The sequence below is a fragment of the Lagopus muta genome, chromosome 4, assembly GCF_023343835.1.
Source record: "Lagopus muta isolate bLagMut1 chromosome 4, bLagMut1 primary, whole genome shotgun sequence".
Taxonomy (NCBI): domain Eukaryota; kingdom Metazoa; phylum Chordata; class Aves; order Galliformes; family Phasianidae; genus Lagopus; species Lagopus muta.
The window spans coordinates 53,970,012-54,546,727 of record NC_064436.1 but is presented as its reverse complement, the minus strand read 5'-3'; the positions used below and the strand labels follow the sequence as shown (position 1 = coordinate 54,546,727).

Sequence of the window (576,716 nt, the reverse complement as noted above, 5' to 3'; positions counted from 1 at the left end):
AAATTTTCCATTCAAAATTTGTCATTAAATTTTCAAACAGCAATACTGGTATAAAAGATGCAATTCTATTACCCTACAGTTTCATTTTCTATATGAACTCTGAATACAGCCTAATACATCTGCTCTCCCCATGATATACCAGAGTTTAACCCACTGAATAAAGAATAGCTCCCTATGTAGCAGAGCACTCTATTATAATGAAGAGATTCAGTTATCAGTTTATTAATATTTTTAAATGAAATAATTGTTCTGAAACAGGAAAATAAATAATTTTTTCTTTCTATTGTGTATTTGAATTAGGGTGTTTTCAGTCCCATTATTGTAAATTAGTTCAATAGAACTGCCACAAAGTAGGTCTGGACAATAAAAAACAATGTTGAATTATTACATATGTTAACTTCCTGAGTACAACTGTTGGCTATAATTCAACTAAACAGGCAAATGAGATGTTTAGACACCTGATGGCAATCTTTCGTTAAATTTGATTTCATTAAATATGATTTGTGCTTCTTTCTGTAGGATAATGACTTAGGCATAATAATACAATTTAGTTTCGTATAGTGTTTTTTTTTTAAAAAAAAAAAATCTAGAAATTGTCTTAGGATGAGAAGCAGAATGGACAGATAATCCTTCTTGGAAGTTGATTAAACAGTACCAAGAGAGGCAGCGTAGAAAAAAATTGAGTTGAGTTAGAGGCGAAAAAAGCAGGAATTTTAAAGCAGAAAAGGCACTTAAGCATTTTTGCAGCTAGATATGAGACAAAACTGGAAGAAAGTGGCAATAGGAAGGAGGAAAAGGTGAATTAGGTTTATGTTGTGTTAAATGATGCAACATAACCTAATGCCATGCATGGATTGTGTTACTTCAGAGACTTAAACAGATGCTGCTCACTTTTTCTTAGGGCTGACTGGTCAGCTAGCCAAGCTTTCTTCTTGCTACACCAAGTATGATAAAGTTATTTTCACAAAATGAATGTGATCATCTGTGACAAATTCTACCCTTCTTCTCTATCTACAGTCATCTCAAATGTTCTGAACTTTGGAGCAGCTCCATACCTGAGGCTGAGAGGAAGGCATGCTGACAGAAATGTGCATTCAAACCTATTTAGTAGCTGATGAAATAAATAGTAGTCCTGGTGTCTGTCAGTCTGTCTGTTCCAAAGACTCTGAAATGCTATTCCACAGAGCTTGACATAAATGTGAAAGACGAAGTTGTAGCTGTCAGCATCTTTGTCTCCTGATACAGTTTTCTGGGAGCCAAGGAATGGTGCATGGGAAGGACTCATCTTTTTTCATCTGGATGCAAGGCCCAATTCAATTCTCCCCATGCACAAAACAGTGCATCTGTCTTCCTTCTCTGCCTCTCATTGCCCCACCAACATAATTATTTGCACTGGAAACACTGAGGAGAGATTTTGTGTGCATCCAGCTCTGCTGTCCCTGCCTGAAGGGCTCATGCAGAACTGATGAGTAGAGACAGATGGAAAAAGACAGGTAAACCCTGAGACAGCCCCAGCTCCCTCTCACCAGACAGTGGTTTTGTCTTGCCGACTACCCAACTGTGGAAGCATATTGTGAGTGCCAGAGGCTGTGGTCACTCAGAAAGAGACTTTGATTAGTTTTCAGGAGGTAGAACAAGAACCTGGCACTCCTTTCTTTCTGAAAATATCCTGCCATCCTAATAACAGCTGAAGGGAGAGAAATATTTACAGAGACTGCTCCAAAAATAATGCATTTAATTTTATTATGTTGGCCCATGACGTCAAAGGCAGGTGTCAGTGATGTGGCAGTAGATAGAGACTGGACTTTCCCATCACCATTTTGGTACATTACTTTGCCATGTGACAGATAGCAGCAGAGGGGTAGTCTGATAGAATGTCATCTGACATGGAAGCACTGATGAAGCAAATGTGTGTCGTTGAATCCCTCCAAGTGGAAAAAATGGTACCCATTAACACCTGCTGCATATTTCTGGAGAACAAACAGTGGGTGTGAGCAGAGTGAGGAAGTGGGTAGTGTGTTTCAGCAGAGGTGACAGTGATCATCATGGCTAGTGCAAATTTTTATGAGAATGGTGTGTAGGCCACTGGTGATAAACGGTCACTGGTACCAGTGTGCAGCAGAATTGCAAGGTCATAGCCTGAACCAACAGTTGAGCACCTGGCTCAGAAGTCATGGCTAACCCAGGGAGCTAAGGTGCAAGCAGTGTAGCTGAGTAACTGGATGTAGTGAGCCTGGATCTACCCCTCCTCACCCTCATTTCAGGGTTAGCAGCTGAGGAAGCAGTGTCTCTTAAGATAGAGACTGCACTCCTCTCAAGCTGTTGCTGGTTGTTGGTAGGGGGTGAGCCAATTTCCCTTCTTTGTTGCCTGTTATTGCTCTATAGTGCCTGTATCCTATTAAAAGGTACTGTCATTGCATTCTTTTGCTATACGTGGTGACTATGTTGAAAAACTATTTTTGTAGCTGAGAATTTGCTTTAATGGTGTTATTGTTTGTATTTGTTGTACTTTCTGTGAAAATAAATAGAAGGTGTTATTTCCACTGAGACCTAGGTGAGTGTAAGTACAAAAGCATGCTTGGTCCTGGACAATGCTGAGAGTAACCCATGTGTGCTAAAGGAGTAGTTCTAATGTGTTAGTTGGTGAGAGAGAATTTCAGTCAAAAGTATTACCCCTGAAATATCTCTTATTTTTATTTGTTAGTTTCTAAAACAACTCTTGGCTTTATGAAATAATGTGCTGCTTTGATTCAGCTAAGACCTGTAATTTAGGTAACATTAAAAAGACAAAATAAACAGAGGCAAAGGCATTTAGCTGATACTTTCTTCACAGTTTACAAACCCACATTAAAATAATGTCTTACTAGTTTCATGCACATCCCAAAGTGGAAGCGAAGGCAGGCTATTCAAAACCAAAGGTCTGAATTTTACTCCTGGTTCCCAGTTCACCCAGCTACAGAGCCTTACGTAGCCATTCAGCTAGAAGGTCATTTGGGAGGTGGGGGTGGGATGCTAGATGCCATCTTCTCTTCAGTGTGGAAGATGATACTTCAGCCCTGGCAAGCAGTAGGCGGGCAAGACTCAGAAATAAAACCTTATGTTTGAATCCACTTTGAGTATTTTTCTCTCAGTTGTATCTCAAATATCGATTTTACCTTTCCAAGATCTCTCTTATATTAGCAAACTTTTTGATGGAATAGTTTTTTTGTGTAATAGGAGATGAACTGTGTTGAAGAGATAAGCAAACAAATAGTGATATTTCGCTTTGCCTGTTTGCCTCAGTGAGAATAAGATTCCTACAGTCGTGTAAAAATGTGCTGGTGCTGCATTAATGGTTCTATGTTCAAATTTTATTTAGCTCCAAAAAGATCAAAAGAAGGGTATAAAAGTCCTAGAAGTGGGTTAATAATTGAAATAGGACATTCAGCTTCTGTTGCTAGAAGGGATACTTGAGCTGTGGATCCACTGGGACCTGAGGGCAAGAGTTGAAATATATACTTGTAACCCTTCATCTGAAATAACAGAATGCAAAAGCCTAGGGATTATCTAATGTTTCACAGAACTATCTCGAGTTCCCGTTTAGAACCCCAAAGAGATGAAATACAGCTATGGGATCCTAGGAATGTCCTATTTCCCATTACAGGAAACATTGCTTGTAAATGCCTTGTCCTCCAAAGAAAGTTACAGTTAGACCTTACTTCAAATAAACTTGAAAAATCAGGATGGATGTCAAAGGAGATGTTACAGCTTTTACATGGAAAAGGAATAATAATGAGTAATGACCTTGTGTATATTTTAATCTCCCAACTCCAATATGTTTTGGAACTAAATCCCTAAACTTTAAATGCATAGTTTGCTTTCCCACTCACTTGACATTCAGTGGCTCCCAACGCAGCCACTTCTCCTGTAAGCATGTCAGTTGCTTTACTATTTCATCTAACAATTGAGATGTTTGCTTAACCACCAGCCTGACTTTCAATGGAAAGTCTAAAATTTCAGCTGTTAAAAATGCAAACAAGACTTGTCTTATTCAGTCTTTTCTATTGGTCACTGTGAATATGATCCCACGTTTCATATTGATGCTATCAGAATTGACTTTGGCTTTGTTTACCTGGAGTTTTGAAGCAACTCTGGACCAATCTTCTCCGTGTTCAATGCCAGGTGTCAATAGGTGTCACCTTTTCACCACTGCAAGCTACAGGAATTAGATAAGCAACAAACAGAGTCATTAGAAGCTTTATGTAATTGCATATACCAGTTTAAGGTTCTATGAATGAATGGCTACTATATTAAAATGGTCTTGGCAGACTGCCTGAAAGGACATATGCAGAGGAGACTGTAGCAGATCTAATTTAATTTGCTTTTTTAAACAATCCTTTGTTTTTTCAGTTGTTGCTGTTTCCATCCCAACAGATTTTGTTTTTATGAAACTGAAAAGCTGTTATAATGATTTGGAAACCAACATCACCTTTTTCCAGGGAAATTCCTTGCAGAATTTGAAAAGATAAGATGATAGAGCTGCCATTTCTGGGTTGTTTGTTTGTTTGTTTGTTTTTTCTAAAGGGATGTGAAACCTCGTCTAAAGTGACCCATTTAAAAAAGAAAGAAAACAGGGACACTGCATCTCTGTTAGGGACATCTGGTCTCCTCATTTGTTACCAAAGGAGTATCTTCAGCATAGGATATCTCTAAATACAGGAGATTTTATTATTTCCAATGATTACTTTCCAGTGAGAGCAAAACAGTCTTTTAGTTAAATGCAGCTAAGGAATTAGCTCTACTTTTATGTTTTTTGAACTCTCAAAACAGATATAATAATATTTCTTGTATTTTTAATAATTGCATATTCATATGCCTAAGGCTGTACGCACATTAACATAACGAGCGTCTTAATAAATACTCAGTTATGCCAAGTCTCTTCATCATTAGCTCTGTGCGCTTCCCAGCTAACTACATACCATATTCAAACCTGTTCAAAAATCCATATAAGAGGTTTATTTAGTAGTGTGTTGGAATAAAGTGTTTCACAGGCAGAGAGGAGATCCTTTGGATAGGCCATACATAATAAAGCACAGATATGTTTCATGTCCACATCATTAACATAATCATGTAAACTCTGAAGGAGAATGTCATTACAATCAGATATATCAGATTCGCAAGTACTGCAGGTGCTTGAAAGATAAAGCTGGCATCTGAAAACTGAATTTTGGTGTACAAGAAGAGATTATTCTTTTACATTTGAACTTCTGGAAATGTTTAAAATGTGTTTGGAGAAAGCCATTTATCATTGAAATCATGATTTGAGCTGGCTTTATTACTGTTATGGAAGATTCCAAATTTAAGCATATTTGCTGTTACATTGGACATCACCATACACCTGATTGTTAGGGGCATGGTACATATGACATTGTTTCCCAGCTTCATCAAGTACCTAATGAGCTCCATAATGTTGCATCTGAGGAACAACCTTTATTACTTCTCAAGTTCTATTTTAGTGAGGTCGTCTGAGATCTGGTCAACTATAAATATTACTGATTTCTTGAATGATGAGCCTTGCAGTTCTTTGATCAGGCTTGTTGCTATAAAGAGATTGTCACCATTTTGCAACTTCCCTGTGAAACAGCATTAGTTTCTGTGGTACCTTGCCTCCTTTGCCAATTTTGACTTCCTTTGATGTGCTGCAGCAAACACACCTAGATATCCAGAGGTTATTTCTCTGCTGTCTTAGCAGTTCATTGCATCATTCTCCCCTTTTCTCCCATCTTTTCTTGGTACTCAAAACCCACATCCAGCTCATTCTTCACAATCTCTAGCTGTTTTTGTATTTCCTTTACAGTCTAAGCCTTTCTGTGCTAAGTAAGAATTTGAATTTTGTTAATGTGTATGTAGGCATTCTTGTATAATCAAGACAACAGTGATTTCAGGTGATACTCTAAACTTTGATTCACTTTGGTAGGTGAGCCATACAGTTTTGCTAACTAGCTTACTGATCTACTATATTTTCTTTGTTTTCAAAAGTTTCGTCAGAGCTCTGCTAGTACATGACATAGCAGTCAAATCTGGGACAGCCTGTCTTCAACCTCTAATACTTATTTAGCCTGTGATCAGGTAGATGGATGTACTGTTTTTCATGTTTATACTGATTGTGATAGTAAAGCTGCAAACAGTTATGAAAGTCAATGACCAAAGTTAGCAAAGTAGTCTTTAGAATGAAAACTTGATTTTATTAGCTTAAGAGCAGTGTGGGATTTCAGCCACACTGAGATAACATCGCATGGTAGGTCACACCTAAGGGCTGACATTATCTCTCAGGAACACACACTCCTGGGGTGATTTATTAATTATGTTTAATTGCAAGGAAATTAATGATCTTTTTCAATGCCTACTGGACTACTCCACAGCTGCGCTTTAGCTTATATTTCTTTGTATTTGAGCAGTTAAATGCTTTCACTTTATCTTCATTGACTCTCTACTCTCCTAGTATATAGCTAATTTAATATTGTTTATCAGCACCATTGCTTTATGCTTTCAGTAAGATTTTTTTTCTGCTGTTTTTATTGCATTGACAATCTGTGGGCAAAATGGCAAATGACCTCATTTACCTTAAAATTTCCCTTTATTTGAGAAAGGTTTAGAAATCATTCCCCATATGAATATCTAAGGGGCAACAACTGTAACTGTTAGTATTCTGCTTAGTCTCTTGTAATTAGATAATATCAAGACAGCCAAGAAGTCTATAATCAGAAAGTGAAACAGACTAAAAATGTTGCTGGAAAACAAACTTCAAAACTGGTGTTAAATAGCTGTACTGAAAACCTACTACCTCCTAAACACTAAAGCACTAATATTAGGTAAGATAAGCTACGGAAGGCCAGAAGTGAAACCCTGAAATAAGAATCTGTATTTCTGTAAGTGTTTCCTAGCCTGAGGTCATAAATTCTTGTGTTGTTGTTTTTGGGTTTGTTTTTTGTTTTTTTTTTTTTGTTTGTTTGTTTGTTTGTTTTTTGTTTGGCTTGACAGATCTTAGTTCCTTTTGGATATTTCTGTACTATATATGATAAATTCATGTACTCCATATTCATAGACCTGTGATACTTACTAAACAAATTTAACATTCAAGACATTTCTGTTTTTGATAACCTTTTTGTTGAATATAGTGTGTGGCTGATTTTATGGAGTAACTGTAAAAAGCTGGAAGACGTGATGAATGAATCAAGGAAAACGTGCTTTGAAGGAAAAGGGATGATGCTGTGCTCACTGCTGAGCGTTATTCATTATACTCTATAAGAACGGCTGCAGAATATTTAGTGATGAACAATTCTCAAATTCAGTATATCTAGAGAGAATGAGTTTGAGCCTTAAATATCTTTTTTTTTGTTAATTTTTTAGCACTAACTGCACATTTTTCCAATCAGACAATCAAGCTTCTTCAGAAATACTCTTTTCTCAAGAATTCAAAATATTTCCATCATGAATCCCACTTTTAAAATCACTATCTCTTATGGTAAACACAATACTGAACACCTGAATGATGCAGTGCAGCCTATGTACCTATAGCATTTATTCTTTGTAATAGCATGTTGTTAAAGCTGTGACTCATAAGATAATTCAATTGAAAATATAAAAATTTTATATGAGTGTAGAAAAAATGAATTTAAGACTTCAACTGCTTTTTTGTTGTGGTTGTATAACATTCTGCATTCCTTTTAAAAACAGCTGGAAGCTTGATGCAGAAGTAAGAGTGCGGAAAAAAATATAACAGAGTTCAGGTCACTTGAATTAATGATTATGTGTATACCTGTACTTAATGATAAACTTTTTTTGGTTTAAAACAACATAAAAATATGAGGAGCAAAAATTCTTAGAAAGCTTTCAGTTTATTAATCCTTCATTTCAAAATGGCTATTTAAAGCTTATCTCTTCAGCTATTTAAGAGGTGACTTAATCAAGTACCTACATGAAGCAGTCTTATTTGATAGCAGACAGCTCTTTAACCTATCAAAGACATTAGGAAGTCAAATGACTAGAAGCTGAATTTTGTCCATAATGTCTTAGCTTTCTTTGTCGTGAGAATAACTAACCACCACAACAACTTACTGAGTGCTGTGGTAGAGTCTCCATTTGTAGAAATCGTTACATCAATATAGAATATCTTCTTTTAAGAACTTGTGTACTCAAAACAGTTGCTGACTAAATGCAAGAATTTTGATGCTCCTTAGCCTATGTCAGCTCTGAAGTCAAACTAGTATATTTTATGAGCCTCTCATGGGGTTAGAATCTATTAATTTATATATTTTGGCCTACTGCAAAGGAAAGTTTTATTAAATACACTTTTTCTCTGGTAATTTTTAATACTTAATTATGGCTTCATCATTCTAGGCCACTGGATGCTAGTGAACCGCCTAATGATAAATTACTTCCTGCTTACTAAATTAGCTGTGGCACACTCTTCAGAAAGTCAATAAATTTACCATGGATGTAAAATATCTTATTGGAGTCCCCTTTCACAATACAGCAGCATGTCTAACTTCTTATGTGCAGATCTAGAAAATATGGACTTGAACTGCTTTATCTAAGCAGCACCTAAATTACATGTAAGGCTCTTTTCTTCTAGCAGTGATGGAAGATAAGATTTGAATTACTTTCCATTGATAACTATCTTTTTTTGGATTGGAGTGATTTTATTTCTGCATCATATTGGATACATAAATTAGGATTAAATTAAGACTTTAAGTTAAGCTACACCACTAGCTGTGAATGGGAAATCAAGAAAGGAATAGATAATGTTTCAACAAACATGTTTCTCTGCTGTCCTATGCAATTTTGCTTCTCTCTCAGTCAGCTATTATTTACATCTATAGAGATGAATTCTTAATCTCAAAGAATGTCTGTTTCTATATCCTAAATCTGAATTCATTTTCTGTCAGATTTCACAAAATCTATCACCTTAACTGTTTTCCAGAAATTTGTTTCATCCTGAAGCTTAGATTTTTGAATGAAAGGCTTTAATTTTCCCTCCACAGCCTCAGGGACAGATGCACAGTTTTTATAAAATCAGACTCACCAAGGTTGGAAAAGACCTCTAAAATCATCCAGTCCAACTGTCCATATAACACCAATATTTCCCACTAAACCACATCCCTCAGTACAACATTTAAATGTTTCTTGAACACCTCAGGGGATAGTGAGTCCACCATCTTCTTGGGAAGCCCATTCCAGCACCTGACCACTCTCTTGGAAAAGTATTTCAGCCTGAATCTCCCCTAATGGAACTTCAGGCCATTCCCTCTAGTCCAATCACTAGTTACATAGGAGAAGAGGCTGACCCTCAACTCACCCCACCACAACCTCCTTTCAGGTAGTTGTAGAGAGCAATATGGTCACCACTGAGCATCCTTTTCTCCAGATTGAACAATCTCAGCTTGCTCAGCTGCTCCTCATAAGATTTGTGCTCCAGACCCCCCACCAGCTTTATTGCTCTTCTCTTAACACTTATATTTATGTGTCATTTGTATTTATATTATCCCTTCCCTTTTATCAGTGTGAGTCTCATGTTTCAGAGTTATCAAAGTGTAGGTTAAGATTGGTCCACAAGGATTGTATTTTACATATCACATGACTTAATGTGACCTATAACAGATGTATGCATCTTTTTTAATACAGACTACAACAAAAGGCATTCCTTTACTCGTTATGTTTGGAACAACTAATGATTTTAAAATGATTTTGACCAGACACTGTCTATGATGTACTGGGGAATGGTAGTACTCAGATTCCATCCATAACAAAGAGCTGTGCTTTTCAACCATGTGATCTTCACAAGGCAGAGTTTTGGGATGTCACTGATATGTACTGGCTGTCAGGGCATGCTGAAGTTAGTGAAATTTTTTCCATCAGGCAAAACCAACTGGTTCTTTGGTGAGTATTATAGGATTTTCTGACTGCTAAAACCTGCAATCAAATGTTTCCCTACTCTGTGTTGCACAATAGAGCATTGTTCTGAATATTCTCACACCAAGCTAGACATAAAACCTGGTTGAAAGTGTTTTATTTTCTCCTGCATCCTGTATACTCTAATTAAATATGGACAAATTCTAAACATTATATTTCTTTTCTGCAATGGACACAATTTCTCAGATAATATGCTAGAGAGGCATCCTAAATGGAAAGTGCAAGATGCATTTTGAATTAGTGCTGAAAAAAGTACTCAGAATTTCATCCTAAGATATTAATTAGGTTGGATTTTTTTTGGACAAAATTCATCTGTAAGAGAAGATGTACTGACATAAGAAGAATCTTTAGGAGCAGGTCTGCCTAATTACAAAACTTTTTGATTAAAAGATATAATTGAAGAAATATTTAGGTTATACGCAAGTTAAATCCTAAAACTATTCTTCACAAATCATTTTCATGTATTAGTGACCCCATCACTACCTGATAGAAGGACCACTTCATGGAGATGCAGCTCTTCTTGGTGACAGTATCTATAACCACCTATCTATGACATATGGTATTCTATGACAGTGCTGAAATTGCCTTTTACTTCCTTAAACTGTCATTGTATTGAACCACGTAACCAGAAAATCACAATGTAGTGATCTTTCTGTATGCTAATCTGTCTTTGAGAGCTTAATGACTTGTCTGTTCATCTTGGAGATAATAAACTTCACAATGGAAGGAATAGCTGTCTCAATGACTTTGCATAAATCATTATTTGTAAAAGTGAAGGAAAACCTATACACAGGAGCGAAGCAATGAGATTGCTCACCTTTTTGATATCAACTCTGATAATTGGCTTTAAAGCATCTGTAATGTAGGAAGAAATAGATACAGAACAAAAAAATAAATATTATCCAAAGATGTAATCAATAAGATCTCCTACGTAGTCAGTAAAATCGTTGAGTATCTCAGAATGATTGACCTTTCCTAAGGAAAGCCATACTATGTGCTTGTAAATAACAGTATTTTGTTGAAAGACCAGAGATTATTTCTTTCTACTATGTATTGCATAGAGTTCAACAATTCAATAACTGAAAACTCGGGTAATTGTTAAACTTTGTTACAGGAAAATATGAGGGATCTGAGTCTTCTTAAGTAGGAGAGTTGTATATTGTGTTGTGATTTACAGTGTCTGCAGAAAATAGTGCTTAGGATATTTCCCAGAGAAAACACATCTGTAATTAATTGAACAAATGCAGCAGAAAGCATACCTACTATGACTGTTACTAAGAAAGCACAGGCTTTAGAGAAGATTACCCTGATGTGTATGAGTTGTGATATTTGAACACCCATTCAACCTGAATTTGAACAGCAAATAAATAAAATTAGTAATTTTATATCCAAATGAGAATTAGAAAGGCTCCGTTCTTTTTCTTTTTATACTGACTGATTTACTTTTGCATTCCCGCCATTAATCAAATAGATTCCAGTTTTGTTCTTGTGTACCTTTACTTTTTAAAAAGTGAGACAGTGATATTCCCCAAACTGTGAACACAGTTAGCAATGCATATGTGTGTTTCGAATGGGTCTTGCCTTAGCCATACCTTGTTTCACATTGTCTGTTATTCTCTCATTGGAGCTTGTCTTGAGGAGTTTATGTTCAGCATTAGGGCTGTATCTTTACTAGTGATTACACAGAGCCAAGGGTAGAAAGTTCAGCTTCTGAAGTCAAAGCAGTTTCTGGATGTCTGATTGCATTTAGTCCGTTAGCAGAGACTCAACTCAAGTGAAGTGCTTCAGACAGGAAGATCATCTTTGCCGATATCTTTAAACTGTCTTGAGCCATATTGGAGTATAAGTGATCTTCCCTTTAATGCCAAAGATTCCACGGGTTATTTGGGTTTTGGTTTGCTCCACACAAGACATTCTGAAAAAGTTTAAGCATTCTCCAGGGAACAAAACGCCCCATAGTGCATAGTGTGTTTCCTGACAGAAAGGTCTGCAATAACCTTTCTTTTTTAACTGCTATGCACAAAAAACTGTATGTTCAGAGGCAGAACAGAAGAGCATTATTTTTAGTTATTACTAGAAGAGAGAGGATCACATCTGACTTTTGAGTAATAATTTTGAGCAATGAATATACAGTCTTTATTTTCCCCTCAACATATCTGTATAGTTCCACTTTATGTTAATGCACTTTACACATAGGCTGAATGAACTCCTTAGTAAATAAAAAGCACTGGGCCTTCTCATCAGTAGCAAGTGGTAATGAACTCTAGGAGTGCTTTTGTATAAAATGCCTAAGCAGTACTCTGGTTATCTCATATTTTCTTAGAATTTGTAAAAGGTTATTTTACATTGATGGTAATGGTTAAAAAGCTTTTTTAAATTAGCTAATTGCTTTGAGCAATTAATAGTTTAAAAGTCGAATACATCCTGTGGATACTCACACTCTGATTCTGAAACCCTTTTTAGTTTCATGAGGATATAGTATCCAAAGACAAAATTTATATCCAAACAATTTTATCCAAAATGCCTTTATTTTCCTCATTTATATTGTCATGCATTTGAAGTGTGCCGCGCTGTCATGAAAAAGTTACGGAGGTAATATCCTCTCCATAAAATCTGCAATCAAAAGCATTTATCCTGCAGGCTGCTTTTCATGGGAGGACCTTTATTCCCCCAGTGGAATTCCCCCCAGTCTTTTTAAACACATTCCTGGAATAAGGAATATATTTTTTTTTAATAAAAAAATGAAGAAAAATCAAAATATAACCACCTATTTCTAATTATTATAATTACCTCAAAAAGCACATATTTAAGAAGAAGTTATCTGTGGTGCCAAACTAAGCTCAGAAATGCCAGATGTAATCATCTATGTGGTGTTAATTATGCCCTACCTCTGTGCTAATGTGGACCTGAAAGAGGAAGGAGTTCTCTGCATAGGGTTTTGCTCTCAAAGCATGTGAGTAAGACCTTCAAGATGCCTGGCAAACATAAATAGATGTTTCTAATCCTCCTAGGGATTCGCCATTATAAATAAATTGTGGTCTTTTAACATCAATCTGGCAAAAAGTTTTGTTTTAAATTCTCAATGCGCGCAACCACAATGTATTTCCTGTACATCATTAACTGTTGCATCACAGCTGTGAAGTTTGGAAACTGGCGTACTGGTGTTAAGTCAGTCAGCTGCCAATGGAAAGTAACTCCTACTACAGTGGTAGAGGGAATGATCAGAAAAAAAGGCCAGCCAAGTTTCATCTGCATGTCTGTCATTCCTAAGCAAGTGCCTAAGTAAGTACTATATCTGATATTTACCTAACGTTGTGTTGGTTACAGCCTCGGTCCAGACCTTCAAAATGTGCACTGTCAACACATCTGCAGAAAGCTAAATATTCCTTTAAAAAACAGGTGATGAAAAATGAGAAATTGATACTTCAGTTAAACACAAATGGAATTTTAAGAGACAAAGGAAAGGTAATTCTGTAGTTCAAGACCTTGTTTATTGCTGCGTTTTAAGTACTTGCTACAAAGAACACAAGTGATAGCATTCTTAAGAAAACTTATTTTTGTTAGCAAAATCTTTTATAATAAAAATATTGAGAAATATATAAATGAGTTACTGCTCTCTTTCAAAGCTACCGGACTTTGCAACCCAAGTAACACTTTTCTCAATGTAGAGTTTTTGTGGTAACTTTAATAAGCAGTCACATAAGGATTTGGAAAAATGTCAGCAATTCACCTTTCTTATCTATTTGAAGATACTTACCTTTAGTTTTGTGTTACAACATATTCACAGCATCCGTCTATTAACACATGACTTCTAGAAGCTTACCAGTTTTTACAGTAATAGAAAAACTGTTGGTTTTATTTCCAGCTGCAATCATAATTCTAAGCTTAGTCTGGCTGCTTCTTTCTTCTAAGCCTCATTTTTTTCCAAAATGCAAAGTGTCATACTAACTCTCCTTTACAGTCCCCAGTAACAGCTGTAGGTGAGAATGCTGTACAAAAAACTGTATTTTCCTGGTGCTGTTCTCAGTTTCCTACTTTCTAATGGGCATCATCATCTCCCTATACATAGATGCAGTGAGTAGTGCTCACATCACACTGCTGATAGGAGCCTGGTTTCTGCTTCCATTTTTGTTTTATGTGTAAAATAAGATAGTAAATGTTTCTTTAGGAAAGTGCCATGGCCTTTAATGCAGCATTTTGTGTTTCTCTGGCAACTTTCAGTCATTATTTTATATTATAAGACCTCAAGTGAGAACTATTTAAGATTTTAAAGTAAACATTCAAAGAGAAAAAGGTGTATTCAGACTGATCCTTGGTCACAAAGTGCTGCTCCACCTCTGCACTGCAAGTTTTTCAGAGATGCCTTGTAGTCAGCAGTGCACAGAGGAACTGATATTTAATAAGTTCATTATAGATACCTTTTCAGCAGCCATCTCTAGGACCACATCATCAACTGTATTTGTTTGCATTTGTTTTTATACTAACAATTCTTGAAAACATTGACAAACTAGGAAAACACATGCAAGTAAAAAGACTTATTTTTCTGGGTCATATGAGATCAATTTCAAAAGAAAATACTGTGGAGTATTAAGTACCTAAATTTACCAAGGCTTGTTTTTTCCAAGCTATAATCAAGTGACTCTTCACAAGATTCTGAGAGAGGCAAAATGCATTGCTGAGTCCACACCAAATTGGCCTGGGATGGAGATGTTTTATGACATTGTTCAGGGTCCCTCAAGCAGGAAGGGAAAATGATGAAAGCAGCTGGATATATTCAGTCCCCATGCAAGTAGTTACATTTTCAAGGATTTTAGGTTGCATTGGCTAGTAATTATTCTCTAAATCTTTATAAATTACAGTAAAGAATGCATATGTCCTATGCCTGCCAAAAATAAGCTGAAAAGAGGTCTTAAAATGTAAAGTGGATGTCCTTTTCCACTTATTCCGCTAGAAAGGTTTGCATTTAAGTTTCAGACATTTAATTCCACATTCTAAAATGCCAATACGTTACTCTGGAAACTTCAGCTTGAAGCAATTATTTTTGGTGTTTTGATCACTGAATTTAATTTTTTTTTTTCCTAATGATAAAGAATATCCACATATGACTGTTCAGAAATCTGAAAGAAACCATAAGTTACAGGAAGTATGAATCAGGTCCACATTTTCCAAGATGAGCTTAAAACATAAGATTAATGATTGTACAAACTTGTTAAATTGTCCTTTGCATTTTTGTATGGATCCCATTATTCCTTGAAAAAATTTAAGGACATTTTAGTTTTTGTCAGAACTAATGCAACCTCTCTTATCAATGAGGCTGGGGTTCCCAGCTGTTGGATAGAGGATGTGCTTTTCTTATTACTCTCATCTGGTACTAAATGATAAGAGGGACAACAACACTCCATTTTAAAACTAGCTATTGCAATGAAAATCTCCTATTGTTACATGGGGCAATGTTAGTTGTTAATATTAATCTTTATGAATCTAATAACCTAATGAAATCATTTGCATCATGACTTATTCCATATGCTGTTGCTTGCATTACATTGCCAGTAACGTGAAGAAAGGGCTTATTTTTCACAATTTAAGCATCTTGTAGCTTAAGAGTATTCAGCAGATGCAAATGAATTGCTTTAAACAGTGAGAAATATCGTGCCTCCTGCAAATGAATTGATTTAGACAATGAGAAATACAGCACTTCTTGAATGAGTCAATTTGAAAAGTACTGCAAAATTCTCAAGTGCTAATATTTTTAATGAGTCTCATGTTGTTTGTATAGGAATGTCTAGAAGATGAAGCAAACCAATTCTCACAGCAATTTTTCCTTTTCTACTCAACCTTTTATAAATACTGAATACCCATTGTCAAGCTAGTTATCAGATGATGAAAATCCAGTCCATTATCTTGGAGGCTGTGTTGCAACTGTGGTGGTTTGGATTAACCCAGACATGCACAAAAAATTTGTCGACTCTAATGCTAACTTGCTAATTGTAGTGCTGCCCACAATCCTCCCCTTAAATAATCCACAGTTCCTCTAATCCTGAATTTCCACTTAAGGCTAGCTCAGAACTGGACTGTGCACTCCTGCTATATATCATCAGGGCTGCGTAGAGGGAAGGATCATCTCCCCCAGTCTACTCTCCCTGACTCAGCCCAGAAGGCTGTTGGCCACTGTTTGCTAGAAGGGCACATTGCTGGCTCATATTTATAGAGATGTTTTATTTTTTCTACATCCATGATAGTGCTTGCAAAAACTGGAGCATAAATGTTGTAGTAAAAAGTTGATCTATAAAAACTATTCACTAACACCAAAATACTATAAGAAGGGAACTCTAGTTTTTCAGGACATATGATCTTCACTAGGTAATGAGAAGCTGTCCTGTTCATTGAACTGAGCCAGCTGCACATTTGTGCTTACTATTTGTACAGTGAGCATTCCTTATCCATGGGGAGATGTTGGGTGACAGCACACAAGTACAGATACTAGATTTTGAAGACCATCCTCTGAGACTCTGATTTGTAGGTTACAACACTGGCTTAGTTCTTGGGTGAGAACTCAGGTCTGCTCTCCTTGACATGAGGATCAGGTGCTATACTTCTGTTGATGTTGATAGATAATTTGTAAATTGCGTTGTCAACACAACAGTTAATCTGCTCCAGACAGCTCATAAACAGTTCCATGATTAATTCTTCCAGTCTGTGTCTTCTGGATAGGATTTACAGCGTTCTACTTGTTTGGATGAAAAATAGAGAGAGACAAGCTGTCACCACTGAGAAAAAGAGTATTTTTTTCCTTTGCTTTGTAGCTTAAGAGTCATTTTATCATGACTTTACTGTATGAAAATGGCAGAAGATTTAAATTTGTGACTGATGATGCAGAAGCTGTAAAACTTGATGGACTCAAGAGTGTTCATACCATATTATCACAAGCTACACATATTTTAGGCTGGGAACATCCAGTTCACAATGCAATAGCAATTTGGAAGTGTTAGTCCATGATCAATGCATAGGATGATGTTAGCCAATGGCATTTGAAAGAGCTGTTTATTTATAGCCTCGGCTGAATATTGCAACACAGCTGGAGGAAAAATGAGTAATTTCAAAGACAATTCAGGAGATATGTTGTGGGTGAGGGGCCGGGGGGCACTGAATTTACTGTGTCCAGATACTGAATAGCATTAAAACAAAAAATCCGAAGGAGTAAGGCTTGCTTTACTGACCTTGTCTTTGGTTATCATATTAAATTTAACTTACAGCTTGGAGGATCGTGTTACTTTGGCACTGGAATATTTTTCATTTATATGTACCTTTGAATCAGCACACTACTACTGTTCATTCAGTTCAGCCAAGACATGAGCATAATTCTGGAGCTCTTTTGACATAAGGTTCTTATATCATCCCAAGCACAATTACTGACCGATAACTAGAGTTTGAAAATTAGAAACTCAATGCCACTAAAGTAAAATTCAATTCCTATCAGAATGATTGTGATAAAACATATACAAGCAGTTTGTGACTGATATGGGAAGATTAAAGCAAATAGCTATCTATTAATTTCAGGAGTATCAGAAATGTAAATAAGAACCTTACTCACCAATTCCTTTTCGAATGCTAGCTAATTTCTGCAATCCAGCTCTCTTGGATGAAATACATTTTTGAAATCTGCATTTTCAAGTTTGCATATCTACAGCTTTACCGTCAACTTTGTTTTACTTTTTCCTCTCTCTTTATTTTCTCCACTTTCTAAACCATCTGGAACATTAAAAAAAAAGAAAATTACTTTTAAAAAATTTTATTTTGCTACATGTATGGATGTTCATAATGTAAAGTAAGAAAGTTTGTTCCTAAGAAAGGATAGCAGTAGACTGGTGCTTGTATATAGTCTGCATATAACACCCAGGGTAATGCTAATCCAAATATAGAAAGTAATTACACTGACCTTGATACCTTGATATTTCTCATCATTATCTTGCTTACAGCACAAATGTTTTGCTGAAGATGTCATCAAACCCGTAGTTTTAGATCTACTAAGAAGCTCCCTCTAATCATTGCTCTACAAATATTGTGGTTTAAATAATACCAAAGAATCAGTGTATCTAATAGCCATAGTTGTTCCAAGAGAGAATTAAGATGAACCTCCTTCACAGACTTCATTCCAATGGCTTTCATGTACTTCTTCCAATGTCAAAGCATTTAAAAACAGTGTTTTATAGAAGATTATCTTGTACCTGGGGAAAAAGAAAGAACAGAAAGAACGATTTTATGGAGTTAAAAAACCTGAAGTGCACTTCATTCTTTCACAGAAACAGATGTCAGAAATTGACAAAATGCCCTAATGTTTCCCAACTTGTAAGAAACATTTCTGATATACAAGGTACATGCCAACAGCATAGCTAAACACAACACTAGCCCCTGAGAAACAAGGGGCTCATTCATCCACACAAAGAGAATATAATACGCAGTGATTTTCAATCTTCTGAGAATGGCAGTGGACTATTGGGCTTATTCCATGATTATAAAAGCCTCATAATCTATGACTGCTGCAAGCAGAAGTGATTTATTGGAGTACTCTCACATATATGAGATAAACCTATAACTTGCTGGCAGCTATTTTTTTAAAGGAGAGTATTAAAAGAAAGGCGAGCAGCTTGCTTACTTTGTAGCCTCAGAAAGCAATGATTTGCATCTCCAAAATATCAGTTTTGATGAATGGTTTTAGTAAAATTATAACTGCTGTTATACAAAGAGATAAACTTTCACCTCCATGAGGAAAATATAGATTACAAAAACTGATTGTAAACAATCGATGCTTTACATTCCTTTTTCGTAACTGAGCAATTTTTGAATTTATGCCAGTCCAAGAAAAGCATTAATAATGCTTAGCCACTAGGTATCTGTGAAAGAAATTGGAAATTGTTTTTAATTTGTTAGTCTGGTGAGGCGATAACACGCTGATTCAAGAAGGAGGAGGAATTGGTATTACGTGTTTGCTATTTGCATGCATAAATATAGAAACACACATATAAATGTATGTCCTCCTTCACGTATACTCACTCTTCTGCACAAAAGAAGATAAGTATAGTGAATACAGGAAGGAAAGTCATAATCAGTTTCTGAAAGATAAGAAAGGAAAGTAACTCAAAAGCAGAGGAGTCTCCAATGAGTTATGAAACTTATTTCCTATGTATTACGGACATTTTCAACATTCCTTTTATATTTGTTATATAGTTTAAATTAGACTTATTTTATCTTCTTATTGAGTCTTCTTCTGTTATCTCATCTGTAAAATACAGTGCAAAGCATACAGCCTATTTGCTCTATATAATCTATGGGATAAGATCTGCAAGGGAAATTTATTATAAATAATGGAGTTATATGCATTTTAAAAGCCTTGTCCTATTCAACTGAAGTTCTTCCCTCTGATTTCAAGATCAGTGAAAGGTACAGAACAAAGAAGTGAGTAATAAAAGAAAGAAAATCAGTACTACAGCTGGAGTGCAACTCTCAGTTTTGTCAAGCCCAAATTCAAGAAGCAACGTGTTAAAATACTCAGATGAGAATCACAAAAATTCTTCATGCAGAAAATTTTACATGCTTTGAGATGCCTTCTTTTAGTGTAAATAAATCTATGCTCTCACATTTAGGAATTCTTTTTGCTAATTTAATTCATTTCAGCATCAAAAAAGGGAGATATCACATATCTGTGGAGCACAGGTAATCTGAGGTCTGGAATTAAACAAAGCATATTTTAGAACTGAGTCCCCACAGATTTTGTAGTCTCTTTGAAATTAAAGACGGATGAGTACTGAAAAAAAATAGAAGGCCAAGGAAGAGCCCCGGGTAAGGCTAACATACTGGAATGAAGTATTTAAATAATCTTATACATGGGGTAGACAAGTTATACACACAGAAAAATTAATCTGCATTACAATAGGATGTGCGCTGGCAACAAAGCAAGTCTTTGTGCAGAAACATTTAGAGCTTGTTAAGTGTGAGGTAAGATTCACAGGTTCCAGGCTGGGCAAGGTTTTGCTGCCTTCTTAATAGGAAAAGAGAAAAAAAAAAAGGTTTCTTCCTCTCTTTTCCCTTTCACCACAGCCTTCCAAAACCTTCAGAACATGTGTTTACTTGATAGATTTGCCATGATTCCTTTATAGATAAGTATAAGGTAGATCCTACACTGTAGAATATATAATATCTATTTTGTCCTTGATACTGTATTCCAAATACAATGTCTAGAAGTGACTCACCTGCCTGAACAGGAGAGTCTCACACCATTTGACATGTCCTGGGTCACCTTTGTGGAGCTGGCAGGTGTGACCCACAATCCTGCACCTTTCTGGACTGGCAGTTAGGAATCATACATCATCGTTGTACACCTAGGTTAGCACAACTGAATTGTGCCTCTAATTCTACATTAATACAATTGAAAATAATGAACCTTTTCTTTTTTTTTTTTTTCAAGTGTGTTTGAGATGGCCTAGATTCACTCTTCCTGTTGCGCCTTCTACATGGCGGATTTCAAATTCACCTCATCCTTCCCAGAGGTGTCCTTCTTGGGTTTGGACCATAAGATATTAGGGACAGGAGATTCACAAAGCTTCCTGTTATTCTATATACAGAAACTTTGGGATTCAAAATTTTACATTATGAGGGAGCAGAGAGAGTGTGTCTGAGGGCAAGTGGAATCCTTTCTGCCAGTGCAAAGCATGTCACTGCAAATTACAAAAACATTTGCTCCCAGGAGTAATATCTGCATCCACAGAGCTTCAGTTACTTCCATCTGCTTCCCTTGGGTGCATATCTCTTACTGCTTCAATCTGTGCAGTCAGTATTTACCAAGAAGAAGAAAGCAAAACAGGGAGAAGCAATTTTACAACCTGCTTTTATCACTTCTTAGTGAATTTTCTGACAAATATTTTGTGTTGAGAAAGTCTGGTTCAGAAAAATACTTTTTGTGTGTGTGTGCATAAATGTATCATTGAAGCACTCATTCTTTGTGGAAAAATTCCTCAAACATAGATGGACATTTCTGGTATAAGCTAAAGTGTCCTATAACAGGGAATTACTTAGTGAAAATGATTAATTGCAGGATGGATTGGAATTTCTGCATTACAATCTCTAGGACAACACCTTATCTATGAAGACAATAGTTCTTCTGATACTGGTATTTTTAGGCTTCTTCCAGATGACACTTCACCTTTTAGGAATGATTGAGCTTCCATTGTGAAGGAAGGACTGGCTCTAGTTTTGACCGTAGAACACCGGGGCACTAAAACTAAATCTTCTTTTCCATATCAGGAACATTGGAGAACTTCCTCAGACTGAGGTTGCATGTGTGCTCTGGTAAGATATTCCAGGTCATATTGGCCCTTGATATTTTGAAGGACATTTGAAATGATTTTGTCTGAATTGAGAATTTGACATTTTTTCAAAATTCTTGTTGATTTCTGTTTGAACAAATCGTACATTTCAAATTATGGATATGTGAAAATTATTATATATTGTACATGTATTAAAGCTTTCAGGTTACTCCATAACAGAATTTCCGTAGTTCTACCAAAATAAAATAGCAATAAGGAAAAGATAAATTTGGAATCTTTCATAGTTGTAGTCCTACTTTGTACATACACCAAAAGAAAGTAATTCATTTTAATAATGATTCTGACCAAACAAAGTACTTAATGGGGGGAGGGGGGAAAGGAAGGGAAAACTGAATGAAAAATTGAGAGGGACTGAATTTTTAAAATGTTTCACAAGTCTGATCAGTTTTTATCTTCAGTCTGATTTACTATTTGATGCATTTTAAAATTGTTTGTAACTTTATTATTGTAAATTGTACTGTTCTGTCATCTAGTTTCAAAGCTGTTATGACTTCCAAATAAATTATTTCGAAATTGTTTAATTACAGACAAACTAAATAAAACATTTGTTACTTCTTTCTTGTTTTGTACTCAGATGCTTTGGCTGGATTTTTATCAAAGCACAGGATCATATCCTATGAACAGACAGTCCCTCACAGCCATCAACTGCCCTTTTTTGGTCAGGAAACAAAAATAAGATTAATTATGTAATCTTTCAAAGAGAGATTTCCAGTTACACTTTAAATGAAATGCTCCCCCCTTAAAAGGATTTAAATCTGATTTAATGAGAAAGTTATTGTATGTTAATTAAATACAAACTGATTATTATGAATATTTATTGAAGTGTAACAATAATTTGCATGAAGATAGATGTTGAACAACTGAATTTCAGTAAATAGTTATTTAACATTCACTAAATTATGCAACTAAATGATTTTTGATGAAGATATTGAGTATTGATTATATATTATATGCCCAATTTTATCATTACCTACACAGGTGCAATCCCATTTAATTAAAAGGGAAGTTGTTACATAGCTGAAGGCAAGATGTAATCATATATACCAGCTGATTACTAAACATATTTAATTATATTGAACAGCAGTACTGAGATCTAAAGAAATCATTCTATTGATTTATTTCAAAACTCGTGAAAACTAAACTGAATGACCCAGCCAGAATCTCTCATGTCTAATATACCATATAACCATATGATCATAGGCACCATATAACCAAGCCTAGTCTTAGGATCCTCACTATCCATGGAGTTTCTCACCTACTCATTCATGTATCCTGTTTTTTAAAGTTTTGACACCTATATGGTCATGCATATATCCAACTGTACTATTCTACCAAGGCTCACAAAAAGTATAATGCAGAAAAATCCTACCTTGATTCCTCTCTTCTGCTGTTTTTGTAACAGTGAAATTGTGTTCACAACTAATCTAATTTACCTATATAAAATACTGAAAGCCAATTTTGGATATTACTAGTCTCTCTTCTAGGTGCAATATAAATTACAAATAATACTATGGCCCCTTGTTTGAGTGATTCTCATGAATAGTTTAGGAAGTATAAAGATTAAACATAAGGGAGAACCCATTTTCTGTAGGTCAGTGGTGACAACATACATCTGGGACCAGAGAGCTTCTCGACCTCCACCTATTTATGAAATTCAATCAGTGTCTCTTAAATGTTTATTTCAAATAATCAGAACAGAGGTTCCCCACCCTTAGGCTTGCTTGTAAACAATGGAGATGTTACAGATTTTTTCCAGGAATAGTTTAACTTAGGCTAGTTTCAGAGCTTGCTACATACAACTAATATTAAAAATCTCAAAGGGAATCAAACAGGACAGAGAGAATAGAGCCTGCAGTTATGCCTTTTGCACTTATTTGTTAGTCCACTTCTATATTTATTTCTCATGCTACATTGTTTGAATCAGCACACTGTCATAACTTTTCTTCCTCACATATGGCAGTGAAGCATTGGGATGGGTATTGGGATTTGCATGCTCACTGCACATCCAGTGCACTTCAGCTAGAAGTGGAAAGGAGACTGAAAGGTAAGATGTGCTTCTAAAAGAAAAATCTGTCAGTCATGGTGCAATTGTCATCCATCTCATTCCTTTCTATCTGTCAGTGCTACAAGATATGTGGAAATAGATTGTGTCTTTGAAATCTCAAGGACTTTATAAGAGCTACTAGAACACTGAAGGTTCCTATCCTTGGAAGAAAGTCCATCTGGAATTTTCTGCATCCACTGCCAAATTCCCTAAACATTCTCTAAATTACCATTATGAAACCTTATTTTGGTACTTACATGTGTCATGAAATCACCTCGCTTTCTGCCTTTATAATTTATATTATACATACATATAGTATAGTATAATTTTTAGAAAACTAAAAAATGGAAAACACAGGTCTGAGAAGTTTTCTTAGTACAGCACTAAACTGTGTACATTTGTAGGGACAGCCCTGTAATTTAAGAAAGCTAATGACATTATCAGCTGAATGGAAAGTATAATTATGAAATGGGTTGCATAATAATGTTACCTCTGTTTAATGAGCTTTCTAAAAATTAAGATTAGAAAATATCATCAATGTAGATGATATATTTTTATATATTTTTATATATCTGGTGAGTGGTGTTTGTGTGCAATTAAAACTTGAAATCCTGAAGTAAACCAGATTATGACACTTAAGGATACTTAAGAGAGTACGTCTTTGTGGTCTTCTTATTTTTTGTCATTAGCACTAGGCTATTTCACTCTTTCTGATGGCAGTAATCTATAAGCAAAATTTTAAGTATAAACACTGACAAAAAGCTGAGGTAGGCCTTGTCTCCCACTGCACTTTAATGAACAATTTTAATAATAAAGGATGTTAATCATAAGCTGATGTCAGTGGCTATAAGCTTTTCATTTTTTTTAATCAAATGGTTAGGGATAAACCTGGAAAAAGAACCCAGTTATTCAGTTAGATGCTGCCTGACCCGAGAGTCAACAGCTTTCCTGACCTGATGTAGTCAAGAGTTATGAGATGAATATGAGGAAGCCAGGAGCAACTAGAAACTCTGTCAGTTTTTCTTGCTGTTACCACCTTAACTGTATTTCCCACCAACTATGTCCTCAATACAGGTATCTTTGACAACCTTTCAGTTTTTAGATATATGAATCTTAGCACTTTTTCTGACACAAAGCAAAACGCTTGACTGTTCCTAGCCATGAGGTTGAAAGGTGTCACAGTTTCCAGTCAAGAGTTCCCAGAAGGGTTATTAGCTGATGTCCACTTCCATTACCTCCACAACTTCAAATCCTCAGGTGTAAAACTACTTTCAAATCAAGATCATGCAGCCTTTCTAGTGCTCATAAGAATATCCCCATTGTTGATAATTGCTAGAGTAAGGCGTTTTCAGTGCTTCCTTTTATAAGCGTTTGTACAGGATTGGTTCTGTAACAAATGTTATTTCAGAAGGGAAGTATTACTGCCAGTGCTCCCTCAGCATTGCTTCCCTCAGTCTACAAGTGGTGAATGAAGAGGGAAGAAAGGCATAGTCAAGAAATGAAAAGTTTGAGTTGTGCTACCATCCTTCATTTTCTGTCCTCTTTTCCTTTTGTTTGGGATTCATAGACAAGGTAGTTAAAACCTCTGTATGGTGACTGATAAGATCTCTCTTCTTGGAAACAAGTACATTTCTCAGAGGCAAATAACGCCCTAGTGTAAGGTACTATGATCACATATCTCCTGCAGTGGTCTTAGGAGGTCAGGCCACCAAGGAGTGTCTCAGCAAAGGGAAGGCAAATATTCCAAGCTTTCCTAGTTTTGAAATAAACAATTGGACAATTTTTATATTGCTATTTACAAGCATGTGAACAAATGGAATGGCCTCAAAGGGCGTTGTACCATAGAGTATTGAAACAAGAGGAATGGAGGTATTAAGCTCTTCCTAGGTATTCTCATTTGTCTCTTCAGTGAAACAGAAACAAGGAAAAAAAATGATGAAAAATTACTAAACTGTTGAATTCAAGAAATATCAGATCTGATTTCTCCTTTTTTTTTTTTTTTTTTTTTTCCCTTCTTCTTCTTCCTTTAATTCTCTTGAACTGTTATAATATAGAAAGATGGTGGGGAGGAATTTCCTTGCCAACACTAGTTCTTATATCTGTCTTCATTCGGGAAAGAGCACCAAATTTTGAATCCCTGTGGAAGGACCTATAGCTTTAAGCAAGGTTAGTCAAGAGCTAACTCTCTCCCCTGTGTACTGAAGTCTTCTGAAGAGAATGCAGGCACATAAATCCTTTTATGGATTTGGCCTTAACCTTGTCAAGTTCTGCATCTTGTTTTTTGTCAGCTCCCAGACAAAGAGGACATGTTTAGATGTGTTTATTTTCTTATTATCTGTTTTCTCTGTAAGGCTTCTGTTCTAAATCAAACTTCTTTTGGAGATCATTATTTCATGCTGTCATTTCCTGGAAGGAAGAGTGTAGATGCTTACCTGACACCAGGCTTGCTAAGTTGTCAAAGTGAATAGAAAGATCCCATGTCCTTATCAATTTTTGTCACTAATCTGGAGAGTAGACCTAGAAGCATCTAGGGCAAAGTGCTGGTCCCAGAAGGCTGATGGCCAGGTGTCTAAGAATGATCTGAAAAACCTTACTGCAGTCAAAAACAGGGTCAAAGGTGCAATTAACTTAGAAACTGCTGTAATTTGTATTTCATCATTATTTGTAAATCAATACAAATAGTCTTGCCAGACACAGTCAATTGCTTTTTTAATAAAAGAAAATTAGTAATGAAAGAGTATGCAGTATGTGGAATAAATACATATGCAATAAAAACTTTTCGTATTGATTCCTATGAAACCTTACTCTTAACATAACTTACCAAAAAAAAACAAAAAAAAAAGAACAATAAGGCTCTGGCTTCAACACCAACTACCTGATGTGTGTACTGATTAATAGGTTTTAATTGTAACAAGATATTCCTAGTGTGCACCAGGCTTCATGAACATATGGAGAAGAAAAGAGTCAGTACTGAGAAGAGCAATTAATAGAAGACCCCAGAAGAGTCAGATCATGGCTATCCCAAACTCATAAAGTACACACTGAGAAAGAGGGAAGAAAAGGTAAGCAGGTGGAAGGAACATCCATTTAGGCTCTGTCTGACTTCCAGGATCAGAACCTCAGCCCACAGGAATCAGAGGGCACTTTCTTACACAGCTGTCATCAATCATTTTGTCCAAAAAGCAGCTGGTAATGAACCAAGAATTTGCTCATAACATTAGATTGTAAATGTCCATGTTTATGAAGTAGTGTCACACAAAGTACTAGTCCTCATAAAATATTCTTGTCTTTTATTATTTCAAAATGACCACTTATATTCAAAATGAAAGAGACAATCATTTTAATTGCTTGCCACTTCCCGCCCTTTTGATATTGATCTCTGTTGCTACCTTAGCACGTTGTTTCAAAGTGCTGCTCTGGCTGTAACACAGCCAAGGCAGCTCACAGGTGAGCTTCTGCTGAAATTTCTCCACTGAAATGCTCATGTACCACGAAAGGAGAACTCACCCAACGTGGCCCTGAAAAGCTGTCATACAGAGGTGCTCTAGAAGTGGTAGTGAACACCTTAGTACTGTAGATAACCAAAAAGAAGTTAGAGATGAGACAGTGTAAGATCATTGTATCTGTAAGGATCCCAGACAGTGATAAAGCAATTTGAAACTGTGCCTTTGCCTTCAAAAATTACAGAAGATATTTTGTGTTTTTCTATTCCTTGATGTCTGCATGCATAAAAGTAACTGAAAGCCACCTTTGCCTTCTCTTTATCCTGTTTTAAATTCATCATTCCAAGGGATTTTTTTTTCTCTTCAATGTAGAAAAGAGACATTTCTGAGATGCTGAAATAAGTTTGTAAACACAGTGTTGATATTTATTCATATACACTGGAAAAACACACAGAACTTGCTACTACCACCATGAAAGACGTCTCTCTACTGTTATCTCAGCTTTATGATATCATGTTTTGCGTGGGTTGAGACTTTGTGCATATATTAAAAGAAACAAAGACAGTAATTATTGAATCAGCACACCAAGAGCAAGAGTGGTTCTTTAATCACTCTCTATTCCATGAATACTGAGCAGAATACTACAGTAAAAAAGTAGCACTCATAACACTCTGCTTTTATGGGGTCATATTTCTGTCTAAGATATATTAGTAGATTGTGCCAAGATTTAGGTTGTGCAGCTGCAGGAACTTGAAAAGTTGCCTCTAGTGTATCAGATACAAAATACGCAACATTAAATTTTGTGAACTATAACACTTAGTTAAGTGCATGATGTCTCTTTAAGAAAAGAGGTTCCAGTCAGATTCCATCTAGGGCCCACTGAAACAAATGTGGATTTTGCTTGTAAAATGACTAGAGCTCCAGGTCTTGAGCAGAAAAATGACAAGTTACATCACTTGATATCAGTTCCCAGCTGCTCCTTGGAGAGACAGTGCCACAGAAAACTGACCTCTATCCAAAGGGAATTAACAGGATAGAAACCTATTAAGGGTCTAGATATCAGTTGTTGATACCAATTCCGTTACATATAGTAAAACGGATTATTAAGGAGTAAAGAAAGAAAAGGATTACGTGGAATTTTAAAGGGATATTCTAAAAAGCTGATTAACTCAACTTCACATTTTGTTGTTTTATTTCTGTATCTGTTGATAGTTAATTCAGGATCTCAACAGAGATGCACTATGATACACAATTTAAAATGCCCCTATACTTTCTGTGTTTCTTTGATTTTAAACTGAGAACAAGGATTGTAAAAATTAGCTCTGCATACTGTAAGAAGTCATTCTATTATTTTAAAGTTTTACCAATAGCATTATTACTGTTTTATTTAATGGTCTCAGATGCATGTTTGGAGAGTAATACACAGAAAAATGAGTGCAAAATGGCGTGCAGAAGGTAAGTAGCAGAGTTCCAGTGATATTTGTGGAATGCATCTTCCTAAACTGTTTCAAAAGTAGATATGCAGAATCTCCTCAAAAATGTGGTATAATTATTATTGTTATTAAATATTCTAATATCCATTGTCAAATGTGTTCAAATTAGAGGGCCTTTCCAATTGCTTTCCTAATGCAGAATGTAAAATATATTAATTCCCTTTGCTTATAATCACTCAGATGAAGCCTTCCTCTTGCACACACACTGTGCAAGGAATCTCAGAACATAGCATTTTGGCATCCATAGTTTTCTGAGGGTGATTCCTAAGAAATCACTGGAGCCAGAATATCCTGAAAACTGGAGTCAAAATGGGAGTAGGTGAAAAATGGTCAATCAGTTAATAAGAAGATATTTGGGGAAATAATAAACCATTTATTCAAGTGCAACTTCATTCTCTGGAAAGATTATGTTAAATTAATCAATAGAAGACAATCTGGAAAATAGAGAGTGAAGATTTCCTTGTTAAACTTACTGAACTGATGGATGTAAAATATTTTGTTTATTCAGGATAAACACAAAGTGCAGTTAATATCATCTGTGGAGAAGCCTACGATCAGAACACAGATGGATACCTGTGAATTTTTAAATGGGCTGAATAAACACATAAAAGGGCAGAGTTTTAATTTGTATTTTGTAGCCAATGATTGGTAGCCCTTGGCTACAGCAGTAGGCAGTAGAAGAAAGCTTCTTAGAGGGGTGTGATAGGAGCATGAACTGTCTTTCCAGTAGGGTCCTTCTGGAAGGCGAGGTGGAGAATCCTAGGTATGAAATCAGTCTTCCTTCATTCTTGCTTTCTTTGGGGAAATCAGAGAGAGTGCACATTGCTTGTAAAAAACAGGATCCATTTTTAAAAGTCCTATTTCTTTCATCTAGTTCCTTTTTCTACTACATTCAAACAGTTCAGCCACCATCAAATTTTGGCAATCTGTTCTGGGCTCAAGCAGATAAAATGGTTGAGAACATACTACACAATCACAGTACCCTCCAGAGAGCAATGGTATCTCTGAACGTTGTAAATAATGCAGAAAGGGCATAAGATGCAGAGAGGAGGTAAATATTTAGTCTGAGATTGTCAAAGAAGCATGAGGGAATTAGACTTCTAAATCCTAATAAAATTCAGCAGGAGTTGGAAACTTTAATTCCCTTAGTCTCCTTTGAAAATCCCATTTGTAATTTCATATTTAAGGAGGAACACTGGCTCTACATAATATCAATTTCACTTAGAAGGCACCAGTCTATTTTCAACATATTTCATATCAAAAGACTTTATTTTCAGCATTGTAAATGTAACCAATCTAGCTGAGGTTTATGGGTCAAAACTAGACCCAAAGTGTGGGGTTACTTTCAGCATACTTAACAGCTATACCACTGTATTTAGATTATTCCCTTGGTGTTTCCTACTCAAGCACTTTAATTATGAGATAAAGACTTAGTGTTTCCTGCTTTGATAGGAATTGCTCACCTCTCTTGTAAGCTGAAGTTAACATTTTTTTCTCTTTTTTTTCACATTAGGCTTCCTTTATTAATTCCTTGCTTTAGTGCATTTCAGTGCAGTGAAAAAATAAAATGAAATATGATCAATTATACTAAATTAATACAAAATCAATCATTATTATGTAGCATACCCATGATTTTTTTTTTCTCCTTGAAAGACACATACTTTGTATAGTAGCATTTACTGTATTTTCTTCTTTGAACCCTTCAATTTTCTGATCTATCAAGTAAGCAATTATATTAGTTTTAACTAAAAATATTTAGCAAATATCAGTGCTTGCATAAAGAACTCCATCTTTCTTCTCCTACCTGCCATATTTGTTTTCATTTCCATTTTCTGGATTGTTTCTCTCAGCTCTGTGTACCACAGAAAGCAATAGTGTGTACTTGTTGGCTCTGTTATTCACATGTGCAACAAGTGAGGCTGTGGAAAATCAACCCCTCCAGCCTCCATCTTCTCTCTATATGTTTTTACACATCACTGCAAGTCAAAACCCAGTTCTATTAAACAGTACTTTTGGGGATGCAGCTGTGTACTAATTACCTTTTCAGCCAACCAGCAAAGAAAAAATGAAAGCAATATAGTGTAGTCCATTAATTTTACAAATGCTGGGGCAGATCTTCAACTGATGTACATGGACAATGCTGCAGTGACTTTATCTGATAGATTTATTCCTGCTGGGGATAAAGCCTCCTTTATTGACTTTTCAAAGCATTTCCAGATTTCAGTCCAAGCTCTGCAGTACAGTTTGATTAATTTCTTTTAGCTCATGTAGATCTAGCCCATCTTGTCTTCTGTGCAGATTATTCTCATCCTGCATCTGAAGTGTAAGATTACTACTGTATTTTATTTGCTGTGTTCTGCAAAGCTTCTCACTGATTTTTTAATCCATGGATCATTCCTATTCAGCACTACAAGTAGATTTACTGTATCTTAGAGAAATAGCTTATTTTTATTTTAGACCATATCAAATAACCTTAGATTTTGTTACAATGAGCAAAAGTTTTTGAGCTGCTAAGAACACTGACCGACTATTGGATATATTCAAACCATTTCTTATTCCTTTTCTGCACTGGAATGGGCTGACCAGGGAGGTGGTAGAGTCATCGACCCTAGAGGTGTTCAAGGAATGTTGGGACATTGTGTTGAGGGACATGGGTTAGTGAGAACTGTTGATGATCGGTGGATAGTTGGACTGGGTGATCCTGTGGGTCTTTTCCAACCTTGGTGATTTCTATGATTCTCTGATTCTCTTTCTTTCAGCTGTAATGAGCTAATCACCTACATGAATACAAAGCAAGTATGAGGAAGAAAGTCTGTAGAAAGAAAGGGGCCAATATTCATTCATGATGTTTGTTTGGAGTTGAGTGAAATCCATAACTTGAAAATGCTTTTTAAAATGTACTAAATTGAACGTGTTTTTCAAAGAGAAGTTGAAATTAAAAGGATCCTGGACCAACAGGGATCCTGCTTTGTGGAGGAGGATTGGATAGTCTCATCTTTTGAAGTCTCTGTGGTAAGAGTTATGACTGGCATTTCTCATCTGTGTGTAAATTCAGTCTTAGTTCAGACCAGAGAGTTTGTGTGTTTTTATTGTATGAGGCCACAAGCAGAATCTAGATGGGACTCTTTGGGTGTGGCAGAGCTGGAGCTGACATGTGATGGCAGCACATACCCATGGCTGTCCACATATGCCCTCTGCTCTGAAATGGAACTGATCCAAAATGACTGGGAATTCCATTTTCCCAAGGAAAATCACTTGAATCCTTCCAAACCATGCCCCAGGGGCATCTTTTTTTTTTAAGGAGCATGGGCAAGTATCTCATCTGGCCTAAAGATCAGCCTAGGGGAGAGATGGTGATTCCTGTCTTACTTATCAATAGTTTTTCTACCAAAAAAAGTATAAAGTAAAATCATTAAAAAACAAATCTCCCACTTCATTTTTGATCCTAATTTCCCAAGAAGTAGAGAACAGGACAGTCTATGCCTAGTACTGTTACTGCTGGGTTTGTATCTGGAAATTCCACAGAAAAGGCAAACCTTAGTTCTTAGATTGCTCCTTTTCCTTTTTTTTTTTTTTTTTTTTTTTTTTCCCTGAAGGGGGAGGAGAAAATGAAAATTCATTTAAACAGATAACATTCATTAGATATCCAAAACAAATACACTGCCTAATCAAGATGAAAGAACAAGAATACTTCTGATGTTTTAATCTGGAAAATAAACAGTTTGGTATATTGATAGGACTTAATTATGTCCTTTCTTACTTAAATGACTTTCTGTATTAAGACTGTAGATATTAAATTATGCTAAAGTAAAATAATCTTTATCATTATTTAATGTTTCTTTTATACTTGTGAAACTTTTGTGAGGTTAGTCTATAAATCCACATCAAATATTTTAATACAAAGGATGTTGACTTAAACTCATCATCTGCTTAATCAACATTTTTAATTTATTATCAGAAAGAATCAGTAACCTTGATGCACTTCATCTTAATTTATGCTTTCATCAAATAGAGAGAGAGAACTAAATAATAAGTGATCGCATTAGAAATGCATTGCAAAGTGTGCACCAGGAAAATAATTCAGCAATATTTGGCAGCAAATATCATCTTCATGCAACCAAACACTGACAATACAGGAACACATTCCTTATCAGAGTGCATTTCTGTTATGGGGCTGAGAACATCTATTACATTCTAAATTATGAGTATAGTTGTACCTACAATAGCACTAGGTTATACTTGACTGTTAAAATTAGTTCTATCATCCTGATGAATGTTTTCTTAAAAATAATCTTTCCAGATTCTTCCTGATTTCTTGTATACGGTGACAGTGAGACAGTCCTTGAGGTGTTCTCCGGCACTTCAATTCTATGAACTTGAGGGCAAACTCAAGCTGAGATTGGCATGTCTGAAAAAAGCACTCCTGTGCCAGCAGCAGGCAGGTGCTGAGGGCCAAAAAAAAAAAAAAAAAATAGGACTCCCCTACTATCATGCTGTCATGTAATAAAAAAGTATTGAACACTCACTTGGGTTTTGCTTGTTTTTAGCATAGCTTCAGTCTTCTAAAACATTGCTGAAAGCTTTGAAAGGGAATACTGCAACGAGCATTTGCCTATCTTCTGCTGTGCTTTCCTTGAAGTTAAAATACATATCCAAATGATGAATTTGAGAGGCATGTGCTTTTCTTTCATTTACAATAACTTGTTTGTCCATTTCTAACCTATTGTCCGTCCAAATGAAACACTGAATATACTTCAAACTCAAAGACCAACATGGCGTAGTGACATTGGCTCTCGGTCACAGGGTTTCTGACAGGAGCAAAACCCGGGGCATGGTTTGTAGTTGAAGTCTCAGCAGCTTTGTATGTTTTAAAAGCCAGTTCTCATACAAGTGGCTCAAAGGCTCAAGTATTTCATACAAAGCATTTAAAACTTACATATGGGGTTCATCCTCAGAGTAATAGTAATTGATAATTAGTTCCAAGGAAAGAATTTAAACAAAAGACTGTATTTTTCAGAAAGCATCAGTTGTTAATTGCTTCTTCCATGCTGAACATTTTCAAGAACTCATTACTTCCTTTCTGACATCTTGTAGTTGCTGACAATGCTTTGTCATAAATGTCCTCAATGGCAACCCTGCACATAGTAGGGGAGTTGATCAAACTAGATGATCATTATGGTTCTTTTCAACCCAGGCTATTCTATGATTCTACGATTTCATCTACCAATCATGCTTCTTCGTGCTTTCCTTTTCCCTAATGTATTTTTATTTTCTCATATCAGATTCCACGACGAAAGAAAATATTTGTTTATGACAAATGAAACGGTTAACTTGGTTGCATAAAAATGGCATGAATTAAAGGACGGATTTAAATAAGGTAGACCTACCAAATCTCAAAGTAGGAGGAAAGATTAGACTTTGTGCTGGACTCAAACATTTATTTGTGAGAGCCAGGGGTGATGTTTGTTTTCAATAAAATCAATTTTCAAGTGCATAAACATAGCAGAGCCCTAAATTTTTCAGCCAGAAATGATCTTCTAAAGACTTGTTTGATAAAATTTTGGGGAGATTATATAAGTTCCTACTCATTTCAGCCAAACTGGAGTGCAGGTAATATGAATTCATACAACAGTCTACATGGATAGATGTAATTAGATGCTGTCCCGAGCCATCAGCTGAGGCTGCTTATGCTTTTTATGACAGAAAAGCCAATGGAAAATCTTAGTCAAAGTTTATTGATGTTCAAGCCATACAAAATCACTGTCAGGACTGGAAGAAGTAAATGGACACAGAGCCCCATCCAGTTGACTCTCTCCCATTAGATATATGTAAGCACTGGTAAAATCTGGATTAGTGAACTTAGTGACTATGAACAGATTATTAGTTTTTTTTCTTTTTATCCCAGAAGAATGAAGTGAGGCTTTATTTTTTCATGTGTTCTACTTGATGAATGTGTTTTTCTCAATGTTATTATCTGTCTGTACTGAGAACATTTTCAGTAAAAATCTTGTTTAGGAACCACATGAAAGTGACACAAAGCATATGCATCCCCAGATTTATTTGTCTTTTTGCAAAGTGTGTTTCGATTACTACATATACCCTTTTAAAAGCTGCTGAAGTATAAAGGCTTTTACCATTTGGTGGAGTAGCTATTTTACATTACTACTTTATGGAGTCACATTGTAATCTGTCAAGCACCCCTTTGTAATTATTAGTGAATCTTAAATGACAGAGTTCATTCCTTGACACCTTGTATGACAGTGAAAAATAAGATTTTTCATGTAAATCGCTTGCAATGTAGACTAATTGGCACACTAATTGACTTTTACTATAATTTTAGTTTATTGTTTATTGCTTTTAGATTGTTAGCTGACATGCATTTTTCTACTAGAACACAGTAGATATTGTTTTCGTAAAGACAAATGTGCTTTAATTGCACTGTAACAGTGAGATGTCTGGATTTTCTGTTTGAATAACCTATGTACCTCAGGTGTTTGTTTTTTGTTTGTTTTTTTTTTTCAGGGACTTTATCTCCAGTAAAGTTCAAATTGTATTTTAACCTGGTTTGTGAGCAACAGAGTATGTTGGCATTACATATGTAAAGAAATTAGGATAAACCAGACCTCAGACGTTCTGTTTGAAGTTCAAGCTCACCCAGTCTAACATTATTCAAGTACTAGGAACATTTACCATCCAATTAGTTTAGGTCAATCAGCTGTATGGTTTATTGGTCTCCAGATAATCCTTAACAGGTTATTTAAATCCATTAAATCCAAAAGTAAGTTTAAGTAACATTAAGAACTTTTCATAGGCCCAGAAATAGAAAAAAGTTGCAGATCAAATTTCAAGCATTCCTTTGTAGACATGCAGGAGGGAAAAAGACTTGATAGTATGAATTAGTCTCAGATTTAAATCTATATTTCTAGATTTTATAATGCCAATGTCAATCACTGACTGCATTTTATTAAAATTAACTTAACAGCTGTGATTTATGTATATAGTATGTCAAGGGATCTAGCTGATAAATTCCAGTTCCTAAAAAAAGTAAGACCGTTTTTCGCTTGACATAATAAATCTCAGGATGGAGTACTGACCAATGCCTAGACTCTGTTCAGATTTTTCATCAGGAAAAACATCCTTTTTTTAAAATTTTTTAAATTTTTATTTATTTATTTATTTATTTTGGACATCATCAATAAAATCGGCCTGTTTCATTTAAAGCATATTTTATTTTTTAGTGTATACAAATATTACATCATCTTTATTTTTAAGCATCTGTTCACAGTAATGTTATTACCCATAAGTTTCATACTGGTAGTGCTGAGAATACTGAGAATTGTTTTCCCTTCATCCACACAGACAAGTGAAGTTAATTTTCTCATACTGCAGTCCACTTTTAACACCATATAGAATACTTAGACACATGTTTAACTGTGATGCGAATTATGGTGCCTAACACAATAAATTACAGTGACTATCTAGTACAAGGAGCTCACATTCTAAAACTCTTGTTACAGCCCTTTTAAAGCTCTGCTTAGAAAACTGGTTTGTCCTTATTATTGACTGGGGAGATAGATACAAGTCTATTTTTCTTCAGGGTTAACTGAGTCACACAAAATGATCAGTTAGAACTTGCGCAAGTGTGGCAGAGGTAGGAGTACAACTCCAATTTCTCCAAAAATAAAACTTCACTGCTTCTTGTGGATAAAATGTAGTTGTTTACAAATAATTTCACAACCTGTGGAGAATTTAAGTGTGGCAAATGAAAATACATGTGTAAATTCAGAGAGTGGCAAATAAAAGGATGCACACAACTTTTTAGTGGAAGCTTAGATATTTGAATATGAAACCAAGTATTCATTACAAATGGGGGAAGTTTAACTTGCTAGTTATTATTTTGAGCACAAACATTCAAAGTTCTTATTGTGGAAAAAGATTCAAGGCACTGATGGGCAGAGTACTTTTTAAAGATTAACTTCATGGAATAATTGACACAAAGAAATTAGAGACTCAGATATTTTATCATCTAGTTAAATTCTGGGAAAGCAGAAGGCAAATACTGAAAACTATTTATGATGAAATTCCCAGTATAATTCCCACATTTTTTTCAGTGAAGTAAGTAGTCTGAAGAAAACAGAGCAAGATGAAAACCTGACTGCAGTAGCTTATGAGCTATTACATGACTTTCAGTGACAAACAAAGCCTTCTATATTGTCACATTAAGCAGAATAAAATGTATGGATGAGTAAAGTAGTAAAAGTAGTACTTTCCTACTACAGGAAAAGAAGAACAAAGATATGGACAATTTATTCAGAGACAAGAGGAAATGGCTTTAAACTGAAAGAGTGTATATTTTGACTGGATATTAAGCAAAAATTCTTCACTATGAGAGTGGTGAGACACTGGAACAGGTTGCCCACCAAGGTTGTGGACACTCCCGCCCTGGAGGCCAGGCTGGATGGGACTTTGAGCAACTTGGTCTAGTGGGAGGTGTCCCTGCCTGTATCGGGGGGGTGGAACTAGGTGATCTTAAAGGTCTCTTCCAACCCAAACCATTCTATGATTCTGTTCAAGAAGATTCATAACAAATACTGAGATTTGTATAGATTGTGAAAAAAGGAGAAAGAAATGTGTCTGACAAGTGCCAAGTATCTGTCACAACAAGTGCAGCTTCAGAGAAACAGAGAAACAGAGAGCTGGAGAAACAGAGAGCAACACTAAAAAGCCAACCTGCTGAACTTTTCTGAGATGAAGATGTAAGTGTGGTTTCCTAAGTGGTCCTGTTGGAAAGAGACATGCACGGAAATCATTACTATAACAATATCATTAATAATTCCATTCAACATCATCATTAAGAGTCCACATATTTAATTTGCTTCTGGTGCTCAAGATGTTTTTCCAACCCTGGAAGTTCAAGGAAGATGGAACCTCCCACTGTGGTTGAGTTCAGTAGACTGTTTTTCAAGAAGACCATTTACATTCTGGTGAAGCTACTAGCATAAATCAGTCTTTCAATTTGATTAATTAAGCAGTGTGTTGGATTTACTCTTAAAACTGCTCAGACCAGAAGCCTGTATTTTTCTCTGTGCTGCTTCAAACCAGGGGATAAAAAAAATAATAATTAAAAAAAATTTTTTTTTTAAAAAGGAAGTGCTTTCATATCATCAAAGACATGCAGAACTTCAAGAATTTTAAATACAATGAAAGGCTATCTGTAATATTTTCTGTTGTGTCAAAACATTTTCTGTTGTGTCAGAGAATGTGATACTTGAGAGAACATATTTTATATCAGCTGTGTATATGGGACACTATTTTCTCCTGTACAGCCTCATGAGTTCAGCTCATATTCTACTCTGAAAACGTTCACTCTGACCTAGGATGAATGCCTTTCCCACTGTGGTCTAGAATGGGAATTTCCTGGCTTATCAGATAGGGTGCTAAGCTGTTGGGAAGCAGAAGAATGCCAGCACACAGATACATCTCATGGTTTTCCATGATACCTAATATCTACTTGGGAATTCCAGTGGGTATTTGGGACAAAAACAAAATACACAGATGAAGTGCTTTGTGGCAGTGGAGGAACAGAAGAAGGCCAAGTGCTGGCTGATATGTCCTATGTTGAAGCAAGGCCCTCTCCCAAGTGTGGAAGACTACCTCGAGCAAGAGGTTAAAGACAGGGATGTTCCAATGATGGAAAAGCAGTTGGACCAGAAAGCAGAAAGAGAAAGAAGTGAATTCTGGGTGAACAGGAGAGAGAAAACACTTCATATTCCTCTAATACAAAGCTACAGATGGGTAGATGGAGGCTGAGGGGTAGGAGGAAGAGCTGAAAGGCAAATTCACAGGATAATAGGGTAGATGGCGTACATGGGCATCAGGAGGACCAAAATGAAAGCCAAGAAATGCTGAATAGCAGCGAGAAAGTATAATCAGAGTGAAGCAGTGGTTGAAATTGACTTTTTAAGACCAAGCAAAGGATATTTGAACAGGGAGAAGATTGGCTGTCGTTCAGGAGGAAGGATGAAAGAACAGGATTGGAGGCCAGAGGAGATACAAATAGATAGAGAAAATTCTGAGGAAGAAAAGAATGCTGACTGTATCAAAATGAGAAACAGCGATAGAGGAAGGACTTTTGAAAGGGTAAGAGAATGGAAATCTCCAGAGCAGAAGGGGACGTTGTAAGTGAATGAAAAATAATGCTGATGTAGCTGATGAATCTTCATAAAGGCATCTCTTCTATTCAAATAAATAGAAAATTACCTGCTGATTTCAGTGAGGATATCAATTCAGCTGTAAGGATGTGGAGACTGTAAAGTTTTGAACAGGGGCAGCACAGACTACGTACTTGTCCAACAATTATGTACTGTTTTAAAATCATTTATTGGGGTCCTATTCCAAGTTTGGTAAAAATAATTCACTTGGGAATATTGTGTATGTGTGTGTGAGAAGTTCTTCAGTTGTCTGTGACCCTAAGTGGACTATAACTGCTCCAATTTTAACACCTCAGTTACAGCAGATGATAATTCTTTACATACCCATCTGTCCAATAGCAGATGCCTGTGGCAAGATTTAAAATTTACCTCTAAAAATTGCCTTTTGGTCTAATAACATAGGCCTTGTTAATGTTAATTGATGTTTGCTATCTGAATCCTTGGAAAACCACTTCAAAGTTTACTTTCAGCCTTCAGTCTGTATCCTAACTTATCTTTAAACTCTCTGTGAAAGTATTTCTGGTTGTCAAGCAAATACTGTTTCTAATTAATTTAACTTTAAAAATTCTCTTTCCTTATATAAGCAGAGGAATATTTAGTTAGTGTAATGCCCCACATGTGAAACATTGAGTATCAACTACACAATAACTTTGCTCTGAGAAAACATTCTGGAGTGGTCTGTGTGTCAACTTTTATTATTTCTCATTAACCTTTTAGCACTCAACTTTCTGTTTCCAGTATCAGAGAGAAGTATCTGCATCAGCCAGATTCCTCCTGCCATTGGACACTAATACACACCGAGGAAACGTGTATTTTTTCATTCCTTTTAGACCACACACATTCGCTTATGACAACAACTGAAATTCTTGGAGAATTGCTACAGCTTTTTTTTTCTCTCTCTGAAATGAATTCTTCCCTGAAGCATAATGCATGCTGCTACTTTGCTGAATCGTTTTTCTGCTAATTCTTTTTTCCTCCAGCACAAACTGTATGTCTGCAACTTTTCAGTACTTGCAGTGTGCTATATTTTAAAATTCTTGGGACTGTTGATCATTTTTTCTGTCATTTCTCATCTATCCTGTACAATTTCCCTCACTTTATTCTGTTAAGTCTTACTTGCTACATCATATTACAGATTTTCAGTCTTTTTTACCCTCAACACCCTTGGTATTGAGTTGAATGACCTTCTTGCAGGCTTTCTGGAGGATAGTATTGTCAGCTGAAAGACTTCTAAGACTTCTGTGAATTGCCAGGTACCATTTATGTTTGCCCACATTAGTCATGGCTCTGGATTTTCATATTCTGTCTTCTGAGCTGCAGTCTCCTCTCTGACATGCTCTGTCTGAATCATCTCTATTGGTCTTGTGGGCTTTTTGTTTGTTTGTTTTTTCACTTTTGTCCCAGTAATTTGTTTTAAAAGAATAATTACTATCAGGGCAGTATGTAGTGTAGATGTAGTGGCAGTATGCTTTTATAATATTGTGGGAGCTATTGGGAATAGGTGAACGGTTGGACTGGATGATCTTTTAGGTCTTTTCCAACCTCGGTGATTCTATGATTCTATGATTCTATGATTCTATTCTAAATTGTTCAACTTTGGATGTATTTTGTTAGTATCACACTCCTCTGAGTGGCTTACATTAACTATGTAACTGCTGTGCAATGTAAATACTCTTCTTCTAAGAAATTTCATATAACTGCCAGGTTAGCCATGGCAACATTTTAGTGTTCTTGAAATTGTACCTGTGTTCTACCAATTTTAGTAAAAATACTTTTGAAATTGAATCAGTATGAATGTCTCATACTGATGTTTCATACTCATGTTTCACTGACTAGAAATGGTGAGCCATGCATCACAAATGCTACCCAGGCATTCTGTAATCTACTCACAGGTTGTGGTATGCAAAACAAGCATTTCAAATACCCACCATACATATTCCAAAAGTATATAGCTGAAGAAAATAATACTATGATATCTAGTATAAAATGACTTTCTCATTGGTTCCATTATATTATTAATCTTTGTAGCTGGTATTCATGGCGCATTTTCCTTTTTATTGCCTTCTATGCATTTTTTTATAGTTCACCTCAATGATATTCAGTTTTTATAATACCCAAAGTCTTGAATATGCCATATTCAAAATGTCTGCTCTTAGTTTCCAGGGTCCTGCCAACAGAATAATTTAACCTACACATTCATTTCACACTGCTGAGGCTTGGCTTTGCAGCTTTAGCTGTCGCTCTTCTGTCTGAACACATCTCCTCAGTTCCACCTTTTCATCATTTTTTTCTCCCTGTCCCATTTAATTTGTGTTCATTTCATGAGGCATAGCATATCTCATAATGCAGTATATATTCTTCTGCCCTGACTTGTTTTACAGTAAGCATGCAAATGCACAGGTTTTGGTAAGTCTTGCTGATATCTTTTCTGAAACTATCCTTGTAGCTGTAATTCTAGTCATTTTATAATTGCAAAAATTAAAATGCTGAAAGAATACAAAACTTCTGGTTATGTTGTAATTTTATATGTTTATGATTTTATGAAGATGGGAAAATTATGTATATCAACACTATCACAGATTCTGTTTTATTTCTTTACCAAAGACAGTCATTTTCTACTAGGATATATTTTGTGGTCATATTATTTTGGCACACAAAGACTATCCTAATGCCACAGACAGCATTTGTAGTAACCCTTCTTAACCATTTATCAAATTATATGTATTTTAATGCATTTTGATAAAATTATCTTCTTTTTTTGGTCACTGATAGAGAGTGTGTGCATTCTCTTAATCTTAAAAATGTGACTTCTTTAAAACACAGCTTTTGTGATTTAGATTTACAGAGGGTCAATTATTAGATGAGTACTGCCATTTGACTGGAGTAGAATAAGAGTTACACACAGAAAAAATATTCTCTCTTTCTTCAAATAGTGTATGTGTTTCTCCATGCTATCATTTCCCTTTTAATATTTTAATAACTTGATTTTTGCACTTTTTTCTAGGCATAGCTGTTTACCCACAACCTTGCTTTCTTTCAGGTTCTGATCCACTTCCTCATCTTCTGTAAGCTACAAACTTCTAAATTCAGTTTGTAACAAACCTGCTACAAACTGTTCTAAATGTTCACTTGTCCCTCAGGAATTCAGCTTTTGTTTTATTTTCTCTAATACACATTGAACACCTTGTCACTTTGGTTCCATTATGTCCTGTCATTTATATTATAATAAGTCGTTCCTGAGTTAATCAACATCTCTTCTACAATGCTTATTAATATGACGCATTGCGATGATCCTTCTTCTGTGACCATTAAATTTTAAAAGCGTTCCTATCTCTCTTTGAAAGGGATTTCTAAATTTTACTATTTGTTTTTCATTATTTTCCCCACCCTCCATGCTGTTCTAATTTCCTTTGTCTTACATACCCTTGTCAAATGAGCTATATTTCTTTGCCTAGTTTTTTTGCTTTTTTTGGGGGGGTAGGTGGGGGAAATAATTTTCTCGGATCATTTATCCTAATGGTACCAATAATTATTCATATGAAAGTAAAACCCATGAGACCCAGTAAGGTGAGCTCCTATTATCCTGAGTGCTATACAAACAGAGTCATTGCCAGAGGTCAACAGGACACAAAGTTTTGTATTTTGGTTGCACGCGATGTAAGAGAAGGTGCATTAAGGGATCATAACAGAGCAAGATAAGGAGAGCATTAGATACACTTGGGCCTGAACTCATTAATTTTCAGCACCTGCACCTAGTTGAATCTAGTTACCCTGAGGCCCCGCAGAGTCTACAAATACAGCTGGAATGAAGCACTTTGGCAAGAGGACTCTGCTGGCTACCAAAGTGACTTGATGTTTTAGTCCCTTGGAAGACCTGTAAATTCTGGAAAGCTACACTCAGGCTCGACATAATATAGCTTTTCAGTGCAGGCAAATCCTTGCATCAAGTAATTTTCAAAAATTTTTTGTATGGCCAGTGTTCATTGCCATTTGTAAAATTCTTTGGCAGTATAAATCTGATAAATCTGGCATGAGGAAAGGAAACCTTAATTACTCAGCATTTTAAAACTCTTGACTGAGGTATCAGAGGAGAAAAGTAAGTGTTTTTATCATGTTTTCTTCATTCTTACAGTATGCTGTTGTATTCTAGGTCAGTTTATGCAAGTTTAAAGGCAAATCAAGGGTCTTTTTATCATTGCTTTTGTATGCTCTTTGTCAGAGACATTTTCTGACATGGAGCGTTTATCTGAATTGTCTTATGAACAAATATAACTATAGAGTCTACCTCTTAAAATAAATTTTCCACTCTTCTTTCACAGATGTCCTTCAAATATTGGCAGAATGTCAACCCAACCTCTCTTCTTTACACTTTACTGCCTTATCTGAGTATGCAAAAGACACTTAATGAACTTTGCAGTCATAGTAATGCCTGTATTTATACCTTCATTCTGCAGAACAGGAAAACAGAACAAGTTTCTTTGCTTCAAATTCCATTCAACCTGTCTTTTAAACCACGCTGCATACCACACTGGAAACCCAGTCTGGGGAAAGTAGCATTCCATTATCATTTCTACTTAGCTTCTTCTTCACAGGCCAGTAGGCCCAAGCTCTCAGTAATTTTGTTGCTTATCACTGAGCTGCCAGCAACTTAATGACATGTATTTTATAATGCAATGCTTACAAATAAATATCATATTTCAGAGGTTATTGCATCAGAATCCAACTTGCAAAGTCAAAAATTGCATTTGATTTTTTATTGACTTATACTGTAGACTTGTATCTGCAGCTCAGGTCTGTACCTGAATGTTATGGTGCTATAATTTGGATGATGATTATGCTATTTAAAAATAGTGTGCACCTTAAAGTGAAAATGTTAGTATAGGGTACTTCAGATGGAGATTGCTTAATTCTGTTCCTGTGTTGAATATCTATATCGTTATGTAGCACGTTGGTATTTGTAGGATAATGAACACTTGAGGAGTGTAGTACAGCTTTAAATATATATCATATATTTAAAGTGAGAGAACATGCACTTTAAGACAAGCCTCTTTGGTTTCTCTAATCACTCAGACTTTTCCAACCCTAAAAACTTCCAAGTTTTCACTTCTAGTTAAATATTTGAACTGCAGATCATTTTTTTTCTGAGGTATATTAGCTTTCATTTTTCCCATGTTAAATCTCATGGGCAGTTAGCCAGCTTCTTTATTACTCCTCCTATAATCTTTTAACCCTCCCTTCATTTTCTGCTTTCTGAACCCTTTATGCTAGAATCAAAGTGATTTCTGGAACATATGTGCACACAGCTACATCCATTTAAAATTGCTAAATGTACCTCTTTCCTTGAAGAATGGAATGGATTTGTATTCTTTGTAGCTTTGCACTGATGTAATGTCACTGGTTTCTAAAACACTGCTTAATGTGAGAGAAGAGTCAGGCAGCATGGTCCTGATTTGAAGCCTACTGTTGAAAAGACCCTTATTGAATTCAGTAGGCTTGAGATTTAGACATAAATCTGTGAAGCCAAATGATAGGGTCAATGGTTTAGTACTCTATAAATTTCATTTAATAAATGAATGCAAAATTTGATCCAAAATGTCCCCATAAATTTATACTCTCTTTTCACATCCTTTAAATCAATATGGATGCAACACAATGAATGTATCAGTGTCAAACTTCCAATAGCTCTGCCACTGTTGTCTTTTGTTTTACATGCCTTTTCTTTTAAAGGTAGGAAAACAAACACCTCTATGTTGTTCATTTTTAATAACTATATAAATTCAAATTCAGAGTGACTTCTGGGGTTTTATTTCAATTATGTTTTAAAAAAATTATTGTACAAATTCAAAATCACTCTAAGAAAAAAAATAAAAAAAACGTAACCCCTTGTAATGTGTCTTAATGAAGCAACTGTTAGAAATCTAGGAAAGAAAAGTCTGTAACAGCAGCAATGGCAGTGTTAATGATGCTATTGCATCATACAGAGCCTGCAGAGGGCATTTAGGCCTTCTTCAGAAAGTTATGGGAGGATGTTGATGTATCTCATAAAGCTGACAGGTCGTCGCTATCCATTGTCTCACAGAACAGATTAATAGATTCATTGGTTCTTACTGGACAAAAATTCACAGCAGATAGAATTTATCCTGAAAAGTTGCTGCATTCTGCTTGCTGGTACAAAATGCTCTTTAGCTTTCCATCTTTCAGTTGTTGGCAGGTACTTAAATAAGAAACACAGAGAACCAGTTTACAGTTATGGGTCTCTGTCCTCACTCATAATTATGGTTCTTAGATAGATTTTTAAAAGCATTTTTGTCCAGAATAGAACATTACATAGACCCCGGGGGCACAATTAATCATTCTCCAGATATGTCAACAGTGTGATACAAGAGTTGGAAAATTTCATGCTTTTTTTTTCTTTTTTCTGATGTGTTGAATGGAAATTAAAAAAAAAAAAAAAAAATTATTTGGCAGTACACCTCAGATCATTACAAAATAGTCTACTGTGGCACTCCAACCTTGACAGCCACAGATCAGGTCTGGAGAAAACTTACAGAGCCAAAGGGGACTTGTAAAGCCAAACTGATCTTCATTCTCTTATCCTAAATACCTTCATCTGAGGCACTTCAATATATTTGTTATAAAGAGGGGTGAAAAAGAGGAAAAAACTGATGTCTTTACAGTGAAAAAAATAGAGAAGTGGTTTAATGCCTACTAACGTTGATAAAGATTTAGCATTTGTATGAGTGTTACTTCTGATGGGACCAAGTAATGAATGGCTCATCAAGGCCAAGTGTAGGATTCATAATCTGGTTCTATATCATCTTGGAGCTGATCTGAAAACTGTTTCATCATAGTCTCTGTGTCCAATGCTTTTCAAACCATGTATAAAAAAATTACAAAACCTCAGATGAGAGCAAGCATTGCTAGTTTATTCCCTGCCATTATAAAATAAATGCTATATATGTGGACTCACAACTTTCTGCTTTTTACAACTGTAATCTTCTATTACATCACTCATTCCTGAATACTGGGAAATGTTTTGCAATAACTCTTACGTGATATTACCAGTCTCACAGTGTTATTTGAAATAATGTCTTAGGTAGGCTTGATTACTGATTGCTTCTAGTTTTCTCTCTATGTATCTCTGTTTTCTTTTATTTAACTGAAGTGTGTTTGGAATTTAACTTAAACTAAACTGCTTCCATGGAGGATTTTTGATCCCTGACTAGCCGGAGCACTAGTATTGGCTTAAATATCCTCTTTTCAATTCCATAGGCAAATCCTACTGAGTCATGAAAACAGCCTTCGTTAAAAAGAAGCCAAAGCAATGCAAGACATATTTCATTGCCTTTATTACCCCGCACGTAGCAGGTGGGTTGAAAGTAGATGATCATTATGGTCCTTTTCAACCCAGGCCATTTTATGATTCTATGGTAGTGTATAGGTTACAGAATTTAGAAAGGTCTTGTCACAAAGTTATTTCTTCAATGCTAGTGAGTGTGTGGATCTTCTAAAAAGAGAACATTCATCTTTAATTATCCTCAGGCTATTGGGAAGTAACTAGCTAACTGGTTGTAAACTAGGATGAAAAATATATTCTCTGAAGGTAAAGGATGCTTTTGATGTTCTGTTTTGATGCCTAACAGTGATACAGCAATTTTTAAATGCTATTTCTTTTTTGGTGGAAGATCATGGTCAAACTAAGGCCATGGATCAATGAATTGGATTACAGTTTATGAAATTTATGAAGACAGAAAATGTTCACGCTGTCTTCTGCTATTCTCTTGATTGTTAGCTGTGAAGAAAATAGGATGTCCTCGGTGTTAAGGAGTTGAGCTAGAGTTTAGAGTATCATCACTGAATACCTACTTTTCTCATACATTTTTTATACAGGCTTACATGTACTGTATGAAAACTAGGATAAAATATTCCTCTGATGTATAGCTTTGTACTTCAAAACTAAATTATGATTCTCAAATGCATTGAAATGTTGTAAAGGTAGAAGTCAAATTAATGGTAACAAGTTGAGGGGATGGGGTATAATTTCTAAGTGATGTATTTTAACTAAAGTTTTAGGTCAAGCAGGCTCCAGTAAACACATACTCTCCAGCCTGCCAGTTCTAACCAGTGTGTGTTCTCATCGAAACATTCAGTGGCATGGATAGTCAGAGCTTCTAGGGCTTACCTGAGGCTCTAGTGCTATTTTTTACTTCTAGTGCTGCATCTTGCTCTCCGCCTTTAGGAAAAGTGAATATATGGTAATCATTTTGCTATTTCAGAATTACAGGAAAAAAGAGGAGGGAGGACTATACCTTCGGGTTCTTTAGTTCCTTCTGTTACCCTGAAACACTCCAATCTTTAAAACAAATTCAAAAAATGGAGTTTCTACTCATTGAGGGCAGCAACTCACAAAAAACCATTTGTTATTTAGCAAGCTTTTGACAAAAGCCTACATTTAAAAAAAAAAAAAAAAAAAAAGTAATATCTCCTTCCTGCACTCCAGCCTTCAAATTGCCATCTGATAGTTCAATTCCATGTAAGAGTTCCAGGTGGTTTATAGGAATCTAATTGCTCTTTGGGTAGTCTGTCCATCAACAGGGCTAAATACCTCCACCTCAGTAAATTCAGGTTCAGGGAATTAGAATAGCTCATTCGCCAGATCTGGCTAGGTTTGTGACTCTTCAGTCTGCACCTGATGATGTCTCTGAAAGGTGTAGCCAGAGATGTACTCTGTAAAATGTGTGCTGGAAGAAGGCTTTTAGTGATCCAAGCTTGTCTATCTTATCTCTTCTGCCAGAAAAATATTCCCTTTGGAATCCACAGCTTATGGCCTTCTTTCTAACCCATTTCAGTTACAGCAAGTCAGATAAGTGAGCCCTGTAATTTAAATAGGTTGAGCCAACCTGGCTCATCTTCAGAGAAACATGTTAGGGAATGATTATATGAGCAATTGTCAGGAGACAGGAAGCTGAACTTGGGCAAGAGAGGAGGAGGAATAACCCCTAAGAGAAGGTCAGTGGTGAACAACTGTTGGGCACTGCAGAAGGGAATTGGTTGCACTAGCACATCTGGGTCTGGAAGACAACAGCTGCCCATACCTCAGAGGATGCTGTTCTAGGGGCTTAAGAACAAAAGATGTAGAATGTGTACCAAGAGATACCAAAAAGAATAACTGCATCACTAGTTTTAATGCCAGGTGATTCTGGAAAGTTTCTTTAGCATTCTTTTACATGGCTAGTAAGAACATGCTTACAGCAGGCAGCACACATGGCAAGGATGCCCTCTTGATTAAGAACAACAAGAGGCAGTTTTATCTGCTTTCTTCACTGCCCGTTCTTTGTGCTCTGGTGGAAAGTCCATGGCACCCACAATCGACTGGAGAAAATGAATGTTAAGCATAATACTTGATGCATCTTGCCAACAAAAATGTCATGTAAGCCAAATGGATTGACTTTACACTGAAAGATATAAGAAATGCTCATGCAGTCATGACTGCTGTTTCTCTTATGGGGGTTCTATTCTTCTTTGTAAAGTGATAACTGGAGGTGACATTTTATATGCCCTAGATGTTGGTTTTGTTTTCCTTTTGTTCCAGTGAGCAGCTGACTAAAGGCTGACCCGTTTGTTTCTAAAACACTTCCCTGTCACTGATGCAGTTTCAGTGTGATCAGCTCTTTCATGAAGTCAAAACCTAAAGTAGTCTTTAGGGCTTTTACTGATGCACAGCACAGTAGGCTTTTCCTGGAAAGAACCAGAATGCAACTGGAATGCTGGCGGATTTGCCAACATCATGCAAAATATACTATTACAGAGAGTGATGTGACGTGAAAACATTTCCATAGAGAAGATGTATTTCTGTTCTGTGTTTCTTAGTGCCAAATGTTAAGGAAATGTGTTGAAAGCCTGGGCCTAGACCCAGGCACATGGAGGCAACAGAGTGATTCTTTGGTTCAATTTCAACATTCTTGAGTCACAAACAAGGTGTTGCAATGGCAGAGGTACAGCTATGCTGGGCTGATGTTTGAGACTTTTTTTTTTTTTTAAAAAAAAGACTGAACTAAAGGAAATGTTCTTTCATTCTCTTTGTGTCTCTCTTTTTTAAGAGATAAGAAACACTGTAATGTCACTGTGTTAAAGTATTTGCATTTCTTATCTATTTTTCTTCAAAATTTCCCAAATCTATGCTCTCTTATTAGTATCTCCTTTGCTTCCTAGATTTGTTTCATAAGCCTCTTTCACTTTATTCTTCCCTCTACTGCTTGTGTCTAATGGATACCTTCCTTTTCTTACTATTTAAAATTCTAGTTTTCCATAATTTTTTTCATGTTAGAGTATTTTATAGATGCAGATATTTAAGGAAAAACACATGAAGTTAAAATGAAGTTCTTCAGAACTGAAGCATGTAGTCACCTTCCTTCAACATTAAGTCAGTGTTAGCTAGCAGAACGCCTAATAGTAATCCTTCCTTTATAAAAGAATTAATGAATTTTAATAAAAAAAAACAAGTTATCCTTATTATATTCCTTACGAATTTTCTTTTTCCTACTGCTTAGGGGAGTTAACTTTAAAATTGTATAATATGTATTCAGAAAGTGTCCAATGAGACAACAGTAAACATGCAAACCATGCATCTGTGAAACCTTACTTGATCAGTACATTTAGAGTGCCAAAACATCCATTGTCGACCCTGCTACAGTACCCTCTGTTCAGGAATTTATTCATATCACCTGTTTATGAAATGCATTCAAAACAGAAACATCATAATTAGGCCTTTATGCCAGAGTTTCAAGAGAATTAAAATTCAGCTCTTCCCTATAATTTTAATCTGGCTAAAATCAGAGGCAATTGCAGAGACGAAAGAGCTTATTTTTGTTCCCAGGATCTGGATTAGATGAACCCTTTGATAACATCATGCAAGAAGAGTTGATGCAAAGAGATTTCCGACATAGAACTGATAGTGACAGTGATAGGCAGTTGGAATTACCCATGATAGATGGACAGATAGGTAGGATAAGCATTTTTTAAACATTTTTTTCTAGGAAATGAAATTTTCTCTCCAAGGATCTCCAGAGTGGTTTAATTTAGTTTCCCCTGAGCAATGCTTCTATCCCTTTGCTCCATGAATACAGCCAGTACTTTCACAGGAAGAAGTGGCTCCCTCACAATTTACCTCTGCAGAAGCTCCCTGATGCCCCTGTTGGGCTCCCTTTGGCTCTAGCCCCATGCCATCTCTCAAGGCTCCCACTGCCTCACAGCACATCCTGCCTTGCTGCCACGTCCTCAACAGTGGGCAATTTCCCTTCAGGCAGTCATCCCTTTCAGGTGCTGCCAGGTGCTGCTGAGCAGCTTCCCAGGCTGCAGCAGGACATGAGAAGAGTCTGTGCCAGAGCAAATGTCACACTGCGCTAGGACTTGACCCCAGGGTTTTCTGTAATATAACGATAGTCGGGCTTCAAAAGTTCAGCGAGAAAATTGAAGATGAACTAAAATGGAAGGTGGTACAAATCTCTCATCTTGCTCTCTACTTTTATCTAACACACTTAGTTGTTTTCACGCGATGACTTCAGTGTTTTCATTCCCCATGTGGAAAGTGTCATGATCTCATTTCTAAGATAATGATTCAAGGCAAAGGTGCACCTTTACAAAGGCTACTCCTACCCTGCAAAAGGCATCTGTCAGTCCCTTGGCAGCAGGCTAAGTGGCAGTCTGATTCATGTTCACATTGTTCAGGTTTAACTCTCTCCACAACAGACTGAATGCATCCACATTGACTAGCCAATGGCCCTGCACATCCTCTTGGTTCACAGTGATGGTCTGAACACATACATCTTTTTCATGTGCCTTTTATACTTAAAAATGCCTGAGAACTGTCTGAGAAATCTGAGAACTGTCACAGCCCACTAAAGTGATGCTTTTGACATGTTCCCAGGGATTCTGTTGTTATAGATAAAATAATGGATTCAGTTTGCCATAGATTTATCACCTTGGATATTTTACAGAAATACATTTGAAAAATTTTGTAAAACAGGATGAGCCAACTCTGGTAGTCTTCTCTATATCTGTTACTAGAGGGAACTTTCCCCAAATCTCACCCGAATTAGATCTGGGAGAGATCAAAATGAATTATTCCTGAGGAGTAATCCATGGACAAAGTAACATGCACACACATTGTTAATGATCAGTGGGCCAGAACCTGGGAATGAACTGGAGAGACAAGTTACTTGAGAGTGTAGCTACACTGCAGACAATAAGACTTTAATTTCTACCATCCTCAATAGCAGGCCAAACTTAATTCAGGGTATGGATCTAATTGCTTGTCTAAAGGGCAAGTTAACCTACTCTAAACCACCAAAATATGCTTCAAAGGCCTGTAAATTACTAGCTACTGAAAATCATCTTATGCTTGTATTCAAATTATTTGGCAACATAGAATAAAAACTCCAGATGAGAATAGTGGAGTTTCACATGAAGCTTCACAATTCTAAAGCTAGTTAGAATGTGAGGCATGAGCCAAAACACTCTTGAACAAACTCTATCCACAGGAACGTCTGCAAATAGCAGTCTCTCTACCATTTCTCTCAGATACATGCTTGCAAGGGACTCCTTGTTTTTCCTCTTTTTCTTTTCTTATTCCGTCTACCTGAAGTGAAAACAGACCAGGACAAACAAAGCAGATTAGCACTAGAGTACTGTCTCTCATCTTCCTGGGTTGATACACTGTAGGGAAGATAATGTTGGGCTTTCACTCATGATTCTTAGTCCCATAACGATGTAGAATTTAAGTTCAGTCCCTAAAAGAAATATTCTCTAAAAGCAAAATCTGCTAGAAAATCTGTATTTTAAGCATATCTGAAATCAATAAAAAGCACCAGGGAAAGTATATGCATGAATGTGAAACCAAACATAAGTGGGCTGGCCTGAGGATATCATTATTTATTGGAACAGATTTTTCTTTTCCTTATGGTTTTAGAAACAAATGGCAGGTGCAAACAAAGAATCAAATCAGTCATAATTAGTTTGTAGACTATCTTGAATCACACAGATGAGGTCTGGGCAAATAATTCACATTTTACTCAGTAAATCTAAAACCCAAATCCATTTAAAAGTGTTGCTCCGAAATTTATGCCTCTTATTTTATTATGTTGGCCCACAATGTCAGAGGCAGAAGTTGGTGGCATGGCAGCAGAGACTGAACCTTCCTACCACGTAATATTCTATTACATGTTGTTGCCGTGTGGCAGATGGAGCAGAGGGGCAGACTGACAGAACGGTGCCTGACATGGAAGAGCAGATGAAGCAAAGTTGTGTCATTGAATTCCTCCAAGAGGAAGAAATGGCATCCACTCACATTCACTGATGCTTGCTGAATGTTTGTGGAGACCAAACAGTGGATGTGAGCACAGTGAGGCAGTGGGTGGTGCTCTTCAGCAGCGGTGACAGCAATTATGATCACCTCTTCTGGTGCAGATTTTTATGAGCACAACATGCAGTCTACTGTTGAAAATGCATAGCTAATGGTTGTGACTATATTGGAAAATAGTGTTTTGATGCTGAGAATTTTCTCTATAAAATCATGTTATTGTGCTTTTTGTAGCTGTTGCAGTTTCCATGGAAATAAATAGGAGGCATTACTTTTGGAGTAATCTATGTATTCTCAGGTTAACAGGTTGTGTCAATTAGCAAAATTGTCTTACAACTATGGCAACCTTAATCATCTGCTGTGTTCCTGTTCTTAAGTACAGTAGCATTTCTTCATTAGAATATTTATGTAAATGACAAGGTGAGTTTAGGCAAGTTTCTCTTTAAGGTCAGCAAAGTTTCTGGATTCCCTAGCCTATCTTTCCTCATACCTGCATAGTACTTGTGACATAACAGCACCAAATGCTGCCTCAAAAATCATAACCAAGTCTTCAGCATTTTGACAAACTTCCATTGCAATTTTTTGTAAACTGTTGACGAATTCTACTCCTCAACCTCATAGTCATTTATTGTCTTTCAGTCTGTAGGCAGAAGCTCTGACTTGATACAGGCATGTTTCTTTATATGCTCCAAAAGCGATGGGAACAATCTCACTGAGTAATGCCTCATGAAAAAACATGTGCTGGGGAAGATGTTGATTAAGGTAACTGAACTATCTAAAGGAACCAAATGAATTGCTGAGCTGCTGAGGCAAAGCAACTTGATGGCAGCTTAAGCCACTGGCAGAACCAAACAGCTGTATGCTGTTTAGTTATTAATTAAAACGTAGTAACTCACAATCACTCATGGTAATAAATGGATTCACATACCAACAATTTCACTTGGTAAATTTTTCACAGAGCCACCAGCTTCCTTTTACCAGGAAAGGTACTCTTGGTTTTAAAGCTTCAGGTGAAGTAAATCAACTTGGGAGGAGCACAGAAGAAAAAAATCTTCCTAAAAGCAGACCTCAGGCTGAATCCCTTTTGCTTCTAGTCCTAGCCTAACTTTGCATGACATTTCCTGCCCTATTTTGAGAAATCAAAAAACTTCTCCTTTAAAATATTTGTGGAACACCGTTATGTTGTCTGTTTGTTCAAATGTAGAAAGTAGACCAGGCTTCCTAAATACTCCGCTAATTACTCTGTACTTCAGATCATGGAAAAAAAATTCCAAACTCTTTTTAGTGTTTGTCTCAGCCTCTTTATCCCCCTGGATGACTGGGCCCAGGAACCAAAGTATTCACAAAAACAGGATAAGTAATTAATGATATTTTAGCTAGCAATAGAACTCCATACTGCCAGTTATTCTAACCCTCCTTATCCAAAAAGCATATCCTTAGCAACTTGCATATCCTCATCAGTTTTACTTTCACCATCAAACCATCTCCTGGATATTTTACCAGTGCAGTACAAGCTGCAGATAATTGATAAATATAGAGAATAGCACTAGAATGAACATGAGAGTGGTCTTCAAATATGTATCTTTATATGCTTGTGTACTTAAACAGGCTATGGGATTTTGGGTGAATAATAGACCAGTAAGCTTTATGGGGGAACCTAATAAATTACATGAAATAATCACTTAAATCCAAGTAACAATGCACTGTGCTGGGGAGACTACAGCCAAACAAGGGCCAATCAGCACCATTTCTGCAGAGGGAAATATTGTTGTGTTAATATCTCCTAGAACTCCTTCAATATGTTAATAAAGAAGAGCAGCTAGCATAATTTATTCTAACCTCTCTGGGCCACTGACAAAATTCTTTGCGAGAAGCTACGAAGGAAGCTAAGTAGTGATGGATCAAGAAGCGGTGGGGGGAAAAGAGGTGAAGGGCAGAATTAAATGGTCAATTTCATCATGTCAAAGGATAACAGCAGTGAGCCCCAAGGTTCCTGCTCATCTGCTTATTTATTAATCATCTAGGAAGTGGGAAGAGCTGTGAGGCAGCAATTTGCAAGGAATAAAAAATAGTTCAGTTAAAGTTCAGAGATGATTGTGTGCAACTTCTGAAACAAAAAAAAAACCTGTGTGACCTACTCACTCTGACAAATGAATTATCAACAAAAGCAAAGGAAGGTACACCAGGTGGAAAAAATATGAATTACTCAACACCTCACAGAGCTCTAAATTAGCGTACCGGCTTTAGAAAGGGACCTAGTTATCCTTGTAAATTACTTCAGTAAAGACTTCTGCTTAATGTGCAGCTGTACTAGATAAGCAAACATATTAAGATGCATAAAGAATGGGAACTAATAGAGAAAGGATTAAACTGCCAATGCCATAGACTGATCTGAAATACTGTGTGCAGTACCAGTGACTCCATCTTATAAACAATAATGCTGATTTAAGAGGGTTCAGTGAAGGACAATGGGAATGATCAAGAGCATTAAAAAGTTCTCTTCTAAAAAAAAAAAATCAAAGACGCTGGGTCTGCTGACCATGAAAAAAGGGATGTCACATTTACAGGCGCTAATGAAGGATATAGGGAAGGTGTGTCTTACACATGCACACACATAAGGAGAGGCAATTAGAAAGGGTAAAATGGAAAAGTAAATATTTTCTCACACAATTTGCATTAGATTCTGAAACTGAGGAAATCACAGAGGTAAAGAACATATAAGCATTCACAAAGAGACTGCTTGACAGGTATATGGATGCCCAGGATTTTCAGAGTGAACAATAGATAGGACAGGCTTTTATTTGAGTCAAACTGAATTAGGGACAGCTACTGTGGCACAAATCATCTCATATCCCTGCTGTTGGGTTTCTCTGAGCACCTCTCTCTGAATCATCCCGCGTGTTGTAGAAGACAAAGTATTAGATAAGACCAATTTGAGATTGTTCCTACAGTCGCTATGAATCAAATGCTTTCACTTTACAGTGGAACCCACTTCCAATTCCTAATTGTGATTTATTCATTAGCAGATTTTTAACCTATTTCATTATTTTTTTATAGTGATCTTCACTGAGTCTGTGCAATGCTATTTTTTAAAATCACATTGTAACATAAGTGCTAAAATTCATCACAGAGATCTAAGTATATTATATTAAGACTTTAATCTTTATCACCCAGACTTAGATGATCTTATGAAGAAATGGTAACAGATTTCCTTGATAAGACCTATTTTCCATAAAATCAAATTAACTGGCATAAACTACACTAAAATCTGAATTTTTTACTGATTGTGCTCCATACAAGCCCTTCCATAGCTTTAAGAGCAGCTAATATCAGACGAGGTAGCCTGTAACTCCTTGTATCATCTCATTTCACTTTTTTAAAAGTAGTAGCACTCGTTATTAGTTCTCTGGATCTCTTCTGTTTTTCACAAATCAAAATGTTCAAAACCAACATTAATATTCAGAGTGATCTTAAGCCAATTTTTTAATACTACTGGCTGCAAGTTATCGGGCACAGTAGATGTTAAAATGCTTAATGTTTTTTGTTTCACATCCTCCCCAGTTACTAATGGAATAGAAAGTATTTAATTAATCACTGTAAGAGATGAATACATCATGCTAATGATGAATACTTCTGTTTTTCCTGCATAGTGATTGACAATTTTACAATCGTGGTCAAGTACTGGATCTATGCCATTTCTAGGATTTCATTTGTTTCTGATTTAGTTAAAACATTCCTTCTCAACCCTTCTAGTCAGAAACTCTTTTTACATGCCTTTCAGCTTTCTTTGTTAATTGCCAGCTATTTCTGACTGCTACTATGGGCTCACTGTGATGAGTCTCCCTATATATCCCTTTTTCTCCACGTCCTACTGCTCTTGTGGCAGCTGCTTCATTTTTCCTCTTAGCCAGAATGTTTTCTTACCCAGAGATGACTTTGGTGATGATTGTAGAAGTGCACTGATGGAACCAGGACCTCAGACTCCTCCAAGGTGGAGACATCAGAATTGCAAAGAAAGAAAAAGACTTTCTTTATATCCACAGAGATTTCAGTAGTCTCCTGAATGCATGAAGAGGAACGAGTGGTGCAATTGAAACAGATCTGTAAAGAGAAGCGGTGGGTGCTGGGCATCTGGCATTCAGATTGCATTTCTCAGGGCTCTTTCCTTAGGACCAGCTCCAGCCACAGTTGCTGCGTGGAATGAGGTATATCTAGGTTTAGTGATTGGGGATCATCCAAAGACTCACTTCAGGAACACATTCATGACCTGAGCTGAAATACTAACGTAAAGGCTTCTTTTAATAAATAAAATCCTGACATGATCCAGATTTTTTAAAATATCTGCTCTCTGTTTCCAAATAATCCCAAAACCCACAAATAATGATCTTTTTTGGGATCGCAAAATTGGTGAAAATCATCTTACTATTTCTTTTGACGATCTCTATTTACTCTTACACAATGAACCACCACTGTTGACTCCAACAGAAAATACAAGCATCAGCTAAAACAAAGGGACAAAGACATGACCAAAGGCAATCTGCAAAAAAAAATCTCATACTCCTTCAAAATTGCAGATTTTAAAAAATTATTTATTTATTGGAGTTAAGATGGCTGAGAATTATCAAATGGATCTAAATACAGAGAAGTCTGAAGGGGTTATAATAGACAGGTCTTGATTTAAAGGTAGCAAAACATTAAGTAAATTTCTAATCAGGATAATTTTTAAATGACCTCTAAATCAAAAATAGTTTGATTATACACTGTTTGAAGAAAATTAATTATCCTTTTTTTTCTTCAAAGTATGGAAATTTTCAGGCCAAACCAATTTCCAAGCAAAAGTTAAAGAAGGGCGAAAATAGGACTTTAAAAGCTGGCTGCAACCTTAACAACAGGGAGAATACTTTTTTTCCATAATAAAGGGAAGGTTGATGTGACAAAACTGCCTTAGAGGGCTATAGATTTGATAATAAGAGGGGGTGAACAAAAACTTTAATAAAATTTTAAAAACTTAATAAAATCCAGCACCTACAGAGTTTAGCTGAAACTTCTTTCATGTGTGGTGTTGAATAGTCTGAAATGGGACTAACACAGGTAGCTAGCTGCTCCTGGGATAAAGTTTATTTCCCAAAGGAAACTCTTCAAATGCTATGAGTGAAAATGGACATCCCAAAATGGGGTACTGCATTTCTTCCGCTCTGAAACATTACTCTGCAAGTAGAACAGAAAGCTGAATGTTTTCTGCTCCTATAAATTCAGCAATGCAAAGCTTGTTTCACACATGGAGCCCCTGCTTCTCATTCCAGTATCTTAAGTTCTTCTGTCAGTTGGTGGTGGACCTGTTGGATACAGATAAGATGAAGAAGATTCAGCCCAGGTGAAATAGCATGTTGCAGCTTAACTCAGACTACCCTGATAGCATCAAGGCTGAACTTGACTGTTGGTTGCACTTTATGGATATAGTGATGAAGTGCAGTCATTGAATTATCTTGACTCACCCATTTGCTGGGCAGTTCAAGTTTCTAAAAAACTTGATTATATATCTAAATACTGGGGAAAGTCATATATTAGCAACAGAGCTGGATGAATGGTAATTCATTTGTGGTTATTGGGCTTTTCATTTTTTATTTGTCAACTTTGCATGTGATTATTTGAATTTTTTTTGGTAGAATAATTTCTATAAATATATTTGGTATGCAGGTTATTGTAAGGCAATTTAACCAAACTATCTGATATTAGACATTCATAAGGGGATGTGATTGGACATATCAATCACATGTTTATTTTCTAATTGGATGAGAATAACTCTCAGAATCTTCCTGCTTGTAAAAATAATAATAATTACAAATGCAAAGTCATTGCTGCACTGAATATTCTTGCCAATAAACTGATATGCTGGAATATTTGTGGAAAGCAAACACAAAAAGGATGTGAATAGTAAATTACAGCTCATTCATTTGAACAACTATTTGCAAAAAATGCTTGGGAATATTCTGCCAAATGTTATTTGCTATAGTTATTGCTATCGTCTTCCTTCTCTTGTCTCTGAGCCTCCTCATTGGTTGAAGGACTGATGGTGGGAAGCAGTTGACCTTTCAGGACTCATCAAAACAACACACTCATTGTGAAACCTAAGGTAAAGATATTTAAGTCAAACTTTTTGACGATGGTTTTTATTTCCCTGTATACACTATTTGCTTGTAAAAAAATATTTTAAAGGCATGTAAAATATATTTAATTAATTTCTACAAGATACATTTTACTCAGGATGGGTTTTCCCCACTCCTTATAGGAATCACAAAAACTGAAGTGTGATTTATAACAAATTATCTCATAATTTGGAAATCCCAGCAGAATACATATGTCCCTTTATTTCATGGCTCTTCTGATCCTCTTTACAGATGACTTCTAGTTTAGCACATGGCCTAATTCAGAGAGTTACTCACTTCTATTCACTCATTAAAGTAGAACTGGGAGAAAACTACTTGATCTCCATCCATATCCAAACGCTTCTGCCTCGCAAGCAAGAATTCACTGATTCCTTCTGGATAACTATATCATAGGCCTGACTACATGGGCATCAAAAAAGCTGAAGATACAATCTGCATAAAATTTACATATATTTGCATACACATGCCTGGTCAGAAAATACAGCAATTCACATTTCCACATCATAAGAGGAGTAATGGAACTGCTCTCTGTTCTTTTGGTGTGCCTTTCACTGTGTTGTTTTTTTTTTTATATTTTATTATTATTTTTTTATTATTTTAAAGGCATCTGTTTCACTCAATCTTTCAAAGTCACACCTATACCCCATGATTAGAGATCAACTTTTTCAGTTTTTGTCCTTTACCTGACTACATCCACTTTGTCCAACTTCTTCATCCTAGCAGGATTCTTTGAAAATGTCTTCATTCAGTACTATTTATGTATTTGAAACATTTTCTGCTTGTGGCATAGTTCCCCAACTTCACCCTTCACCATCTTAGATCTCTCCATTACTGCCTCCACAGCTCTCACAAGTTTTACTTCTGCTGTCGAACAGAAGAGCAGGATGAGAAAAACAGTGATGTACTTAGGCTGTTGTTATTGAGGTAATTTTAGTGGCTTCCCTCTTTTTTGCTAGGATAATGCAGATGTCACAGATGGTGTGCTCGATGATATTCAGCTACCATCCTAGGTTTACTGGCTTGACTGTAAAACCTACAGAATGTATTGGAAAGATACTGAAGATGAAAAGAGAGGTTCAGAGGGATGGTAGTTAAACACACTTGGTGTAATCTTAATTTCTTCAATTTCCTGTGGTCTGGTCAGGTGAAGAGATTGTTTCATGAGAAGTCACCATAAAGACTAGCATATTAGAAAGAAGAAAAGGTAAGGGAAAGGGAAAGAGAAAGAGAATAAGGGAAAAAAAGCTACTTCTTAAAAATAAATTCAGAAAAAAGCCATGACTTGGATATCACTGAAGTCTGCTTCATGTGCAGTCTATGCTAAAATATAGACAAAGTGACAGTGATTACTGTAGTCTTCATAGCAACAGAAAAACAAAAAATTGCATCTTAGCCTTTCCCCTTGGACTCCAAATCACATTGCAATAGATTCCCTTATTTCTGTAAGGACATCCATACCACAGCTAGAGATGTGCTCTAAGATAGGCCAACAGCAGCAGTATTCTTTAAGGGAATCTGTTTTCTTATGCAGACTTTCAGTTGAGTCTAACTGCCAAAGCTAATCATGTTGTTTTTCCCCTGGAGCCCTGATTCAGTCAATTCTGGGGCAAAGATTTTGTATAGAATTTCTTCCCCAATTAGAGATTTCCACAGTCTGGTTTCAAGTGGCTAATGAAAATGTGCAGGGATTATAAACACACTTTCTTCTGGGTATTTTGGGTATGATTAATCCTGTTTCCTGAATTCAAAACACTAATATGTATATAATGAATTCTTTCTACTGTTGTTCCCATTTTCTTTGGACTTCAGGTATGAAAAAAGGGGTTAAAAAAAGGAATTTGATTAGAATTGCTTTTAGTATGAAACAATTGAGCTGGAGCTAGGAAGATAGTTTTGAAGGGATTTTTCTGCCACTGTTTTCTACTAAAAGTAGGTTTATATATTCCATTTTGTCATACTCTCACCGAAAGACAATGACTGTATTCTTGCACTAACAGTTTAAATGTAGATTGAAGTACACTTTAAGAGTACTTATCAAGGTTACTGTTAAGTAGCTCATTGCTTCTAACTGTGAAAAGAAGGTCGTGCATGTACAGTGTTCACTGAGTTTTTGGTTAATCGTAGAATCGTTTGAGTAGGACCTTTAAAGGTCATCTAGTCCAACTCCCATGCAATCTACAGGCGGATCAGCTTGGTCAGAGCCCATCCAGCCTGACCTTGAATGTTTCCAGGGATAAGGTATTCACCAACTCCCTGGGCAACCTGTTCCAGTGCCTCACCACCCTTATTGTAAAAAACGTCTTCATTTCATTCAATCTAAATCTCCCCTCATTTAGTTGGAAAATATTTTCTCTTGTCCTATCAAAACAGAAACTGCTGAAGAGCCTACTTCTTTCCTATAGCCCTCCTTTAAATACTGACAGGCTGCTCACAGGTCTCCCTGGAGCCTACTTTTCTCCAGGCTGAACAGCCCCAGCTCTCTCAGCCTGTCTTTGTAGGAGAAGTGTTCCATCCCTTGGTGCATTTTTGTGCCCCTTCTCTGGACTTGCTCCAACAGATCCATGTCTCTCCTGTACTGAGGACTCCACATCTGAATGCAGTACTCCAGGTGAGGTCTCACCAGTGCAGAGTAGAGGAGCAGGATCATGCTTCTTTTGATGCAGCCCAGGACACAGTTGGTTTTCTGGGCTGTGAGGGCACATTGCTGGCTCACATCCAGCTTCCTGTCTACAAAAGCCCCCAAGTTTCTTTTGTCACAGCTTTGCTCTATCCTTTCATCCTCCAGCTTGTATTGTCAGGGGGGATTGCCACGACCCAGGTTCAAGATGTTGCACTGGTCTTTGTGGAACATCATGAGGTTCACCTGGGTCTGTTGCTTGAGCATGTCTTGGTCTCTGGAGTATCAACAGCACCACACAGCTTGGTGTGATCTCCAAGCTTTCTGAGGGGGTGCTTGATATTTTCCAATGAATTAACTGTCTTGGGAAAATCTAAGAGAAGAATCCTGTACCTTATCTTCATGTAAAGAACTCAAAACTTGTAAACTCATTCCTATTGCTAGAGCAGTACCTCTGAGTGAAAAATGACTGTGAAGTAAGTGAACAGTGCATAATGGGTTAACTATCAAACAGAATTATTGTATGAATGTAATGTATTCTACTAGTGAATGTATCAAATCATATACCTATCTAGGAACAGATAAAAGATAGATTTCAAGTGCCTATGTATAATGTGGTTGGCTTTCTTAAGGATGATTTAGGAGGAAGTGTGTAGGATTTTAAAAGATGTTTTACTTTCATGAAATGCATTGGGGCTCTTCTTTACATTCTTGTTGCTTTGGAATTAAAAGCACATTTAAAGCATTAATCTCCTACAAATACCTATTAACAAAATGTGCTAAGATTAAACCTTTAGGAATAGAGGCAGTGAATCCTATCCTGTAGGAATGGAATCAGTGACTCCTATCAAGACTATCAGATGTACTGTGTTGCGAACAATTAAGCCAATGTTCAACAATAACCACTTCACTGAAAATTGATGTGTCTCAGGTAAAAGACCAGCTTGGCTTTAACATCATCAGATGGTGTCACCAGTTCCATATGTGCAGCATATTTATGCTGTATAAACTTATCCTATGTGACACTTGTATGTGTACTTGCTAGGAACTGCATTTGTTTCTGTATGTAGATTTTCTTGATAATTAGTATTACAGGAAATAATTTTCTTAAAAGGTTAATTTTAGAAGTTATGGACATGTATCTTGAGCCAAAACAAGAGAAGGTTTCCTGACACATATTCTACCTGATTATTTTTCCTCCCAGATGTAAAATCAATTAATATCACCTTCCAGTGTGTAATCAGGAGTGAATGAAAAAGGCAAAGGCTGTAAAATGGCTTATTAGCTGTAGGTGTTAGCTTTTGTTCAAAGCATTAGATCTAAGCCTTCAAGAACAACTGTGCTGGTTTTGTGTGCGTATGCTTATATTTTCCTCTCCATGCTCAATGAGACAATTATTATCCTCACTTACTGTCACTTGAAAAAGTTCAACTGAATCCATGGATCTACTCCAATTTTTTGAGCCCAAAAACTGTCATCTACTGCCTAAATTGTATACTCTACCTAAAAGGAGTACCTTTTTATGAGTTCCATTACACAGTGATTCACATCCATCTTCAGAGAAACACAGTGAGAGAATTTAACTGATTGCAGAGGTTAATTTGGTCTATATACTTTGTCAATAGTAGGTCTGAGGAAAATTAGCACCAATAATTATAATACTGGTGTAAGTCATGAATCTTATTAGAGTGATTTTTAGCAATTTAAGAACTAAAGGATCACAAATGTCAGGACTTCAGTAATATCCTTGGCTTTTAATAAATGGCAGACGTTGTTAGAATTTAGGCTCCTTTTTCTTGCGAGCTTAATCAGTATCCAAGAACACAGAAGATAAAATTATCAATTTGAAACCAGTGTTACAAAGCTAAAAGAGTCAAGCCAAATTGGACATGGATATTATTAGACTGTATTAATTGCAAAAGGGAAATACTTACTGATTTTTTCGACTAACATCAATCAGGAATAATTTTTCCTTTTGAGTGACTGTATACACAACTAAGAAACTGGGATTTCTCTGTGAGCACCTCATACAGGCCCACACAGAAGAACTTTGGTTTTTCGAGCAAGTAAACACCACATCATCAATAAAACTAAAATTCAAACACGAGACTTCAAACCGAATAATAATAATTTAAAAAAATGAATTTAGGTTAGAAAGTAGCGTAAGTGTAAAAATGCAGCACAAGTTTATTGGCAGAAATGAGAACAGCAAGGAAACAAACCAAAATGCACTTGATTAGACACATCTGCTTTAAGAAGGCAGGATTCTGAGAGCATAATAGGTGAGCTACTCATTTGAGATGACAAGAACACAGTAAATTTACCACAGTTTTTCAGTTTTGCTTGGTGTCTTCTCTAGATATTTCCAGTGATACATAGGTCACTCTGAAAGTAATGGCTCCTACTTATTTCCATGGAAACTACAACAGATACAAACACAATAACACTGTTTGATAGACCAAATTCTCAGCTACAAAACACTGTTTTCCAGTTCTCAAACATAGGTACCACCATTACCTATGCATTTTCACCAGTGATGAATAAGAACCTGGATGCCACAGTTGTAAAAAACTGTATGGCCATCTGGAACATGGCTTGTCTTTCACACTGCTATCACCACTGCTGAAACACACCATCCACTGCCTCACTGTGCTCACATCCACTGTTTGGTCCCCATAAACATTCAGCAAGCATTGATGAATGTCAGTGGGTGCCATTTTTTCCCAAACTGAAGAATTCAATGACACATCTTTGCTTCATACACATTTCAGCGTCGGACACCATTTTGTCATACTACCCCTCTGCTGCCATCTGTCACACAGCAACAAAATGTAATGGAATATTGATGGGAAGGTTCTACCTCTGCTGCCATTGAACCAACATCCACCTCTGATGTCATAGGCCAACATCATAAATCTGGAGGCATTGCTTTCAGAGCAGTCCTCATAAAAGTATTCACAGCATTTATCTAAATGCTAGATTGATAATTTTCAATCATATGCATCTGATAAATTTCATCTGTTAAAAAAAAAAAAAAGGCTAATGAAAACTTGAACCCATTAACAATCATACCTGAAAGTGTGGAAACCTGAAAGCAATAGATACAGGAAGGGTTGGAGATGTCCTTGCTAAAATATATAAATATTTTGTCTGTCTAATGAAAGAGAGAAAAAAGAGGAGTAGTCCCCAAAGAGAGTGTAATAATTTAATAAATTTTAATAACCTGGATGAAAAACAGAATTTTCCTAAACCTGATGGAAATTTCACAAAACCATAGCACAACAACTGTACTTCTATCTACAAGAAAATAGAAACCATGTAGGTAGGAAAGAGGATAAGCCATATGATTTATTTTAACTGAGTCTATCAAAATATGACAAGTTTTGTATAAGCAAATTAAGAAAATGTGCTCTAGACTGGAAAAAGCCATATTGGAAGGAGGAAATCACGATGGCTTTTTGCCATATTTGTGTTACGCTCCTACAAAGGTTTGTCCTCAGTCTAGCACCTATTAATACTTCCATTATTAGTGACCATAAATCTAGAAAAAAATATTATCACATTTATATCACACCGACTGGGGCAAGACTTCCAGCATAGTGATGACCTGCTTAGAATCCAAACGTTCTGAACAAATCTCAAACTTTTTATGAAACCAATTTTCACAAACATGAAGTGATAGAGTTGCCACCACCGTAAGTTCTTATGAGTGTATTAGACTTGCATCTGCCCATAATGAGTTAGATACCAGTGATGTTCCAATCCAGTGACAAAATAGCCTCATGAATTCTTTTTCAGGTATGTAATTTGTTATAGTCTCAGACGTGGATTATGAATATGTAAATGGGGTAAAGGCACTATGTTCCTCTTCCTATGCCAGCAAAATTGTTGCAGGCATTGTAGAGTTCTTCTAAATGTAATAAACAACTTTAAGTTTTCCAGCATCAGCCTTTCAGGCACAAATGGTTCATTAGTATACCAGCATTTACCTTCATCAGACAAGTATGGTGCCTGCCTACACCGCACAGCAGGGCCCTTGTATTTCTCCTACCCTGCCAGCATTTCAATCTGTTAGAGGCTAACCAAACTGATTTATTTTTATTCTGAGTTTGAGGCCTCTATCTTACTGGCTTCTCTAGCTTACTGTTCCAATTTATAAATGAATTTGCTGCTTCTAAACGCACAAGAAACACTTCTGTAGAGACACAGATGCCTAATGTTTGCAACTACGTGTGATGTCAAACACTGACTTTGATTTGTCCGTAACAGATGGATTTCCTAGTTTCATTTTCACGTACATGATTTACAATAATACTTTTGCCCTACCTATAAGTCCTACATTCCTACCACTGTAAGCTTGATTTAATGTTGTGCTTGCATTTCTTCTTACTTTTCTTTTTTTAATACATCAACTCTTTGAATACATGCTGAAGTCAAATCTTTCTGCCTAATATTGTCTCACCTGTTATGATATATATAGTACTTTTCTGGTATACAGACACTAAATTTTTGTTCTTGACTTGGAATACCTCTTGTATTCTCTTAATCTTATAGGATTTGAGCTTATCCAATTTACACCTGCTCTTCAAGGATTTCTATTTCTCTTATTTCCTGACACAAATTTGATGTTATCTCTAATTTGATCTTGGACTGATGTCAGATCTTTTCTCAACAGCTGTAGAACATATATACAGTCACTACAGCTAAGAGCTATCTCTCACAGATAAGACATTGAATTCTTTGGCTCTGTGATTTGACTGGACCCAAGAGTGTTTCAGTAACATATTTAGTTTCAGTGTGATTTCTTGAAACAAAAAGCATTCCTCAGAGAGAAAAACCAGACTGCATTGGTGTTCAGATATTTGGTGCAGTTACTGTGGGAAATGCAGAAGGAAAAAAAAAAAAAAAAAAAAAAAAAAAAAGAAGACAATGAATCATCTGGCTTGAATCCACAATATAGCCAGCATCAGACAAAAATATTTTAAACCCTCTCCTTCTATTGGTTTCTCTTTTTCTTGCAAATAATACGATTTGCCCCACACTCACTGATCTTTTTTTAAAGTGTTCCCTATGAGAGACCTGCACATGTACTGGAGAAATCACTTGTACTGAATTTCTATATGAGTATTAATGCTTAATTTTGGCAGATTTCAATTTAAAAGTAATGGGTAATGTGGGGATAATGGCAGTCCTGAAGTTCATGAGTTAATGAAGGAAAGACAAATGGGAAGAGAAAAGGAAAGAGGAAAGGGATATGATCCTCTGATAATATAGAGTTGCTGCCCTTGACTGTTCTGCCATTAAGACTTCCATTTAGATCTCCCAAAATACTTCTTAGCATTTCATACTGTGACGTCTTAAAAGGCGTCATTATTGTCTAACATGTTGTGAGTTGTATAACAATACCATCTTACAGACATTTCTATAGAAATAATAATGACCTTAGTGTCAATGGGAAAATCACAGACCATGCATGCATGTATACGCTGGCATTTAAAAGAAAAAAAAAAGAAAAAAGAAAAGAAAAACTTCAGGACAAAATGAGATGTGGGGCATAGAAGTGGTTAAGTGGACTCAGATATATATAAACATGCATTCTCAACTGATATTTTTTTTTTTTTGTAATTGTCTACTGATAAGGAGGCCATGTCAGAACTCTTTTGTGTATGAGTATGTGTATGTTCACATACATCTGCAGTAGGGAGAAAGGATCATAGATATCTGGGATGAACCAGACCTACTGATCACTAAACTTCTGTTCCCTGTCTTGTTCACAAGCTATGTGTTACAAAACTGAGGCAGCCTCTTTAATGAGCACTGACTGTTTTCTGGAGCACTAAACTGACCGTAGTAACATTAATTGATATTGCACCTAAGCTTAGTCTTAAAAGCATGTGCCAACTCACTGCACTTTTTGGACATATATTTTTAAAGAAACGTTACAGTCTTAGTAGGCACAAATGCCCGGCAGAGACATGTTTTTTGACTAGCCAAAAAAACAACTTTGGAAACCCATGGACTGTTCTACTGAATGGTTACTGATCTGTGTTTTGGAGATGGCTGTGTGTGTTTGCCTGCAGTGAGAAACGTTCTCTCTTCTTTTTTTTCACCATATACCTTTTAAGCCAGTGATGTTAGTGCCTCGAGCCCTACAAAATGCCAAAGAAGATGTTGCAAGAAGGCAAAATGAAAAGCATGATACAGCAGTTCAAATGTTGAAGGATGTAGGCAAAGCCAATGGTGACAGATAAACAAAGGAGGAGTTCCAGGAAGGAACAGAATGAAAGAGCTTTTTGAAAAGGGCAAGGGCGTGTGTGTTCTGTGCATGTGATTTGCACTTCCTTCATTCTATTCATTTCTGTGTTTTCTACTTTTATGGAAAAGTACTCCAAACCATTGCCTCAGACAATAAGCTTTATAAAAACTTTCATGCAAAATTATCCTTTATTATTGTTGAATTTCATTAAATACTTTTAAATTATTTCTCAATCATTAACTATTTGAATCTTAACAATTTATGAGGTAAAATGTAAATAAGATATATTCAACTCAAAGAGAGCTTGTAGGGGGCTCAGAAGAAGCTAACTGAAAAAAGCGTTTGTTGCCAAAGGGTCCAAATTTGTCATACAGCAACTTCCACTTGAAAATATTTTGGGATCTGCAGAAGAAAAGATGAAAACTGTTGATGTAAATGATACCAGAAGCATTAGCAATTTTGTATGGTTAGGGGCATATCCTTTTTACTTAGTATTTCAGGTTCCTTGTGAAGTGCCAATAGCTGCACTTGGCATTGTATAATATTCATGCAGCTTCCAGAGAAAAGAGAGTGCACTGAAAATGAGACAGTCACAAAATAGACATATGCCTTGAGAAGCACAAAGGATGTTATAAGTAGGAGGGTTGACATTTTTCTCTTCTTTTATCTTTCCTGGACATCGTCAAGAAAAGGAGGCCTTCATTTTGAAGGTTTATAATAGGGCATTTTTTAAAAGGTGGATCCATGTTGTGACACTGTGCAAGCAGGTCACAGCATTACAGGTTTGTAAAAACCTTTGGCTCTATTTGCATTGCTAATTTCAAGTACCCATAAACAGATAACTGCAGTACATTGTTGATTCCACTAGAGGGGTCAATTGTTCCTGTATGATAAATGCTTATCCAGAAGACTGGTAAGTGAGCAGCCTCTCAATAATACCTGCTGGTTGCCACTTCTTCCCAATCTCTAACAGGCAAACACAAGTTATTATTTGCCTTAAGAGCAAATTAATAGACAGCTACTGGACTTCTGTATGCACTGCTTGCTTTACAAAGGCCATACGAAGGAATGTTTTAAGTCTTATGGTTTCTACTGTCATTCAGTGGTAACTACTGCCTTAGCTGAGGATATGTGACAAGCTTGTAGCTTCTTCCTTCTTTGGAGCTGAATTCTTTGCTATTGGAGTAACTCAGGTCTGCTGAAAGGATTGGGATACTAAAGGCAAGATTTGGAGGTTGCCCCTCTAAATGGAATATATCTGGCTTCAGGAGAAGTTCTGCAGAAATCAAGATGAAGGATGTCAGCCCAACAGTCTGGCTGAAAACAAGTACATGTAATAGCTAGCCAGGAGGTCACAGTCTTAAAATACTTCTGATCATTTTTAACTTACAGAATTTAAAGTGCAGTTATTTGCCTTCAGAAAGCTATCAAATAACCCCAAGTTCATAATTACAGCTTTGCTTTGCAAAGCAAACTGCTATAAAACAGCCCAGGTAGATGCAGGCATGCAAAGATTCCATGTCTTTGTCTTCAAGAAGAAGTGGAAAATGGGCTCAGATTTCCTCTACTTATTCCCTCCTCTTTTCCTAATCTGCTCTTCAACTGAGTACCCACTGCAGCAGATGAGAAAGCACTGGAGAAAGAGGAAATGGAAATGCTGCAGTACAAAGCATGGTTAATAATATTTATTAATGCATGCAGAGAACTATTAAATTAAAAAAATTAATGGAGGTCAAAAGCCAGCTTCTAATTCTCTTCAGGCAAAGAAAGAATTTATTAAAAAGCAGAAAAGGTATCCACAGAGAAACTTTCCCCATTTGCTTTATGTGCATGAAATATAGACATCATCTTGACATTCAACTGATGAAAGAGAAGAAAAGAAAGTAAAATTAATGTTCAGGCAGTTAACGTTAGCCTCACTGGGAGGGGGGACACGGAACCCAGCACGCTCCATTTGACACGGGATGTTCTGGAGATCTGTTAAAGTTTGCAAAGTGCCATTTCTTAAGGAATCTTTTTTCAGAACCAGCTTTCATCACACAGTATCTTCAGCACAGATAATCTTGGCTGGCGTCATTTTACACAGTGCAGCAAGCTGAAAATCCAAAGAAAGTATATCCAGATCTTCTGGCTGTGTGGATCTGACACAAAAAATTGGAGCACAGAGCAAAAGAGTCATGAGCATGCATCAAACATGCTTTTTATTACTGGAGGCATTCTTCTCTGCTGGCAAAAATATTTGTTTAAATTTCCACATCAAGAGAAGATTCAGGTGTAGTTGATCAAATAACCTAAAGCTGCCTGATAACTAAAATAAATTCTCAGGAAGCATCACTGGTATTTTTTAATTTTCTTTGTGCTGGAAACATGATTCTCAGTATGGTTCCCCTGCAGAATCTGCTTGAGGAGAGAAAAAGAAAGATGGTTTGAACCAACTGCTACAGAGACAGTATTGTGGGAAAAATATAAAAGAGAATGTTTTAAAAATGTCACAGTTCTGCTGCCACCAAAGCCAGTTGCAAACCTCCATAGTTTTCTCACAGAAACAAAATCTATACATGTGTCTAAGGAAATACAATGGCTGGCGCTGCCTGGATCTTGCTGAAGCTCTCAGAATAAAGGATTTATAGAGGCTTTGGGCAGGACCCTCTGCACAGAGGTGAATTTCTCCCTGGCAGCAAATCAGGACTACACAGGATATTTTTATATATTTTTCTTTGCTTAGTCTTCCTGGATTAAACAGTTTGTGCTTCATCAGTCTTGTTAAAATCTGACATTATTTCCCCTTGATATTAACCCCCAATGTATCATTTACTCAAGACTGTTCAAGGTTTCATCTTGGGAGTAGGATTTTTCCTTTATCTATTTCCTTATAACTATCATTGATGCTCAGCTGAACATGAGCCAGCAGTGCCCAAGTGGCCAAGAAGGCCAATGGCATCCTGGCTTGCATCAGAAACAGTGTTGCCAGCAGGAACAGGGAAGTGATTGTCCCCCTGTAATCAGCTCTGGTGAGGCTGCACCTTGAGTACTGTGTCCACCCGAATTTGGACCCCTCACTGCAAGAAAGACATTGAGGCCCTGGAGCGGGTTCAAAGAAGGGCAACAAAGCTGGTGCTGGAGCACAGGCCATATGAGGAGTGGCTGAAGGAGCTGGGATTGATCAGTCTGGAGAAGAGGAGGCTCAGAGGAGACCTCATTGCTCTCTATAACTAGTTGAAGGGAGGTTGCAGTGAGCTGGGTATCAGCCTCTTCTGTCGTGTAACTGGTGTTAGGATGAGAGGCAATGGCTTCAAGTTGCGCCAGGGGAGATTCAGGCTGGACATCAGGAAATACCACTTCTCTGATAGAGTGGTCAGGCACTGGAATGGGCTGCCCAGGGAGGTGGGGGATTCACCAACCCTGGAGGTGTTCAAGGAACGTTTGGACGTTGTGTTGAGGGACAAGGGTTAGTGAGAACTATTGGTAATCACTGGATGGTTGGACTGGGTGATCTTGTGGGTCTTTTCCAACCTTGGTGATTCTATGATTCTATGATTCCATGATCATTTTGTAGGAGTTTGCTGTGATCAGAAGTGTTCCTGAATTCATGAACACACTGGAAGATGGGGATTTTGCACAGTATTTATAATTGTGAACAATTAAATGTGGGGCCTGAGACTGGGAGCAGACCTTTAAGAGCTGAGAAATAGCGCTGGCAAGAAATACAAGGAACTGCAAGGAGCGGTCCAAGTTCAGTCATGTACAAAATTTACAATACAATAGAAGGGCAGGTCTATCATTTTCACTGTCAGCCTTGGCTTGTATTATGTTAAAAGTAGTAGTTTGAATCCAGAAGGATCAGGCATGCCTTCATCACCTTCCACCATTCTTTGCAGGACCATGTGTCCCCAGTTCAGCATGCAGACATCTCATGCAGGTATATGGATTTCCCCCTCCCTGCTCTTCAGACTCCGAAAAACTTCACCCTAAAATACTGGACTGAAGTCATCAGCAAATGAAAGTTTTTCCACAAAAATTATCTGAAGGGGTATTCACAGCAAGCTCCCTGCAAATGTGCTAATCCAATCTGTTGTGTAAATATTACGTCTGGGACTGAGACTGTGCGTGTACAGCACAAGACGAAAAACCTGGGGCGTCAGTCTGCATATGCACAGCAGTACATGCAATAGAACCCTTGGACAAGAGCAGGGGGAAACTATGAATGTCACCAATGATGTCACAGGCATCTCAGGGCACAAGGAACACTCTGAAATCATGCCTCCATGGCATTCCTTGGACAAACTTTAAATGCTGGTCTTCTCTGGAAGCTTTGTGCAGAAGCAGAAAGAAATCAGAAAATCTCTTGTACTTCATTTATATGAATTGAGTGCTGTTTCATCAACAAGGTGTGTTTGAGCACCCACAACTTAACAGGATTTAGAAATGTTGCATCAGAAAATTAAACATCCCAGTCAAGTTGTCTTTATTTCACATCTATTTTCACAGAACCTCAGTGTGACTGAGGCTGGCAGGGACCTTTGGGTCCATCTGGTCCCACACCTGCACAGGTTTCTCAGGCTCATGTCCAGGCAGCTTCTGAAAATCCAACCTCTGAAAATAACCAGAGTCAGGCATTCCAATAAATGCAGTATATCTCAACAGTAAAGCTCATTATTATTTTTTGAATATTTTGCTTGGGTTTGTGCAGTTTCAGAAAGCAATGGCCAACTCCTGCCCCTTGGATTCCAGACAAATTCTCCTCCTTACAAGATATATGAGGTTGCAAGAAAGATAGGTCTGGGAACAAATAGTTCACCAGCAAAAAAAAAATCTGCTGTAGAGGGCTGCCCTTAATGGTCCTCTCTGTCCTACTTGTGTGGGATTTTTCCATTACTGTGCAAGAGAAGACATATGAGACACTGTCTGGCCTCAGAGATGCCACCACAGTTCATTACCTCCTGCTTCAACTTTACAGTCTCTCAGCTGTGTGTTTGTTTCTTCAACAGTTCTCCAACAAGTATGCAAAAGCGATATTGTAACCAAGCAGTATGTGAAAAAATAGAGAACCCACGTGAAATCTTTTAATGTCCAAATGTGTTAACAAGTCACAGATATACAGACACACACATACAAAACTGCATGAAAGAAAAAAAACCAACCTACCACTTTGAATTTTTGCTTTCCAAAAGATTGAAATATCATAGCATGGCCACTGCATATTTTCTTTTACCAACTGCTTTACATCTTTGTCACTGTTCCCTGCTCGCAATAGGGTAAATTACATAATTTTTAAAGTATTTGTCATCATATTCTGGAATAAAGCAAACTGAAAGTAAAGGTTTTTCTCTGTAAAGCTGTATTAAGTGTGTATATATATATATATATATACATATATATATATTCCAAAACTAACATTAGCTGTCATTTTTTTTTCTAAATACCTTCCATTTCTTTTGAGGTTATGCTTGGGAAATATTCTGAATTACCTGCCAGGAAATTCACATTTTTCTATCCAAAGCCTCCAGGCTGCAGTTTCATTCTTCCCTTTGTTGAACCATCTTTGTCCATAACACCTCCCTGGCAGCACCTTGCTGCCCAAAGGGCAGGTTCCACCTGTGGCACTTCCCAACAGCCCTTGTTCAGGGGAGGAGTGGCAGGGACAGCTCCCTTCCAGGTTTTAGTTCCTGGAAGACATTTATGTACACCCCTGGTCTATCCTCTCGATTTTCTTTTTAGTTGTTTAGAGTTCGCCAGACTGGGAAGAGTTTCACAATCAGACTAAAAAAATCCCCAGATCTCACCTTTAATTCTCTCCCTCAATGGTTTCACATTTAGTATTTTTCTATATAGTTTTGTAACCTTATATATATTCTTTAAAGTCATGTTTACCACCTAATGTTTATAAGGAATTTCAGCATTGTTTAGTTGTTTAATTGTTTGTTTGCTTGAATAACAAAATACATGCATTTAAGCATTATTATATATATATTACATATATATTTATTATTATTATATTATAACATTATTATATTATACATTCATTTAAGCATCATTGACTTTTCTGACTATATCTTTATGCTCCATAATAAAACCCATCTCTTTAAGACCTCTAGCCACTCACACGCCCATTCACACTCCTTACCTGCAACCTTTTCTTCACGTCACTAATTACTAGATGGTTTGGTTGTTTCTGTTTGCTTTTCAAACCTGCTATTGGTGAGTGAATGTGAACTTTTCTTTGTATTGAACTGCTTATGACAATAGAATCGTGTATCACAACTATTGAGTCACGGCCTGAACCACTGATTGATCACCCGAGGCAAGCATTGAGTCAGCCATGGGAGTACAGGTGAAGGCAATTCAGCCATGTGACCACGAGTGGAGCCTGGCTGCACCTCTCCTAGACCCCATTTAAGGGCTGATTGTTAGTGGGGAAGGGTCTCTTTCTGGAGATTCCTCCTTTTGGAGTTTTCTACTGCAAGCCCAGGATGTGGGTGAGCATTTCATTTTTGATTGTTTCTTTCTACCATGGTAATATTTCTAACCATAACCCTGTAAAATACCATCCTAAGCATGCCACTCTTCTAACTGTACATTTGTTAATTGTGCACTCATAGAAATTTCTTCTGTCACATTTCCTTTTTGTGATAGAGTCCTCTATCAAATTAGCACCTCTCCATACACAGGGAACAAGTTACAGTTTAATCAGATAATTCTGTTGTGAAGATTTAGCTATCTGTTTTTCAAGCATTGCCAGATAAGTGGCTTGGACATCCTCTTTTTATTCTCCAGAATTACACTTCTGCATTTTCTCCTGGTGCCACTCTGCATTTCTGGAACTTGGCAGGTAGGCACCTGAGAAGGGCGTATGTCTGTATTCAATAAAATGTTTTTGTGATGTCCTTTGCATTCCTCTGGAAAAAAAAAAAAAGTCTGTGTAGAGTTACATGCCACTGATGTTAATATAACTGGAGTTACATCACTCTAGCACTTGCATAAATGGCCTAATTTAATAATAATTATTATTGTTGTTGAATATCTAATATCTTCTCACTGATTTGAATGAATTTGAATTCTCAGATCAAACAAATTACATAAAAACTCCAAGGTGAACTCTAGAATATATAACTAAATCTACTCAGAAACCCAAGATGTAACTTTTTATTTAGCAACACTTTATCAAGGTCTGTTATTTTATTACTCATGTCCATCCCAAGCAAAGTATGAGATGATGTAGCTGCAACTTTTATCTGTGTCATTGTGCAATGATATGTAATTCGCACTCAGCACGTTAAAATTTATTAAACAAAATTGAAATTACTTCCATTATAAAGATGTAGCAACAATGTTTCAACTTGCTTCATTTTTTTTAATTAGTATTTTAATAGGTCATTTTTACCACTGCTTTCCCAGCTCTGTTTCAGATTTGAAAAAGTACTTGTGATGAGCATCACTTGTCTGAAGGTGACGAATATAAACAAGCATAAAAGCGATGCTGGATAATAAACTATGGGATGCTTTCCCTATATGTCTTTTCGTGAAACATTTGTTGAATAATGTTTGTTTATCCTGTTGGATTTGTTTATGCATTTTTTTCATAGAAAATGGCTAAAATTTCAGCAGGAAAAATAAGAACAGACTTTAATAAATCGCATTGTTCAAATGTAATCTTACAGGCAAAGTCCTCTAAGGTATTTAATAAAGTAGGCCAGAGAACTCTCCTTTGTGGATAAAACTCTGTTGCAACTTCCAAGTTGTTGGTGAGATAGATCTATTACATTATTAGCTCTGGGGTAAGGTTTCCCAGTGCTGCTAAAATATGCTCAATTTAAATTCTATATTATATCACCCTGTCTGAATAATTTTATATCTATATTTTACTTTTAAATGCTTAGCTGACTCATGTATTTTAAAGAATTCCAAACATATTTTAAAAAATAATATACATCTTCATGTTACCTTTCTTTTTTATTACATTTAACTAGAATATAAGGAGGATCAAGGCCAAGGTTAAAACTGGAGGTTGCACTATATTTACATTTTGCTCAATACCAGCACTTAAGAACAGAGGCCAGGCATTTAAAAATAGGCTGAAGGGGATGAAGAGATTTAGAGGGGAATGCCTGGCTGTCTCAGAAAATATCAGGTGAGTCACAGCTCTGCCACTGCAATGAGCTCTGGTCAGGGAAATTTGTACAGTTTAGCTCAGAAAAGGAAGGCAGCAAAAATACAGAAACAAAGCAGGGCTTTCTTTCCATAGTGTTAAGAAATCCTCCATTTAGACCTGCATCTGCAGAGCCTCCCAGCAAATCCATGCACATCAGCACAGGACTCTGGCACCAGGTTCTGTCAAGGGTGGAACTGGTCAGTAGCTCAGGATGCTGCCTTCCGGTCATCCATCTGTGCCTCTTCTGTGCCAGAGGCTATGGACAAGGCACGTATGTTCCCATACCCTCAAAGACTGCTTATTTGTACTCTAAGAAACCAAGAAGAAAATTGTTTATGTTACTTGTCTCTAAAAAGGCAACAGGGAAGGCATATACAGTTGTGTCAAAGAATCCTAGATCTAAGGCTAATTCAGAAATTATTAGGAATGGATCTCGGAAATTTTCAAAAGTGAAATATTTTTGTTTGCTTTTCAGCTAAGATAGATTTAAAGTGGTGTTAGATCTGAAAGAGGAAGATTTCTTCCTCCAAAGCCCCCAACACACCAATGTAAATTATTCTAACAGAGGCTTCAATAAAACTCCAATATGTGTAAACTTCTCATAAGGAAAGGCTATATATAAACTCAACATCCTGGCCAAAGTTCAGCTCAGGTAATAAAACTGCTTTCTTATCCAAGCTAACTCACTTACAAAGAATGTACTTCTCTAGTTTTGTACTAAATCATTCCAGATTAGTGCCCAAAGGTGACTCTACTTTCATTAAAAATGACAACAGCAAAGAAAACAATTAAAATACTTGAAAATATATTGTTCAGATTGGACCAGGTAAAAGGCAAAAAGAAGAAAAATAAAATAAAAAGCAAGGAAGGGAAAGAGGAGAGCAAGGAGAGAAAAGAGAATCTCAACAGTTAGTTTTAAATCTCAGCTCTTTGTTAAACAGTTGCCTTATAGCCAGGCTCTTGACTCATGATAAATGTGAGTTCCTTCAGGATTGCCACTAACCTAGAAGTCCAAAATGACCCCTGCTTTCTAAATCTATATCAAGTGGAATAAATGCCTTCTTCCACTTGGGTAGAAATAACTTCTCTCTGTGCTTTAGACTTAACATTGTTAGCACATAATTTTTTTTTTTTTTTTTTCACTTCCTGAGGCTACTAGTGGCTAATGCCATTTTTTCCACCCTTTTTCTTTTTTCCCTTTGTTTCAGTAGTTCATTCCCTACAGGCAATGCCAGTATCAAGTCAAAATGTGATTCAAGCCCACAAAGTGGTGCATTATCAGCTGGGAGGTGGGGCTGATCATCTAATTACCTTCTGACACTTCCATGGTCTCTTTTTCATCCAGGTACAATAAGTAGGGTATTTCAATATCAGTTCATCCTCAATTTAGGCCTGTTTTGAAAATACAAAAGAATCTTAAGTGGTCTGTCCACATCATTGAAATACCAACCTTAGTGGGTACTTTGAAAACTCAAAGGCTTTACAAGATGAATAGCAAACTGTGGATGACAGCTCCCGTGGAGCCATTATTGAATTGCAGCAGTGATGACTGCATTGCTTTGGATTTAGATAAAAGACTCCATACAAGACAAATGGTAGGAGGACATCAAACAAGACTGTGTCCATGCAGTGACAGAAGCAATCCAATTGAAGAAGCTGTTGATTTCCCCAAGGCAACTTACTATTTCTTCTTGAGTAATTTATATTAAGCAACTAAAGATTGTATATTCATCTTCTATTTACACTTTTCTCTAAAAATACTGCTTCTAGTTGTCAAATAAGAGATTTACTTAAAGCATTAACTGGAAAGGAAATACCAGAATTGGAACTTGTTATATTTTTGCATCTGTGTTTTATTTAACCTCAGTATCACTGTCTAAAGGTTATAGACTGGGAGTAACAATCAATTCTGATCACATAAAAAGATTAGTCAGCAAATCAATTACATACATGGTAACAGGAAGCACCATGCACTCAAGACAAGAATGAATACAAAGGGTACAGATAAACATCGTCACCTTTATTTAGACGAAAGCTGATTCTAGAGCAATTCCAGTATCTCTTTAATAATGCATGAACCTTCTGGAGTCTTAGTTTGCTACACAAGTGTAATGTAGATCTTGAATAAGTTTCAAAATGTGACCTGTTTGTACATAAAGTAACTTTCTACAAAAATGTCATGACTGGGGTTTGCTGACAGCTGTGCAAGCTGTGTCATGGAAAAAATACTAACTGCTTGTGTAACTTTAAAAAAAAAAAAAAAAGTCTACATTAGTATTTGAGTCTTCCTTTCACTCCCACATACTGTGCCTTACTCATTCACAACATGGATTGAGTTTGGCTCACGCAAAGCAGCTTGTTTCCTAACAAATTATGGATATCCGGTAAGCAAGCACACATTACAAACTGCAGCTGGGAATGGCATTCAAACTGCAGGGCTGGTCTACAACTTTTCCTGGGCAGAAGTGCATGAAATGCCTATAATACTTGCTGGTTTGCTACATGGATCCCCTTTTATTTGTCCATCATAATTGCTAAAGGAAACAAAGACTTGTTTTTCTTGTAGTAGAAGTACAGATGAGGGTTAGTATTTAGTTTACTGTCATTTCTTAAAGGTATATATTAGCATTTTGCAGATAAATTTTCTTTTATGGGCGTTAAGAGACATATATATAAAACAGGTGTACATAAAAGCATCTAAAAAATGAATTACTACACTGCTTATATATGGTTTCCTTGTATCCTATTTTTCAAAACTTACTATGCTTGCTTTCTGCTTAAAATCAGTTCTAGTTGCCTTCCACTTATTTTCTTCTTTTCCCTGACATGTCTTGGCATGTGGTCCTGGCAGCTCATTATTTAGACAGGTATACTCTTCACTGAGTGAAAAACTGACTTGATGGCTGGACCCAAAGAGTAGTGGTGAGTGGAGTTAAATCCACTTAGTAATCAGTTACTAGCGATGTTCCTCACGGGTCAGTAGTGTGCCCAGGTGGCCAAAAAGGCCAATGGAACTCTGGCTTGTATCAGAAATAGTGTACTCAGCAGGACAAGGGAGGTGATCATCTCCCAGCATTCAGCTCTGCTAAGGCCATGCTTCACGTACTGTGTTCCTCACTACAGGAAAGATACTGAGGCCCTGGAGCATGCCCAAAGAAGGGAAATGATTCTGTGAAGGGTCTGGAACACAAGTCTTGCGAGGAGCAGATGAGGGAACTGAGATTGCTTATTCTGGAGAATATGAGGCTCAGGGGAGATCTTACTGCTCTCTACAACTATTTGAAAGGAGGTTGTGGCGAAGTGGGGAACAATTTCTTCTCCCAGTTAACTAGCAATAGTTTGAGAAATAATGGCCTTAACTTGTGCCAAGGGAGGTTCATGTTGAATATTAGGACAACTTTCTTCACTGAAAAAGGCACTGGAGCAAGCTGCCCAGGGAAGTGGTGTAGTCATCATCCTTGGACATTTTCAAAAAAAGTGTAGATGTGGCACTGAGGGACACGGTTTACTGGGAAATGGTGTGATTGTTTGACAGTTGAATTAGATTACTTCAGAGGTCTTTTCCAACCTTAATGATTCTATCATTCTATATTTCTCTCTACCTGCTTTCCTCCTCTTCTCTTCTAACTTCTCCTTTCCCAGATCCTTCCTATGAAACCTAGGTCTCGGTGAATTAAAACAGCCCTCAAAGAATATATACTTTTTTTCCAATCCTTCCATTTCTCCCTCTCCCACTAACTACTTCACAGAAAGAGCATAGTCAGCTGTCATCAAAAATTTTATTTGGGACGCCACCCTGCCAGGATGCGTGGTCCAAAATCCCTACTCACTCTGATGCAGTAGTTATCTTTCTTGCTGAAAGCTTAATCTAAATGCCCAGGATTGTTAAAACCATATCCATTTTCAAATGACATTAGAGCAGAATGAGCGTTTAGCCTGTCACATCCTTGTAATGAGAAAAAGACTCCCAAATCTGAAGAGTTTGGGGAGCAGCAAATTTTTCACATAATCAAGAAACAGATCCACTCCACCCTGCCTTCAAATGTTTGACTAATTTAATGTGTGCACATGAGTCACTGAACTCCTTGCAATGATCTTGGTCCCAAGAGGAATTATTCGCATCTGCTCCTTTCCTTTCAGCGTACTATGAGCAATATACTGAAGAATCTAAAAGCTAAGTTTGTTCTGAGCAGCTTCATTGAAAAGAACAGGTCTCAATAAGTTAAACTTTAAAATAGCTTCAATAGTGTCTAATCTATTATTTCTGCTTGGCACTGTTAATTAGAACTAAAAACAAAAACAAACAAAAAAAATACAATTGATATCAGCGAAAACAGTTTTGTTTTGTTCTCTTGAAACTACCCTCAGAATTCTACTTTGCATGATTACTTGCAGTATTTTTCCATCTTTTTTTTCTTTATTTACTTTTCAGAATTTTTGAGTTTTTCTAAGACCCAAGTAAGTGGCAAGTGCAATTGTCAGCCTAGGGATAAGATCCAAACAAAATTATTCTCACTTTCTTTCTCCACTCAAATCCTAATGGGAGCAAAGCTACCATTCTCATTACATAATTTTTACTTTTAATTAGCTCCTTCTACTTGCTGACACCTGCAATGCTTGGCCCCTGATTGGCAGGCACTGAGCACCTTCCCAGTTCTTCACTGAAGAATGAGGAACTGAACCACCTCTCATATCTGAAAAAGTACCACGGATACATATGGCTCCCTTGACTTCATCTGTATTTATGGCTGCCCAGCATCTCGAAAAAACCAACCGCTACAGTGGCGTTTATGTCTTGTAGACAAAAGCCAGAGAACTCCAGGCTGTTTAGCCCCCTCCAGGAGATCATAAATGCAGAACAGCATCTGTGGGTAATCATGTCCTTTTTTCCTGAGTAGCCATACATGTGCTGCTGCTTGAACTGGAAGAAATGTGAAGAGAACAGAATCAGCTACCCTCTGAATCCTTTTTCAAACAAACATTTCAAAAACAGACAATTATGTTTTATTTCTTGTTGCAGAGGAAATAAAACTCTTCCAATATGAAGAACAGAATATAAACTCACTGGTGGTGATGGGGGGAAATTCCTCAGCAGTCTCTTTCAGAAAAAAATAAAGGAAGAAAAGGAAAAGCAAGAAAGAGAGAAAAGAAGAGAAAAAGCAAAAGAAAAAAAAGAGAGAAAAAGAGAGGAGGAAAGAGAGAGAGAAAGAAGAAAAGAAAAAGAGACAACAAGAAAGAGAGAGAAGGAAAGAGAAAGAAGACAGGAAAGAGAAAGGAAGGAAGAACTCAAAGCCAGCGTCAAATGCAGGTCTCCAAAGCATATGTTGATTTTACTCTACAAAGTCACTTTTAATCCCCTAGTCCCTCGTTTCTACTCCCCAAGAGGAATCAAACCGAACAGAGAACAGCTTACATTGTCAAGACCTGGGAGCTCGTTGTAAGAATAACTAGTTCTTGACATTTGAAATTACTCTGGTTCAAACATTTTTTGATCTTTCCTATTAGCCCTGTGTCTCGAGAAATAAAAATATGATAATCAGAAAGTACATAATTGGGTTCAGGGAATTCTGTGGACCCTCACTGGCTCTGGAGATAAAGGCACTTTGAAAGATTATGCAGAGATACCTAGAATTTATTCTGCACAGACTATGAAATGACAGATCTTTTTTCTTAATTATACTGGCTATATCAGACTAACACCTGTAATTAACCATTCTGTCCTGAGAAATCTCTTTTGATATGCTTTATTGTTCCACCAGAGATATGGCAAAGCAGCACATGAATATAAGGATATTTATTACTGCAAACTCGAAGGCTAATGCTTGTCACCATGCTGATTCTTGGTCTCCACCACATCTCCACCACCCCTGGGCTTTGAGGCACTATCCATAGGAGATGCTGCTGCACTTTGAAGCAGTACGGACTGGAAGCTGCAGGTTTACAAGGTACTGGACCCAACTACATGTGCATTAGCCAGCCCATGCAACTTCTAATAAGACATTTTTGGGAGGGTCAGTCATGTGCACTCTACAGCTCTCAGCACTGCCACTTGAAAGCCGCTCCCGTTCCCGGCTGCCCACCCACCACCAGCTCCTCTTCAGACCTCTACGAGTACCCTTGCTGCTGCAATGAATCACGCTACAGAGGGCTTTCCACCAGCCAGGTTTATTGAGCTTTATTATAGGAAAATATATCTCAGATGGCCCAGCTGCAGCCAAAACAATCTGTCACTTTTAATTCTTTCTGTCACCTCATTTGGAGTACAGCTAGAATGACAGTAAAAAATAAATAAATAAAGAAATAAAAAACAAAGCAAGAACAACAACAACAAAATAATAGCTACAGCAAAACCCAAAATACATTTCCTCAGCTCCTGATTAGATTTTAACATAAACACCAACACCAAAAGATTCATTGACAAAACATATGTGACTCAGTGTCGTATACAACAGAGTGACATGTAGAATGGTCTCAGTAGGCATATAAAGCAATTAAAAATAACTGTGCTTCAAAGCATTGTATTATAGCATAAAAGGTCATCCCTATAAACACGGAAAGGATGATTGTGTTTTTTCCAGCAAACAGGCAAACAAATGCTTAACTAGAGGTTCCATTCTCACAAGGGATTCTTTAAAAATCTCTGAAAATATGATATATCCTGTATCATTCTCCCTCAGTCTACGTCTGAAAGTAGTTAATATTTTAAATGAATGTAATCGGAAATAATATCAAGGCTAATGACACGTTAGAAAACAATACTGTACTAAACACAAAATATTTGCCCTGTGCATACATACGACAGAAAAGGAAACCCTGGATAATCATCTGTGAAAATGAAACGTCTATTTTTAACTCCTAAAGCTTGCTTGTTTTCATATTAATGCATCGAAGTTGTATTCCAATGGAAGCTGCATAGAGTACATTTTGAGGATTCTGATAATTTTTGCAGTAACACTCTGAGTTTGTGATAATAATATTTATGCACAGATGTAAGGAATGTGCTGACAGATTAAAAAGGAGTCAGTCAGTGTTTGCACGGCATTCATTTTTATGTAAGGGAAAAAAAAAAAAAAAAGGAATACTACATCTGGCTATTGAACAAACATCTTTTTCAGAAGAGGAGATAGTTCACTGTGTATTGCAACTCCCTAAGCTCCCTGGACTAATTAAAAAAAAATTTCAATGGATAGGTAAATCAGAGTATCACGAGCTTTTATTTTTGTGGCAATAGAGTTTTCTTTAAATAACTGTCATACTAATACTAAAAGGAACCTTAGTCCAGACAGCAGTATTTTAAAGTAAGGATGTGTTCAAAAATGTACATTTGTTGCAGAGACAATCCTTGCTATGGAGACATTTCATTCTCCTGTGTTTAGACTGTATTCACATTATTTCTCAATTTGGAATGCTGTGATGTCCCCAAGGGTACACTGAATGATAATAATAAAAGTACAAATGTAGCATATGACAATAGGTACATGCTTTTTTTAAATATGCATCTATGGTATTTGATGGCTAATTCATGTCCTGAAACTTCATATTTTACAATGCCACAGGATGGTTAGAGGTTACAGATAATGTCATTTGCTCTCTGACTGATGAGAGAAACTGCCCTGATCAAATACCTACAAAATTATGCAGCATCTCCACTTGGAGAAAACACACTGATTTGGATAGCAAAAAAAGGAAACAGTCATGAAGAAAACCAAAGCAGTGAAATATTCAAATTGGAGGAAACATTTATTTGGAAAGTTGAAGTGTGCAAAAACTTGCAACTTCACAACAGACTCTTCAGCGGCAGCAGGTAACCACAAGCAGTGCCTCCCTCTTTTGAAGAATTCACCTTTCAACCTAATTAGAGCAGGAGCAGAAAGATCAGATGTTCCTTGTTACTTTTCAAAAGTGACTGGGAAAAATCCACGTAATCAGGAGGTATTTATGATTTCCATTGACTTTCAATTTTCTTGGTTCATCTGTTCCCTTTCAGACCGTTTGATGCTAGTCTATTCTAAACTGTACGTTGAATTTGCTTTAATCAGGTGTCTTTGTAACAGGCATTAGGTCATTTACTGTTTGATTTTTTTTCTGTGAAAATACAGGTTTTCTTAGTTTCAAAAGTCTCCTTTGAAGAAGCCTGTAATACTCCAGGCAGAAAAAAAAAGAAAAAAAGAAAAAAAAAAAGTATCAAGGAGGGAAGTAGGGAGCAGTCCTCTAAATCTGTTCTTTTCCCACAGTAATTGTGGGAATTGTGTTGTGATGCTGAGTGGAACCCTTTTTACCCACCGCTGTCCCCCATCTTGCTTTCTCCTATGATACAGGCTTATTCACTCATGCCAGTTAATACAACTGTAACTTAATATTGAGGCAGAAAATTGTGTACAATGATAAGTGGTACATCACCTAAATGTCTCCTATTTCTGGAGCCTCCTCACACCTGTTTCCCTGGAACTCATAGTTCCCTTTTCCCTATATCATATCCGAGTTTAGAGTCCCAGCCTTAATGGCACCTTATCTCCAGTTCCTTATCCAATCCCAACTATCTGCTGGCCATTGCAGCCACCTGAAATCCCCCTGTCTCAAGCTCTCTGCATTAAACTAGAAGTCCTGCTATTTACACAGATATATTACAAAGAGGGGTCTTAAGATGTTACTGCTTGGAAGTTGGAAACAATAAATGGTGTAATGTCAACAGAAAAGGTGCTGAAGTAGCTGGTAGTTGACAGAGTTAATGAAGTATGTAAAGCAGGTACAATATAGATGAACTTGTCCCCTGCAGGATGATTGGCCACTAGGGAAATAATGTGACAGTTGTCTTTGTATAAAAATAATGTGGTTCTCCTTCTTTGCCAGATCCTATCTACAGCAAGAGATGAAAGAGATCTTGCAAGGGTACCCAGGTGTTCCTATTGCAAATGCTGTGCTTGGAGCTCACAAATAAAGGATAAGGAAAATAAAAGGTAAGGAATGTAATGGTTATTTGTAAAGCAGTTAAGTCTATTTCCTACAACCCACACATAAATTATTACTACAATAAGTCATAAGTTTACACTGCTTTCCATAATCCACTTTCATGTATTACAATACATTGTGGTGCTGACTGGGGATGACTGAGAGAAGAATCTGGCTGGCCAGCTTTCTGGAACTTGATTATTTTTAGATATTGTTTTAATAATTAACTAAGTATCTCCTAAGCAATACAATGGATTTAGACAGCAAAGGATATTTTTGAGAGCAATACAGTTTTTGTATGTGGTCAGTACTTGTTCCAAAAGAGGCGTGTAGAATATGGAGTAACAAAAAACCACTGATAGCATCAGTTTGGTGTCTAACTAGTCTGATGTGATATCCCTACATTTTTCTTATTAAAAACATCTCACAAGAGTCTGTCTGGGCCATCAGATCTCAAAACACTCTTCAGCTTTCCTGAATCTGTCAGAGATCGACAGTATTTTTCATGTCGTGGACAGATGAACATTATACATTTTTTAATTATTGAAGTTTTGGCTGCTGACATTTTCTTGGTTCAATATTTATCAGTTCATAATTCAAGTTCATTAGTTACTAAATATTGGGCTTTTTTTTTTTTTTTTTTTTTTTTTTTTTTTTTTTTTTTTCTGCGATTTTGTCTTCATCGGCATCATATAAACTCATGAAAAAAAGGAAAAGTGTTTTACCCAAAATATCTTTTTAAACATGTCCTTCAAATAGGCAGCAGAGGAGATTAACCAAGTATTCGTGGTGTCCTTAAAGGTAATGTTATTTACAGAGAAGCAATTTTTAGCAAACATCTGAGAACAAAGACAATTTCTAAGCATCAGATGGCAATCCACCCTTTGATTTCCATAGTATTTGGGAAAGACAGTAAATGGAAACACTTCTTCATTGTAGGACTTATGCTTTCTACAATCATGTTCTCTTTTTCTAAGGTTTCTTATGGTTGTAAGAGTTGTAGAGGCATTTATTATTATGTTCGCAAGAATAACAGCAGAACTTCTTACTGTAGGGATTTGAAAATCATTCCCTTACAATTTATTAGGGACCACAGTTTAAAACATTTTTTTGTACCCAAAGAATCTCAGGTGATGCTATTAAAACAGTGTAAAATACCACAAAATACCAGGAGATCAAACCAAGTAGCAATTATCTAAAGTGTTTTTCTGGTATCTACCCAGATTTGCCTTTTGGGAGTGCTAACTTAGTAAATAATCACTATACATAAACAAAGCATTGGCTATAACTCTCAAAAGATCTTAAAATCTTCTTCCAGTGTTTTTCTTTGTTTGACAGAATACTCTTTGGGGATGTACTAATGGACAAAGCTAAAGATCCAAAGAAAGGGAACTTGATCCATTTGAAAGAGAAGGCTGAAGGAAGTAAATGTAAAAATATGCTGGTACTCACTCAAAAAGTGCTGACTTCCTCCTGTAGGTCATCTCACCGGTCCGCCTTTTACCACAAAGAGCATAATTAAAAAGTGCTGATGTTCTCTGTTGGCAAGGCTTGTCTTTTTTTTTTTTTTTTTTTTTTTTTTTTTTTTTTTTTTCCTCAACTTGTTTTGGACTAAATAACAAGGCAGTGTAAGTTATATGCAAGATTGTGAGTTTGTATCTTACAGACTGTTTTAAAATGAAAAGGTTTCAACAATTCCACAAAATCAAATGAGCCAAAGTAGTCCTAATCCATTAGCAATTAATAAACTTTGAAATTGTGTTTTATATCGCAAGGCTTTGAACAAAAATTCACATGATGTAGCTGTAATTAACTGCTACAAGTACTTGCAGAATGCATGGGCAAGAATGAGATGATACCCACTTGCTCAGACAGACAGGATATCCTATACAATCCAAGGTAAGAAATCGTCCAGGATAAAGGCTATTTTACAAATGTCTAGCAAGAAAAAGACTAATAATCTCTTTCTCCTTTACATCTTCCTGTTAAATATACTCTACCTTTTCAAACCTCTGAGCAAGTATCTGAAGGACATCAAGCCTGGGCCAGTTGTGAGGAATTAATTGAACATACAAAGGGATTGTGCTGTGTACAACATCACAATTAACTTACTCGTTAAATAGGTAATAGCACTTGACCGTTAAATGGTGAAGGAATGTGTTTGCTAAATGAATTTTGCTACTTGTTTAAAGGATATGGTTTAGGGTCTCATTAAATAATGATGTCTCCAGGAAAGGCTGGATTGCAAATCCTGCCCTTTCTCCTGGCTCAGAGACCTTCATCTCACAGAATCAAAGAATCTCATTCCCAGAGAATTTGAATGAGAAGATGTATTTTCTCAGATTTGATGCACTGTTGGCCACAGCTATGCAGAGAATAAGCCATCCACAACCAGATGAAATCTGCAAGTATGATATCCTAAGAAATCAGGGAAAGGTGTTTTCTTTCATTCTCCAGTAAATAAAGTTTCAGATCTCTTTAAACGATTTGAGATATCAAACATACTTCTCAGAAAAATCAACAGAAGCATCATGTTCCTCAAAGTCATACTTTGATTGTTCTTCCATTCCAGAAGTTTCCTTAACAAGGAAAGACAGGATTGTGCTCTGAAATGTCAGTGCTGTTTATCTTTTGCTCTTGACTTCAACAGTATGATCTAAATTTTCAGATCTTGATCTATGGGAATCATAAATCATGGGAAACAGGTACCTAAAGAATTGAATAGTAAGTTTCACTTTGTTTTCAAGGTAGTCTAATATTAGATATGGAGGTTGGTGGCCTTGCCTGCAGCAGGGCAGGTTGGAGCTTGTTGACCCTTGAGGTCCCTTCCAACCCAAGCCATTCTATGATTCTGTGAAATTTGAGTCTATAGCTCCACAAGTTTTTTGTCCAGTCAAATTATTGTTCTGTTTTGTTTGGTTTTGCTTTAATATTCTTTTTAACTGCTTAAAATGAAACACTGCAATATCTGATTTTCCCCAAAGTTTGAAGACAAGATATTCTGATCTGAAGTTCTGCAGAGGAATGTGTCTAATTTTAATTAAAGCAAACTATTACAGAATGTAAATGCTGCAAGTTTCTGTTCAATTCTCCCTTGGTACAGGCCATCTTATAAATACAGTGTCATCTCTTTGAAAGTGAGACAGACTCTCTAACCTCTTGCAGGATGCATAAAATCCTGCCCATATGTCATGTGGCTGCCACCTTAACTTCTCACGGGACAGGAAATCCTGGCAACCATTTCAGAACTTGAAAAAGCACTTTTTAAGAAGTTTGTTTGTTCTTGTTGTTGTTTTTAATATAAAAGCAAAGCTTCATGTTGTCTAAACCATCATTGAGTTTCTTCTTACAGGATAAACCCTTTCCTCAGTGCTTAGCTCATGGCTTTCAGCTGGATACTGGGGAGCTAAGTGGAAGAAAAGGAAGAAATATTTTCTTCATAGATTCCAAGCAAGATGTTGTTCTTTCTAAAGAAATTACATTGTTTCAGTGGCTTCAGCCTATTTCCAGCTTTCAGTCCTGTGAAAAACATTAGGGAAGAGTTTTGAGAAGTTACTGGGACAGCTGCAGAAGTTTCTTCATCTTAAACTGGAAAAATGCGTTTTTAAAAGCCTTTTCCAATAGATGATATACTAGAAGCAGATAGGCATTGCATGATGTCATTTTGTAAGTGTGGATGGCCCCTACACTATACAAATGTCAGTGAAGCCGTCAGAGCTCCATCCAAGCCCAGGAACTCTCCTAGGTCTGTTTGCAGAACTGATGGTTACAGACTGCTATTTTTGTAATGTTGTGACATACTTGGTTGTATAGATTATGGTAATCTTTCACATTTCTGTGTATTATATTAATTAATTACTTATATTAATTAATACAAGCAATGTGAAAAATATCTCTATCAGAAACACAGAGGAAAGCACCACAGATACAATGCATTTCAATAAATGATAATTACATATACAAATTCATAAACTAAACATGGACATGCAATGAGTATTCTCACTGTGCTGTAGTTGTAACTGACCACTGAAACAGATGACTATGTGTCAACCTCCGCCCCTCCAGTTGTCTTTGTTCTGTAGTGTATATATATGTATCGTATATACCATATAATGGTATTTAAGCTCTTGTGTATTTCTTGCTAAAAACATTTAAGTACCAGATAGGTAAATGCCACTGGTTTCTCACCTAAGCCAATGGTTCTTCCAAGTCTATCTTTGCAATCCCTTGCCATTCCAATAGCTGTAACTCAGGCTCTATTATGATGTGTGTATAGCCAGAGACAGTACCTGGCCCAAAATCTTATAATCAAAGAAAGCAAGATTTGGGAAAGTACTCCATCTACAAGACCCTGAGTGGATGAGATGTGTACTGATTTCCTCCAACATCAAGGTGTTTGATTTCTCTTACTTTGACAAACTTTTCAAAAACAGCCACTATTGACAGGTTCCAATGAACATAAGATCTTTGTTGAAAAGTCTGTGCTAATCCAAGAAAATTGATGTAAAGAATCACCTCCAACTGCTGATTGGTTGCACCATGAGAAAGGTGGAGGTGCCTTTCTTGAGTTTCTGATGTCAGCTGGGAAGAGTCTGGGACTAAATTACTTCTCTACATACTCTACCCACAATCAGATGAATATTTTTTAGAAGAAAGAAGGAATAAAATCATATCCTGCAAATAGCTTTTAATATTGTTCATCTTGTTTGCATAAGTTTGTTTAGTAATTTCTAAAGGTACTGATGCCATCAGCATCAGCAGTATCTAAATATCAGTATCTAAATATCTGGCTACCATTCATGTGCATGGGTTTCAATAAAATGAATTCAGCTAAGAATAAAAAATACCTTTTATACAATATATAGCAATTTTTTAGCAATGTATTGATTTAATGTACTTAGTTCAGTGAAAAAACTTTAAGTTACCTGCCATTAGTTTCAATTAAAATATATTGATCTGAGTAAATGTTGGTTAGATTAAGTGTTGCCTGACTGTGAAAAAATATTTGTTTAAGCAAAAATGCTATGAGTATTTAGACATGTATTTTAGATGGGGGACTTTTCTAGCATCAGTAGAACTGGTTAGGTATCAATAAATTTCTTTAAGCATAAATGAAAATATCCTTTCTGAAATGAAAAAGGTGATTACAGTAACACTGGGACCACACATGCTAATTCAAGTAAATTTCTTTTCTAATAAAGGCATTCAGATGAGAACACTGTAACAGGAAAATACTGGGTAGCTAAGCTCCTTTTGACGGGAAATTAGGCTTCCCAGAAAAGGTATTCTTTTTCAACCACAAGACTGAGATCACCTGGTATCCTCCAGTATCTTTTTTGGTTAATAAAATATCTGGAGGAGGACAACACAGATGCAGGATAGGTCATTGACGTTAACTACATTATTCATGGGATTAATTTTGACTCAGAACATCTAAAATACGTATGGAAATAAAAAGTCTGTAAGCAAGAGGGCTAATACACCGGTCCTTTACTAGTTCTACAAAGACTGGGAGCCCTTGGGACTCTGATCCACAAGCATCAGAAAACTCTCACCTGGCGATAAAAGCTGGAATTGCCTGCCTGCCACTGCCCTCAGCTATGGCCCTTGCACCAGGTGATAACTCCTGGGCACCATCAGGCAGTGAGCAGCCTGGATTTATCCCACAGTATTCTGCTTGCAGCCATGAAGCAGCGTGGCACCAGGAGAAAAGTCCAGAGACCTGGACTGATTGTTGGATGTTTACATTTTGCAAACTTTCATTTGCATTGTTTACACTGGAATTGATTATTATAGACATGCATTGTTTATTTTATTATTGTGTATTTAAGTAAAACATATGACTCCAGGTAGAAACTAATAGTGTTGTGGGGTTTTTTTTTATCTTCACAAGGTTGTTTGAGTGAGAGTTGCTGCCCAGTCTTCCTCTTTTCCTATATGGAGATGTATACAGTGAAGAAATGTTACATTTATAGGTTTTGTGCCTGCCACATGCCCTATAGTACAGTAGCATACTTTGTGTTACAGAACTGTCATGCATGTGACAGTGCATCTGTATACACGCTCTATTTACTAACATCCATAGGCAGACAATTAAAAGCAACAGAGTAAAATGTTTTCTGGATGTCACGGGGAACAGCCAGCACCAGAAAAGCTCAAGTGTTCAGGCAACTCAGACAGGCACACACCATGCAATTCTGAGGGTCCAAGAGGAAAGGACATGTACATAGAATACATTTGAGGCAAATTTTTAGTGCTGTGCATATAAAGTACAGCCACATTCCCCATAATATGCTACAAATGTCCCTTTTGAATGGCAAGAAGGCACAGCAATGGATTGGTACCAGGTTCTGAATTAAAGAAGCAACAAGTTATGACTGAAGTTACAGAACCACTCCCCAAACAAGAAGAATTACTAACACCAACTGAAATAAAGCAAAATTTGCTCATTGTCTTCCAGAAAGTTTTGTTTAAATCCTACAATAATTAGGACTTGGTAGGACTCTACCATGTCCTTACATAGCAGAAATAAAAATTAATACCTGAGCATGTGACATGTATTAACTTTCGCATTGGGACAGGCCACTCAGATTATATGTCACATCTTAGCAATTATAAGAGCCATTATCACCCAAAAGGAAAAACTAAGGAAGTGTGAAAATGAGAGAAGAAATCTGGATGCATTCCTATAAAGGAATGTATAGATCAGTGAGCAAGTCTTGGGGCAAGACAAGGCATGAAAATCAGCCACAGCACTGAGCAACCAATATCCCACAAAGTGCTTGGTCAACTGTTAAGCAAAAAGTAAGATGTGAGCTTCAGGGAAAAAAAAAAAACCACAGATAAAAGACTGATTCTCAGTCATTGTATAGTCTAGGGCTGGGACATTCGCACAGTTCTATGTTATTTCCTTTAGCACAGAGTAAAAAAGGGAAGGAAGTCTCAAATCTTCTCCTTGATGTTCACATTTGCTTGCATTTATTAATGTTCTCAATAGTCTACACGTTGCCGATCTTGCTAAATTGCAGATAAATTTACAGTGCTAGCACAAATCTTGACTGGCTTCTTAACACAAGAATGTTAAGAGATTGCTACATGCCCATCCAAAGCAGTTATTTACCCCAAGTGACTTAACACTGTAAAAACAGAGAACTATCTACTAACCAGGAAATTGTGACATAAGGTTAGAATATAGTCATCACTAACACCACCGTGCTTTTCTTTTTTGGAGTGGGAGTTTCTGACTGAATAATTAGAGACAAAGTTATCTTCAGAGGTGAAGAATTGAGGCTGCTTTTGAGGCAATGAGATAATGGGTACTCGAACACTCGGAGAACAAAGCTGCTTACTGCATGATCCCAGTCACTTAGGGAGTGAGTCTGAGACACGGAAGCCCCTTTAATGAAAGCCAGCCCCAGAAACCACAATCTCAGCAGAATACAGATGATAGAGAATACAGAAAAGAAAGAATACTTATATTATAGGATTTACTTTAATCCATATCATAAAACTAGGTCAGATGATTATCTAAGCAGGTAAGGATTAAATAAAGAACAATAAATGCAACAAATAGGAAAGAAAAGAACCCATAGAAGATGATAGGGTAAAAGAGCAAGGCAAACAGAAGAGATTGTACCAAGCTGGAGCAGCAAAACATGCAGATTTGCTTACAGCTTAGGCAGAATTACATATATGTGTAGAAGCCGAAGGAAAAGATTCCAAAAGGTGACAGAGATTTTCAGTTTAACTAGTTTAAAATATTATCATTTACTGTTCACAGCAATAATACGTTGATGCCATCTATACCAGTTTGTAGCAGTAGTACCATATTCTTTTATTCTTTTGATATTTCATTGATTTTGTTTTGCCCAGGTAGCTGAGGTGATGTAGAATGACTTGATGTTAACTTCATGAGCCCAGGTTAGGGCGCCTGAGTCCTGCAAGCAAGGTTTGTTGCCTTTGGGATCATTCAGTCTTTGTTCATGAAGATATGTGTTTTACTAGAAGGCAAGATTTTCTTCATTTGCACATGTTCTAGTTTTATCTTTCCTAATTTTTCTAGTTTCAGGAAAGTTTTTCTAAAGATGAAGAGACCAGAATGTGGGCAAACATTCATGAGAAATGAAAAAAACTATTTACAGAGAAGCTGAGCTCAGAGAAGTGACTATTCTAATAAATGTCTGACTTTTCTCCCTTACTTTCAGGAGAGAGATTTAGGGTTAAGAAATAAAATGACTCAATTAAGCAGCTTAATAATTTCTGCATTTAATCTGAATTGGTAGCTTGTGGGAGTGCTTAAGGTTTACGCTAGAAATTCCCTTGCATCCCAGGGATCAGGAGAGAAAGCTGATAAGATAACATGAGGCACGGGAACAGCATGTCTCACTCCACTGGCTCTGCCTTCAGAGAACATGAGCAGCTGGAATGAGGATGAGTGTAGCCTTGTTTCGAAAGTATAAAAGAAGAAAAGTGAGATAGCAACAGAGTACTGCCTATAGTTACTACTACACACTCCCCTGAACACAGGAACTCATTTCCATTCCTTCAGTATTCTTTTTCAGATTTCTTCACTACACTGTGGTGTACTCATTGTCAGGTGAAAGGGAAGGAAAAAGCCTTTGTCTTAATTACCGTCAAGCATCATAAAGTAACATACCTATAATGGAGTCAAAGAACCCACAGCGAGAGCGGTGAGGATCCTAAAGGCTGGCTAGAGCCAGCTTCAGGGGATACAGGCATGGGTTTGGTCCTTCTGACTTTCTGTACTCGCTCCTCCTGCTTAGTAGAAGCAAAAAAGGGTCAGTCAGTACTGAATCATGGAATCATAGAAAGCCTTGGGTTGAAAAGGACTACAACTATCACCCAGTTTCAACACCCCTGCTCTGTGCAGGGTTGCCAACCACCAGACCAGGCTGCCCAGAGCCACATCCAGCCCAGCCTTGAATGCCTCCAGGGATGGGGCATCCACAACCTCTTTGGGCAACCTGTTCCAGTGCATGACCACCCTTTGTGTGAAAAACCTCCTCCTAATATCTAACCTAAACCTCCCTTGTCTTAGTTTAAAACCATTCCCCCTTGTCCTATCACTATCCGCCCTCATAAACAGTCTTTCTCCCTCCTGTTGTGTTTGAAGTAACATAGTGGGCTCTGGAGATGGTGCCTCCACTATGCATGCCCCAGTGTAAGCATCTGCCCTACTGAAAGTGCCTTTTCTGAGGGCAGAATTCCACCCTTCTGTGATGTTACCTCGTTGTGATCTCTAATTTGCGTAACATAAAGTTGTTGACTCATTTCATTCTTGACATCTATTATAATCCCTAAATCCTTTCTGAAAAATCAGGCAAATGAGAAACCCCTGCAACCATGTCTTCTTTCTTAAGAGGAGCTGGAGGTTCGTTTCATTCTAGAAAAAAAAACAATGTGTGGGAAAAATTGTATACTGTGGATGGAAAGGGTTGATCAGAATGGTTTAACAGCTCAAATTATGAATGTATTTTTATCTTCCCATTACCACAAAATGTTTGAGAAGGAGCTGTGTGTCAGATTTTTTTTGTAGCCAAAACTTACTCTAATAGTTGAAAAGATGTGTCAAGGAGTATGAGATAAAAAGGTGAGGCAAGAGGAGCAAAGGCAGCAGCCCAGGTTGGAAAAAATGTCATCCAAGAAGACTGAAACAAAGCAAACAACATCTCTGCAGAGTGACTAATGTCAAAAATCAAGCTGTGGCATGTAGCTAATAAAGTCTCAGGTCAAAAGGCTGCAGACCTTCTAATGATGGCTATCTCTGTCTCTCAGTTTCCTGCGTTTTGGCCTTATGCTTCATTTCTTTCACCAGCTCTCATGTTAAGTGCCTAGCTGATGGCAGTTCTGCTCAGCCTCAGAGAAAGGTAACCCTAGCCAGCATTTCTGTGGTTTCTGTTTCCTGTGTCAGCAAATAACTCTGAGTAACTAATGCATTCAGGAAAATCAGGGTCTGTTCATGGACAATTTGCAAACATAAAGAGATTCAAAAATTCAATGAATAACTGACTTGTTATGAATTATTATCTCCACCTCTTCTGCTCGCAGCTCAGTGACTGTGGGCAGCAAGATGAGCCAATGCACTCAAAAACATGAGACAAGTCACTTCTGACCTTGTTCTTCCTGTGACCTTACAGCTCTGGCTTGCAGAATGAATATGCGTATACAAATATCTATCTTGGCGTAACTTCAAGAGCAGTTCAGTAAGTAGTTCACAACTGCTGACCATCTGGCTGTTCGATCTAAGAGGGAACTGTTAATGTTAGAGCTAGAACATTGCCAAGCTGCAACAAAAGCTGTGTGGCAGAAGTGCGTATGGGACCTTTTTAATAGCCCTGATAGAAATCATTGCAATTGTTTTATCTTCCCATTTGCTCAAGTAATGTCACATAATTTCTGGTGCCACCACAGCCAGAAGCACTACTGAGGAAGAAGGTCCATTGCTCAACTATTAGACACGGCTCCCAAAAGTTTACAAATAAGGTTATATCTCCATAGCATACTGGAAAAAAGACAAATTTCTGTGTACTCTCTTGGTCCTTCCTTTTAAAAAGCAGTGAGAAAGGCATAGCCTCAGTTAGCATAGAGTTAACCTGGGGTTAAAAGGCAAGGTAGTTTAAATGGGTTTCTGCCCTGTAATATGACTACATTGCTCCCTCTAAGTTTAAAGCCTGATAGCCATCCAGAAGTATACTGACAATATTTGATAAGAAAAACAAAAACAAAAAAGAAAAAGAAAAAAAAAAGGAAGAAGAGGAAGATATAAGAATGAATGTGGGTTATGGGTCAATTTATGTGGTATCATGAGAGCTGATGCACAGAATCTATGTTTGGACATCTCTCCACATTTCTATTTCATTGGTGTCACAGAAGAAAAGCTCCCGAGGGATTTGGCAGTAACAACGTATAATCTTACATGTCAGTGTAGGAAGGTCTTTTCATTCTGTGGGAGCAAAGAGAAAAAAAAGCTATGAGAAGAATAAAATCTCTACTGTACTGGAATTCTTGTTACCAGTTTTACCAAACACTAAGTTATTATGAAAACAGCAAAAAGTGATAATAAATTCTACATTGTATTCAGACTATGAAAGTCATCTAAATACTCATGCTTTCCTTGATTTAAGTGTATTTAGGATGTGCACTGACTTTCAGCCCCAAGATTAAGAGGTGTTTTCTAGACATTTTCTTATTTTTCCCATAGGGCTGATTGGTCTAACTTAAAATACATCCTCAAAGCACTTTTCCCTCTTACGTATGTTTCCAGTGAGCTTCTCAGTCTATGAAGTTTAGGGATTTGATCTGATTTGAATCTTTACATAAACCTTTTGAGACTTGCCCATCATTGCTTACATTGCTGTTTTTGAAAAATAACCTCAAGGCTTTTTAATTAATTGTTCATTGTTTTAATCTCCAAACCCAGGTAGATTAATACCTACGCTGACCACAGATCAATGATTTCTGGAGTCTTCTACAGATTAGCACATCTGTAGTTAAAAGGCATTTTGCCTGAGAAGGAAAGAAAGAAAGAATGAATGAACGAAAGAAGGAAAGAACAAACATATTCCCAGGAGGAACTTTTCAGGGATCAATTCACAAGCAAAGGAAAACATGCTATTCTCAGCAACGAAACAATGTACTTTATGTCTGCCACAGTGATTAATAACATGCTATAGTATTTAAAGGGCTCCATCAATTTTAGGCCAAAAGCTGACCCACTTTAAATCCTTAAAATATGACGAGAAATGCTCTAAAAACTTTTTCAGACTTGAAGAAACAAATGTACGCTGTTGAATTGCCACCAATGTTTTTCTCCACAAGAAAACCATTACTGTGAAGAGCACCCAAAAATTATGGCAGAGGTTTAGCAGTTCAGCACTCAATAAAATCTTAAAGCTCTAGAGCAAACAGAACAAAAATTTACAAAACTCAAGGCAGAAGGGAACTGTAAGTTATCCTGTTGCTAAATTTTATGCACACAGCAGTTCAAAAGAGGAAGGATTTTTTCCCAGCCCAAATTCCATCTCTCAGGTGAAGTTCTGCCTTTCTTCTGACTTCAAGTGACATAAATACAGAGCTGGAAAATGAGTTTTGTCTGCCTATTATGTCTAAGAGAGATGGTAAATTCGTTCTAGAAACGAGATAATGTTGATGTTTATAAGCATTCAGGAGCAGAAAGACAACATCCTCAGTTACACTTACTAGAAGCAGTCCTCAGCCTTGAACTTTCCTTCCACTGAGCTGGAAGTGAATGTTGTGATGGCGTTTGAGAGCCCTCAAACCCATGCTTGTTACCTTTAAGAATCAGACCCTTGAGATCTCCTCCAGCAGAGCACACATATAGCTACTCAGAGAGTGAGAAATGATGATTTCAGTGGAACTAGGCAGATACAAAGTCACATTGAGATTTTATTGGTCAGGAGTCTTTGGGAAATACATAAATTCAAAAACCCTCAAAGCATGATGAGGTTGAAAAATTAAATTTTTAGAAAATCATCAAAATCTTCAATCAAAATAGATAAAAATCTCATTTTTTATCTACGAAAAAGTACATTTTATTGAAGAGAAAAATGGAATTATTAATATGCAGGCAATAGCCAAACACAAGACAGAGTGTATGCTAATTTCATAGTTCAAATAGGCATTTATTTAGCCTCCTGCTAAAAAAAAATCTTGGCCAAGCTGTTTAAAACACGTCAAACCAGTAAGAGTAAAGCACAAAAAGCTGGGGCAGTGCCATCAGTCTCAGACAGCCAGGCAGCAACGGGGCTGGCAAGCAACACTTTCCATTGTATGAGTAGCATTCAGTAAGAACAGCAAATTGGTAATTGCTATAAAAATAAATAAATGCTAACCGGCAAAGTTAATAAAATCAGTGACAAAATAAAATTCTTGATATGATACGGGGGAGATTAAAAATATCACAAATTCTTGAGAACTTGATTAAAAATATCCTGCCATGAAAAAGGCCATGAATTAATAGGTTGGCCCATGACGGTAGCTAACAAGGGCTGCTTCTGTCTGTGCTCCAACATGGCCTGGGGTCTTTGAACCACGAATTGCTCAAATTTGACTCCAACATTTATAAACAAAGATTTTGTTCTTCCTTTGCTTTCTTTTCATGGGAAAATCCTGCAGTGTCATAGATGCCTGGGTACCCTTGAAGGGCAGTTTACAGCAGTTCTATATTGGTCCAGAAGCATGCAGAAAATTGGGGAGCCTATATGACTCTGAAGTGTTCCCCAGATCTAGTCCTACCTTAGCAAAATGCACTGAGTTAGCCATATCTACATGTAGTACGTAATGAAATTCATACTTGAATGGCAAGTACTTTGCATGCTTTTTTGTAGTATATTACCAATGATGTATTTTCTCATATAGTTATTACTTATTTCTAAAACCTTCATTACACAAGAAGTTAAAAAATAACTTTCTCTTTTTAAAACGTTGATTTGTTTTTCTTGCACTGAATGTGCTACAAAATGTCGAGGTAAGCATTAGTTAAAGGGCTACTACACCACGCCAGCAGGAGCAATTTACTTCTTATGCATACATTCCTGAACATTTTGTTCCTTTTCTTTTTGTGAATGGGAGCCACTTTCTTAGAGCAGGCGAGGGCCTTCCTCCCCCCGTTCCAGCCCTTTCTTCATCTGCTCAACAGCAGGGACATGTTGAGGGCATGGGCAGTGGAGGTACACACAGCCCGTCTGTGCATTAACAGATACAGCTGCACCAAATAAATGCAGTCTACAGACATTTCAAGCTGAAAACTCAACATTCTCTGCGTGTTAAAACTGCATTAAGCTGTTTAATTGTTTTGTGATTACCACAGCACTTACCTTGTGAGGATATTAATTAACTAGGCATAAAGAGACCAAGTTTCTCTGTAAGGAGATAGACTTTTTTTTTTTTTTTTTTTTTTTAAGTTATTCCAGTTCCTTTTACTTTCCAGCTAAATAGATCTTGCCTGGGAAAGAGAAAAAAAAAAAAAAAAAAAAAATGGGTCTAAATGCAAATTAACATTACTGTTTAAATATCACAGACCATTTTCTCTGAGCCCAGTTACAATAACTAGTAATTATAAAAATTGCTTGCCTTGGGCTTCTGGCTAAGCCAATGCTAAACTTGTCCTTTTATTAGATCTGTCAAACTGAGTTAATTATCTTTATGATAATAGATGTGCCTTACCTCAAACAAAACAAATACCCTTATAATTAGCTTTTTAGTTAGAATTTTAATTTATTTATAAAGACTGTTTGTTTTGTTTCTTTTTCTGCTTCACAGAGAAGTTTGATTTTTAACAGGTTACTAGTCAGCTTTGTCATTTTTCAGAGAAAACACTCTCTATTTTGACTGAAAGGATCTGTGGTTAACACTGTATCTCCTCAAGCCACTATTGAGCACTGTGAATCTGTGTGTGTGTGTTGGTGTGAAAGACATGCTAAAGGACAAGGGGAAGAAACAAGGCATATTCTTTTAATCCGGAAAGTTCTCTTTGAGCTGACTTTTGAAACAGCACATTAACTGAATTTAATAGTGAAGAGTGCCAGCAAACACTAATCCTAGCTGCATGTTTTCTTTTGAATTCATGTTCTGAAGTCAGAGCTGAACTTCTCTTCAACTACTGAAAATAGAAAGCATAGCCTGGTTTAATATATCTCTGTCTCCACAAAATCCCTTTCAATCTCTCTCTCTTTCTCTCTTCTTTTTTCCCTTCTTATCTTCCTTGTGTATTCTCTGAACCCATCCTGCAAGCCCTCCAAGCAGAGCTCCCAATAAGAACTGAGGCATGCAGGATGGGATCTATGCTTTATTCAGGATTTCAGATGTATTTCTTCAATAAAGTAAGAAAAATACATCATGCATCAGCAACAACTCTTATTTTCTAAACAGGAAAGAAAAAATAAAAGGAAGAGATAAATACTTTTAAATTTAAGTCTGGTGGAAAATGCAGTCTATAGATTAATAAGTTAAGGAACATGGTTAGCAAACAAGTGCCTTGTCTGTTGTCTTCGTTCTGTCACAGTGATAGGATCAAGTTGGACTTCTCAAATAAAACTTCTGTAAATTTTCCAGATCTGAATGTCCCCAGGTAAGTAATGCAGTCCTATCTGGAAACACTGTCAGACGCTCAGCTCATTTATATTTCTACCAGCATTTGAGATGCAAGCATTTGACGAGGTTAACTAAAACTGCTTTATCATGTCTGATTCCCTCCTACTGAAGTAGTTAAACAGGCTTGATATGCAACAAATGTAAGTGGAATGTGAATAAAAATGTGGTAGCAATTACAGTAGGAGGAGACATTACCAATATTTACAAGTTTTTCAATTAATAAAGTAATTTCAAAAGTAAACAGCTTTGCAACCAAATGAACATAAATGCAGCTGTTTGGTAATGAAAAACATGCCCATTGCTATGCACCTTGTATAAGCGTATGAAAGGGAAAAATGGCTCAGTTAAAATCAACATAGATATATCTTTCCACTCTCTATGCACATAAAAGCCACAAAACTTATAAGCACCTCAGAAGGACAGAAAATAATACGTAACAGTAAATACTCAATATCAGACAAATGTAGTAGTGATAGCTAATATCATAACAAAGGCATTATATACAAATTTCTGTCTGCAATTAAAAAAATCTTCATTTTTCATGATTCAAAACTCTCTGGTGCAAAAAAAATATTTCTGTGGCCACTAACTAAAATTAACGTGATTGAAGGTTATATATTTTCCTTACTTTGCGGGGTCTATTTGGCTGGTCTAAGTCATTGTATTTTTGAAAGATAGCAGGAAAAATGAAAGAGAAGGAGAGAATAAAAAAAGAAAAGAAAAAGAAAAAAAAAGAAATGGAAAAAGAAATAGAAATGGAAATGGAAACTTGAGGGGACTTATAAGTGGGGGGAGGGGGGGGGTGGGGGGGCAGCTTTTTCCACAGTCTAATAGAGGTAGGACAAATGGGAATGGGTTTAAAAGAGGGGGAATTTAGGTTGGATGTTAGGAAGTAATTCTTCACTTAAAGTCTGGTGAAGTGCTGAAACAGGCTGCCCAAAGAAGTTGTGGATATTCCATCCCTGGAGGCACTCAAGGCCAGGTTGAATGTGGCCCTGTTCAACCTGACCTAGTGGATGGCAATCCTGCCCACAGCAGGGGAATGGAGCTTGATGAGCCATGCCATTCTATGATTCTATGAAAAATTTTAGATGTGAGAGATGAAAAGTAAATGAAATATAATGGTCTTGCAACACTCCATTGTAGAAGAAAATTTTCATACTTATCATACTTGCTTGGGTGCAAAATCTTTTGATTAGGAAGACTGATTTTATAACTACTGAGATCCTTCTGTAGTTTTCCATTAGTTCCCTGTAGGTAGCAGGACTACATGTCTGCTTGTTTTTCTGGCAGTAAAGAAGAGACACTCATGGCACATTCTGCTTTTTGGTGAAGCTTAAGCCCCTGAAGCCCTCATACTGATTGCCTATACCTGTTGGTATCCCAACAGAAAAGGCTTCCACTCATGGGAAATCCTAGTTATCTCTGTTGAAGCAGCCAGTACATGGACTGCACCTAGAAAAAAAACATATTTAGAATGGTAAATAAACCCTCACAACCCTAAAAAATCATACCTAAAACTGGCATATTGCTTTTCACTATAGATGAAAAGGACTGATTGCCCCAGAAAGCCATTTGCTGTTAGAAAAAGAAGGTTGATCTCTATTTTTCTAAGTCAAGGTGCAATACCACAACATAAGCCAAATTAAGCTGAGGCTTCTTCAGTCACCTCTCATACCTAGCTCAAAATTTCTTGGTCCTTTGTGTCTGCACTGGTGCTTGTCTGATATTGTATTGAGCTGGTGCAGGGAGCTGAACAAGCAAGTTTTTTTGTGGTTTTTTTTTTTGCCAGATTAGTTTTCTGCTAGCTTCACCCTCTGACCCATCTCACTGTGGTGCCGGATGAATACTAGTTCCCCTACAGATGGGAATATGAGGGTAGAAGGGTGTTTTTAGTGGCTTTTGTTCATGGGACAGCAACCCCAGGCACTGATGCTGCATAGCTATGCATCAGCTGGGTGGTTTTGAATGATTGCTGACATTCTCTTTAGCCAAGCTATTATTTTATCTTCCTGAGAACATTCTTAAGAAAAACTTTGGATCTACATCTTTGTTAAGCAAAATAACAGAATAGAAAAAAAAAAAAAAAAAAAGACAATACTCTAGATAGATCCCAGCTTTCTGTATATCTCTGTTTTTAAGTTGTCCTGATTAGATGGGGTGATTGTCATGTATAAAGGTAATTGAACTTTGGAGTTAAATCACGCTATTGCCGCTGCTGTTTATGCTCACATTAGAGTAAGAAGTCTGAGTTTACTGTGGGCATATATGTGCTTTCTCGTACTGAAACATACTGTAACACTTCCTGCTCAAGGAACTGATATTTTACATGGAGATACAATAAACACTCTACTGCTATAAAAACATACTTAAGATGTAGATGTTCCATACATACCACATAATATTAACAGAGATTAAAATATTGTATGTGATAATCCTAGGCAACACCAGATAAATAGTAGAGTTTGTTAGGACTGCTCTCAAGTAATCATCTTCTCTCCCTCTAAAATTTTCCAAAATTTGAATTAGTCACAATCACCTATGAAATATATGGGTGATCTGGCACTGGAACAGGCTCCCCGGGGCAATCGTCACAGCCCCAAGATGCCAGAGTTCAAGAAGCATTTGGACAATGCTCTCAGACGTGGGGTTTGAATTTTTGATTGTCCTATATGGAGCCAGCATCTGGACTCAATGATCCTTGTGGGTCCCTTCTAGATCAGGATATTCTGATTCCATGTTACAAAATCCAACTGCAAACTAATGTTAATTTCTCTATGAACTAATGCAAAAGACCATAAAAGCATCTATCTTTACAATTATGTGACAAATTGCATAAAAACAGAGACCTGTTAATCACCAAAAGGTTATCTTCAGGAAAGGTCAAAGCAGTACTTGACTCTGCTCTGCTCTGTTAGAGCTCATATAGATTCTATACTCTTCTCACAGTCCAATAAGGACAAATACACCACAAAATGGACTGAACAGTGTTAGTCTTTTTTTTTTTTTTTTCAATTTTGAGTGACATTTTCATCCCTTGCTATTTCAAAGTGAACTTCAAAATGAATTACAGAAATTTGTTGCGTATTTTCTCTACAATTGGTCCCCTGTGCACCACCAAATATGAATGTTAACTAAACCAATGGGAAAGAAAGTTATTAAAGTTGCAAAGTCAGATCTTCCAAAATTAGGAAATGTCACATTTAAGGCTACAACTTTAACTCAGTCCTTTTGGGCATATGTATTGTGATGGAAGTTTTAATTAGTTTCCACAGGACTACTTTGCAGGATGGAAACACAGTACGCATCACTGCTGCTTGCCCGTAAAATTCAAGATTATGAAAAACCCTGCTATGCAGGATAAATGTTGTTTCTGAAACATCTGAGGAAATGTAGTGTATATAAATGTGTATATAAATTCTTTGCATTTGTATGTACTGTACATTATTATGAAAGTTACTCTCCTCATGAGATTAATAGTGTCAATTAGGCTGTCAGGGATGAGCGAGTCTGTCATGTGGGCTTTGACAGAATGCTTGGGTTGATTAGCTTCATGCAGATATCATAGCTTAATATTTACATTTGAGTTACTAATGTTTTCACAAATGCTCTTTGAAAATTTTCTGCTCACAGGAGTGTATTAATAAATATGATATCTTATAAAAAACATCATATAATATGATATCTTATAAAAACAACTCCGCATCACTCAAATATGTTAGTTTACATAAGTTTCAGTCATAATTATCAAATCAAAATTAAATCACCTTATTGTATTACTATATGAACAGACCAAAACAAAAAACAAAAAAAACCCATCATTGAGTGATTTTGTTTATGACTGCTGAAGACAAAGCCAGGTTTCTTATTCCTGTGTTTAATTTCTAGAGTGAGTAATATTTAGTGTTTACACTGCTGCAGAAGGGAAAATCTTCCATCTGTAGAGGGAATACATCAGACAGTGTTTTGCTGGCAGACTACATATCGGACTGTGCAGTTGATCAAGCACCTGCAAGCAGGTGAAGGGGCCATAAACCTCTTGGAATCCTTTTGATGCTTCCTATTTGTATGTCTTCCCATAGTGGATCCCTCTTTTTGATCAGCAGTTTCCCAGCTTCGGAAGAGGACAGAGCTGCTATTACGCCTTGCTGAATACTGAATGGGAACAGGTAAGAGAATGAAGAGTTGTGTTTTTGATGGGCTGGCAGTATTGCTCCTGCACTGCTCTAAAATGCAAACACAGTTCTCACGTACAGACCAGCAGGACCATGAGTGTTTTGTGTTTTTTTTCCCAATTCATAAAAGAGATCTTAAATTTTTAAGAGGATAGTACAATGTGTCAAAGGCAGATTTCCTTCAGAATATCATATATGGCTCTCAGCAGGGCTTTTAGTTTTCGATGATTTTTGTTATATATACCATCTGCTTTCACTGGTGTCCTGACCAAATCTCCTCTTGGATGCTGTTTCAGGGCTGTATATCTTAGACATTGTAAGGTCAGAATTCCAGGCAAGGTATTATCACTGTGCCAAAAGGTAAACACCTTCTCAATTTTGTTTGTATTCAAATTAACCTCCCTTTGACTTCTAGTCTGGACTGTGAAATTTGGCCCCAACCAGTAGCTCTAATAAAATGAGTGAAAATAAAGTATGAAAATGAACTTACAAGTAAATGTACAAAATCTAAGTAACACAACATTAGAAAATCCTGAATGAAATACATCTTATCCCACGTATAGCTTCCATGATGCCTACCACACAGACTAGGTTTTCAGCTGTTTAGCATGACTTTTGTCCATTCTGTTTCTCTTTCTAGGTCACATGTGCTCTCCAGTGAGACTGCAGGGAGTTCAGGGAGGATAAACTTTCCTGACAGGTTCTTAGAATCTCAATTCAATCTTTACTACTTCTGTATGGGAACTGCTGAATCACGACCTGAAACTCTGATTGATCACCTGAGGCAAACAGTAAGTCAGCCCTGGGAGCACAGCTGAAGGCAATTCACCTGTGCTGCCGGAAGAGGTGGAGCCTGACTGCACCTCTCCTAGACCCATTTAAGAGCTGACTACCAGTAGGAAAGGATCTCTTCTGGAGATCCCTCCTCTGGAGTTTTGCAGTGGGTCCAGGATACAGGTAAGCCTTCTATCTATTCTCTTTATGTTACTATAATCTGCTTTGCCAAACTCTCTTGTTTATTTCATAATTGTAACATCTTTATTTTCATTCATTATATAGCTTCCCTACCTCGATCCATCTGTAGCATAAATAAGAATAGCCAATGGACTGATCTAAATCAAAGCAGTAATAGGTTATTGTCCCCCACACCATGAAATTGAAGGACAAATCATGGGCTTGCTAAGTGAGGATTGGAAAAGGCCAGGGGCTCCTATGTTCGTATTTCACAACTTCAAAATCTGCTGTATCATGGATAATAGATCACTGTTATGGAGTAAGTAACAGTAGAGGAAAAGATAAAAAGGATGGCTCAAGATAAATGTATTTAGAAAGAAGAATTTAAAGAAACACCAAGAAAATGGATGAACGACAGAGGTAGTCAGGGAGGTAAAGGAGACTAAGCAAACGGTAAAATGAAAATAGTAAGTGAATGACAGAGAGGAAAAATACAATGAAAGTAAAGATTAACATGTAGGATAAGGTGAGATTGTCAGGAACCTTGGATGTTCAGGTAAATATCTTGACTTCATCATATATATTTGTGTTGCAGTCATGCCAGGAGAAAGACTGTGAGCAATATGGTGGTGCAAGACAAAACATATCATTTGGAACTGAAGGAAAGGCTATACTTAGCTGGTAGATTTAGAGGGGGGAGGAGGGAGGGAAACAACCAATCAGAGAGTATCTGTGAAAAGCTCTTGAACTCCCTGTCAGAAATATAAAAGATCTGAGAAGGGGGCTCAACACTTTCTGCTTCACAAATTCTCAGTCATTCACAAAACAGTAACCAAGGCAAAGCTCTAGAGAACTGGAGGCTGTAATTGGGTATAAGAATTGAGGGAGTAGCATTCTCTCTTCTTACTCCTTATTGTCAACCCTGACTTGTGTAAAAGCAGAAGATACACAGAAAGGAAAAGAACTATGGCTGCATTAAACCCCACCTTTTCACCACATTTTGCAGGATGTGCAACCTGATATAGGTACAAAGAACGTATCAGTAGAGGATATGTTAAGATATTACAATACAAAATCCCATCTTCCAAGATGAAGAATTGCCTGCAGATTAGTTGAGTACATCTCTATAGATCGAGGAATTTTTCAAGGAAAATAAATGTGAAGTCACTGGATTATAGTTATTTTGAAGCTGGAGGGAAAAAATGAACAGTAAGCCAGTATATTTATATCTACAGAACTGTGGAGAGCAAACAAAACAAAATAAAAATAAAATACCCCTAAGCAGTCAAAACTGCATTGCAAATAAAACCTTATATTAAGAGATACATTTGCAAACTGGGAAAATTAGATGTGAAACTTACAGTAACTGCACATCAAACCATTAAAGAGTAAAAGGTGGTCTATGAAAATCTTGATAACATGATGATTGAGAAAATACTTAGCAAGGACTTCAAGATTTGACCTAATAGTAAAATTTGAATGTCCAGTTTTAAAAATGAAACCCCATGGAAATCATTTTCTCTTGATACATACATATTCTTCAGTCGAACAGTAAAGGGAGAAATGTGAACATATTAAGGATAGAATATACCACGTAACTATCCCAAAAGGACTTAACTGAGTTTAATTTAGATTAATAGGATACTATATAAATACTTCTTGCTTGTTAAGCACTTTTTATTAAGATTTAACTACTGCCTAATACTTTTCCATCATTCACACTGTAAAAATGTAGAGAGAATAACAATTTCAAATGCAATAGAATTCCATATTCAGAAACAACTAAAGCACTCAAAGCTGGGTTTGTTTTTAAGAGTGTAGAAGTACCATTCATCTTCTAATCCTAGCTTTTTGAAGAATGGTTTAATCTTGTCATATAATCTAGTTCAAACTAGCTGTCTAGGTTTCCTCTGCAGTCAGTGGAAAGCAATAAATACCTCCAATAGTTCATCCATCGTGGAAGAGAAGCGTAGAGTAGGTGGGTTGTGTCAGTCTTTGAAGATGTTTATCTCTCAATTAAAATAAAATCATATAGATGGCAACCTTACACCATACCTTAACCTTTACACAGCTGTAATGAAGTTAAATGATCTTCCTATCACCAAAGAGTTTTTCAAATCTCCAAAATACTAATTACTTCAGTATTAACAAATAATTGTTTGAGTTGGATCTTTAAAAGTTACCTAGTTCAACTCCCCTACAATGAACAGGGACACTTGGAGCTAGATCAGAATGCTCAGTGTCACATCCAGCCTGACCTTGAATGTCTCCAGAGATGGATCCACCAATTCTCTGGACGTTTCTATTGATGCATCCTAGGTTGGATGGTTGAGTCTGGGGACTTCAGAATCTTTGTGTACATTGCTAGCTCATGTCCAGCTTGCTGTCTACCTGTACCTCCATGTCCTTTTCAGCAGGGCTGTGCTCTATCCTTTTGTCCCCTGGTTGTACTGATAGTGGGGGTTGCCACAACCCAAGCGCAAGATCTTGCCCTTGGATTTGTTGAATCTCACAAGGTTCACCTGGTCCCACTGCTCAAGTTGCACTTAGCCATTCAGCATCTGCAGGTGGGATACCAGCTCTCTTAAGCCATCTAGTTGTTTGAGATGATGCAGTCTCTACAGTTTATCAAAATTATTATAGTGAAAATACTATTATTCAATAGAAAAAAATATGTTGTATGTCCTAGCCTGAGTTATGCAAAGGACTGATCACCTCTTTATTTAGATGAGTTACAAACAGCGGGACCTTATTTTTAAAAGCTTATTTCACTCATGGAAAAACAAGAAAAAACAAGATATATGGCAAAATTATGAACTGGAGCAGGCAAGCAATGAAAGGTAGAAAGCAAAACACAACTGTTTCAGTACTGAGAGAAATACAAAGGAAAAATGACTGCTATTGGTAGAAGTACTTGCCTGTGCACAACTAACTTCCTTAACTTTTATATCTGAACGTTTTTTGCAAAATTAAAGGATGTATTTCACAACAGTATTCTGAGATGAAGAACTATTATTTATATGGAGAAAATTGAAGTTCAGAGTGATTGAAGTCTTGAGTCAGAAAAGTATTCATTAGTGTGCTAGTCTTTGTTGTCAATGGGAGCTATAAGCTTCACACATGCTTCAAACTTAATCCAGACTATAATTCTCTTTTCAGTTCTTTGAAGTAGTTAGCAACTAAGATGGATATAAACTGGTATTTAATTGTGTACACTTTATAGCATTTCCATAGGACTTGATTTATTATGTATATAACCCTATTGATTGCATCTTTATTTAACTCCATTAGAGTGCTACTGAGAGTGAATGAATTCCAAACCAGCTTGTTTTTATATTTAAAGTCCTTGCAAGAATAAACTATTTTAATGGTTTTAAAATATGAAATTAATATCCAAAAATGTTTTTATATACCTATGGCTACTTGTTGTCACTTAGAACAGAAAGAATAACTGAAGATAAACAGTCATCATAATATTTCTTTTACAGCAAAAAGTCAATACTTCATGAATTTTCCAAATTCCCTTGTCCTAGTACATAACATAAAAGCTGCCAGTCATACACGATTCCTATGCAAAACTGAGATAGCAACTTATATTTTGTCAAATTTACAAAAACATTGTTTTTCTTCTAATTTTACTTATCTGATATCAAAGTATGCACTAAAGTTTACAACAGTTGGTAGAGAAGCAACAAAATCTTAGTCATGCTAGAAGAAAACATAATTAAAATTTCATGGAACAACTGTGCCTGAATAGCTAGGTGGTAAGCTCCAGTATTGCAGAAATGAAACATTTTTCAGAAGATGATCCTCACAATTGAATACCTAAGCAATTTGAAACTACTTCAAGCTTTACGGCATTCACCTATTGCTCATTTGTTTACTTTCTAATTATTCTGAATTAGTATTTTTGAAGAATTTAAAATTCTCCAGGCATAAGAGGATCTTCCTTACTAATAGGCTAACAGTAAACATTTAATGTAAAAAAGACAACTTATTTAGAATATGGAAAAATGGAAAAAAAATGGTCACAGGAAGGGAAGAAATGTCCACAAAGCCATGTTAGACCATTGTAATCAATGTGAACAAAATGAAAGCCTGTAAGACTTGTACAGCTCCAAAGACCACGGCTATTCTCTTTACATATGTCCATCTATGTTTAGGCATTACCCTATTGTTTATTGTTAAGGTCTGCTTTTATCTGCTGAATTTTGGTTATCTCTTTCTAGTCCTACAAATGTCAGTGAATACAGTGAACAGGAGATGATGAAAGCTCAGAATCTTTTGCAATCTTCAACATCAAAATGTTGTAATCACCATTTTTCCTAAGGCTCACTTCTTTGCTCAATACATTAAGGGTGTGTGCTTTAATCTTAGCACTTTTGGTTTGTGACAGAGTTCAGCAAACCACAGTATCCTCAATTCAACACCACCCACCGTTTCTATCCATTTTGTACTGTCAGAAGCACATCAAGAAGCCTCTGAGTGTAATCACATCAAAATCGATTTTCATGGCTGAGAGAAAAATAATGGAAATTTCTCTAATGTAGAAAATGTATGTGTTCCTTTTGGTTAACCAAAATAGACTATATATCAGGACTGTCAAAATTAAGTTTTCTTGATTCAGTGCTCTTCCCCAGACTTGTATACAAATTACAAGATCTCACAGAATGTCTTTAACATAATTTTCTGTTGGACTGTCTCAATGTGCTTCTGAAAAATGAACAGTCTACTGAAGTGATAGAGTGCAGATCATTCCCCAGAACAGATCCACAAGTGAATTACTCCTGAGGTTTCAAACACAATCCCTGAATCTAAACTGAAATGGGCAGCCAGGACTTCATATTTGCATGAAGCCTCATGATGTTACTGACTCCCAGCTACTGCATGAAGCCTACTGCAGAATAGAAGTCACACATGAAATTGTGGGTCACCCCTCTGCATGTATTGCCTCTTAAGAAACATGAGACTTTCTCTGCAATATTGTACAAGTTAAGCTCAACAAAACTTTCAAGAACAATTTGGTATGCTGCAGAACAAACGGGTCTTCTCAAGTACAATTATTTTTCATTATTTGACCACGTTCTTTCTATAAGACGTTTAGTTGTTTTCTATTTGAAATCTGCTGCTCGTATATGATTGGCCTTTATTTCTTTTAGACAGGCCTGAAATGTTGAAGTGAATGTATGTTAGCCCACTTGTAGACATTCTGTGAGGAGCCATAGACACAGGAATTGAATAGTTGATGTTACTTCCGGGGGATTTCTTAGAATTAGGTGCCAGAGAAAAGACTAACAGAAGTAATAGCTAGGCACAGGTTTCTGGGAGATAGCAAAGATATTTTCTGTGGAAATCCATAGGAGTCTTCTGAAGGTAATTACAGATGGCTATAAATATTTATAAACTAAAAACAACTATGGCAGTGACCAACATTCTTAAAATGGGATTAGTTCACTAGTCTTGAAATGTGCTTTTTCTGGTACATACGGAAAAAAATGGGAGTGGCAGGTTTTGCTTTACAAAGGCCTTTGTTAGTGTTATTTGTGTTTTTGTTTGTTTAAGATAATATAGTCTGAATGAAACTACTTGTCATGGATTAAAATTTGGATCAGAAAACTCTACCCAGAATTGGAGAACGATAGAAACATTTCTGCTGGAAAGGACCTTTAAAATCATCAAGTCTAACCAACAACTGGCACTACCAAGTCCACCACTAAACCATGTCCCTAAGCACTACCTATACCCTTTTCTTTAAGGGTATCGGAACGCATCAGCTGAGGTTCTGCAATAGTTGTTCTGGATACTGGATTTCAGACAATAGAGTAGAGAATATGCTTATTAAATTTGCTGCTGACGCAAAGCAGAGACAGACTGCACGCACATTTGGAGACAGAACTAGAAATCAAAATGTTTTTCACAAATTGAAGGAAAAGTCTGAAAAACATATAGTGGCTGTTTAGTAAGTGTGAAGTTTTAATGATAAGTAGGAATTAGCAGCTGCATAATAGAAGAATGAGCAGCTGATTGGCTTAGAAACAGTTCAAGAGGGCATAGGGATCTACAAGCTGAACCTGAGCAGTAACATCAAACTGACATGAAGATGGTTAATAAGATGCAAGAGTGCATAAACAAAAATTTAACAGCAAGACACATGGAATAGTCCTTACTGTCTACCTTGTCCCGGTAAAGTTTAATTAAAATTACACGTCTTGATTTGGATACAGTGCTTCAGCAGAAACCCAATCATTTGGAGAGACTTCCAGAGCACAATGCACAGAGCACTAGGAAATACAGTCTAACAGGGAAGATTGAAAGACTGAGTTATTTAGCTTGAGAAGAACTGTCAGGACATCTGACAAGGCTGTTGCACAGTGGAATGGAACAATAAATACTCCGTGGTAGGTCACAGGTTTAGACAAGATGATCTTAAATTACAACACATGAGATTCAAGTTGCAATTTAGGAATGATTCTCTAAATATAAGGCGATGAATCACTGAGGAGATGATGGTGCTTTCACTGTTGGGGATCCTTCAGGACAGGCTAAGCAAGAATGGCACAGATTTAGAGATTTCATATGTAACCAAAGAGGTGGACCAGATTGAGCTTTTTCCAGCTCTATTTTTGTATGAGATTATGACTGTGTATTTAAGTGTCTGTGCACAGATTCTTGGACAGGTCTAACCAATTAACTTGATCATGATGGTGTGCACCATTTCTTTGCGATAGAAGCACCTGAAAAAAAAAACATCAAGCAGTGTTGTCAGCTCCTGCAGTTCAACATTGGCTCAGCTCCTGAACTTGTACAATGACAAGAAATCCTTTCTTCTCATGTGGAGGAATGAAAGTAAATTTCCAATCTTGCCTTTGTGAAGGAGAACGTGAAAACCTGACTCCAAATGGCTTAAAACATCAGATGACAAAGAAAAAGGGACAATGTTTCTACATCATTAGATTCCCATGGCTTGAGGAGGGGCCTGACTCATGGTTTTTTCAATGGAGTTGGCGTTAATGGTAATAGGCTAATTTGAATAGACAAATTTAGAAATTGATATTCCTGAACTTCCTATTATGGAGAAGGCAATACTGCCTGAACAGCAGGTCTATTTCAGGAAATTAAAACCTCCTCGTATCCTTTCAGATGACTTGATTGTTTCTACATTTCAGTCAATGTTACACAGGGGACATAGCACAATGCTTTAACGTAGTAGCAGAAAATTCACCTAGTAGAGAATTGTGAAGGCACAGTGTATCTGCTGAAAGACTCTCCAGCTGGGAGCAGACATAATGGGGGCACAAGGAATTCATTCTTGGGCAATCTCTGTTGGGAAGCTGTTGCCTCAAATTAACAGTATTTCTCCCACAGGGAGATCTAGGTAGAAATTGCATGCAGAAGAACAGCTTTCTACTGCACCAAGCAAGACCAGACATCTGCATTTTCAAAGGACTGGCAAGTTGAAATACATTGTAGAATTTAACATGAGATTTCTTTGATGGAGTTTCTGCCTACAGAAACAAAGAGAACACAAAACTATCTCCAACATCTCATTCTCCTAAATACTCCTTTATTGTAAAACATATTTTCCTCTCTTCTACAGTCTATGCCCTTATCGAAACATAGAATGACAGAATTGCAGGGTTTGGAAGGAGTCTTGAGAGATTCATGGATTGAAAAGTTGTAGGAAAGATTTTTATGATTCTATAGCTTCTGTCTTCCAGCACTTCCCTCATTAGGATCTAGGAGAAATGTCATGCATGTTTTACAAAGCTCTGATGATATTACAGTTGTGGATAAGGTGTACATAAGTGCTATTTAGGCTTGGTTGGCCTTGGTAAGCTTTCAAGAACGTTAAAGCTGTCCTATGGGAGATCTTCTCTCCACTTTTGGAAACTTAAGAAATGGGTAACAGACAACATGGGGATGTCTTGAGTACTGCCATTTCTATGTCCAACACTTGTTTTTCTTCTGTACCTTTCTCCCTGCATTTAAAAACCTCAATACAATAAAAGTTTTTTATTGTCCTTCTGATAATCCAAACTTCTCCAAGGACCCCAGCTGAGACAACCTTTCCATTTTGCTACTCTTACTCCATCTACTATCAGTATGGCCAGAAGCTTCCCTTGCCAAGCAATAACTCTCCTGCAGATTCCATAGTGATCGTTTGTTGCTTGAACATCTCAGTTCACCAAAGAGCAAGAGGATCTCTCTAGCATTCAGGAAAGAAAGGGAAGGAGAGACGTTTAATGGAGCAAAGAAGTCCTGCATACCTACACTGTCTCTTAGCTTCCAGAAACATCTGTGATTCAAATTCCTGACAGTGAAAGTACAACAGTGGGAGCTTTGGCTCCACAGCTGCAGGGTGAAAAGTTCTTCCTGGAAATCCTTGGAGCACAGTATTGAGCTCCCCAAGCTGGATTTAACCCAGTGAATGTAAGTCCTAAAGTTATATCTAAAAAGGAGGATCCTCCTTGCAAGTGTTAACAACAGTTATAATGATCCATACGTAAAGAGCAGAGACCACAGAGAAAAATCTATTACTGTTGCTGAAAAAAAAAACCCACCAAAAATAAAAAACATAGCAACTCATGAGAGTTTTACTTTTATTATTCATGTTGCTATTAGGAGTTGCATTATTACTAGATCCTGGCTGGCACAGATGGCTGCTACGCTTTGAGGTCTGCTTTAGTCATGTTTTTAGCTGCTTTTTTCTGCAGATTTTATAGGGTTTTGGTTGATTTCAGCTTCCTTCATTTGCTTGATAATTGTTTTGTTTTTTGTTTTAGTTTTTACTTAATTAGCAGGAATATGTTCATGTTTATAGGGTGCTTTATTCACTCTTTTTGAACTTGTGGTAACCAGAATCAGCAATGCAATTACACCTTCTGTTGTTTGCATGGGGCTGGCTCAGGCCAGATGCTTTGATGGTGGCAGCAGCCTTCCTGGAATATCAGTACCAGTTTGTTGGCACTGCTGAACAGTTATTTCTCACCTTTTGGTAACTTTCCCCTTCACAAAGCATCTTTCTCAGCATCACTTCCATTTGTTGTTAAAAAGCAAGGGGAAACTCATGTGAATTATTTTCTTACCCTGAGCTGCTTCTTTAAACCACTGCATAAAAACTGTTCAGGTTTTTTGCTTCCGAGGCTCCTCTTCTTCAGATTCATCTTGGTCGTTATCAACACTACTACTAATTTTTGCTCATCTAACAGATTATCCACATGCAGCATCTTCCATTTCCTCATGCCTTACAATCACTCCCTTCTTAATAAAGACAAGCAGCAGGAACAGGTGATTTGCACTACTGTACCTGGACAGCTTTTGTTGTAGATGCGACTGAGAAGAACCAACTGATTTTTACCGTCTATTAGGTAGAAGCTCAGGCTCCATTATAAACAGCCATGTAGTTTACCCCAGCTACATCTTCACAGCACCTTTATAGAAGATGAGTGTGTGTTTAAGCAGGGCCTGCTTTCATCTGAATGAAAGAACATGAGGCAGGAGGGGAGGTGCAGTATGGTCCCATATTGATCCTGGTCTGCAGGACCATTACTTGGCCACTAACAGCAGAGACAGACAAGCTATACCTGCTAGATCTGAAGCACACTGTTCAGCCTCCTTACAGGTGTCCACACACTTGCATGCCATACGTTGATTTTCAGTGGTCTCCCTCAGTCCTGCTCTTTAACTGATAAATGGGTGGCCTACTGGTTAAGATGATTCACAAAAAGCATTATGTCCCGCCCATGGTTGCTGCAACTCTTCTCTCCCTTCTTCTAAATATCACCATCCATTTAGGCAAAGAAAACTTTTGAAATATGTTTTGGGAGGAGGGAAAGCTTCATTTTGCTGAAAAAATAGCTGCTTTTCAGGCATGCTTTAAAAATTTAGTTTTGGAAACCTGTGGGTCTCAGGTCTACCACTGCAGGAGGCAAGTAATTAATTAACATTGTCTCAATGCCATAAGATAGCTTTCAGTATTATAACCAAAGGGAAAATATCATGAATAAGATGTACTAACTTACAGCAATTGGCTCCTAATCTTCTGCCATAGGATTTGGGTAAGTGCCTTTAAAGTCCATAAGAGTTGTTTGCATGCTGCAGCAAGGGACCAGGTTCCCCAGCTTTTATCTGCTCTTCACATTAGCCTGAGTGAAAGTCAGACAAAATTATAACCCCAGCTCCAAATGCCCCCATAATTTGGATCTGGCTGGGAATGTAGGATCTCAGGCCCATCTCTAATTACAACAGACAAATTATTGGATAATTTCTTCTGCTTTATCTTTGCAATCCACTGGAGCAGTTAATTTCTCCAAAAGCAGGCAATTCCTTTCTTATTAGAAATTCCTTTTTGGCTTTTTTAATACAAGTTTGTTATTATTAAACATGCACACACATTCACACACACACCAAAATTTTTGCTGATTAGGCATTATATAACTGGTACCTAACATAAAGTGAGATGTTTAACAGAAAGTTGGCCTTAGACACTAGAAGGTTTGCCACTTCAAGGAAGCAGTCTTAGCTGATTTCTTCTCCTCATCTTTTTTAAATTTTGTTTTAATAACTACAGCCAAAATTTGAAGAGTAGAACAAGTACAATATCAATCCATATGCTTCTATAGTAAAGAGTCATTGGACAGAAAGCTGAAAGAGGAAAGGAGTGGTGGCAATGTATTTGGATATCCATTTGGGAAGCAAATTACTTGTTCATGCTTTTGCAGCTTTTGTTTCTTTCCTGCTAACAACGAAAGTGAGATACTCAGCAACTACTTAATCAGATATTTATATTAACTTTTCTTCCCTTTTTGGATATTTTTTCCCATCCAGTACATGTCTACTACTAGACACCTTTTTCTATAACCCAACTGAAAGTAATTTCAGCCATCTATTTAGGGTTGTAAAAACAGATTCAGGAGTTACAGAAAGTTTACAGTTCACATAGATTAAATTAAAACAGGAACAGGATTTGCAATAGATGGAAGCTTAGTTTGTGGTTCTGCAGTTACTCAATCATGGCTGGACACAAAGCTCTGGATTCTTGTTTCTTTCCCATATTGCCTTCATGCTCTGGTTCCTCTGTCACACACGTACACACAAGCTGAAATCATATTTTCACAAAAAAATTACATATAATTATCCTTTGGTTTGTATTGATTGAGCATTGCATTATTCAGTTTGAAGTTAGTAACCCCAGGGAATTGCCCTGAGACTTCTAGGTAAGTAACAAATGCACCTACAAATTCTGAAGCTGTTAATTGTAATTCCCGCTACTAAATCAGCAGTATTACTTAGGAAGTCCTGGCCTCTTGGATTAGCTGCAGAACTGCATGCTTCTCAGTTGCATAATATTTTGGAAATGTACGCTTCATTGAAGCGTCATTGATTTTCAACTAAAGTGAAGATGCCCTCATTTAATGCTTTCTTAAGAGAATTACAAAGGATGCTGGAGAGGGTTTGGACAAAGTCGTTATTAATTGTACATCACAAAATTGGGATTTATATATTTTTAATGCAGAAATTCTTTACAGTTCCTAAATCAAAACACTGTTCTGAAATTATGTCTAATTTTATAAATGGAAAGATTCTATTTTTATTCAAGACTTTTAAATTCCTTTGCTTTGTTCAACAAACCCCTGCACTTGCTGTGAGAGGATTGCTGATTGCTTTGTCAGCAAGACCAATGATATTCAATCTTTGATTTCTGATTCATTTGCTTCTTCCTTCCCTTTGATGAATGGAATAAATGTCTAGCTTTCTCCTCTCCTTTCAAAAAAATTTCTCTCGCCTCTCACTTCCTTAGTAGTGAGACCGTTTCATGTGAAACATTCTGCCTATCTTTTTAGAGACAATCTCCTCCTCTTCACTGAGCTCAGAGCTGTGTAAGTACTTTACGATCATGCATTAGAGAAAACATGATTTTCTCTCCCTTCAGTTGTTGGCTCTGGTGTTAGGGAATCAGTTTTGCTTCTGACCTTGATGCCCACTGGCTTTCCCTTGTCTGCTTTTTCATGCGTTCATGTTGGCATTGCTCTCGGAGGTGACCAAATCCATCTCCACTCCAGTAGCAAATGAGTAAGAAAGTCAAACATCCTGAAATACATGCATATAAAGGATGCTGTGAGGTTATGAAGGTAATTTTGAAATGGACAGTTAGGATCAATTGATCAGGATGTTAGTCTATGAGCTTCAGTGAGCCCTACAGAATCAAGGTACAGCTTAACTACAAGCAGTGACAGACAGCTGACAGGTACCACTCAAATTTGAACAAAGCTAATCAAGAATGGAATGTTCTTTACGCATCTAACTACTGTCCTGAGTTGAAGAGGCAAAGAGCCTATGGATGTTCCGACTTGGCCCCATGACAACCATCTACGTGACTCCAGCTGCCATACTGCACCTGCAACTTTCCTCATGGAATTTTGGATGGGACAAGGGAACTCCTAAGTCACTAACTGCCAGTATTTGGCATTGAAGTGGTACCAAAGGTATCTGAGCCTGCTCAGTTGTCGCAATGCCCTTTAGTCTCAAACCCAAGATCCTGAATCTGTGACTTATTAACATTTCAGGAAGTTCCAGCCATACTTTCACACTTGGTATTACACAAACTTCAGAAAAAGGCACATCCTTACTGCCTAAATATAATTTAAACCAAAATAGAGCAAATCACAAATGAAAAAGAATGGACTACTAGAATCCTAGCACATGGCACACTACATGTTTAAAAGTGGAGGAGTGGTTCTGCGCGATGAAGAAACTTGCTGAAGATTGGGCAGCAAGTTTGAGGGGGAAAAAAAGAATGGTTAATGCTTAGAGTCATCACAGTCATCTTGCTATCTTACAACTGCTAGAGCTTCTATTATTTGGCTAAAATATGTTAAAAGTAAAGTTCATCTGAGTATGAGGATTATACTATATTTTGTTTAACTTGATGCTAAAGGTTTAGGTAACAAAGATCTCGGTCCTGTGAAGTCTTGACTAGTATACTTAGTCACTTTGAAAAAGCATGACTGCTTCCTCTGAAATGCAAAGTACAGTCACCTACAACCCACCTCAGTAAGTGTTACCCTCAGTATGAGAAAAAGCTTGCCTCATCTAACTGAAAAGATCTTAAAATCATAGAATCACAAGGTTGGAAAGGACCTACAAGATCATCCAGTCCAACCTTCCTCCCATTACCATTGCTACCACAAGCCAATAAACTGTATCTCATAGCTCCTCATCCAGATGCCTCTTGAACACTGCCAGGGACAGCAACTCCACCACCTCTGTGGACAGGTCATTCCAGTGCCTGACCACTCTCTGAGAGAAAAAGTTTTTCCTTATGTCTAATCTAAACCTCCTCTGGTGCAACTTGTAGTCACTTTCTCAGGTCCTATTTGTTGCCAGGGAGAAGATACCAAACCCTTCCTCATCACAACCTCCCTTCAGAAAGTTGTAGAGTGCAATAAGGTCTCCTCTGAGCCTCCTCTTCTCCAGACTAAACAATCCCAGCTCGCTCAGTCTCTCCTTATAAAGGTTGTGTTCCAGACCCCTCACCAGTTTCGTTGCCCTTCTCTGGACACATTCCAGGGACTCTTGCCAGATTCAGGTTTTGCACCCTCTCTGAACAAGTGAGAAGTGCAAAGATCTTTTGGTCATGCACTTCACTAGACAATGCAGATAAGTTCCATGCACAATTTTTGCACTAAGGCTCTCTCACTAACTATCCTTCTGAAAAAACTCTATTTAATTGGGTATACAGAAATGCAAAGGAATATGTACCCAGAGACCTGCAGGTGAAGCCGAGATCACAGGTATGTCATAACTGTGCAGAAGCTTTTATAAAGATTTCTGCAATGTGAGGAAAAAAAAAAAAAAATCAAAATATTGATTGCAAGATTTGATCAGTTGCTCTTTTCAGAAGAAATTTCAATCTGATTCCTCGTGTTATTGATTTTTTTCTTGCTCTTTGAGTAATTATTTTTAGTTATTCTTAGCTGATTGCCTCACTTTGAACTAGTATCAGATATCAGATTGGAAGAGTTTTATTTAAATGTGAGAAAATATTAGATTTAAGAAGGATTAGAAAGTCAGATCTGAAAGAGAAAGCTGATGCGCGTCCTTCCGAGGAAGAAAAGAAACAGAAGCACTTTCTACTTCCTAATATGGCAAGGAAGGCCACACAAGGGTGAAAAAAAGTAGAATGGGCTTTATTATGTTCAGAGGTGAAAGATAACTGCCCTGATTTCAGCTGGGACAGAGTTCATTTTCTTCATATTAACTGGTATGATACTATGATTTGGTTTTAGGAAAAAAACAGCATGATAACCTTGATGCAAAGACTAAAGAGTCTTTGCTGAGCAGCACTGTACAGAGTCAAGCAGACTTCAGTCTTTCAGCTTCTAAACAATTCTGCCAGCAAGGATCTGGGGGTACAAGTAGCTGGGAGCGGATGGAACCAGGACAGCTGACCTGAACTGGCCAAAGGAATCTTCCATACCGTACAACCAAAATCTACCAAGACATACAAAATATACACATACCAAAAACCATAAAAACAGGGAGTAGCCCGGGGGGCTGCAGCTGCTCAAACACTGGTTTAGCATTTGTCAGTGGTGGTGGAACAACTGCTTTGCACATCACTTTCTTTGCATATACATATATATATATATACACACACACATATATATATATATACACACACACACATATATATATATATATATATACATACATACACACACCCCCCTAATTATTATTATCATAATTATTATTCCTCTCTTCCTTTTCTCAGTAAACAGTTTTCATCTCAACCCATGAAGAGATTTTTTTTTTCCCCAATTCTCTCCCCCATCCCACTGGGAGTGTGCGAGTGAGCAAGAAGTTGTTTAGCTACTTCCTGGGTTAAGCCACAACAATAACTTGTCACATCTTTGATTCATGGTGTGCTTTATAGAGCTACTTACCTAGATATTGTTTCTAAATATAGTCAGAACATTTGTAAATATATAACACATCCTTATTGCAACAGATTTTTTTTTATGATTCAGCAAAATGTTCAGTAATGTTCCAAGTTTCCAGATATATCAATAAAGGCTGGTAAGTGAGCAAACAAGCTTAAATGCTTCCTGATCTTTACTCTGTTAAGAATGACTAAATTCAAAACCTACTGATATCTTCAAAAGCCACTGCAGTTTAGGATCAAGGACACCAAACACAGGTCATTGTTAATTGACTGAAAGCACAAGTACTGCTTTACAAGCAGTGAAATTTCACCTGTGTATATAGTTCTTCTCCCCTTTTCTCCTAATAAATTAATATTAGTATTTTCTGAAAGTGATAAAAATCTCAGCTTTTTTTTTTTGTTACCCTAGTACTTATGCAGAACTTGTTGACATCACATATAGGTACTTGGATGGATCTAAATAAGCTTTTTTTTTTTTCAAACCTCATCCCAAAACACAAAACCAGAAAAACATTGAATGAAATATTCAGCTTCTGCTTAGACAGCCTGTGTGTTTCAGGTACATCGCAAACTATTGCAGAGAAGACTTGTAATGCTATAATGTGACAGAAAGAACAGCAATAATAGTGAAGAAGCACAACCCTAGGCTACAGCAAATAAAAACAAGCCTAAATGAAGGAGTCATACACCCATAAACAAAGCAAGAAAAACTACCCACCTTTAGAAGACCCCCAATAGGCAGGAATCTCCAGTAAATTGCTCTCGTTTCCACTGCCAACCCTTAAATGAGGTCTGGGAAGAGGTGCATCCTGGCTCCACCCCTCCCAGTCACTCAGATGCATTGCTTGCACCTGAGTTCTGCTGGATTGGTCCTGCCTTCCCACCAGGTGCTCAGTGACTGGTTCAGGCCATGACTTAGCATTTCTGCTACAATGCTCTAGCTTATTTTTTTCCATAGAAAACAATGATATTCATCAAAGAAGTTAATCATATTAAACACATGCATAGGTTTCCTCTTAAGATAATTATAGTGTACTACATTTATGGAATATTTGATACCATAAAATAAAGTGGCATGGTTTTGAGACCTCTGGGGTAGTATAGGGAGAAGATCCACTCTTCAAAGAACTTACACATTCATATGTAAAATATTGTTTCATTGCAGAATGTTGTACAAGAAAGCATAAGAAAGATGTGGAGCTGTTGGAATACATCCAGAGGAAGACCACAAAGATTATCAGGGGGTTGAAACAACACTCATATAAGAAAAAACTGAAAGAGCTGGGATTGTTCCGGTTGGAGAAGATAAGGCTCTGAGGAGACCCCACTGCGGCCTTCCAGTACTTGAGTGGAGCTATAAGCAGGAAGGGGACTGAAATTTTACAGAGATATATAGTGATAGGACAAGGAGAAATGGCTTGAAACTAAAAGAGAAGAGACTTAGCTTATACATTGGCACGAAATTCTTTACTCAGAAGGTGATGAGGTACTAGCACAGTCTGCCAGAGAAGCTGTGGATGTCCCATCCCTGAAGGTGTTCAAGACCAGGCTGAATGGTGCCCTGGCCATTCTGATCTGGTGGAAGGTGTCCCTGCCCATGACATAGGAGTTGGAACTAAATGATATTTGGGGTCCCTTCCAACATAAGCTGTTCTGTTCTTCCGTGATTCTATGTAACAATGAGTAATCCAGATTCACTGCCTAATGTGTACACAAACGGAGGATAATTTCTGTACCTTTTCTTCCCATGTGAAGCATTGAGGTAAAAAGAAACAGAAAGTTGGCAGTAATTAACAAAAAAAATGTAGATTATTTTGATAAATGATAACTTAGTTTCTCAGCAAAAAGGTTGTAGGCAGTTGGTAGAGAAATAGTCTCATAAGTATTTCCAAATATTTATACTTTATCTGCTTAAAACTTTAGGCATTTTTTACATTACTATGAAATTTGAAAATTTCAATATAGAGATTTTCTGGAATCACGGAATCACAGAAGAAGAGACTGGAATATGACTTTAGAGAAAACCTAGTGCAACTAATAAGGATGGAGTTTCCATAGACTCTCTGATCCTCGATCAAATTGCTCTAGTAGTTGACAACCCTTCCAAATAAATAGATAAATTCTTTATACCTAATGACAATTTCCCTTTTTGCAGTTTGCATCTAATGCCTCTTGCACCAACTGTAGTCCATGAAGAGTCTTCCTCCATCTTCTCTACTCCCTCCCATACTGGCTGAAGAGAGCCCTCTGCATTCTCTTCTTAAGGCCAAACAAACCCAGCTGCCAATCCTTCTGTCAAAAAATTCAGTTCCCAGAATAACTTCACTTGAGAACTCTTCCCTTCATGGTTATGAGGACAAAGGATGATGAAGTATTATTTCAGGATGGCACAACTAGAATTTCTTAAATGATGTTACAGAAACTGACAAACACGACTGTGTTAGAGGAAAAAAAATCTAAGATTATGTTCTTCTGATTAATTACAGAACTGGGAAAAATAGCTCTTTGAAGAAGATTTAAGATATTTGCTTGCAGAAGCATTACTCAGAGCTAGCTTTATTTTTTAAGGACGCAATTCTTCTGTCAGTCTGTAATACGATACTGTGACTAGGTAATATATCTTCAGACTTTACAGACTCCTGACCTGACAACTCTTTGACACAGTAGATCTTAATAGATCCTTCTGCATTAATTCTAACTAATGAGCAGATGAATAGTTAATTAAAAATGCTCCACATAGGCTTTGGCACACTAGACCATTACAGCTTCACTGTGGTTCCTGCTTTCTAATAGATGCAGAGAACTTGCACTTTTTCATTAGAACATAATGGCTCAAAAAGCTCCATTACAGTTTACCAGACCATTCATCTATGAACTAAACAGTATTTAAATATTTCTTCATTTGATTTACTGTGGTGTGTGATCTTCTGTGCCTTCACTGAATTCATATAGAAAGAGCCATTATGTCATTTCTTTAGTCACTGATCTAGCAGATCATTAAGAAGTTTTTTGTACCATAGGCATTAAGCTTAAAGGGCTTGATTTTTTCCTAGTGTTCTGACTGCTGGTTTTCTACACAGGGGGGAAGCCCTTTGTAATGGATGGTTCTTGAAGTGAAGTATGTGCAGCATGAAGCCATGTGCAGTAGCGCATATCAAGTTAACATGAGGTCTTTTTTATCTAAATAGAATCCTGTTTTTACTTCCTGAATTATACATTCAACAGCTTCTGATGACACTGCACATTTTAAAAGTGCTGGCAGGTGTAGAAGGACGTAAAATGACTGAGTTTTGATTCATACTATAAAAGAATGTAGTCCTCAACTCCTTACTGAACTCTCAGCATGGTTCACTTGTGGGTAAATCTTCTGCTAATGACCCGTGGAAAACAAAGTAAGAACTCAAAATGGTAAGGGCAGCATGACTGGTCTCAAACACCTATAGAATTCAGATTCCACCAAATCAAGTTTTCAGTCATAGTGATATTAATTTCCTTCAACTTAGTATTTATGAGATGTAGTCCTCATGACCCTTGTCATGATCAAGTCTTCATATAGGAATAGACTGATTTTATGTTCCTTCAAAGAAATTCAGAATGTTTGGAGAATAATTGGTGCTCTCATCAATAATGACTGCATCTGGCTTCTTTAAGCCAAAAGTATATTATCCCTTTTCCAGCACTTCAAATTTTAGGCTATTTCTTTAGAAAGAAATATTTTGCAAAAGAAATTTCTCTAACTTTTAAAATTTCTCTTCTTGAAAACTGCACAAAAATAAATACTTTTTTTTTCTGTTAGTATTGTTTCATGAAAATGCATCAGAACAGTATTCTTGGAACAAAAGACAAGCAAATCACACTGGATCAGATTACTTGCCATTAAGTTGCAAAAAGCAATGGTCAATTCCAATGTTCATTTTTTCACAAAAATTCAGTAAAGCCATTTACCTTCAAAATTTTTTATGGTTAGAAACTAACCAAGTGCTTAAAAGAAACCTGGAGAAAGAACACAGACGTGATGATGTTACATAAAAAACCTTGCTTAGATAAATTATCTGTCTTAAGCACCTGAATTTACTTATCTTTTGGTTTAGAAATATACCCTATCTAATACTATTATATTTTGTGGGATATCTTTCTATAGTTTGGATGCTTCTCAGTGGAATCAAATATACTGGTTAGATTAGGTGAGAGATTCTTGAGAGATATTTGCTCGATTATAAAAAATAACACTGTAGAGAGAATTACCAAACCAATAGAAACGAGGAAGAAATGAGTCATGGCAATTAACTTTCTACAGGACTCTCATGTGTCAGAACCTAAATGTTACTCCTTGACAGTTTTAGCTAAGGTATAATATTCTACCTACAGTTAATAGTAACAAATGCTCTATTAGCAAAGCAGAACATTTAGAAATATGATAAAGATAATGCTCAAGAGAGCTGAACAGCTATCAGGATTGATTATTGTTCTACTTTCATGTCCAAGTTTAAGGCTACATACTTTGTTATACTCTGCTTTATTTTGGAAGTCACTATTGGAAAAAAAAAAAAAAAAAAGAAGAAGAAAAAAAACTAGCAAAAAATATTGTCTTCCTTCCAGTAATATAAGAATTCTACATTGGAAAACTACAGGGACACTGGCCAATGAGCAATAAAAAGAGATCAAGAGAACTTCTGAAACATTAATGATGTCCTTCTGCCAAAGCTTGTAAAAATGTGCTAAAACTTTGAGTATTCATGAATTTGGCAGCTTGAGATTTACCTCACCTCATCAACTCCCTGGGCTAAGTTTTCACTTACCTAATATTTTTCCCAGACGGGATCTCGGTAGGATTATGAGAGATAAGGAGGAAAGACACACATCCCTTAGCCAAGAGATAATTAAACAGACTTATCAAAGCCAGACCTCTGACTGGACCATGAAATCTACTGCCAGATGTTGCAGATACATCTGTCTAAGTACTAACAGGATCCCTCTCATCACAATATCTAAACATTTCACAAATATTAATGTTTTCACTCCAGGAAAACTATATTGTTTCACACTAACCTAGCACCAGGCAGGGCTGGACAAATAACAGGAGCAAAGTAGGTATTTTTTGAATTTTGTTTTCTAACGTTTCTGTACATAAGAGGGAAAAAAAACCAAACACCTTAAACTCTCTAAAGCTTGAAAATCTACAGACATATTGCTTCTATGTTGATGAATTTTTGCTCCATAGTCCTGCACCTATTGAACAATAGGTCACTGACAAATGGTGAACCATTTGTTAATGGTTTCCTCTAATATATTTTAGGTCTACAAGTCTTAGTGCAATAGTAGTAACTGCAGCAAAAATATTGAAAGTCTACAAGGCAAACAAAAGATCATATATGCACTACACAGATACCTACAAATATAAATATTTTTTTAAAATAAACGTGTATTAAAAAGTGTGAATTTAATATATTTTTATATAACTTGCATGTGTGTATGTATTCCTAATTACAAATAGCTAGCTTATTTTTCATCTTTTTCATGATACATAGGGCAACAATTTGAATTGGCCAAATTTCTTGTACTACACTGAAAACAATGTATGGGAGAGACAAAATTCCACTTCTGAAATTACTTCAGATTCTGTATGATACAGTATATTGCCATCTGCACTGTGCATTGGGACAGAGGTAACGGAAAAGGCAAGATAGGGAAATAGTATCAAATCCTATCCTTTTAGAAAATGGCGTCTCATCTGCAAAGTTGCAAATAGACTTTCCTTAGATCTTACAGACTAGTGAAGAAAAACTTGTGTGCACGTATGAAAGAAAAGGGACGCTTACATATTGTTCAGCATGAAGTAACAAATAACTAAATGCCATGTGTAAAAGATCACCAAATATAAATGTGCAGGTGTTGCAACAAAACACAAAAGCATCTGTTTAAATGTCTGCAGTTTCATTTCAGTAAAGTAATACATCGTAATTAGAGATTTTAACTGAGATTGTACGGAGGAAATGTGCTAGCAAGTGAGCTGTGAGGTTCATTCTTGTTGACAGTGAAAGATGTGCAGGACACACTGGTTATCACTGTGAATAAAAATATACGTGTTTCCTGTCAGACTCTGGTGTCTAGAAAGGAGGTACATTTTCATTCAGTAATCTTGGCTTTACAGAGCAGAATGGACTTGGGCAAACTCTGTCTCAGACACCTGGTCTTACTCTGATGACTTGGGAGGAAACCCAAACAGCCACATGAGGAGTAGGGGACCTTCCTTAAGGCAGTAAAATCTGAATTACAATCTTTCCAGAGAAGAGTTGGGATACGCTTTGGGAACATGCCAAATGGGTCCTATTTGCATGCTCTGCTCAGCTGAGAAATGGATGTGCTGGCTGGAGGCACCTCCCTGCTGACAGCACCAACAGTTGACAGCCTCTACCAGGTCTCACCCTCTGTGCTGCATGCAGAAAGGTCAGTTTACGCTATCTGAAGACTTAGGCTACAGTATATTTATCTATTTTGCAGTTTCCTAAGCATTACTTGCCAAATTCCATGGTGGTATCACATATATCACATGCAGGCACCTGGTACTGATCAGATGGCATTGCTGCTGCAAGCTGAGGGCGGAAACTCACGTGCTAATTAATGATGTAACTGCTCCACAAATACTTTTGTTAAAAGAAAACAGATACATTTTATAGAAGATTCTAGATAAAATTTACTGTTACTCATTTGTTAGTTGTATGCTGTAAATTACTGTATACTTTATTAATATATGTCAAGCTCCATATTTTACCACTTTATTCCCACTTGAAAAACAGTTTTTTTTTCTTCCCTCATTCTTTTTAAAGAGTTTGGTTAAATCTTGATGATTATCAGAATTTTTTTTGGTAGTAATTTTGAAGTAATTTTGTTTTTTTTTAATACCTGAGCAAAAGTTTACCTTACATTGTACGAGGCACAACCAACATGCAGCCTGCAGGCACCACATGGCCCAACACACCTCGCACTGCAGCTGTCCCCTGCCCTGTGTCATCATGGTGGCGGCTCCGCTCCGCCTGCAGCCCAGCCCACTAATATTCTGCTGCATTTTGTTGCATTGTGACAGATGGTAGTGCAATCTAACAAAATGGAGTCTGACCTGGAAGTGCATATGAAGAAAAGCAACATCGTTAAATTCTGCCATGCAGAAAAAAATAGCACTTTGTGCCATTCATGACATTCATTGGCACTTGCTGAACCTTAATGGAGACTGAACAGTGGCTCTCAGTACAGTAAGGCTGTGGGTGGTGCATTTCAGCAGTAGTGACAGCGGGTTACCTCTACTGGTACAGATTGTTACAAGCATGGTATGCAGGCACTTGTTCATCGCTGGAAAAAATGAATAGTTAATGGCAGTGAATGTTGAAAAAGTGTTTTGTAGAGGAAAATTTGCTCTATTAAATAGTATCATTGTGCTCCTTGTACCAGTTATAATTTCCACGGAAAAAAATAGAAGGCATTTCTTCTAGAGCAACCTTTGTAGACACAGCCCTAGACAATTCCTCTTCACTAAAGGTAGCCCTGGCAAGGCAAATGATTGGACATTCATGCATTATATTTTACCTTTTAAATACCTTTTTTAGTTCACTTTAGTAGATGAATTAGATTTTCAACAAGGAAAATATCTCTATAGTTGCTAAGCAGTTCCACAACAAGTGGGAAAAAACCTCTTTGAGTCCATTTAGCTGTCAGCAAATTTTGACACTGTCACTAGAATAACATTGATATCCTTCTGATATTGATATATTTGAAAGTGTATGTTCTTTGGACCTTGTGACTTTTAAAAATACACTTCCCAAGATTAGGTAAGCATTTCCTATTATAATATATAATACTGACTCTATGAAGTCCAGGTCTTTTGGGCCCCATGAGGACTTTTAGTAGCCTATGCCCTGCCTCTATGCTCTCTGCTCTTTTCAAGATCAGGAGGAGGAGATGGAGTGTATGTAGAGTTGCATGGGCAGAGAATTACACTATAGCCATGCTCGTTGTACTCCGAGAGGCAAAGGTAAAATTTTGTTTAGTACTTTCAGAAATAGTTGCTAATTATTTATTTAGAATTTGTGGTTTGTGCCAGAGAGATTTAAGACTTTGGCTACTAACAAACATTCACCAAAGCAAATATGTAAAACAGAATATATATTGTTTAAAGGACAGGCAATGCTTGAATAGAAATTGAATATGGCTTCCTTTAGTCCTGATAGATTATTTCCAGAGCTGTCCAATTCCAAGCAGTACAGAAGATTACCTGTACACCAGGCTATGCTTCAGTTACAAGTTGTTTAATTGATGAAAATAATCATACATTCCTAACTGCAGCCCATATTTTAGGACCCATGTTTTCAAGGTTGTATCTAATCCTCCATAATGATCCAACAGCTTCAACCTGTTGCTGTTTCAAGTTTGCCGGAGCAATGCACTGTAGGATTTGGACAGCCTCAAACTAAGAGCTGAGCAATATAGATTAGTTTCAGAAAACATACGTGTTACTGTACAATCAATAGGTGTACAGAGGTTATGCTAAGTAGGATTATTGTGGTGGAAAGATAATAAATGAAAAATGCTCACCAATGTTATAGGCTAGCAATAAATTCCACAAGGAGCAATAATCAGAAAGAGATCTTTCCTCAGTGGCAATCAGCCCTCAAATGGGATCTAGGAGAGGTGGAGGCAAGCTCCAGCCCTTCTGGTAGCACAGATGAATTGCCTGCACCTGTGCTCACGTCACTGACTCATTGCTCGCCTCAGGTGGTCAATCAGGGCTTAAGGCTGTGATCAACAGTTCCCATACAGTTACCCACCTTGTTCACTTCTTAACATAATCTTCATTTTTGTGCAGAGGTAACTCAGACAAATCATGGGTTTTTACTAATATTTTCTTCATTAAAAGACTAGAAAATAGAAATAAAAATATATATGTGAGAATATATTAGCTAAATTAGCCTTTACTAGGAGCATATTTCACAAAGAGTGTTCTTCTGTAGTAATCAGACTTCTACCATGTTCTTAGGGAAACTTTCCAACAATTCAGTAAATAATATCATTAATATATTGTTGTCATTGTCCAGCTTTAGCTTTTGTCAGCACAGCTTCACTCCATTGCGCTTGACTGTATCTTGCACTTTACTAAACAAATTTTTCTATCTTTTCTCAATATTTCTAAAATCTTTAAAAGTTTGTTAAAAAAATCATTTTAAAATCCTTTAAAAATAATAGGTGTCTCAAGCATTTAATTTTTCTCATATCTTTACTGTGTGTTTCCATACAATTTTCTGTACTAAACACATCTGCTACTTCCTGAGGATGTTTTATTCTTTTTATTTTTTTTCTTGTTTTCAGATAGAAAACACATTAATTACAGTTAAGAACAGACATCAATAAAAAGTCATTATTCTTATGAAGTTCTTATTACCTGAGTAACAGGCAACAGAATTGACCAAGAAATGCATAAACAAGCATACAGAACAAAGCAGTACATCTTTCAGTGTTGACTGTATCAATCCCGGGTGAGTCCCAGGTACAAAGCCTCATTAATTCTAACTGACGAACAAGAGAAATTAAGGTGATCCTCCATCTCTCATTTCAAGCTAACATCCCTCACCACTCTGTTTTGTCTCCCTGCTTATTATCTATCTGTTATTTTAAGAGGTACTGCTTAATTCATGGTAGAAATATAGCAAAGACTGAATGAATTTTTCAACAGTGAGAAAATGTTGTTACTTTCACTGCAATAGAAACCCCTTGTCTGTCCATTCAGTAGGTCCCTGGCTTTTATGTCGTGTTGTTTTGGACAGTGGCCCAGTCTTGAAGAACTCCAGCTGCAGTGTGGTGGTGATCTGTTCCAAGGAGCTGAAGCATTTGTGAGAATCCAGATTTTGCACATGAGCTCAGGTAACAACAGTTGTGCAGCATATATATATCCATGGGATACTGAAAGCTGTATTTACAGACATTGTACACATATAATATCAGCTGCTACAGAAATACAAGAAGGCATTTGTGAGACATGCTTCCAGAACAGCAACCAGCACCCTGCACAGTTAGCAATTTCATATCTAAGGTAGATTCTGTGCCATGGTTTTATCATAGGCTGAGTACTGGCTGTGTATCTAGTATTTACTGGTCTGCTCCACACAGGTACAGGGCAGGCAGCAAGCATGGTCTTAAGTAGCATTTATCCATTATTTATAAATTTTCAATTGACTGAATTATAGCCTAGAACACAGCTTACAACCATGATAGCAATCCTTCCACAAATCAAGACACAGCCTGCTAATCACAGTTTACCTTTATTCCTTTTGTGTCTCTGAAGATGCTATTAGAAAAACTTTATTCTTCCTTTTCTGTATATGTTCATATCAGAAGCCAAACAAGATCTGAGCTAGCTTTTTCATTCCTAAGCAAAAAGAAACACACAACCTAGCAAAGCTTCCTACTAGGCTACCATCACAAAGTCTTCGACTTGGCAGGAAAAGAGAAATAACAAGAACTGAAGATGCCATTTTTAGGAAACAGATCCAAACCACTTTAAATGTCATTATACAACTCAGTTCATTCACTTTGTTTCCATATGAAATATTTGAACATGTTATTCTCCATCTTATGTGTTTGTGCACTTCTGTATTAGCATCATTAATATGATTCATTATTATTTAACAGCCTAAGCTTGCAGGTATTTTAATGAAATGTCCAATGCCAAAACAACCCTGGGACGTAGCTTGCTTATGCTCCCATCTAACAGATAAGGTCATTTTTATATTTTATTCCCCTATTAATAGAAACTGAAATTGGCCTTCCTGGGTAAAAATTTTCATGTACTATTCTACCCATAATTCATTCACTTCTGCCACATAGCAAAACTTCTAATTAACGAGGCCTCTCAGGGGTCTGGTTAACTTCTACTTGCACTACTGTACTGCTGAAAACCTTAATATGGTCAACAACCCTCTAAAAAGAAGAAGCTTTGCACTTTCTGGAATGAGAGAAGAAATGATTTTGCATGGATCAGTAAAGATAGCAATAATTGCCATAAGGCTTACTGTAATTTATGCAGAAGTTTCTCAATTGCTCATAGTGGACTGTCAGATGTGAGACAGCATGCAAATGGAGCTGATCATAAAAATAATTTCTAGCCTAGGTTCTAAGAACAAAACTCTTGCAACATTCCTTTATGGCTAAGAAATGCAGGAATAGAAAAAACAATGTGATTGCTATGAAAGTAACAGAATTGCATATTATATTATTCATACTCTTTTACAGAGCTGCAGCAAACTAAATAATACAATTTTCCAAGATTTATGCAAAGGACAAAATGTTCATGTATTGCCAACAGTATATTGGTCTTCTTTCAATTTAGGTAACAATTAAAGTCTTGCTTCAAAGGGCCTATCTTTCTCTGTAACCACTTGTGCCTTCAACCACAAAAATACTGAAAAGTTTCTTGTAGTTGTTGGTTGAATGATACATAAGCTTTTTTACATCTGATTAATTTTAAGAAAGCCATGGAAATATATTAGGACTATTTGGAAAAGGAGAAATTAGTAGATGCTATTCTACAAATTTTGCAAAGGAAAATAAATAACGATGACAGCTAATTGTTTAGTTCCTATACTGCGTATCTCAGAAGAGTGTTGTGTATATCACATTGAATACAGCATTTCAAACACTTTCAATCATTTGCTGTCACATTCCCAAGGACATCCAGCTTTCTAAGACAAAGTTCACATAGTTAATTTTGAACACATGGAAATACAGAAGCACATTCTCCCAACATGGCTACCTCATAACTGCATTTGAAATGATCTTCAAATGTGTTTTTAACTGCACTGTGACTCTGTGATTCTATTATGGTTGATTTTTGGGTGGTCCTGTGTTAGCCAGGAGTTGAACTCCATTATCTTTGTGAGTCTGTTCTACTCAGAACATTCTGTTCTATTATTCTATGATTTTACTCATTATTTATCTGTACGCATTAGATGTGGGATTCATCCCACCTAAGTTTAATCACATACGATCTATAATGTCTAATCTAAGCTAGATCTCTAAAGTAATCATCTGAGAAGAAAGATACGAGCTCTCCGAGAAAAGTCTCTTGCTTAGACAGTGTGTGACACGGACATGGGTTTGAAGAGGAAGGAAAAACAGCAAGCAAATATTTTGTATGATCAGGAGTAAAAATTGTATTGATGTTATGTTTGAAAATTTCCTGATTCTACTCCTGATATTTTTATAGCAATGCTGTGGCCTTCTCACAGTCTCAACAAGACAAACGTCTATTTTCTATGTCCTTACAGAACAGACCGCATTTACAAATCTATAAACTCAGTACCTTGCTTTGGAATCTGTGTTCTCCACAGACAAAAAGAGAAAAGAAGATTCCATGTGTGTGCCCTGATTTGCTCTGGATGACTGCAGTGATTCTAGACCTCTAACAACTCAGTGGGATACCTGAACCTGTTGAGAAAAGGCAGATGTTGTCAGTTCTGCTTCTCCTAACAGCACTCTAGTGCACTGTCAAACATGTTCATCAATTAACAAGGAGAATAATACCCCAGATTTTTGTAATGTCCTACTAATGATTAAAATGGTGAATGAAACGATGCTGACTATAAAAAAAGGGGAGAGCTCCACACTGCACATGTGCCAATGTCCTGTATACCTTTTTCTATTAAATCTACATTACTAGCTGGCAGTAGGCATCTGTTTTTCTTTTTCTCTTAGGAAAATACATTGCTGCTTTACCTGTTCTTCATCTTGTTTTATTTTACTTATCTTCAGGAATTATGTCTTGGAGGGATTTTCTGTGCTATTCAGAACTTGACTGCTGAAGATCAGTGGCTTTTACGTTTGCTTGTCAATGGCAGATGTTTGTGTAATCCCATGTTCCATACTCAGAGTGCTGGACGTTACAGCCTTGACATTTGGCCTAAGATTGAGGATTTGCTATTAGTATTTCCCCAGGAAACTGACACTTGATGGACAGTATACATAATCCATGCTCAGATACATTTCTTGGTGAATTGATGTCCTTTGCAAGTCGATGCAGGCAAAGACACAAATGTAGTGGATCACCACCTCTTCCCCACCCACACTCTATTTTAATAAAATGCAACATGCATCGCAGCTTAAGCTATGAAGCATATAAATCTGCAACATGCAGCTTGAAACTTGCTTACAAAACACTATGAGTGCCTTTCACATTTCCCTAGTGTTTATTTACTTATGCAGGAAGCCTAGAAAAGTATTTTGATGTATTGCATGCCATAATTTTTAACATTACTCAAAATGTTTCAAAAGATTTTTAGTGAAAGTTAACCCACATCAATCATAACTGTGACATGAAAAATTACTGACAACCTTTAAATAAAGGAGGAGAGGGAGCAAGGACTCTAATACTCCTGGCTAATGCAGAATTGTTCAAAACATTCAAAGTGTTATGCACATACTCTGTCTACACTCGAACTATATAAAAGGAAGCCAATCATTTATTACCATGGCAAATGTAATTAAAGATCTTTTATCTTTTCAACTTATAGGATCCCGGAATGTGCACTTTATATAGTGAGAATTATATTTAGTAACTATTGTATTAGTAACTATAGTAACTCTTTCTACTTCAGATTAACATGGATTTCAGTGATTACTCCGGGAGCTTTTCAAAGTTAATAAAAAAGTGCATTCAGGCTGTGACTCTGTAAGATGTTTTGCTCCTTCCACACTGTATATCCTCAGAGGAAGATGTACCTGTTCCCAAACAAAAGATGATATTGGAGTAAACAGGCTGACTGGCTTTCCCAGTATTCTTCTTTGGAATGAAAAAAAAACTACGTGTGAAGACTTAATAGTCTCACAGGATTTGAACACATAAAACTTTCTATTTGGTAAGCACAAACAGCACTGCCTCCAGCTCTGTGCCAAAAACTCATTAATGTGCCTACGAAAGATGGCACGTATCCTGTAATTTGTCAGAGAAAAGTAAACTTCATCAAAATTCTAAGAGTTAGGTCATCATGTCAAATTCCCTGGATATATTGAGAGTTTTGGTCAATTTGATGTCCTGGGGCACAGAAAAAACTATGGTTCAAATAAGGAAATGATTATGTACTCTATTATTATGGAAAAAATTTAGACTTGAAGTATTTCAGCTGTACAATCATCCAGACTGGATGCTTTATAAAACCTTGTTATTACAAATCCAGATTATTGCAAAGGCTTGATCCGCAAAGCCTCTTTACATACAGATTTCTGAGGGTTTTTTTTGCAACACATCTAAATCATATCATCTAATTTATTCAAAGTTCTGACTGCACTTCTCAGTCCCTTATAGAATGTCTACAAGTTGTGAATACCATGAAATTTTATGAAAACATTACAGCTACCTGAGGATATAGAAATTGCTCTTCTTGTCCATCTAACTTGTAATTCTGCTCTTGCACTAGTCAGATTCACCCATAAACATCACAGTTTTTAACCATTCAGTTCTATACATCATAAAGAAGTAGAAGGCAATATTCTGCTCATGGCGGTAGCTTTATATGCTTAACTCAAACTTTATCTGTCACATGAACTAGAATTATTTCAATTGAGTTAATAAGAGATCTAGGAGTTGCCAGTGTCCTTGAAACAGTTACCTCACAACAAACTACATTTAATTTAAGGAAAATATTTTCCAGAAAATATGCAGAAAACATGAATACCAATCACAAGTAAGAAACTAAGTGTAATCAAAAGCAGATGCAACAAAACTGCCTACAACATAATTGTAAATTTAGTATCCTTCAGTAGTACTAATGAGAAGCTCAAGACCTATTATGAAACTCTGGTACAACTAGTTAAAAGAAAAACCTTGTGAAGGAGAAGATAGAATTTGTGCATACATGCATTTCTCCTTGTCTTAATTCTCACCAGCAAGTTGGTTTAACTTAACAATAGCTCGTTTCCAATGTCTTAAAAGATTGTTCATCTGTAGAGCTCTCTTTTTTCAAAGGAAATCCAATGATTGATAGTACAGATATTTACAGTTCTCAGTCACTCTTAGAGTTGAGCTCCTTTGCTTTAGAAAACTCTAAAGCATTTCGTGAGTTTTAGTTTTGTGGGAGGTGCTGAAAACATCTCCTCTTCTGCTATTTTTAGTAATTGACTTATAATGGCAGGGTGCACTTCAGGAGAATCTATTGGCCATGTTAGATTATGTCTGACCACTGGACTGATGCTCTAAAGGCTTTAACTCATGGGATCCTGTGTCATAATTCTTCTTCCACTTCATTTACAATACACTTATTTTTAGCATCAATGTGAGACAGACCCAATTATACCTGAAGTTCACTGGCATATAATAACTGTCTGATTTGACTCTTGAGTTATTCTAATAATCATTTTCACATTCTAACATCATTTTCACAATGCTATTTGGTTTTAAATACTCTGGTCCCAAAGTCACATATTTAAAATCATGTGTTTTCAAAAAAGATGCATAAATGACAAAGTCAGGTACCCATTAGTGTTGTGAGGATTATATGGAACCTATGAGGTTATGTTTTAAACAGTTCCATTAATACTTCTGAGTGTTGGGAACAATAATCCAGAATGAACATGTACTGTATACTACTGTGGCTGTGGAAATATGAAAAAGCTGCTTTGAAATTTATTCTTCTTTTCCTAGCAGGACTTGAAGTTACTTTAAGTTAATTTTGCTCCCTCTGTCTGTACATCTTTGTATCTTCATGGGCTCCTGTCTATCTAGAGCAATTCCCAGCCCTTTCACAGCCACGTTCCACTTGACTGAGTTGATCATGCTTTACGCTCAACTGTCTCCAGCTGTAAATAAGACAGAACCTGGAATCCTGTTTTTTATCTGATGTGTTTTCATGCAAACTGTTAGCAACCAGATTTCATTACTGGATCAATGTTTGTCAAACCCTAAGCATCCATCTGAAATCCAGTGTCTTACATATAAGTCTATCAATCTCTGCCTGGATTTCCCAGATAGAAACGTCTTTCTATGTGCAGTAAAGTAAGTTCAGGGACATTTTAAGGTAATTCTGATATTTCCTAGACTGGTTAGATTTATTTTATTGAATATACATAAAGCATATGTGCAGTACAAATACAATTAGTCTCTCTGCAATCCTCTGCAACTTTGCCAATACCTGGTAATGCTATAAGGTTCAGTGTTCCTATGTATACACATGGAACTAACCAGGCTCCTAGATATCAGCAAAACTCAAACATTTACTGCAAAAATGCTGATTGGTAAGGAAATGAAGGTATCCACTAATCAGTTTCATGTTACTACATACGTTTGGTCACAAATATTCACAATGATATGAGGGATTAGGTGTAAAAACAATTGTGTAAAAAAATGAAAAATGTATTTTCATCCATTGCAGGCACGTTTTCTTCCAGTAAGGGATATATCCCAGGAAAATCATAGTAAATCTGTAAATAGTAAAAACATAGTAAATCTGATTAAATAAATTAAAAACAAAACAAAAAAAACACCCTCCAAAGTACTGATATATTCATTTGCCTTCAATCAGGCACGATATTATGGAATTGAACAACCTGCAGAATGGGAATGCACAAGTCATGCTTAAGGTAATACTTACAGATAGCACACGTTACAAGGATGTGCATCCTAAAAATAATTTTAGCCCAGAGCATTTTGGATTTCTTTGGATAGGTTTAACTTTGAAGGACTTAACTAAGCCATATCTAGAACTGTAACTAAAACATCCTTCAGGAAATTAAAATGCAGTACTTCTTTCAGGTTTGGGTGTAAAAGAAAAAACTTCAGTTACATTATTGTCGCAGAACCTCATAGTAAATTTTGACTTGTGAATACTGCTTTCCACTGTACACATATATCCCATTAATGTCAGCAGCACATCAGAGATGAGACCTGCTGTGCATATCTGAGAGGAAAATTTTGTTGTTGTGTCTAAAAGATAAAGAATTGTTTGTGCTGAGATTTGGACATTGTTCCCAGAGCTATATAATTAGTTTTAACTGTTGTAGTTACAATCCTGCCATGGATTTGCATGTGTAACTTTACGTGATTAAAGTGAGATATGAAGAGCAGAAGTGAGTTTTGTGCTATACAGGAAGCAATGTATGAGCTTGTGCCCATTGAAATCACCAAGAGCATTTTCTTCCCTTTGCTGGGTCAGGATTTTCTCCTGTGTTTGGCTGAGTACTCAGTAGATTCTATTCCTTAACCCTTTTCTGCTGGTTGAATAAGATAAAGGATTTTCAAGAAAAAAAATGTAAAAAGAGAGCCCAAATAAATGCATAATTTTTATATCCTACTTCTCCCTGACATAAAAGGAGAAAGAAAGGGTTTGTGCTCCTACCATACTTCTCATTCTAAATCCAATGTAAATACAGAATGAAATGTAAATCCATTGGCTTTTCATGTTGTGAATTTTACAACATTTTTAATATTGATTCAGCTATGTGCAGAAAAGTGTCTTTCATTAAAGAAATCCATAAGCAGTTGAGGAAGGGGTTGAGGTGATGTCTTAGCGTCTGCAAAAGCTTAAACCCCTCTTGTATACAGCCAAGTGCAATCCAGGAGTGGGCAAAGTAACATAAATCACATCCTCCTATGATCTTCAAGATTTTATGACATGCTTACCTTTACTTTTGCAGCTCCTTGGTTATATTTCAATTGAGCTCTCCCTCCCCATGTCACTGTTTTAAGTATTTTTCACTTTTCTAATGTCAAAAGCTCTTCTGTTGAGAGGACTCAACAGGAAGTGGATGCAGGGAGTACAAGCTCTAATGAGATCCTTTAATCCACCCCTAATCCCACTCAATTAAAACTCCATTGATGACAGAAAAATCATTAAGTGCTGAAGAACAGGAAAATGAACGAAAACAACTCTGCATAAGAAATTAGATGCACTGCTTTTAACAGGGATGTCCTGCTCCTTCCTAGCACACCTCCCTTCAGTGCCATTCCTGGAGAGTCAAGCTCTTAACTCTTACAGCTGAGCAGGTAAAAATGTATAATCTAGTTGGCAGTTTAAGTAATGCAGCTCTCACTGCTCAGGGAGAGATACACACGGAATACCTAACATAGCACATTGCACCACAGCTGCGGGAGATGGCAGGAGCTGGAGGCTTATGTGAAGTGTCCGTTCAGAAATTGTTCTGTTCTTCTACAAACTAAAAACATATAGTAGTGCTAAGCTATGCATTCCCTGTCTGTCAATGAATGGCTGCATAACTGTGTATTTTTGTAATTACTTTTCAGAAGGGGAGTTTGCAGATATACGAGAAAAAACACACACACAAAAATTACTGTGTTTGCAAATCTGCCTTAATTGCATTCCTTCCTTTTTTCTACTGTAAAATGCATTTTATTGTCTGATATCTTTACACTTAATACATTCTTTTTTTTTTTTTTTTTTTTACTTTACCTAATGAAATGGGGAGGAAACAAAGCCAAGGAATCAATATTTGGAGGTAGCTGCCTCCTTTCTTTGTGCATCTTCTTCCTCTTATACATTCAGATACCTCTTATGTCATAGGAAATTAGGAGGCACAGTAGAGAATGTAGGAGGAGCTCTTTCTAAAGCAGGTCTAAATGGTATTTTCCGCTGGAAAATCAAGAAGCCAAATGCTGTAAATGCTGAGTATAGTTAATGCGACTTGAAGCAGCATTAAATCCATTTACACCACATGAGCACCCTCTTCCCAGAGTGCACAATGGGTCATGGAGCCAAAAGCAGTACAGGGACCAGCTGGACTTTGTTGCTGGTTCTCGTAGTGGACAGAGGAAAGCCTTTGCAAACAGTCTCTTTGTATGTCCCTGCTGAGAATCTACAGCATTGCAGTCTTGATTTCTCATGGATTCCCAGACTTAATTTTCTTCCTTTCCTGACCTGGCATAGCCTTGGTTTTTGTCTCAAATAATCTCACAGGCATGAGGAGGGCATGAAGTAATTCACAGAAACCTCAGACTCGAGCAGTTGCAGACTTCTCAGATTTATTTGTTTCCCCTCTATGGTTTTACACTGGGAAGGTGTATATGTAGATTTCATCCTTCTTCATCGCTAACTTAAAACAAAAAACAAAAAAAAACAAACAAAACAAAACAAAACAAAACAAAACAAAAAAAACCCACAAGAATGGCCTGGTACTTTTCCAGGCAATCTGTGTGCACCTATAAACTGAAATGAATCTCATAAACATTAACCGTGTTGAAACAAAATGCTCTCTGTGATTGCATTATAAACAACTTAGATGTAAGACACAATTTGTAGACATCTGTAATGTCATTGCACTGCATAGGGAAACCCAGCCTCCACACCTATAATACAGAATTATCAGCACCTTCATCTTTTGCCTTGCACAGAAGCTTTGGAACAGTATGCGTGATGTCCATATGAGACTGCGTGTAACAAGTTCTTCTTCATCAAACAATGCTTGTAGTTCCCTTCTGACCACTTTTACACACATTTTTCATGGTCCTTCTCCCTGTTTCTCCAATACACACTCACTGCTACCTACTGCAAACTGCAGATTGCAGAACTTTCTTGCTACATGCTTAATGTCTTGTTCAACACCTTGTATTCTAATTCCTATTTCATGTCCTGAGGCAGTGCAGTAAAAATAATAACTCACAGGTCCTGACCCTTCAGATACTCCCTCGTACAAATAATACCCACTAAGACCGGTATGCACATCGGAGAGCAGGCTGATGATTTGTACAGCTGGCAAGCAGAGGTGCAGGAGATTCCCTAGAGGTTTCTCTTGATAAACAGGAGAACATTGCCATGCTTCTGCTTACTGGCATTTATTTTGATATAACAAAATGCTTTTGAAAGATATGCACTTTCCACGGATTGAAGTACCTTGCAACCTGCTTACAGATTTCCCTTGGACAGCTCAGATATCACCCTGCTCTCTCCTCGGCCACCAGTCACAGTCAGTGCCAGTCATCAGCTCCAGCAACAAAACTACAGGACGTGCAAATCCTCCACAATTCCTCTGAGTTCTATTCATAGAAATATACTATGATCTACGCTCAGTGGTGCCGGTGCCAGTGATAATTTTAGAGGGAACTTGGCAGGTTTCTTCTGTCTCCTTTTTTGCGCTATTTTGATAAAGGTAGTGTAAGGTCAGAGTCAAGACCTTGCTGAACAATTTCTCTGTCATATTACACTGCAGACTTCTTGTTTTTAGAACTTAGTGCTGTTTCTGAGCAATCCATTAGGACACACACACACTTTATATTGTGCATTGTTAAATTAAAAAAGAAGACAACTGGTTTTTTTTGCAGAACTACATAGTTAGATAGGCCTTATGAATAATATTTTAGATTCTAGCTGATTTTTTGAAAATCATACAGAGAAATAATTCCTCTCATAAGGCAGAGAATACACATGACACTCAAATGGGCATCTGAGATGTTGGGTCCTTTATCAATCCTATTATCAGTCTGCCATTATGACTACCTTAATTGCAAAATCTTACTTAATTCAGGTGAAATAGGGGACTGTGATGCTGCTGCACATGTATCTGCTGCTTTCTGCTTGTTCGTAGTATATGTGTTGTAAAATGTAGCATGAGAAGAGAGAAAAATCCTCAGAGCATGGGGAAAGATCTGTTTCTTCAAGCCTACTCGATGAAAAATAAATTGTGTTAAAAACAAAATAGGTACGAACTTCTTGCATGGAAAAAAAAATTGACAGCTGCAATTCACAAAGTCACAACTAAATGTTATCAGTTTGGAGAGAAATATTGAAATCAGGGTTACTAAGGGGATGTTTCATAAGGAAATATCACTTAAAATGCTTCTTTGAATTACTGTATAATTTCATTGTTTTGAAATTTTTCATTTTGTTTGGACTTGAAACATCAGAATTTGGTGGAGAGAAGCAAAAAAAAAAAAAAAAAAGAACACCAGCAGGCCTTGGGAATTCTTTCTCCACTGCAATTTGGAAAAGCTATTCTCTTTCCTTTTTTCTTCTTTTGGCATTCACTTGGGTTTTTTTGTTTGTTTGGTTGGGTTTTTTTTTTGAGAGAAAATTAATTCAGATCAAAACTTTTGTGCAGAAAAAAATGAAACTTAGAAAAAAAAACTTTTATAAAATAGATTTTTAACACTTTTTTCTGTATAAAAAATTGTATTTACTACTAATAGGATTTTAATGGTGCCCAGCTTGTAAGAAAAAAAGTTACAATCATCTTCCCAATATGTACTACAAAGAATAAGAAAAAAAATGACAAAATCATATGTATATAAAACTACATTTTTTAGACAAAGAATAGCTGCATTATTTGATCTTATGGATTGTTGCAGCTTGCCTCTTTAGGAGTTGCTGAATGACAACTTAATTTGCAAGTGGGAGAGCAAAGACTATAATGTGATAATTTATCTCCAAATGAAGGCAGAGCAGGAGCACGCACAGAATGAATCAGCCCCTTTCACAGACTGGTATTGAAAATAGTCTTTTAGTAAAAAGTATTTTAGTATTAAAAAAAAAAAAAAAAAAAAAAAAAAAAAGTAGCTTGCTAAAATAATTCCCCTTGTCCTCATAATGGGCTTTTTTTTTTACATGGGAAAGTAATATACCACTTTAAACATATTTGATAGGACAGGACATGGGTTTGTTTGAAAGGAGCAGGGGATATTTTAATATGCAAGTCTAATGGCGTATTGGGTTTTTAAGAACCAGGATGATCTATAATGTATCCTAAATTGAGACTACATATTGTGGTATTCAGAAACATGTTGTGTCTTGTTAAATTTTCTCTGTAATACAGAACAAGAACACAATAGCTTCAGTAAATCAAACTAAAATGAATGATTAAGTACCTGATTTAATACTGTGTATTAATTTCGGTTCAGATGGTCCTTGCTTTGTTGTATAATACAATTACACACAAGACTACATCATTTGCATGCTATAGCAAGGTGCATTATAAAAGTAATCTTAAATTATGAAGAACTGAAAGGGAATGATTGTTAGAATACAGTGCCCATATATCAAAGACAAGCCTTTACTGAGGGGACTCCTTGAATCTTATTTAAGAGCATGTACTTTGTTGCCTTAGCAATTCTTCCTTTTTCCTAAAATCCAATCACAGTGCCATCCCTTCAAGGTTTCTAGAGGCTTAGCCATTACTGCTCCTCCTGTAAACTGTCAGTAACCTCTTACTTAGCAAGTTTTACATTTTCCTGCATCTATCTCAAAACTACAGATGTACTGTATCACATCTTTCCAAAGAATTCATAGCTAAAAGGGGAATTTCTTTCTAAATTACTGCTTTAAAATACTGAAGATCTATCTGTTTCTCTTTGGGGCCCTGTTGTCTTCATTTAAGTGATTATTCCACATCTCCAAGCTTGTATCCTGGCGGCTAGTTGCTCCTTGCTCCATCTGAAATCCACAGCTGGCTTGGGAAGCAAGATAAACAGCTCACTGGGAAACACATAGTGCATTAGTTATATTGGGTGTAAATAAAAACAAAAAGACTGATTAGTGCATAGGTGACATTCTGAGAGCCACTGTACCACATGGAGCTCAAGTCAGGTCTATGATGCTGCCTCCCTCAGTCCTGTGCTTCTGTGTATGACTGGCAAGAAAAGGGCAAAGAATCAAACACAGTAGCCATCAAGAAAAGCTTCACTACTGCTGAAAGGAGGCCAGTCTGTGGTTTTTCTAGCCAAAACACTTTTGCTTGTGCATGACACAGCTCTTTCAAGCTCTATCTTTCTTTTCCCAGTGCTGAGAAAGCCCATATACCAAAGCACCTTTTCTTCAAGAGTGAAAAGGATCTTCCTGAAGCCTAAAGGTCTATTCAGGATCTCGAGGAACAGCCGTTCAGCTTGGTAAGAACTGCTGCTCTCCACCTGTCAGCTCAGCATGGGCCTTGAGATCTTCCTCCAGATACAATGGAAAAGCAAATGCATTGGTTGTCAAGCCAAGAAGAGGAAGGGCCTTACCAATCCATCCTGAGTGCATGGAAAGTAAGTTAGTGCATGTGTGCCTATGTCTGTGTGCAAGAGAAAAGTTTGAATGTGTGTGCTACTGTGAGCAGCTGAGTGATGCACATTGGTACAAGCCATTGTACACTGATAGATAATGGACAAATACTGTAGGTTACCACTTAGGAAAGTGTTGTAGGGAAAGACATAAGGTGACCACAGACATATACTGTCATGTCTTAGCCCACGTAAATCTTAATTATTTTGCTACTCAGTTACGAACAGTTTTATTCAGAGCTGTACTGATCAGAAGTAAATTCATGTCCACTTCTCCCTCTGTACATAACTGCCTCACTGTCCTCTCAGGAAAGTCATATTCCACAAGCATCACAGAAAGGAGAACAAATTTGTATTCATGAGAATAGAGGTTTTGTCATACAAGGGGAGAACACTGTTTTCATGTTCTCTAATGTTCTCCTTCCTATGAACACAAACACAATAACATGAAAACAATGATGTCTTATCTCAACTGTTGACTGTTTTATAATAGAGATGACAATCTTCTCCTGACCCCCACAGATCATCAGCTTAAGCTCTGAAGCAAGAGGCCTCATTACCCTTGTAACTCTTTAGTAGGAAGGCTGCAAAACTTAAATGTTGTTCCTGACACCTAATCCCTTTTTAATCCTCCCAAAGGGCTTACTTCAGCAATTTCCATGGCACTGATTCCACCACTGATTAGTGGCACACTGCATGGAATTTCTTCCTCTCTGCCTTGCAGACACTGATTCTCACTTGCTGCTCTCCGATTTACAAATGGGGGGAAGGAGGTCTCTGATTTGTGGAGATCTCTTGATCCTACTGTGTTCAATAGGCTCAGCACCCCGTAGCTCCGATCTGTAAATCAGACTCTAAGTGGAATGTCCATTGCTCTATAAAATATTAATAGCCTGTAATTGGGGCATAAATTGTAAGAAATGCAACAGTTTCTCCAATCAGCATACACTTTTAGAATTCATCTGCAACTATTCATAGACGGACACACTTAGATGTCTCTTGCATTCTCTATATATGAACCTGTGTTTGTGTAATGACAATTATTAAAGAAATAATATCTAGTAGTGGATTCTAAAGAGTCTATTTCATGGAAGCAGCTACATCCCTATAAGGAAACAGCCAATTTGACTTACAGAAAACTTTTTCTCATTAGCTTGTTACCAATTGTTCTTGCTTGAGAAATTTTGTTTGTTCTCATCAACGTGACTTTGAAATGAGACTAAAGGGAAAGAAGCTGGCTGGCACAGAAACTCTTACAAAGTCTTCACAGCACAAACTTCAAAAAGAATCTGCACTGATAAGAGTTAGCAGTTGAGTTGAATGATTTCCTAGAGATGTCAAGTGTCCAAAATAACAAATTTAAACATTGTGCTTTAAAAATATTTAAGACACACACCATTAAAACCATGTGATGAATTTGACCTTGATGTGGGTTTTTAATTAGGCTTATTCCACATAACTTTTGCTTAAGTTGAACCTTATTTCACTACTTGTTAACCTCTCCATTACATAATTGTCTGTGCTAGTACTCATCGCGTCTCCTAACTTAATAATACCCGTGAATTCAATCAGCATGATACCTTTCCACTCCCACATCTCTAATAAAAATGTTATATGAGTCTATATCCAGCAAAGATCCTTGTATCATGCTTTTTGAAACCTCCTACACTGTAATCTTTCATGACATTTCAGAAAAAGGCTGCATGCTTCTCTTTACTGGAAAACCAGTCTGGAGATATATGTGAGTAAATGCATTAACTAACCTGTATTAAGGAGGGAAGAAACAAGAGTTAGAACCAGTTTCCTTTCTTTTTCTGACTTATATAAATAAGCCTGTTCTTATTTATGTGCATTTTTCAGCCCTAGTTTTCTTGTACTCAGTTTCCAATAAACTCACCAGCAATACTTTAGACTCTTTGTTTCTCTTATGTTTATACATTAATCATTTTATGTGACAATGGGAAATATCTGAGCAACAACAAAAGCAGACTGTAAAGCAACTACGGTAAGCATAAAGGACCAAATTCTGACCCAGTTATGTTAATAAGCTGGTTATTTCTGTTCTGCAGGACTCCCTTTGAGTTCAGCACGCTAACTAGAGACTTCAGTAGGAGAATAAATGGTAGAAAGCTTCTCTTGGTTCGTGTGAGCCTCTATGAGCATATGTACAAGACACTTAGCAATTAGGAATGATGCTGGAGAGAACTGGCAATACCTCAAAAGCCTTGTGTGAGTAGTGCTGTCCAAAGGCAGAGAGCAGGCTCCATCTCTGAAGGCATAACTCCTGGGAATTGAATGGCTCAGGCTAAAGCTGCCCGCCTTCTCTGAGAGTCTCTAAAGAAAATGTTAGGTGAACATGACCTGCCTCCCCAGGGATGTGCCTGTTCCTCTGGGGAGACAGGGATCTGTCTGGGGAAGTAAGCCACCCTGTGTGCCCCAGCAGGGGGGACTCATCCCCTCTCCTCAACAGTGAGATAAAATCCATCAGTCATTTTAAATGTGTCATACACAGAGCTCTAGTCTATAGCATTTGAATAAACAGTGTGATACTGGTTTTGTATTATTTTTCTTTCATCTACCAAATAGTCTCTCTTACGCAGCCCAATACTACAGTAATGGGCTCTGGATAATAACTTAAACAGAGTTAGTCTTTAACCATATTGCGGTATTTGTCCTTACAACATAACAGCACTGTGGTGTTTTACAGCAAAATATGAGAGAACAAGTGATAATGAACAAATATGGTTGCATCATGTTGGGAAACAATAGGCTAAGTGCCAATTTTCAGGCACTTCTAAGTGATATCCTTGTGTTCATACTATTAGTTCAACCAACATTACTCTGCTTCATACTAAAATAATAACAAGAACTGAACCGTTTGTTCAGCCTGGCTGTTGGAAAAGGAAAACGACGTTGCGTGTAGAACTGCAGGAAATTATGTTGACTGATAACAAATATAATTATTTCCGAATTATTATGATTGTGTCACAATCATTCCAGGAATGCAAAAGATTTTTTTTCTCCACTCCTCCCTTCCCCCCCTCCCCCTCCTCCCCCCTTCTAGTATAACTCCTTATCTGCCCTCTTTGTTTTTACCTTCTGCAGCAGTTGCAACATTGGCATGGTGCCCCAGCACATGAAAGCTATAGTATTGTGGATTATCGGAGTTTTGCCTGGAATAAGATGGATGCAGAAATACTCTGTTTAACAAAGGCCCTGCTTTATCTTTGCCCAGACTTCTCTCTCTTGCTCTTTGAAGCCTCGGTTGGGTATACTGTGTCACAGGGCAGCATAAAGAGCAGCTAATTTCTAAGAGGGCTCGCAGGCTGCAAAACAGTTTGTTCTTCAGAAACAATATGCATCAAACAGAAAATACATCCGATGTCATTGTGAAAAGGTTAGCAATTAGGTGCCGAGGTGTTGGTTGGCAGTAAGAAACAGTGGATAAAATGGATTCTAGCAGGAATGGGAATGAAAAAGAAGCCGTGATTGAAGAAGGTCCCCAAATAGGTAAGATATTAAAGAATATTAAAGCTAATACGGTACATTATAGAGCAACTGAAGAAAAAGGAGATGGATTGTGAAAATTAGACCTAGATGAGAAGAAAAGTAATGAAAAAAGTGCTAAATTAGAATTGATTGACAACAGCCTGTTAAGTAATATCGAAAAAAGTTAACTGAAATGGGGAAATAGTCCAGCAGCTGGATTCTAGTTTAGCATGAATTACCCATGGGAAACCATTTGGATGAGAAGAAAGCATCACCTGAGGCTACTCTGGCTCTGTCCATGGGGAGAAGGTGGCAGCTTCAGCTGCTAAAGCTCAGAATGGAAAAAGCCCCCAGCCTGCTGCTCTCTTATTATATTTCAGGAGCACCTGGACTTGCTAGAAGACCCTGCAACACATCAAAAGATGAAAAGGTATCCAAAAAACTGTCAATAAACTTTTGATAATGTTCATTTGCAGCAGCTAAGTGGCCAAGAATAGGACAGGTTTACAGAGAATAATTACAGAGTATGTGAAAGCAGAACACAGGCTTCAGTACGGAAAAGATCATTAGTCAGTAGCAGAGGCCAATGTCGCGTGAAGTGACAGTTCTAGTGGTCCCTAGCTACACTTTTGTTGGGCTACGAGCCATGAGAGCAGGGTTATGGAAGGCAGAGGTGCGTGTGTGACTGCCCTGCTGGCAGTCGGCTGCTGGCACCATGGCTGGTCACACAGAACAAGTCTGTGAAACAAGTCTGTGAAAGAGGCAGTCATGACTGTCTGCTGCGCAACGTGCGCAGTCACATCCCATCAGAGGTGTCTAATGCCCTAATGATGTCTGCAGATCTTACTGACTGTGCACAAGTGTAAAGACTGTTTTTGTCTGTCATTCTGATGCTTAGGATACGTTTTAGAATATAGAGATCTTGCAGCACATGAGATGAACACAGTGTCTACAATATGTATGTGCTGTTGGAAGGTAAGTAACATGAAATATTCTCTAACATGTAAATTGTTTTCCTCCAGCAAGTGATGTATTAGAACTACTTAGGCTGCAATCTGTCAGAAAAGAAATTATCACAGGATCTTTTGTAAGGAAACTGTTTATAAGAAGCATTCAAGGAGACTTGTCATGAAGTCTTCAAATAACATTGTCTTAAAACAATGAAAATGGAAAAGAAGAAGCTTGAGACAACCAAAATCTGGAAGTTTATCTTGATAGATAAACTACTGTTACTAGCTAAATATTAAGCCAGCTAATGTTTAATTTCACTAACCTTGAGTAAAGGCCTGTGAAAGAGGTACAATCAGACAATAGACACAAAAAAAGAGATAAGGAAAAATGTAAAAAGATTATCAAGGAGGAGGGCTAGTGGAGGATTTTGTCTACTAAAAAAAAAAAAAAAAAGTTATTCTTAATGTGGAGAATCAGACATGAAAGAAAGGATACTGGAAAACGCTGAATATGAGAGATCTAAGCTTTACAAACGTATTACCCAAAAGAACTCATTAATATATATTTAAATATAAATATACATACATATATATGCATTTTGCAGAGATGTGAAAAGCTTAATATCTTGAATCATATTCTAATCGCACTTTCCCTTTCTGAAATATGTATGCCTTGATGTTGGCAATGGGATTACACTATTTTTGTTCTATTTATCTATACTGCATAAAACCATGTTAGATATATAGTATGTTACATCCAAAGCTTTGATACACAGGAACGCTTCCTCTTTTAAATTATTATCTTTCCTTTTTATTCATCAGGAGACTCATCACAGCTACCTGCCTCTGAGAGACCAGATTTACGCCTAGCATCTTTATGCTTTATACTGATGTCACAGGCAATTCAAAGGGGCTAAAGTGGCCATCTGCCTATAAGCACCTGACAATATGCTGTTGTAAAGAGCAGAGAACAAAAAGAAACATTCTAGACTCCATCAAAGCAGTAGAGTATGGTAGAGCAGAGCCTTCTCCAGGCTGGGACTGCATTGCTGGCTACTAGCAAAAGCTCCGACCTACGAGAGCAGCACAAGCATAAGAACATAAGCAGTTAAACTTGGGTTTTGATTTACTTTGATTGCTTGGGTTTCTTACAGGTGAGTTTTAACCTTAATTGACTCTTCTATCTGGTTCAAGACCTAACATAGGCATACATGCTGACAGTGGAACAGGGAGAGGGCATGGAGTAGGAATGAGCAGCCCAGAGAGGCACGACTTTCACTGACTTTCCTGGTTCCAACTGCATGGGAAATCCTGGCCTCAGAAGCAGCTGGCATCTGGGAGCACTGTGCAGAGAGGCTGCAAGAAATCATTCCTGTTCTTATATTGCTGCATAGAGCCAGAGCACATTCTGCCACATGCACATATCAGAGCATTATAAATAATGCATTCTTTGAATCTTGTTACCAAAACAAACATGCCATTGTTAAGACACCCTGCCAGCATCTGTGTGTTGTTACTACTAAAAATATTCCTTGGACCTTAAAGTTTCATCTGTCAGCCTTACAAAGCAAAAGGTAAAGATATCAGACAACTAGTTAGGAACAAAACTTCAGTGGAAACTTCAGGACAAAACACACTTAAGCAATTTATTTGTTCAAATTTTCCTTTTCTTGTATTTCAGTTTGTTTCGCTATTAGCCCACTGGCTGGTAATAACTTCCCATGTGCTCATTGGAAGATGGATGTGTTTTATTTCACTGTTTAAGTCCCAGAAATCTTCCCTATTTCAACCACATATGAAGATAAAATATATTGGTTGGTGAAGTATGAATAGGTTGTAGGGAAGGCACAATCTGCCTGGATGAGACATTTACTCTTTTCATAAGGGGATAGATCCAGAATCTTCCAAGTTTCCATAGGTGCTTAGCTTGTAATGAAGACAGATATTTCAATTTCTCCAAGTTTTAAGGAAGGAAAAATAGAAGTATTATAGTTAAAGGTCCTTTCTGGCATTTGTGTATTAGTTTTAGACAAAATCCTTAAGTATTTTCTTAGAGCTAAATCATCATAAATGGATATGCTTGCTGAGGAAAAAAACTAAAAAGCCTATTTAAATAGAACAGAGGCCACAGAGGACACAGGGAAGAAAGACAAGGAGTAAAGGAAGGAGACTTGTCATTCTTATCCCCTTGAAGGCACTACATGGTGTGATGCCTTGGGGCAGCCCCCCACAAAAACTCTGCATGTTGGCATCTATTTGCATGCGAGGAACTAGGGGAGCCACAGAGGAGTCCCCCCTTTCTCACTGCCATATCTACACCTGTACAAAATCTCATTCTCTGGTGTGCATAAGTAACAGCAATTTAAACATGGCCTTATGCTACTTTCTGGGTTTATTTTCCCAGAGCACTCATAGCTGCTTTGCTGCTGCTGCTTATTTGTACTGTGGCAGTGCCTCTTTTCCTAAGGTATTCATATGGTCTTTGTCATTGCTCTGCTCAAGTTTCTCCCAGTCTCAGATGTGTTTATTCACACAACAGTGCTATGAGAGCACTGCTATTACCCCCATCTTGGAGCAAAGAACCCAGGACATGGGGCTATCAGGGTTTAGACAAAGGCAAGCAAACATCTGACTTTCACTGATAGCAGTGAGGCTTAGATATCTAAATGGAACTAAAATGTCCATACCTAAAGAGCCATTTCTGCTTCACGTGGGAGACGGTGGGGCAAGAATTCAACCCAGCTCTCACTACCTTATGCTACTCTACCATCTCACGGACACTTTACGTGGTGAAACTGCATACTAACAAAGATGCTACTCATCCTGAAGTATAAATATTGTGGCCCATTATTGCTATGTAAGTGATTTTTCAGAGATGAAAGTGGATTAACTCTAAGGCAACGTGGAAGAAAAATAATCGTGGAGTTAAAAGTTAATATCTCTTCTCACTGCCTCAGAAATATGTTTCTAAGGTTCCGCCTCCCAGAGGCACACTCTTCCCCAGGTGTGTTCCTAGTTGGAAAGTCACACCTGAGTAGAGGAGTTCTCCTGCTGTGCTGGGGGTTTTCCAGCTCAGGATGGTCTGTGGTACTGAATTTTTCCTGCCTAATGATTGCAGCATTTGGTCTTTTAATTGGTTGCTGTATATTAATTGGATCTGAACAGCTAAGGTATTTATTTTGTAAAGCAGTTCTGAATGATGAATCACCTACAATTTTTCATAAGGAGTTTCACTATACAGTCTGAAAGGGAATGCAGATTTATACAATAAATACAACTGCTCCAAAAGGGATCAGATTTATCTTAGCAACTGGCAAAGTCTCTCTAGGATTCATCCCCAGCCCCAGTCTATCTGTCAGCATATCTTTCTTCAAAGTCCAAAATGCAACAAAGCTTACTCTTTTGTAAATTATAAAAGTTTTTTTCTGAGACATGAGGAATTCCTTCAAGTGAGAAGTTTTATCTCTTAATGAATCACATTAACAACGCTAATATTAATAATATAACTTTTCTCTCAATCGGGATTGTATCCAAATTATTAGACGTGTCCTTGAGCATAAATGAGCAAGGGCAATTCAGAGTGGTAAGTTTAGCACTAGAACCGAATAAATAAATAAAGAAAAATCTTACCAAAAACCGGCTGAATCTCAACAATTGCCGAGCCAGCAGGATGACTGAAATCGTCGCGAGTTCACCCTTTATGGCCCAGGAAAAATACATTGTTAAGCAATTTTGTTGTTTCTACCAGCAGACCTTGAAGTGGAAATTAACGAGTGGTGGTATTCTCTCACACCCAATCCCCTGTACATTTGCATTCATTTGCATTTGAATGCCCAGCTAATTGTTTTGAAGTAACAATTAAGAGAACAATAGAGGAAAGAAAAGGGACTCCAGGCAGCAACTGACACCTGGGAGTCTGTATTAAGAAAAGCTTTTACATATTTGAATTAAAAATAGACAATGGAACAGAAACAGGCAGGCATAAAATTCATTACAGAGAGAAAGTAGCACACCACATCCGTGCGCGCTATCACGCTACAGAATATGTTTCCCATTCGTGCAGTCAAGAGACTTACAATGTACTGGATGGTAAAGGAGGTTTCTCCTTTTTGTGTGTGTTTTAGAAAAAGGTTGCTTTCTCACATTCCCTGAGTGCCTAAAATAAAGAGTTGGAGTTCAGAAGGAACGGAGGATTTTGCCAATTTGGTCTAAGTTTCAAAGTGGATTAGCTTTCCCAGAAAAGTTCTGGTATGCACGGATGCAGCAGTGCCTCTCAACATTTTGGTTCTGGTTAGAATGGCATCTATCAGAATATGGTAATAGGGGTACTGATTTCTGTTATAAAAAACCATAGGTACCATCTGTAATATCTATTCTGGCTGTATATGCAGTAGGGATCCAGTTATCAGACTGCTCATGCAATGTATTTTGTTAGACTTTCTCCTCCCTTTCGCTAATGATGATGTAATTCTTTTTATCAGGAGCAATTGCTGTTAACTACATGACTGGCAAAAGCTCCAGCTCTGCTGTCCCCTCCCATGAGAAGAAGCCTGGAGTTGGAAAGTAGGCTGAAAAAAAGAGCAGGGAGCAGTTTCACTTCTGAATAGTAACCTCTACTACTAAAGCAATTCATTGCCTCAAAATTAGTCAGCGCTGTGGGTTTGGTGGAGAAAAAGAAATCTAGGTGATCAGTATAGGGGCAGCTTCCACAAAGCAGTGCAGTGTCACCTCAACCTCCTTCAAAAACATTTGCTTTCATGGAGTTCAGAGAAGGCAAATTGTATACTGTGTGCAATATGGGAATATTTATTTATTTGTTTATCTATCTATTTATTTATTTATTTATTCATTTTAAGGAAAAAAGAGGTTCACTGAGAAAACACAGAATTGTGACCTATTCCTGATCTAGGAGGGACCATAATCTGCAGTGAATGCCTGGGAGATACTTCTAGTACAAAGATGAAAAGTGTAATATGACCATAAATTGCATTTCCTGAAACGCAAAATTACTAGCCCTGGGATAGTTATGAACTAGTTCACATGGTGCCAATAATAGCATTGAGGTTCTCTGCTGCTCATGGTGGCAAAATACCCCAGTATGCACCTTGCCTTTTTAAGGTAAAGGTCTTATTATCTGGAGTAATCAAAACTTATTCTCTTGCAATTAACTTATTTTAAATGGAAGGCACATAAAATACAGGAGCAGATTATCTCCATTTTTATTGCCCTTCCCTGGCTATTTGTAACTTCTATTTTGATAAACGTGATCGGGATGTAAGCAAATTAGACTACTGTATATGTCCATAACAGTTAAGGCATGTGAATATAGAGTATTATATTTGAAGACAGTCCTAATCATGAGATGAAATACTCATAACATATTCTTCAATATTGTCGTGTTCAAGTTGTATGAATTTCTGGAAAAAAAGAAAAAAAAAACCAACACAAATGTAGTATATATATATATATGACTACAATAGCCTTTCTCTTACTTCATCACAAAGATAAGTAAGATAGATCCATATGGATAAAACTTTCACTTGACTGAAGTGGATGAAGACTTGAAAAAATAGAATAATCCATCTTTACATTATTTGCTGAAATGCTGTATAGTGAGGCACTTCTTTCTGTTCCTATTATTTTACTTTTTCTGTTTTTCCATTCTTTTCATGTACTTCTAATACATTAAATAGAATGTTATGGATTGAAAAATAAAAGTCTCTGTTATGGATGAATTATTTTTTTCCATCAAGTTGTCTGAAGGTTAGACAGTCAACACCTACAAATTACACAGATATGTCATATTCCTAAATGAATTGTATTATGCTGGCACACCTATGAATTCTAAAACAGATCTGTCACAAATCTCAGTATAAAATGCACCCCTCTAATTTGTCTGGGAATATACAGAATACAAAAATATTCAGGCTCCCTAAAAAGCAACAACATGTTGTGGGTGATGTTCTTTATCAATTAGTTGTATTTGGTCTCCATTATTTATTTCTAACTAATCAACAACTCTTTAAAAATATGGAAATAATTGAGTAACAGTGCATCTGTGACATTATTTTACTACTTTCATATCAAAAGCCATCCACATGTGTGCTGTATGAAAACAGGGGTGAGAGAAGACACCTGCAAGAGCTCAAAGTCTACTGTCTGGATTGAAGGCAATTGTTACTTCAGAATGTAACATGATGATGAATGCTTTCAAAAGGTCCCTGTAAAATATAATCCCCTATCAATTTCAATGAACAAGACTGTACAGAGTAGAAAATTAGTTCCCATTTTATGTCAGCAACAAATAAGAATGCATTGCACAAGAAAACCAATTCTGGAACTGTTGATTGAGGAGTCAAGGCATTTGATGCAGCACTGATCTGCCTTGAATGCAGTGGGGATAAAGGGAAGAAATTAGTTGAGTATTTTTCTCCCAAAAAACTGGTGAAAGCAATGGTGGGAAAGGTTAGTGCCAACACCAAGGACATTAGTTGCTGGGATTGATTTATCTGAGGAAAGACAGAAGAAATCTGAGGTGTGACAACTAGTGATCTCAGCCACTTCTTCCGACACTATGAGAGATAAGATAAAGATTGGATTGAAAGAAAGACAAAAAAAAAGGGATTTTCAAAAGAAGGTTATTTCCTGAGACAAATGGGTAGTGGAACAATTGGAAATAGCACAGTATTAGGAATGTTTGGAAGAGGGAAATTGTACAAGTTGAGAAAGAGTGGTTGCTTAGGCAGGGGAGAAGAAATGTTAAATACAGATAAAACTGTTGCTCAGTGTCTAACACAAGTAGGCCAAAAGCCTTTGGGCACTACCATGTCACAAATATTAATTTTAAACACATGCCATTATAATTGGAGTTTCTTCAAATACATACTCCATTTGTAGCTCATCTCAAAGGTATTGCTTCCTATTTGCAAACTACTACAGATAAAGAACACAATAACACTGTTTGATAGAGCATATTCTCAGCTACAAAGCACTTTTTCAAAACAGTCACCACCACAAGCTATGCATTTTCATCAGCATAAAACAGAGCATCCTTGCCACATTCATAAAACTTGCAACAGTGGAGGTGACCCGTTCTCACGGTCACCACTGCTGAAATACACCACTCACTGCATCACTGTGCTCACATCCATTCTTTGGTCTCCGTAAACATTCAGCAAGCATTATATATGTTATATGTGAATATAAGCAGGTGCCATTTTTTCCACATGGAGGAATTCAGTGACATACCTTTGCTTCACAAGCACCTTCATGTCAGGTACCACTATGTCAGACTGCCCCTCTGCTGCCATCTGTAACATGGCAACAAAACCTAATGAAATATTTCTGGGAAGATTCCACCTCTGCTGCCGTACCACCAACATCTGATGTTGTGGGCCAACTTCATAAAGTAGGAGGCATTACTTTCAGAGCAGCCAAGGTATTTATTTCAAGACAGTATACATTTATTCGTTCTTTTTAAGCCATTTTAAACTTATTAATTTAGTATATGTCATACTATGAAGTGCACTATTATTTCCTACTTCCTACTGAAAGCTTAACTTACATTGTCATAAGTTGTAATTTTGTGATGGGCTAAGTGAAAAGTGAATTCTATTTTCAACGTTAAGCTCCAATGACAGTACAGTTTTAAAATAATTAGAAAGTATACATGAAAGCTGAGATAAAATGATACCCAGTAGGCCAGTGCTAATGCATATGGTACTATAGTAGAAATACATAAAGAAAGATTATACACTAGATAGTCCAAAGAGATTCTAGTCAATCTACCATGAACAAGAATCATAATTACCATAAGCCATAGCAAAATGTGCACCTAGCCAGAGGTCACTTCATAGCACGGAGAGGACAAACATAATGAAGTGTGGTCAAATCGTAGAACCCACCCTGAAGGGCTTCAATTAGGGCACATGCTAATTCCTTAATCTTTAATTGTGCATGTGTAAGGTGTTTTCTCTGCCAAGACAATTCAAAGTTGCATTTTCTTCTGTGTGAAAGTGTGAATCAATATTAGTGATTGAATAAGACAAGCTCATCTGTTCACTCTGTCTTGAAACATGACTTATGTGGTGAGACTACATCTAGTGGGAAGGCAACTGAAATACTTATAGCCAAATGAGTGAGAGCTTGCCAAACAGGTTTTCTGATCTGTAACAAAAGCATCTGGACAAGTGTTAGCGCTAAAATTGTCATTTAGTTTGGGATCAAAGAGGTCTGCATTTACCATAGCTTCTGCTTTTTTGTTTGCCTCGACTGAGTTGTTAAGTGAAAATTGGCTGTGTCCATATGCCTTCTTGTTGCAGAGCCCTGGAAGTAGCAGTTTCATGTTTTAAGAGAAACATTTCTAGACACCTGCAGGTTGCTGCTTAAATATTTCAAGGAGAATGGAGACTATAACGTGAGGCTTGGAGACAGTGTTTTTTGTGTCAGTGTTTATGAGGCCAATATTTCCTGCTCTTATCCAAGCTGATTTCTATTCAGCACTGTTTATTCCAGTTGTGCCTGTTCCACAGACAAAAATGCAACCTGGCAAAGCAAAGGTTCGGCCAGCTTCTGGAATAATCCTGCAACCACTTCTGGTTCTTAGGTTTCATGGTTATTTCCTCTTGGTAGATGGGTGCTACTCACATTTTACTTTGCTAAATCCAATGTGTGCCCCAAGTTACATGGAGAGAGAGAGCATAGAGGCATTCCACCCAAAACAAGAGAAAGGAGAGTCGAAGTCAGAAACTAAGACTATATGGGCTAGAGAAGAATTACAGACCTTCATTAGATGTAGTATTAGCACAATGTATGAAATATTTGTTGACATTTATCTGTACGTTTCATTTACATCTGTAAGGTCATCTTGAATCTCAGCATGTAGAAGAATCTGTCCTCTCTGCCACTGGTGCTGCTGTAGTTTCTTTTCTTTTTTTCTTTTTTTCTTTCTTTCTTTTTTTTTTTTTTTTTTTTTTTTTTGCATAGAAAAGAAGAAGACATGACTGATGATTGTGAATTAAATGTAACCCAGTGAGCTGTCAGTGACAGATATGCATTACGTGCACTAGTACTAGTCCAGATGTCATTGCTGCATTCTAGTATTCTCCCTTCAGCAGCTTACAGCCCATAATTAAGGTTTAACTCACTTTTTAACGCTTTCAGATCTCAAAGACCCACTTCATTACAGCTAATTATTTGAAAAGAAAGAGGGTGCACTGACATGTTCATATGTATGCAAGAATTTTGGAAAAACGCTATTTTTTAAACAAATAGAAACTGTAATTTTGATGAGCATAACAAAAAAAGGAAAAGAGTGTCATGTCCTAAGACATGATAGATTGTCATTTGTTTTGTTTTCAAAATGTTTATGTGAGGAAAATCTAAGAGTAATCTAATCTGTAGCCGCAAGCACTATCCTGGCTGCATCCACTTCAGCTCTAGCAGTTTCTTTTTCACTTTTTTCTTTACCCAGTTTCTTGATTCTATACCTTTAACCCCTTTGTTTCCTAGATTGCACACAAGGTTTTAACAACATGACGCCCACTGACTTTAATGAATCTTGATGCTGAAGATTATGTAGTTGACTGATGGCTGTAGTCTACATGTACGGTATGCAGTCACAGATCATTACACTGTCTTGTTTCTCTCGTGAGCTATAAGCAGTAGCTATAGTCTCTAGGCAATCAACTTAATTTGCAATGGGTTTAACACAAAATATTTTGAAATTTTAAGGAAGCGTAATGCTTCCCCACCCTGTGCTGAAAGGGGAAACTTTACTTGTTACTCTAATCAGAGTAGTCCTACCTGACTAAGAAAACAGTCTTCTTGTCTGCTTTTTATCTAAGACAAGAGCTGAATCTTTTGCAAATCGAACTCCTTAGGTCACAGCAAATTCCTCTTTCTGTGCTTGCATGCTGGCATTTGCCTGGTGAAGTGATTTGAAATCTAATGCAATTTTCACTTAAGAAAAAGTGTATTTGAGCTGTGTGGTCCTGCCAAAGGTGGATTTGAAACTGGTGTCAATGCTTTGTCTGCCTGCCTCCGCTGTCACCTTGGGGAAGAATAGAGAAGCAACAGGTATATCTGGAAAGCAACCCTGAGTTCTCAGTCAGACAAAGAAGGCCTGGCAAATGTGACTCTCCTGGGGTTTTGGGAGAGTGCCACAAAAAAATGATGATCCTTCTTTTTCTCTTTCCTTCACGTGGCCTAGATTTTTCTGCCATGGTTTTGAAAAGAAAGTCTGGCTGGCAGCAATGCTATTCTCCTGTCTTCTTTGTTCTCCAAGGAAACAGCTTGGATAGGAGAGGCAAAGTTTCAAGTAAAGAAGTAGTGCTGCAGTCATTTAGGGTTGGTGCATTAAATGCATAGGATGAAACCAGAAAAAGTGTCCTCATTGACATTGCTATGTGACTTCAGTAAAAGAACATGTAGATTTGTACAGTGTCGTTGGATTAGAATGGAGAATTGAATTTTTTAATTTGCCTTTCATTTTGTCCAACTTTTCTCAAATAATTCTTTATCATTTTCTTTAATTTACAGTTGAAGTCTTTTACTTTTGACTCATTCTAGTCTCAAATTAGCTTTAGCACTAGAAACTTGAAGTGTAATGGGAGTGTGTTTTATTTGCAAAGTAACATCAACTTATTTGATTTTTAAATAACCTTTGTAAAGGAGTTAGAAAATCAGTGCTGCTATTGCTTCTAATGAATAATAGTGAGAGGTATGTTTCTGTCGTATAAAAGAGAAAGATCTGTTACTTGGACATCTCTGAAAGCTGTTGCAAGAAGGTTGTAGCTTTGGATTCAGACAATGGAATTCTACTAAATTAACTTACTGGCTATAACATAAAAATTTGCATAAGAGAAATAATGAGCTTTTTTAAAAAGTCCTTGTAGTTCATAATATAAAAGGTAGTAAATATATATGTGGTCATATCCTTAATGCGCATAAAATGCTAATTCATCTGCTTTGCAGACAAACGATGATTTAATGATCATAATAAGCTGCTAATGAGAACGTGATTAAACTCTGTTAATGCAAGTAGTATTATGTAGTTAATTGGATGCTGTTTAGTCATGAACTAACATCTAGGTATGTTCATGCCAAAAAAAAAAAAAGGAAGTGTCAGTAGGCGTGTACAGGTATGGTGTATATATGTCCAGCCTTATCACATTTCAAACCATTCTTCAGTCACAAGAGTGCAATACATTTCCCAGTGGCAGGCAAGTTCAAGTCTACACACACATAAACACATACTTTAAAGGCTGGACATGATGCCGAGTACAAGGAACTGAAGTTCACACAGGAAGCCTGTGATGGAGCAGCAAATTGAAGCTACCTCTCCTGGATCTCTCACTGAAGTTCTGGTCTTCTTAAAAACCTTGCAGACTAGTAAACATTCAGGATTTTTCAAGAAATTGTTAATATTTCTTAATTTACAAATTACTCACACAGTGAATAAAATTCTTACCAATAAGTAGTGATTGAGATTATCACTGGTTTGAGATTGATCAGAAAATGAATCAGACTGTTTTATATAATATTCTGGACATCTCAGAACTTCCCTAGATTGTTCTTTAGGGGAAAAAAAAGAAAAAAAAAAAAAAAGGAAAAAAAGAAAAAAACACAAACAAACAAACAAAAAACCCAGCAAGACAACAACCTTGACTTTAAGATTATCTGGAAAGTCTTTCTGTTAAGTTGGTTTAAATGTATACTTTGGTCAACATACTTGCCTTCAGAACTGTTTTTCTGGCATCACCTCTTCTTCAACTTTTGTCTATAGAGCCTCACAGATGTGCTCCAGTCATTTGGCTGCTTTTAGCATTACATTTCTATAGTGTTATCTAATGTCTACATAGAAGGCTACCTTGTGCTTGAAAGCAGCCTTTTGCTATGAGAATTAGAGCCAGACCTCCTCTTAAAATCTGATATGTCACTTAGAATCATAAAATCATAGCATCATTATGGTTGGAAAAGACCTCTAAGACCATCTAGTCAAACCATCTACCTAGTCAAACCATCTACCTAACATCAGTATTGCCAACTAAGCCTTGTCTCTAAGTACCACATCTACCATTTCCTTAAATACCTCCAGGGATGGTGACTTCACCACCTCTCTGGACAGCCTGTTCTAATGCCAACCAATCTTCCTGAGAAGAAATTCTTCATAATATCCAATCTGAACCTCTCCTGGAACAACTTGAGGCCATTCCCTCTTGTCTTATCAGACAGAATGTGTCTGTCAGGTCTCTGTTACAGGGTGCTTTGCAAAAGAGCAGTTTGCCACCTCCTGAGGTATCATGTTGTAGCTCCAGCTGTTGCATAAATACCTTAGCGCCTTCAGCCTGGTGATCAGTTATAATTTTATTTACTCTTTCGAATACCCATTCCAGGTTTTCTGACAAGTCCCATGTTTCATCACTGTAGACTGTCTCAGGAGATATCTGAAGGGCAGGTGAAGAATCCAAAAAAAAACTAAAAAATGAGACAATTTCATTTTCTTGTTTGCCAGCCTGAGCATTATCTCAGTTTCATAGTTCTCACAACCCTTATAAAGATAATCAGGAAACATATGGTATAAGGCAAACTCAGCTCTTCTCAGACCTAGTCTGCCTGTTTGTTGTTTGATATTCTCTCATCAGCACTTCCTGAGAAGTTGCTTCGGTGTGACTTCATCTTCCCAGATTGCCTGAACAACCCCATCTCCTCTAACAGTCATGTCATAAGCTATACTCTTTACATCCCAAAGTCCAGTTTCAGTCTATGTCATGCTTAGGTTGATGCCTGCATGCCCCAAATGCCTGTCAATAGCTGTGGCAAAGACTGTCAAGAAGCCAGAAGTCTCACTAGCACAACATGCCAGAATTCATTCTTGGGGTCACAAGTAGTCTGACTATAAATAAATCACAGTAACATGTCTCCAGTTGGTGGCAATAGATACTGACTTCCAAGTGCTCTCCTCAGTGTTTTTGGCTTGAAGCAGATCCTTGGTTTACCTGAAGATTTTCTAACTACATTTCAGATGCTGATTCACTTTGTGCTAATTTCAATGAACACAGTAATTCCTCTTGTCTGCAGTCTTGTCAGTTCTTCCTTCTGTAGTCTTATTACAGCTAAAGGTCTCCGTGACTTGCTCTACCTTGTTGCTCAATGGTCACTGAAGCTCCTTTGTGCCAACAGCACCAAGCAAAAAAAAAAAAAAAAAAAAAATTGCATGTTTTGAGAATTTTCTTACTATCAGCCTGCATGTGTCTAGCAGTTTTAAAAATCTTTAGTCTTTTGTCACGTTTCTAAAATCTGATATTAACACTTTCATATGGTGCTGGAGCTGTGTTGCAGTCGGCTCCACAATTCAGCTAAGCTTTTGAACAGCAGTGGGCTGCTGATTATTTAGTTCTTCAACCAATATGGTAGCTTTCAGTTGGCTGCCTCCTTCTACAGCGTATTTATATATTCGAATCAGCATGTATCTTTGAATTTGCCAAAGTCACTTTGTAGACAGTTTCCTCTGTATTGGAAATCATTGTTCTCAGTCACTGCATGCACTGCCATTTACGTTTTCTCCGGTAACAGTGAGATTAGGATGCAGGGGATTTTTTGAGCTTGTATTGAATGTCTGCTCTTAAGGCTGTGCATTTTTATTTGTGCATTTTGAGTTGCTTTGAGCTCCATTTCTGCTGCTTGTAGACCCCTGAACACTATGTCCTGTGTCTGAAGTTATTTGAACCTTGCTCAGTATAACCATCTGTCACTATTTTGAAGCTGAGTATTTCAGCCATCCATGTTCTTTGAAAATGTCCTCTAGGATTCAAGTCTTGTTCTCACACCACTACCTCCCAAGGTCTCAGTGCAGCAGGAGGATTTGCTGTTTCTTCCATTACATGCATAGCTCTCAATGGGAAAACCAGAGTTCCTATCTTTGCTATTGTGAGAATCCTTCTTTGTTTTTTTTTTGTTTTTTTTGTTTGTTTGTTTTTGTTTGTTTGTTTGTTTGTTTGTTTCTCAAAGCTTGCTTCCTGAGGTATTTCTTGTGATAAAACTCTAACTGATTTATTGAGGAGGCAAGTGATGGGTATGACAATCAACATCACTTTATGAACATTTGAAAGCACCTTCCTCCAGAGCTGTTTGCCTCTGGAAGAGAATACTCAGGAATGTTTACTGGTGGAAGATCTGGCCTGTGACTAAATAGCTTCAGCTTGGTATGGGAAAATTGGGGAATGATACTATCGTGTCCTGTGAAAAACAGGATGCAGGTGGGCATCCCTGCTCCCTCTTATCTGCTGGCAAAGACCTGAAGACAGGGACAAAGGAGTTTCTGCTGAGATCCCAAGCTGCCACTCCAAGGAGTGCTGACTCAACCACTTTAGATTTGAGCTGTCACTCCAAAGAGAGCTGACTTGACCACTTTGCACTTATAGATAAGTTGGTACTACCATTGAAAAGTTGTTGTCAACAGAACAACATCACCTGACAACCCACCACTACTGAAGATCAATGACTGAACTACAAACCATGCTGGATCCATGTGCTGGATACACGGTGGTGACTATTTCCCTCTTGCTTCCTACAAGAACTCCTTGCTCTTATTTCTTATCTTTTCTATTGCCCTTCTTCCCTTCCCCATCTCCCTGATTAAGATTTGTAAAAAACTGAGTGGAGCAACATTTGAACCGTTGTTTCTTAATCTCATGCCCGGTATACATATATCAAAGAACCTCCTGTTCCTCCTATAAGTTGGAGGGAGACAGATATATAAATGTTTGCCTTCTTCACCACTTCTTGTACTAAGACAAAAAAGAAATTTCCCTGTAATGTCTTTCTGTATAGGAAACTTATTACCTAGCAAAATTTACCATTTATTTACCTATAATGTTTGTTCTTTGATTTTAGTTTACAGTAAGACACTGCTCTGGGGAGTTCTCATTTCCAATATTTTGTCTCTTATGCAAGATTTTTTGGTAGAAGGCAGTGATTTTGTTGGATGTTTCTAGTGCTACTTTGCTGCTGCCTCTTAGGTTTGCTTTTAGCTGACATTTGCCTGTTAACCAGACAGTTTCTCGCTGTGAGACTCAGTAGCCTGACTGTTGCCAACATGTCTCACATACTGCCTGCTGAGCCAGAACATGAGAGGCCTCCATGTTGGGAAGCTCTCCTGCCTCACCATGATGACTTGTCCACAGAGATGCTGCTGAGGCAGTCAGCGCTCCAGGCCTTCTTCCTGGTGACTCCCCACAATTCTCCATGTCACAGCTGAAGTCTTTCCTCCAAGGACCATCACGTTTACCACATGCAGATGCTGACAAGCAAATTTGTTCATAATGCTTCTTTGAATATAGTTATCTTAATCAGGAGATGAGTAATACAGAGCTATTTGGCCAGAAAGATCCAACTGTATCAAAACACAGACACTAGAGGAGAGAAAGTAGAAGTCTCCTCTACAATCCTAGCTTCTCTAAAAAAAAGATGAAAAGAGGCTGATTTAGTCATACTCCTAAGAACGTCGCAGTGAATACTTATTTGTGTCTATCAGTTTGTATCACTCTGCTAATAACTTCTGACCTCATTAGCTGATTTCAGCCAAATTTGACTGAAGGGTGCCTTTGCCCTTCATTCTCAAAAATAATTGATTCTCATTTTATTAATAATTAATTAATATCAGTAAGTGAATTAATGAATTAATAAATCTGTACACGAACTTACATGTAACCATGAACTTATGTAATCATACACACAAAGAAAAAAAGCATACCATTCAAGAGAAAAAAAATTGCATTGTGAACATATCCTTTATGTGCCTTAGCAATTGACAAAGCCAAAGACATAGATGATCTTTTTCAAATATATCATTAAGGGAAGATAAGTATTGATGGGAAAATAGACTGCTTAGTTCACGATTCCCAGGAGTATTGTTTGAATTTTGTCCTCTTGATTTCAGTGCACTTTCCAGCTTTATCAACATGGGGGAATTGTGGACAGTGATCTTACACAGCTGCTAATGATGTAAAAAAGACAATTGCCACCACTGGGGTATGTAAAAACTAATTTTCAGTACAGCAAGGTACAGTAGGTTACACAAGAAAGCACCCGGGTGGGTTTTGATTATCTCCGGAGAAGGAGACTCCACAGCCTCTCTGGACAGCCTGTTCCAGTGCTCTGTCACCTTCAAAAGAAAGAAAATTTTCCTCTTATTTTTATGGAACATCTTATATTCAAGTTTGTGCCATTGCCCCTTGTTCTGTAACAGGGCACTGTTGAAAAGAGCCATCCACTTGGCTCCTGCCCATTTGGTAAGTATTGACAAGATCCTCCCTCAGTCTTCAGGCTAAGCACCAAGTCTCCAGCTTTGTTTCATAAGAGAGATGCTCCAGGTCTCTCATCATTTTGAAGCCCTCCTCCAGACTCTCTCCAGGAGTTCTCTGTCCTCCTTGAACTGGGGAGCCCAGAACTAAACATAGTACTTCAGATGTGGTCTCGCCAGTGCATACTACAGGGAGAGGATCACCTTCCTCAACCTGTTGGTCATGCTCTTTTCAATGCACTCCAAGATACTATTGGCCTTCTTGGCCACAAGGGCACACTGCTAGCTCATGGCCAACCTGTTGTCTACTAGGATGTCCCGGTCTTACTCACCTAGGTCTACTCATCTTTTCATATGATGCTGTCCTGCTAGTATTTGTAGTGGATAATAATCATCAGTAACTCACATGGAACTGCCTGAGAATTGAAAACATTTAATAAATTAAAAAAAAACAGTTCTTCCACCTCAAAGAATATTTGGTGATGATATTCCTACTGTCTATTTTAAAGAATTAAACTTGGTCAAAACAACTCTGAAAAGAAACCACTAATTTCATTCCCGTATTGCTGCTGAATCTACTTTGATTTTCCATAAGTTGCCTCAGAATAACATACTTAACCTTCATCATATTATTAAGTCTGTACTTCTCATGGTAATTAAGTGACCTTCCAGAACAGTGAACAAAACCAAGAGATTAGTTCTGAGAGGTGTGAACTGTTCTGTTCATCCCAATTGACTTTAACTGTGAAGCCTTACAGATACTTTCAACTTTAGTTTGATTAACTATTTCATTGCTGATCATTTAGAGTGAATAAGCTCACTAATGCATTAAAAAAATTAAATTTATAATAAAATTAATAAAAGAGAAACTTCTGTCTTGATTTTATTGTTTGTGCTCATACTTAAATCAGGAAAGAAGTCTTTATTCAATGTAGAGGAAGCAGTTGGAGAATTTCCAGGCTGAGTCTGCAAGAACGGAAAAGAAGCCAGATACACTGCAACATAACATGGAGTCAGTGGGAAAAAGCACGCAGCGAGTCCTGATCTCAAACAGACTGAACAGCACCAAGATAGGGCTGAAACTTTTACTTAATTCCTACTTGCAGTTATTCTGAAAAATAAGAAGGCAACTTTGTTCTCCAGATTTCCAGATGCCAGGCATGTTTAGCACTTGGAAGCACTCTGTGCTTCACAGTGTTAGTGCCTCTGTTACCTTTTGTGCTTGGCTTACAAGGGCTAGTCTCTGCCTGTGAATTGTGCCAGGGTGAAGTCAAACCAAAATGTGAAGCATCTGGAGCAGCTCCTCACATAACCCTTCTTACTCAGTCACCACCCCCACCACCTCAGCCAGGATTTGGGAAATGATTCAGCAGTAAACCCAGTGAACCCCTAGGTGTTCTTTTCAGGTTGAGAAGAGTGTGGTGTTTATGGCTATGGTAAAGTCAGGCTGAATTGATGTTCAGGAAGAAAGAACTGGAAGGAATGAGCTTGCTGAAACCCAAGCACTGCCTTATGAAATTTCTACCAGTACTGCTGGAGCTAGAAAACATTTTTTACTTCCTGGATCACCAGGGACTTTACGAGTTTAGTCTATTTGTGTGTTAGCAATGACTCCAACAGTTAGTTCTGCAAGTTCGACTTTTTGCAAGAAGGAGTAAGCTGTGCCTGAAAATCAGTATGTAAAATACATTTTAAAGGAAGGAAATAAAAGAAGGTCACACAGGAAGAAGTAAAAAGTCTGTAGAAGGTTAATAAAACTTGACTTATTTTCCAAATAAAATCAGTAATATAAAAAACTGCAATTAATTTTAAAAAGATAAATTTGTACTTTAGATCATTCTGAAGGTTGTATTTGTTGACATCTCTGTAGCTTTTCCTTTTTTTTTTCATTAGTTTCATAATTCCAGTTTTCTATCTCTTTACATCAGCCTGGTGGAAGCTTGTTAAACTGTTATTTGATTTTTTGCCTAAACTTTAATGCTTTAAAACAGTTTTAAAAAAAGAAAAGTTAAAAAAAAAACAAATTTTTTTTTGCTCCCATAAAAGTAAAGCAATTTTTTTTTTAAATTCAAACAAAAGTTAGGATGGTAGCCCAAGTTTTAGCAGTATATTTTGTTTCTATCAAGACTTGCTAAGAAAATGATTTGGAAATAAAGCTCAATTTCTCTCTTGCTTCTTTAGATTGCTTCTATAGAAGAAACAGGACTCTGACATTCCAGCCTGAGAAGTCTGCTTTGCAGTTGGGTTCTTTAGAAGATAAGTCATTTTAATTAACTATTCCCATAAAACTCAGTTAATTGTGAAGCTTTGTTGTTTTCAGTTTTATCAAATTTCAATAGAACATATATATCATTATCCTGATAGTCCATATTTGTTGTGTTGCAAACACAGTAAGTCAGTGTATTTGATTCTGTATTACCTGAATGAGAAACATCTGTTCAGCACAAGTAAATTTCTTCCATCTACACATTTTTAAATGAGGAAATATCCGGGAAATTTTGGCTTCTTTACAGTAAGGAGCTTGGCTTGAGCAAAAAGTTCTTTTCAACAACTACATGATATTCTTCACATGCTGAACATGCTAAAGGATGAGGGTGTTTATCATATTGCATCATGGAAGTGTTTGTCCATTAAAGAGTAATTTCCCACTTGACATCTTTGTTTCATTAGTGTTCTTTACTGAATTCCTAGCAATGTCAACGATGACTCTCTTGAAATTTGCATTTGTACCAATATAGTGATTTAGTAATGTCAAGATTCTTTGGCAACTTCCACCAACTCATGAAAAGTCATCTGAGTTCCATTATCTAAAGTTGATCAGTTGGGATGGTATTTTATCAGAAATGCTAACAAGGTTCATGTTGAAAAGGCATACCTCTGCTTTCCTTCACGAACTTTCAGGAATTCTGTATATTCACATTTTTTTTGCTTGTTGGCAGAGGTTGAAAAGTGGAAATCACTTGGGCTACTACTGTTGATAGGTTTCAAAATTATTCACTAAAGCTTTGTCATGTTTGGCCACTATATCAAACGGTCTTTTTTTGTTCCATACTAGCTTCACAGCATTCCAGTACTGTACAGTCTGAAAACATGACATGGATATCTTTATGTGTGACATTATCCGATGTCTCCAACTAAGTAGTTATGGAGTTCTTTGGAGGCAAGTGAACTGACTGTCCTTCCAAAAGGACGTACATGAACATCTGATTTTCTAAATTTCTTACGAGTTGCCTATTATTTAATCACTGGTCCTTTTTAGCTTCTACTCTTAAACTAGCATAGAGATAGCGTGGTTGATTCTGGCTCTGTCACTTCTGAATTGCTGTGAGGTCAAGATTATCTTGTTCTCTGTTCTGTAAGACTGCTCTGGACAGAGAATCTACTAACTACGTATTGATCATTTTCTCGTAGCATTCATCTAAAATATAACACTGAACCTTCAATAGAAATCACCAGAGACATCCAAAAGCTGTTAGCACAGCTGTGTAGCATACTGTGTGGTGGGTATTTCCTACTTGTATGGTTTTCTAGCTTTGAAACACAAAGTTTTCTCCACTTAAGAACAGTTACAAGTAATTCCTACTACTTGGTACAAGCATCACAAGCTTTTGCCAGGATGTTTTAATTTTTGAAACATTGTGAGCACACTTAAATTAGCAGATAAGACTGTACCTCAGGGTTTCTTTTTTAAAGATGGATTTTCAAAAAAGTGGAAATGACTAGGAGAAGAAATTACTACAGTCCTACAGATGAAAAGCTCAACAGAGCCAACAATATGTGCTAGTAGCCCAAAAAGTCAACTGGATCCTGGGCAGCATCAAAAAAGGAGTGGCCAGCAGGCCCTTGTGAGGCCCCACCTGGAGTAGAATGTCCCGGCCTATGGCAGGGGGTCAGAACTGGATGGGCATTAAGGTCCCTTCTAACCCAAGCCATTCTATGATTCTATCTTGATTCTATGACTCTCCAATAATCTTAAATGAAATGGTTACATTTTCCAGAAGCTTTCATTGAGATTGTGATTTTTGTTGGTAATCTGTGCTTTCCATTAAACATATTTTTCTGTAGTAGTGCTACATGTATCTGAAATGCTATATTTCAAAATTTTAATATAATTCTTGCAGTAATGAAGGAATTGAAGCATTGTTTAAATCACATCTATTTCTGTCTGATAATCTCATAGAGAGTCACACAGAATCATAGAATGATTGGGTTGGGAAAGTACTTCTGGAAGTCATCTAGTCCAATCACTGAACTCAGAGGAAACTTCTTAGACCTATGCCCTGTTAAGTTCTGACTAGCTCCTTAATGTAAACTCCAAGAATTCCCAGGCATCCTTGTCCAGTATCTGATGACTCTTACAGTAGAATGTTTTTACTCGTGTTTCTCTGGACCCATCAAGGGTATGGATTTCTGTATATATATAAATCCATGCCATATATATGTATATACACACATATATATATATATGGATTTTTGACTATATTTAAATTCCCTAACCCAATCCTCAGCCACCAGGACATTTCATCCTTTCTCCAGGCATGGGATTTTTGAAAGCTATGCATATCAGCAAAGATAAAGACCAGGAAGGCACTTAATATTACAGCCCTCTCCTTGTCCTGTCTCATGAGGTTCCCTGCCTCATACAACAACAGATGTATTACTTCATCTTTTGTTGTTGTTGTCGTTGTTGATAAATGTGTAGAAACATATCTTATTGCCTTTCATATCCATTGCCAGATTCAACTCTTTATGGTAGTTGGCCCAGTACTCTCAAACAGTGTTTCCATATGCCTCTCCAGTCAACTCCCTTAAAGTAATTGTAAGACATATGCTAAATATCTATGCTTCCCTGTGAGATTTAACCAGCCATTATAACTCTAGTTTTCTGATATACTCAGCCCTTGATATACTCTTGAGACTCTTGTGACTTGTTATTTCCAATTACAGACAAAGAACACCATGACTTCTTTTCTCTAAATCATTTGAGGGAACTGCCCAACAAAAAAGTTAGGATGATCCATGAAAGGCCTCTCAATAAGCTTAGGGGAATTTTATGGCTTCTGAAAACAGTGACAACATGGATATATGTATTTTCCTAGCAAATGGGACCACCTCACTTGTCAGTGAACAGTGAGGGCTTTTGAAAAAAATGAATTCACTCTGAAGGTAATACTCTGAAATTAAGAATGTTGTCAACTTCAAGAGATTGGCAGGAAAGTGTGTTCCTTTAACGGAGTAAAGTATAGCCCTTGGACAAGATGCAGTTTGAGAGAATGTAAAAAGAACTTCCTATAGCAACTTACCTCTGAGGTCACCTGTTCTTTTCATCTGAAGATGTCACCCTACAGGCTTGGGGAATCCTATGTTACAAAATAGCTGTGAGTTGGCCAGAAACTGTAGCTTGGAATTTGGGATGCAATCCAATATGAATGAGCCCGTTCTCTTTATATAAACAACTTGATATTTTTTCCTGTCCATTATGCTGACACTAAATATAACATGTACTAATGGCTTCTGTAGGCTTGCAGTGGATTTCCTCTTGAGGCTCAGTATTTTTCGAATTCATTTTTTTGTGCTCCCACTCCTATTCCTAGCAGCTCAGCGTATGCCCCCACTCTCAGAATAAAGAAACACAGAAAGAAAAAAAAGAAAGAAAAAAGGACGGAAAGAAAAAAAAGATTGAAAAATCATGATTTATCTTCTATTTGAAAAAAAACATCTGCAGAACAAAATGAGCCTCTTGATGCCGGAATTGTCATCAATGATGACTTTGACAAAATGAGCAATACATAATTTGTTAGCTCCCTTGCGAAGCTGAAACAGATTGTCGAATAAAATACTGGAGGAGATGCATATGGGGTGAGTAGACCAGCTTTGAATATGAACACATGCAGGTGGTCGTTTAGTAGTGGTTCTAAGAGGCAGGACATCCCTAATTTGGAGGGTCATTTGCATTTGGAAATGCTCACTGCTAAATAGTAACGTATTTCCTATAGTAAAGCAGGACTGATAGTGCCAAACTATAGCTCTTTCTGTTCCAGGGTAACTTGAACAAACCAGACAGCCCAAGGCAAAGTAGAGAGTGGTTTACACTCCAACAAACCTGCCATTAGTAGTGGGTTTCCAGAATACAGATTAGCAAGACTTCAGAAAATGCTCTCTGAAAAACAGAAAAACAGAACTTCTTCACTCTCTGGTAAGAAATGACATATTTCTTGCAAGGCAGGCATAGCATCTGTATTGACTTAAATGCTGTGTAAAACAGGCAACCTTCTAAAATGTTTTATCACAACCTCCAATTTTGAATTCAGCCACAGTACGCTGAATTCTCAAATTTGCTCACTCCACCATCAGTCACCTGACAGCAATTCCAATATTCAAATACATATGTTCCTGCATCTTTCCTTTTTCTTCCTTTGGCTATGTGGCTGTATACTCCATTAGATCATGAAAGACATTTAAAATATAAGTATATATATCTTTAAAGAATGAGGTATATGCCTTTTTTTTCTTCTTTTTTTTTTCCCCATTCTGTTTCAGTCGTAGTGTCAGCCAAGTAATTGAAATATTTCCTTCAGGAACTACTAAAATAACCATTAAAAAAGGTTTCTCTGAGCTGCTGTCACTGCAAAAAACTATTTCTTTATTCCATGAGTTTGAAGACCCCTTTTTAGATGGTCTGATTGCTTTGAACACCAAATGAGATTAGATGACACTGCGAGCTTTTGAGGATGGAGGACATTCTTCCACTTTGGAGAGAGGATGATATCAGGAGGCCTTACATCTGACTAGGGCCTTCAGATATCAGAATGCTATAAATAACTAATGATGATGTCAGCTTGGGGGCACTTAGCAATGTGTAAGAGCATGCTGCTCCTTCAGCAATAGTTCTGTAATCTCAGCCTTTTAGCATATTACTTCTAAAAGAACATAACTTCCTCTGGAAGCTTCATTTCCATTTAGCCAGCCTTGTCCTTTTTTCAGATATACTCCCCTTGACATGTGTAAAGGAAATGTGATCCAATACCCCAATGAAATCTTGTTCAGATTCGTTAATTACCTTTGATCAGACTCTTTCCTCCATACCTTGGTTAATAGTGTACACTTGAAAAAAAGAACAGCTAGATCTGTTATCCCACCAATTACTGGGAAATGGAAGTGACAATTTGCTTACTTGCTTGAAAGATCAAACAGTAAAGCCCTAATTTCGGTCACTTGGCACCAGATTATTTATATTGAATCTGGCAGGCACACTTTATGCAATGTCCAGGCAAAAAATGACCTCAGGCTTTTATGGACTAAAGCACAGTATCCTCAGAATCACTCTGCCTACTGATTTTTAGGAGACTCCCCTCCTTTTTACTCTTTTTTTTTTTTTTTTTTTTTTTTTTTTTTTTTTTTGTTTGTTTAATTGAAGTCTATGATAACTATACACATAATCAGAGAAAAAAAAGAATATACCATATATCATACAAAGTATAGTGTAGTGTGTCTTGACACTGAGTGTTTAATAACCCATCCTTAGAGACAGTAACTACAGTAATTGAAGAAGGAAGAATATCTGACTCCTGAGTATGAGTTTTTATGAACACTATATAGTTCATAGCACACTAGAGATCTTTTAAATGCAGAACGTTGGTGTACAGTAAGTTTACCTCTTTGACAAATGATTATTTTACCACATACTCAGTTAGGAAACTTTTACTACTGCAGATGAACAAAGACAATAAAGCCATAGAGAATTCTCATTTCTCTTTTTCATGTTTCCTCTTTTCTGGGATCTATTCTCCATGTTGTCTTTCAAATGGAAAAAAAAAAAAAAAAAAACCAAAAAACTTTAGGACTAGTGTGAGTTAATCCACCTTGCCAAAAACAGGATCATCAGCTTTTCTTTGGTATAAAAATTAAATCTTTGTTTATGAACACCTGCCTCTCTATTGACCTGAACCCTGAAATGAAAGCAGGCACTTTTTAACAGTAAATTAACTGAAGAGCTAACTAACACGATCATACAACTCCTGCTTATGGGAAAGGTTCTTAGCTCATCAAAACCAAATAACTGTTAAACAATTTATTGCTGTAAAGATCCATGCATGCCTCTGTAAAGCTAGGTAAATGCTAGAAGAATGCCCAAATCTTTACCTTGGTGCAATACAGAAACCTGAATACATTAAAGAGGTTCTATGCAGGAAAGAGGAAAAAATAAAGAAATCAGGGTCATCAGTACCACTTAAGCTTTGCACAGTATAGTCTCTTTTAAAGCCAAATGATTCACAAGGCTATGCATACACAACTAAAAAAAAAGTTCTCTGAAGAATATCTCATATGGAAATCATAGTACACACCATTAATTACCTTCTCTGAGGGAAAGAAGGGTGAAATTTGCTATAGAATCAGATCACAAGACAGAAAGTCTCAGGCATCCGTTATGTAATTCACTCCTGACATAGCACATTGAAATCTGAGAAAGAAAGACCATTTTATTCTTAGGTCAGCAAAATGCCACAGAACTAAAACCTGATGTTGCCTGCATACCGTTAACTGTATCTACAGTGAATAACTACTCCAACAACCACATCACTATTAAAGCCTGAAGAATTTTACAGTGTTGCCCGCCTCACATATGCATTTCAGTTGTTCCAATAGGACTTCTAAGGTCTGAAATCTTGGTGAAATTTCAATCATCCATGCCTTTTCAGTTTGTGAACTGGTAAACCAAAGGCACACCTGCTGAATGAACACGCCCTTCTGCTGCGTGTTCCTGAATGTGTTTGCCAACCATGAGAGCAAACACTCTGGGCAAGAGTTTCCAGGTAGTGAAGCTGTGGCCTCAGGCACAGAGCAAAGGGCGCTGTCTAGCCCATGACTTCCCACGGGCTGCCTGGGAGTAGTGTGCCTTACAGACTGAACAATGCTTCATCCCAACTTATGGATTTCAGGGGACAGCAATTTCTAAAACCCAGTGCCTCAGCTTCCAGCAGCAATTAGAAGGACAAACCCACATCTTGCCCACCCCCTCTTCTACAGGGAACAGAAAGGTGAATGTGGCTGATTTTTTTTACCTACATGCAAACTTTGCATTCCATGTTCGTCATTCATTTCAATGAGATTAGTCCTATTTTTAGTGAGGTCTCTTGGTATAAAAACCCTAATGTTCAAAGATGGGATCACATAAGGTGATGATCTGCACTGTCGTCTTGCATATTCCAATTCAGGGTGTAGTTGTGGGTCTTACAAGGAAACTGGCTCCCTGTGTGCAATTAATTCATTTCTACAGTAACATCTGGCGAGCAGCAGTGGAATGGATTTAATGATTTCTACCATCTTTATAAGCTGCCCAAGAATGTGCTGGGTGCTTCGTTCACCCTTGAGCTTTCAGAACTACCTTTACTGGCCTAAGGCTATATTTGCACCCCTATGTGGCTGGCTGCTCAACACAGAGCAGCTCAAAAAGACTACATTCTGTCAGTATTTCCTTAATCTATTTTCTACCCAACTTCTCCTTTTAGTAAAAATATAAATAAATTAAAAAGCTACCACATGGTTTGCCCGCCAGTGCAGCTCACCTACCCTCTCTATTTCAAATCTGTTGGCCTGTTTCTGTGCTAAGGTTCACATTGAACCATCAGTATCTGACAACTGGTCAGCTCAAAGTTCAAAGACCAAAATGCAACCATGAGTGGGTCTGTTTTGAAAACAAATGCAGTACAGTGACAGGGACAGTATATCCTAAGACAACAAAGAGAATATTTGTTTTAAATGTGCTATTTGCTGAGCGAGGTTTTATCCAAATCTATTAAAGAACACAGCTAACAACACTGCTGTGGCTATGAACGCCCTTGTGCAATTGCACTTCATTATGCGTTAGCCCTGAGAGGCCTCAGTAGACTAAACAAGCACAGCTATACTGAGGGATGAAAGGATCAGAGATCAATTTATAGGAAAAACAAACTCTCCACATACCTCCTCTCTTCTCAGAAGCAGGTGATTAGCCGCTGTGTAAGGTACTTCAGCCGAGCAGCCAGCTAACATCAGCATTGTGGTTTACATCCCATTTAGTGCGTCCCACAGATCGTAATCTCAGCAACTGAAATTCATGATTTCACAGCAGCAGAAAAGCCTCTCCATGCTTTGGAGTGGTGGTAAAAAATCCTTCTGGTTACAGCGCTGCCATTCTGTGTCATCTATCACAGAGAGGCACAGTTGCATGAGCGAAAAACCTCCTAAAATCAAGCATCTAGCCAATAACTTCCCAAAGTATACACTATCTTTCGTGTAGCTTTGTTTCTGATTACTATTAGTAAAAAGAAAAGTCAGAGAAATATAGTGAGATGGCTCAGAACTGATTTCTTGTTCCTGTGCAAAGGAGTACATTTCACCCTTTATCATGAATTTGGAGAGTTTCCTACTTTTCTGAAGAGTTCAGTTTCTTAATACGCTCTTCAACATACGCTGTTTCTTTGGAGAGAATTTCCTTGTTGTCTGTCTAAACAAATTAATCTTCTCTGCTTCTACAAGATACCACTTCTTTCTTGGAATTAAAGAACCAGTCTTGGCAAAAAAAAAAAAAAAAAAAAAAAAAAGAAAAGGAAAGGAAAGAGTAAGGAAAGGGAGAAATGCCAACTACTAGTAAAGCATCTATCTGCTGTACTGTTTGCCAATAATAAAGGCATATTTTACTTACGAATTTTTGGAGAAAATGATTTTTGAAATATCTTTTTACAGCATGAACTACAGCAAAAGTCCTCTGGATTTATTATATCAAATTTTTTTTTTTACAGAGCTGTTTCTACCTGAGATGCTCCAAAACAGCTGAGTAACAAACTATCAAGACTGTTCATATTAACAGAATACATAAAAATTCTTGAATTGATACTTTGAAGCGATATATTCAGTTTGGCAGCTTGTGTTTAGTGTGGAAAGTGCAAGGTGTTTCAATCCAAAAGCATTTTTTTAATTCTCTCCCCTCAGAAGAGTACATGTAAAAGCATAAGAAAGCTGAAAGCTCAGACTAAATGAGCTTTTGCCTTGGTAATTATCAAGGCCTATCAGAACATGTCCTATTGTCCTTTGATTTCTGGAACCTTTCCAAGAAAATAACCACAGATAACAGTTCGAAGTACATTACAGAATAACGAAGTAAGTATCACCAAAGTCTCCTGAGGATGTTCACGCAACTTAAAATCTTGGTGCTAATCTTTATTCAAAATCATATAACAGAGTTGGCATTTCTTGGTATTGGAAATGCAAGTCAATCTTGGGCATCTCCCTTAGCGAATGTGGATAGATTTACAATAGCTGAGAGGTTGAAAAATCATGGAGTTACTGATGTATTCCATGAGCAGGACGTATTGTGGTGATTGACCTACTTCCATACTCACGTAAATACAAATGAAACATTCTCAAAACTTTAAAACGCTGCCAAACATCTATGGCAGGTCATGCCCCTTTCAGTACGTGCCAGGACAATAACCTTGAACTCCAGGTCTCACTTAAACGGTCTCCAAGAACTTCTACATGCCAGATTTCCTCACTCCTCACCAGTCAATTTAATTGTATCTCAACCACTGTGCTTTATCAATAACAATTTTTTATTTAAAATGCTTAAATAACACCTGGAAGTAATGACAGTTATTTTTAAGACATTACAAGAAATTAAGGAATATTAGGTAGATTGCAGCATTTACCTCTAAGTAAACATTGTTTGCTAAATGAGTCCTACTACTCTAAAACATGGTTATTCAGAAATAATCGCTAGAAAAACATGTTAAGATCAGCAACTCTCTTATATCTATATCCTGGAGTTGCCCTTTGAAATCATTCCCCATGGGAAGCTGTTATGCTGCAGAAACCTTCTTGAAAGCTGATCCCAGAAGCTAAATATGTTGTGTAATACAACAGAGCAATTACAACAGCAAAAAACAAACAGAGACTTCAGCGCTCTCCGGTGTATCACAGACCCAGTGCTCTTTGTTCCGTGTCATGGTCAGTTACTTGTTGCTGGCATTTCTTGACCTCTTCCTGTATTCAAGGGAAACATGCTTGCAAAACCAACAAACAATCCTGGAAGGGATAACCCCATAGCAAAGGTTCACCACAGCTACAGCCAATGTGCCACTCATGTAGGGTGTCCAGCAATCTGTGCCTCTAGTTTGCTTTTTAATGATCAATTCTACTCCAGAAACGGGAACTTTCTGAAGCTAGTATCTTAGTCGTTTTCTTTGAAATGGATCTCAGTGTCAGGGGAATTTTCACACTGGAATTACTGTACTAAAACATACTAAAAGCTTTTTCTAGTCAATGACTTCTACCAGGCTTCATTTTGGTTTGTTGTCTGCTGAAAATAAAAGTAGAAATATATATTTTTAGTCAAAAAAAAAAAAAAAAAAAAAAAAAGAAAGAACTAATTGGCTCCTTTAATGCAAAAATCAAACACCTTTTATAATTGCTTTATGTACACATAAAAGTTCCCTGCTAGCTGTGCCAGTGAAGCCTGTGTTTTATCTGCATCATCTGCTTCTTTTGAGATCAGAGGATTTCTGACTCAAACCACATACCCTTTCTCAGTATCTCTCTGTACGTATATTACTATTTCCTCTTTCATATAATCTAACAATCTTCTAAAGATGTTATTATTGTACCTTAAGCATCTACATTATCTGAGTGGAAAAACCCTGGAAAAAGTTGGGGGAGAGTGGAAATTTTTTTTATTTCAAAACCATGTTTGACAGCGCTTAGTTCCTTTATATCTCTGAAGGTTTCTTTACTCTCTACTTCATATATGGCCATCCATTTTTCCCTTCTGAAACAGCACAGTGGGCTTCCACTACTGTAGCACGTAAGACTCTTATTGTTAACTTAAGACTCTTACTGTTAACTTAAGACTCTTTGTTACTGTTGAATACCACTACAAGGAAAGGAAGCCTTATTATGTATAATGCATAGTTAACATCTGGCACGCGAATACTGTATGTTCCACCAGTTTCATCCTGTATAATCTGTGCTGTACATGTGCTTGATGTATACCTTCATAATTTCTTGGAAACTTCCAACTTACCTTCCTTACAAGCAAAGAACTTAACATCATTTGACCCACGCATCTGGAAAGAGCTGTCCAGATAAAGATCATCAACTCACACATAAAACTAGCATTTGTTCAGAATGATTGTTCTAGCAATCAACTATTTGCTAATTAGCTACTTAATATTCACCATAAGGAAAACAACAGCTTGGATCCACCTCCTGGTTTTTAGACTAGAATTTAGGATTAAATTTGGGGATTCCATATAGGCTGATTGCAAGATGGCAACAATTACAGGACAGCAGCACCTAGACTCATTTACAGGGTGACCAGAAATGATTAGAGTTGATCCTAGAAAATGGTACTGGAAAGCTTCTACAGTACACAACAATTCATTCTATTAGCTATACAAGTCCTTGGAGCTCTATAGTGTGGAAGCAGGAATGAGCAAGCCAAGTGGACTATCAAGGTGTTGCCCAAATCTGCAGGGATATAATTAGAAAGACCAAAGCTCAACTGATGTGGAAACTAGTAAGTGAGCTGAAAGACAAGAATAAAATCTTCAAGAGCAAATCATCAGCAAAAGTAAAACAAAGGAAAACATGGACACACAGAGCAAGGGGGCAGAGGATAGAGAGATGGGGAATGAGATGAAGTAATACTCAATGCTTTCAGTGCTTCAGCCCTTACTGATAAAGGTTATATATATATATGACATATATATATATATATATATGACTTATAATATGACTTATAAGACTCTGCAGGAGGGAGGCATTACACACAAGGAGAAGTGGACTTAGGACCTCTTCAGTAAATTGGACATTTATAGGATAGAATGCTGTGGACACAAGTAATGCTACGTGAGCTGGCCAAAATCATCACAAAGCCAGTCTCTGTCATGTTCAAAAGATCACAACAATCAAAGGCAGTTCCTGACATCTGGAATAAGGCAATCATAATATCAGTCTTTCATATGGGCAAGAACGAAGATTTGAAGAGCAGACTAGTCATCCTAACCTCAGTTTCCAGGAAAATAGAAGAGCAAAATCTGAAAGCCACATCCTCACACATGAAGGACCAGAAATTGAATGGGGACAACCAGCACAAGTTTCTAAGGGTAATGCCTGGTCAGCCCCAGCTGGAAAAGATGCTCTGTATGCAGTACTGTGCGGATGTGATCATATTGCTTTGTACTCAGGGTTGGAGCAGTTGAAACCCTTGCAGGTAAATGGATAGCTGTCCTATAAAGTAACACATTCCTTAGGCTTCCTCACTCTGCAGTAAATAGGGTCTGCCTGACAAAAAAAAAAAAAAAAAAAAGAAAAAAAAGAAAAAAGAAAGAAAGAAAGAAACAACAAACAAAAAACAGTTTAAAACTGGGCTTGTACTTGGCTGTGCTTAGTTTAAGTTCTAAAGTTTTCTTTCAAATGGAATTCTAAAGCAGTTTTGCATCTTTGGGAAATTACTTCAGTCTTGGTGAAGTGAAGTATCTAGGCAAAGAAACAACATTTACGCAGTTTGCTTATCCCTCTACTGAACTGCACAGTTAATGTTTTCTGTCCTCACCCTCACCTACATTTTCCAATGCAGATTTAGGATTTATATCCATATTTGGATTACTATTTATGCAATCAAGCAAAAGTGGTTATCCCCAGCTTTATCATCCCCATGACAGAATACTAGCCTTTACACTTCAATTGAAGGGAAAGCCTGCATAATTTCACCTGAATCATATGCCTTAACAAGAATCTCTAGTTCTTCATTCATACCCTATTGGTATAACTCTGCTCTTCCTGGTCTGTGCATCTACAGCTGTAGAGCTGCTGAAAAGTCTTCTGGAAACTTACAAGGGTTTTTTCCCACTGCTCTTCAGAAACACATTCTTTATTTAAGCAAAGTTAAGTGCTCTGGCATTTTCAGATACTCCTTCAAGTAATTACAAATGCTTTGTAATTCTTCATCTCTTACCAACAGTTGCTTCCAAAAATCTATTAATGCAAATTTGTAGAATTTGGTTCATGTGAAATGCAGGTAGAAAAAAAAATTGAGTTCAGAGAATCTTAAACTATTCCCAACTTAAGAAAAAAAAAAAAAACTCTATTACACAATATATCTTTTAACATTTTCTCTCTCTCTCTAAATGATGAGCAAGGCTGGTTTTTTTTGGGTGTTTTTATGTCTGTGCCCAAAATATTCCTGTAGAAGTTAAAGAACGATTCGCAATACTATCAATACTGTAAATGCAATAATACATTATAATCTTCCATTTCTAGATCTTCCTCCCTGCCCAGCATCCCACAGCAAATTACAATCAATACAAAGCTAAACTTAGCACTCTGATGTCTGCCAAGTAACGGCCAGACACAGGGCAGACCTGTCCAATTTAGGGATTCTCTAATCTAGTGGCACAACCCTACTGCAGGAGCAGTGCTGTCAGCTGACTTAGTCCTGCTCCTGATTCATGCCAAGGAGAGTTTTGACATTGATTTCAGAGGGCACATGCCTGAAGTCGAACATTTAAGGTAAAGATAATTGTGGCTGAATTTTCTGATAAACAAAGGTAGAAGGGTATTCTGTTCTCATCCTGGATCCATGATCTGGGGCCACAAAGCCCCAGAGAAAGCACTTTATTACTCACTCAATCTCATACTACTATTGAGATTTAAAAAAAAAAAAAAAAAAAAAAAAAAAAGTGGGATTGTCCACTCAAGGTATTCCCATGCAGGGATCAAGTACATCTAGTTTTCAAGTTCCTAGATCTCAGAAAAACTTTAAGGTGAGGGTTATAAGAAACGCTGCTGGATCATGACCTAAGTTAATAAAACTCAGAAATTCACTGCTTTATAGTGGTTACTCTTTACAGGTCCTTGACTAATGTAAATCAGTATTATATTTGAAGAAAATAGAGCCTATGATGATTTGTACTAGCTAAGGATTTGGGTCGCAGACAACAGTACCTAAAAACACTCATTTCAAAAACTCTAAACACGATGCCAGACAGACGTGGCTTTTTCATTCTTGCACAAGAAACTTCAGAATAAGAAAAGTAACTTAAACCTTTATCGTGGTACCAGTTATGTGATATTACAGTGTCATTGCCTGTCAGAAATGTCACTGCTACTCCATCACAGAAATTCAGGATCCACTACATTCAAAAAACAGCTATTACCTAGCAGGATGCTTAATCTACACAAAGTGAAAGCATGTTTAACTAATTGATTTGCTATACAAAGGAAACCTATGAGATGATGATAAAAAGGAGCCCTTTGTATACTGAATAGAGCTAGTGGAGGTAAGAAATGTGACAGCAGCATTCATGAGCATCTAAAGGCACTGAAGTGCTTTTATCAGTGAATCCAGTTAGAAAGCAACATAGCAAACAATTCCTGAAGAAGAACGCTTTTCAAGTCAGCCTCATAAAGCGTGGAACTGCTGAGTAATATTTCCCCAGTGGCTGAAGGACAACAGCACTGGGCCATCTGGTTCTCAGAATGAAGACAGGGATAAACATGAGTGTTAAAGAGAAATGGAGCAAAGCAACTCTCCTGCATGGTGAGCCATGGAGCAAACCATGCCCCAGGCCTGCTTTCATCCAGCAACTGAGCTTCTGTGAGAACAACAGAGGAAAGTAGTATTAAAATTTGGTGGAAAGTAAAGGAATTGAGACTTATTCTTTCTTTATTCTTTCTCTTCACTGATCTCACAGGTGCATTTATATACAGTGAGAAGGAAGAATAAGGATAAACTGTCAATATTGTGCTAATAGTACTTCAGACCAATTTTATATAAGTAGTTGCACAAAATCCACGATCATGGTAGCACACCATTAGACCACAGTCTCTGTGTTGGAAACCACTGATTGTCACCCTTTCAAAAAGATTTAGCACCTTACAATGTTTGGGTCCAGTGTTAACATGAAATATGAATGAAAATATTGACTTAGTTCCAAAGAGTTTCCAGTCGCATTGTAGAAGGATGTCTTGTAGCAGCCAGAAAAAAAACCCAGGAGAGTCAGGAAGCAATTTTGATAAATTAGTCAAGTCAGTTTTCAGCATTTCTGTTTTAACTTGAAAAAGGTTTGCTGCCATATGCAATTGTACTTTGGCAGTGCTTACTGACAGAACAGAGGCTGTCTTGGCACATCACTTGTAAGAGCAAAATAGATTTGGCTGTCATATCCATAATAAGCATAATTCATATTGCAGTGTCTAAAAAACATACGGAAAGGGGGGGATGTCAATATAAGAAGAATACAACTTAAAAGGGCTTGTAGGAGCCTCCCACGTAACAGGTACAGGCCCAGATGAAGTTATAAACAACAACTCCTCCACTGTAATGGCCTTTGGCTTGTGTTCAATTGATGAATCAGTGCAATGAATTGAAGAACACTACTTTGAACATGTAGGACTCAGTTTACCCATTCATAGAGGTCTTGTATCTGTGTAATACAATTAAACTCAGCCACATATATCACAGTGTATAGTTAAAGAGTCAGATTAACTAAAAATATTTTTTAAAAATGAACAACAGATAGAGCAGGCTTCTCTGCAGGTAAGACACGACTTGTTTTCACTCCCAGGGTGTGCATTTAGTAGTTTGCTCAGAACTGTTAGTGACTTCTGCTGGTTTGTTTAGGAGCTACTGAATACAGCTAGGAAATGTCCAAACTCAACCATCTCAACCTTACACAACTTGCTTCTGACCACAGATAGGTGGCTTTTTCTTCCGCAAATCAAGCTCACACTGCTCCCAGATAGCCTGGAAGATAAACGCAATGAACAAAGTATGAAAGAGTTTTTACTAATATCACATAGACAGTGTTTTGATACAGATAAGTCTCACGTACCTTTTATTTTATATGAACTCTCTTGCATTCATGTAAACAATTACCACTATATATATATACCTGTGTAACAAATAATGATTCTTATATGAACAGCCTATGCTCTCAAGGAGCACAAGTTTAGTGTGAAGTAGAACTTCTTACAGAAGAAATTTGCATCCAGCTGAGAACCATGTTTTACTGCCACTATAAAGGGATCACAGTAAGAATGAGAATCAGACCCACATATACAGATAAGTAATATACAATTTATTCTTTCTCTTTTAACTGTTACTACTCTTTAATCTAGGATTTATAATATAAAGAAATGGGTGCAGATGATGTTTCATAGCACTGATGTCTGGCATACCAAGATTATATATTTCAGTAAGATAGAATAGTTGGTCTTCAAAAAGCACAGGTAGATAAATAAAGTCTGATTCCCTATCCCACCCTCACAGTGTTAGAAGTTTTACTCAGCTTTTAAATGTAGGCTAGAAATCAAACCAGTTGCACTTGTGATGTAACTGTGTTATAAATTCTTTCAGTTTTAAGTTTACTTATGGAGCAACATAAGAGTTGGAAGGAAAGAAAAAAAAAAATCATATTTCAAAAGTGAGTGAATTAAGAATCTGAGGCCACTTTCAAAAGAGAAGTTTCTGTACACAGACCTCCTGCCTACTGTTAAATCTAAAATGCATCTTTAAGGGATGTTCAATTTAAAAGGTTCCCATTGCCAAAGATACAGATTAAAAAAAAAAAAAAATGCTTAGTCATCAGAAAACCTTGACATAATTGTAGAGAGCTCCTAGATTATGTGGGGCTTGCTCTAGAACAGGTGCTGTAACCTTTAGGTTTCAGCTGTAACCTCTGGGCTCCTCAGAAAATATGAAGGAATAAATGCTACATGCCTTCTCAGTGCTAACAAGCTAAGCCATCCTATGTGTTAAGGAGAAAGAAAACTTCAGGCCCAGTTGCCAAGAGTATCTTGGCATCCAGTTCTGGATGAGTGGTAATTGTCTCTGCTTCCAAATCTCAGATCCAGAAGACCCAACCTCTCAGATTAGAAGTAGCCAATTCTTCTCTGCAAATTCAGAGCATCCATTCTGCAGCTCCACCAATAGTACAAAAAGACAACCTCACAGTTTTTTCACCTTCTTTCATAGAATCAACAAACACATTGCAGGAGTTTCAACAGTTATAAACAAATGGAGAAAGAATGGCAGGATAAGGTAGCAGAGACTAATTACACAAGAAGTTTTTCATGGCAGTTCCACATCTGAACAACTTCAAATGTTCAGTCTAACCTGGAAAAAAGCATACAAATATTGATGTTTTGATGAAGTGCATTAAGAGCTTATTTTTTGGGATTTGTCTTGTATGAATACAATAATATCTTGCAAAAACATCATAAAGAAGTTGAATAAGAACCATTCATTGATTAAAGAAAAGCCACAATCTTCCCATAACACCTTAAAGATATCTGAAGGCTTCCATACAAGCTCCGAAACAACCTAATTCTCATTAATATATTATAACTTTTGATCCCCATGGCTTATTATTTTAGGTTAGAAACAAACAAACAAACCTCCAGAAAAAAGAATAGCATTGTATGAGAAAATTGGGTAAACTTTAATCAAGATACAACTTATTTAAAGAACTAACTTCATTTAAATTTTCCTTTATAAAAGAGAAGAAATGAAGATATCAACAGGAAAAATATAAATTATGAGGATAATAGTTTACATTGTGGTAGACCAAAATAACTTTCACTTAGAATAAACATATATAATGCATAAGCTTTATACTTGACTTTACAATATATATTAAAGAGACTATTTATAATCTTGATATAAAATAACATTGGCAAGGAGAAATAATAAAGAGTCAAGATTGCTGCAAGTGTCCATTCACTACATAAATGCCGTAGGTAGAAGAAACAGAAGCACTTAAAAAACTTTTAAATAGCCCTGCATCAGATGTCACTGCAGTGAGAATTGATGCTCTGTTTACAGTTCTGTTTTTGTTCATCTACATCATAAAGCAATGCGGATTCACAGGCTTTAGTATACATAATCCTCACTGAGAGAAGAAAGGGTATTAATATGAGCTAATGATATTGTCAGTAGGAAACTGAAATTTTGATAGCAGTAAATTTCCAGCTTCACAAAAGATGCAATTCCCACGCTCAAGTGTGAAATTAAAATATATCTCCAATTTTAGTTACCTAAAAATCTTATCCCCCTTTTGATGAATGCAAAATAAATCAACATGACAGGAAATTTAATTCCAACAGGCCTGACTGAATACCACAGTGGGTATGAAAGAAAGCAGCCTGTATAGTCAATACAACTGGTCATAGCATGATCTCAGCTTTCCATTTCTCTGATACTGTACTGGAAATGCCTTTGGCAATGTGCTTAGATCCATCCTGCATAGCACCTTCCACCCCTACCTTGCTAAAACCCAATGTAGTGGAAAGCAGCCTATGTGACTTAGAGTGTACAAAGACACGTTAGCCTTCAGGAATCAAGGTAAGGTCAGTAAGCGTAGCACAAGACTCTCTTAAAGACACTCTATTAACAGCAACAAGAGTTTAAAGACTCTTGGTCTCAGAACTCTATTAAAAACTAAGCAAAAAATCAGTACTTACTTCTGATAAAATCCTTGCAATATTTTCAAAGCATTATTGGAGACATCAATAAGCATACACTGAAAATCTTAACTTACCCAACTGATGATAGTCTCTCTAGCTATAGAATACTACTTCTCAAAAAACAACCCTCATCCAGAAGACATTCACCTTTTGGAGGCTAGCTCTTAAATGAGCCCGAGGTCTGCCCCTTCCAACCAGGTGGGAAGCACAGGAGAATTGGTTACACCTGTGCTTCCTGAAAGCTGGCTATCCTCAACTCTTTTTTTTTTTCTTCCCTCTCTTCAGTGCAAAAGGAAAGAATATGCCCAAGAAGGAGAGACTTCCTGCAAAACAGTTCATATTAGAATTCCCATATTGCTAATGAATAGTCTTTGGTGTTATATAGGACACGAGGGCAATCTAAAGTCAACCCCAAAATTAAGGTCATTTGCACACCTGTGGGACAACCTAAGGTCATAATCAAAAGTGACCATAAAATATTCATACTGATTTACTTGTATGAATTAATTCTTCTTCCCTGATGGTGTGATCTTTGCCTCCTGTCCATCTACTTTATTTTCTGGGTGAAAAAAGATCAAATCTATGGTATTTCATGGAGTGATTAATATTGTTTTATTGTCGTGACCAACACTAATGCTGAGAAAAAAAAGTTAGATTAGACCCAAGTCAATTGCAGAAGAGTAAGTTTCAATAATGCCAATCACAGCAGCCTTTTGGGTCTTTTCCTTAGTAAATTAAAAGGCTTTCCTTTTCATCTAGAGCCATCTTATCACTCATTTTGCTATCAGAAAAACACTCTGAAGATAATAATGGGAGATTCTTTTAAAGGCAAATAAATCTATTTTGTTTCTTCCTCTATTTTTGAGGAAACAGTTGTTTTATTTTATTTAGTTGTGTTCGTGTTTTTTGTTGTATATACTGGTGATAGCAGAAAAAAAAAATGCATTAGGTGAGTTGCCTGAGAACTGTAATTTTATTTAGTATGCCCAGTGAAGATAGTCCCAGAATAGGTCTCTTCCTTACTGCTCCTCTTACGCAATTTGTGTTTTGTGTGATGTGTACTTGGAAACTCACAATCCATTCCTGCCTTGTCTCCTAACTCCTTACACTCAGATTCTGCACTCTGTTCAAGATTCAGCAGTGTTACTCATTCTGATTATGTCACCCATTTGTTCAGTAAGTCATTTACCACCTTCTTTTAAGAATCAGGATACTATTTCAGGTTTAACTTCTAACATTTAAGGCACTTAAGGTGCCAGGTCTAATTTACTTACAGCTATTGATTGATGTCTGCTTTCTCCCTTGACTTGAATCAGCTTTGGATTGCTCATCATCTATTCCCACAACATCCTGTGTGTAGTGTGGATGTGAGCATTTCTCAGATACAGTGGTATCCCTAAACAGATTCTCAGCTTCCATGGTATGTGTTTCAAATTGAGAAACTGAAAATGTTCTAATCAGTCTCAGCACCTTTAAATGTGCTGGTTTCATTTCTCAATTTCAGTTCATTTTCAAAACATAAAAAGGCATTGATTTTTTAAACCTGTTTTGTAGAAGTCCCAGGACACCGTAATCAGACATTCTTCCATCCTATAATCAGAGAATAGGATATGACCTAATTCAGCTTCTTTGCATTATTCATTTTGGTATCTAACCACATACCTGAGACTGTTGCCTTCTTCACAGCAGGATAAGATATAAGAGCAGTCATGCTGGTTCAGAAGCAGGCTCCTGCCAGCCTGGTACTTCTCCTGCAGCTGTGCCATAGGTGGGCACCCAGGGCGAAGTGCCATGCAGGGCGAGTACAACCAGTTTTTCTCCGAGCAGTCTTTCTCCAGTGATGCTTTCCAGATAGAAGAAGTCCTGAGCCTGCTATACTTTCTCTGTTTTGTCACCCATAACAAATCCTTCTTCCAAGTTCTTCCCCAGTCTTCTCTCTTCTTAGGCACTCAACATTCATCAGTGAGCAGTTCTTCAGGTCTGTTACATTGCAGCTGAAGATCTGTGATGACCCCTTTGTTCCTCTATGGAAGAACTGCTGTCAGTTCCTGGCCATAGCTTACTTACAGCACTCATGGCCTCAAAGATGTCTGCTTCCCATGCTCCACTTATTTTCCAGGTGGACTCCATTTTCTATTTCTAATACAGAAACAGTCACATAGTTCTGATCAGCCCCAATTCCCTTCTTCATATCCTTTTGTTTCCTACGATGCACTTCTGAAACAGAAGGACAATAATGACACACAATATCCAGGGTGCAGTTGGAACAGAGCTAGAGAGCTGTAGTGCTGTTTTCAGGTTTTGTGTTCAATTCCTTTCCTAATTTTCCCCTAATATCCAGTTTGTTTTTCTGATTGTTTCTAAGCCCTGAACTGAGCTTTTCTGGAGCTATGATAAAACCCATGGTCTCAATCTTGATCAGAGACAATTAGTATGTAAATTTAGTATCACTATTTCCTACATGCAACACTTAATCTACATAGAATTTTACCTGCCATTTTACTTTCTTGTCTCTTAATCCCTTTCTGTAATTCTTTACAGCCAGCCTAGGGCCAGTCTTGTTACCTTGGTGCTTGTTGGGCTTTCCAGGTCACTTATAGACACATTTCACACCACAAGTACTAGAAGAGTGCTGCAGTTCCTCCTTTTATTTTGAAATTCAAGTATTTTTTCCTATCCTCTTTTTCTGTTTCTCAGCCTTTTAAACCTAGCTAGGAGCTTCTGTTTTCTGCCATGGCTGCTTTATTTACTAAAATCCTTTAGTGAGGGATTTATTGTCAAAACTCTTTTGGAAATCAAGGCAAGTTATCAGCAGGATCATTGACAATTACATACTTGTTGTCCCTATCAGAGATGTCTGTTTCCCATGAAGATTAGGACTTCCATAGGCAAGCTGTATTTTATCTTCTAGTCAGTCAGATTTATACAAATTTCCACTAATTTTGTGGCCATTTATCATGGCTTCTGTTAATTTACCAAACGGTAAATTAATGTTCCTCTATGAAAGAACTGCTGTTGGTTCCTGGCAGTTCAATCTACCAAATGGTAAATTAAGGCTTGCAATTTTGGAGATCATCCTTGGTAACTTTTTAAAAAATTTGTGCTGCATTCACCATTCTCCCATCTTCAGAAATGAGTGAAATTTTAAGAGAAATGGTACACACTACTGCTAATAATACCATCCAAGTTAAGACCCTTGAGTGAATATCATACAGTCACAGTGATATTTTAACATATTTTATTCTGTCTCTTTATTCAATTACTTCTTCCACAAAATCTTTTGTTTCAGACTTTTCTTGCTGAGTCCTCTCAAAGGGTTTGGGTCTCCTTCCAGTCTCTCTACAGTGACCATCAGAGCAGAAAACTTGTTTGCCATCTCTACCACAACCTTGCCCTTGCTGAGCTCTCCTTAATTGCATCCCATCATCAGTTGACTTACATGAACAGGCAGTGTTCTTCTAGTGTGTTGAGAAAAGGATTTGGACCTGCCCTGCTGTGTAGACCTGTGTCTCATTTGCTATAGAGCTGGATTGTTCAGGTAAAGAATTCAGGAAGAGAAAAATGGTCTCAAGGCAAGACATCTAAGCAATGGTCTGGAACTCTGGATTTATGTCACTCTATAGGTACTGGGCAGGTGACTTAAATTGGTCTTTTGTTTACTCTATTTGTTCACTTCTGATTTTCTGGGTGACTGATTTGATACCTCTGGTATACAAAGTGTACACTATTTTTAGTATGTAAAGAAGCACACCAAAAACTCAGACCTCACTTCAAATCTGACATATTTGAAGGTTTGTGCTTTTTTCTTTCCATCTCTCTGTGTCTCAGTTCAGTACATGCAAAACGGAATAATACCGCCACCCACCTCAGAGGTTTTGTGCACATAAATTCATTAAAGTTTGTTAAATGCTCAGGTACTATAGCAACAAGAACCATAAAAAAACCTGGAAGGGACATAGTAATTATCTTCATAGCAGGGTTCGGATACCATGCAGTAAATAAGGCATGGGGGACATATTGAGCAATGGGAAGAGAACTAAAATTGAATATTTGCTTTTGAACTAAGCTCCTTCTGTCCTGTGCACAGACTAGAGCACAAATAGTTTAAAACAAAATTCAAATGCGATCATGTAATTAGACAATGTCATAATGCTCACACCCATTGGGGCTCATTTAATGCTATACATGGCGATTTTTAAGATTTGGCAAAGATATGAGCAATTAAAATAGGTTTTTACATTAGATAAGGGGTCAGGAAACTAATGAAAGGCAATCCAATTCTCTTCTGCTACTCCACTGAATTGCACTTTGAAGGGGGTAATAAATATTAAATACAAATTTCAAAAGTACTTTAGAGATTTGAAAGCCCAAACTCTATGAGTGTCGCTACAACTAGTGCTGCTGTTTCTCCAGCTAGAAGAAACTCTGCTAGTTCCAGAAGTGGAAGCACTGTGAAAGAGAAAAAACACTGTGAAAAGAAACACTTGATAAATTGGCTTTAGTCAGTGTATCTGGGGTAGTATCACTGCATAGCTTTATGCAGTGCCATCTGAATACATACAGATAAGACATGGAAAAGAATCTGATTAATATGATTAAGTTTCACAGCATTTGATGCTTATTTATGACCACCTTTTGCTGACTTTACTTAAAATGATTAACATCTTAGTGCAAAAGCTTTTCTGCTAAACTCAGTGGGGCTGCTAATAGCAAATACACTCAGTGCAAGGGGTTCATAATCTCTCCACTGTGGAGAAAGAGAGAAAGAAGCAGAGAGAGAGGAGAGGAGATATAGAGGAATTATAGAGATATTTATTCTTTAATTGTTTATACATACTTCAGCCAAGTAAATTCTTTCTGTAAGACTGAGTAACTGTGGGAAACATTAATTTCCATACACAGCAGAAATTCTTTATTTTAAAGTCTTGCATGAAATGTTTATTTATAGGTGTGATGCTGTGGCTGATTGTAAAGTTTCCATTGATTAGCACAAGGCCCAAGTTTCACCCTTAATAAACCATTTAATCTACCTAGAAATAATGAAGGACTCAGATGACCCTGCCAGAAATTCATTCTAACATCCAAATAAGGGAAAGTTTTTTAAGACTGTGGCATCCAGTAAGCAACTTTTTCCAGCAACCTAAGCAAAAGCAACCATTTGTATTTCTAAGAAAATGGGCCATAAATATTTTCTGTTTGTCAGGATTACCCCTATGATTTAGTTATTTTGTTATTGTGTTGTAAAATATTTAATGTTTAAGAATTTAGACAACTGCAGCAAATGCAGGTTAACTGGTCATTACAATAACCACCATCACAGCGATGGAATCCACATGTTTTTTTTCTGTAGGGTTGCATTTGTTCTACTAGTATGCACATATATTCTTTTTTTCTTTCTTTAAATGAAAGAATCTTATTTGGGCATTCGTTATTGACACACACAATCAGATTTTAAGTGCAGCTAAGTACACCATCTGGCTTTTCTTTCCCTCTATTCCTCTATAGCCATACACAGTTGTCTGCTATTTCAAGGAGTGTCTGGCTTCTATTACAGTTGCACCAGTTGCACTACAATCAGCTGAGTAGGCATTTCCCTTATGAACCCTGCTTTTCAGTGTTTAACAACTAATTCGAAACTGCATCAAGCTCAAACATGACACGCACATTTGTAGACCAGATGTGGTTTTGTTTATCCTTTTATTTTTAAATGCCCAAAAATGGCAGGGTTTAAAAAGTCCATCCAAATAGTATAACATTTATGATCAGCAAAGCAGATCTGCTGCCAATTTGGGGATACGGTCACAGGACATTTGGAAGTGGGTCTTAACTAGTCTTTTGGTCATCATTTGTATCATTCTTCCCTAGCTAACCACTAATAGTACACAACACGTACTACAAACCACATTTAATGGTAGGGCTTAAGCATATCTATGACAAACTCCTGGCATTTGGCATACAGGGAAATTGTGCTGATTTACCCTGCAGCTAGACAGGCAGGATTCTATTAATCCCTGTGTAGAAGTAAAAATAGTCTTTATATTTCTCTCTAAATCTGAGAAACCCAAGGAGAGAGATAGAAGAGACCTCCAGAGAGAAATTCTGAGAAACAGCTCGAATTCATAAGAGGCCATAAAAAGGAAAGAAAGAAGGAATGAATTAAAAATATTTTCAGTTTAGTTTTTTATTTAAATTCATTTTTGTCATTTTTTTCTGACCATCTGAGCTTAGTGTTAGGAAGATCCATTCCAGAAATATAGCTAATTTAGGGGATCGAAATCAGCACAAGACCAAGATCTACCAGGAATATCCCGGCTTTGTCTGAAATTTCTTGAGGATTTTATTTTCCTAAATACGCCTATAGGTGCTTGTCCTGGGGCAATGAATGCTTACATTCCACTTAACACTCCACTGCATTACAGCTACACTCCACCTCAGCTTTAAGCCCTCTTCATCCTCTTGCCAGCTAAAGCACTCAGCCAGAATGCAGGAGTCCTGAGCCCCCATGCTGAAGGGCAATACATCTATACCACCTCCAGTAACTGCACCTTGGCTCCTTCAGAGCAGCATCTTCAGCAGCTTTGAAATAGCTTCAGGAGGCTTCTTGCACATACCCAACTAATTAACATGCTTGAACCATTTCAGACTGCAGGACACATGGGTGTCTCACTGCCTCGGTGAATGCTCTGATCTAAAGAAAACACCCATCCCTACCTGAACGTTAAAAGAATAGAGAAAGCTGGGATCAGTCCTCTGAAGAAAAGGTTACAGTCACCAGGAAAGCAGCCTAAGTTTGTGAAGACTGGTGGAGGAAGGCATTTACCCCTCACCTGGAATTAAGCTGCAAGTACCAGAGAAGAAAACGAGTCGTAATCTCAGGTGTTACTGCTTCCCTGCTGCAGTTTGCTATGTTCAACACCAACAATAATTCAGTCATTATGGGTGGATTAGGGTACATGGAGTTGTATGGGTTGTACACAGAACTTAGGTAAATGGAGATTAGACACTCAGTATCTATAGATAATTATATTATTAAAAAGAAACAAATAAAGCTTTACAAATTCATGCAGCGGGTCTGTTTAGGGTAGTTTTTTTTGGTAACAAAGGTTTCTGTGTTACTATGCCATGCAATTAGATGTCTCATGTTTTGATACAGAAAAGTGTAGCATGATTTCAATATTAGACTAGAGCTGTTTTTTCAGCCATTAAAAAGGCTGTTATTTGAATGTAAGGCATGCATCTGCCTTTCTACATTTCTCCATTTGCAGCACTTTTTGCCTCCAGGAGCCTTTCTGAGCAACTTCCCACTGCTCCTTTTCCAGCATCCTGCTATTCTTACTTTCATCTCATGCTGTTTCTTGGTTTCTGCATGCTCTCCTCCATCTACAGCCAAGGAATGCAGGCCCAACTGCTGTCTTGGTTCTCATTAAGAAGATTCAGTATCCAGTGTATACTGATAGAGACATGATTTAGCAGAGGGTTCTTAGAGTTAGGGTAGTATGGTTAGGTCGTGGTTGGACTCTATGATCTTTAAGGCTCTGAGCAATTCTATGATTCTGTGATAGGCAATGTTATCAATTTCATAACCAAGGCAGCACCTGACTGTAAGATGAAAAACGTTCTGACGACAGTTTCTATGTAAATCTGTCTTCAGCAAAGGAAAAGATGAAAAGCATGTGATAATCTTAAACAATAATCCCAATGAAGTCATGAAAGTTACTCATCATCATGAGAGTAAATATATAAACAAACCTTCATAGGATAAGAGTATACACTTTAACAAAATTACTTCCTCATCTCCTGTGATGGCCTCTTCTCAATATCATCTGTTCAACTGACCAGTTACTTTCCAGCTGGTCTATTCAGTTCATTCTAAAAACTCTTGCCCTCTCCCTCCACACATGCCTGTGGTGCCAACAGGGTCCTCTTTCACTTCCACACTGGTCATATATTCCTAACATAAAACATGTTCTGAGACACTAAAGTAGTCCTTGACACCAATCTGAGAACAGATGATGAAAAGCAGCAACCTAATTTACTCACGTTAACTGAGATCAGAAGTAAGCAAGTGGCAGGTACATTTAGACTCCAGGAAACCACTCTCTTTCCTCTGTGCTTTATGCGTCTGTGTTCTTTAAATCTTATTTATAGATTTACCTTTTTCAACATAATAACTATTGGCTTCTCAAAGGCACAACCATTGTTGAAACAAGTATAAATCCTTCAGTTTTATTTTAGTGTCATTTTATCTTGTTTTTCAAAAAGAATATTACAGCATGTTTTATAGAACTTCACATCGATATGTTATTGCCTAAGATATCACACAATATGTATTAAAATATACAGTATATTAATATAGCAGTTACAGGCAGTGCAATTGAGATGTGAAGTCTGCACATCAGAAAGGAAGCTAGCAATAGTCAGTCTCTTTGGTAAACCCACATCCACAGCGTGTAGCTGAGTTCAGTAGTCAAAAAATGTTATTGTTGCTATTCTGATGATGACTCTGCTCCTTATTTACTCAGCAATTTTACAGGTACCCAGAGACGTAGCTTAGGAGATTTATAGTCCATAGGTTAGGAATAAAGAACTATTTTTTACTAGAAAGATGTGCTTGATGAAGCAGACGCTACAGTGAGCTTCAGAAAGCATGAATTAATATCCCAGTAAAGAAGCCCTCACTGACTTGACAAGTCAATCACCTCTGTGCTTCCCTGGCACAGGAAGAGTGTTTGTCTCATCAAAAGGTCATCAGAGAAAGGGAAGAGTTGTTCTGGCTCATGGGTGTCCAACCCTTTGGCTTGCCTCAGCTGCACTGAGTGAAGAACGTATCCATAAGTTGCTCTGAAAGTAAACTCCTAATTATTTCCATGGAAACTACAACAGAAAAAAAAAGAGAACAATATCACTATTTGATAGAGCAAATTGTCAGCTACAAAAAACACACTTTTTCAATATAGCAACCACCATTGGCTATGCACTTTCACCTGCAATGAACAACAGCCTACAGGCCATGGTCATAAAAGTCTGTACCAGCAGAGGTGACCCACTGCCTCCATAGCTGAAACACGCCACTCAAAGTGTCACTGTGTTCACAGCCACAGTTTGATATCCATTCAGTAAATGAAATGTCAGTGGGTGCCATTTTTTCCTGCATGGAGGAGTTAAACGACACATCTTTGCTTCATACGCACTTCCATGTCAGACACCATTTTGTCAGACTGCCTCTCTTGCTGCCATCTCTCACACAGCAAAAAAACCATAATGGAACATTCCTGGGAAGGTTCCACCTCTGCCACCGTATCAGTCTCTGACATTGTGAGACATCATAAAATAGGAGCAGCCCTTGTAAAATAAGCAATATAGTTAAAATATTTTGTTAATTACAAACATTAATTCCTATTTCTATTTATTAAAGAGGAACAAAACCGTAAGACTACTGGGATATTTGACCCCATTTTTGTGCAGCTAACCCATCAGCTGGCTTGATGGCAGTGGCTGCAACTCTTAGTGAGGTCTCAAAGGGTTCATCAGATTTTTGAGGAAACTTTACTCTTCCTGTGCTTCTCCCTCAACAGTTGTTCACAAATGTACATACTGCCAATAGTTGATGACATGAATGAGGTGTGATTGTGAAGTGAAGGATATTTCTCTCTGGTAAGAGAGGGATTATGAAAGTCTGGTAAAGTGACATGATCAGATTTTTGAGCTGAAGATCTGATTGCAACTGTATGCATTCCAGTTGAGAATTTGTAGGCAATGTATTTATATCAACAGAAAATAGCGTCACAAACATAAAACTTTTTTTTTTTTTTTTTTTTTTTGCAATCTTGAAACCTATTCTCAAAATCCTTTATCAAAACAGAAAGCACAGCTGTGTATTCTTCGCAGAGCACTGTGTTTAGCCAACGTATCAAAATGCAAACAACCATTTGCCATCACTTGAGTCAGCACTGCCCTCCCCATGCCCTGCTGTCAGCCGGCACAGTGCTGGTAGCACACTGTGGTCGCTGCTGAGCCCACAACTGTAGGCAGAGCTGCTGCTGTACAGTGTGGATATGGGCAGCCACATTGCCAGCTGGACCAGGCTGCAGGCAGACCACACACCACAGGTTGGATGTTGTTGTGCTTTCTTCCTAACAGCTTTCTCCATATTGAGTTCTATCTTCTTTCTCATGCAGATCTGCAGAGACTAGAATTTATTTCAAAGACAGAATGTGGATCAACAAGGGGTAACAACCACAAACTGACTCTCAAAGTGTTTTCTGGTGCCTGCATAATTAACATCAGTTGTTCTTTTAGTGAAACTTCAGGACTTGAGCTGCATCTCCTGCCTGGAGAGTCACAGCATGGCACATAGCCTGTGCTTGGGAAGTTGTAACACAACCAGCATCCCTTCCTCATTGCTGGAATCAAGCCCACAGCAGAGCCCAAAAAAACTCTGGGATGGAAGCTGTCACACTTTTTATAACATTTGAATCATAGAATCATATAATGATAGAATGGCTTGTGTTGAGAAGAACCACAAAGATCATCTAGTTTCAACTCCCCTGCCACGGGCAGGATTACCAGTCACTACACCAGGCTGCCCAGAGCCACATCTAGCCTGGCCTTGAACGCCTCCAGGGATGGGACATCCACAACATCTCTGGACAACCTGTTCCAGTGCATCACCAACCTCTGCGTATTATTAAGATACAAAACAGTAATTGAAAAGAAATATGCAAAAGAAAAAAAAGAATGGGTGATTGATTGAGAAATGACCGCATCCGTAAAGTGGAGCTACTTGTGAACTCCATGAGACCACTGAATTTTTACTTGCATGCAACTTCACAACTGCATAATGAAGCTCCCTCAGAGTGTTATTCAGTACTGAATGTATGAAAGAAAAAGAGTTGAGGAAAAAGAGAACATGGGAATCAGGGAATAAAAGGGAAAGTAAGAGCAAACTAAAGTTGCTGAGATGTAGAAGAACTGCTAAGGGGCTGGTGTAATTACAGATGGATGGAGAAATGTCTTATACTGTTGCCTGACTTAAATCTTCCCCTCTCACCATGCTGGTTGTTGTAAATCCCATCACTAGAGCCTAACTGCATTGTTTAGTGTATAAAGTATATCGATGCCTATGACTGTGAATTCTGTTCCTTCAACCAGTGCCTGACTTTTGGCTGCTGTACTACTAAGCACCACACTTTGTTGGGTTGCCAGAGACCCTCTGTTACAGTTGGTGTTACAGTTAGAAAGATTACCGCGGTGAAAATGAGAAAAAGAAACAAACAGGTAAGGAATGCTCACCTGTATCTTAAGATCTAAGTTTGCAGGAAAGACTCCACAGAAGAGGGATCTTCAGAAAGAAATGCTTCCTAGTGGCAGTCAGCCCCTTAAATGAAGTCTAGGAGGTAATTACCTTCACCTGTGCTCCCACAGCTGACTCAGTCCTTTCCTCAGGTGACCAATGTGTGGTTCAGGCCATAACTCAAGAGTTTTATACACATTTGTAATGCAGTGAAAAAACGGTGGTACAAACCACACAAGCATTGAAGAATTGTCAGCATTGTTAGAAATGGTAGGACATTTCCTGCAATGAAAAATAAAATCTATATCTAAATTGTATAAGTGAGTTGTTTCTGCCATGTTTGACTGACTTTGCAGAGAGAATTTAATTCTGAGCTACATATGTAAAGATTTCCATTGACAAATAAATAAATTTTGAAGTTGTTGTGTAGTCTACTGAGAAAATTCTTCACATTTACTTTGAAAAAGTAGGATATGAATTGAACAGCAATGTGAAATCTGTCTGAAAAGAGTACATGTGGGCTTTCAGCTCTGGTAAAAGGGGCAGAGTGAGTGCTGATTCCTTCAACAGCTATCAAGCACTGTGTGAGTTAATTTTCCAAGTCTTTGCAACACACAAAACTATGATAAAAGTTCACATTTCTGTGCTACAGTGACGTTTTTTTTCCTTGAGAATTGCAGTTCTTATTCACATCTGTCTTTTTACAATAATAACTAAGAAAAAAGTGTGTGGCCATAACAATATGTCTCAGAGAATGGAATTGTTTGTTCTCAATGTGAAAATACTGTTTTCTTTTGAATTAGCTTTAGCAAAAAGGCAGCAATGAGACTACTTAGCATAGTGAAAAATTCCTTACCCCTGTTTATGTCCTTTTGAAAATCCTTTATACTTCAATTCTCTGGATGCATGAAAACTATTTAAGGCACATAGGTTAACGATCTAGTCAAAGAAAATATTACCATCATGTACTCACCTTAAAATCTCTCTATAACAGCTTCTGCAATACCACACTTTCCCAGCACTTCTTTGGATTAGGCTGCAAAATTGATGTTGTTCAAATACACAAAGAGCATAAATGATCTCAAAGAAAACAGAATTCTCACTGTGACAGAGACCTCTGTGAGAGGCTATTATATACTCTCTAAAATAAGACAAACCATTGGGGCCTATTCAGTCATACCACCTTTATTTCATAATTGCTGGATCAATGCAGAAGAATAGAACTGAAGTATAATCAAGCTGATAATGAAATGAAACAGCTTCTGGAAAGGTAAGAAAGTTTAAAGTAACTCTTAATGCTCCACAGTATCCTGCCTAAAAAGTGTCCTACAACACTTTCTCTTCTGAGGAGCGATAATGACTGTTTTTTGGGCACTGGAAGTTGTGTCACTGTCTCCAGATTTCACCACTCTTCTCCTAGGAAGATAAATAGATATAAAAATTCACAAATGGTCCCAAGTCCAATGTCCTTTTAAGAACAGGAAAATTCAGTTACTAATTATGATTACAGCTGTGTGTATAAAACAAATAGGACCAAGATCTCGCTGTCCCAGTTTCCAAAACCATAGCTAACAAGCCTCCATAGCTGACTTATGTAAACATGCATATCATATCTAATTCCTCCAAAAAATGATGTTTTATTTTTCAGTTTAATTTCATCCAGGTGAGCACAAGCATGGGGTTTTTTTGCAGCACCATCCTGGATTTCATCCTGTTGGTTTCAAATATGTGCAGAGGTTTTCAGCTGTGCTCATATGGGCAGATAAGCACCAAGAACAAGAGAAAGTTCACATTGGATATAGAGAAGATAACCAAAGGAAGCAGATGTAAGATTTGTTGATATAACTCTTTGTTTCAGGATGGTGATTCAAAGGGTGCTGTACTTTCAGCCCAGACACTCGGGGAACAGATCTGCACACTTTGCCCTTGTGCCCAATTAGAGCAAGCTCATTTATCAAATGAATTGCTCTCCCACAAAATACATGAGGGCTGAGACGAAGGCAATAAAATATTCACAGAAATGCAGACAACCCCTAAATTTTTTTTTTTATTATTTTTTTTTTTTTTTAAATCCTACAGTCCCATTTTGAAAAGGAGCTGGAAATGTAAACCATGCTATTGTGTGGCTCTTTTACAAATTAGCTCTCTGGGAATCCAAAATAGAACAGATTTATGCTAACAACAGGCTGAGGGAGATTACTTGCAAACAACAAAGGCAGCCTGGCCAGCAGTTTAGGCCTTCTCTTGTTAAGAAAATTTTCCCATCTGTAACTAAATCAATTAGTTATACCAGTGCAAACCCCTGATAGAGACATGCTGCACCAGCATGAATTGGGGCTTAAAGCCATTTAGGTTAATTCAATAAATCCTTGTCAGCATTGCTTTGAAGCAAAGGATACCGCAGAAGCAAGAGTTTATCTGGGGTAAAGGGACTGACTGACACGTAGGTAGGTATCAAGCTGTCATTCTGGCCGCAAGCATGTGCAGCTGGGAGAATTTATGTGGTATGTCTGATGTGGATCTCATCTCAGGCCTGTGTAATGAAGAATGACGCGCTTTCCCTTGCAGCCCTTTCTATTCAATAACTGATTTTAAACTAATTTTCAAACACTTTAATCTCAAGATGTAACATGACAATTATAAATGCTGACCCTTAACGTACCCTCCCTTCTGTAATAACACCAGGATGTCATCTTTCTCTCTGTCTCTGCCTTTCCAGCCCTCCCTTTTCCATGTGGCAGCCCCGCCAGCTCAGCCACTTTCTTCCTTGTTTGGAAAAGCACCTGGTGTTTGTGGAAAGGTGAAACTCAATCCACACAGTGACTACGTGAGGTGGGTCCTTCCTCACTAACCACTTGCTCATTCAGAGATGTGCTCTGGACAGGCCATCAGCAGAGTCACAAGATCAAGCAGCTACAACAGTGGAGTGCTGCAATTCCCCTCATTGGTGCTGACATGGTCACTGGCCAGGGCTCAGGGAAAGACAGCAGGATGTCAGAGGCAGTGTAAGAGGTCTCATCTTCTCTGTGTAAGCTCTTTTGTGCTGCCTTGCTGGCTGTGTAAAAGCGTTTGTTTAAATTGACTGCTTTTCCAGAATCTCTAAGTACCTGCTGTTCTAGGGAAAAACAAATAATGATTTTAGAAAATGCACAGGATGCGGAAAACTATTGTGTTGTTATTTACTGATGTCACCTACAGCCACCCTTATATTAAAGACTTCAGTTCGCTCTTACAGAAGTAGATCTTGTTCTCTGGGTGTCCACTGGAAAATTTATGTATTTGAAAGCAAAACCCTCTTCAGAAATTTGAATTTCAACACAAAAAAGCTCTTGTCTGATACTTGTTATGCATCAGTCCCCCATGTGCTGCCTCCATCAAACGCTTTCTGCTGCCCAGGGACGTAGGGTTGGGAGCCTCCTGAGACACAGTTTGTGTCTATGTGCCATCATATCAAATGCTTTTTCATAACAAATCAATCTGCAGTCTGAAATTAATAGATTTCTGTTCCACAAAGCAAATGGTTCTGGACCAGAGCTCTCCAGTTTGCAGAGCTGGTGATTAGAAACCCAATTCATGTTTGCAGGGCAAAATATACCTGTGTTAAATAAATTCTGCTTTGGATCTACTTGTCAGACTAACAATTTCCAACATTTTAAATAGCTTTTTCCCCTCCCTTGTTTGTGCCTATTTTCTCTTCTCTGCCTCTCTATATTTGCAGGAATCATGTCCTTTGTAAGACTTCATTTTACTAAGCAAAACTGCTCAGGAAGGTGTTGTGTCCTGTAGTTACATAAGCTCTCTGTGGCCCCTAATCTGCCTCGTAGTCCACTCATGCACCTCCTTTGTGTTGCATCATTTTTTTCTTGCACATCTGCCCACGCTGTTCTCCCCATGATACAGCCCCCACACATATACTGCTACTTCACAATGAATTTTGGAATTACTGCAACTGAAACAGCTTCAACTTATTTTTTCACACTAATTTACAGGGTGATCCCATTGCACTGCCACTGGCGATGAGGCAGCAATCTGTGGCATGGGGAGAACGAGTGCCCTATGCAGTGTGGGAGGAAAGGCACAGAGGTGACTTTACTGCCAAACAAAACACAGAAGAAATTTAATTTTCATACTCACCTGCGATGGGAGAGTAGCCTCAAGTCTCTTCCTTCTCTTCAGCTGTTTCCAAGACACAGGTTGCTAATTCTTGGCAGAAATTCTTGCTGGTCTGAGACTATGTGACCTTGAACTTTATGCTATTTAACTTCATCCTTTTTTTTTTTTTTTTTTCTGCCCTCAGTGATCCAGCTGGTCCTGTGTGATATTTTGATCCTCCTCTGCAAAGGCAATGCCACTCAGCTTTGTGTCACTAGCATAATTTATCAGTTCACTTCCACTCTTGATCCTCAGGTTAGAAGTAAAAATACTAAATAAGTTTCTGTCACTCTCTTGTTCCACATTCACCAGGGCCACCAAGGTCATGCCCACTTCAGTCAACTTCTGCCCACCCTATGCAACTCGTCAACTCATATCAACCACCCACCTCATTCTCTCATTTAACTGGGTATTAATCAGTGAGAGTACAGGGGAAAAAAAAATTGGATAGTCAGCAACTGATAAATTGATCCTAATAATGTACCGTCTTTTGGAACATTTTTTAATGTAAAATACAATTAAAAACAAGGAAATAAATGTAAATAATTATATCTTTATTAAAAGATTAAATGCAGCGTCAGCCAAGGCAGATTGCACCTGATTCACTTGACACCACTCTTGAGTGAAGAAATATTTTTTTCAGCAAGAAAAAATACAGTGAATATCATCTGCCTGGACTTCAGAAAAGGTCTTCATACTGTGCCATACAGCTAGTAAAGACTTGTTAGCATTTGCCATGTAGGCAGGGAGAGGGAGGAGGGAGTTAGCATAACTTCATACCAGTTAAAAATAACTGCAGAGACTAAGACTGCTTGGTTGAGTGATGCCATTAACCACAGGTTTAAATTACTGTGGAATTATTTAAGCATTAGTTATCTGACTGCCACGAATCCCATGATGGATCTCTTAAGTCAGAGTTAAGTAATGGTTTACCATAGCTTGGTTAATGGTTATACAAACTCTCCATGTTTGATTGTTGTTTGCTTTTTTTCCATTTCTGTATTTGTATAATAATTAACTCCTCTAATACTCTTTTTCAAAAATTATTTTTGAAAATTTACATATTTTGCAATTTTAGAATTAGCAATATTTTTTTTCCCTGGGAAAAAAATGTTTTATTACAGAGCATTACTCCACGTCAATCAATTAGTGGTTTCTGCAGGGTTTATATTCTCAATTTTTCAATCCAGAATAATGGGCCCTTTTCCACTAGTAGTAAGTACAACAGAATAGAGAGACGTTGCTTGATTGATTGAAATTGCCAAGCAGCAATGAACATTTAATGCAATATAGCAGTGTATGCTAACTTAAAAGAGAGGAACATAGCTCCTTGAAAAAAAATCATATTTACTAAGACATTAAACACAAAAAAATGATTATGTAACACAACTGGAAATATTGATAAATGCAAAAATAAACAAACACTGCAGGTAGAAGGTAAAGTATCATCCAATTTCCTTTGGTATTTTGGTAACAATTTCTACTGTCAAGCACACGCTGTACATTCCGGATGTTCGGTCACACTATGTGTACCTCACTCTGCACTTTCATCTGTCTTCATAGGAGGAACATGGTAGTTTCTTGAACCATATGAACTCAGAGACAGGCTGGTGGGTGGAATAAACAAGCTAACATTACAAACTAATACAGAGCAACACTCTATTGCAGGAATTTATGCATAAATTGCAAGTTTGTCCCTTGGAAATAAAAGGGTCAAAAAAGGCAAGATAAGGCCCTATCCAGTATACTGAACATACATCCTTTCTTTTGTGATCCTATGAAAAACTCAAGGAAATATAGTCAGAATAGGAAAGCTTTCATGCCCTACAGTTTGGTTTCTTCTATTTCTATCATTTCTACTCAGGGTAAAAATTCTGTTCACACTGTAATTCTGGGAAACCGTCATCCAGAATTTAAGTAAAGTTCTGGACAGCCATGGCAAAGAAAATGAAGTTATACGACAACACACGCAGAAGGGATGACTGGTATCATTGAGTGAGAGGGGGAGGACTGGGAGAGTTCTTTTTCTTCAGCCTACCAAAGAGAGAGCTTTATTCTGTGGTAAAGCAATGGCATACACCAAAAAAAGCACATGGAATTCTTAATTAAAACTATAAATGAAGCTTTAAACACATGCATTCACACATAGTTGCACCAATCCATCAAGAAAGAGTTAAAGATTTTATGCAGTCTCTTTTATTCTGTGAAGAGCAGTTTCACCTGCCATTAGTAGGAGTCAAATTTACTGCCATGGGGAAGCATAAAGAGGAATTTGTGAACAGAGGATGATATTCATATTCATTTGGGGATTTTTAGTGCAAAGTTCAGACAAAAATTAGGAATAAGTGCAAATTTCACCTGGTGTGCATTTATCCAGGGGTGAAATTTCATGCAGAAGCCCTCTCCTCTTCCACCTACTGAAAAAAATACATGAAGTTTAGGCTGGCACGTCTAACATGCTTCTCCAGCTGAAAAGTTTGAGAAACTACTTAACCTTTTTAATAACAGACTGTCTTGGATATGCAATTGTAGCATATGATGCTATGATGCTGTGCATGTCCAGGAGCAGCACCGTGAGCCTCATCACCCAGGCTGCATGGCAAGTTGCCATGCACTCTTCTGAAGGGCAGCTCCAACCAACACGCCACTTCTTTAAGGCTATGAGATTGAACAACAGTGTTAAGCAAGAAAGTATTTCAAATTTCTGTTACATAAGGACCTGAGCTTCAATTCTGGCAGGTGTGTTGAGGAAATGGCACTAGTTACACTTTTGAAATACTGCAGATAAGATAGGGTGCAGCTCACTGAAACAAAGTGAGATGACCCAGCAGTTCAATAGCAGCAGATCCCTTCTTCTGTCTCAGTGCACCTGGTTTTGTGTTCCCACACCATTTACTGTCAGAGCCTGTCTGAACTGACTCAGCTCACTGGCTCAAAAGGAAACAAAGTCAGCAAAAATGCAGGTAACTGCCTGCTTAGGTAGTGGATAAATCAGCTCACAGTAATGGCCAAAAGCCATCTGAACTAGTGCAAGGAAGAGGGCAAGACAAATGCAGATGGGTACATGAAAGGAAAAGGGAGATAAGAGAGAGGACACAAGAGAGCTCCTTTGCAGCACGAAACTGTAAGGCTCTATTTGTAAGCATCATTGTAAGCTAAAAACATGCTACTAATTTACTTTAGACTACTCATTGCAGCGTTTAAAAAGATGCCTCGTTCTCTGAAAATCTAGCTCAATATTACATGGAATTCAAACAAGCTTTTGGTCACTGGTTGAACTTTCAGGATTATTTCAGAAGAGCCTATAAAGTCTGCACGTGTCAAGAGCACTGGACATCAAACTCAGCAGATTTGAAAGCTGGACAGCTGCAGTACAGTTCATTGCCATACACTACCAAGGGAGAAACAAACTCTATTTTTAGTTCACCTTGTGCAAGCAGTGAAGTCATTACAAAGATGAAAGAATTGGTTTTTACTAAAAATAAGTATGTAAATGAGGCCATAGTTTCTACAAGCTTATCTTTTCCCTTCACACTCATTGCCATGGTCACTAACAAATATTTTTCCTGAAAATAGACATGGCATAGACACAGCTGTCATTTATGTTCTCTGCTTTTGCAGGGAGGAAAAAAAAAAAAAAAAAAAAAAAAAAAAAAAAGGAAAATTAAAATATAAATTACATACAAAAAGACATATTTAAATGAAAGATAAAACATCTGCAGCTACAGATAGTCTCTTACTTGGCAGAACAAGGTCAAAATAAACATTCTGAAGGCAAAAATATCCTTCAGCCATGACAAGGAATTCCCTGGCCTCCAGTATTTTGTTTCAAAATACTCATGACAAATGTCTACATGGTATCTTATGCACTTTCTGCTCCCCTTTTGCCTGTGGAAGAGTTGCCAGCAAAATGGAGTTTTGAAACCTCAGCACTTTTTTGTCAATCTTTTAAAAATGATTGAGAAAAATAAAACATATTTTTAGAGGAAATTAGTGTCAGGATGGAGAATAATTGTATTTTAACTTCATCTTGATTACACAAATTAGAATGGTCTTGTTACAAACATCTACTAATAAAACTGGGTTTGGCATAGAAATATTGACATATGCTTGTCTATAGTTCTGCTAGCAGCACCATTATAATAAGGGGCTAGGATACAATGCAAAAATGACAAAGAGCATTCAGCATAGAGAAATTCTGTTGTGTTGGTTGGCTGCTGAATAGCTGCTTCAGAGATTGACAGAACAAGATGGGGCTTTTAAATGGGACAAAGACTTAATTCAATAGAGAATGAATATAATACCAAAAAAAGGAAAAAAAAGAAAAAAAAGAAAAAAAAATAATTCTATTCATTTTCATGCAAGTAATTAAGTGGGTGAAAAAATATTCTTTCTTTCCTTTAATTTGCAGTTTTACACAGAAATTTTGAGTTTGTAGTGTTTATGTCATTTGCTACCATAATCTACTTTCTCTTTGAGATTCAGAATTTTGCCCATTTCATTTAGAGAGCAAACAAACTGACTGAAATTGTGCTCTATTTTTTGCCCTATAGCTTTATCTATTCTCCTCCATTATTCTTTCTGTACTCTGTTGAGTCAAGAAATGAGTCATCGTTGTGTCATATGGCTCAGCTATTTCTGAGGACATCTCATCTCCAGAAAGAAACGCAAACTGCCCTTGACATTCATGAGCTAAAGTGAATAGCAAAATACAGAGAAGCCCATTATCCCACCAATGTTTCACTGAGAACACTTCCCAAAAAATCAGTGTATGTCTAAACTGAATAACTTAATTTTTCTCCAGGGTTCTCTATTCCTCTTGGGATTTCTTTTAAATTTGTGCTCAGATATCTTGAAGTATTTCTTCCAGCAGCTTGACCATTCTCATTTTCTGAATTCTGATTTTAATTATTTATAGCAGATTATGCATGCTAATGAAATCATTGAATTTTACCCCGACGACAACAGGACAGGAGTTAGACCTTCAGTGAAGCCAACCACTCTAAATTCAAACTGCACCAGTGCTGATACATATAATGCTGAACTAGATTAGAAAAGGGATTGAAATAAGTAGGAGGAAAAAATATATAGGATATTATTCTAGGACATTTTCAGCGAAAGCATCCAGAAAGAAATAAACATTGTCACTGAAATAAATGTAGCACACAGACCTTTGTACGATTTCAGGTCTTTGTGTGACAGATCTAGGTGTTGAAATAGAGGACCTTAGTGATTTTCCAGGTATAAACTTATGTCCTTCACACTTACATCCAATCTTACTTGATTATAAAAAAAAATAAAGCAGCTGCAACGGAAACAGGATTAACCTTGGAAGTCATTAGATTTTAAATTACTGAAGTAAATAATCATCCCACACAGTCACCCAGAATATCTGACTTTCTTTAAAAACCATAAACACAGAAAGCTTATCAGCAATTTTAATACTTTCTTTCATCAGGCCTAGAGTCAGTAACTAAGCGCAAAACACCATGCCTACGTCTCTGATTCAGACACTCACACATATACATGCACAAGTGCCATGTCATGGTATTCAGTCTGCAGGAGAAGACTGGGAGCCTGTTCTAGGGGAAAAAGGAGAAACATCAGATTGTCCCCAAGCCTGACAGAGCAGCAGACACTGATCATCCTCATAGTGCCACACTGGAAGAAGAACTTCTCAAGAGTAGCCCTGCTGAGAAGGACTTGATCCTGATAGATGAAGAACTTAACATGAGCCAGCACTGTATGCTTGCAGCCCGTGGAGCCAATGGTATCCTGGGTTCCACCAGAAGAGGAGTGCCCAACAGGGTAAGGAAGCTGATTGCCTCCCTCTTTTCTACTCTCATGAGTCCCCATATGGGGTACAGTGTCCATGTCTGGGACCCCCAGTACAGGAAAGATGTGAAGCTTTGGGGAAGGTCCACAGGGGGGCAACATATATGATCCGAGGGCTGGAGCACCTCTCCACAAGGACTCACATCCAATACAAGACTACTCCAAAACTTCATAACCTGCTACATCAGAGATTATAATTTTTAAATTGTCAAAGAGGCAATCTCATATCCTGGGATACAAGTTAAAGGGTGTGAGAAAGCATGCGTGAGAAAGTCCAGTATCTTCCCACATGTCCAGACAGCACATGCAGGTACACTCTGATCTCTGATTTCAGACAAGTCAACCTTTCTCTGCATGGATGTTCCCTGAGCTCAGGAGCATAACATTCATTTTTTCACAGCCACTCCTATATTAGTAAAATGTTACTCTATTTCCACTTATATTTCTGTCCCCTGTGGACTTTCAGTTCCCTGTAAGCATATGAAAACATTAAGAATAATAAAGCTTAGTTCTTATATATCATTTTCCATGTTTAAGCACAGAAACTAATGATGCTCTAAGTCCCTACAACAGCGCTTTTTAGAGAGTAGTAAGGCGAGAACACCTTATTGGAGAACCAAGAAGGTGTGAAATGACATTTGGTTAAGAGACTGTATTGTAGATTAAAGAGACATAAAATGCTGGTTTCAAGCTAAAAGCAGAACTTAAACCAAAATCCCAAGGTTTGGGGCAGAAAAGAGCTCTAGTTTGATATGGATAAGTATAACAATAAAATCAATCTATGGGTACTCACAGCAACAGTACAGTTAACCCACTGGTTGGAATATGGCACAATATACACAAAAGACTCAAGACATGCTGCAAATTTTGTTAAGCACATTTTGTCTGCAGCCTATCCAGTCACTTCCTGATATTCCCTGTACCTACAAACCTGGTAACTGGACTTTCCATCTGTCCTTTGTCCCAGGGTTGCCTCTAGCCATCATTTCGAGGTCTACCTTTTTTAGTGTTTTCTTAAATGCAACATCACATGTTTATTTCTTGTCCATTGGCAACAAATAAATAGCCAACAGTCTCTTCCAAAACAGAGTTCCTAAAATTATTAACTTATTCCTTTCTCAGACCTTCACCCTTGAGGGCAATTTCACTGGTAGTCTCACTGTTCAGTTTCAATCAAAGCAGATTGGCAGGGCTTACTACTTGCTCTTTACTTACAATTTTGCACAGACCAAGAGTTCTACAGTTTTATAAAACACAAGAAACGTCTCCATCTCCATTCTTTCCATGTTGTCCCAGACATCTTGGTGACATTTTCATTTCCAGGTCCCTCCTAAACAACTGCATTACCCAGCTGAGAGGAAGTCCTTGAAATGATGTTTTTTCATCTCACTTTCTCCAATGGTCCTGTTTTGTTGGCAGTCTTTAACCCCACTGCAAAATCTCTTTCTGTGTGACTTCTTGCTTGTCAATCTTTCTTTACTTAGCCCTGCAATTGTATATTTCTTGGTCTTTTTGTTTTCTTCCAAGGGTTTTCTAGTCCTTAAAACTCCACGTTTACAACCACAGTCAAGCTGGAGAAAGTTTATTTTCCTATGAAGACACTGCATTAATTTGATTGGAGAAGCCCTATTTGTTTTTAATGAGCTTCTAATTCAGACCCAGTATTCTGCCCCCTGAGCCGAAGGAGTAGGTAGACAGAGTACCTTAAACAACAGTGTTAACATACAGTGAGACCACAGACCTGAATAGAATTCCTAAATGGTGCATAGGCAAATTCCCAAATGAATATAGCATTATTAATCAGAATGGTCATTCAAAAATGTGAACTGTTCTGCAGTCCTAGGCCACCAATTGTTTTCTCTCACTTGATTTTTTTTCATTGACAACAATGATGATTAATGATAGCCTGGCTAATACTGTATTCACACTCCAGAAAACAAAGTGCTACAACATTAAGCAAAACAGAACAAAACAAAAACATGGACATATGGGTTGTTAAAATGGTATTTTATTCAACAATTCTGAAACTTTAACAAGAAGTGCATCCTCTGATTGTAATGGATAGTCAGATGGTTGAAACAATTAATCTGGGTTTCCTGTATAAAAATGAAAGAGCTTGTTGCAGCAGAAATGATTAGGATTTAAAATAAGTAGAACCCTCTCTGTTCCAGAATTCAAAAGATGAAGGTGTTTATCAATCTGCAAAAATAGCATGGCTTGTTAATACCTCTAAAGAGAGTTTTGAGCCCTCCCACTACCTTCTAAGCTAAAACATGCATTTTCCATTTAGTTTGAGACAAAGTTTCATGAGTTTCTGTTTTTCTGGTAACTTAAGATAACTCTTCTGGAACTCAATTTGATTTTGACATCCTATTCATCTTCCTGCTTATTTCCCATCACTGACCCTGATCTTATTTAAAAAACTCAGAGAATGTCAGCAACTGCAGTGCTTTTTTATTTATTTATTTTTTGACAAGTTACTCCAGAATGTGTTTAATGCTTTAAAGTTGTCATTGATTGAAACCAGCAATTCTAAATGAGTGATTGAAAACTAATTTCCCTCTATTTTTTGTTTCTGTTTCTCCCCAGCACTCCTGGGCTGATATCAAGTTGGGTAGACCAATGGCCATTAAGAACATATCTTTCATCCTAGTGCCTGATTTGGCTTCAGTGGAGGTTACTTTTACATCACACTTGGGGCAACTGTGACAACTGGAAAGGCTGAGCATTGCTCTTGTTCTACTGAAGAAGGGCATCATACACAAATATACAACTGATTGTACTTTGTGTGTGTCTGCATGTCTTGTGTGTAACATATGATATCAAGGCTAGTGGGAGTGTCAGGGCAGGGGCAGATGGCTAGAGATATGTAGATAGTGCTATTTCCTTTCATAAAGTCTTCCACATTCTACTCATCTGCAATTTGAACTGGTCCTGTACACACTCATAATAAATATGGATATATATATTTTTAATAGATTAGTCAGGCCTACTTTCTGAACACATGTAAAATTTGGCATCTACCACATGAGTTTCCTGTGACAATTAATTGTGCAGTGTAACTATTCATAGCACACTGACATTCCTCTTCTTTTCCTCTTCCTTTTCAGTTTTGTTTTTTCCAAGCTGAAGTGCTCCTCTCCAGTCATTTTTCATACCGAAGCTGGTCCTCCGATCATCTTTCCAGCCTTTATCAGTGCTCCAAAGTACTTCTCAAAACTAAAGAGATAGAACTGCATGTATTGAAGTTATGGTCACAATAGCTTTAAATAATGATATAATGAAGTTTGCTGCTGCTATCTTCTTCCTAGTTCTTCCTACCATTCATCTTATTTGCTTGACCAGTACAGAGCTCTGAGCAAACATTATGAGTATAATGCGTAGATCTTTTTTTCCCAACACATGTCAAATTGTATTTATCAACTTTGAATATATCCACCTCTTTATTGCTCAGTAGCTTGGCTTTGCAGAATCCTTTGGCAACAGCCTGCAGTTGTTTTGGGCTTCTTTGAGCTGAACAGCTTATTATCTTCAGCAAATTCAAGAAAATGTTCTAGACCTTTTATGTGTCTCCTGTGCTTCATAAGCCCTAGGAATTTTCCCATTTTTGCCAGATTCCCTTGTGAATTCCCCTTGTTTCTTATTTTTCTTGTTTCCTAGTCCTCTATGTCCTCTGGAAGGACATACAAAAGTCCTATTCATGTAAGGATGGTATTAGAAATGTCAACTCCCATCTGGAGTCAAAGAAGTAAAAAAAGAGTTTCTGTCTGTAGTTAAAATAATAAAAGGTTAAATAGGAAAAAATGACATTTTATTTTTTGAAATATTCACTTTTAATTTTTTAGAATTTTCTAGAATTTTTTTGATTCCGTTGTTCAAGACATGTTTCTTAATATAGGTATATCATATACCCTACCAGACTAGATTACTGATACCAAATTTTGAACCTGATCATTCAGAGCAAAGAGAAGCTCTTCTCTTCTGGATCTCCAGGCTGTCTTCACCATTAAGCAATCATTCATTACACCAAAAAAAACGTAACCATCACATCATACTGTGTCTGCGACATCTTAATTTAGATTCTAATTTATAATTCAAGTATCCTAATAGACTTGTTGATCTTGTTATGTATCACCATGAGGCACTAGAACCAATCTGTGCGGATGGCTGACAGCAACAGACAACTGTCATCTTTATACACAGATATAGAATTACCGTCTGCATGAAACCCATAGTATCTGCTGATGTGTTCATATCATTCATAAAAGTTAATACTCAGAATACTGTTACATGTTTCATCATTATTTCCCCTCCGTGAAATGTGTTACCTTTCCAGAGTTTGTCCTTTTGTATTATATGTCTGACTGATTATCTTTCTTCCACCAAGTCTGTGATATGACAACTCCTTTATACCCACACACACTTATCTCACCTATTTTCCTAATATATTTTTTAGACTTCTAGAATTGCTAAAGCAGTATCAGTACTTAATCCAGTTGCCACTTTTCTGAGTTCTGTTTAAATAGGAACTAATTTGCTCACTCTGCCATACTTAAAATTGTGTCAGGTTCTAATCTCTTCTATCTTTCAGAATACAGCATCTCTATGATTTCAGCTGGAGGAATATATCACCCTGAAACTTACGTTCTACAGATTTCAGCATTCTTTTAATCTTTATTTTCAAAACTCTCCTGTAATGTTCTTTTTTGTTGTTGTTGTTTTGTTTTTTTTTTTTTTTTTTTTTTTTTTTTAATAAAGCCATTATTGCATATAAAATTCCAGTTATTTGGTGGATACATGTAAAATGACAGTATCATTTACAAAGGTGAGCCCATATGCTGGTGTGATTCCCAATTAGAAAATAAGAACCAGCTGACTTAGGAACACAGCTGCAGAGGAGTAGCCATGTACTCTCCGCTCTCCTTCTTGCAAAAAGTCATATGCTCCTAAAAGGAGCTGTGGAAAAGAGAATTTCAAAATGATGGAGAGACAGAAAACAACAACAAAAAACAAATTGGCCCTATTTACTGGTAAACTTCTAACAAATTCCTTGTAGTTTTAAATAGTCAAAACCTTTCAAACTGAGTTCTTTCTTAGATATTTGACCATTTTTTTTCTTTTCTCTTCTTTTTGTTTTTTTGGAAGAGGGAGAGTCTTTCATCTGAAATACTGGGAGAAATGTGAGCTGTAATATTACAGCTTTCTGCTGTTCTTGCCTCACTGAAACTCAACGGAAAAAAAGACATGAGTTTATATCATTCCTGAACTTCAATAAAGGTTTGATTCTATTTTTCTTCTTACAGTGTGCAAGAAATGTTTTTTGTCTGGACTGTTTTTCTATTCCAGATATCCACCTTTGAACAGAATATTTCAGATCTGCATGAATTCCTCCATTCTCTTCATAATGTGTACAGACTTTTCTCATGGTATTAGTCAGCAAATGCAAAAGCACCAGATAGAAGATCTTATTAGGAGCTAAATTTTAATCATTTGTAAACAGTTAACTGCAGAGCTGCATATGTTATTTTGACAGATACAAGCACTATGCCTCAAAGCCACTCTTACTTGAAAAGTAGCAACATAAATCCATTTATCTGCATACTTCTCACATTATTTAAATCTTAATACAATACTCAGATGCATTCTGTGAAGTTGGTCCACGCTGTAGGTAAGGTTTATTACTACAGACATAGTATTCAGACATAGCCTATCTATCTTCCAGCTAGTGAAGCTTCAGTGGGAAATACCTGTTCAGGGGTTCAAGAAAACAGGATCTGAGGATATACTTTGGCAGAAAGCTGCCACTGACACAACTGGATTGCAGTCAACTGCTAGACAGACCCATCCTAATGGAGGAGTCAGAAACATTAGCTTGTATGGCAGTTCTTAATCTGCTTTTTTCTTTTCTTGTCTTTTATTTATTTATTTATTTTCACTGGAAAGGCACTGATTTTCAGAAAGAGCTAAGGACTGGCTGGCAGTCCACTAATGATATCGTTCAACAAGCACTGACAGAAATGACTTGTATGGACCACTGGCTAAATTACGTGCTAATGGCTTGCTCACTGAATCAGGAATCACCTCAAGGCCCAGAGCTTCATCTTTAGCCAATGCTTCTCTTTCTTCATGTCTGCAGCTTCTCCAAAGCTCACAGAGGCATCTTTTCCAGCTCTTTTCTTTCCTCATTTTTCTATTGGAATGAATCAGTTCTTTCAGTTCAGGTAGAAGGCTCCTGTGTCCTTGGAGCAACACACTGAACCAGAAGCTTCCCCTGTAATGCCATAAGATGCTGAAAGAAAACTATTCTGAAAGACAGACAAATATACCACTAGGTAGCAGAAAGAAGGGACTGTGAGGAGACATTACCTGAAATAAATTATATTGTATCAACGAGCATTAAGGGGAGAAGGAGAAAAGATCAGTCCTCTGAATGGTTGTTTTTTTTGTTTTGTTTTGTTTTTTAGGCTAAGCCTTGTGTTAATGCAGCTAGAAGAGTTCTGTCAACTGAAGACAGCTGAGAGCACACTTAAAATAAAACAGGAATACTGGGGAGCTCAAAGGAAATAATACAGTTGAATATTTCTTCCATATATATGTGTTCACATGTGGCTAAATAGAATGATATTTTACACAGGTAAATTCTTTCTTGAGCCAATGCCTTAATAAACCTGAACCATGTGACTCTTGTATTTTTTCCCAAGCTTGTTATATACCATACTGTCAGTTGAAATGTTAACATCAAGGACTTTAAAGGTGGATGGATGGCCAAGGCACAGACCTCTCTAAGAATCAGTGACCTTTCCTTCAAACCCTCTCTTTTCCAATATGACCTAGAGCACAAATAAGAGCATAACTGCTTTGTGAAAGAAAATTTTGAGAAACAGATCTAAAGGAAGACTTACACCATTTGGAAGGTGCTATATAGCCCATGGCTGTATAACCAGATACAAGGCTAAAATCTATTGATGGGGAAGCATGGCAGTCAACAGAAAAAATCCTTAAAGGTCATCTGAAATGCTGTGATGTGAAGTGGACTTGTGACAGAAGACAGTTGCTGTAATTTGCATCAGTGTTTCCAAATATGAATATTTATCCCTAAATGTTCTATTCTAAGCTCATAAGGTCTCTTAGGTCATAAGTCGTGGCCTTTCTTTTGGCAGGAGGGAGGAGAAAAGACAAAAGTAATGCCTGAAATACATTAAAGGAACTATTAAAAACATGTTTATGAACTATCATTAATAATTATTATTTTGAGTGTTGGGAGTAAATGCCTGAAAAGGACACTAAGCCTGCCATTGCAGGATCTACTTTTCGTCTGAAGCCTTACCATTGCACTCCTGCCTAGCACCATGACACTACTCAATTATTTACACCAGAGTGAGAGTGCAACTTTATTCTTTAAAATCATCCTCCCTACTGGGACTATTTCTTTTCTGTTACCTCCATAATAAAGCAGATTGGTATGTCCATTTGTGTATGTATCATGGGTGATCTGTTTATCAAGAAATGAAAGCGCATTTCCTTCCAATTTCTGTTTTCCCTGTGATTGATATTAATTAGGTTTTCTGCAAAGCATGGCTTATCTTGAACTGAACCCAAAGCGAATGAATATGTTTCTGTGCAGTAAGATTTTCTTTTCTTGAAATGAAGAATGGGATGAAGATGCTTATCTGAGATCAAACAGGCTTCAGGTAGAGTTTACATCAGCAGTACTTTGAAATTCATTGTCACAGTATAGTTGGTATCAATAAGGAATGAGAATGGTATACCTTGTATTGTGACTGCATTTATTAACTTCTTTCCAGCAGCAAAAAAGAAGAGCTGCAGTGTACCTCCAGTTGCAGTCTTTTCTTCCTAAGATGAAAGAGGCAAGTATAGTTCATAATGAAAATTAATAGAATCCCCGAGAAGAGCTAAAACAGCCACTGTCAAAAACAAAAGCTTGCCAATTTCCTCTGAGGTCTAATGTCAGCACACCAAGTTGGACAGAAGTTTGCAGGCCGAGGTCTGATGGCTTTCTCCAGCCACTCACTGTGCCTGTATGTCAGTATGCAGTGCCACACAGGGATACACAGCCACCTGGAGCTCGGCATCCCCCTGGGTTCAGCACACAGCCTTGCTCATTGCCAGGCTGTCACAATCTAACGGTCTTCCAGTGCTTGACAGAGCCTGTTTATACCAAATAATATAGCAAAGATATGTGCTGATCCTTACATTTTAGGAAGGCTCTAGGTGTGGATGCTAAGTCTCTCTTTTCCATGGTACTAGACAATATCCTCTGCTGGTGTACTGTGAAAGAGATCCAGTAACTCAGTTTAATTCTGTCTTTACACCACACTGATGCAGGCTCATTTTTTCCTTCAGCTTCCCTATAATCCCCTGCTTAGCAGCTCTGCAGCTCCGTCACCCCTCGCTGAGCTCTCTGCAGCTCATGTAGCCCATCCAGTCCTCACCTCTCCTCCTCTTGCTACCGTGCAAACCTTGATATTCTCAAATTGCCTCTCTGCTACAGCTTCGCCACTAAGGCACTCATTCCACTGTCAAAATAGTTTACACTACTCTGTTTTGTACGAGAGCAGCTTATCCCATAGTGACACGTTCAAATCCCAGGACAGCTAAAGCCTTCAATACTGTGGCCATGTATGACATGTAACTAGATAGATGCATTACCCAGCAAGCGTTTCTCCTGCTCCAGAACTCAGAGAGAAACGCTTTTGCCAGCTTGCAGCATGATTTCTTTTCTTCTTCTCCATCTTTTTTCCTTTCTCTTTTCAGCAGCGTCCATTTGTTCCCTGCACCAGGATTTTTGCCATCACTCTGCCAGTTACAGTAGTTACTAGCTCCTTAATAAAAGAGAATTGCTGAGAATTAGGGCTGCCATCTGGCTTTTATTATGAGAGAATGATGCTTTTCCTATCCCTTATTTTTCTTGTGCTAGAGAAACGCTGAAATAAAGAAACAATATGGTGTCGGCTCTTTTTTGTCACCGAGTCCCAGGAAGGGCCATCCCACTTTACAGCTGAAAGAAGTGATTTAGTCTCGGTGCTAAATCAGTCTTCAACTTCTAAGCAGAGACAGCCAATTGTGCCTAATTGTGTGTGGTAGTTCAACGATATGGACTACTGTTCATTGGGGATTGAGCTGCTCATTTCAGTTAGGACCACAAATTGAACTCAAACCAAGGTCCTTAAGAATAAAGCACGGTGTTTTATACATTAAGTCATTCCTCCTTTCTTACTTGGCCCGTGAAATGAATCAGGGAAAGATTATTTTCTGGGTAAATTGGTAGTAAAACCCTGATGCAGACAGTTCCACAATTTGATTGCAGCCTGACTTCCACTTATTGAATATCACATCAAGCAGTGGTTCAAGGGTTTCATATGACAGCCTTAAAATCCACAAAGTTTTTAAAGGTACTTACTACATTGTGATCAGGTCACAGATCTAAATGTCAGTATTGTATGCCTGATTTGCACATTTCAAAACGATTTAGTAATTTTTTCATTTTATCTGCATGCATGAAGTGATTTGGAATACAGAAACAATTTGGAATCATATTTAGTTTGTAACAGTTCAATTAACTTAAGTGCTGAAACATGCTTCTTTCTTGGTAACTAGTTTAATTGGTTACTTCGAAAGAATGCCTGAAGGGCCAGGGGCAAACTAAAGCCCACTCCAAAGAATCCATGCTCCTGCATAGGCATGTGTGAAAACAAAAAGAGACAGCAACCTTTGGGTCACGATATGGTGTGCATGACTGCTGGTGGAAGAAGGACACGTATCCTGAACGAGAAATAGACTGCACTACAACTGCTTTTTTTGGCTAGTATAACCTCCAGTTCCCTTTGACTAATTTTATTACCACTCAAGAAGCAGGAATTGTAGAGCACAACAAGGTTAGAAAATCTTAATGGTTTTTTATACATTTAAAGCTTGATCTGAACAGTGGGTACAAAGATAAGGTAAAATAATATAGGAGTGATTTATAGGATGTTAACGTGTGACAATGGTAGAAGTGTCTGTCTAATTAATTTAAGGAAATACCTGCTTTTCTTTTGAAAGTGACTTTTAGTTTGGTCGAGACAGATTTTTTAGTCTTTCACACATTTTCACTTTGAGCTTAGGCTTAAAAATAAAAAGGACGTATCTCTTCAGAGATAGTAAGTTATCATGTACCTTAAGTCTGTCCTGTCACAGATGAATGAGGAAAAAAAATTGCATGGATTTTTGCATCTCTATATGACTGGAAAGGAATTTCTGGAGGATTGGTGAGAGTTTTTCATTTTACTTAGCTTTCTTACACAAATCTCCATCATAGCACAGTGGGCTGGAGAGGATGTGGTGCTGCAGTTACATATTCAGAATATTCTAGGCCACAAACACTTTTGCTGCATTACTGCAGCTGCAGTTTGGTCTAAACACTGCTGAATGCTGAAGGTAGGAAGAAGAAGCCAGGACATTCCTCTCTGAAGCATGGGAAAGGAAATTTGAGCAGATTAACACTTTCACTGTTCTCTGCTTATTGGAACTAAACTTCCTCTGCTTTCTTAGGAAGGAACAAACTATTAAGCATAATTTATTCAGCGTGCAGAAAACTTGTACAAATATTTACAAAATAAATGAGCAAGAGTTCACCTCGGGTAATGACAAACATCCTTACTGTTAGAGACTGAAGTGTGGCACCGAAAGAGCAGGTCTCATTGCATCTAATTTAATCCATTCACATTATCGGTCTTTAAATTGGGTTCTGTGTTTCCTACATAGTTAGTGAAGAGAAATTGGCCCCTCAAGTGGCAACCACTCCCTCTTGATGTCTGCAAAAGCTGCGTGGGTAAGGAGGTTGGGAAGCAGTGCAAGTGGTCCACAGATCAGAGGCAAGTCAAGGTGCTCAGACTGGGTAGGCAAGGATAGGTAAAATGCAGCCACATTTCTAGAGGTGTATACCTGTGCTTTCCTTCAAACTCCTTCAAATGCATTTGGATAAATAAGGAAACAATAAAATCATTATAATCAAAAGTTTGTATACCCCAGGCTTTTGATAGTATTTTAACAGGTCAATTACATAAAGGTAAAAAGATTTGATTTGTGATAAGAAAAGAAAGATAGGGGATAAACTCAGATTTCTATAAAATTAGAGTGAAAAAAACAGGTTTATATCAAATATATTCTTAATTCACTCTTGAGGCTAATAAATTTGATACATGGGAATTACAGTTTCTTAATTCTAGAAACTGAAAGAAGCAGCTTCATTTTGAATAAGTATTAGCCATAGGTGTTTTTACAAACTTAACTAAAAATAGCAGACACAAAACTTTAAATATTGCTTTAAAAATCATTTCATTTTGCACCAATTACAGATGGATCGGTGGATCCCCAGTCCTTGGAGACATTCAAGGTCAGGCTGGATGGGGTTATGAGTACCCTGATGTAGCTGAAGGTGTTCGGTGCACCGTGTTCACTGCAGGGGAATTAGACATTTAAGGGTCCTTCCCAACTCAGATGGTTCTATGATTCTATGAAGAAAAACATCTCATTGAGATCAAAGTTGATTTTCAATTTCCCTCCTCCATATTTCCATTTTTTTGTCTTATCAAAAAAACCTGAAAAATTGTGATTTTTTTTTAAATGAAAAAAAAATGTGATTTTTTTCACTAGAAGACAGACTCAAGATGGACTGCCTTTATCCATCTGTTTTGACCAAGAGAGTTAGAGAAGCCAGGCTTCTCATGGACAGACCTTCCCAGAATGACAGCATAGATATACCAAACGCGCAAGCTCAGTGCAAATTTTAATCCACCAGAGCATTGGTTCAGTTCCCAGCTTAAGGCATGAAATGAATCCAAGAGTCTGAGGCAGAAGCAGTGCTGTAAGTTTGATGAGATTGTAAAATCTTCTGCACATTTGTCAGGAGAAAGAACCACGCCTGCTCAATCAAGAGTCTGCGTTATAAGATGGGTCAAAAAAGAATAAAGTGAGCTGTGCATGAGACTTAGGGCACCGTAGAAGCAGATGAGCATCACAGAAGTAGGAAAACCAAGGAGAAAGTGAGGGAGAAACAAGCGGAGAGAACACTGCAGAGATTTTCGACCCATGGGCTGGAAACCCCTCAAGTTACTTTCAAAGGATCTATGAAGGACAATTAAAAAGTGGAGGAGGTCCACACCTCCACTGAAGGGGAGGGACATAGAGACTGAGAGTTTACAAAAACAGCCTGCTTTCCCCTTAACCCAACCCTAGTTTTGATTATGTTCCTCAGCCTAATATTTGGCCCTTTTTTGCTTATGTAAATGAAGATGTTTAGTGCAAATTAGCATTACTGAAAAACAATTGTCATCCAAATTAGCATTCTGCCTCTCATTTTACACCAAACCGGCTGGGCTTTTTTAGATAAACCCTGAATCAACTTAGCTGCAGCATTTATGACTAAATGGCTTCATTTTTTGGCAGTCGCCCTCTTTTCCAATTGTATAATGCCGGTAGCAATTCGTATCTACCAGCCCATCCTTAAGGGTCAGCTGGGGCTGTTCCTGGGAAAGCTGCTGGGCAGCTCCTTCCAGAGTACATTCTCAGAATGTTTTCAGTCACCAGATATATAAACACACATACACATACATGTGAGTGCTTGTATAAACACATGTGTATATATACCCCACTGGTCTATTCCATCAGACAACAGTAGTTTTATTTTTAATTACTCTGTTAATTGCCTTCATTTGTATATCCACGTTTTATCTACATACTGTTGAAAGCAATCACAGTGTAACAAGGAGAAGTACAAAGAGAGGGAAAGGAAAACAATAGGAGACCGTGAAAGGATGCAAAAAATTAATCCACTGGAGGGTTTTAATTTCAGATATCCAGCTGAATGGATTGGCTGGAGGCTCTGCTCTGCACCATTACAATTCCTACAGAGTTCAACGAGGAGACAGGAAAAGCCCTTTGTTACATATGCCCTAGGAAAATAGGCAAAACAAATATGTATTTTTGTATTTCAAAGTAACATGATGAAAATGAGGATAATGTAACACTGAAGACTTCTGATGAACACTTCATCCTCAAAGAGCACTTAACGCACAAAAGAACATCTCTCTTGCAAAGTAACCAGAAGCCTGTAGAAAGAATATGAGCATTTGCAAAGACTTTGTAGTGTCACCAGACAGGTCTAAAATAAGTAGACTGTAAAGCATGAACGCCTTTGGAACAAACTCATCTTTGGGATCTCAGATAAAGCACTTTCCCAGAGCCTGTTTTTCCAGTGATTTCTTCAAGGAGGTGATTTCATCAAAAGCTAAAGGATAGCTGGTACAATGGTGAAGTGATAAAAACACAAGGAAAAGATTGTAAAGCCATTGAAAGGTGCAGTAGGGGTATCTCTGAATCTTTAAATACTTTTTTCCTCAATAACAGGCATTCAGTAACACTGGACAATTATTTCCCTTTAGAGATCTGAATTGAAAGATTTGTTAAATGGAAGAGGAAGACAGATCTTATTAAATAAATAGGATCATGCCACATATAAAGCCAGATATGATCAAAAGAAATAATGTTTCCTACTTACTCCTCAACAGCCGCAGCAGTAGCACTCAAAAATAAAGCAAGACTATTTAATGCTGGGCCTGTATGAAACGTCCTACAGAGCACAGACTTTATGGCCACTGTATGGGCATCCTGGGTGCTCCTGCAGAAGCCAAAGTGCTCCACCATGTCCTGCAAAGCTGTGGTGATTGGAGATGATCTGGGAAAGTTGCGCTGAGAAACCACGTGGTGCTGTTGTGCCTGACATAAACAGTTTGAGTTTAGAGATCCTTCTAGTAAGTACCGATGAAAAGTGCTGCAACAAATAAACAAATCATGATAAATAACAAAAACTAAATATAGGACCTGGAACAAATCTTTACAGTGCCATCATTGTGACCAGAATGTGTTGAAAGAGATGGTTTCTTGGTTTATGACCAGGGACTGGAAATGACATATAAAATACTGCAGCCAACCACAGATTTAATAACAGAATGAACATACAGAAACAGGAAAAAAAATAACAAACCTCTGCTCAGGTAATCCCTGTTTGGTTGCCAGATATGGTGCTGAAAAAATAATAGGAATTCCTTAGCTAAAAATATTTATTGCCATTTCTCCTATTATGGAGTAGTCAATATATCTTCCAGATTTTGATTTAGACAGTTTCCTTCCAGTCCAAGTGCTCCCTGAATGTACCGGCACACTGCCAGGCCTGGGGGGCTCTGGAACCCTGGGGCTGTTCCCACACTGTGTTTTGGGAAGGACCCAAGGTGAACTGGAAGCACCTTGGTTCCTACAGTCTTGAGTATATACACCTGCAGAGCAACTTCAGTAGATACTGCTTCAGGGTGAGCAAAAAACAGTAATGCTGCCTTACATCTTTTAACTGTTCATGAGCTTATTGGGCTGAATTCAGAGCATTTGAATTTGCTCGTTACCAAGAGACTGTAGAGCACATAAATAATAATTATATTATACATTTATAAATAAGAGCTTAAAAAATAATTATTTCTATTATAAGCAGCCCTGAATTCAGCTACCATGACTGCGAAAGTAAAGAAAGCAGGCTTCTGAACATGATTATAATTGCTGCAATTGCCATGAGTTAAGCAGGTACTGGGTATCTCCTGCTGCCGTGAATGCCCATGAACATTGTCACATTGCAAAAGGCATTCTTTTTAATTCCATTTGTGATGGAGAACCAGACAGGAAGCATCGTCCCAATAATCTCAGCAAGGGTGCAAGTGGAACCAGGGTTTCTTGCTGGCCTGCAGGAACTAATTCTTCTGGTAAGGAGGTGGATACAGTCTACAACATTCTTTGCATGGCAAACTATAATTAGAGCTTATGTTTTATTTTATCATTTTCTGAATGACAAACCCCAGATGAGGAATCTGCATGCACATATATGCATGTTTATTTGTCTGTTTGCTTATATGGTTTCTTGATATCTTTCTATTGTACACATATGAACATGCTTATCTGGTATGTGTGAAGGTGTGTGCTTTTGCTGGCTGAAGGACGGGTATGCCAGCAGGTCACTAAAAATTAAGCATACTTTAAAAGGTTAAATGTTGAATGAGCACTGTGAAGGGAACCGAGGATCCGTACAACTTTCTCTTGGACTGCAGGAATGGTTTCCTTGGTTCCACTTGAACCTGTGTCACTAAAACCGAGCAATGAAAAGATTGCACCGTGTTTCCCTCTGCATGCAAGAAATAAATAGTTCCAAGGGCCAGATACTGCTGTTGGCAGTATAAAGCAATAAAGGCGGACAGAACCAGGAGAAAGAAAAAACATTTCTTATTCATCCAAGTAGAGCCACTCTAACAGGACATGACAATCCACTTTCCCACACTCAGAGGTACTGGAATTGACAATAGTTCTGTAGCGAGGGACATAAACTCTGGAACTGACCATATGTTCTTTTCACTGTGTTCTCATTATCATCAAAATCTGTGACTGATCCTTCTGACCACTGACCACTAACCAGCACAAAACCAGACAGATTTCCATTTCTCTATTATTCTATATGTTGCACATATCTTTATATTATTGCCTTCTCTAGTTAAACTAGTGGTTTTTTTCTGCCTGCAGCATTTCATGTCAGAGCTGTCCAAATCACGACACAGCACAAAAAAAACCCCAGACCCTAAATCTAAATAAGAATAATGAAATCTCATAATTAACATTTCTACCAGAGACTGAGAATGGCATCTATGCATTAGATGCAATAAACACAAATACATCAGAATAATCTCCAGTCTCGTATTAAGATGCGAATCGTCTATTTATTACTTTGAGTATAAATGTTCCATTGCTATTTGCACAATGATTAAGAGTAGTTTTCAGGAAATAAATCTGTTTCTTAATAGTGCAAAGAATGAGAAGGATAGAGAATAAATGGGAGTTTAAAGGGATGCTAAAGTTCTCCCATGAGCTTGGATGAGATTTATGTGCAATGTGAATAAAAAATGTATGACAGCACAGGATTCACTTTGTTGTTGGTTCCTATTCCATTTGTCTAGCCTAACTGTATTCTTTGCCTCTCAGACATGTACTGAGTCTGGCATTGTTGAGCAAGCAAGGGAATAAACTGCCAGTCAGCAGCTATTCGTGGCAGCTTAACCTCATCCGATCTCATCAAACCCAACACTGTAGAACAAGACCAGTGCCGTGAGACTCAGAGTAGAAGCATAAATAGCTACCTGCAATGCTTTTTCTGCTAGGAAGAGGCATTCCAGGCTCACTATGGAATTGCCCTATTATTGCTATGCCTTTCCCATTGTTGAATTAACACATAGGTTCTTTAGTTACATATCAGCTTTCATACAGTGTCAACAGCTTTGTAACAGTGCAAGCAAGAGCTGATGGGATTGTGATGTACGCCAGATAAACCTCCCTGTGCAGCTTCAGAGCTATGAGGCTTCATGCTCAATGCTTCATGACCATTCCCTGTCCACTTCCATTAGGGCTTCCAGAAAAATCTCGCTACTGCTGCCTAGCTGAAAATATGCAAAGGTCCAAATCTCAGCCTACTGACACCTCATTAGTTAGATGGACAACTTTTGGATGGCTGGGAGATAGCACCAAAAATACTGAGCCGTCAAAATAGAGGATTCCACTGCTGCTGGTTTTCTGCCTCATTTCCAGAGGGCCTCCTCTCCACGGTGTTTCTATCACTTGTCAGTCCTCCTCCTCTTCCCCTTCCCTAGTAACTTCTGATCACGTTGGCCCTCTTCAGCTAAGCATGAAAGAGGGGCAGAAGCCGTCAGCATACTGCAGCCTAACACTTCTTTTTATCTCGTGAGAACAGGGAAGGCACAGAGGCAGAGACACTCTCTGTTACTGCTGTTGTAGAGTGGAAGGCTGCAGAGCCGCCTCGGCGAGATTATTACAAATCAGAGAAGCCACATGGGAGAGTGCTGCAGTAAATCAGCTCGGGTATGATCTACTGTTCAAGGAACTATTTGTGGAAGAAAAATTATATTTGTTAGCTGCAGAATTACGCCAGCTGTTGACTCAGCCATTAGGCTGGTGGCATTCCCTGGCAGTGCTGTGCCTCCTTCTCTACGTTTGCCCTCCCACTGTGCTGCTCCCCACTGCACCAGGACCCTGGCATTGCACAGAGCATCCCGTGGTTGCCGTGTGCTCACTGAAAATGCTCATAGCACTCTGTTGTGGTTTGCATAACTGCCATGTGTCAGAAGGCACATCTGACAAAAACATTTTGTCCTTGAGGCAACAATAAACTAAATGAACAGTTAAATATAAGAGATCAAGTAGTTTCCAGACACTGAGACATGTAACAGTATCATAGGAGAGTCCAAAATGAGATTCTCAAACCATACACATCCTCGCTTGTTGAATGCAGCCCCTGTACCCAAAACATTTTATCTGCCCAAATCATCACAGGGCTTTCATGGGGACAATCTACGTCATGGCACAAGGAGAGAAGACAACACAGGCTGCAGCAGCCAGCTTTGCCAGACTGCTGTGAAGCATGGAGACTCATCCAGCCCTTTCCTGTCCTCAGCATAGCAAAAGAAGGCCCATCACCTCCCCAGCCCCAGGACACATCTCCGGCAGTTCGAATTTCAGCAGCCCAAAGGTCCAAGAGCTCAGTTATCAGGGGCTCAGTGGCACATAAGTGTACCGTAGCACACAGATGCTGCCCATGTAGGGCTATGCATTGCTGTTTTGCCATCAGTGCTTCCAGCAGTGGTCCCACCAGCATTGAGATAGTCTTGACCAAGTCTTGCAGGAGTAAAGAATAACTAGATCTTTTCCCCGAGGTTCAAAAAAGTTCTAGACCTGTACTGCTAAATGTTCTTCTTCCTTTGACCACACAATAACGTACAACATGACCTGGGAGCTGGATTCCCTGCTCACCCTCCCAGATCAGCCAGGTATATACGTGCTGGTATGCTCACTGTGTCCTGCAGGTGAACTCACCTCGCAGCAAGGAGATGCCTCCCAGCTTCCATGAAGAGTCTGGACACACTTCAGCAAAGTATGCCACTCACACAGCCATCGCGCAGTGGGAGCTGAATCCCTCCTGGAGCCTGCCAGCAGTCTGCAATGGGCAATGCTGCACAGCCATTCATTCAAAATGTCAGCATTGCAGAAGGAGCAGTGGCAGCACTGCAGTAATGCAGTGACGTTTTGTACCCTCTGGCAAACTTGATACATAAATAAATGAGTTTCTATCTAAATTCCATTGTGTGCAGATTTGTACCAAAGAATTGTTGTGATGTGCATCATTATGTCTCATTATGTGATTGCAAGTAACCTTTTGTGTAGCAGACACAATCCACGTAACATGCTGTGTGACCAGTTTACAAAACCAGGCTCCTTCAGAAGGGCAAGTAATTAATCATTATTCAGCAGTAGCACTCAGCACTCCACTTCTTGCTGGCAGGAGTGTATTACTGAGGGCATGCCTAGCTGCTACAATACATTATTCATGCAACAGAAAACTACAGTTGTCTGTGGTGTTGTTACAATAAATGGTTAAAAGAAAACAAGAAACAGTTAATTTTCAAGTATGAGCCTGGTGTTGGGTATGTATTTTGTTTTTTTTTATTAATTTACTGCCAACACACTGCACGAATAAGCATAGGCCTGAGTTACAAGCTGTGGGAAAGAATTAGTGTAAGGCACCAATCTGCGTTTTTCATAATGCCAAAGTCACTAATCCGAGGACAACGAGAGGATCTCTTGAATGCCTTCCCTTGAAGGTATAGCGCAGTAACTTTATGGCCATAGTAATTTTATTACTTTATCAAGCACTAATTTAATAGAGAACGAAATGTACATTGTCAAAAATAAATTGTAGCAAATATTTTATTTGATTAAGAGTCGTAATAGTAATTTGTGTATTGTGCTCGTTAGGACATGGATTTTTTCATGCTTACTTTAGGCTTTCATTTAAACCACATCTATCATGACGCAAATTAGGCCCACGTGATTATTTGCACTTGATCACTGTCCACTATTTACACAAAGTAGGGTTAATGCAAGAGGCTAACGAGGGTTGCAGTTCAATCTGATTTTGCAGAGGCTGGAATTGTACCCCAGCTTTCCGCTCAGCTGCCTTTATCATGGTGCTTTGCAGTTCCTCTCTATCTGCAAATACAGTAAGAAAAAAGTCAATATAAGTAAATACCTCTATCGTAAAATCATAATCTCATAGAATCACCAGGGTTGGAAAAGACCTCCAAGATCACCCAGTTCAACCGTCCACCTATCACTGATAGTTGTCACTAGACCATGTCCCTCAACACAAGATCTAAATGTTCCGTGAACACCTCCAGGGTCAGTGACTCCACCACCTCCTTGGGCAGCCCATTCCAGTGCCTGAACACTCTTTAGGAAAAGTACTATTTCCTAACATCCAGCCTGAATCTCCACTAGGGCAACTTGAGGCCATTCATTCTCTCTGTCCTATCACTGGTTACACAAGAGAAGAGGCTGACCCCCAGCCCGTTTCGACCTCCCTTCAAGTAGATATAGTACCTCACCATCTACTCCTTCCAAAAAGATGCATTTCATATCAGGACTCACCATTTACAAAAGCTATGGGTATAACTATTCCAAAGAGATGAGTGAATTTCTTTTTAATAGCTTTTCTTTGTATGGGAGACTGATTTCCCCAGCAACACAAATTTGGAAGGAGAGCTCAATGTATCGTGTCCAGTCACGTCACAAAGGTTCTTAACATGTTTTAAACATGGAATCAGAAATTCCTTTGTAAAACTGTGATTACAAAAGCATGTTGAAGGGAAGTTGCAATCATTCAAAGGACACTGAAAGGCTAAACATGCATTGAGAAATGCGTTCCCAGCTTCAAAAGAAATATTTGTAACTTCACCAAAATTTGTCCCTGAAAAAAATAATCCTTCATTTTGCTTTGGGTTCACAGACTGCTCTGATTTTGGGTTGAAGTTGTTCATCTGAAAAGGCATCAGTCTAGGAATAAACACTGATGAAATGCAACATTTACAATTTATATATGTATTCCATTCAGATGCGGTTTCCATAATTGCATTATGCAGACAGCAGCCACTCAGAAGAGCATATCGTGCATAAAAAGATTCATTTGGTTTCTCAGCAGAATAGTACGAGGAGAGCAAAGCGACTGGAAGCGCAGAGGATATATCCACCTCCTCTTGCTGAGGATTTCATTTTCTTTGCTGAGAAGCCTGGTTTCCTTTGTCCCGCAGTATGAACAAATATACCAGTTCCCAGTGAAGACAGGCTGCCCTGTGTCTATCAATAGAATCTATATAGAATCTTTTCCCTTAGGGATTAATTCAACTTTTGATTCAATCTTCCTGAGCTTTAAATTATGATGTTACAAACCTCCAAGGAACTGCTGTACTATTTGTGACCTTCTTTATTACTTTCTGCTGTTTGATAAAGTAGAGAAAATTGATTTATAGTTTAGTTTGCTTGTGAACATGGAATATCAATGGTGACAGTAGGATTTATGAAAAAGAGAGGGAAGTTGTATTGGTTAAAGTTTAATATAACAGTTTATTAATTAATGGCAAAGGACAATAGAATAACTGCATGTTAATCTTAATGAGATTCCGGAAGAGGAATGCTAGCATTGTATTTACATTTTGCAAAAGTTTCTCTCCAAGAAAGAACTTTCTATAGCTTCTGTTTTCCTTTCCTTCACCCTGATTATGACCTGTTGGGTGTTCTTGTGTTTCCTGTAAGCATTAAAGGTTAAAGGTGGTACACAAGGCCGAAGTTTTCCAAATAGAGCCTAAAATTAGGCTTTGGTGTCTGTTTTTGGATTCTTAGGCCCCAATCCAGGAATCTATTTTTATTCAAAGCAGCAGGGCACTTGACTTCAATGGATCTAAAAACGCTCGTGCTTAAGTGCTTTGCTGAATCAGGATGGACTTAAGCACAAATGTAAATGCCGTGCTGAATTGGGGCTCTAAATATGTGGCTTGATTTTAAAAGTGCTGAGAGCCGGCAGGTCTAATTGGAGTCAATGGGAGCTGCAAGATGCTCAGCATTTTTGAAAATCAGGCCACTCACTGAGGTGCCTGAGGTTGATTTCAGGTGCTCAGCTCAGAGCATTTGCTGTAGGAGAAAATGTTAACCCAGGAGGACAGGCAATGGAAGGCACGATTTCTTAATAAATGAGATCTTGATTTTATATTAAAAAGAAAAAAAAAAGTAATAATATAAAATGTGGAATGAGGCAAAAAGTAATACTTTTCTGGAAATCTGATTGAGTAGTTTTTGTAAGCATCAAAGCGCTTTGCAAAAATAGGAAATGAATAAACCAATCAAATTAAAAATCCAGGAAATAGCGGGTTGAATTCATGCCTTTTGCAACTCCAGCAACACTGATGAAGTACATCAGGGATGGATTTTATCCTGCTACACTTTGAGCATTAATTTGATTCGAAACAGCAAGGCAACAATGCAAATCACATGCAGAAAAGAACATCACTCTGATAGCACTGTGAGCACCAAGCACAACATTTCAGATCCATAAATGGTGAAAATGCCAGCTGTAAGCATCACAGTTCCCACTTTGCACTCTCTGCTGCAGGAATCAGTGAACCTCGAGGAGGAGATGGAAGAGAGGTTTACTCCTCCTGCAGACTCAAAGGAAGAGGTAGTGAAGAGAGAGTGGGGGAAAAAACACAATGTATGGGAAGGGAAGACACAGCTAGAGGAGTACTGAGAGTCAGCAGCAAAGCACGGCAGGGAAGGCCTGCTCTCCCCACAGACACATTGCCCCAAGCTTCCGTCCAATCAAGGGACTGCCTGCATCAAGATCACACTTGGCAATCAATGGCACGCTTTGCTCTAGAGCACGAGAAAACCTCTCAGCTAAAATTCACCAGCTGTGCTAGGCTGTGTCTCAGATCAGGGCACAGGTACCTTTCTGGGTCATGCTGTCAAAGGTGAGCGTACTCATGGCCAAAGCATGGCACGGTCAGCTCTGTCATACTAGTTTGTATGACAGCCTATGGGATAGGCCTCCAGTGGTATTTTGGCTACCTGTGAACAAACCTGCCCAAACCACACCACACCAATTACCTCTCCTTTTCATCCATGCTTAGCTGAAAGGGCTGAGTACTAACTGCACTTCTCCTCAGAGTTGTTGCCATCCCAGTGACAATGCTGGTATGGAAGGCCACCATGCTGCACACTGTATTGTCCAGCAAGGATTCAACAAAGCCTGGCTTGTCATCCCATCTACTTGTCCGATCCTCCTAGCCTGTCTGAGAAAGGTGATGTCAATTGAATGTCAGGATGCTAACATTTCCTAGCAAAGGTAGTCATCTCAGAATGGAAGATACCAACCATTTTGGATTTGTCAGTCCCTCCTTCCTGCACAATCTGGATCCAAGCACGGCCTTTCATTACCTACCCTCTCATAACTTGAGCCAGTAACTCATAACTCTCCACTGAGCATTTTTCAAAAGTCTTCCCAGAAGATTTATGTTAGCCCTTCAACAGCCTCAAGCATTTATGGGGAAAAAAGCAGGTATCACCTTTCTGCTACTCAATTATTAAAACAAGTGGTTCTGCCCCCTGCCAGAGGTGCAGGTGTGATCTGGGCTATTTGAAATCAGCTGTGACCATTAAGAAGAGCAATAGAAAACCCAGTCAATGACCAGCTGGGTGAGAAATCTGTCACTTTTGATAAAAAAGAGAAACAGAAGTGGATTTGAAACATTCGTTTCCCTTTATTTGCTCAGTGAGGCTGATGTGTACTGCACATTAAAAAAAAAAAAAAAAAATCACAGGAATTTTCATACAATGAATTAAACCACAAAAGTACATGTAGAATTGGCAGGTGGAAAACAGCCCAGTGTGGGCTTAACTAATAGCTCGCTTTCCCTGTTCAGCATAGTCCAACCAATAACTTTACATGTTCACCTACTGCACACATTTTACTGTAGCTCCATCAGGTCAGTGGTTCACATGATTGAAAATGTCTGTCACATAGGTACAAATTTAGAATCATCACATTATATTACATGGCTATTCTAGGTCATTTATAGATCAGATCTTATACTACAGTGATTGAAGTTCTCATTACAGCCATCAAAAAGGACACATAATCATTACCTACTGTAAGCTTATATGTAAAGGGATAAGAAGGTATGTATTTTGTTGGTGGGTTGTTGTTTGTTTTTTTTTTTTTTTTCCAGCTGACCCAAGTATTACACCCCAGAGGCACAAACTTTCTTCTCAGTGCTGCTCTTGGTGATGGAAGCCCAACTGATTTTCAGAGCAGTTCAGTATGGATATTTTTTCCACAATTTTAGGCTCCCTCTGTTTGGATTTGGATCATTTTACCTTATGGAGGAATTACTTTGTTATAGCTCCAGAAAAGACCATAGTTTCTAAGTAGCAATTCCGTTACCTGTATTGCAGATGTGGTACTTACCACAGCGTGAAAGCAACAGTACAATCTTCATCTCAAAGACATACAGAGCTATGCTGCAATTTGCCGCCAGTGACAATGTGGCACATGTGCTAATTTGAAATGTTCTTGGGAGGGGGAAAAAAAGGAAAAACGGAGTTTATATTTTGATGGGTTATTTACTACAGTGTCTACAAAGGATACAAATAGCTTTATTCAGCAATCCTAGCTCTACATTAATTTCTATATGTAATCTGTAAATCCACAGAGGAAAGCCATCTTCAAGATAAGAATGCTTGCCAGGCCAGTGAAAAAAAAAAAAAAAAGATCTATGACTTTTTGCCTGCTTGGCAAAAAAATAACCAACGCTCCCCTCTTCCCTCTCCCCCCCAAAACAAATCCACACCAATTTATTCATGTCAGCAATATAGGGCAAAAGAAAATGTATTTAAAATGTAATCACATAAATTCAAAGGCAAAATAGGTAATGCATCTGGTCCTTGAACACATAATATAATCTACTAAATATTGATTTCTTAAAAATAATTTATTGCTTTTAATATTTTTCTTTACAACAGAAGATACTCAAAATCCAGAAAGGAAAACTGTAAACTTTTAGTTTGGCATTCACACAAAGTTAAAATACCTGCATTTTTAACCTACAGAGCAACAACGAGAATTATGCAGATTAAAGAATGTTACGGTTGTAACACAGAACCTCTGAAAAAGTTTTTTTTTTTTTCCTTTTTCTTTTTTATTTTTATTGCTACCTATCTACTGAGAAATAAGAAGCCGAAAAATCAAGCAAGCATCCAACAGGACAGATAGTGGAATCTCTCAGAACACAATATGCTGGTGATAAAATGAATGCAGCCATCAAAATCAACTGCACTGGCATGGGGCGGAATCAGTTTTCTAAGATTGGGAGTGGGAAAGGAGATTAAATAGTTAGGTGTGCCATACCTTTAAGAGGAGTCATGAATGCCAAACAGTAATAGAATACCAAATCTATACATTCGCAAGCAAATTCCAAACTTTGCTGATTCAGTCTAGAGACTCCAAGATCAGATGAAATTCTGATGCTCAGAATAGTAGTAGCTAACGGTTGTGTTTTTTTTCCTTTCACTTTCCTGAAGTTTCTATTTAATTTAGCAGAAGCAATGTCATCAGCAACAATGTCATGGGCACATCTGAGGCCATGCTAGTGCATAGTAAAAAAAACGAAAAAAAAGAAAAAAAAAACCAACAAAAACCACTGCTTCTGCAAAAGCTGAATTTTCAGACGAAGCACTTACTCCAAACTGACAATCATCATGCATCCTAGGTATAAAATTTCCACTGGCCTTTTTCTTATTTTAGTCATCTCATAATTTATAATAAATAGGATAATCATAACTGATAAATATGTCTCTTTAGTAAACAAAGGAATGAAGGATCAGTATTTATACAGGATGCATAACTGTAAAAAATATAGATAAATACCATCATTAAACTCTGCCAATGAAAAGATTACTGGCTTCGAGAACAGTGTTTAGACACAGAATTACTGTAAAAATCATACTGTACTGAGTACCTCAGCGTATTTTTATCAAATTAAAATCACAAAAATTAAAACAAAATAGCATTTTAAAAAGATTTCTGATCTCTAGTTCCAAAACTACTGTTGATACATAAAATAAAAACATTTCTTAATGATTACCCATTTGAGAGACTTTACATAAAATTATGGTATCTCCTAGAAAAATTTAGATGAGAAAATTTCATTCCCCTAACAAATTCAGTGTATAAAACTGCAAAAAAAAACCAAGCAATGAGAAAAATGTGGAAAAATACTGCAGAAGTGGTTAACACCTTTTGGGCTAGGATCATCATTGACAAAATTCTTACATAAGCTCACCAAGGAAGGGATGAATGTGTGTAAAGCGTTTTTGCAGTCAGACACACACACACTCGCACGTCCTCACCCACACGCTTTTCTCTTTTTTTTTTTACAATCAAATATATATAAGCATAAGTTCAGCTTTCTACATATGTTAGTGTACAATAATTGTTTCACCTCATATAATTACATTTGAGTATTCTTGATTAAGAAAAATTCAGCAGTTTTTGAAAAGAAGGCTGCATTTACAGTGCATAGCTGTAACAAAAAAAAAAACATTGTCATACAGTATGTACATAAATAAAAATACTCCATTTAACATCTGTAAATACTCAACTACTTTAGAGAACGTAGCAAATAAACTATCTGCGCTCACACCCAGATAGTTCTATCCAACTCTCATTAATAATGTAACACCACGTCCGCTCATTAGAATAAATCGCTGAACAAGCTGCACATTTGACCATTAACACGGCTTTGAAAACTTTGCTGTGGAAGATCAACATTGTAGACATTTACATGGGTGTCAGAATTAAAAGACGAAACTTCAAAATGTTAGGGAAGCTTTAGCCTTTCATTTTCTCTTCTGCAAGGAAAAAAAAAAAAAAAAGAAAAAAAAAAGAAAGATCTTAAAACTAAAACACATTGCAGGCTTGTGGGACCTGCGTTTTCTTCTGGATTGTCATTTATCACTCTGTTGTGAGAAGAAGCTTCATTTAAAAAAAAAATGCAGTGTCTGATTCCCAGACATCAGCAGCCATAGTTCGCAAATTTGTTCTTTTTCCGCTTTGCTTTTGTTCTCGTTTTGTTAAAATGCACTATGTACACATTTTGAAGTTCTACGTTGTAAGTGTATCTCTGTGGAACTGCTGCCATGACATGTGGTTTGCCCTCGGTCGCGAGAGGACCGCAGGCTGCCCCGCCACCGGTCACCCGCGAAAGCAAAGCTGACACCCATGGACACGCGTGTGCTTGCTGGAAAGCCATTCTGCCTCCTCCCTCCTCGAGCAGCTGTGTTCATGTAAACCATGGTTTTGAACAGAGAGTGTAAAGTAGGAGAAATTCCTAAGTATGACTTTTAATTGTCCATTATTGAAGGACGTGATGTCCGTGAGGTATTCGCCATCCCTCCGTTTTCCTCGGGTGTGATACATGTTACCTGCGCAGGCTCCGCTGTGCCTCTTTAAGTAAACTATCAAAATCCATGGAGTCATACTTGCTTTTAGTGGAAGCAGGATCAAAATCATCTGAGTTTGAATCTGAAACCCAAAGAGATGCAAGGTCAGTTAACAGGCACAAGGCGTTGGCGAGCGCTTCCATCTTTTTCTTTGTACAGCAGTATGAACAAACACTACAAAAATCACCCATCCATTCGGCATGGATGGAGCTTTCTGTAAGAACAAGACTTTAAAAAATGCATAGTATGTCTTCAGCAGAATGAGTGAACTGTAAAATGAATGTGTACATATTGAACCGGTAAACTCCAAAGAGCTACTCCAAAGACTGAGCACTGCCACTCTAAGACTCAGTAGTCATAGAATGGCTGAGGTTGGAAGGGATGTCTCAAGATCACCCGGTTCACATCTAGTCCAGGTAACCATCACAGGTGTTCTACCAAAAAACGCATTACGGTTCTGCAGCTGTGTTTTGTAAGGTCCAATATCCCAAACTTACTTTTCCTGAGATAGGTGATAGCAGCTGACTGTGCTGAAAGCCACCACAGCCTGCAGAGAGGCATGCAGGAGACACAGCCATGGGCTGACCTGCCGTAGGGCCTGATGCACCACACCTCCTTCAATCTCTCTTATTTTCTGCTCTGACTGTTTTGGTTTGCTTGTTCAGAACATGAGCAACTCAGAGCAGAGTCTCCATGCTGCTGCACAAGCAATCTCAGGTGGCACCTCAGCTCTTTGTAACATAAGTGTAACAGCAAGAACAGCAGTTCACCATCTGTGGAATGTGTGTTTTAGATGGGATATGTAATACCTGCTCCAGTGCTAATAGTTGCCAGGACATCATTCTGTTCCTAGAGCAAAGGAGGGATCACTTTGTGGCAATACAGTTCCACTGCAGCAATTACTGACTCGACTGCAAGAATTGTATTTCCTTTTGGAGTCATCCCTGTTCAGCACCGGCTCTCCCTGGTTTCTATGTCACAGAGAGTGCCATTTTCTTGCCATTTCTTCTGTTGAATTAATCAGAACTCCCCATTTACCTCTATAAGACATACTGTGAATTAAATGTTCATTACAAGTCCTGTTAAGACAATATCTTCTCACAGAGGAGAGGTGTTAAACTTCTGACTACTATTTTCAAGTGTTTTCTTTCTTCTATACTCAACCCAAAGCTGATTAATTCTTCCTGTCCTTGTACTAGCTCATGAATTTTCAAGTTCATCCTGCCTGTGTAGCAATATCAGATACACTGAAATACAGAGAATGCAGTCTGAAGTAGAGAGGCTCAAGCTGTCAACGGGACAAAGTGAAAATACTCTGCTTAGAGATACTCTGGGAATCCCACTCTGGCAAGATGTGCCAGGAAATACTCTCAGCGATGAATAATGTTCCAGGAGGGTTCCCTTTAGACAACTTACTTCAAACCCTAGATTTTCTGAAACACAGGAGGCCTTCACTTCCACTATCAAAGATAAGTCAAAGCAAGTTAAGACTTCAATCTGCTTATAACGTTTATATTGTTTTTATCAGCCTACATTTCAACAAATGCCTTGCTACCTTTTACATATTCAACATTACCTTATATCTCTCCAGAAGTCAATTGCCTTTTCTTAGCTTTATATTATCTGTATAGCCACTGAAGTGAATTATAGCATATTCATTGTGAACAATGTGTATCGTCTTTATCATTAATTCCGAAAATACATCAATTGGTTAGTGAAAATATATTTGTATTCACTTTCTGCATTGTACAAAGCCAAGGGCAGTAGATACAAGATTTCATTAGCACTGTGTTACAGGGTTATGCAGGGATTTTAATGACTGTGGTCATTTATTCATAAAAAAAAACTCCACAGTATCAGACTAACATAGATTCAGCAGCAAACTGTCCCTTGCTATTTTATCCAGAAAAGAGCATCTCCCGTACCATTAGACTATTTATACAGGCATCAGGAAAGCTTTAACATTTGATGAATACTTTCAAAGGTAATTAAATAAGAGGTGAGATTATAATATAATATTAAAAGGATGTTTGGGAAATCTGCATGGTCACTTTATGCACGTACATCAGTACTCCTCCTATAAGAGTTTTAACACTTCCAAACATCCTCCCAAGGGGAAGCATCATACTCTGACCCACAGCATAGGGCAGAACCCTACATTTACGCCAGAACAGAACTGGGGAAGATCCAGGTGAGTTATCATTCTGCTATCACTGTCACACACCAATGGGACAGCAACACCAAGAGATCTGCCATTCTCTCCACTGGCTGGAGCCTCTCACATCATGAGTGGAAGTCCTTGCAGGGAGACACATTCACACATAGGTGCTGATGGACAGTGTGAAAACCACCAGCTGAGATCTGTGCCCTTTGCTATAGGACAGGTCAGATTTGGTCATGAGTCCCTCTAGCTTTCAAACCTAAGAAACTACAAATCACATTTAAGGAGTATTTCTGACAAATTCTACCACACACTCACAGCAAAATAAGATTACAGCAAATCTGGGGGAAAGATGAGAGGATGAGGCTTCTACTTTGGTTTTTGTTTAAGGTTCATATAATCAAATTGTGTTAGAGAAGAGGAGCACACCAATGAACAGTAAAGAATTGAACAAGTTTTTGGGGTATCATTTCAGTATGGCAATGTACTATTGAATACTGGGCATTTGTTTTATTAATGATGGAGATGGGCTTTAAAAGAATTTTCACTGTCTGAAATATCTGAAAAAGTTAATACAGTGTACAGCTCTGATTCGTAGACTTTAACATGCAAGTGAAAAAGCACCTTCTTTAAATCCCTCACACCGACTATTCAAGTAACAGAAGCAGGTCACAAAAAACAAGCAGACTAAATTCTTCTGAGTTACAACATGGTTCCAGTTATGTACTTTAATTCACAGAGAGCAAGATACCTACCTAGGTCTGCATAGTTAGACTTGCAAAACTGCTTGCGTCCACAAAAGTACAGCTCAAAGTCAGGTTCATTTGACCTGCGTAAAGTGTATCCATTTTCAAGAGCAGCAAAGGCATCACAAGTGTAGCGGTAGGTGATGAAACCATAGCTGTCTCTGTAATTAAAAAAGACAGTCGTGAAAAATAAAAAAGCTAAAAAGAGTAAACACACATTTGTGTAACCCCTTCCTGAAAGCAAGAACTTGCAAGAGATCCAGCAGTGGAAATGCCAGAAGTACAGCATCCATTGATCGTCCTGTCATGCAGCTAAATACTTACTTCTGGGACAGGAAATCTCAACTAGCAAGATTAATAAATGAGGATGAAAGAAAATAAATATGGTTTTGAATTCAACATGCCATCTGTAACAGTACTTACACTTACACTCCCGTACCAGTAATCTTACTGCCATAATTTTTTACATACGGCAGCTCTCAAACAAGAGCTTATTTGAAAAGTTCTTACCCATCATCCCGCAAATTTACTGTGCACTCCTCTATTTCACCAAAAACTTCAAACCGGTCCCTCAGTTCTTTTCGGGTTGTGTCAGGTCTGATTTTACCCACGTAAATCACACGATGCTCTTCCTGTTAAGAAAGAGCAGGACAAGATTTTACCAAATGTGCAATACAGAGGACCCTACACATACATGCATACAAATACATTCACACGGATAGGCAGAGGATGCATATTTATACTAATAGTCACTTGCAGAAGATCTACTGCATTATGATTGAAATATTCTCTCCTGGAAAGCCTTTAAGGTATTTAAACGATGCCAGATTTTTTGGGTAATTTTCTCCCAGAAGGTTTCATTGAGTGCTGTCACTGTTCTGCTATATAAAATGACAGACCACTCCCTCTGTATCTTATTGCATCTTTTTCCCTTCCATCTTCCCATGATCTTGCCCTTTAAGACTACAAATTCTCCAGGACCAATCCCCTTTCTCTTACTAGCTATACAACACTGGGAACTAAGTTGTGAAGCAGCATAAAATAATGCAGCAAATGTGTAAGTGTATCATAAACATAACAAAATGGATTCTAGACATAACATTATAAACTCAGATGACTCATTAGCTGACTCATTCTGCAATCAGCAGTTCCATCACAATCTATACCTTAATCAGAGGGAAGACTGTGAGGAGTCCAGAAAATGAGTTTTATTAAAATAAATATTAAAATAAATAAATGGAGGGAAGAGAGAAGAATAAAATATTTCCTGTGGTCACCACTGCCTTTGGGTTTGCTAGGAAGAAGAACATGACAGAATTTCCTGATTTTAAAGATTAGGGGGTCATTTGCAGGTTCCTTTGACACTTGGCGCAAACTAACAGAGACGCTTTAAAAATAATCGAGTCATGGTCATATAGCTCCTTTCTGAGTGAAAATGCTCAGGAGAATGACAGAAAGACGGGGAAAACCTGTCAAGAGTCACTTTAAGAATATTTGGATTAGCACCTTACTGGGGACAAAGTCATTCAGTGAGTTGCAACCAAAAAAAAAAGTAAAAAAAAGATCTTCAAACCACTGACCTTAATAATCAGAGCAAAGAAGTAGTAGCTTTAGAAAGCCCCAATGCTCTGATTGCCTTTGGCCTGGAGAACTACTGGCCTCTTGCTCAACCCTTGCACACACCCATGTGTCTGTTCCATAAATTGTACCTCCATCAAATTCTTAGCTGGTGTAAATCTGTCAGTCAGTGGAGCAATGTCAGTTTAAACCATCAACTTGGGCACCTGAGACTTGCATAGAATGTAGGTGCTGAATTCCAAAGGAGCTATACTGACTGCTGAGAATTCTTGACTATCTTAACCTGGAGGTGCCTAAAGGCTAATGGCACCTCAACTGTGCAACGCTGAAGGCTCTAGGGACCTAAATACAAATTTGCATTCCTGCTCAGAAGCATCCTAGCTTGAAGAGTAAGGTACCTTACAGTGACACAGTTCAGCTATAGCACAAAATGTATGTTTTCTGAGAGTCCCTAGACAGGTATAAGACACCAGTAATTTCTGGACCACAGCTAATTGGCACACATAAGACAGTAGGACTGAGATCAGACCACAATGCTTGTGGAAACAGAAATTATCCTGATGCTGCTTCTTTACTTGCTTGAGCACTCATCTGAGATAAAGGGACCATCAGAACTCCTCTTCACATGGGTATGCAAAATCATGGTTCCCTGTTCCCAGGACAGCACACTGCTCCCCGAAGCTGCTTAATGCGAAATGAACAAACAATTCTTGCAGCTGGAAGTTGAAACGAATGTACCTGCCTCCCAACAGAAGACACTTCTCACTAGCGTACTGAGTCAACTATTTTTGCTTACACTTTTCCTGGCCTCGCAAATCTCAGGGGCTCAAATCCAGTTCATCTATGCTCCAGAGAAATTAAAGATATGAGTCCAAAGCTCCAGAGAACAGCTCCCACTACTCTGACTTCTTGGACAAAACCCCTACTCATTAAGGTGTGGCACAAAAAGTGATCACTGCAACTTTCTGGATCCTTTGTATCCCTAGTTGGCCAACTGGAGACCCTGACTGCTCCTCCAAAGCATGTATATGCTCTTCTTACTTGAAGAGATCATGTAACTGTCTCATTTAAATGCCTGAAACTACTGCTTCTATTGATTATCCAAGGAACCAAGGTGATAGGATTAATAGTCCTCCACTGTCCTGCTGGGACAGACAATTTCACTTTTAAATGTTATGCCCTCTAAAGTTCACCATTTAAAAGCTGTTCTTGCTCTTCGTTGTAGGCATAAAGCCTAAAGAAGTTAGCACAGCTAAAAGAAGGGTAAGCATGCTCACAGATGGCCATATATTTATGAAGAAGGGTTACTTTACAGACAGTTGCTGTTTCTTACTCCTACTCTCCTGATTCAGGAGTCTGAGTAGACCTTCTACGAACTAGGAAATATAGACAGCAAGCAACAGAAATCTGCATTTCTTCCATTTCCCCCATTCTCATTCTGCTTCCTTTCAGTATGGCTGGCTGCTATACACTTCAAAAAGAAGAAAATCTGCATATGCACAGTAATTACTTTTTCAGACTGTTTTACCAAATCAAGAATTTAACTGCATTGAAGCACTTGATAAGAAACAATTCCATTGATACTTGCTATTGAACCTAAATGGCTGACCAGATGGAGCAGAACATAACATAGCAGACTGCTTAATATACTTTAGCTGAGATAATACATCTCGACTGAAAAAACATAATGTTTCACTCCCTGACACGGAGATTGTTATATTGCAGAGTGATGGAAGTAACTACTGCATGCTCTCCCATAAGTCTGTGTGCATGCCTTTGCAATTTTTACTTCCTCTATCCTTCTAATAACTTTTATATATCTAATATCCCTTTAAGACAACTGTAATAAAACAAAACTGAACAACTAAGAAACGCCTGTTAAACTATCATTAAGGGAGTAAGTTAAACTTGCAAAATTAAGGAAATTCAAATTTAAAGCTGAAATGCACCATATGTCCTCTAGTGTGTACATGAGGAGATGTTCGTTCAAGTATTTTTTTTAAGCAGAATGCTGTGATGGTATGAGGTACTGGGGAACACAGGATTCATACAGCACTGTCTTTATCTTGTTTAGCTTTGGCTTATTTAAAGTGGTTATGAAAGAAATATTTGTATTTAAAAAGACACCTGCATTTTACTCCCATTAACAATAAGAGTTATACAAGCCTAACAAGATTATAACATACCTCTAAATGTTAAAGACCCTTATTTTGTAACACGTCGCATGCTTAAGTCCATATGTGCATATTAAGTATGCTTTTTACTGCACTTGTAAGAGGAGATGATATACGCCTTGGAAATTTAGAGAACTAGGGAAAAAAGCTTTTGTTTTCAACTTAATGGGGGAAGACGAACCTGAAGGAAACTCCAAACAATTGTGTTCATATTTCCCTCTTAGAAATGCAGATGATTTACAATCACAGAATCATAGAATCATCAAGGTTGGAAAAGACTTATAAGTTCATCTGGTTCAACTTTTCACCTGCCACAATTTTGCCTACCAAACCATGTTTGTTAGTACCACATTTACACATTTCTTGAATGCCTCCAGGGATGGTGACCACCTCCCTGGGCAGCCTGTTCCAGTGCCAGACCACTCAAGTTTCTCCTAATATCCAACCTGAATCTCCCCTGGCTTTTAAGTGAACATAGTTCATTGTTTTACCAAGTAAATAAAGAAAAAAAGAAGAGTGTAGACAGCTTCCTCAAGCCCAGTACGTCTGTCTCCTTTGTCTAAATTTCCTTCTTCTTAATCTTGCTCTTTCCTCCTGGCAGTAAAAACAATTGAAGAGGCAAATGTGGCAGAGAATCTTAGACTGAAAATCACTATTTCAAGTACCAAATTAAAGTGCTAGAACATTAGCATGACTGGAGAAAATAGGACCAGGATATACCTTCACAAATTTAAGTGTCAATAAAACTATCACTCACCTCCAAAATATCTCTGATGTTAAAGGTCTTTTTGTCTTGCAAAGGCTGTCTACAAAATTCACTTTGTTTCCCCTTCCTCGTTCTTAACCTTTAATTTGATTAAATCTCAGGCCAACAGACATATTAGTTTTCACATGTTTTTTTGTACCTGGCTTCTTCACCTAACATTTGTTTTCTTTGCCTGCCTCTCCTTACTGCACCCTGGGGTGCTGCTGTCCTCATTTCCCCTACCATTTTTTGTCTGCACATCTGTGGTACATAACTAGCTCTCCAAGAGCTCAACTATGCTCTATGTGAAGATACGGCTAAAAATGAGAAGAAATTATAAAGTTGAGGTCTACCACAAGCAGCATGGAGGAATAGGATCTGGAGCTGTTAGCTGAACATGAGCCAGCAGTGTGCCCATGTGGCCAAGAAGGCCAATGGCATCCTGGCTTGTACTAGAAACAGCGTAGCCAGCAGGACCAGGGAGGTGATTGCCCCTCTGTACTCAGCACTGGTGAGGCCCAACCTCGAGGCTGTGTTCAGTTTTGGGCCCTTCACTACAAGCATGTCTAGAGAAGGGTATTAAAGATGGTGAGGTCTCTGGAGCACAAGTCTTGGGAGGTGTGGCTGAGGGAAGAGGGATGGTTTAGTCTGGAAAAGAGGAGGCTCAGGGGAGACCATATCAATCTCTACAACTACCTGAAAGGAGGTTGTACTGAGGTGGGGGTCGACCTCTTCTCCCAGGTGAACAGTGACAGGACAAGAAGTAATGACCTTAAGTTGTGTCAGGGGAGGTTTGGGTTGGATATTACAAAAAACTTCCTAGTGAGGTATTGGAATAAGCTGCCCAGGAGATGATGAAGACATTGTCCCTGGAGGTTTTCAAGAAAAGGATAAGCATGGCACTGAGGGATATGGTTTAGTGAACAAGGTGATGATGGTTTGACAGATGGACTAGATGATCTCAGTGGTCTTTTCCAACCTTACTGATTCCATGATTCTAAGCTTATCAAAGCTCTGCTGCTTCCTGCAGCACACGTGGCTGGCTGGGTACAAGCCCCTTTCTGTAACGCCTTACATGCCCAGTGTTTTGTGACTTGATCTTCATCCTTAGAACTGAAGGCTAGAAAACATTTTGAAAAAGCAATGAGAGTGGTTGGGCAGAGTCTGAAAAATAGAAATGCTATGAATGCAAGAGCCAGTAAAATGTAAGATTCGGACATCATAACAATAGTAAGAAACACTGCTGTAGGTTCTGTATTAAAGAAGACTTGTAGGCTAACTATGACCGGTAGACATGTATGAATGGCAAAAGGAAGACTCGCAGCAAATGAAGAAGAAAAAAGAACACTGCACAATATTCTCAAATCTTGTTGTGTGGCTGAGGGCTGAAAAAATTCTACCGCCTTCCAGGGTGACTGCTGAAAACATGGCGATGAATCAATAAAACTCAAGATTTTAAACAATCCGTTTGAAATATTTTCAGTAAATTGTACAGAAAAAGTATAATGCCTGGGATCAGGCCCACCAAGATGAGCAACCACAAAAAAAAAAGTCCAAACTAAACAACCAACATGCATTTGCTCCTTCATTTGTGGGAATTTACTCCATTATGGGCTGCGTCTGGTTTCAGACTTCAAAGAACCCAAGCATTCATTTAGGAAACCACCTTTCTCCTGCCTTCCTGTTGTAGAGAAATTTATTTTCTTTGAAACCATGTGTTTCTTTTCTGTTGCAGTGGCGTCACAGTGCATTTATCTTCTTGTATCTGTAAGCTCTCTGAGACAGGGGCTTGTTTCATACAGACTGTCAGCACTTACATATGAAAGTAGTAATGCTAATATTAATTTTCTACTCAGGTAGAAGCCATGCCCCGAAAGGTATTTGCTATGTGGTCTAATAAGCTGCTGCAGGAAAAGCCTGCATGCCTAAGAAATGCCTGGGGTGTACAACAAGAAAAAAACAGTCCTCAGTCTTCTTGGCAAAACAGAGCAATCTGCCCTGGCTGGGGGTTAGATTGTAATTTCTAGAAAGCTCTGAGTAGCCTGTTCTGTCCTGCAGTTGTTCCTGGAGCTTCATGATGAATGAATGTGTCTCTGCTATGGTCTGGAGAGCACTATTAAGTTAAGTGAATCTTGGTGGCAGGCTGGCCTTCTGTTCAATGAGGACCCATTCTAAAATGAATTGTGGACAAGTGACATCAAGATCAAGCTACACTCTGCTAAAATTTATTCCATTAAAAAAGGCATCATAACCAAGAATACAAATATGACAAAAATATCCTGACTTTCTAACTGAAAAATGACTTGTGGGCTCAGTAGTCTATATTTTTTGTGTGAGACTGCTCAAAATAAAGATCCCACTCCATGAAAAAGACACTGAATCTCCAGTCACCGGAGAAGGGAAGACAGAAAAGAAGCAAAGAGAAAAACAACAGAGAACTTTTTGAAGTTAAGCCACCATAGCTGTAAATCTAGATAGGAACCCATACACAGAAATGCCAGCTCAGGCTTTCAGTTGATCTGAAGCTACTGCAGGCAATGCATCACATGCAGACTGACCATGTAGCCATTTAAATGTACCTTTGCCACATAGCATGAGCAAAGGCTTCTAAAACAAGCCTCTTCAGCAATCTACAAATATGTCTTTGCATCTGCCAAAATACAAGCTGCTTGCACAATCAGAGGGCATTGCTACACATATGGTTTTGACAGATTAAAATATACCTATTTTTTTCTCATCTCTTTTTCCTGGGATTTACACTCATATTGTCACATGAGAGTAATTCCAGATATTGAACCAGTAAGACCTGATGGCTTTTTGTTGAGTCATGGTTTCTGTTCTTTCCTCTGTGCATCTTTTCTAAAGCCAGCTCCCTGAGACCTCAGCACAGTGCTTTTCATGAAGAAAAGCTACCTTCCCTGAGTAGCCAGCACCTGGGGCCCTAATAGTGCTCAATCTTTGAGCTGCACTTTCAACAGAACTAGGAGGCATGTTGTCTTGAACCAGTTCTTGCAGCATGAGGATGAGCTAGAAAGAAAGGAAAATAGACTCCAATGCAGAATTTATGGAAATCTAAACTTATGGAACTTACAGAAAGAGTTCAAGGAAAGACAAAAAGGATTCTTATGACTGAACAGTAAATGAGTTGGGCCTTTTTGGAAAGAAAAGAGTGACACATAAGAGACTCATAATCCAAAAGGACTCATAATCCAAAATCAATAAGAAAGGGAACAGAGAATGCTGGACGAAAAATAGGACCTTTGTTCAGTTAATATGCACCTTATCACTGACTTTGTGGGATCAAGGCTTCCCTTTCTATGCTCCCCTTTTTCCTATCCCCCACTGATTTGCACAGGGCATAAACTGGCATGATTCAACACAGATTTTTAAAGTGAAAGTGTTGGTAGACTTTGGAGAAAGGAGTTAATATGACTTCAGCTACATTTCCTGCAGCTCTTGGATGACTGCTTTTAAAATTTTTGCCGTGTTCTATTTATTGATATTTTATAAATATATGATTTGTCATCTCACTAAGTCATTTCAGGTCTAATTTATTTCTGTTTATTAATACACAATTTCATTAATGAAGTTAATTAACATGACAGTGCTCACTTTAGAAGAGAAAATAAATTCAGCCTTGAATTAGAAAATATTAAATTTCTTAACTTGGAAGAAATGATGGTGCAGCACATCTAGAGCTTTTCAGGGATCTTCTCTTTCTCCTTTTCCCTTCATTAGTTAGTAGCCAAACATTTCCTCATTTTAAACTAAATCAAATTTTCTGTCTTCACAGTAGGATTCAGGTTTTTATACCAATAAGATACAGTAATTGAGAAGTAGCAAGATACATTCATGACAGAGGTCTACTTAAAACTCTAATTTATGTTAGATCTAAGAAAGAACAGCCATGTAAGTTACGATTGCCAGAAGTCAGTATTATCTCTAAACAGATGGAAGCAAGAAAAACACCAACAGTTGACTTAAATATAGCCCATTCTGAAGCCATGCAAAATTCTTCCATTGCATTCTGTCATGGTTTTATGATTTTTGTTATCAGTATTCTACATCACAACATTATGTAGTGCACTGAGAGATAAAGAGTTAATACTCCAGTTCAATGGATTGTTGATATTTCTGAGTACCTGGTTCTCAGAAGAGAAGAACAACTACATGCCCCAGAGGATTTTGTGTTTCTGTTTTCCATTCAGAGGGAAAGATAAAACTGTTTGCAAGTCACGAGAGGTCCCTTTTTCCTTTCTGCTCATCTCTGCAGTGTGTGTGCTCCCTAGCCATCTCGCCTTCAGCATTAGAGTAAAGCCTTCAGTTTTTGGACACACTCTCATTTTTTTTATTTCTTAGCCTCAATTCCAATTATATTGTATTGTTATCTTACATTCCACTATCATATTTAGTAGATTAGTCTGTTTCTCCTCAGATCATTGCTGCTGTTTTGTTTTTAGGCCCATCTCCATACCCTTACACTCTTTTCTGGGGTGTGGTCCCATGAGTCCCCCCGCCCCATCAGTCACCGAACTGTGCTGACCTGCCCATAAACCATTGACAGCTTCCCTGAATTTCAGATCAGAACATGCTATAGCTCTGAATCTCACGCTTTACAAAATTTATGTATCACCTATACTATGTACAGAGGTCACCTGATGCAGAGAAAAGCAAAATGATTTATCAAGCTCACTAAGAACAGTAGCAATAGAGATGAAATCCATAAACTAAAGATGCATATTCCCTCCCAGAACTTCTCATTGCCACAGACTATGCCAGTCTCTGCTGATCTTCATACAAGTAGTTTTGAAGGTGTAAGTATTTTGAGAAATGCCAAAGAATCTGTAACAGTTTTTTACTACAAAGTTCACTAAACATATTGGAAAGAGATCTACTCATTTTGGTGAGCTCTGGAGAGAACATTAAGGGAAAATGTGGAAATGAAGGTAAGCATCCCAGTACACACCAGTTTGTGCAGAGCAGCAGTAAAGGGAGCCCACCAGATAGGCTTAACAATCACAACAAGAGTCCAGAATTACAGCAGCTCCCAACTTCCCAGCTTATCAAAACCATCATGCAGGGAAACTAGAAGGGAGCAAAATCCACACGTCTATTTAACAGCCATTTTTCTGTCCTGCTGCTACTACAGGCAAGGGAGTTGCTGATCACCTCATGGGTATTTCCTTTGCTGCAGGTACTTCAGTCAGATGAACAAATTAATCAAGTAACACACGTTCATTGTGAAAGGGGCAGCGTGAAATGACATTTTTAAATCGCATCATGTCTTCAGACTGTTTTGCTAAAAAAATCTTAAAAATATCTTAAAAGTAAACTGTGTTATAGACAGGAAAGAAACAATAAAAGACATGCCTCTGGATGTCAGTTTCAAATTCTGTACTCTCTGTATAGATAATTACAGCTACTGGAAACATCCAGTGACCAGTATGTAAGCTGATTGGCTTCTTACATTGCTTCTGCAGAGGAAGAGAAATACTGAAACTAGACTTGACTACTGGCATCCTGGTAGGTGATATACAGTAAAAACTGTGGGTTCACTGATAGATCACTATAAGGAATAGACTGGGTCACTTTTAATTCTTTGCTGTCTGGGATGAAGCCTTTTCCTAGAAAATCTTCTTTTTTTTTTTTCTGGGATTTTTTTTTTTTTATTTTTTTTATTTTTCTGTTGACTGACCTGGAGAGTTGCAATTTAAAGAAGCTGAAAAAATTAGTGCTGTACAATCAAGACACAAATTGTTATGAAAACACATATTTGCCTAAAATTCCAAATACAAAGAAATGCACATAGACAGATTTTTGCATTTTGTTTGTTCCATTACGAAGAAGAAATAAAACAGAATCTCATTCCGAGTTTTAGAAATCTACCAAAAGAAACAGAAACCTATTTCAAAATGAAAGTTATCTTCACAGTGCTTACAATTGCTTTCTGCCTCTGTCTCTCCCTTTGTTTGGCCCTTTCAGATTCCCGTTTTTCATACTCTTTGCGGTATTCTTCCCTCTTCAGCCTTTCATGCTGATATTCCTCATAGCTGTCATATCTAGGAAACATAACTTAGTCATTAAATCAAGCACCTGCATTTCTTAATGTAAATTTAGTAATACAGTTTCTGGAATGCTTTATTATCTCTTCAGAACCAGCTGAAAAGCACACTGAATGCACACAAAATGCACTACCTGGGTCTGCGACTGTACGGTGATCTGGATCGCGACCTTGCACGTGAGGGAGAACTTCGGTGTGCTTGGTGTCTACAGTGGCTGGACTCGTAACAGTGGCAAGATCTGCAGGAAAGAAGAAAAAACTAAAACCATTCACCTCTGTCATTCACTTTGAATCTATTGACACCATTTTCTCCTGAGCTACCTCTTACCTGACCTTACAATTTCTTCTAAGCTACCAGTGAAATTTTCCAGTGACAGTTTGCGATCTCCTAGTCAACTAAGGGGCCTCAAGTGATTTTGCCCCCCTCCTATAATGTTTCTTATTGAGGCTAACAGAGAGCAGAGAGTCAGCCACTGTCAACTTCATCTGATAGGGACTGCAGCTAGATTGGCACCGGGCAGCTTGCAGATAATGGGAAAGGTTAGTTGTGTATATCTCTCCAATTGCTCTGCCTCTGACCTGACTGGCTCCACTCAGAAAGTGTAAACTTGGCAAATTTAAAGGATAATGGCAACAAATGTTTCCGCAGCAATCCTGTAACCTTCAGAGCTAATCAGATTGGGGCAATAAAAACAATTGCACTGGATCACGGGTTCTTTTTTTTTTTTTTTTTTTTTTTTTTTAATTGTTTATTTCCTTCAAGACACTCTGTGCTTTTGCTGTTTTCCTTCTTATTACCAACAATGCTGATGTATGAAATTGCTCACTGTACCTTGAAGAGGATCTACTGCAGGGTGACCTTGATCTCGATCGGGAATATGGAGAACGGGAACAGGACCTGCGTTGAGGAAAGGACCTTGATCTAGAGCGTGTCCTTTGGGATCTTTGAGAAAATAAGGATTTGGGTGGAGATACTGAATCTCGGCATGGAGAGTTAAAAGAAGAGCAAGAAGGCGATACGTCAAATAATGAATAGGCTTGTGTCCCATCCCAAGGGTAGCATAGTTTATCACTTTCATCTTCACTGTCATCAAAGAGACCATCCATTGCTAGTCCTGAATTTATAAACATAGGTAGTTTGGAAAATTGTTCATTACTGTAATCACTGTCCCTTAGTTCACTGGTCTTATCTGCTTCTTCATCAAAAACAGCTTGGCTGGGGTGACCAAAATGCTTATTAAGTTCAGCCCGAATTTCTTGGTCTTGGAGCTGTTTTCTGTTATTACCTTGGGATCCCTGCTTACTTGTCTGTAAAGTCTCTTTCTTGAAATACTGGTCTTGTCCTAAAGAAGAACAAATCTGACACTGCCACCCAGGTGAAGAATCCTTAAATTCTAGTTGTCTGGAGTCCTGAAGTTCCTGGGATATTTTAATGTGTATTTCCGACTTTGAATTCACAGATTGACAGTAGTCATGGTCACCAAACAGCCGCAAACTGGGCCGTTTTGTCTTTCTCTCCTCATGTCCACTGGACAGTGCTGTAGTCTTGCTAAGCTGTGCATACAGCTCAGTCTGTTCTGGACCCTTCTTGACTGGGTTGTTTCCTTGAGAACTGGAAGACTCACTATAACGGGGCTTTTTTGAAGGTGGTGCAACAGTCTTGCATGATGACTTCGGCTTAGGTGAAGTCCTGAAAGGATTATCCTGGTTGGCTTTATGAGGAGGGGTCGTAGGTGGAGTTAGGCCTGAAGGAAAAAAAGGAGGAACAGATTTTTAAGCAGATAAATTTTAGTGAAGACACACATGCTTCTTTAAAATAGATAAAAAAAACCAAGACTCATTCTACATCAATTTAATTTAATTCATCTGGAAATTAGAGTGTTTAGGGTTTGAGACACCAAAGTTCTGGTGACAATAGCAACAGTACTAATGCATGGCCATTAATCTTCAACATCCTTTCTGCCCCTCCTCTTCTTTTATGATACCCGCCTCTCTGCAGACTCTGATAGAAAAGATCAAGAGATAAAAATCAAAAGACTTTTCTGATAAAAATCAAAAAGATTTTGATACAAAAATGAAAAGTAAAGGACTGGCACAGTCAAACATCTAAGGAAATTAGCAGACAAAAACCTGAATGAAAGGAAGTCCAAGAAAAATAAATGAGCACTACCAAAGCAACTTGTGCAGTACACAAAACTTGAATGTAAGGAAGTACAGCAACTCTGCAACTTGACTGCAATGACTCTTTGTCTACACAGTTCATTAACTTAGTAAACCATTGCTAATCTACGTATAATACATTCTTGTAAGTAAAACTAATACATTTTGCCTGAAATGTAGTTCTGCAACTGAAACCTAAGTGAACAATGAGGCTAGTACAATTGTAATGAACCATTGCATCTAGAACAAAATATTAGTGTCATGAAATAAGGAGTAGATATGAAACTGATAAGAATTTCAAGATTAACAATATCACTAGCTACCAGGATTTTTCACACAACTGTAGTACATTACATCACTACAGTGAGATGAAATTGCAGGAAGGACTGCAGCCCATTCTAGTAAAACCTGCAAACCAAAGCAACACCTTCCAATAATTCATGTATAAATCATAGAAGTTCTTCAGACTTTATAAAGAATAACCCTGTGCAGAATAACAGTACACTGAACAATGCTGTCCAAGATTTCCTTTTCTAGCCCAAGCAATGAGCTTTCCATGACTTTCACAGCAAGAATGAAAAGAGTGCAGACACTTCCAAGAAATGAATGTTTCAAACATGGCTGCAGAGTTTTGTCTTTTTAACCATACAATGGAGCTCAGCAGATCAATGCAAGTGGAACATATTTTATAGTGTTTTGCTGTAGAGAAAAAAAAACGTTCATCAATGCACAGTGCTCCCTAAGGATCAGAAATGGAGACTGGGAGTCCCACTGCATTGTCTGCAATGAATTTGTTTCAGAAAAAAAACCAAACACCCGATATGAGTGCTAAGACATGAGTAGCAGTTGTGAGAAAGAAGACTAATTTTGTCTGAGCACTTGGAAAAAATGGTTACATGGTTATGTAAAGACTTTGCCTAACGCCACCAAAGTCAGAGAAATTGAAGCAAAGGTACTGTAAGTCTAGTTATCCCAAATATGAATTTAAAATTGAAAAGGTTTTGTGCTAAGTCATCAACTATTTCCTCTAATTTGTCCTCAATTTTCATTTCCTTCCCAAAAACTCATCTAATTCAGCAGCACAGATTTCACACCTTATCTACCTCCTTACTAACAAATATTTCTGTTTCCCAAACAAATTTCCAGCAAAATGATCAGGCCTCTTCCAAATTCTTCAGTAATCATTTCTGGGTTAAAAATCTAAAGTGACATTCAATATTTGAGTAAGTAAGGATTGTTTTCTAAATAAAAAACAAAATAAAACAAACCAACCAAGAATCAGCACTTTTAGTTATGAAATAGTACAGCCTCAGAAATGACCTGGGGTTAGTTACTGAATTTTCAGATGTGTTTTTAAAGAAAGAATGAAGTAGGACAATATTAATTCCAGCCCATCCTTATAAAATTCAACCACTCCACAATAAATGTCTCAAATATCTGCACACATGAAAATTTCAGTACAAGAAACCCAGGACATAATCTAATATTCAAAACAAAATATTGTTTCCATTCCCATTTCTTTAAAGATAGCCCTGACAGAAAGCAAATAATACTCAGAACATAACAGTTTCCAGAAGCTCAATGAGGAGTCCAACAGTCTTTAGATGGGAGGGGAAAAAATAACAACAAAAAAACCCTTCCAAAAGTACAGACTGAGCCAAATTTACTGGCACTTCTTTTGCTGGCAAAACTGTGCTGGGGACATCCTAAGAAAGGACTTCCTCGTGGCATTTTGGCTCTTTTCCTGGTTTTCAGCAGAAGCAGGAAGCGCACAAGCAAGTATAAACAGATACAAGTCGAAAAATGTTCAGTTAACTTTTGAACAAACTTCCACTGGGGGATGAAGGGGGAGTAAGGTTTTGAATTGGTTCTTGTTTAAGTCGGTGCTATAGAGTCTGCCTTCAGCACATCCCATGACCAGTGCCCAAAATGTGAACTTTGAGAAAATGGCAAGGCTGCACACTTGCTCACTGGTGTCACTTCTGCTCATCGTTACACTAATCACTGCTAATCTTCACTTCAGGCCATGCTCCTAAATCAAGTGTTACAGTATTCGATAACCTTTATTTCATACACACCAATTTCTCTGCAAAAGTGTACATTTTAGCGTTGACAGTACAAGGTATATTCTGTGCTCTCTTGAACTTAGCAGGTTTTGACAGATTTATGGAAGGACAGATGGCCATTACGGGCTGAAGGCTGACAAGAGGCAGTTCAGAGCATTGTTAACACACTTGCACAAACTCTCAGCAGTGCAGCACTGTGCAGAATGTAATTCAGACTATAGCTTTTTTATTGCTGCCTATTTTCTTTTGTCAAAAGAGCCTGCTGTGCACAGCAACAAATGGCTGCCATTACCCAGAATGTAATGGGTGTCAGACAAATCACGTAACACAAACAATCAAGAGTATGTAGGTCATATTTCAACAGAGCACAACCTTAGCAATATTTATGATTACTGCATTGAAATGTGCTCTATAATAAACAAGTACCTCTACATCAGTCACACTTATGTACTTCTGCACAGCAAATCTGTTAGAAGTGGTACATACTCTACAATCACCCCCCTTAAACAGTCTTTTTTCTTTTTAAAGTAAAAGGCAAGTATTTTTTCATGACATGCTATAAAACCATTTTCTTTGTAGGGACTTTTGTTTAATTGAACGGCTTCAGTAAATGGTACGTTTGCACTTTGCCTTGCTCTGTCTGGATAGTGTGAACTCACTCATCTTGTGCTCAAAAATAGTCCTAACAATTTGTGACTCCTGCTGCCAACCCAGCACTGTCTTCTCTGTGTCGGTGCAACAAAAGGCGTTCCCATGTATGCTGGCCCCACTACCTCCCTGAGTGACTTCTTTCAATAGAGTTTCTGGGAGAGTGCAGGTACTTGTGATGCATACCAAAAGTGCACTAAAAAACAGCCACCTTAGTTAACTCATTTAGCTCAGCTAAGTCGATAATCAGAAACTAGGGAATTGCGTTTGCGTAAAAAGTGACATCTTGACTTTTCAGGACTCATTTGCAATGAGGTTTTAACCAGACACCAATCTTCCTAAAATTCGACTGTAACTGTAGGCATTTAAACACTTGATGATGTTTGTTGTGCTTTGGTGGGGGGAATGAGTATTTTTGGGCGAACACAGCTGTGCAACCTTCCTATATGTGCACTGAGCTTTTGAGAGGCATGGAAAATGATTTCTTTCATACTTTTAAAGTCTGGAAACAGACTGTCAAGGGAAACACTATTTAAGGCCACTAAAAACACTGAACACATGGTAACAGCTCAATTCAGTAAAAAAAAAAAAAATCAGAGTTTTTGTGTGGCATAAGATTGCAGAAGCCAGGAAAATATAATAAAATTAAATAGCCATCATATAATAAAAAACTACATGCTTGTTTAGTATTCAGTTTAATCTTGTTGTCAGTGCTGCAGAGAATAAATACAGACTCCTGAAAATATCTAATAATTCACAAGATCTTATTCCCCCAGACAACTCTCTGCATCTCTCATTTGATCAGAAATCATTCTGAGGTCAAAGAAGTTCCTATATGATAGATCTGAAGTATTTGTTCTGACAACTAAGAAGTAACTCAGATCTAGAGGTGGGCAAATAGCAGGGTTTAAGTATCCTCAAGGATGCTCATGAATTCCAAATCACTGTGCGAGCCAATCATGTTCATATTGCCTTTTACACCATCTTTTTGAAGAGATCAAATTTTGCACCCAAGAGAGATTGGAGTTTTATATTCAGGTAAATTATAAAGATCTTAACGAGAGACTTTTCACTAAGACACCTGTTGAAGACAGGAAGGTGGAAATAGACTTCCAGTTATTGATTGCTGCTTGTATGGTAGTAAAATCTCAGGCATGTAAACTCACTTAATGCATTTATATTATGTCTTTGGGTATTTAGGAATGAAGGCTTAAAAAGGCATTGAGAGAACTAAGAGGGCAAAAAACCATGCTATTTATCTTCTGGAGGAGCCCTCAATTCTCAAGAGAAACACCGTAACTTCTAGAGGTGAGTTGTCCTACTGTGTCTGCAGGTATCTCTTCAACCTGACATGTTCCAAAGAGAAAAGAGTAACACAAAAACCTCCCATGTCCCTGGAAGATATCAGAGATGTTCCAGCCCATGGCTTCTTAGCAAAGTGCTTGCACTGCAGCTAGCTGCAGAAAAACAGATGAAGGCTCTTACTCAGAATAAGACTCACCTTATGCAGAAATTTTATCACTACTTTATCATCATCTCCAAGTCATGACGTTCTGATCCATTTTCCACAAAATAGCACTGGAAACTAGCTTGCAGTACTGATTTTAGATAGACTTATTTGTTCATCACAAGACATTAAAAGGGCGCTAAAAGAATTTGTACATTCTTATACATTCTGCCTTGAAAAAACTTTAAAAGATATTTGTTCTTTATCATTTGACAGATATTTGACAAAAGTTTTGATGGTTTTAAGGAGGACATAGTCACACTCACAAGTACTAACAAAGCCATTCTAAAGCAAGTTATGGCATTGGCAAGGGAATGGATTCAGTTTGACTTTAGGTATGTGAATCTAAAATGTATACATGACAAAGACTGATGGTTAGAGCAGGAAATGCGCTTATTTATTTTTCTTCTCTATAGTTAATTCGTCAGTGAGGGAACCAGTGCTGTTTTCAGCGGAGAACAAGGGAGCTGCTATTTATATTAAAATATTTTGTGCTTCGATAGTGCAATTTTAATTCATCAGTAAGATCAAGGCAACTCCACTGTAAATAACAGTATACAGTGTAAGTTGCCCTGTATAAGGACAATGAACAATGCGGCTACCTGGATATAATTTGGAATTGCTAGGGCCTCACTAAAGAACTCCAAGATATTATTAATTGCTACTGCCACTATTTTATTCTTTTGTTGTTGTTTTTACTGAAACGGGTCCCAGCTTTTCCTGTATTTACTCACATACTTTTTAAGTCCTTCAGTACTAGAGGTTGTTTCTGTTATGTCTGCTTCCAGCACAAGTAAACTCATGACAAAAAACACTATTGCAATCCAAATAAATGACTTGAAGAGAAATTCATGCACAATCACTCATCTTTTTATATATTTATATACACATACAAAAATAAAATCTATGTATATGTGAAGACAGAGATTAATACACCTGTCAAGTGATGAATGGCAAACTCCTGAAACCTTCTCACCAGGTATTTTGAAGAGCAGAGCAAGTGCAACATGAAGTCCAGCAGCCACCATCAACTACACTGCTTGTAAACACTGCCCAAACTCCCTGGCTGCATGTGCTCCAACAATTCCTGTACTTCATTATCATCAGTTAATTTTCTAGCTAGATTTATTTCCAGGGGGTATAATTTCGTATTTTCATAGGATAATGCTGTTTTTATTTCACAGCCTCTGATGCATCTTTTAATTTGCTGCATTTCCTTGTTATACTATCTAAAACAACAACACAGTCGCTTCATTGCCTCCCCCACGCACAGCAGACACATGGAAATGAACTCACTAACACCCAGCCCATTTCCATTGCCATTCTTGAGACCAGAGGACTGTCAAGAGGTTAGATTAGCTCCCAGGTTCTATCCAGCCAGCTGATGTGAAGAGCAGGCTGCTGTCTTTCTGTCTGGAAGAAAATACTGTTCCCTTCAGTGACCTCAACCGCTGCCTGAACAACTCTGCTATCGTCACCTCATCTGCCCCTTCCAGCTGGTAGCACTAAGCACTGACTCACCAGTGTGCCTCCAAACATGCACTTTCATGCAGATTTGCTCTCCAGTAATGACAAAAAAAGACTTCTTCATGCTTCAGGCTTGTTGGCACTGAATTGGATTATCCTGCTGCATGCTGTGAATTTTGCCATGTCTGTATCAGTTTTGCAAAAGGAAGGTGTGTTGCAAGGATGTTGCATTTTGTCACTAGAGGAATGATTAAGAGCGCAGATTTTCAGGACATGTCAGAGGAAAGCGTGCATGTTTTAATGCTGAATTAATGAAGTTTCTGAAAAAGTGACATGATGGGCAGTGAAAGCAACTGCCCAAGGTACATACACAAACTGATATATATTATATATATATGTATAGATAGATAATTATATATCATATATATAATATGATATATATATTATATATATGCCCCTGTGAGAAACACATGCTGAGCATTTATTTTTCAGTATTACACAACTGAGAAAGAAAACATTCTTGGCAGTAGCTCAGGTGGAGCTCAGCATGTGTTCCTGTGCTCAGTTCTGGACACGTCAGGAAAACAGAGGCAAAAGAGAGGTCAGAGAAAGGCAATAAGACGGATCTGAGATCTGAAGAACTTTTGTGGAAAGAGCAGATGAATTAAATGAGTGTAATGGATGACACATCAACTGAAGCTGCACATGATAAAAAATCTACACATCTTCCAAAGGTACAAACACTGGGGGCCAGACAGGAGGAGGAGGACAGAAAAGAGGTGGTGTGAAGTGTGCTAATGGGAGAAATAAAGAGAAAGTAAGAACATAAAATGAATATCAATTTTAAAAAATTACCTTTTAGCTATGGAATAGTTTTTCAGTGGCAGAGCAGAAAGCTGTTATTTGTGACATATTAATCTAGAATTGACAAAGCACTGAAACATGCAGTCACGTACAGCCCTAGACTGGCCTGGAGACAGACTGGATGACATAACTTTTCCATCTGTAACATCGATTACACTCTGCTGTGGGGTTTGTCTTTGAAAGATGGTGCTCAGCAGTACACAAATCTATGGGGAAATGGGGAAGTATAACAGATAAATGGTTTCATTCATATTTTTCTAGAAATTATGCGCTCTTGTGTAGGTTTGGAGCAATATTTTCAAACACATTCCCTCTCAGGCAACTGGATAAAAAGTCAACGCAAACTGCTCTGAAATTAATCTCCTGGAGACCTCTGTAAGATCTCAGTGTATGTGTTGTATATTGAAATGAACAAACACACACCAAACCGTGCTTAAAGGAAAAGCTAACTCTACCCATTTCTCACCTGCAGTTCCAGAGAGTTCCACACTTAAGGTTTGTTCAATAGTCTTGTTCTCAAATGGGGAACCCTTGGGATCACTGGAAGACAGGGCACATTTATAAAAACAAGCTGAAATGGAGTTGCTGTAGCCAAAATGTATTAGATTCCCCTCCCTTTTATAAATGTTTGCACTTTTTACTACTTACTTTGGAGACTCAGGCGTCAACGGAAGTGATAAACTTGTTGGTTTGGCTAAGGGGAAAAAAGAAAACGATTATGGAATATTTAAGCACTCCATAACATATACCAAAAAGTTGTCTTTTATTTTTGTGATGGAAACCCCTATTAGTCAGTTAGGGCTGGGTTCTGATTGTTCAATAGCCATTTCTGTATACTTCGGATAAATGGGGAGTCACATCCTCATTCCTTAGCACTGGCACAAAAAGGGTAACTAAATTTCAACAATGATTTACAGCAATTACTGCACCTCTGAAATACAGCACACAGCACAAATGCCAAGAACCTTTCAGAAGAAGAGTGGTACATGTTAAAAATCAATGAAGAAATCCACAGGATGCACCGTGAAAATTTTATTTTCTCCTAGATTTAATTTAGAATACACTCTACATTTTATTTGGAAACAAGAGCAGCAGAATAACTACAAACTAACAGAACGTTATGAATATTCAGTTAATTTTACTTCTACAGTATACAATTTTATATGTAGCACTGAGAATAGGTTGTTTTATGAGGCTGGAGTGCAACTTGCTATAGTCCAAATTTCTGCAAATTATCCTGCAAACTATGACAAGCCATGGATTCACTCACAGATGGTTAAAAATGGGGCTGACGCTCTCAGCACTACAATCCCAACATACACAAAAAAACAAAGCTCTAGCTATAAAAATACAAGTCTTTGTAGCTTTTATTCATGCAAGCTTGTATTTTCCCAAAGCAAGCCAAGAACTAGAATACTGCAATACAACTAAGATTCTTCTAATTGCCAGAAAAAACGTTCAAAATTAAAAATAATATTACTTGCAAATTTTACTTTTCAGAAGTTAGATTGATGCTTAAATGCAGAGAGCATTGTACCAAGAAAAACAGCAGGGGATCTCTTCTGCAAATTAATTACTTAAGACAAAATGTTCCCCTTGAACACTTCTGCACTGCAGATCTTTTGTCCAGAGTGTCACTACTGCGTATTTCGCATTCATTCCAGGCTTGGAGCTCCCATCGACATTAAAGGATTTTATATGCAAATTGATTACTTTTATAAGCTCTAGAGCATTCCTGGAGTAATATTACATTTTTTAAAAATTAACTCAATTCTCAAGAGCTGCATATTGTTCCTCCTCCTCCCCATCTGAAAGTTAGAAATGGAAACTCAGGTGTTCACCTTAGGTTCACCTTCCTCAGAATTCACTGCCAAAGTGAGGAAATGCACCAAAACGGCTTAAGTGTCTGATCCAGCACCGCCAGCGATTTGTGCATAAAAAAGATTTCCATAAGACCATCTGTAAGATGACACAACTTCGCAAGTACTTTATACACAACTAGGATACTAATGTTGTGACTAGGATACTATGTTGCCAGCGCCTACCTTGAGGTAAAACTGGCTAAAAAGAACAGACCTTACCAAAAGGCTCAGGAAGAAAGTCTGCACAAACAAATGCTCCTACTGTTTTTCAGAGAACAAAAACTACATACACTTACCCTTTCTATGGCCTTTCTATGAAAGCTGAATGTATTAGAGTTATTTAAGCTTCTAAAAAGCCTCCTTCTAGCTCTCATATAGAGAGGCAGATCCAAATAAATAGATGTATAAAATCTGAAACACTACAACACAGCACCCAAGCATCATCTCACACTCCTCTGTATTCACTTAGGCAGATATTGTTTAGCCCTCTCACTGAGAAATTCATATACCAAAAACATCATTAATTTTTCTTATTGTTAGGCACGGGCTTGACCAAACAGGATTCCATCCTCATTTACAGCCACTGACACTGTAAATGTTTAGCCAATACCATTTTCCACGGTGACTGTTTATTCAATTTTTAAGGTCTATCATAGTGTGTTTTATTTGTATTTAAAAGAGTTCACATGAAGTTGCTTGTTTCTGTAAATTGAAAACATTCAGGTTCAAAATAACTAAATTTCCTCATGGGCAAATTTCAGTGTAAAACCACAGATGATCTTTGGCATGAATGGGTTTGTGGACATTCCCATGGGTTTGCAATATGTTTGCAACAATAACCCTAAAGGAAAATATCATTTTACTTCTCTTTCATGAGCTTTCCCTAACTTTGAAAGAAAATATTAGGTCCTGATTATCTTTTAAAACAGAAGGAGACAATATTTTTAGTTTTGATTAAATGTATAAAGAAATGACTGTACATCCGTGAATAGCACTCGAATCTGCAAGGTCAGTTCTGCACAAAAAAGTCTGTCCAAGCTGAAAGCATTATATTCTTGTACTTGTATTATATGCACATTCATTGACACTGAAGTCATATATGAGTGTGAGACAAATTTGATGAAAAAACATTTCAGAAGTCTGTAAATAAAACTGCAGGAATTAAAAAAAGAGAATAATTTCTCTGCCTATAATTTCACCTGCAATATCACAGAAGACACTGTCATTTGTTAATCACTGATGAGTTGGCTGCATGTCCTTTTAGGACTTTCCTAACTTCTCCCTTTACACTGTTGTCACAACCCACTTTACTTTGTTTCTTTGCATAAAATCTGTACAATTTGGGAAAAAATGCAGCTCTGATCCAACAGCAAGATTTTGTAATCAGTAATTATGTACATGTGCACACACACCTGTGTATAACATACATGTGTGTTTAAGATATCTTACATGTGATATGCACCTAGCAGTGTTAGTAAAGCACTGGGTTGTGTCTGGCAGGCCTATGCTTGGTTCCACAACCCTTGCAGTACAAGATCCAGGTTTGAGATGAATGCTTCAATCAGGATTTTGCTCTGAAGCAGTCTGCTGAGATTAGCCAGAAGGAGTGGCAGTTGGCATTCAAGAATCTCTAGGGGCAGCTGGATTTCTTTCTTACAAGAAACACTGTTCAGAGAATTTGAAACCACAATGGAGAAAGCTATACGATAGATGTCAGAACACACTGCTGTGAGCAGGGCATTTAGTGATGGGGAGGAAAGATAATTTTGTTAAGTTTGCTTATACCTCCTAACAAAGAGTGAAAGAATAGACTTGATGGAGGCTGAAAAAGCAGGGAGAAGTGAGAAGAGGAGGAAAAAATACATATGCAGTTCAGAATTCTCACTTTACAAACTCCAAGGCAACATGTAGTGTGTTATATACTGATCTCTGTTGCAGCTGGATGACTTCCATCGGCTTCAGAGGAGTCATCCAGGATTTGCACCAATGTTACTGAGATAAGTATTCGGCTTTTTCAATTCCAGACAAGTATATCCATAGATGTATTTTAAAGCAAGAGTAACTTTAAATAAGCTCCCTTTGGGCTCATAAGCTTTTACAGTTCTTCTTTATCTTGGGAAAACAGGCAGGAGAGGAGTGGAGCGAAAGAGGAGCCTCTAAGTTCTTGCTTCTCTGTCATTGAAGCAAGTAATATAGCCCAGTTCTTTACGCATTGGAGGGTATTAAAAGTCAACACAAGTGTTTAGGTTTGGCCATAAAGAATCTAAAGAGAGAGAAAGATCGGGATGGTTGCTAAACTTCCAACTATTTGCAAAATAAAATTACAAACCAGCATTCCTGCTTTAACAGGAATGACACATTTATTGCTTATTCTGTAGCAGTGAGAACGCTATTTATTGTCTCTTAAGGACGATGTGGCAGGTTAACAATGCCTTCGGTTTTACACTGGCAAAAAGAAAGAAGCTCACTAATGAACCAGCCTGCCCAGCTTGTTTAGGGGTATAATGATTTCTTAGTGGTACAGTACTCTGTGAATAAATATCTCCAACTCGCTTGATATACTGACATGTAGCATTTGTTAACTTTTTTTTTTCTTCTGAGGTTCCTTTTCTGAGATTGAGGGCGACAGAGACAGGATTAAAACTTCAAAAGTTAAACCTGGCTAACTCTAACTTCATTGTACTGTTTTAAAACTCTCTCTATACAGAAGAAAGAGATGCTGGGTTTACAATAATAACCCAAGGAACAGAAGAGGTATGAGGGTATTCACAAGCATTGTATCTCAGCTTCCCTCCAAAACCAAAACTATGCTCTGTGCTCCTGCACCTACCTTGCAGGTGATTTGTCTGAGACTGCAGATGGGGCTTCCTTTTGGAGGTGCATTTCTCTTTGCTGCTGTTCCTGTTCTCTGCTGGTTTGTTCTGAGGAGGGTCATCATTCGTAGTCAGATATTTGAGAAGTTCAGAGCAGGGACGTCTTTGTGGCTTCTGTTGTTGACAAATGCTCTTCGCTTTATTGCTCCACGAATTCTCAGTCTTAAAAACAGAGCATTAAGAAAAAAAGGAAAAAAAAGAAAAAAAAAGCTAAAATTAGTGAACTGAACCTTATCAGAATGGATATAGGTTTTCTAAAGAGATGAGATTTTCAATGAAGTGTTCAGTCTAAGTGTACTAGATCTATGAGCTGTGAATAATTGTTTGCAGAACAAGAAAAGAAAATTACATTGAAATTCCTAAATGACATTTATGCAGCTTTTTTATTTCATTCCTCCAACATTTCAATGTTCCTACTCAGCAACATGTAACTAACAAGACCCTACAGCGCCTTTACTGTGAACAAAAAAATAAGCTGGTTTAAACCTTAATTTGCTGCTGATTGCTTGAGCCCAGTATTCACAACTCTCTTAAGTACCCCTAAATGCTCCGTTTTCAGTTACAGTGAATGGCAAGACAAACATTGTTTAATACTGCCTGCTAACAGAATTATGTCAGAGACACCATTCTTTCCAATTAATGGCTGATATACATCTTTTGCCAAGAATCCAGTGCAATTTTTCTTAGCCCAGACAGCTGGTAAAATGGCAGTCTTGCATCCTGGAGTCACTCATAAACAACACCAGCCCATCAACAAATTTTATTGCACCCCCTACTACTGTGTGTATCAATAAAGTAGGCAAGAGTAACAGACGGTGGGACTACAGCTGAACTCTGCCAAGAGAAAAAGCAAAAATGAAATATTCAGAGCATAAAGGAGCTCAGGTGATTTTCTGGAACCCAGTCTATAATCTGTTCACATTTTTTGAAGCAGTTGATGGATAGTAGGCAGATTAATACCACACATACAGATCTACTGCTTACTTGATTGCTGAAAGCATAAAAGACATGTTACATTTTTTCTTTCTCTTTTTCCCCCATTATTACAAAGATTAAATTTGTACCTTAACAACCACAGGGCTTGTCCTGATCCTGTGATTTGTATTTGCATGGTTTTGTGTGCTGAGACCACTGCATTCATTGTAATTTAGCTGAGTGTTGGCTGGAGCCAGCAAGAGCTTCTTGAGCTACAAACACATAGAGAAAAGGAGGTGGAAGGAAAAAAGTAAAGTTATGCATCTTTATGGATTAAAATTACCTGTCTAAATTTTTTGTATCGTTGCTTGAAACTAGCTACTACAATTTCAGCAAGTAAAGTGCATTAAAACAGAAGGAAGGGCTCAATACTCCCCAGAGCAAACAGATTCTATTTTCTTCTGAGGCTTGGCAACAAACTTCCTTTCTTTCCATTTTACTGCAGTATACTGCAGGGCAAGCAGAAATGGCAGGGGCCTTGGATTTCTAAATCCAAGGCAAAGCAAAATTCTCAGCGATCTGTTCAACAGAACAAGTCTCTGATCTAAACAGAGAAGTTAACTTGAACAGAATAATGGATGCTTGTATCTGACTCTGCTATTGCAGAAGTCAGGGATAAATTACTTTCACCAGAAATAGAATCCTGTCTCAAACTCTCTTTACAGAACAAAATGCGTGTAAGGTTTCATTCACATCCTCACCCAAGATTCAGATTTGCCCTGATTAGTGCTAAGCTGGTGCTTACTGGTCAAATGAGCGTTAAAGGCACAAAATTAGCCCTGCAGTGCGCCAGACTCAATGGGCATTTCTTTACAGATCACCAAAGTGAAGTCTAAACATATACAGCAAAGAGCCTCAAGAAATGTAACGCGAATTAAAAAATATTCTCCTGACTTATTTGAACAGAATAATAAGCAAAAGTGTCAGTCATTAGCAAAAGAAATTAAAAAATAATCTCTTCAATCTACTTTTTAGTAGATTCCTTTATTAGTCATGTTATGATTGATTGGTGTGTTTTCTTCCCCACTTAAGTTTCAGTTCTTTACTTGATTTTCCTTTTCAGTCTATGTGAAAAGTCCAGACCTTACTGTGACTACATCATACCCATGCAGTGGGTAGCCAGAGACACATCCAGTTCCTGTTAAACAGTAGGAAGGGTTCTTACTAGAGACGGCTCTTCTGCCTCCTGGGGTGGCGGGGTGCCGTCGGGCATCGGGGAAGGGCTGGCGTCATGTTCATTGGTCACATCTCCATCTGTCAGTGCATCAAATGAAGGCAATCCATCCTCATCCACAGGGATGCTGTCCAGTGTCTCAGTGAGAACTGCTAGCAAGTTTGCCTCATTCTCTTCATCTATTTTCTGTGTGAAGACCAAAAAAAAGAGTGGAACCAGGTGAGAAGACGAAAGAATGAAACAGTGACTCTGTATGTGAAAAAGCAGTCAAAACATTATTAAATATTGCCTTGAAACCTTAACCTGCAACAGCGTCTCAGGAGATGCAATTAAGTGCAAGAAAATTATCCAGCTCTGCATTTAAGAGAAATCTCTTTGCATTTGCAGTGTATTGCTCTGCTTTACTTTTCCTCCGCGATTCTCTCAATGCAGCATTAACACCAACAGATAATCAGGCAGGGATTGCATTACAGGATGTGCCGAGGCTACTGGCACCTAACGATGGTGTCAGCCCAGGCTGTCTCTTTCTTTCTCCTTTGAACACTGAACAACAGTTAATTGACCTGACAAAATTACAAGAATCACAGAATAAGACAGCTAATCAGAAGGCCAAAATGAATTAACAGAGAAATCTGGCAAACCTTGTTCATGTACGTAGCCCAGCATGAGAGAGACAAGATCTCTCTTCCTTACTTCTGGACACACTTGCTCCAAAAACAAGGGAAACACTTCTAACTCCTGAACGTTTTGGCATTACACTAGCAAGCAAGACTCACAGAATCACAGAATTGTAGGGGTTGGAAGGGACCTCTAGAGATCATTGAGACCAACCCCCCTGCCAAAGCAGGTTCCCTACAGCAGGTCGCACAGGTAGGCATCCAGGCGAGACTTGAACATCTCCAGAGAAGGAGACTCCACCACCTCCCTGGGCAGCCTGTTCCAGTGCTCCGTCACCCTCACTGTAAAGAAGTTCTTGCGCACATTCGTTCAAAACTCACACTCTAAATGGCAGATTCTGGGTTTCTTTTAAATGAATATGTTAAGCAGTTGCCTTTCAAGTTCTCTTTTTGAATTACGTAGTTTGAGTGCTCAATGCAGCTATTGTATGCATTTATCTAATTCCAACTGCAATTATAAAAAGTAGATTAATCCCTAATCAGATGTGGCTGTAATGTTGAATTATACTAGATATCTTATTTCAGAAACAAGACTTCTTTCTGTCAAATTGAGTAAATTTAAATACCTCCCAATTTTTTTAATGAAATATAGTCCCAGCTGTGTATTAAGGTAAAGATTTTTTGGAGTACTAATTGTTCTGAGGAATAGAATTGTGTAAAAATCATTATATTTATTCTTCAAAAAGAGCGGAAATTGATCTTGACAGATCAATTATCTGGGACTTTTAGGCTGATCCTTGCGCCATTAAAATGAACAAAAAGCCTTTCCCTGATTCCAGAGATCTGAACCAAATGCAGGGCCACCAGGTTTGGAGCTTTTCCACACACTTCACAGTGGCTCATCACACCCTGGGTTCACACTACAAAGAGATTTCAGCGAAGTTCAGATCACACATTTGAGAAGTGAACTAGCAAGGCATATACGAGACAAATAAAAGCTCACCCTTTTGTAAAAAGTAGTGTTAGAAAAGTCAACATCAAAACACTGCCAGTAACACCTCAGAACAGAGAAAAAAAAATCAGGTGAATCTGCGCGTCCCCTCACTACGACTTTTTCTGCAATACAGCATCGTCCACCAGACTCTAAGGAGAGATGAGCATCAACCGCACAGACAATTCCTCCTGTCAGGCTGCTCTGCCAAATCACACCTCATGGGTTCCTGCAGACAAACTCTGCGTTCTCGTTAGAAAGCTGTGGCAGAGCACAGACTGCTCCGGTGCTTACAGCATTGTCCCCAGAAACGAATAAACACTCATGCACAGCTAATGCTAAGGAGAAGCATTTACTTAAAAGGCCAAAAGGGGCCTGACCACTGAGAAAAAGAGCCTAAGTCTATACATCTAGTAATTTCCATCATACCACGCAGAAACATGCATAGCGCCGTGACAATTCAGATGCTTTACTCCAGTGCTAGAATAGAGGGTATGGAAATAACCAGAGGGAAGCCACTTTGTGAATAAAACTTGCTCCAAATCCAACTCTTCACAGCCACTTTTTGAGAAGAGGGACATTATCGGTATCACTTTCAGAAAAGTGTAAGAAGAGGTTATCAGGCAAAAAAGCACTTTGCAGGGTAATGAAGTATAATGGTATGGTTTTTGGGCTTCTCCAGGCAGGGTGCATCCTCTTCCGCTGCTGGCCCATGGCACATTGGGGGGTTCTGGCTGACCCTGCAGCAGAAATGTCTCCAGCAAGACCAGCTGGGAGGGTGCCCTCTGCCCTTCTGCTGAGTGCTTCAGCACACAGAGCCAACAACAGAGCTCCAAGTGATGCTATTTCTAACTGGGAATGCCTTCTTCAATAATAGCATGACAGAAGAAACCCTGATATTTGCTGTTAGCTGCTTAGCTCTCATGCTTTAAACAGACATTCAAGTGCACTGACATTCAAGAACAGAAAGTTGAGTGGACACTGGTCCTCATCACAGCAATTTCAATTAGTTTTGTACAAGTTTCAACATTCAAACACCCCAGAGAAAGGAAAGGATGTGACAAAGAGGACTCTGTTAAACAATTAATGTCAGTTTCCATTATTGCTTCAGTCCCAATTTACAGAGCAAATAAATCAAAGTCACCACAGATGAAGCACACTAGCTGGCTAACACATGTCTATTCACAAATGACATGGCAGCAGGAACACATTAGTCAGGAAAATGACATTGCAAGATAACCTTTTAAAGGTTTAACTATGCAATTGCTCCTAATTGTCCTAAATTAGTGTTTATAAAGAAATACATTTATTAGGTACAGCAGAAACGGGGCTGAGGGGAGATGCAAAGTGGGATGGTTGGGTACATCACTGTCTGAGTAATAATCACTGAAGCAGCAACTTTCTGCTCTGCTCTCACAGCCTGAGTCTTGGTGTTGACAGCACTGGGGAGAAGCAACACTGTGGCCAAATGCAGGATATTTCACAGTTTCAGCACTGTCATCTATGAAGTCCACATTCCAGACTGCCATCCAACTTACTCACTAAACATCCAACACAAGTAGGGTTGGAAATTATTTGCTAAATCTAAAGAAGCAGCTGTTAAGTAGTTAGGCCTCCTGAAGGAACTACAGCACATAACAAAATGGGGTGGAAGACAATATCAAAAGTAAAACCATATGGCAAATATTTCTTAATGACTGCATCTTACAAAGCAATGGAACTCTTTAATGTAGAAGCAGTCATGCATCACTTCTCAACTACATGAACTTCTTAAACCCTTGGTGGTTGGTTTTAAGATAAAGGCATCGGGGACATAGGATTTTTCTGATCCCCGTATATTTCCACTTGGCTGAATCAGGCAAGGAACCCGAGGCACTAAATGCATGTGCTTGAGCATGAGTTTCTAGCACATCTGGTACAATAGGTACATTCTGAAGAAAAGTAAGATTGGGCATTTATGTACCAGAGAACACAAGAGGGAAAGCTGCCTAACATAGCAAATTCCCAGAACACCAGCTGACCCTCAAAGATGAGCTATTGAGGTGTCCAAATACCACAGAAAGTTTCTAACTGTATTTTTACATGTTTTGCTCTAATTCTTTTGTATTTCTACAGCACTAAAAATAATTTCATCTAAAAACACTTTATTAGTTGTGCAACAATCTTATTCTAATTGGTTTCTGCCTTCAGTAAAATGTCTCCAGAGATAGTGTCTTTTTGGCCAGTGAGAAGATCTAAGAAATGAGGCAGTAATTTACCCACACAAAAGTATTTAAATCCTCTACCCCTGATAATTCGTTCTCCTTTGCTTACTCTTCCCTTTGATGGAGCTGGGTTCACCTGGTGGTTAGTGATTCATGCCTGCAATACCAGTTGTTGGCATGTGGAAAGGTATAGCATCGAGACTCGGACACCTTGTCTTTCAGAGACATCACTACGGGGAACGTACATTGAGCAATGCTGCAATTTTTCCTTATATATATTTTTTGTCCTTAAAAAAGTCCTGCAAAATTTCAGAACATCCATCCTTACCATCACCAATCCCTCCCTGAAGTCAGTGCACACGGTTTCTTGCTCAGGACTCTGCTGTAGCTGATCTACAGTCAGCATAGGCACACTGATTCTAAATCATTATTCTGAAAATCTTTTCTTTTTATCAAATGCATCTCCTGCCCTTCATTTTCAGTTACTACAAGGACAGCTTTTGCTTACTCTATCGCAAGGAAAGAAATCAGTTAGTGAATGAGGAAGATGCCCTAAATTTTCTTCATCGATGATGTGAATGATGTGAAGGTCCTTCTTGATTCACACTGAAAGACTGAGACCTAAGCTGTGCTATTCATCCACAGCCCTGAGCTTGGGGCAGTGGCAGCTTGCCACGTCTTTGTGAAGAGCCCAGGAAACTTCAGGCCTAATCCACAGCTGGCAGAAGCTATCATGATTCTAGCAGTCAGCTCTGTGAGCAATTCAGAGAAGCCAGGTGAGTACCTGAACTCACAAGGGATCACCACTTCAGAAGACCAACTCATTTCTCCTCGGTAGCCTAAGATCTATTCATAGCATAATTAACAAAGAAAATAAGAGATTTTCCCCCAGCTGAAAATATCCGCATGATCTAAAAATATCGGTACATTATGGCACTATTTGCAAAAGCACAAAAATGACTAGCGAGTCCATCTGGGGTTTCCAACAGGATTTAATTCCTTCCAGACACGTATTAGAATAAGCTTGTCCTTAAGACTCACAATACCAAGAAAAATGAAGGGTTTGGTCCTTCTCACACATCAGGACACAGAGGCACCAAAAAGCTCACCATCATCACCCCAAAGTGCACGGTAGGGGCAGATGGTGTTTCAGCCTCAGTCCCACAAATCAACCTTTGCCACCCAAGGATGAGGAGCCACAGGCTGGATAGAAGCCCAGGAGAAGTCGGAGGGAAGGGATCAGGAAACAAGTGAATGTGTTCCAGCTGAAAGAACATGAGGACTGAGGCCAGGGACTGCTGGTGGAAAGCATCACACCCCAACCCAGAGAAGAAGAACCAGTGGTAGAAGAGGAATCATGTGCTCTACTCTACCTGCTCACAATCAGCCCTGTGCCATTATATAATTTGAATTTTAACTTTTATTTTATTGCTCAGCTTCTTTGCAAATCTTTAGGCATCCTGCACCGTCTTACAGGAAAAAAAAAATAAAAATAAAAAACACATGATACATTTGCATTAAAACAGTTTTCCAAGGTCTGTTAGTCTGGTCCCCATGAGACATTCCCATAATTGAAATGCTTAAGTCCAGAGCTATCAATTATCTTTAAAAACAAAATGGAGTCCCACTAGGAAAAAATTACAGCCAAGTTTCTTTATGTGTAGTAGAAATGTGGGGATTAATTATCATCACCCCTGTGCAAATGCCTTCAGGGTATGGGAAAGAAACAAGAGATCACTTCTTGAAGGAGACAGCTGTACTCGTGCTCCTCACATCACCTGTAGACAAAATTCACTTGAACTGAGAGATCACATTCTGACTTGAGCAGTCTCACTGCCCAATACAGGGACCATGTATGTATTGCATCTGTCTGACATACCATATCCCCACATCCTATTATTGATGCAGAAGCCTCAGTGCAGCTGGGTGCGGTTGGGTTTCTGGAGACAGTGTACTCATCTTAAGCAATATGCCCCTGTGCATTACTTGCCATTCCACTCTCCCCAAATGCTGTTAAAAGTAGTGCAATTATACATAGCACAGGTGCTGCAATGCCTGGCTATCAGAGCTGGGAACCTGGATGGGACACCAGACCCACATCAGACTCACAAAAGTGCCTTGTCATCCATGCTGCAATAGAAACTGAAGGCTGCCTAGCACAGCAGTCACAACCTTGCTCTGACAGCCAGCAGTGGCAGCAACGGGTTTGGCTGTGGTTTTGCAGGTATGGTTCACAATGGCAGCCACCCATATCAGCCCATAGGGTGCACAACCACAGAAAACACACTCAGTGAAACTCTGTTCCACTTGTTTTCAAAGCGTGGGGATTTTCCAAGCAAAAGGCAGTATTCACACAAAAAGTAACAGTACAAAAATAACTATACTTATTATTATCCATGCACTCAATACGGTATATTTTTGTGGTCTCAAAAACTTCTCGTATTTGTTCCTGGTATCTGAACTTGGGTTATTTTCTGTCTGAAAAGGCACGGACCTGACACTGAAAGACTTCTGTCAAGCATCTGGAATTAAAGCAAAACCACTTCAAGCCACAGTGCACACTATTTGCACATAGGGTTTTCTTTAAGATCTTGCCCCGATCACCTGAAGCAATGCTGCTATAGCTCCTGTAAGACAGACTATCTTTTCAGGTGAAAAATCTAACCTTTTTGCTATAAACTAAACATGTCAGTTTAAAAGAGCCTACTAAATATTCTTCCAGCACAAAGTCACTTGTTTTATTGCTTCTAACGAGTTGTTGCAGTTCAGATGTTTCCATTACAGCCTGGCAATTAAGCTTCTAATAAACTGAAGAGCTACTAATTGACTTATTCATCTCCCAAACTGAGGATCCAGCTAGCAACCTGTAACGCATTTTACATCTTCTGACCAAAATTCATTCACATTTTGCAAGCCATTTCAATTTCATTTGTGTAAACTGCACCTTTCCTTTCTGTGATAGTAATCTTTGATTCTGGAGAAAAGACAAAACAAAAATTCATCCAAGAGTAAGCTTTCATGCTGCAGATGTGTTAGCGGGACCAATGATAAGATATTGCTGTGCTCAAATCAGTGCACTGGTGGCAGACCCAATATCAAAAATTTATGGTAATTGAAACCACAGAATCTTTGGAAATGCAGTCAATTTGACTCAGTATCAAAAGGTCACTCTATTCAATTTATGCTTGATGCTGAGCACAATATAGAGAAAACACCTGAAAGCAAATGATCTTATCAGCAGTTTGGGCCTCAGCATTTACTGACTACATAGGCTAATTTGCTGATTACTAAATAAATGCATTACCTACGTTCTGTACTGGTTTAGCTCACAGAGGGGCTTCTTCCCTTGCGCAGAACTTGGCTCTGTGAAAGCACTCACGGTGCTTAGAACAGACCGCATCTCTGTGACTCTGGGACACACAGGTGCCACACAGCACTGCTGTACCAATGTCCTCCCAGTGCCATGCTTCTTACCATGGTCCCTCAGTGCTCCACATTGATGGGTGGGGAGCTGTAGAGGAAGGAGCAGCCTGGAACGTCTGTAGTAGTGTGGGTGGGAGAGCTGGGGCAGGCCACTCCACTGCAGGGCCACACCGCCAAGCCTGTGACACACACCTCCTTCCCCCATCACAGGCATTTGTTCACATCCTAAGGTCCTGACAACACGTGGTGATCATCAGCCACTGTCTGACTCCTACGACCTAGACAGGGCACAGAGTCACAGCCACCAGCCAAGGGTCCCAATCCAGCAGCCCCTGATAAAGAATGGGTATTCAAAAAACAGGGAAGAGGAGAAGGAGAGATGTCTGGGGCTTTCCCTGTTGCAGAGTTTTCACTGACGATGTCAGCAGTATTTCAGTCCAAGTATTTCAAGCGCTGCTTGCTCAGATTTATTTACTTATGTGATTTATGGTACATGCCTACACTAATCTCTATGCACCCACATAAAACTTCAACATTCATATAACTTTGTTAGGCAGCATGGCACATTCAGCAGGAAAAAAGAGCCACATTTATTTTCCCATGATTATTTCACACATGTAATTGATGTAAAAACCACTTTTTCCTCTCAGTGACGACAGACATCCCTAAAAAACGCACCTGAGTAGCAGCACAGACCCTGCCTTCAGGAGCTACAAAGCGTCCTATTGTCGCTTTTGTTAATTCATTATTTCAGCATTGCATTTGCTTTAGTTTCAATTGTGCTGAATGTGCTAGGACATCTATCACTATTCTTACTTCGTTTTAGAATTATGAGATTCTATACAAATACATTTCAGGGTAAAATTACATACAATCAACCAGAGAAGAGTTTATATGTAATCTTTAATTTTGTTCAATTATGTGGAAGGTCTGTTTTGTGAAAACAGAACACACACACATCCATCTTAAATAGTAAAAGTTCCATCTTAAATAGTAAAATAGACTCTCATATATGGGAAAAGAGTAATTTAGTTTGACTGGCAAATCAGCATTTTGTAAAGTAACAATTTTATTGAAAGCTTTTGATGATGTTTTATGATTTATCAGTGTGTTCAGCTCCGCTGTACCTACCCCTCCCAACCACAAAAGACACTGCAAACAGCAAAACTCCATGCCCCACAGGAGGCAAAACGCAGGCTTTGCTTAGGCTTGCAGTATGAAAGGATCAGGACATTGTTAATATGCCTGTGCTTCCTATAAATTCTTATTGTGATCCAACTGGATGGCTGCCATGTGGTCTCATCTCCTACACATTTGTGAGCTGGCTAAAGAGTCTATTGAGGCACAACACAAAAACTTGTTTACAAGGCTGAAGTAGCATTTACTTTAAGTACCCTCCCGTATGTCCCAGCAGAGGTGATAAATGACACACCATTTTGGAGGTAGGGCAGCTACAGGAACAAAGACAGGAGATACCCTAAAAAAACTAAGGAAATCATCACAAATAGGAAAAAAAATGTAACTTCAGTTACATGCACTTTATCTTACCAGCCTAAAATAGCTTCAAATACACTTAGAAACTTTGCTACAGCCACCGAGGATACTCTTCATTATGAAACAGATGTATCTGAATTTTCAGTCAGTTTAGCATTTGGATTAGTTTAGAAGTCCCAAAATATCCCTAGCTACGGATTTCCTTGATTTGTCACTATGCGGTAAGACTTAACTGTTTTTTTATCACAATTTCGTGTATGTGAATCAAATCATAAGCCAGAAATTGTGACTTGAAGCCAGAAAACATTAAAAATAAATAAATATCACAGTAAAGCTATCTGTAGCTAAGCCTTCTCTATAGCAAGTCCATGGCTGGCTTGCTCCTAAGTTCGTTGGAACTCACTAGTCTTCACAGATAAAACTGACGAAATCTGGAAAGGTGAAATAAATATGGAGTAAATACTATTTAAAACTACCTTGCCAAATTATGCTAAGACTATCTTGCTCACATACCCTCAGCCAGCCCCGCAGCTACACAGCGCACATGTACAGGTGTGTGTTAGAGTTCCCACAGCTGCTGCCTCTCTTCTGCATTCAGAACTGAATACATAGCTTCTTCTCTGCTACTCCTTTAAAACTGCATGTTTTTGGTCTCCAGTTTGCCATTGAAATGATCTAAAAGAACACATTATTCTCAGGGAGACACTGATGCTAACCAGCCTCTTTATCATCAGATGGAAACAAACCTAGGCATTTTTTGTGCTGCCCCTTTAAAGACTACTCCTAAGAGGCAGCCAGGTCCAGCAGTACCTATCAATACACTAAATATCATATTAATTAGGCTGTAAGTTCCTTTAGGCAGGGACTATCTTTTTGTTATGTGTTCACACGGTCCCTTTCACACTGGTGTCTTGATTTACAGTCAAGCTTTGAGATGCTGCCACGGCACCTACAATAAATAATTGTATGTACTTCTATTTAATTCTGCTAGTAACCAAAAGAAAAAGAACTTGGGCCCAGATGTTCGGCTGCTGTAAATCAGGGCCTCTCCACAGGTTTTAATGGAGCTCTGTAGATTTACGCTAGCTGAGGATCTGGTCCTCTGCTTGCTGGGTGTGCTGATGCTGAAGTGGGGGCTATACCTCCTGTGTGCTGTGCCAGTACCACCCAGCACTGGGATCAGCAGCACTTCAGTAGGGTGGATGCAGGGGCTGTGGCATCAAGGGAGCTGTGCCCCTGAGCTCTGCACTGCAGTGTCTAAGAACAGCTTAAACAGAGCCTGGGTGTATCTAACCCTATGATGCAGCCAACACTGTGCTCACATTCACAGCTGGAAACGCACTGATATATCTGCTCGTGGCAAGTGCTTTTCAGTTTAAAAGTTATCCCCACTGAAATTTCAACAAGTTACAGCTAGAGCCCATGTAACTCCATGTATGCAGGAGTCTAGTTACAAGAAAGTAAAGGCTTTTTAAGCAGAGGGTACACGTAGTCCCAGGAATAAAAAAAAAAACATAAATGGCAGCCATTTGAAGAATGGAGGTGGTCCCTGTAGGTGACTGCCTGCAGTTCCATTAGAGCATTCTGGAAGGCAGAACCTGGTTAGGTGGCACTCCTGGAGGAGGAACAGACACACAACCTCTGCTCTGAGGATGGGCACTGTCACGGCTGGCAGTGGGCAGAGGCAACATTCATGTTCTTTAAACTGTTGCACGCATATTCACCCCACCAGTGAGTGAGCATGGTGAGGAAAAGCAAAGCAAATGAGGTTGCACTTCATCCTACACATTAGTGAGGGGAAAAAAACCCAAGCCTATAGTATTTCCAGTACAAAAGAGTAATGCATAAGCAAATAATATTTTTACTCAGAGGTGGTGATGCACTAGAACAGGTTGCCCAAGGAGGTTGCGGATGCCCCATCTCTGGAGGCATTCAAGGCCAGGCTGGACGTGGCTCTGGGCAGCCTGGTCTGGTGGCTGGTGACCCTGCACATAGCAGAGGGGTTGAAAGTGGATGATCATTATAGTCCTTTTCAAACCATTCTGTAATGCTATGAATATTGTGAAGTTTTGTATCCTGTAAGCCTGTCAGACTGCCAGACAGTATTTCACAGCAGCCCAGCGTCTCATTTGCTGTTTCCGCAGCGAAGGCGGCACCAGGCTCGAACCCACCTGGCATTGGGTTCTCCCATGGATTGCACTACCCCAAACCAAAATAACCCACTGAAGTTTAAGACAGGACAGAGTAAGTGCAAGTGAGAAGCAAGTCAGGATCTTTATGTTTGCCCTTCTGTCCCCAGGAAAAACGAAATCCATTTCTTTTCCTTCAGACACGTCGATATAACAGCCCAGGCTGCGAGGGTTTGGCTTCACCATTGGCAGTGCAGTGATGTTTATTTCCATTAGGCTGGGTCTATAAAACCCTCCTTTTATTTCTGCGCTTCCACAATTTCAAAACAGCAAGCCTGACATTTTGCTCTCTGACAAGCCACGCTGAATACTGGGATGCTTGAAAAATCTATACGAAGAAAGCTCTTAAGACAAGAGAGGCTGAGCATTCTTGCCACAAATGGCTTGTTTGAGCTATCTCTCTTCCTCATGTTCGGCGGAAATCAGACAGCTTATTGGCTTAGCTTGTTAGGCCAGGTTAAAGGGATGCGATGCTGAAAGGCTCTTACAGAAGCTTACCCTTGGACTAAAAATAGCAGGCACTAGAGAATTATCTTAAATACTACCAAACTTGTTCTGCGCTGTGAATGCAGATAACTGTAATATGTTTCCATTTTTGGTAGTTTTACAGCTTTTTAAAGTTATGCTTGCTTTAGCTGACTATTTAATTAGTTTCTGATTCTATTTGCCACTTTTTCCTCTCAAAGATATAGCCTGAGGGGTACTTTGCCTATGAATCCTTTGTATTTAGCAGTGTTGCTATTGTTAACATCTAATGAGCTGTTGGATTTGCCAAACACTCAGTATAGGTACAAACGCTTCTTTGAAATATAAATGTTTAACACATAGCTAATAGCAAATCAAAAGATACTCCAGTGCTGCATCCTCACTCTCATTGCATATCTCATCAAAAGGGAATAAAAATAAAAATCTGCTTTATTGCGTTTAATTCTCAAATTCCAAACTGCATATCTGAATGAGATATTTTTAGCTCACAGAGCAGGCCTTTAGAAGAAAACTGAATGTTATTTGGTATTGTAAGAGGACTCATATCAGCAAGGCTCCATGGTCCAACATGCTGTCCTGCCAGCCAGACTGTGGAGCTGTTAATAACCCACCTTGGGTAAGGCCAATTTCTAGAGACAAATGCTGTGCAAGGTCAAGCTAAAACCCAACTCTGCAACCCAACTGAAGCTTCTTCCCCTGTTAGGCAGATATCTCATCTGACTGCTGTGGACCTGGCAGAGCTTGTCCTCTTAGACACCATCTTTCTTTGATTCTCGCAAGGTGAGAAATGTTTTTGCTCTTAAGTAGTGGAAGAATTCTCAGAATCCCTCACTACATATATACCTGGTGCCTTTATAAGCTAAAGCATAGTGGCATAACCTAGCCACATGTCTTGCAACTGCCATTAGAGCCCTCCATACATCTTCATTTGGGAAGCAAGTTTTCTCTTTGAGTCAGGAGTTGAGTTCACAGCCTCTCTGTCAAATAAATGCTGGGCTGCTGAGCAAGCCCTGCCTCAAAAACATTTCAGCCATCTATTCCTCAACTCTGTCTTCCCTAGTCAGGCAGTACAAAAAATACTCTGCCTTCATTATTGTGATTAACATTACTATCCATCTCCCACAGCTTCAAATTTCTACTGCTTTAGCATTACTCTGGCACTACCAAGACAACAGTGCTGTTGCAGACTCCAGCCACATCATAAGGGAAAGGATCTGCACAAAGAATTTACAGTTTAAGCAGACAAGGCGAAGAAGGGAGGATTTGAATCCTCGCTTTATAGCAGGGGATTTGATGCACAGAGAGAAACCAATTCCTCCATGTCACAGGAAGCCCATGGGCACCCCAGTCTGAATGGACACAACAGAACACAGGGAGTCACACGGATCTCCCATCCTGGAGATGCCTGGATGAATAGTAGTAGTATATTCAGAACAGCAGCACATTGCAGAGGAGAGAAGTTTGAGCCAGTGGGAAGAAGCATGGTCACAACTGAGTTCAGAAGAAAGCATTTGGAATGTATGGCTTAATGTGGTCAGCTGGAGCCAACTCTCAGAACACAGGAGGCTATAATAAAACAGTAACTCACAGCAAGTGCCTTGGAAAGACTAAGGGTTCACAAAACATATTGTTTAACTGGAGTATTCAGTTTTCTCCTTGCATAAATTCCTTTGGAAAGATAAAAATATATATTAAAAAAATAATTTATTAATGTCTGACCACGTTCCAGACAGAAAAAGATTAAAAAAAAATAAATGAGAGAGAGAGAGAGAGAGAAAAACCACTACTGCATTGCTGCTCACTTTTTACTTAATACTTTACTTGATTTCTTTTGCTAGTGAAGCTACTTCTGCTCTTTCTGGCTACAGTTTTAATAGCTCAAGCTCAGAGATCTGCTGTTAGGATCCTGCTGAGCTGAAGTAACATTCAGAGACATAGCACTTGTCTGTGGACTTCCCTATGTAAGATCATCACCCACCACAGCCTGCAAAGGTCGTTAAAAAGCCCATAGGAAGTCAGACAACAGCAGTGGAGGAAGAAAGTGTCTTTGGCACAGGATCAGGGATAAAATACTTTCACAAGGGTATTTGTGGGATATCAGGCCAAGTGAATTGGAGTTAGTATGAGGAATTATGCCATTAACACCAGCAACAGATTAAGTCCTGATGATTTTCCTTGTATATAAGGTGGAAGAAGACAGGGTAGATATTGTGTGTTTACTGAAGCGAGATAAGATATAATCTAACCAAATCATGGAATGCAATTTGGGAAGATATTCAAAGAGTTATAGAGTCTGAATTAGCAGGTTTGTTTTATACCTATTGGTGCAATTATGTCCTGATGCAAAACAATTATTGGATTCCAGAAAGGAGAACATCAAGTGAAGTGGCCCTAATCCTTCATTAGCTGAGTAGCACTTGGGGCCAGGAAGGACACCTGCACATACCCAAGAGTAGAAATCAAGAAGTAGGAGGCAGACATCTCCAAGAATTTTGGAGTGTCCAAATTTGGCACAGGGAGATGCATTTTCTCTGCACACAATTCAGATGGCTTCAAACATTTACATAGCTATATTTTGTAGGGTCTCTTTCTAGTTCTATGAGCCTTTTGACTCCTTTGCTATTGAAAATAAAACTGTTATACCACACTATTGTTCTTACGCCTTCCTCGCACAGTTATTTGGATAAGGCCTTTTCCATGAGAATAGTTTGGCAGCCAAAGTTAAAAAAGATGCCATTCTACAACAGAACAAAGCATTTCTAATAAAAATTGAAGCCATGCAAAATTTGACCGAGATCTCATCTTAAGGCATCTCAGGAGAACCTCAGCTAACTCGTGTATGGTTCCTATGTTAAATGCAGTAGTTTGCAATGAAATCTGCTTTTAGTTTTTGAGGTCAGACAAACTCCTCTCTCATATTTGACTCTCTGGGGTTAAAAATGATGAGGATTAATAAGGAGTAATGCGGACTACCTCCAAATTCTCACATTTTCATAAGGATTTCTTTTTCTTTTTTTTTTTTCTTTTTTTCTTTTTTTTTTTCCATTTGGGAATACACCAGTATGGTTAGTCAGGGATTTGAAATAACAGTGGATAATGAGTCTTGGTCAAAAACAACTAGAGAATACAACGCAGTTCTGGACGATACATTCAAGGAATTTCTTTATGAGGGCTCTTTCAAAGACTGATTTAGGGGAAGAATTGGGAAAACCTAGCCATTCTGTTGAAAGGAATGGAAGGGCAATGAGTACTACTGTAGGATCTTTTTTTTGCTGACTCAGTGAAGACACATTTGTCATTCAAAGCCAAATTAGAAAAGGGCATGGATCATGCTACATAGATGCTCAGTCTCAGTTATCAGGCAGGTACAGGCAGCTTCCAACACATCTACCTCCAAGTGCATCTAAAAAAAAGGCAATCTCTTTTGGTGGATGTGGACAGAATGTCTTTGTCAAAATTTCAGTTTGAGCAAATATCGCAAAGCGGTTTAGCACGGGGAGGATTTGTTCCTGCAGAAATTGACACAAATTCCTTTAGGACAGGGGCAGCCACCCCAACTGCACAGCTCGGATTGCCAGGAGATAGAATTAGGGAAACTGGAAGATAACACTGTGGCCTAATGTAAACTCTTAAATCTGCTGTAAACAGAGTGGTAACATTGGCACGCAATAAAACTGGTATCTGTCATTGCACTTCCACAAGCAGGTGTAGGAAAGGACAAGAAACATGAGTGGATTTTTGCTCATCTCTATGCATTCTGATCAGGAAAAAAAGTATCATGAGAGAAGCTATGGTAAATAGCTGACATTGTATTAATGGAGGGCAAGCTGGAATGATTGCATAGTGGAGAACAATGTGAGGTCAATTGCAAAGGTTGAGTTCAGGTTCCTGTTAAACAAGTGGCGCAACCTGGAAACGCAAACTTGAGAAGGCAACATTCCTGGACTTTTCAAGTTGGACTGACAGAACAGTTTAGCATGCACAGGAACCACTTTCTAAAAGCCTTCTGACATTCCTGCTGGGTCAGGCCACATCTTCAAGAACACACACACATAGAAAAAAGAATTGGCCTTCTGTGGCCTATGAGCTGTAATCATCAGCTTTACTACATCATTCCCTCCACCATTTTCCCTGTGTTCTTTCAGGACTCGCTTGTTCCCACTCAGAAGAAAGCCTGAGAGAACCACTAATACAGAGCAAGAACTAATAAATCCACCCAGAACATCAGTCAGCTCTATGCAGAGACACGCTTTTGGTCCTCTAAGAGCTAATCCTGATTTGTGTGTATAAGCAACATATCAGTGCTAACAAGCCATTTCTGCCTAGTTAAAAAGGGAGCAGAGAATCATTCCAATACCAGCATTTTTCAGCTGATGAAAACTAGTCTTTTTTTTTTCCCCCTTCATTGTTATTAGGTCTGAAGATAAACAAGTTTCTATGATGGGATGTACTAGCTAAGGCAGCTTTTCTACAGGTTTGCTAATTACGTCGATGCAGATAGCATCTCCTAGCTGGGCTGAATGTAAGAACTTTATACCCAGAAAAGAATATGGTCCTGATCACAATCAAGAAATCTGGTATAGCAACTACTAAATGACCATCTGAAAGCAGTGCAATTAATCTTAGTTTATGGGATATAATTTTCAGGAGAGTTAGATATCTATGACTAGTTTAAAAAGTAAATGCACAAAGAAGTAATGTGCCACCAGAATTGTAACAAAAAAGATTGCATGGAAAGTTATGCATTATGGATGATTTAGCAATATCATAGATAGCAAAGGCTCCAGCAAAAAGAGTGAAATCATCCCTGTCTTCACATTTGTTGGCGGAATTTTAACAAGGGGCTCCTGGGAGCTCTTGGGGGCTCCTCCATGGCTCAACAGACAAATTAACTCATCAAAAGGAAGTTAGGGATGATTAACTAACAAGAGCCCCCTCCAGCCCATAACTGGCACATGGTTATTTCACCCAGATGGTGTTCACCTATGTGAAACTGGTAATGACAGTTTCAGATCAGATTTACAGAAAAACAGAGATAATAAGGTGCTGCAAGAGTGACACGATAGGAGTTATTGGTCTGTGATGCTCTAGACTGTGCCAGAGGCAGCAGAGCTGTTTTGTAATGTTAGGCTCTGTTTTGTAATGCTATCCTCTCTGCCCGAGAGATTTCCTGCTGTAAATGGGAGACTCAGTCTCCAGAGAAGTATTTGACCTGACCCTTCCTATACGAGAGCGGGATCAACAGCAAGGAAAATGACAAGAGATAGCAACACTCCCCTCACATACAAGCCAGAACAGTTTGACACCTTTTTTCTGAAAAATGGATGAATGCCTTTGTAGCATTAAGGACTGTGAAATATTTTCTTATGCCTTAGGAAAAAAACCTAAGTTTTTCTGGCTCTTCTCCCGATGCAATTGAGGTGACAATTTGTAAGATTTTGCCTAGTATCTTCATACAAGTATGAAGAGTGCTTGTTGGGCTTTTAAGGACTGATAATACAGCAAATAAAATTCACATCAGTCCCAATGGAGAGAAATGTAAGCACAAAACCAGAAAGAGAATTCCATTAAAAAAAAAAAAAAAAAAAAGCATACATTTTCACAAATATGTAGAGATAAATGCCTACAGCTCCTTCTGAAGGTGCCCAGAGGGTCAAATGTCTTACAGGGCACAACCAATCAGATCACAGAATCATAGAATGGCTTTGGTTGGAAGGGACTTCAAGGATCATCAAGCTCCAACCCCTGTGCCACAAGCAGGACCACCAACCTCCATACCTGATACTAGAGCAGGCTGCCCAGGGCCTCATCCAATCTGACACCTCCAGGGATGGCACATACACAATCTCTCTGGGCAGCCTGTTCCAGCACGTTACCGCTATGTCTGTAAAACCTTCTGACATCCCAATGTCAGTAAGCATGTACTAAAATTTTTGTATGTTAAAATAATTACTTCTTACTGCAAAAAACAATTGCATTTTTATGCATTTAAATAAACGCTCTCCTGAAGAGGCACAAGGTCCTCCTCCCTTGTTCTCCAGCCTGTACAGTGGATCATATGATATCCAGGTGCTGCTAGTTAACTAACATGTATTTTAAAAAGTCCTTTTAAAACTCACGTCATATCTGATTTTCACAGAAGGTCACTGACTGCACTGTGGAAGCACACAGACCTACAACATTCTCACCAAAGCCAAAATCCCAGTGGGAAGTCTCACTTCCATCACATTAATTACCTCCTTCCTCGACTGCAGATCCCGAATTGCTGTCACTCCTTAAATAGCAACCTGGGAGAACAACAACTGGTTTTCACTTTTTTTTCCCCACAAAGGTTTAGAGAATTTTCAAAAGCAATTTTGAGTTCCCTTCAGGAGATAGGACCATGCATGAGGAAATGCCCATTACTTCCTCTAGCAGCTCATAGGGAAGGACATTCCTCTCATCACCCCCATCTTCTAGATACCTGTTATCACCACTTCCTTGAAATTAATCTCTTGGGTCAGAAACAAATTTGTCACCCAATTTCTCTATTTTCAGGCAAGTGCATCTCCTGTAGGAGAGATTTGCAGCCCACCAAGCTACTTGATGGACCACTGCTCTGAACCCCTCTGAGGATTTAATACCTCTGAGCACTCAAGGAGCAGCTGTGACAACAGATAGAAGTATGGAGGAGTAGGAAACTTTCTGCCTGTTTGCCACCTATAACCTTGTAACGTGATTGGAAGGGCCAATCCTCCTAAACTTTATCTGATGAGCTAGATGGCTGTAAGCAGTTCAGGCAACTCAAAGCTGCCATAAATTAACAACTCTACCACTGGAAGCCAACACTGCAGTTCCTAATAGAAAATGCTCCGCTCTTCTGGCATCCTCTTAGCCATTAGGCATACCACTATGGGACCAGCACTCTGTTGTGTTACTTACAGTAAAGCACAAAAGCACACATGCGAGTGAGGAAATGTGTTAATTCACTGCACTGCATAGCTAAGACTTCATAACAACACCAAAATATCAGTAGGTTTGGATTTTTTGCTTTCATAAACAAACTCCAGTGATTGCTCATGCGGTAAAGAGCAAACTCCAAACGTGGCCCTTCAGACTTATCATCACCGCAAAGTGCTAATTAATTCTTCAATCACTACAAAGAAAGGCTGTTGTTCTGTGTTCTCAGAACTGATATCCAGCCAAAGCCATCACCTATGTGTCCCTAAGGGGCTGCTTTCCATCGAGACCTGAAGCCAGCCTTCATGGCTGAATATCCATGTACATGCAGATTGATCTCTCTGCCCATCAACACTGCAATTCGTCACTTGTAAACTTAGGCACATGCATAAAATTTCCAAAATAAAAAAAAACAGACACCAGAGGAAAAGTCTCAAAAAACTGGCAGGTGGCAACATGGCAGAAATGCTGCAAATTTCTGGTGCACCTGGTTATTAACCACAGTACTGTAACAGGAGCTACAGGTGGGTAAGATCTCAGAGACACAGGCAGGCAGACACATGGGGTTCCTCTTTTCTCCTTTCACGTGGAAAAAAATGCACAATTCAATACTAAAACTTTCTCCTGCAACTAATTTGCTCTATATGCAATTTCCTCCCCCTGACCTACACATGTACAATAGGTTAGCAGCAGTACGAAAAAAAAATTTGAAATTAAACTTTACTATGATTTTATCATTCTGTAATGGCATGGACTTGAGCTAATGTTAAGTGGGATGGGGCAGCAGGAGAAGAGCATGCCAGGGTTAAGATGGAACGTTTAGTAGCAATTAGCAATGATGCACAGTACAAAAATAGCCACAATAATAATAAAAAAAAAAGAAAAAAAAAAGAAAAAAAGAGGTTACACTAGAAGTAAAACCATTAAGGGAAATAAATTTAACAGTTTGGCCAATTAACATTTCTTTAAGAAAGGCAAACTTTCTGTTGTTGTTAAACAAATGGGGAAGTAGAAAAACAGGAGAGCTCCATCGAAAATATTTACTTCACACTAGCAAAGACTCAAGCGAGCATTTTTCCAACAAAAGGCAGAGCCACCGTCCCACTTTTTTGTGACCCCCTCTGCAGTTCTAGGGAGAAAATATTTAGTTGAACATTATCGTAAGCCAGAATATGGCTCTATTTATGTGACAAGTTGACAACATACAATTTCATGCTTGTTGAACTGATCTGTGTTATATATTCACTGAGAATATTATGAAGTCTCACCATTATAAATATGAAACTGTATACACTTATTCAAAATAACTTCTGCAGTAGCAATTTATAGCTTGGTTGTTTGCGTGCATATGAAGTCCAAATGCTACCTTAAAAAGCTGCATCTCACTAAAACAGATGTGGAGTGTGACTGTGACCAAAGTGGATTTAAGATGACCTCTGTGAAAGGAGGCTATTACATTTTTGTCTGTATGGCAGCTGACACCAGTTTGTATTTAGATATGTAGCCAGTGGGAACACAGTGTCCTTAAGGGCTCGTTTTAACATGGGCCAAGACATTCGTCTAATGACCTAATTAGCTTACTACTGTTCTGCTAAGCACTATGCCTCCCTCTGCAAAAAGGACAGGTACTCAGCTGATGGCAGACACGGCAGCATCTGAAGCCTAGGCTGCTGCAGGTGAATTCCTGGCAGAGCAGTGAAATATCTCCTTAATGGGAGTGTGGAGAAGATCAGTTGCATTTTCTTGATCACACGCCTGGGGAATGGTCTTGGTGGCCTCATACATCAAACAATAAGCTCTCAAAGCAATTGGTTGGGTTTTTTTTTTTGTTTTTTTGTTTTTTGTTCATCTGGGAGTTCTTTCCTGCCTGAAGGTTTCAACCAATGTGTGAGGCTCTTGCACAAAAATAGAGGCAAGTTTAGACAGTCTGCAGTTTGTCCAATCAGGAAAAAAAAGAAAGAGCAGCACACTCAATATAGGACATTTACATAAATTTTTTCCAATTACATAGCAGCTGGATTGAGTGAAATGAACTCCATTTACTGCTTGAGCATTTTAAAATGTCAGCACAGCTAGCCACAGACGTAGTTTACATACACCTTCCACACAGACGTAATGCTATTGGACTGGGCTCCTATTTAGTATGGGCAGAAATCTGAGTCAGGCCAGAGGCATTTGCAAAGGTAACGCATTCAAATGCTATGAAACTTGACACTGCTCTATTAGGAATATAAAAATTCTTGCTCCCTTGCCCAGTCTCTTCCCCTGGAATTGAGGGCCTTCCTTCTACTCTCAAAAACTGTCTTTATGATACACTGTTACCTTTCATTGTTCTTGCAAAGTTTCCTATCCCAAATCTGCATCTTCAGCCCTTGATGTTTATTTTTGTTTTAAACCTACAATGTTGTCTGTTTCCCTATTAAACCTATCCTGTAACCACATACTGTACATTCATTTCTCTGGGACCTCGGTAGCTCTTATCTGTTTGCTTTTATGATCTCTTATGAAGTGCTAGGAATAGCAATTTGCAGTGCTGTTTGTAAAGCCATCTCAGACTGAACTCCTTCCCCTTTTTTGTCATACAGTGATACTCTCAGCAGTGAAATCCCATTTGCCATAGAAGAATTTCATTACAGGATGCACTTTAGAGGGACACAAGTTCCAAAGTGTCTTGTATGTGCTTATCATGTAAAACATTTAATGTGCATTAATCTGAATTTCAAAAAAGGACTTCCTGGAGCAGCAGCCTACATGTTGGTATGTCCTGCATTACCTCTGATTCACTGACACGCTGCCCGCCCCATGTTACTGCCCAGAGCTATTTAGTTTCTTTTCTCTAAGGCCACAGACATGCTGCTATGCTGTTCACACAATCTCAGTTCTTTTAAGCACTTTGATAAGCTTTATTCTGCCATTATACCATCTATGCCATTAAACACAATGTTTAAGTTCTATGTTAAATCACAATCAGTTCCTATTAACTGTTCCAAGCTCCTCGTTTTTATCAACAGTTACTTTATTAAATCCTTAATAATATAGATGGAATAGTTAGTTAATTTGTGTGTTGAGCCATGGATGTTAATTTGTAAACATAATAACATACTGCAATCATTTGCATAATAGCATTTTAATCTTTTTAGTAAAAGCTGTAATTCCCTACAAAGTACGCTGCAGAAGAAACTAAGTGACTATTGGTAATAATAAAAAAGGCCTTAAAATTCTGATCCTATTATAGTGTTGGAACATACCCAAACTGCTACCATAATCTCTGAAATGTTACTGTTCTCTGATTTAGGTGTCTGTGTCAAGAATAAAAATGAAGTATAACTGGTAGCAGTAGACTATTTCCTAAATGTAATTTAGTATTCACTAAGCACCAGCACTTTGCAAATAGCTCTGAGGCTTTCCTTCAAAGTTCAGAGCTCTAGTTATGCATATTGTGTGAGGTACACCATGCAGCTCACCTCCAGACTTTGTTGTGCTGAATAGATGGCTATGATAAATCATGCAGATTTGGCATTGAAGGGCATCAGCCATCAAGGGTTTGACTACTATGTCTTTTTGTCCCCAGAGATTATATCTCCTTGAACTGCCTGCCCTGGGCTACTAGTTCTGGAGAAAATTAAAAAGTGGAAAAAATGCTAGGAGAGGCCAGTACAGAAAATCTATACAGGCTCAGTTCTCTGGAAACCCATTAACACCAGTCACAAGACTGGCAAAGAAAACATTGGTCGTTGTTTAAAAGTCAGGCCAAGTCATTTTACGCAAGATCTGGTAATTCATTAATCAATCTGGCTGCAAACCTTGAATGAATAACCTGAAATAGTGAAAGAGACTGGCAGCATCACAGAATGTAAGAGACTCTACAACACGAACCATGCAATTACCCCAGTGACGTTTAGGGCTCCCCTCCATAATCCTCATCCTCCTGATGCAAACCCTTCCAAATAAGAAATCATTAATCCCTATGAATTTTCCTGCTCCCGGAACTAAGAGAGTATGAATCTTTCTCTCCTCATATTCTCACTGCTTATAAAGCAGCATTTTTGGCAGCCTAGAATAAAATATAGTAGCCAATTCAGGCTTTCAAAAAAACATGGCCCTGAAAAGTAACCTGGGCTACACCTATGCAAAACAACTAAAAATAAAGTCATCAAATATGTTGAGCATTTCTCTGGAGCACAGAATTATGTAAACAACAAATCCACAGATAGGCCAGCAACTGTGGTTTTCTGAGGTCTTCTGAAAGGCTAAAAGCGTGCTTTTTTCAAATATGAGAATAGCACAGTTACAGATATTTTACACAAGTTCATTATACTTTAATAGGCAATTTTCTATCTATAGAAGAGGTTATAGGTTGCATTTTCTCTTTACCTCAATTGAGCTATTTGTAAGTAATGCCAACAAAGAGATATATCCACTGTGCAGATACCTTATCTTTCCAAAATGTTAGACGTGGGTCATAAATAATTTTAAATATGACTAACCTTCTCTGATAGAATATGGTACATTCGAAGAAGCCTCAGGGGACAAACTCTTTCCATTCACGTTACATCAAGTTCTACAGCTCACATAGCACCAACTTGAAGAAAGGAAACCTAACCATTTTGATTTTCTAACATAAGCTGAATCGATTTATCACAAACACAATTTTTTAAGGGCTGGTTCTTTGCAAAAACAAATAAAGAAGGTGAACGAAGCAGTGAAACGTCCACATAACTGATCTTGGGTGACTTGTTAATTATATAGTTCCACAAACTTGTGACAGTAGAGAGTGGCCTTAGGGGAATGAACCCCTTCATTCTATATTTCCATACTCAGAATAAGAGTCAAACAAAAATGTCACATAAAAGTGACAAACTGTGAACAGAAAGAAATCAACTAATTGATAATATGCACATACACAGACACAGGTAAGAACCAGTGTGTTGGGGCAAACAGAACAGGTTGGGTTCAGGATCCTGCACAGTCATGTGAGCAGAATAAGGCAGCAATGAGCGAGCCACTTCTGCAAGATACGTCAGTGTGCTTCAGTGATGGACTGAAGGCCAATATCTCACCACACCTAGGCAGATGTGGGCAGGGACTTATACTCAACAGTTACATGCTATCTAGACTAATTGGAGCTTTATCTCGTTTGGCTCCTAGCTGCTACCATAACTATTAATAATTTCTCATCCATGAGACTTGAGTGCTAGTGGAGTTATCTAGGTTTGTTGGCGCTCAGTTTAAGCAAGCTTCTAGGAACATGAGCTGCAGAACGCCTGAAAATTCAAAATGCTATAATATAGCATTTCTTAAAATATTTACCAAAAAAAAAAAAAAAAAGAAGTGTACCATCTTGAGTGTGATTTTTGAACATAGGCCCTCACCCAGACAAAAGTGTACTACATTCATAACTTAAAGGAGAGTGTGCTTCATTCAAGGTTAGGTTTTGCAATTAACACTGCATGGCTTGTTCAATTAACACTGTACTTGTGATTCCCGACATTATTCACCATTCTACTTCTTTCCCTTGCAGTCCAAAGAAATTGCATTTCTATTTTCAAATGACTAGGCCTCATCTGGAAGCTTAAGTTAAATAAAACTTATTATTCCCACAATGATATGAGAGTTTTTTGATTTATTTTTTTTTTAATTTTAAAGTTATTTATGATATTTTCTTCAGAAAGAAAAGTCAGTGTGGATCGATATGGAAAAATCCAGAGATTACCAAATGGGAAACTTTAGTTCTCTGATTTAAAACAAATAGTTCCTTGCAGAGTATCTGAGATAACCTCTGGAGAAAGAACACATCTTGTTCTGTTCTTGAGCACCCCCAGTCGTCACATTACAGAGCAGCAGAGAGAAGAAATAGTGCTATGTATCCAGCTGCACAATGGAGAATGGGGACAGGGTTAATGCATGGGAGGAGAAAATAACTGTTTCATTACCATCTTCCTGGGCCAAGCAACAAATAAATAGCAGTACAGCACCACGAAACTGAAAACTCTTGCCCTAGCACTGCAGTATTGCAAAATGCTATTAGAGAACAATTTGTCCTTGCAGTAAGGTAAGCATGGACCAAACTGTGCTGTCAGAGACAGTGAGGCATCCTATAACCGAAGTTTGTGGGTGCAAGGAAAGCCAGGAACTTATGGAGAGGACAACAGAATTCACCAGTTAGGAAAGAAGTTACATATTTCATTTCCAAATCATTGTTCCCGGCCTACCAGTTGCTGCCTAGATGCATCCCCTCCAGCTGCATGCCACCTATTTCTTCACATTCGGGCTGCTCATCTTCAAGATGCACCCAGACCAGTGAGGTTCCTGAAAAGACCAGTACCTCCTTGCCATCACATTCCAATAAGGTTAGGTACCAGCCTGGATGCTCATCTCACTGCCTGTGACATGCTTTGATTTTCAGAACTGGAAATTCTCAGGTAGGGAGAGATAATTACTATCCAAGTAATACAGACAAATCATCACTACATAAACAAGACAATTTTTGTATGTGGTGGCTTTGGCCACCACTGCAGACAGTGCAGTGCAGCACACGACCAGGTAGAAGCCTGTGGTCAAGTTCCAGCGTTTCTACTGGAACAGTCTGTATGCTTCAAGACGATGGATCCTTTATTATATTACTTATCAGGAACTCAAATTTTGACAGTCTATCTTTCCCTGATTCTTCCAAAAGAAAAATGCCTCTGCATTTGGCTTTTGATGAATGAGGAAAAATACATATCCTCAGTTACAACAAAAGCAAATCCTCTCCATGCAGTGCTAATTCTGTTCTCAGCTGAAAGTGTGTCACCCGTCCTGCTGCCAGCCTGCTACTGACCACCAAAAACTGACACGCGTCAAGCTATAATTCATGTGGGGGTGCCACTGAGATTCAAGAACACAGCATCTTTTTGAAGTTTCATAAACTGTGATGTGGAACATTATAAAACTAATGAACAGAGGGGGTCAAAGCATTTTGGTTTGAATAAAATTATTTACAAACCATTTTGGTGTGAACTGTAGGAAGATTGAATACAGACGGCCAGCTCCTATCATCAGCTACACTGATAAGTATAAATCCAAACTAACCTTATCAGCACCAGGGAGGTCACCATGGGTTTATAACTGTATACAAAAAAGAAGAATTTCATTCAGGACATCCTAGGCAAGCTATATTCTACATTCAGAAGCATTTTACTACCCTGTGGCAGTTAATCTTTTCCAGCTATTAAGCTGCAGAGTGATCATCTGGGGCTTCCCCCAGCAAATGGGGCTGGCTGGACTTCCTGGGTCAGCCATGGGAAAGGCGGCCCCAGCCCCTTACTGCTGCGTAAGGTCTTTCTGCCAGCTGATCAGTTTATTGCCCAATTTCCCAGCCTGTGTACGATCTACTACATTTTTATCATTGAGAGAAGGTGGCTAAAGGGTCTGGGAGGACCAGCAGTGCCATCGTTATGGGGTGGCGAATCATGACGGTTTGACACAGGGAAAGAAAGAAGACTGGAGACAGAGACAAAGAGACTGCAACCTCCTCCTGCACACCCTGAACCCCAAGGCAATATTTTAAAGAAGACATTTAAATCTGTCCTTCAGCTTTAAGACTACTTTCCACCAGGAGAACTGCGAAACATCCCACACCATCAGCAACTATCAGCCCTCTCAGCTTTGTCTGTCATATCTACCCATTTCCTTTCCCCTACTCAATCCAAGAGGACCTTTTCATTTGTATGCAAAATATCTTGCACTGCAATGCTACAAGTGGCAATTTTTGATGCAGTGAAGACCTTCAGGAATCACAGAATCATAGAATAGCTTGGTTTGGAAAGGACCTTAAAGATCACCAGGCTCCAACCTCACTACCATGGGCAGGGCTGCCACCCACCAGACTAAGCTGCCCAGGGCCCACCAAACCTGGCCTTCTATAGATGGGGTATCCACAACTTCTCTGAGCAGCCTGTGCCAGTGCCCACCACAGGAAACAGGCACTGGCCCCAGCTCTCCATCAGCCAACAGCTGCCTGCACTCTGCTCCTTTCCAGGGAGTGCAAGAGGAAAACAGCAAACAGGTTTCAACTTTTGTTTTTCCTCACCACTGACAATTGTGCAACTCCTCCTTGTTACGCCACAGTGCTGTGTACTTTAGGCACTCTTCTTCCATTTCCTTTCAAAAATCAAAACTTCCATTTAATTCTTTTCAAGGTTGTTTTCCCCCCCTCTCCAGATCACAGGCCCGCTTTTGATCATGAGGATTAAAGGCACCAGGCGGAACCTGTAACGCACATCACCACGTTTGCTGTTTCTTAATGAGGGAAAGATAGTAAAATCACTGCCCACCAGGCTAAAGAAAAAAAAAAAAAAAAACACAACCAAAAACATGGATTCACTAAAATCGCCTTCCCTTACCTCAAAGATGTTGGCAGGCTCATTGCTGTACTGGCTGGAGATGACCTCAGACTGGTCGCTGTACCACTTGAGCCCCCCCAGGAAGCTGTCTGCATCCAGGTCGTTCACATCTAGTTCGGAGAGGTCAAGTTCTGGGAGGTCTGGGCAGAGAGGCTGGTCTTCACCAACCAGAGCAGCACACTGCAGGAAACAGCAATGTAGAAACAGTTTCATTAATTGCCAGGAATCTATTAACTTTAATATCATGTGATAAGAATTAAGCCTCGATTAAGCTATAGCACAGGGTCACCAGAATTGTTTTCTGGAATTAAAAAACCACACTAACTATTAGATCTTTTTTAACACTGGACAGTTATGCAAAGAGGAGGGGGAAATAGGAGGGCATAATCCGTAATAGGAAGGCAAAGCTGCCTTCTCTATCATGTCTCTGTACAGGAACAGTGAATTTCCTTTTCCCTGTAGCCTTTGACAACAATAGCATCCAAAGGTTTATAAAATCCAACAGCAGAAGCCAAAGCGCGACCTTATTCTGCTGCTGCTTCAAAGCAAACCAGTGAAGGTAGAAGTTACAGATGAATACCTCTGGGCAAGGTCTTTCCTGCATTTCCTGATGCATTCAGGTTATGGAGGCACAGCCTGTTACAGCCTTCAGCCCTGGAGCTAGCTCAAGCTGGAGATGCTCGCACTTTTGCTCTTCCAGATTCTTACCACAGTCCTCGAGGTGAGATATGATGGTGGTTGCCATATGGACAGAACAAAGCATGGAGTAGGGATTCTGCTATGTCATTTCCTCAGTGCCTAAACGGTGGGCAGATCTCAGCTACCCAGCTACAAAGCAGGGGCCTGGCTGGTGGGATGTGTTCTGAACATCCCTATGCTCACCTCTGGGTGACAGGGGCAGTCAAGTCATTGCCCCAGGCCAGGACCTCCCATCCAGCCCCTAGCTGTCCCACCCTGATGGTGGCTGTGTTAAAGGACCAGAGGGTTTTTTGTTGCTTTTTCTTTTCCTCCAGCAACCCCACAGCAGTCTGCTGCTGACTCAGCAATGCCAATGGAGAAGACCTGTGGAACACTTTGCTTTCTGTAGGGAACAAAAATCTCTTCAGCAGAGCAGCATGTTTTTGCCTCCATGACTTGTGAACAGTGCAGTGATAAATAAAAATAAACTTGGAATAAGTATCCTTTTGTATGCTAGTATGAAGCTAGATAGAGTATTGACTGACCTACTAAGCAAGAAAAAAATTAATATCACACAGCCACTTTAGCATAGCAATTGAAATGTTAGAGTATCCATCAAACCCAATCCTTAATTATGGAAAACATGTAGGAACAGCTTGGCAAACAGTGGAGCCCCATATGTCAATGCCATTCGATAAAGCAGTGCCTGCTGCACTGTACCGTGCACCTTTAGAACCCACCTCCAGACTTCCACATTGACATGGAGATGCCACAAAACACCCCGCCACCCTTTACAGCTGACAGGCACTGAATGGTTAAAAGCTGTAAATTCAGCTGAGCCTAAATGCTTCCACAACAAGCACTTCACAAAATCACAGAACCATGGAATGGTTTGGCTTGGAAGGGACTTTAATGAACATCCAGTTCCAACGCCCTCTGTGGGCACAGTTGCCACCCACCCTGCCTGCCCAGGGTCCATCCAACCTGGCCTTGAACACCTCCAGAGATCTCTGGGCAGCCTGAATAAAAACATTCTGAATAAAAAATTTCTTCCCAGTACTTAACCTAAATCTCCCCTCTTTTAGTTTAAATCTGTTCTCCCTTATCCTGTCACTACCAGAACATGTAAAAAGTCAGTCTCCCTCCTGTATGTAAGTTTTCTTTAATGGTGTCTCTCCAGAGCTTTCTCTTCTTCAGGTTGAACAAGCCCAACTCCTCCAACTTCTCTTCATAGGAGAGCTGCTCCAGCCCTTTGATCATCTTCATGCCTCCTCCAGACCCACTCCAACAGCTCCACATCTTCCTTGCTCTGGGGGCCCACTCACTGGGTGCTAAGGGATATCTTGAGCACACCCAGCCGGCAGGCTGTCCTCTGCTATCATCAGCTGCCTGGGTGCTTCGAACAATATCCCAACTTTGGATTGAAGTCAACTCAGAAAATACCACTTTCTGAAGAGAGCAGTCTGAGCGCAATAACATCGTGTCCATCGCTGGGAATTGTTCAATATTCGTTATGCCCCTCTCCCAAGGACCACCTTTCACAGCACGCGAGCGGGAGCTTCTGAAGGAGCATCTCATTGAGGGTTTGGCCTCCAGGAGGCTCGGCGGCTGGCAGCAGCGTGGCCACAAGCAGGGCTCCTGTGCTGGCACAAGAGCCAGTGCAGCTGTGCAGGCTGTAATTCAGCGATCAACTTCTATGTGTAGCAGGACGCTGAGCGATAACCACATAGCAGGCCGAGGGGTGAAGAACAAGGAGGCTGCAAAACAAGGCTCTGAAATAACACTTGCTTCTATTTCTGCTATTTAAGGAGCTGCAGAACTTCAAGAAGTCAAAATCTCACTTAGGTCACTGTCAATGCACATCTTATTATTATTGTTATTTTGGACACAGAAGAAAACAAATTGAAAAGGAGTAGTTCCCTCTTCTTTAGTGCTAGACATCATCTTCTAGCAGCAAGCTTATAACGTAGATAGGACCTTTTTGAAATTTGGCCAAAATCTCCAGTTTCATTACAAGATAATCTAGTTTTTGACCAAACAGGTAGATTCTCAGCATCACTCACGTTTGTGTTGTGGAGGGCAGTAGTTTGTATCTGATGCTGCAGACTTGTAAAGTATCCTGCTGATCTGTTTATGCTTTCATTTGTAAAAACAGCTTCACTCTGCGAACTACCCACTTAAACATGTTATTTCTCAGTTACGTGTATTTTTAAGTTCTTACCATGGGTTTTTCAAGCAACATAAACAACTGTATTAAAAAAATTCTGCTCATCACAGCTTTCATTTGCCTATAATGACTGCAATGTCACTTAAAAAATGGAATTGCTGAAATGAAGTATATATGCTCTTGCCAATGTTGACATGATAATAAAATCAATGTTTCTGAATATGACATTATGTTTCTAATCTGAGACACATTAGCAGCAAGTGTTCCTGTTATTAATTTATATTTGGCCTTCGGATGATGCCAGATTTAACGCTCCAAGTCCTAAAACTGTCCTTATCTGACATGCTGATATTTACTGTTTGCTATACATCTGTAACAGGTGCACCTGCATCGCCAGAACGCAACCTACTGTATTCCCACTGTTACTGGATACTAGAGGTATTCTGTAACCACAGACTTAATTTCAGAGCAACATTTAGGAGGATAAAGCAGTCACTAAACACAAAAGGCTAACTACTGTGTGTTATTTCACTCCAACCGACTTTTTTCCCTCTTAGTTCAGACACAAACAATAAATTAGCTTAACTGCACTGATGATAATGAATCATTATAATTAAGTATAATTCCCCATTAACCTTTTGGACTTTTTTTTTTTTTGGGGGGGGGGGGGGGGTGGAGGGTGGCTTTGAAGGTAAATAAAAAAAGAAGAAAGAAAAAGAAAAAAAAAAAAAAAGACTGGATTTGTGCCATATTAATTTTATATTAATGAAAAAATAATCTCCGTTTTATTTTAACAAGTTTTTCAAAGAGCCAAGGGGGTGAACCCAGCAAAGGAAGACTGACTTGCTACAAGGCGTGTCATGTGGGCTCTCTCTATCAATCCTTGCAACCTTACTGTACATCACCTTCATTAAACTGTGGAACACTGGGGACGCCGATCAGCAACGGCGATGCAGGCCTTTATTAAGCAGCGCGCCGTCCTGTCATTATGGGAGTGAGAATCTAATACATTTTAAGTTGACAGCAAACATTAATGATTCAAAAAATGAAGGCAGCCTCCGGTACCTGCTGCCTGCAATCTGTGAGACCGGTAAAGGTGATCCCCAGAGCCAGCACAGCAGGCAGCACTGCTCCGCTGCTCCAGGAAGTGCCGTGCAGGAGCACGTTGCTAAAATCCTACCAACAGTTAACCCAGCACTACACCATTAATATTAAGATCAAATCTTTTCTTTTCTTTTCTTTTTCTCCTCTCCGCACTATGAAGAAGTCATTGACATAAATTATCCATTCTGTTACTAGCTTGAAATTACTGCAGGAACTCTAGTGATTAAAATAAATCTTCAATATTTCCATGTAAGCTGGTTCCCCAATCAGCTCCTTGCAGCATTAGGAATAATACATGATGGAAAAATGAAGCTCCAGCAGCTGAGACCCACGCTACAAGCCAGACAACAACCCACAGGATACTCCAGCTACTCAGAAACAATTAGGACTCTGGAGCCAGAAAGTCATCCACTTACAGCCCAGACTCGTAATAGCTACAGGACATATGAATTATCCATATCTATTCCACTTCACCAAGAAATCAAAACAAGATAAGAGCAATTACAATATGCAAACAGAAATCAGTGGATACAATGGCAAGCTGCAAATATTTAAAACACGACAAAAAGACTTAAGAACCCGCCTGCACGCTCTGCCAGATTGGAAAAACACACAAGGAGAACGCTGTAACATTTTTACTTCAGATGGGTATCTGCCTGGCATGGACATCTTATTTAAAAGGCACTGCACAGAACCTGTTTCTCCCTCCCCTGTTGCCCAGGGGGAGCATTACCAGCACTTATCCACTCGCAGCGGCAGGTCGGCTCCTCCAGCAGCTCTGGGTTTTGCCTTCCTCTCAACGGGGTCCACACAAAGTTTGCCTTGCTTCCCAAGTTGCCCAAACTTCCAGGTAAGGCTCCGTTCTGCCCAACACAACCATGCAGAAATCCTCACACCTCACTTCATCCTTCAGAGATTACCAGGGAGCTGCTTGCTTTTTGCTTTTCTTTTTTCCCTTTATGAATTGTAGCCAGCAGAAGCTGTGGGTTTGATGTATTGCCGTCTATTTTTACACAAGCGGCAGCGGCGGCAGCAGCAGCAGCAGTTCACACAGTCCTGCATAAACTCTATTCTCACGGTTCATCCTGTTGTCTCTGCCGTACAGTGGGATTTAACCATTTGCTCGACTGCTTGTGCGGACTGAGCGCCCTGCCCTACAGGGCACAGCTACAGGGTGATTATTCCAACACCACGAGAAGCAGGAAAACAGCTACTTCCAGAAATCCCTTTTAAAAGCATCTAAAGCAAAACACCGGGGTGTTCATTCCCGTGTGGGGGTTTGAATCCTGCAGCTGATAAACAATGTGGAAACCTTCAACAGAGCAGAGTGAAACAAGCAAGGAAAATAGGAAGCCACTGGTTAATTTTAATTACTACATCTTTTTTTTCTTTTTCTTTTTTTTTTTTTCCTTTTTGTAGAAAAAAGAAACGTTGATCTTATTCTAAACAAACATGGCATTTTTCCAACCAGGCCACTGAATGTCACTGAAAAGACTTCAGACACTGATTCATATCAATATCTTAGAGCATAAATATTGCATATGACGGGGAAAGCGAGCCAGAGGCACATGAAAATAGTTTCCAACTGCAGGAGATACCGATGACAGGAGCTAAGCTTTGATTTGCTCAAGGCATCGCAGAGTAACCTTAAAATAGCAAACTTAGTGGAGTTCAGATAAGATCCAGACTTGTTTGCAAAGTGCGCCCACAGCCCCTCTCCCACACCCTGCTCACCTCGATGTCACTCCATACAGAGTCCTGGTTGCACATGTCCCACGCCATCCAGCTCCCGAACCGCAGCAGTGCCACTCGTGAGGCGCAATCCAGAGCCGGGCAGGGAGCACACACGCATGCAGCAACGAGACCCTTTCTGAGAGTGAACTGAAGGCACCTGTCTTACTACTGGTCCCCGTCACATGACAAAGCTATTAAAAAGTAGGCTGGGCTGTCACTCATCCAGCCTTCTTGTGCCGCCGCTCCAGCCGTGACGTCGCTCAGAGGCAGACCCAGGCTGAGCGAAGTAAATCTTTTTAAAAGCCACTCAGACCTTTGAGTCTCCAGCAGCACCACGCTGTGATTAAAATCACATTGCCACGCCACACCCCCGAGATCGGGCACTGCCTGCCATGCAACAGCTCCCGTCTCTCACAGCCTGGCTTTTCTCAACGCTTTCTCTTTTTTCCTTTTTTTTTTTTTTTTTTTTTCTTTTGCCAAAACAAACAACGAACAGAGCTGCATTAATGCTAAAGAAGAAGTGAGGTGACAGGAGCCGGACTGCAGCACGTGTGCTCCAAGCAGCCTCCAGCCTCACGCGGCCGCCGCACAGCTCAGCCAGGAGAGGCCACCCCGGAGTTCGGCCAAAGTTACAACGTGTTACAACGTTAGAACAAAGTTCTAACATTTTATTCACTCAGGGAATTTACACCTCACAAAGTTAATTTCTCATTGATAACTGCAAGCAGAGTCAGTTTTGCCACCAACAAACACCTTAGGGAAATGAAAAACAAATAAAATTCTACTTGCCAGGAATGGAGGAAGTATCTGTAAAAGCCATTCCTGCAGTCACCTCACCTTCAACAGAGAAGGAGCCTGATCCCACACCCAGCTACACGAGGCATTCCTCTGCTGCTCTTTAATCGTTTCAGTGTCTCAGCGCAGGAACCCAGTGTTCCAGCATGCAACTGCCCCATCCTGTCCAGGACCGCATGGGTTCCTGCCTATATTTCCCTACAAGCACTGTACTGTGGCCTGGGCCAAGTCTTTTCTCATTGCAAAGAGGGAAAAAAAAAGAAAAAAAGAAAAGCTCTTGTCATGTGAAAACCCAGACATGCAGGCACACATTAACAGCAGAGGATCTGGGTTTAAGCCCTTCGCAGCTCACCCGTGGAGACAACAGAGGCTGCTGCAGGTGTGACTGGTTTATGGTGGCACTACTGCTGACACATAACAAAGCCAAGGTACCAAACGTAACTGCAAAACGTTTCCCACAACAGGAGAAAACACACGAAAGCCTTGTCTGACCGGCCCCACCTGCCTCCATGCTTTCTGAAGTTGTATTTTTTTTAATTAGCTGGGTTCAAAAGTCCTGTACAAATGTAAGTGCTGGATCCGTCATGCTGGGCTACCAGTCAAAGTCACCAAACTATAATTGATCATCCGCCTTGTCATGAAATATTCATTTTCATTGTTATTTGCAAACTTGAGCATTCTAAAGGCTAAATGAATTCAATTATTATAGCAGGCTATGGTGATTTTGCTGAGAGAAAAAATAAATAAAAAGCGGCACAGCTCTTGAAATAGCCTTTTTCCAGCAGATATTAAAAACTTCAGAAATTGTTGTAAGTCTCAGATATATTCTCGGCTTATTTGTGTTCCCTTGTAATTCATTATTGCCAGTTCTGATAAAACGTACGGTTTTCCCTGCTTGTGCTTAAGTTGCAAATCACATCACACTGTCATATTTTCACCAAGCGCAGATGACAAAAATGGCATTGTTTTTACTTTACTTAATTAAAAAAAGCCACAGCAAAATACCGAATGACAACAGAAAGGCTTTCCTACGAGTGATTAAATTAACGGTATTGCTTTGCTCTCACGACGAAAAAACCTAATTTCCTTCCCAATTATATGCTGATTTAATGATAAAACTGCAGAAAATTATTAAGATCTGGGGCAAAGGTGAGTACCTCTACCCTCTGAACAGCCAGCTGTGAAATAACGTGGGCACCTGCCTGCCTCAAGTGCACTCAGTTCTTATTAATTATTATCTGTGGATCCATGGTCGGTGGAATATTCTCCTTCAATACCTACTTATAATTGTGTTCATTGACTGTGCCGAATCCATCATCTTCTTTTTTTTTTTTTTTTGAAGTTTCATTCACACCTTTTATAGAAATGTATTTACACCGGAACATTTTATATTGCTGTTTTGGATATTTTGACCTGCTCATGTTGTTTCTATTTTCTACATTTCCACTTCACTGCTTTCCCTTCAAATTAGCAAGTTAACTGATAAATATAAACACAGTAACCTCAGCACTGCTCTCAGTGCACCATGTTGGGGATGGAGAGCTCTGTGGGTGCAGGGCGGGCACTGCGCAGTAACACCATGTCTTCCAGAGCCGTCCTACAGCCACGGCCTGAACTTTGCTGGCAGCTCCAGTGCCACCTGGAAGGGATGCCAGGCACGATTCAAATCACAAAAGATCACAAGGTTTAAACATGAGTTCTCATTGCTTGGGAGGAATTTGTTTATTTTTAACCAAACCGTCCAACTTGAGCCATATTATAAATTTACTTCTTAGGAGATTTTTTTGCATGTTATAATGTGTCTCTGCGTTATTTTGGAGCACACTGCATCTAACAGAAGAGAGGGGGGCAGTTGCAATGGGCTTATAGCTTGGAAGCTGCGCAGCCTCAGCACATGTAAATGAAGCCTGTGAAACGCAGCCAGCATCCAAGCTGCCCTTCTCAAAAGAAACCTTGTCTTCTGAAAAGTCCCCAAGCAGCTTCAGCAATGATCTTGCCCAGTGTTTTGACAACACAAAAGAATTGCACAAATGTCTTTTCTGGGGCAATATCTGAGTATGCACACACGATTTTGTTCCATAACAAACACACACAAAGAGAACCCAACTGTGGTTGGTAAAGTCTGTGGGTTCGTTGGACCCAACCCATCCCAACAGACAAATCGTCCGTTGTCAGACACCCCTCAGTCATCGCATTTCCCTCTTTTCAGGTTACTCCATACTGAGCCTCAGCAGTTCCCACATTTTGCCTCCTCTTCAAGAGACAAAATTTCCAAAGTCCTGGCAAGCCTGAAAACTTCATCTCAGCACAAATCCCAAATCCTAATGTATGTTTTAAAAGGATTGGAAAGTATGGTTCCTGGCAACAACAAGGAAGAGAACTCAAGGACCAAAGTGTCCAAGCCCTCTGTCTTTGGTTTTTTTTTTTTTTTTTGTTTTTTTTTTTTTTTTCCAGATTCAATGCTCATTCAGCCTCTTTCTTTCTTACACCCATTTTCACCCTCTTTATTTTTTTGTCACTGTGGCTGTATATATATATATATATATTTTTTTTTTTTTTTTAATTCCCTGCACTTTAGATAGCTCAAAGAAGCTTGCAGCCCCTGATTTTGAAATCCTAAACTGAGTTCTTCCATCATTGCACTGATCAGCTTTCTTCCTTTGCTTCCAGACCATGGTGTTTGATGATTTTCAGCAAAGCTGGCTCCTTTTCAGTGGAGTAAGGACAATCAAACTTGAATACAAAAACAGTGTTGGCATTCAGCAAGCAGAGGTTTGCAATCAGTCCTCCCACCAGTCAAACCCCTTTCACTAGACCCTCTACTCTCAAGTGTCCTTACAGCGCAAGATAAGCCAATGGTGTATATAAAAGACCAAACTGCACTCCAAAGGAGTCTTAGTGTGAATGGTGTTCTATATAAAGTATATGTACCCTATTAATTTTTTATGAGAAATCTTCCTTCAGTGCATCTTTATTCTTATTTTTTTTCCACAGTCCTTCTGTGTTTGTTTTCCACTCTGTTCTCTCTGTTCCACTTCCATCCTATTTGTTTTTTGTTTTGTTTTGTTTTTAATTCTCAGCTTCTTTCCCTTGTTTACTCAGTCCATCCTACCCAGAATACACTCTCAGTAGTATAAACCAGCGTAAAATCTCCTTGAACTTCTGGGTTCATTGGTGCAGTAAGTTTACAATGGAACAAAGCAACTTTGCTACAGCAGTTAGCAACTGAGGTTTCTTTTTACAGAGGAACCACATCGGTGCTCTGCACCAGCTTTCAGAAAGACTCCAGAGACTTCAGAACGAATTGTGACCAAGCTCTGGGTTGAGAGCTGCTGTTGGAGCAGCAGTACACTACAGAGTCCAAAATACCTTTCTCTGAACAGTAATGTGTTACCAGCATTATGTCAGTAGGGTGAATTTTGCCCCAGCTGCTTCCACGTACTAGAGGCTCAAATAAACAGTGCTGAATGCCAATGGAAATTACTTGCTTGTTCCCATGTGAATGGGACCTGACTGTGAATGTTCACTATCCATGCAAATCAGCTGATTATCAGTGCTAACCAGGATGGAGCACATACAGCTCTTTGCAACTCAGTACTTCTAAAATCTTCCAGGAGTGCCTAACTGAAGCAGGAGCACAGGTACTGACTGAAAGAGACCTTCTAAATCTCCTCATACCTCCCTGAGCATTTCCCTTTTCACAAGCATATTTCACTTCCACATTATTAAAACAAGAAAAGCAAAGCCACCCCAGTTGATTACATAAAAAATGCATTTATCACTTGTTTCCCCCAATGTTCGGGGCATATGTTCTCCAGGACCCACATTTCCTATGATTTGCAGGAAACCCAGGTTGCCAGGCCTGTTAACAACAGCATGAACAATGTCTTTCACTCGGGTGTTACTGTTTCCCAGAGAGACTAATCTGTAAAAGAAAACCTACCTTTTAATTTATTACCCCTATAAGTTTGAGAAACAGAGCCACAGAAATACATCAGTTTCCTGGGTATGCTTTAGTGCAGTTGCAGGGCAGACACCTAGGCAAGCAAAGGAGACAGATTCCTTTTCTGCAGCTCCTTGTACACTGGTACTGACTTATGCAGGCAGGACCACACCAAAATCACACACTGTTGCAGATCATTATCACCTCTCCTTTACACACCTCATTGCTGAGACTTCTTTGAAACAAGAGACATCATAAAGTTCTCTTTTCCCCCTTTCCCCCCCTTGCTTTCAAGGACCCAAAGCCCCACCTGCCTACCTGGGGTGCTTGCAGAGCTCTTCTGGGGCCAGGTAGTCTCCAGCTCCATCCACAAAGGGCAGAACTTGGGTATACTTAGAGACACAGCTTAAATTTGTTAAGTCTCCGTAAGGTCCTGGAAAGCCCCACCTGGATTCTTCTTGTTACCACTATTAGCATCCACCTAGCTCCTCTTCCTTGTGGCATCTAAAGTATTGCCCTGAAGCTCTTGTTTCCATACTTGTTCATCATTAAAACCAATTTAATTTTTAATGACTGTGTCTGAGAGGGATCTGTAGGACAATCTCAGGAACAATCACCATGGATTCAATACCTGAGGGTGCACAAAAGATTCCCTTGAGCTATGTGCTGGGAGCCCAGGCTGTTCCAAAGATACCATCTAAACTGCCCTCTACAGTCAGTTGATGACTCCAGCTGTCAATCTCATTCTGGGGCTGGCTTGGCCACGTGGCTGTTTAGCCATGGATCAGCCATGCCCCTGCTGAAAGGAAACTGCCATGCCCGATGGCTGTGGTGTAGGAGAGCACACTCTCTGCTAGCTCTACTTCACAGTGTGCTTAAAAAAAAAAAAAAAGGAAGATTCATATACTTTCCTAACATCTCCGATCTGTTCTTTAAAATGGCTGGGAAAGTGACTGCAGTGGAGCACATGCCAGTCTCCAGTACAGCACTGGAGAGAATGCTAACCTTTAAGTACTCTGAAATCATATCTTGTTTTACACAAAACTGCTATGGTAAAGTCGATGTGAATGAAGCACCTTTGAGTGAAGGAACAGAGGGAAAGGCAGTGGACAGCTTTAGTGCCTCCTAGCAATTTTTTTTAATAAACTAGAGATGACAGACAGCCTTACCAACACATCTCTCATCTTCAAATAAGACTTTCTTCAGACAGAACTCAGTGGAACTGAGTCAGCCTTTTTTCTTGGGCCTAGCTCTTGGCATTTTTCATATTAAAACAAAGTATAATGTGGAAGTAATTCTGAACTGTAGTCATCTGACGGATTTTGGTGGTACAAATACACTTGGCTAAAATTTTAGGCAAACAAAATAAAATGAAGATATTGCACAAATGAACTGTAGGAAAGGGAAGAAAGAAAGAAAAAAAAAAAGATATCTCTGCTCAAGAGCCAAGTAACCCTTTCTCCTGGTTATGGGTGAGGAAAGGAGAGCTGCTACACAGAAGGCTGTGGTGGGTACCAGAGGCTGGCTATGCTGCCCACCCTCTGGCAGTCCTGGGGCACAGCAGCTTCCTGCAGCCTCTGCACCCCGTTCTCCCAAGTCAGCTGAGGACAGGCCAACAGGAGATGGGGTCACCTCACTGCAACAGCCAACGCTACTGAAGGATCAGCTTCACTTGACCTCTTAACTAGTGGCTTCTGCCAGACAACATCGAGCCCAGGTGTTATTTTTAGCCAGAAATCTTCATGAATTGCAGTTAACTCGCAATATGCAAACTAGTGACTAGTGCTAGAGGAATCCCTATAGGTTTCATGGCTCCACTCTGTGCTCAAAAGTCCAATTATTCATTTTTCTTGGAGCTGCAATATTAATCTAAAAAAGTTGCACAAATGGTGAGAGATGTCACGCTGCCTCCATCCTTAATTCAGATAACTGAAATAAAGGCAGATGAGCATTTAGCCCAGGGGTTATTAGCTGTAGCAACTGCAGTTGTAAACCTCTACAGGCTGACCCTCTGTCAGTGATGCTTTTGTCATGAAATTTGTCAGTTCTTCCACCTTTGACTGAGGGCCAAACAAATCAGTAAAGAGACAGACTGAGAGACGTGCTAGCAGTAGAAAGGTTTGGTCTGAATTAGTATTTTAATTATTTTAATTTAACTATTTTATCCAAATCACTTGCCTAGCTACCTGCATAGGAAAACTCAGTAGAAGAGGTGGGTTAAAGTGGGTGAAACTGGTCACTTCTCCAAATCCCTTGGAATTGAATGGGAATTTTCAAGTGGACTTAACCAGGCTTTGAACCAGACCTCAATACAGAAAATGGGACCAGGACAGTTCAAAGCATCATTTTTTTTCATTTTGATACTGCTCAGGCTTCCCCAGATTTTCTCTGTGAATGGAACAGGAGTGAAGCTCTGAGACTGTATCTGCTATCACCATTTTGGATATCCTGGTTCCTGAGAAATTTCATATTTGCTGAACATCATTTGCTCCGGAGCACTGGTTAGTCTCTCATTATTATATAAATGGGTACAAGTAAAGATTCATACCTTTTCCCAAAAACAGCTACGGCTTTACTTTCATTACTTCATGCCAATCAACAGATTAAGACAAGTTTGCCACTTTCGTGTTTATCCATGATGAATTTCTACCATCGAAAAATGCCCTGTCAATCTGACACAATAAAATGTTATTTGTAGTTTGTGCTTTATCGAAATCCACATGCAGACAGTCGAGGCAGGACAACGTATTTAACCAAAAGAACTATAGCAAAGCCATAAGCACTCTCAGTAAAACAGAGACATCAATGGAGTGAGCCTTCTCCCTTTTGTCCATCACGAGCTCACCCATCCTCTCTGAGGAACAAAGAAGTAAGCAAAAATAGGGAACTGTCTGAATGGAAGATTATTTTCATTTATTTTGAGAGTTGCAAAGCAAAAAAACTCTGAAAATCCAGCAAACCAAAACCAAAGAGCACTTCAACATCACATTATTACCAATTTATTAAACCAAGACTGCGTACAATGGAGAAATGACTGTGACACCTCCCCAGGGGTTTTCGGGAGGTAGACCTCCAGCTGCTTCATTCTCACATGCAGTCCTGCTTACAAAGACATGGAAAAATGTTTGTGCTTCAGTTCAGCACAATTCAATATCACATTGTTCGCAGGTTTTTTTCAGGGAAGGATAGGCATTTGCAAAATAAACTGCAGACATACATTTTGGGGAGACCAGGCTACCACTACATTAAAGTAGAGAGAGCAGTTGTTAATTTGTATGTTGTTAATTTGTATCCTGGACAATGCTATAAATCGAAGCCTTGCTGACAATTCCTGCCCAGTAAACATGTTCAATCTCATCTCCCGTAAAAAGGAGAGCAGGAGCTAAATAGCAACACATTTTGATTTTCATTTAGCCACTTTAATGATAGGTGATGTTAGTGGAAAAGATCATTTATCTTCAGATTTATTTTATATGAGATAAAAGGCCTTGCCAATTTTTTAAAATTCATTTACACAAGTGAATAAATCTTCCCAAACAATAAGTGGGAAAGTCATATTTCTTTAACTTTGCTAAAATCTGAAAATGCTGATCTGAGAGTGCAATAGACGGTACCGGCATTTTAATCGAGAACATAAAGGCTCCTCGTCTAAACAACAGGCACAGCTTCACTTCAGAAAAAATTCCTCCAATTCAGAGAACTGTCTTTTTTCTGCATTCTGTCAAGAATCTCTGACAAATCAGGAGAGACACGTGCAATTTTTATATCACCTTCATTTTTAGATCAGTCCCAATGTGAAGGCTACCTAAAAATAGACAGAACCTAACCTTTCAAATATCTATACTGCTGCATACCAGGGACGCAAGCTTTCAGTGCCTCTCATGGCTTTCAGAGCCTTGTGCTGTGCCTGTTTTCTCCTCAAGCACATTGCCCCACGTTGCACATTGTGCCAAAGCACGAGAGGAGCTGCTGGTCGCACCACGCAGTACAGTCAGTGCACAGTGTGATAGGTGCTCATTCAGGACGCGCAGCAAGATCACCAAAAGCAGCTCTCCCCTTTCGGAGTGCTTTCTGAGTTCACCACAGACAGGGACAACACCGAACCTCTCATGAGAGGATGTGAAAAGGAAGCTGTATGGCTGACCCAGGAGCTCTGCTCAGAAAAGCAAGCTGTCCGTTTTGCAACTTACTCCCCCTAAAACACAACGGAGAACAATGTGATCTTTTGTCTTATTGTTTGCTCCAGTGCCCACAGACACGCTTCTAACCATTTAAAGATGAGGCTTTCCAGCAGTGCCAGAGCTCTGACTGACGGGTGTAGAGTTACAACCCGGTGGAATACGTGGTAACTATTTCTTTGCATTGCACTTTCTAAATTGTGATTCTGCTTGGCCTTAACAGCAGAGGTCAAATTCATCCCAAGCACAGTCCCAGCAACTCCAGGTCAGTGGTACCTGAAAAATCAATAGCATTTAAGTTGATGAAGTTGAAACAAGGGTGATTCTGGCCCAGGCCATAGAAACACATTTATGGTATGTATTCTTCACAGGGTACTATGCTTCAGTGAATACCTTTTCATGTTTGCTACTGCTAAACACACTGCTTATTGGGTCCTGAAGCCACATCAGGAGTTGGTACAAGACAAATCTGTACTAAACCAGGTTGTGGGCTGCCCTGGAGGATTTAGTGCCTGTGACTTTTGCTTACATGAAATAGAAAATCACCCTTGTGCCTGCTGTTAACCAGCTACTCCCAGCAGGAACAAGCTCGAAAGGACTTGCTCTTGTTTACTGCCATACACCTCTCAAACAGAGTCAAAAGTTTATCAAGGCATTTTCCTCTGTCAAGAAATGAAAAAAAATAGCTTGCACTGATCAAACAATGAAACAAAGGAGCACCAGACTAAATGAATTCTTTCAAAGAATTTTGGATCTCTTACCTGCTGATGGGGAGGCAAAAACAGCAAACAAAGGCATAGGAATAAAAACTATTCAATAAAATATCGATCTCATTATCATCACCTATTCAACTTAATTTTCTTGGCATCCATATCCCTAATGCAGGTTTGTGATAGATCGTACAATCACTTTTTAATTAAGCCCTACTGTGCTTTGTATTAAGAGCAAGGCAGTAGACATTATGGCACAATATATCTACCAAAATATTTAATGCTTATCCTTTTCATTTTGGTATTTAAAAGTTGTTCTCTTAGGAGGTGGTATCAGTATTTAACAACATTCTTGACAGCATGTATGAAAAACAAAAAGCTTTATACTTAATCTAGCCATGTCAAAACTGAAACCCTTTAAAATAATTGCTTTCTGAATATATGGTATTTCCATTGAATTATTTTATTATTACCCAGCTTTCAACATCTTAAGATGCAAAACATGTTCCATCTCTTACATACTGATGAGATACAAAGTAGCACACGACTGGAAAACTGATGTTTGACCAATACAGTTCAGTAGTACATGAAACAGATGTTATCATGTTACAAGAGAGATTTAACAAGAAGCTGTAGAAGACTGGAAGCTTCCTCTTTTTCCCCCATTTTTTTTTTAGCTCTCTTTTGGTACGCTGCAGCTTTGCTGCTTGTGATGGGGCAGATCCTGTAACAGAACAGCAGCTTCTCTTCTGGAAGGGTACTGGCAACATCCACTTTTATTACTAAAGTGTAACCACCTTCTTCTTCCAAGGAAGAAAAGTCTGTTGTTGCATATATAATGTGGTTTGAGTATTTAATGCCAGAAATGAATCAGTAAACATAGCTACATTATGGTATACTATTTCTTATTCTGTACCCATAGTAACCAAATTAATCTCAAGGCACTGCTGGCATTAATTCAATCTGAAACTCATACTTTGGATTTCACATAGGTGCCTCCATCCTATTCTTCTTCTCAACTAATAAAATGTAATATATGGCAATATATTTATTTCTGGTTCAGTTCAAGTTGAAGAGTGCAGTACTTTGCAGAAGCCTAATTAATATCAATCATATATTACAATACGGAGTGGTTTACCATATAAAAAAAAAATGATGCTAACACATGGGGATGAAACAGATGACCCAAGAACTCCTGCCTAGCTGTAACTTCTTTGATTCTAGAGGGGTGATGACCATTTCCTCTTTATCCTTCAATCTCCATATTAAAAAAAAAGTTAATCTGTAATGTACAGATAAGAGCTTCACTAAATATCTCACATTCCTGAAAAAACAAGAGGAAGGAGACCTTGAAGCAGGAGATCCTGATGGTTCCTTCTGTCCCACCATGAGGTGGAAGTGAACCAGCAGTAAGCTAGGTCCCATGGTGACCCAGCAGTGCTGTCTTCAGCCTTCCACATCACGTGGTTTTTCCATTGGAACCCATCAGCCTCCAGACACCCCTAAATCTACTCACTAGTGAAAAGGTATCACCACAACTGAGGAATTACATTTTAACTGCTCAGGTGATGTAAGCAACTCGAGAGCCAAAGCTCAGCCATCCGACTCCAGATCACAACAAAAAGAATTTCTGAGACTCTGGGCATATTACTAATCCAAAGTCTCAAAATCCGCTGCATTCTCTACAGTTAGGAATCAGCAAGTTTCAAAGGCAGTTTGAATTTCTTGGATGTTTTTTTATCCAGCTGCTTGCAGCCCCATTGATTCTCAGAAGCGTCACCAAGCATTTTGGTGCTTGTACAGTTCCCACCTTCAACAAATAGCACCGAACCTTTGGTAATAGATCAGTAACACTCTTGGGGCCCCTTCTGTGCCCCTGGGCATTCATTCACACAGGGCTTCCACTAGCCTTGAGCAATGGCTGTATATTGCACCCAAGGGCACTGTACAGTCCTTCGTTTCTAACAGCTGCTACTGAGTAAGAATTCCTAGAATGGCTCAAACACAGACTAGTTCAAATCTGGGTACTTTCAGACTTCTTCTTTGCTATTCCAAATTATGTGCTTTGCCAGCTTCAAAAAAACAGATGGAAAATATGTCCCTAAATGTGCACCCTTGTGATCATTCCAAAAGGAAAGCAGCACCACGTAGCTTAAAACGCTTGCTAGAAAAGGTCTTTTCCATATCATGCAAATAGCAGACAAAAATAACTGCTACGCAATTGATATACATACAAATATTGGTTATTTTAAACAGTAATTTGTTATTGAGGACATCTCACTGAAATATTATAATATTCAATTTCCTCTACATTTGCATGGAAAAGGAGCTGGGTAGCACATGACCATTCATTTAACTATTACATAAATATGTCTATCATAAGATCACACGGCTTTCAAGCCAGAGTTCAAACACATGTTTAATGCATGAGAGTATGATGAAGAAACTCCTGAACTCACAGGTCTCATAGCCCAATCTCAATCAGATACGGGCTCGGTGTAAATATGTACAGTATCATGTGCTTCCCAATAGCACTCTCTCTCCAGGGAGCAGCCTGACATCAGCGAGGGAGACAGGTGGTTCCCTTTCCAAGCGAGGAGGGGAAAAAAAAAAAGGAGTTAAGACACTGTGTAAATATAGCAATATTTTTTGCTTGATGTTTTGCTATGATTTTCATCCCTTAATGAAACTTCAACGCATGAACAATTCTCATGACTTCTTTGCTACAAATCAGTGAGTGGATGTCACTAAGATATTTATATCCCTAAAGGTAGGGGTAAGTTATAATGTTTGCCAGCGTTCATTCAAAAGCACTGAAGTTTTTAGTCTTTCATTTGTTATTATGGAGTGCCAAGAAGCCACAGAGCCCTAGTTTCCTTGCTTTCAATGTATCCCTGTCCTATAGCTGGTCACTGTTACTAATAAAGCCCATAGGAATGAAAAACAACAGTCAATCACGTGTGCAGAGCAGGTCACTACTGATTTTAGCTAGCTTGACTTTTTAAACTCCGAAAGTGTGAGATATATTACACCCTCCACAACCCACTGCTGCTTGATTTTGAATTTCACATTGCTGGAATTCATATATATGCTAACCTGTGTATAAAATAACCCACTTCAGCTCTTCTTCCCTATCTTCCCTATCTGTACACAGATGCTTTTTTTTTTTTTTTTTTTTTTTAAACACAGTGACAGCCACTGCCTCTTAAACCATTTTCTTTTGTTGCATTTCCTTAGAAACACAAATCTTGTTCCTTGGCAGCAGTTGCTGTAAGTGCTGTACCACATGCCCAAACTAGTTCTCACTCACAGCTTTAATTCACAGTAAGTGGCACGAAAGGAGGTCAACACTTCTCAGAAACCACTTTCAGTTCTTTGCTGCTTCAGTATCTATTCTGTAAAGCCATCCTCCCTAGCACAAAGTTGTTTCTCATATTGCGTCCCTCGCTTTTTTATTATTGTCATCTTTATGGAATGGGCTGCAGGATATACCGTGGAATAAAAGGACATTATTCATGGAATCACATTCCTTGTCTCCCTTTTGCGAGTCCCTAAAAACATGTTTTAAAAGTACAAAAAATGTTTTTGCCAACAAAAACAAAATGCTCCTCAATTGTTTGTTTGTTTGTTTGTTTGTTTTTTCCATGCAAAAAGTCTCCGTATAAATGGCAGCTGGCACTCAGTGTCAATCATTATGCCTTACTTTCATTTCAATTCGCTCGCTTATGGAAAGATTATTTTTTTATCCACCCTCCGAACACATCATGGAAGTGGAAAATCAAGCAGCCTTCTTTCTGCCATGATGCATCACTGGCAAGAGGAACAGCCTTGCTGGCAATATTTTTCTGTCACATTTGCTTCTACAGCTTCACTGCCTTCTCTGTGATCAATGAAAACAGATTTTGACCTCATCTATTTCATTTCAGACCATGTTCTGCCCTGAGACATGTGAGCGCAACCTATCATAGTTATAGAGGCAATCGGGGCAGAATTTGTTCCTTTCCTGACAATTCAATATGTGATTCATGAACCAGAATTGAATCCAACTCTCCTTTCCTAGAGCTCCTCTGGTTCCTTGGCATTAGAATCAGTAAAAGAGCAGCAGAGATGAATTTATGTTGGTCATATCAGTAGAACTGGCTGGGCAGTCAATAATCAGAGTGCTCAGCAAGATGCTACCAGACCAAAAGTTAGTTGTTCTATCTTATTTACACAGCTTTTTCTGTAGCCTGCTTTCTTTCGTCACTTATCCCTGCACTGTTTAATTAATGGGATCATAAGACCTGAAAAAACACCTCGTAGTCTCAAACATTTCTAATTGGTTTAATAAAGTAAACAGAAAAATAAGATAATCCCCTCCACAACCATCACCTTAAAAAACACAAACCCACAGCGCCGGACGTGAAACACTTGGCGTATTCACAGGATATGCAGTTGCAGACAATAACCGGATGATCAAGTTTCCCATTAATCCCCAAGACAATGGATCACTTTTGAAAATACAGGCACCGTTTCTGCGTGCGTACCTCTCCACGGGCAACACCTACATGCAGCTTTCACCGCCACTCAGTGCAGAGGCAGGAACACCTCAGCACAGAAGGGGACACACACGGATTCTATTTGCAATGCACAACGACCCGCTGATCAGTACACGTGTGCCACAGGGTGCCCCATGCCCGACCTACAGGAGTGAGCCTGCTCAAGACAGCCTCAGGAGCCCAGGGGCCCACACCAGGAGCTCATGTTCTGAGCTCTGGAGGTCTCCAGTGCCTCACACAAGATGACAGACATCACACACTGTATTACAGTTTTCTGTAGGACTCGCTTCTCAAATAGAGGCTAGGCTGACATCACTTTGAAAACCTCATCCAAGACATCTAATGAACTGCATACAGGAGACTCATCTACAGTAGGTTCGGCGTATGGTAAAAATAAACTCCTTAATATAACAAAGGCAGTAATCAACATATTGCGTATCAGGTCTGCAAAGCGCCAATTACCTGATGAAGAGGAGCAATACAAGATGGATCTAGCTCCTTATTTAACTATTTAAATCAACATAAGGAAAACAACAGAACCATATATAAAACACATGAAAGATTTGAGCAGAGATTTGAGTTCCAATTTGAATATAAGAGGGGAAAACACATTCAACAACAACAGCACAGTTCAGGATCTCAGGCATCTGCTATGTATTGCTACTGTCTTGATTATGAGAACTCTTTTTTTTTTTTTTTTTGAAGCAAACTATTTTCATTTCTTTTACTACTTAATAAAAATGCATTCAAAGCAAAACCCAGAGCCTGATCCTGCCCTTCCCAACCCTATTAACAACAGTCTTACCACAGACTCCAGTGGGAGCAGGATTTATCCATTCCTGTGGGCCACGCTCTGAGCCTTTAATTCAATAACACCTTATTCACCAAATAGCTCAATGAGATTAGTTGTGGTTTCAAGTATTATTCATTCCACGTAAGGGGTCTATCGCTCTGCACTGCCACACCAGGGAAGATATAAATAATTTGGGGGAGATTTCCTAAGGCACAGAGGGAAACCAAGCGTCTTCCAGGGGGTTACCTGGAGTGAGAGGCCTTTCAGGTTTTGCGAATCTTCCCTGTAATGAAATAAGCACAAGAAATCCCTTCTCTCCCTTTCTTTTGCAGGTAACATGACCTACTAAAGGATTTGCAAATAAGCTGGGAGAGGGGAGAGAGTTCATGTGTTTGTGAGATTTTTGTTAATTTTTTGCAGTTATTTCAGAGAGTTTAACAAAATTTGACAAGATCAGTGAATGCACGTGCAGTACGTCTGGCTTCTGTTTCTTTTATACCTTACTATATTTATCACACTTACTATAAACTACCCAAATGCCCACACAGTGCTTGAAATGAAGGCTGCAAATATCCCCTGCCTCTCTGCCAGCAAAAAAAACCCTCTCTCCTACCAAACGAAGGCAAAGCCAGCATGACATTTTGATCCAGTATTTTCCTGCTTGAAAAGTTGTGCCTGGAGGGCCGCGTGCTGCTGCCCGGGCAGCGAGAGGGGCAGTGCGGGGGGACGAGGCTGTCAGAAGTGCTGATTCATGGCCATGACTGGGGGGGCGCTCAGCAGTGGGGCTTCATCCTCGTGGGTGAGAAGGCATAAACAGGAAGGAATGCTGACTAGTGCACAGGGCTCGGGTCCTTGAGATATCTGCCTGACACACACGTTGTACACTCGTTGGAACAAAACCGGTTAACGCGGCTCTAGCCATAGGGAGAAAAATAGTTGCAAATGCACAGAAGTCATGTAAATCAGAACTGCTGCTCTATTTTACAAGAAAATTTCTCCATTAATTAATTTCATGACTTAGAGCAAATGTGCATGGCTGGAAACAGGGGATCCTGCTGATACCAATCTCACAGCACAGGATACCTTAGTTTTTCTCTTTGAGATATATAGCAGATGTACTCCCTGGCTCGAGTCCAGGTGCAGACTGGGTGGTTTTGGGGCTAAAGCTCTGCCTTCTAACTTGCTAAAGTCTAGGAGCAACTTTTCTGTTCTGGGGTTACAACATATCACGCAAATAAAACAGGACCTTAAAATCCAAATTCTCAGATTTGTCACATTTATAATTAGAACGATCTGATACGGCTGGCATTAGTGCGAGGTAACAACATATCACAGAGGGACAAGCAGACAAACCAAACTATTTCTCACCCTTAAAAGGGGGATTCTTCCAAGAAGAAATGTCAGGAGAGTCACAAGGGCTCTGCGCAAAAGCAGCAGCTCTTCCTCTCCATACCCACTCACACAGCTCCGTGCCACCACCCAACTTAGCCCAGAACATCGTGCCATGGAATGGAACCCTGGAAACAGCTTCTGCACCACAAATCAAAGTGAAGAAGGACTTTTCTGAAGATGCAGGTTACTTCAGAGCTACCTGCATCACCCACAAACCCCCCAGAAAGAGCATAGCTCTGTTCATGTTGCACACAAAAATTCCCCACATGGTAAAAAATGAAGTTTGATAAAAGTGTTTGTCACTGTATCACCAGATGCAGAGCTGGCTGCCTTTATATCTGCTGATGGAGCTAATTTTTAAGTTGTCTGGCCTCATTTTAGAGAAAGAGAAGAAAGTAAGAGGGAATGGAAGGAAGGAGGGAGGCAAGAAGCAGGGGAGCATTATTATAGCTGCTCAGCACACAGACCAGCAGCGGACAAAACGGGAACAGCTGTAAGGAACCTGGCAGCAGCAAACTCTGTGAAACAACAGAATAGAGCCTGGAAGACAAGAGAAACCCAGAATACAGAGATAAACTTTTTTTTTCTTTTATTCATTAGGCAAGGATGTATCGTGTCAGATTTTGGTTGTCTCTTAATACTCACACCTGGCTAAATACAAATGAAATTAATTTTCCAGCTGCAATCTTTCCACATTTTGCGCATGATGATTTGTGGAAAGAAACCCTATCACAAACTGTCAAAAAGGAACATAAAACATAACATGCAATATTTTCTGATATAGTTTGAAACCTAAAGAAGCTAATCCAGGGAGAAGTGGATGGAATTGCAGAGCTGAGCGCATCAAAGCTACTCACTGAAGGCTCCTGCAAAGCTGCCAGCACTCCACCCAGTTACAGTGGAAAAAAGCAGGAAATCACACACACATATATATACTGTACATATAATAATAACAGTAACATGCCTGCCATAAAGTCATAGAATCAGAAAGGTTGGAAAAGACTTCTAAGATCACCTAGACCAACTGTAGACTCATCACAACCATTTCCACTAAACCACGGCCCTCAGTCCCACATCTGCACATTACTTGAACACCTTCAGGGACAGTGACTCCACCAGTTCTCTGGACAGCCCGTGCCAATACCTCTATTTCTGAGAAGAAATTTTTCCTATTATCAAACCTGAAGTTGGTGTGAAAACTGCATGAAGATGATCATGCTGCAGTCATGGATTAGGCCAGGGCTCCCTGCATGACCTGAAATGACCACATGCCTCTTACATCTGTCCTAAACTATATCACTGTTCTTTAAACGGTTTACATCTACTATCATCTGGCCAGTCTTTTTTCCAGAGTTTTTTACTGAAAATAAGTAGAAACTCTGTCTATAACATAGCCAGATGCAGAACAGTGGTTAGCACTGCACACAGTGATATTTTGCTTTCTGATGGGGAGGGTCATATTAGTAATGCATTTGGCTTTCCTGGAGCCAGGCATGCCTGTTATAGGCAGAGATCCTTTCAGTCAGAGTTGTGCTAAACAAGCATCAGGTCCCTTTACAATCAAAAACAACCATTTTATAAACAAGTCAGTGCTGAAGAAAAATCCCTTTTCCCAGTATTAAAATGGCAATTCACTTTCTGGTATTTTACCTCGCCCCATATTATCAAAAGCATGATAAGTTAAAGGCTATAACAATGTTATAGCACCAAAGGTCCAAATTGTTTAGATTTTGCCCTTCTTTGAAGCTATTAGACTGTACATTGGCAATAACCCTTTGGAAGATATTATCCCTTGGAGAAAGTTAACTAGTGTACTAGCTTTCCTGAGTAAACCCAGGGAACACTGAACATGAACTGTGCACAAAAGTCTTCCAAGTAAGAACGACAGCCAGTATTTATAAATAGGCTGAAGAAAACTGTGTAACGTTTTTTGCTTTAGCTTTCAGTATTAGTACTTGGACTGGCACCCAATATTAATCCCTCCCATATTTCTCAGCTCTTGTATAGAAAACACAGCAGTCATACAGCTGTGGCGTTTGAAGTCTGAGCAACATGCTGTACATGCTACTGTTTGACATTTTATTGACAACAAAGGCCCTAAGCTTGGGAGCATTTTTAGAGATGGCATTAACATAACGAACTCCATCTCTATGGGCTTTTCAAGGCAGTTCTTTATATAAAGGACTGTAAAATAGACCCAAACCAGAAACAAATGCTTTCTCTACTCTTTTAGCCACAACCTCCTCTGAAATAACAGGTTTGTAACCATCTTAAAGCCAAGAATGGTCTATAAGTACAGGAGCATTCTCCATCCCAGAAAGATGATGTAAATAGTGAAAAATTGAAAAGAAAAAAATATATCAACATTTCTACAAGGCAAAAAGAGCAAAGTGTGAGACCTGCACTACCATGACATTATAGATGATAGCCTAAGCTTCATCACGAGACAGCGAAAGGAACACCACTGAGATTTCCACCTGGAATTTCCTATCACCCAGGAACTGAAAAGATGCATTTGCAACAGCGCAATGCAGAACAACAAAGTTTCAGATTTCCTAAAAATATAACAAAATTCAGCAGATTTTGCTTATTACCAGTTCCACGTCAAATGGTCCCTGTGTGTGGGCAGCACTCAGCCACAGGCTGGCTACGCCAGAAACCCAGCCCACATTCACAGGATGGCCCTAAACACAGAGAAGAGAGTAGTGCCTTCAGCAGGAATCAGTAATTTTTCTGCAATGCTCTGATCTTCCACTCTTAAAACTTCAAGAAAACTCTTCAATGAAAAAGCGCTTGGCAGAGTTTCCGTCTGTTCTTGGCTGGACTCACTAGCCAAGTCTGAAGCACACACAGCTCTGCTTTATGTTTTTATTTGCATGCAAGCAAAACTGCACAATATTGAAGTCTGTTACTCAATGAAATGGAGTAATCATAGTGCTATCAGCCTGATCTAAATGTAGCTGCTAAAAAAGTAAACTTCAGATAATTAGGAATTTCTGCTGTTTGTATGTTTTCTCTTTTCTCCTGACCTGTGCCTTCCTGAACTGTACATCCCAATATGCCTTACTGTAGCCTTTTCCAATCACTTTAAAAATACTAGGTATCTACAACAGCAACTTATTCAGACCCTTTTGAAGACAACAGAAGAAAATGGCTCAGATATCAAACAACAACTTAAAAAAAATTAATGTTGCAAAGAAGCTTTAGTAAGAGTTCAGTGAAGAACTAAGCAGTAAGCCTGGTAAATATCACAATATTCACCAACTGCAGCAATAACTTGTTGGCAACCGTCTTCTTTACCTCCGCTGGTATTCAGCAGCTTCCCTAAAAGTCCTGGCACCATGCAGAACTGTAACTTAAGTTTTTCCCGGAAGCCCTAAGATGCTTTCTAAAAACCAAATGCATTTGTAGCCCTAATCCAATCTCTCCACCCTGGTACAAAATCTTTTCGTATGGAAGACAAGCATTCTACATCTCAGAAGGAGGCAACATTCATTTTCCTATTGTACTGCTCTGTGACCTCAACCTGCAGTTATACAAGAGCAGGAAGCATGGACAATTCATTCTTAATGCTAGCTCAGTCCTGGCCTCTCCTGGGCACTGGCTGAAAATAATACTAAACCATGCTGAATCATTTACAGTAGCTTTATGGTGTGGATTATCATTCAGAGAGGACTGACCTGACCCCAGCACACTCGTCTCTTGCATCAACGCAGACTGGACTCCAACCAGGCTGGAACAAACACCACCCATGCTGGCATCAACACAGAGATCATGTCAGAGACTCACACGTGGGATAAACTTGCCATAAATTTATCCTTGTATTAAACATTCAGTTATTGCCATCTCCTTGCCTCTACTGCCTGCATAGGCAGTGCAGACATATGTGCAGTTTTTTTTATTTCAAGCAGATTCCCCACTCTTATTTTCAGAAAGATGCTGGCCATTATGAGAAAATACTTTGTTAATTAATGCTTCCAACAGTTTCACAGACTTCTAATTCCTTTGCTAAAATAAAGGTCCTTTATTTTGCTTCTTTCTTCAGATAGATTTCGGGCTCAAGGCATGGGAACAATTTACCTCTTCCTGGATACTTGAGGCGCTGTGCTGCAGCATACTGCAAAAATGGGAGCTTCTCGGTCATTAAGGACCAAGTCATATGGTTGCACACTGAATTCCTTCTCTTTCCACCATCATAAAAGGGAGTGCAAGATGTTGTTGCCATTTATATTCCACTGATTACACAAGCTATTTTCATGGCAGAACTATGCTGCTACATTCCTCCTCACACGCAGGACAGACTGAGCTTTTTTAGTGGAATCTGTTAAAATGGATGTAGGTTCTGATAGGACAAATTCTTCAGGTTGGGAGCTCTTACTATTAGTCATTTTAAGGTAATCTTTGTACCCATCCTTCTCAAATAGCATGAATCCCCTGAATGATAAAAGAGCACAAAAACAATAGTGACTGTAAGCGCAGAAGAAATGTGTAAAAAGCAGCTTTTGTTAAGCGTTCACTCAGAAAACCAACCTCTGTCTGACTGTAGATTGTATTTTTTATACGCTTTCCCATCCTTACAGATCATTTTTAAAGTAAAGGAAACAAAGGTTTTAATGGTGGGCCATTTTCATTTTTACTAATGATTACCAGCCATCTATATTTTCTAGAGAACTCATACACTAAATAAAAAGAGAGTATAAGAATAAATCTCTTAAAAAGAATCAATTTGCTGCACATCAATCCCTGCAGGCCATGTGCTCATAAGTCAACAGTTTAAAATGAAAACATCTGATCAAGGTAATACACCTGTTAAAGGAGCATAAAACTCCAAACCCAATGGTAAAATATAAAGATTATGAAACCTCTTAAAGGAGTCATCAAAGTAAACTATTAAATAGACACATCTGCTTCACACCAGAACACGTTCCATCAGTGCCACTCACAATAAATGAGCATTAGGACAAACATTTCATAAAGCCTCTGCAGAAAATAGGTTTCTCAGAACATGAGTCATTCAGCTCAAGAAAAGAAGAAAGTAATGTTTTAGCCTTCTGTGCACTGTGGAGATCAAGGATCTCCAAGCAATGCAAAATATTAATGATCTGAGCTCATCACAGAACTGTACGCTTGCAATTTATCATTCACGTCTTACAGATGGAGCAAGAACGATACCCACATGCAGGATGAACTCATTACAGTCACTGAGGGCACTGAGAACCGAGCACAAATATCCACCCAAACTCATAGTGAATCATTACTACTGCTGCCGCTACTGCTGTTATACTGCCAGACTAGTTCTCGATTCCTGCTGCTGTGGTTCAGTCTTTCACAGTTTTGCTGAAGAGGAACTTAAGTTCCACCACAGTATGGACACCCTTGTGGTCTGCCCCCAGGAAGTGATGCCAACCTCACAAGGACACTTGTTTCCAAGACACGTGCGTGTGTGCTGTTGCTGTTGCAGAATTAAGGGGGGATCATTTCTCTTTTGTTTCCTTCTTAAAAAAAAAAAAAAAAAAAAAAAGCGCTCAGGGCCTCTTCTGAGGGATTTTTGAGCCCCTTTCCAAAACCTACTGGGCCTTTTTGAGGCTCATTTGTAATTACACTTAACTATATTTTTCAGTGCTCAATCCTTTTTATTGTAGATGGGGTTGACCAGGAGCTTAAGATGGAGGGAGGGGTTTTGTATTGACTGCAAGTCTCTTGCTCCAGACTTCCTTTCTCAACCATCCTCCCTTTTTTTTTTTTTTTCTATTTTATTTTTGAGACAGAGGTTTTGCAGACATAAGAGGAAGAGAAATACAGTTGCACAGAAAGGGTCAGGGAAGGGGCATGAATTCTCCTTCACACAACATCTTTCTTTTGGGCTTCCTTCCCAACACGACGGCAGCACAGCCTCCACTAGCTGAACCACCCAGGGAAAGGCTGTAATACGCCTGATAATGTTGATTTCACACTCCCAGTTGTGCACAGGAAAGCTGATCCGAGCGCCTGTACTTTCTCAAAGCCTTCACTGCTCCTCACAGGCCCAGCCATGTCTCTCACAACACAAAATCCCCCACGTTCAGCTTCAGACCTAGCTGGAGGTGAAACCCCACTGCACACCCCTCGGGAGAGGATGCCTCAAGTCCCTCGACACAAGTAAGACAAAAGGTGTGCCAGCACATTCACAGTGCATGTCCTGCTCCCGCCACATACACACACACTTGCTCAGCCTCCCCACGCAGCCATATACACAGAGGGAGGCAAACCACATCCCTGGTAGTGCAAGCATGTCGCTGTTAGTTGTGTGGTGCCGGGGTGATGTGAGGCCTGGATGCCTGCAACAGCTGCCAGGAACAGTGAGCAGGATTACTGACACCATAGAGCAAAGCTGCTCATGAGACAGGCGTTTCCAGGAGTGGATCCTTCACATCTTGGGAGTTACCTACTGGCTACCTCCAAAGCTGCCCCAGCACATCGTGCTGACAGGCAGCCACCAGCACACACCAACCGCTCAGCCCAATCCCGCGCTGCGCTTCTCACATCTGCCACAACAGCTGAACAGCCACCTCCGCTATCGCGCTTAATATAACACTGCATTTTTGGCATTGTTGTTTGAAATGCCCTGTGCAGGTGTCAGCCTGCTTAAAGGGTACGATATGTGTGCTTGCCTCGCGCTCCTGCTCAGCGTGCAAATCGTTACCTCTTGGAAAGTATCGCCTCTGTGCTGCTGACATTTATGCAGAACAGTGAAGTCTATTTTGCCAGCTATGACTTCAGTGCTGCTCTCAATAACTTTAAAGATCAACCATAACAAAACAGAAATGCTTCTGAATTTTATTGGCACGTGTTGCCACAAGAAATACAAAATATGTGCAACAGACACCATTGATACTTTATTTTTTTTAAAAAAAGAGAGAAAAAATCTAGCTGAATAAAAAAGCCGTCATAGCCTGCAAATCTGCTCCGAATCATAGAGACGGGTTAAAAGAGCCAAGTGATTAAAAAAGAGCCCTATGGAAACAGAAAGCAAAGCGAGCTCGGCCCTCAGCAGTGCCTTCTGCCAGCACCCTGTACAAACTGGGCCAGCCTAGGCTGAAGGGGTTAATGCCAGCCACACATTATACCCAGCGATGCCTTAAATAATCATCACATGGCTCCTGTAATCTGTTCCATGCTGTCAGCACTGGGTTAGTCATAATAATATCAGATAAGAGCTGTTCAAAGTGACATACTAACCAACATGAGAGCCACATGACTTTCTGGCTACGCTGCTGCCCTTCACCTGAACTTTGGCTTAGATAGCTTTACTCCAGGACAGCACGTGGCTGCTGCAGGCTGCTGAGCTGGGGCTGCTGGGGGTCCTCTCAGGTTTTTTTCCGATGCCAGGCACCCCCTGGGGTGAGGGAAGTGAGGGAAATGCTGTCAGGGGCATTCAGTGTTGCTCCTGCTTTCCATACAGTGCTTACTGCAGTGCCCCACTTGGCAGGGAGGTGTGAGATAGGCTGTAGTGCAAAGAGAGGAGCTAGGAGAGAGCTGGGTGTGGGGCTCGGTGAGGGGAACAGGGTTGGGGCTCACAGGCAGGCTGCAGGGCTTGTCAGCGGGGAGAGCAAACATGAGGCCAGAGAGAAAGCACAGGGGTTCAACGGAGGAAGGGAGAGATTAAAAGGGAAACAAAAATTAAGGGACAGAGGTTGTTGGTATGCACGTTAGGAGACAGCAAAAAGTGAAAGGACAAGAAAAACCAAAAGCTTGAAGCACAGATCTCTGAAGCCCCTCACCAGGTGCCCTACAGCCAGTGCCAGAGACAGGAGCACATCCTCACCTCCTGCAGCCAGGAGACCAGCATGGCCTCCTTACACAACCCTCTGTTGCAGTTTTTAGCCAGGGATCAGTCTGTTTAGTTTGCGGGTGTGACGTTTCCAGCACAGCAGTGCCCTGAGGTGCCAGAATGCTCAAACAAACAAACAAATAAACAAACAAACAAAAAACCTACCAGAATAATTAGTAATACCAAACACAGTTCCAGCAGCTGGGCAGGAGCAAACCAGAGAAATGGTAGCAATTCCATGTTCAAACATGAGGTGAAGGCAGACCTGCTACAGGGCTACACAGGTGCAAAGACATCCTTATTGATAGGTACTGCTTGGGAGAAGATACACGTTTTGAACGTTACAAAGTACCCAGTTAACATTCACCTCTGCGACATCAAGCCACCATTGTGCACCAAACATATCCCCAATTCAGCCCCCGATAAGCAAAAATGACAGTCAACCAAGGCAAGTGAAGTCAGGGCAAGCACAGCAACAGGGAGAGAAGGGGCAGGGGGCTGGTATTCATTCACCCGCAGACAGCTGAGACTTGCTGCCCAGGCTGCTTGCTCACCACTGGCCTTACGTGGCTGGAGAAGCTCCTGCCACCTTCAAGGATGGCTGGGTCAGGCCTCAGCATGCCAAGAATCTGTTTCTCACATAGATGTTCCTTCTCCGGCATTTGTGGATCTCTTGGGTATCATATTAATACCTTCTCTGGGTATCACTTTAAGCTCTGGGAGGTGCATGCACAAAGACTAACATAAGGGAGCTGGGTTGCCTGCATTCAGGGGATGCAAATAAGCACCTCTTGGTTCAATTAAAACTTGAATCACTTCATGGAATATCTGTATGATTCTCTCTACTGTACAAGGAACTAAAAACATCTATGTTCTTGAGTCCTTAATTTCAGCCAGATAAATCTTGGAGCATAAATTTGGTGTGTAAAATCAAATAGTCTTTGTTCCTGCATTGTTCTTGTGAAGAATTACTGTAGTATATAACTCAGTACAGTGGGGAGACTCGCTCACCTCAGCAGCCTGCACCCTTTCTCCTACCTAACTGCAGTCTAAGGGTATTTTCTCTTCTACTGACACCTGTCAAAACTGGCATTATGTATCAGTTAAATAGCTGGAAATCACTCCTTGCTTTTTTAAGACCTCCAGCCCTAGACAAGGCTTTGGGATGCGCTCATGTCTTCCCCTATGAGATGCTAAAGGTATTAGCCCTCTTCTCTTACTGAGCTGTGCAGAATTTTGTTCCAAACTATGCCATTTATTATTCATTATTATTTAATGGGACCAAAGAACGCAATATGTGTAACCAAGAAATATGCCAAGTAATGTTCTTTCCTTTAATGGCTAGATCAAAGGGAAGTTTATGAGGCTGGTGCTGGCTCAGCCAGTAGTGGTATTTGCCCCAGATCCTCTCGTTCAGAGTCAAGTTTTACTGCAGCACACCTTGCTCCAGCACAACACTTTAAAATCAGGAACCAAAAGGCATGTCAGGCATCTGAAGTTCACTTGCCTCCATGAGCTGTTTTTCCCCTCCCAAATAAACGCTTTTTGGAAGACATTCCTCTAAGACAACTTGCAGTAAGTGCTTAACATAGCATCTTGGGTACTCAAAAAGCAAAGAGTCCTTGGAGAACACTCTTCCTCCTCATGCTGTAAATGCAGGCACTGGGTGATGGAAAGGCTCTTAGACATGCCAGAAAAGGGACGATTTTCTGATCGCTCTTCTTCCTTCTCTAGGCACCAGCTGCTTTATCAACAACCAGATCCCCCCTCCTCCTCCCAGTAAGATTTGTAAACGTCTCTGGAAAAGTTGTAAAACTAGCTCTAGCAGGATACACATTCACGCTAATACTGAAGACTCTCAACTGCGATAATTTAGCAGATCATTAATCCCACTCTCTAAAGGAGGCTGTAAAGCAGAACTAAATATGCAAATCCTCTTGTGCTTTAAACTTGCATCTGTCTGTCCGTCCATCCAACCATCTATCTATTGTAGTGGAATTCTCCTAAGATCATACTGTATTCTAATCCACTAATGTAGCTCAACTGGAGCATACAAGATTAAATTTAAAAAAAAAAAAAAAAAAAAAGATGTAAAAATAACATGAAGGCTCAAGCTATCAGAGGCCTCAGTACCATGAGTAGTCTTAGAGACTTTACGATCTCCACCACACGTGCAGAAAAGGGGCACTCACAGCACTGGGGGTTAGTAAATTAGGTTTTTATCGCCAATCACTGACATTCAAGCACCGATTACTTTAAGTCACAAGTGCAAATGAGGTGGGTGGCCTCTTTCTAGTCCACTTCATTGCACTGCAACACCATCTGGCATGACCTCCAATTCCTACTCAGGACAGCGAATGCAGTGGTACCAAGGCGTTTGGGTACGCTGGCATGGCTGCAGGTGGCATGCTTGCACAGTCACTACCCTTGCATTGCCTGGGGCTACATATTTTGCTCGCTCGAGCAATAAACTCTCTCAATCAAATGTAACTAAATGTATGATTTACTCTTTGCAGCTATTTCAGCATGGAACTATTCCTGTTTTAACTTGGATTCTTTTGTATTTTTTTTTTTTCTGGCTTTAAATCAGAATCCTAAATGAACATTTAAAAATGTAATGATCTTTGCTCCTTAAAAATTGCAGTATCAACGTCTATGGGGCACCTTCACAGCCAGCACTGCAGTGATTTTTAAGATGCAGCACAAATGATAGAGTACTAACAAATGCGAAGTAACATTGCGGGTGAAAACTCAAGAAACAGTTCTGGAACCTACTATATGCACACCAAGTCCAGGTGGAAGCAATGTCCCTCATCTCCTCTGCAGTTCTGCAGAGGAAAGTACGGCAAAAAGAATATGAAAAGATTACAGAACCTAATCCAATGGAAAATACCAGCTCCTGCTGGAACCATAGGAGCTGTGGAAGGAAAGAGATGCCTTATTTCTGTTCAGGGGGAAAACGGGCACTGTGCAGATGGGGAAGACCCAGCTTCAGCAGTTTGTGTCAGGGAATAACAGATTTATTCATAGCTGGAAAGCCCCGTGGGGAGTTTCAGCAATCTTGAGGCTGGAACTAACACTATCTCTCCAGCAGCCACAGGACTCAGCTCCTGTCTGGAAGTGCAGCTGATGCTCCCATATGGGATTTAGCTGCTGGCAGAGAAACTCTGATTTGCTACAGAAACCTCTATTCTCCACCCACAGTCACTTCCATGCACTGTAAGGAGAACTACTCGTCTAGGAAGTACCTCGTCAGCTGTGTCTGCATCTTCCAGCTTTACAATGTTCCTATTTCCCCACTGAAAAAAGCTCCTGCCTAGAGTATTCCTCCAAGAGGCTTGTGGCGTAAGGGACTACTTGACCTTATAGAAGGTTCCTTTCTAAGGACCATCTCTGAGTTCCAATTGCCCCAGCAGAACTGTTATGGTCCTGTGTGGAGCTTCGAGTTGACTTCACACGTTGGAATCCAACAGAATGTTGGTGGAGACCTGTGGGTATGCCACGTTGTCTTGCACGCTGTGGAAATCACCAGTAATACACCATGGGGGAATTTCCATGCCTGTTTAGGTTCATGAGAACTTATACATTTACTTGTACAGAAACCTGCAAGCACCTCAGAAACCAAGCAATTGCATCTGAAATCTGCATCTAAAGGCTGGATGTTGTGTTGAGGGACATGGTTTAGTGGAAGCTACTAGGAATAGGTGAACGGTTGGACTGGATGATCTTGAAGGTCTTTTCCAACCTTGGTGATTCTATGAAATCTCATCTAGAATTTTTCCCTCTTTCCAGACAGTTTCTTCTTCTCACTGTTCGTGCCAAGGTCCTCTGGGTCCAGCTCAGCTATTTAGACCACAGTTTTGAGCCCCGTGCCCATTGGACAAAGGGCGTAGAGCATTATTTGAATCATTTCACATCATATACACAAAACAAGATAATACAAGCAACTGCTTTACAGAGACATAAAGTTGTATAAGCAAATGTTAATAGCTCTTCTTTCTGTTCTTGAAACCAGAGAAGTAAGCAGCACACAAGTGCCATCAGGCCTTTGTCATACTGACACTCCATCTAGTGCACCAGACCTGGCCTTTGGTGGAGGTTTTTGGTGGGATAGAAAAAGGAAAAATGCATATGTAAATGTATGCATCTATAAACACACAAAAGATGTGCAGGTAGATTCGTGAGTAAGGAAAGGAATAGCAGAAGCAAGCCCTACAATTAGCTTTGAAATTAACTTCAAGACAGAGCACGACAAAAAACGCTAAACCAGCTTCTTAACCTCTACTCCTAATAATAAGACTACTCTCTTCTGGTAATCCCACATCTCCCAGGTCGGGAAGTAATGTGTTTTGTCACTCAGGGTTATGCATTTTTATGCAGTTGTATCTACATATAGACAAAGAAAAAAAATGTGACCTCTGTAAAAGGATTTGTTTACTAAATATTTCACACTTTAAACTCAAGGAAGAAATAGAGAGGGAATGCAACCAGAGAAAGAGGGAAGGGGGAATGTGGGGAAGGGGGAAGGGAGGCAATCTGATAATTAAGCATGCACATCTTCTCTTGTGCCAACTGAACTGAATGGGCAACAGAAATTAAACCAAAGTTATAAATTTTCAGTATGTGCATGTTTTTATAGGGTCCCACGTGCCTGGGTCCATTTCAATAGGAAACAGCTCAAGAATTAAAAATAGGAAAAAAACAGGGACTTTTAAAAATGAAATCCTCACTCACAGTGCATACAGACACATTCAGATATTTACTTTCAGAGATTCATAGAATGGTCTGGGTTGGAGGGGACCTTTAAGACCAACTAGTTCCAATCCCCCTGTAGGCAGGGACCTCCAGACCAGCAACACCTCCCTCTAGACCACGACCCATATCAGCTCTGCACCCAGGGACTTTAGCAAATACACTGAATGTGTCCCATGCTCTATTACATACACTCAGTATTCGGAAGAATGGGAAATTTCTATCTGGATACCATTATCACCTGAAGAAAATACAGGTTGGTTTGTTTGTTTTTTCCCCTACAATGCTTCAACATGCTTTTCATTATCTATGAACAAAAAATAGAATAATTAACTTTATAAAAAATGCTATTTACTTCAGTAAGAGTTTAGCTCTTTCCCCTAGTAAATGAATCACATCCATCTAAATTTCAGGCTCACAACAATGAGCTTCTCAAGAATACAATGCAGCCTAGTCTAAAAGCATCTTCTCAGCACTGAAGACAATGAGTTCACAAAGAGAATGGCAGAAGTAGCCAAGTAGTCGTACTGTCTGCTGTCTCCAGGATTTTCTCCAAATTCAGTTTCCTGCCATTTGTGAGCCACAATCACTGTTTTGAGGAGGCATTTTACAGACAACTACAACATACTGCAGAACACTGCATGCAGTATGGCTGAAAGCAGAGTAGAAGAGCTAATAATTCTGCTCTTACAACACCAGCATAAAATGTACCCCTGCAAAGGGAAAGATTAGCATTAATTGCCTGTTGTCAAATTCATCATTTTTCCCAATTTATTAGAAGTTTTGTGCATTGCAGCACCACCAGAATAAGTTTGCGAGTACTGCAATACACCAATCTTTATTCTGCCTTTGGCAAATTAATGCAGATATTTTGCCTTATGATAATTCGTAATTAATAAGAGATTTAGGAAAAAGTCCCACTCATTTGGAACTGCAATGCTACTATTATTCATTTGAAATTCAACTCTAAGGTTGTTTTTTGGTGGGGTTTTTTTTTTTTTTTGGCTTTTCTTTTTAAAGAAAGATATGCAGCTCTCTCTTTACCACATCCCATTTATTGCAAGAATACTTAATATTAGTAAATTGGTCCCTTTGGGAATCTAAATGTAGGCACATATAATAATACACATTGAAAACCATAATTCTATCATAATCGCTTCTCATTTGAGGCTGTTGGTTTTAGGTTTTTATGGGGGGGTTAATTCAAGAAGGAGGTTTCCTCACTGAAGATTTACAGTAAGATTTGAGTATTTACATAAACAATTTATGTTTGGAGTGCAAGCTCATTCATGCACAAATAACCCTTTCACATATGAAATTCTTAAAAGTAAAGCCACACAGTTAAATAAACTCCTGTACTACAGCTTCACTTCAGGTAATCTGTACAATTTTCTGCATAAAAGACCAGCAGGTCAGCCTGAAAACCACTTATGAATGATTTAAAATATAGGCAAAATAATACAAGCCTGTACATCAAAGCCCAAGGCTGTATTTTTAAAGGGCACTTAGTGTAGGTGACTCATGTGTGCAGCGTGTTCTCACGTCTCTAAGGTTTTTTTGAACACCGCTAGGGACAGGCAATTTTAACTCATTCTCAGCCTGTAACTTTAATAAGTGGAGGGAAAAAAAAAAAGATGAGACTGAATCCACAGTCAGCAAAAACTTCCCACATCGCTCACTTGACTGAGCAGGGGAAGAAGGGGATGCACAGGGGAAGGGAAACCAAGCAGAGGCATAAGTGGGTTTCCAGCTGTCAGACACACGTGCCTACATGTGCTGCAGAGGTGCTGGGCACTGCAGGCAGCCCTGATCCTCCACCCTTCTGGTGCCACAGAGCATCTCTCTCACCTCACTCCTACCTCCAATGGGTCTATGAAGAAAGCACCTTGGGTGCCAGGGAGCAGGATTCAGCTGTCGCGAGGAGGCTTTCTTCAGAGGCACATTGCATTTCCATTTTAAAATATGCAGGTTTTTCCCAGGAGAGATGGAGGAAAGAGGAGAGTATTGTCTTTCTTTAAAAGGATAGTGCATTAGTGACTATATTTTTTTGTTAGATCCCAGTTTGTCTAGTTGGGGAATTTATGGACTTTTAAAAATAGATTTTGCCAAACAATTGTGTGGGCAACTGCTGACTTGCAGTCTGCGCGGTATCTTTCCGTCAGCCTCAGGAAGATTAAAGCAGGTTCTATTTTCATCATGAGGGAGCTAAGGATGTAGACACAAAGGAGAAATTCACTTTTTGTCCACATCAAGCTGAGCCTCTTGCCAGACGATGCGGCGTTCACTGCAACAATTGCCAACATAATGTGTTGCCTTCTATAGTCCCTTCAGGTTGAAGAATAGCCTTGTACTACTACACGTAGAGAGCAGGAGTGTTTCCCAGTCCCTGGGTCTCTAATGCTAGGACAATTTCTTTCCTAGTTTTACATGCCAAAAAGCTGACAGAAAAATAACACTGCTGTACAAAGGAGCAAAATCTCACCACACCATACACGTGAGGAAGGAAATACAGACGAAAATGAAAATTTCTCTGAAAGATCAAAGTTATTTATTCCTGGACCTTCTTCTAAGTCCTGATTCTAATTTGGCAGCGTGATGCTCAGAGAGAAATGCATGCCACAGCCTGGTATCTCCCCCTCTTAGATGGTAAAGTGGGAAAGGAGCCCTGCCATCATATCTACACGAGGCAAACCTTGCACAGAACAGGGACTCAAGAATGGAAATGATCTTCTCAGCCATCAAATCCAGGTCCCTGGTGTCACAGGCTCCAAAGTGGTACAGTCCCTTTTATAAACTGATCACCAGCCACTGGGAGATATTTTCCCTCCCCTGCCACCCTCAGCAGCAGCTCTTCCTGAACCTCAACCTTTTTATGGTCAAATCTTCTGCCTCTAATGTTCAGCCTACCTGTGCCTGTGGCTAGTTCACATCTATTTTTTCTTGTATCAACACCGTCTTTTAGCTTGAATAGCCCTTTCCCTCCCTGGTGTTTATCTTTCTAAGTATTTATGGTAAACAACCATATCATTTTTCTGCCTTTGTTTTGCTGGGCTGCCCAAGCCAAGCTCTTTAAGCCTCTGCTCACAGGATAGGCTCTCCAGTCCTCTGATCTTCTCAGCAGCCATTCCCTGCACCTGCTCCAAATGGAATTTATCATTTGTGCGTACAGCTGAGCTGAACTGTACATAGTATTTCTGATGGGGTCGCATATCACTAAATATGCCACTGAAACAGCATAAGCAGAAGAGATATAGGACATATGTATACGATGCTGCTGTTACTCTTGGGTATATAGAATCATAAATGTACTTGGCACTTACTGAGTCAAAATAAATACATATATATATCAAAATATAAGTATTTAAACAAAGACAGGAAGCTATTGCATAGTAAAAAGTATAATCATTTCTTCATTTAGGAAGAAAAAGAAAGGAAGAAAATCACTTTACCTCGAATCTAAATGTAACTTCAGATGAAAAAGTTTACTACGGAATATAACACAATTAAACTGCAGCTGCGCCTCCCATGAAATACCACCCTCCTGTGTCAACCCAAGGAAGGGCTTGGCGCTGCAGCTCTTCTACCAAGCCCTGATAAACACCTGTATGAAATGGGAAATGTGGAGGGAAACTTAGGGAGCCGGCCAGCACCTCTGAGTTAGTCGTATCCAAGTGAGCTCTCATCAGTGCTGCTGCTGCTGCCAGATGAGTGGGCACCAACGCCACGAGCACAGCAGCTCCCTAACCTCCTGATGAGCCAACTGAGCCTCCCACATGCAGGCAGACACAGTGACAGGACAGAAATGACTAAATACAATAGCATTTGCAGCAATTCTTCCTTCACCCCATTGGTAATGGCCCAGAGCGCAACACTAAGCTGAACCCAAGTGCTTCAGTACAGGTAGAGCTTGCCTCCAGGCACACCAGCAGTCAGCAGGCTCTCAGCAACACCCCACAGAAGGCTACAGACACTCGTGCTACCTAATTAGCAGTGACATTAAAGAAGAAAAGGGACACTGAGTAGGACACTGGGGTTAACCTTAGCCTATGTGAGCTGTGCTATGTGATCTTTTATTCCATCTGTTATCAACATGCTTCAAGAGATTAATCCAATACTCACCATTTTGAATGAGCAGATACCATTTTGTTTCTCCGTATCATACTTCAGAAATCTCAAAAGTTCACAGTATGACTGACAGCTGGAAGAGGTGCCACGAGGTTAAAGGACAACCTATCCATTTTTCAAGGGCAAGAAATCCTTTACAAGACATTCGGAGATTTTTTTCCTTATAGCATTTTTCTGTTGTTTGCCTAACCCAAACTTCAAGGGTACACTGGAGTCTAAGAGCTGATTTAACAGGGACAGTCAGCCAGAGACTAAACAATCTCAGAGAAATGTGCCATATGCCAATCCTAAAAACACATAAATTATGGTACTCATGCAAGACATCACTGCAGGATGCGGTACTCAAGCAATAACCCTCACATCAGTACTAAATGGTACTTACTGCAGCAGGCATTACCAGCCACAAAGACACCTTGTTTCCGTAACCCCAATATAAAGTTTTACACCAGATCAAGGGCAGTGTGAGAAAACTGATAGCTTTAATAGCCACAGCTACGTCAGGGGAAGATGAAGCTGTGAAAATCCCCATGACCAAAGAGTTGCTCCACAGGAGTACAGCTCCATGTGTGAGTGCAGCCCAACAAACACACAGTGACGGCTGGCAGGGCTGCTTCTCTTAGAGAGAGTGACAGGGGATTTCCTGGCACACACGCAAATGCCTCTGAAAGAAACACAGGAAAATTGCCTCTTAGCTGGGAAAACACATGCTTCCCAGTGCTAGAGAGACGAGGACATTCTGGGGTATTCAGTGAAGGGCCACAAAATGATGGAATGGAACTCTCCTCTCCCCTGAGCAAAGGCTGCGAGCTGGAGATGTTCAGCCTGGAGATGGTCCTGGCTACCCTGCTCTGGGTGGCCCTGCCTGAGCAGGGGCTGCACCATATGGACCCAGAGGTTCCTGCCAACTTCAGCCATGCAATGATTCCAAGATTCTGTGCGGGGGGAGCCCTACTCTCAGCTGCCCTCATCCCACAGAGGGAGAAGCAGCAGTGCTGCAGCCACCTGCAGGCATGCTGCTCACCTTGCCATGGGGCAGGAGCTGGGCATACCAACGGCAGCCTTTTGTCAGCCACTGGATATAGGGCCAATTAGTCTCAGCTGGTCATTAATCTGGTATTATGTTGTAGGTCAAAGTGCCCTTCTGTTTAGACCTTATTGTGAATGTCTTCTGCTTTCTCAGCATCGTGATTTACTGTTTGGAGCGATGTAACTTCATGTCACTGTCACTTCCACTGCATGCGTTCTGCTCTTTGCCTCTAAGACATCTTGACACCTTGATATACAAACCAGAGGTTCAAAGATGGTTGTAAATACTGTACTAAGATCCATTCCTGCTAAGTTAGAGAGAATCTAACACAACTAATTGCATACATATAAGTAAAGAGATTGACTTGAGAAATTCATAAAGTAAAAATATTGCATTAATAAATTAAGAGCTGCAACCTGTCTGAAGTTCAACTGTATCGACTGCTGGAACATTTGAATGATTGCTATAATTATTGTAGATACCAGTGCCAGTTTACAATATGGCCACTTGTGCTTGCATTGTCTTTCCCATCTTTGCAGCAGCACTATAGCTCCAAATGCAACTGTTGCTGAATATAAGCAGGAGTGCCTGGAAGGCAGCGCTGTATTTTATACCTCTATGCTTTTGGTGCTTAATTGGGTCCTAAATTAAATATGCTGAATATATACTTAATTAAATGTGCTAAAGAAATATTCTAGGTGCATTTAGAAAAGATTTGTTTGGTCAACTAAGATGTTTTGCAACTGTAATTGCATTATTGTTATTGGCATTTCTAAATCACTCTCTGCATTTCCTTTGGAATAAATGTCTCGGTAGCTCACCAGTATAATGTATTACCATGCTGCAGAACTGGAGGAACGCATTATATATTCATGTACACTTGGCTTTAACCACTTACAGTATAACGATGAAGTAAGGATTATTATGCAGTAAGTTTGCTGAATCATCATTCTTTTAAACCATAAATACACTCAGCATATACCACAACATCCACCCAATATGAAATTCGGTAAACAAACTTGCTTATATTTTGAAATTGAATGGACAATTGCAACTGAATTTAGTCAAAACCCAGCATTTCATAAACACAGTCCATAAGCTGTGGTACAGCACAGCATATTTCTCTTACAGTACAGGGAAGAAAGGAGGTAGTATCACATGCGTTCCTGACACCTAGATACTCATTCAAAAATAGGTCCTGATAATCGTCTAAATAGCTAAAATTATAAAAAGACAGAAAATCCCTTTATATTATATTTTCTGAAGCATCATCAACACTGCAGCAGAGCAAGGGAAATCTATATCCCTTTTATCAGCTTCTAAAAGTGATGTATATTATCTATTTGACAATATCCTTTGTCAAACTGCATCCAGGGCACTTGCTTTCTCAAAAACTGCAACCAAAACCAAACCCAAGGAACATAAAACATTACAACAGAAGTAGGATGGTCTTTAGAACAGACTGACTGTACGTGGACAGAGAAAAAAGAATGTCTAGTTTTTTCATTCTAGCAGTTTAGTAACGTACAGGGATTTTCACTGTTCCTGTGTATTACAGTTCTGGTAATAGGCTTACTTGCAGGCATACATGGTGTAACACGGAACATACTTGCTTTTAGCATTAATTTTTTTAATTACTTTTTCATAATGGTTCTATATTTGCAATTTGCACTTAGTACATCCTTCAGACTGTATATTCCTTAACCTCTTGAAAATCTTCTTTTCCCTATCTTTGTGGTGTTTAACACAGCAAGATAAATGGTATGAATCCGAGCTCCAAAGCCACGGGAGGCGATACCCTTTGGTGCAGCCCTTCCCTTCACCACGGAGGTGATGCTGTGATGTGGCCACGGGGGGGGGCAGGCAGTGCCCCAGCCTAGCCAAGCTTTTAAGCACACACTTAACTTTAAGCATATGATTACTTTAAATTACTTCAGTGGGATTATTCACACACTTGAATTAAACGGTCTTTTGGATTTGAGCCCTTATGTACGGTGCAGAGCCTATCTCTGCAGGCGCTCCCAAAACGCTGAGGGGATGAGGGCTGAGCGGGAGAGGCACCATGATGAGGACCTTACAAAGCACCCTGGTAAGATAAAGACAATCTCTCTTCTAATGTCAGTTGAAAACTGCGGCTTTCCTGTGCGGAGGTGGGGGTCTCATAGAGAACTGTGGTTCTCATTACAGCCAGGTAAGAGAGCCACTATTTTTTAGAAGTAGACTTACTGATCAGAAACGTCACTTTTGAACTCAAATTTTAACATTTTCTACAGGAAAAAATAAAAATAATAAAAATATATATCTAAGAGCACCTCACTTCATTGCTTGGTGCTGAATACCTGACACTTTTCGGTAACTTTGGGACTGAGAGGTGGCAGTTTACCAAGGAAAGGTCAAAAGCTCAACTGCTGTGGAGAAAAGAGACTCGCTCACATTCTGATTTTCAAGATGTAAAGAGCATTAATAAAAGGGGGGGAGGGGAGAGACGGGGAAGAGTTGTTTGTTTGTTTTCACTTAATACAGTAAAAACCTCCAGTACTTCCTGAGCAGCCCTTGGCTCCTTATCTCACACATCAGCTCTCTGCAGCTCCCCTTGTGCAGACCTCCCCAACCCAGGCTGGATGGAAATGGAACCGAGGAGAAACCCTGCCCTTCAAATAGACAGCACAGCTGCATGCGGGCTGGTCAGGATGTGTCAAGCCCTCTAACTATATTGATGGGAACTGAAGGGGATTAAAAACCACTGATACAGAGGGGAAGAAAAACACTGTTGATCTGGCACTTCTTCAGCATCAGAACCAATTTGCAAGAGCATGAACTTAGTGGTTTTCACAGATAAATGCAATGTGAGAGCCCTCATGTTAACGTACTTCATTTTCTACCATTATCAAAAATTGTCCCCCCAAAAAAGCAAACACAGACACGATCCTGTGCCGCACATTTTGAAATCAGGACTTATTGGTCTTTGTCAACATTCTGAAGCAGGCGGTATGAAAGTTGTTGTTAATTTTTACTAATGAAGATCCATGCAACTTTAGCGTGCTGCTTCGGTAGGTAGATAGCGTGCCAGAAGACCATGCGCTGTATTCCCAGCAATGAGACATAAGCACATAGTTTTGCTGCAGTCTTGCTACTTGCACTATGTGTCACTGTGTATCAGTGTTAGCTGAAGAAATGAGAGCAGGGCTAACCGGGGAGAGAGGGGGGAAAAAGTAAGAGCGGTGACATACGATTTTTCCTGAAACATCGCTCCTCTCTTTTCAATATATTAGGAAAAGGTTATGCTCCTTTTGCTCATAATTATAAAACAAGAATGTTAATATCACAAAGGTTCAGCATAAATCAATTTCAAACTGCTAAATTTATTGCAGAGTGCTTGCAATATATTATCTGAAATGGGAAACAAATCCAAGGCCAGGATACTTTATACCAATACTTTCTAATTATATCTAAAACATCAGATAACATTTATGTTTCTATTAAGAATTGTTTTTGTTTTTTCTTTTTTCTTTTTTTTTTTTAAATACCAGAAAACCTGTGGAAATATATTTTAGCTGCGATGAATACAAAACAAAACTGATTCATAGAACCTGAAATGTGTTTGTAATGAGGAGAAATTACTTATGTGGCATAAAAGCATCAAACTAAAATTATACTTCCCATTTTTAACCTTCAAGGAAGGTATTTCAAGGTACAGTCTAGATTAACATTGTGATTATTATTATTGTTACTATTATTGTTATATACTATCATTATTATTACATAAAAACTGGTGGGAAAAAAGGACAACAGAAATCTTTGAAGTTGCCTCATTTGGAGTCTGAACTGATGTGCACTAACATGTCTCAGCACATTTTTCCGATACTTCCAATACAGCATTAAGAATGAACCAGAAGATCAAGGTGATTTAGTTTCAATTTTATAATGGTATTTTTAAGAGTAATGGTTTATTTTCTTTGCATGGAAATACAGGTGAATTGCTGGTTCAGAGTTAAATCTGGAATGCAGCAGCCTGAACATAATCCCTGTAATTAACAGATAGCCCAGCGTGCTGGCTGGGCTTTCCCCTCTACAGGAGATAAAGTCATTTATAAGGAAGACAGAAGGACAAGAAGGGAGAAAATACATTTTTCTCTATCTGATGTAACATTTCATTGCAACGCTTTCATTCATACACGGATATTTAAAAATACGCTTTCAAAGATAGCTGATATTTGTACTGAAATACAAACCTAAAGGTATCTTTATCTCAGTGCACAGGAGACTTGCAGAAATCTTGGGAACTCTAATGAGAATATACCTCACCAGTCTGTTGTCCAAAACACAAAACTGCTATACCACATGGCACAATATTGGCAGTATCTGCTTTGCACTGCTAACGTAAGGAGAAAGAGGATTCCTTTCAACGTGAAGAAGTCTTCTTTCAATGTCTGATCAAAGGAAATGCAGATGCTGTTGCCTCGGTGTGAAGAGGAGATATTGTACATCATATGGCGATTGAGAACAAACTCTGCATCGAAAGAAATGTTTTTGGATTTTTTTTGTTTTTTTTTTTTTTGACAAAAAACAAGGCAGGCAACAGAGTGGACACCTGGTCATTTAAAATGCACCAGGATTTGAATGGTGTACCCACTCGCCAAATTGCTGCTGCTTCTCTGAGCCAGAATAAGTAAAATGTGTTTCCCTCATACATTTCAGCTGTTGTGCTGTATCGGAACGCACTCTGGGCTGGAATGTGAAAACAAGCCCAAATCATTCTCCTGGATTGTTTTCCCAAAATTCCTACCAGCTTTCACTGCAAAAATGCATCTGACAAATACTGCCTTTACTGCATTACTTTCGAATTAGGACTAATAAAGCCTTGTCCCAGACTGATATAAAATAACACTTTTTTTTTTTTTTTTTTACTGCAGAAGATCTCATTTTAATTCCAACAACTGCACAGTCAGTCCCGCAGGCAGATGACAGACTCCATGGGTACGGTTAAGTTTTCCAATCTCTAACTAAAACCCAGCATGTATCTGTATTGGAGAATAGCTTGCCATTTTTCTTTGTCAGCTCCAACTCACATCAACAGTATGCATCACCTGTACAAGTTCTGCATTTTTAAGCAATTCTCTGGCTTATTCCTAATGCTGACTACATTAGGAATGCCCGATAGGAATCTCCCCATTGCCACTGCACATACAACCTGCTCACCACTCTCTCCTTATCCTCCTGATGGGAAGCATAGGGTGACAGCTTGGTGCCCTCACTGCCTTCCTCCCCATGCATGGCCTCTCTGGGGAGGGAGTTCCCATCTCCCTCCAAGCCAGAGAGACTTGGGAACGGTGTGCGTGCCCCTGGTGACCCACTCAGCCTACCTTGTTAAGCCTTTTTCTACTCATATATACTCATATTCTACTACATATAACCATCCTTTGTGTAAAGAAAACCTCTTTATTACTGGGCCTCTTGTCCTGCAAGCAAATGCCCAAGTGCTGTTGCAATCGTCAGAGGGAGTTACTGGAAATAGTTACGCTAATTATGCTCCTGTCCAAATTGGTTACTAATCTTATATTCCAGTTAAACCACCAGAAGGATTTCTAAAACAATGGGCTTTTTGTTAGTTAGTGGATTTTATCAGACAGATAATGGCAGAAAAGAAATAAATAAATTCAGGGAGGCACAATTACATCATCTTACTTTTTCCACATGATAAACAAAATGGTATTCACTTCCCTCCCCAGAGTGCTACGAGGCTTATGCCATTAAGGTTTGTCGAGTGCTTGGGTGGAAGGCCCTCTAAGTGCACAGTGTTATTAGTAAATATTAAATGGAAAACCAAAGGATAATTATCAGGATAAACAAGCTAACTTCTGCCTGGCAAATGCAGCCCATCCACATGCTGTAGCACCATGTCTCCCTCGAATCCCCAAAGCTAAGGTTTGCTCACGTTCAAACCTACCAGAGCCAAAATTCTTCATCCCTATCCCTTCCTCGATCCTGAACAGAAGTTTTGCTTCCAGTATAGCTAACATGCTAGACAGGAGACAATGTTGAGTGGAGTGATGCTATTTATTTCCCAAGCATCCCCTGTTCGCCATCCCACAGTGCAGAGACCATAGGGCTGCACCAAATACGCATAATCCCTGCTGCCACCATCCCCATCCCCTCAATCTGCACCAGAAGGGATCTCCTGTGTTACGATCCTTCTGCCTTTCCCAAGGATAGAGAGAGAGGAAAATAAGTCACCCTATGCATTTTTCTCCAGAGATAAAAGAAAGACGTTTAAAGCATTTGTGTGACGGTGTGCTGATCAATCAGAATTAGAGATAAAACTGCCCTTAATACCATATGTGAGTAAAGGTCTCAGATATTTTCGCATTGATCATTTCTGATTAAAACTAATGTCATCTGGTACCTTTGGTGTTGTGCTTTTTTTTTTTTTTTTTTTTTTTTTTTTTTTTAAACTTTCCTGTTAAGTGAAGCCTGCACCGGGTGCAGCCATCTGGGGCTTTGCATCTTCCCAAGCCTGCTGTGCTGGCGGATGGCATCTCTTGTGCACAAGGCACAGGCTGACATGGCTTCAAAGCAGTGCAGCTGCTGCAATGATGCAACTCCTTTCACTCTGGGAAAGGGTGGGGATGGGGAATGCCATGGAAAATAATATTTCTGGTGAGTAGAATGGGAACTCTAGCACAGACAGAAGAACCTAGAACTAGATGATCTTTAAAGGTCACTTCCAAATGAAACAATTCTAAGATAATATGAACTTCACATCCAGGATCTCCTGTCTGGAGAAGCAGTGTCTATGCCAGCCTTAAACTTCCTTCAGAAGAGGGCAGGCACCTCCTGCCTGCAGGCTGCCCTCAGAGCCCAAGCAGGAGCATCACGGAGGGGCTGACCCCCTCTCCTGGCCAAGGACGTATTTGGAAGGCAAATGGCCTCTGCTGTGCTCAGAGCATCACAATGGCAACAAGCCTGTCCTACCAGAGGTAAGCTCTGAGATGATTTAGAGACAACAACCTTGAATTACTGTGGCTTCTTGCTATGATAGACTACTTACTCAAAAGCAGCATTCACAAGATGGATTTCTGGGGCTTTTGCACTAAGAAACCCCACTAGAAACCACATCTTAAAACACCAGTAGAAGTATCAGAAGCAAAAAACAGTATGCACAATAGAAGCAAACTTCCCATCATTTTCACTCTAACTCAGAACAAGTGGCTGTGATACAGAACGTGAGGACAAACCAGAGATAAGACATCAGCCCCTTCCCCAGCTCCCCAGGGCTTTGGGCTGCACCAGGGCCAGCAAGTTGGAATGTGGCACACATAGAAGGGAATCCCACCCCAGCAACACAATGGCTAGGCTGCTGACAATTCGGAAAGACATGCACCTCCCCTTACATTTCTGCACAGCTATTAGTTCAGCACCAACCTCACCAGCATATCAAGCTACTTGGATAGCTGGGTTTTACGAGAGAAATTTCCAATTATGCCCACTTATGATGTTATATATTCATATAACAGCTTCAGATTCAATACAGCCTGCAAACAAGCCCTTGCTCTGCAGCTGTCATGAGGTTGGGTGTGCACCAAGAATGGTTTGAGGCATCATGAAATGGTGTCACATCTCCAGCTTCTCAGAAACCTCCTTCCAACACTAAACAGCCTGAATTGGAAGTATGGACTGAATTGGAACCATGCAATTTTTAATGCGTCTACTTATTGAATTTTTAATTTGCAGATTATTGACTGTATGGACTGTAATGGCTTTGAACAACAGGGTGAGTGTGTATGCCAGACATCTGAAGTAATTCCATGTGAAAAGAGATGGCAAATTGCTGGAGCCTTTAATTACACTATTATTTAATAGTATTAAGGAAGAGCCTGAAAAAACGCCAGTCTCCCCCTGTACATTTATCTACATCTCAATAAAATGAAACTCCATTTCCATGATGGGAGGGATGGTTTAAATATACATACTTGTATGCAACATCTTTGAGGGGTGTTGGTATAAAAGGGGAGATCATAAAGAGCTGATAATTTCAGTCCATGGGATTTTAACACTTTATGCTTCTGTGATCCTCTAAGCCCCAGACATCAAGAAGTCATTAAATGAGAAATAATTAGTTTTCTTCTATGCAGATGAAGACCATAAAGAAAATATCTCTGCCACCGATCCCCCACATCTGCCCACAGATATACAGATATCACAGATACAGGTAAAACAAAGCACGCTCCCACAGAATCATAGAATAGGGTTGGACAGGACTTTAGAGATCACTCAGCTCCAACCCCTCTACCGGGGGCAGGGCTGCCACCCACCAGACCAAAGGCTGCCCAATGCCCACCAAACCTGTCCTTGAACACCTCCAGGGACGAGCATCCACACCTTCTCTGGACAACCTATCCCAGTGCCTCAATGCCCACCAAACCTGTCCTTGAACACCTCCAGGGACGAGCATCCACACCTTCTCTGGACAACCTATCCCAGTGCCTCAATGCCCACCAAACCTGTCCTTGAACACCTCCAGGGACGAGCATCCACACCTTCTCTGGACAACCTATCCCAGTGCCTCACCACCCTTCTCAGAGAAGAACTTCCTCCTGACATCCAATCTAAATCTCCCAGCAGCAGGCACTGGTGGCTTCTGCTACTTTGCGCCCTCCCTTGTTGGCAGCAGGGCACTGCTCTTCTTTTCTTTCCTCATGATTTTATTTGGAAACAAAAAGAAACAACATCCTGTCATCAAACATGAGGAAAGCGTAATTATCATAGCTACGTTTTACCTACCACAGTGAACGTTATTACTATGTGAAGATTACAAACACAAAGCCTCCAGGAATGTCAAAAGCGAATGTCATAACTAAGCTTCTGAAATAAATGCTTGGGAAAACCCTTATCAAAATCACATTGTCTACACACGTTATTATTAAGGGCTGTTCCTTAAAAGACTTGGGAAATAATCTGTGCAAAAGGAAGGCTGGACTGTTATTCCAGAGGAAAACAGCAGCCGCACACAGGAACAGCATTTGCCAAAGCTTCTTTCGAAACAGGACAGCTGAAAGCCCCAGACACCAGCAGCCCTTGGCTCAGCTGGGCACTCAGCAGCTGCCATCAGCCATGAGCCCAGCAAAGCAGGGCCCATCTTTTCACCATTCACACCACTAACTGCACTTCTTCTCCTGCTTCTGCCCACTGTCAACAGCCACGCAGCCAAGAGAACCCAAAGGTTCGTGCTGAAAAGCATCACTGCTAACATTTAACCACACTGTGACCAAAAAGTGAACTGAGGATGCAGAGGTGCCTGTGACTGCTTTCCTGTGACCACACATGGCTGACCAGCCCACGCTCACTGAGATCTAACAGTGCTGAAGAAGAGAGCTAAGGCATACTGCATTTGCAGCTGAAATGGCACACAGTACGATGGAGCTTGTGGAAGGGAATTTTTCAAATTCCTTTCAATGTCAGGTCCTTAACTTTGCAGTGGCAGTTCTGTATACTGAAGTTTTGTTTCATGCCCTATATATTTTCCACTTTCATATAGAGAGCGCTTGGAACTGTGCTTACTATTCTTGGCGCACTGGAGAGGATGGGTGGAATACTAAGAGAACTGCATCTGAAAATGTACATTCACGACGTCTTATCAGCGTTGGACATACATAATTTTGTCTTGCAAAGTTTTTCCTATGAAATTGGTTGTCACACGAATTCGCGTGCTTCTCCTTGCTGATTTTTTTTTTTCAACTCACTACATTACTATATTATTTGATGTCCATTTTAATGTTCCTTAAAGATAAAGCAAACATTTTATACAAAAATTTCATGCACCCTTTTCTTTGGTTGAACGGAACTGAATTCTCACTACACAGTAAAATTTCACATACATTTTAATAACTCAGTAAACTCCACCCAGATGAAAATATCCACCTGTAAACATGAAACATTTTTGTCTTAATTGAATGTAATTGCAACTTTCTCCAACACACATTTTCTTAGGCAAAAAAAAAAAGCATGTGCTCCATCTGTGTGCAGCAATGCTGTTTCCCTTGGTGCCATGGGACATACGGATGGTTCAGCTGCAATAAATGAAGAACTGGCCCTCACTTTGGTCTACCCTTGGATGTTTCATAAGTTAGGAGAACATTTCTCTCAGACAAGTTTTTTGCCCCTGACTTTTATCTGCTTGCAACATAGACTTCAGGGCATACTTTACGGAATTCAAATACATGGAAGTTGGAATTGTTGACCACTAACACAAGCTGACAATTAGCACTGATAGTCCAGCAAGCATACTGCTCTTTTAGTCACCTGTTCTCCAGCTGAGGCATAATTCAGTGCAAAATTTCCACAGCTTACGAACTAGACAATGGCAGTACTACTTTGCAGTTTTGTTTGAAAATGAGAGCTGTTATTGACTGTATGTGGAGAGGCCGAACCAATGACTTCCACTGATAGAACTTTACTCTCTTGGGCAATGTACTCAATCAACCTGTGCATGTCCGTTGCAAGGCACACGATGAAGCGACTGGGGCACTGAAGTGGTAGGAGCAGAGATCTAGGGGAAGAGAGGCGAAGGCAATCTCAGAAAATTCCATATGTAGAGTCCTAGAGGTCTGAAAATTGTTTCAAGCATTTTGGGGATGAGAGCTCTGTGTGGAGGCTGGTTGGGATTATGCTGGCTTTGATAAAGATTAAGCGGGGCTTAGAAAAGATACACCAGCACATGAGTCAGAGTACCATGAGCTTCAGCCACTGAAGAGAAAAACGTGGATACTTTACAGAAAAGCTCCAAAGTTCGTTTGCAGTGGAGCTGGCCACCAACGTTTTCCAGAATGCAAATAGTAATAACACAGTTTTTCAATACAGAACAGCAACTGAAGAAACCACAGCCATCTAAGACCTAGGTGTGAAAGTTGTTTTCCAAATGAAGAATGGGAGAGTTCTTCCTGCACCAAGAAATAGCTAGTTTGATTTCAGAAAAAAGGCACACTGGATGCAGCACCAAGCAATGCTGGTGACAAGAACCAATGAATTAAGACAGCTAACGTGCGATGAAAAGACACAGCGTGATATTAATAATGCTCACCTTTAAAGAAGCATGATAGAACCATGGCATTTACTATCAGTGCTTATCAGAGGCATCTTTAGTGATTTCAGCACCTTTAATGCATGTCTCACAAAAGAAACGTCTCTGAAGAGTGCTGACTTCAATGTTTTTCCTACCACTAACAGCTGCCTTACAGGAAAGATCACATGAAGCTTCCCTCTTCCACTTCTGTGCATTTCCTCATTTAATTGAATGGGATTCAAGAGCAAGAGTAAAAAGAGTTCAAATTGTCCCTTTGGGGATTTGTTCACCAGAAATTACTCATTCATGCCATGACATTTTGAGGGAATATCATAATGTCGTTTTGGACACAATGTCATAACTTAGAGGAACAGAAGAATAAGATGGAAACATCAATTATGATAAAAAGAAGGGTGTAAAAATCATAGCTTTGCCTTCCATCAAGGGAAGGCTCCAGTTCTACAGCTCTGCACCACATGCTTCCATGTCCAGGCAGGCACCATCTGCCCTGACAGAGCCACCTGTGGGTAATACCACCAACTTTGTTCACACAGCTCATCCTAAATCCTCCATGAACTCTGGAGGACAGAAGTACTATTGAGAGGTGCATGGTGTAAGACAGCAGGCCAGGAGAGTTGTTCTCTCCAGCAACTCCAGGAGAGTTGGACAGGTAGGATCTGGCCCTTTCTCACTGCACTTTGCTTGTAGTAACAAAGGACTGACACAGGTCTGCTTGTCTGACAGCACTACAGAATGGGACCAGAATGCAAAACCTTTATAAACATTTGTACACACATGAATATGTACATATGTACATGAACTGTATATGTATGTAAGAGTGTCCAGTTATTTCAGTGATGCTGTGTCATGCACCAATACTAAATCACATTAGCAATACCACTATACAATGCAGTGTTACTTTTCAGAAAGGTGAAAAATAAATGAAGAATCATTTATTTAGAGCACTGAGTTCTAGCTGGAAGGCTGTATGATGGAGGCATTTAACATGGGAACGCAGTCTTCCTCCCAGCAGCCTACCAGGTCACGCATGCCCTGTGCAAAGCAGTGGCTCAGAATCCCTACCAACAACACCCCTTGCACAGCTGATGAGAAATGAGCCGGGAAGTAAATACAGTTGCTATGGTCCAGATGCTTCTACCACAAAAATCAGCCCAGCATCTGACAGCAGCCAGCCCTCCAGTAAGCAGCCAGAACAGCCTGAGGAATGGGACTGCAGGAATCTGAGCTGGGAACACTCATCCTGCTTCTGGCAAATGGACAGTCAGAATGCCTCCCCTTGCACTTCAGCCTCTAGAGTCACCACCTTCAGTGCAAAGAAGTTGCACTGCTCTTTAAGAGGGTGGGGAATGTCCCAGGTGGGCTACAGCTTGAGGAAAAGGAGACACCACCCTAACCTGCGTGCATAGAGAACCAGAATAGCAATCCTCTGCCCGTCTTCAACTTGTAAGCTGATTTATATTAATTAAATATAAATGCAATTATGAATGAGTTATTTTAATCAAGATCTAATATGTTAAAATGAATCCATCTGTTTTGTTGTAAACAAACTTCAAGGGACAAGATTCAAAGTTTGGAAAAATATAAACCAGTGCTAAGTGACACCTTTATGGACTATGCCTGATTTTAAATTACTTATTTACTCTTCATATATTATTTCACCTACCATGTAAATTTTCACTCTTCATGTGTTACAGCTACTACTCTAAAATTAAAAAGGTACTAAACATTTTAAAACAGTGCACTGAGCAGCATGAGAGCTCCCATATTTGCAAATATTTGCAGCCAGGACACTCCAGCCTGGCCGGGCTTCCTGGCCTCTAAGTCTCAGCTTGAGAAGTATGCTTGCACATCAGGCTTCTGTCACTGTGCTGCTATAATTATTCTGTTTGTCAGCTACTGCTGCAGCTTCAATTCATTTAGCAATAGACTTTTTGGATTGCATTCATTATAAAAATAACACTTTTTTTTTTTTTTTTGCATAGGAAGTTACAATGGTTTATTAATCCATCAACAGACTACCTAAAAATATGATCAGTAACGCTGTGTGGAACGTTATTCCTTATACACTTTAGGAAGTTTGTCAATTAATGCTTCAAAACATTATGACTGCATTGAAGCTTTCAAAAAAAGAAAACAACAAAAACAACCCAAAACCTTGTGAAAAGAACCATATCCCTGGAAAATTCTGCTGATTCAGAAAAAAACACTGTAAATCTTACACTTGACAACACTATCTTTATGAACTTATTAAAAAATATATGATATTTGCAAAAGTTTAAAAGAAAAGTATTAGACCTAGCATTTGATTAATGAATCCCTGTCTAAACCAACTCCATTAGGCTGCTGTTCCTCAGCCCTGCCTTTTAGACAGCTCTCAAAACAATGACCAGGACTGCTCCTTTCCCAAGTATCTCACTAGGAGAAAACATCTGAGAAGAGTGCTGGCTCAATATGGCATGGCTCTCAACTGGGTAGAAGCAACGAAATGCATCACAGTTCCTTGAACAACGAGAGGCCCTTCAACGACACAACTGTTAATGGGCAACGACTGAGTCCCAGCAGCAGCAGAGCACATCTCATCCCTCACTGCACCCACGTGCAGACAGAGCTGTAAGCAACACCTTGCTACAGCTGAGGGGATGCACACAGTGCTGTGTGGCACCCACCTTACGTGCAAAGGGCGACGCATTCGAGGCCTTGCTTTAATAACGCTGCTTACCACAGTGCTGCACCAAATATTTTGGTTGATATTTAAATCATTCATGAACACTAAACTCGTCTTCTTTTCTTTAATAGAAGAATAAAAGCATCAGATTCAGAAGCTGACCTTTTTACTCTGCTATATAAACCCATTAAGAATACAGAGAAACATATCCCAAACATAAAAAGCTTTGAAATATCAATTTAAAGGCTACTTTCTGCTATATCCTTTATTGTAAATGTTACCAAGAAAAAGGCAGAAACCAAAAATCAATTTTTAATATATTCCTTCCTACCACAGGGCATCGGAAACATTAACGGTTTCTGTATCTACACGGCTACTCCTATAAGCTTTGCTCTTCTCACTTTCGCCTTTAAAACATGATTAATGCATGTTTGCACATACATTTAAAGAATTTCTGGATATAAATTAATTAACAACGCAGCACACACAAACAACTTTCCCATTGTTTGATTACCCAGAACAACATTCTGGTATTTACACTGCTGCTGCAACTCACGCAAGTGAAAATGTCGCACATTTGGTGTGAGCAAACTGTGTTCCCAGCAAACCAAAAACCCAGGCTGGAAACACTTCCAGCTCCGTTCTGAAGCTGCTTCTGTTCTGCAGAACTAAATTAGCCCTGTATAGGAAAATAAATAAATGAATAAACTGAAATTTCTCTGCCTGTAAGCATTTTACAGACTGAAGTCCCACTGAAAATCACAACTGCAATGGAATCATTAGGAGGCAGCTCTGTTTGCCTGAGTGCCGTATGAGCAAAGGGGAAGACCGGTCGTGTGTAACACAAGCGTGGATTTCAGCTGCTTCCCAACATCTCCCTTCTCCCTCATCAGTACTTCTGCACACACACCCTTCTGGATAGAACTGCATGCTCCATATCTCAAGCCTGCTTTCCTTCTGTTTCCCTCTGTTACTTCAGCTTTCAGGCTTTCATTGCCACTGATGTTCAACTGTTTGGTTGGGGCTACGGAGATGAGGGTGGAAATTTCCTCTGCAGTCAACAAAAAGCAGTGGGTGCCTTTGCAAGCCCACAGAGAGGTCTAGATTAGGAAGCTAATTAATTAGGGATTAGGAGCCTAAATTACATGGACCTCTCTGTTCCCAGCTCAGGTATTTCCACCGAGAGGACCGGTTCACCACGTGCCCAGACAAAGGGAGCTGACTGGGTCTGGGTGCATTCCTCACACAACACGCTCCTGCACAGTTTGCACAGTATGCTTCTCTGCCCATCTCTCCCAATATTGCACATGCATGTACATTATTAGCACACTAATAAAATGAAACCACAAAAAGTCATGCAAATTAGTAATTTCATCCTGGAATTTGGGCAGCTAAACATCTGCAGCCAGTTGTGCCAGTGACACACATGAACCTCGGGACAGGCAGACACCTCACACAGGAAAAAGACAACTGGAGAAAAGTGAGAGGCTTTGAAACCATTGCAGGAAATGCTTACACTACATCTGCTTGGGTTTCAGGCTAGTTTTGCCTTCTTCTATCTACCACCAAGCATTCAAGATTGTCCCATGCCTAGATAAATGTTTGTCAAGCTACTGGATAATCATGGGGAGACTGACCCTGGTATTATTGGAAATATCAGTATTTCAGAAAGTAATATTACAACAGTATTATTACAGTAAGATTGCAATACTATGGAAGTACAGGAAATTGTCCCTCTGCCTGTAAACACATCATTTACAGCCTACACTGCTGCACATACAAAGCATCTTCCCCAAAAGACTTGGCTCCACAAATGTGAAGGGGATAAATCACACACCCGACGTACTAAAATGAAGCAACATTAAAACCAACTCTTCACTTCATATAAAAGCCATCATGTGTATCATGTCATTTAAAAGTGATTCTTTAAGTGGTAAAGAAAACAGCAGAAACCAACAGAGATCTGACAAGCATTCTCCTCCCTACCCCATCCTATTAGTGAAGCAGGGGAGTCATCCATGGGATTTAGAGTTAATTATACAGTTTCAGCACCAAGTGACTAGAGTAAGTAAAGGTCTATTTAAACTATTTAACCTAGAGCTCAACCCCAAAGGTCAACACAGTGTTCCAGCCAGGGCACCACTACCAAGCTGGGGCCAGGAGACCATGTTCTACACCCAGAGATGGGGCTGCTGGAGGTGACACGTGCTTACTGAATGCACCTACACATCAGAGTTATTACTGCAGTGCCTCATAGCAGCAGGCAACTCTTGTCCCCAGTTTTAACGATAATCATGATGTCATTAATACGTAGATCTCATTTTGGGATGACCACTGCCAAACTACAGGCATAGCAACAGTACTGTGGAACACCTGCTAGCCTGCAGAGACCTGATGCTGTCATGAGCAAGGAGCACTTCCTGAAACAAAGTGGAAACTCTGAAGCCCCTCAAGAGAACCAGACTTACACACTTTTTCATGTTGGTCTCTGTTACCTACTGATGTCCTGCCCAACCTGCTGCGGAGGACTTGCAAGTGTAGAGTAAACAAGCATAAGGTAAAGCTTTTAGCAGCATGCATCTGAGCATTAATTGAAATGCCTCAAGGCAGAGTAAAAATGCTGAAACATTTACATGAGATGAATAGAACTTGGATAAGAAAAAAGGAGCTATTCACAATGGTTTTCTCCATAGCTATCCACATCAATTAGACTTAAAACACAATGACTTTTTGAGTTAAGTTTTCAAAACTAAAGCCCTTCGCAAAGAACCCCTAGGTCTGAGAAAATACAGCTCAATGAAATTGCCCAGAACTATTTTTAACAAAATAGTGCTTATAGGATTTGTCTTTTTATAGCAGGTTTAGAAGATACTGAGTTTTGTTTTTCTCTCAGAGCACATCAGGAGAACGCTGTGGATACATAACATTCCCCTGACAAATGCTCCAAAAGAAAAACAAAACTCCACTCAATACAGAGAGAATTGCCACTAGCTCCTGGCACCAGATTCTGAGCAGCATCTTCCACTCCCTGCAAAACAGGACTCTGAAGTGGTTATCTGAATTAGTGGGCAATGTATCATGGTCCCACACAACTTACCGCAGAAGCTAGTTATCTGACTCCTGAAGATGTGCAGTCAATTTCTCATCTGAATTTGCTGAGATCATCTTTAACTCCAAAAGCTCAGCTCGCCTTCCTGGCCTAGACTGAAGGGCTATCTGCTATCGAAGGTATCGCCTTTGGGTAATTCCTTGTAGATCATCATCATATAATCTCATCTCCTTCTCTTGGACAAAGTAAGCAGAATGAGTTTCTTAAGTCTGTAATTGTAAGGCCTATTTTCTAGAGATTGAGTGAATTTTCTACTGACTTTAATGCTGCCAGGATTTACTCTTGGAGCCTCAGCTAGGGTAACTTCTGTACACAGAGGTCAGCAGAAAATGTAGCTAAACCATCTCTGAGACGTTCAGATTCCAAGTAATATCCTGCAAATCTGTCACCATACACTTAATATTTTGCAATCTACTGTAATTAAGGCTTAACAATCAGAGGAAAAATCTTTGAAGTTCAGCATTTCAGTAGTGTGTTATAACATCAAGTGCTATTTTGTATGACCCTGATTCTGTTCAATAACCAATTTCCAATCTATAAAACAGCTTGTTCAAAGCAGATAGAGGAAAAAAAACCAGTATGAATAACACAGTGTGGCTAGCACAGTCCCTACACTCAGTTATTTACCAAATGTTATGCTGGTGACAGTGGAATGCCTGGCAAAAGCCAGACAGTAAATCACATAAAATTATACTCTCATGCAACCTTAAATTTTGCATTTTAATTGGTTTTAAACAGATTCTGACAGTGTTATAGCCTAAAATAAGCAATATAGTTCTAGATAACAGAAAAATAAAATGAGAGATCAGAAAATAGTAATAAGACTGATGAATGGATTTGCTCCCTCCCATAGCAGTTCATTTTATGCCTCTTAAATTGCTGGTAAGCAAAATGGAGCCCATCCCTCTTCTCAGGCTCGAGCATTGCTTGAGTGCTGCTTGAATTTGGAGTGCTACTAACAGGAAACTCATAGGAATTTCTATAATGAGCACCTTCATGGCTGATGAACTGGAAATCAAAGACCTGCAAGCATGTGGCAAATCAAGCTGAAGATCCTGAGCAGCCTGGGACAGCTTTATTTCCCTGCGAGTTGGGCAGAGAGCTGTAATAACATGCTGCACCTGTACTATATGCACATACAACATGCTACCTCTGGGTTTGTATTTAAAATTTTCAGACATAAAAGGCATATTTTTTCCAAGAATGAACTTCAACAGAAGGGATATTTTCTTACATGTTTTGTTCTATTTTTGTTGGCAGTAAGGTACTTAAACGATCCTGTCTGGGTCCTTGGAAAACGTATGCTACTCAGTATAGCTCTCAGGGCCCAAACTCCCTTACAAGAGCTTGAACTTGATATCCACGAATAGGCAAAAAGTCAGAAGCCTCAATACAAATGCTATAATATGTATCCTAATAGCTTTACTGCTGAGAGACTTGTGTCTGTTTTTATTGTTCATAAAATGTGTATTGATAACTACTTAACTAGATAAATAATTTCCACATATGACTTTCCTAATAACCTATATCAAACCATGAAATCTAATACTTGAGGTATGACCCATCCATGAAATCAGGCAATGTCACCCCTAATTTTGAAAGTAATACTATTGTAAATACTGCAGCAAAGTATATGATATAAATGCAAGTGCACCATAATATCTACAGTATACGTGTATTAATGCAACCATTAAACAGAATACTACTGCCACAATGTTTAGATTACTGTAAGCAGAAGTAATACACGTTGGGTTACATCATTTTTCTGTGGTAATTATTAGAATACTACATTACCCATAAGAAACTGTCATTCATCATCAAGACACGTAAGTAACCCCATTTATCTGCCATTTCAGAACAGCACAAGCACAGCTGTCCTCTGGAGACAGAGCTCATGCTGAGGAGCAGTACCACATATTCCAGGAACACAAAAGATTAAAGTTCTTGTGTTTCTGACTTTTTAACTACTCCGTGACACTGACAGGACTCCATTCTAGAGGTGTTTGCTACAGGAACACCTAGATACTGCAGTAGCAGAGACTTTTTCCTAAACTGATTAATGCTGATCCTCGTCAATGAAGATGATGAAAGGCCAAAAACTTCTGAGATACTCAGAGCTGTTTGGCTTTCAAAAAAAAGCCATAAATATTTACTGGGCTTGAAATGTGAACTGAAAACCCTCATTTGACCAGCAGTTTTGAGGGCATCCTTGTTCCCTTCCAAATCCTGTTCTCAGGAAAAAGACAGGTGCTGCACTGCTGGGTCAGCTCTTGCTGGAACCAAGAGGACATCTCTCACTCCTCACTGCATTAAACTCTGAACCTTGATCCAACAGAAACAGACTGACAACATTAATGGCCTCCTACTCCAGTCTGTTTCTGAAGCTTCAGGATCAGAAATGTAACAAATGTTTTTCATAGAATTTTACAGAAAAATATATTCCGCTCAAGACAATAAGAGCTTATCCCTGTAGGAAATGTACAAAATATAGAGCGACACTGGGATAAGCCACACAAATAACTAGGAAGGAAACAATGGTGAGAAATAAGGTTTTTGATCTGGAGAACCAGATCTCCATCCTGGGATTGCAGCCATCTACGTGAGATTCCTGTTATTTTTGTGTGCTTCTACAGTACAAAGGAGCCCACAAAGCCTGAGTTTGAGCAGTTCATCCCCCTGGGTGACACTTAGCAGGATGGGAGATGTTCATCTACTGAGAGAGGAACTGAGCAGATTTCTGCTCTCCAGGACTAAGTAGCACTAAACCCAGCCCATGAGAAGCAAACTGGGGAAGAAAATACACATAATGGCCTCAGTCCAACAAAGAGAGAAAAATTCAGAGGAAAAAGAAGGGGTACACCTTTAACAGAGGGATATAATTAACCATTCAAACAATTTATCAAGGCTTTCCAGGTGTTTTCAGTCAGTGGCAATTTTAAATCAAGGTCGGACGCTTTATTTCCAAAAGAAATGCTCTTGTTCAAGCAGGAATTATTTCAGGAAGTTTGACAGTATATGTTACAAGACGAGGTCAGGCTAGATTCTCACAGTACTCCCTTCTGGCATTATCTATGAATCTATAAAAGAGAAAAGATTTAATTGATGAAGTTTAGCCCCATTAGCCTCTCATTATCAGATGACATTGTCATCGTTAATCTTTGACTCCAAAAGACTATAGATCCAAATTCAACCTTTTCTCTCTAATTTTATATACATTTTATGTCTATGATATACACACATGGTTACAAGGGATTATAAAATCTACCCTTTACCTTTCCCCTGTATTAAGCACACAGAAAACATATGCACATTTCAGAAGTATTCTATTTTCAGGGCAGTGACGTTCTCCTTTTATTTTTAGTGGATCCTTTTTTCAGTAGATTTTTAAAGAGAAAGAAAGGAAAATTGATTTAGAACGGCCAAAGATATCCAGGGATTGCTATTATGAAGATCTGGGGCTGCGTGGAAAATTATGTGCAAAAAGTCATACCCACATGAGTGACATAAACGTACTTTTTAGCTTAGTGACAATCTTGTACAGATGCCCTCAGCCACATACAGATGTGCTCATAACGGTGCTCCAAAGAAATCATGGCTTTTGAAAACTTGTTGAAGCTGGGTTTTGGACACACGGTGAATTCAGACCAGCAATTCTCTTCCATCCACTTACAATCTCCCAAAAGTTTTCAAAGGAAAGGAGAAATAACTGAAAGTTCTAAGACAGCACATCAACTTCATATCTCTTTGCATCACTGGATTCCAATCCACTTCCCATGCATTTAAGTATTTTTTTTAAACTATCCCTCCCTTCCAAACGTCACCTCAGACGTGAATTACTGACAAAACTGGACTGCCGTAAGTTATTTCATCTAGTTTCATTACAGGGAAAGAAGGAAAACAATCTGTGGAGTGTGTTTTTGCTTAGATTGGCCTTCAGCTGAAGAACAACTGTGATTTAAGAATATCTGAGACACGCAGAATGTATAAATAGAGAAATCAGAGATGAAATATTGAGTTGACAGAAGTCAATGGTAAAACTGTGAATTTTATTTCATGCCAAGCATACGGTCTCTCCCCAACCCCGTATCTCCATTTCCTAGTGCTATTTTTATTCCCATTATGTAAGAGGGAATAAGCATAAATGCAAAGCTGAATTGTTGAAGTGTTAGAACCCAGGTTTCTGGAGTGACTAATAACAGAGAAAAAAAAAAAACCAAAAAACAGGTAGAGGCAACTAATTTAGGCACAGATGGAGGTCTTAAACTCTTGGAAATGGCCACGGAGTCTCCCTGATGCTCGGCATCTCCACAGCATGGGATGTCAGTCAGTGGTGGTTGACAAGGCAGCAAGGCAGCTCTGCAACATGGGCTGCTCCCGAATGAATTCACCACACAGAGAACTCACACCAAGAGCTTTCTCTCTGTTCCTCTCTTCTCAATGTTAGAAAGGATCTTTCTCTCCAATAGGCAACTGAAGAATGAATAAATCCACGCCCCATTTTCAACAGTTTGCTTCTCAGAAGAACAAAGTAAAGAAAGATATTTATAGCTCAAATCTAAAGTAAACCTTACCTGAGAAGGCGGATTAGACAAAAGTCCTTTTTTATCTGAGGTTTCTGCTACAGATTAGGGAGGATTAAGAAAGCATCCTGCTCTTTCTGCCGTGGGAACAACTGCAGCAAAGTGGAAGTTTTAGAAGGATCACATTAATGGGAAATTCCAACAATGCTTAGAGGTAGACACAAAAGTTTTTCTAACAGCCTGTGTCGCTTCCTGATAGCTGACGACAGACAGAGTTCAAAACAAGTAGTTTGGGTTAATAGTGTACTTGCATGTAAATACATAAAAGCTTCAGCGCCGTAAAGCTAATTTAAAAAAGGACATTTCTCTTTATAGTTCCCATGAGTATAATAGAAGCTATGATATTCTTTCTACCATAATGTAAGTTTCATTAAAGAGCTGGAGCTATAATTGTCTACATCAGTACATAGCGGCAGACTGGATAAATTGTCTACATAAATTGCTTAATACAACTTCAAGCCTGTTTCCAGAGCACTGGTAACTCCTACAGCTGTAGCAGCCGGTCCAGCTGAGGTTATGCCACCATTTGAAACTTGGTAATGATTCCAAAGGAAAGAGAATGACCCCCAAACCCATAAAATAACTCGGCGCTGAGCTGCACAAACAGCACTGCACTAAACATCAAACCTGCTCGCTGTATCCTACGGTGGACACAATTATGCGTCCATAATGCTGGAGATTTATGTGACAATTATGTATATGAAGTGATATGCAGGCTATTATCATTCTTAATAAATCAATAAAGTCAACTGAAAAATTAAACTGAACATATATGGAACATTTGACAGCAGATATATTTCAGTCTCTTAAGCGCTGTCATTTTCATTGCAATTTACTGCCTACCCTCCAAGAGGGTTAAATCAGAAAAGTGAATAAAGAAAGGGAAGAGGTCTCAGGAAAAGAACTACAGTGCACTGAATTGCAATTTAACAGTAAATCAGCGTGGCAGAAGGAAATTTTTGTCATAACAGGGCAGTAACATTTTTTAAAAGCCAGTTTTGTCTTGAACTTGAAGCTAATGTTCATTAATGGCAATTTTAGGACTGTACTAAAATATAAAATATACTACAAATGTATGGATGTAATTTCATTGGTTTAAGGTTTCTGTGCATTATTCCTCATAAAATATGAATGCCGCTATTGACTCGGTAGGTAGGATGCAAAGTATCTTCTTTTTAAAGCCAGAGAGGAAAGAGGGAAATCTCTGAGACAACAGCCATTTTCCAGCACAATGTGTAGACTCAGCACTCTGCAGGCCGATTTTTTTTTTTTTTTTATAAGCCTTGGCCACATTCTTACTTTCTACAAGATATATTTGCATGACGGATTTAAGTTTGCCTCTTTTCATCTTGCAAAATGCCGAGTATTTGACTTCAGAATGCATCACCTACTCCGTAATCACACACAAACGCACCAATGTGCGGTGCGCACTCGCACACAGCACTTCTATAAATGCATACACAGGAATATCATCTGAAAGAAATGATCCTAACGAGCATGTGAGGATTTGCAGTTGTTATCCCTGGTGCTCCACGCCAGCCAGCAGTAACAAAGCAAGCAGCATATGCAGCACACCCATGTGTACACGCACATTAAAAGCTTCTTCATGAGCACCTGCACGAGTCTGAATTCCCTGCCCTCTTTTGTGGAAGTTATCGCTGTATTAGATGTTGTTGAACATATTTGATATGAAAGCATTGTCTGTTTGCTACCAGTATCTAACGAGTATCTCCCCCAGAGTTGCCAGCAAGGTGCTGATTAATTAACTGAAGTAGTGAAGCTGAATCGTACAACAGCTGTTTGGAGAATTGTCATTAACTTGGTCTCTTTCTCCATCTATTCACTCGCTTGCAGCGCTACTGCTAAACTGAGGATTTGGGAAACTCCCCATCAAACCTACCTGCACTTGTTTGCGTTCCACGATCAGAAAGGGGCAGCCAGCCATGGCCTATGTTAAGAAGAGTAGAAAGGAGGGAGAAAACTCCAAGAAACTTCCCTCAGGTCGCAGCTCCGCTGTCAGCGTTAGGGGCAGCTGGCAGGCACTGCTCCTGCAGCACACGTGCCCAGGCTGGCAGGGGGGCTGAGCCCCTGCCCTGGGCAGCAAGATGCAGTCCTGCTCTGTGGGCAGCAGCAGGGCCAGCAGCCACACAGGGTGCCACAACCTGTGGGCCTCAGCTGCCCCTGCAACAAAGATGATTATTCAGGAGAGCATAATCTGCATTAAGTGAGAGGCAAGCGGGGGAGTGTCGGTCCGACATGCGTTGGCAAAGAAGTCATGCCAGTGGGGCTGTCTGCACCTGGGGGAACTACAGAGGGTCCCCAGCGCAGACTGCCAACAAAAAGGCATGATGACTTTTTTTCTTTGCTTTGGTGAAATTAAAGCAAGACTAAGTTTGGCTCTCAGGCGATGACCTGATCGCCCCAATAAGCTCTGCTTACCCCACTGACGTGCCCTGCCACGACATGCCAGGGATCGCAATGCCAACACCAGCTGCAGTGGTAACTGCTGCTCCGTGCAATTTAATTTAATATCGCATTCCTTCACGTAGGCCTGGCTTCACTGTGTTTGGGAATTACAAAAACTGGAAATTACACATGTGATTAAACACCATCTAATCACTCCATGTACTAAATAAGCCAAAATGCATCTGAAAAATATATCAGGTGCAATTTTTGCATGGAACAAATGAACGCGGGAATGTATTGCATTGATATAGATGGAGCATCTGCCTTGCGATAAAATTAAGTCTTGTGACAGAAATAAATCACTGTAGGGGAGAATGTAAACCATTATCCAATAGGATTTCCTCTTTTCTTCTTATGTGACAGGACTTATTGGATTCCCTGATGTTAGACAGCTAAGTGCATCCATGATATGATGATAAATCAGCAAGACTACATGATTTGAAATTTAACAGCTACTTATTTTTGAGATGTTAAGATAAAGGAAAAAACACTTTGATTTCTGCAAGTAACTATTAAATTGGGAATCTCCTTTTCTGATAATCTGATATTCTGTTCCTGTGTCATATCATCAAACAATGCCAACAACCAGCAGTGGGTAAAATAGATTTTGGACTAAGATGAATAAGGGAACCACTTATCTTTCTTTTTTCTTTTCCAATATTCACAGTTTTATCTAAAGAACGCTGCAGAAAGGTTACTGTTGACATAAAAATGTACTGTTCTTATTACATTTTCGTTTTTGCATGAATATATACTTAAACGGAGGGGAAAAAATGTTTTTGTTACTTCCTTTCTGCATTTGAATGAAAAAATCCATAAGCTACGTTAAAAATACAGAATAAATAATGGAACTTCAGCATGTATAGAGGTTGATAAATGTGATTCACAAAACATACTTTCATGTTTTAATAGCTTTCCATTGTTAGAAGTATGCTATTAATTAGTGGAAAAATGGATTCATCTATCCAGGATGTACCTGTATTTCTTGGGTTTAACTCTTTTCTCACTATCATGACTTTGGACTACAGTTTCAGAACACAAGCAGGTACTGGAGGAAGAGTGGAAGACAGGTAAGACTTCTGTGGGTACATTCTTAGGTGATATCCCAGGAAAGTCACCGCAAATAAATAAAACAAGAATCACAATTAAGTAAATATTAAGGTCATGATTAAAATAGAAGTGAAGAGATGAAGGCAAGCAACATCAGTGACAGCACTCCTAAGCACAGTGACAGTGCAGCTGCACTTGGGGAAAGGCAGCAGCAACCTGAAGCTGATTAACTTAGCCAGTATGCGGATGTCTCACTTTGGGGCACGCTGCACTTCAGAGGCATCACACCATGACCGTCACCAGGCGGCCACTCACCGAGTCCTCCTGTGCAATCACCTTGCAGCAGCACTGCTGGCTCGAGCGGGACAGAGGGCAGAAGCCCCAAGTGCTGCTCACTTGTAATTAGGGTAATCCCCTTCACGAGCCTGAACTGCTCTAGCTCTGTCTGTCTTCAGGCAGATCTAACTCCCCACGACAGCACCACAAAAGCTGTTAAAGAAATGTAAACCGCTTCAGCTGGGTGTCAGCTTCTAATTAGCGTGTAGAGCACAGACAGGAATGCTTCACCCAGCAGAATGAAATGCAGTAATTCAGCTACAACATTGATGAAGCGCTACGGTGGGTAACACCGGGCTCTGCTCTAGACAGGGACGCATCCTCACAGTTCAGACAGGGAAAAACCCCATTCCTCCTAAGTGTTGCTCTCACCCTGACAGGAGAGCAGGGTACTGCATGGGTGGGGATTGGTTATGGCTTGGTTGACAGAGGCGTGCTGACTGGAAGCTGCCAGTGCACCATTGGGAAGCATAATACCACAGGAGCAGGCAGCTTCATCCTAGCCACACTGCGTGCTACAAGCCCTGGCAGACAGCTTTCTGCAAAGAGAAATGAAGACAGAAGGGATGACAGAAGAGCTGCCCTTGAGGGACAAACCCAAAAGGCAGTTGTCTGGAGGCTGAGATAAATCAGACAGCAATGCAAACAGACTGCTATGGGACTGAGAGGGGTGAGATGCTCTGCTGGGAGTACAGCCAGACAGTCAGCAGTGAAGTTGTGTGCAAGAAGAATGTTTTGCCCAGTTCTCCAATTCTAGGGTAAATTCGGTGTAAAGTGGCCTATAAAGGGTGATCCTGAAATGGCGTCCTATCCCAAAAGATGAGACATTTAGTGTTGTACCACCAAACATAACATGAGTTTTGCACCCCAGAGAGCAAGAGCAAAGCCTAAGGCATCCCTAATTACCTGCTCAAAAACACACATAGCTCCCAAATATGCTGTTCATGCTATTGTAGCAGTAATGTTGAAATCAAGTGCTCAAACAAAAAAATACTGAGCTTGAACAGACATTTCAGTCTTACTTTTGTCTCTGTGCCTGTATCTTTAAATCAATTCTTTTTCTATAATAAAATTAATAAGCATCAATAAGACATCTAAACAGGTGCTACCACAGGTTTGTACAAAAACCTCATCATCATCTAGTGTTCCACATAGAAAAAAATACAACAATGTACCATACAATACAGAGATTTTAACTAATGTTTACTGTGAAAATGGTACCATCCCAGGGCTTTCTGCATGCGTTTTGATCAAGGGCTCTTTGGCTCTCTCCAACTATGTGACTAAGGCCTCTGGTGACCACTACCATGAGAAACCATGAAAACCTTGACCCAGGATGGAAATTATAGGTGGATGAGTTGTGTTCAGGGCTATTCCAAAGTCATTCTCTCGCATTCTCCCAGTTGCCATGGGGGAGCCTCCATGGATGGAAAGTCAGCTGAATTCCAGTCACAGCAGAGACAGAATATGAGAGTAAGAGAGGTTGGGTTGATCACCAAAGAGTTTTGACTTTCGTGTCACTTTAGATCTGCAGTCAGTCACTCTACAAGCCCTATACCTCTGGGTTAACCTTGTTCCAAGACTAAGCACGCTAAAATTAGGCTGCTAGCTCAGTAACAAAGATGTGTTTTCTTGCAGACTCTTCATTTAGATAGTTTAGAGGAAGCCCAGTTGGAAGACAGGATGGGGAGATGGGCAGAGTGGAAAGTGGTACAAGACAACCTTTTTTATGCAGTATGATCAATATATCAGTGGAAAAATCTGAAGAGCAAAAGGAGAGAAGATGAATAAATGCATAGCAAATTGCATTTCAAATTATATCCACAGAAAGTTTAAGACTAAATTTGTTTTAAAGCCCATCTATAAAATAAGGGCATAAAGTAACCAGTATTTTATCACTGAGAGCATTCAAGTTTGGTTGCCCTTCAGAAATGAGGAAGATCAGGCTATAATAGCTTTATATCTGAAAACAGGCTTTGATTGACAGAATCTAATCATTTGAAGGGCAGCACACCCACATTAGAAAAGCAGAATTCTCTGTTCAAGTTCTGGCTTGCAACATCTATTAGCATCTTAACATTCCCTTGTACAAGTTTTTGCTAACTGAACATATTATTATTCTGTTACTGTGGTTGAAAAATAGCAACCTTTCTTTACAGTTATAAAAATATGTGGGTACTTTTCCTGTAGTTTATGTATCTTCTACCATAGGTCATTTTTAAAGAGTTTTCTTCTTCAGATCCCACCATTTATCTTTTCATTCTGAGAAAAAGCTAGTTTATTTAGCACAGTGAGACCTTCACATAATGTTCCTGTACCAATTATTACAGCAACAGAGTAAGTCCCATGCAAAAGGTTCCCAGTAATGCATCTTGCGAAGGAAAGTAAACAAAGAAAAAAGGAAGACAAAGTACATATGACCTTCTTGCTGTCTATCTTACGCAAGCATCCACAAGCAAAGAGAATTAATTGAAAGCTTGATCATAAAAAGGAAGTCATACACTGTCAACATTAACATAGAACTGCCAGTCGAAAAAAAACAGAAGCAAAAGCCATAAGGAAGCATGCTTTTCAAAAAGGGCAGAGAACATAAAATGCTATAAATGAATCTTATTGCTAAATACATGCTATTAAAAACATTTCACTGACACCAAGATAGTACAGTTCTCCATAGAAATAACAAGTACTTCAGAACAGAGCTATTAGCAGGACAAACACCAAAGCTCCTTGTACTGCGGTACTCTCAGCGTGTTGCTTATTTACCTGGATAATGCAATAAGAGTAGGAAGAGCATGCAGGTACCTAGATAAGCCAGGAATCACCTTATCCTCCACTAAGATGCAGCCATTTCAGTAGGACAGCAACAACAAAACTTGAAATTTACAAATTGCAGGCTGTTACTTGAACTCTTATACCCAGAAAAAGAACTCTTAAAATTAGAAGCAGGGAAAGCAAATATGGCACAAAAAGATTTTGGGATGGGGTAGAGGAGGTTTCCCACGTTTTTTTCTGTTTGAGGAGATGTCTTTGTCCTGAAGACAAAACTGAGCACTGATCAAGTGGCCTCTCCTGGGAGAATGATGGATTCTGGCAGATAACCCCCTACTCCTGTGATTACCCTAGGATATTGGCTCTTCTATGACAACACATGCAACATAAATGGGAATCCTTTAAGAATTAAAGACTCCAGCCCAATTTAGACACAGCACAGAAATCCCTGACAGAAGAGAACACGGGAAGACGACACGTATTGGCTTTGTGAAACATTCTTACATGTGAGCTATAAAGCCGCCAAGTAATTAAATTTTCCCTTCATCATTTGCATTTATTTCAGACAATGAGCCCCTCCTGCCCACCCAAATTAGCACTGCTGCTAAAAATAGAAGCTAAGAACAAGAAGACACAAAGCCCACGCTCCCACAGCAGGACACCAGAGCTCTGGTAAAGAGCAGAAGCTGCTGCAGCACTCAGCACACAGCACATGGGTTATTCACTAACCTAGAGCCCCAGCAACTGGGCTGGCTTTGTGGCTTATATTTCATGTGAAATATGCTGCAAACTGTACCTTTCAGAACAATTATTGCCTTTTTAAGGACAATTATGTATTATGTATGATGTATAATTTATTCCGGAGGTTACTGGTTTATAAAAGAGTTGTGGGCAAACTGCCAAGTTATCGTCTGAACTGTAGTTATGAGTAATAACAAGGGTTATAATTTACATTCGTACTCTGTTTTTAAGTTAATGAGCTATCCAGTATGAAACCCAGCACTTGGGTTTTTGTTTCTATGTTTTCTTCTCTTCTAGGATACAACCAGGTTTTACAATTTGCCTTTATGATACAAGTTACCTTGAATACTTTTCATTAAGCCACCAGCAGTGATCATTTAGTTGAACAGAGAAGCCATTGTGCACTTACTATGGCTCTTACAAACAGACTTCAACATTAGTGCCTTCTTTGTTGAAAGAGGAAATACTCTGAGGACAATAGGATTATACCTTCTTAATTTTTTTATTATTATTATTATTTTTTTTTTTAAGAGAGAGAGAAAGAAAAAAAAAAAATCCTCCTCTGGGATATTTCCATTTCCACCTGGACACCAGCCACCAGCAAAAGGCGCTTCAATGCGACATTCATTCAGAGAGCAGCTCCTCAAATAGCACAACACCCAGTTGCAGCATTGGGGATGAGCCACATCCTGGCATGGGACTAATGAAAATGCAGCCTTCTGGCCTAGCAGTGAGAATCCCAAGTAATTGAGCCACGCTGTCACTTGTGCTCAGTTTCTCCCAGCTGAACCGATAGCTCATTTATATTAAAAACACAGATTAAATTTACAGCAGTGAGGCACTGGGATAACCCACCTGGTGAGGGTTTTTATGTTTGTTTGTAACGGTTGTTTTTTTTTTTTTTGTAACAGAGCAATAACTTTGACTTGAACACTGAGAAGGAGATTAAAATTAAGAAGAGATTCAGGGAGTTCAGCTGAGAAGGAGCTACCAGGATGTCCTAGCAGAAACATTACAGTCCAGAAATGACATGAAGGACAAGGACAGAAGGCTGGAAAACACAGAGAGGCTTGTTGTTGAGAGGGCTACTGATGTCCATCATCAGAGAATAATATTTATACATCTTGAGCCCAGCTTTGGTGAGCATAATGCTGGCAAGATCACCGAGCATATTTTGCCCTTCATACTGATGGCATTGCTAATGGTTGCCCAGTGGTACCTTCCTTTCCCAGAAGGAACTTGAAATCGTTTCCCTTTCCTCTAGAAAATGTAACAAATGATTAAGACTTTGGCACATTCAAAAGAGGCAATAATTAGATGATGCCATGCCTGGACTTCTTGTCAGTCATCTTCCAGTCATGGTTGTTAAGTGCTTCTCTGGTGCCAAGTATTAATTATCTGAAATTAGCGCTTGGTGATAGACCAAGTCTTTTCCCATCACAGCTCTGTACTACCAGCATAACAGTTGGAATAAATAAGCCCAAACATTAGTCAAGAAAGGGAGATTGGAAGTAAGTAAGGCCAAAGTGCCACAGCAGTTGTGACAGTCTGGCTGATGCCCTTATTCTATGTTCAGTATCTCCTTCCTAGTTCTGAGGCCTCAACTCACCCTGTCAGCCATGGGACACAGCTGACTTGCCCAGGTCAGGATGATGGCTCCCACAAAGGCAATGTGAGAAACAGGCAACTGCTGAGGGTGATGTTACCCAGCTGAAGAGTCAGTCACAGAATAGCTTGCAGTGGAAGGGACCCTAAAGATCATCTAGTTCCAACCCCTTTGCAGTGGGGCAGGTGTAGTGGGCACTAATCAAGTGGCCACAACAGGGACCTTCTGTCCATTCGGGGGGCCAGAGGCTGTTCCATGGTGGGATGAATTCAGGTTTCTCTGTTTCCCTTTCAATACAGGTGAAGCAGCATTCTCTGAATTGGGGATAAGAGCTGCGCCTCACTCACACACATTAAAGCAAGAAAAAAAAAAAACAACTATCTGGATTTTAATTACTAACACAGGAAGAAACAGATGAAAACTGGAGGTGGCCCTCACCTTTCCACTCTGGCATGCCTTCTTCCCACCTGGTACCACAGCTGTGCCATAGCAGCCCCATGAGCATCACAGCCTCAGGCAGTTTATGTGGGCAGTGCAGTTCAGTCCTCACTGTGTCTTGCATGTGCACAACTTAAGGTATATGACAGCAGCTGGATGCTTTCTTCTGCCATGTGACTTTGTTCCAGAATAAATCTCTTTTTACACCATTACTGGATTACCCAGGGTCTTTTTTTGTCTAGCAAAAGCCTTAAGATTTGCTTGTCACTGTTGGTCTATTTCCACTGGGCAAAATCTCTCTCTCTAAGCAGTCTTTCACAAGCAAAGAAGTTATTTTGGAGTCCTACAACCAGGCACAAGTAAAGAGGAAAAAAAGGATTGCCCAAAAGAACTGAAGGGTAACAAAATATCCATAAAAAGTCAAGGTCAAGGGTTTAAGGTTTAAAGCACTCACTGCAGGAGTATGAGATCCAGAATATTTTTCACTGCATGGCAGGTTTTGACCCTACAGCTTTGCAGGTACCTTGCTCTCAAAGCATATTAATACTGTCCTGCACGGTCAAACATCATTAAATACTCACCAATAATCTGGAAAAGACTTCCAGACTGAAACTCAAACTCCTACACTATGCCCAAAAAATGAGGACAAAAGTCCTCACAGATCAGGCTGCGCCACAGGGCCCTACACCTCTGGAATTCTTCTGCTTGCTCTGGGTGTTGCTGTAGCACCTCCAGTGGGTTGTTTCAAGGAAGCACTATACATGATAACATGCACATGAACAGCATAGTGGGCAGAGTTGATATTAGGCTGACCCGTATCTATGATTTGAAGAGAGAGGCTGCTATTCTCTTGTTATTCTTCTGAGCTTCCATGATGGCTCACAGAGCTGGACCATGCCTACCTGCCCAGCTGGAGGAGAGTTTTCAGCTGGCTTCAAATGAAAGGAGGAAACCTCTGCATGAGAGCTCACACTGGAAGATGAGTGAAAAGCTGGGAGCACTGCTGAGAGGGGGAATCATGGGGATGAGGGAGAGCAAAGATGCCCCTGAGACTGAAAACTGATGATCTCCAGTAGTACCCCAGTTGCTTGCCCTTACATTAGGCAAGCCTTGACGCTATTTTCATTTATCTGGTGTCCTTTAGCAATAATCACTTCAGAAGCCAGGTCATAAATAGCTTCCCAATGGTCCTCCCACGACATTGGCTAATGCCAGAGCAGTGGAGAAGCTTGCTCTGTCTTACTGGGTTTTATTTTTAAGAGGTAATTGCAACAGAAATTTGAAAAACCTTTTGTGCTGCTGAAAAGGGGCTTAATAAATTGTTAGCAATTTTTAAAAAATACATATGTAGAAAGATTTCTAAATTAGAGAAAGATAAATGCACAATTATTAATTCAGGCGAACTGTTTAGCCTTTGTTCCTCAGCACAAAAGATGCCACTGTTCACACATACACACATGCAATATATGATACTGCAAATGAAATACAAAAAAGTGATATAAATTCCTCCCAGGATAATTGTGTAGTGGTGATGTATTAAAACCAGTCTTATTCTCCGTCTATTTAGCTATAAAAGCAATGCAGTTCATTAGTCACTCTTCTCTGCTACCCAAATTACAATAGGAATTTTTATGTCACTTTATATCACTCTTCTTCTGAGAGCTTTAGCAGGAGCCCACCTAAATATTAATGTCCTCCATTGATGCTCTTTATTACCCTTTATAAAGCAATTGTCCTAAACCAGCTTCAGTGTCTACAGCATTTGGCCACAACCATCCCCAAAGCAGGATCAGCTGAAGAGCATCTTTGCTCTCTCGGAAACCAATTTGGAGATGTCACAGAGCATTTATGCCAGTTTCCAGCACAAGCAACTTCCCAGGACCTTGCCTTTGATTATCTGAGACTTCTGGATCAATCTCTTTGCATGCATTCACACAACCATTTTAAATTGGCTTGGACGTCAAAGAAAGAAATGAGATACTTCAGAGAATCTCTCTTTAAAAACAAAGCAGTTGTTGTCTCTGTAATTATGAGCACCTACAGCTTGCATCTGAAATTAAATAGAAAATATACATTGCTTTAATATGTTTGTAATAAATGTTATATTTTCTATGTAACCTCAGTACATATTCAGACCACATTTATGATATGTAAAATAAGAATTTGCTCTGATGCCATCAGCCACAACCACGTCCAAGACAGAAACAGCTTTGCCAAGATGGTACTTTTTCCTACTTCCTCCCCTATCTAGCCTTAATGAAAAAACACATTACTCTAAGACTGTTTCCTGCTAGCGTAACCCCAAGAGCAGCTCCTCCAGAGGGCAGTTCAGGATGGGATCAGGTGAGGGGGCACAGGACTGCCCTGTCCTACAGCCAACAGACAGTTCTGAAATGAACCTGCATGTCAGGAAGGAAAAAGCACAGCTGAGGGCAGAATCTAGACTTTATGTCAGGTCTGTTGAAGCTACTTATGCATTATTGCTACATCCCAGTAAAGATGTTAGGAAATAGAGTACTTGCACAAATTACACTTGCAGAGCAGCAGTTTCCTCAGCAGCACTTTCAGGCTAACCCAGATTGCTTCTATTTCAATAATTGTGTGCAGGAGCTGCAGCGATAAAGACCTGAAATGCAACCATTTTCAGGTTTCCCTTCCCTGCCAAGGTACAGCTCCATACCCACGCCTCCACAGATGTGGAACAAAACAAGACTAAGCAAAGTGTTTAAAATGTCATGGGTTACTTTTTCCATATTCCTACACAGATCTTAACGCTTTGCAAGATGTAACCGGGCTTCTCGCTCACCCTGATTTATGAAAACTTCAATTTAAAAAGAGGGGAAGGAAATCATGCCTAACGCTGCCCTTAAATGTCAGTCAACCTTAAGACTAGGGAACAGGTCCCTACTTTTCAAATGTCAGTAAGACTTCTCATAAAAAAAACATGGGCAAGATGTCTGTATAGTTCACATGCCGTATGATCTCATTTTCAAATGTTTCTGATCTTTCTTTTCTTTCTCGGTTTGGCTGGCAGAATAAACCAATCCACAGTGTGCTCCTATGTGCACTTCTATCATAAAAAGAGCGCTGTGCCCCCTGATATCTCGATCTTCTAACACTGGCTTTCCCCCTCTCCCCCCTTCCTCCACACATCGCTCCCCATTTTAAACAATACCTCAAAGTTAGCTTTAACACCTCAGAAAACAGTGCCATAAAAATAAACAAAAGTCTGAGGACTAAGATTGGACATAAAAGTTGTTGCAGATATTGTTTCTTGACAAATAGCTTCTCCAAACATCATAAATTGTCCAAAACCCCTTAAACCTTTGCTCTACATCACCCACGCAGGACTGCAAAGGGAATACAGCCAAGGAACTGCAGGCTAATTGAAAAATCATTCACTTGAGATACAGTAAGTATCGCGCTTCAGTTCTGTGAAAGTATACAGAAACTTGACACAAGTGGCATCCTCCATGAACTAAGCAATTGACTAATCAGCAAACTCAAAAGGAAAATAATCTGGTTCTTCCTCCCCTGCTTTGCTGAATTTGCATTTAATAATCCATCTGAGATGAAAAAAAAAAAAAGTCTTCAAGATACACTGGGTGGCACAGATTCCTTCCCAGCCTCTAGGACTGCTTCCTCTCAAAAAGAAAACTACAGCATTGACTGATAACATTGGTTTTGAGGACTCAGGAACTGATGTTTCTAAACCCCTATTATTCAAAGATTGTTATCACAGTTTTCCATTAGCAGAAATAAGTAAAAGCTTTGCTGTATAACTGACAAAGTGATTTGGGGGGAAGGAAAACAAAGGCTCAACATTATACCAATTTTTTTTTTTTTTAAATAAGATTTTTTGCCTTTTTGCTTGAGGCCATTTAGCATTGACTTTGCCTATTATTAATTTCACAGGCAGTAGAAGCTGCTGGATCGTACAGGTACAGTACAAATGGAAGGACCCATAGAAGCCTTTGTTTACCTGACATTTTAATACTTTGCAATGCCTCAAAAAATCCCACTCTGTGGGCCTAGTGTATCCCTTCATATGAAAAAAAACATTTCCATGCTCACAATTCAAACTTTGTCCTTCCACTGGGCACATGATGCAGTAAAAAGGGCCATGATGTCATGATTCCCACAAGCCTGCTCAGAGCACTTGCAGCAGTTACCTTCAGACTCTCATTCCACGCCTCAGTAACTGAATTTTTCACTGTCACTGGTTGCCTCATCCTCCTGTTCCCTTTGAAGCAGTAGGTGAGCACACACAGGCTTGGACATATATTTCTTTGCCTTCTACTAGAAGAGTGTAAGCATAATCATATTCTGAGAAATACATCTCACTGTCCATTTTGGAGTCCCTCTGCAAGTAACATCAGCAATATTGACATCATCTTCAGAAGATCCTTCCATTATCTCTTTTGAAGATCACAGCACGGGTCACCCTTCCTGTCTGCAGCAACAAGCTGCTAAAATGACAAGACAAAATACCGTATTTCTGAGGGTTCAGCTTGGTGCTATTGGTGAGCCAATCCCAGTTAAAGCTCTGCACTTTAAAACATAAATAAAATGGTGCAGCAAAACTCTAATAAATAACCAGGGAAAAACTCTGCTTGGACAATCTCCAGAGAACAAACATCCAACACAAACAGTGAAAGTAAACAAACAGAAAAGCCTCAATGGGGAAATTATATTAAAGGCACCAATTTACATCATGGAATGTCACACCTACTTCTTTCTCATTGCAGAGGTGTTACATATGGTGAGAACTCTGGAGAGAGACAAGAGGGAGGAACAGACTGAGGAGTGTGTAATATATGGTCCTGTAAAGGCAAACAGCAGCCAGGTGGTGACTGCATCCACACTGCAGCATCTCAGAGAGGTTTCTCTCCTGCTTCACATCAGCTCTCCTTTCAGTAAAATGGATAAAATGCAAGTGAGCTTTTCAAAGCATCTGGCAACAAGCACAGCCCCACTGCATCCGCATCAAAGCCCTTGTGCAGATCAGATGTATTTACTATAGATTTAGGCAATCTGAAGTTTCACAGTTGGAAATACTTTTTAGAAATTCAAGTTGCCAGCTTGGTAACTAGGGCACTTGAAGCAGTACTTCCCAGTCTGGGGCGCACAGATTCCACTAATCCTCCTCTTGTGAAAAGTTTAGTAGCGGTTTCTTACAAAGTCTGCCCACTAGTTGGCTTCTAAAGCTTTCTGTACAGAGGTTAATACGCCATGGGAGGTACTTCATAAGTCTTCAAATCAAAGAGAGCCAAAGACTATCAAGGTACAAAGTCAGAAATTTGTTTACTCATTCATTTTGACTTGCAAAAAGTAAAACAAGTCTGTCCAAACACAACAGGGGCCCACAGAAACCACTGGGGCTGAGAGCCCCAGATTCATGTACTGGGCCAGGCACCAGCACTGGGAGAATAAAATTCTATTTATTATTTTTACTGTTTGAAGTGGAAACAATAGCAGCTGGGATGTGCTAGGGCCTCAGAAAAAAACCTGCAGCACACATCTACAGATGGACAGCCCAAAATACAGGCCATTTGTAAAACAACCAAATCTAGCTTTCTGTGTACTAGTTGGCATGAACTAATAGTGCATAAACCTACATGATGATTATTTAGAAATAAATGCATGGAAAAAACAGGCATTTCAAATACTATACTGTTTGTTTCATGACCATTAATCATCACCATATGACACAGGAGAAATCTTGAGGGGAAAAAAAAAGGGAAATGATACCCTACTTCTCCAGGCCTGTTCTAGCTTATTAGTGCCTTACTCCACCAAGGCTCTGAGGATGCACCTTCAGAGCAGGAGACAGCAGGAACCCCAGTGAGAGCCACAGGATTCCTGTTGCCTCCGGGCTGCCCAGCCCTCAGTCAGCCACTGAAAATAATGCTGTGTTGCTGCCGTACCAGTACAGCAATGCTGCAGAAATAGAGCAACATGCTGTATTTTTTGTTTTCCTACTGATGTCGTTAAAATCAATACAGTTAAATAAAAAAAAATTGAGAAGGAAATTACAAAATAAAATTCTAAGTATTTAAATAGACGATGCTGACCACCGAGATCTTTCTGGCTGTATTATTCCCAGCTCACAGTGTAAATGGATCGGTTACTTACAAAGACAAGTAACTGAATGATCTTTACTTACTAATGCAAAAGAAAACAACAGCAATAAAGTAATAATAGAAAGCTGATCATGTTTCCTCCCAAATTGTCAGTATTTTCGCTACAGCATATTCTACCCCGAAAACTCGAACAAGAATACTACACCAAGTATTGTGATTTAGTATGAGAGTGTTCTGCTTGGCCATTATCTTATCCCAAGCGCTCTGAGGAGTTAAACACCTCCCTGTCTCTAGTCTTCTCGGGCAACTACTCTAACAGACTACAAACAGCAGAATGCAAGGAGAGAGAAACACTGCCAAATATTTGTTATGCCTAACATTTACGTACATTTATCTAATCTCAAATATAATACAGGCTGACAGTATAAACAGGCCAGCTGAAGCTAATCTGTGCATGTTTCTAGTGTATGTAAATAGTCTTTTCCTCAGTTTGTTTCCTTAAAGTATGTAGCATGCAATTATCTCTTACAGCTACAAAGGCAATGACATGTTACTTAGTACTTTTAATAATGATAAATTCAGTCCTGGTGACGAGGGAGTTTAAAACTGTCAGGCTCTCAGGCAGCAGGATAAGATTTTCCAATATACTCCAATAGCAATCTTTTGTTCTGCAAGCTAACTCATTTTTTAACCTCCTCAATTGCTCCATCTTGGCCCCTCTTAAACACAGAGCTCCTACCATCGTGATTCATGAAACCACATGCTGAAATTTGTTGTTCTTCAGGTACTAAATGAGATAAATTAATTCCACTATTAACAGGACCAAATGAGAAAAATCAGGACTAGAGGAGAGGAAAAGAAAATGTATAAGGCACACCTCTGCATTTCATTAACATTCAACTACAAAGAAACATCTGTGAAACTGTTGATACAGTTGATTGCACATCATCATCTTCATGTCATGGTTAGATCACTGTATTTTGGGACTACAAGAGAAATCTAACTGGAATGGGAGATTCTCCAATTATATGGCCTTCTCCTTCTACCCTTCTTCTGATCATTTTTCATGTTTTGATGAGAATGAAATGCCACCCAGCTTTTCCTGGGACAATTTTTTTGTCTAATCTTTTCTGTTTAACTTAGTTTGACAAGCCTGTAATACCTTTTTAAAACTGCCTCTCTAGCTAATGTCTCATCCTTTAACAGATGGGTATTTTCTACTGCAAACAGTTACAGGCAGAGCAACTAAGGAAAATAAAGTGCAGATGGTGCAGAATGAAGTAGCAGTTGAAGCAGTGGTTCAGCAACAACGAGGGAGAACAAAACTAACCAGTCACAACTACGCTTTATTGAAAATGGGAGGAAAGCAAGAGAACCCTCAGACTGGGATAGTTAAGATGGCATAAACAGAAAAAGCACTATCTTGTGTTTGAGGAGAATGCATGCTGTTTCACCATGCAATTATTTGGTAGGTGCTGCTTGGGCTATGTCTGTGTGGTGAGGTCAGCCTGAATAGTGGGCAATCAGGTCTGGCCTTACAGCTGCAAGATGTTTCTCCAGATCATTTCACTGGTCCACAGGCTCCAAACCTCTGCCCATAGTTGAGTGAAAGCATATTTTCCAGTGTTTTTTGTGACAAGGGACAGCAAGACTCCTTCCCAGATGACAGTACCAACTGTAATGCAACATGTAGCATCCTACACCCTTCAGAAAAACATTGGCAGCAACACTGGGGCACTGTTGGTGCTCAAGCATTAAGCAGGCCGCTTCATATATGGCTGAAAAGTTTAATCCAGGCACTCTGGATTACACTACATTTGCACCTAGACAGACTTTTCCTCATGGATGGAAAAAGAGTAGGTTTAAAAGCTGAGGAGTGAGTAGGAACATACTGGTGTGTTTACAAGCCTGCAGTAATCAGCAAAGGCTGATAATATTGCCAGGTATCAACACTTCAACTTACAAAGGTCACTACTGGATCAGCAGCAGTACTTCTACAAAAATGATAAGATATACAAGTATCTGCTAGACTGCAAGTCTCCTGAAGGCTTCTCATCTGTGGTCTGTTCTTTTAAATATTCATGGCTTGCTTGCTCCAAACATGTGTTACTCTAAATAACATTTACGTGATGGATGTAATTCCAAAATTAAAAGGCATCCATTCGCTGTGACATGTGCTACATCTAACTTTCACCCAAGAACTGTTTGCTATCTGTTGCATGCATTTCAGCAGGAGATAAAATTGAACACAATGAACATTTAAAGACAGAGCATTATCTAAAACCCCAAGGAGCCTAGGACTTGCAATGTAATGTCCTGACAAGGTATTGAACTTTTATTTTTTCTAATGAAAACATAATAAAATTGCACTTAAAAAAAAAGTGAAACAGCTATTACTAAAAGTATTTATTGCCTCTGATCTCAGTCACTAGCTCTACCACCTAATGCTTTAGAAACTCATCGGCAATCATTCATAGAGTCATTTCACTTCTTCACACATAGCTTCACTCAGCTTCCCATAGGAATGTGAGACTTGGGGCTGTCATTCCAAAGTAATCCACAGAACATCTGCAGCAGGAATCCATAGTCTTTCCTGTCCCACACTGTGGCTAGAAGCAAATTCCATGCTACAAAGGAGAAAGTTCAGCCCTGTGCCCATTTAATGCTAAATCTTCTTTCTGATACTTCCCCACAAGGTTGCCTGGTTGGAGACGTGGATATAAGAGGAAATGGGCTAAGGCCATTAGTTCATCATACACAAAATTCTAAGAAGACCTGAGATCATGATAGCTGATTCATGCTGGACTCAGATGAGAATCCCAAGCTGGATGCTCTCATAGTCCATCATTATACCCAATGCCAACACTAGCTTTCTAGACCAGTATTCCTGTGCAGCCACAGATTGGGAACATGTTATTTGAATTTATTTCTTTCTTCAGTCTGCTACTGTGTGCCTATGTTATCACAATGGCAGTATTATCACTATCAAGCTGAATTTCAGGAGGTATGCCATGAATTGTATTATTCCATTTAATAAACATTGCACTAGTTGGATTTTCCAAAAAGTAAACAATTTTTCAAGTGAAATATCCCCTTCTCAAATGCCACACTGCTATGCATAATTCAGACACATCCCTGACCAGAGATCTGATTGCAGATGGAGAAGCTGCCTGAGTTGTAGGCACTGAGAATTCATTCAAGCATTAGGGGAAATATGTAGAGCACCTGGAGCTTCAAAACACCCCCGAACCAGCAGCATGAGGTATTCCTCTGTTCCCGGGGTTCCCTGCATGTGGAGAGTGGCCCACAGCCCTGATGGTGATCCTCTCACCAGCCTCCTCAGCAACAAGACCAACAGGAAAAGTTAAAACCTGATGGAAGTATACCAAAGTACACCAGCTGAATTCAGTACCAAAGTATAGCAGTAAGGAATGCAATACCTTTCTGACATGAAGCTTTTCAAGCATCCCTCATCATTAATTTCTCAAAGTATTTCAACATCCTTTCTTTTCCTACTAAGTGATAGCATATACAAAACTTAGTTGATATTCACAGATTTAAACACTAATGCATACTGCTTTTTTTTCCCCAAAGTTTAAAAAACTCTTCATTATCTTCACTGATTTGGACCCTATCAACAGAGTAGATTCACCTCACCTACCTAATTCATCCCCCATGGTTTAGTCCAACACTGACACACAAAAAATGGAATCAAGAATGGTGAAAAGAAGCCCTTCTGGACACCAATAGTAAAGCAGAAGAAGTAAATAAGACCAAGCAAACAGCTCTTCCCCACTCTTGCCAGCAAAGTCTCAAGGATAGTGGAATTCAGTACCAGAACAGTTGTCTTCTACTGAATAATTCCTGTAGACAGAGTCACCAAGTATATTTCTAAAGACATACATTAACCTGTAAAATAAAGCTGGAGCAACAAAAAAATAAAAAAATCCACATCTCAATTTTTCTTCTGATACACAAATTCTTATTTACTTTTATAGAAAGTGAGATTAAAAATCAGAGAGATATTCATGTCATGCAGAAAGTGAATCAGATCCTTGAAATATGCTATTAAACACACAAAAAGTAAAATGCTGGAAGAAAACAGTATAGTCAAAGACACAAGTATAGCATGTTGGGATTACATTGGAAGTGAGGCTTGTAAAATAAAACCAGGACTGCACAGAGATCTGATTAGATTCTCAGCTGCTATTATTAGGCAACCAAAGCACACAAATGGCCAAGACAACATTTTTCTGCCGTTCATAGGCTGGATAGACTTTTAAATCTTTTAAATATAGATCTTTGCTATCACTTCACTATTAATGAACGACTGGGGAAAAAAAAGCAGATTCTATGCAATTGAATATTTGCATATGCTAATATACTGAATTTAGAGGTGAGTGAGGATGAAGGGCTATACAGCAGGCAGCACACAAATGGCTGGAGTCTGGCTACAGGGGAGGTGACTTAATGCCAAGTCATGACATTTCTCCTTTATGAGAAGTCAGTTTACTTGCACAGTGTGCTTCACACTGGAAGAAGCCCCAGCCTGCACTGCCAGAACCGCTGCTAGTGATTAGCAGTGAGTTCCTAAGGCCCCTTCATGTTTTCACCATGTTGCATGCAGAGGTAACAATTAAATACTGAACGTAACAAAACTGGGCTTTTAAACCCTCTGCTACCACAGCTGAACTTCAGTGTCACCAACCACTGGTGCCATTAACCACTGGCTTCATGGAGATGAACCATCCTCAGATGGCAGCACAGAGATCAGCCATCTCTCTCACAAAGCAAATCAAAGGGGCGAGGTACCCACTCCTCAGTAACTCCTGATAGCTCTCCACCTCCTTTCTGAAAAGTGGGTTCAAAATGCCAACATACATCCCTATGTAACTACCAGAGGCTTCACTTTATGGAAAGAATAAGTAGTATATAAAAACAGGTATATAGATATAAATATAGATATTATTCTTATATATTATAAATAGATACATGAAGTATATATATCACTTCGTGGATGCCCCATCCCTGAAGGCATTCAAGGCCAGGTTGGATGTGGCTCTGGGCAGCCTAGTCTAGGTCAGCAACCCTGCCCACAGCAGGGGGATTTAAGGTCCTTTTCAACCCAGGCCATCCTATGATTCTATGAAAGCTCTGGTAAAATAAAGATGCTGCCTTCACAAAAAAATCAAGTCTTTATTAGTTGTGGATAATTCTTCCACCTATCATCAAGAAACAGATAGTTAACTATTCCTTTCCCTGCTTTGTTTCCTACTTTTCTTTAGTACCTTTCCTGTGAGGAGAGTGGACCAGAAGGCAAACCTGAAAGCACAAACTGAAATACTTTCTTTGGGGTTGGCATTCTGATGTACTTAACTCCCTTCGTATTTGTGTGTAGTAGATGTCCTGCTATGAGGCACTGTGAACTTTGCTATCAGAACAATCCATCAATTTGCAGGCAGCTGCAGACTCTGAATGTAACCTATGGTCTTCAACCTATACAGTCAGTGGAAAACACTGTGCTAAACTTAGTGAGCTTTAAGTGCAATTAACAATAAATGATCAAGGTCTCACTGAGAAAATAGTATCCTCTCTCTGCAATGCCACCAGTATTACCACCTCAGCTTAGCACAGCCACGGCGGCTGGTGGGTCCGTTTATTATGAGGCCCCTCCATAAAATGCATTCCTCACTTTACTGCATAGCAGGCAAAATCTGTTTGCTGATCTTCAGGGTATTATGCAAAGCATTTGGGGAGAATGACAGGAGAGAGAGAATTGAATTTTGAGGCATTTGTTTGATCTATCGCTTTGATGATTTAGGCTGATTTATATGATGGGTTTGGGTTGTGTGTGTTACAGTTTGCATTTGATGCAGTATTTTTCTATGGCTGGATTCTCAGCAATGTTCAGCGTCCTTAGTATGACACACAGATTTCAAACAAATAAAAAATCCCAGCATTTAGCACCTGCTCTCCAGCAATGCATACCACAATTTAAACAAGAACTGCATTGTTAGAAAATCTGGCTGATTTTAAGAGCACTGACCACTTCAATATCTGCTCTTAACCTTGAATTTATATGATTTTAAACATCCAAACAACATTCTGAATCCCATCCAGCACAGCCAAAAGACGACAGAGTAGTTTTCCACACTGCCTCCTCTGTGGTCTCAAGAATCGTTCTCGTATGAATAGAGAGTGGAAAGTCTTGGCCTATCTATTTTAAACAGCAGAGAAATAAATAAGGGGCATACAGAAATGCTTTCAGGATTGATTCTTTGACTTTCTTGCAAAGAAGTTCCATATCTTATTTTCACATTTATTTTTATAGCTTTTTCTTCTCTTTGTCTTTTGTCTTCTGCTCCTTAAAAATAAGAAGGAATCAAAATGTTCTTTTGTTCCTTAAAAATAAGTAGGAATCAAAATGTTCTTTTGGTTAAAAGCTATTGTTAGCATTTATTTTACAGATCTGAACAGATGGATGGAAAATTCTGTTGTTTCGAGAACTGATTTAGCACCGGACCACTGAGAAGGAGCATCTCCATTCAAAGACTAGCACTTCTAAGTCAATGCCAAGCTTTCATGCTAAAATCCATGTTTCTCATAAGAACTTCCCAGTCACAGTCAAGCAGAAGCATACCCCTCACACTGTTAAAAGCAGCAAAGAACAGAAAAACCTGCTAATCGCCTGAAAATGAGAAGTATCAGTCTCTGTAAACTAGTTCTACAAAGCTTTTGCAAAAGAAAGCAGTCACCAGAATAAACATCTGTGATCAAATACTAATTTAGCACCAACAGAAAATTGACTTCAAATCATCTCTTTGTCACTGTAATTGATTAAAAGTCAAATGAAAATTGATAACATGATTTTCTATGTGTGAATGTATATGGGGCACAAACTCTCAAGAGCTCTATTGGCTTCATATATTGACTTTTTCCAAATAAAGCTTTTTAAGAGTACATTAGTCAGTCCACTAATAAACCTAAAATGCAGACTAATTACTCCGACACAAGGCATTGATACGCTCTTGAGACTGTAGGCGTTTGGTGCAAAAAACAAAACTGACAAAAACTTTGAATCCAATCGAAATAGCAAAATCATAGAATCAGACTGGTTTGAGTCAGAAGGGACCTCAAAGACCACCTAATTGCAACCTCCCTGCTATAGGCAGGGACACTTCCCACTAGACCAGGTTGCTTACAGCCCCATCCAGCCCAGCCCTGAATGCTTCCACAGGGAAGGCACCCGCAACCTCGCTGAGCAACCTGTTCCAGAGTCTCAACACTCTCACTGTACAGAATTTCTTCCTAATATCTAGTCTAAACCTACCCGCTCCCAGTTTAAACCCATTTGCCCTGTGCTGTTACTGCATGCCCTTATAAAAAGTCCCACCCAGCTTTCCTGCAGGCCCTTCAGGTACTGGAAGGCCACTGTAAGGTACCCTCAGAGCCTACTCTTCTCTTGATGAACTCAGGATACAGTTGGCCTGTAAGCACAGGCTCATATTGAGTCTTTCATCAGCCCACACCTCCAAATCCTTCTCTTCAGGGCTACTCTCAAGCCATTTTCCACACAGCCTGTACATGTGTTTGGATGCACAAACTATTTCATTATCATTGAACTTTTTTCTGATGATGAAGAAAGCTGCCTATTCTTTCCTTATTCTCTTCATTTAAAATTATCTTCAAATTTTATTAATTCTTCTCCAGCCTCAATATTATATCCAAACTCTTGTTCTTCACTAATCCAATGGTTTTTCAGTGTAGGTTACAGACCTAGGTATCTTCTCTTTAACAGATTATTTTCTGCATCACAGAACAAATGCAACTCTGTATCGACCCTGAACAGAATGTAGACTACTAAAATGTTATTTCACCTACTCTGCAGACCCCAATATTTTTAATAACAACCTGTAAAAGCAACAACAAAAAGGGATTACTCGACACAATATCTGTCTACTTTATTAGGAAACAGGCAGAAATTACGGCCAAATGGCCTCAAATTAAGATTTAAAATGTCTTACAGCAGTGTTAATTTCACTCATTCAGATTTCCATCTTCTTCTATGAGAATATACAGAGATATGAGAAACCGAGGCAAAAGAGATTTTCTATTTATAATGTCAAGAAAGCAAGACTGATCCCTACTCCAGCCTGACAAATGACAGCCAGGCCCTGCCACACCACCACCAGCACTTCACCAGCTGCGGAGCTCAGTGCCAGTTACTCAGCAGAAATTGGTGGCAGAGAGTAAACAAGAATTGATGCATTGAAAATAAATGTAAAATCTGTGTATCTCAGTTAGGAGGCACTGCCCTTGGAGCACAGCAGGAGGTATCGAGTCTCCAGACACAGTCTGAATTTTGCCTGCTAGCTCCCATCAGGAGAGAGGTGAGGATCATGCAAATGAACAGGGTCCCATAGCAGATGGCATCGGTGAAGAAATGAATAAGTACGACAGAGCTCAAACAGGAGAAGTTTGCAGCCTCTGAGGAGCAAAGGCCAGACTCAAAAGAAAGGTGTGAGGGAAGGATGTGATGAAGGATGCACTGCTGAGGGCAGCAATTGGCTGCAGTCTTGGAAAGGTGCCGTCTTTGCAGCAAAACATACTCCCATTTTACTCCTCAAAAGACAGCAAGGTATGACCAGTTGATACGGGGAGGAAAAAGAAGGGAAAAAAGACCGCTCATGATTGACCTTGTGAATTTTTACACAGTTAAGGTCTCAGCAAAGGTTATCTGGGTTGCTGTAACATACAGCGTCAGCTGAGATTCAGCCTACGACAAGTGCCAGCACAACATTCACTTAAACCTCTCCTTTACTGTGATGCCCACAGAAAACCTGGCAAGAGCCAAGTTGCTAGTGAACTGATACCTCCATCCATCATGCTTTCCAGCATGCTCACTGCTTCCCCAAGTGTTTACTGCTGCCTCGTACCTCCACATCCTTCTTCCTGCCTTCCCTTGTCCATCTTGCAGGCTACCAGAGCCAGCTGGATGAGTCAGGCCCTCACAACCCTGCACTGAACAGGGACACCTACAGCTGGATCAGGTTGCTCAGAGCCCCATCCAGTCTGACCTTGAAAGCCTCCAGGGACAGAGCAGCCACTGCCTCTCCGCGCAATCTGTGACAGTGCCCCATCACTTATTTTTACTTATTGTAAAAAGAACTTCAATACAGTCAATCTAAATCTCCCCTCTTTTAGTTGGAAACCATTTCCCCTTGTCCTTTCACAACAGACCTTGCTCAACAGCCTGTCCCCTTCATTTTTACAGCTCCCCTTCAGGTACTCTCTGATCTCCCCAAAGCTTTCTCTTCTCCAGGCTGAACAGCCCCAGCTCTCTCAGCCTGTCCTTGCAGGGAGGTGTTCCATCCCTTGGAACATTTTTGTGGCCCTCCTCTGGACATACTCCGACAGGTCTATGTCTCTCCTGTACTGAGGACTCCACATCTGGATGCAGTACTCCAGGTGACTCCTCACCAGCACAGAGCAGATGGGCAGGATCACCTCCCTTGCCCTGCAGGCCACACTGCTTTTGATGCATCCCCAGGATATGATTGGCTTTCTGGGCTGCAAGGGCACATTCCTGGCTCATGTCCAGCTTCCCATTCACCAGTTCCCCCAAATTCCTTCTGGCAGGACTATGTTCAGTCATCTCATCTCCCAGCTTGTACTGATAGTGGGAGTTGTCATGACCCAGGTGCAAGGCCTTGCAGTTGGCTTTAACCTCATAAGGTTCATCTGTGCTCACTGCTAGAGACTGAAGAAGGGTACTTTCAAAGCCTGTAGTATTTTCATGAATCGCACAACAGGGGCGTGTGTTAAGTTATATACAAATACTAGAAAAACACAATCAGGAATGTCCATGGTGCCATCTAATTTGAACTCAGGACTGATTCAGGTTGGGCAGATTGTTCCACCACAGTGATGCTGTCCCCAAACCCCAGTGCACCACACGTACCCGCAGAAGGCTCATAAATGTTGCCCAGAAAAAGCTGAGCGGAGGACCACCAATATTTTGGTGCCCACATAAGTGAGATTTCACACAACCAAGAAGCAGTTTGATTTTAGTGCCTTAAAGGTCACTGAATTTTTTGTGGTCACGAAGCACATTCCTTTGCCTTTCATTCCCAAGCAGGGCTTGCAGGAATTGGGGTTTGCAGCAAGTCCATCCTCTCCGCAGCCAGCTGCCCTCCTCTCTGCTCCAATATTCATGCTAACAAATAAGCACGTTAGCTGATCATTTCAGCAGTAAAACAGAGTTTGCACATGTAAATTTTTATCAACTATACATACGAGTGGTGCAATCCGTACAGACTGTAATTCCTGCACCTGCTTTTACATTTGCACCATCGTTTACCTTGGCTCTTAACAATTATTATTCAGCATTTCAAGTGCCATCTGTGCTGCTGATAAGTAAATGCCTTCAAGTATATTGGAAACAGATTTTCTGAAGTTTTACCTTGTACCAGGCACAGTCAGCATCAGAAGCGTGTGCTCTATGGAAGCTGACATGTATTTAGCTGATTTTTTCCACAGGAATTGGTGCATTCAAAATAAATTTAAAATGTGTATATCTAAGTTACCAAACAGAAAACAAGCTCAGAGAATGAAGGAACATCACTGCATTCCCAATAGCCCTTGCTATTTATGGGTCAAATTCAAATCCAGCATATATAGGTAATGTTCACTCACACCTGGAGTGAATTTAGTCTTATAATAGTTAAGCATCGTGAGAGAAAAACTTATTAAATGAGAAAAAATATCCACAAGTTCAATGCCCAAATGCCTCAACAGCTCTTGACACATACATCAGCCACCATTAAAATTAAAATGTGAAATATAATGACTGATCTCCATGAGATGCATGAAGCTGACTATTCTGAGGTTCTCACTGACAGTTTAAACAACTCCAAGTGACACCTGGGAACAGATCCAGACTCACACATCTCTGCCCACTGTCTTAGTGTAAATGTCAGTGTGGAACAAGAGTCGGAAAAATATCATAAACTGATTTTTTTTCCCTTTAAAAATCAATCATTAACCACTATCTGCTAATAAGTCATGTTTTCTTTTCAAATGAAACCACAGTTGGTCACAGCCAGTGATTCATTCCTTCCTAGGGGGATAAAGCCACACAATCACACCAAAAATCCCCAAGCTGCACAAATAGGCAGGTATCATGCAGTGGCTCTTTTGAAAACTGTAGGGAAACCACAACTACATGGATGGTATTTCAAATCACAGAGCAGGTAGAGCCCGGTAAAGGAACAAAGTGGGAATTCCCTTCAGTTTTTCTCTCCTGATGCTGACTGACAATTCCTGGCTACAGCAGTATTATTTCTATTACAGCCATGCCTGAAAAAGGCTGGGTGCTGACAAAGTTACTCATGAAAAAAGACCAATGCATGAAACAAGCACCTTCAGGGTTTAGTGAACAAAGCAAAGTGGGCTCATGTAACTCCAAAATCAAAGCTGACAGCATCAAATCCAGGAGCTGAGTGCTACCAAAGGTGGCCCCGAGCAGCCACAGCATTTTCTCCACTGTCCTTTTCTCCCCACTCACTTCGACACAGAGATCTGCACAGTTTAATTACAAACCATAGACAAGTGCAATTCTATTAGCAGGCCTAAAGCACTGGCGTGACACAAGCTTGTACACTGCATCCAGTCACTAAGATGCTGCCAACAAGCTCGGAGATTCGGAGCCTCTTTTCTATGCAGGTCTGTTTGGCCTGGAAACAGCATACATATACACTGACTTGAGTTTAACAAAGAATGTTAATTTGGGTCAGTGAACTACCACTAATTGAATTCTAATAGATGTCACCATAACTCAAGTGCTCCAGCTCTATCAAGCAAAATGGCAGTAAGACCGAAGCCAGCACTTCTGCTGCGCTGGGGGAAATGAAGTCTGTCCTTTGACTGCATTGTTTCCTGCTTGTCCAGTTTTAAATACTCTTTGGTCATAATAAAAAGCAAATGAGATACTGGCTTGACTGCTCCCTCAAAGAGTCTTTAAAAATAAATAAATAAATAAATAAATCTGCTCTTAAGTGCAGTGCTCAAAAAGAAGCCCCAACCACACAGGTACAGCCAAATGCAGAGCTGAACAACACAGTGGGCCGGCACCCAGCCCCAGCCCTCCCTTCTCCTTGAGATCTTTTACACATTTTGCATTCTTTTTGCCCCCAAGACTGTTGGCAGCATGAACCACAAAGATCAATTTTCTCGAGACTTCCTGAACCCAGGCTCTAAGCCACAGCATCAGGATCCTGTACTGCTCAACACAAGCCAACATCCAGCCACACACAGGAACAGCAGGGCTGTCTTCAGAAGGGAAAATACCTGAAGCATTCTTAGCATGATTCACAGTGGCTTAGCTATGGGAAGACTCCTTCTCAGCTCATCTGAAAGTAGCAGATTTACACTCAGCAGACCATGAGGGTGCTGGCTTGTGTCTCACTTAAGATGGAGCACAGAACAGAAGCAGCATTTTCCACCAGCTTGCACCCTGTATAGTCACTCAAATCTGTGCAAAGCGGATGCAAAGATGCTGCCAAAGAACAATGAATGTGCGTGGCACAGCTGAAAGTAGCAAAACAAGGAGCAGACTAGTGGAAAAATCAGGCCCAGCGACTGCCATGCATCTAGTACATCTGCTGCAGGCATAGGGCTCTGTGCAACAGGCCACACTGGCAATGCTCACAGAAGGCATGTGAGCCAACTGCTGGATTCCAAAGGTAAAAAACTCGGCAATTAGGACGTCAGCCTAAATTCACTTTCCAGGGTCACATGGGACAGTTACAAATCCAGCACTTAGCAGGACCAAAATAGTCAAATGTATGTAGAAACCTTACCCCTTACACCGAGCACTGAAAATATTTGGGGGAAAGAACAAATTCTTTTTTTGCTTTTTTTTTTTTGTTGTTGTTGTTCAGAAAAGAAAAATGAAAAGTGGCAGATTAAAGGAGCACAGGTTCAAACAGGTACTGCAACAGAAAACTGCCCTAATTATTCCAGGTTTGAGTCCCATATTACCACATGCCACAACAGAAGGAAATAAAGCACAAAGGCAAATCCAACACAGGAACTCTACATTTGGCCCAGCAGGTTAAAGCACTGAACCTGCACTCAGAGGGACTTGCACTCACACACAGACCATTGCCATTTGCAAAGCCCTCCTGGAAGGTAAACGGTGCTTTACAAGGATTGCTGCAATGGCTCTCTGTGAGTCACTCCTAATTAGGGCCCCATCAGTCTGCTAGGACCATGTGACTTGTTTGTATCCAGGTAATGACCTGAGTTCATGCAGTTTGCATCAGAGCTACCAGACAGGGATACTGCCCAAACTTCCATATCCCTGGAGGGCTGGCTGCCCACACCAGTACCACCAAACCACACACACATTTGTCAGCAACCTGTCCCTGCAGGGACCACATTGTCAAGATCCTGGCCAGTGCAGAGGCACGCAGCTCTCTGTCAGGCTCCAGGACCTGTATCCAGTTTTCGGAGCCCAGCTGCTCCCACATCTAACTTGGGATGTGCCACCCAACTGAGATTCACAGCTGTACAAGACTCAAACCCTGCATCCATCTCATGATGTTGTCTAACACTAGGATGGGTTAGGATGGGTGAAACAAGAAGAGTAGTGCTCATGAACCTGGTATGTCCTTCTGAAATACTACCATTTAAAGAATATTCACTGAAGAATGCAGTCATACTGGGCAACGTGGGAAGTGTTAAAGAAACCAACCTTACCCCTTCCCGAGTGTTTCATCCTGTGCCATCCTATCTTTCTGCTATGGCTTCACTTCTCTCTCCCTCTTTCTGCAAAAGCCCACCACAACCTGTTTAGCATCATGTGCCTTTCTTTCCCATCATTGGCTTTATATATCCTCCAGTTAAATGTACCTCTCTTCTTAAAAATGAACAACTCTCATATCTATAGAAAATGTTTTGCATCTTGAGCCCTTTACTTTTCAATAAACAGGCCAGGTATATTTGCCTATTTCAGAAAAAAAAAGACAAAACCCTCTTTTCATGACCACCTCCCACAATGAACCCTCATACAATCTGTGCCCATTGTGATTCAGTGGGCTCGTCTCTGCATTACTGCAGTAAAGGTGAAGACAGATGTAAAACCAAGATCTTGATCATCTGCAGCTTAAAAAAAAAAAAAAGTGTTCTGGCAGTTTTCATCAGAGAAACAGTTTTAAACAGTGCCCTGCACAAATTCTGGCTCCTGTAACTTTTACTGCCACTTCAAGGGGATCTGTAATATTTTGTCCTGAACTGTTGCATACCACTGCAGAGTCCTGTTGAGTAGCTGTCATAGTCTGCACCAACAAAGGAGAAGTCTCATAGGAGAACAAAATAATCCTTATGTGCAGTTTGTATATTAATTTATTTAATTTGTAAAGCTCTCTAGGACTCTGCAAGATGAAAGCAGCTGCATAAATGTAAAATACATCACCATTATTGCTGTTTTCTAACCAGCATCTTCCATTTTGTAGTTGGTATTTTTCTCCCATAGTGTATGACCTTGTATTTTATCTAAATTAAATCTCATCTTGTTAATTTTTGCACAGTTCTTTAAACTCTCAACATCCTTTTGTTATCTCTCTCCCTCTGCCTTCCACTGCGTTTATGATCCCTCTTAATTTGGCATCATCTCCAAATTGTATTGCTCTGTATATATTGCTTAGGAAAGTATTAAACAATATTGTGATCAGCACTGACCCTTGTGAAACCTCTCCTGATATTTTTCTTAAATTGATGTTGTAATGTTTATAATTAGGTACAAGAGGACACAAGAAGAAGTAACAGGCAGCAATTAAGGAAAGGAAAATATAAGCTATCAGTAAAAACTCTGACAGTGAAATCTATGCGAACGTACAACAGCTTCCCAAAGGAAGACTTGAAAGTCCCAATGCTTGCTAAAAAATATATTAATAGTAAATAAAACACTAAATAGTAATGAGGCTTAGCACACAGTGTATATAGCACTTGACGTGTTCAAGCCTACTCACACAAAGTAGTTTGGGGAAATATTGAAAATTCTGGAAGACAAAGCACCCTGGTATATTTTAGTTTTACTTTTGCATATATAACACCCTCTCCCCAATCAGCGTGACTCAGGGACAAAGTGTGCCTGCAAATAAACCTGTACTACCAAGGGGATATGCATATTCCTGAGAAGGAGGCAGGATGACCCAGCACTTTTTTCTCTGTTGCTGTACCCCACACACACCACTATAAACTCTCACAGACAAGCTCTCAGTCACCAAAAACACAACCTGCAAATCCCCATTCTCCTGTTTTTATCTTTTTTTTTTTTTGTTTTTCCAATATAATAAATATAGCTAATTACGTCCTCCTGGCAAAAGAAAGGGCTAGCTCCCTTATGAAAACAACCTTGACACTGAACACTTTCAGCCCAAACAACTGTCAGGAAGACCCCTCTCAAAAGTGTCAGTTCATCCATTTCTTCCGTCCAGCCAAAGGAGCAAAAATGAAGAAACGACAGATCTAAACCCGTACTGCCACTCGGAAGATCTCAGGACAAACCCACTGTGATGAAAGGGCCTCTGACCCTGCTGATGTGTACACTACACCAACCTCTTGGTCCTGACAGCCTTTGATTTAATCAATGAACATCTTGGACAGAAAGTAGCAGATAAGAGCAAAGAAAGACAACACACATGTGATCCACCAGCCACTCTGCACATACATTTACGAGAGACAATCACTCCTTGGGACAGAGCTCTGACCTCCACATTTTGCAACTGCAAACAGCATTCCTCCTCCTAGTGCAAGCCTTTCTTTTATAAAGTTAGCCAGCATTTCAGTTGTTGTTCTTCCTTGTCAACTCATGGGTTTTGGGTTTGGAGTGCAAACCTCCAAATTAAGAAAACATTGAAGATTTAGGACATCCCTTAAGTCCAACAGATGTACACAGGATCACTTACGTGCTTAAAATACAGCATACGGTGCAATGATTTGTTGGATGCCTGAGTGCTTGAAGACCTAGCACTTTCTCCCTTCATAGGCTATGGTGCTTTGATATCTGCACTGCCCACATAATGTCAACGGAGTTCATTTCTAGCTCATAATATCACAAATAACACTGTGGCAGTAAGCATTGTGTACTTCCAATTCTATTCAAGATTTAGTAGTAAATATCTGCAAAGCAGTATTAATGGTCTAAGTGCAGATAAGCAGAGAGAGCAATAAGCAGAACAAAGGCAGGAAGAGAGACACCAAGAACAAGGTGGGAAAGAGAGAAAGAAAGGACAATCCAGCATAGAGACACCTAGCTACCAGCACTGGTTTGAAGAAGTAGAGGGGCAGAGAGGCTACTACGAATACTCCAAGAACTACCAGTCTCACATAGGAAATAAAAACAAAATGGTGTAAAGTCACGTTCGCACTCATACGGTCAGTGAGAATAGGCACAACACTGTGCAAATACCAGCAGAAGAGAGAAAGCAGCTGGTTTTGGTGGTGCAGACACACCAGGCATCCTGGTGGAAGAAAAAAAGCTAAGACTGCAGACCTAAATGGGCAGAAACAAGCTGAAAAGCTGAGAAAGAAAAGCAGTTTGAGGAATGCCATCAACCATGTTGCTAAGCACTCCTCTGAAGCACTGCTTTTGTCAAAATCAGGTTGGCATAAACACATGCCCTCTAACCCTAAAAACTATGGGTTTTTAAAACTCTCCAACATCACACAAGCAAGAGCAGACGAACACTTTCAAACACAGCTGTGCCTAGTAGCACATGAGGTACTTCAAGAACCCATATTATATTTTGATTTCCAGGGAACGAGCTGAGAGATGGAAGATTTCAGTGTTCAGAAAAATTAATACAAGGACTGTTATCACAGCGCTCTGAAATCTCGCTTTCCACAAGGCTGGACAAGGTGCCATGCCTGAGCACAACGCCTTGTTCACAGGAGAAAGCAACCCAGCACGTTCCAAGCAGTGGTTTTGCTTCCAGAGCTACTGCGGTACTTCAAGTGCTGCCATCTTGTGTTCCCATGTGCGCTTCCCCATTTAAAATCCTGCTTCAATTCTGAATAGCTGTCTTACTGGGTCATGTGGCAGGCATTGCTAACATTTCAGAAGTCACTTACTGTGTGTGTCCTCTAAAAAGACATTTTTTCACTTCCATATATGACACAAGGCTCCCTAGAAGCACATGTGGTAAATACAATGAATATAAGAATTAAAGCCACATTAGAAGGTATTGATTTTCATTACAGCAGGATGAGCCTCTTCGGGAGCTGGATGGAGGTAGTGAACTGAGCAGACACAGCATGATTCTGGCGAGGTGGAGCATTTGGGGAATTGCTCCCGCAATAGGAAAAATTTGTTTTAATTAGGTTGGTTGGTGGTTCCCAAAGCAATGTGCTGTGAGTGGGAAGGAGAAATAAGGATGGGACTGTAAGCAGCTTGTTGTGTTCTCAGCCTCTGACTCAGAGCACAGCTGGCTCTGCTGCTGGAGGAGCTGAGGAGGGACGAGAAGGTGACCAGATGTGCCTTCCCTTACTGTCCTGAACTGTGCATAAAAGCAAGATGACGTTTTATTCTCCTGGACAAGCAAAAAGATTCGAGGAAGGAGATAATAACCAGCAATTAGGGCAGCAAAAATATCCAAGAACAAAACTGACCGAAAATAATAAAATTAAAAAGTGAGTTAGAGAGATTTTGTCATTCTGTCTTAGATTATGTTGAGGAGGCTGAACTCAATTTTATTGAGAAATCAATTCTAATTTGGCACTCCACTCGGCTTCTGGCAGAGGACGCTGGTAACAGTCTCCATTGAAATCTGCCAGCTAATTTACTTCTGCTGACTTTACACTAACAAACAGAAGCAGGAAAAAGTTGTGTGGTAGAGATGACATTTCCCTCTAAACATCCCACACCAACACACTGCCTGAGCCCTCCCACACTTGCCACTGAAATCCATCACCTTGCAATAGGGAAGGGAAAAAACAAAACACACCCTGGGACAAAATGGTCAGAGCACACTACGTACACACCCTGCAGACAGGGCCACGAGTTCAGCACAGGGAAGGGCCAAGGAAGAGATCCCTCCAACAGCTGCTGTGGGAGTTCAGCATCACCTGCCCTGCAATTCAACTGACCTCACATGTCCAGCTCCGCAACTTTTATAGATGCTGCGTCCTGCAATCGATTGTCAAAAGAAAAAGAAGCTTTTAAAGGATAGTGAATTATTGAAGAAAATGTGTCTGTAGATATTTCAGAAACATACTGAATAAAATTTATCACGGGTTACGTGTCTGGGAGCACAAAATGTGCCGTTTAATGCTGTGCTTTACTGACCTTTAAGCAGTGGCAGCTACCCTAACTGTATGCATAGCTTTTGTGTATTCACCCAGCATTTATATAAAATATCGCTTATTTTTACAAGGTTTGTGCCACTGAAGATTTTACCTTCACTGAGAAAACGATTGCTGAGTGCGTTGTTTGTAGCATTGTTTCCAAACATTAATATAACCAAGAAGTGTGATGTTCTCAGCCCACATGCTTACCGGTATGTTTTACAGACAAGGGGCTTTATTTTATCAAGCAGTTCCTAGATGTGGGCAGAATTAAAAAGAAAAAAAGGAAAAGAAAATGTTTTATTCTTTTGGATCACTGACTGCCTTTGCCTTAGCTTCCAATAAGACCAGTGAGCCCACCTCCCTGGCACAACTGCGTGTTCTTTTTCAGGGAAGGTTTCTGTCTTCGGCTAAGTAATATCCATACAAAAGCCCCAAATTTAGCAGTGCACAATGACTTACATTTCCTCACTCCATTTATAAACCAGGTTCACTGCTCCATAAGGACCTGATTTCACCCCCTCCCTCTCAGCAACATTCTTTAAGCCTTTACAAAGATCCATTTTCCCTTTCTTATTCCCAGAAGCCTGCTAAAACTAGGGCAAGATGGCCTAAAAATTACAATTTTCCTCAAAGTCCCAGAAAACCTGGGGCCGACTGCACCCTCTCTGGGAGTGATGCTGGGCTCCCCTCTCTGGCACCCAGGCAGCAGGGCTCCTGCCTGCAAGGATGTGCTCCCACCCGGCCCCAGGAGCGGTGCAGCAGGGAGCTGTGGACTCCTGACCCAAGGAGGCACCTCGTGGCTCCAAAAACCTCCCACTCCAAAGACTGGAACTCTATCTCTCTGAGGAAAGAAATAGGGTAAAGAATGAATATAAGAGCGTCGTTCTAAATAATTGATGTTGCAATCTAATGCTATTTCCTTTTGTATTACTGCAATCTTCTTAAAAAGATATTCTCAAGCTGTTTATTATAGCAATAACTATAATTTTTCCTTCTCTTTTAGCAACAGTGCTTCACCCATAATGTCGCCTACAGATAATGTATTAAAGATATAAATAAAAATAACACAGTATAGGTGGTATGGCAACACATAGGCTGCTAACCAGCCAAACAGAATGCGCTTTAGAGTTGGATTAGCTGGAGCTGGCTACTTGAGCATCTGCTGTCTTTTGATTTCTCCATTGTCAGCTGTCCGTCTCTATCTGTATTTGCTCTGACATTACTACAATGCTGTGAATAAAACCTAAACACATTCACACTTCTCCTTTATTTACCTCACCGGGAAGAAAAAGCAAGACGAAACAAACAGCTCTGAATGACCAGAATGCAGAAATCCTGCCACCAGATTTAAAAACCCAATTCTTGCTTTTCATCACAGCTCTGAAGTTTTTCCAGAAAGCTGTCATTTCCTTAAATATAAAAACCCATTTAAAAAAATTCTGACTCTTCGAGGATGGGCTAAAAATAGCCAGGAGTGCAGTTATTACCCTCTAACCTCTAGCACTGGTTCAGCTGCATATGCTGTTCTGCAGGAAAATCTCCAACAGCAATCAAGGTTACTCTTTGCATTACAACAGCATCTCTAAGCCCTCACCAGGAGTAAGACCAAGGGAGGCAATTTCTGACTCAGGTGTTAAGTAACAGATGGTTCCCATCTTAAAGATTTTAAATGGAAGCAGGAGCTCCATTTCATGTACGGGGACCCGAGACCCAGAGAAATCACAGCTCATGCTGCCTGCAGCAGAGTGCAGAAAATCACAACTCATTCTATGGCTTAACCCCTGAAAGCACCATCAGGAACTCTACAAAAGCCTGGTGCCCAGCACAGCTGCACAGAGCAGATCTGACAAAGCACCACCCCCTCCCAGCGGATCAGCAGCACCTAGGTTAAGGAACACATCCCTCAGGTGCCACTCACAGTGACATATGAGTGAGGGAGCCTCTCAGTGCCCTTGTCAATCTCCTAGCACACAGCCACGCATGCAGACCTGCACCACTCTCCCACAAATTGCTTCTCTTCCCATCACTAGAGTCAGTCCTCAAAGAGGTCACCTCTCTATTGAAATGCATGATGAGTACCCCCATGTCCCAGCTGATCTCCTGGACCCATTCCAACCAACTGCTGATTTTTGCCACTGACCAAGGCTTCATACAGCAAGGCAGCTGTGGTTTAAGCCACGCTTCCACTTGTTTATGCCCACACCTAAATCTCAGCAGATAAGTACTCTTCAGCATGTGTAGCACCCGCAGGAGCCCCTTTTGCAATGCTGAGAGCAGAAATACCTTCACAAGAGAGCAGCACGACAGCCTAGCGACGCTTCCTACCTGAAGATCCTATCCCCATTAAATTTTCATATCTGCAATACAGAAGCGTATTTTAAGACAAATGCTGTTCTAATTTGCTGTAGGCACTGACGACCAACACACATTTCAGTAGAGGAAGTTGTGTGTTTTAATTGGTTTATGAAGACAAAGCATATGCCATGACACAGTTAAATGATTAACAGATTCCTACGAATGCCTTTGGCATAGAATATCTATACATTCATTAGCTGGAACAATTCATCTTCTTGATAAAACTAAAATTAGTTATACAGCAGGTTTACTTTTTATGATTAATAAATGATAAAAATCTAAATTATCCATCTCAAATGACTGCTTTCTTAGCCATTAATCTCACATTTATCAGCTCCTATAACTCACAGTATTAGTTGAAAAATCAATTTCCTCAAATATTTTTAATTCCGTATTAAAAATAGCAAAATATGTGAAATGTGAAGCATCTTATCCTTCACTACATATTTGCAGTGAATTCTAAATCAAGATATAAAAAGAAACAATATACAACTGTGTCCCTATTATAAATGTCAAAAAAGAAAAAGGAAAAAGCTAACGCTCAGTAATAAAGCAGCTCTAACAAAAGATGCATCAGCTCATTTGGATTTTCCAGCTTCCTACAGTTCTTTTGCCAGGAAGGAAAATCCAGCTCATTCTGCAGAAAAAAACGTGGTAAAAGGTCAAAAGTACAGCACTGTCTGCGTCCTGGAGAGTGGGTTGACACATCACAGGTTTAGCTAGAGGGAAAAGGTTGGGAATAGATCTTTCTGTCAGCTATTTAAAACGTTGAAGGCCTTCTGTCCTCCAATTACAGTGTTCAGGAAAGTCTACGAGAGCTAGCTCCATATTGCTGTGCATCACTCCCCTTAAAGTCTGAGGGCTTAGCAAGACATCTCACTTAAGTCATGTCATTCCTGTTGTTGAACGGTGATTAGTCCTAATTCCAGAAGCATTACAAAAAAGTACCCCTGGGAATCAGAAAAGCTCAGTTTGCAATTTAGCAGTATCTGACAGAGGGGGTAGGGAAGAGGGAGGTTTGACTGAAGCACCTGCAGGAGTCCCCCGCTGCTTGGTGCTGCAAGGATGGGTGAAGGCTGGGGCCCAGATCTGCCAGAGGAGGAGATGTCAGCAGCACCTTCCAACCACCTGCTCTCCTTCCCAGCTCGGAACAAGACTCAGGCCTTGTTAAAACCCCCAGCAATAAAGAAGAGCCAATACTCAAAGCAAGACTAATGCAAAATCTGGTGCAATACCATCAGGGGAGATAGGATCTAGAGAGCTGCATGACTCATCCATCAAAAGTATTTAAAAAGGCAAAAAAAAAAAAAAGCACATTTTTTGTAAGAACATGTCTGAATTCCAGAAGCTTCATGAACTTTGAATTGCATGTTGGCTGCATACCCACATTTGAACTACACAGGAACGTACTTCAAAGACTAATCACACAACTAAAATTATTCCTTTTTTCATTTCCAAGTCATTTGTTCACCTCCTTCAAGACAACCATGAGCCATTTTCTACGCAAGAGTCTAAATCAGCAACAAGATTAGATCCACAGGCTGAACTCTGCCTGGAACAGTGTGGGAAGAGCTTTGCAGACATTTCTGTAAGGCGCCAGCTACCTGTTTCTTCAGGGAACATTGAAGCTGTGATAACACAAGGGAGATGGGCATCTTATGTTTCCCAGCACTATCATACGATCAGAAAACTAGATTTAAATCTTAAACATTTAGGTTTGAGAAAAGCCTTCCTTATTCAGACGCTGCCGTAAAGAACTTTGAGAGAATAATAAATGCAGAAAGAGAAATGATCATGTAAGCCAACATTCAAATAGTGATGCCCAGCAGCTCCATAAACACTTACAGACAAGCTCATATTGAAAACACTCACCAGATGAGCTCTGGCAATCTCTACCCTTTTCTTTATTCAATAAAGAATTTTTCCCATTATGCAAATTGCTCTCTAAGTGGCTCAAACAGCATAATTAAAAATGTTGTATAATTATTTTTGCCAGTTGTCAAATAAACCATTTGCAAAAAAAAAAAAAGTTATAGAAGAGCCAAACTGTTACAGGACAAAAACTTAGGTGGAGTGGAAGCAATGGGACCCACAGGTTTCCATTAGCAAAAATCAACAACTCATTCCTACCGTGCCAGACAACCAGCACCAGCTTCTTCTATGCACATGCTTAAGTGGTTAATTACACAAGGATGGACTTAATCGTATTTTTACAGGATTTGTGGAAAAGGAGCTACTCTTCTATGGACTGTGGTGGAGAAGCACTGGCATGAAAGTATGAAAGCATTAAGGAAGGTTTGGGGTGATTGTTCTAGCAGTGTAGCAAAGAAACTCAAAGCCTGAACGACCATAAGACCAAAAATAAGCTTCCAGGGACAAAACGTGGCTGGTTAAACAACATTAGTCTTGAACCCAGATATCTGCAGATCAGTATGCTTCACATGCTTAGTGCAGGATGGCACAACAGGCACTTAGCAGGTTAAAGAGAAGCAAAAGATGTCCAAGGGGAAAAAAGAAAAGAGAGTGTTTATATCATTTATATGAATTCACACATGCACATTTTTATATATAAATATGTCACAGAACAAGTAATCTTCAAATGAAATGCCCTTTTTTACTATCAAATGTCTTTAATGTTAGAAAAACATAAACTCAGCTTATAAATAAAACTGCATAAACACTTTGGTACTGGCAATAAATTGAGAATAATTGACCTTGTCCTATCAAAGGATGAACGTATCTTTAGATCTTAAGTGCTGTGAATGGTTATGAACAGGCTTAAAGTACTGAGCAGTAGCAAGCTAAGCACAGCATGCATAGTGCATTTCACAGGGTATTAAATAAGTGAGGTTTGTAGAACCTCTCCCTCACTTAAGTCTTAAGGCGTTTGATTTCCAAAACTACAGTCCATACAATATCACACATTGGTCCTATTTCTCTTTACACTAATTAGGCATTTTATTATCAAAAAGACACCTAGTATTATCCTGAAGCATCTATGACTCTCTTCTTACCAGTACATGACTGATCCTGGCTTTCAGAAAGACTGACACTGTCTCGTATTGCCAAGGAACGTTCCCCTTTCAGTGCACTTGATGAGGAGCATCAAGGAGAGAACATTTCCCCAGGCATGATGAAAATAAGGCAAATCACTCTGTCTAGAGGCACAGGGCCTAACCTTCAGACCCAAAGACAGACTAATCATTGGCAGCCCTGGGAACAATGCATCCCTCCCTCACAAATCCTAGTGTCTACAAGTGACCTGCCCAATGTAGGGAGTTGAGTGAGAGTCAGAAAGCTTATAGACATCAGCCAGCAAAACAGCAGCATGACAGACTAGTAACTCAGAAGCATAACTTGGTACTCATTAACAGTCTCTACTCTGAATAGGCTGAATTTTGCCTCAAACACTCCTCCATAATAGTTTCTTACGTTAGTAACATAACTTGAAGAACAACTAAAGATATGAAATCAAATAAAAAGCAATTGATAGTGAAATTCCAGTCCTGCTATACCTCTGGTCAGTTGCTGATAATTTTATGGAGCCACATTTCTTTTAGCTCTTTTCTAAAAAGTTTCCTAAAACTTCCTTTGAGAGCACCCAGGGTAACTTGGAGAGCAGAAGTCCCAGCTGGATGGTCCCCATATGGAGAGCTTGGTGAGTGGTTATGCAGCCCTACAGGTATACACCTCTTGCCATACTTAAAATACTAAGTAAAGTATGCTTATAAAGTTAAAAACGCATCCAGTAGTAGATCTTATAATTGTATTTAAAATATAACACTTACAGGAAGAATTAAAATAAAAGTTACTGAAGGAAACAAAACTGACCATTCCTCCTTCATAACTTGACAGACAGATAGACAGACAAGGCCTCCGAGGGTAGGGGAAAGAGAGAAAAAAATCATTTCTGATAAATTTCAGCATTAGGAAGGATTTTATATTCACAGTAAACACAATACAACAGTGCTGCTGGATATACCACATCTGACTCCTGCCCACTATGAGTGCCTGGAGCGATCAGAAAGCTCAATGCAATGGGATGGTGACCCAGGAACTAACACAACAGAAGGGCATTACAAAGAAAAAAGAAGTGCTCACCTCTCTCTTAAGGTCTAGACTCTAAAGGAAACTCCACAAAGCAAGGATCCTCCAACTAGAAAACCTTCCCCAGTAACAGTCAGCCCTTAAATGAGGTCTAGAGGTGCAGCCAGGCTCCACACCTTCTGCTCACACAGCTCAATTGCCTGCACCTGTGCTCCCAGGGCTGACCGGTCCTTTCCCCAGGCACTCAATCAGTGGTTCAGGCTGTGACTCAACAGTTACCATACAGTGCCCAAATCAAATTTTCCAGCATTTTCAAACCCAGTACTGTCTGGAAATATGGGGTAGACTGGTGGAACCTGGATCACCAGGCCCTGTAGGCAATCTTCAGCAGAGAACAATGCCTTCAGCATTGTAAGAGGGTGAAGAAAATATTATTAAGAATAAATCTGAAGGGTTGTTTTCTCGCTTCCACCACCACTGCAATCATGAGTAAGGTGAAAGACACAAAACCCCAAAATTATGATGGCTTAAGATTTCTCATTGTTTTATCAATCTGAGAGAGCTAAATACCTGTTATGTTAGGACCTGGCAATTCCACAAAGTTGAAGAATTGGTGCTCTAAACACAATAAGAAATAACATGAAAATGTTATATATATTACTTCAGGCAGGTATTGCTTTACCTCCCTTTCCAAAAGAACCAGTTTTCAGTACTATCATATTTTGAAGATGTGATTTCACTGCATGAACACGCAAATGTACAGACACACACATTTATACAGCCTACACATTTAATTCTTATGTTCATACATGAATGTCTGTCTAGTGATTACTAAGTGTTCTGCTTCCATTAACATGAATTCAATGGGACCATCCTGTAAATGAGATGATATGTTACTGGGTCTCTTGCACTTCCTCCTGCATATTGCTGTGCTTCTAGGCTTACTGGAGCCTGATAAGGTCTCATTTGAGCCAAATTACTCCCACTCCCCACAAATGCATATAAGAACTCAAAATTAAACAAAAAAGGCAAGACATGTCTGCTTTTATTATCCTGTAGAAAACTATCATCAGACTGCTGAAGGCTCTGACAAAATGCCTATTTTTCATCAACGGCATGCCTATCTTGATGAAAGATCCCAAATTATTCTGGAATGACTGAAATATTTCTTCCGCTATCCCTATTCTCCTTCCCTCACCAATACAGACGTTATATTTTAAGCCATACAACAACTCAGCAAATCAAGGACAAAGCTTAAAGTATGTCCGAGATGGAGACCATACTCTGACTGAGCCAACAATTAGGAAGAAAACTGTGGCTTTCTAGATCTCAATATGTCCGCAGAGGGATTTGCTGCTCTAGTATGCTGCTGGAATCAGTATACTGCTCCTTTCTCAGGATATTCTGAACTACCCTTTACTCTCATTTATAGGAACAAAATTCCCATTTAAGTCAATGGGAGTTAGTCCTGCATATCTGAGTGCACAAATTTCCCTCCACTTGTAAATATGAAGTAAAATCCATTTGCCTCTATAAATACGCAAGGTTTTTTTCTTTAAATATTGACAGCCACACCCGTATGGATTTCTTAACCTTTAGTCTTTCCGCACAGTTGTGGTCACCCAAATATGTGACTGGCCTACAGTAAAACTGTGCCAGCTTTGTGACAGCTATAGATCTGTAGGATGTCAGAAGCTGTTCCCAAGGAAACATCAGGAAAAGGGATTAGACAAGGTTTTGAAAACCTGTTCTGAAGGTCTGCTAACATGAGTAAGGAGGGCCACCTTTCTCATGAAAAATCAAAAATAGATACACACGATTACAGCAAAGTCTGAGATGATGAGAACAACACAAAACAAAAAGTGAAAGCTAAGTGATAAAGACAGAATTATAATTTCAGCACTGCTTTTTTTTTTTTCTTTTTTCTTTTAACCTAATAGAAAAATAACTCCTTTTGGAGATAGAACACACCTCATTTTCCAAACTATATATCCCCCTGAAAGAAATACCGTAAGCTGCTTTCCTCTCTCGCTTGCAAGCTGATGTTTATTCATGCGCATGGGGCTACTGCACAGACCTTTCACAGCGTGAGGAGCGCGCTGGCTGAAAGGTAGGATAGGAGATGACTATCACCAGAATTTTTTAAAGCAGGATACTCAAGCGAGGCTGCTTAACCTATATTTAGCCTGCTAAATAAGTGGCCTGGTTTTTCCAAGTGCCAAGTCAGAACTGTCACATCTCTAACAACAAGAGTGAGACACGTGCACCTCTTCCACTTCTTCCACTTCTTCCACTTCTTCCTCCTCTTCCTCCTCTTCCTCCTCTTCCAGCTCCCCAGCAATGGCAGCACAGTTGCCAGGCCTGCTGTGCAAGCCCACACACCCACAGCTGCCAATACAGCCTCTCTCTGGCCGATCACAACCAGCTGGTGTGTGGGGCTGTCAGCTGGGGAGAGCCATGCCTGTGATCAAGGAGGTGCATTCCTTACTTGCATACTGGTCTCAAAGTGAGCTAATAGCTGTCCGCTGAGCCCCTCTAACCACCTCCCAGCCCAGGGCTACCGGTACCCTCACCAAGCAGCCTCCAGCACAGGCCTCACATGCTGAAGCACAAGGAAACTGAAACTGCTGGCTTCCCAGGAGTGCTTCCCAGCACTTCTGAAAACCAGGACACTTATTCAGGAAACTAAATATGGATATAAGGGCCTAGCTCTAAAAAAACTTGGCCCATTTAAGAAGAAAGGATGTACACCATCACCTTGGAGCTTCCCAGCAGATAGGAATGAAGAGGAGCTCTGGCTCTGCAGCATTCACTCTACATCAGTTCCTTTCAAGACTGATGCTCTCACCCTATCCTGGGACTTCTGAAGACCTCGCAGAATCAAGAAATATGGCATGATTTACAATTTGAAGGAGAACTGAATAACCCCTTCCCAGGGGCTTCTCTGAAAATCTCACTCAGAGGTAGCAGGGCTTCCATCCCAGAAAAATATCTACAACCGCTATCCCCTTTCTTCAACCAAGAGAGAGGTAGATAGAAATAGAAACAGAAGTATCTCTGCTTAGGGAGGAGCAGAAGGGTACTAGAAACTCACAGTGGTAAAAAAGTACTGTCTCTTCAGGGATAAGGCCCTATAGTTATGCACTCCAGGGCTCCAGCTGTAGCACCTGCAGCACGTGAGATTCCCTCCCTCCCTCCTTCCATGCTTGCTCTCCAGTCAGGTACTACAGGAAAATCTCTCCCACATTTTCTAAACTCACAGTTAACTCACCGGACCTAGCAAAAATAGCAAAAGCCAGAGAAGTAGATTGTCTCTCCCATTTGGTTAATTGTGTGCACAGGCTAGCCAGATGCTGCCACAGCCCCAGCTCTGCTCCTGCTTCCTTCCCCACCTGTTGAGCCCTGCTCTGCAGGGCAGTGATGTCCTCGTCTGGTGTGTCTGCAGGGTGACCGCCTCCTCTGCATCCTGGCACACATACTTGCTCTGTCCTGGCAGCCCGGGCCACAAATGGCACATCCCTGCTTCTACAAGATCTCAGGGAGGAGGAATCACTTGTTTCTATATGTACACTATCTCGACCATGTATTTCATTTCCCTAGTGATACAGATGACCAAGGAGATACCACAATAAAAACCAGGAACAGTATGACATGGGGCATCATGTCCTTCTGAAAAGAGACTTGCATTTCCTACTTTAGAGCAAAGTTGTGGGGAGGGTATCAAACTGTAACAGATTTGCTTCTGGGGGAAGAGAGCATGCATTGTAGCATTCAGGCTGCTGCAGTAACTCTCATCGAGCTGGAACTCCAGCACAGCTTCACCTGATAAAGAAAAATCAAATCAACACTTCATCTGAATTTTGTATAATGGCATCACCAAAATAATAATAATAATCTTCTTTAAAAATCCCTCGTAAGAAGCAGCAAGGGGGAAAAAAAGAAATAACTTGGTGACACATCTCTTGAATATTGTTGATTGACTAATTAAAATGCAATAGAGCAGAAAAAAGTGCACAGACGATGCTTAGGATATAATGTAAAGAGCAATCACAACCACTCAGTGGGGCTTAGCAGGTCTGAAATGGTATCTAATTCTACAAACTCCAGAAAGGTACTGCATAATGTAAACATTATTGCTTTGCACACTTTAATGAAAACTGCCTGCCTTCAGATTGAATTGCATGCATGTCTATTGTGAGTCCAGTATAATAAAGAAAACAGGCATTGTGCATCTAAAGATGTTGCCTCTTTAGAAGAGGCTAAAAGAATCCCCTTGCTACAGTTACTGTGACACAATTAAGTAACAGGATGACAGGTGTTGTATTATATTTTTTAATGGAATAAACTTGCATATATACACACACCAGCCACGTATTTCCTTTGATATTACAGCATGCACCTGCAACTTGTTATTGCAAGGACCTTTTTAAAGCAAGTGTACATTTCGTAATGCCTACAGATTTATAAAACTCTATTTGCTTCTCCTACAATCTGGAATAGATGGCTTTGGAATCCTACAACTACTCTTTCCAAGAAAATAAGAGCACAGTGATCACTGGTCTCCCAGGAATATGCTCTCAGACATCGCTGCGCTACAAACAAACACACGTTTCACCTACGCTTTGGTTAAAAAGTTGAGAGATTTTCAGTGCTTAGATTTAATCCACTTGCAAGCATTCGTCTTTGTATCACTAACCTGCCAGCTAGCTTCCCGTCGCAGCCCTTTTATCCAGTTTTCTTCTAAGTCCTTATTCTCTCTGGTGGATGTTTCATCCATAGCTGATGTAGCTTGCACAAACTCGATTGGCCACTGGCTGTTACACTCTCTTTGTAAGCCTTTACCAAGGCGGCAGCAAGTGCAGTTCGGAGACAGGCTGTCATGAAGGAAATGTCACAGCACAGGCTGGGAGGAGGGGGGCGAGGAGAAGGGAGGGGAGGGGAAGGGTCGGCACCGAGCAGCCACATGCAAAAAGATGCAGGGACGAGCGGCCGCCGTCTGACACGTTCCGAGCGGTCCAGCAAACGCCTTGCTGCAGCCCGGGAGTTCACGGGGTAACGAGGAGGGCTGGAGATATTCTGCTATAGCCCTAATTAAGGGTGAAGTGCAGTGGGGCTCGTAGCTAGCCCGAGCATTTGGGCGCGTTTCCCCAAAGTGTTACTCCTCACGTTGCGATAATTGTTTCTTTTGCTGCTGTTATAATTAAGACTGCATCAGGGGTGTGGATTCAAGCAAAGGAAATACAAATAGCTGCTGGGTCTGGTTCAAAGAAAATATTTCAGTGTATCTGTTTGAAAAGTGCTTCGGGAACCGCTCTGCAGCCAATAAACATGAATAATAATACAGGCCATTTTGAGAGAGATGGGCTCATTACCATAGCGCTGCTGAGCTCTCAGAGACCACGTTCAGCAATGCAGAAATGGGTTCAGCAGGACACAAGTATTTCAACCCCAAACAGAGAAATTAGTCCCAAGAGAAGGCTTTTTTAAGAAAACACCACTGCTGGAGCTTGCTCTCCGTGCATCGCACCTAAAGATGCCTGCCGCATTACCCCACTCACATTAAGCCTTGTTTATTGTGTTCTTCATCACTCCTTAACCTAGCACGACTATCCTTCACCCTACCAGGAGACACTTCAGTCTCCCCATCAACTCCTCAAAACGTTCTCTAGGTTTGGTTGTTTCCTGTTGATGTTGTTGTCTGTTTTGTTGTGTTTTTTTTTTTAAACCAAACTGAATAAAACAGAGCGTGCCTGTCCTGCTGTGTGGTCATGGCATTTATCACAGAGCAGCTGAGAACGCCAAACTCATTGCACTCAGACAACCGAGACTTCAGCCAGCCTCAAGGAACAGAACCAAACACTGTTTTCCCTGAAGTGCTGTTTCAACACAAAAGCAAAAGATCATTTTTTAAGCATGTTTTAAAGTCAAAGAACCCCATCCTGTCAAAACAACATACTATAACATATTTAAAATTCATTAAAATTGTGCCAGGTAGAATCGTGTATTTTTTAAACTGTTGATGGTTCATCATTCACACTGTTAATTCACTATTCTCATAAACAAAGTGCAAAACAAAAACAAAAAACAAAACCAAACATGAATTCCTTCTTAGGTTCCTTTTTGCTCCCAGGGATGCTTGTTTTCTGAGTCCCAGTCACTGACCCTGAGCTGAAACCCTGCAGGCCAGACCCCTGCACAGGGCTGTTGAAACACAAACCAAGGCTCTGCCTTTGCATCTTTTTTTTTTTTTTAAGGTTGCTGAACACATTTCATTTTTTCTCAGATTAAGCAAATATGAATTTTCACAAATTATGGGCATTCCACAATAACCTCACGTGCAAATAAATGACGTGCCAACTGCAATTCGGCGTCAGCTCATGAGCATGAAGAGCCTCTTCTTGCAGCTCAGAATTTCATCTCCTTGTGCTTTTCTCCCCTCTCTCCTTCTTGCTAAACACAGTCACGCTATCTGAGGATCTCAGGACTATCAAGCGAGAGCTGCGGGTGCGCTGGGTTTGACTTTAGGACTCGTGTTACACAACAGGCGCGCGAACCCCGGGCTCTGTTACACATATGGGTATTCTATTTTTAGAGCAGGAGAGCACAAGGTAAACTAATACAAGCACGGGAAGGAGCCAGATGCTAACAAAGAGGAGACTCAGACTAGCAGCAAAGGAGACACAAAGGGGCTTTTCATTATGAAGATACTTAGAATTCTGCTTTCTCGGCCAAGTTAAGAAATAAAAATAATTTTGGCTTCGGACAACACCGGGAGCATCAGGCAAAGGTGAGCCGAAGTCACTGCCGCTGCTGCCCACTCCTACGGCCAGCAGGGCGCCGCTCCCTGGCACTGCCAACCACAGCCAGCAGCACGAGAGTACCTGAACCACAGCTGTGGGGTGACAACGGGCCACGCACTGCCAGCGCCCAACTGTACCTCCCGAGGTTGATGATAACAAAGTACAAAACTGGCGATGACAAACGCTCGAGATGAGATCAGCTCTCTTTTATGTCTCGTCATTTGCGAAAGGCAGCATCTCAGCAACAGCTGGTCTGATTTTGTAGGGGTACAATAAAAAATAAATAAACAAAAAGAAGCAGCAGGAATTCTTTTCTGACTCTGCATATGGCAAAGACAGATGCAAACCAACATACCAGCATATTCTTACTGGGCCAGGAGCATAATTCTAAACCTAAGACAGATACTGCACAGAAAGTGCTCGATGATAATTGTAAATATTAGCAATGCTTCAAATCTAATCTGCTCTGGATTGCAATGAATTATTTCGTGACTTTCACTCGTCTTTTTCACAGCCATGAAACAGCACAAATTGTGTGTGAGCTGCAAGAATATGAAGACATTTATTGATGGAAATCAAACCACTTTTTTCACTCACAGTGTCTTTGATATGTTAGAGCCTGAAGCAAAGAAAACATAATAAAAACAATATATAGATGAGAACTTCAATTTTCCCCTACATATGAATCTGTCACTTATTTGCTAAGAATCATATCTAACTCCACAGAGTTAAAGAAGCTCCATATATCATTCTCCATAATGCAGTACTCAGCTCAAATGTACCTTTCACGAAGTTCATACTACACACTTGATTTTACACTACTCTAAACAAAACATCTCTGCATATTACAGCTCGGAGTCTAAAGGGCTTTTCCCGCAATTCCATCCCAAACAGCAAGTGTGAATGCAGATTTAGCAGTACAAGGTAACTAGGATGCTTCAGAAGTCCATCCTGAGCATTGGTCTTATCTGTAAGCATAGGGTAATTTTTTTAATACATCCACAATTTATTACTGAAATAGCACCATATTACTGCCAGCAGCATGAAGACACAAGGTGAGGAAAACAGAAGGTTTTAGTGACTTGCTACCCAAACAGATACTGATTTTTCAGAACATTCCACCTACAAAATGGATGCTACTGCTGAGTAAGGACTGGCTTCTCAGGCTCACACTGTTCTTTGCCTATTTGCCCAAGCCTGGCAGCTATACCTACATTAGATATGGTCAGGAGGATGCAGCTGTACTGTGGAGAAATTAGAGAAGAAAAAGAAGCAATTTTTGCCATCTTCTTTGGAAGCTGTGCTGAGTTCAGCTTGGACGCAGCATGGGGCCAATCATGATCCAACATATCTCCTTCAAAGCTCTGTGTTCTCTTGATGGTCCAGAAATGCCTATCTCTCATTTCCATCTCCTGCAACCGAACTTTGATCTCTGCTATCAGTTACACATGAATTGATCACTGAAGTCCAGTGTCTCTTCTGCATAAAACTCATGTTGTGGCTTTGTGTTTCTGCCATGGGTACCCGCTGCAATCCCACAATCACAGAATCACAGCCTTGGGTTCAGAGGGACCTTAATGATTATTGAGCTCCAAAGCCCCACCTTGGGCAGGGTTACCAACCACTAGATCAGGCTACACAGGGTCCATCCAGCCTAGCCTTGAAGGCTTCCAGAGATGGATCATTTACAGCTTTCTCATCAGTGGACTACAGTGAGAATTACGTAACTTAGCAAGTAATTCAAGGGATCTCTTGGAGCAGAACACCTTCATGCCTTTCTGCCTTCTAGATTCTAACTTCAGCACATGGCATGTTTGCAGTGCCAGACTCGCGGCTGGCACCTTGATTTGTGGAGGCATGAGATTTGTACTGAAAAAGTCCCTCTGGTGCTTTCTGAGAGACTGAAGATAGCTTATAAATGTCTTCAGGTACAACCCAGATGAAAGAGCACTGCATGATAATACATGAAAGCGTAAATTTTTAAGCTTTTCACTATACAATGGTTACTGAGGGTAAATTTTGCGTTTTACCTGAACCAAATCAGAGCTGTAGCCATGCCATTTCATGCATAGCCTATATTAAATCTTCTCACACATGCTGCCAAATCATCAAACAGGCTCCCATTCAGACACCAGAATCAACATGCCAGAGATAGTCTACAGGGCACTGTTGTTAAAGTTGCTGCATTCAGGACGTGTCCCAAGCACACCAAGGCAAGGACAGATCTTGCTGAGGACACTCATCTCACCTCCTTTATGTCACTGGAATTTCATCTGCATGGATCTGATTCCTCCCTGAGATCCAGAGGAGGGCCACTAAGATGATCAGAGGGCTGGAACACCTCCCCTGTAAAGAATGGTTGAGGAAACTGGGCTTGTTTAGCTTAAAGAGAAGGCTCCAGGGAGACCTCATTGTGACCTTCCAGTACTTGAAGGGAGCATATAAACAGGAAGAGAAACAGTTGTTTATCAGGGTGGATAGTGATAGGACAAGGGGAAATGGTTTTAAACTGAGACAGAGGAGGTTTAGCTTAGATATTAGGAGGAAGTTTTTCACTCAGAGGGTGGTGATGCATTGGAACAGGTTGCCCAAGGAGGTTGTGGATGCCCTGGAGGCATTCAAGACCAGGCTGGATGTGGCTCTGGGCAGCCTGGTCTGGTGGTTCGTGACTCTGCACATAGCAGGGGGTTGAAACTGGATGATCATTGTGGTCCTTTTGAACCGAGGCCATTCTATGATTCTATGATCTAACCCATATATAAGCTCAATTAGTGAACAACAGAGGAAGGAGGGCACACGGAGAGGAAGTGAGTTCATTTCAGCCCATTCTGTCTGCAGTAAGAGAGTATCTGGGTGACTCCCCAGAGCTCAGTGCCCTGCAAAGCCTCACTTCTCCCAGCTCCAGGGATGTGCGCTGCTTCTCCCATCTATCTTGCACACACAAAGCTCCTATTTGAGTAGCTGTATTTCCAAAACCAAGCTTCAAAGAGAGCTTAGAAGCTACTAGTGATGAAGGAGACTTAAATCTGCTGACCTTTGGTGAGACTTAAGACTTACGAAATTCCCTGATCACTTCTGGAAATACCAATCAGAGTGCCCATGTGGAGATTTCCGAAAGCAGCTGCTGGACACACCACTCTCCCAATGCCTGCCTCCACTTTCCTGCACCTCTGCAGAACTATCTATAGCACCTGGCAAGTTGACAACACAGCCAATCAACACAGTTTAGACATACCTGCTCTCATATATATTGCTGCATGTGCCGCTTAAATTTATTACCTGTTGACAAGCTATAAATAACATTGCCATTAGAGTCCCACAATGTGTGACATTCCATGAGCAGAAGCAGAGCTATATTTTCCCTACCTTAGCCCAAGTGTCCTTTGAGTAGAGGAGGTTGCTCTGTCTTGCTCACCAGTCAAGAAGCAGTTGTTTCTCTGTCTTGCCGATCTTGCAATTTCTATGCTCCTGACTCAAAGGATTACTCATTTGTTAGTGCCAGACTGTCATTTCTTTGAAAGTAGAGCCACAAGATCTTAACAGACTGGATGTACATGGCTGTTAAATTTATTAGTTAAGAAAAACAGCAAATGACAAGTGAATAAAGCACTCCTTGGGACGTTTGGACTACGGATTTTGTATAAATCAATAGCAAGTGCTATAAAATGTCAGAAAATACCAAATGAGGAGAAGGGAATCAATAGGTACCTTCTGAATTAAATGACTGATGAATATTCTTTACCAAGCAAAATAAATTAAAATAGAAAACCCCCTACGTTAAAGCAATATCCCACTCTTACTTGACGCCCCAAAGGAAGGTAATTCAGGGTTAAGGCTGGAAGATCTGTCCTTAAACAGCACCACTGAGAATGAGGGGGACAGAAAGGAGAAGCAGGAAGAGAACAACTAAATTGCTTTGACACAAGCTGAGAATGAAATATTAACTCCAACATGCTCCTCTTCATTCTGAATGCTCATGATTTTCCAGGCTTAAGTTGAAAAGGCAGTGGCCAATTTTCTGTAGCATGCTCGTGCTGCCCCTAGATAGTAATATGCTACCAACACTAAAACCAGGAACAGTTAACAGTATAATGATCTCCTCATCACCAACTGAGGATGCCCCAGGTGTACCCACAGGTCCTTCCAGTCAGTAGGGAGCCAACACAGCACCGTGGCCTGTACAGCCCACACGTGTACAGACCTTCTGCCTTTATGTTCAGAGTGTGGCTCTGGACCATGACACCCACAGGCATGACACTATGCCAGACACCTGGCAGCAACACTGCAGTGCCAAAGGGACATTAGAACAGAAAAGAGAAGACCTGTGCTCACTCCAAGCTTTCTAACAGCTGTGGGTCTGCCCTCAGTGCGGTCTATCTGTGAATGTAGGTGTGCATTTCTGTCTTTAACAGGCCCTTTTGTAACGTGGAAGCACACCACTTCCATCCTGACACATATCCAGCATTCCATGTCTTTTAACAACTAAGCTCATACAACCAGCTGTGGTTTGGCTGAACTCTAACATATCTCCTTCAGTCCAAGTTGTTCTCCCAGCACCACTAACCTGCACAAAACTGAGGGATGCCCTTTGGGGCACATGCATCCCCTCCATAGCAATGCCCACAGTGTCTCCATGGAAGCTGCCAGAACTACTCAGCACCATTTATCTCCATGCAGACCTGAGGACTGGAGGCCCAGAAGTTGTCCAGATGCTTCAGGTTAGCTCCATGCACACGGGGCAGCAGGGACCTCCAAACCTTACACTGGGGCTAATAGTGGGCTAAAGCAAAGTCCTGTCCACTCAGGAAATGGATACTGGTTTTATGTACTGCTAACAAAGACCTCTGGTTTGGGTCAAACATGATGCTAGCATGCACATCAGGCAAGTCAGAGAGAACACACAATGGAAACATGTTTATATACGTCTTCAGCCTGACGTTGAACACTGTATACAGTATGCCTGCTTCTCAATGCAGAAGTAGGTCAAAGAAGGGCAATGAAAATAGATCACGGAAAATCCCTAGGAAAAGTGAAAAAAAATGGAATTTTTTTAAATTTAAGGAAGAAAATGATTAGCACAGAACATAATATAATTGTCTGAAAGAGAGAATGATAAAAACACAGCAGGTCCACTCTTCTCGGCTCTCAAAACAAAAAGAAAAGGACATGCAATGAAAGCAAAAGGTGGCAGATTCAAACCCAAAAAATCAAACGCTTTTTGCAAAATATGTAATTAGAAAGTGGAACTCATTGCTGAAAGAAGTGCCTGAAGGAAAGAACATATCAACTTTCCAGAAGTGTTTGTGCAGCTGCAATAATAAGAAATTCAGGCTTAAAGCAGACAGCACTCACACAGACTCTGCTCCACGATACGTGCCAGCAGAGGGGGGCACGGGAACCAACACAATGCTGGCATGTCTGAGTGCTCCAGGGCTCCCATAGCCAGCTCCTCTTTGTGCTGGCAATGCTAGGTGGCAGGCTCCATCCCTTCCACCCATGTGTGTCACATTTCTGAAGGAGTGCAGCAGCTACTTGCTGGTCCCTGCCTCCTGGATGGGCGACTGTCTTTTGTGATGTTATACACACTGGAAGAAAGGTGGCAGAGCAGCAGCAGTGCACAGGATTTTGAATGGTTAGGCTTCTAATGCATGACTGAAAGAAGAACGCCAGGAATGAATCTTTCTTCTTGTATCTATTTCACCTAGACAACATTGTCATTTACTATCTGTAGGTCACATATATCTAGACTGCAAGTAGAACCCAGGCACTGCCAGGAGAAGCCGGTGCAATGGTTTGGGTCAGTGCTCCTGCTTGAGCAGGGCCTGGAGGAACTGCCAGGAACAGCAGCGTTGGTGGGACTGGATCCTCCACTCAGAGAGCAGAGGCATCCCCATCAGCTTGTGAGGGGAGAAACCCACACGCTGCGGACAAGCAAAGAACCCCGTGCTATACAGATGTGCCATGCCTTCCTGTGGGCAGGACATTGAAAACACTGCCTTGCTTCTCCATATATAAGCACAGAGGATTCAAAAGAGGATATTAGTATCCTCTGCTGTATCTAGAATGCCCATCAGTATTTCTCTTAGGACTCTGGTAAAGCCTATTTGTCGTAACGATTCAGGAGAGCCTAAACAAACATAGGCACAGTCCCCTCCCTGCTTCTGCCACCCACAGCACAGCCACGATTTCCAGCTACTGCAGTGAGATGGCCTTAATCTCACTCTGCCCTTTCCTGACCCCTCTCAGGAGATTTGTGCTGCCACTGATACCATTTCTGGGCAATGCTAATACTTCCCACTAAGATTATAGTTGGCTTCACACACTTGCTCTGTTAATTCCTTGTGACATCCATTCCAGCACTGAGCATAAACTAGCCTGAATCCTCTGCTGAAGCCTCCTTACTCATCCTAAAGCACCTAGAGGTAGACTTTTAAGGATGATCCCTGAGCAGCTTGAATATGAGATCTATTTCATTAAAGTATATCTGTTGTTTGTTATTGTAATAAGCCTTCTCAATGGAAACTGACCTGAAAGCGTGCCAGTTAGCTGGTGCTGCTTGCTATTTCAGTGTCAGAAGCAGTCTGCTGGTATTTGTGCTTCCATCTCTCCGTGTGACTCCAGCCACTCAGGATTTTTATGAAAGTAATACATTCCAGCCTAATCTACAATTAAATTAACGCCAGAAGTAAGGCTGCCCCAAATGATCAATAAGTGGGGTTTTCCCTATAGAAACATTAGAAGCAACACACATCAATAAGCCTCAAATTTATGGGCCAATTCGGCTCTTCCATTTAAAGCTTGAACAACTGGCCTTTGTATGGGATATTACATTACTAAATAACGTGCTGCAAGAAACTTCCCTGTTGTATTGCCTAGTTACAGCTCTCAGGGTTTGGCAGTACTCTGCAGCAAGGGACCTGAGATCACCACTTCAACAAGTTCCTTTCAAAGCAGGGACAAAGCTCCTACTGATGCCAAGCTAGTATTTGTGTTATACTCATACCCTATGAGCTATGGGATTTAAATGAAGAGAGCTGGCATGGTGGCTTTTGGAAGACAAATGAATGACATTTACTTTGATCTTGAGATCTTCTATGCATTCATCTTGGAAAACATGCATCAGAAATGATATTCTGTAGAACATCCTCGGTCCCATCACAGAGAAATACACGGGCTACAAAAAAACCTGATGTATGTAAGGAAAGAACAAGGAGAGGGATTAGACTTGCTCTCGTTTCTAATTTTTTCTATTCCACACAAATTTGAAGACCTGAATGCAAGGATCTGCTTAGAAAGCAGCAAGACAGTATAGAAAAATCCACTTATCTTTCTCTTCCCTGTGATATAATTATAACCTGAAAATGTTGCAGAACTAGTAATTACCACAATAGAAAAGCAAAACCAAAATACTGCAATTCCTTTTTACATAGTCACTGCTCTTCACACAGAGCGAACAAGTTCGCTGTCTGACTGATTATAGTAAGGAGTAACACAGGTCAAAGGATGGGAGTTTTCAAATAAAACATCTTCCATAAAAATATTCTTTTTTTCTATTTGAAAATGTCTGCACAAGGTGGAGGTGGAAATATCATCTTAGTATCACTGGCCAAGCATACAGACTTGATTTTGAACAAATCGCCTGATTCTGCTTGGTTCTCTGAAGCAGGTTCACCAGCAGTTTTACTGTCCTCTTCTCACTACATCCTTGGCTGAGCTTGGACTGCTCTTTGAAAATTCTTCGAAAAAACATTCTTTGAAATTAACATTACAAGAAGAAAGGATGGTGTTTGGCTCCAACACAGCCACTTTCTGTTTAAAGACCAAGCCTGCCCAACACAGTAAGGTCACAAATGACAACTTTTCATTTCCCATTTACAAAAGGACAATGACTGCTGTGAAGTGTTCAAGGTAGAGCCTTGCCTTCCACACATTCTCATTTATTATGCTGTGTTTACTTAGGCATTATGACAAAAAGCAGGCATTCCTGCAAAATAATAACCCTCACTTTCTTCACCTTATCAATGTTGGCGTGGTAGAGAACTTCTGAATGTCTCCAGATTAATTTCTCATAAATCATCACAGCCACTTGAGCAACAAATAGCCTGCTCTATTTCTGATAATAGAAGATAAGTAACACTAACAATGTACAGAATGAATGAAGAGAAAGATGTATAAATCTTTAAAGCCATATATTGCATCAAATCCTGAAACAGGTTTCTCAGTGACAAATGCAAGTTCTTTTTGCCTCTTCATACTGCTGTGGGAGAGACCTTCATTTTGTGAAAAGAAAGCAAAAATCAAACTCATTGTCATTTTCTTCTCATGTCCTCCTTAAAGACAAATGGGAATGAAATTTGCCCGCTTTTCTTTGTGAAGAAGGCCTCTGTACAAGTACTGCCAGTAAATCTACACATGACACCAGTCCTCAATGTGATGATTGTGATGATTTTTGTGGAAGCGTAACAGTCTGCCAGGAATTTGACTGCACTTGAAAATTACTCTTTTTTTTTTTTCCTTCGTTGTGGGTGAAAATGCTTCAAGACTGAATGGAAAAGGCAACCTGGCATGTTCCCTTTTCCCTCAAAGAGAGGCGCAAGTCAGAGTAAGAGACCTTTGACTAGCTGCATTGTTTCCTTGCTCACCCCTTTCACAATAATATATGTAAAAAATAAATGACTGTAACAGAAGCATTTATCTTACCCAAAGCATTCCTAGGCTGGAGTTTTCTATCTTTAGCATGTACTACCCTTAGATTGTAGTGCTATTCAAGACTGTTATTCAAGACAATTACAACAATATCCTCACACAAGACAAACATGAAAGAAAGAAGGGCAAAAACATTCACCATTATCATTCAAAAAGACAAAAAGACAAATGGGACACCCAAAAATTACCAAGTCAAACTCCTGCAAAGTCTCTGGAAGACCCATATGGTCTTGAGTAAGATTGCATAGATTTCTCAGGTAGTTTGGCTAAATCAGACATGAGGCTTACTGAGAAATTGAGATAATGCTGAGCTGTTTGCCACCAGAAGTCCTCGCTCACCTTGCGAGTAGCTGCTGCAAACACAAAGGATATTTCCACCTCAGAAATCACGGGTGGCTCAGAGCCTCTGCTAACACAGGTCTTTTGGATAAGCACAGGAACATCACCAGCTCTAAGTGGTTTGTGAATCTTCTGGACACCACTCTGCATTGCTGTAGGAGAGCTAGGAATCAGTCAGAAGAAGGGTGTGAACACAAGCACATCCTGAATATGGTTCAGCAGTGTCTTTAGTAATTCTTACTACATTCTGTGTTGTCACAGAGGATGCTGCTGCACTGGTCAATCTACAGGGCTAGATGGCAAAAAAATACTCATTAACTGCAATACAGACAGAATGGAGGGTAGAGATAGAGGAGGGAGTTTAGACCTTGTTGTAGCAGTACAAGATAGCTGCATTAGAAGGAAAAAAAGTAAAACTGGCTATCTCACAGCAATGCTTACATCCATGGTTTTGATCTCCCTAAGGCATAAGTAGAAGACCATCTTCCTTGCTCTTCATCTATGTGGATTTGGGCAGAAAGATATTGCTGAGATAAGTCACAGGCATCAGTTCCTTGCTTTCTTCTACTCCTCTCACTTCTTTCTTCACCAGAAATAACCTATTGTGTTTTCTTTTCCCTGGCTGAATTCAGTTTGTCCTTACCTTGCAATCCTGTTCCTTTTGTCCTCTCTTTGGTACCTTTTCTTCTAGTGGAAGACCAGGTCTAGTTAAGGACCAGGACTAAGCTGAGATCACATGCAAGCTGTTAGCAAGGCAGCTCCATTTCAACTGGGAAGCACTTTGTGATGATTTATGAAGAAAACTGAATGAAAAAGAAGGTAGCTCTCACGTACGTGGTAAAAATCATCATTTTATTTGTTTTGCCTGCATGCTTTCTTTCGGTCCTCTCTAATATGCTTTGCTTACTTATACAGAGAGATCAGTTTTAAGCAAAGACTACTTATGATTACTTAGCAATACAGGAAAAAAATCAGTAGGTCATCTTTTCAGATGTAGCTAGCAAGTGCTGTGGGAAGGTGATGCTATGTACACCGCACCCATGAGGAGAAAACAAAAGGAGTGGCACTGTGACTACATGGACAGAGAGCAGGGAAAAGGCACAGACCCTAGTTCAACCACTAGATCCCTTGTAACATACTGGGGAAAGCAAGGATTTAGTCCACAGAAAAACTCTGGAATTAGTCACCTACCACCTGGCAATTAACTACATTAATAATTACGTGACTCTATCATGAAGCTGTGTCTTAATATCAAAGGCCGCCTGAACAAGTAGAGAACCCTGAGGCAGCATCCTGTGTTTAGCACATATGGAAAGAGAACGTGGACAGCATTTCAGGGTTCATGGAGCTGATGCAGCCTTGGGTTTAACTTAGCATTTATAAACACATACCTGCATTTCATAAACGCTACAGCTGCCACCACGAGTCGTGTGGAGTGGCTGTAGAAAGAGCTATTACTACAAGAATAGATGTTTGATTGTAAGAGCCCTGCAGGTATTCACATTTCAACAACAGGCATAACACAGGAAGCCTGAATAGCTATGCACCATCACAGTGGCTGTATGTAGCATTGGCATTAACTGGATTTGGCACACGGAGGCCAAACGACGTGTGTGGCTAAAGGTAGCATTGCTGTCAGGAGCAGCAATGGTTTGTCAGCTGTGGAATGGAGCTGACAGCGACAGGAGCACGTGGAGAGGGGAACTAACTGTTCACATCTGTTCTGCACTGCTGGCATGGGATTGAAGTCTGCAGGAAGAGAGGGATTTCATCTCATAGCTGGTAAGTCACTGGTAAGTAATGGCAGCAGTACAGACTTGGGAAGGATGGTGCCCGCACACAATGACTTTTCTGTCAGAGAATGACAATTCAGGGACTCTCCTTTTGTTCTCATTTACTTGCAAATAATGGTTTCTTGTATGCCTACCACATAATATTTACGGAGGACTGGATATATAGCTCTCATTAGAGCAAATACTACTACTTAAATTGGGCTATTTGTGAGTCTGCACCTCAAGTTTCACTCATCCCTGGTCTGAAGTGCACTAAAAGCACATTATTACTGCTTAAGATGCAAACTACCATGCTGAAAAATGCCACTTTTTACCTCCAGTGCAAGAAGTTAAAAATTAATGGTTAGTTGAAACTAAGGTGATCAGTAAACAGAAACTCCTTGTGACCACGTGCAGGTTATTCTCAATCTGAAATGAGGTTATACTTACTGCTTAGATTAATTACTCATTTTCTTCTATCTTAATTTATTTCACGCTTTAAGAAACCAACATGTCCACTAACCACTCTGTATGTGATAAAGAAACACAATAAAAGCAATTTCTCTCCTAACCCCCCCCAAAAAAAACATTCTCAGTAATGCATTTTTGAATCCAGCCTACCTTCTTCTAATGAGGTTTCAGCATGCCATAAATAACACTAATGAGACTTTGTCTTGACCATGTAATACATTTCCTTAATATAGCTTTAGATTTTCTTATGTTGCATAGAAAACTAACAGTCGTGGAAAGAAATGTCTTCCAATAGGACATTAAAACCAAAATACAATTAAATATAAATGAATTCAGTAATTTAATTGCATTATAGTCATTTTTAAAAATTCAAAGAAAAGTAATGGTGTCATTTTTTTCTATTGGTAAATAATAAAAGTGCTGAGGGAATCAGATAATATTTAAATAAACATTATTGTGACAATACATGATACAAAGATACCTTTTATTGCCAGGTAAATTCTGTGTTTGCTAATGAAGAGACACCTCAGAACATGAATCTCTGCAAGCTGAGGGACCAGTCCTGCAAAGGATTATGCAAGCAGCCCACAAGGAGCGATGCAAGACTGGACTCTCCATTTTCACTGAGCTCATACTCTACATACATGTTTCCAGTCCCACAGTGCAGACACTTTAAACATCATCTGCAAAATTCAGCCACATAAGCAGAGGTTTGCAGGGAAGCAATTTCTTAGGTTGAAAAGTGGTACATATTTGCGCAATCTGCAGCTCCTGTCATTCTAGCAGCAGGTAAACATTGTCTGGCTATTTTCCTTCCCCTGAAAACACTATCTTGTTGTATTTTACCTCCTCCCCTCTCCCCTCTCCCTCTCACCCCCCCCCCCCCCCAAGAAAAAAAGATACAGTGTTGCAGAAAAACGTGATTATTTCGGGCAGTTTGTACTTTCAACATACAAATATTGAAGCTTACTCTATTTTTAAAGATCAATTGAAATGTTAGACCTGTCACCTCTTTTGCCTTTTTTTTCCCCAGAAAGTAATGTAAGACCTGTGCCTAGCCTCAGCAGGAGCACATGGAGAAACATGTTACCTAGTAGCTCTCTTTTAGAATTCCATCTTTATCAGCAAAATTCAGTAAGCAGCTTGAACCAGACTGGGCACCTAATGTGGTGACAGAAGGGGAGAGGGAAGAAGAGCAAACTTACACCCATTAAATGACAGCAAAGCTGTTGGCACTAATGGACCACCGTTGGCACAGCTACAAATATTGTAAGGTAGGGTGTGAAAATGGAAATGGTCACATCCAAAGTGAGGAAAATAAGGTGATCATACACACCAAGTTACATGTTGGCCATCAAAACAACTGACTAGGTCAGAATGGACCGAAGGTAAAGTGACTTACGTACTTCAGAAAGAGTAATCCATGCAAACGTTCATCCAATTTTACTAGCATGTAAAGCTTCAGAACTATTTTTTCAGCAGGGAATACTTCAGAGGTATCGATAAATGGAAAATGGCATGAAAGTCAACATAGATAACTTCTTTTGATAAGACAACTCATTTTCAAGACACTGAGGTCAAGTTCAACTCTGACACCTCCTGAGCCAGACACAAACCTGGATGGATGGTGAAAAGGACTGATAGGATGAAGATGGGAATGGGAAGCACCTTCTGCAAGGGCACTCAAAGAGTTTGATGCAGTTCTTTTTCCAAAAGAAAAGCTTGCCTTCTGTAAGAGTGCAAACATCAGAGAGGAGAAGACCTACTGAAGAAAACACAACATGAAGACACAGCAAATGGGTATAAAGTTGTCAACTATTATAGAGGCTGGAAAGAAGAAAGTCTGTAAACAGCAGAATATGGCACACAGATAAAACAACATGGGCAGAAAATCTAACTGTGACAAGGAGTAAACTATATGAAGACAGTTTTACATTAGCACTGGGCTGGATTCAGTGTTCAGCCCTACGCTCCTATTTCCAGGTGGGCAAATAACTTACCACTTCTCTATCACCCACATTCGTTTTTGCACAAAGTGTGCATTTTTGCCAAAGAAACTTTTAATTTCCTAAGATAAACTCTTCACACTCTTGTGTGCTGATTCGGCTTCATAAAAGAGAGCTTTTTGCCTTTTTTTTCCCCAGCTAAATCAGTCAATTTCATTAAAGATTGTAAGTCTTCCACAAAATGTTCACTCATTTTTGTGTCTTTCCTTGTTTTTTAGCTAAAAAAAAAAACCCAAAAAAACAAAAATTAAACAAACAAAAAACCCTATTCAAAATGGTTACTGTTTACAGCACAGTTATGTGGCCTATTTTTGTAAGGATGAACATTGCAAAATGTGGGTCAAAAAATGCCATGTTTTTTCTTAAATTAATTAGTACTTTGGTTTTTTGTCTAAATTAAAAACAAAAAAGCATGAAGAATAGACAGTAAAAAGACAAAATAATGCTGGCAATGTTAACCATGCTTTATGACTCCACAGCCTGGTGCTTGAGGGTGCTTCTACCACTCTGACAGGTCTCCATGGTCATGAAACTACACAACAACAGTAAATTTAAGCCTAAGACCAGATAGCAACTCACAAAATCTAGTATGTGACAGAAGTAAACCATAAGGGCAGCCAGCAAAAATGACAAAGGGAGCAAGGCTGATCAATATTAGGATTTCGATTCCAGCTCTAGATAGATAGAGAGATCATTCCCCAGTGTCCCCTACTGGCAGGCAGCATTAGCAGAAGTGATGTCAAATATTGTCATTTCATATCCAGACCACTGGCATTACGATCTCGTCCTCCAAGCACAGTGCTGGGGAGGCACGCTGAGCCACACGCTGGCAGCCAACCCCACAGGACAGCTCTGCGCCCGCCTGTGCGTTGTCAGACTGCTTTGACTCACCTGTGCTCACAGTCTGACTCAGTCTAACAGTCCCTATGCTTCACAAGAGGCTCATTTATGACACATCCCTTTTTCTCCTAAGATACTGCCTTTGAGCTATTTTTTACTCTTCCATCATTGATCTCTTTCAAAGAACCAAGGAAGCGCTGAAGAAGGAGCGATCAATCTCACTGGTCATTCCATGGAGCGGGAATCCTGCTGCCTAGATAAGGTTTGTCACAGGGCACCCCAATGATATTCACAGCCTGGAAGAAATCAGCCACCTCGTGGCACACTGCAGTGAACAAGAGTTAATGATGCAAAGCAGAGGGCTTGGTTTTCCTCTTAGGTGTATAGTTTTTCTTGTGCAACGGTACAAAAGGACTGCAAGGAACAGAGTAATTAGCCCAAGGCTCCAAACAGATGCTGCACTGAGGGATATGGTTTAGTGGGAAATACTGGTGATAGGCAGACAGTTGGACTGGATGACCTTGGAGGTCTTTTCCAACCTCAGTGATTCTATGACTATGATTCTAAGAGGAGTGACGGCTCCATTGCTGTAAGGCTTCTAACAAATTTTAAAAAACATCAAGTTCCTCCTCACTCTTTTAGGGCTTTTAAGGTTGTTTGGTTGTGCTCACATCTTCACCTCTTTTTAATTTCAAACCAACGCAACTCAGACATCACTTTGCTCAAGCTGTCTAGGTCCAAAACCCAAGAACAAACATGTAGAACTGGCACCTTGCTTCAGTAATACCGCAGGGCTTTTGCCTTTTCTAGGCCAGGGAGTTCTGATAACTCACAGCTCCTGCATATAATCATCTTGGGTTCTGGTATGTCTCACGTATGATCCCAAGATGTACCAAATACATACAAACTGACAAAAATTCTTCTTCAACCCAGAGATTGATATGGCCTCACCTACAAATTGCATAAGTGACCAGCAGTACTCTGCTCCACACATACTTCTATGGCACAAATTAAATTGAAGGCATTCCAATATACTATTCTTTCAGTCCATTCTGTTTAGTAACATTAGAAATAACAGCTCCTATCTTAGAAAATGTCTGCTTGGGGTAAAAATACCTGAGAGGAACAAGAAATCCTTCTTTATCCTGCTCTTGCTAGATGTTTCCAGTGAAGCAGCAGTGACGACCTACCAGGAGTAAAACCTTCTACTGTCAAGGTATTTCTTTATCAGGTATTCACTTATGAAGGGTTTCACTGCATGCTGCCTTAATGCAAATAAATGCATACAGTGTATATTTTAATTTAATGTGGTTGTAACTTTGTCATAAAATCGTTCAGGTTGGCTTTAGTTTAATAACAGGATCATTACATACTACTCTCTTCTGGAAAGATGATGCTAAATTTATGCCATACTGGTGTTTGTGACCAAGTCCTCCCTATGTCTCTAGCCACCAGGTATTTCCTTTCCTAGCAGAAAAGTTCTAAAGTGAAATGATTCCAGAAACTGAGAAGTTCATCACATTCCTTAGTACAGCATTGAAATCTCTTCTCATATTTTCATTACAAATAAGACTTGATTGCATTATCTATGGCACTGAACATATTGACAACTGCATCTTACAAATGTGATAACATACTTGGTTTATTGGTCCAGACTCTGGGCTGATTCACTGAAGAAAGAACAGACAGTAGAGTGCTTCTGGAATTTTAACAACATGTTTATCCTTCTGGTTTTGACTCAGTCGTCTGTTATTTCAGACAAACACGCAGATCTAAAATTACTTATATCCTTAAAACAAGAGGCTTTAGAAGTTGGAGGAGAAACAACTGTATTAAGGAAAGTAAGTACTGAGAAAAAAGGAGAGAGGAGAGCTCAGAAATGAGCTTTGGCTTCATCACCAATGTAAATACCATCTGAACACACCAAACCCTTTGAATCCATACAAACTTACTGAAAATCACGTGAGAACTGGCTTTCTTGTGATATTGCATGCATTTCCTATTTCCATTTTTCTTGGAAATATCACAAATCAGTCTCTTTCAAGGTAAGTAAAACTGTGGCAATAATAAAAATCCTGAAAAATAAAGATACGGAATGAATCAAGGGAACAAAGAAGTGTATTGTAGAACTTTTGAAACAACAGCAACTTTTAACAGTTCTAAAATCAAACATGCATGCATAAGTATTCTTATTTTTTCACCCATACAATTTCTTCCTCTCTAACAAAGGTTCCAGATAAGACACTTATAAAGTGAAGGTACTGATACAAGACTCTCACAATATTACCAATTTAGAAAAGATTAAAAATTTAAGTGTCCTTCTTTCATTTCCACTGTTTCAAGTAATGTGTATCAAATAGAATCCACCAAACTGAGAGCAGGATTTTCAAGACTGAGGCATTTTTGAGCACTACATCCGGTATCCACACCTCTGAGAAAAGACAAATCAATACATCTCCAGTATTTGTTATGTGTGTTTGTGACATACTGCAAACATGGCTTTATCTGAATGTGAAATGCCTGCTATCTGGTACAGACCATGTATTTTATCACGTTGGATCAGAGCCTGCTCTGTCAAGCAGAGCCCCCATTTTGGAACAGAACATTTCTGCTTGCTTCAGATAACAGCAGAATCAGGAATTCTGGGCTATTTCTGTGCTCCAACAAGTAGCTCCATTGCCTCCTAATGATTCTCTATAGAGAAATCAGCCGGCAGAGCTAATGTCTGGAATTCTTCTTACCCAAGGCAAAAGAAAATCAGAAACTTTGAACAGATCAGAGAATCAGGCTGAGGAAAAAGGCTTCTAACCAGAGGACATTCAGTCGAAAGCAATGGAAGTCCCAGTTCTGAGGCCAGGGCTGACCCCAACCTTTCAAGGATCACGCAGCATTGGAATGTGCTTGGGTAAGAAATTACTTAGCTCGAGTTGTTTTTCTTTGCTCTTTTCTCACACAGTCCATGATGGGGACCCATCACTCCAGCAGCTGAGCAGGCAGACGTGGGGAGATGTCCTGTCAGGTCCCACTGCTCTCACCCATGATCTTCTGTGCTATTTCCTATTAAAGGTATGCCCTGTACTTACTGCAGTGAAAGCTGGAGCTGCAGAAATGCCCAAGAGGAACAGACCTCACCTAAAGAAGAAATGTCTTGGAGAGAAATAAAGAAGAATAAGCAATGCACATGCTGTTACTTACTCCTCAGTGACTTAAAATTTGCACAGGGTGAGGAAAACAAGAAAACAGTGATGCAGGTGCTCAGGAAAGAGAATAAATACATCTTACTGCCAAGTAAATCACTATCAATAGTGACACTATGCCAGCTGTCCACTTTGATTGTAAAAACGGCAAAATTGGAACACTGGACATTTGAAAGGAAAAGATGCATCGTTTTATGTTTTACTTCTGGTTCATATTCGGGAGTAAATAAGCTTGCTGAGCATATCACCAACAGAAAAGAATTGAGGAATTTATGAAAACCCTCAGCCTTCCTGCAATTACTTTATGATCCTACCTGAAAGTAAAAATCGTTACCATGATTTTCCTGAATCATTACATTTTCCTTTGTACTCGATGACACCAAAAGCCTTTGCTCCTCCTTCAGGACAATGGTTGTTATATTAACAGGGATGACCTTGCAGCTCTCAAAATACCTGCTCAATGCAAATCAACCAACTACACATTCACAGAGTTCTAAAACTAACACTTCACACATTATAGCTGTTAATAGATGCACTTAGCTTCAGTCTATTTAGAAATAATGAATCTTTTCAACAACACTTTAAGCATGTCGTATTAGTCATCCTATTTTGCAGAATGGAAATGAAAGGACCCACAGTTCCCAAGGCTGCCACAGGCAAAGCTGAGAATGAAACCTCAGTAGCTGCTCCTTACCAATCCACCAACTCACTTCAGCACAGAATATCATAGTGCCCACTCAATTGACGCTTAAGCTTTCCATCCATACTGCCAGCAACCATATGTTATGCAAAGTAGGCAAGAATTGAGCTCCGGACTTTTAATTTTACTCCATCTGGGGACCAGTCCTGCTTTTCTGCAATCTCAATGCAAATCAGAAGTATATCTATTGGAGTCATTAGCACTGCATCAGTCAAATCACCACCAGCAAGACCCAAACTGCAATGTATTATTTTGATCATGAGGAAACGTGGGCATTTTAAAATGGTGTTTTCCTGAAATGTGGACAACCAGATGAGCAGTTTCCAAGTGCCAGAGTTAGCCCTTTTTCTTAAAAAACAAAACAAAACAAAAACAACAATAATCTAAGGTCACAGAAATGTAATCAATTCAAATTAAGTATCGATTTCTAAATGATGTAGAATTAATTTAGACATTTACAAAATCTAAATCACTTTTTAGTAAGACTCAGCACCATAAGTTACAAAGCAATAGATAAAAACATTGATAGATTGAAGCTGAAGAAATGTACCTCCAGGAGGGCAGGTATGGTGATCCCACTGTTAATGTCCTACATTTAAAGTAAAGGGGAAGGGGAAGAAAACAAGGTCTAAGACAAAACTAGGCAAAACTAGTATTGTATTAAGAAACCAAATATAAAATCCAGACAAACTCCCAAGAGGTCAGGCAAAGTACTGTGGATTTATATCATCTTAATTGAGACCAGAATTTTGCATCGTGTCTATGATGTACCCTTACAGGAGTCCTAAGGGAGAGGAATGCAACAATTTCTCAGCAAGGAACAGCAATATAGAAATGGAAATTGGCTAATGTTAATGCTGCACAACTTGCCAGTTGCTAGGCTAAAAGTAAAACACTGATAACTAATTCCGAGATATTTCTTTTCAAGAGGGTGTCTCATGTATGCAGAGAAGACCTCTTATCATACCTAATTCTGGAGAATTGTATTTTCCCTGCTACCCTTCTTAAATGCCTCTATGAAATGTCTAGTCACTGAGCTAGTTTTCATTTCCCTTTAAAAATTCCTGTGGAGAAATACCTTTGATAGCCTACTCTTAACGAAATTGTGTCATTCTGAGTAGAGCCTCAGCTAAACATTGGAGGTGATCTAAGTGTTCCTCTTGGAAGAAGAAGAAAGTTAGACTTTGACCAAGAATCGTGAAGCTGCTATTTGCTGAGTCTCAGAGCTAGGAAAGACAGTGCTAGGCACTGTGCGTTCTACAGGAACAATACTTGGTATTCAGTGTCTCTGGGGAATTCTTGCAGGACAGTGTCTCAGGAGTACCCTAGGAACACACTCTCAGCTTCCAAAGTACATTGTATGTTCAGCCAATGCTTAATTATCTTTGAAAAATTGGACTAAAGCATGGAAAAAAACTTTGAAATCAGCCACGACTTCTGCCTTCTGCCTCAGCCCTCTTCTTCCCACAAAAAAGCAGCACACCAAAGAATGGCTGCTAAATTAAATCATTCCTGTCTGAAAAGGGCCTAGGGCAGAAGACACTGGAGAACTACCAAGGATCCCCACAAAGAAAGTTGAAGGTGAAAAAACAGAGGTGTTTATACGTTCATTTCACTGCCTGAAAGCTAATACCAGCGGACACGCATCACTGGTGCTGAACTGGGGAATCAATGCATGTCTCAAAACCTGGCCCAGTCACAACACCTGCAGTTCTGAGCTGCATCAGGGATTCCTCCTACCTCATAAACTCATTTGTAAACATGCATACATCTGCGTGCACGCAGGTGAACTATGCGTATGGTCTCGTGCTCAGAGATGTAAGCAGTAAGTGAGAGCAGGACAATTTCCAAAGGACACAACAACCTCCTCCTGCTGCCTCTAGCACAGGACCTGCTGTCTCAAGGACCAGATACCCATCCGGGAGGGCTGGCACCAAGCACGTTCATCTCCAAGCACTCAGCTACTTTTTCTCATCTCTTCTTTGACTTAAGAGTTATGACCATCTCAAATATCCAGACAAGAGGCCAAGGAAAATGTTTTAAAGTAACATTAAGAGTTATCACTGCTTACACATTCCAGACTTCTGTTCAGCTGCAAATACATTAATGCAGGAAAGAAAGACGAGTGTGATGTGGGAAAGGAGGCTGTCTGCAATTTATCACTGCTGTGCAGACATGCCCTGAGAAGAGAGCTGTGTTGAAAACCCAAATATAGAGCATGTATATTGTGGCAGTTATTTCTGATTTGGTCTGAGGAACTTTCCAAACTCAAGGGGCTCACAATGAAGGACTGGCCAGCCATGAAGAGCCTGCAGTAAAGCTGAAAGGACATGTAAATTGCTCTGATATCCCAACAGACTTCTGCTGTTTTGTGGAGGCTATTATAATCCCAAGAAGCAAGGAGGAGCCTCATTTTCCGCTTTGCCCACTGATGCACCATGTTGCTACTGGGCTGTAAAAGGCACTTGTTATTTGCTGTATGTGGGCATCTCCTCTATTCTGAAATCACTGCTACAAATTAAAATTTTTGAATGATTTCACAAATGGCACAACTTCCTAAAAAAGCTGAGTCTGAAACGGATCAGATCATCCGGGGAAAATCAGTATACCACTGTAAGAACCAAGCACAAGACGGGCTAAAGATTATTTTCTATATTTTATTATTAAGGCGCAAAGAAATTACACTTTTCTAAAGGGTAAAAAAAAAAAAAAAAAAAAAAAAAAAAAAAAGCTGTCTCCTCCTGAGAATATATTTTGCAAAATATTCAAAAAGATGCATCTTGGGGAAATAACCGTGATTTTGCAGTAGTAATGCTAAAAGTGCACCTTCATAATGGCAGTAAGTTCAACATTTGAGAGCAAAGAATGAAAAAGCCTGCTAATGCTTTCCAAACTGGCTACATGAATTCAAGTTGCAGAAACTGGTCTTCTGAAATTGCTGCTCACTCCTGCTGTTACACTTAATTTTTACACAGTTCTCCTTCAGGGTTTGCTTGCACACTAGCAATAAATTTAAAGCAGTTTTTATGAAATTGAGTTCTTTTGTCTTGCAGTATTCTAACATTGTGTCCTAAGTTCTTCTAAGCTTCCGTGTCAGGGATTTGTAATTTTTTTTATAAGAAGGCATGCAAAAAAAACCTGCGTCATTTTTCACACCCCATCTTTCGGTGTGTGTTCACCTTTGGGTTTTTCTGTCTTACAGGACTTTTGCCCACTCTAAAACCAATGCATTTTATCTGTCTGTAAACTGTCCCTCTCCAGCTGATCACAGGAGCAACACAAGACTATCGCTCCAAGGGGAAACGTGTCATCTTAGAAGTGGAAAAAGGAAGACAAACACTTAAACAAAATGAAAAAAAAATTCCAAAAGCAAGCTCTAATCTCGCCATCTCCAGTTGTTCCCAGCCTGTGGTTTAATTTACTGCTGGGTTAGCAGGCTGTTCAACAATGCCTCTAATAATTACTTTCTCAAGGCTCTAATTCAACTACAATTACGCACTACGGAAGTCAGAGGATTGCTTGCAGCCCCGCCTGGATGCAGCAGAACCAGCAGGCCGAGGAGCAGCATTCCTTTCCTCACAGGGGACACTGGGGCCTTGATGATCCACGTGTGGGGCATCTCGTAAGGGGCTCTCCTGACCACAGTGCCTCTCCTCCAAAGGGCTCTTAAAAGGAGACGTTTTGCAGTGGGGAAAACACAAATGTTAAGCTTTTAGCACTGGCCAAAGCACTACGCTACCAGACCTGTTTGTGGAATTCCCTTGTATACCCGGTCTGGCCAGCTGGGTTCATGGCTTGCAGCTGGCCAAATGATCTAGATAATTAAAGCAGAAAAAAACCCTTTGTTGTTCAGGGATTTCAGCCTGTATAATCAAGAACATTTTGTCCTTGATCTATCTGTGCTCTTTTTTGGCTTTTTTTTAACTGCCAAATTTAAAGGCCACTATGACTGTATGGAAAGTGCCCATCAGACATCATGGACCATACCTACATAAAATAAATGTCAGGACAGCAGACCCTCTAAGGACTGATCAGGAGAGTTCAGTCACTAAAGGCCATACACCATAATACCTTTATGGGCAGCTCCAAATGTCCACTATGGGACAGAGAAGCAGCAAAAACAAAAGTGCAGGTGGCATTCAAACTGTCCATTGACTTTTCTCCACGCGCTTAAGCACAGATTAACGCCAAGTCCACCGGCCACTTGATTCACACACATTCCCCACTGGAACTACGCCTGAGGATGAGGTCTGGTCCCCACCAGAGCCAGTGCTGCATCAGTGCCAGCACGGGTCTGTGAATGAATTTCTATCTGCAATCTGTTTTGACTGTCACTTCGCTTAATACTCACACCACTGTCAAGATAGGGCCAGCCTTACTGTGTTTTGGAAGGATGCGTAGGTCTTATGGCACAAAAAACATATTTGCTTGATCATTTAAAAAACATCCTCTTCACACATCTTGACGGCAGAACTAACATTCAACAACGTATGCTCTTAGTGGGAAACAACAAAAAAAACTGTGCACTCTGAAAGAGAGTCAGAGAGAGAGAGAGAGACATTTCTATTATGGAGTAACAGGGGGAAAAAACCTGATTTATGAATTGTAGCGTGAAAAGTGGCTTGTAGTACAATGACTTTGCCAGGACAACATACCCTGCTCCATATCTGAGCAGGTAAATAGCGCAGAATTGTCAAGTAATAGAGCAGCTGCTAACAATGCTGTCACACAAACACTGTTTAGTCAGCAACTGCACCTATATGACACCCTACACTTGATGAATGCTTAGGTTACCAAATGAAATGTGATACCTTGCCAATGCAAAAGACAGCCTAAACCACATCACCCCCCGCACGCATCCTACTGACCTTAAATTCAGCACCTTTCACGATTAACCTTCTTGCAATTGAAAGATTTACCCTAATCCCACTTAGCCACTTTCAGAGTGTGCAGGCTCTTTACATTGGCACTGTCACTGCAGCTGACTGCACAATTTATTCTGGTTTTCATACGGCAAACAATATGGTTTGAAAAATATCCAGCTTGCATCCCCATCACTTGACCTCCCTAATTTAGAGCACAAGCCCCTAGCGTTGCAGCGATGCTGTCTTTGTTGAGCTGTTGCTCTGTGAGAGCTAATACATGCATACATTACTGCTGACATTTAAAAACATTCCTAACAGTTTGTGTGAGTACATGGTAAACAGATGCTATGGGATTTTTTCCCCATTATCAGTCATCTCTGAAGACTGCAGTAAAGTGACAGGTTGTTTGAGACTCTTCGGTCTAACAGTGAGAGATTTATTTTTAATAGAATATTGATATTATGGCACAAAATGCCATTTGGTGTTTACTTATTTTTTTTCTCCAAGAGCTGCAGTTTAGGAGTTTTTTAAGCTTTTGCAACCCTCTGTTATATCTACTACTCTATTTTTTATGAAAAAAGTTAAGAGACTTTTATGAACTCTCTGATTAAAGTACCTCCATCTGAATGCAGATTAAAAGTTCCAACACCTGAGAGCACTAAACCAATGAATATTTATATAGAAAAACAGCAGATGAATGCACTTTAAATCTTCAATGCAAGTCTAGTCATGGGGTTTATCTTATTTTAGGGCTTACTTTTTATTAAAATGAACTCTTGCATATTTACACTACTGAAATAAATGTTATTTGCAAGCACAATACAGTAAGAATCTTACAAATGGATGGCCGTGGTGAAAAGTAAATTTACTCCTCAAACAGATTTATTTCTTTATCAAGTCATATTTAAGAGGATTTGCACTTCATGCTGCTTGCACAGGTTGGTGCAGACAGGGACATGCACTGCAGCTGCCCTGGTTCCCATGTCCCTCTTGGACACCCCGAGAGGCTCCTGCAGCACAATGCTGCTGCACGCCATGGGAAAAGTGATGGAATTCCTCTGACAAGAAGGATCGCTGGGTCTGACTGCTCAGATGGCTGGACTGAGCTTTTGAGAGAATGTCACCACGCAGGTGGGCTGATGAAATTACAAGTACATGGCCAGTCAGCTCTGGTGTGGTGCAGGACGGCTGGGTCACCCACAATCCCAGCCTCCACACGGGCTGCACACCGGTCAGTGCCTGCAGCCCAAACCAATGCAACTATCACCCCAATCCCACAAACAGCACCAGCTGAATAGGCGTGCTGCTGCTAACAATAGTAAATGATAATTCTTGCCTTGCGCAGGATCACTGGGTCCCTCTTCATGCCACTCCTGGCAATGGGAATGCCGACTCTTTACACAAACCAAAGCTTTGCTTCTCCTTTAGCTCAGAAGAAATATATTTAAAGGAGCTGCAGCAGCGCTGGGGATGAATTCCTGATGCGGCCCAAGTATTTTCTAGCCCGTAAACCTTCGCTTGCCCTAGATCTCATGTTTTGTAAAAAGATTTGTTGCACTGTCTCCAAAACTATGCTGTTCCATTTTGTTTTTAAATGTAACCTTAGAAATAACTGTTTACAAATCAGCTCATTGTTTCTTTGTTTTGAAGCTTAAAGCCTCACTTTGATTGCCGCCTTTTTGACATTTTGCATGGGAAATATGTTTGCATGTTCACAGTGCTATTGAAACAGCAATTAGATCACCATATTCCAGCTGTTACAAGATTTTGTAATGCATTTTCCAATAAACATTTTCAAGAAAGCAGAACTATTTTAGTATGTCAAGCAGATATGCTGAGACTTTTTTGTTCAGGATTTTTTTTTCATTTCTTTTAGCCTTTCATTTTTCGGCATGTTTCCATCCCGTTTTACATTCCTCTACTTCACTTCTTGCAAAGCCACACGAATACAAAGAGCCAGGATTGGGAAAGCAGGGACTGGTTGAGGAGGTTCCAGTGTGGGGACCTGGAAGCTGAGCTGTGTCCTCACAGAAAATCGAGAACGGCTACTGAGGCAGCAGCGGCTTTTAAAATGCTCGCTGCTATTTTTCTGATCCTATTTCAGCTGGAATGTTGTTGTAATTTCCAGAAACGAACTGCCTACCTTCACTCCTTCCCCTCTCCTGTCTTCAACAACTCTGCCTCTTCAAACAAGAAAAGCCACATTTCCCACAATAACCAGAACATGCTGCTCGGAACGTTCTTGTTGCAGCCTGGTGCTTCCTGACCTTACAGGTCTCACTTTTTGCTTTCTCAATTTCTCATACGTGAACTGTTAAGAAGATTTTTCTCACTTGTTGCCTCATGCAATAAATAGAAAAATAAAGTCTCCACTTGCAGGATCAGACTGCAAAATATCTAGTTCTGCCTAAAGCCAGTGAGTTGCAACTGAGCTAGCTGATTTATCCGCTGCGTTTTGATTGATCACTTTGCATTTGGTCTACACTACGGAGATCGATAAATTGATTTTTTTGGTGTTGTATATCATTATCAGGGAATAACTGGATTCTTTTTCCAGATGGCAAAAATTCAGAGGACAACTACTGAAAGGAAGAATGAGATTTTCCTTTGGAGCTAGAATGGGAAACCTCGATTCATTGCACCACGCTGGAGTTGGTTATAGGTTGGTTGGTCACAGTTTTAGACTACTACACCCTGACAGAGTTCTGGTTTCCTCTAATAATTTTAGTAACAAAAATAGCGGGGAGCAAGGAATCTTGCAGTCCTCATAAGGGTTTCCCCCTAAGCCCAGGCAACTCAGAGCACAGGCACAGCAGATGTGGGCTGCTACCCAGCTGCAAGAGCAAGGTACAGGCTGTGCCACAGCCAGCACAGTGCCAGCTCGTGGCATTGCAGAGCTCACCACTGCTCTCTCCCGCTCCCAACATCCCAATTAGAAGCACAAGCCTTTGAGGGCTGCACAGAAAAGGTTATTTTAAGTTTCCTTCTCATCTTGTAGGAAAATGATCCATTATGAATTCTGCAGCCGCCTGTCTATCACTTACAGAATATCTCCAAGTTAGGGCCACTTCAATCTCCCTTGGGTTTCAAAATAATTATGCACGCTTTTGTCACATCAAGATTAGTTTATTTGCAATTCCCAGGTGCCGTGCATGTCCAACACGACATCGCAAAGTACTTCAGCACAGATAACCCGAAAAGGCTCCTGTGGAAAGGCTTTGCTCTTAACATATTTCACCTAGTCTGAAACTACTACCTTGGTTGCCTGTTAAGCAAAAGTATTGATTTTAAAATTGCTCTTTTAACCTACAAGGTACTACATAACCTCTGTCCAGTATCTCTTAACTGTTTTATGCCCTTGGATGTACATTCGAATCTGCTGAGGGAAATCCGTCACTTGCTCTAAGTTCTGCTTGCAAGCTCCATAGGGTAACAGCTTCACAAGTTCGGCTCTGCCAGAAGAGCAGGAGGCTTGGCTAACACTGCAGCTTCTGCAGGAGGTTAAAAGGGTTTATTTTTATTGCGAGGAACTCTGTGACAATTTCTACATTGCAACAGTGTTTTATTTCCAATTAGTTATGTTTTGTAAAACAGGCAGTGACACACTGTGTGAGTGATAATGCAACCTAGAAAATGCATGTGTGGAGACCTAACTCAAATGTCCCGCATCCTCATCCTCTATATGACAGAGAAACCAAAATAGCTTCTTTAGCTGGCTGCTACTCCAGCCTGCTTTCTCAATACTATAATTACAGGAGGAAAACCAGTTGTCATTTTTACTTTGAATGCTATCATATCTTTCATAAAAGACTAGGCGTGGAAATATTTAGGTCAACTTCTGCCTCACCTATCATATTTACTTACATTATCTAACTCATTTTCTTCAACAGGGTGTACTGAGATGAAATCTGATGTCCCTCTCTTCTCCAAAGGCAGAAAGCTTTTTCAAAGCAATAGATACTCAAAATGAGAGGTGAGTCCAGCTAACCTGGGCCTTATCTACCTTTGTCTACTTGTCTACAGTCACAAAAGCATTAGTGTTTGTACTCAGTCATCTCAACAGCAGTCCATGAATACTTGGAGCAAATGCAGAATTCTCTTGTTTAAAAAGAGACTTAAAAAGTCATCCTGATTCTGAAACCTAGGCCAGGAGGAGCCACACAAAACTCAAGAGAAGTGATAGTGAAGTTCAATTCCTTTCCTCCTATGGCACGAACTCTTGCAATTTACTTTTCTGAGCTGTATTATTCAGTTTAAAAGGATGAGATCAATAGGGAAGATATCCATAGAAAAGCCTAACAATCCTAAGCAAGGACTGTGACCTCCATGAGAAATTCTGGGACTAGGCTCCAGCAAAAATTTGCACCGTAATCCAGGACACCCAACGTTACTGATTAATGGTATATTTTTCCCATTTTACTTTTTGATGCAGGGTAATTTTAGAATGAAAACATGACCCATAGGATTTGCACGTCTCTGGCATGTTCATTCTTGCAACACAACAACAGAAGAGAAGCACCTGGTGATTAGTGCAGGCTTCAGGAGGGAAAGAAAGCTCCTACTGCTTCTTTAATCTGCCCAGAGCAAGACAGGTTTTTTTGTTTTTTTCTTTGGAAGCTACATGGAATAAAACTCCAGATAATCGAAGCTGAGAAGAAGCTGTAAAGCTCAAGGCAAGCAAATCCCTAAGTGCAGATTCTATGTAGCCATCATTGCTTTAGAAGATGCCAAGCTAGAGATGTCTTAGTTCAGGAGAGAACAGATCACAGAATCATAGAATCACTGAGGTTGGAAAAGGCCATCAAGATCATCTAGTCCAACCACCAATGCATCATCCATGCCCACTAAACCATGTCCCTCAGTGCCACATCTACCCTTTTCTTCTTAAAAACCCCTAGGGATGGTGACTCCACCACCTCCCTGGGCAGACTCTTCCAATACCTCATACCTCTCTTTCTAAGAATTTTTTCCTAATATAAGACACTAGAGAATCAGAGAACAGATAAGAGAAAATACATCCTTTGTTTTTGTGGGTTGCTAGATCAACGTAACATCCTCTAAATGTGATGATTTCTTTTCACAATGTTTAAAATGATTCTAAGCCTCAGACAGTTTCCTTCCTTTTAGGAAGCCCCAGGGAAAGGCCTGATGGGCAGATGGATCTGGCAGCTGAATGATGCCCCCATGAACCAAATGCTGCTATTTCACAAAGCTTCTATTTCAACAAAGCTGGTTACAAACAAATACAAACCTGACATGAACATTTCCAAAGCCTTAAAATAGTGGAAGTGAATCATGCAGGCCTCACACCTGTCACAGCAAATTAGGCTGCCCCAAATGTAGGAGATCATTCAATAGCCAATTACTTGAAATAATGAAAAGAGGCTAAGAAGTCACCTAGAGGAACAAAATAAAAAACATTTCTAATATCCCTCACGTTTCTCTCGTACTGACATCTCTTGTTTTCCTTCCACATTAAGTTCAAGCAATTCATCTTCACTTTGAAAGCTGTGCAGGTTTGACCCTGCCTGTCTGCTGATGTCCTGATTGCTGTCATGTCTTCCCACTGCTTTACTTAGCCCGTATCCTCCATCAATGTCCCACTGCATCTCATAGGTGTACTTCCTTTCTGTGGTTTACAAAGAGAGGGAGCCTACCTTCCCTCCTCACAGGCCTCCCTCAAATCCTTCAACACGACCAAGGACAAAAATAATCTTTGTAATAATCCAGAAAAAAAGGGGGAAAAAAATCACAACACCCCAGGAAAACAATGAACCATTTTTCTAGCTGAAACCTTTATCTAACACGTAACACTCTGTAAAGATACAGCATTGGTAGGATCTTGGTAGGATCGAGTTCTTACAGGCACCAAGCTCAGTGCCTGTCAGGATTAGGTCCTTTAAGTAAAACCCATATATGTTGCTAGATGAAGGAAAATGTGAGTTTTGAGCTCTGGGGGTTTAAGAATTCAAATGTCTCAGAACTAATTAACAACTACACTATCTTCCAAAACAACATAGAAAAAAGGCAAATTTTCCATCCAGATCTGAAACACCTCAAAGAAGAAATTAATGATTCACTTTAGTACCTTCCTGAAATGACTGCTGTACAGAATGAGAAAATCTGATTCTGTTACAAGCAGTCACTTGCTAATAACAGTTCTTAAGAGACACTTGGACCTGAAGACACAGGAATGCAGAGACTAAAACCTGGCATTAATTCGTGTTTGCTGGTCTACTGCACCTTTTAAGCATCCACAAGAAAGCTGTATTTCTGTGCTTAAGATTAAAAAATCTATTAAAGAAAAGTCATTTAGGATGAACACCCCGCTCTCCTAGCCATAGGTGTCTTCTTCAGCTAAATTAAAAACCATAGTCTTGTCAGGCTATAAAAATCATCAAAATTGTAGTTACAGATTACACCGCAGTATGTGTCAGCAACTTTTCCACAGATTTAGCATTGTTTGAAGATAAACTGAAACAGATCAGTGCAATAGTTTATTGACAAAAGAGCATTAGAAGTCTTTGGCAAAGACTTTAACTATGGCTATCAAGGTGCTGTACAGTAACTCTTCTAAACAGAGTGGATCAAATTTTCTCTGGTGCCCTAAGGCCTTTTCTGTGCTCTTGTAGCACAAAAAGACTTAAAGACAGCAGACCTCAGCCTCAGGAATATTTCCTGGGTAACAACATTTCTCAGGCAATAAAGAGCTGCAATTGTCTCTGTTCCCAGACCCAGCACATTAAGGACATGAAGGGAAGGGAACATTTCTTCTGTCTAATCCCTACCAAACTGCCTAAGATCAGGGCACAAGCAAAATTTAGAGCACTTGAAGGGCTACTCAACTTTGGGATGTGTATGACCGATCTGAGTCACCTGAAAATCAGAAATGACTTTGGGATGTATTTGTTGCTGCTGCTATCTGTATGCTGGGGGAGATACGAAATACTGAAGTCACAACCTATAGCTCTGTCGTGCCAAAACTCTGTTGTTCGGGAAGAACACGTGGCTGGAAACTGCCTTCTCCTTAGGCACTTTTGACCATCAAAAGCTTTTCAAGCTCCTAACATTATGGAAACGACCCCAGTGATGCTACTGTTCTCAGCAGCATAATGACTAAATAGGATGATGAATGCCTCTTTTTTTCCCAGAAGACCTGGCATTTTGATTTTTTTCAGAAAGTACAGTTACGTCTCACGATAGATATAAAAGATGCCTATCTATTCAATATAAATTTACTTGAGTCTAAATCCATTTCTTCATGATTTACAGAAAATCTGATAGTACATTAGCGTTCAGTTGTAATTCATTGACTCTTAGCAGAATGAATGAATATCTTTCAAGAAACCCCTTAGAAATGCTGATGACTACTGACTATTGGTACAAGCCAGTTTTACAGATCATAGAAAATCAGTTACTCACAGAATGCGTGACAGACACAGAATATTCGTACTTTAAATGGAAAAAAAATTGTGCATTATGATCTGTAAATCGATAAATATCCAACAAATCAGCAACACAAACAAGATGAGAGAACTTTATTTCTTCTTCAATCAGAGGTAAGAAATACACTGGACAAGGTAGTTTTAGCAGTAAAACTGTTACCATGCTAATTTTCTACTCATCTAGTAATACGGGTCTTTTGCATTTCAATAATTGCTTTTTTCTCTTCTGTGATCATATTTGTATCTGCAGAGCTTTCAAGCCAAGGATGCAAGCTGTGAAATATGCTAAGCTGGTGCTGGTTTTGTTTTTTTTAACAAAACAGAAAAATGGCAATCTAATGCTTTAAAAATCAATATGATCTTTTGCATTTAAAATAACTGAAGAAAATATTTTACAACAGCAGTGTCAGCAAAAATGGGATAGATTCAGGTGATATAAAGCAAATGTAGAGGTGCAGTAAAGACTTTAACCATTTTGCAGGCAAAGGAAATATCTCCTTCTTGGAGAGCAGGAGGATGGATCTTGACAGACAGCAGTATTCAGGCACAGCCTTTGTTTTTTCACCATTTGAAAAGGGGAAACCCTTTTCCCTTTTTTGTGGACGTGCATTGGTAAATGGTGAACAACTGCAAAGAAACATAAAGAACACTACTGTTCCTAATGTTGGGTACCAGACACCAATGGCTCTGACTACCTTGGACACTGCAAGTTGCTAAGTCATTAAGATCACCAAGAAGGAGACTCCATAGCCCCCCTGGGCGAAGCAAAGTGATGATTTAAGCAGCACTTCTGCAAGCATTATGTTTTGGGCTTTTTTTTCCAATCATAACTACCTAACTTTCACCTAGGGCTCCTGTATGTCCCAGCATCCCTAGGAAACACCTCTTTTTCCATCTGAAAGGTTTTTTTTTCTAGGTGAAGAATGAGGAATTTGGCCAGATGCCTCAGATGGAGAAATCTCTACAGGCACACATGCAGGTGCCAGGAAGATCCAAGAAAATGGTTGCAGAGCAAGTGCAGGCCATTGGCATGACCCATATGCCCATGTCTCTATCCAGGAAATATCAAACAGAGGGCAAACCCAGCTCTTCCTTATCCTTCCTTATCCTATGGAGAAGAATGTAAAAAACAGACAAACAAATTTAGTTGTAGCTGAATGGCCTGCAGTGAAATTTGAAGCTCTGTCAGGTCACCGAGGTGTGGCATCCACATCCAAAGGTAACTTTGAGGGAGAGGGACAGAAATTGCTGCACGTTTTGCAGGTTTGGAGGGACAAGAAAGCCACTCTTAGCAGGCAGATACAGGACATCACTGTGGAGCTCCTCACCTGCAGCACCACACACCTCTGTGTCTCCGGCTTCCTTCCGCTCTAAACTATCTACCTATCTTCTATCCTATCTACCATTCACAGACTTAGAAAACCTGGATCCAGCAAGGAGAGGTTTCTGAGCACACAGACTAGCCATCCCCGTGGCAGAACGCAGGACAGTTTTTATTCAGAATTTATTTTCTAAATCATTACATTAACACATACGGGCTACAGTTCTCTAATCTATAAGGCATCCTAAGAGCAGCATAAAATCTCAAACGCCTTAAAACTTGTAGGGATAGAAAATGATTTATGTGCTTATCAAGACAACCAAATCAAGACTGTGTATTTACTTTCTAGTTGCCCAAACCAGACGTTAGGAAAAACCCAGCATATGTTTTGAGAGAGATGATTTTCCTCTGCATGTTAGCCTGCACACATTATGGTATGTACTTTTCTTTTTAAAAAAATGAGAGAACGACGAGATATTATTGTACGCCACATTACCCAATTACCCTTTTTTAACCAGACACATTTGTCATTCTGTTGGAAAAATAAGTGTTTGATACTTATCATATTCTCACAGACTTCAGCCTCTATTACTTCTTAAAAATGCAGGGTGACTAAAGAGCCCTTTTATTATTTATTTGCTGCCTGTAAGTGTTGGGCACTCTGTCTTGGTAAGGGGATAAGATCAGTGGCCATGAGGACCAAACTAGTCTAACAGATATGGTGCTTCCCGAGCGTCATATATATTTGGCTGCCTCTGGGAACTGATTTGTTAGCTGCATGGAGGTAAGCCAGGCTGCATAGACCCACACAGAGCCCTCCCTCCGCTGCTCTGGTTCCTCTCTGCACTCATCTCACACGGTCAGGATCCTTCCAAACAGCAGTGGAACTTGCTCACAGAGGTACTGTCACCTTCAGGAATATCATTTTACTTTTCACACAGTAAGTGAGCCAGCTGCCGAGCATATCGGGGTGCCAATCTGAAACAGACTCTTGATCCCCTTCCTCGCAAGGAGTCATCTTGCAGGCAGTAGCGTTGGAGCGAGCTACTTGTGGGATGAAGTACTTCTCCATGGGAGGTTCTTACCTGGCTACTTGTTAAATGTACAGACAGAAAAGTATATTTGTTTTTCTGTTTGACGCAGTGAAGTAGTTTCTGGTTATAAGTTTTTCCAGTCTGAATCGGGGAGGCCAAAACAAGAGTCCATGCACAGAGAGACACTTCTTCTAAAATTGCTTCACTGTTTTTCAAGTGAAACCAGAAGCACTGGGGACCCAGATACTCTATCTCCAGCCAGCTGTAGCATGGGCTGAGAGCTGTAAATGGAAGATGGAAATCTTCCCTTGTGTGGTTTCCCAGCTGCCAACACGCAGTGTTGGCAGAGGTGAGGTGCCCTTGACTCACTTCCTTCCAATTCTTCCAAACATCCATTTGTCAAAAAGCAGCACATTCATCACCACCCTCCTTGTCCAAGTCAAGCTCTGTGTTCCTTGTCCTCCAGTGTCCCTCCCCGTCCCTGCAGGATGCAGGGATGTTTGTCACAAAGCCAATGATGCTGGGGAGCTGATCTCTCCCCACCATATAGCACTGGGTCAGTGCATGTGCTCACTTTACCTGTTCAAGCTTCCATTTTGTGTCACAAGTGGTGCTGCCCATCTTCCAGCTGCAGAGAGACTTTAGCTAGAGCCAACTGGGGAGAAATCCTTTCTGAAGAGACATCTTCCCTCCAGTGCCTCCATTCAGGCTTTTCTGACATGGATTTTCTTACTACATGAGCCAGAGACACACCTGCCCCCTATAGGCACTGGGACATCTCTGCCTCCTTACACGAGTTAACCGATCAACAAGAGCTGCCCCTTGCTTGGAGGAAGACAAGGGATTCCCAGGAAGACCCCACTGCCATCACCAGATGCCACCAGCACTGGGGACCTGGGTTCCCTCTGCAGCGTGACCTTACCTGGTGTATGCCACAACTTCCTTACTCTCAGCAAGGAACTACTACCGCTCTGCCACTCCCTGCAGCCTCCCAATTAGAGACTAATCACTCCTTGCCCTGTTTCACCCCACAGGTGCACGGCATCTTCCTCTCTGTGAGCTCACAGAGCTGCCAGCAAGGCAGGGTCACAGAAACACTGCCTTCTCTGGCTGCTGCATGGCTCTGCGGGGGACGCCACTAATGACCATCACTGCTTTTATTCCTGCTGGCCTGGAGTCAGCTCGGCAGAAAGGACTCGTGAAAAACAGTATCCATCACTTCTGAGAAGTGCCTAGCATGTTATTAGAGCAGGAGAAGTTCATCTGCAGATCGCATGCATTTTCTGGCTTTGAATAAATGGCACAAGTCAATTCTCTATAAATTCTGTATTAGAGCACAGACTCCTATTTTAAGTGGGTTTTGCACCTTGCCTCCTTTTTCCACCCAATTGCTGGAGATTAACCCTGCCACTTTGCTACTTCCAAGCTTCTCCACATCACAAGACACAAAGAGAGTTCATTACACTCTGTCGCCCACACCCCTGGGACAGAAGGCAGGGAACCACCTGCCCCAAGCTGCAGTGGGAGAGAAGGGAGAAAAGGGGAGGAAGGAGGAGTGGAGGCAGCAGCTTTCTAATTGCACTTCCTGAAAAAGCTTCTGTGAAGAAAATGACTGACAGAGAGAGCAAGGCAGTCTGAGAGCATCCTCTGTGCCGCAACACACACAGGGAGCTGGAGAGATAAGAGGCATTTCTGTACTCCAAGTGGCCTAAACAAATAAATTACAGTCTTGATAACCTTTTATTTCACTGCTGTGCCATTTGTGCTACTCTGGTTGGATTTTGTCATTCCCAGGATAAACTCTCAACTGCAAGGGCTTTAAAATTGAGCTATAAAAATTTCCTCTGGGCAGAAATCTGGCAAAATTTAACACAATGGGAACAAAAGCAAAGGAAATCAGTCTAAAAATAGAAGCAAGGCAAAGGAACCTGGAACCTTTGGTAGACGACAATTTGTCAACATTTTCTCACTTGCACTCTGGTAAGCAAATGCGCGGGCAGGGGGTCAGGCTGGAGGGCCATGAGGAAGCGCTCCTGTGCTTGCTGAAGGATGTGCCTTCACTGCCAAGGCCTGCAGAAACGGGACAGCAGCCAAGCTTTTGCTCTGAGCGAGGAGCAGGATGGATGAGCAGGCTGAGAGGTGCGACGTGCTGCTTGGCCCAGGGCGGTTCCACCACACCAAGGACATTCCAGGAGCTGGGTTACCTCCTAAGGTTAAACTCACAACACCTCAGTCAGACCTGCATTCCTGTTCCTACCATTTTCTCTGCATCCCTAAGCCTTCAGAGACACTCTGCTTGAACTAACTATGCACAGGGCAGAATCCGGGTAGGTTGAGCCTGTGCTTTACTACATGTAACTTCTACCTCCAGATTAATTTCTATGTGCAAACTGAAATGACCAACCCCAGAGCAGCGTAGGCATGGTGGGGAAAGCAAACACACAACTAGCTGAAAGTTGGTTCACTGAATGCTTACCTGGCAACATCTGAGGCAGTGCCTTACTTACCTGTGTGTACAAGAGGAAATAACGCCTTAAACGCATATGAGCATTGAAGAATGATGGAAATTACACTGAAAAGTCAAACAAAAAAAAATGAACCCTCTAAAAATTAGGTAGAGAGCCCTCAAAATGAAAGTTCTGCCTGGACGGTGCAGCCCCACAGAGGCATACGCATCAAAGTGATGTACAGTCAGAAAGGGCTGAAGGTGACCCTGTCGAGCCTGTCTAAAGTTCCTCCCGTTGTTAAGCCTGCCGGCATAGCACAAGTCTACTTCTGATGCCTGATATTCCTGTGAACCCTGAGAACCATCCATACTGCAGGAACAAATACACAGCCACTGGCTCTGCCTGCATGGCAAGGCAGCAGGGACCAGACCAAACCCAGTGCCACTGCCACCCAGACTTGTTATCTCAGAATCAAGCTCACATGTTCCCATGATGGCTCCTTGGCGCAGGCATGACCCCATGGCACAAAGCTCCACCAGGCAGGAGGAGGTGGCCTGACAGTGTGCACTACGTTTTCTGCATCCTTGTTTTTGGGTATTGCATGTAAAAAGGAGGAGCAGAGCTATGCCAGTGCTTATAAATAAACAAATCTTCAATGTCAAATTCTCTGTAATACTACAAGCCCAAGGTAAAAAAATGTATATAGGGTAAAACTACATTCGAATTTAAATGTGTTTCAGTCTTAATAACTTAAGGTGTCATTATTAACATATGCAAAGGATACAAAGCAAAAAAAAAAAACGCTATTTCTTATCTCCCAAGCATTCCTCTAATAAAATAATCTTTCAGACATGTGAGGACCAAGACATTTAGGCAGTGGCCGCCACAATTAATGACATCAGGTACCAATGAAACAACTCGGCATGCCCCAAAGTTATGCAAAATAAAGAACTACTTATTTGAATTGCATCCAACTCTGCAACTCTCTATCTTCAGGGCAATCCAACATTAGATTTGTTTGAATGTTTTTCATTAAATGCCATCGTGCCACACTAGATAAGAGATTCTATTTGAACTAGCAGCCACTTCCAATTTTTCCCCCAAAAATAAAAGAGGGTTTATCAATTCTAATCATTCTTATCCAGAATTAGTTGTCAAGTTTCAATAGCTGGCATGGATCTGACAACATAAATTCAGCACTAGTGTCAAATGACTAATACAACCTTGCAGAAGAGGCCTGAATGTATAGTCCTGCTGGGATTGACCAACTGCATTTAAAATATCAGCACTTTTATGTTATAATAGCTCCTATTAACAACAGTTGGCTGACATTAGATATATTCAGGCTAAGCATCAATTAAAAAGTTGCTTATCTGTTTGAAAATCTGGAAAGTAGCTACGGGTTCTCACACAGTCAGAGAGTAATACAAATGAAATAATTGCTGTGGTGTCCTGGGACTGTATTACTTTGACTAATAGACACTGCTATTTTTCTGCCTTCTATAAGACAAGATTGTACATATAAATGTGCGTCCCTGTCATGCTATGCTGCATTTCTTAATGATCATCTTTCATTTTTAAAATAGCATCATTCAGAGGCTCTATTGAAAACCAGGTGCCCATTATGCTAGCATTATGCAAACAAAATGTAATAAAATTACTGGTTCATAGTGCAGGCAGCCATGAAAGGTATCGCACACTGGTCCATTTATGGGAAACTGAGGCACTGCATGATGCAGGGATTTGCCCAAGGTCACAAAAACAGACACTCAGATCTCCCGAATCCAGAGCCATAAAAAGCCGTACTAGTAGTAAATGCTGACATCCAAGAGAACTCATTAAACTCATTAAGGACTCATAAACGAGCTGAAATAAGTGCCAACCAGCTTAAGTGTTAAATAGGTCACTGCTAACTCTGATCAAAATGCTTTATTCTTTATTGTATGCAATGTTATTTAAGAGAGGAACATGGACATACTGATCACTCCCCACCTGCTGCCCCAGGAAGAACCTGCAGCTCACCCACTGATCTGGGGGATGGAGACAGTGGCAGGAATCTCCACAAGCCAAAACAAATAAACCAACCAAAACCCAGGAATATGCTATCCTAGCCAGACCTGAGCACTGCTGAAGGGGAGACGCTTGTTCCAGCTGTCCTTGAAAAGCAAGGAGACAGGCCAGCTCGCTTTCCTCAACAAGAAGGTGCAAGTGCCTGCCTTGAGGGGAGAGCAAAGGGCTGCAGATCTTGAGTGGATCAAGACCCTTCCCTGCAGCTACAACAAGCAGTCTGAAAGGCAGAATAAAGGGAAAAAATCTGCATCTGCTATTGCATTAGGCAGCTGAGTAGGCAGACTTGAGGCAAGTTTCTCCACCTCAGGAAGCCAGCAGGGCTGGGTTCCCATTGCCATTCACAGGCAGTGCCGACAAACAACTCTGGCTTCTACCCAGGCCATATAGATGTCTACACTGCCAACTTCCATGAAGTCAATGGGAGCTGGGAGCATGAAGTGCCTGACACCCTATCGCTTACAAGCAGCCTTTCTTGGCTGCCCAAAAAAGCTATCAGCCACTCATCTTCACTATTGCCTTGGCCAGTAGCTTGCGTCCTGCTTGTCCAGTCAGAACTGCCACAATTCACATCATTGTACAGACCTTTCATTCATTAAAGTAACAACGATAAGCTTACAGTAATAAGCTCTTGCAACTAGAATACGATTTCTTGCTTTCAAAAATAAACATCTCAGTTTCACCTTCACGTTGTTTTTATAGTACAGTAGGAGATCTTCATCCTGTCAGGTTTTATTTTCATCCCACTGACATTATTTCTTAATTAAAGGAAAAGATAAATAGACAGATTCAGCCAGGTGCTGGGGCTGATATGCTGCACAGCTCCTCAGGAAAAAAAAATAAAAAATAAAAAGAGCCGAGTCGAGTCAGACAACAAGTGAGCGTGCCTGGCAGTCGGCTTTTGTAGCAAGCCGTGGGCAGTGGTAGGTGGGCTTAACTGGCTCTGCTGTTTGTTTGTTCTGCAGTTTTGCAGCGTTCTCCAGCTGTCAGTCCTTTTCCTTTATAGTTACATTTATTTTTTAATGACTCTCAGCCTAGGAGCCTCAGCGAAGAGAACAGTGAACCAGTGGCAGCAAGGCTGCACCTCCCTCTTCCCTGCATGGGGGGCAAGTGAGGATTTTGCATATCATACATCATTTACAGCAGGCGGATGTAATTCTCCCAGGCTCAGGCTGTCCCCCCAACCAGAAACAGCAGTTGGCAGCTGGGATTTAGAATTTCACAGAGAATGCTGGGAGGGGGAAGTACTTTTTAAAGAACCACCACTCTGGGAAGTCTCAAGCATTTCCGAAACGAAGCCTTTTGTTCAGTATGAAATATTCTCTTTCAAACCAAACAGTCTATTACATGCCAACACGATCTGTATATTAAAGGAGATATAAAATGCAGAATGCTTTGCTTCTTTTCCCCCTCAAAATAACTTGAGTTTTAGAGTGTCTACTGGAGCTGTACTTCTTCACTCAGGGGACCAACAAAAGCACTGAGGAGTGCAGTACTGCTCCAAGAAGACTGAAGAAGTAAAGAGAAGAAGAATGAACAATTAGAAAAGTGCTCCTCTGTTGGAGGAACAGAGGCCAGATTAGAACCAACCAAGGAAAAACATGACAAAGGCAAAAAAGCTCTACGTTTGGTGAATACCCCCTCTACCAAAAGGAGAGGAGGTAATGAGCGCTGAAAGAACAAGAACAGCACGGGGTGAAATTAATTGCTTTTCTTCCTTGAGTAAGAGGAAGAGGTTCTACTGCTTCCTGGGAGCCAGGTTTTTGGATGCCTGGGTGCTCACAACAGGAGGCAGAGGAACAGCTGTCTAGAAGTGTAATTTTATTTGAGGTTTCACTAGGGAAACCGATCGAAGATGCACTATGGGAAGAAAAATAGTGTCAGAGGAAGAGAGTTTAGGAAAAAGAATCTGCTCAGGGACAAGGTAAGGGAAGAAAAAAGCCCGTCCGAGAAATCACAGTTTTGTGGAGCTAGTGATTATTTTGTTTTAATTCAGGCCACAGAAATGTTTGATCCTCTATAAAATCCTAAAGCCTTGCAACTATCTGTCCTGCAAGGCAAATCTACTAAATAATGCAGAGTTCCCAATGGAGAAGAAACCTCCTTCCATCTACAGGGGGATTTTTAAAGGACCACATCAGAGTTCTGAGCTTTTAATTGTATCTTGCATTTAAACTTAATGGCAGGCCGATTGTTTTCCTTCAATATAGCAGAAGCAAAAAGCCACAATGAATATGTGAGATCTTAAGATCATTCAGCATGAATGCAGGGTAACAAGAAATACAAAATTAGAGGCAACCATATTTTGAAAATGTATATTCTTAACTCTGTTGTCTCACTGTATGAACAAAATCTCCCCCACGGGTGTTGGGTCCCACATTATCTTGGAAAGAGCAGGATCTCCTAGGGTCTCTCTGCAAATAGGCTTCAAGACAAAATAAAGGTGTTGGTGGTTTATCATCCCTGAGGTAGGAATGAGCTTCAAGAAGGGCTGCTTTAGTACAAAACTCCAGGCTTTTGAGAAGGCTGCTGTGCAAGGAACGCACAACACCTCTTGGTATTCCTTTCTCACTGCTTCCCAGTGTCAGTGCTGCCACGTGCCTCCCTCCAAGCAGACACCTAGCTGCCTAGGCAGGTGAGGTCTGTCCACGGAGTTGCACCAGCCCAGCCCTTGGCTCCACCAAGAATCCAGAAGGCACAAAAGATGATTCAGTATTGCCTCAATCTCCATCCTGCATATGTGCATTTCTTAACAAGACAGGAATAAACTGGCCACGATCAGAACAGCAGCTTGGTTTGAGATTATATATATATATATCTGCAGAGAAGCCCTTAATAAGATCAATACACTTACTGAGACCATTTTCCCCAGCACGCGCCTAGACTCTCAAATAAAATTATTCATATACAACACACTGAGCACCACTCAGACTCCGTGCACTTACAGCACAGTGTGGATGGTCAGCAGCTCTCCAGATACCGGCCGTTGCATATCTATTCATTGCCACCTCTCAGTCGTAGAACAAGAATTGACTACTGTGTGAAGGGATGCAGATCTACACTTTATCATCCTCCAGATTACACAGAATAGCACCATAAATGTGGCCAGCATAGGGCAATCTGTCCCAAAATGCTCACATATTTGCCTTGCCCCGTTTTATCTGCAGAGGTGATCAAATGCAAACTCAACTTTATCTGATGAACTGCATCCTTTCTGATGAATGACACTTCTCCTTGGGTCTGGTCAGATTTAATTCAGGAAAAACCTGGGGTGTTTGTTTATATAATTTTGCTCTTGTCATGCAAGGCCTGGCCTGCCTCTGTGATGCCCAAGTTCCTGTCTGCTTGTCAGTCTCATTTCTGTTACGCAGACACTTCATCCCACTGGAATCAATAGGTAGAAATCAATAAAATGCAAACGCTGCACTTTACCCTGCCTGCTTCAGATGATGCTCCTCCAGTCTTGGAAATGCCGCAGCTCTCCATTTACAGCCTGGCATATGGAAAGAGGAAGGAAAGGTCCTGGGTGACAGGCAGGCAAAGCAGAGGGCTTGCTCAGCTCCCAAGCAGCACCAGAGGAAACAAGGGTCTTTTTTTGGCTGCTGTTCCACAGCTTCAATAGCAATCAGAGAGTGCAGCAAAGCCCATTCAGGGAGCAGCTTTTGTAAAACGCAAGCAAGGGCAACTCCAGAGAGCGTTCAGAATGGAAGAGACTGGAAAAAGCTCCCCAGAGCACAGCAGACACCAACTGCTGTCCAACACAGTGGCTGGCATCATTTTACCTCTGACATGAGATGAAAAGCAGTTCTCGCCCTTCTCACCGAAGTTCAAACCCCACACTATGGGCAGAGCAGGATATCAGCAGCATGCTTCATTTGGAGAATCCCCTCTCCAAACTGGCTGCCAATGGTGCACGCACCCAAATAAACACATCTTCCCATTTGGGCCTGTTACAGATGCCCAGAGAAATTCTCATTCCTACCCTGCACCCCAGCACACAAGGAAGTGAGCAGAGTGCCCTGCACGTGCTGTTAGTTTATCAATTTGAATGTTTGTGTTATTTCAGCACTTGTTTAGCTTTAACTTATTCTGGTTTATTTCAAACAATAATATAATTTGTATGGGCATGATGCATTTCATTTCACTGAGAAGTTAGGGTCTCCAGAGACTCGCACTAAAATCATACTGATATTGTCAGTAATGTAATTGCCATTCAGTCTCCATAGACTTCTATTGAAATTGCTTTCCTCTCCTAATCTCAAGTAGTAGGAACAACATCCCAGCAGAGACTCCAAAGACTTGCAGTGGAGTCATGTTCCCATCATAAATGGTCTAATAATGATCCTCTTTAGACGTTCCTTGAAACTGCCAAGAGACTGGTGCTGCACAGTATTTATTTTCCACTATGTTCTGAAAAGGACATTAATGTTCTCTCCCTTGAATCCTGAAGCTCACGTCCGTCCTATTAAAAAACTTTATGAGAAGTAACTACTGCTTCCCTGCAGTCCCCCCCAGAGCCTTCAGTATATATATTATTATTTCACAAGCTTCACTACCGAGTTGCAGTGAAATTAGAAAATGCACCATTTACCCAACAGAGTGGGTCGGATCCCAAGGATGTGCTTTACTCTGTGAAGTAATTAGGGGAAGAGAGGCAGTGCGTTATTTCACCTGGAATGCTGGTCCACCCACAACAGTATTAACCAAAAGGTTAGTGCCCTTAGTGATAAAAGTTACTGGATGTGTACAGTGGAGGTGGTAAAGGTTATTTTCCTCATTGTTTTCCCTTGTTATACATTACAGCCAGCAGGCCAAGTTCACAAGAAACAGCGACGTGCTGAGAACAGGGATTTAAATCCTACTGGGGAGGAAGGGAGGCTTAACCTGAAGGACGGAGGCCAGATTCCAAATCTGGTCCAATTCTCTGCATCTTTGACACCTCTTCAACTCAGTGGATAAGCAATCAAAGCTTCCAAATTTCTGGAGAAAGTTCTCTCCCAACAGGCAACATGAACATATGGTCAGGTTGCAGCAGAAAGCAAATTTTGCAAGGAGCTTTTGAAGTCCTTTGTCTCAATGGGTTTTGTAGAGGAGCATCAGCAAAGTTTTCAGCGCTCTGTTGGGGCATTTAGCATTTTATGGAGACTAAGAGAATGAAGCACCAAATGCGAGCACAGGGCCAGAACTCTAAGAGTCCTCTCTGGTCTCCTCTGCTCCTAGGATTCACACTGTGCTTGCACTGATTGCTCCCAGCAGCTCATCTCAGGTGCCTCAGACTCTCCACCTACAGAAGGCAGGTATCACCACCCCCCAGTTTCAAGGTTAACTGTGGGCCAAATGACACCCAAGATTAAGCTTTAATTGCATGAAGAACGAAACTAAGAACACATAACAGCTCTTCTACCTCCTGGGATATTCGGCTGCCCATGTGCAGCAGAAACTAGAAGAAAAACCCTAACTTGGATCATCCTTACCCAGCTCTTTTACTCTTGCAGTCTCTTGCAGGAAGTCTCTTATAAATGTCATCTCTAGCCTATGGCTGCATTTGCCATGATATGAGATGAGTGCAGAGGCATTTCATACTGAATCAAAGGTTTCCTTCAGCTTAAAATAAAGAATGATCAATTCCTTGTGAAAAATCACTGGCATAAAAATCTATCACGTGTGTGTTGTGGGCATGAGCTGCTCTCCACCTGGAGAGTAGTAAGGGCAGATTTTATGCTTTTCCTTCTTACACAATTTTGGAAACTTATGAATATATAGCTGCATGTAAATGTAAGGTATAATTACTATTAATAACAACTACTCAAGCACTGGGGAGAAATGGATCGATAGCCTCATCTCAGTACCTGTCAGTACCTGATCTTTACCATGAAAACTTATGATTCAATCTACATAGTGAATTAAGTGAGTCCCAGTTTATACACTTCTTCACTAGAGAAATCTACTGCCATTTCACTGTGCAGAGCTTAAAATCAACAAGCATTTTAGTTTTATGTCTGAGTAAGATCTACCATTCAGCCCCATATAATGGCACAATATTGAATATTGTAAACTATACTCTGGATCACAATGGCCCACTGGAAGTTAAAAATAATAGTAAGTACATCACAGATTTAAGAATCTTAAGGGTTCGGTACAAGTTTGAACTTTTATATTTACCAGGAAATAGTTCACTGTAGTAGTTTTCATTTCTCCTCCAAAGTGCATCTTCTCCACTCGTTAATGAGCCCTGCCTAAAGTAGGCATTTACATTCAGACTGTTTACCTGATGCATAATGCTTTATGGAAAAAAATCTGCTCTAAACGATACTGCTAGAATTTTATTACAGACTTTTGTTGCAAATAATAAAATCTTTCTACAGCTAATGAACTGCCCAACAAGCAAGTTTGTTAGTTAATAAAAATAAATGATTTTAAAAACAATCAAGATATTAGAATTTTTTTTTCAGTAAAGACCTGTTTGTACATTTTACATTAATTGACATATTATATTACTTCCAAATTTTCTGCAGTTCTGATAGTATGGAAATAAGCATTAGGAATATTAGTTTTCAGGATAACTAATTCACATGAAAATGTTTATATGTATGAGAACAAAGAAAGACTTTATTATTTCATTTGGTGGGACAGACAGAATGTCTGTTAGCAACTTACAAGACAGACAAATGCCTAGTGATGGACGCGTTTTCCTGGCAAACACTCTCCTTACAGCCTTTATGTTAGGTCTTTGCCTTTAAATCTTTGAAGGACAACTGGAAAGGATTAAAAGAAGGCGATGATTGCCTACAGGTAGCAAGAGTCTCCACTGACACTCAGATTTGTAAATATCGAGCAGCAATTTCAGGCACTGCCAGCCCCTTCTCCTGCACTCCCCAAAATTGCTCTGGTGGTCTTTCCACATCTGCCCAACGTTTTGGAGGTATGCACACGTGTGTGTGTATTCTGTATGTGGCAAGACTGGTTTTTGTGCTCATGGCTTTGCTGAAGTGCCTTAAGAGCTCTATGCCTAGAGACCAATTAATAACACAGTTAATGACTGCAGAGCACAAAGATTTAACTTTCAATCTAATTCTTGGTAAGAGTTAGACTGAAATGAGTTCATCAAAATCTCTGGACAATAAAAATGAAGAGAAGTAGTTTTCACAGCTTCAAGAAAGAACTGACCATTGGGTTGTGTCGTGAGATTGCAGTTACCTCACAGGCTATTGCTTTTCACACAGATGCTCTGCATTAAACCAACATTTCAGTTAAATTACAATCATTCAGTTCTCAGATGACCAGAGTTAAACACCCAAGACTCAGAAACTAAAGCTCCATCAAATACCAAAGGTCCTGCTAACAGGGGAATCAGGCAAGATCCTAGCAGAAGCAGAACAGAAGGAAAAAACCAACCACACACTGGCATCTATCTGAGGTGACATATCTGCTCCCAGCTGTATTTGATGATAAACGAGACTGTGTACATCTCAATAAAACACAAATAATGCATCTCAGGAATGACCCTGGTACCCCTTGTCCCATATTATAGTTCCATTTTCAAGCATTTTCAAACTTTTGAGGCAAATGACTTTTTTAAAAAGGAATAAAGCCAGCTAATAGTGGGAGGGAAAGAATGCCCTACTCCCTGCAGGTGACTTCCTGAAGTCCTGATACATGAGACTTTATTATAACCATGTTCCTAACATGGGACTGCAAGGGTGATGAAAGTGATAACAGAAGTGAAGACAACCCAGTTCTGCTCAGGGACCGCAAAGCAGAACGGGTAAGAGGTCCACTGAGCACAGACCTTGGGGAAAAACACACTCCTGCCTCCTCTGGATTGCACACTGCTCCAGTTTTTTACTAACCTCACAGCTCAGAAATGGTGTGTTATTTCAAGGTTGAATTTGTCAAACTTCAAACTCCAGCCATTGGATTTCATTATGCTTTTGTCAGCCAGACTGAGAAGCTGCCACTGGTGTTTTTCAGCTAGCATTATTTTGCAGTGTGTGATTCCCAATCCTTTCCCCATCCATGCACGAGCTGTTCTTCATCCTTACTTAGAGATCAATTAAGTGCACATATCTCATGTTTATGCACAAATTGCCCTGAAGGCACCAGCAGCTTTGCATGGTTGAGGATTGCAAGTTCAGACTTCATTTAGATGAAGCTGAAGGTGACCCACTGGGTAAAATTCAGGGTATAACCACCGCTATCTTCTAAAGGGCCAGGATTTATCCAGGCTAGTAGTTTTAATAGAAAACTCACAAGAGTTTTCTATTTTCAACCCGTGTCTTGGCAGATTTTCAGCTCCAGATGTTTTGCCCTCTTGAAATTTGGTGAAGTTTTATTTGGTTCTCCACATCCCTTTATGATAGACCTGCTACAAGAGAACACCTCAGAAGCAGCTGGACCTCAGGAGCATGCGGGTATTCATTGCCTTGTGGAAAGCTCCAGCCCCGGAGCGAGGAAGGAACCTGCTCTGCTGCTCCAGGGAACTCCAAACCACTGCTCCAGGTGTAGAACAAAAATACCTCTGCTACATATTCTGTGCTCATGCAACAGCCTCTGCACCATCCTCTCATCTGCCAATAACTTCTTGTGTACCAGTGAGACACAATCTTAAAAAGGAAACTGCAAGAAAGTTACAAGAGATTCACAAGCATTACAGTAAGACATGGAAAAGTAAAATATAAGTTCTTTCCTCGGAAAGAAGAGTGTTAACAGGTTTCCCCTCCTGTTAACAAAGCAAGAGCCTGCAGGCCATTAATATCTGTGCGGTAACCTTCAGAAATCTTCCAAAATAACAGAAGATTAGACCAGTGGCACACGCATTGCTCAGCTGTAACATGGCAGCACCTTACGTACTCGGCTATGAAATTACAGCTCTGTATGTACACAATCGATGCCTAAGTGCAGTTCTTCTTCAAGGACAGTAAAACTCGAGAGTTGAGCGACCAGCAAAGTGAGAAATGCTGCTGTGCAGAAACATCACTGACTTCTCATTACATTTTAAGAATTAGTGCTTTACAGTGCACGTTTATTGGTGCACAAAACTGTTTTAAGCTGATAAAATATTTTTCCAGGTGCTGCATATCTTCACGCTAAACACCTCTGCTCAGGGCAGTTAAAATTAAAAGTATCCTGTAAGAAAAGATGCTCTCCAGTGCAAAATCAATCACCTCGTTTAATACAATCATCAAGGAATGCCTTTATTAATCATTACTAATTATGCAGACCAGATTATATTTTAATATTCATAAATGTTACCGTTCTTTGCTGGACTGCTGGCAAATGGTTCAATCAGAAAATGAGACCATTTTAAAAGGGGCAGAAATAATACTTGCAAATATTGCATGTTCTTCTATATTTTATTCTCAGTGTTAAATTTATCCTTAAGAAAATAATGAAATGACTTTAAGTATCCTACTTACAGACCATCTTGAATGTGCATTTTCCCAGCAATCTATTCCTGAGGCACAGCAAGATCTCCCAAATTCCTTTCCTATTTTTCTCACATATATCATTTGTCACATCCTCAGTCTGGCATCCATGACTGGTGGTAGATGTTATAGGTTGGAGATACCTTTCTCATTCTGTGCAATGACCAAAATGCCTCAACAACCAGCTATCTCACACATAGCTAAAGGCATGTGCAGGAAACTGCCCTAAACAGTCAAACTCTCTTGCCACACTATAATTCTTCAAGAGCAAAACAAAAGTTTTGTGCCATCTAATGATTATTACCTGGAGAAGTTTTCCATGGCATGTTGAAAATCAAAAAATAACAGCATATCAAATGAAAATTTTCTCAATTTCAAAAGCTTTTGATTCCACAGTTCCCTAAAGGTGTTTTTATCACAGAGCAGTACAATGTGTCCTTATGACAGGAGAAATGGCCTGCTCCCTATTTTGGCAGAGAGGGCTCAAACAGTGCCGAGGCCACAGCAAAATCAGATCCAAAAGAAATGCCAGCTTGGGCAGAGCTCTCCAGACACGCTGATCAGCTGCTACCCTATCACCATTTTCATCTTACGCAGCTGCTGTCATTCAGTGGTCTGAGATAGGAGTATATAGATAGGTACCCCAAATTCAGAGGGAGAGAGACAGATCTCAGAGTATTTTTTCCCTTTATTCACTATTGTGCTGGAAAAAAGATGCAAGCTCATGCGAAAGTGAGTTCTACTCTGCAGCCACAGTTCAGTATTCATATCTGTCTCTTGAGCTTGATTCAACAGGAAGTATCTGGAAGCTACAAGCCTCTAGCGTACAAGCATTTAAAAACTGTGCTCAGTATTTTTGTATTTATTTTTATTGCTGCCTTAGAAGAAACTACTGCCGCTTTTTAAGCAAATGCGATAGCTTCCCTTAATACCTCTCACTCCACTGATATCTTCTGCTCTCACACCCAACCTTATCCTTCCAAAACAGAGAAAAGCACATAAGAAATCTGTTAACAAAGCTCAAAAGCAACTCGCAGTGCAAATTCTATGGGGCAAAACCCAGGGGGCATGAACACAGGCAGAGGTAACACACTTTGTGAGTAACGTACATCTTGAAGACAGGAGCACCGCATCCACTGCAGTGACTTGCACCACCCTGCTTCTTGCTGCACCTTCCAACACTGAGTTTCTTAGCATGTCATGATGTAACTGATTACAACCTAATTCTTCTCACAACTCCATTGCTGCTCATCTGCGCACACGAACAGCACATTGTAAAGAGCAAAATTTTATCTTCTCAACACATGTAAGGTCCCATGCTCATCCTTAGCTCTGCATTAATCATAATCACAATTAATAATAAATCTATCAGACACAGCGCTCTTCCTTCAGCTATCCATAGAGAAAACAAAGTCATTGTCTACAGTCCACGCTTCTAACCAGAACCCATAGAAAATGACATGATGATCCTGTCAGACCTCTTTACACAAATAAGTCACATTTCAGGTGAGCAGACGAAAATCAAAAGCAATCAGTTCTGCTGGGCTGTGCACCGGGAGACGCAAGTCCAACGCCCCTAGAGAAAGCCTCAGCCCCCTACTGAATAATGGAGCACTATTAGGCACAATGCTACCTCCTATGAGGCACAGCATTCCTAAATTTGAAAGAGTCATTTAAAATATTCTGAGACACAGTGAACGTTTAACAAGTTTATAATGAATAGGGTAAAAGAAAACAGAACAATTTGGTTTCCAAACATACAGCACTGATACTATTGACATTTAGCTCCCCCTCAGTCTTAACCTTATCTTCTTTGTCCTTGTCTCTCCCATTATTCTTCCGTTCTTTGTTTACTTGCTCTTACTTTTCTTGTCCTGTCATTTACACAGTAACATTATTTTAACGAGTACATTTGAACAGGAACTATACCAATTACTACATCATCCATTTTTGCTTAGCCTTTATAAAGAAAGGGTGAGGAAGGAAAGAAAAAGATTAAACCAAACGCAATAGTTTCAAATTCTTTGCAAAGTGCCACCGCATCTTGAGTTGAGTCTGCTCTGCAGTGAATGTGTAAAATATATTCAGTGCCGTATAAGTAATGACATATCAATTAACTGTGTCACAAGGTCTAAAAATATGCAAATTACTGTACTTCAATTAGAAAAATCTACATCCTTGGAGAATATTGTAAATCAGGAAATTTGGGAGACATTAAGAGTAATCAGTGAAGGAAAGCATGCACTTTTCCCTGTATCCTATTTTTATACATACATAATGAAATAATTATAGCTACACTGTATTTATGCCTCTGCAAAAATATTAAAATCTTAAGATCTTTACAATGATAAATTTAATCCACATTACGTTTGCAGACAACATTAATTATATGAAAAAGAAATCTATTATCATTCAATATAACTAAGTTGAAACTAATTTGGACATGTAAATTAGACATACGACTTTTCCATAGTACCAGTATATTGGAAATCCAGGAGAGATATATAGATTAATTAAAGAGGTCGTAAATGTGGAAAATGCAAGTTAGTTTCAGTTGATTCTGTAACCAAAAATATATACTGATGAAAAATGTATATACACAATTTGAAAAGAAGCTCTTTATGTTTTAACAGCAGCTCTCCAACGATTATTTTTTTCTGCTAAGAATTCTGCATCACACCCAAAACCTATCGGTACAGGCTGTACACCTGCAAATGTGTATGGCAGTGTCAGATATCAAAGACCGGGTCATTCACCACTGTAGCAGCAGTAGTGATATCTTTTGTTTGAAATGCAATTTGCATCTTTTTCAGAGATGCCATAAGAATGCATATAAGGAGCAGACGTATGACTCAGATCTGCAGTGGTTCCATTCTTGATGAACTACTGTAGCCTCCAAAGGACTCACAGTCCAGTAAGAGACATGTCAGAATACCACTCCAAGAGGAGAAAACGGCTGCCCTTACCTCTTCTACTCTTCCACATGTTGGAGAGTCTATTCAGAAGCATGTTGGTTGTCTCTGATTCACCAGTTCCAGGTGAGACACTGTTCAGTCTCCTCAAAGTGCTAGATATTGCTCTCAGGTGAGCAGAACTCCCAACCCACTTCATCCTGTCAGCAGCCAGAGACCCCACCACAATTTCTGGTAGCCCTCAGGAACACAGGTCCAAGCATGTAGGTCTGCTTATGGACACAAGGGTACCAAGCAGCTAAATCCATGCATGCACGGACTGCAGAAGTGAGGCAATCCAATACTCCACTATAAAACGCTGTTTCTTAAGTACCAAAGTCATGGTCTTGCTTAGTTGCATTTACCTGAGGTATGAAGGGCACCCTGTGGCCAGCAAAACTCACCACTGGTAACGGGAAAGGATCACAGCACAACAGACATGTAAGCAGGACTTGGTCCTGCTTGTGACGTGGGAGCTGAGGCCACCCAGCTCCCAGACGTGCTCAGAGGACAGCGAAAGGGCTTCCAGCACTGGTGTGTAAACACCCACGTCTGTACGGCTCAGGAAGGCCGGCACCTGCTCCAGGCCTATTCCTGCAGATCCTGACAAGCCGCTCCAGGCTCAGTTCAGCTCTTAACAAAGACCATGGATGCTTCCCCCACTGAGCTGAGGGAAAGCAGCCCTGAGGAAGAGGGACACATTTTAGGCAGCTGCCACTGAAATCTGCACTCTTCCACTTCTAGAATACTATCACACACGTGCATCTGTTTAACTGGATCCAAACCCCTTTTAACTAAATCAGAGCTATACATGGATTTTTAGAGTGTATATAGGCCAGTTTTACTTAAGCAAAGGAGATTTCTGATAAACATGCAAATAGGAATTTAAACAGCAATTTAAAAACCACGAATTCAATTCTCATTACTTATGCAAACTATCATGGTCTTGTCATGCTTTATTTCTCTGCCTTATCATTTTATCTACGGTATTTCCCCTCTGTCACTGCATTTTCTTTTTTTCCTGTCATCTACATTTTCTGGATGTGTTCTTAATGTTCTCACCTCCATATTTTAACCTTTCAGGTAACACAGGCTTTACTGCAGCAGGCAGGGAACAGGCATTCACATGTAACTGAAGACACTGTAATTCCTGGTACGTAATTGCAGGGAACAGAAAACTTCAAGATATCATCAGACAAGTAGTTTATCATATGAACCTAGGGGCATTTATGGGCTACAAGAAGAAGCAGATAGGCAGACAGATTTAAAATTGTATCTGTACAATTTAAAACTTTTAAAAGCTAGAAATTATTATTTTTAAGAAATAGCTAAATGCCGTTTAAAACAGTAAGACTCCTTTTAGTTCAACCTGTGTTAGATTTATTTGCCATATTTCTGTTTGCCATTATAGTTATATTTTCTGGAAAATACCAGAATACCCATCCTTCCTGAACTGTAGGACTGATATCAGATAAGGATCAGAACAAATTCTTTAAAAAAAAACAGAACAACCCTCACAAGTTAATCATAAATCTACATAGAAAGAGGACAGGCAAGGGGAAAAAATGCCAAGAAGAGAAAACCATAATCACCATCCACCATCCCTATGGAAAAAAAAATGTGGGGGGGAGGGAGCAAAGCAGAACGAAACACAGAAGCATAAGCTGTAAATACAGCACACGTTTTATTACCGTCTATGTGCTGCTTCAGTCCAGGACTTTGCAATTTAGTTGCCTATTATTTGCCTTCACACATTAGCTAAAGAGATCCACCATTTTTGAAAGGTAATTATATTGTAATGCGGGTGGCAGTAAAACAATTACACAAGATAAGCCCTTGCAATGATCTTTACAAAGCAAACCAAAAGTAGTATTGAATCATAAAAGCCCCAACGTGGAGAAGGCTGCATTGCAGCACTATCGCTCTGCTACTAGTTCCCCTGCAAAAGTGGCAGAGCAATACTGCAAACAGTGTAGAATGCCGACACAGTGAAGGTTAAGCGCTCCGTAAGTTTAAAGGATTCTTAATCCTAGACTAATCCTTTATCGTCCCTATTTGCTGTAGATTCCAAAATACTCCAAGTGCTAAAGAAACATTTGTTTGGGCTTTTTTCACCCATACAGAGTTTAACTTTTACACCCTACTGCTATCCATAAGCTCTCTTGGTGTGCTGCCTTTTTAACAGGGTTTTTCCTGCCTCGTGAAAGTTGTCAAGACATGGTGAACGCAACTGCTGAGCAAACACTAATTACTATTAATAGATAGCTCTGGAGATTAAATGAACTACAGCAAGTAGTTTGTTTGACTGCCACATCGAGGCACTTGGTATTTTTATGACTTGTTAGTGATTCAGTGGAGATTTCACATGGCAAAAGATGCCTAGTCAACCCGTGCTGATTGAGATTGCCAGCTTGAAATAGATTGCTCTTGTTTTAAACCTTGACCAGCTTTCCAACAAATCAGGAAGCTCACTGGTGATACATTACATATAGAAGCTAACATCAGACATGCAGGAAAAAAGAGGACACGAAGGAAATAATATCTGATCTTTGCTATTTTCCTGTGCATAAAGTAACAGCCTGTCATCTACCTTTTGCAGGTCATTTTTATCAAGTTGCAGGCCAAAATGAAATTTGACCTCCATTTTCCAGTTAGTCTGGAGATGATAAATTTAAAGTAGACAGCGTAAAAGAATGGTATGCAGCAAGAGGAAAGTCAAATTGGTGCAGAATTATTTGTGGTAAAGTTTTTGCCCCTGTATTTTTCATCATACCTTTCCCCTACAGTTTTTTGTCATCCTTTTCCTGTATTTCTCTTCTTCCTTCACTACAGTCTGGCCCCTTTTCCACCTGGAAGGATAACTTTTACTGCAGCTATGCCCTGGTCACTGGGATGCATTTGTCCTCCCAGATAATTAGAAGTGCAGCACAGTAGATACCTAATTCTGCAGACTCGTGCAATGGAGTCAGAAGGACTTCTTTTACATAACAAGACACAGTGAGTCAGAGGAAAGCCACGAGACTTTATGTATAGCTTCACAGCACCTCACCAATATTATTTCAGTACTCCTCAACAATAAAAACATGAAAATAAAACGCATGTTTAGTTATGCCCCAAAATGACAATTTCATAAGTCCACATCTGTCTTTACTCACGTGCAGCATCAGGACTTGGGATGTCACCTCTTCAGAGCAATCTGCTTTCCATTAAAGGTTAATAGAGGAAAGGTCTCTGGTCAGAACCTTTGGCCACGTCCACAGTTGGAAAACAGAAACTTCATCAGTTTGGAATAAATTGTTTTAAGCCTTGATCAGCCTTCCAACAAGGGAAGTTCCCCTCTGGCAGCTGAAAGTGAACCTCTGAACTGCCAGTCCTCTTCCGTTAATTGTTTTGACAAAGGAAAGAAATGAAGACTGATGGTGGATGATTCCACCTGGCTGTAATCTCCATGCACAATCAGCTGTCCCAGAGAGTCTTACGGTTATCTTGGATATCTCTCCCGATGGTAATTGAAAACAGTGACTTACTGCCAATGTAAATTTGACACTCCCTTGTTTAAGAAAATGTGGTTTTATTATTAAATCAAGATGCCTCGCTGGAAAAAATTTAGTATCACAGAGAATAGCAATGGAGATATTTCATTATTATTATTGTATACGGGGTGCACTGGTTGTAAGAAGAACATCTGTGCTCCTAATTTTATTATAATTTCCACTATTCACAATATCCAGTGAGGCAAGCAGCACACAGCATGTCTGCATCTGAAAGATGAGGGCAAGGATGGATAAATGACAAACTTCTGGAACTCAGCGAACATTCGGCACTGCTCATTCTGTGTCTCTACACTGGAAAAGAAGCAGCTACATACTAGGCCATAAAAACCTGATGGAGACCACATCAGAATTCAGTGGGCCAGAGACCTTGCACTGCCTGTGGTCTCTCCCCCTGGGATTCACTCTAGGTGAGAAGATGAGGTTGAGCACAAATAGTAAAACTATCAGACTGCAAATTCCAAGCTGACAGTGGATCTTCTGCATTACTAAGTGCTGAACAGTGGAATGGCCCCAGGAGTGTAATCCTGAATTAAACTACATGAATTCAAGTACCCATAAGCAAAAGATGTATAACTGAAGCAGAGGGAATTAGAACTAGTTCCTTCTCTTGAAGAAACCAGATGCTTTAAAGGCATATTGCAGTACCTCTCCACAATGGTGACAGATGCCTTAGTGATTCCTATAATTGGTGATGATGATGGTAATAGAGGTATGCTACCTCTGTCCCCATAGACAGACAGAAATTATCTTTCAATGTCAGAATCTAGAAAATCCAGGAATGCTGAGTACGAGTTCTGTGACAAGCAAACATATCAAGGGAAAAGTCTAACCTGTCATCCATGGAAAAAGAACATCTAAAAAAAAAAACAAAAAACCTACTTTCCTACTACTGCAGAAAAATGGAGTTGGCCTGGGAAGGGGATAAAAGTCTTGTAAATACTGCTGTAATAAGTCCTAGTAAGTTTGGCCTTTCCTCCACGTGCTGCAACAGCAATGTCTCAGAGCTGCTTGCACACTCACTGATCTGAAGTAATTCCTCATCTCTGAGCCCCAAAGGAGGCACGTCAGAAAATTTTATGTTTTCAACAGAAGTTTGGAGTTTTCCACAAGTAACACACACTGCCCTGCCTCTATCTGCCCATGAACCCACAGCCTTCGTACCTACTGGTTTTGTTCTGAGCAACCAACCAACGGCTGCTCCTAGCACGAAGGTGGGTGCCTGACAGACAGGATGGAAAGAAATGGAGGGAATGGACAGCAGAGAATGGCCAGACCCCTAACCAAATCCACTCAGCATTTCATTTGGATAAAATGCCAGCCAAAGGTAAAAACAGAGCCACATTAAAATATACGGTGAACAAAGCAGCCATTGCTACTAAGCAAATGCCAGTGTAAAGGCATCTGCGCTGTTAGAAACAGGGAGGAGAGCATCAAGGACCAAGCTCTATAAGCAGTGCTCAAGGTGAAGGTCACAAACTGCAGCAAAGCAGGTTCTTTCTGACCACCAGAGCACTCCTGTGCTGCGAGGATGATGGAGCATTGGTACAGGCTGCCCAGAGGCTGTGGAGTCTCTTCCTTGGAGACCTTCAGAAGTTGCCTGGGTGTGGGCTTGGGCACGTTGCTCTGGTGTCTCTGCTGGAGCAGGGGTGGGACCAGAGGGACTCAGAAGTCCCTTCCACCCCAGCTGTGCTGTGATTCTGTGCCTCTGTGAGCAGAGTCAAGATCCCTCACCTCTGTGCTGGTTGCCCTCCATGAGATCTATTGGGTTGGTCCACTGAAATGGTGTGCTTCTGCTGGGAAGTGTTGGAAAGAGGACAACTGCATGTATAAAGAACTCAGTATATTAGAAAAGAAACAGTGGAAAACCAAGAAATTATGATGCAATCATAGATGCATTAGCAAGGAACAGAGTCAATCTGTAATCAAGTCAGGTGGCTCTAATCCTACTCTAACTCTCAACAAACTCAAAGCTGGTGAACATCTCACTTCGCTTGAGGTACAATAGCAAGAAGGTCCTTACAGATGGGCAGACTCTGGGAATTTATCAGGGCAGAGCTGGCCTGCAGCCTTGCTCACCTCCCACCTCACCTCAGCTGCTGGCAGCCTCACTGAGCCTTATACTGCAACCCAGCCCAGTCTGCATCAGCAGGGCAAAGCAGGAGACATACAGCACAGGTAAGAGGCACTGATGCAAAGGCAGTTCCACTGACAAAGCTGTACTTTTGCTGGTATTGCTTATTTTGCCAGGAAAGGATGGGGGTTGCTGTAATAAGCTATCTTGTCAAAAGCGCAGTTTTGCCAGAACAAGCTATTTCCAGCCGTCCACCCAGGACTGCTGTGCTGCCGTAGGAGGTGGGTATAGCTGCATCAGCAGACTGCTCCTAATGGAGACAGAGCTCGAAACCTGCTTTCCACATGGAAAAAGGCTGAGCAGAGGGCAGCTGGTTTGCTGCTTCACCTCCTCCTGCTTCAGGGCCCAGTCATCCAGGGGAGCCCATCACCCAGCGATCTTCTGATGGTCCTGGCAGACACAATTCATACTAAAGAGGCCTTATGCCTGCACGGACATGGATTTCAGGCACTGAATGAAACAGAGGGTGAGATGTATCTGCCCACTGGTTAATTCATCTGTGGAACTGGGTGGTGCGGGATATTGCTCAGGCACAAAAATTAAATAAATAAAGTCCAGAACCAATGTGAAAAGTACAGATCTATTTCTGGAGATTCATCCCGGGCACGTCAAAATTGCCAGAAGCTATTTTGTGGTTGGGCATGAAGGAGAAGAAGGAAGGAAGAAAGCCAGAGAATTACAACGCAGCTGGCCTTGACCATCACTCATTAAAATATACGACTGCAGATAAGGCAAGAGTCTCTTCCACAGTGGCTGTTCCCATTTGCCAGTATATTTTGAGATCATTTGAAAAACATTTGAGATGGGTGGTGTAGAGCATCTTCACTAGTATCAACGTAACAGACCTAAGAAACTGCATGCAGTGGGTGCAATTTCAATACATGCAACACACTTATCCAAGCAGATCCACCCCTGTCATTTGCTTCACACAGCACCAGGACCCAACTGCAACAATCCACATGCAGATAAAATTAGCAGTGATCTACATATTGTATGATGCATCAGAAGTCTGCTATCATCACGGAACAGCTGGAACAATTTGTGGCTAAGCACTTCAGCAACACACTACAGCCTTGCTTATATCAGGATTTTCCAAATACAGAATAGATCAAAACCTCATGATCCGGATATTAAAAAATATTTCTGAACAGAGAGATTGCAAATTTAGCTTCCCGTGGCCATGAAAAGAAGTAAATAGATACTTTATTCCCTGTCCTTTGACTTCTGTAGTCTTTATGGAGAATTTTTCACAGCAAGTGAGACACATTCATCGGGAGAAAAATGAGCAGTTATATTTTGAGATTGAAATTGAGAGAATGGCAGTCTAACACCTCCTTTCCAATTTTTATGAATTTCTCCAATGATACCCGCTGAAATGTTATACAGAGAAAAGAGCACACATGCCCGTATTAACACCACAGTGACAAATATAAGCTATGTCCTGTACAAGAGTAAGACCAAATAATAGCATTCTTTTCACCTTATTTTGCAGACGGTATTTTGCAGCCAACAAAAGGCAGCAGCTACAGCACTGCAAAGCATTTCACCAGGGCAGTGAGTTGCTCCCCTTTTCAGCCCAAACTGCATCACACATTAGCAGCCGTGACTCCGGGATTCCTTCTCTGAGCAGACAACACGCACTCTCCAGACAGGCTGCACTGTGTGCCTGCTTGTTAGAACAGGCTAGAAAAATATTAAAAAAATAAAATAAGAAGAGCCACAGGGTCAGCAAAAAATCCACCAGAAATTTATAGATTGACTCCTAGAATCCCAGAAGAGCACACAGACCACTTTAAAAGCGTGAAAAGAGGAGCAAGATTCTGGTGCCCCAGGCAGGAAAGGAGAATCGGATCCTGCTGGGGGCTGGGTGCCCTCCGCACTCAGCTTCCAGAGGATCAGCACCTTGCACGAAGGGCATCACTGCACGAGATCAAACTCCTTGACGGCATTTCTGGGTGCTACTATTCTTGGCTCTCTCATGGCTTCACGTATAATTTTGTGCAAGTACATTAACCTTGTTGTGGCTGAATGTACCCTCTGTGATTCGCCCTTCCTCCCCTGCAAAGAGCTTTCTGATCTTTGAAAAAGTCAATAAAGGTTGTGAGAGATCTACTTATAATTGCATGAAAAATTGAGGGCACAATTCTGCCATCCTCACTTATTCTAGCATCCCCAGTGCTTTCAGCTGTGTTAGTAAATGCTACACGGCACAAATAAATGCTACAAAGTCGGACCTTTAGCAGAGGGGAAAAAGGGATACTAAATGTCAATGCCAAAAATTCCCTATATCTGAAAGAAGTGAGAAATATTTTAAAATTGAATTATGCATTGCATAAAACAGTTCCTAAGAATATCTAAAAGTCACATTCCCATTAAGATGCAGCTTTACACACACACAAAAAAACTCCCCTCTGTTGAAAAGCACACTCTCCAGGCAACAGAATCAAGCCTCCAAAGTTAGGCAATGAAAGAATCATGGTTGCTAATGCAAACTTAATCTGGTATCCTTTGCGTATACATTATGATACAGCCTAATTTTTTTCTTCCCCACTTTTTTTTTTAAGTGCAGTTCTCCTTCACAGTGCGGGATGGATAGTGCTGAATTAATAGAGCAACTATTCAATATTTTGTCTTATCATTGTTCAGAGTACAGCCTTACAGCTTGTTTCCTGCTAACTATTCAAACAGTGCTCTACAGACAAAATTATTAATTTCCTTATGGGCTTTTCTATAGCACTCATCACTAAAATAAGAGAGGGCTTCACAGACACTTCACTAATCTTCACAAAATCCCTGCAAGTTGAGGGAACGATTATTCTGTTCTATACATGGGGAGCTTAGGCACAGATAAATTAAAGACTACCCACTAATTGAGGAAAGCTTGTCTTACAATGCCTCAGCCAAGGTTTTTAACAATCTTTACCACTACACAGTGTTCCGTATCTTCAAAGCTCACGCCTCACAGACTTCAATCACAGCCATGCTCCTTTGCAGAACAGGCGCCAGGGCTGGGCCCGGGCTTCAGAAAACAGGGAAACACACAGTCGGCACTCATCTTTACAAAGTCTGCACAGGGACCTGTGTGTCACAGGGCAATCTGTGCCAGAACAAGACAGAACCTTGTTCTCTGGGGCTCGCTCACAAATCAGGAGGCCGCTCAGCAATTGCGGTTGCCACCATTTGCGACCCACCTCTTGTGGCCATGTAGTCCCACTGACTGCTGGTCTGTGCTGCGCAGCGCCTGCTGGCCTGCACTCCATGGCTCAGCCTGGTCAACTCAGCAGGCACAAACTTCACAAAATAAAGCAGCACATGCCAACAAGCACAAAGACAACTGCAATGTCCAAGGGGCAGATCAGTAATGCATAAACATCCTCAGTCCTCTACTTCCTAATTATTCTATAGCAAGACTGCAAGATTGTCCTTTTATTGGAAATTTTTTACATGCATTTTTCCCTTTTATTCCCCCCAAAAAACCGAAAGTACAAGACCTGAGGCATCATGTGGCTATCCTCCCACTTACTCAAAAGAGTTTTAAGTGTTAAGCTACGCCACATATACTTCTGCAGCCTTTGGAGTAACTGACAGCAATAATATATTATCCTCACTGATGTGGACAAACACTTGAAAACAGATGACAAATACTCCTACCAGGAGAATTTACAGGTATTCAGAAACAGGGAAAGACAGATGAGCATGACCTTCCCAGCCTACATTCCTTACAATTCTCAAAGCAATCCCAGTCTCCTTGCTAGGACTAAGCATCCTTTTTGTCCTTGGTCTCCAATCCCCAATCTTTCTGCACCCAGCGATCCATTTTCCCTTCGTCATCCCCAGACTCATCTATTTTACCTGCCATGTCCTCTGAGTCCACTGGGTTACTTCTTTTTAACTGTCTCCAGCCCCAGAACCTCCCAGGGGCAGTCTGTCACACATTCCTCTCCAGGACTTTTCAAGAGAACTTCCCCCATCCCATCAGGCCCTTCTCACATCCCTCTCTTTTCCTTCTCAGTCTCCTCCCACAGCTCTTCTTAGCCAGGTTATTACTCTTCCACATTCCCCTGACAAAACAAGCAGTTCCCCATTCATCTGCAGCAGCTTGCTGGGCTCCCATTTCCAGACTCACACGTAACTTTCTTTGGATGCAGGATTCCCCTGTATCACCCGACATCCCCAAATACTCATATTATCCTCCAACTTATTTTTTCATTCTCTTCACTGAATCAGTTCCAGCACCGTCCTCCAAATTTCTATTATATTCCATTACTTTTTCATTCCAGTTTCATTCCTCCAAACTTCCTAGCAAACTACTTCTGTCTCCACCTATTTCCTGAGGCCTAGCTTTTCTCTCTTTTGCATTTCAATCTTGTTTTCTTCTGCACTCAGAGTCACACAGGCAACATCAAATGAAGTCCCTTCTTTCCAACGCTAAGCCCAGCAGACTCAAGTCCACCTGGGACACAACTGCCCTCCACCAGTTGCTCAGTTGCAGATCATGCTGACAGGATAGGTTCTGTTAAGCCCAAGCACAGGCATGTTTAAATGCAACATATAAAACCCAATGAAATCTTCAAAGGACCATCTTTTTCCACCACGTGTGCCAAAGGAGCATCCTTGACAAAGGAGAGCATACCCCCGTCAGTTATTAAACCACTGCTCCAAAGCTCAAGCTGTTCAAAACGTCTGAAGTGTTTCTGAAGATCAGCAAAACAGCATATTTTCCAGCACTTCATTTTCAGAAAGTTGCTAATTTTTATTGTATTTGCAAGGAAATCCTGCAGGAAAGCTTTTTGGTAAAATCAGTGCAGTTTTTAGCAGCTGAAAACAAGATACTTCAGAAGGACATGCTACACAACCTTAAAACAATCAGCGATGTCACCCCCTCACCCTCCTTATAATAAATCCAATAACTCCTCATTTCAACCAACAGAAGTAAAGCCGGGAAAGGAGCCAGAGATATACTCTGATGCATATTAGGGAAAGAGTATTCCAGGGTCAGAGGACCTTATTGGATAAAGTTCTCTTTCCCACATTTTCCTGAATACGACCCGAAAGTCAGCAATTCTAATTGTGCTGATTTTAGCTACAGAAACAGGATGACAGGCAGCAGTATATTCTGTTGTTCTGTTTTGACTGAAGTAATTAACTAATATTCGGGATCTGGCTGCAGTTTCCATTCACAAATACACTGCTTAGGGAGTCAGGTAGTGCTTTAAGGCAATCCTGTTTATCACAGGTAGTGTACAGAATACTCCTCAATGGGAATGAACAGGCACAAAACATTTTACCAGTTTTGTAGCGCAAGATTCTCCTTAGAGCCTTCAAATTATACTAAAATAAGTGTTTTGTTTCTGTGGATATTTTTATTTATTGGGCTTGGGGGAAATTTTTTTGTGGGGGTTTGTTGTTTTTTTTAAGCTGTCTCTCAGACATGTTTCAATTGCATTTCTAGCTGCCTTTACTTCCCACTACTGTCTGTCTCAACGCTGCTTCTGCTTGTGTTGACTAGTGCACTTGTGGGCACACACACAATTTATGTCTCAACAAAGCAGCAAAACAACACTCAGCTGTCTGAATTTGAGCTTGGCCACAAAACAGTGTGTGTGTTATGGAAGGCTGAACTCTGAGCATCCTGTAAGGAGATTCTGAAGAATTTACTTTTCTTGGCTGAAAAAAGGGGCACTATGCCCACTGCTTCCCTCCAGGTTTGAAAGCAAGCCCAGGATTAAACAACATCAGTCTGAGCCCCATTTAGCGTGGACATCCAAATATTTCCAGCAGTGCAATGATCAAGGTGATATACTTAAAGTCTCACAAGTGTCTTTTCTTATCCTCTACCCAGAAGGTCCCATTTTAGCTTCTTTTTGCATGGACATGCTTGTACCATAGACACATTGCTATTATTTATTTGAGAAAGAGTTATGTCAAAGTGCACCTGGGGGAAAAAAAAAAACAAAACACCTTTTCAGTAAGTATTCCCAGTAGCTTTAAATTCTTCTATTGAAGGGAAAAAGAAAAAAAAAAGAAAAAAGAAAAAAGTTCTATTTAAATATGTAGCTGACAAATGCATTAAACAAATAAGTAAAAATGTGCTTCACACAGACTCGGGGCCATTTGGCTGCAGTGAGCTGTCTGCATGTGCTCACGGCACTCCAGCAACCCCAGGCACGAATACAAACCTCGCTCCAACCTCCAGCCCTGGTGTGTCTTATTGCTTACATAACTCCAGCCTGCTTAAAGCACAGCCCAGCGATGGGGAGATGCACAGGCAGAGCTCCACTGACATTATGGCCTTTTTCTTGCTTGCCGGAAGCATAAAAAGGATTGCGTGTTAGCAGACAGCACAATAAAGTATGGAGTTTAACTAAACAAGCAGGGGATGGGGTGTGTGTGTGTGTTTGTGAGAAAGTGTGTGAAATAGAGCTGCTTTGCTTCAGAGCCTTTTCAACTTATTACCTCATATGGAATTTCTGTTTGAATAATTTAGTAAATTAAAAGTTCCTCCGTGCTCCAAAGGATCTTGGAACATGGTAGAGAAAACACTGACATACAACCTAAAAACTCAACTTTAGTAGGTTTAACAGTGAGAAGGTACAAAATCCAGGCATGGAGAGTTATGTGGCTGATCATAAAAAGGATCAGCTCACTGAGCACTGTAGCCATCTAGAAAACACACATAAAAATTCAGATAAGAACTGAATGTGAAGCAATAGCACAATTTACTTACAATCTGGAATATCAGCAGGATTTTAGTTTGTTGTTTGTGGGTTGCTGGGGTATATGGTACATTACAGTAGAGCATCAGCACTAATTCTACATGGCAGCTCCTCAGAATACCATCTGCTTCCCCGGTAACTGTTAATATAGTTGTAATTATCTACTTCTAAGCACTTTATTGGGAATATCATTTGCAAATTAATCAACTACAGACCGGTAAAACAAATGACATGCTTGTCTGAAAACAACAGCATTATTTCAAATTATTTTTCTAAGGGTTGGGAAGTATCAGCCACAGTCAAAGCAGGGAACAGAGCAAGTGAAGGTCTATGTTCAGCTTAAGAATATTAATTCTAGCTACATCCACCGTGAATTTGCTGTCACATGGAGTGATGGCAGGTCTTTAGGAGCAAGAAATCTGCAATGCAAGATGCACCCTCATTTGTGAGCTTCTCGCTCTTTGCTCCATAGAATCCAAGTTCTTTGAGGACTTTGTGCTCTTTGCCTTGGCATCCTGCTTTAATATAGGCTCTCTCTGCCCTTCTTCCCCTTGCTTTCCACAGTACCTTCAGTACTCTTGCACAGCTCATACTCCTTAATACTGGCCTTCATCTCGTTTCTTTCCCTCAGAAGGGGACTCTTGGCCCTGGGTTTATCAGTTTAACTTTATAGAGTGAGCAAGCTCCCTTAACGCCTGCCTGGTGAATCCCCTTTGTCTTCCCAACCCAGGAGCAGATATCATTTTATGATGCCCCAGCTGAGATGTATCCTATAGTCGGGAGCGGTATTTACTCCTCTGAATGCCAGTAACATATTCTTCTTGCTGCAAAAGTGAAGGCTGCGTAATGACTGAAAACATTGGGTTGAGCTGCACCTTCTGATGGAATGAAGACGCTTTAATTATTTGAAAGCCAGTTGTACGAGGAATTATGAGACACCACACAAAAGCACAGTCCCCACCAAAGTTTCCAATAAGCTATTAGGAAAATGAATTTGGAGGACCACAACAAGCAACCAGGCTGCTATCAGTTTACTCATGCAGATACCATAAATAGCCCTTCCACAATAATGCTGTTGAGCAAGAGATTTTTAAAATCACTTAACTTGTAATTCTTGAAATATTAGAAGCCTTGCAAAGTTAATACAATATTCTAGCTCAGTGAGCAAGCAATACGTAAGCTATGTTTGCTATGGCATCTGTTTGCAATGTCCTTTGCTTGGCAGCAGGTTTAACTGAAGCACGGTCTAATGGCAGGAGTGGGGTGAGCTGATCGATAAGCATGGAGTGCCATTTCTACATTCATGGTTGAAAGCTCACAAATAAAAGCAAACAGGTTATCTGCTCTGTGATAGAGGTGTCCTCAGATCATTGTATTCCAGCATCTCAGCACTTTTCTTATGCTTTTCCCATCAGTGCCCCTATCATCTATTAATGCAACAATCAAGGTTAAAAGCAAAAATAAAGTATGTTGTTTGGGGAGAAAAATTAAATTAATTTCTTTAGCGCGATAACTTCTATGTATTGCTTCAGTACACTCAGAACAAGCTCCTCAAGCAAAAGTCTTGCTTTTTTACCTCAGAAATACAGATCTGTTTTATGTGTCTTTGGCTGTACACTCTTCAAGGACTCAGACGTAACTTTTTTAAAATACAGTTCATAGTAATAGGAGTTTAAACTCTCTAAAAAATTGATGTCCTTGAACAGAAACCCACTCAAGAATCCTCACAGCAGACCAACAGCACAGAAATGATGAAAATAGTTTCACTTCCTTCCTATTGCTATTCCAGCGGTCAGCAGAGTTGTCACCCACCATCGAGGCAGAAAACCTGCTATTAGCCACATCTCTCACGCATGATGAACCTTTCTGTAAGGGATACAGATACTCAATGGCAACAGCAGATGCTTCATAGTAAGTGATAAAATGGTACGTTACCTGTGCCAGTCAGTTCACAACAAAATTTGCGTATGATTTGTAATTCCTGCTTTAGTATTTCATTAAACTTCATTAAATAGACTGGAAAACCCACGTGAATCTCCACACAAACCTTTCAAATTGTTCCAGCATTTTCGAGACACGCTTACAAAACATGAGCATTTTATTTTACTCATGTAAAATATTTACTTCCAATGGTATGACAAATATCTCTAGGAACAAACCTTCTTTTCTCTTAACAAATCATGTAGTCTCTTTGTAGATAGCAGCAGGTTTGCATGAATGTCAGCTAAAAGCAACGTTTCTGTCAGAGCCATGAATAAATAGCTAAAAAGTTTGCATTTTCAAAGAACATGCAGTAAAGATTTTTCTTTAGCAAAAAAGGGTATTCAGAATATGGGTTCTTTACACCATTCAAAATTCATCTGCTTTTTGGTACAGCATCGCACTCTATAGGATAAACTGATAAGCAGTTACATCTTCATTCTTTTCGAGGGCTTACAGCAGTTAACATCAATTAATACTTGGCCCACAAACTGTTTTTCACATACTGAGGAGACTGAAGCTATCAGTTCTGAGCCCAGACTGCTGGATGATAACATTTGTAAAATAAAGACCTCTGTGCAGAAGCCTAACCCACAGCTTATGTCCCAGTTACATACGAAATCCTCAGCTCATTACATGAGTAACAGCAACCTGGGTGATATCTGTATTTCTTCCATTAAATACGTTTTTTCAAACTATTGTGTGTCACAACCTTCTATTCTCTCATCTTAAATGAACTTTACTGCTCATTACTCCCTCACTTATCCCCTACTTAATGCTGCACTGAGGCATTAAACAACTCCACATGGCAGGGACCAATTCCTGACCTTCTTTTTCCCACATAAGAAACACAATGGTTCGGAAAACACCTCCCTAGGGAGCCAAAATTTCATACAGACTCGGTAGTCCTTCTTCCTATATATTTATTCGTAGGAAGCAGGTCATTTCATAAGCTAAATATGGTTCTCAAGCAACCCAAATTTCCCAATCCTAATTAAAATTTTCAACCTAAATCGGCAGTGGAGAGAAAGGAAAGAGTGGCCCCATTTCCTTATTATTTCTAAAGCATCACTAAAAATAAACAAGCACAATAAATTGGAAGAAATGTGAGAACAACAGTGGAGACCTGACGCCAACCCAGCATAGGAATTCAGAGCTAAGATAAATGCTCTAACCTTAATGCACCTTCACGGTGCCTAGTCATCTGCAGGGATCTGTGAACAACGAGTGCTTTTGCATATCAAGTGAACTGAAATACCTTGAATGGACCAAGCAAATTAAAGTTGCAAGGGCAGCTCTAGCTCACAAGGCTCAGGTTTGTCCATGGCACACCTGTCTCAGAGATCCCTCGCTCGTGCACAGTTCATTTTGCACAGACGTACAATGGTCTGCTGTGGAAACACCGTGGGGTACAGGTCTGGAAAGGCACTGAGAGCACAGCAGGCTGCCCGGTGTGCCTGGGCTGAGCCATCCTGTGTCAATTTCCAGACATATTGCCTCCAGGAAGCCCTCTATGCCCTTGCAATTTGCCACTCTAAGCTCACAGCAGTCCATGCGGCTGAGGGAAGCACACAGTTTTCACGCTTACCTTGAACTAGTCTTGAAAAATCCTCCTACCAGTTTTCTCTATTATTTCTTTGCTAGTATCCCCGCTAGTAGCAGGGCTTGTCTGCCGCATAGGACATCTCTTCTGTTCTCTAGAGCTTCCACCCACTTTGTAGCAATCCCTCTCAGGCCCCCTGAGGTTGCTCTTTGTGAAGCAAGACATATTCTGAGTGGGCACAGACGTCTTTGCTGGCTCTTGCGCTGCAGCTTACTCATTTCCTTGCTCCACTGTGGTTCTAACCTTCCTTGAGATTAAGAGCAATTTACATCTCTTTAACTAGACATATTGGTGTTATTACCATTGCAGTCCTATTGATTGCAATGCTGCACTTAGCATCACTGTTCCAATTTTATCATCCTTAGTCATTCTTGCATGACTGTATATTTATGTACGAGTCCTATTATTTAAATTAGTATATATCATTAGGAAGGAAGCATGACAAAATTAAAACAAACTGGAAAGCACGAAAGAATGATGCCAAAATGCCGAAAATAATGCTTTCTTTTTCTAGGACATATCAACACTCAGTTATGCTGAATTCTTTTAAAGAGAATGCTGTTAACTGGTTGAAACATTGCAGCCGTGAAACAATGTAATCAACCTTGAAAACTGGGAAGGGATTACTTAAAGGCTTCATATTCCACTCCACAGTACAACACAAAAAGGCAGAGAAAATGTTCCAGTAGGTGTATCTGAAGTACTACAAAGACTTGCCAGTGTTTACAAGTAAATGACAGAGTAAGACAAACACTGTTAAAAATCAAAAACAGTTGTTTCTAGCACATGATTGTATCAACCAAGAAATCATGAATGTGTGCTCTGGAAAAACAGTCCGGAAGTTCTGTGAACTCTGCAAAGTGAATAATGGATCATGACATCAATCAGACTGCATGACCCCACTGGGCATTTCACAGTGCAAAATCAGTGAGCAAGAGACAATCCTGACTCCAAGTCACACACCAGAGGTTTCAGCCAGTCCTGAAATACAGCAAAACAGATTTTTCTAAATTTGTAGAGGTGTCAGCTACAGCCTGCTTCCCAACATTACTCAACTCTTGCCATCTCCACCATTCTGATTCTGACTTGCAATAAGAACTTTATTATAGCAAAATTCACATCCGAAACCTATGCTACTGCAGAAAACCGCCTGCACTTTGCCAGGGTCCCCACTTCTGCCTCAGTTCCTGCTGTGATCTAGCTGACCAGCAAAGCTGAAGGAACAAGCTTACAATGAACTCACGTGTTCACAAGTTTACTGACCAACTGGAATTACATCACCCGTGTTCCTCCATAAGCAAAAACTATCTCATGAACCCAGCACAGACTACTAACATTCTCTTGGTGGCTGCAATTTAGTACACCTGCAATTCAGTGACCCCATTAAAAATATATACCTAGCATTCCCCATGAGCTCACAGTGAATATCTTAAAACAGCGTCAGTCAGCCTAATGAGAGACAGAAATACTTTGCCTTTTGAAAAAAGGAATAAAAATAAAAATTGATCAAATGCTCTTTGAGTATTTGATAACACAAATAAGAACATGCAGATATAGCACATAAAAATTCAGGAACTGCAGTAATCAATAAGCAGGCCATTCAGCAAATCCACTTTCATTAATTAAGATAAGGAAGTGTTATTTCTTAAGACAGATGCAAAATGACAGTCACGTGTTATTACTTCATGCTAACATCTTGATCCAATCTGGGTAAAAATAGTATGCCTCAGCTCTTATAAGCGAACTAAAACCCCACTCACTACCAGTTGGTGGTCACAGTTGGCCAGCATTTTACTTTTAACAAAAAAACATGCTTTCGCAGACAGCCAGAGCCGACAGAAGAGAGTCTGAGCATGTTCTTAAGATTGGCTTTCTCTCCAAAGCCCTGCTGCTCCTTTCAGCATGGATGGCAAGAAACAAAGCTTAAGTACATGACTGCTTAATGCTCCCAGCGGGAAGAGGGCCCAACAAATCCTATCCATTTCATTTACAGCCAGAAGGGACACAATGCATAAGACTTTGTAAGTCATAACATGGGTTCACGTAAGCCACTGTGATATGGACATCTGAAAGAGAAACTGAGGAAATGTGGATTACGTTCACTGTGTGTTTCCTGTGCACTTCTGAACTACATAAATTACCCACAAAAACCTGACAGCTCCCCCGTATGAACCACCAAGAGAATGAGTATGTGCTGCCTACAAAAACGTAAGAGAAAGACTTTGCTCCTCATGCCATCTTTCCTCCTCATTTTCTATTTCTCACAACACAGTTTTTTTCATAGCACCTTGAGAATCCTTGTTTTCATGAATCCCCATGAAACTACGATGAAAAACCTCAACCAACCATTGACTGAATTCACAGATACAGACACTATCCTTTACTCAGTCTCTCCCAGTGCAACCACATCCTCATAATGCTCTTGCCCTAAATCAGTGCTAAATGAGGTGTGTGTCCATAGGCACCAGACTGCTGTGGAAAGAGTCTTTCCCAGACTGGGTGCCCATCCACGCTGAGGCAGTGAAATTTAAACTGATCAAACCTATATGCTCGTAACAGACCAAATATGGCCTGACACAGGAATGGTGGAGGTTCAGAGTTCAGTGATTCAGCAATTCAAAGAGACAAGAAAGAACTAATCCACATAACCCAAACAACGTCCAAATCAGGATTTAAAACTCAATTCAGCACATGACTAAATGACAACGCAATGGCGGAAGAAGCAGAAGAACACATTCCACACAAAACTGGCCAGCAACTTACCTGGGTGTACCTGGGGGAGGATGTAGAGGATGTTCGTATGTATCGTAACATAAACATATACAGAATAAACAGGCTATGCAACTGCAGGCACAATTCAGGACAAGCTATCCAGAGCATTTGTTTGCGATGTCTTGATTTTAAAAAGACATTCATGTCTATGTAATAGAAAATAAACTTAGTTATTAAAAATACATCTCATCAGACAGCAGGTCAAAATGACTGATATATGACAAAACAGATTTGACGAACTGCATTAGTAATCTTCACAAAGTTATTCAGCATTTATAATAACTCCGAATCTATTTTCACACTACCTGATGGGGGGCAGCTCATAGCATTATTAACAAAATACCAACAACTGATTCAGCCTCTAAGTCAATTCTATTTACAGTTCGTCATTCCATTATAACAAAGCAGCACTGGCAGAGACACAAGACTTCATCTTATAAATATCATTTTTAACATACAGGCATAGACAGGCAAATACAAACACATTTCTGAATAAAGGAAGGTGATGTCACCTATTAAGGAAAGAACAGACACCCAAAATGGAAATCTGCAATTTTACACTAGCACAAACTGATCACCAAAGCATGCACCGTAGAAATACAAGCAAGGCACTGAGGAAGATGGACTCTTCTGCATGCTACCACGCTCTCATGCAACCCAGTCAGTGGTTGTAGTAAGTGTCCTCAGAAAGCTATTCTCTGTGAAATCTGCAGATATCTAATAGAGAAGTGAGAGATGAGGTATTTGTGTATAATGTTGTCACTGGAGTTTCTAGCCTCAAACTTTTAACGTGTGACTAAGACAGCACATATTAAAGTAGTAAAAATGCCCAGTGGGGTCCAATTTTATAACCTTTCACCAGTCAGTCATACTGCATGCCATCCAACAACTTCTCAAGAGGAAGACTGATGCTCTATGAGTGAAATTAGCAAAGGAAATACACTCAACTTGCGGCTTGCAGTTGAATAGCAACTGAAAAGACAGCGACTACTGTTAAGATGTGGTGAAGAATTTGGGTCTTTTTTTTTAAAGAATAATTCAAAAGATGCACTATCAAAAGAACAGAATTTAAAATTTAGTATTAAATACATAAACTAACTCAAACACTTGGACAACTCCTTCATCGCAGAAGCAATTTGGGATTTACACACGTGCTGGTCTTGGCAACCCCTCCCAGAGCAGAGTTACGATAGGTGCTCTTCACAGACTACCGAGAGATCAGTATGTCCTTGGAAATCTCTCTAATTAACAATAAACTGCTTTTGCAATTGAAGATGCACCCTCAAACCGTGGTGACACTGTGGATACGTCAATTCCTCATCCACACGTTTCATCTGTGCAGAGTCTTTGGAAATCAAGGGCAACAACAACCTGGAAAATATTTTTCAACATTTGGACTGTTGCCACCAAATCAATAATGGTGGAACAAAATGAATTACGAGATTCCACAGCTTCAATCACAGAAGAAGTAGAGAGTAAGCCAAAAGGAGAAACCACAACTTACATTGAGAGACCTGCTGGACTGAATTGTATGTAGACTTGGATCTAATTAAATGAAACTGAGGGCAAAGGTGAAGCAGAATCATTTGATGGCTGGCATGGAATTGGTCAATACAAGAGGCACTTAGCATGTGAAATATCTAAGTAATTTCTCTTGATCAGGCCAAAGGACTGACATGGCTTCCACACCTGAAGGACAGGCAATGTCACAAGGAAAAGTAAATGTTTTCCTCTTAAGATTTTTATGATATTCCTGAAAAGCTTTTCCACAAGACTCTCTTCTTCAGCACTTCATAAACATAGGTTCAGAATGATTTAAGGAAGACTCAGATTGGATTAGGTTATGAAATACAGGTGTGTGAAATGCAGTAATTTTTCTCACACAGATATGATATGAATTCTTTTGATACCTCTGCTTTAAGAGTTTCTGCCTTGTCAAGCCTCTATTCCAAGCAGCCAGCTCCTCTTGCTTGCAGTCTACTAGCTTCCCTCCAGCAGCAAAGGTGGAATAAGTAACATCAGGATTCTGAAGAGCCACACATTCAGCTCAGGTCAGCGGAGAGCAGCCCGCATGCTGGAGATCCTCTGGGGAGCAAGCTGCTTGCTCTCTTGCACCGATCTCAGTGTTATCTACCAGAGAGCTAGATAGCTTCCTCTTATCGTCAGCACAGTCTTAGAAGAGACTGATACAGCAAAATGCATTTCCAATATGGACAAAATTGTTCACCAAGCATTCTAATACGATTCCCAGAACCACATACACTGACCTCCACTGTACAGTCAGCTTCAGCATCAGATTTAGCCTTAAAATACTGCATTTTTTCAGTGATCTCTAAAATTGTTTTGGCGATGGTGAGGAGGATATAGCACTGCTTACTTTAACGCTGATTCTGCTTTTGTAAACCTAACCCACTTTGGAATAAGAAAGTCCTGCATCAATGCTGAAGAGATCGTTGTGGGAATGATGGCTTGTGCTTACACTTGTATGGCTGCTGGGTACACTAGAGAAGATTACATTAAACTTTCATGGCTGATGCTTAGGTCAAAGAAACCGCAGAAAGCCACAACATAATCTACTGCTTTTCCATAAATGCACTGTGAGCCAGGCAAGCAGATGTTAACATCTACAAACACAGACACAAAATGTATATACGTAATATCTCCATATCAGAATATCTCCATATTCAGAATTCGCTTGAGCAACAACAGGGATCTTGATTTTAGCTTTGCATTATTGAGTCTTAATTTCCAAATATAATTTGCTATCCTTTACTCCCATTTTCTCCCTACAAAAGAGGATAAACTGCTCAAATAATGCTGATAGCTTTAAAATCAACAGTAATACACAAAACAGTACCTCATAGACTAAATAAATGAATTTGAAAACATCCTTTACTCTACTTTCCAGTTGCATTCATTAAAGGATACAGCTAGCTGTAACACAGGAAATTATAGACCTTCTCTGAGAAACGTATGTCAGGTGCCAAAAGCATTTAAATTCTATCTTCTTCCAATTCATGAAGCTCATTGTAGCATTGTATTGTTGCATTATTAGATTTATGCATTTAGCAAGCAAGCATATTATAAGAGTGGCTGTAAGTAATTACTCTTTTCTAACAGCAGGAACCACAGTATTGTCCATGGTGCGTCATTTTCATGAGAAAAATAGTCTATTTTATAAAAGAGACTTCAGTGTTTAAATAAACAACCAAATATCTCATTTATGAATAAACCACACTCCTAACTTGTAGGAAGAGCAAGGCTGATAAAAACAGAGGATAAATGACATAATTTGTTCATGATAGTGTATTGGCTACAAGACTCCATCTAGAGAAAGTTGTTTATAGTCGAACATCACATTCATTTGGGAATTATGCCTTTGGAGGACACAATTTTATGTATGGTTTCGAACACTGGGAGATTCTGAAACAGTTTCTCAATTCTCTGTAACTTTCTGATCTTTCCTCTTGAAAGGGTCACTGTACTTATTGAACATTCTTTCAGGAAATTATGGTGATTGAACACTTGATTAGTCTAATTGCTTAATGGCTTTAACAGTTTGCAAAACTTTCCATTCGGAGCCTTGCAGAGAATATTCTCAAATCGACATCTACAAAATGCTCACTGTTGGAAATGTCATTCTGCACTAAGAATTCACAGTTCTCCACAAAGACTGCAAAGATAATAGCACATATGATGTTCTTTCTTCTCACTGTAAAAATAAAGCTAAATAAACTTTTCAGTGTATTTTCTGGAAGCAAATACAGTGGCAATTTTCCTACCTCCAGTCACTTCAGCGAGCGAGGAACCCTCACAATAGCAAGTAAATTATGGTTCCATGTGGGAAAAATGACTACAGAACCAATACATTTACAAATGTCTCCACTTACCAACATTACTATACCATTCCTTCTTAAGATTCATGATGTAGCTGCATTCCAGGGAGATCTTTCACAGATTTTATAGTTTAATTTCTTAATTTATACCCAGATACTAACACACTGGCACTTGCGGTATTTCAGACTCAAGTAGGAACTTCGCTCAACTATGTACAAAATAAGGTCCATCCATCTCAATACTCACACTTATTCACATCTTGCATCACATGCAAGAATCTCACTGAAAGCATGTGGGATATGCACAGGCATGATTCTGTAAGGCTCTGAATGCTCTCAGCTCCACAGAACAGCAGAGGAACACAAAGTAGTCCAGAACTGGTGCCAACAGACACCCAATGCTCAGTGCTACAAACACTACAATGCACAGAAACTTTGCTATGGCAGCACCGAGCAGATGAACGAACCCTGATGTCTGTAAAGCCTACTGTGCTCTGCTGGAATGAAAATCATGATTAAAATATAAGGGATTATTATTAGTGTTTTATACAGAAGAATGTCAGGAGAGAAAACTGAGTAAATTTTTAATTTTTCTTTTAATTATTATCAAATAATTAAAAGCCAAAGGCCACTTATTCTTCACTCTGCTGTTATCAGCTAAAAGCATTACGAAAACAAAACGCCATCAACTATCCTGTTGGTAAGGTATAAAAAAAGAACAAGAATTGTCTTTTATGCAGCACCTTGTTTTACAGATGATGTTGAAATATTATTGCTGAGTACCATTTATAAATAAACCTCTCTAAAAGAGTATTTTTACACAATCAAAAAACAAACAACACTATCTAAAATTCATGCTGTTAATTAAAATAGCCCCTGTAGAAAAGCAAATTAGCTACAAAGCTGAAGTAAACATTACGGTGGTTTTTTTTCAATTATTATTTAAGAGCAGCTGATTAATTTCCTATCCTATTTACATATATTTACTAGCATTACCAGAACCTGATAAAACCACCATCTTTTGTTGATCAGTTAAAGACTTCTATATCTGATAGGGGATCGCCAATTTTAGGACACCAACAAGCTCTCTTGTTTTTACACCAAAGCAATAGCATAGGACTTCCACTCTAAAAGATCTTCTATCACAGGAAACCAGGAGTAAGACATACACAGCTCTTTATGTATCCAGATGTATGTATCAAAATATTTTATTACCAAGTCATAACACTGGAACTACATCTTAAAATACAGGGTTTAAGACACCTGCAAGTGTCAATAAAGGGTTGAATATATGATATATATGCTAATAAAAAAAAGAGGTGTTCATGAAATAAATAAACTGATTGCTTATTTTGGTGCCAGGAGCAAGCTTAAAAGCCACTTTTATCCAGAAATGATCATTTTAATTTTAATGGATGATACAGTTTCACTTCAACCAGCTGCTCAAGATAAATTTTCCTCCTGACAATACAATTCAGAAAAAACTCAATACTTAACATCCAAGTCACCTAAAAAGTCAATCTAAATACACCTCAAGACAAGTGATAATCTTGTCATGCTTGATTACACAACTTGTACCACAACCTTACGAGTTTATGGAAACCCATGGAAATGATTAAGCTTACTTGGCCTAAAAAACGAGCTACAAATGCACACAGCTCTTCTTGTGGTGACTTCAGAACAAGAATCGAAGCAAAGAATGAAAATCTGGGTAATGCAGACCTCCCCACTAGCACTGGCAGTCAGTAAGCAAGTGCATTTCAAGGTCTTGCAAGTACAAGGTCTCATTAGATACAATATCTTTAATAACCTAGCAGCAAGCCACTCTCGAGATTGTCTTTCACCCTATATTCCATATAGCAATTGAGAGCATCAGAGCGCCCTTGCTTTCTCTCAGATGAGCAAAACGAATTGGACAGAGGGAAGGCTTCTGGAGAGCAGACAACTGTCTGAGACTTTCTTACTGAAGCAGTCTGTAAGCAACAGCCCAGCTTTTCTACTGTTACTTAATTATTTCATTTTCCTTTCTATTTGACAAGCATTTCTCCATCAGGCTGAAACCTGATAGGGGAGCTGCAGCCAGCTCACTGCTCCCAGATTACAGACCAGGTGAATGAAGAGCACCAACACTTCCAGTGCTGGCAGTGGCTTTGGAGGTCACTGTGCAGAAGAACCTCATCATGGGCCAGGGAGACTAGATTGCAAAGCAAATTGCTATTGCATCGTATCAGCAGGCACTGCTTATTACTGCTTATTATTGCATAATGGCTACTACTAAACATTCAGTGATAGGTATTCTTGTTGCTTTCTGTTACTCGTATAAGAAAAACTAACTTTCAAAATAAATGAGCACAACTTTTCTAGCATCTGTACACCAACTATTCTGCTTTATCTTTTGCTCATTTACTGAGCTGTCTTCCTAATATCCCTATTTCTGCACAGGACCTGGAATCCACATAGACTTTCCAGGACAACAAATTCTGGCATTTCCATTTGCAGAGCCTCAGGTTCAGCATCCAGCCAGCACGTCCCTGCAGGGATTAGCTGTGGGACATGTCATGGGTACCAGCAGCATTGCTTGGATGGACACCTAGCTATGGAGCTGGGGTCAGCTGCCGCAGTGAGGTGGAAAAAGCAGAGTTCAAAGCACAGACTGTTCTCATACATTATCTTCATCTTCCCACCAAGAACATTATTGGATTCTTTGTTCAAGTCTAATGTAAACCTGGAAAACTGTATTTTTTTTCGCTGAAATAAAATTCTTCATCCATAATAACAAATAAATGGTAATTGAGAAATATTGTTTCTGACCCTGTAATAAAATGTACATTAAGCCAAGAGTTTAAGTTAAAGCTAAAGGTATTTGCACACTTGCCAGCAGGACTGCATTCCAAGATTCTCTCTCAATAGCTAAAGATAGCCCTCAACCAGAAATTTACAACATTCAAAGCTTTTTGTCTCCTGGGTTTAGGTCAGGGCCATTTCCACAGCACCCTGACCCAACCGGAGTGCTGTTAACCCTTTCATCAGCACTGCTCACACTCCCACTTCACCTGGTGCCCATGGTACACATAGCTTTACACAGAACTGTAGTTGGGATCCAAAGGCTAGCTACCCAGCACAGGAAACAGAAGGAAGATCTCATGACAGGAGGTCAAAGAACACAAAATTTGACTAGAAATGAAGCAGTCTGTGTGGGTAATTAAGTGCTGGAGCGATTACCATGGGCTGCAGTATACTGCCTGTCACTTGCAATTTTCAGGATCAGACATTTTCCCTAAAAGAGAGGTTATAGCTCAACAATGAACTAAACCTGGTGAGTTCATGGAGTGTGTTTATGTTATAGATCAAACTGGATGGCCACAGTGGTCCCCTCAGGCATCACCACCACGACTCTGTATGTAAACCTATCTGCCACAACTGCCAAGTGCTCACACAGCTCAAAAGAGAGCAAGAACCAGCCCCTCAACAAAGGGAAGAAAAGACAGCGCTAGGAGCCTGTCGCATCCTATCAAACATGAAATCTGTCTTTATTCTTAGCCGAATTCCTGTAAGAAGCAGAAGTGCCAGCAGCACACAGCTGACTTGAAATGGCTGCCAGGTGGTGGTCCCCATGCACAAGGAATGCAGGGTGACATCTAGTAGCCAGCACCATGTCTTTAACTTTCCATGGTGAGGCCCCCACTGCGTCTCACTTCCTGATACTGGGTTACATCTGTCATCTCTGGAACGAGGCTAGCGTTCTTTTAAAGAACCAGACACAGAGTTAGAAAGAGAAGCTTCCCAAATTCAGCAGCTGGATCGCATAATACGTTAAGCAGCCCCACAACGGCAGGACAGGCTGCCCAAGCCTCTCCTGGTTAACCCGGTGTGTCAGAAACTCTCCTGCTCCCCACGCAGCAGGCAGCGACCGCACACCAAGGCGATCAAGTGACGCTGCCACCCAGGTTACAGTACTGGCACAACCCTCATAAATAAAGCAGCAGCTTTCTTATTTCAGGGCAGATCATATGCACAGGACTGGCATCGTGTGAGAGGCTGCAGAGCGATGTGACACTGAGAATGTTTGTTTCAGGACCTTGAGGAACGTGACATTTCACTGCAGTACACTGAGTCCATCTCCTCCCAAAGCCACATGATACAACATCCATTAGTTTTCCCTCTCCTTGATTCAGCTGTTGTGGTGGAAGCGTGTAGTGGGACTGGATTTCCTATTATGTAAGGAAGGCTCCCACCTATGTAAAATGTTCATCATGCCTTTGCAAACTCTGCTCTACACCCAAATTCAGCAGTGACCTCCCCAGTGCGCTGGTGCTGGCAGTACCAGGCCACAGGAGGCGAGGCCAGCACCGTGGGCAGGCCTTGGGGCACCTGGGGCTGGGAGCAGCTCAATGCTACCAAACCCTGGGCACGTGCTGAGGTGGAAGCAGGGCTGGGGCTCAGCCTGGGCACCGCAAGCCAGCAGCAGAGCCATCCTCAAGTCTAAGGGTACATTAAAACAGAACTGCCGTGGTTCTCCAGCAACATTGGCAAGCAAGTGCACAGGATTTGCCTAACAGTGTACCTCAAATCTTCTGTGCCTTTCCTCAGCCACGATCCCTCTAAAAATCTTGTGTCCTAAGAGTTACGTGTAGGTGCGCAAAGAGGAGCCTCAGGACAACGAGCAGCTTACTCAAGAAGGCACATGCGGTCTGATGTTCATTTTAGACTCTGCTGTGCTCATAGCACACCATTTCAAGGGGGTGTCACTTGACTAGAAATCCATGGGATGGTGAATGCCCCAATTAATCTTCCTGACTCCAGCATAGATTAACTTTTAAGATCAGTGCCCAATGTAGGCAATTACAGTTAGCCAATTAGGCAATAACACACAACAATGCCTTTCTGAGCAGTTAGAGCACAGACCAATATTACAAAGCGCAGCCCTTCAGGACAACCGATTTCAGCTAAACTATGAGTACAATTATCTTTTGGCTGCTACATATTATTGCTCCTATTAAATGGAATTTATAAATACAGATAAAGCTGGCTAAGCCTGCACCTTGACTTTGTGCCTCACCCTGAGAGACTCAGAGAAAGCTTCATCACATCCATGACAGTAATACTGCTAATAGGAACATTTCAGAATCTGAGTTTTGCCTGAAAACTGGACAAGAAGAAGAAGGTTGTGGGTACACATACAGTTCTATTGATAGCCAAAAGAAAAGCTCAAACAAATTTTGTAAATTCAGTTCAGAAGGACAGGGAAAAAAAGAAAAAAGCCCAACTAAGTTCCCATGCCACTGAAATCCATACAGCGTTATCTATAGCCTATCAAGAGCTATCATGGCTGTATTGTTAGGCCCTGATGCGAAGACTGCTTCCCAAAGCAATCCCAGTAGTGACCACGGGATTTGGGTGGAGGAGCATACAGGACAGGGTATTTCCGGCATTGGGCTCAAAAAAAAGCTTCTGAAGTCTCAGAGAATCTCAGTAAGAATATGAAAAAATAGAAAAATGTACAAAGATAACACCTCTGTTGCTCTTTTTTTTGGGTTTGTTTTCTTGCAACTGGTGCAGGAGGCTGTATAACTCTGCAGGTTCTGCAGCAGTCTGATTATCATTCCGAAATGTTCTCTCCCCTTTAGCATTGCATCCTCATATAAAAAAATAATGTTCCAGTGCTTAGCCTTTTTATTTTTAGTGTACTAGAAACACATAATCTGTAAGCTATATGTATATTCAATAGCACCGTCAAATAAATTATTATTATGGCATGTGTACTCTTTCCCTCCTTTCCTGATTTATAATCGATTTTAGCATTGTTAAAACTGCAGTTAGTCTGTCTACAGTCTCATAATTCTTCTCTCAGTCAAATGAAACTACAGTCTTGCAATTTTTAAACCAAATTACTAGTAAAATGTGTAGAAATAGGAATTTTAATAAGATTTCTATGTTACAAACATTTTAGCTCAGAAATATTTGGAGTCAGTCTCAGAATAGGATTAGCTTCTGCATATTTTCTTTTAATTTTACATATAAATGAAATATAGGATCTCTAGTCATAATTAAATTTGAACTATTCAAGATTATGACTGTGAAAGTACTATGCACGCACATCTACACAGATTACTCACAAGTCACTTGATTCTGTAGTCTACAAAGAGAACATGCCAAAGACTTCACAGTTCTTCAGATTCCTACTTACAGCACAGCTAAAATGCAAGGCAGGCGGCTGCTCAGCTAGGGAGGAACTCCGCACAAAAGCCTGCGCTTGAAAGCTCAGGGTTATGCAATTCGTGTGTTAGCAGGTATACTAAAAGCATTCCGTGTTTTGATTTAAATTGCATTAAATCAGTGATGATGATCTGACTGATTAGGATAAGCAAGGAATTGCAGATCTGGGATTTCTCCTGCATCACTGACATCAGTTATAGCTTGTCCACTGACTTCAACGAGATTAGGAGTAGGCCACTGATGGACAGCAATAAGTGAAGGTAAGTAGGTCAGAGTGGAAGTGGGACACAGGAAGAAAATAGGGTAGAACAAAGGTGTTTGAAGAGATATTATGAGCAAATCAGAAGCAACAGTAAAGTCATGAACAACGTTGACAGCCAAAACTGCTCTTTCATCTCAGCTTAGCACTTCACATTTGCTGTTAACTACATGTACCTGCTGAACACAGAAAGACCAATATTTTCAAGACAATGCTAAGTACTCAATTATTTGGGCACCATATTATATCTCATATGGTTTCATTTCTTTCCTCTGAAATCTAATTCCTAGTCTTTCTTTTCTCTTACATGTTTCCTGGACAATAAAAACATTGCAAATCCCTGGTAATTCCTTCTGTCTGACCTGTATAAAGCATAAAAATGCTTCACCTGTCAAAGTTCTATCAGCTTAAGAAATTCCACCTCCATAATTACCTTTGCTGTTAACACTGCTTGGCACTGGATCCAGATGGTTTTCTACTTTTTTTTTATTTTATTTTGTTAGTTTCTAAATCAATCTCATATACTGCATGTTTTCACACAAACACACAATTATAACAATAAAACTAGTTTGATACTTTGGTATTTCAATGGATGGTACTCACCCAGAGACTCTACTGTATAAGTCTCAGTTTTTCTTTCTGCAATTGTAATTACTCAAATTTTCACTGCCTTCAGCAATAGAGAATCATGTTCTAAAAACATCTCTACACCATCAAATCACCCCCCATTCACTTGTATTTAAGCTTCCATCAGGTCCTGGACAGCAACATACAGATTACATCAGTTAGATGTAGCAGCAAAGAGGGGAAACCGTTAACAAATAAAACATGGTTAAAAAGATACTTCTCCATCCAAAAGGTGTATCTTAGGAAATCTCCTATTGAAACTTCCACTGTATACATTTCTCCAGTGCTGGAAAGTGCCACTGTGGGAAAATCCAGCAGAGCACATGGTAGGCAAGTATCTAATAACAGTTGCAGTGTTGAACTATGAGCTTGAACAGCAGCAACGTGCATACTGTGACAAGGAAATAAAGTTCCCTATTATGGAAATCCTACATTGTATTTAATTATGTAATTATATTTTATTGTATTAGTGAGTGGTTGGGCACAGTATCAACTGCTGGGATTTCTGCAAATTAGAAGCACAAAATTCATTCTTTCTAACCGCTGATTACTTTTTATGATTCTATGGGAATTTCTGAGCTATGGAAATGATTCTATTTTTGGCCTATTTCTCTTAGTAAAAGTGATCCCCTCTCCTGGCATCATAATCCACAAGCACACAAAGAATTCCATCTTCACAGAGTATCTGGGCCCAGCATAAACTCTTATCGTGCATGCAAATACAGGATGATGTTTACATCTAAGATTAATTTGACCCACACAGAACATTAACATGGGGTTTTGCTTCATTTTCAATGCCCAGAAGTATAAAATTTCAAAGTACTGAAGAAAACCAGTGCACTCATTGAGTAAACCCATGCTGCTTGGTCATGCCTTACTGGCAGTGGTACACTTCATTTTCCCTTGTTTCAGGCTACAAGACAAAGCCACACGACTAGAAATATGATATTATAATCAAATGAACATACCAATAAATAAATGCAAAGTAAAATACTAACTCTCTAAAATTAAGTGAATAGAAAAAAATCTTTTATCCATTCTCTTTTTTATGCCTTGGCAAACACTCTGTTTTACTGTGGACTTTAAAAATGAAAAGGAAAGTGTAAAATTGTTCTTAAAACATAACATGCAGAGTCCTTCCTATTGCTGAAATTCCCCATTAATATGAATAATTGTGGGGCCATATAGGGCTTTATAGGAAAAGCATATCTTCACAGTGACCAGCTAGAGAAGACGATGAACAACATTTTCAGAATGGAAATGAATGGGGCTTTCTTAATGCTCAGAAGCTGTGAAATCCTGGCAGCTATTTATGTGCTTCAGTGTGGCTAAAGAAGCTTAGTTTCAATCACCCACCATCTTTAACTGTAGAGATTTCACAAATACATCAGCTTCACACTACGCTCATTTTCTGTACGTATTTTTACTGTGTCTGGTCAAAATATGGACAAAGCTCAAACACTCACAAGTGTTTCAGTAAGAAATGCTATTTGCCTATTAAGCTCATTTCTACTAAAAGAAAAATACCATTAATAACTCTGCTTTTCTCCCTCACTCCTTTGTTCTGTTCAGGTTTCTCTGGAGTCTCACTCTGACGTTCTTGGCTTCTGTTCATCTTCTACCACTGTTGTGGTGATTCAGTCTTGGCCACGTTTAAAAACTCTGGCGAAAATAAGTTCAGACTGTTGTGTTGTTGTTGGTTTTGTATTTTTTATTTCTTTTAACATAGATCTACAGTATTATTATATTAACCTAACAATTACTTAAAATACTAAAAGCAGCAAGTTTGCCTCTCCTACTCTAATACAGCCTTTATATTGTGATTAGACACATTTAGCTCACATTTGACGCTAGCCTAGCAGTCAGCAAGCAATTCACCTGCTGGCATTTATTTTTGCTAGGCAAGCCAGCAGTGGGTGCCTGGAGTTGCTTTCTCTATCTACGTGACACGATGGTTCAGACAGACATTTCTGGATTAGGAAATATTCCATTCCTGAGATGAAGTTGGAGGGCCAGTTTCTAAAATGAGTCATTACAGATTTCTACCAGGAGATCAAGTATTATTTACCAACTGAAAACCAATGATATAAAATACATAATTATTCTGCAGTATGTGATTATAGGATATTTTTCACATTGATTCTTTCAGTTCTGCAACCACTACCAACGTTTTTATAAACTAAAAACTACTAAGACGGGTATTTAAAACAGAATATATGCTACAAGAAGGAAACCCACAATGGGATTATATTGGGGATTTTCCATGTAGAAGTTTCTGGTGTGGAAACGTGGGAGTCTGCAGGGCTTTTGTTTAGAATTCCGTGATTAAAATAAATAGACAAAAAGACAAGTCACAAAGATTTCCGTACTCCTTCAAAGCAAAGCATAAGAGTAACTTCTCTATAAAAATTCATAAATATGCATTACCAGGAGGAGGGAAAAAATTAAATGGCATGTGACAAGCGTTGCTATAAGCATATTCCGACATCATCATTTTAATTAAATAGTCCCACTAACTCTAAAAAGCATCTTAAAAGGTAATAAGGGGCATCATTTAATGTCAAGCAGACAAGAATCCCAATGGGACGGATACGGAGCCTCTTCAGTGCACTGATTCAGGACAGGCGCTCCCAGTATCATTTAAATGCTCACAGTCAACATGGCTTAACCTGCTATCTCATTACCCAAACGTGACAGACATGCAGAGAAAGACGTGAAATCAGCTGTTTGTATCTCATGTCTCAAGCACTTCACTCAAATCTCTGAACAGATTTATTATTTACTTGCCTGTTAATAAAACTAGCAGCTTTACCAGCCAGTACTTTTTCCCCAAGCTTCTGAACTCCATTGAGATTTGGAGGCAATTAACATTCACCAGTAACAGAGCAATCAACATGAGGATATCTAATGGAACTGGACAGAATCCAAAAACAGGTATTAGGATAATAGTGAGTCACTGACATAAGGTTATGATGTTAATTTTGGAGGGGAGAGCAACAGTGAGTCTTCAATAGCAGTGTCTGTGATTGCTGTCACATTAACACAACATTATTTTCTATATGGCTGTCTCCTGAATCCAATACATGTTCAAAACTGAAAGCAGCTGACAACATCCAGAATTAACTCTCTGTTGCCTGTTGCTAAAAAGCCCCACCAGTCCAATTACTTGCATGATTGTTTACAAATGCTTTTCTTCAATGAACAAATGGAAATCATAATTTTAAATGGCAAGAATTGCCAGCAGCTGTATTCTATTTATGCATGGTGCATTCGGAGAGAGATGCAGTTAATCCAAACCACCCCTGTAAAATAATTTACAGGAATCTTTAGATTACAAAGTCAGAAATATTCCTGAAAGCAGTAACTACACAGGGTACGGCTGCCATCTAATCAGATCTCTGACTAAGCAGGTTTAGGCTGCAGCTCAGATCCAATGAAGGGCTTGGGCACCTCCAAGTTAGGCACTGCAGGGCGCACGCCTTTACGAAGCTGGTCCAAAAATGGCATCAGAAACTCAGAAGTAGACACAGGCCCCAAAAGCATATAGAAGCCAGCCTCAGGGTGCATTACAAGGCTCATGTAGAACACATGGACATGCAAACAGAAAAACTCAGTGCAGGGCATATCCAAAGTCTTATCCCTTTACAGAATTCCCTGAGACAAGGCAACAGGTACTGGAATCCTTCTGCAACTCAGCATCCTGTTAGCACTTACTTCTGTTCTCTGCAGGAAAAGCAGCAGCTCCCTGAGATATCACCTAGAAGAGGAGCTGCTGTCATTGTTACACCACACACTGATGAACAGAAAAGTGAGACACCTGAATTCAAGTCTTTTCCCAACCTGAGAGCTCTCATGTCTCTCTAAGAGTCCCACTGCCAGCAGGACACAGGTGAAGACAGCCATTTTCCTTTGAACAGCATGGGGAGCTGGGCACTCTGTTCAGAACAGGAGCAGAATACAAGACACAGCCCAATTCTGCAGCATCATGACCAGGGTAAGGGGTATTTCAGATCTTCCAGATGGCACTGCTGGGATGAAATGCCCTTGAAAAGGTCCTGATCCACTCTGACTGGATACGTTACAGAAAATTTAAAAGACAAAATCAAGGGGCCACCAACAGTAATATTACACAGAACTGTTATTTTTCACAGATTATGGGTCTCAGAAAAAGGCACTGCACAAACATAGCATCTTCCATAAACATATGGCATTTGCTGTCAGCACCATATGTAGCTTCTGTACTTAGCGAAAGAACATCCATTCTCCTAACACATACACTGTATTTATGAAGTTATTCTGTGTCTTTCATAAACATCTACATTTTTACAAAGTTCTCTATATAAAAGACACAGGAATTTGCCCAATAAAAGCTAATAAAACCAAGGAAAGGATTTCAGTATTTGGCTTCTAGGGCTCATTTCACTTCACCCTGCATCCAAATGCAGACATCAGGGATGGGACGCATCAGACATTCTACTTTGCCAGCAAATTAAGAGCAGTATATATACAGCAACTAAAATGACAAAAATATTCAGCTTTCCACCAAGAAAGGCTGGCACAATAGCATATAAAAAAAAAAAGGATTATAGAATTTTACCTTCCTAGTCCGAAGGATCATTGAAGAATTCTGTATGCCATCGGACATTCTTCTAATTCCAGCTGTACTTCCTTTTTCTTTTTTTATGAAGGCTGAACACACAGCCTACCCTGCTCACTGAAGGACCAGATTCCTAATGGTAAGTGAAAGTGAAAATTAAGACTTCTCATATTCTTGGGAGTTCCATATTTCTGGTGCCTTGAGCTCCACGGAAGCTAACAGACCAGTTTCGGGACTTTCCTGCCTTAGGTTTAAGCCTAACCTGTTTGTCAGCTTTGCCGAGGGATGTTTCCATTCCTGCAAGAAAAAGTGTGAATCCCACTGTTTCCCTCCAGCCCTACCATTCCAGAACAAGCAGGGCACAAGAGTGGAGGCTCTCCCTCCTCCTGAAAGCTCCAGAAACAGCCAGCCAAGACAGCTCTTTTCTTCATATGGAGTTATTTGCTGTGTAACAAAAACCCAATTTTAATGGCAGGTTTTGGAGAACACAGCATTCTCACAGCATCCTTCAGCTTAATTCCCCTGGCACCAGCCTGCTATAGAAACACCAAAAGAATATAGGCAGCACAAGGACCTGAACTCAGGTGGAGATGCCTTACACAGAGGAGCAGAACAGCTCTTGGTTCCAGTAGTTCAGGTGGCACCATTACGGTTAGGTACAAAACGCTCCTTGCATCTCACATGACGTGAGTGTGTGGACTCAGAATCAAGAAAGGACTGAGTGTGTCCTTTCTTGACTGAGAGTTGAGCAGAAGAAATTGCTCAGCTGCCCATTTATTTTTCATTGCTTTTTGTCTCTTTGCATACCTGTATATCACACACGGTTGCTTTCTAGTATTTCATGTTTCTCCGTTCCTCCTTTCTCCAAAAGGGCAATACTCATACTCTCCAATACTCACAGTCATTGCTGAACAGCTCGGTTAGCAATCACAAAATATAAAGTGTTTAAGCACAAACTATTCACTAAGAGTCCAGAAAATACCAACTGTTATCCAACTAAGGGGAAAAATCACTTTACATCCACTCTGCCTTAATACCATTCCGCTGGCATCTGCTTTGTCTGAGACATGATACTGGCTTACAAGACCTCTGGCTTGCAGTACTGGCCATTATGTGCTTACATTAATCTCCAACACCGGCTTACTCCAGAGAGCATTTTTTAGCATGGACTCGGGCTGCTCTCAGTCGGGCTATCACACAAAGGATGTTTCTACAGCTCTGGAGGGCAGTGAGAGCAATTTGTATTTTCTTCACATGCTAAAAGGTAAAATCACTACTCGCTACCTATTTCCCTCTCTCAGCTACATCACTTAAATATCTTTCTACCACAGTCACAGGACTAGAAGATTAAGGAGCTAAGCGCACTCATCCGCTTCTTCAGCACGGTCCCACCACACGTCCCAGTCACTGGCTTCCCCCAAAGCCACAGTGGAAGAGATTAAAGCGCTTCTGGTCCATGGTAATCCAATCAGAGCTAGAAGAGCTATAATCTCTGCCATTCTATAGACAAACAGTTTGGCAAAATGCCTTTCTTACAGTATTCCGACTTCCATCTGGGTCTGAGAGTGTTTGGGCTGTGGAAGATTATAACGCACCCAGAGAAGTGACAACTTCTTCCTTTTCCCTTGGATTAAACAAAAAAAACCACCCAACTGCATATCCTGATACACAGGCAGAAAGTTGTTCCCCAGTTGCATACTGGTAAGAAATGCAAATCTTTTGAAGAAAAGAAGATGGAAAGAATGTGCTTCCAAACAGAAACTGGAGACAAAGGTGTTACTGTTGTTCACAATCCCAAAGGACTTAGGTCAAATGTCACCTACTAGGACAAGGAGGGAAAACACTGCATCCCAGCTGTGTGGATTGTACCCATTTTTTTAACATGAGGTGACAATCAACTGAAATTCTGGAGCAAAAGCAAGTCTCTCCAGCCCAGGGAATTTGCATTATGCCCACAGGCTAGCACAAGACTGTTCAACTTCTGCCCTGTCATATAGATAGGATATGGCATGATCTTCCTTGAAATGTTAGATTTATGTACATCTGTTTGTGTCAACCACATTACTTTTGAGGAGTGAAGAAAATTTCAGCCAGAAAGACTGACACAGTCATCCAAAAGAAAAAAAAAAAAAAAGTTTGCTTGTTTGTTTGTTTTTCAAAAGATTTTTCATTGGGATGGGGATGTACAGGATTGAGTGCTTCACACTACTTTGGAGAAGCAAACATTGGTAAGATTTACCTTAACAGCCATATATTGCTCCTTGATCACAACTGCTCAGTGGATAGGATGGAATCATCGTGCCTGTGTCTCACTACAGAAGGAGAAGCCTGTATTTTTCGTTAAAGAGCAGAGGCAAAAAAAGCAAAAAAAAAAAAAAAAAAGATGGAATCAATGGGAGGGCAGGAGAAAGAGAGATATGGAGGAATATTATTCTGAAGTCAATGTGTGAATCTTCAGTTGTACAACTCCCGCTTGCATTAAAGGGATTTGCACAGCTAAAACATCATTCATCAAGTTGACAATATAGCCATATAGATGTGCAATCTGAAGGTGTTGATTTTGGGTTTTTTTTGTTATGGTTGGGGATTTTTTAAGTTGGAAAATAGATTTTTAAATTTTTATAACAAAAGGTGAAAGCACAAACAGCAAACACAATTCCATTAGGTCTACATAACTAGTGCCTAGACACCTGAAAGGGTTTTTCTATCTGGCAACTAGACATGTGTCCTATCTGCTCTCTGACAACAAGATACAGGCAACATTTGGACAAAACCTATCCGATTAATCAGTGGTAAAATTCTCACATACCCCAAAACAGTCCCCTCTGCAAGGAATGTTGATGGCAGGGGACCAAACAGAAATAATCTAAAAAATGTTTTTGCTGTTTCCAATGACATTTCCCAGTGAGGATGCAGCAGGTTGGCACTTCCTTTACATATTGTGCATTCCCACATCGACTGACTGCTCTGTGACAAAATAAATTTTAATCACTCAGACCTAACCCTAGCTACAGACAGGACCTCTGGCAGAACCTTTAAAGGCAGAAATGCACTACTTTGCTTCATAGCATTGGAACCATCATTAGGCATTAAGAATCTGAGCTGGTTTACTCTATGGGAATTCAGGAGAGCGTGGCCGCTGGGATGCTTGTTGCCTTTCTCTGTTTGGTTGATGTCAGTCCTCTAGAGGTTGTGCCAAACTCTTTTGGCTACAGGCTGAGCAATCCTGTCAGAGAAGTTAATCAGCATTAATTATTGAGAAAGACTGATGAGGAGTGGGTGGCATGTTTAGCCTTGGCACTGCTGCTCCACAAGGTGCAGAGGAAAACACTGAGCAAAGGAATGTAGGCACAGTGATCCTTCTTTCTCTGTGCAGAAGAGGAAATGTAGCTCACGTTTACAGGAACACTGCTGGACTGCAGTCATTACTGGAAACAGGTCTCAGCAAATGGCCAAAACTGAACTTCATACTCACTGAGAAAGCAGGGGCAATCAAATGTTTCCAAGATGTTTCTAAACCTGTGGCAGGTTGTGAGTTACTAAGTCAAGCCCCTGTAGATGCCAAAAAGTTGAAATATCAATTAGCATTATTCTGGTGAGACCAGATTAAAGTCGCATACTCGGACTGCTTCTCATGACACCCATGCTTCTTGATTATTCCTGCCATTTGCAATTCCAGCAACTACTGAATCCATGAGGGCGTTCTCCTGATGCACCTGGAACATCAGGCAGTGGTTCCTTCATGTCTGTTACCAGCAGATTTACAACTGACAAGCCATGCCTCAATTCTCCTGAACCTTATGGAATTACACAGCTGTAAACGGCTGAGAATTCTGCCCCTCCCAGAAGTGTAAAAGTCCTCTGGTACAATTTTCTTGATGTCATTCTACATAATTCATAATTGTATTGTGTTCATCATTTGTGTTCCTCATTATGAATGTGTTCCTGACATTCATAATGATGTGAGGAAAAGACTTTCTCTGCACCTCCCATGGAATGAAGAACCTCCACAACAGTGACCCCACTGCTTGCCAAATTCCCAGCAACAATTTACTCTGTAATCAATAATTTTCATGTAATGTGTTAATTGGCACACTTTGCCACTTCTATCCCCACAACTTGAAGCATACAATTTGGCTTATCAATTTACTTTAAAAAGAATAATAACATTTACCATCATGATGAAGAGCTTATTGACAAGGATTTTCCACCCACAACAATGAAACATAGATTACTGTTTAAAAATTAAGAGTTCAAAGGAATTGCTTAAGAAGCAAAGGCTGTAATAGAAGCATATCAAAGCTAAATAAGCAATAAATAAGATGGTATGAAAACTGTCAGAGCAACTTAGCATCCCCATTCTATTTGTGCTTCATTTTATTAGCTAATCAAAGTGTCATATTATTTCTACTGGCATCTATTTACTGCCATGTAATTTTGATAAGGGCACCATCTGTATTTATAAAAGCATTATCTTAATAGCTGTCTAGCAATCTACAAACATAGGTGATATTTAACTTTTCTAAGGGGATCAATTTTACACCAGGCAAAAGGACTGATATAAGTCAATATGCTATGTTAACACACTGAGGGCCCTATTTGAATCTCCCACTGCTGTGTGCAGTTATATCAGCCTTACAGTCAAACAGAGGAAGGAGGTGAATTTGTTTGACATGCTGTGCTCTTCTTTGCTTTATTAAGATGTACAGCCATGAATTTTGTTTAGCAGGGCTTAGAGCTGCCTGGATTTTAAATCCCAGGGGAAAAAAAAAAAAAAAGGAAAAAGGAAAAAAAAAAAGGAGGAAAAAATGAATTGTCACAAAGAACTATTTTGACACAAAGACACAAACTAATGGTTTGCTTAAGTGACAGAGCTAATTTAGATGTGAAACTGGATTTTTCCTCCTTAAGGGAAAATCTTCTTTTACACATTAGCAGAAGGGTCCCAACCCCTCCGGTTCCTGTCCTCTCCTGGCTCCTGAAGCACAGCAGCCCAGTTTTAGAACCGAAGTTAAGGAACGTCCCAGCTACAGCCTGCACTGGGATATGTTCCCAGGAGATGGAGACACAGCTCTGACTCCCTCCTGCCTGCAGGAAACTCAGACCTCTGCTCTCTCACCTTGTGCTGAGACCTTCACCCAACCACTGCTACCACTTGGAAGATGCAGTGCTGACACTTTGTGTCTTGGATGCTCTAACTGAAGCGTACTGAATCACCACAAGGACCTTTGGTGCCCTTATCTTCACTGTGACCTCAGCCATTATACCAGGACTGCTGAGCAACTGTGGCTGCCAGTGGCAGAACCCAAGAGTTCGCTTGGCACCTTCCTTTTGAGCCACTGTCAGAGATGTAGCTCAGAAATTCCAGATTTTGGCTTGGGATCCTGTACATCTGCAAGCAGCAGAACAAACATCTCCCTCCTAAACAGCCACTGAAATTCTGGCTAAAATGCCAGCCTAGAACAAGGCCCCTAAAGCCCTACACAAGACACACAAGTCACTGCATTCTGCTCATTAGTTCTAGCTCTAACTCTCCTGTTGATGTGCTGGTGAAATGGGAATTTCTGCAGGATTAAATCCTTTGGGATCTGAAATAAATACACCATACAAAAGCTGGGTAAGGGAAAAAGGTAGGAGAATGCAGCCCATCTCCTACTACATGACAATTATGTGTCAAATATTCTTAGAGTGATTTTAATACAATCATTTCTAATACATTTCAGTGTTAATTGCTGTCTCCTATTTGACACAGTAATTATACATAACTGAATAACTATAAAATTGCTGCCTTATACTGCAAATTAGTAATTATAGTAGTAAACATTAACAACATGCTATATAGAAAATAGTGATTTGTATACTGAAATGAATTAGAAATAATTGCAATGTGTGATAATTAAAATTATGCAAACATTAGCTATCTAATTGTTAGGCTGACTTTCTTTTGCACTTAGATTTCTGTTTTTAGACGTTAAGAAACAATTACCTGGAAAAAAAAAAATTCTGTATACCTTTTAGGGCTATTCTTCTATTTAAATCAAAGGGTGGTTGAAGACAAGAAATGCATCCCTACTATGCCCAAATGGAGATCTGAGGAGACAAACCATGCTACCCACGAAGAGCTCTGAAGACAAAACATTTAGATTTCCCCAAGCAAAGAGGAACCCTTTCCTTTTCCATCTGCTGGATTGCCATCTTCTCTACAGCTCAGAAGCTTTGTAAACACAGTGAGTAACCCCAGCAATCTCAGAGACATCTTCCCAGTGCTACCTTCAGGATAGTTCTTCGGAAATTCTTATCTTAGATTTCACTTCAGATGTAGGGTTTGGTACAATGTTAACAAGTGAGAACTGGGAGGAAACAAAAGTTAGGCCACCAAAAAAACAACGCCTAACACCACCTTCAAACGATGACATTTGTGTCCAGTCCTGTGGGGTACTGGCTAATGACCTGGAATTCCCATCAGCTACACTGGGAATCACCATTCAAATTCAGGCTTCTGCATAAGAAAAACACAAAGATTTGCTGGGCTGGTAAAATTTCCAGTTACTTGATTGAAACTCTTTTCTCCATGTCTTTTTATCCTGTACCTTGGTCCTCTTCTTCTTGAGTGCTCATTTCCCACCCAGCTTCAGTTCTGGAGTGCTGTAAAAGCCCTAATGGAAAGGAGGGCTTCAAGACATGAAAGCTGCTGTAGTGCACGTGCAAGGAACAAATTAGGCTGCTAAAATAATGCAATAATCCTACATTTATCTGCTAAAGAAACATCTTCAATATTAGTATAACGGTGGAGCTCTAATCAGAAAACAGTCCAGACACATTATCAGCAACAGAGCAGTGAGAGGGGACAGCCCCTTTATGAAATTGTTTTCTTTGATAAAGGGAGTTTCTTAGTGCTGTAAATCTAACTCACATGAATGATCATACAGCCAAAGGTACAACACTCATTATTAACTAACTAAAGAGAATGCACCAAATCAATTAAAAACAATCTTTAAAAGAAGGTACATAATTTAATTCTACCTATGCAGAGCTCTGCTCTAATTTATCTTCTGGCCACTTTCAAGGGATTTTACTTAGGTGTTTAATCTAACATTCATTGCAAAGGGTAATTCTCATGAAATTGCTATGGCATCTCCTGTATCACTTAATGCAAATGCTTCAGTGCCTCAGCAATGGAGAGGAGCTTTTTCAATAAAGACACATCAAAGTGCAATATGAAGTGCTCTCTTTGTTCAAGTTGTTTTAAAAGCAGCAAAATGTTTCACAGTAACGAGACACTCAGACTCTAACACCAGCTACATTTAGATGACAAATCGCATTCCAAACAGAGGATGTACATAGCATGTCCATGATGTGACAAGGAATATGGGCTACGGACATGTTTTGCATATAAAAGCATGCCCTGCCTCATGAACAGGCACAGAACCACTAGGTATAAGCATGCCTACATTATCCACAGATGTGCAACATTAAGATGACTTTAAAAAAAAAAAAAAAGCAACAACAACAACAAAAAAACACCTTATTATGAGCTCCTGTATTCAGAGTAAAGCACTTAAGCAAGTGACTCGGTCATGAAAGGTCACCTATCTGACAGCACCCATTAACCTCACTATTTGTGTATGTGTGGAAAGTGGGTTTTAGCAGGTATCAAAAGCAAAGAAAGACCAAATCTTCCATATGTAAGCAGGAACTAAGCATTCACGTTCATTTGTAAAATAATGGTGGTCAAAGGAGGAGAGGTGAACTGCTTCCTGGTGCAGAAGGTCTGGCACAAAGTAAGGGAAAAGCTGCAGGAGCAGGCCCTCCGAGAGCAGTACCTGCAAGAGCCCAAGAGGGTACACCCATATTTCTGGGCAGTGGGTGGACAAAACGTGAAGGACCTAGCCAGGAATCTCTCATGCCTGAGCTTGCTCTCACTCTTCCCCAGAATTGCCTTAGAATTATTCCTGGTGTAGACCAGTGCCGTTACTTGGCACCACACACCTCGTCTGGGGATGCAGTGAACTGGGCTGGTAGCTCCCAAGGCTCCATGAGGCAGGTGAACAGCAACAGATGGAAAAAAAGAAAGTCACACAGCCCCATTTCCACGTCCTATGGAATCGATAAATTTGCCATTATTCTCTGCTATTAAGGCAGCCTTCCACTTGACAGTGACTTGCACTGAGGATCTGCAGCAGGGCCCAGAGGACACAGAAGGAACGGGGAGCAGAGGCACAAGCTGCACGCATCAGATGAGGCCTGGCTACAGGGCAGCCATGCAACAGCCCTGACCGAGGCTCCGCAGCAGCACCTCAGCAGCGGGCAGCAGAGGAGGTTTCAAGGCAATCTTGCTGATACCGGCACACGCGTTTTCTCCATCTGCCAATTTTCTCTGGAGATGGAGATAATCTGTTACCTAGCTCTGGTCCTCCTCATTAATAAAAGCAACTGGGGTGCTTTCTGTTTGGTTTGGTCTTAATTAAGACTCCTACCAATGTTCCTGTCCATCATCTCAGAAAATGGCCCAGGAGGACATCAACTTCCTTTCACAGTAATTTTTCACCTTTGCTCTTCGCTGAATATATAAAACATCACAGTGGGTACGGATTCCAGTATTTACAGAATACCTATGTAAGCAGCTATAAATCTTTTTACTTGGAAGCTCTCTCTTCAGGTTACCATTACCATCCACCTGACTAATAAATGTACTTATAAATGTGCATGTTTTCACATCTCCCTCACCAACACGGTGTCACCGTGCTTGCTAATCATGATACAATTATTCAGGACCAGCGCTGCAAGTCTGCTCTTTCTTCCTCGACACAGAGAGCTCACTGCCTGTTAGCCAGGCTGGGGTTTTTATTCTATAAATGCTCTCAGATATTTTTCATTCCACTGACGTGAAATTAAATGCTTATATTATGGGAAACTTTGGGATACGCTTACTCCACTTTTTAAAAAATAAAATCCACACACAAACTTGCAATATAAATATTGCTTTACTAGGGAAAAGACATTTATGGCCACGTATGCGTAGTCCATATGCCAACAAATCAGTAATTTGAAATCATTAACAATCTTTAGTTTGTACAACAGAGTAAGTAAAAACATTAATTTAAATATCTTTCCACACAGCAAAACTCTACTGACATCAGCATATTACCAAAACCAATTTTCTTACATCAGCTCACATCTTCCTCTAATTCTGTAGCATAGCTCTGGGGAGTTGCTACAAGGTCTGTGTAAACTGAAAATCTAAATAACATTATGACGCCTGTTACAGAACTAATTTATAATCTAATACCCTAGCTGAATTTAATATCCTACTTATTTATTCAAGCAAAATATCTGGAAAAGATAGGCCAAATCATAATGCAGTTGTTATGAAAATGGGAAAAATAAAGAGGAACTCTAAGAACGCATAATAGTAATTGCTAGGGACAGGTACAAGCAAGAACTGTTGCCTGTCCATCACATGAACAAAAGCTTCAGTACCTTAATAATTGGAATGCTTGTTTCATAATTCAATTATTGACAAATTCAGTATTTTACATCAGATCTGGAAACTGAAAATGCTCCTTCAATTAATGCTATTAGGTGCACACTACAGCAACGTGTAACTTGTCAGGTATCTGACAAACAGCTACTTCCTCATCAATCACATTTAATAACTCGTTTTTTTTCCTGGATTGAACTGCTGAGCTTTACAGCACTATTTACAAACATGTACTTTCAATACAAGTACAGCCATACAAGCATCTTAACTTTCAAATTAATGAACACTGACTATGACTATGGCTAGAGAATTTAGTTCTTAATTTGCCCACCCTATGTCCTTCCATGTGAGCACACCTTTCATTGTTTTTTAAAACACAGCTTTATAAAAATGTTTAGGATCACAGCAGGAGACAAAAACAAACAGGCTAAAATGATTCACAAAACATTTTGCTATTGAAGTGTCACTGCTGGATAAGCCCTGTTAGTTAGCCTGGCAGCAACAGCATTTTATAAAAACTTTGCAGACCTGAACAGCATATTTATATGGCAGCACTGAATGCCCACAAAAAGGACAGCATCCATTTTTTAGCCAACTTAATACCCACCGTGGAGGTCTGCATAAATCATCTCACAGCAAATGCATAACCTTAGTGCCTGACTTGAATTGGGTCGCAGTCCAAGCTATCAGCCTGCACCTAGCATTCAGCTATATCAGAGATAGCCACTGACCATAACACTGCGGTGACTGCCATAAGTCACATAAATAGCACCAATGGCACAAAAACCACAAATATACATCTTTTAATACTGTGAATAGTCAAATATCTTCACTGAGACACCCAGCTAACTGCAAGAGCAAAGCTGTATTGAGACTGCTGTGAAAATGCAATTACCAAGTTCAGCCAATTTGTTTCGGTGAGGGTTTGGGTATAGAGAGTAAAGAAGTGGGTGAAACCCCACCTGCTTGGAAGCACAAGCCACAAAGGCAGAAGCTGGACATCTCTGCTACCCCTGACAGTGCCACCATGCTTGAGGACACAGTTTGATAGGCATATTTGAGTTTAAACAACACACCTCACTAGCAACAGTAAAAGCTCTCAGAAGATCGAGCAAAGGCTGCTGTCCAAGACAAGCAGATGACAGTTAGATATTCCCCATCCACCTTCCTCAGAAAAGAATATACAGAAACAGACACTCCACATCCTAATCCCTGCTTAGTGAGATGCTCCTTCCCCTTCCCAATGAACGTGTCTCTACGGATTCCTTTAAAAGTCAACTCACTGCCAGCTTCCTTCAGAACGCTAAATGCTCCTCCAGCACTTGCCCTTGAGCTGTCCCTTCACTTCCTCCCACAGACCCCCAAGTGTCTCTGCCTCCGCAAATCACAGAATCATAGAATCATAAAAGTTAGAAAAGACCACTAAAATCATCTAGTCCAACTGTCAACCTGTCACCACCATGCCCACTAAACCACTTAACTCCCTCAGTACCACATCTATATGTTTCTTGAAAATTTCCTAGGATGATGACTTCAACTTCCTCAGGCAACCTGTTCCAATGTCTCACAACACACACTGTGAAGAATTTATTTTTTTTTAATACCCAACCTGAACTTCCCCTGGCACAACTCAAGGCCATTGCCTCTCATCCTAACACTGTTAGTGGGAGGACAAGCCCCATCTCACTACAACCACTTTTCAGGAAGCTGTAAGAGCTATGTCTCCCCAGAGCCTCCTCTTCACCATACTAAACAATCCCTCAGCTGCTTCCCGTATGACCTTTCACCAGTTCCATTGCCCTTCTCTGGCAAAGCCAAAGGAAAGCAGCTCCACAGCAGCAGGAGCACCCTCGGCCTGCATTCCTCACAGCAGATTTCACGTGAGCTAAAAAAGGAAAGAGGAGGCCAAAAAGCAAGGTCTGCTGGGTCACAGAAATCACTCAGCAGAGATGTGGGCAAGGGGACAAAGAAGAGCAGCAGCCACCAGCACTACTCTTCCCCACTAATTACACCAGAGAAGGATGCTTCTGCTGGAGAGCTACACCCATCTTATCCTTCTCCTGTCTTCTGCTCTGCTTGAGAGAAAGGAGAGCAGCAAAGAAAAATTTGTCTAAATACAACTAGCAGTGCAACCCCGTTGCCCCTCAGGGTATAAAGCTGCAATGGAAGCCATTCCAAGTGTACTGCCCAAAAATGTTCTGAGACATCACACTATTTTATCTGCTTTACTTATTGTAAAAATACAGATTAGAGGAAAAAATAATAATAATCTGAAATTACCTTATATTCTACCTATTAAAATATAACACAATACACATACATTCTATTTGAGTCTGGTTAGCCCTATCAGACCAGACCAGACATAATCTTCTTCCAAGAGCACTACAAAAATAGCCCTCACATTATTAAGTTACTAGATGTGCTAGAGAAGCGCCCTGGGGAAACTGGGGACAAAGGTTTGTGGTGATAGAGAGTGCGTTTGGTTTGATTTTTTAGTACCTTCTGTTGTTTCCATTTCTTAGGACTACCAGGGCAGAAACAGTCACCAGCCAAAGTGAAATAAGCTATACATGGAACCCCACATAAATGTCTTTCAGACAAATCTTAACTTCTTACTTTCACTACTCGTACAGCACTGTACAATATTTTATGATGAGAGAATCATAAAATGCAAGAGGTTCCCAGCTCTCAGTTCCTTTCAGGAAGACAGGAAACCTCACTCAATGATTTGGGGCATGAAGGCTCTTTTTTCTTTCTTACAACAAAATACTCAAACCTGCTTGCATTTTTCCCCATTGATCCTTCACTAAGGGAAATTATTTTGGACAGCAGCATGGCCAGCTGCTCCTAATTATAAATCAGGTCTCCAGCATATGTGCACAGCACAGAGGGCCATTCTAGCAGTAGGAAGAATAAAGCAGCACATGCAAGGCAGCCACCCAAAGGGCCAAGGGCTGCAGGTGAGTAGGTGTGCAGTCCTGCGCACACCTGCATTGAGCTCAGTCCCAGCGCCCACACCAGCCCTTCCCCACACAAATGCTACAGGATTTGGAGGAAAGCGAGTGTAGATCTCAAGCAACACAAAACTGTCACAGTCTTATCAACCAACTCCTTCTCAGCTATTTCACAGTTGCTTCTAAGACATTCTTTAATAGCCATATTTGCTAGGGTTTTTCTTTCAAGTAAGAACAGACAAATATGGCCCAAGGGCCAAATGCATCCCTCAAAGCACTACACTATGGCCTGAGGCCACTCTCTCATCTCTCAAATATTTAAGGATTGCAGAAATGCAGGGAACTATAGAGAACATCTTGCCCAACCCCTTATGAAGAGATGCCAATCGCAGTGTTATTTCAATGTGCTCTCCAAGAAATCAACATTAATAATCAAGCCCAAACTTTGCCTCATTGTTTCCTGTTACACGTATGCTGAGGGTGGCTCCAACCAACCAGAATCATTCACAGGAAGGGGTGCTGAGGGCCAAGAAGCTCCCACCAAAGCATAAGGATTGTCTCAAATCCTTATCACCTCTGATGTGAACTTTCAACAAAACTCAGTGCAGTTAGTCTAATTCCTCATAGCTAAAGTGCTTCTTTTTTTTCTGCTGTTTTTATGGCTGTTTTCGCTCCTTTCCTCCTCCACCAATGGCTGAAAATACAGAAGGTTTTATCATTTTAAGGAAAACATTTATGATTCCATCTGTTGTACTGCAGTACACTTGCATCTAAGCTCCAAATATGGTGGGTATGCTTATTATGCTTTTTATTCCTCTGGGTTTTTTTCCTTTTGTATTAGAAGGAGGCACGAATGCAAATTTGTGACACTCTCTTTGCTGTTAGCAACTTGGCCACACCATCCTTACAGTCAAAAACTCAGCGTCCAGTCAGATGAGGAGTAAAACAACAGAGAATGCAGAAAACAAAGCAATAAAAATAAATAAATAATCAAAAGAAAAAGGGAATTTAAGAAGGTGAAGAAATGATGCACTATTCTATATACGCAATAAGTATTCCCAGCTAAGTGGCAAAGAGAAAGCCTTGGCTAGTGCAGCTGAGGTCCTAGCATGGTAACTAGCATGTTCATGCCGTATGTTCAATAAGCACCGACCAATGCCATCTGTTTCTCATGTCTGTGGTAAAGGGAGCCAAAATCTACCTGATTTGTCACACCTGCTCTCAACTTCCTTCCCTCTCCAAATGGCAAGCACTTACTAAAAGTATAAAAGCACTCCTTGTTAGTCACAAATCTCAGGAGCATGCGTGTCTGCATTTGTATCTTGAGGGGCAGAAATCTTTCATAACGTGCCAGAAAAATATGTGACATCCTCTAATAACTGCAGGGCAGATTTTCCAAGTCAGGCATATGCAACTGAGCAAGCCTTATTTATGCAAGCAAATAGCAGATGTGCACGTACAGATACTGACCTGCTCGTGCATGCAGGATGTCCATATTGTACAGCTGTGCTGATCCTGTGGCACAGCTTTATTTTCAAAAGCCTACTCTCACTTGTGGAATTTCAAATGCTGACTGCAAGCAAAATATGTTCATTTATGCTATTCATCCACATACTGGTGGTATTCAGGTGGAGCTCAAAGCAGTTTGCCAAAGAAAAAATGACAAAGTCTTTCAAAAGAGGTAGGAGAAATGTATGGGAATCAAAAGATTTATATCAGTCTATACCCATCCACTGTGTTAACAGCACTGCCACTTATGTAACGTCCTACCTAAAAAACAGTCTCGAGAATAATTATTTTTTTAGTATTTGAGAATTAGATCCTGACAGAGGGCAATTGAAGCAGCGTTGAGTTTTTTATGAACATGCAGTGACAAGTCAGATTGCTGTAGGACAAATACAAAAAGTGAAATGGAAGAGCAAGGGAATATCAGAACTGGGAGGCACTGTCACACAAGTAATGGGCAGATCCTTACATCTTTATCCTGCAATGGTTCAGCTGCCATTGGAGGAGCTCAGCAGACAATGAAGAAAATAAACGATGAAGAAAAATAAAAAGGATTCTCAAAGCTGCTGAGAAAGGAATAGAAGATTTTGGCTCTGACCTCACCCAGTCATGGAGCCAAGGTCCTTTTTTAAATCCTTATTTAGAAACCTAAAGATGTGACCTGATTTCAAAAAGTAGCAAGCACCCAAAAGATCACTTCAGTGTAGATAACTGCATGAATACATACCTTTTCCACTGCTAAAAGTTTCATGAAGCTACTGTGTCACCTATAAGATCAATGGGATCGGGAGGTGCGAGGTATCTCATAAGATCAAGATGATCTAGATAGGAAATAGTCCAATTCCTATACAATTTACCCTTTCTTTCTCCATCTAAGTTCAAAACAAAAGAAAAATTACAAGTTCCACTCAAGTGGCATTGACTTGTGAAGCCTTAATAAAACCCAGAATGTGAGCTACCAGTACCATTATGCACATAAAATATGTCCTTTAAACTTTTCACAGTAAGTTTAATTTGGTGTTGCCATTGTTTGAACATTTTCCAAAGCTTTCCTTCATGAATACTGTAAGCTTAACCTAGTTTAGTCAGAAATATGTCTCATTCCAGCACACCTCATAACAGCTCAGTTTGGGAAGAGACAAACAACCGAGCAAACCCAGTTTGCTTAAAATAAGAAAATATGCATTTTTTCTTTCGTAAAGGAGATGTAGCTCTTTACAAAAGGAGAAATATTGTGCTTAAGAATCCTAGGTGAATGTGGGGATTGTGGGCAGGGAGAGGAGTTGGTGATTTTTTGTTTGTTTCTGGAGGAGGAATTCTTCTGAATTTCATCATCCCTGCCACTGTCATGGAGAAGAATCCCATGGTTTTACATGGTGTGACAACTTACAACAGACTGCTATCCAAAAATGCCAGTCAACTTGACTGATTTAAATATAGTGATACCATTTCACCACTACATGATCAGCCTTTCCTACGAAGTAGATACCTGAGCTTTACTGAAGCATTCCTGTTTTAGAAAAACTTACTTTTTCTGCATCGATTTGCTACAGAAAAGACCCCTGCTTCTGCCTTAACAAAGCTCTGTGGTGCCGACTTTCAATTTAAAAATTCTAAATAAATATACCCATTTTAAATGCTGCCACTACTTCACACAAAAGTAACAGCACTATATTGCAGTGGGACAAAGATTTGTAGTCGTATATTTAAAACTTGTGCACAGCTACACATGTGGGAACACATACTCAAGTAGAGAAAGTCAAAATTGAAAGGTAATCCCCCAACTACTTTGCTGCAACTAAACCAAAGTATATTCCAGTTTCTTGATTTGGTTTGGTTTTGGTTTTAATACAGGTTCTGAGAGCAGAAAATGTTTCTGGTTCAAATTTGAATAAATTACAATTTACTCTTTAAAATGGTAACTATTATGATTTTTAATATATCTGTTATTTTGGTCAATTCATAAATCCCTTCATGCAAAAATACCAACAACTTTAATTTGAAGGTAGATCTTACCATTACCATGGTAGGTCTTAACATTCTTCTGCAACCTGTTCAAGTCTACCTATACACAGAATATGTATTATTCACTGCTGTGTTTGCTGACCGAACAAGCAAATTAATCTCCATAAATTGTAAAAGAATGTGAGAAATAGGATCTAAAGACTGAATATTTGCCCATTTTCAATACCAACTCTTGATACACACTACTAAATCTGCTTTTCTTCATTCAAACAAATGCAGAATTCTGTCAAATTTTGCTGTTAATAAATATATGCTTTTTTAATTATAGAAATTTTTATACTCAGTCCCTCTCCCTGTTTTACCATTTATTGGTAAAGCAATTTAGCAATATTTGGGCCAATAAACTACATGCTCTGTCTCACAAAGTTAACACTAAGTTTATGGTAATTAATTCTTTAATACAAAAAAATCTGAAATGGATGTTAGTCACAGATGCAATTTTCAACAGTCAACAACTATTCAGGAAGTACCCTCCAAATGTAACACTTTGCATTTCGGTAGGAAATTAAGGACATTTCAGTATATATAGTTGATAGGCAAATCTGTAAAGGAAGTATTTTACAGTGTTGTACAGGCATAAAATAGGGCAGTTTGTGATCACATAAAAGACTTGGTTTTAAAGGAACCAAAAAGTTCAGTGAAATGAGAGACACTACGAGAAGAGCTTCAATCCAGCTACTAAAACTTCCCTCAGATTTTTCTATTATTCCTAATACTTTCTCCACTATCCCTTTGTTTCCATCACGCTGGATAGATTCTCCACTGTTCAAACAAGTCTTGCTGGAGCATTCCTGGCAACATCCACATCAGCTTTTTGTTTTGTTGGTGGTTTTCAGGTTGCGGGGTGTTTTGATTTGGTTTGGTTTTTTGTTTTGTTTTTGAGTCTTCCACTCCTCAGCACTTCCCTGCAATGCTCACTGATGTTAATCTTTCAAACCCGAGCACATTTATCTCTTTACTTTCATGCTGATGAGCTTACAATAGGAACATCAGAGGACAAATGTAGAAAGTCTAGGCCATGAACTTGCTGGCTCCTCTCTACTTTCCAGCTTCAAACACAACACCTGTATAGAGCACATCATGACAGAGAAAACCAAACCACAATACATACTGCACAGCACTCAGGCATGCCATGCAAAGACATTTATACTTTACAGCAAAACATTTGACTGCTGATGCAAGGAAGCACAGAGCCTCTCTCTTTACTTGGCCACTGCCAGGTGCTCAGTGAGGAGTGCCTACAAGGAGCCACTCCATGATGAAACATGACAAAATGCTGTCTCTACAGAGAAAAAAAAGTTTCTTCTTATTACTTTTTGTCGCAAGGCATTGATGTCCATAGAGTATCATTTTTATCCAAAAATAAACTGAAGTATTATTATTCTTATTATTCATCTAAAAGGCTCTAAAAGCTCAGCTTTTCACTACTACACACCGGACTTCAGGAACTCCCCCAAGACGCCTGGACACAGCACAGATCCTCCTTCCTGCTAAGCAGTACTTACTGTCTTCACAGAAACTGGGGCCCAAGTGTTCATTGCTCATGGTACATACCATGCACATGATGTGGGCAACATTTAGAACTTCTTATTTCAAATACTCACTTGAAATGATTACATTTGAGAATAAAAGCATATCAATATTAAGCATGTGGATTCAAGAAAGACCTCTATTTCAGATGTTCTGCACATCTCATTGCCCCAGTTACAACATTTAAAAAGGGAATAACTGCACTTTTCTCCTGACAATTACAATATAAAAATAAAAACACTAACTCAGTGACACGTAAAATAGACAGTGACAGATAAATACATAGATAAATAAGTTTCATTTAATAGGATGCTTCCCTCATCTTGCCATTTCTACGTGATGAAAAAAGGTGAACAAGGAATCTCACCAGGCTGTTTTCTGTATTGCTGTTTCCTATGGCTTCCATCATTAATCTAAGCTCAAAATGAAGTAATTTCATCTCCTTAATTTCTGTCTTTTGGAAGACTACCCACTAATCTAGTTACAGCCACTGCATCTTTTCATTTCTGCAATGCAGACAACTATTCTGAAGCACATATATTTATGACGAAAAGCAATGTCTTACACAATTATCAATGCATTGCCAGTAGGAGTATATTTAAATACAAATAAACGTAAACAACTGGTAAAATAGCATATGCCTTCTAATTTCTTGTCACATAGATTACTGCTACGTATTTCATATCTCTAGTTTTCCACATAAAGTCAACTCAAATGCCACTTTTTCTACAAAAGATTGCTTATTCCATGAAAAGCTGAGGTAATTACGTTGTTTTATGCTCAAACTATTAATGAAATTACTAGGAAGCTTCTCCCAGAATAAATAACCAGAATAGGGCAAGTAGAAGATTACAATAAAGGTCAGTACACAGTTATAATTTTGGGTTAAAAAAGGACAAGAAATATGGTCTTCCTGTCTGCCAGAGATTGTTGAATATATGTAGTTCTAGGAAGCTGTTTGTTTGTTTTTAAAGTGGGAGTCATCTAAACTCTTGAATTTTACAATCTTTTTTCATCAACTTCAATGTTTACAGCACAAAACAGTAAGATTTTATGCACTTGAAAGAGCTCTCTTACCCATACGGCAGCCATTGAAAATACTTGTGTTCAGGAGCTGGTTATCACCCACAGCTGGTAACTTAGATCATAGCAAACTTCTTGATCATAGCACACACACAGGCACATTTTCTGTATCTGTTTACATGCACGTATACACAAGTAACTCTGTATGCATGCATGTATTTTTGCATGCGTAAAGAAGCATGCATGACAATTCCCACTCAAATCTCCACTCCAGATCTGATTGAAATGTATTGAAAAAATTTGTCATTACAGGCTTGGATATCCATCACTTGAAATTGCATATTTACACATCCAGTAGTACGACTGAAAATGGTGCATGAAATAACTGCTCATTAGCAGGTCTTAAATTCTAGGAACTCTCACTGAATGCTTTAGGACAACCAAGGGACAAAGATGGACGAGGATGTGAATATCACCATGAAGCTCACAGCAGCTTTGAAAGGATGACACTTTTCATGCTTCATATTCTAATTATTTTTTGTTCATATTCAATGCAGCAATATTCTTGTTCATATTACTTTGAATTGTTGTCAATTTAGAGCATCTTATGTGTTGTTATTATTTATGATTTGAATTACTGTGATTTTAATGAAATTCAATTTGAAAATATATGGATTTTTGTTCAAATTAAAACCTAAAAACCTAAAGGCAGATGCTATAAACCACACTGCTTGTATATGCTTCAGGAACAAGTTCTGGATTTTCAAAAATCTGTACCAATTTTCTGTGTTTTACATGCACACATAATATGTTAAAACAATCCCAACAAGCCTTCTTCAAGCTAGCATGCTATTAATGTATAAAAAAGCCTTTCATCCTCCATTTTAGAAACTACAGTACCACATTCCTATTTTCTGTTTCCGAATCAGCTTAAGAATCAAGGTAGCTCGTAAGAATATGACTTCTTAATTCATTCATCAGCACAAAGAAAAAAACAGTGGTTGAATAATACTTGTGATACCCAATACACTACAAAAAGCCTGACATCATGAACAATTCAGTACATCAAAAATATGTTCTGAATAATCTCTCTCCCAAATGCAGTAGTGGGGCAGTGCACAGCCACTGGTTTAAAGAATATTTGTTTAAATTAGTGATGGATTAGTGATGGCAAAAGCATCAGCAGAAGCTAGTCACCACATCGGTAGTTAGCATCCTGTCCCCGGGCCGTTCAGAAAGCACATCTGGTGAGTGGAAGCAGTACCGTGACGAAAATGATCTGGTTCTGGAGTATATTTATACCTTCTCAAGTACAGCTCTCTGTTTTGGTGAATTGTCCTTCTTAAGCAATTAAGAGAGAAAAGAAGCTACTCCATAACATTTGCGTGCTGCTATATTACCGCCCAGCTTGGTATGTTAATACAAATACTAAACTATTTTTCATATATGCAATTAGTTACCATGTAATATGGAGAACAGGTTTTAGACAGGACAGCTAAGGTTTCCTTGTGACAAATGGAAGAAAGACAATTGCATCTCCAAAAAAGGTTATTTCTTCTTTGGCTTGGGACTTTAGGCAGAATTCTAAAAAGTGACAGAGGAATTGGAGCATAAGGCACGCAACTGTAAGAAGAGAGCTGTTATCTTTTGTTTTTAATATTAACGATGATGAAGTGATGGTTTTCTGTAAAAGAATAATGCACATTGTGTAAATACATTGTGAGAAAAAAGACTGCGAGAGAAATGTAATTGTATTCTTGTGACTCGGAAAGCTGTTCCATCTACAAGGTTAAAAAGAAAAAGTTATTTTGAGGTGGGCAATGAAAAGGAGGCATTGCTCATAGAAATTAGTTGGCACAGAGTGTCTAAATGGAAGAATTATCAATCCAGATCATGATGTGTCAGCTTCTAATGAGAAAGGCAGGATGCAAAAATAACATCTCAGTGCAAGCATTTAGCCAGAATAGATGCTATTTACTTTACTAATGTTGCCTTTACTGGTGTAAGAAAAAAAAAAAGAAAAAAAAGAACAGAAAAAAAAAAAACAAATAAAAAGAAAGAGGATTGTATTAGGCCATCACGCTCCCATCTTTTCAATTACAGAGATAGAACAATCTCAGATTCCAAAGCTAACTACAAATCAAAATTGTGTTATGTTATCTACTGAGACACAAATGGAAAATAAATACTGTTAACTGTCACTTTCCATTAGGTAACAGAAATTCAATTACATTTCAAACAAGCCTCCATGTCAACAGAATAAATCTGTTTCATAAATGAGCAGGTAACCATTTTTGATTCTAACTTCCCAAAGGGAAAAAATCAATTTTAATCACAATTGTTCATTTTTCGCCGTATGAATGTTTTGGAGCAAAGTACATCATCTGACCTAATAAATACCATTGTAGAGCACCGACAGTTAGGAAAAAGGGGCAGGGAAAGGAGTTGAATTATGAAATTGTTCTGCTGATACATTCTGAAGATTCACACTGCCTAACTGAACTACAGAACATCAGCTTCCCTGCTTGATTTTACCAGAAGATCAGAAATGCACAGGAAACATCAGCAACTGGAGTTCACCAGGATGTAACAGCCACGTTAAAAGCCACGCATTTTATTGGGGTGATTATATTTTGAGAGCTTAAGGCAAGCAGTAAGGAATATTTTCAGAAAGAAGGGGCACCACTCTCACCTCAGATGTGAACAAAAATACATGCAGGCTGCATGAGACGCTTCAGAAATACAGGATATTGTTTGGTGGATCCCAAAGTATCTTCTCACTGAAGGGACCACCAGAGTGGTGACAGAAAATGAAAAAAGTCTGAAATTGAGAGCTATTTCCGAGATTCTTTTGTAAATCTTTGTATCAGCTGTTGGAAATAACAATCCTGTTTCACCTGCACAAGAGCCTTGGCTTAAGTGACGCCTACACTGATGCAGAACAAAAGAAAGATGCAGCATGAAAAGCAAGTAGACAAAAACTTCATCATTTAAAGTATTAAAAAGGAACTATGAAGTCAAAGAAAGTCCCCAATACAAGTAGGAGATTCCAAAAGCACAGTCTGCAGTAGGAGCTGAGGTGGCCTAATACGACACCTGAGCTTTAGTAGTTGAGTTAAGCAAAGCACGATGTCTGCAATCTAAAACCTTTCTTAGAATTGCTGTCCATTAATAATACTCGGAATAGGCAACTTTACATCTGCCTGGTGCTGTCAGAGACAGGATGGTTAAAAATAGTAAAAATAGATAAATTCAACTCTACTCCTTTCAGAACAACCAACCTTCCTCAGTTTCAAATATTTTTGTGAATCTGACCCCATTTATTGTACTTCTGCCTTTATATAACTTTCTTAGGGCAAAGAGATGGTATTTCCCAGTCAAGAAAAAAACCATCCTATTTTGAACGTTCTGATATGGTATGTTCTGTATACAACTATAAAAACAAACTTTATGCCGTATCATTTCTGAGAATATAGGCACAGTCATACCAGTCAGTCAGGGTTCATACTGTCTGTATTGGATCAGGCCCATGGTCAATCTTGCCTATCCTCAACTGGGTGGTTTTCATTCAAACTCCAGGGAAGCCAGAAAAGAACAAGTACACACAGTCTCTCTCCCCTCCAAAATCCCCACCACCACCACCTCCACTCTTCAGGCTGATGGCATTTCCATTTCTTGATGCAGTTTCTCTATTTCTCAACAGATCTCTCTTTCAATTACCTTTTCAGTACAACCTTGAACCAACATTAACCTTTTGCATACAGAACCTTTTCTTGTCAAGCCTTCATGATAAATGTTTCCTAAGTAGCAGTTTCCAGCCCCAAAGGTGCACTGTAAGAGATCGATCCAAGTATTGAAAGAAGCAAGGATCAAGAGAACTGCACTACTAATACAAATGTATGATTGTGTTTTCAACCTCAAGAATGAAGGTGAGAAGTTGTGCAGAATCCATGTCACCAGAGGTACATCATTTTTACTCTTCAGACAGAGGGTGTGTTGATTACTACTTACACAAAACACATACTGCAGCGTAACAAAATTCCTCATGAGTTCCTCAGGAAAGGTGCTGTTCTGTCCCATCTGGAATACTCTAAGAACCCATCCATAACAATCCGAGTGAACAAAATTGAGTGAAGGAACATTATGCAGAATTTCCAGAAGCTTCTTGGTATGAATTTGCTTAGAAAACTTGGAAATACAGTCACAAAGGCCAAATATTCTGGGGCAGGGAGTGGGTAGCGAAGGTTCCTTGGGAACTCAGAAAACCTAACATTACATTCCTGTTTCAAGACCCTTCCCTATCTATAGAGGACACCTTGTAGACCAGCCCCCATACCTCAACCTTAGTTCTTGTGAGTATTCAGTGCGGCACATCCATTTTATAGGTATGTTCTTGCTGTGAACTAAAAAACTAACTAAAGGATCAGAATTAGGAACAAGGAGCACAAAATAACTAGTGTAGAAAGAAAGCACGACCAGAGGATCAATACTCTGAGTGCCACAGTTATTCATATTTACTAATAACTGAAAGCTGACATGCTATAAGTAATAAGAACGTGAAATTTGCTGACTACAGAGAACTATTTAGGGTAGACAAGACTACAAAGGATTGTGAGGAACTCCAGAAGGACCTTTAAAAAACTAGGTAATTGGACAACCTGACAGCAGATGAAATTCACTGTGAAAAAAAGTGCAGAGTAGGGTACACTAGAAGGAACAAATTTAAAGCCACTTGTACATACTGATGGATTCTGAATTAGTTATAACCTCTCAGGAAAAAAAGATGCAAGATTCATCATGGGCACTTCAATGAAGATGTTCTCTCAATACACATGAGGGGTCAAAAAAGTGAACAGGATGTTACGATGTATTGAAAAGGGAATACAGAGTATGAAAAATATTAATATACTGCCATTTATATTGCCATCTGTAAATTAATGGCATATACCCCCTTGAATACATTACCTCTGTCAAGTAGGACATCAAAAAATAGTCAAAAGGACATCAAGGATAAAAATCCTCCCTCCCTTACAGGAAAGACAGTCCCTAATGAAAGCAGTTGAAATAGAACGTTCCACTGCAGGCAGATTATTCCATAGCTGTTTGTGTCAGCCTCCCTCCTCTGAAGAAGTATACAATACCCAACAACACAAGCAGGATGCAAGGCCAGGCAGACCTCTGCTCACATGACAATGCTTGTTTTTTTAATTAGAACCTTTAAAATGAATTATCTACATTTCAGGGAACACATTAGCAGGGATACACAAGTCCAAAGTAAGACTTGAAGACTTGTCTGTTCTATAAGTCCACAACCTGGACAGCTGATTTAGTGACACTGAACAGAGGGAACGCTGATGTACTCCATACTTTCTTTGTCCTTGTCTTCACCAACCGTGTCCCAAAGCTTTCAGTGTTGAGAGGCAGAGTCTGAGGAGCAGATGACCAGCAGTAGATGGCGACCATGCCCACAGATGTCCATGCAACCAGATGCGCTGCAGGGGGTTCACAGTGCTGACTGATGCACTCTGTCGCCTTTGAAAGGCGTTGGAGTTCAGGCCAAGTGAACTACAGGAAGGCAAATCTTGTGCCTGTCCATAGAACAGGCGAAAAGAATCCAGGGAACACAAGCCTGTCAACCGAATTTTGTCACTAAGAAAACCATGAAGCAAATTCTCCTGGAACACTTTTCTTCAACAGGTGATATTCCTCATTTCTGGAGTTAGCATCCCAGGTACTTTTTCAGGCAAAATTCTATTACACTGCACTACTTCCCAACCAACATGAGATGTAAAACATTTGTTCTCAGTGTGTTGCTACTTTTCAATGAAGCTAAATATTGGGAAAATAAAAAAAAAAATACAAGAGGCACAGAATTTACTCTGCAATTGACTTTAGCTTGGGATTCAAGATTTGACATAATTGACATCAATTATGTAAAATTTCTAAGTACATGTAAGAATACCTACAAGGAGAAGGACATTCTCAACTGACAATAAGAAGGGCAACACCAATGACAGTGTGAGAGCAAGACAGACCAAAGAACGAGACGAAAATGGAAACCAATGTAATCAAACAGATATCATCACAGGTTTTAAGGAGAAAGACCTGAAACTGACAGGACTGAGAAGTGGTCTGAAATTGACTTGTAAACCTACTGTTCTTTTTGTGTCTGTTCCCAAGTATAAAGCATCACTCTGCAAAAATGAACATGGTGATTCCTCAAGTGTTTGAGTCCTCTGGTATGTATAACCACAGGCAAAAATTTCTTAATGGGTGATACTATTCCTCTCCCAATAGAAATCTAGAGCTAATTTCACACTAGAAATAATTTATGTTAGAATTACTGAACCCAGAACAACTCAAGTTTTAGGTTCTTAAAAAACCCAGTACAAATTGAACTGCTTTGGAATAAATAAATTATACGCACAAGCACACAAAGACAATAGACACACGTATACGTTTATGCATACTGATCATGAGAACATTTGGAAAACCTTGTACCTGCTATGCACCTGTCACCTCACTCAATAGCAAAACTAATCTGAAAGTATTCTACAGTTCATGGAAGATAAAATTCAGATATATTTATTTCCTTGTTAAAGAACAGAAAGATACCACAACATCTCTTTGCAGATTTAAACAACTGAGATAGACAACAGGTTTTTCAGCCTATTAACAGAAAATAACAGTAAAAAAAAGCGTCATCAGAAATGATTTTTTTCAGGTTAAGCCAGAAATGTTATTCAAACAATTTTGAGAATGAAAAGGTCATATAAAATGAATGAAAAGAACATAATCTTTAGACTGAGAATTAAACAGTGTGCTTGGTCTTAAGTACTGCAATTCAATTCTAATCAATTACCAAAAAACTACACCAAAACCCAGAAATCACCTCAGTGTTGAAAAATGGGAATGCCTTATTTGGAAAACTTGTAAACTAAACACTTCCTTAACTCTTCTGGAATTTTTAAGGTTAAGTAGGTGGATCATAAAATTCAAATGTATGGCTAAGCTTTCCCATGTCATCTAGGCAGTATCCTTACTGGGGAAAAAAATCCACCAAAAAACATCATACAGGGTTAACCAACAATCTAGTGCGTTTTCCTAAGTAATACTCACAGAAAAATAAACCAGATTTCCCCCAGTTACATGCCAGAAAAACAAATTTAAATCACAATTACCTTGCCAAGGGGCTCAATTGAGATTATTTATTTCCATGCTGCCTTTCTAAAACTGGCATTAGAAGATGTGGAGCTAACAATAGCATTAACAATTCTTTATACTGATGAATTGTAAAAGCTTGTTCAGAATTGGAAGATTCTGTTTTCTGCAGACCTGGAACTACTTCAGGTCCACCTACCTAATAGAAAGAGCAAAAGAAGTAATACATGACGCATCTGAAAATACGCCTGCTGCACTCGGTGAAGTCTTATACAGGCACATACAGGGGTGATTCCACATACTGCTAATGCCACAAATTAATACATTTTCTTCCAGTTTAGCATGGAAGAAAATTAATTTAAAAACACTTCTAGATATTGAAGCTTGGCTGATATCTTAGTTATGGCAAATGAACCTGAAATAGTCAAATCTTCCATCTTAAGGAAGCTGTTGATTAATTTTGGAAGACAAACACTCACTCACACTCCTCTCTTCCAAATGATTTTTGCCATATTCATCAGTTACTTTTCTTTATTACATCTTAAAGATAAACATTCTATGCATTCATATCAATGAACACGATTCTGAAAGTTATATTCTTTTGATACATTAATTGGCCATCACGAAAAATGGAGCAGAAAATATTATTCATAGAAGCATCACGCCACTGTGCCTCATAGCTTCAGAACACTTCACGTACATTCCTTCCTCTCCCCAGCACCCTGTCAAGCAGATAAATCCAGGTTGTCCCAGTCTGCAGACAGAAGAGGAGTAACAAAAGAAACCAGGGCCTGAACAGCCAAAGGGTTTCATTAAGCAGGCTACTCCAGCGACCAGCTCTCCTGGCACCTCGTGGGCAGAGGCTCTGGACAGCTGCACAGCTCCTGCTGACACTGCCTTCTGCACCTGAGGCTGTCTCTGCAGATGAGCCAACTATTTTGGCACCTTGGTTTAGGGACCCCTAACAGCATACACAGCTAGTGAAACTTCTGCAGACTTGTGTCCCTAATCAGGAGTAGTGGTCATTACGACATTCGTTCTGTACCACAGAAAATACAAATTACCTCAGACATTTTAGGTAATTATTTATGCACAAGGGGTGGTATCATGACAGGAAATTATGCAGAGCAGATTAAACCCACCACATTTTAATACGGAAGAAAATTACAAGCAAGATTTCCCAAATATAGTTGTCTAAAACACAGACTTGAAATGCCTTACTGAGATGCCTGACATTCAAAACTGCTGAGTATGCAGGAGTTTCCCAAGTCAGACACGAAATGAGAAACTTGGTACTTCTTCCCAACTGTCTCTATGAAAAGAAGCCCTATGTAATGCTGAGGTATGAAAAATCAGATAATGAAAGCCCAAACATCTCAAAAAATATGTATATTGACATAATTAATCTGTCTTTAAAAAAAAAAAAAAAAACTGACTGTAAATATAATGCTTCCATAATTTAGGATGTTAAAAAACACGAATTTGTGTTGAGTCCATGTGCTACACAATATACCTTAATTTCTCCAGTCACACAGAGGATCATTCACCTGAATTACAGCTGATGGCAGAATACGTCAATTCCCATTAACTAAAAAAAGAATTCAGCAGAAGATTTTACATGATGCTCACATATTTTCGTAGGAAAGCTCTTAGCCACCTGGTCAGAATTTGTCAGCCCAAGGTGCTCATGCAAAAGTGTCTTAGTGACTGATCACATGAAACCAACTAGAGTTAATCTACCAGAACAGCTTCTAATCTCCACTTCTTTCTTCTTCCAGAGGTAAAGGACAGCATAGTAAAAATGTGTTCCCCCTTTCTGGAAAAAAAAAATAAATCTGTTTTACTATATCGATAAATCAATAAATTGGAGAGGTGTGGATTTGAAGGGTGAACTATTCAGTGGATAAGGAATTGGTTGGGTGGTATCAGCCAGAGGGTTGTGTAGTCAGTACTCTGTATCCACATGAGATACAGACAAGTGGGTCCCCCAGGGGTCCATCTTGGACCAGTGCTCTTCAACATCTTTGTCAATGGCACAAACAGTGGGATTGAGTGCACTCTCAGCATGTTTGCAGACAACACCAAGGAAAGCGGTGCAGCTGATACAACAGAAGGAAGGGATGACATCCAAAAGGACCTGAGCCCGTGTGTACCTGATGAGGCTCAGTAAGGCCAAGAGCAAGGTACTATGCTTGGATAAAAGCAATCCCAGGTCTGTGTACAAATTAGGAGAAAAACTCATCAAGAACAGCCCGACAGAGAAGGACTTGGGGGGTTCTCGTGGACAAAAAGCTGAACATGAGTCAGCAGTGTGCACTTGCAGCCCAGAGGGTCAACCATACCCTGGGCTGCATCAACAGAGGGGTGGCAACAGGGAGAAGGAGGGAACTGTCTCCCTTTGCTCTGCCTTCATGAGGCCCCATTCGGAGTACCACGTTCAGGGCTGAGGCCCCAAACACAGGAAAGACATGAACTGTTGGAACAGGTCCAGATGAGGGCCAGGAAAATGACCATAGGGCTGGAGTAGCTCTTCTCGGAGACAGGATGAAGGATGACAGGATGAAGGCTTGTTCAGCCTGAAGAAGAGAAGGTTCCTAGAAAAACCTCATTGCAGCTTTTCAGCATATGAAGGGCATCTGCAAAGATGGAAACCAACTTTTTACACTGATAGCAACAAGACAAGAAGGAGTAATGTTAAACTAAAGATGGGATATAGGTTGGATGTTTGGAAGAATTTTTTTACTCAGAGGACGGTGAGGCACTGGCACAGGGTGCCAAGGGAAGCTGTGGATGTCCCATCCTCAGAGGTTTTCAAAGGCAGGATGGATGGGGTTTTGGCAATCTGATCTAGAGGAAATGGCAGGGGCTTACAACTAGATGGTCTTTAAGGTTCCTTTCAACTCTATGATATCTGCATCATTATACAAACATGTTTTGAGCAGTGATTGGGCCCTATTGGGAAAGGAAGGTGAACTCCTTATGAAAAGCAGAAAGAAAAAAAATCTACAGAATGACTGGGCAAGAAAAAAGGTGAAATTTTAGGAAAAAAAGGTAGGGAGCTAACTTTCTGCCCACAAGACTGATGAAGATAAATACAGCTGATTTAAAAGGGCAAAGAGGGCAAGCTGGTGGGAAGACACCCATAGGAATATCCACTATGTCTTCTCCAGTGCTCATTATAAGCAGAAAGAATAAAATCCCAAGCCTAAAGCTGCACCTGAGAACACATACACCTGGAAAACAGATTTGCCTTAAGCACTGCACAGCACAGGATGGGGAGGGACCATGCCAGATCTAAGTTCATTGACGCTGACAGAGTACAGTGCTGTCCAGAGAAGTCTCCTTGGCTTACAAGGACAGTTACTTTCCTTTCCTGAACCAAATACTGAGTTACCATTCTTTGTTCTCCCATTACAAGATTTTGCAGAAGAGACATAACAAAAAGTTTTGTATTCTGAAATGTATTTAACCACTCTGCTCAGAGGAAAAGCTACCACAATTAGAGGCAGGCAGACAGACAAGCAAAGACAAAAAAAAAAAAACACCTTGTTGTAGCTGCAAGAGTTCAGATGCCAGTATAGGAACGCCACCAGTAACTCATAATGGCAGTCCCCGTTCTCATAAAGCTCAGTAGAATGAAATCACCGCATTGCACCGAATCTTAACTGTTCTTTAATGGACTTCACCACCCAATAGCTTCCGAAACTCAAACCCATAGTAATGAATTGCTGTAGTTTTCTAATGTTCCTGTCATCCACTCACCGAAAAACAAAGCACATTGCTAACACGAGCCGCTCTGGTGGAAATGAGAAGCTGCTACAGGGTTCTGCTGAAAGTCAAGGCTGGACCACCATACCGGCTTGGAGAAATTCATCTTATTTATCTGTTCTTTTATTTATAATTCAAGCAGTTTCCTTACTACAATACTTAGTAAAGGTGTAATAATTCAGCAAGTGTCAGTGAATGTCAATGGGTGCCATTTTTTTCCATGGGGGAACTCAGTGACACACTTTTGCTTCATCCACACTTTCATGTCAGACACCATTTTGTCAGACTGCCTTCTGCTGCCATCTGTCACACTCCAAGAAAACAGAACAGGATACTGGTGGAAAGGTTCAACCTCTGCTGCCATTCCACCAATACACACCTCTGAAGCTGTGGACCATCATAATAAAACAGAAGGTGTAACTTTTGGAGCAGCCCTCGTAAAAATGCACACTGCAAGAATTTATATCATAAATGTGAAATACAGTTTCTGACAGGCTTTCCATTCATTAAAGCTCTAACACCACACAGAGAAATCCAGTGCTCTCTTCATGAGTCTTCTGACAAAACGTGCAGTGCCAGTGCCTTCCTAAGCATCAAATTAAGCCATAAGTGACATGACATTTTATTTCAAGAATAGTAATCCATAAGAAGCTGCCATCATGCACTTCACTGAAATGTGAAGTGAAGCAGCAATACTTAAGTTACATACGTAGCACAGCAGCAACCACAGCCACAGCCATACATATGGAAAACCAACAAGTTTCATGATTATTTTTTTTTAATAAAACAGTTTAGCTTCCTAGCCAAGGAACCCAGATTCTAAATGCAAGGCATTCTGAATATATACTCCATAAACTCTATCTTAATCCCACAAAAATGGAGATACCAAATGAAATGTACTTTTGTGCAGAGCACTGTTACAAGGTGGATGCAGCATTTACATCTCACTCCAGCCTCCAACGTAATAAAGGAATGCGTGCTTGATGCTATGAATAGTAAATGACCGCTGCAATACAAGGGTACCTGTATTATGTGTTGATACTTGTGCTTTCTTGGCAGCTGCTTTACTTCTTAAAATCTGCCCTTGAATATTACTGTGTGCTTTCAGACTGTTCACCTCCCCCAAGATTACTGATGCTCCTATGGCCAACTTAACCCCTGAAACATCACCAAGAGGGAAGCCACAGCAGTTCCAGTGGGGCACAGTAATGATGCAAGCAGCCTTCTTGGATTTGAAGGTAGAGCAGCAGAGGTTGACCTTCTTTAACGTCATTTAGGACATGGCTGGGCGATTCCAAACTGTGCTGCACCTCCATTCTGACAAGGATAAGCAGGACAAAAGGCATTTAATGCAACAAGTTGCACAAAACCTTCATCCTGTCCACCCTGCCTTACAGTACTGAGTGCTTTCAAGTACATTTTAAATCAATGTAAGAATACTTGATACTCTGTGCTACCAAGATGCTTCATTTTGTATTGGCATCAACAGAAAGTCAAACACGTATTTCTTACCCTGTCCACACAAAGCAGGGCAGAGGTAGTACACAGGTGACAGGAAGACTGTGCAATTTCCCCCCAGTTTAAGACCCACTCACTTTGGGAAAACAAAATGGAAGAGAAATTGTAAAATGGATTATTTAGCAAGGTGAATACTGTAGGGAAGACTTAAATCTCATTCACTAGTTAACCTGCAATATACACCCCAGAACGCAGGCAGAAAAGCAGAGCCCTCTCAGCACCATTGGTGGAGGCTCCCTCCGTGGAAGGCAGCTCTGGAAGGTTGCTGGATGTGGCCCAAATGGCTGCAAGGTGGGGCTTTTTAGACTGGAAAATGATGCATGGCTTTTTGCAAGACTGAACAGCTCTCTGTACAATACTTTTTACCAGCAATATAACTGCAGAAGAAAGTATGCCCACTGTATTTCCACTGACCTCAACTGACAATGATCCAAAAGATCAGAAAGATGTACAAAACCTAGCCCATAAAAAAGCAAGGGCATTTGGTGATGCTAACTTGTAACAGACAAGTAAGCACTTAAAACTACTACCTAAGAAAAGTGGATTTAATCATATGCCCACGTAATTTTCTAAATTGGGGCCTATGCTTGTTCCTCAAAAACCAGAGGCATCGTAGAAGAATGAGCCCCTTTCACTTAATTGGTGCTGCTGAGAAGTCTCTTCAATCACTAATGAACTCAGGAATTAGCATGTGTGCTGCTGTACCAAAGAAAAGGCACCGTTTCCTTTTTAATAGCATATCAAATATACTGCACCAACGTTTTGCTTTGTATAGACACCATGATTTACAAGGTTGTTTTAGTTACATTAATAGTAATAGTGTTAAAATCCTAAGAACTAAGAAGCATTATATTTAATTATCCTTCTGTAATTACACTGATTAAATACAACATAAGAGACCATAAAGATAGATAAAACATTATGGCTAAAAAACTTTTCAAAAATGACCATAAAATGATTATTAAGCCTGAGGTGAGAAAATTAATATCACAAGATGATTTTATAGGGCTCCCTTACACTGCTTCCCCTTCTTATAGTTATCATCTGCAGGGGCAGCAGAATTTCTTTTCAGCAGTAATGAAAATGAGAACTAACTATAAAAACGCTGCTATTTGGAATAGAGGTCAGTTTAGCTCTCCACACCAAGGAAGTGTTTGTGTGCTTGATGCTTGGGGCAAATGCCAATAGAATACATTAAAACACCTCTGAGCTCTGAGTCCACTGGCTCACATTTGGGTAATATTTGCTTCCCTCGTTTCTTTATCTTCTTTTACAAATACTCTGCAGGACTTCACAGCAATGAACCAAGAATCACACAATGTAACAGTAGCATCTGTTTTCTGAGCAATGGCCTAACGAGAGATCCGAGGATTTTCATACTGGGTGACCAATAGCATTATAAAGATTAAAGAATCCGAAGCAAAATTCCAACCAAGAAGTAATATGAATGCAAAAAGCTAATACTGGAAATCTGCCAGGTCTTCAAAAACAGAAAAGATTGGATTGTTAGGTTATGGCCGAGCTAAGAAAAACAAAACAGATCTTTCGGACCCACAGATGGGATAAATCATTTCAAGAAATAATTTTCCCGATTCTTTGAATTATATGTTTAATTAATTTTATTACACATAATTACCAAAATGTATCATAATTATCTGACACATTTCAAGAAATACGGTCTCATTTTACTTAATTACATGATTAATTAACTATGGTACATAATTGCTAAACTTAGATTACATTTCTCCTTTTCTCCCAAAATCTAGAATTCAACCCAAAATACTCCCACAGGTGACTGCTTCACGCAAGGTGCTCTGCTGTTACCAAACAGGCACTTGTTCTGCAGGCAGAGGTCCGCAACCTCTTCCTTCTATTCCTTTTTACTCCGTGTGTTACATTAACTGCCTTGCTCTCCGTTCTTAAAATGACAATCACAGGATCAACTACAAACACCTCTTTTTCCTGGAACAGCTTGCTTTGGTGCAGACACTTTGGATGGTCTGAAAAGCCGCCGCACTCCCAGCACAGCCTGCTATTCCATCTGCTGGCCCGCTGCCCTGGTGCGGTGCCTGGAGCACCTCCCCAGGTGCCCCTAACCCCTCGGCTGCATTTCAGACAGAAAGCACCGCAGCCACTGCCTGACTTCCTGCAGTCAGCCTGGGTTGGCAGAAAGCGCCCATCTGAGCCCATCAGAGCAGTTGATATCAGTAAAAGATGACCTGCAATCATTCTAATTCATCCTTGAGGCCAAATCAGTGACCGGCAGGATCACAAAACTGCCATCTCGACATCCCAGCTCTGCACCCTTGCTTCTGCCACCGCACTTGGCTGCTATCCATGACGTGAACTGTTGTGTAACAGTTTAGACGTGCACATAAAGAGAACCTGGCATTGCAGCAGGGAGAAAAATGACCAGGTCTTATTAATCCCTGACAATCGAGGTGAAAATGAGTAACAACTCATCCTGTATCACAGCCCCCAGTAGATACAAATGTGTGCTTTGGGAGCTGTGTGTACCAACCAGGACTAACCAATCAGGACATACCAATCAAGAGTAACCCAGAAGGACTTCTGCAATTCAAGAACCAGTTGAAAATATGCCAAGTACAGGTAATTTAGAACATTAAGAAGAGCCTTAACTTGTGGTATTTTAATACAAATTGATTGCCTATATTTCTGATGTGTTAGGAGAATTATTTCACAAAATCATTTCATCTCAACTGAAAATGCATAAACACGTCCAGCCCTCAATCATCAAAATGTATCCCTGCGTTCTGAGGGAAATAACAAACAATTTATTAGAAAGAGCCTCCCCAGTTTCCACTGGGTTTATGCCACTATTTAATACCTGGCACGAAATCTCCGGATTTCAGTCACATGCTAGACACTCCTAATCCAACCAGCGCTGCCAAGAATCGAAGCACAGACTGTCTAATGCAGCAGGATCTTATTACAAACCAGTCCTAAATAACACTTAAAAATAAATAAACAAACACATCTTTTTATTTTAATCTCCATTTTCCCCTAAATAACAAACTCCAGATTCCTTTACATGCCAACTAGGTGCCTAACTCTATAGGCCAAGTGATGTGTCACGACAAGCAAGAAGGGCTGCAGGGTTTAGATGTCAATGAAACAGGACAGAAACCAGGGGCTACCCCCATCACTGCTGGGCCAGGTCAGAAAAACACGCTGCGATCCATTTAATGTCTCCTGGTACAAGACTGCCTATCAGATCTTGGAGACCCTACTCTAATTTTTAATACATTCTTGAAGTAATGATGCACAGTTCTGAACTTCCTTATGATTTTTAGTAAGGTTCTGAACAAAACCAGCGGAGGGGAAAAGAAACATTTTCAAGTTAAAGGATAAATTACGGAAATTAACACAATTGACAGGCTCATGCCATCCATGGCTAAGTATCAAAGAATTGGAAAATATTCAACCTCACTGGAGATCATGTATAAAAACAGAGAACTTTTCCTACGTGGCCTAGCAGTCACAGCTCTTTGCTTATCCCAAACTAGGGCCATTCTCTGGCACCCCGATCATCATTCCTCCCTACTCCCACCACCTAGTATGAGTTGCCTCCTCCTTTCTTCTACCTCTGAAAGCAGCAGATTGAGCAGAGCCATCAGCTACAGACTGCAGCAGAGATCACTTCTTTCCAAACCCAGAGAGCATATACATGGTTTACAATTACCTCTGCCTTGCCAAATGTGTGCTGCGGACCTTGAACACAGACTCAAAACCTCTTGAGAAGGTGGAACAAGTAACCATTCATCTCTTCCACTATGCTTTAATGGGCTCCTGAATGCAGAATTCAGTCCTGCTGCTGCAAAACTGAATTTGCAGCATACATTCCCAACCTCTCCTCATCCTCTTTCCAAAGTGAAAGCTTAACTACTTTTCATGGAACTTCTGTTAGCTGAATTAACTGAAAATCTGATGGTTTGACTCGGAGGACGTGGGAGATCTTAGCACCCTATGATGGTGGTGATGATGCTAAGAGCATCAGCTCAGTCGTGTGCTCTCTCCAGAGATACACTGCTTACAAGGCTGGACTGCAAAGCCAGAATTATAGTGTTACTCCTCCTTTAAAGCCTTTTCGTAGCTCTTCTTAGTACATAAATGATATAGGTGGATTTATTATTACTGCATGCATCAGTACAGGTTACAGGCTGTTCTGCTGAAAAGGAGCTCTGCAGAGAAGGACCTGGATGTCCTGGTAAACAGGTTGGCCATGAGCCAGGAGTACACACAGACCAACTGCAGCAGCTAAGAAACAGAAACTGCTCTTGTTTTCCCTCCATCTCCTAAAACTGAAGGACCAGTTCTTAGGCTTTTTTTTTTTTTTTTTTTTTTTTTTTTTTTTTTTATGTTTACTAAGGTAAAGATTTGTCTGTCATTTCTTATGGAGGGTCCCCCAATCCTAGCTTGTTCCTAGGATAGTCCTTCCCTCTTCTACCACTGCACAACTTAGAGCATCTGAGTCTAATGCTCTTTCCTGAAATAATCACTTTATACAAACATTTTGAACCATGTTGAGATAATGTATGTTCCGTTACATGTAGGTTACAATAGAACTTCAATAGAAGCATTTCTGACACAAACGAATCCTCATGATTAATGCTAATCAAACATTGCATAGAAAAATAAGGTGCCATAATGATGTTAGTATTATTGTAAAGCGCCGCTAAACAGACAATTGTTTTGAAAATGGAGTGAGGCCTTGCAGTAGAATTTAGATTTAAGCACACACTTCTTAGAACACTTAACATATTGCACTGTATGAATCACAGTAAATAAGCCCAATGGGGATGCTTACTGAGGCACAAAGAACGAAGATCTGCAGCAGAAACTAGTTTATCATAAACGATACAAATATTTACTCTATTATTTAATGTGTGCCCAGCATGTCTATCCTTAATACAGCATTAGCTGACATCAGGCGTATGCCATATGCGCAAATAATTAATTCACATTATGTTTTCTTCCAGTGTGTTGTCTCAGAAATGAGACAAAACTAATGTAAAGATAATTCAACAGCAAATACTGAGATGATCTTTCCATGTAACAATCTAGCTGTGCCTGTCTTTACAAGTACATGGTTCTTAGTACTTCACCCCCAGTGTTATTGCAGTGCCAAGGGCTGATGGGATATGAAATGCCCCGACAGCATTCCTCATGTAATCACTGTGAGGAATAACAATGATTTTTAAAAACTTGACTTGGCTAAAGTTTGGGATTTGGTTTGATTTTTTAATAAGCTTAAAGTTCAGGTTAAAAAGGCTTCTTATGCTGGCTGGGTTTTTTTGTTTGCTGTTTTTTAATAAAGTTAATTTTGGCAGGACAGTTCAGCTGTCCCTCATAAACTTCACTACTGCACAGTGCAGAGACCAGCAGACTATTCTACCACAGACAACAAGGTTGAGGAAGGCCACCCTGTAAGCAGTTACTCTCCCTCTTTCTACAGACGGCTGCTGCACTGCTAAGGTCTGCTTAGGTGGCATTTCAGAAAGCAATTTGTTCTTAGGCACAAACTGCTACACTAAAAACAGTTACAAGCACTTAGCCAATCTTAAAAAGGCACATGTTTCTGTAACATCATTTCTGTAAACATTTATTCACACCTTCCTTGAGAGCACCACTTTACTTCTGCGTGGACTGTGCTACTGTCACTCTCCATAGACTTCTTTTCTCACTCACTTTCCAGCTGAACATGGAGAAATAATTGCAAAATGAAAATGGAATTTCCCCATCCCAAAAATGAGCTTGGAGAAATAACTTATACAATTGCAGAAAAGCAGCTTGCCTTGCTCAAGCACAGTGGCAAGCCAAGTGAGACTGTAATTCAGCCTATCCAGAAAACGACCTGTGGAAAGGAAGGAGCAAGACAAGGTAAAACAGCCTTGTCATGCATTTGTAATACTCCTCATATTATGGTCCTCCTTGGTGCTCTACATCTCACATATAGAAAAAATCATTTACAAGTCATAGAGTCACAGAATGGTTTTGGTTGGAAGGGACCTTTTAAGACCATCTAGTTCCAATCCCCTACTATAGGCAGGGACACCTCCCACTAGACCAGGTGGCTCAAAGCCCCATCCGTCCTGTCCTTCAACACCACTTCCAGGGAGGGGCATCCATAACCTCAATGGGCAACCCATTCCAGTGTCTCACCGCTTTCACATAAAGAATTTCTTCCTAATATCTAAACCTACTCTCTTCCAGTTTAAAGCCATTTCCCTCAACCTGTCATTACATGCCCATATGACAAGTCCCTCCCCAGCTTTCTTGCAGGCAACCCCTCAGGTACTGGAGGGCCTCTAGAAGGTCCCCCCGAAGTCTTCTCCATGCTGAAGAGCTCTGGTTCTCTCAGCCTTTCCTCATAGTGGATGTGCTCCGGGCCCCTCCGCTCACCTTTGTGCCCCTCAGTGTACCCACTCCAACAGCTCAATGTCCTTATGTTGGGAGCCCAACGACTGGACACAGTACTCCAGGCAAGGTCTCACAAGAGCAGAGTTGAGGGGCAGAATCACCTCCCCCAACCCGCTGGTCACACTTCTCTTGATGCAATCCAGGATACGGTTGGCCTTCTGGGCTGCAGGTGCACACCGCCGGCTCACGTTGAATCTTTCATCAACCCACACCTTCAAATCCTCTCCTCACAGCTCTCAAGCCATTCTTGGCCCAGCTTGTATTTTCCAATATCCATTTGTACTGGATGTATTTTCCCATGTCCATTCTTATTAACATCTGAGCTATTCCTGTTCCCAAAAAACTGGGCCAACCCATGACGCTCTATGCTCCTTTAATTCAATACACAAGCTTATCAAGCCCAGCCAGTTTTGCTAAGAAGTGAGCCCCAGAGCTCAGGTCTCTCCTGTGTCACGTCCCTGGAATGACTGGGGCCATGAAAAATGCACAGATAGTGCCTTGCAGACAGGCCCTATCTATTTAGGTACCGTCAGATACAGAAGGCCTAGCTTTCAACTCCTGCAAGGTGCCCAGAAGCATTCTTAGATTCTTCACGCTTTTACAAACATGGCCCTTAATATCTGTCTGTTTCCAAAGATGCACTGGGCTCCCTGACAACAACTGGCAGCCCATCAATTCACCAGGGCTCCTTGTGGACATCCAAGGTCCAGCTCAGCACCAAGGAGCTGGGATTTATAGCACGCATCTTGCTGCAAGGAGTGAAGATACGAATGGCACCAGCAGAGCAGGCAGTCTCACTGGTCTGACTGCGGCAGCACAGCAGCCAGCACTCTTGTTTTGGCATTGGGATACAAAATACAAGGGAAAAATGAAATTGAGCTATGCAAGGACTAAAGTACACACCAGGAATGGTAGTAAAACACCTACACAAACATTTTAAAAGTGTAAATAATGGTATTTGAATATACCCAGAAATTAAACAATGCAGAAGGAATTAGGTAGAAGTTTCTTTCTTTCATTCTTAAAGGTCCTGGTCAATGCATCAAAAGCTAAATCAAAAGGGAAATCCTGCGTTTTACGACACTGCATACTAAACAATCAACATGGTATTGTACTTGGAACAAAAACAGTGAGAACCTTACACCACAGCTCTTGGCCAAGGCGCAGAGCACTGTTTTCTGCACACAATACAAATATTAATACAGAATTTTGAAGGTGCATCCAGCTCCCAGTTTTACTGAGGTCTGCCCCACAGCGTTACCCATTCATTGTTCCAACAAGCTGCCAAGGCTAGTTCAGAAAATTTATTTTGGGCTCTTATTTTACTATCACCACAGCAAAACAACAGTGACATGAAACCAAAGTGGCTGAAGGCATTTTCGCACACAGCAGTTCACGGAGCTACGAGCTGTTTCTTCATTGTTTTTCTTCATTAGTTTAAGTTTTAAACCATTACAAACAATGTGTTAGCTATCAAACCTGGAACGTGAGGTAAGAATCCACAGCACAGGGCTCACTTTGCACAGCGCACCAGAGCGTGAAACTCATTCTGACAGGCCCGACACGACCCAAGCAGCTCCAGGATTACAGCAGACGATGTTTGCAGCCAGCAGACACACTAAAATTTCCAAGGTAAAGTCTTTTCCAAAGACGGTGCGTCATTAAGGTGACCAGAGAGAGTTCTATCTGGTTACATTTGTAGTTGGATCTAAAGCTCATTTAAAAGCAAAATATTTTGATCTATTTTACTTAAATATTAGAACATTTAAACACACAATATGAGAAACTACAATAACTAAGCTTCATTCACACACAGTCAAACTAAAAGAGAGAAGAAAGGTACACCACAGCCTTTCTTTCCAGAGCAGAAGGGGTTATCATACACAACAGCGAAGATAAAAGTCATGATGAAACTATGACAAATACCTTGACAGTGTCCTTTTAAAGTCATAACTTATTATGGAAAATCAGCATTCACAAGCATAAATTTGTTTCTGTATAATTCACTGCCCAGTGACATTTGATTCCTTCCTAACGAATCTGTATTTAAGAGCAAAGTCATAAAATTGAAACAATGGGAATGACTGAGTAATCCATGACTTGGTGCTGTATTAGCAATTAATAAATCCACCCTGCAACACCCAGAAACCAGTTATCTGCCACTTTTTATTTATTTCATTTCATTTTCTGCACTTTGCATATCCTCTGGGGCAAACACATAGTGCCTTTACCTTGCTGCAGAAAACTAATAATTCCTCATTGTACTTCAGTTTTTCAACCATTATTAAATGTACGTGAAATAAATAAGGCTCATCATATAGTAGAAAATGTACTTAAAGGCCCCTCAACTGTTTCACAAATAGCTATCAAGCTTCCACTAGTCAGCACGTTCATTTCTATTTCATCACTTTTGAGGGAGTTTAATTTGCTTGGGAGAAGTTCAGCCTCATGGAAGATCCAAATAAAGGAGGAAGGGCAATTTCTTGAAGCAGGCAGGTGCTAAAACATTTAGAGCTTTGCAAGGTAATGACAACACACAGTACTTTTTGCTGCCTTGTTTCATACATGAAAATAAGTCAACCTTCACTAATCAAGGCACTGCTCCAGTAGGACCCATGCACCAGCAGCAGCGTGAGCTGTGTCAGCCATCAGAGCCATGGTTTCATGGGCACTGTGGTGATGGATCAACAGTTGGACTACATGATCTTAGTGGTCTTTTCCAACTGTAATGAATCTATGATAGCCTCTCTCCTGCTTACCTCAGGTTTGAAGGTCCAATGAAGATACTGAGCCAGTTAGCATCTTCCAACATTTAAAAAGAAACAAAATCCTGCCCACGGACCAACTCCTTTTCTATGCCTGCTCCTATGAAATAGCTCCAGACACAAAAATACATTATGCAACACAGTTCCCACTTCCTCCTAACTCTCCATGAGGTCTAATTTAATGCATCCTGTCTTACCTTAAATAATTTCTTTCTTCGCAATATATCCCTTAATTTCAGTAGAAATCATGATGGTGCATGGAAGGGAGCTGCAGCAGTGAGTATATAGGCTCTGAAAAGCGAAAGTTCAATGTTCAAGTAGAAACAAAGAACCAAATGAAACAACCAGCTGTGGCATCTCGTTGTGTCCTTGTATCTGCTGGCACGTCCTAGCATATGGATCTCTCACAATTCTTCTTTTACATGCTAGACATCTCCATCTCTTCAACAGAGAAAGATCATTTTGTAAGGTAAAACAGCAGGCAGCCAACCTGCCATTAGAGTGTTGCATAGAATATCTTAAAAAGGTCAGACAGGTTACAACAGTAACATCAGTATCACAATTACCAAATATTCTAGGGGGCATTTTCTGGGAGTCACAAGGGTTTTTGGTTGCATTACGGTGTCACTGGGAAGGTAAAGATCTGTCTCCCATGCCATGCTGCTATAATTGCAAAAAAAAAAAAATACAAAAACAACAAGAAAAGAACAAACCATCAACTTGAATCAATAACTTCAGCGTGCACACAGACAGAAGATTTCAGTTTACTGTACTGCCTGGCATTGCTAAACACAAACATCCTGCTACAGTGATTCACACTTAGCATTTCCTGAGAAATCTGCAAAAGCTTCATCACTGCTGATGAAGTTTTGATGCAACTTTCCTGAAAATATTGGATTTCATCTGCCACACTTTCTATTTTTAGATTCCCCAACCAATACTATTTTCTTTCTTACATTTTTTCTATCATCTTCGTTGCATCAGTGAACTGGGAGAAAGATTCTGCTAATGCCATCCACATGTCAGCATCACGTACTCCTTTTTTATACATACTGTCTTTCCCATATCTTTTATTATCTTGATCATTTGGAAGATGGGAAGTAAAGAGCTCCATGCCAGTATTTGTATGCACGCTGTCTTCCAAAACTTAAGCATTATGAGGCATTTTTAATGAGCAGCATCACTTCAAGAGTTTTTCCTTTACTTGTCTGGCAGCACATGAAAGTAGGAAAACCACAGTTTTGCTGAAAATAAATTGAGGTTCAGCTTAGAACCTATAAAAGAGTGCATCCTTTTTAGTGGCTTTGGTTCAAGTCTATCTGAATTCTGCAGACAATGAAATTGCAGGAGTTACATCACATAACCCAAAATCAGATTGCCTGAAATTTAGGCTCTGCTTCTGGTAATAATACACCCAAATTCTGAAACACTGCTATGGAACAGGCATCAAGAGAAGGCTGACAGAAGTCCCTCATTAGCATCAGAAAACTGACAAATTCAGCAATTCAGGGGGGAGATGGGGAAGAAAAGGAATGAAGGAAAAGGAGGTGGTGTTCTTCTTTTCTTGTTTTTACATCTCTCTCTTTACTCTTTCTTACTCTCACTGCAGGTTCCACGTTGGTCTTTCAGTATTAAGATTTTCATTCTTACCGGTTAGATTTCTGCTGAGACAATTATTTTACAACCAGCCCTTCGCAGTAATTTTTCATGATACTCCTCTGCAAGAGGAGGAGAACTTCTAATGTCAGTGTAAATATGATTCTGTATATCTGTAGCATTGAATTTATAGCACACACGTGGAAAATCTTGTAAACTGCCCTTCTCTTGATAGACTGTGCAGTAAACTGTATAGTATTTTAATTAATTCCTTAATTACAAACCCAAAGTGTGGTAGTTGAAATCTCACATGCATGCACAGCAAATACTTTTGCTTTAGCCTAAATAACACAAGGCAGATGAAGGCACAAATGCTCCAAATAAGCAGAAGCAGCTGGAAAGATAGATACCAGCTCTCGCCTGCTTTCACTCACTTTCTATTTTTTCCTTCTCTGATAATTAACAGATTACTTTTTCTACGCCTCATATTTTAAGATTATAGAAATCTCAGAAGCCTGGAATACTACAACAGAGGAATTAGCACCAAAACACCGACATGCAGTTCACTGAGTGACTTAGCAGTTGTATCTCCAGATAACAATGCGGAAATTATTTGCGCATTTGTTTTCACTAATTGATCCAAATAACTGCTGTCGCAGGGCAGACACGTGCAAAGCAATCATCCCCGTCCTGCAAGCACCTCGTCACGCAGAATTTCTGTTCCTGTAACGTGACCACAGAGTAAATACGTTTTACTCATCCAAATATGAATTCCCATTGCTGATCTTTACTCTTCTAACCTTGCACAGTATTGACTTAACAACGTAACAGCCATCTTACACTGACTGAACTATCCACAAGAATGGCAAGTAAGACCTGTCTATTACCTCAGGCCAAGCGTCTATCTAATATTAATTTTCAATAGTGGCCAAAGGAATAATACGTATATGACCTTTCCTCCCTTCCTGTGAGAGCTTCCAACCAATTTTAGATCAGGGCACTGCACTCCTTGAATTTGATGGAGTTGCTTTATTTATTAAATCCCAATGGATCTTCTGAGTTCTAAGACAATTCTCTCCTTAAACAACACCTTCTTTGCTTTACTGTATCTTCTTGGTTTTACATTCTAGTTCCCATGTTCACGGTTCATACCAAAATATTTTCATTCATGTAAGTCTACGTACGTCAATGCATTAATATTTAATTTGAAATGTCTGTCTTACACAGACACAGTCAGTATTCACAGAAGGGCTGAGGTTGGTGGGGACCTCTGGGACCATTTGGCCCCACCCCTGCTCAAGCAGGGTGCCCAGGCCCATACCCAGGTGGCTACTGAGGACCTCCAAGGAGGAGACTCCACAGTCCCTGCTGGTGCTCAGTTACCCCAGAGCAATACAGAGCTTCCTGATGGTGATGCAAACCTTCTCGCGTTCCAGTTTATGCCCAATGCCCCTTGTCCTGCCACTGCACACCACTAAGAAGATCCTACTGAGATCACTCTGCATGGCAGCACGACCCTCTGACAGAACTGCCGTGTCCCCCATTTTTGTGTTATCGTTGAAAAGCAGTTTTGTATCTTTTTAATCTCATTAAGTTACTATGCTGAATATGCTTTCTTACAGCAGAGAGAACGGTGTACCATTAAAGAAAACAGAAGAGCTGCTAACAAATAAATACAGGTAAAAATTCCAGTTCTGTTAAAATGATTTCTACCTGTTTAGATACCTAATGGTCCTTTAATTGTGGTCATCTATTGTAGATAGCACTTAACAGAGCAAGCACTCTATCATCCAGCTGAGAGGCTATTGAAAGCCGTGTGAATATCAAGTCCACAAAAAAAGCCTAGAGTGAGTTAGGAATTCCCACATGAACCAATGCACAATTGTTGGTATACCTTATGGCATTAGATAGAACCAATATTACAGTATCTTTCTTAATAAAGACACAGCAGACATTCAAACCCAACCTTTGAACAGCTCCCTTGAGACACAGTCTTCATTTCTTGGCTCAGTTTGAATTCCCACCTATCGATACATGAAAAACTCCCCAAAAGGCAACGCATGTGCAATGTCTGAACAATAAAACTTATTTTAAGAACTGATGAGATTCTCGGTGCTTGGGAGTATCCCAATCAATTCTTTAAGACCGTTTCAAGCTTTGCTTAAAGGTGAGGTAGAAAGTGGGATTTGGAGGTTGTTCTCTTAAGGTACTGAGAGTTCTTCTGTGATCCCTCATGTGCGGATTGGACCTTGCCAACAGCCTAGACCTTGCCAAATCTCAAGAGGAATATTTTAGGAGGATGAGAGAACAGCAGTTAGAGCTTATTTAAGGGTATTCATGCAAATCAATACACCAATAACGGCTCTAAGAGCTGCAATCACATTTCCCAGTTACCTGAAAAGAACAGGAGGAGGTTAGCTAGGCACAGGATGAGCAGGGAGCAAAGCCAGACCCCTGTCCATTCTCTGCATGAACAGAACTGACAGCCTGAAGGGCACGTGCCACAACACCATTACACACCTCCCAAGGGCAGGCCTGGCACACAGCACCCATGCCACATGGCCGGCCCCACACCTGCTGCAGAAGCAGCACCTTCAGCAGCCAGATCGCCCCTCAGACTCTAACGATGCTCTGCATTCAATGCTAAGTGTAGTGCTGCTAGTTACTGCCACAGTTGTATATGCCAGATATGTTGAATTAAAAGAAAAAAAAAAAAGCTGTAATAATGGTGCAGTCTCCTGAGAATACATTTATTTCTGCAGTATAAAATAAAATTAAATTCCTCAATCTCAAAAACTATTAAAAGGTTGTATTTAAAATGCATGAAGCATTAAAAAGACATCAAAATTAAAATAATCTCATAAATCTCTTCATTTAAAAGACTTATTAGAATACAGATAGAGGCAGAAAACAGCTGCCCTGCAGACTAAAGCAGTAAATTATGACTATTTTAACTTTTTTTCATTTTCATCATTGAAATTTTCCTCACAGAATTATTGCAGCAATATAAAAAGACCAACTGCCCCTATATTTAACACGTGAATAGTAAATTATTTTTCAGTGGACTTCACAACAGATAAGCTGTATATTCTTTCAAATGTCAGCAGACTACGGGATCGTTTCCAGACAAAGGAGGTGGGGAGTGTTTTCAGAAATCAGTATTGCATGCAAAACTACAGAATTAATCAGTAATTCATTCTCTTCAACACAACAGCAGTGGACACTGCAGCAATTGTGGCTCCAAACGCCTCCCTCACAGTCTTGGCTATCACAAAGTGAGGTACTTCAGTATTAGTGTGCTGACTTGCAAAGTGCTGGGCATTAAACAATTCTAGGAAGTTCACTCATTCATGGATCCTAATATGGTCTTCAGTACTAGACCTAATACTAGATCTAGTCAAGATTTAGTCTGCACTTAAAAGCAAAGGACACTGCTCATATTGCTGGCACTAAGCATGATACACAAAGAAGCAAGTGTAAAAGCAAGGAAAAAAATCAGCCACATAGGACCAGAAGATAAATGCTTGTTTCATTACCAATTGGTAATATTTGCCTTTTTAAAAATGACAGATCAGTAATTTTTTTTAGATCATCATTTTTTTCAGCCACTCATCCCTCACCTCATCTGTGCTCCAGCAATCAGATCTTTCCACAGTCAGGCTGTTGATACCTAAGGAGATTACAGCAGGAAATGCTAAGGATGCACAAAACTAAGGGAACTGAACAACACCACCAAAGCTAGCAAGGGGAAGGGGAGAGGAAGAAGTTAAATCAAGAAGATAAAGACTGCTCCCACGTAGCCATTTGCTGGTTTTGCTTCACTGCAAATTATATAATGTGATATTATAAACCACTTTTCCTGACAGCAATGTGCATTACTGTGCACTGTAACTTCCTTCCTGCTTACAAGAGATAAGATTAGTAAATGTTTGCTTTATTAACAACAAGTTGAAATTCTATTAAACCAACTTAATTGATGGTACAGTTGCATGGACTCTGCTTCTTGTTTATATTTTCCAAACCTTACACCTGCAACAAAAGTTGACTCCTTTCCAAAAAAGAAAAAACAAAACCAAAAAATAACACACATCCACTGTTCTAATTCCATATACTTTCTTCCAACATTGACACCCATTCAGATTGTGCAAAACTCCTTGTCTAAAACCCCAACAAGGATAAGGGAAGTGCTCACATATAAAAATCCGGCTTATTTTTTCATCTTTGCCACTGTTAGATTACCATTATGTCTGGTCAGTGAACATTGTCATCTGGGTTTCAGGAAAAGCAAGTAGTCAACCAGAAGACACTGCTCTAAACCCAATGGGTTAGTGCATCATCAATAAAAAAACACTTCTGTTCTTCTTTTACTTTAGCCTTAGGTGAGCTTCCTCATGAGTGGCTCTGGATGATTCTGTAACATCCTCTGCAAAATGCTTATGCAGAACATTGTGTTGTGCAGCTGCTTTGGTAAACTGCTGATAATAGCAAGCTTAAATGTGAACTGCTAAGAACACACCAACTCTCTGCTGAAAACTCAGAGAAGAGGAACTCTCAATGGGGAACAGAAGAACTTCTAATTTAACTGCCAACACAAACTGTAAAAGGATGATGGTGCTGCTCATCTGACAGGGTTCTTGTTCCAGTTTGCTGGTTTTCTTACCCTTACGCCTGAACCAAACTAATCACTGTTACTTACAGCAAGTAACAAACAGCTTAAAAGTTAATTTTAAAAAAAAACAAAATCTGCAAAGAAGTCAATTATAAAAATCTCTAAGCATAATTCTAATGTAATAGAAATATAGTAGATAAATTGCAAGCCAGGTCTTATTTCCTAAGTAAAACCTTGACAAGCAACATTATTATAGCCTTAATTTATTATGTCTTCCATTGATCAGTCTCTTCTGATGAGATTATTACAAGAACATAATGATTGGTACATAGTTGTCAAGATTGTCGTGTACACATGACAGTAAAAGCCCAAATGAAATTCAGTCTTTTCTTAATAAAATTCATCAAAAGCTATTTTGAATTACAGCTAATGATCATATGCAAGCTAATAGTCTGCAGAAAAGTAGTAAATAATTATGCTTGCTTAAAGCACTTTTTTGTTAAACAATTTTGACATAATAAATTTTGATGTCTGCTCAAATCATATCAAAATCGCAGTCACACAGCTGTAGGCCCTGCTACACGAGATAGCACGGAGGGGAGCTGGCTGGTCCACACAAAGTGCATTCTGAGTACATGACAATATTTCGCATTTCAGTCATATGGTAGCCTGTCTGGTAGAGCTGCTGACTGATAGATGAGTTTGATTTGGGGCTTCAGATGTTAGAACAAATACATACATACATACATATATATATATATATAAAATATACATATATATATATATATATATATGTATAAAATATACATATATATATATATATATAATATACATATATATATATATATTATATATATATATATATATATATAAATACACACACACCACACCAGTATTTCCTGTGACTAACAAGTTGAAGCAACAGAAATCACCCAGTGTAGAAAATCTTAAGCTGCATGGATATACAGAGCTGGATCTGCTGTAACCTCAGGTATCCTCACTCACACCAGCGAAAAACACAGCCCCAAGAATCTGCTATATTCTTACATACCACCAAGATCGCCCAGAACCTAACTTCGGTATCAACAAAATGCTTCCATCCATCTTTGTTATGAAAGAGAATGCCGGAACAGGATACCATAGCCCAAACCAACACTAAAAATGAAATACTCTTTCTTCGTGGGCCTGCAAAGCCACTTCTTCATGCACTCGTACACTCAGCTCCCATGAACAGGAGATACAACACAGCAGGGATAGAGACAGTCACAGGAGAGGGCCGAGCAAGAGCACTACTTGGCATAAAGTTTGTTTTATTAGACTAGTATCTGAAAGTGAAGGACTGCACGTTGTTAAACCCTCACCCCTGAAGATGCTGAGCACATTCCAATTGATTTTAGACTTCATTTAGTAACTTGAAGCCATTAGGCAAGCAATCATCACAGCATCCTGCAAAGCGCTTCACACAGCTCTGCATTACATAACGCAAGCACTCACCCTCCAATGGAAGGTACAAAGGGGGCTCGAGGTGACCGATCCTTAGCTGTGAATTCCCAAGGTCTGGAGCCGCACGCCAAGGTCAGAAGGTTTCAGCCAAACTCAGAGGAAAAGGCTGTGAGGAGCCCTGCCTGCAGGCCCAGGCCCCTCCCTGAGGCTGCCCAGAGAAGCACAGAGCTCAGTTCCTGCACGGCGGCACGGAGAGCCACCAGAGCTCTCCGCGAGGGACATGTCACTAATGGGATCCATAGAAGAGACCTGCTGCTGTCCTCTCGGGTAGGATCCACATCACAGGGCAGTCAGAGCTGTGCCAGGATCAGCTGTGACATTCAGGGACAGCAGACATTTACCCACAGCCTCAGTTGGCAAGGCGCGTGTTCCTGCCTGAAACCACTGTACGCAGAACCAGCCGTTTCCACTAACTGCAACCACGTGCCAGCACAACACAAGATGTGCTTACCTCCAGTTTTCCACCTAGTGGGCCTTTACAGGGCCTGTTGCCTTGCCTTGTATAATTTTTCCGAAAAAAAATAACAACACACTGAATGGCCAGCCTGGGAGGACAGGAAGATCCCAGACAGTGTTAGTTGTCATAGCTTCGCTTCAGTGCCATGACGACTCGCAGCAGCTGAGGGCCTGCTCCACTCCATTAGATCACAGTGACTATTACGTTATGTTTGAATGCCTATTTTCTGGACTCATGTGGCTCCCCAGCTGCAGCAGGGAAGCTCTGATTTAGCTCAACACATCTACGAGGCTGAATTCTGGTTTATTCAAACTCCTAATTACCCTCTGGTTTAGGACACTTCCATGGGACTCTCAGATAACCATGTTTTCCCTGTGTAACACAGCAGTCTTATAACCGCATTATAATGCAGTTTTGTCTCACCTATAAAGGTCAGGGCCGTAATACAATTTAGCAGCGAGGGTAAAATATGATTTACTTCCGTCCACAGGCAAGACCAAATCATGTTATAACGCTGAGGGTAGGGGAAAAACTATCAGGTTACAGCACAAACCTCCAAAGTCATTTTGCCTGTTACAACCATAAACTCTGCGTTAGCAGCTGATAGCAGAGGGAGCACAGTACTTAAGCAGGCTATCACAGTTCCTGGGAAAAATATAACTCTGCATGCTGTTAAGGGAACCCATAATTTCTACTGCTGATAGTGCAGAGAGTAGCCAAGACAGACCTCTACAAGTCCTATCTACTGAAATCAATGAAGCCAAAAGAGGCACAGAGGTCACTAATTAATTGTTTCTGTGTAATAGTTCATGATCTTATAACTACCAACATATGAATACTCATTTCATCCCTTGCCAGTCCAACCCAAACTACTGGACCTCCTGCAGAGCACATGCCATAAGAGCACATAGGACCTCCCTGTAGCCCCTGGCACTTCCACTACAATTAACTGGCAGAAGGTCCCAACCGGGCCAGGCCATGCAAATTTAAGCTCCAGCTGCCTCCAGTCACTCTGAGGACTGGACTCACACAAAGCAAATCAGACAAGTTGGAGCGGTTCCAGAGGAGGGCCACAAAGATGATCAGAGGGCTGGAGCATCTCCCATACAGGGACAGGCTGAGAGAGCTGGCGCTCTTTGGCATGGAGAATTGAAGGCTCCATGGGGACCTTAGCAGCCTTCCAGTACCTGAAGGGAACCCAGAAGAAAGCTGGGGAGGGACTTTTCATATGGGCAAGTAGCAACAGGATGAAGGGAAATGGCTTTTAAAATGAAAGAGAGTAGGTTTAGAGTAGATATAGGGAAGAAATTCTTTACTTTGAGAGTGGTAAGACACTGGAACGGGTTGCCCAGAGGACTTATGGATGTCCCTTCCTGGAGGTGGTGTTGAAGGACAGGACGGATGGGGCTTTGTGCAATCTGGTCTAGTGGGAGGTGTTCCTGCTTATAGGAATATAGGGGTTGGATCTAGATGATCTTAAAAGGTCCCTTTGACCCGAACCATTCTGTGAAATCCACTCCCACTCGTCTTCAAAGAGTTTTCAAAGAACTGAGGCAGCAAATTCTGTACCTGAAACTATCCCAAGGTGCTAAATGGCTTTCTTCACCCAGATTCGAGCTTACTTTCATAGTCAGCATGTTAGGCTACATTCTTGCTCTTTGTTTTCTAAAAATGTATATATATACACACACACGTATATTCAACTCTGCAGTCAATCTGGGATCTCCGTTGTCTAAACAAAAGCATGTGAAAGCATGTACACAAGGCTTGAACTGACAATATCTGTGAGATGTCTGCATCCTTATGGACAAGCAAGTAGTGCCTGGCATCAGACCCCTCAGTTCAGGAAACTTGGTGTTTTCTTTAAATATGTAACTTCTGCAGTACTGCTTCAAAATTGTGCAAATCATAATAGAGATCTTAGCAGAGAAGGAGACCAATTTCACAAACACTTCTAAATGGTTTTTCAGAGACCCAGGAACAAGGTTAAAGCAAAGACGAATTAACGAAACGTTCAAGCTCAGAATTCAAAACGGATGGACAATTTATTTCCCTGCCTTAAAACACTGACAACAGCATTTCTGTGCTTAAGTACAGAAGTGTATTAAAAATATCACCCCGAAATCCAACACACTTACTGTTGAACCTCAAAATCTGTTTGAATGAGTGCTGTAAGGCACAATGACATGAGTACAGTTTGACCATGCAGACAACCACCTGCAATTCAAGACAATAATAAACTCTTATGCTATCTGTTTGCACGCCGAAGCAAGTTTACCAGTGCCCCAGTTTCCTCATCAGTAAAGGATGATGCCAGATCAGATGTCAGATCTGCACAACACTTTCACCAGTGTTTGGCTATATTGCACTGTTAAGCTGTAGGGACCCACCCTGGCAATCTCTGCCGAGGTACAGGGACCAAGTAGATATGAATAGAGATAGGAATGTTGTCCCTCAAAGTGTGCGTGAAAGTTCTTTCAGAACTGGTTCATTTTCTTTTCTCTCTCCTTTCTTTTTAAAGCTTGCTTGGTCCCTGACAATTATTTGTTGTTGCTCAACATTCACTCCAAAATACATAAAACATAGCTGGAAAGATCTTAACAAAATTTACTTAAGATGTAATCCTAACAAAGTTCTCCCTACATGCAAAAAAAAGTAACTGACAGTGAATGTTTGGTAACTTTGACATGAAAAAAAGCGGAGAGATAAAATGCTTTTATGCAAATTTGATTTCCCTATAATAATCTAGAGCTATTCTGCTAGAAGGAATTATCTCTGCAGGCTGGCAGCTGCAGTAGGCAGTGAATTAAAAATGGCTCTGTACATGGGAAAATCTGTTCTATAATCAGTGCTATTCTTAGAGAGGACATCGATCTCACCAGCTCTCATGACGTTCTCTTCATGCAAATGACATACCAGTATGATGTAGAAACTCCCATTACATCACTGACACTGATTTCCTGAGTGCAAGGAATACAACTTAACATGCAGGGGAAACTGGTTGGGGAATGACTGTTCATTTCTGCATGTTCTCTTTCAAATCCATAGCAATGAATGACCTTCAGAAAAAAAATACACAGTAAGTGCCATTCCCAGGTCACAAGACACCAAGAAAGGATATATAACATGATTCTTCTTTGGACATTATAAAAGCACATACTACGGAAAAGTATTTTAAGACGTAAGCAACCACTGCAGCTCTACACATAAAACGTCACTGGATTTCTAATGATGCAACTGCCTAACAAAGAAAACAAATATTTTTTATAACACATAATTATACCGCAGACTTAACTTGTGCGTTTAACATAGGACTCAGTCTCACTGTCATACCAAAGCAAATTATACTGAAAGTAAATATTGCCTCCTGTACACAAAGTGACGTCTGACTCTGGTATTTCCTCAATAATCTTTGTCCTCATGCTTCACACGTACAGTAATCCTTCTTCTCCTATGTCACATGCACTGTAAACTGTCCCAGCTTGAGTGATAGATTTGAAAATTAAACAACCTAGGGGGCTCACTGTTTTTAAAAATCATTTTATATGTCATTTTAAAATAACTTTAGGTAACCTGACATGAATGCTAAGCCACTAATCTATTAATTCAAGTTTTACTCTCCTATGCTACAGTTTGCCATGAAAAGCTGACTTGTAGAAACGTACAAATTGCACTGAAAAAGCTAAATACAAAATAAATTGAAAAAAACACCATGACCTCTCCCATTCTTTGGAGTTCTTCATACATTATTATCTTTGGTGCTTGCATGAGACACAACAGTTTCCAAAAAAGAACACGGCCTTTCTTTAAAAGATGAAATTTCACCAAAGACTAAAATACCTTAACCAGAGTAGTAGGATTTGGTAATTCCCACAAGCACTAAAAGAGGCTTTAAAAAAAATCATGTCCCAACTCCCCAGCAGAGTTGGCCTCTTACATCATCAGACTGTGCTTGCATCACTTCACTGCTGAACTGATGCCCTGGAGTTATTCTATTGCTTTCCTTCAGCAGTTTATCATTATGACAGCCTGGGCTCTCTGCTGATACAGACACACGTGTCTCTACCACCACCTCTCAGGTGCCGAGAAGAGTTGGGATTTCCTGTTCTGCAGAGATAATGTTGAATGCATTAAATTTCTCTGGGAACTCCAAGCCTGGTGACTCTATGGGGTTAATCTAAAAGACAGCTGCATCCATTTTGCTCATTTCTCTCCATGGATAAACTGCAAATTGCATTGGAAAATAAGTTATTTCTAACCTTTCAGCTGGCAGCCAATATCTTGGTAAAAAAGGACGTAATTTATGACACTGATGATGTGTGGCTGCTTTCCAGAGACTGTAAACCAGTTTCCAGCCCACTTTAATGCTAATTTAACAATCAAAGAGTTTCACTATTTAAATAAATGTTAAATAAAATGCAAGTGTTTGCGTAAAGTTGGTCCCTGGATTATTATCATCTCACAACTCGCTGGTTCCTAGCCCCTCTTGCAATGTGTAAGTAGCAGCAGAATTTTATTCCCCATGCTCAGAGTACTGTGCTCTGCTTTCCCAGAATTGGAAGCTAGGGACAAAAACTGAGGTCCAAGGCTCACTCTTAGCAACTTCATTCTGTCCTTCTAATATCGCCCAAAACCTCTGGTTCTCCATGGAGGGATGAAAGAGCAAAACAAACAGTCCATTAAATCGCAGCATCCTCTGAAAAGGATATAGATGAAGCCCTTTTCAGATAAAACATAACTGAATAAGTAACAGTATCTTGGAAGTCGGTGATAAGAAGTCACCATATGCCTTTTATCAAAGATTCTGGGATGAACTTGCATGCTGTTGAGAAGGCCACATAACAACCAAAATCCCTGGCTGTGGGAGGTGGCCATGCTGGGAGAGGCCACTTCTGCTGGCTCCACTTACAGATATTTTATGGATCTCCACCAAAGGAAGATTTTATTAATGCCACTCACAGAGTAGACATCCTCTTATCACACAGGGCAGTAGTTGGATTTAGCTGTGAAACTGGCACAAATAGCCACAAGACAACCACCTCTGAGTTTAAACCATGTCTGTCTGAATAAGTTTCTCTGCAGCTCTTCAGTAGAAGCCCAAGCACTACACAGTCTCCAGTTCTCATCACTGAAGAACTGAGTTTTCACATTGAATCTCCTCTGCTTCTAACACGGTGCATTAGCAGCACGGCCCACCTGATCCCACAACAGGCTGTAGCGCAGCGGTCTCTCTAAATACCACTTGTAACATAGTAAGACACAAATGCTAAACTCAGAGAAGGCCTATCAGCCTAATTTAATTGGATACAACTTAGTACTTTTATTTCTAAAAATGCCTATGGGGAACACAGCCCCCCTCTAGCGTACAACAGGATCCCTGTAGCAATCCATTAACTGTCAAATGGAGGCCTGCTGAGCTGCATTACCTGTACTTTTAATTAACTAAGTTTTGTCACCTTTATCCCCATTGCTTAAAAATGAACTCCTACTACACATGAGTAACACTACAATTATACATCCTGTGACAATTCAGTCCTGTCTGCGAGATGAAATGTTTTAGCTTGCCTTTTGCTCCTCTGAGCTCTGAAAAGCCTACCCAGCTAAGTGAATTCAATTCCCTTCAACTTTCAGGCCATCACCAAAACTGCTTGCTAAGTTAAAATCGGTTACATCCACAGAAGCCCACAATGGGTTGCATTGATCTGTCTGCTTAATAATGTTATTAACTGGGAAGAACTGTTAAAAAAAAAAAGAACAAGTCTAGGTTTCATTTGCTAAATTCAATGTTACAAAAATATTCTTGAAAATGAAGTAGCTTTTGAACACAACTCACAGGGACAATAAACAAGAAATCAGATTTTATTTAGAATATTACTCTTCTGAGGACATGCTATAAAAATGTGCTGCAAATTTTAGTCACATTAAATCAATTATTTTCATTCTTTCCCATCATGCCAGGATATAATCCAAGACGTTCTGCTCAGACGCACACTAAAAGTACAGAGGTCACACATCAGTAAATCCAGTAAGATTTACTGATCACCTGGAGGTGGATTTGTGAGAACTCAAAGCCTTAGGACTCACGTACTACACAGTCCAAACAAAAATTCAACTAGTAACTCCTGCATGAAGTCTGTATCATGCAACCTCCTTGCAAGGGTGCCTTTTGGAAAGACATTTTGTCACGATTTCAACATGTCAGCGGACTCAAGAGTCATTACATGATAAAATAGATTTGGATATTAACGCATGGTGTACATAGTTAGCTTTCAAACTTCAGCTACTCCCCACTGGATCTCATGAGCTGCATCTTCATTTCCAGATTAAAGAATTTCCTCCTGGTCAAAACCCTCTCCTGAAGGAAGGAGCCATCAGGAGAAAGTACCTCCTAACTATTCAGAGGGAGAGGTCTCCATTCCAGGACAGATTTTCTAAGTTATTGATGATATTTCTAAGCTCTTGAAATTTAGTATGGGCTGCAACGATGGCCAACATCTGTATTCCACTTTGTTACTGGTACTTCACAAATAAATTCTAGTATAAATAAATGAATAAAAGTATATCGCCAGTGCTGTCTCTCTTATATTTGGCTGCTAGCTTCAGCTTAAATAAACCTAAAATATGTCTTCAGTGAACAAGAAAGAAAAAAGAGAGAGAGAGAGAGAGAGGAAACAACTGAAGGGAGAACTTGTGGCACACACTACTTAACCAGACTTCACCTACAAAGTTCTAATAGAGTGTCCATCCAGTTGCTGGCTAAAAATAACGCCATCTCTTTGCTGATGTAGAAAACAGAGATTAAAAAACTGCTTTCTTTCCTGAGTGTTAAGGTTTTAGCGGTACAAAAATAGCAGACCACAGTTGGCTCACACCAAACCAGCTATAAATGACTTGCTGATGCCTCTCTCTCAATTATATGCTTGATGTTCAAATAACATGAGAAAACGTTTAGTCATCTGGCTGCTGTTCATCCCAAAGTTCATGACCATATGATCTAAAGTAGTACTAGACAAGGGAAATTTACAAACCTTTGCCACCTACAGCTACTTTGCACTCCTAGCCCAAAAAATGCTCCAGCAAGCAGTTGGCTGTGGAGGAACAGTGACACCTGGTGCTCTGCTCAGCAGCTGCACCCATCACAGGCAGGCAGAGCTCAGGTGGGCACCCAACACCTACCTTTTGTGTGGCATCCAGCACGGCTGTCTCTGAGAAATAAAGGAGCCGTTGCCTCCATGCAGGTATGCGCAGAAACCACAGCAGGCGCGGTGAGGACAGCCTGAATCGGTGCCTAAAGTGGGCAGAATTTACACACCTTCCAAAAATGGCGTGATGATCTGGATAAAATATCTTCAAAAGGAAAAAGATTACAAAGGGCCATTGGTGTTTTGTATTTATATGAAACGTTTGATCTGTATTTCCTGTTGGAAATGTCACTGGTCTTTGTGACTGAATTACAGCCCTGGACTTCATGGAGGGCTGACAGCGGCTCTCCAACATTACAAGAGAGTGACAAAAACTTACTGAAAAGCACAAATCTCGTGCACTAAAATCAAATATTTCTATAAAATAACATACTTCTGAATAGGATCTGTACCATAACTACTCTTTGTTTTAAAAGGCTCAGATATAACACACAGCTCTTTTAATTGAAGTTTAACATACGTTAACATTTGATGAAAAACTGCCATTTTGAGAATGGTTTTAAATCCTATTTTGATTTTTTTTTTTCCCCATAGAACTGAAGCTATCATGTAATTGAATAAAAAGGACTCACAATGTCAGATTCTTTGGTAGTTAATTTTGTGTCCTACTGCAGATGTATGAAATTCTATCAGCATCATCTGACAGGCACATCAACTCTTAACAATTTATATCTATTAATATAAAAGCAATTGCAATTTTGCATTTTTCTTTAATATGCAAGCTCTACAACACAAGTTGTACGTTATGAAATCAAACAGAACTTGAGAAATATAGTTAGATGTTAGTACTAGAAAATAATATCCTCAGGATAAAAGAAGCATAAGAGACAAGATATTTGGGCTAGATTCTGTATCTTTGTTGTATCAGATCTACAACAATCTATTCAACAACTGTTATCTTCTTTGAAGCCTTGATATTCATTCATATTTTAACAAATGTCTCTTAGAGGTATCACAATTTGTCAAATATTGCAAAAAAATCAGCAAATGGCAAGGGGTCAGAAAGAAAATTGAGAAAAACTTATTTGTAAATGGTTAGAAATAAGCACTACTGCTATCTTAATGCATGGCACTAGGTATTAGTGTAATCTAATCAGAACTGATCATCAGAACTGAGTATATCTTTAGCTTGATCATTACAATAAGAGGAAAATACAACTCCTGAAAACCTTGATCTGTTTCTCTATATTGCATTTTTCCCTTGAACAAATTGAACAAACTTTCCCTCTTCTTTGTCTCATTAATAACAGCAGAAACATCTTTTTCTTTCTTTTCTTTGTTCTCTACTTCAGCTAATATACTAGCAACCAGCAGAGAAGAATAAGCTTATAGAGCTGCCAAACTAAGTCTATGGAAGCACCAACTGATGGAGTACTAACAGAGTTCATCATGCAAGACAAACAGTATCAGTCTCACCAAAATCTGCAACACCGTTTGACAAGTGACCCAAATGGCCAGCTGAGTTCTGTTCTCAGGTACACCAGTGTGGATAAGGGGAAAACCCAAGCAACCACGTCAGACAACTCCCCCTACCAGGCTCCATGGCATTCTTCCCTACAAAAACAAAGCAGCTAAGCACGTTTAGCATCCAAGATCTAATCTGTTGAGATTATTTCATTAAAGCCATCCTATTCAAGGCTATGCTCAGCTGCCTCGCCAGAGGATTCCAAAGGATTTTAGGATCAAGACCAAGGAGAGGAAACATAATAAGGCATATCTCAACATTTCTGGGATTCTTAATTGGTACCACCATAATTTCCAGGGAAGCAAATGTATAGGAAGCAGGGGTTACATATGAGAAACCAGAAGCTAGAAAAGCAGATGGTTTGGCTTGTGAGAGTACTTTGCAGACTGAAGCTACTCTCAAACCAGAGAAGTACATATGAAAATAAAAATCAAGGCTTATTGTTGCTCACTGTAGCACCCAACCCCATCTGAGTATGCTCACAAACCCCAGAGAGATATGCCATAAAAACATAATTTGAGTATCATCTCTCATCATTCAATACAATTTTCCAACTCTTTCAAAATTACATTGAAAAATCTATATAATGTGTGCTTAGATTAATGAACTGTTTGAATCTAGATCAATACGCACTCAAAGATTTGAACTGTTGACACCTGCTGGATACAACTACAAGAATGCTTCATTCAGCTTATAGCCAATCAGTACTTTGTAACTACAGGGGTTCCACTTAATAAACAAGCAATCTAATATATGACCTCTGCAGATTAATTTCTCGAGAGCAAGTAAATAATCTGGATTCACAATTTCCATGATTATACATATAATTACAGTATCACTTACCAATTAACACATTGATTTAAACCTTCTTGGGATTATGTACTTAAGTGCAAAAATAGGTAATTCAAACATCAGTCAAATACTCAGCATCTCTTTAAGGTGGCAAAATCACGAGAGCCACAGAACACTGCACATCTCGTTTCTCTTATGGAAGAAAAACATATTATGATATAACATAGAGATTATGAGAAATGTATCATAATTAAGTAGCTGTGGCTATTATGCAGTAGCTGGACCACACCAATAAACATCATGAAATTGCTTTTCTTTAGGAGTGGGAGCAAAGCATTTCATATGCAGTACTGCACCTAAGCGTCCCACTGCCCTTTACTTAATCAAACTGAGCCTTCGTGTTTTTGCTTTTCGGTTTTGCTTTGTTTTTTAATCTCCCCCACACAAAACAACTTGGCCGTAGTAACCAGGAGTTTGACAGATAGATGAGCCAACAGACAGATTTATGGTATTTTACTGTCATGCATTAAACAAGGGCAGTAATTAATGCAGATTTATATTATACAGTAGTTCTTGACAAAATTGCCTGTTATAAATGTTAATACGCCTTTTATACGGCAGCACTGAAGTACATGCAGGCAATGAGAATAGCAACACAACTCCCTCGTACACCTTATGAAGTCAAAATACTTACTATTTTTACTTATTATTATTTACTAATCATTTTGTGAAAATAAAAAAACCCAAGGCCAGGCTGGATGTGGCTCTGGGCAGCCTGGTCTGGTGGTTGGCAACCCTGCACACAGCAGGGAGATTACAGAATCACAGAATCACAGAATCACAAGGTTGGAAACGACCTGCAAGATCATCTAGTCCAACCACCCTCCCATTCCTATCTCCTAGGGAGATTGAAACTAGATGATCACTGTGGTCCTTTTCAACACAAGCCATTCTATGATTCTATGAAAATATTAATTCAGGGTGGCAAATGAAACTGAGGAAGAATATCCTAAAGGCTATGCTTGCAAGGTGTATTTCCTGTCACATTTCTGTTTTTAATATTAAGACCTTTTTATTCACTTTTCAACTGAATATCTGTCATTTCATGCCTACATCTTTTTTTTGGGGGGGGGGGGTGGAAATCACCTCTGGAAGCAAATCACTATTTTCTTCCATTTTTCCCCTATCTCAATTTTCTGAGTAATCCTTTCACATTGCCAACGAAAATTAGAATATGTAATAAAGCAGCCAAATTCCAACACAATATTGCTTGCAGTTTTAACACAGAGTAGAGATGTGTAACTTCTAGAATCAGAATCTGATTAATAGAATTTGTACCGTTTAAGGGGAAAGAAAATTACGTAACTATAAGGAATAAAAATTGGCTTTAAAAAATTTTATTTTCATATAAAGCTTTTCACATTATGTACATTTCATATACATTGTCATAAATAATATTAATTTTAAAAACTAAGTGAAATTATTCTGTCCCTTTTCTATCTCAAGACAATTTAAAAGTCCAACACCTGCATAAGATGCTATTTAAGGCAAAGTATCCTATTGTGCTTCAACTTTTTATCAGTGCACAAATAAATGGTGCAGTGGATATAAATGCTTAAGTATGGTATTATGTTCACAGTACTTCCTCACCTGGGGTGTTAGTAATGCAACCTTAACACAAAGTTGGCTTGCGTATATCCCAGTCCAAGGTAATCTCCTTGCACAGGTTTGTCACGGTCTTAGAAATACATGCACTGTTAATAGCACCGCGCTGAAAGAAAACAACTTTAAGACAGCTCGCACTGCACCGATGCTGGCACATTTCCTTCCTATACCCTCAAGAGAGGCACTAGACCCCACACAGTCCACACTCTGGAGCACATTACTGAACACCTGTTTAGTCCTTGCAGAATCCCACTGTCCTCGCTGCTGCTTGCCCCAGCTCTGCTCCTATCCCTAACTGCAACCTCTCAGCAAGGCTGCAAATTGCTTTATTTCGCTAAGAACCCAATGCACTTCTGCCGAAGTGTGAGGATGGGAGTCTTTCCACAGACTGTAAGGATAACAGATCAACACCACAGTGCCTGTAAAGGGATGAACTCCGATTACGACTGAATCTCCTGGTTATCATCACGGCAGTCAATGGAGCTCAAGAAACAATAAATGGAAAAATTACACTAATCTCAACACCGCATTGAAACCCAAAGCATTCAGAGTCAATCTCTGCCTCTGCCAGACTTACAGCTGTGTCCCAGCACAGCCTCACCTCAGCAGAGACAACAGGGCTAACTCTGAACTGCCAAGTCCTACAAATGCACCTGATGCCACCAGCCTCCAGAACCACGCAGCAGCACAGACGCATCAGCGAGAACTTCAAAGCCATCATTTCCTCAAGTCCCTTCTAACGCCTATAATTCTACAGTCTGATCTCTCCACACCAGTAAAACAGGCACATCATAAACATGGGGGCAGTTTGGCTACCGTGACTTTGAATCCCTAATAAACTTCAGTGGCACAAAATTTGAGTTAAGGCAAGGTAAATGTAAATTACGGTAAGTTGTTCAGAGCACAGGTTTGCAGGAGTTGAAAAGCAGGGTTGATTTAAACAGCAAATGGCAATTTTGCCAATTTATCATCAGGAGAATGGACTTCACATACCCCTTCTCTCTTATTTCAGCACTCAACCAGTAACTTACTGGAGATGCATCCGATGCAGAGGACTCAGCATCCATTTCTAGATCTTCTCCATAAACCCTCCAATCACACATAGTGGTTTATAAAGGAAGACCAGAGGCTCAGCTCTTTTCTTTACCTTTAGGCATAAGTTCCACCTACCAAACTGCTTACTGTGATAGCTGGCCTTCTTAGCCATCCTGTTGGTAGTTTATAAAAACTGAATAATTTCCTTTCCTAAATGGAAAGTATTAGTGTTTGCAAACAGCTGTGCCTCAGTTGCACAGTAAAGATGGAGTGAAAGGAAGAGAATGGGGACTTTGATTAATTTTTACTCAGTAGAATCTATATAGAAAGTTTCTCAAAGATGCCAGTCAGACCCTTAACACCTTCATCTTTTGTAGTACAAATTAAGGGACAGCAGATTCACAACAAAAAAGAGAATTCACAAGATCTTTTAAGTAAGAGGGGATAAGTGTTAACCCTGCAGCCAGCATCCCTTAGCTCCAAGAACAGTTATCACAGAAGATGTGAATGGGAAGAGGTCACTCCACCTGCTGCAGCAGGTGCTCTCCACCTCCAGGCACCACATCTGAACATCTTCTGTGCCAAGGAAGAAGTTCACTGCCAGCAATATGCATCTGGTACTTCTGTTCACAGCCGTAAGACCCAGACATAAAGGTGCTTATTAACATCAATTTGCATCTTCTTGAATAAAGGATTTCAACATCTTTGAGAATAAACAACAGTACATTTCTATAAACTAACATAGTTTTTTGTAAAAAGACAGCTCTCTTTTCACTCTGAAACTTAAAACATAACTTAAAATGGTGAGGAACACAGGCCAAGCATTAAGGCAACAAGGAAGAATGCTTCAGGTTCCTGAACACATAGTCCATCACTCTGCTCTTATCATTCAGAAAACAGATGCTCTTGTCAGCAGGTGCTGAGCAGCATTACTCTCCTGTGCCACCACCAGCTCTCCTGGCCCACAGCAGGCAAGGGTGCCATCAGCAGCCCAGCCCTGACATCAGCCACTGCCTCCTCAATGCTGGAGGCCAACACCAAGCATAACACTCTTCTCTAAGGCTCTTGTACATGCTGAGTAGAGCGAGAAGCACTAAGTTTGAGCATGAAGCAACAATCAAATGATGTTCATGCAGTTCTTCAGTGTCTCAAGGTGACAAGGATAAATGACTGCTCAAGATTTAAAAAAAAAAAAAAGGAAAAAAAAAAGAAAAAAGAGAACAAGAAAGACTACCAGCCATAACGCTGTAGCTGCAGAGCGATCTGGCCTCCAGTTACTTTGCTTGTTAAAGCTACAAAGTTTTAAAGGCCTTCAGTTACCGGATTCCACAGAACTCCCATTTCCATTCGAGATGCAAAGCACTGGACCAAAGGCCTTAAGTGTACGCTGCGGCCTGCTTCTGAAGAACACACCTTCCATTCACAGCCTTTTCTTGCACAATACAGACTGGTAATTCTGTTCATCTGAGTGGCTGCAGTCGTGAATACTCAAGATTTACTTTCTCGCGCAGGCAACTACCTGAATTCCCTGTCATTTGTTTGCTGAATTTTCTGAGCAAAAAAGGCAGATTGTAGTTCTTTATTTACAATATGTAATTGCACAGCTTCAGAATTTCATTTCTATTAGCCCAGCAATACGGCTTCATAACTGGCCCCATAAGGTTGTGTGCTCTCTGAGTATTTTAATAAAGTGCTCCTGGAATGCTCAGAGCCTTAATCACAACTTGACAAATAACGGGCCACACTGTCAAAACAGCTTATTTCCCTTTGGGTACGTATGTGGAAATAAAAGTAGCTGCTGGATGCTGAGCACTTCTGCAAAGCAAACCATTTAACTTAGGTGCCCAAGTGGGAGCTGAGCTCTTCTTAAACCTGGCCAAACGTATTCTTGAAAGAAGGAAATACAGCGAAGCTGTGTAAAGTTCATCCTCTCTTCTGGAAGGAAAGAAGCCTGGCTTCTGCATGCCTATGAATTTATGAGGATAGGCCCTTTTTCAGCGACTATGATTACAGGTCATGAACATTTCTGAAGCTCATACTGATACTTCTAAATACCTCTTCACCAGAATTACTGAGTTACCTATTCAAACATAATCAAAGAGAATGGCACAGTCTGCAAAGTACATGTACAAATATACAATCTACATCTGCACTAAAACTTCTCTAACATTTCCCTTGTCTGTTCCTGGCGCTTTTTACATCAATCAGTCCTTCTTCAAAATACAGCAATGTTTAAAACCTTTTTTCTTCTTCTTTTTAGTCTTTTTTTCTGCCAACTATCACAAACTACTTCACAATGATGAGCACAATAATAGTTCTACAGTGAGAAAATTGCAACAGCAAAAAGCAGAATAAGTCAGTAGTGAAAAAAGCAAGCAAAATCAGTCACTGCTTTAGGTTGCTGGACCACACAAACCCACTTCTCTGGTAACAAAGCAGTTAAAAAGGTTTCTGACTGATAACAAACAGAACTCAGTGCACACAACGACTTGTTCAAAACTGCAAATGTAAAACTATCTCCTTTTGCAGCTTCACCATGACAAAAAGCATCCATAGTTCCAACCACAACTCGAATACAACTTAACCATGTTGTCCTTTTCTACTAAAAAAACATGATGTTTTTTTCTTGTTCTGCATTATTCCCATGAGCTGAATCTCTCAGGAACAATCAATTACTTTTCCATTTAATTTTTTTAAAACAAAATAGCAAGATTCAGTATGATCTGGAACATAACAATGCTCTCGTCATGAACTAGAAGCAACCTAACTAGCCAGGACCTCACACCTCTTCAAACCCTGAGCAAGCCCATGGGGCACTTCAGATGTACCCAAAGCAAGAGATCGTTTATAGACAAACACACTGTGTAAAATAAGGAAGCTAAAAAAAGAGAACGATTCAGGCAGAAAATAACATTCTTATGCTTAAAACAGCCAATTTGTTCCCTAAAAGATATATACTAATGCCTCTCATACTTCGTTCAAAAAATACATTCACTCAGTACTCTTCCTTGCTCTTCATTCTCCCCACAATCATCTTAAGCCCTCTCATTAAATCAACTATACCTACCATCTATTGCTGAGCACATGGCTGAATCCTCCAATGACCCAATTTCTATTGCTGGTATTCAAGAAGCTGCTAATTCTTTTAGTCTGGCAAAGCCCCAATTCCCAAATAGCTTACCACTGATTTTTGCAACACCTCTATTGACAAAATGACACAGAAGCAAGTTAGCTTGCATAATGACTCCTCAACCCAGCCAGCCACCCATTCTCCAGCACAGCCTTGATGCACAGCACGGCCAGCCACATGCTATTCATTGGAACACCAGGGATGCTGAGTATATCTCCACTCCAAATGTTACAGTAATCTGACGGTATTGCTCATGATTCCAGGTACAGAAATAATTAAAACTGTTTCCTCTATATTAAAAAAAAAAAAAGTTTAATTTAATGAGAAAGCTCAGAGACCACAAGAAGCGTCTAGGAATTAACTTGCTTTTTATTTCATATTAACAGCTTGGCAATAACCTAAATATTAGTCATGTCTCAGTGGGGAAAGACATGACTGTTGATTGCTACTCTGCTATCACGGTATGCATTTCCACAGGATTCTTTTTCCACTGCAGTTTCTAGTTAAAAAACTATGTTGTATGTCATCTACTGATACCAGCTTGAACTGATCCATCCACAGAGGACAGACAGCTTCAAGAACTGTGTCCCCAAAGGTCTCTGTTCTCCCAGTCAGTAGTTCAACACAAAGGGCCAGGCTACTACAAGACATTTTTAAGTAGATATGATCTATTTGCCAGCCCTGTTTTTTTCTTTTTTTTTTTTCTTTTTTTTTTTCACGTCATCAGAATTTAAGAGAATGGTGAAGGTAACACCTGACTTCTGAAAAAGAAAATCCAGGGATTCAGTAAAGATTTTATTTCCCGCAACTCCCTCAGAACAAAAATAACAAAAACAACGTGGAAAAAACACAGTTCTGTTTGTCTGACATCTGTTGAATGGACACAGATTTTACAGATAATTCCATGTAGGTTTTTTTGCAGATATAGAATTATGGGAGAAGATAGAACGTTCTGAATCTACTACAGCATATGACAGCCTGTTTATCTGTGCTTTTTCTCCCCCCAGTAAAATGCCATTTTTGGCAATACAGCTGTTTGGTAAAAATCCTCTCCTATACATGGAATTTATGAAAGTGTAAAATAGTGCAGCCACTACTTCTGCTAGAAGGATGAATAGCTAGAAAACAGCTTAGTGTTGGAATTTCAGATTTGGCATTCAAATAAGGTCTGCATGCAAAGCATGTTTTCCACTGAATCACAAACCAAACCATTTAAAAATAACTATCTGAAATTACTTGAAATTCAACATTGTCAAGCCAGTCAATATCCCCAATATTCAGTGTGTTTACTAACGCCACAGCTCTGTAACCAAAGAGCCAAAAATTCAGTTTCACAACTGGTTTTTGATTAGCTTTTAATCTCCACTGAATTTTCAGCTTTCAAATGCCCCTTACTGACAACAATTGAATGACCTCTCCTTTTGCAAAAAGATCAACACGGCTTTTGTAGGAGGAAATTGTGCCTTTAGGATACATGAGAGTTCTCTGAAAAAAAATCACTGAGCATGCAGGGATGAGAGATCATTGTGATAAAGTTTACTTGAATTCAACAAAAGTCCTTCATTGGTACTGCCCTGGGTGAAGATTGGAAGTGACCTAATGGAACAAAAGAAAAGGTAGAAGAAAAATACGAGGTTAGTTTCTCCAAAGAAAGGATTCAGTGAATTCTCGCAGGGGCCTACTCCAGATCCATAGCTGCTGCTGACCAATGAACGTATTACCAAATGACCCAAGAAAAGGGTGAAGTGACTCTTGCTTCAAAGTGAGCTTTCTGTCTTTGTTGATGTCACCAAGTTAACTGGAGGAAATAAAAACAAGAACTATCTGGCAGGAGCTACAGACGACTAACAATATCATGACCAAATGACAAATGAAATTCATTTTTTAACACATTAAGTAATGCACAGTTGCTTAAAACAATTCTGCGTGACATGAATGGATGGGATCTGAAATAGATGACATAGCTCCAGGCATAAATTTCAGCATTATAGTAGAAACCTTTCTGAAAACTAAGCTCAGTGCTAAGTACCAGTCAAATATGGAATTGCAATTTTATACATTTCTAAGAAAAAAAAAAAATACATGGAAAAATATTGTGCCACAGCTTAAATCAGAGTTTAACCTGCATCTTGAGCAATGCATAGGCTTGGCTTCCTCTTCTCTGGAATGAGGACAGAACTGGAAAACATGGAAAACAAGCTTAACGGAAAGCATGGAACAGTTGCCATGTAAGGAATGGCTGAAAAGATGAGGGATCCTTACTCAGGCAAAGTATTCAAACAGTTAACAATCAATGTCATGGGTGTCTATAAAAATCGGAAGTGAGGAAAGTAAATAAAGAACGATTTTCCAGGAATTCTCCTAAAATCAACAGACATCATAAAATGAAATAAGTGGGTAGAAGGCTCCAATGTTACAATTTTCCCTACAACATGTAGCCAACCTGTGTCACCCATCGCCAGAAGGTGAGGTTTATGTCAAGTGTTCATGGGTCTAAATATCAGCTGGACAAGTTGGGGCCAGGGGAGAGACAGAAAACACAGAGAGCTATTTAATTTAAGAACCTATGGCTAAGGAACTGCCAAAAAGCTGGAAGTCACAATATACAGGTGAAGTACCAGAAAGGGTTTCCCATTTTTTACATTCCTTTCACCAATTAACTCTGCTGCTGGTTAGCAGCTGAAACAGTACGCTGGGCCACAAAAAACTTTAGACTTCCTTATGTTCCTTACTGATAGAAATGGACAGTTTCTTCCAAGTACTCGCAATCCAGATAACACCCCCATCAACTCCGTTACTACCTGCTGGTCAACGTCATAGTTACATCTCACTCAACAGGAAGAGCTGCTGGAAGAAAATGTTAAGAAGAGATATGACAAAAGTCATTTTTGTTCTTTTCTCCCTGTCAGCACTTTGTTGGCAAAATATGAAACAGCTGCTTTTCAGAGGGCTTTTTTCCTCCTTTTTCCCCAGTCTATCCCCTCTTACAGAGAAAACACTGTGAATAAGATTAAAATAGTCTTCTACAGCAACAGAACGTTAGCAGCAGTTAAGAACAGAATCTCAGTTACTGTCAGATTTAGTGCGGGTGTCTTTATCCTTTAGATTACAGTATTGCAGCCCTGTCCCTTAAAATCCTTACAGCATGACTTTGAAATGACATCACAGGTTGCAAAAGCAGAAAAGGCTTCTCATAAATTTCTACTATCCAGGCACTGTAATAGGAGCTTTTTCGCCATCACCTCATTTCTTTGCCAATGTAATACAGGATCATCGTTAGTCTTTCCAGCATGCAGCAAATTAAGTCCCAGTGAATTGTCTCTTCCAGGTTCAGGTGTGTGCAGATAAGCTCCTTTCCCTTCTAGCTCTCCTAAGGGGCATACTTACCTTTTTACAGAACAACTACAGTCGGTGCAGATTTTAAGAACTTCTGCCAGAAGATGCACAATATTAGTGCCACTTTAAAGAACACTATTTAATCACCAGATATCAGGGTAATGCAGAGTGTGGTGCATAGGAATTAGCCATTCAAAGACTCAGTCCTAGTACACACACACTGATGTAGGCTGACTTTGTGGTTTTATTTGAATAGGAACATCCAAAGGTGCCTTATATCACGGTAATACCATCGTGGCATATTAGACAGCTATTTGTTGCTCACAGGACACAGAAGCATATTCTCAAGACACCTGTTGACTGAAGAAATCTCACAATGGCCAAACTATAATAAAAAAACATTGTAACATATCTCAAGAAGCATCTAGCTAATTCACACATCACAGCTGACTCCAAAGAAATGGATTCAGATGAAAACCACTACCACTGGCTCACAGAACCTTTGTGCTGAAATCTGTTGTATGTCAGGGGAATACACTGAGGCAGTATCTGTATGAATGAACCCAGCTCACAGGCCCTGCAACAAAGGCCACTGCTGGCAGCAGCATGCAAGGCCTCATAAAGCTTTCTGTGACTCAGCATAGCTACTTGCCTGTTAAGTCTTTGTGAACAAACACTCAAAAACTCACACTGTGCCTTCTGTGATCTGCAAGCAGCAAAGCACATCACATCCCACCTGGTTCTATTCTGTTAGCACACCTTCTCACTTTCCTCAGCATCCTTTTGGGTAATGTATAGGAAGCCTCCAGAACTGCTTTCTGCATTAATTTGAATGATACAGTTCAAGTGACAAGCTTTTCTTGAGAAAAAAAAGAGAAGCTTTTCTTATATGTCAGACTCCAAATAAAATTTTGAAAATCATCAGAAATTATTCAGGATCTAAAAAGTCTGCATATATATCAAAAAGAAAATACGACATTTTGGATTCCAAGTCTTCTTCCTCCACTGTAACAATGTTTGAGAAGCTACAGATATGCTGGGATGAGAAGGGCAAAGGAGCAAGATTGGTGCTCTCGTAACTCAAGTCGTTAACTCGGGAGTTGGAAGCATATTTTAACCTCACTGCACAGATGCCATGGCACACACGCACTCCCTGCCTGACAGCCTCACACCATGAGCAGGCCCCATCCTGCAGCCAGGATGCCAATTCTAATTCCACAGTTATCCTTCCCAGCAGCAAGGCAGAGTGGTGCAGGTCACCGCAAGGCACCGGGAAGCAGCAGCTACGAAGGGCCAGCAGCAGCACAGCAACACTGGCTGCAACCTGCTTGCTTTAGATCGCTCTGAATCCCTACACTGGCTCCTTTTTTGCACTACTTCAAGAACTGCCATACTTTGCTCTCACTACACTTCAAATTTAAAGGGCAGTAGAATGCTATAAAGCACAAGGCTATTATCCCTGGGTCGTAGCAGAGCCCAGCAATCTCCAAACAATCACGGATTCAGATAATAGAGAGGCCCATTTCTGCAGGCTATAAAAGCACAAAGGAGGGGTTCTGAGAGCCAGCACACAAGTCACAGCCATTTGGAGAGCTCTCCTAGTAACAGGAGACAGCAGACAGGCAGATTCCTTCCCTGAGGCCAAGGGGCTCAGAAGAAGGCAACAACAGTGATGCTCCAGGGCTTCGACATGGACAACAGTGTGAGAGTGATGGAAGAGAAGCAGCAGGTCACCAAGTTCATTTATCTGCCAGTGCAGGAAAATATTTATGTGCGGAGAGTATAACCAGTGCCCTAACACTTGAAGACTTGTATTTTCATGTCAAATCTGAGTGACTGGCTCTGACAAGTGGATAACTGAGGTACTTGGGCTCAGATCACCCAGCTTTGACTAATCAGTTCATGAAAATAGCTCTAATCTCCAAACACAGCAATGAGGCCCAGTCAGGACCGAAAGAACTTCCTGTACAAAGCAGAAGATGCTTTGAAAGAAACTGGAGAGATCTTTTCTCAGCAAAACAGAAAGCAAACAAAAGACTGAATATATTCGGAAGTACTCAAGACAGTATACTGCTAACACCTCTCAAAGACTTGATGCCTATGCAGATACGGTTCTACTGCCAAGCACTTCTTTGTTTAGTTTACAAAGACTTGTTTTGGTTTTTTGTTTGTTTTACCTTCTACCTCTAATGCCTAGGAATAAATTGAGCTGTTTTGACTACTGTCAATACCCGTCTCTCTCTCTTTTTCTCCTTCAAACAGACATAAGCTTCAGCCTTTCCTAGACTGTCTTGCCAGCTGCTGCTCTGGTGGGTCAGTGATCTGCATCAAATAATTCTCTACAGAGGTGCCCCTGTTACTTATACTAAAATAATCACTTCTGCCACCATATTCCCCTTTGGCCTTCAAAGAGGCAATCAACTCTACAATGAAGGCATGTGGTCGGACAGCATATGCCTACATGTGACACATCCTATTGGCTGATTACAATTCTTATCCCTTATATACAGGCAACTTCCACCTTTCTCAGCCCATGAGGCTGTGTTCTTGCACTTTAACATCTGTTTTATCACTTGTTGTTCTACCTGAGTGTTAGCCCTGCCACTCCTAATAACTGCCCTTCAACACATATACATCACTGCCATATCTGTTCCTCTGATTTTGTATCCCCTGTGCTAAAAGAAGAGCCTCTTCTCAGTCATACCTGGGGGGAAAAAAAAAAGATATGTCAGATTCACACAAAAATATGTGTACTAGAATCACCTCAGTGTTTTTTTTTTTTAAGAGCACCAAAGGCACACAAGTCAGGAAACAGGGACGGGGCAATGTCAGGAGCTGCACCAGCAGAAGTCAAATACCAGTCAAATATTTTGTTTCTCAAAGAAGACATGTCAGCTGGTTACAGAGAAGCATACAAGCCAACTGGGTTATAAAATAAAGTAGCTTGCAATTCTCCTCTCCATTACCTCTGGGTTCTGTGCTTTTTAGCAGGTAACTTGTGGAATTGTTCAGAGTTCTTTAGTACAGATTCTCTGAGGAAGCAAACGCCATCCATGCAAACATTGTGCATTTAACAACACAACAACTGAGAGATCTGCATACAACTGAGAGCTGACAGCAAGCCTTCATCTTTGAGAAGACCATCCAGGCAATGCCATGATGCCTCCTGCAAAAGGACGTCTTGCATGTAGCAGCTACAGAGCTAATGGGATTTCAAGATCAGGAAAAACAGCACCACATCTCTACTGCGTTCAGATGGCAAGGAGGCTGCAGAACAGCCCTGCCATACCCTTGTCAGCTGTGCCCTTCCTGATGCTGACACTGCTTGTTCACAAGTCCCACGTGAAGGAACCTGTGCTGTTGTTGCTCCCACAAAGCAAGCTTTATGATCTCCTACTCGCACATTTTCCAAAAATTCCTGAGTGCTATGAACCGAGTTCTCCCACTTCACCCAAGAAATAAAGAAAAAGTAATTCTCACCAAAGCTTCCCACTTCTAAGCCTAACATAAGATCAGAAAAATTAAAAAGCTGCACTTTCAGAAGCTATAGTTTCTTCATCTACAGAAACAAGCTGTGCTCAAAAACTGCTTGGCCTACATTATTTCTAAACCACCCACAAGCTCCATGGAATGTGATACGGCAGATATGCATAATGCTTGCTGCACTTGAGACTGCAACAGGAGATATGCCTGCTGAATCAGCCTTCAAAAACCAGACTAATCATACACTTTGGGTAGCACAGAACTGTTCTCATGAGAGCACAATGAATTACATGTGCACAAGGAAGTCTGGTTCACTGATGGATTCAAGGTATAAGGCTTCGCAAATTCACCAGATGATCTAAGTGAGGACAGCAGAAGAACTTCAGGTGGGCAGCAAAGGCAAACTGACTGACAACAGAATAATCTTCTCAGCTGGGCAAGGCACAGGGAGCAGCTGCTCCATCAACCACCCTACTGACCTCATTTCCCAGCAGTGGTTAGAGAAGCAATTCTGGGAGTCAAAATTTTATAGGCATCAGCAGCAGAAAAATCTGGCTGTTCCTCTTTCAACAACAAAGCAAGCAGAAGGAGAATGGTACACAGCGACACTCCTGAACTCAAAACATTTCAGGGCCTGGCTACCAGAACATCCCTTTTGCCAAGTTACCACAAACTACTTCACCTGCCCACATGGAAGTCCGTACTCCAGAAGACCTGGTATGGCAGGAAACACTATGAAGACAGAAAACCAGACTGTAGCCATTAGTGAAGACCCTTCTGTGACTTCAGAGCGTTTCTGCCAATGCTGCCAGCATACAGCAGGTCCAGCCTTTATCTCTAATAAGCCAGTTGTGCATCTTAGGTAAACGTGCTTATCTGCTGTGGCACTTTCCAGTTCAGCCATTCAATCTGACCAGACCATTTGCTAATCCACAACAAAGATGAGACTTATGATCCCTTCGCCCATCAAGTGATGTATTTAAACAAGTGCATTAAAATTCAACAGTGGACATGAAAAAGCAAATGGTGGAAAAGCAAATGGTGGATTTGTACCTTTCTTTGCTTCCCTCTCACGTATTAAGGAGGATTAAATAGCTTTCTTCTGATTAAATCTTACTTATAAAAAAAGCTCAGATTTAGTATCAAGGCTGACATTTCCCAGGTGCTTCCAAGAAGCAGCAAGGTTTTACTTCAACATATTTTGTCTATTTTGGTTAGCGCCCTGTTTAACAGCTAAAGATCTGCAACTCTCCCATGGTGGTTTAACGCCAATAGGCAGCTCAGCACCACCACAGCATGTCACTCCTCTCCTCAGAAGGAAGGTAGGAGAGAACACAATGAAAAGCAAAACAAAAACATCCAGCCACTCCTTCCTCCTCACACTTCCTCTGCTCTAGCTAACCAGAACAGACACCTGCTGCTCCCCAGCAATCTGACAGGTGTGCTGTGGCTGCACTGGGAATACAGCATGCAGTTCTGGTCAGCACAGCAGGTGAAGGCTTCCTTCATTTCACACAGCCAAGGAGTTTTCTTCCTATATGCCAGGTTTCACCTGCTAGGGATCTGGGACATCCTAGTACTTTACTGGGAAGGAAAACAAAAACAAAGCTTACTTTTTTTTTTTCCTTTGTAAGTTATCTTTGAGTACTTTATCATTAAACCTAATCACTTTATATTGATAGCAACCGTACAAGCTCCGAACCCAAATGCAACCACCACAGGCCCTGTGTCTGGATACACAGCTACACTGCCCCAGGAATGGAACCACAGAATTGTAAGGGTTGGAAAGGATCTCTGAAGATCCCACAGGCCAACTCCCTGCTAAAGCAGGTTCCCTTCATTAAGTCACACAAGAAAGTATCCAGGTGGGTTTTGAATATCTTCAGAGGAGACTACAACCTCTCTCGGCATCCTGTTCCAGTTCTCTGTCACCCTCAAAGTAAAAAAGATCTTTTACATGTACATAATGTTCTTCCTGTGTTCCAGTCAGTGCCCATTGCTCCTTTTGCTGTCACAGGGCATGACTGAAAAGAGCCTGACCTCAGCCACTTGACTCCACCCCATTTGATACTTATAAGCATTCATAAGATCCCTCCTCAGTCTTCTCTTCTCCCAGCTGAACATTCCTATATCTCTCAGCCTTTCCTCGCAAGAGAGATGCTCCAGGCCCTCAGTCATCTTTGTCACTCTCCATTGGACTCTATCTAGGAGTCTCCTACCTTTCTTGAACTGAAGAGCCCAGAACTGGACACAGTACCCCAGGTGTGGCCTCACCAGCATGTAGTAAAAGGGGAGGATCATCTCCCTCAACCTGGAATCTTAGAACTCCTTTTCTTTCCTCCTCCAGGGGAAAGAAACATGCATCTATATGGAGACCAACATAAAAGACTTCTTTGTATTTTCAGGTGTGAGCACTGAGTGCATTATCTGTATTTGCTCATCAAGATGTGGTATGCAGAGTGGCTTCTCCACGCTGCTTCTCCATCCCGTCATACCCACAGCCCATGAAATCTTTTTGTGTCTTCTCTCTCTCTCTGCTTGCAAAGAGCAAGTTACAAGATTACTTTCATTTTTCTCTCCTTATAGATATACCAAATAGGTGCCTTCCCATCATGGCCCTGCGTGTTTACTCTAGTAAATTATTCAACTTATTTTGTGTGGGGCAAATTAATTTCTACAGCAATTCAGCTGCTGCTCCATCTACAGCATATATACTTGCTGGAACAGATGAATTCTGCCATGCAGCATCATCTCTGCTTTTCTTCAGCGCTTGCACAGAACTTTCATTCTGATAAAACTACTTTTCTCCCCAAAACTCGCCCGTTCCCTGCCATAACTGATGTTTCTCGTACACAATATATTGCTCATTCTTGGGAGTGGAAGTAAATTCCAAAAGTTAATAAATGTTGTGAATCTAAACCAATTTACATTTTCCAGATCTTCTCCATTTCCTCATTCCTTATTTTCACAGATTGTCAAACTTCCAAACACGTGGGTTGCAATACATCAAATCTGTAAAGAAAAGAAATTCACAAGGAACCTTTTTAAAAGAAGGAAATGAAAAAATGATCTGCAGTGTGCTGTCAACATCATTTAGCTACACAGGGTCTACTTATTTGTGAATATAACTGTTTAAACAGCCTGACCTCCTGAGTGGTAACCAACACAACATTACCCAGATTTCACAAAATTACCTGCTGCCAAACATGCAAGAATGCTTTCTTCAGCATTAGAATGCCTCAAAGTAAACTTGATTCTTTGTGTAACACTACATGGTAAGGCTCACAATGCAGAGTTCACCTTATAAAAACATAAGCAAAACCAAGGTCTTTGTGCCCAATCAGTAAAAAGAACTGCACATACACAGTTTCGTTGTATGCTCTCAGATCAGAGTTGCAGTTGGTTTGCTTATAAAACCTTGAAATGACATCAAATATTTTTATTTTCTTATCTCATTCCTTGTTTGTATACAAAAAAACCTTTTGGAAAGATAATGATTCTATGTTTTGCAACATAGTTTACAACTTGCAGTGGCCTTTTGGTGTCTGATTTAACAAAAACTGTTTTCCTGGGAGCCAGGCAGAGTTTTCAACTATACACAATTGTTTGTATATATAAAACATCTTTTGTAAAGTTAGACATACTGTTTTGAAAGAGCATGGAAATGTAAGTTGCAAAAGGATACGCTACACTGAAATCACACTGTGAAGTGCTCTGACTCACTGCACCGAAGATAAAATATGTTGTATAACCACAAACAAATCATTACTGCAGTCACCCAAGTACTACATTTCTGGGAGCACGCAGACCTCAAGCAGTTTTTTCACCTTGAGTTCTGTGATGCCTCTTCCATCTCTGCCTGCTTACCTCAAGCATTCATTACATCAGTACAACTCCTAGTCATGCTATCAGTGCAGCTAGCTCTGACTTAAACACAGGGCTCTCACAGCCCTCTATCAGGTGTCTCTCCTAAAAAAGGTTTGTACAGTTGTCACATTCCCCAAGAAGGCTCTTATTATCAGTGAGAAAACAAGTGCTGAGAGGCACCTGTCCTCAGAGAGCAGCTCTCTGCCCTGTTTTCACAGCAGGACCAGTGTGTTGGTGCATACAGAGATTACAGGTAACTGCTCCACTATCTCCTTGCTCCTGCCCACCTGCCTGTTACTTTCTACTTTATTTGCAGAGTAGCTCTATCAAACAGACACTCTTCTTTGTTTGGCAGTTGTATGTAGCCCATTATATCAGGCTCCTGACAAAAGCCTGAAACTGCTGCTCCAACAGGGAATGATGCTAACAACTGCCCGAGATGCATTCCTGGCTTACCAGGACTCACGCAGAAACAAATACTCTCCTCACTTCTAACCAGTCAGGAGCTGTTCTACCAATTGGACAGAAATGACAGCAGCACTGCCACACAGCATTTCATCCACTCCTCTTCTATGTTCCTAAACTTATTTCAGTCCTTGAGTGTTTCTGAGAGGACCTGTCACATCTTTGTGTCTTTTATCCTTTGCTTTTCTAAGTCCCACTCCAAATTCTCTCTCCTAATTCTCTCTCCTATTGCTCACTTCAAAGACTACAGCATTTCCCTTTACTTCTGATGCTGCACTGGAGACTTTTTTTTTTCCTGTTGGGAGGACAGGATGCGAGCAATATAATAAACACCTAGCAACAAGTTGTGATTAGGTGATCTCCACCACCGAGCCACAAACTATGTACACAGATAGCATCTGCAGAAAGCACTTTCTGCCTTGCTACTTTGGTCTGTTTCCCTGTTTGCCTCATTTACAGTTATGCCTCACTCTACAGGATTCTGAAAGCGGCCTTATTTACAAGTGAGAGACCCAGGGCACCCTGTGAGCACCCCTCTGGGGGTTTGGCTGCCCAGGCTAAGGACCTACCTGGAAACAGCTGAGGGCTGTTACACTGTTAATTAACAATTTTCAATTGTTCTGCTGTGTGACACCCATCAATATGGTAATGCAATTTCATTCTCCTACTTGAAGGGTGACATGGCCCACAGAAAGCCAGCCGTAATGTAACCTTTACCCATTTCCTTCTTAAATCCTCTCTCTGTGTCCTCTCTTTTCTTATATCCTTCCACACACCACCATAGTGACTAACATAAACTAGTCCTGTGCAGGCTCCTGTTTTGCTATAGGTTACACAGTCGAGCATATTTGCAATGCAACAATCCAAGCATTGTGTAAGATACATTTCAGTATTTTCAAAAAAAAAAAAAAAAACACCACCATAATTCACTGGTTTCCATGTTTTTAATGCACTTCTCTCCACAGGGACAGCATGACTCACTCTCCCAGTGGGAAAATCATTCCTGCTGCTGGACACTAGCAGCAGTTCTGGCATCTAACACTAATAGCATTATCAATTTATGACTTTAGAAGCACTACCAGCATCCAGTAGTAGTGTCTCTAATGTTACAGATAGCCCGTTTGCCTGTTTTTTTCCACAAGGCCCTCTGTGTCTTTCCTTACATCCTTACTTATGTTTCATGAGGGCACTCGGCTTTAAAGCCATTAACACAGCTTTCAAGTCTCTCTTCAGCCACAGCTTCCACAGAAATAAACTAACACAGGAAACCTATTAATGGCCAACTCACCCCATAAATCCTCACCCCATGCCAATAGGCACAGTCACTTCTTTGAGCAGGGGGCTTAGCTGAGTCAGGGATGATAACACTGCACACCCTGCAGCATCCTACACAAATCACACACGTACCAGGCACTCTGCAAGGTCCTCCAGACTCGACTCTGTCCAAGCTGTGAGATGCCGAGGGGGGATTAAAAAAATAGAAAAGCTATGAGAAAAAGGAGAGACTTCAGAGCCCAGAACAACGGCATCAGCAGCACATCTGAGAAGCACGCTGCTCACTCATCTGCATCGTGAAGGAAGGGACAGAGCACCGCGATCCAACAGCCCCGCTGCTCCAGCCTCAGCGCCTGCAGGCACAGGGCCAGCCTCGACCCACATCTCCTCAGTCATCAGTCCCCAGGTGGAGGAGGAAGGAGATGGAAGCATCCTCCTTTGGGATGAAAGGCAAGAGGACACTTCACCAAGAGCTACATGGGGACAAAGGAAGCATTTCCTATGTGCCTACTACTACCTTTTGTAATGCGGCTTTGTAAGATAGAGGCATTCTTATGTCACTTCTCTCTTCTGCCCTTACACAAGAAGCCACAGCCATCAGGCTGAGCCAGGGAACTTTCAATCCCAAAAGATATTCCAACCAATAAGGGAAAAGCTTTGATTTAGAGTCTGGAAACCTTAAAAATGTCAATATTGCATTCAAACAACTCCACTACACAACTAAGACAAGAGAATGCAGAAGGGAGCCATCCTATCCACATCAACCATACCGATGCCTAACCAGCAAATCTGAAACTCATTACAACCTAAATGCTGGTTTTGCTAACTAAAACCACTTATTTTAACTCTCCAGTAATTGTAGTCTTTATTGGAAAATATGTTACTGAGACATCGTAATTACTGATGTGTTTACAAATATGTACAATAAATGCCTTCCTTGAAAACAAATATTTAGTAAAACGTTTAAGGAATAGGCAATAAAACCATTGCTCTCAAAAAGTCTTCATGTTCCATAAGCTGGTCAATAGTGTGTCCATGAAGTTCTATGATAGGTTGCACTTCAATTTTTGGATATATTTGTGAAAATTACTGATGAAAAAATTGCACTGGGAGTTGGGGCTGTTCAGTCTGGAGAAGGCTCTGGAGAGACCTGATAGTGACCTTTCAGTATCTAGAAGGGAGCTACGAGAAAGAAGGGGACAGACTCTTGAGCAGGAGCTGTTGTGACAGTCATCCAAGGGCAAGTGGTTTCAAACTAAAAGAAGGGAGATTTAGATAGGATGTAAGAAGAAAGGTTTTTAGGATAAGGATGGTGAAGCACTGGCACAGGTTGCCCTGAGAAGTGGGGGCTGCTCTGTTCCTGGAGCCACCCAAGGTCAGACCGGACAGGGCTCTGAGCAACCTGATCTAGCAGAGGTGTCCCTGCTCAGTGCAGGGGAATCAGACTAGATGGCCTTTAATGGTCTCCTCCAACTCAAATGATTCTATGATTTATGCTGCACCAGAATAAAAGTCATGCTGTAATAAAAATGCATGTTTCTGTATACATGTGAGAAGTAAAATACCTCACTGTTACAAAGTAGAATACCTCACTATTACAAAGGTAATGTTACACTTTTCTTAATGTAAAAACTTGACTTAAAAGAGAGACTATTAGTAATTAATGCCTAGCAAAACAAGGGCCTCTCAGTTACCTCAATAATATACTATCAAACATCAAATTTACTGAGATAAGTGGGTTTGAAAAAGTATTTTCAACATATTGGTTTAATTTTTAATTTCTACAGGTAAATGGAACCAACCTGCAGACACCTTAAAGAAACTTTCAGAAGGTACCACATCCCTTTGCAATGCAGACCAGGTCCTTAGCAATTTCACAGTGAGGTGAAAGGCACTAAAAAACAAATAAGCTGTGAAGATGTTTGTTGTCTGCCATTTTAAATTTGAAGGACAAAAGAGAAAAAAACAATCCATCCAGTTATTAAATCTATTTTGCAAAGCACTGGCCAATGAATTTGGTAGTTAGACAATAACTGAGAGTTTCTCAACACTTCCGTAAATATATACATGGAAAATGCTTATAAAGATAATACTTCCTATTTCTAACATTTTTTCCATTCAAAATAAACGAGGTTAGATATTCTCAGCTGATTTAAATAAAGAGACACAATGCAATATGTAAGAGTGCTTGCAGCTGGAGTCAATGGAGAAGACTGTTCAGGCAATGTGTAGTTCTGGTATTCCCAACAAAGTCTCCTGTGCCACTTTTCATATGTCACTGAAATTCTTTCTTACATATTCCTAAAGGGAAGAGACAATGAGGAAAGCAGGAGCAGGAGGAAGTGAAATCCTACAAATCCTGGAGTGCCCTTTCATTTTTTGAAGAAGGCATACAGACTGGTTCTGAAGTTCCTAAATAAAAATACTGGCCTGATTTCTGCCTGTAGAAGATTTGTTAACAGGGAAGCATGTCCATTGTCTAAATAACAAGGATTTCTTAAATATGTTCCTATCATTGAAAGTCGTAAGTCATTCCTTGCAGGAGCTATCACTAGAAGCCACCCGCATTGCAACTACTAGATGTATTAAGAGGGAAAAAGAGATGTGAAAGCACTAGCTACCTGGAAAGATTCTAAGTATTTTAAACTCCAACAGTTAATTAAGTTAATCCCATATGTTCACTTTGTAAATAAGATATAACGTTGAGAAATATGGAAGCGTGATATTTCTGGAATTAAAAAGGAACTGTACCACTGGCAGTGTCTGCCAAAGCACCTCAGAAAGGAACCGCAGCTCTGCGCAATACCAAATACACCTACCTATTTCAAAGGACTGCTCCGAAAGACACAGTGCAAAAGCATCAAAATATATATGGGAAAAGTGGGCAGACGTGAAACAACATCAGCATCCCATTCTGATGATGTGATAATGCATCAGATAAGGCGGGCAGAGAAAGGCTAACCATAAAAGGCTGAAACGTATTTGGCAGGCTAATGTTTCAGAAAAAGCGTGATATGATCCCAGTTTTAGGTTTAGTAAGTTTCAGCTACAGAAGGAGGTTCTCCATTTGTGAAGTGCATTCTGGAGATCAGATCAGCGGGCACAGGCCGAAGAAAACAGGAGTCCTAGCAAAAAGAATATGAGAGAACTAAACTAAGTCCATGATTTGCCAAGGGCAGAGAACACATCAACTTCAGTGATTCAGTGAGTCTCATGATGCCAGTAGAGTCTGTCACCATCCGGAAGTCAGATCCAGAACTATGTGACTTGTCTTCTCTTATTTCAATTTCTAACATTCTTGATCACAAAGAAAAATGAAAACGCAAAACTAACAGTTCAAAATCTAGAAAAGAATTACAAGAAATACTCTAATTCAAGACTAATGGAGGCTTTACGATTTCAGACAATTTGAATTTAAAGCTCCGGCACAGAACCACTGGTAATGGCTTACCCTTTTTCTGAACGCATCACGGCTGTTTCTGAAAACTTGACTAACAGAAAAAGAGAGCCAACGCTGAGGGATACACAAAAGAGCCAACCACCAATGAATCATCTGAAGGCATCCCCGATGCACATAATTACCATCCCATTAAGCAACAGTCATTGCAATTAAGTATTGTTTGGCTTAAATCAGTTACCTGGAATGTCTTCTGATCAGGCCTGTTCCAATTAAGTGGCACTTACTTATTACCCTAATCATGCTGTATCAGTTCAAAGCAGCATAGCACAGCTTCACCTTGAAAACAATCAGCCTAACATTTGGCAACCAAAAGCAATAGCCCTCGAGTTCCCAAATGAAAGAAAACAGGTATCTAAGCATAAAGCATTGCTATATTGTCTTCTCACATTTGCTTTTGTCTCTACAATTCTACTCACATAATTATTAAAGCTGCTACCAGTTGAAGAAGTTCTGTTTAAAAACAAAAGACAGATTAAATGCATACTAAATGCCACACGTTGTGCTACTCCCTAACAGGAAGATGCTAGGGAGAACATTAAACACCAAATCAGCAGGACAATGCTTAAATCTCTAATTACAATTTCATTTGTAAAAACTGAAATATCTGTCCTCCCACACAGCTGGCTGTGTGTGTCAGTTTTAAGCATGTTTTGCCATACTAACTTAACTGAGTTCAATGTTTCAGTACGCATACCTCTTCCGTTTCCAGTATTATTTTTTACTCATTCAAAACCAATAGACTTCACTAGAAAAATAACCACACTGCTTCTTACCTGTAACAATTTAATTAAGGCACATATAAAAATTTATTTAAGAATATGTTACACAGATGGCGTTTTTACTGCTTGGCAGTAAAATAACTGTAGTTTTCAGACAGACAAGCATATCTAAATAAATATCAAATTGTGCATAGCAACATGAATGTGTATTTCAGTTTTAAGTTGATGGATAGAAAGAAAAAGAAAGCAAACAACTGTTGTTGCTACCTCAGGCAATGAGAGTCCTAAACTTTTCAACCTGAACTTCAAGAGCCAACTTTTAAGTCCATTTTGACAGAGATTTCTTACGTCTTCTCCTAACAATATGAGTTCTGGAATTCCCCTCATTTCACATTCAGCTGCTACATCCCAGATTTACAAATACACATCTACTGTATACAAAGGGTGGTGCTGAAGAGAGCCACCCAACTCAGCCTTCCCCCTGCCCAAGCAGCAGACGATGCTGGTACACTGACATGCTTGCCTACTGCAGTAATCAATCTATAGGTAAGCTGAAGTGCACATCTCTCTGCTGCTTTTGTTATCTGAGCTCGTTCATTTAGAACTGTCTCAAATATTCCTACACAGCACTACGCATTTCCGGAGAGCTTACCTAAAGCCTTACTGAAAGGCACCTTGCTTCTCACACACACGTGCTTTCAGAAAATAAGACTCAGCACCTTTGACAAATGTTACCATAAGCCCTCTGGACTCAGCTCTAAATACAGTCATCACTTCCAGATCAGAACTCTCAGTGGCTGCTGACTGTTTACAGGGAATTATTTCAGGCTGTTTCATCTCGCAGATACCAGGATAGGCCTGTTCCAGCCTTCAGCTCCAGCTTGTAAAACCTGCAAGCAAAATACGCATCACCAGATTTCATTTTCTAGGAGAAAACATGGGCACTGAGGCTGCATAGCCTGCATGAAGTCCCTGCTCTATGGGCTGGGTAACAGACTGAGCATGCATGGCCCATTTAAAAAATACATATATATATGCATATATATATATTATATATATATATATGCAGCAGGTCTCCAAAGCTTCATCTGTAGTTAACAAACATGATAAGAAGACACCATTAAAAACAGACATCAATTACAGTCATCAGTTTTTGTGTGATTGGTAATACTTTCCGTAACACAGCCTAGCAAGGTTTCAGGAGCCAAGACTATTCGAAAGATTTATTTTTGCTTCATTTTTCCCAGTTCAAGCTAGTGCTGCATACATTTGGAGTTATTCATGCACTACCTAGAGAAAGAGGGAAGCACTGGGACGCTACTGAGGGGGCACACAGCAAGCTGGCTAAGTGGCACATACGTAACACATATCACACAGAAAGCCTTGCTCCCACACAATGCATCTATCATTGCCTCTTTGGTGCAGGCACTATAAGCATGTGAAAAGCCTGGAACAGTCTCAAAGATCCAAAGTTAATAAAAAATGCTCATTTATACACAGTGAATATGAAAACATAACTTTCCTGAGAGGAGCAGGAACTAAGTAATGTGCTGTTACATATGTGTGTAACTTAACTAGAGGACTGGCATCTCATCACTAAAAATATCCAGTAATTTTAACTCAAATATTTGATAAGACTACTTGTTCAGTAATTATGCATCTGCAGAAGACTTTCTGCAAGGCAGCTGATTTATTACAGCATGACTTTGAGATTTAAGTATTAAGAAGATGCTATATAAGAGCACATTAAGTGCATTAAAATGGGACTAAGAGATATTATGAGACACTCGTCGATGAGGAATTAGCACAGAGGAGAGATGTTTCTCCTGAGTTACAAGAAGGTGCTAGGCTTCATGTCACTCAACATATCAGAGATTTAAAGACACTAATGACAAAATCAGTGCACAGAAATCAGAGTGCAAAGAGTTACTCACATAGAAAAAGACTGGTTTAACAAAACATGCTTGAATATAATAAAGTACTAAGCTACAGAGTATTGAGCAGAAGAGCTACTGAATGTACAAAGTAAAAGACCATATCCTGCACAGTAACGTGGTAAAATGGCAAGGTTTGCACATCTCAGACTCAACTGAGCTTTCGTTAAGTAATCTGAATCTTGAACAGAGTGAAGATGCAGGTTAAGCATTAAGAGTTCTTCTCTTCAGTGCTGAGAGCACGGAAAAGAGCAATGCTGGAACATTATGCCATATTTGTGACAACCAACTTGCCTAAGGGGAAATAAAAAAAATTGGAAGGAAAATGGAAAAGTTACACAAATATACTCAAGGTCTGCAAACAACATCCTCCAGTCCAGTCTTGAAGAGGTCACTGATCAGCTTAGTAAAAAGACGACTCGGCGATGTCTTCAGTAAAACTAATTTTTGAGGTAGGAAAAAAACCAAAAAGATACCTTCCTACCTACCATCTCAAGTCACAGAGAGAATCTCTTCCTAGAAAGCGAATTCTGAACAACTCTACTGAAAAACAGAGCTCTGTAAAGAAAGCAAATAACGAGAATAATTAACCAGTGCAGTAAGCTTCAAAGCTCTACTTCCACAATTCTTGGTGCCTTCCTTCAAATAAATACCTAATGTCTGCAAAATTTTCTGCTCAAGTACAAGTCAAACACTGACCGCAGCTTCAATTCAAGACTGGATAAGTAATGGCTGCATCATCAGGTCTATCTCAGAGGCTAAACTGCAGCTTTACCAAATAGTACTATTCTCAAAACCAAACCTCCTCACTCCTCTCTACACATGCAAATGTGAAGCATGCAAATTACAAACAGTATCAGTACCTAAGATGATTCTTGAAAAGATGTCTTTAATTTGCCGTATATTTTACCACTGAGGACGAGACAACTGAAGAATTTATCACCTTAGCTACCTTGGTTATATCATTTCCCTCAGACAGTGTTATCTCCTTGTCTCCCACATAAGAGTCATGCTGTTATCAAAGTCTTTGTCACTAAACAATTATTTCCTTTTATGATTTCTTCTGGTTGGTCAAAGATAAGGGCTTACAATAAGCTCCATTACTGTGGCAACCAAGTAAGAGTAATACTAGAACAGACATAACTAAGCTGAAGTAATCAGCACCATTAATAACCTTTTGATTACTAATCAAATACAGATCTGATTTTTGTTTTCACTTTGCTTTACATCTTCTAAACTACAAAAGAATAAATATTCCTATAAAAAGGTTTCCTCTATATCCTAGTCCTTTTGTTGTCTTGCTTTTTGTCCTATACTTCATGATTTTCCGCAACAAAAAAAGTCTTCCATTAAAAAGAATCCTTAAAAAAAAAAACAAAAAAAAACACCATTTTCTCTGGTGGCAAGATCTAATTAAATATTATAGTATGAAATTTCAGGCTTTTTTTAATTTTAAATCTAAGAGTATTCCTGAAGACAGAAAGACAAAAATCACATATACTGATTTCTCCTTTAGAAACAAACAGCATAACTTGAGACAGCTGCTGGGACAAATACAGTCCATGGAATTAATATCTGGAAAAAATATATTCAAAAATAAGAATATAATGTGGTAAGGTCTTAGAAACTTCGGCTGCAAGTAACACTGCCACATCAGTTCTTCATTCTGAGCAACTGCTAATCCATAGGCATTCTGGTTACATGGCAGCTAAAAACCCTTTACAGAAAAATCTGAAATCACTGTTCAGCTTGCTGTGATTTTGGAAGAGGAGAAGTACATGATTTCCTCGTTCCTGCAAAACCCGGGCGCACAGCACACTCTTCTGAACATGCAGTGCTTTCCTCCTGGACCCTCTCAGAGGGAAGGCATCCAAAGCACCACGTATGAAACGCCCTGTGAATTGCAGGACAACGAACTCAGAGCAGAATATGGGTTGGATGGTTTCACAGATACATGTTTGCAACCTCCACGAGTATTTTATGATTTATAATAAACTCTCCATCATCTTTCCAAATACACAATTCTGCCATCAAAAAAAATTCAGATTACAAGACTGTGTAAACAGTCTTTTTGTTTATTTGTCTGTACTGCAAGCTTATAGTTGCAGTTGTCCTAAAGTAGTTGAATGCTGCTCAGAGTTCATAGCTCACTGGAGGCTCACTGACTACTCCAGAGACACTTCTGTACATCCAGGTCTTTGCTGTGCAATGCATCATGCAGCCCTACTATATGCACGTTGCTCCTCTTCAACAAACAGCTCTCCATTTTGTAAGACACTTACTTGCAAGAGTAACAAAAATTGAGTTGCTGCCAGTTCTAGTTTCATCCTTCACCATTTACTTCATGTAACAATCAAAAGTAAAGAAGAAATCACAAAGCTGAATTCTCTCGTACAGAAAGTCCCCTTTTTCACACCAACTGTGTTGTGCCTACCAGCAGATGGAAAAATAGGCAAACATCAACTATAAAGGGACAAATCACCACGCTAAACACAAAAGGGAAAAGAATGTCTGAAAAATGAGCAGGGTTTTTCAGAGAAGTTTTCACCTAGAGAATTCCTTTCAATAAAGACAACAGCCAAAGATGAATAAAAACTGAATGAGACATGAGAAGTATTTGCCCATGCAGATTTGGAAAGACTGTGATCTGCCTCATAAAATGTTTGAACAACCACATTAATATACAGTATGCACTAAGATAATCTACTGATTTTTATTTGCCAGTTTTATATTAACATCAACAACTGTTCATTTAGATACCAAGTATTTCTTATGTCTCAAGATGTAACAAGGCAACCAACAATTTTCCATGATATGACCAAAATTCTCCTTACAATGATGTACTTCATGCTAATAAAACCTTTTTCTAAATGCATCCTCTTAGCCCAAAGAAAACTAAAAAATTAAAATAGAAAAGGAGCGATTCATAAACCTCCCCTCGTAACTTTTCTTCTCCAAAAAAGCCGCACATCTGTTTTCACAGCTGGAAATAATTCAACCATTGGTAACCAGAGAAAAGCTTCAGCATGTTAAAATGCTCTAGCCAGAAACTGGCGGTCCAGCAAAGACAGATACAATGCCAGCACAATCTGAGCAGCTGTTAGGACAACCTTTATTTATACTGAAAGGGCACAAGACATCCTGACGCTATTGCTGCTAGAACAGCACATCTTAGCAGAAACACCCCGCTGGCTGGAATCGGGCAGTGCAAGAGAACAACGCGCATGTTACCCATCAAGCAGATTATGGCTCTCTGAGAACAGCAATGCACAATCATTCACTCTCTACCCACTTTTCTACAGCAGACTCCACAAGGCTCAAGCTTCTGAAAAAATCCTTTGTAAATAATTTTTAATACAACTGTTATCATCAGTGTCAGAAAAAAAATCAATTAACGACGCTGCCCTAACTCTTTAGAAAAATAGGATTTAGATAAATAGAAAAAGATTATGTCAGTTCTTTTACAGTATTATTTTTATTCTGGAAGTGACATCAAAGAGCCACAAGCCTCTCCCCTTTTTTTTCCCCTTCTTCTGGCTTAGACATCACACAAGGAAAAAAGTACTCCCTTCCCTGTTCCTTGCTGGAGCATCCAAGCCTCTGCCTGCTGTTATCATTTCCTACCCTCGAATATGAATTATTTTAATCCTCCAGCAATTAACAGTCTCTTGGATGAAAATAAAGAAGGCTAGAAGTGCAACCTCACTTTTGTTTTCCTCCTTTATTTGGTCAGTAGTTCATTTACTCATTGCTGTAAACAACTTAAGCACTGAAGTGTGTGTGTGTCCTACTTATTATTTTTTTTATTTTAAATACCTTTGCATGTTTTCAACTTTTTTTGTTTGTTTGCTTGTTTTTTAAATCTTGCTTACACTCCAGAAGGAGTTTCCTGTCCTTAAGCATCTTTCATGCTCAGATTTCTGTCACTGAACAAAATCTCACGTTTTAATGCACTACTACTCATTCCATTACAAGATCTTCCTAGGAAAGGAAAAGGAATCATCTTTTATTTGCAAATCCATTTAATAAAGAAAGAAACTGAACTGGCATTAAACAGTACTATAAACATTGCTGGGTTTCCTTGATCTCTTCATTGCTTTCTTGTTCCCACTGCTATAATTACCATCAATACTTCTAATGTACTGCAAGTACACTAAGTGCTTAACAAACAAGAGGGAAGCAAGGCTTTCTGACCTGAAGATATAGCTGTCTAAGCCCCAGTCCAACACACCACACACATTTTAAGCAGTTCTTTGGACTACAAGCATTTACTGTTGAGAAATCAAGTGGTCTTCTGGGTCAAGGCCTAAGCAAACTATGAGCATATAGAGGTGGCAGGCAGATACGGTGAGAAGCTTCATGAATAAAAAGTCAAAGTCCAGCAGGTACTTCAAGTCATGTGCAATCTGACTCTTAAGGAGAAAAAAATAGAAAGGAAGAAAGAAAGAAAGAAATGGTTGAAGTGGGCTGTATAGCTGGAGTGAGGTTTTACAATCCAAATACACCTCTGAGATTGTAAACTATTGGGTCCAGGGGCCCTGTGACAACAGGGTGTATTTTTGGAGCCACGCACACATTTCTAAAACCAAGTACCAGCAGCCCCTCAGGAATGACTGCTACAATAGATGCCCATTCCAAGCTTCAGCAAGACTAAAAGCCACACTGCAAATACACAGTCATATCCTAACATTCCCATCCTTCCCAGTCCAAGGGAGCGTTTGGGAGGGGGAGGAGGGGTGGGGAAGAGTTTTGGTAAAAACTTCCCATCAGCATTCTGGTCTCAGAAAAAGGCTTTAATGCTGAACACAGTATCCTGAACTGCAAGTTACATTAGTTCCATTTTATCAGCCTTTTTTTTCCTCCATAATTGCTTTACCTATAATGTTTTAGAGTGAAGAAAAAGACCTGTATAGTCTTTTTTTTTTTCTTCTAACTATTAAAAGGATAAAAAAAACTATTGTTTATCTGGCCTACAGACTAAAGAATGCAGCAGAGTGATGACTGGTTTTTCCTCAGCTTGTTCCATAGCTGTCCATGCACAAAATAAATCTACTCATTTTTAATGATTAGATAATAATGGCATTCAAAAGAGAAAAGCTTAAGTAATCTTCTCTACTGGTTCACCATCTCTCAGTAAAAGGGTGAAGCGTGGGGATGGCAAAAACTGAAAAACAAAAACAAAAAAAAGCAGTGCTGCTGAGAATCAACCCAGACAACCACGAAATCTGGCATCATTTATGAACAGAAAGAGTCCTCATAGCGTAGGAAACATGGAAAAGCTAAATTACCTGAAGGCCTTAAAAAGGATCAACAGGAAGTCGCAACATCTGAAGCATTAAACACTGCAAAATATGGACTTTGAATTGTGCATATTTTTTTAAGTAGTTGCAAGATGAGGAGTGGCTGAGAAAAGTCAATACAGGGCGATCAACCAGGGGGTATACGGCATACAAGATGGTATTACCAAGGAACATTTTGGAAAAAATGCTGGTGAACCCAAGTAGAAATGCGATGTGCTTTGCTGACTACTGCAGTGTCTCCTTCGTACTGCTCTTATTCCTTCCCACAGCCAGGACCCAGACCATCAGTCCCAAAGCAGCAGAAAAACCTCACCTCACCTTCGGTAGGCTTAGGATGCCACTTCAAACACACAGTCTTCCCTTCTCTCTGCTACAATTTGAATCTCAATCTTTTCATCCCAGAATGCTGTAAAGCAATTTCTACATCACCAGTGCCATCTGTGGCCCAGTCTCCCCTTCTGGAAGATTCATACAGGTGAACACCTACGATGAAATCTTGGAACAAAGACTAGAGAAGCGATCTGCAGTTTTAAAAGTGCAGATATTTTGTGGCGTGTATTTTGTGAGTGGGACACTTAAACCCTCTATAAACAATTACTAAATTGTCAATGGAATTCAATAAATGTTGTTTTAAAAAAAACTAATTATTTGTTACAATAACCAGCTACTATTGCCATTTTGTATCTGAAGGTTTGTAAACTACTTCCATTTGAGAAGTAATTGATTCCATTTTTATCATTTGCTCAAGTTTATGTGGTTGTTCACATCCAAAGAGATGATAACATCTATTTGCAGCAAATTATACATTATAATTCCTCATTCAAAAGCTGTAATGGAAAACAAAATGCTAATTTATGCTGTAAACGGAAGTACAGAATCATAATCACTCATTGTTAACATTAGGAACTAAATTGCTCTTGCAAATAATAAAATGGGTTAAAAATGTGGAGGGCTTTTGTGAGCCAAAGTACCAGTGCCACTTACTCGCTCATGTGTTATATTACAAGCAATCAAATGAACCTTTTCTCTCCATGCCAACACAAACTACCCCTTTTTGAGGGAAAGAATAATGGCCTTGTGATTGCGAGGTAAGGATGCATGTCGGGCGCCCATCCTACCCTTGAGCTCCTCAGCTAGCTTCCCAAACATGGGCCTTCCTGTGCTCCCAGTGAGGTAAGCTGCACCGTGCCCAGGGACTGCCCACACCAGCAAGCAATGCAGAATCACGAGCAGCCCAACAGCTGCTGCAGAGGAGGCAACATGGACACTGTGCTTCACATCACACACCTGAGAGCGAGGTTTGCTTATCTTAGCAACGGCCCCATCTCACCAGTTTAACATTCATTTTGTACGTCAAACAGCGTTAGAAGTGCTCCCTGGAGTACAACTCCCAGTTCAGTTCTATCCAAAAGGAATTCCACTCATCTACTGACAGACCCATCCATAACGTAACCCAAGGCACTGCAGTCAGGATGTGCAGGTTGCAGCACGCTCCTGCTCCCGAGTGAGGGGCTGGTGTCAGCACATCTCTTGCACTGCAGATCCCCAGGAGCTCGCTCAATTTCTCCTCCCAGATTAGGACCACCATGTCACAGATGCTATATCCAGACCACGAGCCACTCCGTTATTAATCTCTTTTCAGCTGAATTTTACCTTTGGAGCAGACACGGTAACTGCCATTTGTAGAGAACACAGAGCCTAAGGCAAAAAAATGTTGTGGAAGTATTGGCTTTCCTTCCTTTTTAGCAATTTTACAGTCCTATAGGTTTCAAACGTACAAGAAGATTTGCTCACACAGCAAACAGACACATCAGAGGAAATAAAAAACCACCAGCACATTAGGACTGTGCACCTGCTCTTCCACATTTCATTAAGTCTCTACACCTAAACGGACGTCAGGTTCTCTCCTCTGTGCATCCGTTGTGCTGGTATCCCTCAGTGATACCTTCTGGTCATAGCGAGACAAACTGGATTGCAAGCATCCACATTGCCTCAGGAAAAACACACTAAAAAAGCCATTAACTTTTGGTAAGTCAGGTCAGATGATTATAATCTAAATGATAAATGCCAGATAATAGGTTCAAAAACGTGTATATTTTTAAATAAGCTGCCATTTGTCAACAAGCCTCTCCCAGCTTACATTATACAGCTCAAATCCCAGCAAAACAGTTTGCTTGCCAGCTTTTCTTCAGATACTAGTATTAGGAAATACAATTATGTTATCAAAAAAAAAAAAAAAAGAAAGAAAGAAAGAAAATTGCTTTTTAGGTGACCAAAAGAAAGTTCCCCTGCTTCATGCAGTAAATCATTTTACTGTTGCCCTTTTATATTTAATACCCTTCTGCAGTCCACATTTATCTCTACACTAGCAAAGTGTACTCATTGATTTCCTATGGTCTCTCTGGAAGAAGGTTCTGCTTCCCTGATGATGAGTACAAAGGGTGGATGACCCCGTTCTCATTCCAATGCAAACCCTGCACTTTTACATTTCTGCTTAGACCACATGAACATCTGACCAGCTCAGAACTCCCTGCCCTCTTCCTACAGAATATGTTGCCAGAACTACTGACATTTTCTCCCCCATGGAACTATTTTTCAGAATCCTGTCTTATGAATATAGCACTAAAATGCATTTGTTCATCACAGACATAACTGTACCTCAAGATTTACACCTGAGTTTTTCTTCTGAAGGAAAACAAAAAAAAAAAAAAAAGAAAAAGCCTAAAAAAATCATCTTGCCCATATGTTGCATGTTATTTTGCTCCACTGCACCACTATTTACCTGTTTTTGTTCTCAGGCAAAAGAGAATTACCTGCACCCAGTTCAAACTGTGCTTTCCTGCCAGGTAAGACAGCCATCAGAACGTACTGTTTGTACATCCAGATTGCAGATGGTTTTATTAAGCAACAACCAGAACAACAACACAGGAAGCGGACAGAAGACGTGTTCTGAAATCTGCTCTCTGAAATGCTATGCAGTGGTGATCCCAATCTTTGCAAATACACAGCACCATTCATCACTGATTGACATGTTTTAATATTCATGTACCGAATGACAGATTCATGCATTACCCTCTGACAGAAATAAGTTTTAATTTTTTAAGTTTGTTTTATTTTTTATTATTGTTATTATCGGCACCTGAGTTATTTAAGCCCAAACTAGCTTCTTTCTCAGTATCCCATTGCTTACCCTTTGTTGAGAAGCTCAGTCCCTTCAGTTTCACTTTCATTTTCCCTGTGTCCCATTTCCCCACCCTGTGCACCAGCACACATCGCCCCCTGGATACAAAGTCAGGGAAAATTTCAAACCCAGGAATAACTTTTTAATCGCCAAGTCTGCTCTGTGAATACTGAACCAGCAAAGAAAGAGCAGCAGTACTAACTTAGTTCTGAGTCTTTGGAATTTGCAGAAACGTTGCACGTTGCCCTAAAATACAGCTGAAATGGAGTGACTGTTTTATTCTGCTGTCTTTCAAAGCCAAACAAAATACAGCAATGGGAGTCTTCTCCCATTTAAGGTCTACAAAAATCTGAGCCAGTTGTGCAATCTCATTCAACATCCAAATGTGTATATGCACGCTATATGTCACGTAAGTGCAGTGTACTAGCACAAACACATATTTTTTCACACCTGCACAAACTCCCAGTTCTGTTATCCGAAGAAAAAAAATAATAATCCAGAAATTGTAAACAAAAATATGTCCAAAAGTCTCATTGGTTATAGGCCAAAACTGACATGGAACCACTTGACTTTCTCTAGTTAGAAGATGAAAATGTGTACGAGCAACGTACATTGAGAAAGCATCCCCAAAAATAGTGGCTGAATGCTCTAATCCCATTGGGGTGCTTCTGTTTTCAGGCATGGAAAGACAAAAAGATAAGCCACAAAGCCAGCTCTCACATTCATCCTTCACCAGCTTACCTACAAAACACATTCCATACAGTGTATCACACAAAGCACAGCCCCTTCTGAGGACGCAGCACGGAGCGATGGTGCCAGCTAACAAGCCCTCCGTGCACAGGGCAGGGAAAGCTCTGAAATACTGCCACTCATTCGGTAGCACGCTCTCATTTTACTTCTATACTGCAGGGATTTTCTTGAGGCCGAATTAAAATAAGCATCCAGATTTATGCCTTAGTCACACAATTTCATTCCTCAACAATTACATTTCAAATGATTCTCAAGCGCTTCCCAACCATATAGATTCAGTAATACAACAGCGTAGACAGTTCTGGACTGGAGAGTGAAAAATAATTAATACAAATATGCTGTCAGTTCAGCAAGGAAAGATAGGTCGTGCCCAAGAATATAACTACTGCTATTCCGAGGCCAAACACCCCCCTCTACAGTGCTTAGAAATATCTGTCCCTATGACCGCTAATGAAGAGACAGACAGGGAGAGATTTTCAGCGAGTCAGAAGCCAGACTCCTGAAGTTGGGGGTGAACAAATACAAAACAAAGAGCAAGAAGTAGCATCTCTATTGACAGCCTAAACTGCAGATCACAGGATGATTCAATAGGAAATCTGCTGGACATTCCTTCGGCTCAGGTTTACACAGGTTGGCAAAGACAACGCAGGCAGAGCTGTGCCACCACAATTCAGCTCTCAGGATTTACATCTGTGAGTTTGCCTAGCCTGGAATCTATCACGTTGGTTATGTGCCTCCACCAAAATAGCCATAAAAAAGATACCACGCTTGAGGGTCTCAGCTAACGCTTATGGAATTTTCTCCAGAAATGTAAAGAGGTCATATTTGTAACTATTAGAGAGCCTGATTTTCCAGAAGACTATCTCAGAAATTGATTCAATACAGACTTCATCAAGCTTCTAGACACAATTTTTCTCATGCAAGCTTCTCTGTGATGCGCTTTTGAATTTAATATGCAAATGGGGAAAGTTCCTTCCAAGGACATTACCAACAAATCACTCACGTAGCGTTGTGCTTAAAAATGAGCTGCAATAATGCATCAAAATATACCAGTTGGAACTGATCGCTGAACCCTGCAGAACTGTGGAGCCAACATCCCGCCTGCTTTCAGAGCCGTCGGATGCCGTGCGATGCTTCTGGAAGAAATCTCTGCTCTCTCTAACCTTACGGGTTCTGTTATTAAGTCCTGCTCTGATTTCTTGTCCTCTCATTAAAGCACACCCTGAGACACCAGGAAAAGACCCTGTGTAAGCGATGGCCGGACTGCTGTCACACAAAGGATCCTTCTACCTTGTACTACGTGTTGAGAGCGCATCGTATCGATCTAGGAATAAAACCTATTTTTCCAGTAGTCAACCCACCTCATCTCAGCACTTTGTTTCAAAGTTTCTCCGTTTGCTGTTTTGTTTTAAAAGGAGTATACGAAACAAATTCTACTCCGGCAACATTGCTATATTTAGCAAGAAGAAACGGTTTGCAAGCTTTTTTCTTTTTGGATGCAGCTCAGGTAAAACAAACAAACGTGAACATGGCTGACTGTCAGCTTTAAGCCAAGCCTGCCTTCGTAAGTGTTAAAACTTGGGAGGAAATCTATTTGCAGCAAAATCTCACATTCATTTTGATTTCATATTCAGACTAACATGTGCTGCTAATCCTCAGCTGGTGAGTCTGACTGATGTAAATGCGAGCGTAATATGGGAAGGATGAAAATAGAAAGGAGCCTTGAGCACCAGAAAGAATATGTGCCTTAAAAATCCTTCTCATCTTCATCCCGAAAGTGGCGCGAGCTCCTCCGCTCCCGTGTAACGATCACACCTCCTCCTTCTGAACTCCTCTCCTAATCATGCATATTTAATTCAACTTTGTCTATGTATCCTACGGTGTACACAGCCCTTCTATAAATAGACCCTTCGCATCCCAGATCACCTCCCCGCCTTCCCCTCAGTCACAGCTCAGCGCCGGCACTCAGATCGAGCCGCGCCGGGTCTGCCGGCACTTCTCTGCCTTTCACTGTGCCACGGGCTCGCTCTCCCACAAGGACCCAAGGAGCCTCCTAACAACGCCACGCTCCTACGGAACTGTGTTTCGCTACGGAACGAAACTAACTTTAGACGAGGGAACTGGTTTAAACCTGATTTTATTGTCTGCGTTCCCAACCGTTTCCCTCCTCCGGTGGCTTCAAAGGAGCTCGGTGTGACGCCTCCTTTGTAGCGGCGCAGCCCCCCCGTCCCCGCCGCTCGCATTACCGCGGTACCGGGGCGCGCACCGCCCGCCCGCCCGGCACAGCCCAACTCCTCCGGGCACGGCCCAACTCCCGGGGCCGGGCGGGCAGCGCGGGCACCCGGCGGCCGTCACGGAGCCCCGGCGGCCGCGCCCCGCAAACCGCCCGTCACAACTTCGCGGGGCTCCGGCGGGCGGCGAGGCGCCGCGTTACGTGCCACGAGGCGGCTGCGCGCCCGCCGCCCGCGCCGAAAGCGGCACCGGGAGCCCCGCCGGCTGCCGGCGGAGCGGCGCGCTCCTCGCGGCCCGCTCGCGGAGGCGGGAACGGCAGCGCGCTGCCTCAGCGCCGGCCGCGCGGCGTAACCCGCGGCGGCTCGTTGGGGCACCGCGCCTCCCGGAGAGCGGGGCCGCGCGGCTCTCCCAAGCCCGGCAGAGGGAAGCGGAGCCCCGGCCCCGCGCCGCCGCCCCGTCCACTCAACTTTTCCGCTCGCTCCCCCCCACCCCGCCGGTGCCGGGACCCCTCCGCGCGCGGCGCGGCGCTGTAGACTTGCACCGAGCGAGCGCCGGGGGCAGCAGACCACGGCGGCTGTTTAATTACCGCTGCTCCGAAGCCGCCCGGCACGGCTCGCTGCCCCTCGGGCGCGGCGCCCGGCCCTCCCCCCCGCCGCCCGGCCCGGCGCGTGCCCCGCGCTGCACAGTCATCAAAGTTCGGTGCGCGGGGACGAGGCGGGAGCGCCCGGCAGCGGAGCGGCGGCAGCGCCCAACTCCTTCGTCCGGCCCGAAAGGAGCCCCGGGAGGGCACCCGCGGCCGCGCGGACAAGAAGGGGGCCCCTCGCCCCGCAGCTCGGCGAGGAGTTCCCCCGCTCGCCCGAGCCGCGCCGGGCAGCGCGGCTCTCCCCATCCTGTGGGGCCGCCGGGCACGCGTGGCACAAAACGGGGCTGCTCCCAACCGCCCGCCGCGAGCCGAGCGCTCGGCTCACCTGGTTGTAGGAGGTCTCCCAGGAGGCGGTGTAGTTGTAAAAGAAGGAGGAGAAGAACGCGTCTTCCGACAGCCCGCAGCCGGCCATCCTCCGGGCGCACCGCTCGCCGGGCGGGCACGCAGCAGCCGGTGCACGCGAACTCTCGCCGCCTCTTCGCGCGGTCGCCGGTGCCGGTGCTGCCGCCGCGGAGCGCGCTTCGCCCTGGCGGCAGCCGGGGGACGGGAGCGGACGGGAGCGGGAGGCGGCGAACGCGGCCGGAGGAGCCGAGGGCAGCGCCGGGTGTGCGTGTGTGTGTGCGTGTGTGTGTGCGCGGCAGTGTAGAAGCACTGAGCGCCGCGTCACGTGTGCGCGCTCGCTCCGCCGCCGCCGCCGCCGGGCGCGGGCTGCGCTACGGCCGCCGGCACCGCGCCGCGCAGCCCCGCCATCCCCTCCGCCCGCCTTCCGCGGCGGCGCCGGCAGCGAGGGGCGCCGGTGGGACCCGCGGCCGCACCGCGGCGGCCGAGCAGCGGGCAAGTGGCGCCGCGCCTCCCCCGCGCCGCGCGGCGCCGCCCGGCCTCCCGCCGCGGCCCGCCCCCCCCCTGCCCCGCCCCCGAAAAGTTGGGGCCCCGCGGCCCGGCCCACGCCTCGCTCTGCCCCGAGGCATCCCTTCGGCCGGCGGCTCCCGAGCGCGGGGATCGCTTTTGGTTTTTATTTCGCACGGCGGAGCGCTGCCCGCAGCTGCGGGGCGTCCCGCGGGCGGCCGCGCGCGTGCGGCCGCGGCTGTCGGAGCGGCACCGAGAGCCGAAGCCGGCGGCGCAGCGCGGGTCCGGCACGGGGGGCCGCCAGGCAGCAGCAGGTGGGGGCGGCGCGGGCCTTCGCTGCTCCGACTGCACCGCGCGGCGCTTCGGCAGCTGGGACGTCTTGCTCGCTGCTGATGCTGCTGTCGGAAAGCAGGTAGCTGCAAGGGGAAGGGAGACAGACAGCGTAGCTGTACTTTTTCACAGGGTAATTAGCAGCCTTCATATAATAATATCTTTGCCGTTAAAAAAAAAAAAAAAAATCGTAAGATCACAGGGGACCTCCGGGGTCCCCTATTCCAACCCCTTTCTAAAGCAGGTTCTCCACAGCAGGTTGTGCAGGAAAGCACCCAGGTGTGGGTTTGTATTATCTCTGGAGAAGGAGACTCGACAGGCTCTCCAAGCAGGCTGTGCACTGGCTCTGTCATTCCCACAGGAGAGAAGTTTACCCTCACATTGTATGGAACTTGCTGTGATCCAGTTTGTGCCCACTGCTCCTTATTTTGTCACTGGGCATCACCTAAAGGATCCCCATCCTATTGCCTCCCATACTCTAGTTATTCCTGAGTTCCTCCTCCCTCTTCTCCTCTCCGTGTTTTTCTTTCCAACCACAATTCCACAGCAGGCTGGAGGTTTGCTGAATGACACCCAGAAGCCCTCAGCCAGCAGTGGAGAGGCCAGGGCAGGTTTCTGCCACTTGCCCACTGACATGTCCCACTCCCACACAGTCTAAGGGACAAAACCACCACTTGGAAACACCCATAGGATCCCTGGAGCCTTCTGATAGCCGAAGAAATCTTGTTTTCTTCACATCAGTCTCCAACCATGTTATGAACATGGAATACTCTGAGGCTTAGCAGAACATAATGGAACCTCAGCATTGTGATATGAGAGAGCTCTGGATAACAGCTAGCCAGTAACAGCCAAGTTATCAACCAGAGAAACCTTAGTGACGGGCAGATCTGTTCCACAGCAGCTCACAGTCTTTTAACCTGTCCCAAACCACATGGAAGTAAAGCAGGAGGGTTCCCAGCAGCAGAGGATGGGACAAGGCATTCTCTATATCTACGGTAATTTGTTTCTCAGACTGCTTCAGTATTTTTCTTGAGAGACCTCAGCCTGCCAAGGCTTCTAATCGGTGGCCCCCAAAGCTTCACATTTGCTTGACAATAGATTTCAGCCTTCCAGACAGCAGCAATTAAAGCTTTCACCATCCTTGAGCTGCTTCCCTTTCCTTCCTCAGAGGGGTCAAAGAATCTGGATTCTAAAATGCTAAGGAACTTCACATCAAGTATTTCATCTTCACTTTAAGTCTTAGTGCATTCCAACCTGCATCTGTGCTCCAGACTTCCATCATTTGAAGCAAAGCTCCTACCGCTGGAAAAGGTTTGGGTTTTTTTGTTATTGTTCCTCTGGTTTGGTGTTTTTGGGGTTTTTTTTTTTTTGCTAATACCTGATCTTTTCATCCACTTCAGCAGGTAGCATTTACTCCCTCCAGCAACAGAGCCATACTCAACTTTCCAACAGTGTTCATTCAAAGCCTCAAAAAATATGATGGTTTCTTAAATGTTTGGTGGCTTCCCTGTCTTTTCCTTCCAGCATTGTTCCTCAGCCTGCTGTTAACCACGGGCTCAAAATTCTGCATTTGAAGTTCATCGGAGTTACCCCTGCAGGAGCAGGAAGATGAGCTGAATTGCCTGGTGATCTAATAGATCCGTGATCTCCTAAAAGCACTGTAGCTGTTGGCTCTGCGGATGCTCAGACCCCTGTTCCGAGTTCCGTAGAGCAGATTTCTGCTGGAAGCAAAACAAGATATGAAAACTTATTTATAGCATTGCCTATGGCTCCTACAGACCATTCATAGATGTTTTTAGTCAAACATTACCGAAGTAGCCAATAGTCTGTCTGCTGCATGATTTAGTATGCTAACATCAGAGCTATTGTGATGTTGGTGATGAAGCAAAAAAAAAAAATTAGCTGCTTCTGTTACTAGAGAGGTGGAACCAAATATAATTTCCATCCTTTCCAGTGACTGGGATGACAGTAAGAAAGAAGTTAACTTCAGCAAGGTTCAAAACTTGTTTAAACAAAAAGCTTTTCTAAAATTAATGCATATTTCAGTTATCTTATAAACTTTTTGCTGTAGTTTGAAAGAACTCCTTGACAATACTGAGACACACTGTAGTAGAAGGCTATTGAACATGTTTTCAAT

General features: G+C 39.7%; 1 protein-coding gene and 4 long non-coding RNA genes across 9 annotated transcripts; 2 read left to right on the top strand and 3 right to left on the bottom strand.

The window, feature by feature from the left end:
• The first annotated feature begins 73,320 nt into the window (after positions 1 to 73,320).
• LOC125691992 (uncharacterized) lies at positions 73,321 to 82,112 on the top strand. Its single transcript, XR_007376390.1, has 3 exons — positions 73,321 to 73,396; positions 73,695 to 73,749; positions 79,658 to 82,112. It is a non-coding gene; the product is annotated as an uncharacterized LOC125691992 (long non-coding RNA).
• Positions 82,113 to 114,586: 32,474 nt separating this feature from the next.
• LOC125691968 (uncharacterized) lies at positions 114,587 to 127,867 on the bottom strand. 2 transcript variants are annotated; one of them, XR_007376377.1, is made up of 3 exons: positions 127,810 to 127,867; positions 116,252 to 116,369; positions 114,587 to 115,377 (listed from the first exon to the last, which is right to left on the bottom strand). It is a non-coding gene; the product is annotated as an uncharacterized LOC125691968 (long non-coding RNA). The 2 variants fall into 2 exon arrangements; XR_007376376.1 differs by lacking the exon at positions 127,810 to 127,867 and adding an exon at positions 119,942 to 119,989.
• Positions 127,868 to 128,017: 150 nt separating this feature from the next.
• Positions 128,018 to 133,067, top strand: LOC125691969 (uncharacterized). Of its 2 annotated transcripts, none has more exons than XR_007376379.1 (4): positions 128,018 to 128,082; positions 128,581 to 128,758; positions 128,999 to 129,132; positions 131,598 to 133,067. It is a non-coding gene; the product is annotated as an uncharacterized LOC125691969 (long non-coding RNA). The 2 variants fall into 2 exon arrangements; XR_007376378.1 differs by having other exon boundaries at positions 131,535 to 133,067.
• A 55,209-nt stretch (positions 133,068 to 188,276) lies between these two features.
• Positions 188,277 to 199,067, bottom strand: LOC125692480 (uncharacterized). The gene is made up of 4 exons (XR_007376693.1): positions 198,909 to 199,067; positions 195,748 to 195,810; positions 194,774 to 195,056; positions 188,277 to 192,355 (listed from the first exon to the last, which is right to left on the bottom strand). It is a non-coding gene; the product is annotated as an uncharacterized LOC125692480 (long non-coding RNA).
• A 29,648-nt stretch (positions 199,068 to 228,715) lies between these two features.
• PPARGC1A (PPARG coactivator 1 alpha) lies at positions 228,716 to 573,936 on the bottom strand. Of its 3 annotated transcripts, none has more exons than XM_048942000.1 (13): positions 573,729 to 573,936; positions 287,034 to 287,213; positions 260,298 to 260,492; positions 259,222 to 259,344; positions 258,115 to 258,319; positions 254,071 to 254,116; positions 253,889 to 253,962; positions 245,543 to 246,455; positions 244,845 to 244,949; positions 244,588 to 244,708; positions 234,663 to 234,784; positions 234,162 to 234,313; positions 228,716 to 231,327 (listed from the first exon to the last, which is right to left on the bottom strand). In XM_048942000.1, the coding sequence occupies exons 1-13, from the start codon at positions 573,813 to 573,815 to the stop codon at positions 231,224 to 231,226; spliced, it is 2,427 nt and encodes an 808-aa protein (XP_048797957.1). In that variant the 5' UTR covers positions 573,816 to 573,936; the 3' UTR covers positions 228,716 to 231,223. The 3 variants fall into 3 exon arrangements, with proteins under 3 accessions (XP_048797957.1, XP_048797959.1, XP_048797958.1); XM_048942002.1 differs by lacking the exon at positions 573,729 to 573,936 and adding an exon at positions 312,746 to 312,764; XM_048942001.1 differs by lacking the exon at positions 573,729 to 573,936 and adding an exon at positions 292,717 to 292,943.
• Between the last annotated feature and the right edge of the window lie 2,780 nt (positions 573,937 to 576,716).

Coding starts and splice junctions, on each gene's coding strand:
- PPARGC1A (XM_048942000.1), bottom strand. CDS start 573,815: ATGGCCGGCTGCGGGCTGTCGGAAGACGCGTTCTTCTCCTCCTTCTTT. Junction 260,493..287,033: donor AGCCTGCCAACATCTTTGAG/GTAAGGGAAGGC, acceptor GTCTTCACACAG/AAAATAGATGAAGAGAATGA. Junction 253,963..254,070: donor TTGACGCCTGAGTCTCCAAA/GTAAGTAGTAAA, acceptor CCTGTCTTCCAG/TGATCCCAAGGGTTCCCCAT.